Genomic DNA, 406,612 nt, shown 5'->3' with positions numbered 1-406,612 from the left:
AATGAAGCACCGTGCTGTAATATATAATATGATGTATAAAGTGAATGAAGCACCGTGCTGTAATATATCATATGATGTATAAAGTGAATGAAGCACCGTGCTGTAATATATAATAATATGATGTATAAAGTGAATGAAGCACCGTGCTGTAATATATAATAATATGATGTATAAAGTGCTATCATGTCAATCCATCAGTCCCATTCCTCGAAGGTGTTCACAACCACACAAGTCTCAGAAATCCAGCAGGTAATTATTATTTATTCTTTATCAACGTCGTCGCACATTTTAGTCTCAAAACAAAATTAAGACCGTTTTTTAATTCTGTTATTTCCTTAATAAATTAATGTCAGCTTTCAGTGGAAGATATTTTCCCGTGTCTGAATAATTCATCTTACTGAGGAAGTTGGCAGATAGAAATGTTTGTGAAGATCTTTAGAGAAGCTCAAAGTAAGTGAAGAGCAGCTGGTGAGGATCCGTGTTTACTCTCTTCCTCCTCAGCACCACAGGTGGGCCCACCGGCGGGCCCACCGGCGGGCCCACCGGCGGCCCCACCACTCTACCTCAGTGAGCAACACCGTGGAAGGAAAACATCTTCCTGCCAGCAAAGACATTACCAGCAAAAACCAACCAGTCCGGAACAGACCAGCTGACTGAAGTGAGCTCGAACAAGCGGCGGCCTTCTCTGAGATAGCTCCCGATGCTAACTAGCACAGCTAGCTAGCGGAAACCAGTTTCCCCCGTTTTCATTTACAAAAGCATGACGCAATGTTTATCTACAGAGCAAAGCTGCAGCCATGCACGTGTAGTTCTAACACGATGAGCGTGTTCTCCTTCGACCCTCGGGTTCTCTGAAACGGGACGCTGGCTGAGGCGCTAGCTAGCTCCCAGAAACACATAACAACAAAGGAGGAGCGCTAGCCGAAGCTAGCCGAAGCTAAGCCTGTGGAGTCGGAGGCTCGCGGCCCGAAGAGCTTTCAAACTCACTCACCAAATCCCTTGTGTCTTCCATCAGCCCCTCATATAGAGAACGTGATAGTTCACTGCTCTTCCCAAGGCAGAGGGAGCCCCGACGCTGGGGTGAATGTGTCTGAAATATCAAAGTCTCAATGAGTACTACCGAGCAGGATATCAACACATTACTCTGCTGCTTCTGCGCATGTGCGAGCGTAACCTACTTTTCTGTGATTGGTCGGTCCGGAGTGGAGGTCATGGACCGTGCAGAACCAAAACAGAGATCCGCAGAGGAAATGAATGAATGATCCACTTCAACAGGGCAATGAAACAACACCACGGAATCTTTCTTTTACATTTAACTCACTTATATCAATTAAACGGATTACAAAGCAGAGCAGTTTGATTTAAGCAGTGAAGATTTATATCAAACGTAGGCTGCAAAAATACCTCCTCAAAGTTCAGTGTGGGAGTGAAGGATTTTAACTTTACCACATGGCTGATGATTTTATTTGAATTTATAGAATGAAAAGCATTTCAAAGTAAAAGACACAAGCCATGTTTGTGAAATAAAATAAATCCTTTATTATAATATAGCACAATCTATTACACCTCTGAAAACAAACTTTCTTCTGATGATACAGCAGATGCCACGTTATCATATTGAACACAGTCTGAGGCCCACATTCTATCATACTATGTTTTTGATTCTCAAAATATAATAACTGGTGAAGCCCAATATGTAAGCAATCACATTTTTATATACATACAAATAGAGAAAAAAAAATAGATTATCAGCCATAAAGCAGCTGCCATCTGGATCCACAGACTTCTATCACAGTGCTTTTCAATAATAATACTGGCATTCTGTTTTTGTTCCCCTCCTCATTTCTTGAACACAAACTAAAGTGACAACACATGTAAGCAAAGCAGCATTGGGTACAACAGAACAGCAGAGAACAGGCAAAACAGGAAGAGTTCATCACTGAAGGAACAACAACAAAGTGAACATGGCTGGAAGAACTGTCGCACGCTCGTCAAGGAGGTAAGGCTTCACGATGAGGATTTATGCGGTTGAGTTCGGGTCAGACAAAGAAACCTCCTCTTCATCACGTCTGAAGCAACACTGAGGAGCGGACGGTCGTCATTTTACCAGACATGATGGTTTAACATCCGTAACATTCAGATTCACTCAGTCATCAAGCCCGGAGACAATACCTCGATATTTATCTCTGATCTCAGAGCAGCTCGTCTTCTACGGCATCATCGACGCTTCCTGAGATTGAGGCGGCTTCTGAAAAGGAGAAAACAACAATTATTATATCTCAAACACGTGGATTTTGTTTTTAAGCACCACAGTGAAAAGGTTTGACAGAAAATCCTCGTTGAAAAATTCTGGCCGTATAAAAGTGTCTATGTCCTAAGTGTTAGCAAAGACACAGAGAAGCATGTTCACCTGATGAAGTCCGATATGCGTCTGCTTTCAGCTCTGCTGGGCAGCTGGTGATAAACAGCGACTTCATCAGAGCTTTTTACAGGCTGAAACCTTGATGTGGGCCTTGACACCAAAACAATTAGCTAAAAGATGCTAAAAGGCTCTGTATACTTTTGATTAGTGCAGTTTTAAATGAAGAAGTTTCTGATTTCCAGCACTAGAAACTCAAGTACCAAAAAAATCTGACGTGATGCACCAGTTTGTTTCCAGCCACTGATTTCCAGTTCGAATGGAAGAGTTTATAAAGTGTTTGAGATGCCGACCATGAAATAAACATCACTGGTTGGAGTCCAGCTGGGAATCTCTGCCGCACCTCTTTCCCTTTGTTCGGCCTTAATCTTTCTATTTATTCTAATAAAGGGCATAAAATGCATAAATAATAAAACTTGTAAACTTGCACCATAACTCGCGGCAGACCTGCATTATTTTAATGTAGTTCTTACATCACAAAGCTGTTATTTCCTTTAGAAACTCCATAATCTGAGAAAGCATGTTTGACAACCTATCAAACCAAATTCAACTTTAAATGTGTGAATATTGTCAGATGTTCTTAATGAGACCACATGAGGCCTCAGCTCCTGGATGATTTGTTGTTTGTGGCATCACTTCGTTCTCAGCTACCACGAGCATTAAAGTGGTGCTCTGATATTTGTTTCCATCCAGGTAAATAATATCAGTGAGCTGCCATCACGTCACACATACATCACATCCGTCCAGACTCAGGTGGAGTCCTGGCTCGAATGTGAGCAGGCAGATGTGGAGGTGACGTTGAAGCAGCTCCTCCTCTGAGCTTACAGTCCGACAGGTTGACGTTCGGTGGATCTACTCACAGTGGACATTTGGTTCTCAGTGTTTCACCACCTTCCAGCAGAGCGTTGGCTCACATCATCTCCTCACTGGTTTATTCCCACAACTGACTTAAACAGGAAGTGGAGGAGGGAGAGTGAAGTCGTGAGCTGAGACATCAGAACCAGCGTGGATGATGGTGTGGGTTAGTGTGGGTTAGTGTGGGCGATGAATCAGTGATGTGAATCACTACGGAGGGCAAAGCTGTGAGCTGTGAGTGCAGAGGAAGCAGCGTGTGTCTCCCCCCCCACATTTCAGGACATGTCTCCCCCCCACACATCTCAGGACATGTCTCCCCCCACACATCTCAGGACATGTCTCCCCCCCACACATCTCAGCACACGGCGGGAGACGTGATACGGTATGAAACATCTTCAGAGCTTGGACGTGTTGGACCGGGTTGCACACATTACTAGGTAGGTAGGTAGGTATATACTTTATTAATCCCCTAGGGGACTTTTTTTTTTTTTTTAGTGCCACAAATAGTTGAGAGCAAGACAGAGAAGTGCAACGCTCAGCATCTTTATCACCTCCAAATAGCTAACCAATCACAGCGTGAGGTGGGAGTGAAAGTAGGACCATCAGGTTGGGAAAGTTACAGGTGAAGGGGAGCATAAACACCCACTGTGTGTGTGTGTGTGTGTGTGTGTGTGTGTGTGTGTGTGTGTGTGTGTGTGTGTGTGTGTGTGTGTGTGTGTGTGTGTGTGTGTAAAGGTCAGATCCACATCCAAGTAAACACACCCACCACCTTGACTACTCAGTTCAGTTTCTTTACTCACCTGATAAACTGATGCAGGAGAGACTGAGCTCTGATGATGCTCCGATGACATCATCCTGCAGGAGAAGAAATGACAGTGATTGGAGGATATTTACAACTCATGTTAGAGGCCTGTCCTTCACAGTTTTTATGGAGAGGTAGAGATGGACAGAGCATCAGGATAATGGCGCCCTTCATCTGGTAGATTATCACCATGACATATTTAGAGCCGACACACACGAGGCATGACTCAGGTAACGCACATGGCACACATCGAGAGTCCCAGGGCGAACAGCGCCCCCTGTCCTTCGTTTCTCTTTGTTTTTTTCCTTTAAACTAAACCCTGAGGGATGTCTTCACCAGTCCAACCCATTTCCTGCTCATAAAATGTTGCATTACACAAGTTGTAACTGCAGATGATGACAGTGAGATGCAGCTGAATCTTCAGGATAAACTCGCAGTGGATCCTGAGTTAAGATTATTTTATCAAACTACTAACACTCAGATAATGTACTAAACTGGAATACATATTTAATTCAGACCTGCTCCAAATGACATGGACAGATTACTAGATATCCTCAAAAGAATTTGAGGTTTCAGTAGCTGGTAGAGTGTCTCTGAAGGTTTTACTCTGACAAGAAAAACTTCCATCAATAGTAATGTTTCCCATGAAAATCAAGAGAAAAAAAAACATTATAAAAGGCACGGGCTGCTGGCTTTAGATGCAAATCTCTGGTGTCATCCTACAAATCACCTAAGTTCAAAGCTTTTGAAGACTCGGTGTGTTTCAGTGACTCACCAACATCCTCTGCAAACAGCCCAGGTTGTCCCCCTCAGTCCTCCCGTTCAACACCTCCTGGAAGGTGACGGCGTGACCGAGCTGGATGAGCTCCTCGCCGATGTCCACCGTCTAAGATAGACAGGTTTTATTTTATGAGATGAGTGCACAGAAACAGGAGACAAAGAGTAAACAAACCAAACACAGACAGAGATGAGAGAGAAATCAGCAGTGTAGCATCCCACCTTTCCCTCACTGTTATCGTAGAGCTTGACGTTGGGCCACGAGGAGATCTCAGAGTGAGAGTAGCTGCACAGTTTGGCCTGCAGGGGTCTCCAGGACGCACAGTATGTGAGCCGGTCAAAGTCGTCCAGGGCTGCTTCAGTCCACACTTCACCTGAGGAGCAGCAGGACAGTTCACATCACAACATACTGACTGGGAGAGAATCAGTTGAGGCTTCACAATAATGGAGAATTCACCTTTATTATCAGGTAAATGTCTGTGTGATGAAGTTAACATTAAGATAAAGGTTGGTTGTTGTTTTTTTACCTTTCGGCCTCACGCCTGCTAAGTTGCACTCAATAGCTTGGAAAGGTAAGCTGAGGAAGTCGCTCCTGAAAGTTTAATGCAGCAAATGCAAAAGCTGTTAATAAGTCAGCCGTGTCCTTTTTCAGCTCATGCTACACAACAAAAAGATGCATTCAGCAGCAGCATAACAGCACAGCAGAAAAACCTCCGTCAGTGTGTTCAACGCCATGGCATGATGAGGAAGACTCACTGCAGACTCCCACTTCCATCCAATAACTACAATTAGCCGCAAGTACGTCTACTTCAACTTCAGTGGGAGTTTGTCTACTCCGTCAGCACTGCTGTAAAACGGTGGAAAAATGAAATAAAAGACACCATAACTCCTGCAGAATGATTTTCTATGTTTGAATTTCATTCATTCGGTCCCATAACATCTGAACAGTCCAGAAAACCTGCATGTTTGAATTATTCTAAGAAAGCACAGAGTATCTGACAGAAGCTGTGGTGCTCAGGCTCTGTCCTGAAAACACGCTCAGCATGCATCCGTCTGGCCCGTGAAAGAGTGTCTCACCAGACACCAGATTTAAAGGCTCTGCAAACTCGGGAGGATTTAACGAGAACTGTTACTTCGGAACGAAGTCGATGCCAAATTCTGTATTTGTTCTTTATGGTCCAGAAGGTCTGGTAGGTGCTGGAGATGTGGGACAATAACACCAACATGCAGAATAGCAGCAGCAGGAGCAGGTCTGCTGGGACATGAAGGACTTTCAGTGTTTGAGCCGATGATCGGGGACAAGTTATAGACAGGAGAGACACACGGAACCAAACTGCTGCTTTTCAGAGAATCAGAACAAACAACTGAAACTCATATGAAGCAGGGAACTGGATCATTTTTACAATTCAGTGTTGTTTGATTTAAATACTTGAAACACAGACTAAATGCCACTTTACTGTAACATTAATGTTTTTCCTTGTTATTTATTCTACCTGGGCAGATTATTAGTATCATTGTTTTCCAGAAGAAATGCTCCGCCACCATAGAAAAATCCAAACTGGTCTGGAGAGCTGTAGAAGTTCAGAGGGACCAGCTAGCACATTTCTGTTGTCAAGACATCCTTAACATACAGAGATTTACCTGCTGGTGAGAGGATCAATCAGCAGGATGAGAACTCGTCTGGTTTGAATGTCATGGCCGCTCATTCATATATAAAAGTCACATTATAGGTTGAATAGCTTCATTTTTAGTTGAGGGTTGAGAATTAGTTTTATCCGCTTCATTTTCTGGAGCTGTTTGCAGGAGTTGGTGTCGCAGAAAAAACACTAACTGTTATGTTCTAAAACTGACTACTTGTGGCTCAAGCTGAGTTGCAGCGACATCGTCAGCTGGTTTGAGTCAAGCTGAGATCAATCATCAGCCATCAGTGATGTCATCAACCATCAGTGATGTCATCATCCATCAGTGATGTCATCATTGGTTTGTGAACGTTATGAATCCTCCAGTTCAGATTCTGTCCGTCACCATCTTTGTTAGTTCGGAGCGGTTTGGAGCAGGAAGTGACCATATTTGGACGAGATGGGGGAGGAGCCAGCGTTAGATCTATCACCGATAGCTGTAACCTGACTGCACCACAGGCCTGTCAATCAAACGGACACGCCCACAAAAACAGGTCTTCTTGAATCTTCTTTTCTAATGAATGAGGGATTATTTTCAGATGGACCTCCAGAAAACTAAGAAGAAGGAGTGACTTTAGCTAACAACACCGAGATAACTGATGGACACATTTTATTCACTTTGGATTTGATGAGAGAAGTTGAATGGGAGTCTATGGAGCCGGAGGCTTTTTGGAGCCGACCTCTAGTGGCACTCGCTGGTATTGCAGCTTAATGCCTCATTTTTCAGATCCAGAATCTCTGTGTACTTTTATGTCCAGTCTGTGGCTGAGACGGGACAGTTCACACCGCTGACAGTTCTCCTGCAATGTTCTGAACAGTTCGTCTCGTCGTGAATCTTCGGTCTGAACCGAGCTGTAAATACAGTCCAAGTACTGTTTCTAAGCTGCTTTAACATTCAGATTGGTGTGTGAGTGGATTCAGCGCAATACAACAATACAACAGAAACCTACTCAAATCTGATCTACTGTGACTGACTGGATCGTCATCATATACTTTTACTATTAACTTATATTACTTATCATCAGTCATGTCTTCTTTACCTCATGCGGCGGAGACCGTCTCTGGGCAGCTCCCCGTTGTCCCCAAAGTCAACGTAGTAAAGGTCCACCAGTCCGGAGCCCAGGACTCCCAGCACCTGGGCCCGGTTCCACGTGCTGTGGTCCAGGTACGGAGCCGCCACTATGTCCCCCACCACGATGGTCTCCACCCGCTGCTCCTACAGAACCACAAAACCAGCGGTGTTCAAAACATTTTCAACACAGGACAGATGTGACAGATGCGCAGACCTGCATGTGAATGCACAGAGAAAAGAGAGGAAGAAGTCAGGAACCATGAAGGAACATTCTGGATCTTCACAATGACAAAAGAAATACATTGATAGATGCAACATAAACAAAGTTAATATTACAGAGTTTGTATTCTTCTTCCCTTTATCAGTGCGGCAATTACGATTAATGAGTTTTTGAACTTCAGTTTCTGTATTCTAGAGGCTTTGGGAGAGTTCAACAGAAAGCACGATGTTGCTCTGGATTTTCTGAGTTAGCTGTTACTAAATTTCCTTAAACTCATTATTTGTTTGTCTTTTTTTTGGATGAGTTTCTATGATTAGATTTAAGGATATATATTTACGATGGACATCAAAGACAAACAAGTTGTAAACCAATGTGAGTTAAACTGAGTCTGATAGTATGTCAGGTGGCAGTTGGGCGATCAGGAGCCTTAATCCAGGTGAGCAGTCCGCAGCCAAAATGCAATAACTGACTTCCTGTTGTGTTGGCACCACAGACTGGATATAAAAGAGTTTGTATCTTCAGGTCTGTAAAATGGTTCCGATCCAGAAGTGTCTTCAGCTGCAATACCAGCGAGTGCCACTAGAGGTCGGCTCCAAAAAGCCTCCGGCTCCATAGACTCCCATTCAACTTCTCTCATCAAATCCAAAGTGAATAAAATGTGTCCATCAGTTATCTCGGTGTTGTTAGCTAAAGTCACTCCTTCTTCTTAGTTTTCTGGAGGTCCATCTGAAAATAATCCCTCATTCATTAGAAAAGAAGATTCAAGAAGACCTGGTTTTGGGGGCGTGTCTGTTTGATTGACAGGCCTGCGGTGCAGTCAGGTTACAGCTAGCGGTGGGCGGGACGTAGTATCGTCAGGTTTCCAATCAGATCGGTCAGATCCACCGCTGGCTCCTCCCCCAGCTCGTCCAAATATGGTCACTTCCTGCTCCAAACCGCTCCGAACTAGTAAAGATGGTGACGGACAGAATCTGAACTGGAGGATTCATAACGTTCACAAACTAACGATGACATCACTGATGGTGGATGGTTGATGACATCACTGATGGATGATGACATCACTGATGGATGATGGTTGATGACATCACTGATGGATGATGGTTGGTTGACATGCAGCGGTACCTCTCATCCACACGTTGTTTCTGCCTCACACCCCTTTTTTTAAAACACCCATTTTGTCCTAGAGTGTCTCCTGGTACGACAGAAACATGAAGACAGCAGGACACATCCTCACCGTGGGGTTTCCACTGTTGTAGAAGCGGGTCATCTCCCCCGTCAGTTTGTCCAGCTGCAGCGAGCGGACCCCCAGGATCTGGATCCAGAAGTGGTTCGGGTTCTCCGAGGCAGAGACGTAAACCTCGAGGTGTTCATCGGGCTGGAAGCTCAGGTCCGGGCTGGGAACTGGAACACAAACACAGATTAGATATGACCTGACAGCTCAGAGACGCAGGAGGAAGTGAAGAGGACGTGAACTAACTTTCAAACTTGGACATCTCAGACAGCGACTCCGTGGAGATGCTCTCCTCTTCCTCCTCCTTCCCGTCGCTGTGGCTGATCTTCAGCTCCTCCGTCTTGTCTAAGATCGTCTCCGGCTCTCCGGTGATCCCATTGGCGTGGACGAGTCCGTTCTTGTCCGTCTGGGAGACGGGGCCGTTGTTGTTCAGTCCCAGCGGGGGTTCAGTCTCCGTGCTATCCGGCTTGTGATTGACAGCTGTGTGGCCCCGTTTCTGTCTCTGGGAGGATGACTGGCAGATCTTCGTCCTCACCATCATGTCCTCTCGGACCTTTTCTAGAATCAGCTCCTGCACATAGACCACGAGGAGTTACAATCACTCTCTCTGGATAAGAGGACCGCCCACAGGGAGATCATCCTGCTTCACCTTGGCCTGCTTCACTTCCTGTCGGGTGCCTGTGATCGCCACGTTGCCCTTTGACCCCGGGACGAGCACCTTCTCTTTGGAGCAGGCCACTTTGGCCCCAGTGGTCCTGGTGATCAGTTTCAAACTCTCTCCACCGCGACCTGCAGCACACACACACACACACACACACACACACACACACACACACACACACACACACACACACACACACACACACACACACACACACACACACACACACACACACACACACACACACACACACACACACACACACAGGGGTGGATACATGCACTGTTACTTTTCAATAGGCCTCTATTCTGTATTTCTGTGCAGATCAAACTACTGTCAGTGCTGTTGTATCTGATCGTTGTCTGTGACATTAATAAGCCGCAGCGTTGTGAACACACACTAGTTTATTTTGACTCACACACCGTCCTGCAGCCAGAAACACTCAGTGGATTCATCTGGTAACAAAAATGTTTCCTCCAGTCGGAGTTTGTTTCCAGAAACGACTGCGAGCAGCTTTATGAACTTTGTGTATTTGTGAGGTTTTTGTAAAGCTGAGTGTGTGCAGCAGGAATCAGAGCAGTCGTAGGAGACGAGTCACAGACGAGTCAGAGCACAGAATACGTCCACGACTGACCGATAAGGACGTCGTTTTGAGCTGTTGTTGCCCTTTCATTTCGTAACGAGTCGACTCGTCCACCCGAGCGTCTGTGTGTGTGAAGGGGGCAGAGCCTCCCGGGGTGAAACAGAGGAATAGAGCGTCCGTCAATTAAACTCACACTGATCTGAACACCTGTAGAAAACAGCAGCTCTCAGCTTGAAGCTCGATGAGCTGCAAACGTATGACGTCATTACGTCAACAGGTCGGAAAAATGCTTTTATCGCGATATGAATTTTTTATATTTTCTGAAAAATGATACGAGAATTATCCTGAACGATGTGATATGGCAGCCTGAGTGTCGATGCTTTTTATTCCTACTCCATCACTGCAGCTCAGAATAACACGAGAAGACTTTGTGATGATAATCGGAAGTAAAAATGAAACCTTCTCTTGTTGTTAAATAAATAATAAATAATAAATAATGAAGAGATACACTGTTCATATATATAATTAATTACTGCAGCTTTTAACATGTAAACGGCTGCAGGCTGATGGAAAGAATACAAAAATAGTTTCAGCAATGTGAGTAAAAAAACAACAACAACATGAATCTTTTGCTTTGTGTTAAAAGCAAATGAAGAAGTTCTCTGAATCAGTCTACCTATTATTCGTCCAAAGGAGGTCTGAGGAACCTCCAGAACCTCCGACACCGGCTCGCAGTCCGTCACCAGGTTCTCCAGGACGCAGCGGGCCAGCAGCACCTGCTCCTTGGAGCCCTGCAGCAGGAAGCAGACGGACTTCTTACATCCAGAATCTCCCGAGTCGGACAGGACTCTCACATGAGCGCCAGACTTCTGGGTCACCTGAAAGAGAGACGACAGGAAATAATTTTCTTCATGTTAAAATTAGACTGAAAATGGGTCTTTTTGATGCAACAGAAAATAGAATGCAGATAAAAATAAAAGTGAGAACGGAGGAGGAAGTCAGGACGGCCTACAAATAACACAGACTCAGCTTTATTTATTTTATTCGCTAAAAGTCACTCCTTCTTATTAGTTTTCTGGAGGTCCATCTGAAAATAATCCCTCATTCATTAGAAAAAAACCTCAAAAAGATGTGTTTTTGGGGGCGTGTCTGTTTGATTGACAGGTTTGTGGTGCAGTCAGGTTACAGCTATCGGTGGGCGGGACGTAGTATCGTCAGGTTTCTAATCAGATCAGTCAGATCCACCGCTGGCTCCTCCCCCAGCTCATCCTAATATGGTCACTTCCTGCTCCAAACCGCTCCGAACTAGCAAAGATTAAACCTCCATTATTGCTATGACCTGAGTCGGCTCATACTGGACCAGCTTGCGTTTATGAAGTGTGAAATTCACTCATGAATGTTTTCAGATTAATGTGATTATTCACAGTTGACTTAAAATTCATGTCTTGTCAAACATGTATGTAAGAGTTTTGCATGTTTGTACTTGGACAGTGAAACATATACCTCAGATCTGTTTCTGAACTACTCACCACATCCAAAAAGGTGGCCTGGTATCTGGAAATGTTGCGGTAGACTTCCACAGGAAGAGTCATCTTGGACACCTCCATGTTTGACCTCTGACCTGTTAGCAGCACACATGTATAGAGATGAATATAACAGATGTAGTTGGTCATGTCGACACTAATTGAACCTGTAAACGTGTGTTTTGATTGGCAGTTACTGGTGTTGGTGCTGCTGATGTGGCGGTAGACCATGTAGCCCACCGTGGCCCCGACAGACAGACCCGCCGCCAGAGCCGCTATCTTCACCGAGCTCAGGCTGCTCTTCTGACCCTCTTTCACGGCCTCCATGATACGCCGTGCACCCAGCGGGATGCTCCACCTGAAACACACATGACACACGTCTGCTCTCAGCTGCACCTCCTCCACAGCTGTCCATCAGCTCCACGGCATTAAAACCTCTTTACAACAACTCAGGAACTCTTGGTGCTTTTATTTTTATTTTTTTTAATGCAGAAATGACCTTCGCGGCGATGCAGAAGGTGTCGATACGCAGCTGTACAGTCATGCAGCACAAAAATGAAAGCGTTAGCCAGCCTGAGGTCAAACAGGTCAGGTGTTCTCAAACATCCGTCATTCACTTGGAACTTGGAAATAGTCGTTTTATGCCCCAAACAGCGTTTTTCATTCGTGGCCTTCAAGCACGTCTCCCAGTGGAAACATCGAGTAAGTGGTCATTGAGTTGAGTTATCTTATAGCTGAGGTTCAAAGGTCATTCTGGACCTCAGAAACAGGAGAAACACCACAAGGACCAATTGTTAGCGGTTCTGACTCCAGTCCAACACACAGTTAAAGATGTTGCTGAAGGTCGCAGGTCATTCTTGAAGCTGAAGACAGCAGCTGAGAAACCATCTTCAAAATAAGCATCTTCACACGCTGATGAAGATCATGTGACATAACTGAAAGCCCCAGAAAAGCTACTAAATGGACCTTGTGGTGAGTTTATGATCGTTGTAACAGTAGTGATGCTCAAATACTCCACAATTATTTCCACTTGTCAGTCCCTCCAGAATTTCTCAGAGTTGTTTTGTTGATCAAAAATATATAATTTTGCGGTGGATTTTCTTGAAATTTGCAGTTTTAAGTGAGTTTTTGTGTAAAATTGCAGAAATTGGAAAAAATTGCAAGTAAAAAAAGCAAAAATGCAATATTTTTAAAGCACTATCTGATAAAGGAATACATCTATAATCACTTCCTGTGATAATAACCCTGCTGCACATCACAGAAATATTTGAGTTCTAATCTTTTTTATTTGTTTATTGAACTTGGAGAACCGTGGAGATAAAAGTTCCTAAAAGCTTCTAAAAGGTCCTAAAAGCTGCGTATGTTTCCAGAACAGAGCGTCTGTGACTGGAATATAGAAACAAGGACTACATCAGCCTTTCAAAATAAGAGCTTTAGATGCTGTTTAATTCATGTTCATTCAACACATAGACCTGCTGGATGAAACAAACAAAGAGACGTCTCTGACAACTGGACGTGTGGACAAAACTCATTTAACATCCAGTAATATGGAATCACTTCCTTTGATCACAAACATGTAATCATCATTTTAATGTGAAGAACACATTTCACTTCCTGTTTCTCCTCTTGTTCTATTTGGTGATGAAAACAGGAGCAGAGACTTTCTGATTGAGTTTTGTTTGAAAAGACTTATTTTATGCCGCCATTACTTTCAGCACAGATTCTGATGACGATGTTTAAAAAAAAAAAACAGTTTTTGCAAGCTCCCACAAATATTGTAGAGTTTGTTTGACGATGCATCAATTATTGCGATCGCAAGATTTCCTGGAGGGACTGATTTGACTAAATTATGGCAGGCGGTAGCTGTTTATCACTTTTATCATTTTGAGAACCACTGCAGAAGATTATTCTAATGTAGCCTTTGACTATCTCAGACTACATCACCAGCCAAAACCATTGCCACCCCCCCCCAAACAAAAACGTGCACAAGCAGTCACACACACACACACACACACACACACACACACACACACACACACACACACACACGGCGCTTCTCATAAAGCCAAACTGCTGCGGCCTTCACGCCGACTGCAGGAAATGAAGCAGCTGCACACACTGAGTACCGTTTACTGTCGCCGGGCCACCTCCAGACATTTCATCTGTCACTGAACACTTGCATCCAATTCTTCGAGACTTTTAAACACAGAATGCGCTGGAGGCGACCCGCAGTGAACAGCATCAGGACCGGACCGGGCCGGGCCGGGGAGGAGCACACGGCACCACCATGCAGATGCGTGGCTCACTGGGAGAAGAGGGCTCTGGGGCTGTAGTTGAGAAACACACGGGACTTGGACACTCCAACGTCCATCTCGGAAGAATCGTGACAATAAGACACAAAATCTTCTCCAGTCCCGGCTCAGATTTATTTTGTTTACATCCAAGTTCAAGACTACTGACAGACAGGCAGAAGGGGGGAAGAAAGTTTCAGCATTTCAAGTCACAGCAACTTCACTTTGATGAGCATTTTCATCACTGATCATGTACCAGTTTCAAACAGGACCTCACTGTGGGAAGAATACACACCAACCTTCGGCAGGCCTGGCAGTACCGGATCAGAACCGAACCATGATTCTAAAAAGTGCAGTTCTATGAAGTGTGTCTGTCTGGAAGACGTACAAATATCACCAAACATAAAATGTGATTTTTCTATATTTGCTTTAGGGGTTCAGATCATTTTGGTATTCAGTACAATCCGTTCAGCAGCAGCTCGTGTCATTGAAACAGTCAAACTGGTAAATGGCCCGCTGCTGTATTTCAGGGTGTAACAGCTGGTTCCGGTGGTGTATATGGTACCAAAGCAGAGCCGAATTTAAACCCAATGACACAGTTTTCCTTCAACTACGTCCAGAGACTTCAATCACGTCGCTGTGTTTGAGCAGAAGCAAACCAGCTTTAAATATTGCAATTTTCTAACGGAGTTTGGCGTCACGACTCTCAACACCAGGGAAATAGAATCGACACGACAGGCTGGATAACCTTGTTTTAATTGTCTGCTCTCTGTAGCATCTTACTGAGCGCCAGTACGTTGTTCACAACAGGCCAGTGTGACCTCCACATGGCCGGACGGCATCTTCCGTCTCAGACGAGCCTCCGGGCCAGCCCAAACAAGCTAACATTAGCGAGCTAGCTGCTGGCTCACACGTGAACAAGTCAAACATTCACAAAAAAGGTAAACAAACGTCCTCAGCACGCATGACAACAACGAGAGTGCAACCTGTATATATTTTCAACGTGTAACGTCATTTAAAATCAACGGTAAAGTCAATGTGATGATGAATGACACTCACGGACCCGGTTTCCTTTCGACCGACTGCAGCAGCTGTCCAGCTCGCCGACGGAAGCCCCGACCGAACCGGAAACTACGTTTATATTAAAGCGTAAAAAAAGATCCACAATGTGTTCCTCGTGTCCCAAAGACCTATAATCCTCCGTGAACAAGCCATGTCAATATTATTTAATCAGACAACGTGACAGTTTAAATAAGGGCTTTTACTTTGGTGGGTTAACCGGAAGTCCTGTTCTTACTCTACTTAACTTTACACTTAAGTCAGTAGATATTCTCCTTTTTGCTGTTCAGTAAATCCCATGTGGACCTTTAGGGTTTGAATGCACGCGTTACCTTTTTTGTTTTCTCCTATCAATTCATCCATAAATACTTTTTGTCATTAAAATGTTTAAATATCTGATCAAAAGATCAGCAATCACACAATTCAGCTCGTTATATTCAATTCAATTCAATTCAACTTTATTTCTATAGCGCCAAATCACAACAAAGGTTATTTCATGGCACTTAACACATTAAAGTCCTTACAGCAAGACTTTACAATATTATACAGAGAAACCCAATAATTCAACAATTCAACAATTCAATAATTCAATAATTCAACAATTCAACAATTCAACAATTCAATAATTCGACAATTCAACAATTCAGTAATTCAACAATTCAATAATTCAATAATTCAACAATTCAATAATTCAACAATTCAATAATTCAATAATTCAACAATTCAATAATTCAACAATTCAACAATTCAGTAATTCAACAATTCAATAATTCAATAATTTAACAATTCAACAATTCAACAATTCAATAATTCAACAATTCAACAATTCAATAATTCAACAATTGCATCTGTTAACAGAACCAGACTCAGAGGTGGGCGGAGCATCCGTTAACAGAACCGGGCTCAGAGGTGGGCGGAGCATCTGTTAACAGAACCAGGATCAGAGGTGGGCGGAGCATCCGTTAACAGAACCAGGATCAGAGGTGGGTGGAGCATCTGTTAACAGAACCAGGATCAGAGGTGGAGAACATCTGTTAACAGAACCAGGATCAGAGGTGGGCGGAGCATCTGTTAACAGAACCAGGCTCAGAGGTGGGCGGAGCATCTGTTAACAGAACCGGGCTGAGAGGTGGGCGGAGCTTCTGTTAACAGAACCGGGATCAGAGGTGGGCGGAGCATCTGTTAACAGAACCGGGATCAGAGGTGGGCGGAGCATCTGTTAACAGAACCAGGATCAGAGGTGGGCGGCCATCTGCCTCGACCAGTTGGGGTGAGAGGAGAGCAGAGAGAGAAAAGGACAGCATAGAGATAGAAGAGAAGAACTGTTGGTGGAGACGACAATCACAGAGCAGAGACATGCAGCTCCATGACGGGACATCTGGAAAAGAAAGAACAGAAACTACACGAGTGAAGGAACTGAATGGAGACAACAGATAATAAGAAGAAACTATGGGAGAGAAGAAGCATAAAGTTAATGAGATGTAATATTGAGATATGAGTTATAGAGAGTTAAAGAAGCTCAGTGCATAACAAGGTCCCCCAGCAGCCTCGGTCTATAACAGCAGAACTGCAGGATGGTTCAGGTTCACCTGAGCAGCTCAACTATAAACGTTATCAAAAAGGAAAGTTTTGAGTCTGACCTTAAAGCTAGAGAGAGTTTCTGCCCCTCCAACACAAACTGGGAGCCTGAAAACTGAAGCTCCGCCTCCCATTCTACTTTTGGAAACTCTGGGAACCACAAGCAGGCTTAGAGAGAAGATCTGTCAGGATGATGTGGTTCTATAAGATCTATCAGGATGATGTGGTTCTATAAGATCTCTGTCAGGATGATGTGGTTCTATAAGATCTATCAGGATGATGTGGTTCTATAAGATCTCTGTCAGGATGATGTGGTTCTATAAGATCTCTGTCAGGATGATGTGGTTCTATAAGATCGGTCAGGATGATGTGGTTCTATAAGATCTATCAGGATGATGTGGTTCTATAAGATCTCTGTCAGGATGATGTGGTTCTATAAGATCTCTGTCAGGATGATGTGGTTCTATAAGATCGGTCAGGATGATGTAGTTCTATAAGATCTCTGTCAGGATGATGTGGTTCTATAAGATTGGTCAGGATGATGTGGTTCTATAAGATCTATCAGGATGATGTGGTTCTATAAGATCTATCAAGATGATGTGGTTCTATAAGATCTATCAGGATGATGTAGTTCTATAAGATCTGTCAGGATGATGTGGTTCTATAAGATCTATCAGGATGATGTAGTTCTATAAGATCTCTGTCAGGATGATGTGGTTCTATAAGATCTATCAGGATGATGTAGTTCTATAAGATCTGTCAGGATGATGTAGTTCTATAAGATCTCTGTCAGGATGATGTGGTTCTATAAGATCTATCAGGATGATGTAGTTCTATAAGATCTCTGTCAGGATGATGTGGTTCTATAAGATCTATCAGGATGATGTGGTTCTCTAAGATCTATCAGGATGATGTGGTTCTATAAGATCTGTCAGGATTATATGGTTCTATAAGGTCTCTAAGATATGATGGAGCCTGGTCATGTAGGGCTTTGTAAGTCATCAAGAGAATTTTAAATTCTATTCTTGATTTCACAGGAAGCCAGTGAAGAGAAACTAAAACTGGAGAAATATGATCTCTCTTGATAAATCCCATCAGTACTCTTGCTGCAGCATTTTGGATCAGCTGCAGGTTTTTAATGAGTAATTTGGACATCCTAACAACAAGGAATTACAATAATCTAGTCTAGAAGTAACAAACGCAGGAATGAGTTTTTCTGCGTCACGCTGAGGAAGGATTTTCCTGATTTTATTAATATTACGTAGATGAAAGAAGGCAGTTCTGGAGATTTGCTTTATCTGGTGTCTAAAGGACAAATCCTCATCAAAGTTATTAGAATAACGATTAGCCTTAGTCAGCAGTTTCAGGTTTGATTCAGTCAAATATGTTATATAACATACAAAAGAAAGATGAATAATTGTGTCTACTCTACTCAGCCATAATAATTAATATAATACAGTCTGTTTTTGCATGTTGAGAGAGAAGTTACAGCTGGAGTTAATTTCCTTGTATGTGTGGACATACAGTGGGTACGGAAAGTATTCAGACCCCTTTACATTTTTCACTCTTTGTTTCATTGCAGCCATTTGCTAAAATCAAAAAGGTTCATTTTATTTCTCATTAATGTACACTCAGCACCCCATCTTGACAGAAAAAAACAGAAATGTAGAAATTTGTGCAAATTTATTAAAAAAGAAAAACTGAAATATCACATGGTCATAAGTATTCAGACCCTTTGCTCAGTATTGAGTAGAAGCACCCTTTTGAGCTCGTACAGCCATGAGTCTTCTTGGGAATGATGCAACAAGCTTTTCACACCTGGATTTGGGGATCCTCTGCCATTCTTCCTTGCAGATCCTCTCCAGTTCCGTCAGGTTGGATGGTGAACGTTGGTGGACAGCCATTTTCAGGTCTCTCCAGAGATGCTCCATTGGGTTTAGGTCAGGGCTCTGGCTGGGCCAGTCAAGAATGGTCACAGAGTTGTTCCGAAGCCACTCCTTTGTTATTTTAGCTGTGTGCTTCGGGTCATTGTCTTGTTGGAAGGTGAACCTTCAGCCCAGTCTGAGGTCCAGAGCACTCTGGAAGAGGTTTTCTTCCAGGATATCTCTGTACTTGGCCGCATTCATCTTTCCTTCAATTGCAACCAGTCGTCCTGTCCCTGCAGCTGAAAAACAAACCCATAGCATGATGCTGCCACCACCATGTTTCACTGTTGGGATTGTATTGGGCAGGTGATGAGCAGTGCCTGGTTTTCTCCACACATACCGCTTAGAATTAACGCCAAAAAGTTCAATCTTGGTCTCATCAGACCAGAGAATCTTATTTCTCATAGTCTGGGAGTCCTTCATGTGTTTTTTGTCAAACTCTATGCGGGCTTTCATATGTCTTGCACTGAGGAGAGGCTTCCGTCGGGCCACTCTGCCATAAAGCCCCGACTGGTGGAGGGCTGCAGTGATAGTTGACTTTGTGGAACTTTCTCCCATCTCCCTACTGCATCTCTGGAGCTCAGCCACAGTGATCTTTGGGTTCTTCTTTACCTCTCTCACCAAGGCTCTTCTCCCACGATTGCTCAGTTTGGCTGGACGGCCAGGTCTAGGAAGAGTTCTGGTCGTCCCAAACTTCTTCCATTTAAGGATTATGGAGGCCACTGTGCTCTTAGGAACCTTGAGTGCTGCAGAAATTATTTTGTAACCTTGGCCAGATCTGTGCCTTGCCACAACTCTGTCTCTGAGCTCCTTGGACAGTTCCTTCGACCTCATGATTCTCATTTGCTCTGACATGCACTGTGAGCTGTAAGGTCTTATATAGACAGGTGTGTGCCTTTCCTAATCAAGTCCAATCAGTTTAATTAAACACAGCTGGACTCCAATGAAGGAGTAGAACCATCTCAAGGAGGATCAGAAGAAATGGACAGCATGTGAGTTAAATATGAGTGTCACAGCAAAGGGTCTGAATACTTATGACCATGTGATATTTCAGTTTTTCTTTTTTAATAAATTTGCACAAATTTCTACATTTCTGTTTTTTCTGTCAAGATGGGGTGCTGAGTGTACATTAATGAGAAATAAAATGAACTTTTATGATTTTAGCAAATGGCTGCAATGAAACAAAGAGTGAAAAATGTAAAGGGGTCTGAATACTTTCCGTACCCACTGTATATTGGGTTACATGTGTGTGTGTGTGTGTGAACTCATTTAGCTTGAATGAAACGATGTTCCTTCATGTAAAAGTCTGACTGTAGCTCTAGTGAACGGTGTGAATCTGTCCTCCATCACCATCAGACGACATCGTGTTGTTGGCTTCTTGACGCCGTGAATGGAACTGAGATGAGATGGATGAGAACTGGATGAGTCAGCACCTCCTGCCGCTGCTGCTGCATGTTTGGATGTTTGGATCCAGAGCAACTGGAAGCAGAAGCCAGAGCAGACAAGGACACGCTGGAGAGATGTACTGTGACCTGGGAACACCTCGGCATCCTGACGGACGTCTGCAGCATCGTAACACAACGGTCTCAAAAAACGTGAACAAGGCAACAATCATATAAATAAAAGAGCATATTTATGAACATAACATAATCAATACACAAACAAATCTGTCAAAAAATACAAAATATACATTTATGTGTCTTGTGAACATTGTCCATCAGCCCTGCACAGGTAAACCGGAGGTGTGGCAGCACACAGCGTGAAGCCCAGGCTGACGGAGTCCATCCGTGTTGTGACCAGAACAGCAGAACTATTTAGAGAACATTTACAGATCGGTGGAGACGGAGCATTCACTGGATGGTGTTCATGCAGCATGTCCCCAATGTTTGTCCGCATATAAAAGAGTAGAAAACAGGGCAAACCAAAAAAAAGAAATGTCATCATGAATGTTTTCTTGTATTGAAATGTTCGTGTTAAAACCGTCACCAGTAGTTTCATCACATCCACGAGTGATCACGACTACTTTAGTGCCATGAAACCAGAAAATCAAACTGTGCTTCTACACATTTTAACTTGTCCCCACTCGCATGCACCCCCGTCTTCAAACGTGAAACATGTAGGAGCCGTCGTAGCTGTGGATGAAGTAGAAACAGGCACACACGTCAGAGCTGTCGCACAGGTGAAACGGGGCTGCAGCCTGTTGCAACACTGAGGTCGTGAGTTCGAATCCCCCCCACGACAAAATCTCACAAACTCTCCTTCCCACAAAAGTTGCTGAATTCCTTTTGCTTTAATCATTTTCGTCCTGAAAGCAGTCAAATTTAAACATACTGACACTGAAGTCAGAGTGTAAAATATCCACCAAGAGACGCTGTTTAACTCTAGAATATAAAATCCTCAGAGTTTGGTAGCTGCAGCCGTGACCTGAATCCCCAGACGCTGCCTTTAGATCAGGATACACCAGAATTAAGGGGCCAGAGGTTTAGGAATGATAAAATCCTCTATTACTAATATTTCGTACAGTGGAAAATAATTTAAAAAAAATCAGAATAACTTGTGAGCTGTAATTTACAAATGTGATTGACTTTACACATCAATTAAGAGAATAAAAGAAATGTCACAATATTGATTCAGGGTGTGATACATTTTCTGAAACTGATCACTGAAGTAATGCATTACCAATTGCAGTATTAAAACAGCATCAATGTGAAGTGAAGATAGCACCACACACACACGGCAGTCCGACTGCAGACCGGCGATGATACAGATGTCTGCTGCACAGCTTCCGTCTGTCTGCAGCCCGGAAATCAAGCAGATTAAATCACATACTACGGGACGATCTTCAGCCAATCAAATAGGAAATCTGATATCTTCATCTTAATACTCTTAATAAAATTTGCTGATGAAATCTGCTCCGTTATTCATTGGTTTATATTCCAGAACTGAAAAGTATCCTGAGCTCCTGTCTGCTGAGGTCTGACAGATGAAACGAGTAAAAAGGCAACCGAATGATATGAAGCACCTTTTGGAGAAACTCGGGTGTGTTTAGCGCCCCAGAATGAACATTATTACAAACAGAGTGAACCCACATGAAGAAGGGACTCACTACGATGACCAAACTGATTCAGTTCTTCATCTTCACCTCCTGCTGTGCTGCAGCAGGTTCAGCTCAGGAACAACAAGGAGCTTTTGTTGTGAAACGAACAATAAAATAATAGAGAGCATCGTGTTGTCGGCGAATACAGTGACTGAATTACAGAAAGCTGCAGAAAACCAGCTTGAAAAGTTTCTGTCACATTTGTTCAGAGGTAGTGTCAACACGCTGTCCTGTGTTGCATGTGGAGCCCCAATGAGTGTAATACTAGATAAAAAAAAAGAAAAAAGAATGATATCAAATAAACCAACGTCAGGTTTCATTGCATAACGTCCCTTTTTTATGAAAGTGGTGCCTCTCACAGCAGCAACAACCACGCCGCTAACCTGAACTGTGAAATACCACCGTCATAAAAAGACATTACCAATGAAAAAATATTATAAAATAAAATGATGTCCTGTAAAACTCGAATTAAAATTTACAAGTTATTCTAAAACGTTCCATAACAGCAACAAGACTTTAAAAGGTTGTGAATAATTCTTGGTGTGATTATTACAGACTTCGGGGCTCTGCAGCTCCACACTGCCGTCTGTTTTCAGCACTACTGGGTTCCCAGTCAATGAAGAAACACGTCCGTGTGTCAGATGAATCAAGGCTACACTGGTCACATGATTCGCCACAATTCCATGTGTCTCATTGGCTGAAAATAAAATGAACTTCACATCAGTATTTGGTGTCCGGTTGGGGACTTGGAGCCGGTGATGGAGAAGCGAGCACAAACCTCTCCAGAAAACATTCCTCATGCCGTTAAAACTAAGGAAAACCACAAAATAAATAGTTTTGGTTCTGTTTCTATTCAGTGGAAATGAACACTTTGGATTCTTCCTTTTTCTCTCATCAGCCGTTTCCAGAAAACAGACCCGGGAGCTGAAACGTGTTTTGAGCTCCTGCTGAGATGTCCTGATGGTTGCCGTGGTAACAGAGGCTCCTCCAGCACCGCGACCTCTCCTGGTTCCCACAACGGGCCGAGCGGTTCCCCGTTTCTTCCTCAGAGGGATCCCATCAGAACGGAGAGTTCATCCCCAGCTTGGTTTCGAACTGCAGCTTCTGTCTCTTCTGGTATCGAACTCGCACCCTGAAACGGACAGAGGGGACCAATCAGAGCTCAGCATGCTGCGTCGTCACAGCACGTCGCTGCTCTGGAGAGACAACCAACGACTGATCTCATCCGTCAATCATCCCCAATAATCCCACGCTGATCCCTTCATTATCTCTTGTAATATGACGTCTGCTTGTTTTTCCCTCCTGCTTCTTTCTGCCATCTCCACAGCACCACTGTTTCCATGGAGACGGCTGCCGACTGAATTCAGATAGATCAACCGCATTGATTTCATACCATCCATCATTTCTTTCCATCCCTGTTCTTTAAATGAAACACACTCTCTCATCATCACGTTGACTTCAAACCGCTGACCTTGATTTCATCTTTGAATTAACTGCTGATCCTGCTAATCCCAGATATTTAATATTGGCTCATTGTTCTTGATAAATAGTTAAACCAACAAAAACATTTTAGTCTCATTGTTTTTTCATTGGTTTCTCTTCATCTATGTTTAGGACGGATGATGTTTTAGGTCTCATTTCATCAGAAATCAAAGACAATTCAAAAAGTTTTATAAACTCTTCGGCACCACTACCTTCAGTCTTGAACGCCTCGCTCGGCTCGATGAGTCTCTGCTTTTAGCTTTCTGGAACATTTCAATGGTCTCTGTTGCCGATTTCTCAGGTTTGACACTAAATCTGATGTTTCTCTGCTCAAGTTTCAGGTTCACAGTGAAAACACAGAAACGCACTTGGTAAACTTCAGTTATTACTGTGAACTTTAATAGTTGCTGCGTCCTCCTGCTCCGTGCACGTTACTATCCTGCAGGAGCAGGAACCTCCTCCGAACTTCAGACCGGATCTTCCATGTTTAACGTCTGTCTGTGTCTCTTACCGGATCTCATGCAGCTTCACCACCTCGTTGACCAGCACCACCAGCAGCGGGGACAGAGACACCAGCAGCCAGGCTTCCAGCGGGATGTCGCCCAGGTCAAAGGTCAGGAGGCTGCGCTGGTTGCGCCACAACTGATAATCCACCGTGGCCTGAACGATCTGGCTGAGCAGTCTGGTGAACAGGGAGCAAGGGGTTAATATAGAAAGGGCTGAAACATCAGGAACTTAGGATTTATATGAAATAGTTTATGTTATTGGAGTGAATGTTAAAACAATGAAGGAACTCTGGTTAAAGTATTTCGGGTGACGGTCAGGTTATCTTGTGTTTGGACAGATGGGAGGTCAACAGTAGAATATATTTCTGGTGCATCATTTACAATCGTTCCATCAAGCAACAAATGAAATCTGACACAAAACTGTAAATCAAAACCTGTAGTAGGTCAAGTATCTACATGAATTCAGTATAAACTCAGCCTCAGTTTATGAATCCAGATCAAGTATCAACCAACAGTGACGTCATCCGCCTCCAGTTCAGATTCTATATATAGCTGTAACCTGACTGCACCACAGGCCTGTCAATCAAACGGACACGCCCCCAAAAACAGGTCTTCTTGAATCTTCTTTTCTAATGAATGAGGGATTATTTTCAGATGGACCTCCAGAAAACTAAGAAGAAGGAGTGACTTTAGCTAACAACACCGAGATAACTGATGGACACATTTTATTCACTTTGGATTTGATGAGAGAAGTTGAATGGGAGTCTATGGAGCAGGAGGCTTTTTGGAGCCGACCTCTAGTGGCACTCGCTGGTATTGCAGCTGAAGACACTTCTGGATCAGAACCATTTTACAGACCTGAAGCTACGAACTCTTTTATAAACAGTCTGTGGTGCAAACAGCTGAGTTTCTGGAAGAAGCTGCTAACAGCTGGTTTCAGCTGGAAATGTGAACGTCTTAAAGAACATCTGTGAAGCACACAAACGACAGAGACCAGCATGTGTCCAGACGTTGTGATAACTTACACCACAGGCACGGTGAGACACCACCAGGTGTTGCTGAAGGGACTCTTCCTCCACAGAGGCTGGGAGCGGTGGACGTAGCTGAGAGAGATCACCACTGAAGAACGGAGGAGAGGGAGGACTTTAGGAACCACGTGAAAACATGGGAGTTGTTTTATACTGCGTACGTTTGAGACGTCTCACCTGTGTGTAAGACGAGGAAGCCGGCCATGACCTTCTGAGTCAGCAGCAGGCCGTTGGACAACTCAGAGAACCAACGAAGAGCCTCGTCGGAGGAGCTGCAGTCAGAGGAAAACTCTCCACTCAACACAAACAGGAAGTCTGCTTCTCTCTCTTCACTTTACCATCAATATCTTCCAAACATGAAGCGAGATACGCTGCAGGTGGAGCTCCTCCTACCTGGCCGTGTAAAGGCAGCCGCAGCTGACAGTGGTGTTGTCGGCGAAGGTCAGGTTGGTGCCTTTGGGGCAGACTGCCAGCAGGGTGAACCCAAAGGCCAACAGGTAGGCACAGACCGTCAGGCCGAACTTCAGCAGGAAGCAGCCCAGGAAGTAGTTCTGAGTCTGTGGGAAGAGGACGACGTGAGGACAGAATGAGACGGCGACTACAGGCAGTTCACCACCGAAACAGAAACACGTGCATCACTCACAGCAACTTACAGAAACACGTTTCCTGTTGATCTGAGTATTCAAAAGAATCCTGCAGCTCAAATGAGGATTTAATACGTTTTCAGCTGAACAAAGGGTCTGACATAACCAGTAAAGGTTTGTTCCTGCAGGGCAGGATGATTGTCTATCAGTCTGCACTGTAAGCATGTTTTAGATGATGTCATTGTTTTCAAGATATGTGACCAATGCATCGTGATTTGCTGAAATATACGTGGAAAAAGTGAAATGCATCATAAAAGATTCCTCCAGCTCCGCTGTCACAAGGACAGATACAGGAGATCATTCCAGATACAGGAGATCATTCCAGATACAGGAGATCATTCCTGATACAGGAGATCATTCCAGATACAGGAGATCATTCCTGATACAGGAGATCATTCCTGATACAGGAGATCATTCCAGATACAGGAGATCATTCCTGATACAGGAGATCATTCCTGATACAGGAGATCATTCCAGATACAGGAGATCATTCCTGATACAGGAGATCATTCCTGATACAGGAGATCATTCCAGATACAGGAGATCATTCCAGATACAGGAGATCATTCCAGATACAGGAGATCATTCCTGATACAGGAGATCATTCCAGATACAGGAGATCATTCCAGATACAGGAGATCATTCCAGATACAGGAGATCATTCCTGATACAGGAGATCATTCCAGATACAGGAGATCATTCCAGATACAGGAGATCATTCCAGATACAGGAGATCATTCCAGATACAGGAGATCATTCCTGATACAGGAGATCATTCCTGATACAGGAGATCATTCCAGATACAGGAGATCATTCCAGATACAGGAGATCATTCCAGATACAGGAGATCATTCCAGACACAGGAGATCATTCCAGATACAGGAGATCGATACAGGAGATCATTCCAGATACGGGAGATCATTCCAGATACGGGAGATCATTCCAGATACGGGAGATCATTCCAGATACGGGAGATCATTCCAGATACGGGAGATCATTCCAGATACGGGAGATCATTCCAGATACGGGAGATCATTCCTGATACGGGAGATCATTCCAGATACGGGAGATCATTCCTGATACGGGAGATCATTCCTGATACGGGAGATCATTCCAGATACGGGAGATCATTCCAGATACGGGAGATCATTCCAGATACGGGAGATCATTCCTGATACGGGAGATCATTCCTGATACGGGAGATCATTCCAGGTACAGGAGATCATTCCAGGTACAGGAGATCATTCCAGATACAGGAGATCATTCCTGATACAGGAGATCATTCCAGATACAGGAGATCATTCCAGATACAGGAGATCATTCCTGATACAGGAGATCATTCCTGATACAGGAGATCATTCCTGCCGACCGCAATAAGACTGTACAATAACTCACCTCTGGCAAAATCCATCACACAACAATAACACTGTTGACTGTGTTTCTTGGTTGTTTGTATATAATATATATAGATATATACTGTACTGTATATACTGTGCATCTTATATTTTATATTTTTTACTGCTATTTTATTGCTTTTCTATTATTCTATTATTATCTTGTTGCTTCTGTATGCTGCTGTAGAGAAAAAAAATTTCCCCTCGGGGATTAATAAAGTAACTACCTAACCTAACCTAACCTAACCTAACCTAACCTAACCTAACCTAACCTAACCTAACCTAAGGTCAGCCTCTTACTGGTACTCAAAATAAGTCTTCTACAGAAACATGAGGCTGCAGAGGGAAAGACTTTCTACTTGGCTGGAAGGAGTTTCCTATCACTACCCAGCTCATTACACTGGTGAACAGTAGTTTTGTCAGAGCGTTATCAGATATCGTGGAACCGATTAGAAACCAGAAACAGATCTGACTGAGGTGTGAACCGACCTTTTTTGGGATGGCATCCAGGTTCTTCCCGGTGGCGACTGTCATAACGGAGCTGTCAGGTGGTTTCCCCAAAAGAGACACACTGCCAACACATCACAAACCCAGCATTACAATGACACAGCTAAATAACCCCGAATCATGAGATGTCAGGTGCGAACAGTGTGTGTGCACCTGAGCAGCGGGTAGCTGAAGCAGGACACCCACAGGATGTCGGTGGTGTTCATGGGAGGAGGAAGCTGAGCCAGGCAGGCCAAGAACTGCATACAGACACCAGAGCAACTTCAGTTAGTTATTTACTATCGTAGACATCTACACGCTGCAAAGAGAGTGTGAACAGCCAGATGTTGAGAGGTGATGAAGGCTCCTCTGTCACCTGGATGATGACCAAACTGAGCTGACACTGCAGCAGGAAGAGGAAGCACTTGCGGATGCCGTAGGTTGTGTGTCGGGCCTGGAACACATTCACCCAGAAGTTCATTAACAAATGTAACATCTGTGTGACTTTCTGAGAGCGTGAGTGAGTGTGTGTGTGTGTGTGTGTGTGTGTGTGTGTGTGTGTGTGTGTGTGTGTGTGTGTGTGTGTGTGTGTGTGTGTGTGTGTGTGTGTGTGTGTGTGTGTGTGTGTGTGTGTGTGTGTGTGTGTGTGTGTGTGTGTGTGTCTGACCTGCTCTATGAGCTTCACCATGCTGACGCTCTCCCCCTGGTGGAAGGCAGCGGAGCAGCCCAGACTGTTGAGCTGCCCCGACAGCCTCAGAGGAGACAGTCCCTCGACCTCTCCGTTAAAACCTCCTCCGGTTGCGTAGCCGAACGTCTCCCAGGAGCACTGGGACGGATACAGAGGGTCCAAGGCGATGCTGTGGAGACGAGAGGCGGGACAACTCGAATGTGGGCCAATCAGGATTATTCTACTGTCACAGTCGCTGTAGTGAAGTTTTCACTTAAAGTGATGGAACTGACATTTTCCCCTCATCAATAAACACTTAAAAACTCATAAAGACAGTCAAAACTAATTTATTAAAAAAACAAACAATTGGGACCCATAATTTAATACTTTGAAGAAGCCTCGTTGGCAGAAAGTTCACTTTTAAGAGATCTTTGGTAAATAAATGAGTACACCTGGAAGTGAGTAGTGTATCTCCCCATCATGTGACCTCCATCTCCTGCAGGGCTTAAGTCTGGCTGAACCATCAGTCCAGTCTGAGGTCACTGCACCAGCAATAGTATTAGTTTGGAGTTCAGTTTTTGTCTCATCAGACCAGAGAATCGTGATTCTCAAACTCCAAAGTCTCTCATTGTGTGTTTCTTTGAGTGGCTGAGATTGTTGTTTTCCCATCTCTGCAGAGAACATCTGGTTCTGTTCAGTGATGGTTGTGTTGTTGGTTGTGTTGATGGTTGTGTTGTTGGTTGTGTTGATGGTTGTGTTGATGGTTGTGCTGATGGTTTTGTTGATGGTTGTGTTGATGTGGTTGTGTTGATGGTTGTGTTGATGTGGTTGTGTTGATGGTTGTGTTGATGGTTGTGTTGATGTGGTTGTGTTGTTGGTTGTGTTGATGGTTGTGTTGATGTGGTTGTGTTGATGGTTGTGTTGTTGGTTGTGTTGATGGTTGTGTTGATGGTTGTGTTGATGTGGTTGTGTTGATGGTTGTGTTGATGGTTGTGTTGATGTGGTTGTGTTGATGGTTGTGTTGATGGTTGTGTTGTTGGTTGTGTTGATGGTTGTGTTGATGTGGTTGTGTTGATGGTTGTGTTGATGTGGTTGTGTTGATGGTTGTGTTGATGTGGTTGTGTTGATGGTTGTGTTGATGGTTGTGTTGATAGTTGTGTTGATGGTTGTGTTGATGGTTGTGTTGATGTGGTTGTGTTGATAGTTGTGTTGATGGTTGTGTTGATGTGGTTGTGTTGATGGTTGTGTTGATGGTTGTGTTGATGGTTGTGTTGATAGTTGTGTTGATGTGGTTGTGTTGATGTGGTTGTGTTGATGTGGTTGTGTTGATGGTTGTGTTGATAGTTGTGTTGATGGTTGTGTTGATGTGGTTGTGTTGATGATTGTGTTGATGGTTGTGTTGATGTGGTTGTGTTGATGGTTGTGTTGATGTGGTTGTGTTGATGGTTGTGTTGATGGTTGTGTTGATAGTTGTGTTGATGGTTGTGTTGATGTGGTTGTGTTGATGGTTGTGTTGATGTGGTTGTATTGATGGTTGTGTTGATGGTTGTGTTGATGTGGTTGTGTTGATGGTTGTGTTGTTGGTTGTGTTGATGGTTGTGTTGATGTGGTTGTGTTGATGGTTGTGTTGTTGGTTGTGTTGATGGTTGTGTTGATGGTTGTGTTGATGTGGTTGTATTGATGGTTGTGTTGATGTGGTTGTGTTGATAGTTGTGTTGATGGTTGTGTTGATGGTTGTGTTGATGGTTGTGTTGATGGTTGTGTTGATGGTTGTGTTGATAGTTGTGTTGATGGTTGTGTTGATGTGGTTGTGTTGATGGTTGTGTTGATGTGGTTGTGTTGATGGTTGTGTTGATGTGGTTGTGTTGATGGTTGTGTTGATGTGGTTGTGTTGATGGTTGTGTTGATGTGGTTGTGTTGATGGTTGTGTTGATGTGGTTGTGTTGATGGTTGTGTTGATGTGGTTGTGTTGATGTGGTTGTGTTGATGGTTGTGTTGATGGTTGTGTTGATGTGGTTGTGTTGATGGTTGTGTTGATGGTTGTGTTGATGTGGTTGTGTTGATGGTTGTGTTGATGGCCTCCCTGATCGCGGCCTTTCACACTCGGTTACTTCATTTGGCCATGAATACTCCCAGTGGTCTCCAATGTGCTGGTTAGAAACAGTTTGACAGCGCCGCCCTCATCGATGCCTCGCCTCAGTTTTATTGTGGAAATCTACAGAGTTGCTTGGATTGTTTTTCTTGACATGCAGTGTAAGATGTTAGACCTTAAAAATGTTTCAAGCTAGTTTTGATTTTAGTTTGCAAACATTTCTAAAAGCTTGTTTTCTTCAGTCATTATTATTTATTTATTTTACCCATTAAAAATATAATTACAAAACTACACAGTGTTGAAATAGTGAAGGAGTCTGAATATGAAGCAGATTGTGTAACTATTATATGATCAGTATGTACTCCACTGGTTTTCTATGAGGAGCCCTTAAAGGGCCAGTACATCCAAATCACAGTAAAACATCTCCTCACTTACCTTTTGTAAAATCTGCACATGCAGATAGTGAAGTGTAAATATATTGTCTGGTTTGTCAGAGATGAGTCAGTAAATCACCTGTAACAGCTTTAGAAGAGCTGCCTGTGCTTTGTTTAAACTGTTATAACAAAGGATGATAACGCTGACTCATACTTTATGACACAAAAGCAAATATGAACCAATGACTCAAAATATAATTACAGATATAGAAAACAAACTCCACAATAGGAGGAGGAAATTTCAATGACACTGTTGATAGATAACTATCATTACTTCTTGGAGAAGATACCTGACACCCTTTAAATGCAGAAAGACGAGGCTGAGAAACACTTCTACATGAATTCTTATGAACGTGTGCATACCTGAGGTTGCTCTGCAGGAACAGGCGGCTGTTGCGGAAGTTGGCGGAGCTTCCCAGACAGCAGGTGACCTCTCTGTTCTCCTGCATGATCTTCATCATCTCACACATGGCTGCAGATAAAAGAAACACTATGGGTGTCACACACTGAACAAAGAGACAGTAACTGGGATCATCAGTTCAGGCCTGATGGGTTTCTTATTAATCTGAAATCTACTTTTCCTCTGGAGGAGCAGATGAAAGCAGAACATGTTGATAAAAGTGGCTATAAAACCCAGAAAGAAGACTCACTGTCAGGCGTGCAGTCGGTGAAGAGCGGCACCAGAAGAGGCACGTTATCGATGTTTTTCAGATGAGGACGGACCTGGTGGATCCCGCGAGGTAACTTGGCCTGAGAGAGAGGAGGGACGTCACAGCAGGGAGAGGAAGAACAGCGAAGAAGCAACATGCTCGCACCAAATTCAACTCAGTTCAGTTGGTTATCAGACTAAAACCATCGGATCAGAGCAACAAAGAGAGAAGTCTGTGAGCTGATTATAAAACGGAAACAGATATTTTCTCTGCTGTCGGGAGAAGACAGCTGTGTTTTCACTGGTGTGACGGTAGAGATGAAGATCGGTACCCGGTTGCAGTCCTCCAGGAAGCTGGGCACGTCACTGTCTGTGGGCTGGAAACTGGCCAGGTCAGAGTGGGCTTCTTCTTCAGGGAGCAACGGACCTTCTGCTTCATCCCGAGAATCTGAGTACCACAACAGAAGACCAGACATTAAACATTTAAAAAAACGCTTTACAAACTTCCACTTCACTGATTGACAATCTGAATTTGAGGAACAAACTTGATGAGGAACAAAGCTGAAGCTGAACAGAGAATTTCTCCCTCCAGAGTTTGACTTCTTTGAGCACCTTCACTTTACCGTCTAAATGATTTAACCATGTTTGATGAGCTGGTTAGTTTGTACGCTGCATTCAAATTCACTCCTCTTCTTCTTGGTTAAATAGCGCAGCGAGTCTTCCTCACACAGAGACGCAAGATGTAAGATATGTGAAAATAAAACAAGGCAAAATGACCCTTTACCCTGATATGAAGGCTAATATAAAAAATCAGTAAGTATTATAAAATGAAAGAATGAAAGTTACAGCATGAATGGTTCACAACAATGACCAAGACATGAGCTTCAAAGTGAAGGTGGTGAAATTACTGGGTTAAAGGGGAACTCATTTCTAAAGCCGCCTAACAGAAAGATAGCGATGCCAGTTGATGTTTCTGGATGTATTGAAGCGGCAGCCAGCAGAAACACAACTCAATGTACCAACCTTGGTTGAGGTCTTCGTGCAGGGAGCCGTGACTCGGACTGGATGGACCTCCATCACAGGGACTGTCTCCGTTCGGGGTCAGAGAGATGTGACAGTTCCAGCCTGTCTCTAAACCCATCTTCTCTGCAAACACCTGCACACACACACACACACACACACACACACACACACACACACACACACACACACACACACACACACATCAGCTGTCATATACAACATCACCACAAACACTTCAGCAGTATACTCCATTGTACTGTACTGCATACAGCAGTATACTATTATACACTGTACTGTATTCTTAAGCTGCTATGATGATTACATTTCCTCACTGAGGGATTAATAAAGTCCTTTATTACAGTCACTACTGCACTGAATACTTATAAATATAAAATAAATATAAATAAATATCAGCCAGTGTTTCAGCCACTCTGGAGTGGAAGCAATTGCATGCTGGGAAATCCACATTGATGGTGTAAAATAGAAAAGGATAAATGTTCATCCAGGTCTCGTCTGTTCTCATGAGCTCGTGTTTGCTCACCTTGCTGCGAAGTTCATCGTCCATGGAGAAGTAAACGAAGCGGATGCAGGCGGTGACCAGAGCGTCGATGAGCCGGACCGTGTCCAGCCTGGCCTGGAACTGGGACGACACCATGCCCATGAAGATCTGCCCGCTGAGGGCCTGCACACAGTCCTCCCGCTCCACGCCCTCACCGATACCCTCTGTGGACACCACAGGGACGGACAGGACATGAGAGGTGCATCGTTACTTTAACTCTCCGTCCTTCTGTCGCTGACTCGTACCGTCGGAGCTCCAGCTGTTCCTGCAGAAGCTGTTTTTGATGGGGGTGGTGGAGGGCAGCTCCACCCCGGAGAAGAGGCAGGGACCGGGGGCCAGCTCCACGCACTTCCCATTCAGCTGGCTGGACAAGGACACCTGCATGGGTTTGTAGGCAAAGGCGGAGCAGTAACCTGACAGACAGGCGCGCTGGTAGAAATCCAGAACCTTCTTTCTGAAACACAGAAGGTCAAAACAAGAATAGAGACTGAAGGGACGTAGACATATAAATGACTTCACCCGGGGGGGCGGAGACAGACGCTGTGCCGTACCTGTCGGAGCCTGAGAGGGGGTAGATATCCGTCCCGTCCCAGAAGTCAGTGCAGGCCTCCAGGATGAGGTCGGCTGAACCGTGAGACAACATCTGGATGTTATCTACAAGAGAAGAACATCAGCTGAACAACCAGAACAGATGATGCTTTAAAATGAATGTTGCTGCAGAAAAGCTTCAGGTTCTGAAACATGGACGCTTCACAACCCGACAGCACAGAAGAGTCACTAAACCAGGATGGAAGTGTGCTGATAATCTTCTGTTCCTGAGTTATGGGGCTGAATAACAAACAGAAAAGTGTTTCTGCACAACATTATAGCTCAGACCGGCGTTGCTGTCACCACCACGCCTCTCTCTCTCTCTCTGGGGGAAAACAATCACACACAGTGAACCAGAGGAAGTTCAGACTTTTCTCTAAACTTCTGCTTTAAACGAAGCGGTTTAAATAATACTGTTGTGCTGAAGAGCTGCCGTGTGGTTAGTTGCACCAACAATCATGTGAAAAACGCTGAGCTAGCTCCTACAAAAGATCCTGATAGAAGGGCTTTAGGGCGCCACTCACTATGTAGCTGAGTCAGAGGTAAGAGCAGACGGCAGCTACAACACTGTTTGGAGAGCAGGACTGAACAGTTCAATATGACTGTGGTCATTTTCTCACCTGGAGACCAACTAGGTCAAATTAGATGTCCGTACGGGACGCCTCAACCACTGAGTGGGGTTGTAGCACCAGCTTGATGCTGAAGGGACTTTTTGATCTATCTAGTGTGGTCTGTGGCAGAGCAGAGTGGACATACAGTACATGTACTTCACTTGGTGTTTTAGGTTCATTCATAAACTAATTTACTGCTGGTGGTTTGGTTTTATAACCATATTTTACATTGAAGTCAACAGCAAGGGTCACTTGTTTTCCCCCAAAAAGAGGGCGGGGAGTTCCCTCATTTGCCAGTCTGATCTGATGTCACAGTGACCTTCGACCCCCAAAATCAAATCAGTTCATTTTCGAGTCTGAATGAATGTTTGTGTCAAGTTTGAAGAAATTCCCTCCAAATGTTCCTGAGACGATGCGGTGATGAGAATCCGACGACCCGGACACACACAGCACCTCCAGCTCCAGCTGAAACCTGACAGGAGACGAGGAGGACTCACTGGAGGAGGAGTCCCGGACGAACAGCGAGATCAGGTGGGAGAGGGGCGGCTGGCGTTTGGTGAAGTAATGAAGGCGGCGAGACGTGAACTCTTTGGTCTTCTCTCCAGTCGGCAGCTGGTACAGAGCCAAGTGGTTCTCCTGTTTAAACAGCTCCCTGGCACCGGGGGTGAACCCTACACACACACACACACACACACACACACACACACACACACACACACACACACACACACACACACACACACACACACACACACACACACACACACACACACACAACACATACACACACACACACACACACACACACACACACACACACACACACACACACACACACACACACACACACACACACACACACACACACACACACACACACACACACACACACACACACACACACACACACACACACACATACACACACACACACACACACATACACACAACACATACACACACACACACACACACACACACACACACACACACACACACACACACACACACACACACACACACACACACACACACACACACACACACACACACACACACACACACAACACATACATACACACACACACACACACACACACACACACACACACACACACACACACACACACACACACACAACACATACACACACACAACACATACACATACACACACACACACACACACACACACACACACACACACACACACACACACACACACACACACACACACACACACACACACACACACACACACACACACTTCATTAATCCAGTACTGAAACATCCAGTCTAGTTGACATCTGTCAGTCTGAGAAAAAGCAGCTTTTTTTTTTTTTTTTTCTTCAAAGATAAAAGAGAAAGTGTTTTAAGTGACAGCGAACCAGCAGGTCGACATTATGTCTACATGACTTATTAATGTAAAAATGATGTGACTTTTAGTCAGGTGAAACACTGACTCCAACACATCATAAACACAGAAACAACTTGAGTCATCAAAACCTCCTAAAATCCTAACAACCACGAGATCTCTGCTCAGACTGCAGGAAAAGACCGTCTTCATCTATAAGTCATGCCGAGTGGTCACATCAGCTTTTCTCTCTGAAGAAAACTTCAAGGTTGAAATTTCAGTGCTAGATCATCTGAATAAGATGTGATCGCTGCAGTAAACCTCACCGATGAGCCGGGACAGCTCGCAGAGGCCCCAGGGCACGTAGACGGGCAGCACGGTGCCGTGGCTCTCCTGCAGCGCCAGGTTGGACAGGTGGTCCGAGAAGCGGCACAGCTGCTTGGTGACGCTGGCGTTGCAGAGGTTCAGCATGATGTTGAGGCCCAGCGGCTTGAGGGAGGGCAGGTGGCACTGCCAGGAGAGGTCGTCGAACTGGATGCTGGCCGGGTTCTGCTGGTCCTGCGACAGGCTCAGCATCTCCAGGTGGTAGTCGCACACAAAGTCGTCAGCCTCCGTTTCGGGACAGCCCAGCGCAAAGTCCTGCAGACAAACACACAACATCACAACACAGTCTGAACTGTGGAGGTCAATCAAGTGATGCCACCTTCAGACCCACCATGTCACTGTTCTCATTCTGTATGAAAGTACAAACCTGTTTCCAAAAATGTTGATATGCTCTGTAAAATGTAAATAATCACTGAATGCAATGATTTGCAAATAACTGAGAAATTGTATTGTTTTATCAAAAATATCTGCTTTTGAATCATGGGTCAACAAAAGACTGGAAAAGTTGTGTAATGCTAAAAAAAAAACCATCTGGTTGAACATTTCACAACTAATGAGGTTACCATGGCAACAGTAACATGATTGGGTATAAAAAGATGATTGCAGAGAGGCGGAGTCTCTCAGCAGTGAAGATGGGGAGAGGTTCACCACTCTGAAAGACTGTTTGGGAAAATAGTTCAACAATCTAAGAATAATGTTCCTCAACGTAAAACTACAAAGAATTAGTGGATTTCATCGTCTACGGTTCATAATATCATTAAAAGATTCAGAGAATCTGGAGAAATCTCTGAACACAAGGGACAAGGCTGGAAACCAATATTGGATGATGGTGATCTTACCTTTATCAGACAAGAATGGGACAATATTTCACTTCCAAAACTCCAGAAACTGGTGTCCTCAGTTCCCAGATGTTTACAGAGTTGTTAAAAGAAGTGATGCAACACAGTAGTAAACATGCCGCTGTCCCAACTTTTTGGAGACGTGTTGCTCCCATCAAATTCAAAATACCAATATTCATTAGAGTTACTAATCTGTTGCCATGGTAATCTAATTAGTTGTGAGATGTTCCACTAGATGTTTTTTTTTTTTTTATCTTTACACAACTTTTCCAGTCTTTTGTTGACCCTGTCCCAACTTTTTTTGAGACGTGTTGGTGGCATATTACTCATACAACACGAATATTTCTAAGTTTCTACACTTGATATGTTGTCCTTGGTCTGTTTGCAATTAAATATGAGTTTATAGGATTTGAAAATCATTGCATTATCATTTTATTTGCATTTTACACAGCGTTGTACAACATCCATTTAATGCTGTCAGATTGTTTGTGTCATGAATTATAGCTACAATGTTGATAGAAAAAAAGCACGTGTGAGCGCAGTCCTGCCATCAGTTCCTCTAACTGGAAACCTAAATCTCCTAAAATAATATTCTTCTTCTTTTACAACTCTTTCACAGGCTTGAATTTCCGGTCCAGTTCTTACCTGCGCCTGGTCGTCCTCGCCTCCCTCGGTGTCATGGCTGAAGCTCACATTGGATCCGGAGTTGTGTTTAACACGAGTGTGCGCTGGCTGGCAGGAGCGCCGCAGCCGGAGGGTGTCAGACGAGCGAGCCGTGTCATGTGACGTCTCGCTGGGCTCAGGCCCCTCCCCCAGGTGGATGGAGGACTCGACCGGCAGACAGAGCAGAGCCTCGGCCTCCTGGGCCTGGAGAGCAGTCACAGAGGTCAGGGGGAGACACAACACTTCTACTGAAGACAGACAGACAGACAGACAGACAGACAGGCAAGCAGACAGACAGACAGACAGACAGACAGACAGACACACACACACACACACACACACACACACACACACACACACACACACACACACACACACACACACACACACACACACCTCATCCCTGTCATCGTCTGTCTCCATCCGGCAGTAGGAGTTGACGGACAGGTCGTCTCTGAGGTCGTCCTGGCTGTTGTGAGGTGGTTCTACTCGCCCACTGAAGAACAGCACCGTCTCCGGACTGGGGTTCGGCCACGACAGGATGCCCTGCTTGTCCACACAACACAGCACCTGCGCACACGCACACGCACGCACGCACACACACACACACACACACACACACACACACACACACACACACACACACACACACACACACACACACACACACACACACACACACACACACACACACACACACACACACACACACAGAGGACGTGTCAGCTCACTGGCTCCTGACTGCAGGTTCTGAAGAGGCTTCCTGTGTTTTTTTCACTCTGTGAACGTTCAGCTGCACCAACAACAGAAAAACACAGACAACCATCTTCCAACTGGAGATTTCTACTTTCATCCGACGTTACGGGTCGTACCTACAGTATGTGGCTGCACGCTTACTGTCTGAGGCTCCACCGGACCTGATGTAGTTTGTTAAGTAAAGCAAACATTAAGTAAGTGAAGTCAATGAAATAAGCTGAACACAGTGATGGTGGGAGATATAGGACATGGTCACAGGGGAAGTCTGTAGGGACATTAGAGGACTCCTGTTAAAGCTTTGCATCAAATATAAATCCAGTTTGAGGTGAATAATCTAAAGAGATTGTTTCTGGGCAGAAATTGAGCTGTTGAATTTTTCACAAGTAATTTCTTAATGCGTTGAGCTCCACAAAGGGAATTCCATTTACCTCCATTGTGAGGAAGTGGAGGCAGAAATCTCAGAGACATATATCTGCACAAACAAAACAAGTCTGGGTGTCACGATGGTACTCGGAGAATCAGAACCAGCAGGATTCAGAGCAGTGACATTAATTTACATCTACTATTAAGAGATCTTTATCTGACATCTGATCCATGGTGTTTGCATTCACATTTGGTATTAAAATACATTTCAGCTATCTCAAGATGTGAATTAGTTAGAACAAACATTGTGTGTCCCAGATGGAGCTCTACTTTCCCCCAGTGTTAAACTACCGGTACATTTTTCCATGCTTGCTTGGGGCAGCAGGAAGACGTTGAGTCAGCTGATCTTTGAACACGCGAGGCTTTTTAATCTGAATGCGTTCACACTGTAATAATTGCATCTTCACCTGCTGAGGTCCAATCACTGATTTCAATGCTTGTTTTGACACCTGCATTAACATGTGTTTTATCTGTATCCAGGTTAACTATGCAGGTCCAGATCACATGTTAATATGTATATATGTTAATATATCCCCCCTCGGGGATTAATAAAGTGTATAAAATAAAAAATAAAAATACCAGAACTGGAGCACAATCACCTGCATCGTTTGGTTCTGTCAATCACTTTCATATCTTCAGACACAACTTACCAGCAGTTTGTCAATATAACTACAAATAACTATGTGGCTGTCATCAATAACATTAAGTTACTTCTGATTGTTAGAATGATTCATTACTAATGTAAAAAAACTATTAAATGTTTACTGAACTGGTACATTTGTTGAATAGAAATCTGTCTAATTAGAGCTGAACTGTTCTCTGAAGGATCTAAAAACCAAGAAGCTGCATCATTTCATCACATTCTCTTCATGAAAACTACATTTACTTATCTTAATTAATACAGTGTACAACCCCGTTTCCTAAACAGATGTGTAAAATGTTGAACAAAAACAGAATGCATTGATTTGCAATTCATGTAAACACATACAGTGGTGTGAAAAAGTGTTTGCCCCCTTCCTGATTTCCAATTTTATTGCATGTCTGTCGCACTTAAATGTTTCAGATCATCAAACAAATTTAAATATTAGTCAAAGATAACACAAGTAAACACAAAATGCAGTTTTTAAATAAAGGTTTTTATTATTAAGGTAGAAAAACAATCCAAACCCACATGGCCCTGTGTGAAAAAGTGTTTCCCCCTCCTGTTAAAACATAACTTAACTGTGGTTCATCACACCTGAGTTCAATTTCTCGAGCCACACCCAGGCCTGATTACTGACACACCTGTTCTCAATCAAGAAATCACTTCAATAGGACCTGCCTGACAAAGTGAAGTAGACCAGAAGATCCTCAAAAGATAGACATCATGCCGAGATCCAAAGAAATTCAGGAACAAATGAGAAAGAAAGTAATTGAGATCTATCAGTCTGGAAAAGGTTCTAAAGCCGTTTCTAAAGCTTTGGGACTCCAGAGAACCACAGTGAGAACCATTATCCACAAATGGAGAAAACATGGAACAGTGGTGAACCTTCCCAGGAGCGGCCGGCCAACCAAAATTACCCCGAGAGAGCAGTGACGACTCATCCAAGAGGTCACAAAAGACCCCACGACAACATCCAAAGAACTGCAGGCCTCACTTGCCTCAGTTCAGGTCAGTGTTCATGACTCCACCAGAAGAAAGAGACTGGGTAAAAATGGCTGCATGGCAGAGCTCCAAGACCAAAACCACCGCTGAGCAAAAAGAACATTAAGGCTCGTCTCATTTTTTCCAGAAAACATCTTGATGATCCCCAAGACTTTTGGGAAAATACTCTGTGGACTGACGAGACAAAAGTTGAACTTTTTGGAAGGTGTGTGTCCCGTTACATCTGTCGTAAAAGTAACACCGCATTTCAGAACAAGAACCTCATACCAACAGTAAAATATGGTGGTGGTAGTGTGATGGTCTGGGGCTGTTTTACTGCTTCAGGACCTGGAAGACTTGCTGTGATAAATGGAACCATGAATTCTACCGTCTACCAAAACATCCTGAAGGAGAACGTCCGGCCGTCTGTTCGTGACCTCAAGCTGAAGCCAACTTGGGTTCTGCAGCAGGACAATGATCCAAAACACACCAGCAAGTCCACCTCTGAATGGATGAAGAAAAACAAAATGAAGACTTTGGAGTGGCCTAGTCAAAGTCCTGACCTGAATCCTATTGAGATGCTGTAGCATGACCTTCAAAAGGAGGTTGGTGCTGGAAAACCCTCCAATGTGGCTGAATTCCAACAACAACTCTGTAAAGATGAGTCGGCCAACATTCCTCCACAGCTGGAAAAGACTCATTGGAAGTTATCACAAACGCTTGATTACAGTTGTTGCTGTAAAGGGTGGTCCAACCAGTTATTAGGTTTAGGGGGCAAACACTTTTTCACACAGGGCCATGTGGGTTTGGATTGTTTTTCTCCCTTAATAATAAAAATCTTCATTTAAAAACTGCATTTTGTGTTTACTTGTGTTATCTTTGACTAATATTTAAATTTGTTTGATGATCTGAAACATTTAAGTATGACAAACGTGCAAAAAAAAAAAAGAAATCAGGAAGGGGGCAAACACTTTTTCACACCACTGTATTTAATAAAAGGAAATGTTGTCCATGAGTGTCTGATTTTTTTTTTTTTAGGAAATCGTGGACACTGCATCCTCCAGGCTAAAGAGGAGGGACCATCCATTTTTGAAACATGTTGCTGCCATCAAATTCAAAATGAGACATATTTACACGTATAAAACAATGATTTCAACATTTGATATGTTGTCTTTGGTCTATTTTCAATTAAATGTGTTTTCATGATTTGCAAATCATTGCACTCTATTTTATTTACATTTCACACAATGTCTAAACTTTTTGTTAAAATAATATTAGTTATAATATCCAAATAAAAAATGTAAATTGCAGCACTGGTCAGCAGACTCCCGCCTCGATGGCAGTACTCACAGTGACGGATCCCAGTGTGTGTAAAAGGCTGGACGTGTAACAGAGTGTATGAGATTCTCCCTTCAAGACGCCAACCAGGTGTCTCCACACACAACGCAGCATCTCCTGCAGATGTGAGCACACACAAACACACACAAATTAAACAAGAGAATAGCTTTCCACTGCATGCTCCAAGCTGATGACATGTTTCATATTGATTCATCAATAAAATTACAGTTATTCAAACTACAAATTTGAGGGGAAAAAAAAGCAGCTTTCAGGAAGAAGGAAGAAGCAGAAACCTGCCTGAAAGACAGAGTTGAGTCCTGATCAGCTTTGTGATTGGGCTACACAACATCAACAGGACAAAGCTTCTACACTAGAAGGCCAGGAGGTGAAGCTAGTGTACGCGGCAGCAAACACATCCATGCACATCTGGATCAGCAGGACACAAACTGAATGCACCGTTCTGATCGAACTCCTTTCCTTGTCTCCTCTTTTCAGAATAAAGGAACATTCATATACATCATTGCAGGAACATTTTTTTAGCGAGCCCATATCCTCAGTGTAAATATTTACACAGTGTGGCACAGTTTGTCAGTCTGGGTTCAATTTAAAATGAAGGCTGTATAAACTGTGTTGTCACAAAGGACCAGTTGTGTGTGCAGGAATCCAGCAGTTCACTTCCTGTGGGCGGAGTTCATCTCTTCAGTTCAGGATGTAATATCTCAGCCTCTCTGAGCTGTTCTCACAATAAATCAGGACAATGTGACAGCTGACAGGTTTTATGTTAGAGTTTTACATGAATTTGAAAAAGCAACGAACTGAGACAGTAAACCAGCAGTAGTGCTGCTGCGTGTAGGAGGGCTTTATGTATGAAATCACATCTATGTTTAACAGTTTATGTCCAACATTAATGTTCAGTGTCACCAAAGTAAAGGTGTGAAAGCTGCCTGTTTCTGTTCCTGAGTTTTCCACCAGCAGGCAGCAGAGTTTTTGTGAAATAGTTTAACAGCTGGATTACCTTTGATTGTCTGACTGAGCCTTCATCGAGTCCAAATTTCAGTTTGTCCACACTTTGATCAAAATACCTGCAGCGCTGATGACAGTCCCTCCAGCCTCTGCTGTGCTAGCATGCTAACCTGGTGAGCATGATGAACACTACAGCTGTTATTTATAACACATCTGTGTATCTGTATGTGTTCATGATTGAAGGAGAACTTCTCCTGTGAAGCTAAAGTGAATTTGTAGCTTCAGCTTGTCTCCTATGAGCACGTGTCTATGAAATATGAAGCAACTGGATAAAACACTTTGGTAAATAATGAAAAAACAAAACATCCTAGAAATTAAATGGCAGCCATTCTACAATACATTAAAACATGACGAGGTCCAAAGCGAGAATTTGGCTGGACTGTGTATAAAACGCTAGAAGGCTTTTAATTTGAAGCGAGGGCTTTTCTTTTCCTGAGGCTGGGAGAAGTGGCAGCAGTAATGCACACACTGTATTAGACTGCAGTGAGACTGTTGGACTGTTGGTCGGTGAGTTTCTCCATTCAGTGATCAACGGTGTCAGCGACAGTAACCAAGTATCCTGTATCACTGACATCTAAAACATCTGGAACAAACAACTGGAAAATTCGTGAATTTCAGGGAGCTGTGATTGTTTTAAAAGTGCATTGAAAGGGGTTGGTGGTATATTGACTTTTTATGGTATATCAATAGCTTGTCAAACGTGATCCAGAATGAAACAATACCATTTCTATTCTATTTTCATTTAACACAGGCTATTTTAGATAATTGGTCATTTACATTTTTACAGCTGTATTGTTTCAAACAGAGAAGGAAACCCTGACGTTGCATTTTATTTTGATCAAACTGTTCCAACAAAAGTCAATGATGTATTATTTATATAAGGCTTCACTTCAGTATAAAGATGTTCCCTGCAGCTTGAACTGACTGTGAGCTGTTCTGGATGTGATGCACACACATTAACCTGCAGTCTTTTAAACAAGACCAAAGTATAATAAAGCCAACACATCCAAATAACTAAACTCTGAATATTTTAACATACAGCATGTCTTTTAAATACAGATTTAACGCTTAGTTGATTCTGTGAAGTGAAAACTCCAGCTCAGACAGGGAGAGGACACAAGGAGAGGAAACCTTGAAGAATTACCGGCACATATTGGGTCAGATTTTCAGTCATGCAGTGCAGGCAGACAAGCAGAGGTGGAAGGTCAGACACAGATTCAAGTGACAGTCCCTCTCGGCATCACCTCGTCCCTACATCTAACGCCGGTTAATTCATCTGGAGCAATGCAAAAGGTCCAGAAAGACAGATCAGCTGATGACTGCTGCGTCGCCTCGTTTCTCTTTGAGCTACTACAGTGCAGCAACAGCGGAGGACAATGATTGGGCGGCTGAGGAGCTGTGCAGGAGCAGAAGTTGTCTCCATGAGGCGAGAACATGACCTTAAAGATGGCTGCGGTGTAAACTTACATCCAGAGGTGCTCGGCCAAGAAGTGTTGACTGTGAATCCACAGATGAAGAGTGATCAAAACCAAAGAGTCAAAGGAGAGAAATAACATGTCGTGCAAGGTGAATAAAAAAAAACAAAAAACAACAGAAGGTAAAGCCAATGTACAACAAAACAAAGAGAAAAGAAAAGGAAGTGACACGTGGAGAATCAGAGGTGGTCTGAATCAGATGTCCATGAACAAATCAAAGACGTGATTGGTGTTGATGGTGGAGGGAGCCGTGTCCACAGGGGGAGGAGCAAAGGGGGCGGGGACAGCGAGCGAGAGAAGACAGGCGGGTTCAGGTGGACTCGAGAGCCAAGCGAGCGTGGGAGGGTTGAGTGGAAGGAGCGAGACAGCAAGAGGTTATACCTGGGAGGAAACCACTTCGGTGTAGCTGCTTAGAGTGTCCTCAGAGAACTTAGCAAGCTGGGGCGAGAGAAGAGGCTAGTTAAAACACAGAGGGAGGCCTCCGTGTGTGTGTGTGTACGTGTGTGTGTGTGTGTGTGTGTGTGTGTGTGTGTGTGTGTGTGTGTGTGTGTGTTGTTGTAGGGTTAGACTCATGGGTTTTAAGATCACGATCATTATTTCTGAATCAGTGATGTCACCAACCATCAGTGATGTCATGAACCATCAGTGATGTCATCAACCATCAGTGATATCATCATCCATCAGTGATATCATCGTTGGTTTGTGAACGTTATGAATCCTCCGGTTCAGATTCTGTCCGTCACCATCTTGTTAGTTCGGAGCGTTTCGGAGCAGGAAGTGACCATATTTGGACGAGCTGGGGGAGGAGCCAGAGGTGGATCTGACCGATCTGATCGGAAACCTGACGATACTACGTCCCGCCCACCGATAGCTGTAACCTGACTGCACCACAGGCCTGTCAATCAAACAGACACGCCCCCAAAAACAGGTCTTCTTGAATCTTCTTTTCTAATGAATGAGGGATTATTTTCAGATGGACCTCCAGAAAACTAAGAAGAAGGAGTGACTTTAGCTAACAACACCGAGATAACTGATGGACACATTTTATTCACTTTGGATTTGATGAGAGAAGTTGAATGGGAGTCTATGGAGCTGGAGGCTTTTTGGAGACGACCTCTAGTGGCACTCGCTGGTATTGCAGCTGAAGACACTTCTGGATCGGAACCATTTTACAGACCTGAAGCTTTGAACACTTTTATAAACAGTCAGTCCTCACAGTCCCCCATGTTCAAACTTACAGCTGTGTACAAAAAACAGCTTTAGTCTGTATAACTGATCATTCATGACTACTGTTTTGAGATTTTTAAATAACTCTAAAGACCCATTTGAATGTTTTTAAGGTTATGTATAATTTGCCACAAGTGAGGCCGAGTCAGGAACTACCAAGATGGCGACGGTCCAACGCACCCAGAACCAGAACTGAGCTTCAACACTGCGCCTGGTAAACCTGAGGCTGCGTTCAGGTTGTGCCCTCGTCCACGATGTAGTGTGCTACATCACGGAGGCTACGTCCATGTTTGTACAGTGTATGTAGACAGTCCCTAACTACAGGAGACCAAACTGGTTGTCATGATACACTATCACACATGAAGGTCAGTTTATTCATCACAGCTGGTACTCAGCCTGTGCGACACTTGTATGACATCTTCAGCAGCTCTGAGGAACCTTTTGAGACAGTTACCTTGTTGATGTCATCAGTGTTGGGTTTGAGAACTAATTTAAAACAGAAACTATGAATTCAGTTGTAAATTTGGGTTCGGATTAGTTTAGGGGACAAAAAGCAGTGTGCTGGAGTACAAAGACAAACTTCTCAGATAGTTTCAGACCCACTGGGGCTGGACACTGATTTATTAACCACTGCAGAGATGTCCTGCAGGTGGACGAGCTTCACGGGAGACTGCTTCTCATCAGGGACACATGAGGGCGAGGAAAATAGTTTGACTGAAAAACGCCATTTAAATGTAGCAGTTGTGTTCAGTTAAAGCTACTTCAGATTATTACAGCTTCAGACTTTACTGTAGATCGACTTCATAACACTTTAATACCTCATGAATATCTAATCAATCAGCCTGAAAACACACTATCAGATCCAAGAATACTGACCGCTCGTAAACCAAAACATCAGTCTAACCCCACAGTGTGTTAGTTCAAACATCGAACACAACAACCTGTGTGTGTGTGTGTGTGTGTGTGTGTGTGTGTGTGTGTGTGTGTGTGTGTGTGTGTGTGTGTGTGTGTGTGTGTGTGTGTGTGTGTGTGTGTGTGTGTGTGTGTGTGTGGTGTGTGTGTGTGTGTGTGTGTGTGTGTGTGTGTGTGTGTGTGTGGTGTGTGTGTGTGTGTGTGTGTGTGTGTGTGTGTGTGTGTGTGTGTGTGTGTGTTGTGGTGTGTGTGTGTGTGTGTGTTGTGTGTGTGTGTGTGTGGTGTGGTGTGTGTGTGTGGGGTGTGTGTGTGTGTGTGTGTGTGTGTGTGTGTGTGTGTGTGTGTGTGTGTGTGTGTGTGTCCCTCACCAGGCCAGCTGGCGACGCGCGGCTGAACTCAGCGAGGACTCGGGCCTCTCCGAAGGCGTTCACCAGCACCCACATGACGGGGAAGAGCAGCGGCAGGATGGGAAGGACCCCCATCAACTGAAACACAGTGTCACACTCATCAGTTCCTCCACCACGTCCTTTGTCTAAGAGCTTTATTTGGTGATGAAAACAGGAGCAGAGCCTTTCTGATTGGAAATGAGGAGATATTTTTGTTGATAAAGTGAGTTTTGTTTGTAAAAATTAACTTTATGTCGTTGATATTTTCAGCACTGATTCTGATGACGAGGTTTTTTTTGCGGAAAAATCGTTTCGTTTGTTTGAATTTGCGTTAATTATTGTGATTTCCTGGAGGGAGTGACTTATGTTTCTGTTCAGTCATCTCCTCTGTTTTCAATTCAAAACTCTTCACACCACATCGATTTTAAATGTCTAGTCCAGGATTAACAACACAGAACGGAAAAGTCTGACTTATAAATGAAGAATAAGATTAATTTAATGTATTAATTTAAAAATAGGTTGGTTGACAATAGGTGTGTCATAATATATCGGTATTGATGGTAACCTTGATATTTATAAATGAAATACTGATATCATGTTATGAAGCACATACAATAGTATCATAAATAAAGCAGCACCAGTAATTATCTGGTTCACACAGTGTACGTGCTCCTTCACGCTGGCTGTCTTCATTCCAAAATGAATGCAGACGATTCATCTACTGTTGAATTTGGAATATTTGTTAGTGTTTTAGGTTTATATACCAACTTCCAACTTTGCGCATTTATAGTTTTAAATATTGGCCTAAATTTTATTATCTTTGTCTTTTTTTAAATGTTCCAAAACATGTTTTATTATAATAATAATAATTTATATTTATATAATAAATACGTCTCCCCATCACTTAGAGCTATTTAAGTTGATTACTTATTTTTTTTAAAGTTATGGAGGAAGGAGGGGAAACAGGAAGGGCCCAAGAAAGATATTTGCAGCGGGGCCGGTCACAGTTACGTCGGCTGCAGCTTTGAGAACATGTGCGCTGAAGAAAGAAAGAGTTGTTTTTTACTCCTCGGTGGAAAACAGAAACTGTGACATGTTTTGTTCAGTTTGCTGTTGATTCCCTGCAGACGTGAACTGAAGGAGCAACTTCAGTGTAAGAACACATTGACAAGCTGACACATCTCAGATACAAGAACACAATCATATTTCCCAGCATGCTTTCTTCCTTCATAACTTTTGGGAATAAAGCAATCAGATGAAATCTATTTGTCTAAGTGATGTAGGAATGTATATTTTAACAAAATCATTTTTCTTTTTTTTATTGGTCGAGTGCAGTCTCAACATTTTGTTATCTTTTTAGTGTTGATCTAATCCTTAGTTGGTGTGAAGCAGCATCAAGGGACGACTCTGCTACGTTTCTATAGGGCTGTAATAATGAGACACCAACACTGATTACACTACTTCTGATATTGTGATGAAAGTAGTTGTGCACACACTCTAATCTTTGTCACCTGCACACTTATAGTTTGAAAATGATTTTACCTGAAGTTGAAAGAAGTTATAGCAGGCGGGAGTGAGGCCGGGAGCATCACAGAAATAGCGGACAGTGTTGACGAGCAGGAACGCCACCTAGAGGACGAGAAGGTGGCTCCATTACATCTCAGACTCCAGACACTTTGCAGAGTGAATTCAGAAGTCCGTATTAACTGCTCACCAGCACTACAGGACAGACCAGCTTAGTGATGACCGACTGAACTGTAAACCTCTCGTTATCGAGCACTGTGATTGGCCGAGACAGTGCCATCTCCAAACTGTTCCTGTTGAAAAAGACAGACACAAAAATGCATAGAGTTGCTATTTTCCAGATGACATCTGGTAGTTACTACAGACGATGTACTAACAACACCATGGTTCATTTATATTTTCTTTTCATGTCAATTAATTAGCATTCTCTCCCTGTAACATGCTGATGTTTATTCACATTAGAACAACATGCAGTCTGTTTGGTCTCAGAGTGGACATGCTGTATATTCACGTGAAATATACACATATTTCCATTTTATATACAATAACGTGGACCCCAAAAAATGGTTCCGATCCAGAAGTGTCTTCAGCTGCAATACCAGCGAGTGCCACTAGAGGTCGGCTCCAAAAAGCCTCCGGCTCCATAGACTCCCATTCAACTTCTCTCATCAAATCCAAAGTGAATAAAATGTGTCCATCAGTTATCTCGGTGTTGTTAGCTAAAGTCACTCCTTCTTATTAGTTTTCTGGAGGTCTATCTGAAAATAATCCCTCATTCATTAGAAAAGAAGATTCAAGAAGACCTGTTTTTGGGGGCGTGTCTGTTTGATTGACAGACCTGTGGTGCAGTCAGGTTACAGCTATTGCGGGTCAAAGTTCCAATCAGAACCAAATATAACTGGATTAAAGTTGCTTTATAAATTGTTCTTATGTATACAAGGTACTTTATTTTCTAACATGTGAATGATGGCTGAGAAGAGCGGTATAACTTGAACAAGTCCAAAATTCTATTTAAAAAAAGCCTCTCACATGGATCCAACATGTCACGTTCCCTACCTGACTGTGTCCAGTACCGGGGTCCGGACCACTCTGAAGAGGCGGTGCTGCTGAGGTCTCTGAGGTCCCCTCTTCTCATTGGCCCGTGGGGAAGGAGGGGGGGACAATGGGGGGAATAAATCTCCTGGTTCCAATACGATGTGTTCATCATCCTGAGCAGGGAAGACAGATGAGCACAGTTTAGTTTCAACGGGCCGTTCTGACCCAGTTAATAGGAGCAGGTTTACTGGGCTGACAGCAGCAGGGAGTTTACACAGGAAGGTTTGGATCTGGACGGTCTGGTTCTTCCTCTGATGCCGTTCTGACCTCGATGCTGATAGAAACAAGTATGTGCTGGAAGGAACCTACTTCACTGTGCACCTGCCTACTGCAGGGCTCTACATGTGCTCTTAAATAAAACAAGTTTAGGAGGACACAAAGAAAATTAGGAGCATATATAAATCAAGCATGCATTACACAGATATGCGTTTCTGATTCTGAGGCTTTCCTCATTGATAAAACAAATGAAGCGGTGGTCAGTATGATGCAGTACAATTCCACACAGTTGGATCAACACTTCTCTAAGAAAATACAACAGACTGACCATCATGCGTTCATTAAGGGAAGGGATTATTGCTGGACTGTGTTTATTGGATGATGTTGGCTTTAGCTGCCTGATACACTGCTCGTTGAGTTTTTCTGCCCAGCAGTAGGTCAGCCGTGACGTCAGCTGTGATTGTGTAAATGTGTGTGTTAGTGTTGGATCAATAACTAAATATTGGTTTTCTGTACCAATACCAGTTCTGGTATGTGGTGCCTTGTTATTTATTACAAATGAATATCTTGAGTAAATAATTGAGGATTTCTTATAAAATAAACATTTCCTAAAAGCTCTATTTACATTAGAGCGTACAGTATCTCACCTTAATGCCTCTGAGGGATGCGAACGCCTCCTGGCCAGGTCTCAGACCGATGACGTCTCCCTCCACCAGCAGACTGACGGGCAGGTTGACCAGCTGGGAGTCCCGGTAGGTCCAGTGGAGGGACCACGACGGAGACGATGGCGTGTACAGGTCGGGGTAAAGAGATGGAGGCCAGCGAACTTCACCCACACACCCGGACAGGTAGTCTGGGATGACGAAGACAGCCCGTGAGTGAACGGCACAGAGGACGGACACGAACGTGGGGACAGTAAACATAGAAATCATCCATTCTTTTAAAACTTGTCAGACAGAAACATGTTTTACACTTTTAGGGGAAATTGTGACTCTCTGTTGACCTGATCAGTGCGTGTTCATCAGTGTTATCTTGGTGTATGAACAATGAGCATGAAGCATTTCAACAGAGTGATTGATCAGTCATATCACCACATGGGACACTCCTCGAGCCGAGAATGAAGTTTATAATCAGCCGTTTCCCCAGATGGGTGAAGCTCTAATATACAGTGGGTACGGAAAGTATTCAGACCCCTTTACATTTTTCACTCTTTGTTTCATTCCAGCCATTTGCTAAAATCATAAAAGTTCATTTTATTCCTCATTAATGTACACTCAGCACCCCATCTTGACAGAAAAAAACAGAAATGTAGAAATTTGTGCAAATTTATTAAAAAAGAAAAACTGAAATATCACATGGTCATAAGTATTCAGACCCTTTGCTGTGACACTCATATTTAACTCACATGCTGTCCATTTCTTCTGATCCTCCTTGAGATGGTTCTACTCCTTCATAGGAGTCCAGCTGTGTTTAATTAAACTGATTGGACTTGATTAGGAAAGGCACACACCTGTCTATATAAGACCTTACAGCTCACAGTGCATGTCAGAGCAAATGAGAATCATGAGGTCGAAGGAACTGTCCAAGGAGCTCAGAGACAGAGTTGTGGCAAGGCACAGATCTGGCCAAGGTTACAAAATAATTTCTGCAGCACTCAAGGTTCCTAAGAGCACAGTGGCCTCCATAATCCTTAAATGGAAGAAGTTTGGGACGACCAGAACTCTTCCTAGACCTGGCCGTCCAGCCAAACTGAGCAATCGTGGGAGAAGAGCCTTGGTGAGAGAGGTAAAGAAGAACCCAAAGATCACTGTGGCTGAGCTCCAGAGATGCAGTAGGGAGATGGGAGAAAGTTCCACAAAGTCAACTATCACTGCAGCCCTCCACCAGTCGGGGCTTTATGGCAGAGTGGCCCGACGGAAGCCTCTCCTCAGTGCAAGACATATGAAAGCCTGCATAGAGTTTGACAAAAAACACATGAAGGACTCCCAGACTATGAGAAATAAGATTCTCTGGTCTGATGAGACCAAGATTGAACTTTTTGGTGTTAATTCTAAGCGGTATGTGTGGAGAAAACCAGGCACTGCTCATCACCTGCCCAATACAATCCCAACAGTGAAACATGGTGGTGGCAGCATCATGCTATGGGGGTGTTTTTCAGCTGCAGGGACAGGACGACCGGTTGCAATTGAAGGAAAGATGAATGCGGCCAAGTACAGAGATATCCTGGAAGAAAACCTCTTCCAGAGTGCTCTGGACCTCAGACTGGGCCGAAGGTTCACCTTCCAACAAGACAATGACCCGAAGCACACAGCTAAAATAACAAAGGAGTGGCTTCAGAACAACTCTGTGATCATTCTTGACTGGCCCAGCCAGAGCCCTGACCTAAACCCAATTGAGCATCTCTGGAGAGACCTGAAAATGGCTGTCCACCAACGTTCACCATCCAACCTGACGGAACTGGAGAGGATCTGTAAGGAAGAATGGCAGAGGATCCCCAAATCCAGGTGTGAAAAGCTTGTTGCATCATTCCCAAGAAGACTCATGGCTGTACTAGCTCAAAAGGGTGCTTCTACTCAATACTGAGCAAAGGGTCTGAATACTTATGACCATGTGATATTTCAGTTTTTCTTTTTTAATGAATTTGCACAAATTTCTACATTTCTGTTTTTTTCTGTCAAGATGGGGTGCTGAGTGTACATTAATGAGAAATAAAATGAACTTTTTTGATTTTAGCAAATGGCTGCAATGAAACAAAGAGTGAAAAATTTAAAGGGGTCTGAATACTTTCCGTACCCACTGTATTTCATTGTTCCCTGCAGAACACATACAGCTGAGGACGAGGGCTGGATTTTAAAATTCACCACCAAAAATGTTCTATGGAGTTTTAAAAATGGGCCGTGGTCCGGAACCACATAATGCTAAGGACACTCCGACACCTGGTTCTGAATGAGGATCCCATCTAAATCAGTATAAAGTTGGATTTTAGGGTTCTTTAATTGGAGGCGGGGAAACAAGGGGAGTGAACAAAACGCCCTAAAAACGGTCAAACTGACAGTGATGCCCCTGGAAAATTCATATGAGCACTTTATGAACCGCCTGCTGAAGAACCGGAGCTTTAGTTTTCAGGGCAGCAACATCTTGGTCTCACTTCAGTGTCAGTCAGCAGCTTTACAGACAGCCGGGCTTCACCAGCTCAGACTAAACTGTTATGACCAAATTAAAAAGGGAGCAGTTTAGCCGCGTTTGTTAAAATTTCACAACCATAATTAATATTTTTTAACAACAACATCAAAATATACTTTGCAGGGGGCCATTTGTTGATTCAGGCCCTTTTGCAGCACACAGAGAAGCAATGTGAAGGTTCAATACAAACATCTGCACAGTTTTGGATAAATTCAATGATTCTTTGCACAGTTGTCACTGAGCTCATGCAAATGTTTGGAACTAGTAGTGCCCCCTATGGGTAGATCTATTCTCAAACAGGAATTGAAAACATCGACCAAGACCTACAATTATTGGATAAATCATTCATGAATTAAAGCACATTGAGCTGGACTTGTGTGTCAAATCTCAAGTCAATCCAACTGACAATGTGAGGGGCGTGGCCTTTTTAAAAATGCATTCTGGGAAACCGTCAAGACTTCTGTCCAAGACCTGAATCTAGAGAGAAAGTGGGCGTGCAGCCAGACCACACCTTAAACACACAAGTTGTTCTACAAAAGAACAGTTAAAGAAGAATAAAGCCAAAGTTGAAGCGAGCAGTTCATGTGAGGAACTCACAAACCGAGCCGATGTTCTGGACTGATCAACGGGTACCGGGAACATTTAGTTGTAGTTGCAGCAGCACAAATAAGTCACACCAAACACGGAAAGTAAAGGTTCACATGCCACTCACAGATGTGTAATATTGGATCATTTTCCTCAATAAATGAATGACCAAGTAAAACATTTTCATCTCATTAGTTTAACTGGGTTCTCTTCATCTACTTTTAGGACAAATCAGATGGTGTTTTTGACATATTTATGCAAAAATACAGAAAATTCTGAATTGTTTAATAACTTTCACGCACCACTTGACCTTTGACCGCCATCTTTGGAACCAAATGAACATTTGTGCCAAATTTGAAGACATTTCTTCAAAAGGCTCCTGAGATATCGTGTTATATATTTGAGACAATAGCCTACCCCTGATGCTGAGTTTCACATGTGGAATGAAAATAAACAGAGTGATCCGTGTTCCCACAGACGTCATTGTGGATGTTGCCAACATTGCAGAGAAGCATTACATCATCATCATCATCATCATCAACAGGTACCAGCAGGAAGTACAAACTCCATAATTGTTAACTCCTGTACTTCCAGCGGCGAGCCGAGCCTGACTCACCGTTGAGCTGCGTGATGATGCCGTTGAGGCGCCGGACCATCTCACTCCTCTTCAGCCTCTCCTGCCGGCCGACCAGCAGCAGGTTGAGCAGGAGGAGGAGGAGGAGAGCGGCAGCGTTCATCAGCTCGATACCGGAGCTGTGGAGGAGGAGGAGAGAAGAGAGATCTGTGACAGATGAACGGAAAAACAGGACTTCCCCATCAGCATGGGGGGAGAATATTTCTCTATTATCTGTCCTGACTAACAGGGATATGAGCTGGTGTCCTAGCCGTTATTCAGAAGGATCCTTTATTCAGTTTCAGTCCGTTATTACAGCGTACATATTTAATGCCTGTACTGTGGAGGAGGACGGCACACAGAAGTGTAAGATTGTCTTGGCACATAGCGAGACCACTGTCAGCTGGTGTTTGTTTAGCTGCTAATTAATTAAAATGTCTCACTTCTGTTCATCATCTACATGGTGATGATTGTTTTTCACGGGAATATCAGCTTCTTCTATCCTCATCCGACATTAGAATCTGATGTATTTTTTACATTATGGCTCCACATGACGCAGCAGTGAGATGTACAGCGACGTGATCACTGACAGGACGGTTCAGCTGAAAGCAGGTCACCTACCTGCCCTTTGGCTGGCTGCCATAGCAACATAAAAGTCCCAGCACCACCAGTAAAGTGAGGGCAGCTCCCGGCCAATGGAGACAGGAGTGACGGTTGCCATGGTAGAGGAAGCTATTCACCCACTGTTCCTATGGAAACATACCAAACCAACAAGAGGCACAAGTATATACATGTTATGTAAGAAATGAAACATGTGACAGATTAATCTAAAGAATAATAGAATGATGTTACTGGATGATCGTTAGTTCTGCTTCATGCTCATCACTGTTCAACAGGAACCGCCTCTGAACGTTGGGATTCCTTCTCAGACAATAGTTTTGTGTGTCTTTGTGTGTATCTTGTATTCTTATCCTCACGAGGACCACACAACTTCACGAGGATGTAATGATAACTAAATATATTCTGCCAGTGCTCACTGCTGATTACAGTTCAGGATTAGGTCAAAAATAAATATCGGTTTGTTTTGGTCAGAGGAAGGATTAGAGGATAAATCTGGTAAATCAATCCTGCATTGTTTGAGGCTGTTCTGCCTCTGCGGGTCATCTCACCTTTGATTTAAAGCGTGTGAACATCATAGATCAGGAATGAAAAGCAAAATTCTCACAGCTTTCTAAAAAAAATATTTTCACGTGAATAGTTTCAAATGTTTTTTTTAGTGTGACTGAAAGTAAAGGCAGATATTATCTATCTGGAACAGGCGTTTTGCTCACTAAAGAATCTCCTGCCAGACTGACAGACAGTTCACGACAGATCTCTGTACCGGAGGAGAAGGCAGGTAAAGCGTTGGAAATAGGAAACTTCTGTTACACATCGAGGGGAATGAAGGTACTACAGTGAATATGAAAGCGAGTGTATAAATGTGAGTACCAGCACAGAGGTCCGTCTGCGCGCGGCTCTCTGGTGCTGCTCCAGCAGGCTGCTCAGCTGGTCCCGCAGCTTCACCAGAGCCTGACCTGTTGAAAGGCCCAGAGCCACAGCTTCCTCCTCCTGTGAAAACACGTACAAGAAGCCTGTCAAACTCTGGACTACTCTTCAGTCAGAAACAGGAGGATGAAGAATCTGATAGATGAGGATATAACTCTGTAAACACTTTGATGATACAAATCCAAAAGTATTCAATTAAAAGGGACAACTAATGCATTCCGTATCATATCTTCCATATTATACTAGTATAAATCCATGATAAGAATTTGTCATCTTGCAGTACATGTTTTAGTGATGACATGAACAGAAGGTGCACATTGGGAGGCTTTTAAAAGAGCTTCCTCTGTCGTTCGGCTAAAACCGATCAGATGTGAACTACACATCCATTTCTTTAAGCGTCTGGACAAGTGTTACACTTCTTTGGTATTTGCAGCGCCCCCTGAAGACCGGGCTTAAAATGCTGAGATAGGCCTTTTCCTAAACACCTGAGGATATCTACCGAGACCTATGAGGATTGGACAAATCATTAATTATGGCTATTTTCCTACTTGTAAAGTTTATTTGTCAATATCTTGAAAACTAAATAAAATACCAGAAAAGCTTTACTCGAGCTCCGTTCAGTGATGATGAGCAGAAATATTTGGTGACAATCTGACCGTACGGTTTAGATGTCAAAAGTGGACTTTTCCAGAAAAGACTATCAGGCAGTAAAATCCACCAGGGGGGATGTCTCCGGTCCAAGAGGCTCTTTTGTAGAGCACACAGGAAAATGTAAAGTCAAGGGGACTTAAGGACTTTTTGTGGGAAACACTTGCAAGTCGCTTCCAGTCATTGTGCCAAGTTTTTCTGTTTCTAGCCGATGCCAGCTCACTGCAGTATGAACTGCAGCAGAAGACCAATAATAATGCTCTTCTACTAATAATGCTCTCCTACTAATAATGCTCCTACTAATAATGCTCTCCTACTGATAATGCTCTCCTACTAATAATGCTCTCCTACTAATAATACTCTTCTACTGATAATGCTCTCCTATTAATAATGCTCCTACTAATAATGCTCTCCTACTGATAATGCTCTCCTATTAATAATGCTCCTACTAATAATGCTCTCCTATTAATAATGCTCCTACTAATAATGCTCCTACTAATAATGCTCTCCTACTGATAATGCTCTCCTACTAATAATGCTCTCCTACTAATAATACTCTTCTACTGATAATGCTCTCCTATTAATAATGCTCCTACTAATAATGCTCTCCTACTAATAATGCTCCTACTAATAATGCTCTCCTACTGATAATGCTCTCCTACTAATAATGCTCTCCTACTAATAATACTCTTCTACTGATAATGCTCTCCTATTAATAATGCTCCTACTAATAATGCTCTCCTACTAATAATGCTCTCCTACTAATAATGCTCCTACTAATAATGCTCTCCTATTAATAATGCTCCTACTAATAATGCTCCTACTAATAATGCTCTCCTACTGATAATGCTCTCCTACTAATAATGCTCTCCTACTAATAATACTCTTCTACTGATAATGCTCTCCTATTAATAATGCTCCTACTAATAATACTCTTCTACTGATAATGCTCTCCTATTAATAATGCTCCTACTAATAATGCTCTCCTACTGATAATGCTCTCCTATTAATAATGCTCCTACTAATAATGCTCTCCTACTGATAATGCTCTCCTATTAATAATGCTCCTACTAATAATACTCTTCTACTGATAATGCTCTCCTATTAATAATGCTCCTACTAATAATGCTCTCCTACTAATAATGCTCTCCTATTAATAATGCTCTCCTATTAATAATGCTCTCCTATTAATAATGCTCTCCTATTAATAATGCTCTCCTACTAATAATGCTCTTCTACTAATAATGCTCTCCTACTCATAATGCTCTCCTACTAATAATGCTTTTCTACTAATAATGCTCTCCTACTAATAATGCTCTCCTACTAATAATGCTCTTCTATTGATAATGCTCTCCTATTAATAATGCTCTTCTATTAATAATGCTCTTCTATTGATAATGCTCTCCTACTCATAATGCTCTTCTATTGATAATGCTCTCCTACTAAAAATGCTCTCCTACTAATAATGCTCTCCTACTAATAATGCTCTCCTATTAATAATGCTCTCCTATTAATAATGCTCTCCTACTAATAATGCTCTCCTATTAATAATGCTCTTCTATTGATAATGCTCTCCTACTAATAATGCTCTTCTATTGATAATGCTCTCCTACTAATAATGCTCTCCTACTAATAATGCTCTCCTACTCTTCTATTGATAATGCTCTCCTACTAATAATGCTCTCCTATTAATAATGCTCTCCTATTAATAATGCTCTTCTATTAATAATGCTCTCCTATTAATAATGCTACTAATAATGCTCTCCTATTAATAATGCTCTCCTACTAATAATGCTCTTCTATTGATAATGCTCTCCTACTAATAATGCTCTTCTATTGATAATGCTCTCCTACTAAAAATGCTCTCCTACTGATAATGCTCTCCTATTAATAATGCTCTTCTATTGATAATGCTCTCCTATTAATAATGCTAATAATGCTCTCCTACTAATAATGCTCTTCTATTGATAATGCTCTCCTACTAATAATGCTCTCCTACTAATAATGCTCTCCTATTAATAATGCTCTTCTATTGATAATGCTCTCCTACTAATAATGCTCTCCTATTAATAATGCTCTCCTATTAATAATGCTCTTCTATTGATAATGCTCTCCTACTAATAATGCTCTTCTATTGATAATGCTCTCCTACTAATAATGCTCTTCTATTAATAATGCTCTCCTATTAATAATGCTCTCCTATTAATAATGCTCTTCTATTGATAATGCTCTCCTATTAATAATGCTCTTCTATTAATAATGCTCTCCTATTAATAATGCTCTTATATTGATAATGCTCTCCTACTAATAATGCTCTTCTATTGATAATGCTCTCCTACTAATAATGCTCTTCTATTGATAATGCTCTTCTATTAATAATGCTCTTCTATTGATAATGCTCTTCTATTAATAATGCTCTTCTATTGATAATGCTCTCCTACTAATAATGCTCTCCTATTAATAATGCTCTCCTACTAATAATGCTCTCCTATTAATAATGCTCTCCTATTAATAATGCTCTTCTATTGATAATGCTCTCCTACTAATAATGCTCTTCTATTGATAATGCTCTCCTACTAATAATGCTCTTCTATTGATAATGCTCTCCTACTAATAATGCTCTTCTATTGATAATGCTCTCCTACTAATAATGCTCTTCTATTGATAATGCTCTCCTATTAATAATGCTCTCCTATTAATAATGCTCTTCTATTGATAATGCTCTCCTACTAATAATGCTCTTCTATTGATAATGCTCTCCTATTAATAATGCTCTTCTATTGATAATGCTCTTCTATTAATAATGCTCTCCTATTAATAATGCTCTCCTATTAATAATGCTCTTCTATTGATAATGCTCTTCTATTAATAATGCTCTTCTATTGATAATGCTCTTCTATTAATAATGCTCTTCTATTGATAATGCTCTTCTATTAATAATGCTCTTTCAGGCTCGACCATAACAATAATTAGTGAATGAGAGCAGCCAGTGGAGCTCACATGGTGGACCCTCCCAACCCGGTGGACAGGACTGCCCACGCTGCGGTTGGTAAACTGCCTCTCACATCTCACCTGTCGTCTCTGATCACAGCAGCACACACTCATATTCACTGATATCTCTGGAACTGATGCAGATAGAGACCGACTTTGAAAACTGCGTTCAGCTGTTACAACCGGGCCTAAGTTGTTCTTATCACCCACCGAGGGGTTTGATGATCCATCCACTAACCACTGCGTTGTTGTTGTACACTTTATTCGCTGGCAGCCATGTTGACTCTCTTCCAACCAACAGCTGTTATTAGCAGGTGAAACGATCCGTCTGACACACACATACTGTGTCCTCAGCATGTAGAAACCTGCCGCAGCAGAATTTATCCTTTCGGGATACGAGAGTAGATATTGTATATTGTAATATCGTAGTCATGCATAAGTGTAGATTTTTCCTGCTTTTACAGTAAATTGTTTTATTTTCTAAACTTAGCAGACAGTTCTACTATCTGCCTTTTATCCATTTCATCATTCTTTCCACATGACTAATGAATATTTGTCAAAAATGTCATTGCAAAATATTTTGTGAAAGCACCGATAGTCACTTCTAAAATACCAGTACAACATCAATATTTGGTGTTAAATATGGTTCCATTTGATTGTAGCCCTACGATGCAACAGTTAAAGAGGAATTTGTGTTAAAATAGTGTTTTTTTTAGTTTGCTGAGCTCATTGATGCCTCGGCTGTAGATATGATGACAGTAAACATCTGCACAGCATGTGTTGTGAAAAAAAAAAAAAAAAAAAAGGATTTTCTCATCCTTATAAATTAAAAAAAAAAGTCAGGTTTGACGCTATGTTTGCACGACTCCAAAGACTTCACACAGTTAATGCAAATATATCATGAAATAGGGTGAAATACTTTAAAGTTTATATAAACTATACAAAATGACATCATGAAAAATCACCAGTCGCAGCGAGAAACAGAAAAGTTTTGCCATTTTTCCTTCATTAAAGACTTAAATGTGAAATCAATTCTTAAAATTGTTATCTTTTCATTTCTAGTGAATTGACGGTTTTAACATGAACGTCACGGCTTGGTGCGTCATCATACATGACATCTCTCCATGTCACGTGTTTGAACAACCCTGCTGCATGGAGAGGAAGTGGGTGTGTTTTATCAGAGAGGGGAAACAGAGCTGCATGTGCTGTTAATGGGAAAGCAACCTTTTCCCATACTCCATGTCACTGTGAGGATGTGTGTGTCTGCAGAGGCCTGCACACACACACCAACACAAACAAATACACAAACATAAAGAACTGCCACACACATGTACACACAGGGTTCAGCTTTCAGGCTCCACGTCCCACACAGACCAGCTATAAATAACTTCCTATTTCCCAGAGTAACAAAGCCTCAACAAAATCCTCCAGACAGACGTAAACATGCAGACACACACACACACACACACACACACACACACACACACACACACACACACACACACACACACACACACACACACACACACACACACACACACACACACCATTACTGACTCCACTACTGACGCCACTCCTATCACCACTACTGACACCACTACTGATACCACTCCTATCACCACTACTGACACTACTACTGACACTACTACTACTGACACCACTGCTGACACTACTACTGACACTAATACTGACACCACTACTACTGACACCACTACTGACACCACTGCTGACACTACTACTGACACTACTACTACTGACACTACTACTACTGACACTAATACTGACACCACTACTACTGACACCACTGCTGACACTACTACTGACACTACTACTACTGACACCACTACTGACACTACTACTACTGACACCACTCCTATCACCACTACTGACACCACTACTGATACCACTCCTATCACCACTACTGACACCACTCCTATCACCACTACTGACACCACTACTGATACCACTCCTATCACCACTACTGACACCACTCCTATCACCACTACTGACACCACTACTGATACCACTCCTATCACCACTACTGACACTACTACTACTGACACCACTACTGACACCACTGCTGACACTACTACTGACACTAATACTGACACCACTACTACTGACACCACTACTGACACTACTACTGACACTACTACTACTGACACCACTACTGACACCACTGCTGACACTACTACTACTGACACTACTACTACTGACACTAATACTGACACCACTACTACTGACACCACTGCTGACACTACTACTGACACTACTACTACTGACACTAATACTGACACCACTACTACTGACACCACTACTACTGACACCACTGCTGACACTACTACTACTGACACCACTACTGACACCACTACTGACACTACTATTACTGACACCACTACTGACACCACTGCTGACACTACTACTACTGACACTACTACTGACACCACTGCTGACACTACTACTACTGACACTACTACTGACACCACTACTGACACTACTACTGACACCACTGCTGACACTACTACTACTGACACTACTACTGACACCACTACTGACACTACTATTACTGACACCACTACTGACACCACTGCTGACACTACTACTGACACCACTACTGACACTACTACTGACGCCACTACTGACACCACTCCTATCACCACTACTGACACTACTACTACTGACACCACTCCTATCACCACTACCGACTGCAGTATATCTGCCTGACAACAGTCCTGGTGGTTCTGCCTCACGAGGAAGCTACAGACCGACAGACGAGCGAGAGGTAACTTACAGCGCTGCTCTTCCTCAGCCAGATCCCTTCTCTCATCTTCAGCACCATGACGGCCCAGCTCTGCTCCGCTCCTCTCAAATCTCTAACGCTGCCGCTGGGCTGCCGAGGACGTCTCACCACGACAATAATTACATTTCAGCACCGAGTTCTCGAGGTGGGAATAAAGTCCGGGCTGGAGAGACAGCTGGCGCGTGGCTGTAGTTAGGAGGGAGCCGGAGATGCTGCAGAACCTCACCCAAATCTCCCTTGTCACAGAGAGGCAGACAGCAAAGCCCAGCGTCAGAGCCAGGTGGACTTTCAGCCTCATTCACTTCATCTCAGTTCAGTAGCTGGCACGGGATGTGAGGAACGATGCCAACCTGCCTGGACCATCTCTTTTCTCTGCTCCTGCCAGCTTAGCACATTTTTACAGCAGCGGAGAGACGAACACGGAGGAATCACAGGGAGAAATGGACCATACGATTCTCTACTGTTGTAATCTCAATCACAACCACATCACTGCTGCATTAATAACAACTACATTAGATAAACATGAAGCCAACATTTACCAGTGTGTGAGACCAAAGACACTTCTCCTGGTAGAGCGAGAGTTTTTGTTTAAACTGGTGTAAGTCTGATAATTCAGAAGTATGCAAAATACATACAAATATCATCAACAATAAACTCCATGACAGAATCATATCGAAACAATAACACTGAAGTGTCATCCAGCCTTATTGAAGTCCAACTGAACTTATTTCTTCTAAGAGCTCTTTGTTGCTAGTCTGGTGTTACCACGCCCACATTCCCTGCATGGATATAAGGGGTGTGGCCATGCTGCATAGGGATGCGTCTACAGTCTTACTGGGCGAAGACCACAGACTGGATATAAAAGTGTTCGTAGCTTCAGGTCTGAAAAATGGTTCTGATCCAGAAGTGTCTTCAGCTGCAATACCAGCGAGTGCCACTAGAGGTCGGCTCCAAAAAGCCTCCGGCTCCATAGACTCCCATTCAACTTCTCTCATCAAATCCAAAGTGAATAAAATGTGTCCATCAGTTCTCTCGGTGTTGTTAGCTAAAGTCACTCCTTCTTATTAGTTTTCTGGAGGTCCATCTGAAAAGAATCCCTCATTCATTAGAAAAGAAGATTCAAGAAGACCTGTTTTTGGGGGCGTGTCTGTTTGATTGACAGGTCTGTGGTGCAGTCAGGTTACAGCTATCGGTGGGCGGACGTAGTATCGTCAGGTTTCCAATCAGATCGGTCAGATCCACCTCTGGCTCCTCCCCCAGCTCGTCCAAATATGGTCACTTCCTGCCCCAAACCGCTCCGAACTAGCAAAGATGGTGACGGACAGAATCTGAACTGGAGGATTCATAACGTTCACAAACCAACGATGACATCACTGATGGTTGATGACATCACTGATGGTTGATGACATCACTGATGGTTGACAGTTGGTGACGACCTCAGGTTTATTTTGAACTATCGGAGCAACCTTCAACCATTCACCGTTTGTTCAAACAGTTAATTTTACTATGATGCAGGACAGAACAAGTCAGAGGGATGTATCAGGAAAAGTCGATGCCACCATTCAGAGAACGTTATTCTGGAACAACAGCGCTGGAGATACCTGACAGCGCTAACGTGCGGAGGGGAGGCAGCAACAGGTGGAAAAACAACAACAACTCGTTTTGCAGGATAAACGACAAGTTGGACAACCAAAAGTCAGAATGTGTCACAGTTGGAGAAATGCTGCTCAAACTGATATACTGACACTCAGCGTGCCGACCACAGGCCCAGTTCACCCAGTTTATGACCTGTTCTGGTGCTGTTGTGCACACACACATCCAAACAGGTGCACTGACATGTGCAGCAATGCACCACAAAACACAGCATGGAAGACTGCAAGCTAGTAAACAATGTAAACAACGTAAACAATGTAAACAATGTAAAATTCCGCTTTGATATTACGACCAGGAAATAGAGTGATGTGCAGGAAGAGAACTTAACTGCTGTAAACTCTCTTCTGTGGATTGACGTTGACAACGTTAGTACACGTCATGAGTCCTTCGCTCCATCTTTTAAATCATTAGTGAGGAAGAACTTGTGACTGTTTTGGTTGAGGATTTTAAGAAGCGCTGAATGTCTCTGTCACACTGAACATGTGAAGGCTCATTGCTGCTGAGTTCGTACGACCTTTCTTCACTAATGCATTCACAACGTATTAAATAACCACACGAACAGAAACTCACCACGTGCTGCAGTTGAAATGTAGAAAATCAAAGAGCTACTCTACCTCTTCCTCCAGCACATTCATGTCTCCCTGCGGAGGAGCTCCATGCTGCTGACTATACTGCTGTGAGTTAATGATTACACAACGCAGCACATAGGTGGGAACAGCGAGATTAAAAAAACTATTGTCTGAGCCGGTTGAGCAACAGGTCAGTGAAAGCCTCGTTTCTGTTCCTACACATCGTGTTGAGAAACGTCTCTCCTGCACGTCGAAGTTTAACTGGTGTGGTTTGACCTTTGGTTTGACCCCTTCAGAAGGGTGAACTGAAAGGAGCAGAGACGATGAAGGACGGAGACAATATTTGTAAAAAGGATCCCGTGCCACAGCTGATTGTCCACATTTACTGGATAATTACAGCTCATCACAACTCCTATCTTATTTTTGAAGTTTTGTCAGAGTTTAAAATCCAGCAGCTTTCTCTGCGTACCGCTTTGTTTCCACTTCCCTCTCTAGAAGAAGTGTCTGTTTCAGGGTAGTGACCCGTTCCTCACTTTGTCCACTGTTGTTCTTGATATACATGAATGTCTTCTTTAAACAATGTAGTAGGTTGGCAAAGAAAATGGAGCTAAATATATGAATACATCCCCGTAACCCTGTTCAGGGTAAAGCGGGTATAGATAATGGATGGATATATGAATACACTGAATCGAATCAAATGCAATTAGTAAATCAGTAAAGATGTCTCAGAGTTTTTTAACTGGCTGTGGAGGACGAAGCAGAACACCGTTTGAAACGTCAATCATTTACATTATGTCTTAATAAATCACCAGTGTGTGTGGGAACGTACAAAAAGGTAACGCTTAACATGCAGCGTGAAAAGGTTCAGTGAAAAATTTGTGTGTGTGAGAGTTTTTTGAACTGTTTTACTGGCGTTTCCGAGGAAAGATTTAATCCCTAAAGTGACGGTATTTATAATTCCTATCATGTCATTTCATCCTGTGTTCTGAGGAGCTGGTTTGCAGACGCAGTTACATTTTGAAAAGTGATCCTAAATTTCTGACACTGTCAGAGTTTTTAGACGAATGTCCTCTGGTCCCTGAAGCTCTCCATCGGCCACCATCCTGGCAACTAGGGATTTCACTAATATTTCAGAAAATACATTTTCTGTTGGTAAATTTCTCCCTGAAGAGTCTCACAAAAGCCCATAAACGAATGCCCTGCTCAGCACCCCCCTGAGGTCAGAGGGAGTCCCGGAGGCCGACCTGCTCAGTAAACAACCTCCACCTCATTTAAGCAGCAAAAGCAGATGCTGATCTCAGCAGCCCAACTCACCTGCTTCTTATCCTGCTGCTCCATGGCAACCACAACCATTCACCATGCTCCGCTCCCCAACCAGCCAGCGCCGCTCGGCAGAGCCGGGTCACTACCGTCCCACGAGCTCTGGTTCTGGTTCTGGTTCTGGACGCTGCGGGCCGGTCGCTCCGGGCTGTATTCTTCTCAGAAGCTGCTGGCGGTTCGGATACGGACGGAGGAAGATGAAGAAGGCACGCAGGTGAAGCCTTGGTCCTCCACCTGGCGACACCTCCTGCCCCGCCTCCTCTGCCAGTGTGATAGGAGGCACGCCAACGCCCACTGGGACCCGAGGAGAAGCAGGGAACTCTGGGATAGGAGCTTCTGTTTGGAGGGTTAATTGTTGATGAGGTGCTGCACAGAGATCGTCTTCATCACGTCCATGTGGAGGGCTGTGAACACATGAAAAATCATTCATATTGGTTGTATTTGAAGTTTCATTGCTGATATTTTGTGTGTTGTCAGGGTGATAATAGCCGCATTGAAATGCAGACGGAGGTCAAATCCACCGACACCAGAGCCGCTCGCTGTGACCACATAAGCAGCTTCATCTGGCACAAAACAGCACTGAACTCTGGAGTCAGCAGTCTGCATTGGCAGAGAGGGGACAGCGCTCGGCCAAACAAAGGAGACGAGAGGCAGACAGAGTGGAGAGGGGGGGGGGGCACCGGCTGCAGAGCAAGATCCAACCAGAACCCGTCCTCTTTACAGAGCCAGACGGAGAGCAGGCGGCACAGGGAGGTCAAACAGGACAAAACCTCAGTGCCACAGGACTCATTGTGTTTACAGAGAGGCCATGTGGGGCGCGTACTGTTCAGTCTGTTTGTCACGCCTCACAATGAGCAGCTTTTCATACCAGACATGTCATTTAAAAAAATTAAAAAAAAGTTTTCTACTAATGGATCAATGACAGCTCTCCTCTATTTCAGCGAGTCACGGCGGAGAGGCGGCAGGATCGATACCTGGACCCTGAGAGAGGAGCTCAGCCACCATTCATTTCATTAACTACACCAGGGCCTTTTCACAGGGTTACGTGTCAACGTGGGTTTCTGTGAAAGAGGCCTATTAAAGGTTCAGAAAGTCAACTGCTCACTAGTTCGCCAGAAGAAGAGCCTCCAGCTCTGTGGACAGTGTTTGTCTCTCAGATCTCATTAAAGCTCATTAAAAGGATGCTGCAGCCACACTTTCCCCTGGAGCAGGCTGCATGTGTGGTGACAGGTCAACTCAGGCACCCTGTCGGCCTCCGTAGATTTTTTTTTTACATAGTTATATACCGATTGGACATGAAAATAAGAAACTTCAGTTGTATTTTTGATGTGAATTTTAACACAGGAACAGGAAATAAATGTAATAGTTAGCGAAAGAAAAATCTGGGATTCACTGTCAACATGCTGTTTACGTGACAGGACTTCCTCATAAGATGGTTTGAATCATCATGTTTAGGAGTCCGATTTAACTACAAAAAATATAAATACCAAAAATAAAATCCAACATGTGAGTTGCTCCAACCGCCACCCGCCCATCACTGTGTCAGAGGAGTCAGGGAGGAGCTCCCCTCGTGTCCGTGTCGTGTCCGTGTCGTGTCCGTGTCGTGTCGTGTCCCGTGTCGTGTCCGTGTCGTGTCCGTGTCGTGTCCGTGTCGTGTCCGTGTCGTGCCGTGCCGTGCAGTGTCCGTGTCGTGTCGGTGTCGTGTCGTGTCCGTGTCGTGTCCGTGTCGTGTGGTGTCGTGTCCGTGTCCGTGTCGTGTCGTGTCCGTGTCGTGCCGTGCCGTGCAGTGTCCGTGACGTGTCCGTGTCGTGTCCTGTCCTGTCTGTGTCGTGTCGTGTCGTGTCGGTATCCGTGTCGTGTCTGTGTCGTGTCCGTGTCGTGTCGTGTCGTGTCGGTGTCGTGTCCGTGTCGTGTCCGTGTCGTGTCGTGTCCGTGTCGTGTCGTGTCCGTGCCGTGCCGTGCAGTGTCCGTGTCGTGTCCTGTCCTGTCTGTGTCGTGTCGTGTCGGTATCCGTGTCGTGTCCGTGTCGGTATCCGTGTCGTGTCGTGTCGGTGTCGTGTCGTGTCGTGTCGTGTCGTGTCGTGTCGGTGTCGGTGTCGTGTCGTGTCGTGTCGGTGTCGTGTCGTGTCGGTATCCGTGTCGTGTCGTGTCGGTGTCGTGTCGTGTCGTGTCGTGTCGTGTCGGTGTCGTGTCGGTGTCGTGTCGTGTCGGTGTCGTGTCGGTGTCGTGTCGTGTCGTGTCGGTGTCGTGTCGGTGTCGGTGTCGTGTCGTGTCGTGTCGTGTCGGTGTCGTGTCGTGTCGTGTCGTGTCGTGTCGTGTCGTGTCGTGTCGTGTCGTGTCGTGTCGGTGTCGGTGTCGTGTCGTGTCGTGTCGTGTCGTGTCGTGTCTGTGTCGTGTCCGTGTCGTGTCCGTGTCGTGTCGGTTGTGTCCGTGTCGGTTGTGTCCGTGTCGGTTGTGTCCGTGTCCGTTGTGTCCGTGTCGGTTGTGTCCGTGTCCGTTGTGTCCGTGTCGGTGTCCGTTGTGTCCGTGTCGGTTGTGTCCATGTCGGTTGTGTCCGTGTTGGTTGTGTCTGTGTCGGTTGTGTCCGTGTTGGTTGTGTCGGTTGTGTCCGTGTCGGTTGTGTCTGTGTCGGTTGTGTTGGTGTCCGTGTCGGTTGTGTCCGTTGTGTCCGTGTCGGTTGTGTCCGTGTCGGTTGTGTCCGTGTTGGTTGTGTCGGTTGTGTCCGTGTCGGTCTCCGTGTCGGTTGTGTCCGTGTCGGTTGTGTCCGTGTCGGTCTCCGTGTCGGTTGTGTCCGTGTCGGTTGTGTCCGTGTCGGTTGTGTCCGTGTCGGTTGTGTCCGTGTCGGTTGTGTTGGTGTCCGTGTCGGTTGTGTCCGTGTTGGTTGTGTCCGTGTCGGTTGTGTCCGTGTCGGTTGTGTCTGTGTCGGTTGTGTTGGTGTCCGTGTCGGTTGTGTCCGTTGTGTCTGTGTCGGTTGTGTCCGTGTTGGTTGTGTCCGTGTCGGTTGTGTCGGTTGTGTCCGTGTCGGTTGTGTCGGTTGTGTCCGTGTTGGTTGTGTCGGTTGTGTCCGTGTCGGTTGTGTCGGTGTCGGTTGTGTCGGTGTCGGTTGTGTCCGTGTTGGTTGTGTCCGTGTCGGTTGTGTCCGTGTTGGTTGTGTCCGTGTCGGTTGTGTCCGTGTTGGTTGTGTCGGTTGTGTCCGTGTCGGTCTCCGTGTCGGTTGTGTCCGTGTCAGTTGTGTCCGTGTCGGTCTCCGTGTCGGTTGTGTCCGTGTCAGTTGTGTCCGTGTTGGTTGTGTCGGTTGTGTCCGTGTCGGTCTCCGTGTCGGTTGTGTCCGTGTCGGTTGTGTCCGTGTCGGTTGTGTCCGTGTCGGTCTCCGTGTCGGTTGTGTCCGTGTCGGTTGTGTCCGTGTCGGTTGTGTCCGTGTCGGTTGTGTCTGTGTCGGTTGTGTTGGTGTCCGTGTCGGTTGTGTCGGTGTCAGTTGTGTCCGTGTTGGTTGTGTCCGTGTCGGTTGTGTCCGTGTCGGTTGTGTCCGTGTCGGTTGTGTCCGTGTTGGTTGTGTCCGTGTCGGTTGTGTCGGTGTCCGTGTCGGTTGTGTCCGTGTCGGTTGTGTCCGTGTTGGTTGTGTCCGTGTCGGTTGTGTCGGTTGTGTCCGTGTTGGTTGTGTCGGTTGTGTCCGTGTCGGTTGTGTCCGTGTCGGTTGTGTCGGTTGTGTCCGTGTTGTGTCCCGTGTCGGTTGTGTCGGTTGTGTCTGTGTCGGTTGTGTTGGTGTCCGTGTCGGTTGTGTCCGTGTGTGTTTGTGTCCGTGTCGGTTGTGTCGGTTGTGTCGGTTGTGTCTGTGTCGGTTGTGTTGGTGTCCGTGTCGGTTGTGTCCGTGTCGGTTGTGTCCGTGTCGGTTGTGTCCGTGTCCGTTGTGTCCGTGTCGGTTGTGTCCGTGTCGGTTGTGTTGGTGTCCGTGTCGGTTGTGTCGGTTGTGTCCGTGTCGGTTGTGTCGGTTGTGTCCGTGTCGGTTGTGTCCGTGTCGGTTGTGTCCGTGTCCGTGTCGGTTGTGTCCGTGTCGGTGTCCGTGTCGGTTGTGTCCGTGTCGGTTGTGTTGGTGTCCGTGTCGGTTGTGTCCGTTGTGTCTGTGTCGGTTGTGTCCGTGTCGGTTGTGTCCGTGTCGGTTGTCTCCGTGTCGGTTGTGTCCGTGTTGGTTGTGTCCGTGTCCGCTGTGTCCGTGTCTGTGTCGGTTGTGTCCGTGTCCGTTGTGTCCGTGTCGGTCTCCGTGTCGGTTGTGTCCCCGGCTCGACTCCCCGTCCTCCTCCCGACATGTCAACGGCAGATGCAACACAAGAGGCTTCGACCAACTCCACTGACATTGAGGACTCGTTTATTCGTTCACTGTAACAGAGCCCGTCCACGTGCGTTATGAATCTGTACGAACTCACCTCGCGCGGTGTTCACGTCGCTGTTGATATCTTGATCTTTTGAGTAAATATCGTTTTTTCTGTCAAACACAAAATGCACTTCTGGGTCTTCAGTGTACAGCAGCAGCCATGTTGCTGGTCCGTCCTGCCCGGAGGAAGGAGTAGTGCGCTGTGATTGGACGGCGCTTGAGTTCTCCGTCTGTCTGATTGGCTGTGACGAGGGTGGGCGAGACCAGAGAGAGCTGCGTCAACGGAAGTTCAAAACGCCTGTTAAAATAAGAGTTAAATTACCCGCGGAAATCACAGCTGATGTAGAAAGTACAGCTGGAAAAAGATAAATACAAAATGTAAAATAACACATACACAAACAAGCTACATACACTAAATACATATTTTACTCAGGATGTTTTACATTATAAATATTATTGCACAGACCTGCTATTTAGCCTATATAGTATATTACACATTAGTGTTATGGAGGGTTTATTGTATAGATATATCAAATATATATTATGTAAAAAGACTGGCATACATAGGCTGTGCTATATAAAAGGGTAGTATACAATATGATATGCATGCAATTATATAATGTAAATAGCCTAATCTTAATGATTCAATGACTTATGTAATCTTTATTTAGTATAGGACAGGAGTCCAACTATGTGACCATCAATAATGGTCCCCTGAGTGCACTATGAGTCAGTGGATATCAGCAGCATGATGACGTGAGGCGTGTTTTAGAAAATCCATTGTTTGGTTTCACTACTGACAAAAATATAGTTGGTGCAGCAGATGCTATCTTACTGAATCATTACAAACAACAACAAATATAATCAATTATATCTAAACCCTGCATTTGCATGTTTTAAAAAAGATCATACTATTGGGAAGTTTAATGTTTGGTTTATTAAAAACAAGAAACTGGGAAAGGCTTGCAGGGAGTTCAGACTCAGGGTGAAGTCTCACTGCAGCGAGTCTCCAGGCATGTGACTTATTTGTAAAGACAATGTTGTTTGGAAATGGCTTATACAATCAAATAATAATAATAACAGGGCTAGCTATAATAGATTATAATTGTTACCTGATGATGGCAGATCATAATTATTATAATTATTACAATATCAATTATATTTATACTTTTGGACACCTACTGAGGAGAAAATATTGAAAAGAAACACATGATATTGAATAAATCAGAATATTTCTTTAATGCTTATAAATTATGTACTTACATGACATCAGTATCCATACACTTCTAATAACGACTAAGCAACTTTACATTCGAGTTATATTTCATAGAATTTTCATGAACAAAAAGACCAAATTTAAGACTTTGATTTACTTTCATGATAACTGGTGAATTACCCCACTTCCTGCATTAACGTACAGTTTGCTCTTTGATTAGTGACACCGTGTGTGTCTGCACCGCATTATTTCCCCTCAGATAACATAACACTGAAGAGAATATTAGCATCCTGTTGGCATATTTCTACATGAAAGAGATACACCGAAAATAAAGATAAATTAACAAAACAAAAAGGTGAAAAGTCCGTTCCAGAAGCCAGTGAAAAACAAACTCCCTCCTCTGTGTTTGTGTCTACTAGCGATTTGAAATGGAACTGGTGACTGGTGGCTGAATCAATGCTTCCATTATTAGAGAAATGGTGTGGCACAACTCTTTAGCCTGGAAAAAAAAAAAGAGATTAAAGGATTAAAAGAGGCAGGAATGTACAAATCTTTTCAGTGATTTAAAGATTCATAGGTAATTAGTAAATTATTCATTAATAACCGTGGTGTTTTTGGTAATATGGACTTCATTTCCTCAGTGTTCCACAAACCCCAATATTGTATGTGTGCATTTATTACTGATACCAAACAATCCACTTCAGGAAAACTATTCAGCAACACTTTGATATTTGATTTATTGTTTACTTTAGTTTCAAAGCAAAAATGCCAAACCGTTCCTACTTCAGATTTCTCAGGTTAATTGTCTTACTTGAGAGTAAACTGAAGAGTTTTGAACTGCTGTGGGAACAAAATAACATCTGAAAACGTTAACTTGGACATTAGAAAATCGTGATGGATGTTTTTCACTGTTTCACTAATATTTATTGAGCAAACAAAGAATGAATTCATTGAAAAAATAATCAACAGATCAGGTGTAGCTTATGATGAATTCAAGTTTTATATATCGTATGGGCTTTACAATAACACATAAAAAATATGTATTTTTCCACTGCTCCTCAACAAATACATTTTTTATTGAAAATAATATCCAGTTTATGTGACGGCAACAGAATCTTTTTGTGATGCTGGATGAAGTTTGGGGTCACCCGGTTGTGACGGGATTTCTCCTCACTGACACACATTAGGACTAAACTTTCTGTGTGAATCCATACGACTGATGAAAACATTTAATAAAACAGCAGGTCACAGTCGAATCTCTCCTGCTCTGTGCATCGGGGACGTGCCGACATCTTAGACTTTATAAATGGTGTGATAGATCTCCACCGTGATCTATCCACCTGTAATATAATTCTTTACCTGTAGTAGAAAATGGAGACTAATCGATCAAAAGGACTAATTTTGCAGCAGTCTGGTGCTGAATGCTCAAAGTTTAACCAGCAGCTCTGCTGTTTGAAGTCGTGGTTTGACATTAAAGCAACATGAATGTTCTCCGACGCTGCAGAAGGAACAGAAACGTGCTGCCTTCAGACAGCTGGACAGAAACTCAGCAGTTCACATGAATTGCAGACAAACTGCCAGCTGTTTCATCTTTATTCTGACTGCCTCACATCCATGTTGTCAGGAGATCACTTTATGGTTGGTCGAAAACGAACAATAAAAGTGGAAACGGGGGTGTGTGATTTTAGGAAGGTGAATACAGCTACACATTCAACAATTAAGTTGACCACAACTTTATGGACGACAAGAGCTGAAGCATCATCACACACTCAACCACAGGTCCTTCTAACAGGAACACAGCAGCCGGCTGCACAAGAGTACAAGAGGAGAAGGCATTCTCACAGCTGTCATTACCTGTTTCATATGAATAGTGACTTTTTTGGGATGAACTGCAGTTCCATAGTTGATGTCCATCGTTGGCACTTTGCATTGTTTCTTGGAGCGGATGGTGCGCACGGACTGAACATCCGCCAGAGGAATCTGAAACACTTGCTCCTGCAGCAGATCGAGACAGAAACCATCAGATGGGTCGCACAATTATCAACTGGACGTGTCAGATGATGACTGGACTTTTATTTAGCATTAACAGAGAGACGTGAGGGCCAATTAATAATTCAGACTGAAGCTTTGCAAAGCTGACCACAAAGATGGAGTTTCTGACTGAAAAAACACTGAACTCAATGAAAACATGAGCAGACAAACATTATTAAAGGGACTGAAGTGCAGCAGTTTGGAAGAAAATGTTTCCCCCAAATCTTTTCTGATTCTTGTAACATGAGTGCAAAGAAATGTAGAATTACACCCTCGTTTCCAGAAAAGTTGGGACACTGTGTGAAATGGGTCTTTTGTTGACACTGTCTCAACTTTTTTGAGACGTGTTGCCGGCATCAAATTAAAAATGAGCATATATTTTTTAATAAAACAATATAATTTCTGCATTTTAACATTTGATATGTTGCCTTTGGTCAATTTTCAATTAAATAGATGTTTATATGATTTGCAAATCATTACATTCTGCTTTTATTTACATTTTTCACAGCGTCCAAACTTTTTTGGACAGGGTAGAAACAATAAAATGATGATATGCGATTTGAAGCCTTAAGTACAAGCCAAGTACAAACTGAAACAGTAATTTGCATAATTAGGATCAGATGAGACTTTAATAGCAGCACAGACACAAAACAAGAGTTAGGAATACAGAAAAGAACTCTAGTTGTATTTGTCCTTTAATACTGATGTATCCTGGATACACCTCGGGTCACATCTGTTCTCAGACAGTGAGACTAAAGTAGTGATACTGACGGAAGTCTTTAATTCAGACGAAGGGCCGGTACCTGTGTTCTAGGGTGAATGAACAGCACCCCCTCCTGGTTGATGCTGACGGTGCACGGTGAGGGACAGCTGTGCTGGCTCACCTTCTGGGCCAAGAAAGTACTGGATCCAAACAGAGGCAGGCTGCTGAGAGACTCTGAGACAGAATAACACCATCATTAGGAGGAGGAGGAGGAGGAGCAGGAGCAGGAGGAGAAGGAGAAGGAGAAGGAGAAGGAGAAGGAGAAGGAGAAGGAGAAGGAGAAGGAGAAGGAGAAGGAGAAGGAGAAGGAGAAGGAGAAGGAGGAGGACTAGGTGGAGGAGAAGGAGGGGTTTTACCCACCAATGAAGCGTATTTTGGCGTTCCGAGGGCTGAGCGCCTGCAGGGCAGCGATCTGACCCTCACAGAAGGACTGGATCTCCTCCACTTTACTGCTGAGTCCGTCCTGGGAGGGCAGGTACTCCTTTATCTCCGACCTCACAGAGGAGCACACAAAGTCAGTGTCCACATGCACACATGTAGAGACAGCAACATGTGGGTCAACATGTCCATGTTCAAGTAGCGGCTGTTTTACTGGTAGATTCTAAATATCAGCTGAAGTCAGCTGATTGCAGATCTATCAGTGTTAGCACACGTCAGATCGTCACTCATTACAATATAAGTCAGAAGTTTGATAGATAGATAGATAGATAGATAGATAGATAGATAGATAGATAGATAGATAGATAGATAGATAGATAGATAGATAGATAGATAGATAGATAGATAGATAGATAGATAGATAGATAGATAGATAGATAGATAGATAGATAGATAGATAGATAGATAGATAGATAGATAGATAGATAGATAGATGTATAGCTATATGTATACATCTCACCTGCTCAGTGGTGTATTATTATGGCTCAGTGTATTTGACTCACAGTGACGGCTGGTCCTTCAGACCCTGAGCCAGATGCTGCAGGCCCGCCAGCTCTGCTATCTGCTGCACCGATGAAGACCCTCCTCCTCCTCCTCCTCCTCTTCCTCCTCCAGCTGAAGGAAGCATCAGGTGCCCACTCAGGTATTCAGCCAGGAGCTGAAGTCACAAACACACACAGAAACTGAATCATTGAGCTGAAGTCCAGATGTTCGAGGCTGCTGCTGTGGAGTCGTCGTGTCACCTGCTGGTAGTGGAAGTCCACGTAGAGGTCGTTGCAGAAGGAGAGAGGAGTCAACCAGATCACCCTCCTCAGGGACAGAGAGATGGAGCTGTTGTCCAGGAGGAAGTCAAACAGGTACTCCTCAGCGTGGAGGGGACGCACCAGCCCATCTGATAGACCGAGAGCAGAGGAGTTAGGGGGAGGTGAAGGACACGGATCTGTTCACCTGTTACTTCAACCATCCATCTAACACAGGGAGCAGGAGGAGGAGGAGGAAGAGGAGGAGGAGCAGGACATCCGTTCACCTCTCTTCGGTCATGAAAACAGTCTTCAGTGGATGTTTTGTTTGTTTCCTGACACTTTGAAATCGTTTGAGTAGAAAACTGAACAGACTTACAGCAGCACAGATTCAATCAGTCCAGGTTGAGGTGAAGAGATGATGTCAGTCACCTGTTTGTATGTTTCAGTGTTGGAAGATGCAGCTGCAGCAGGTTAACAAGGTTCTACTGGTTCAGATAGAAGTTCAATGAAACTTTGTTGTGAGAGATGAAGAGGAGGCGGAGCGTCCTTCTGTCTGTAGTGTGTTGAAATGTGGTTGTTTTATTTACCTTGTTAAAATAATGTCTCTAATAATTGATGTACTTATAGTCCCATATTAATTCAATATCTATGAGAATTTTAAAAATGCAGTGTGCACCGATTTACTCACTTCGCAGGTCTCGTTTCAGTTGTGAACTATTTTAATGAATATTCTTTAATTCTACTTGATTATTTATCTCCACAAAATAACCTGGTTTCAGACGATATGATATGCATTTGATCTGATACGATGGTCAATGTGTCCCAATAGGGCTGTGTTCCAGATGTTCTACTAGAGTTCCAGATGTTCTACTAGTGTTCCAGTTGTTGTACTTGTGTTCCAGATGTTGTACTTGTGTTCCAGTTGTTGTACTTGTGTTCCAGATGTTGTACTTGTGTTCCAGTTGTTGTACTTGTGTTCCAGATGTTGTACTTGTGTTCCAGTTGTTGTACTTGTGTTCCAGATGTTGTACTTGTGATCCAGATGTTGTACTAGTGTTCCAGATGTTGTACTTGTGTTCTAGATGTTGTACTTGTGTTCCAGATGTTGTACTTGTGTTCCAGATGTTCTACTAACTAAAGTGTCCATAAGAATTAAAATTTTACACCAAGACTGACAGTTTACGACACGTCCCCATATTGAGTTACTGTCTTGGTGTAAATATGTTTAAATTGTCTTTAATGGTCTGTCAGCTCTCTTTTTCCTCCTCTGTCACAGGCCTTTTATTAAAGAACATCGTTCACTTCTTTTATTGTGGACATTAAATTTCTAAATATATTAGTATATTTGACATCTATATTGCGGTTAGTGTAGATCAGGGGTCGCCAACCTTTTTTCCTCTGAGAGCTACTTTGTCCAAATGAAAGTTTCCGAGACATACTCATGTTTAGTAACATTTATTCACATGGCTGAGCTCCACTCAAACCAGCTGAATGAGCTTCTTTGATGTGAACAATACCATTTTCTGAGGGGTTGGGGGAAGAGCACGTTCCAGGTTGTGGTTTCTGTCCTCTGATCTCTGTGTTGCTGTGTTGGTGTACTTGTGTACTAACTCTCTTTATTCTGAGTGCATCAGTGTGTTCTCACTGTCAGTACAGAACCATCAGAACACTACCAGTACCAGGATGAAGCACTCAGAACGCTCCAAAAAATAAACTCTGGACACTTTCCACCCTAAACGGTCGCCATCTTGGCTCTGTAGAGGAAGGGGCGGGGCCACTGACATAAAGCATTTTCAAATTAAAGCGTCTGAGGAAGCTGCAGCTGTTCCTGAACACAAAGTGGTTCTTTTCCACTGCTGCTGCTGGACAGAAGAATCAGTGTGTTTATTGAGTGCTAAACAGAGGACACAGAAACATGTTGATTTCTGGGTCAAATAATTAAAGCTGCAGATATTTTGGAGGCTGATGTGTTCACATGATGAGGTCATTTCCTGTCAGTGTGATTTGCAACAACACTATGAGGGAGTACAACATCTGGAACACAGCAACAGGTGATTATGGTCACATGTTGGAAAAGCCAAAAAAAGAAGGACAGCATGACAGTGGACACGTCGGGTTTCACTTTGTCCTTCACTTTGCTATGATGTGCACAGAAGAGCGCTTCGTTCTCTTTTAGATCATCACGAAGAACATCGTCAGATGATGTCAGAGATGAACTAAAAAAGTTCTGACGTAATGAGAAGTCCAAGAAGATGACGCATTGTTTATCCTCCACAGTGTCACACTGCCCGGGACATCCTACATCTTCTATCTTCAGTCTCTATTTTCATGCCAATATTGTGAAGTTCGAACCCAGCATAACGGTACTTTTATTTGCAAACAGTTTAGTAACTCACTTCTGGCGAGAAAGTGAGAATTAATGTGTCCCGGCCCTTTAAATTTGACCATATGACATCCAAAAACAGCAGAAATGCCTTTTATTGGAGGAGAAAAGGAACTAAATCTGTCTGTAGAGCAAAATGTAAGAAGAGAAAAAGAAGAAGCGGTAGAGACACAGCAGGAAGAAGGTGTATGAGATTAGAAGGTACTATTAATTAAGAGCTTCTTATATATCGTGAGCAGAAGAAAGGTGTTTTAATCTAGTCTATAAATTACTGCAGGAGTCTAATGTTGTGATGTCAGTGAGAGACAGCAGTGCTCTGAATTACCGTGAAGTCTGTTGGCAAAGATGAAGAACTCCTTGATTTCGTTGAGCTGTGAGATGCCCATCTCTTTACACAGCTCTGACACCACATCTGCTGTCATCTAGAGGAGGATACCAGATGTCACCGTGGAGATACTCATGTTAAATGAAAGGCTGATGGTTTCATTCATTAATAAGTACAGAGGTGTGATTAAATCTCACAGTGAAGCTGCGGATCTTGATGGGGAACTCCGCTCCTCCCGGCAGATGGATGGGAATACGGCGAGATGTTTTCCCAGCCTGCAGAAGATTGAGACTCAATGAGATCAGCACAGAACAATAAAACGTAACAGGTGGAATCCACCGTGAAAAACATATTGTTTGCTGGAGTGAGCAGGTCAACTTGCCAGTATGGCCTCCATCTCCACGTGTGAGGGGATGTTGCGGCGACCACCGAAGCTGAGAGAGCGCTGGAGGTTCTCCTGACACAGAGCTGCCAGCTCTGACGACAAAGAGGGTGAGCACGAAAAACATATCTAATTATTTAACTGACACCGTTGCGTTACAATAACTTCCTGTACCTTGGTACGGGTGCTCGTGATCCTGAGAGATGTCCTGCAGGTGGCGGATGACGTAGGGCTGCAGGGTAGCGGAGCAGGGGAAGAAGCCGGTGGTCAGGTTGAGCAGCCGCCAGCCGAAGGTGCTGCTGGATCTGCACAGATTATATCATTTTATAAAATCTGTTGGGATTCAAAATTGGAGGATCCTGTTGTTAAAGTTTAGCACCAGTTGCTACTACTACTACCCCTACTACCCTACTGCTTTCCTGCTCAGTAGTCCAGCCTTGTGTGTGTGAGGGCAAAAAACGGGTGATGGTTCTCTACTACGATCCACTTTTAACTTCTCACCCAACCAATAGATCCTTCTGAATTCACTTCCTTCTTCCTGTTTTCACTCAGTGATAACATGTCAAATGTCACCGAACCTTAAATGAAGGACGGACTCACTTGGTTGGGTTGTTGGTAGTTTGCTTGATGATCTGACAGTAGATTTCATCCCTCAGCAGCTCTTTCTCCTTCCCCAACTGAAAGAAACAGACACCTTCATTATTTCAACTCCTCTGAAGTCTGACTGAAGTCCGTCCACCTCGCAGGTTGTTTGAATGAGGACTGACCAGCAGGATTTGACTCAGGCAGTCTGATTGGGTGATACCCTTCTTCAGTGGTATGTCGCCCATGAACTGCATCAGGTCTGGAGGGACAGATTAATGTGTATGAAGGAGGAGCAGAGAAACATGGACTCGGGGTGTGTTATCATGTGTTGGTGAGGACACACTCACTCATGAAGGACTGCACAGACAAATCATTGATTTCAGGGTCGTTGTAGAGGATCAGGGACTCCTGGATGGGCACCTGGAGGACAATAAACAGGTTTTACTTTTATGAACTCATGAAGTTTCATTTACTTTTCCTTCACTTGGAATACAACTGAGGACGTAAAATATTTCCCAAAATGAAATACCGTAATCCAGTTTAGATAGTAATGTGGAGTGTATTATGTTGGTTTTTTTGGTTTGGGAAGGAGAAACAATCTCTGTTCTGGGATAAGAATCCATTTTGGAGAGGTGTTCAACCCGAGGACAACCTGCTGTTTAACCAAAGTGGTGCGAAGGCTGCAATTTATCTATTACATTTTTATTCCCCCCTTTGTTTCCTGTTTGTCTTTACACTATAAAATACTGGGAGCTTTACAATAGTTACAAAATGCAAACAATAATCTACAAAAAAACAAAAACAAAACTTTAATAAGTTGCTTTGCTGATGTTTAAACTTGACTTGTAGAAAATGTTCCCCTCAGCTACCAGCAGTGTCACTTCATAATGTTAGGTCTTGTCTCAGTTCTGTTGGACTGTTACAGGTCTTCATGTGTTGGGTGAGTCAGACTGTATATGTTTATATAAATGAGTTATATAAATAAAACTGAGGTGACTTAAAGAGGTCTGGGAGTCCATAAAGTGGAGCTATCCTGTAGGGGAGCTGATGACGAACAATACGGTATCATCTGCTTTATAACTAACATTAAGGTGCTCATTTGAAAAATATTTATTAACTATAATATTCCTATAGAGTAAATATTTGTGGATTTGATTTAAAACCCAGAGACAGATGTACAATGAGTGCAGCATCATGTTTTTAGTTAACAGTGTGATCCACCACAGTTGTTTGAAGAGTTCTTCAGAGGATCTAGACATTATTTTATTCCTATAAGACATTATTATTTTACTCCAGAGAGGTTGATAAAGTATCTCTGAGGTAACAACTGATTGTCAGACTGAGAGACGAAGGACAGCTGAGACACCTGCTGACTGCACACTGATGATACACGAGGTCATGTGACATCAGAAGGAGTTTAAAGTCTCACCTCTGTGTGTCGAACCGCCACTGAGAAGTTCCTCCCGCTGACTGGAAGTCCTGTCGACCCAACTCTTCAACAAACACACAGAACGAGCCGTGTTACACCAACCGACAGCACCTCCAAACGATCCACCACAGTGATGGGGATTCTTTCGTACCTGTAGTACTTCATGGCAAAGCTGGCCATGACCGATAACATGTCCAGGTCCTGGACGGAGCTAGCCAGCGAGCCGGGCAGCGAGGCCTCCCTGCTGGGCCGATCCGAGTTGGTGCTGCCCATCTTTCTGGTGCTGCCCGGACCTAGAGACAAGCCTTTGGCTGGATGGACGGGCCGTGTGCTCCTCATGCTTTTCCTCTTTTCATCTCTTCTGTCCAGGAGGACGAAGTGGTAGTCCGGGGCGGCGGACGGCTGCGTGACATCCTCTGGAAAAAGACCGGAGCGGCCTCCCATGGTGCCGAAACGCCAGCCTGGTGCAACACACACAAAAACAGTGTTAAAAATCCATCTAACCTTTAAAACTACATCTGACACTCACATCCTGACTTCACCTGTCTGGAGTCCTTCCATTGGCAGCAGTTTGATGACGTCACCCCTGCTGAGGGTCAGCAGACTCTTGTCATCTGTCACAAAGCTTTTCAAGGCGACCACATGGCCGGAGTCCTTGGAGAGCAGGAGACAGATGAGAAGGAGAACGATGTGGACAAACACAACACAAGCTCAGAGAGACACGAGCTGCTTCAAAAGGAAAGAAAGGAAGGAAGAGAATCAACCATGATGGCAGAAAGAGGAGAAGTACCCTGATGAGTTCCTGGAGGAACAATCGGAGCATGGCGGTGATCTGAGGAGCTCGGGACGACTGCAGCACCAGGTTTTCATGCTTCAGCTCCAGCTCCACTCTGTGGGCGTCCTGGAGGTCGACTGACAGCAGCTCTGCAAAACTACATTCACAGACAGAGTTAACATGCTGTGCAGGAAACATGAGCTCAGATCCAAGTCAGAAAGTCAGAATAACAGTGTTTCCAGCTGCTTGTGCTGATATTCACCATGCACAGTTAAAACTGGACAGTATGTCAGTGGATTGTGTTCAATGTGACTCTTCTATGATATAAAAAAGTGGTTTTATTTTGTTTTCTATTTTCCTTTTTGCAATGCAGCATTTTGATCCGTAAGATAAACTGATTTTTTTTTTAACATGAGCTCTGTTTAAAGTCTGAGTTGGATATCCACGTCACCTGACATCATCACGCCGAGCTTTAATTCCACCTGTTAATTCATTTTAGATGTTTAACATTTGATGCGTGTTTTATGTTTCCTAAATGTCTGTATAGACAAAGAGGATGGAGATGCCAGTTCGTGGACGCATTAATTATGTAAGTTAAACATTGTTACTTTTATTTTCTTCACTCGTTCAGCAATTCATTAATGCTGACATTTGATTTGATATTTAATGTATTTATTTAGTTTTTATGTTTTTCATATTTTTTTTCATATTTAGAAAAATTCCTCCAATCATCCATCCATCCGTCTCAACCGTTTCACACATGTATCGGGGAAATAAAATACAAAATATTGTTTCAAGTTTAACTGTATGTAGTCTTTCCAATAAATATGTCCCCTGAATTTGTCCAGCTGCATTATAGGTGTTGTGGTGCATCGTTGTGTCTCGTTGGGCTGAAACAGAGCAGCCTGCTGTGAGTGTGTGTGCAGACGGGATGTTTACCTGTAGCTTCTCAGCAGTCGGAGGTGTTTGGGGTTGATTCCCGAGGCTCTCACCACCCTGAGAAGACGAATCCCACGATGAGACACGCCCAGAACCTGAGCGTCGCCGCTGTCCAGCTGTGTGTAAGGAAGAGGTGCTGGTGAACATCTGGGAGAGTGAGCGGTGTGGCTGACGAATCCCGTCAGATCAACCATGTTTTACTGGTTAAAGGGACAGTGCCAACATTATCTTGGTGTCTCCTGAGCACATTGCTGCTGTTCTGTTTAAAACTATTTATTGCCTTTCAATGTTGTTTTGATGCTTTATTTTTTTTTTTTTTACCTCTGAGTAATGACTCATACCTGTCAAACTATAATGTTTTTGTTTTGTCACATATGTAGTTTTCCACTTCCTGTTTTATTGTGGTAACTCCCTTCTCCTGTTTCAGATGCCTTCACTTCCTTCCCTGTTTGTTTCCACCTGTGTCCACCTCTCTTCCCTCCCTCATATGTATTTAATCTGTGTACTACTTTGTTGTTGTACCTGTTGCTCTTCGTACCAGCCGTTTCCCCTCGTGTGCTCCTCACCACCAGCCTCCCTGTGCTGAGTCTGACAAGCCCTTTTTATAATGACACCTGCTCGCTTGTACATTTTTACACCTGATTTGAGTGAAATACTTTTTTTCATGTCACCAACATCACACTGTGTTTAAGTAGAGCTACATAAAGCCACCCTTCCTTCCAACTTCCTAAAACAATGGACACTAAAACAACATTGTCGTGACTCTTTTTCGTCACGCTTACATTCACGGGGAACAGCCGAGTGAAATAGTTCTCCCAGTTGTCTCGGGCAGCGATGACAATCCTCTTCTTCATGTTGTCATCGTGGATGGTGCTTATAGTTGTTCCCACGTTGAAATTTGCTACACAGGATGATAAAAAAAAAAACCACATCAGAACTGATTCAGTAAAATTCAGGAATATTGAATATTCCTTCCTGGTCAGTGACGAATGGATCAAACACTCTGCTGCATCCTCTGTTCAGAATAATGAACTCTCACCCAGCAGGTCCTTCATCTTCCTCCTCTCCTCTTTGCTGATCCTCACACAGCCGTCAGAGTACGTATCCCTCATGATCTGAAAATGTAAAAAAAAATTGAAATTCACACAATGTCCAGAATCTGATGTTTGACAGTTTATCAGGTTGAAAGTGTAAATGTACGACTGACCTGTTCACACAGCAGGTTGAGGATGTAGGGCTGGTTGAACATCTCTCTGGGGTAGAAAACCTGCACGCAATACTTAACGTTAGTGAAGAGGACTCGTAACGTGTAAATCCTCGGTTCAGTGAACACAATGCTCCCTCGTTAGTCTGGATACAGCTGCAGATACTTAATAGTATTTCTGCTTTATTCTTAGAAGTAAATTTCATTTAATTTCTTTGGTTCACACTAGCAACACACTGCTGAGAGCTCGGACCATCTAATAAAACATGGACAGCCTGTTTTATGTAGAGTTCGGCCCAGCTGAGGACAGGACAGAACCGGTCCGTGCCACGTGTTCTGGTCGACCACACCACAGGGCGCTTCAGGAGCTTTTGGATCATCCAACAAGCACTTTTAAAAAGTCTTCGAGCTACTTAAACGTACTCTATGATGAGGATTCGAGTGAACCAGACTATAAAGCTGAGACCATAAAACACAACAACGAGCTGATTGACGGTAAAGTTTGAGATCATTTTCTGTGTTCGTGTTTGTGTCGTACTTCTTTTCTCAGGAACAATTTTCCTGGCATGTTGGAGTAAGAGAAGTAAACTCCAGCAGAGAAGCGGTGCAGCTGGGTCCGGATGCCGTCCTCATCCACCATCCCATCTGCAGTTACAGAAGAGTAACAGTGGAATTAATTAGACAAATATATAAAGAGCAGTGTCATCTTTTATAAAGAGGATGTGGTGAAAACACCCACCGAGAGACGGGGCAGCCATCGGCGGGGGGTCCGGGATGCTCTGGTAGACGGGTGCCGGGTGTGGAGGAGGAGGGGGGGTGTCGGGGGGAGCAGGGTGTTGGGAGCGCTGGGAGCCGAACAGGCTCTCCAGGGAGTGCTGCTTCTGCTTCATGTTGTTGGAGATGACCCTGCGAGCGGTGGAGGAGGGAGGGGAGGGTGACGAGGGAGGAGGCTGCTTCTTCGGAGGAGGGGGGTACCCACTGTCTCTGCATGCAGGAGGGACATGAACATGAGACATTCATCATAAGGCACCATAATAAACCTGACTACAGGTCTGGAGCTTCTCTGACCTTCTGGTGAGGAGCTGGTGGTTTGTTCTTCAGTTTGGCCAGAGCTTCCTCTTTGTGGTCAGTCTTCTTCACAAACATCCTGGCAGGAAGTCTGAGGAGGGAAAACTCAGTGAATCCAACACATCACAGGCAGTAACAGTGAATGAAGCCAGTGGATCAGTTTCATCTCACTGAGCTGGAAGCTCCTGAGAAGCTCTTCACACGCAGGAGGAGGAAAAACTACTTTATAATGAATGTAAAACTCGTTGGTCAGTTTCAGTAAGACGGGCCATCTGGTAACCATGATCAGTTCAAACCATCTATCTTACCTGCATATGTTATTTCACACTTTTTAAATGCACATATTTTGTTATTTCATATGCATCAAGTTTACAACACTTCTGTGGAAAAGCTTTTTCAGGGCCACAGTTAATGTCTCTCAGTTTTTAATCTCCTTTCCAGGATGTAAAATGCTCTGTAGGTTTTAAGACTGATAAAAGCTTTGGGGTCGTTGTCTCGTCAGGATGGAGATCTGGCCGATGAGGTTTGTCGACACACAGAATACATCCCGCTGTTCAGACAGGAAGACGTCTCCTGGAGCAGCCACACATCCTCCTCCATGTTTGGATCCTGGACACTTCCTGTCTTTCTTGTCCTGTTCACAATGTGATCTTGATTTTATTTTGGTAAAGATTCATTTTGGTTCAGAAAACTTTGCTGCAGAACACTTCTGAGTTTGTATTTGTACTTTATTTTTTGTAAATTCCCACCCAATCCTGTGATTGTTGCTGCTGATAGGAGGACTGCTTCATGCAGTTCAGCCTCTGTACTTCTGCTGTCCAGGTCGTCTTTGAACTGTGGACTGAGACACTTTCACACCGGCACACGGTAGGTAGGTTCTTCTGGGCTTCTTCTCTGCAGCTCGGAGGGTTTTCTGGAATCAGCTGCTGATAAGTCCTGCGTTTACTTTGAAGTGTTGTCGTTATACATTTCATGTGGTAATAATCACTGATTTCTTCATGAGCTCTTTGTGACGCTGCCGTGAACTCCCTGCCGAGGCAGACTGTCCAATGAAGCTTCTTTCAGGGATTCAAATCTCTTTCTGATGCAGTATTTTATCATCTCTGCACGGTTTGTTAAGAAGCTTAATTCAGAGCTATGTTATATTAAAAATGTTACACAGCAAGAATTTTTGAGATATTCAGCTTTTATTTTCATCTTTTCTTAGTTTTGCAACTAATGTATCTTCAACTAATTTTTAATTAAATTAAATGTGAGAATATCACCTTGTACTAACTGCACAAAAAAGCAGACAAAAGTAATACATCTGCACATCAGTGTGAGCAGAGAAAAGTTGAAGGTCCAATCAGGATCCAGCAGGAAAACAGATGACATGAAACTCAGTTTAAATTTATGGAAATGTGTAAACCGAGGAAGGAGAGCTGAGACCGACCTGATAGGCTCGAACGGTTTTGGTTCTTGTTGCGGCCGGTTGTTGTACTGCTTGATGATCTCCCGGATGTTGGAGGTGGGTTCGGGCTGAGGCTTCGCGAGAGGAGCTTTTGGGGGATCCGCTTGTCTCGCTTGTCTCACTGTGGGACAGAAGAAGACGAAACTGTATCCCAGGATAAGTTTACTTTCTGTTCACAGTGAGGGGTGAAAACATGATGAGCACCGCTTCAACCGAGCAGCCGAGGCCTCTGAAGGGCCCCGAGGTATCGGAACCAAACGTTAGTAACGGGACCTTTAAGTCTCGTTCCAGCTCATCCTCCAACACACTCTCACTGGATCATGGACATCTGTTTGTTTGTCCTCCCTCACTTGTTGTTCCAGAGATGTTCCAACACGCCGACCACTAGAACTTCATGTCTGGAGTAATGAATCCCCGACCGTCCTGATCTCGCCCCTTCGACACGTTTCCTCCTCTTACCTTTGGGTTTGGGTGCTACAGGAGGGAGCAGTGATGGAGGTGATGGAGGGGGGCGCTGCTGCTGCTGCCGGGGCCGGCTGGACCGGGCTTGCCGCGGCTTTGGAGTTATGGATTCAACATGAAGCTTAGTGCCTGAAGAAAGAAGGATGGTGAGGATTGACAAAAAAACAAACACAAATTTTAACTGGAAAATGAACGTAAGCATGATGACAGTCAGTGAGACATTACAACATAGATTTAGAGACATTATTACTGTCATGAACACAAAAGCAACCTTTAAAACTTCCACATTAAGTTGGATATAGTTGAATTGGCTTATTCTACTGTATAACACAAAATATGCTCTCATCTGCTCGTCTGCTGAACTCACCGATCTTCTGGAAGTAGTCCCTCTTCTCTCTGAAGGACTGCAGGTCGTCCAGATCGGCCACTTCTGTTTCTGCCTGTCAAAGTAACGAACCATGAAGGAGGAGATAACAGAAACCAGTAAAGCTCCACAATTAGAGAATGAAAAGTTTGAAGCGTTTTATTTAATTTGTTGACAATATAAAAAATAATCTGCTGTAGTGAAAAAAAAGAAAATACTTAAAATATGGCTTTGAATGGAGATTTTCTTTGGCAATTTTGGCTTTAATATTTCTTTTTCTGGGTTTTTCAGTGTTAACAGTGCAGCCTGTTACAAAAAAATAGAGTACAAAACTAGACATTAACTCAAACCTCTAAGTTAGTTGTACTCAGTGTAATTGAAGCAAAAGTTTTTAAGTTTTGAGTCGAATGATTTTGAGTATTAATAAGTTAAATAGTTTGACTTGTGTGAAATTTTAAAAAACGACCAAAAAGACTAATAAATATTGAGTTGAGTTAACATAAAAGAAAGTGTTTTTGTTTTTTGAAGTTCTGTAAACTAAAAGATATTTAAGTCCACCTAATAAAATCTTTAATTTAACTCTAATCAGAGCGTACATGTCAAATGTAATCAAAATAATTAAGTTCATCAACTTAAAACTTTTGAGGCGTTCAGTTCATTTTTCCGGAGGGTTTTATAGTGCAGACGTACCGTGGGCTCCGGCGGCCGGTAGGTGGGGGTGCGGTTAGGTGCAGGTGCTTTGGTCCGGACAGGTGGAGGTGTAGGAGGTGGGGATGGAGGAGGGGGTGAGCGGGAGTGGGAGCGTTGCCTGGAGCGCTGCTGTGACTGACGCCTCCACTGCCTCTCCTCCTCCTGTTTCTTCTCCTGCTCCTCCTTCTTCCTCTGCTGCTCCTCCTTCTTCCTCTGCTGCTCCTGCGTCTGCTGCTGGGACAGATTCATCGCCTGCAATGTCATCTGCTGGGCCTGAGGGGACAGAGGGGACAAACTGTGAGGACACGGAGGAGGGAACATCTCAACAGATGGGTGGAGGAGTGGGTTGGTTCTGACCATGAGGACGGCCTGCTGGTTGATGAGCGCCTGCTGCGTTGCTGCCATGTGCATGGGGTCAACGACAGGAGGAGCAGGCATGGCCGCCTGAGGCACCATCATGGCTGGGTGGGGTGTCACGCATGTTTAAATATGTAACAAAGAAACTTATACCAACTGCATACAGACCTCAACATGATATAACACTCAACACACACATTACACAGTGCAATGATACAGATGTTGAAGGTGTTGGGAGGCGCTCCTCATTCCTATTTGTAGTTCCTATGTCTTTATTTGTATCCACAAATTAATGTGTTTGGTATGAATTTCTTGCAGGGTGTACAAAGCTGATTTTTCCAAAACCAATGAGCCCATGAAGTTTTACTTAATCCAGTTTTTTAACAACAGTCCACAGAAATGCAGTGGAGTCTGAGGCTCGGTGTTCTGCTTCTGTTTCCTGAGTACACATTCGGCTGAGTAAGAAGAAATCTGCACATTTAAAATGATTGACATTCATGCGCCAACTGATGTATTTTCTTCCATCAACGTAGTGTTGAACAAGAAGGAGACGTCAGCATTTACTGAAGAACAGGATGAGGTTCATGTCAGGAGATTACCTGGCATGGTGGGCATCATGGGAGTAGCACCGTAGCTGGCCATCGCAGGGTTGACTGCTACTCCTACACAGTCAATTTAAGAGGAACATAGAGATTAGAAAAGGAAATACTTTTTACGGTCACCTATTTGTTTATTTATTTGGATCTCTATTAGCTTCCATGACGGTAGTTTTCTAGTCTTTCTGGGAGTCCGCAACCTCGAAATACATCATAAAAAACATGAAGCACATTAAGATGAAATAATAATCAAAGATAATGCTGATATCAATGTTATAAATGCAATAAACCAAGAAACAACTGGTTTAAAACTACCTGAAAGGTGTTGAGTCATGTAGTGGAGCTGAGATTTATATTTAGTATATACTGTACATATTCTTAAGACTAATTATTGAGCATTGATGAATGTGGATGTGGACATCAGTGAGGGGTTTAGACTCTTTCATGGTCACTGTACTACAATAATGTTATGATGCTGAGACCATGAACGATCGTGTTTCAGTGTTATTGATATAAAAAGGATTCAGGATACAGAAAGTTTGATTGTTGATGTCACACATGCAGCGGATCACGTACCGATAGGATAGCTCGGCATCGTCATGGGCATCCCTGAAAAACAGAAAGTGCACATCTTATTGGACTTCACAGAGACTGCTGAAATCCTCTCTGATATTTAAGTTGCATTACAACAACCAGTTCTGTTGCTTTGAAGTTTTCACTATGATTCAGTTTATAGTCGATTTGTTTTTTGTTTGCAGCTTTGCTAGTTTGTAGTTTCTTGTTTTACACAACACAAACTGCAACGTACTGAATATTCAGCCTCGTTAAGCATTTAGAGTTGTGAAGCCTCGTTATAGCCATTTAAAGTAAAAAATTGCAATTATGCCAACTTCCGTTCATTAGTATGGAAATTATTATTGCTAATGTAATGAGATCAAATCATTTACAAATGTTTTTTTGTCACTTTCAAAACTTACAAATTTAAAGTTAAGTGATAGTAAAGTAGATGGATTAAACAATTAAAAATAATTAATTGATTAAAATGATCAGAATTGGTTTGTCCTTGGTGAGCTGTTGAGCTTCCTGACTGCTGATGCAGCAGTTACGGTGTTTATCCAAGAACCTCGTGGAGCAAAATGAACGGCCACAAAAATCCCCGTCTGGGTTGATGCCGTATAAAACGTGCAGACGGCTGCAGTCTCAGATTCATGTGTGTGTGTCAGGTTCCGTCTTTTCATTTGAGCTCAGCGAGCTTCATGTCTTTAAACTTGAGTTGATCTGTATGACATTACGTTCTGAGTGGCTGATGGATTATTCTAAGCACAAAAAAATCATTTGCTAACACATAAATCACAACAGAAGAGAAATGATTTTGATATTTTGATTTGATACACTTTATTAATCCCCGAGGGGAAATGTCTTCACTACAGCAGAGGGGCTCTCAGGGGGGAGATGCTGCAGCAGGCTGCCACTAGCGCAGCGCCAGGTAACCTGACCTGAGGTGCATGTTTTTGGATGATGGGAGGAAGCCGGAGAACCCGGAGAGAACCCACGCAAGCACAGGGAGAACATGCAAACTCCGCACAGAAAGGCCCAGGACCGGATTCGAACCCGGAACCTTTTTTGCTGTGAGGTGACAATGCTAACCACTGCACCACCGTGCCGCCCTAACAATGATGACAATGGTTATGTAAATCATGTAGGAAAATTATATCTGTATTCCAGAGATCTTATTGTGTACATGAACGATAGCGCAGAAAAAAATAACATGTGTTTTGTAACTAAATAGTACGCAAAGGGGCCTGATTTACTAAGATCTCAAATAACGGGTACTAAATTGCTTGTTTAGTCCAAAAGTTTGCACATTTATTTTGCACCATTTTGCAGGTGATTCACTGAGATTAGTTGCATCACTGATATCATTTACAAATCGCTGCATTTAAATGAGGGGTTTGCGTGTGTTAAAGTGATTACAGCCATAGAAACGGAAAATTGATCCCATTGAATCAGAAGTACGAGTGAAGGAGGCCATTAAACACGTTGTTTAGAAATATAAATATTGCAAGAAAAAAAAACTATTTGGGAGATTAAAGAAAGTCAATTTGGGAAAAACAAAAAGATCAATAGATGAAATTAAGAGAAGATGGCGAGATATTAGGCGAAAAATCTAAAATTGTATTGTTCTATTTGCATGTTTCCTCCCAGTATTTTGCACCTTCAAGCAGAAACACCCAATATTACATATACATGCAGGAAAACACGCAAAATGGACAACGTGTGTTAAATTGCACACTTGAAAGACGCAATCCTCTCTGCACGTCATTAGAGGATCAGCTTTTTGTGGAAGGTGTGAAGTTTGCACGTGATTTTACACACCGAACCTCAGAATGATACGTGTGGTGTGTGTGTGTGTGTGTGTGTGTGTGTGTGTGTGTGTGTGTGTGTGTGTGTGTGTTGTTTTCCTACCAGCACCATACATGGGTCCAATCCCACCTGCTCCTCTCATCCTGCGGGTTAGCATGGCCACTCTGTCCATGTCCTACACACACACACACACACACACACACACACACACACACACACACACACACACACACACACACACACACACACACACACACACACACACACACACACACACACACACACAGTCGTAAGGCCACCAACAGGAGTGCAGTTACTGGAAAGTGGAAACACTACCGTTTCAGTGACTTCACGCAATCAGTAAGAAGATACCACCACAGACACACAATCCACCGGGCGGCGGTGAGCGGGCTCAACACAACACACAGCCTCACTACTGATGATACTACTGACCGGAGGGCCCTGGTCCAGTACGGAGTCGAACAGGTCATCAACGTAGGCGTCCATCTGTTGACCACGACCTGCACACACATACAAACAGTGTCGGGGGGCCCTGCAGCAAATATCAGCTCTGTGCACCAACTGACGCTGACCTCCATGATGGAGCTACCCAACTAACTAAAATGAAAACACACACAATCAATCGTAACCCTGTTGGTTGACTCTTTCTCCATCCAGCTAAAATGATCTGAAAATGGGCCTGTTGAACAAGATGGAGATACGATGATGCAGGAATCAATTACAGGCCTGTGTCCTTTTGGTTTTATATAAATGTATTCATCAATATTACCAATTCTACAAAGAATAGCCAAGCTTTGGACTTCAGTGAGCAGTTGTCTGCTGTTCCTGGTTGCTATTTCAGCCTTGAGCTGGGACAATGTAAATTCACTTAATCACATGTGTGTCTGAGTTCCAAACCTTCTCAGTTACCTGAAGGTCAGCCAGTGTGAGCGAGTCACCTGGAAACAACACAGTGAAAGTAAACTAAGGTGAGTCCGACTGTCATCATCACTCTTAGTTTGGTAGATTTGGGTTTGTAGCGAGAAATTGAAGTTTCAGCAATATCTGTGCAATACTTAATATATCCTGGAAAATGTACTATAAACAATATATTTTGTATAACTTTTTATTTATTTTTTATTTACATCTCACTGTGTCCAGGTGTATTATATTTGTTTTTTTATATATGGTCTTTATGGTTACATTGGTTTATTAAGCTTTTACATTTTTCTAAAACCTCTTCTTTTATTCTATTTTTTCTATTGTATGTGTATTTGTCATTTTTCCTTAATTTCCCTTCTGCAGGATTAATAAAGTCTTGTCTTTGTCTTGTCTTGTCTTATTTGATCTCTTTCATGTTAGACACAGGTGTGATTCACTAATGGCCACTGATGAAAAACAGCAGAGATGTCTGCTCATCTTTTAATTTTGTCGAGGTGTCACATTACAGACTCGGGAAACAACGCACACCCAACTTGCAGAGGAGGAGCACCAAAAGTAGTCCACATAACCACATACAACTAGCAGGCTATAGAAACTGACCTCCGCTGCTGTTTCAGTACTCTCACTAGTCACATGTCTTGGCCAGTCATTTTTTTGTTTTGCTATTTCTTTGTAGATACATAAAGCTTTTTTTGCCTTATGTTAAGCCTGTTTTATTTTGGCAGTTCTAAAAAGTATTGTCATTTGATTGCTTTCCCTGCCTTGACTGGTTTCATCTGTCCCTCACTGTCCTCCTCTCCCTTGTGTTTTTAGTTTGTGTTCCCCCTCTTAGTGTCAGTTTGTGGTGTCAGGCTCTGCCCCGTCTTTGTTCCTGTATTTTTGTGTGTCGCTCTGCATCCTTGTAACTCCGTATATTTCACCTCCGTTTCATCTTGTTTTGTTTTATTTTGGACAGTTTGGCTCACTTTGCTTTTTGTCACTAGCTGCTGTTTAGTTACTGAAACCTTTTTCAATTACTTTGAACCTCCCGGTCCATAAGTTGTGTTTGAGTCCTCTCCCTCGTGTGTAACAAAACATTTTGCTAGTTTTCTCTTTGATGCTGAGGTTCATGACCTGCACAAAACTCCAGATGCTCTTTTAAAAAGATGTGATTCATGTATCTAAAATAGGCAAAACAAAAAAGACATTTATGAGTAACTTCAATGGGAATGAAAATAATGATTGAACAGGTGATATTAAAAATCTATTTACAGATTGTAATAGTGACAAAGGAGGTGCCGGAACCCACCTGGGAGGTCCCAGATGCACAAATTAAGCCTTGGGTACCCACATTTATATGTCAAAAAGGTCCCATTGGGAGTTTCAGGGACTGTTTGATGACCCTGACAGATTTTTTTGTTTGATGCATACTGATTTTTTTTTTTTAACATAAAACCTTTTACCTTCCTGTGGATAATCTCTCCTCCAGAGGTTTCCTTCAAAAGGAGGCAGCCCAGGAGCTTGCATAGGAGGAGCTGGTGGAATGAAGTCATCTAAATCTGAAGCTGTCCTCCTGGAGACAAACAGACAGAGAAGTCCACACTGGTAGCCAATTCTTTGAAAGGCCTCAGAAACTAGTAACTTCGTCAGTATACTACCTGTCTCCCTGGCCGCTGAACAAGTAGTCCGAGTATGTAGAAGAAGGAGTCCCTGGTGGCGGCAGCACTTCAGCTTCAGCTCCAGCCAGCAGATCCATGACGAAGTCCGAGCCAGCCAGGTCCGACCAGTCTTCGTCAGTCACGACAGACACAGACCAGCCCTGCACAGCCTCAAACACTCCTCTAATGTACACCAGGAGTACATGAAGGAGACACGTCAACATGCAGAATATTAATAAGTAAAGGTAACTAAACACAGCGCATGTTCAGGACAAGATGAGGAGTACCTGAAATGAAGAAGCCACGAAGCCAGCTGCTCTCCTGTCGTCCACGAGTCCACTTCAGTGGTCAGTTTCTCGTCTGAGATAAAATATCAGATGGTGTTATCAGTTTATGAAAGCTAATATTTGTATATTGACAATGTCATTAGCCAAGCTGCTCGTGTTCCATGGGAATTTTGCGTCTCACCGTTGAAGGTGTGTACGTCCAGCAGCATGGTCCCCCTCCTCTCGTTGGAGGTCCACTCCAGCTGGGTCGGTGGGTACATGCGGGCGGTCGGAGCCGGGAGCTGCAGAGATGTCAGCAGTTTGTGTTGGCACAGTGAACGGTACTCCCCCGGACCGTGGTCAGAAACATACCTGCAAGGGCGATAGGCCAGACACTTTCTTTCAGACAGCGTATAGTAACAAAATCATCAATCCCACAGTAGGTTTATGGCAGGACACCTTCCCTACTGACATGCTGCGCTTACCAGCTAACTTTGTCTACTTTTTGCTGCTGTGCAGGTAGCATACATTTGGTTTCTCAACTAAGAGCTGAAAGATGTTAAGTGCTCCACAGAGTTGAATGAAACTGCAGTTAGTTATCAGGAGGTTTATTAAAACTTGTGACCCCTTTAATAATACAACCACGTTTCCAAAAATGGTGGGACGCTGTGTGAATTTTTGTTTTGTAAATTCACAGGATAAAACTGGTCTGTGTCCAAACCTGTCACCCATTTTAAAAACTTTGTGCATCATGATATGAAAAATACAACAAAGGAGACCCTGAACCTTTGAGCAGCGAAATCCTATATCAGACAAGAATGGGACCACAGTTCACTTTCAAAACTCCAGAAACTGGTCTGCTCAGTTCCCCAACATTTACAGTGTTGTAAAAAGAAGTGATGCAACACAGTGGTGTCACAACTTTTTTGAGAAGTGTTGCTGGCATGAAATTTAATATAAGCACATATTTTTCATGAAACAACAAAATTTCTCAATTTCAATATTTGATATGTTGTCTTTGGTCTATTTTTTTTATTAAATATCTGTTTACATGATTTGAAAATGATTCTATTGTGCTTTTATTTACATTTTTCACACTGTCCCAACTTTTTTGGAAACAAGGTTGTAGATCAAGTCATTCCATTGTTCATATAACAATAGTGGTTAGTGCAGCTTTAAAGGGAACTTTTTACAAGTACTTTGCTTCTTACTTTATGAGACACTGATCAGACCAGATCAACGGGGACTGTAGCAGCAAAACCTCCAAAGTGAACAAGAGTGTGATTTATTGCTTAAGAATGAGAGGAAAACTGTAATTTTATATTTCTTAAGTGACATAGTGTCGCTTTAATATCTCTTGACAACATGTTGTGTTCAGTGTAAACCAGTTTCTCTGGACAGGCAAATGCTTGTTTAACTTGTGACTGAACTTTCAAGTTTTACCTGGCGTGCTATTTTATTTTGGTTCAGACCTAAAAAGTATTTTGTGTTCAACTGATTTTGAATAAATTTTATGAGCTATGACTGGATATTTGATTTCAGTTATTTCTTCACAGCACCACATGAGTTTATTGCATTTTGTTCAGGTGTTATCTAATCCAAGTTATTATTCTTATTATTAGTCCAAATTAAGTATGAAGGTGAATGAATTTAATACCAGCCATCGCCACAAAACATTGACTACAAATCAGGCACGAGAAAAATCTCAACAAGTGAACTAATTTAAATCACTGCATGTAGAGTTTCAACACGTATGACTTTACTTAGTCTAAAACTACAAACAGCACTTCCTCCACTCAGCCCCGGTGGCAGTAGACGGCCCACTGATGCGTAGCACCTACTTGAGCAGGGGTTTTTCCAGAGTTGGTGAAGGTGTGAAGGTGCTGAGGCAGCAGGCCAGCAGCAGCCAGCCCCTCAGGGACTCCTGCTGGCCCCATGTATGGTACGCCAACTGGGCCAGGATTTCGTCCCTCAAGGCCGGACGGCTCTGACCCTTCTCCACGATGTAGTTCCCCAACATCTGCTCCTGCCAGCCGCTGAGGTCCGACTCTCCTGTAAACCGCAGGATCTGTTGAGGCGAGGATGGAAAATTACAAGATAAAACGAGAGAGAAGAGATCAAATGTCACATATGATCTCGTATCATTGTCATCTACCAGTTTGTAAATCTCCAGAGCAGTTCTGGCATCTTCAGGCTCCAGAGGGGTGAGGGGTCTCTGGAAGGGGTAACCCTGAGGCTGGCTCCACGTATCCTGAGGGGGACATGACATGACAGGGTCAACAAAAGACGGGGAAAAGTTGTTGTAAAGCTAAAAAAAAAAAAAAAACACCTGGTGGAACATCTCACAACTATTTAGGTGAATTAGCAACAGATCAGTAACATGATTGGGTATAAAAAGATGATTTCAGAGAGGCAGAGTCTCTCAGCAGTGAAGATGGGGAGAGGTTCACCACTCTGTGAAAGACTGTTGGAAAATAGTTCAACAATCTGAGAATAATGTTCCTCAACGTAAAACTCCAAAGAATTAGTGGATTTCATCGTCTACGGTTCATAATATCATTAAAAGAGTCAGAGAATCTGGAGAAATCTCTGAACACAAGGGACAAGGCTGGAAACCAATATTGGATGATGGTGATCTTCGGGCCCTCAGGCAGCACTGCATTAAAAACACACTATTCTGGAGTGGAAATCACTGCATGGGCTCAGGAACACTTGTGAAAACCATCGTCTGTGAACACAGTTCATCGCTGCGTCCACAAATGCAGGTTAAAACTCTCCAAACAAGAAACCACTTTGTATTTGATGAGAGAAGTTGAATGGGAGTCTATGGAGCCGGGGGCTTTTTGGAGGCGACCTCTAGTGGCACTCGGTGGTATTGCAGCTGAAGACACTTCTGCTTCAGTCTCATTTTTCAGTGCTGGAAGCTACGGACACTTTTATGAGCAGTCTATAGTCCAAACTGATGAATTTCTGAGAGACATGCCGTGACTCACAATCGCCCCCTAATTTTCAAAGTGGTATTACAAGACAGGACATGATTTTTACAGATTGCACCTTTAAGTCTAGAATAAGTTTAGGTGGACCAGTCGTGGTTATGGTGAAGGTAAGACTCCCGGATATGAATGCTCACTAAAGGAAACATGATTGTGTGTGAGCGCACTACAAACTTTCCTCACCTTTAAAATGGACTTGGCATAGCGAGAGAAGGGGAATCTGTCGACATCCGAAGGTAAGGTGAGCTTGTGTTCAGCCTTCACCTGTGGAGGTGCGACCTCTGTGACACCTGATGTGTGCTGCCGCCCTGGTGGACAGAGATGGAACCACAATCACAGGATTTATTGGACTAATGGATCCTACCAACTGTAAACACTGTTGTAATTATATGTGTAGGTTCATCATATCAATCTTCTAGTTAAGTTTTTTATGACTCTCACCTGCTGCACTGCGAAGTCTGGCTGACAGCTCAGCAGGGATCTCCAGCATTCCCACGTCCTGACAGGAAAACAAAAAGTCACAGTGCGGTCATCACAGAGAAAAAAACATCAAGAAAAGTAGAAGTTTGATTCTTTTTTATGATGAATTCGATTGGTCCTTTTATTCCCTTACCATCCCTGGAGAGACAGACTTGGTCTTTATCACTGCTTTAACTTTGTTCTTCTCTTGAAACTCCTGAAATCAACACACAGTCAGTCTTTCGTCACACGATGAACAGAAAGATTCATATTAGTCCTTGATTTCACCTCCGTCACCTCCGGCTGGTTGCAGCTTCAGTGTGACTCTGCAGGTGAGTTAACTGTACACTTCCTCATCTCTCCCAGAGGAGTGTGTTCAATCAGACCTATTCTTAGACACCAGTCCTGTTATATACTTGTGCAACACCCACAGTCCTGCTGCCCCGCCTCACATCACGGGCCACCCAGTGCCAAGAGTCCAGAGAGTCTGTTTTTTATCAGGAGGTTTACAGCTTTGAGAGGAGTCGCCTCGATACAGCAGGTCAGCGTCACTCCAATATGACTCTAATCATGACAGAAACCCTCTCATATCTCTGTTTACCGGACTGTGCATTTTTACTCCATGGTCCAGTTGTTTATCCCGATCTTGCTGGATACAGTTTTTAAATGAATGCCTAACTATAAACTCAGAACAGAACAAACATGGGTGTGTAAGTGTGTATTCATCCAGCAAATATTGGCCTCACTTCAACTATCAAACACCCAACCCTCCTCTACCTCCACATGAGACCATTTACAATGTGTCACCTTCTGAAACCAAAGAAGCATCACAAATCAGAGCAGATCAAACACACCTTTCATCACTGACTCACCTCAAACTGACTCAATCACGTCCCACTTTACTAGTATAATGTCTTAATATTTATCCAAGATATTTCACTGAAAGAACAATATCATTTGACTGTAATCATTGTGTTGAGTCAGCACACAGTTAACCAGCTCAGGTAACTGGATTCTGATGTTTAATGGTACATTACTCTGATCCAGGCTGAAATATCTCAACAACTATCGAATGGATTGTTGTTAAATTTGGCGCGGAGAGTCACAGTCTCCAGAGGATGAAACATGATGAGTTCCTCTCATGCTAGTAGCACTTACCTCAAATAAAAGCTTTAAATCTACAAGATACTTTGGCACAAAACTTTGCGCAGACATTTCAGGTCCCTGAAGATATGCAACCCAGTTTCACAGCAAAGCGTGAGATAGACACGCCAGTCGACTACAGCAAAACGTGAGATAGCCACGCTTTGGCCTCTTTAGATGTGACAGTTTCACGTTTTGTAAGCATGAAACTTATACATAAGTACAAGTAACATAACAAAGGATCATGTGACCATGGACAAAGGACATGTTTTGGCAGTGTTAGGAGACAAGAGGGTGGCCTGATGGCACGAATCAAAGACTGTCATGCAGGAGGCAGATGTTCAAATCCAGGAGGTGACAATGTTGACAAGAGTTGTTTTTCGTTTTCTAATCCCAACCATGTATTTTCCCTGAAAGCTTAATGTTCCTGTAAATCACATGGCTCTACTCATGCTGTAGGTTTCATTTTCATCCACTACAGGAAAACAAGAAACTGTCCCACCTACATAGACCAACGCGTGGCTGGCTCACGTTTTACTGTCGTGTCTATTTCATGTTTTGCCGCGATACTGCGTTGAGATATCACACTGTCCTTCTCACAGGTCTCTACACACACTGGTTGTAAATCACCAAAACAACACAGCAGCTGCCATTTCTGTTCATTCTGGCTTCCCTTTTGCACAGTGGGGGGGATGTGGTGACATGCAGTCCGTCTTTATATACACACTGTGGTGATACATACTTCCAGAATTAACCCTTTCGATCCTGGTGGTCCCTGTACCTGGACCAGGCTGTCTCTCTTTAAAACAGTCCAACACCACTCTGAGAGGCTTTCAGAGCGTGGCTCGTTCAATGAAGAGGCCACCTACAACTAGTATGACCAGATTTGGTTATTTACGCTTCTGAATAAAAATGGTCTATTAGGCTAACGTTGTTAAATCAGTAGCCTAATGTTCACGTCACAGTTGACTAAATCTTCTCTTTTTTTTGTAGTCTATTAGTACGAATGTGGAATATAAGATTAATTTATTCCTCCTCATTAACTGTACAACACATATTCTTTTAACAGAACAAACCTTCATCATGCAAACTTAGAGGAATAAATCCAAATCTCTGATTCAACAACAAATTTAGAAGGTCTTAAACTGGAGTAAACTTAAACTCGGTTCTAACTTTCCATTCAAATCTGATTTAATAGTTACGTCATCTAAACTTAAGCCGGGAGTGAATTTAATCAGGAGCAGCTGTAAAGTCAAAAACTCATCCGTTTCCATGTTAATGACTCCAGACAACACAGCTTGTACTAAAGCTGATGGCGTGCCTCAAATATTGACTGAACAACAAGCCGGCTTTTAGACTTTTATTGCTATAAATATGATCTTTTTGATATAATTTTCCAGATTTTCCTGCTCCATCTGTAATTTTTTGGTTTCATTGTGTTTCTACGAGGAGAATCTGCTGCAGATCATCGTGTCTCCAGCCTTTTTTTTTATTGGTGCTCTGGTGCTTCCACGAGAGGTATCGCCGGGTCAACTGATGTAAAATCTACTTCAAACAAAAACGGACTTAAACCGGTCCTTAGACGTTGGACCAGGCCTTGTAAAGACCACTTGGTTCAACTGTCTGCAGATGACACTCACATGTTTCCCATCATGCTCTGAAGTCGTGCAGTTTCATGTCCTTTGCATAACGTCAAAGTGAGTTGGGTTAATAGATTTAAAAAAAAAAAAATCCTTGCTGAGATAACTCTGATGACATCACTATGACATCATTGGGGTCATTCTGGTCACATATCACAGTTTCAAAAAGTTTTGGGATGTTCAACCAAGAGACAAGAGACGCGGGTCACACTGATGGTTATTTAGAATTAATTAACAACTTTTTAAATTTAGCAAAGTTACGTTTATAAAAGCTAAATTATAAAACAACCATTCCATAAGAAACCACATTTATACATCAGATCCTCTCTAGTAAATAATCAGGAGCATATAGTAGTATTAGTATAAAGATAAAAATGAAAATAAGATGGAAATGCTAATTGAATTCATTATGATAAAAACATGTTATTAATCAAAGAGCCTGATTTATATTGTATCAGAGGTGAAGAGTGCTGACTGACTCTAATTTAAATCCTATATGTGGTAAAGCCTTATATTCTAAAGAAAAGTTCATGATGAGTATAACTAGGCGTAAACAGCACTGAGCCTGACAGCTCCACTGATCATAGTCCAAACCTCATAAAACAAGAACAGCAAACAACCTGACAGAAACACAACTGAAGGAAAATACCAGACAAAATGAAGACAAATATCAGCTTCATTTAAGGAAGCAAAGAAAAAGAGATGAAGGCCAGGAAGCTGCTGAGAGATCCAACTTCTCTGCACTGTTTGGAAACCTGATACATGTCCTGCCTTCTGTCATCACCTTTTACCTGCTGTAAACTATGTGTCCAAATTACAAACTCACATGTTGAATATATTTTTTACACCTGACCTGATGTAGACGGTGAAAAGAAAGAAGAGCAGCAGAAGAGCAGAGCAGCAGCGTACCTGTTGGAGCTGAAGAGCTGAAAGTCTGAGAGATGAGTTTCAGAAGGCGGAAGGAGAGCTGCAGCGCTGCTTCGAATTTCACTGAGGGGTTGAAGTCCAAGAGTGTGTGTGTGTGTGTGTGTGTGTGTGTGTGTGTGTGTGTGTGTGTGTGTGTGTGTGTGTGTGTGTGTGTGTGTGTGTGTGTGTGTGTGTGTGTGTGTGTGTGTGTGTCCAGGTGACATGATTAATGCAGGAAAAGAAAGCTAGTTAAAGGAAAGGGGTGAGATTTGATTTGATTTTAAAGGCACAACAGGGATCTTAAGTAAATAATTTACCTCCACAGCTTTCTTTAATCTAAATTATATCAACTGTATCACTGGATTATATCAAATGATTCACAAAGGTTTTTTTTTTAAATGACATGTCCTGTAACAAACAGACTTTCTATGGCAGGATGTGGAAAACCAAACATCACAAAGAAGGTTGTCTGTAAGATTTCTGCCTCCAGTTCAATGCAGTCAAAGTCAATGCAAAAAGTGACATTTCAGGGATACTTCCACTTTATTTCATCCTGGAGTGTTAAATTAAAGTATTAATGGAGTATTAATGTGGGTTTAAGTTTGAATGACTGATTAAGCTTCAGTTTTGGGAAAACACACCAGGCTGAACTTAACCAGAATTATCTTTTAAACAACACAACAATCTGTCTGTCCAGAAACAGTTTGTCACTCCGTTGTGTCGGAGCACTTTTCAAATCGAGTGTTTCCTCAGTAGGAAGTCGTGACTTAGAAGTGTTCAGTGTTCAGGTTGATGGATCATCCAGAGTAACAGAGACGCTGTTTCTGTAAAAACGGTGCTGTTCAATCCTTTCAAGATAAATAACATTTAAGGTTTGTCCACTAGAGGGCAGCAGAGTAACAACCGTAAATCCACACTGATTTATCATCATCTTAAACTGCTCCGACTAACATGCTATTACAGGTTAGTTGGCAAAATATTGATTAAAAACTGAGGTTTTCAATGAAAAATACTTCTTCTTTTGTAGATAGCAACAGGAACGATATTCTATAATATCAACCGGACATCACAGAACATTTATACAATCATCATAGTTTGAAGCTGGACGCTGAAGATCAGTGACACTGATTCAGTGTCTGACCAAATGTGAAATACAGTCACTGTCTCGTTTCTGTTCTCCAGTCATGGAGATAAATAAGGGACAGAAAAGTGGTTTTAAAGAATATTATGATGTCACAATAAAGCTGACCTTTAACCTTTTGGATAGAAAATGTCATCACTTCACCGTGTTATCCCATTACACATTAGTGTAAAACAGTTATCATAAGTGGGGTCTGTATTTCTGAGCCAAAAAAACATGCTTTGTGGGGTCACAGTAACCTTTGACCCCTAAAAGATCTAATCAGTTCATCTTTGAGACTAAGTGAAGATTTGTGCCAAGTTTAAATGATGAGAACAGGATGGACGATCACAGGATGTACAAACAACCTAAAATAACAAGACTCCAGCGTGCCAGCGGCAAACTTTATAACAACAAACATTGAAACATTTCAAGATGGCGTCATTATGGGCTGGATAGAACTGAGGTGAGCTCAGAGTCAGTAAGGTCATCACTCTACTGACCTCTCTTCCATTTCACAAAGTCATCTAATTATAGTAATTATAATAATAATTATAACAATATAAAAATGTATTATAATGCCACTTTTTTTAATATTGTAAATAATCATAAATTAAACTTCATCCTTCTCCATTTAATTTGTGTGAAAGCAGCAATCTCAGAAACAAACTCTCAAACCGAACAAAAGAAATGTGGATGGGTGGAAAAATGTATATTTTCAGTAATTATAATATATTATCATAAATATCATCAGCCTGACAGTGTGACTGACAGCTGAGTGTTTGTACTGAGACAACAACAGGCAGCACAAAGTCAAACAAAAAGGACCCCAAACATGGGCGTCAGGGCGACTCACATGCTGTTTCTGTTGCACAGCTGGTTTTTAAGAGACAATTAAAGCAGCGATTTACGGCACAATAAAGAGAGAACAGGAGGATCTCTCCTTCTCTTATCTACCTTCCTCCAGTGGCGTCTCTTGATGGTGTTCCTGGTGATCAGCATCACCGCCCAGAACTGGGTGAAGGACTGACGCAGGCGCTTGTAGTACTTCCTGGAAGAATACAGCAACACACAAACGTTTGTACACGACTCAGGTGAAACTTCTTCATTAAAGACAGAGTAACACTTCACTTAAAGGTGGGCGACTTATCAAGGATCACTTCAGCATTAATACCTCATGAATGATCAGAAAGGAACATGAGTTCAAAGTCTTTCATTCGTGATCTCGTGCACGAACAACACATCAATTAGAGCATCAACTCAGGTGATACATCATCAGTGATTAGGACTTATTAAACATGATCATGATGAATTATATGCAAAAAATATTGGACCACAGAACCAAACTGTGCAGCACAAAGCATGACATCATCACGAACTGAGCATTAGTTACTCATGAGTTCATCATGTTTGAAAAGTGAAGTGGTGAGTTTGATCTTTGCGATGCATTGTGGGTAAAACAGCAGTCAGTGCTAAACATTCAGTTATTATGATGTCTGAGTTATTATGTTCGTGTTGTATTCATAATCACGTCTTGGTAAAAAAAAAACTACCTGGAACTTTAGGAATAGTAATTCTTTCAAATAACTTTCAATCAACAGGTGATAAAGTTCCTTTATGAAAAAAATTAATCAAAAAGATAAGGGTAAAAGAAGAAGAAGTCGTCAGCGGTCACAGTTCAGTGTGAAGAATCTTGACTGCACATGAATCAGATGCAGCTCAAAGAGAACTGGGCCGTTTAATAACTCCTCGTTAACTGATGGTTTGACAAAATGTGATCCCATTCGTTATCTACCTGATCGTCCCATCAGAGACAATCGCAGGTGTCTCGTTTCATGTCATATATTCATTTATTTAGTAAATCCTATATTGAATTTCCCGTGTAGGTGTCACATGTATTCCTGACCTGTTGTTGAACCTGCAGTTACACCTGCTCTCCACTGGGCGGATTTACCAATATTTTCTACTGAAACTGGAAAATAAGATCATAATGTGCACTATTATTCTGCCATTATTCTCAGGACTTAGAAACATGAAAGAGACATAAAATGATGCTGATGATGCTGATGATGATGATGATGATGATGATAATGAATGTACCCTTTCGTTCAGGACTCTTCTGTGAAGAAGAATAAATGCTCTTTGCCTCTATGTAATGTCCTCCTTTCATTTCTTTCTCTTCTGACTGTTTATGAAAGTGTTTATATAATGTATGATGTCATCACAGAGCCTCCCCGCTCACCTGGGTCCACCTGACTTTTGCTGTAGTTTTTCTTCAGTGTGATTACAGTCTGAAACTCTGTTTACACTAATGTTTGCTCAGTGGACCAATCAGTGGTGAAGTGTGATGACATTGAAGTCAAGCCTTTTTATTTCTAAATGTAGTTGCAGCAGTAGAAAAGTTTCAGCTGGTTACGTTGCAAACAGATTTTTGAAAGCTGCTCCAATAGTTTCAAACTAACCCTCACCTACGCCCAGCAAGGGGCAACGATACCCCCCTCCCCACCTGTGTACCTGGCCTGGTGCCCTCGGATGTGGCTCTGGATGATGATGGCTTTCTGCTTGAAGAACCTGAAGTTCCTCCTGCACAGGAAGCCCCTGATGTTCCTCTGGATGGTGATGGCCGCCCAGGTCTGAGTGCTGCTCCATTTGTCCTCCAGCTGCTGGTAGAGGAGCTCCTTCAGGAACACCTGACACACACACACACACACACACACACACACACACACACACACACACACACACACACACACACACACACACACACACACACACACACACGCATGTAAACATGGAGATACATGCAAACACCTGATTTAATTTTCTCAGGTAAACAGATACATGACAGTTCAGCACCTTGGTGAGTCCCAGCTGGAAATGTGCCTCCTCTGCACCCACCATGTCCAGCAGAGCCACCGTCAGCTGTCTGTCTGAGGCCTCACTCAACCGCTGAGTCAGCAGAACCCCATACCTGAAACAGGAACACATGACGCTTTCAAGAAATCAAGTTCAGATTATGTAAACAACAAAAGATTTATGTCTCAATATATAAAATGTAAGCAGCTGTGCTCATACTGAATAGGATTTTTTTCAGATCCAATTTTTTTTTTCATGCTTGTGTGATCAAACTAAATCTGATTTTAAGATATCAGGTGGCCGTAGAAGTGATTCACATCTAGAGCCCTTTGCATTAAAAGATGACGGTCATGCTTAGAGTCTTTACTTTAGTAAAAGTATCAGAACATTATTGTAAAAATACTCCATGAAAAGTAAAAGTTCTGCTTTTAAAACCCTGCTTATGCAAAAGCACATAATTAATAATTAATCAGGCAAGATGATGATTTAAACCTTTCCACCCTGGAGGTCTGTTTTAATGTCATTAAAACGTAACCCAACAGTACTTATAAATGGTTTCTGAGAGGGTCATGTTTCATAAAAGTACCACCGAGTACTACCAGGACTAAACTGGATTTCATCTCTCTCACATCACATTTAGTAAAGTTACAGTTGAGAGTTTTTTAGAACAGTTTCAAAAACATCAGCGTCACCGACTCTTTGTTATTGATCTTGAAGGGTTAATAAGATGAGTTTAACCCTCATCAAAGACCCTCATTGGAGGGAAAGTGAGGTAATAATAGTGTTGTGTGTGTGTGCAGCACCTCTCCATGAAGTAGGAGTACTGAATCCGGATGGGGAAGCCTTCTTTCCGGATGTGGATGGTTTCCAGCATTCCTGCATGCCTCAGCTGAGCCGACACATATTCCACATCAAATATCCCAGGAAGCTGAGAGAGGACGAGGGAGACAGATACGGTCAAACATCATCCTGCATATATAACCTACAACTGAAGGTGAGGAGGGACATTTACGACGAGGCTGAACCGCTTCTGTTCTGGTTCTCCAACATAAACTTGAACTGCTTTGTGTGTTTCCACCAGAAAAAAAAGAAGAAGCACAGAGCCAAAATTGTTGGTTCACAAAACACAAAAAAGGAGGACCTGCAGCTCAACCTGTGATGATGTCATTAGTGGACGTGCTTTATGGAAAACGGAAAAACAACGGAATAAGTCAGCGAATAAAAACATTTATACAACCAGAGTTCAACCCAGAGATCTGATTGGTCAACTGAACATTTGGAGCAAATCATCATGACGTCACATCCTGCTCATCACTACAAATATCCCTCCACCTCCTCAATGGGAACATAGAATTAGAATAGAATTCCATATAGTATGTAATATAATGTAGTTTCTACTTGTTATAGATCTATTAAATGACCCATTTGGTGAAGTCGGGTCTCTTTTGGTCCTTTTTGGTCGCTCCGAGCACCCGTACCGTAACACCACGGATAGTCACGCACTTACAATCCTAGAGGAGGCTAGCTGGACCGGTTTGGTTTGAACACATGACACGGAGCTAAAATGTTAAAAACACATGAGAACATGGATATCTTTGTTCATCAGATATCTTTGTTCATCAGATATCTTTGTTCATCAGACATCTTTGTTCTTCAGATATCTTTGTTCATCAGATATCTCTGTTCATCAGATATCTTTGTTCATCAGATATCTTTGTTCATCAGACATCTTTGTTCTTCAGATATCTTTGTTCATCAGATATCTCTGTTCATCAGATATCTTTGTTCATCAGATATCTTTGTTCATCAGATATCTTTGGTCATCAGATATCTTTGTTCATCAGACATCTTTGTTCTTCAGATATCTTTGTTCATCAGATATCTTTGTTCATCAGATATCTTTGTTCATCAGACATCTTTGTTCTTCAGATATCTTTGTTCATCAGACATCTTTGTTCTTCAGATATCTTTGTTCATCAGATATCTTTGTTCCTCAGATATCTTTGTTCATCGGATATCTTTGTTCATCGGATATCTTTGTTCATCGGGTGTTTTTGTTCATCAGATATCTCTGTTCATCAGATATCTTTGTTCCTCGGATATCTTTGTTCCTCGGATATCTTTGTTCATCGGGTGTTTTTGTTCATCAGATATCTCTGTTCATCAGATATCTTTGTTCCTCAGATATCTTTGTTCATCGGACATCTTTGTTCATCGGATATCTTTGTTCATCGGGTGTTTTTGTTCATCAGATATCTCTGTTCATCAGATATCTTAGTTCATCAGATATCTTTGTTCATCAGATATCTTAGTTCATCAGATATCTTTGTTCCAACCAGACTGAGCTAGCTGATCAGTTTAGTGTTTCTATGTTCTGTATTTATTCAGTTGGAGACTAGAAATCCTTTCTGTTGCTAGATGGTTGCTAAGGGTCGGGCTACTTCCTGGAGTAGTGAACATTGCATTGCGGCTGATTGTTTTCTATTTCTTAGTCATACCCCATGTGTTGCCATGGAAACAGAGGTCACACTAAGAAAAAGTTTTATACTTTGAGAGTGAACTGCTCCACAATATGGGCGTGGCCTCCACCAGGGCTGTCCTTTGTCACCAATCCTGTTTGTGACCTTCATGACAGCATATCTAGGCACAACTGAGGGGAGGAGCACATCGGGTTCGGGGGTCTCCGGATCACATCTCTGCTGTTTGCAGACGATGTGGTCCTGTTGGCCTCTTCGGACCTCCAGCACTCACTGGGGCGGTTTGCAGCCGAGTGTGAAGCGGCAGGGATGAGGGTTAGTACCTCCAAATCTGAGGCCATGGTTCTCTGCCGGGAACCGGTGGATTTCTCCCTCCAGGTGGGACGGAGTGCCTGCCTCAAGCAACGGAGTTTAAGTATCTTGGGGTCTTGTTCACGAGTGAGGGGAGGATGGAGGGTGTAGGGTGGAGGGTGTAGGGTGGAGGGTGGAGGGTGTAGGGTGTAGGATGGAGGATGGAGGATGGAGCGGGAGATTGACCACCGGATCGGTGCGGCTGCAGCAGTACAACAGGCACTGCACTGGACCGTGTTGGTGAAAAGGGAGCTGAGCCGGAAGGTGAAACTCTCAGTTTACCGGTCGATCTACGTTCCGATCTTCACCGATGGTCAGCAGCTCTCTGGGTCGTGACCGAAAGAACGAGGTTGCGGCTACAAGCGGTCGAAATGAGTTTCCTCTGTAGGAGGCCGGGCTCAGCCTTAGAGATCGGGTAAGGAGCTCAGACATCAGGAGGGAGTTGAGGCGTTACTCCTTCACCTCGAAAGGAGTCAGCTGAGGTGATTCAGGCATCTGATCAGGATCCTCCTGGGCGCCTCCCTCTGGAGGTTTTCTGGCAGGAGACCCCGGGGAGACCCAGGACACGCTGGAGGGATTATATCTCCCGGCTGGCCTGGGAACACCTCGGGATCCTCCAGCATGAGCTGGAAAATGTTGTGGGGGAGGGGGAAGTCTGGGTCAGCTTGCTTTGCCTGCTGCCACCGCGACCCGACCCGGATAAGTGGAAGATGATGGATGGATGGATGGATGGATGGATGGATGGATGGATGGATGGATGGATGGATGGATGGATGGATGATGGATGGATGGATGATGATGGATGGATGATGGATGGATGAATGGATGGATGGATGATGGATGGATGGATGATGAATGGATGGATGATGGATGGATGGATGGATGATGGATGGATGGATGATGGATGGATGGATGGATGGATGGATGATGGATGGATGGATGGATGATGGATGGATGGATGGATGGATGGATGGATGGATGGATGGATGGATGGATGGATGGATGATGGATGGATGAATGGATGAATGGATGGATGGATGATGGATGATGAATGGATGGATGATGAATGGATGGATGGATGGATGGATGGATGGATGGATGGATGGATGATGGATGGATGGATGGATGGATGATGGATGGATGGATGGATGGATGAATGGATGAATGGATGGATGGATGATGAATGGATGGATGATGGATGGATGGATGGATGATGGATGGATGGATGGATGATGGATGGATGGATGGATGATGGATGGATGGATGGATGGATGATGGATGGATGATGGATGGATGAATGGATAAATGGATGGATGGATGATGGATGGATGGATGATGAATGGATGGATGATGGATGATGGATGGATGGATGATGGATGGATGGATGATGGATGGATGGATGGATGGATGATGGATGGATGGATGATGGATGGATGGATGGATGGATGATGGATGGATGGATGGATGGATGATGAATGGATGGATGGATGATGGATGGATGATGAATGGATGGATGATGGATGGATGGATGGATGATGGATGGATGGATGGATGGATGGATGATGGATGGATGGATGGATGGATGGATGGATGATGGATGGATGGATGGATGATGGATGGATGATGGATGGATGAATGGATGGATGGATGATGGATGGATGGATGATGAATGGATGGATGATGGATGATGGATGGATGGATGATGGATGGATGGATGATGGATGGATGGATGGATGGATGATGGATGGATGGATGGATGATGGATGGATGGATGGATGGATGATGGATGGATGGATGGATGGATGATGAATGGATGGATGGATGATGGATGGATGGATGGATGGATGGATGGATGGATGATGGATGGATGAATGGATGAATGGATGGATGGATGATGGATGATGAATGGATGGATGATGAATGGATGGATGGATGGATGGATGATGGATGGATGGATGGATGGATGATGGATGGATGATGGATGGATGAATGGATGAATGGATGGATGGATGATGAATGGATGGATGATGGATGGATGGATGGATGATGGATGGATGGATGGATGATGGATGGATGGATGGATGGATGGATGATGGATGGATGGATGGATGGATGGATGATGGATGGATGAATGGATAAATGGATGGATGGATGATGGATGGATGGATGATGAATGGATGGATGATGGATGATGGATGGATGGATGATGGATGGATGGATGATGGATGGATGGATGGATGGATGATGGATGGATGGATGGATGATGGATGGATGGATGGATGGATGATGGATGGATGGATGGATGGATGATGAATGGATGGATGGATGATGGATGGATGATGAATGGATGGATGATGGATGGATGGATGGATGGATGGATGATGGATGGATGGATGGATGGATGGATGATGGATGGATGGATGGATGGATGATGGATGGATGATGGATGGATGAATGGATGAATGGATGGATGGATGATGGATGGATGGATGATGAATGGATGGATGATGGATGATGGATGGATGGATGATGGATGGATGGATGGATGATGGATGGATGGATGGATGGATGGATGATGGATGGATGGATGGATGATGGATGGATGGATGGATGATGGATGGATGGATGGATGGATGATGAATGGATGGATGGATGATGGATGGATGATGAATGGATGGATGGATGATGGATGGATGGATGGATGATGAATGGATGGATGATGGATGGATGGATGGATGGATGATGGATGGATGGATGGATGGATGGATGATGGATGGATGGATGGATGGATGGATGGATGATGGATGGATGGATGGATGGATGGATGATGGATGGATGGATGGATGGATGGATGGAGGATGAATGGATGGATAGATGGATGATGGATGGATGGATGATGGATGGAGGATGGATGGATGGATGGATGGGTGATGAATGGATGGATGGATGGATGGATGATGAATGGATGGATGGATGGATGATGGATGGATGGATGATGGATGGATGATGGATGGATGGATGGATGGATGATGAATGATGGATGATGGACGGATGAATGGATGGATGGATGATGGATGGATGATGGATGGATGGATGGATGACGGATGGATGATGGATGATGGATGGATGATGGATGACGGATGGATGGATGGATGGATGGATGGATGGATGATGGATGACGGATGACGGATGGATGGATGGATGGATGGATGGAGATGGGTGATGAATGGATGGATGGATGGATGATGAATGGATGGATGGATGGATGATGGATGGATGGATGATGGATGGATGATGGATGGATGGATGGATGGATGATGAATGATGGATGATGGACGGATGAATGGATGGATGGATGATGGATGGATGATGGATGGATGGATGGATGACGGATGGATGATGGATGATGGATGGATGATGGATGACGGATGGATGGATGGATGGATGGATGGATGGATGATGGATGACGGATGACGGATGGATGGATGGATGGATGGATGGATGGATGATGGATGGATGGATGGATGATGGATGGATGATGGATGGATGGATGGATGGATGATGAATGATGGATGATGGACAGATGAATGGATGGATGGATGATGGATGGATGATGGATGGATGGATGGATGACGGATGGATGATGGATGATGGATGGATGATGGATGACGGATGGATGGATGGATGGATGGATGATGGATGACGGATGACGGATGGATGGATGGATGGATGGATGACGGATGATGGATGGATGGATGATGGATGGATGATGGATGACGGATGGATGGATGGATGATGGATGGATGATGGATGATGGATGGATGGATGGATGACGGATGATGGATGGATGGATGGATGGATGGATGGATGGATGATGGATGGATGGATGGATGATGAATGGATGGATGGATGATGGATGGATGGATGGATGGATGATGGATGGATGGATGGATGGATGGATGGATGTATGATGGTTGGATGATAGATGGATGGATGGATGGATGGATGATGAATGGATGGATGGATGGATGGATGGATAATGAATGGATGGATGGATGGATGGATGGATGGATGGATGGATGGATGGATTGATGGATGATGGATGATGGATGATGGATGGATGGATGGATGATGGATGGATGATGGATGGATGGATGGATGATGAATGATGGATGATGGACGGATGAATGGATGGATGGATGATGGATGGATGATGGATGGATGGATGGATGATGGATGGATGGATGATGAATGATGGATGATGGACGGATGAATGGATGGATGGATGATGGATGGATGATGGATGGATGGATGGATGGATGGATGACGGATGGATGATGGATGATGGATGGATGGATGACAGATGGATGATGGATGATGGATGGATGGATGGATGACGGATGGATGATGGATGGATGGATGGATGGATGGATGGATGATGGATGGATGGATGGATGGATGATGGATGGATGACGGATGGATGATGGATGGATGGATGGATGACGGATGGATGATGGATGATGGATGGATGGATGGATGGATGATGGATGGATGGATGGATGGATGGATGACGGATGGATGATGGATGGATGGATGATGGATGGATGATGAATGGATGGATGATGGATGGATGGATGGATGGATGATGGATGGATGGATGGATGGATGATGGATGGATGGATGGATGATGGATGGATGGATGGATGGATAGATGGATGATGGATGGATGGATGATGGATGGAGGATGGATGGATGGATGGATGGATGGATGGATGGATGTATGATGGATGGATGATGGATGGATGGATGGATGGATGGATGATGAATGGATGGATGGATGGATGGATGGATGGATGGATGGATGGATGGGTGGATAGATAATGAATGGATGGATGGATGGATGGATTGATGGATGGATGGATGTATGATGGATGGATGATGGATGGATGGATGGATGGATGATGAATGGATGGATGGATGGATGGATGGATGGATGGATGGATTGATGGATGGATGATGGATGGATGGATGGATGGATGGATGATGGATGGATGGATGGATGGATGATGGATGGATGGATGATGAATGATGGATGATGGACGGATGGATGATGGATGGATGATGAATGGATGGATGGATGATGGATGGATGGATGGATGGATGATGAATGATGGATGATGGATGGATGAATGGATGGATGGATGGATGGATTGATGGATGGATGGATGTATGATGGATGGATGATGGATGGATGGATGGATGGATGGATGATGAATGGATGGATGGATGGATGGATGGATGGATGGATTGATGGATGGATGATGGATGGATGGATGGATGGATGGATGATGGATGGATGGATGGATGGATGGATGGATGGATGGATGACGGATGGATGATGGATGATGGATGATGGATGGATGGATGATGGATGATGGATGGATGATGGATGGATGGATGGATGGATGATGGATGGATGGATGGATGATGGATGGATGGATGGATGATGGATGGATGGATGATGGATGATGGATGAATGGATGGATGGATGACAGATGGATGATGGATGATGGATGGATGGATGATGGATGGATGACGGATGGATGATGGATGATGGATGATGGATGAATGGATGGATGGATGACGGATGGATGATGGATGATGGATGGATGATGGATGGATGGATGGATGGATGGATGGATGCTCCACAATATGAAAACATTTAGATTACATGTTTTATTTAGTTTGTAACTTTTATAATCGCAATTATTTAGCAGTGTTGTGACAATAATGACGTTAAAGCACCGCCTCATGTAATCCTGCTGAATTACTCATTTCTATGTCTGTATAATATCCAGAACTGTTGTCTTAAAGTAAATATTTATAACAAGAGGCTAAAAACTTGCAGGTAAACACTACGAGATCCGCCATCTTGCTTTTGCTGCAACATGCTGGTGGAAATGTGCTCCTTTGGTTCCACAGTTCCAGAACAGAACCGGTTCTAGAACCAGAACTTTAACCAGCAGTTTCATAGTGACAGTAAAAGTGACGGTTGTTACCTTGACGTAGTTTGGCTTCAGACAGCGGATGAAGGTGGTTTTACATCTGGAATTGAGAGGACAGGTTAGTCGAAGATGGAAGTTTAATGAGACGGAGCAGCTTCTCACCGCTGGGAAAGAAAGATTTAAATTAATTTCAAATTTTGTGGACGCTGGTGTCTACAGTTTGTTGACATGTGAAGCAAGTTGATCTCAAAACTATCAGCAACTTCTAAGCTACTTAAAATATAAGTGCTGCTGTTGTTTTGTTATGATAAAGGAATACATCCATCCTTTTACTTTCATTACAATCACTGTGTGTTCATCCAAATCTCAGCACTTCTACACAGCATCAACCTGGTGGACCAAACGTGTGGTGTGGGACAGGAGAGAAAAAGGTGAAAGTCCAGAGGAGGACACGTCAGCTTATGACGGAAGTAGTGACTCACCCTGACATGTCATTTTTAAAAGGATGTGTTGGTGTCCAGATGTGTCTCCTTCATCTAACCATTCTCATGTTCATTAAATTAAAAGAAATTTGAACAGAAATACACATTAAAAATAATATAATATCATTACAATCTGTAATCAACCAAGACACGATGTCCCCTGTAAGGGACAGATGATACAAAATTGATTAATAATATTTATTTAGTTGTTTTTTTTTTTTGCTATAACATGTTTCTTTAAACCACAATACTTAAAGTATCTAAGGACGTCCTCTGTGTCTCGGGGGATACATGACGCACATATTTCTCTCCATTACATTTCCTAAAACCACAAACGTCTGATTTCAAACACACGCAGGGAACCAGCAGCCTTCAGATAACAGCGGGCAGGTCCCGGACCCTCAGTGTGTCGGTACCCGGACCCTCAGTGTGCCGGTACCCGGACCCTCAGTGTGTCGGTACCCGGACCATCAGTGTGCCGGTACCTCTCCAGGCGGGTGGTGAGCTCCGCCAGCGACTGGAGGAAGTGCGACGCAGCGGTGGACGGCTGCTGGCGGAGGCCTTTCCCCCTCCAGCCCAGCTCCCTCTGCTGGATGTAATTCTCCTGCAGCTTCCGGAACAGCTCGGACACCATCTGACCCACCGGGCCAGGTGGACGACACAAGACAAATAAATCCACAGGAAACATCTGACATATCTAAATCTAAAACATTAAACCAATTTTGCTGTGTTTAAACTTTTTTGTTCCAAATGTGTTATTTCAGAGTTTAATGTTGTCAGTTTTTCACTACAAAATTGCAAAAATAAAAAAAAGATTTACAGTTTTTTACGTTTTTCATAATTTTTCTTTAAAAAAAATAGCCAAAAATTGTTTCTTAATAATTTAATCTGATAAAATATTGCCGCTGGTCTCTGAGCTCTCTTTGGTTGCATGTTTATAATGACAATAAAGTGTTTTAATGTGTTTTGTCTGATCTCTGTGTGTAAAAAACCTCAGAAATCTGACAAAAAAGGTTAAAATTATGAAAGCCATGTTCCACATTTACAATTAAAGATCTTATTATGAGAAAGATGTCAGATAACGTGATGCACTTCTCATATCTATGAGATGGATTGTGGATTTTGTCTGTAAATGATCCGTAATTCAAAAGAAGATTGTAATTATGAGATACAGGTAACTCTAAGAGTCGAAGTCAAAATTATGACATACAGAAGTTATAATGACAAAACGATGTCTTCATTTTCTGCTTCAGTAGATGCCGTACATCTCCACATGAGACAGGCCACTGCAGCTTTAGAGACATGCGCATTTAAATGATTAAAAAAGAAACAGAAGAAAAAGAAACAGAAAAAGTAAAGAAACTACAGAAGAACTGAGTTAGAACATAAAATTCCAGGAACATTAAAACTAGACATCAGTCTCTCATCATCTTCACAAGCTGGTTTTTAAAGTTTGAAGTCACTTTGACATGAACAATACTGCACGAAAGATGCTACAAATAAAGTGTACTTGGTTGATTCATAAATCAATGTAATCTGATTATATAATGCAGTTTAATTCGCTTTAAAGCTGCAGGTATAATGTTCCCTCTATAAGTATTATACTGTAATGAAGGGACGTCATGAGCAGTTTAATGTCAGTTTGTTCACCTTAATGCGGCTCCTGGAAAACAGCTCCACCACTTCAGTCCTGAACTGGTCGTGGTTCTTGTTCAGGAAGTTTTGGACCTAAAACAACATGTTGATATTCTTTTATAATCAGACACAAACACACATTAGTGGTACAGAGCGCTGTGGTGCGTCTGATACCTGGTAGGTGACGGCTCCAGCATAGTGATACACTGTGAAGACTGGCAGCGGGTTCTTGGGCTTGGCGTAGTAAGGGCTGTTTCCATGGTGATAGTGGCACTTCTGGAGGAAGGTGTGGTCTGTAGCCTGTTTACACCAAACACATGGGAACAAGACAGATTTACTTCTTACACGAGGTGAGATGAAGAGGAAAATGGAAACACTGTCATAATGAGAGCTTGTATTTAAATTAATAACCCTGACATGCTGTTATAGTTAAAACATTTTAATGAATGTAAATTATGATCTGTGTCAATCAACGTGTTGCATTTAGGAAGTTTAAAGGTGCAGTATTGTGTTTAAGATGATATTTCACTGTGCGTGTGTGTGTGTGTGTGTGTGTGTGTGTGTGTGTGTGTGTGTGTGTGTGTGTGTGTGTGTGTGTGTGTGTGTGTGTGTGTGTGTGTGTGTGTGTGTGTGCATGTGTGCGTGAGTGTGTGCATGTGTGTGTTTGTGTGCGTGTCTGTGCATGTGTGTGTACCTGCGGGAGGCAGGTCTGGTCGTCCAGGATACGGAGGATGCCGTGCGGCCGGGAGGAGATCAGCTCCAGACAGGAGTGGAAGTTCTTCAGGGGCATTGGATACCACTGGATGTGTTCTGTGTGGTACTCCTCCTGCAGGAACACACACACACACACACACACACACACACACACACACACACACACACACACACACACACACACACACACACACACACACACACACAGTAATACTGCAAACAGAAGTTCACAGATTTCCTATTGATGGATAAGAATAGACACTAAAACCTGCTTCACAGCTCCATGCTGAAATATTAACATCCAATGTTAATGTTAATGACATTAAAGGCTGAACATCCTGATGTTGTTAAAATGCAAGAAATTAAAAGAAAATGGGGATTTTGGTGTTTTTTTGTAAAAAGAAAATGAGTGAGATTATTTCTTAAACTGTTGAAATCTCAGAAGAGATTCTACACGGTGGACACGTGGTCACATCTGCAGATAAAAACTGTTTCAGTTGCTACCTCTCTGTCTGCAGGAGGACTGCAACACATTCAGGCTGAAGCTGCTGTCGCTGCATTGGCAGGTCCTGCTGCTCTATTAATCAATTAAATGATTAATTAGAAACTACTTCAATATCTCACAGGAAGTTCAGCTTCCTTAAAGTCGCTTGTAGTTTATATTCATATCTGGCCAAACCTCACGTAGATGTGGCTGCATAGAAACTACAAATTCTAAAACGAAGATCAACACAAGAACAACCGTTTCTAGATGGACACCCTGAGTGACGTCACCAATTCAGCATCTGTCATAAATGTGAAATATGGTCACGATCTCTTCCTCTGCTCCTCAGTTATGGTGTTAAATACAGAAGAACAGAATAATAATCATTGTATTCTCTTAGATATTTGTGTTAACTGTTGTCATAATTAGTGTGTTGCGTTATGTTTTGTGAGGTCGCAGTTACCTCCAACCATCAATTTCTGATCAGTTCATCCTTCAATGTAAGAAAGTGCTTGTGCCAATTTTTTAGAAATTCCCTCAAGGCCTTCTGGAGATATCACGTTCACAAGAATAGGAAGGATGTGAGGTCATATTGACCTTGACCTCTGACCTTTGATGACCAAAACCTACTCACTTCATCCTTGAATCTATGTGAATGCTTGTGCCAAATTTGAAGGAAATGCTTTAAGGTGTTTTACAATAGGAAAGATGAGAGGTCAACGTGACCTCTGACCACCTAAATTGAATCACCTCATAAAGAAAGGAAACATTTTCCAAGTGTAAACAATAAAGGATGTTCTAAGAATTCAAGGATTGATGGAGGAGTCCTCGCAGTCAGGTAACTGGTAGAAAAGACAAACAGCGTCGTGCTGGAGGAGTGCAGGTGAAGGGAATTCCCTGGAAACCCAAAAGTTGTTCTTATCAACAGATTAAAGCTGATCAATCAAGCGTTAGTAAATGAGTTCATGACGAAGCTCCATGTCGTAGCAACATGTATAAAGGATGAAGCACCAGGATGGTCAGCTGGTCTTCATGGATCTGACCTGCTCCTGAGAAATCAGCGCCTTGTGGACGAAATGTTGCAGCTGCTCGTTGGCGAAGTTGATGCAGAGCTGCTCGAAGCTGTTCACGCCGAGGTCCTGCACGGGAACACAGAGGAGCGCTGTGATGTCATCGGCACACACACGGGACGCACTACGTCGGCCGGACACCGACCTCGAAGCCGTAGATGTCCACGATGCCCACGGTGCTGTCCATCTCCGTGGGACTCAGCCAGTCGTTGATCTGCTCCAGCAGCCAGTCGAACAGCACTGAGTACAAGGCTTTGGCAATGGCATCTCTGCAGAGGGAGAACAGAGGACAGGAGGACCAGCTGACTTTCTGTGAGGAGAATATAAGCAGGTAGAGATGAGGAGTTTAAAGAAAGAAGACGGGGATCACAGCTTTTAATAAAAGACGCTATTAAGTGGAATTATGGGAACTGTAGCTTGACTCTGGTGGTTCCTGCTGGTTCCACTATTTCAGTGATATTCATATATACTGTATATTGATATAAAAACACTTTTAGTTGATGGCTATTTAAAAAAAATCTAATGTCTCTGTTTGTGTCTTAATTATTGAAAGTTTCTGTTTCAAATATAAATGTATTTAAAGTAATAACTTTCTGAACACTGCAGAAAGGGCTGATGGATGTTAAACTTCAGAGTCTGTCCTGGTTGTGGATCAGCAGACCGACCGCCTCTTTGTATCAGGAATGACCAGAAGAAAAGCTTCCTTTGTGGGTTTGCAGGGTTTGAATTTCCAGATTTAAGGACATGGGAAAAAGGATTGCTTCATTCAGAGTGACTTTCTGCCCCGAGTGAAGTATTTCAGGAATCCTGTGGTTTTGTTAGAGAGCGATAAGATTGAATGTGAGGTTGACAGACGGACAGGTGTGTCATCAGCAGGAATGAATGAATAGAGAGCTGACCCTGAGAAGACAGCTTGATTTAGTGGATGATGTCCCTCCCGACAGGTGAGGCTGAAAGAAAGATCACTGACACTGTGAGGGTGGAAATGATTTCTTTTCACAGGGCGGCTGGTCTTTTAAAATTTAAAAGGTGATGAGCTAAAAACATCTGGAAGAAGCTGGAAGTAGAACAACTGCATCTTTTCATAGACAGTTGAGGTGAATCCAGCATCTGATTAAAAGATTACATGGTACATTCAACTGGAAGTAGATGATCCATCAGACCCAGAACACACCCGTTAGTTTGTGAACGTTACGAATCCTCCAGTTCAGATTCTGTCCGTCACCATCTTTGCTAGTTCGGAGCGGTTTAGAGCAGGAAGTGACCATATTTTGACGAGTTGCGGGAGGAGCCAGAGGTGGATCTGACTGATCTGATTGGAAACCTGACGATACTACGTCCCTGTAAATCAAAACCTGTAGTAGGTCGAGTATCTACATGAATCCAGTATAAACTCAGCCTTAGTTTATGAATCCAGATCAAGTATCAACCAACAGTGACGTCATTCGCCTCCAGTTCAGATTCTATATGTAGCTGTAACCTGACTGCACCACAGGCCTGTCAATCAAACAGACACGCCCCCAAAAACAGGTCTTCTTGAATCTTCTTTTCTAATGAATGAGGGATTATTTTCAGATGGACCTCCAGAAAACTAATAAGAAGGAGTGACTTTAGCTAACAACACCGAGATAACTGCATTGGAACCATTTTTCAGACTTGGAAGCTACAAACACTTTTATATCCAGTCCATGGTGTAATTACATGTCCAATTTAGTCCTGGCATCAAGAGTCTTTGGATGTGACTGGATAGGTGGACCTCTGGCCTGCAGCAGCAGGTATCAGCCTCCAGATGTGTAGCAGAAAAAGGTTTCAGTTTGTGGTTACCAGGCTGCACCGATCAACATTTCCTTACCTCGATTCTATGGCACTTTCTACAGACAGGGGGCAGTAGATCCTGTCGTAGGTGGTCTCCTGTGGACAACAGACGTGATCAGTGTCCACACATGCAGGGATATGAATATTAACTCGGCAACAGGCCTGACGGATGAAGGAGAGGATACTGACTGTGACTCTGTGAGTGATGACCGTCTGCAGCGCTTCGGAGGAAATCTGCAACAAGGAGCCGACCCTGCGGGCCTCGGCCTCGCTGAAGATACGCGCCACCTCGAACGACTCACTCTGAAAATATACAATTCAAGACATTAATGTGTGACTCGTCTAGAACCTCCCATCCCCCCAAACACACACCTCGTACGAGCTAAAGCAGATGTTGCCCAGCTGCAGGATGGAGGACAGGATGGCCCAGATGGTGGAGATCTGATCGGCATGGAGACCGATGGTCTCGAAGCATTGAACCAAAAGCTGGAAGTCCTGTTTGTCCTGTTTCCCCCTCAAATCACAGGCTCCACCCTGCAGGAGGACGGAGAACAATAAATACATAACTCATATAATGAGGGAAATAAAGGGAAAAACAACGAGGGGTGATGAAAAGGTTCTGAGACGCTTCCTGTTGCACACAGAGAGCAGCGCGGTGATGAGCAGGTGGAGGTTATCACCTTCTTCACCAACTGTTCCAGGTGATGTCGCCTGATTAACGTCAGCACCTGACTTACATGTTTATGATCACTGGAACGTGATCATTTGTGGTTCCAACGTGGAACCAAAACTGGAAATGTTTCATAAAGCCTGTTGTAATTAGGTGGTGAAATGTTTTAACCCTCATATCTTGGTCATCGTTGGGGCGAACCATTCATGCTATACTGTATCTTGGTTTTTTTTCAGGACAGTCTGGGTTATCCAAATCTTTCATCATTTGATTCGATAATACTTAAATATTTATATATTAGCCTTTATAGCAAGGAAAAAATTATTTAGTTTTATGAAATTGTTGTTTTTACATACAAAATATTGTCAGTAGAGATATTTTTTTATAACTGTGTCGAGGAGATTGTCTGGATTCTGTGAATATATGAACCATGTTTGTGGGACACTATGACTCAGCAGTTTGAACAAATATCTGCTTTGTGCCTGATAGAAAATAAATGTCCAAACAGGGAGTCACACTCAGAGCACACGGCCCTGTGATATGATAATAACTCAGCTGTAAAGTGGGCAGACTAATAGGTTATTATTATTATTTTTCATTCAAAGTGTGATGTAACGTCAGCCCCGTGTTACAGAGGTCAGAGGTCAGCTGTGATTTCAAAATCACAGCTGCGAACCACCTGAACTGTGGTGCCATGGCAACAGGTTTCTCAGACAACGTTGAAAACAATTGAGTTTCTCGCCCATGAAAACACAATCAGAGTTCCCTATCCTCACGACTTATCGAATTTGGTTCTCTGCAACTTCTTTCTGTTCCCCACAAATTTGACACAAGATTTGGTGTGCACTCTGATTTAGTTACAGGTCCGTGTTGAAAGTGCAAATTATCACATAGCAGTGTAATCCAGGTGTTAATGGTGCGTTCAGGCAGCTGAGAAGTGAAAAAGTTCTGATTTGGTAAACTCAAACTTCCCAGTTGAGAGCGTTCGCATGACAACAACAAAGAGGCAACATGGCAGCTACCAGGAAATCTGCTCCATATCTGCTGTCTGAATACAGAAAAGTGACAAACAATGTTGTCATCACCAACGTAGACCTTCACAGGGAAGAAATGGAGTCATTAATATTCACACACTTAATTTTTATGCGTCGTTTTTAGCAGATAACATTTAAAACAGCAGGCACACAAACGGCTTCAGTGGTAAAAGCCTGCTTTAACTAGTAAAACCGAAATTAACCATGAAGTGAATTATTTTGTGCTGAGCAGGTGTATCTCCACCTTTCACCACTAACGTTGGCATGTCCAGTGACGTCACACCGACTTCTCAGAGCTCTCAAAAATCTCAGACTTTCCCAGTTCGACAGGCGATCAGGTGATTTCTTCAACTCAGAGGTCGGAACTTTCTCACTTCCCAGTTGCTCATGAACGCACCATAATGATCAAGCGAAATAACTTTGAATGCTTACTCACAAAGGTTATTATTTCCTCCCGCTCTGTGTGCATCACTGCGCTGCGTTCAACAGGAACAGTCTTTAAACTTTCTGATCACCTCTCATCATGACGGATGTGCTCTGTGTGCTGTACTTGGTTTAAGTAGTAATACGTCTCGGCTCCCTGCAGGTAGAGCTCCTGTTTGTCCCAGTTGTTCATACCTGCCAGCAACTCATAGAAAACATGGTAGTTCCTCTCTTCGTGGGCCTACATGGGAAATGAGGGAAGAACTAGACAGTGACATCAACTGGAGTCACGACTCGTGTTCTTACAGAGTAAAGTACCCTGCAAGAAACAAGAATGACAATGAAACATGCTCCCAAGTAGAAATTTGCAGCTAAATACTTCATGTTGACAGGAAAACATGGAGCAAAAAATGGAGAACCAAAATTACTCTTGATTCTCAGTCCAGGACAAAGAATTAAGAACCAAGACAAGGTAAATATTAGGGGCTTTGTGAGATTAGCGGTGCTTTGAGCACCGATGCTAGCAACAGCATACTAACATGCTCACAATGTATTTTGCAGCTAACGTTCACCACAGCTGTCATTTTAGTTTAGCTAATGAGCACTAAAAACAAAGTACGGGACTAACATTAATCATGCAGGTAATTAGTCTTCAACAACGGTAGTGGACAAATTGAAAGTTTGACATGTTGATGGCCCAAGAGGAAAAGTCAGGGCTACACCAACATCATTAGGATTCATCCCCTGGAGACCATGAATGATCCTGCCAAAAGTTGGTCCAATCCATCCAGATGTTGAGAGATTTCGTTTCAATATCTGGAAACTCCGTGAAAAGTCAGGAGACTTGTGTCAATACCTACCACACAGTGTGGAGATATTTCACCTGATAACGGGAAACTCTGACCTCCTGGGGGCGCTAAAGGAAAAGGTACCTGCAATATACACCTGTGGGCAATTCATTTAGCATGCAGTGAAATATCTGAAGGTTCAGTGTGAAGGGTTCAGGATCTACTGGCAGAAATGGAATAAAAGCTTGGTGGACAGACCCAAACCTCGTCTCTAACATGTCTAAAAAACTGAGAGTGAAAAGCCATTTGATAAGTTTTATAGGAGCAGGTGTCCTGTATCATTCAGTCCTGCATTCATCCTCCAAGATGCAAACACAATCGACCAGAAACACATCTTTCATTTTCCTACAAGCCACTACAAGTATGCGAGCGATACTAGACAAAGAGTCACAATGCAGGTGCACACCTCACTCAGCGTCCTCACCTGAAAGACAACTCTGGACTTCTCAAGGAGGTATTTGGACAATGAGGTCCCTACAACAACTCCACTGTTAACCAAGAGGAGAGACAGCAGAGAAATAAAACAGCTGTGACAAGTCTCAGTAGGCAGAGCGACAAAGAAACAGAAACATCCACAGATGAAGTGATGTTTGGTGAACTCACTGGAGAACGTGGATGTGAAGGTACTTGCCGAAGCGGCTGGAGTTGTTGTTGAGGATGGTCTTGGCATTTCCAAAACTCTCGAGGATGGGAAAGACCTCCATGGGCTGGTCGAGGAGGAGAAAGAAAGTGAATCGGAGACGAAAATGGTTGTGTTTGTGTGGTGCTTCCAACTAATTCAATGTGTCCACACCTGTCGGAGGTTGTCGTTCCTGCCCTGATACATAGAACTGAGGTAGTGTACTATCAGCTTGGTGGCTTCGGTCTTCCCTGAACCACTCTGGCCACTACACAAGAAGCAAAGCATTGGACAGTTCACTCAGTCATAGTAATCCATCCAATAATTGTTGAGACATTTCAGCTCAAAAACATCAAACTGCTGACTGACTTTAAGGCATGCTGACAATATTCTACGTTTTGATTAATGTCTGAAGAAAAAAAAAATGCATCAGCCCACCTCCCAAAACATTGAGCTCCAAGTCCATCAGTTCCAACGGAAGATTTAAGTCTTTAAAAACACCTCACAAATATAAAGATGGGTTTGAACAGTTGGTTTTCTATTGATCAGAATTTTTTTTATGGGTACAGTGAACCCTCGTTTATCGCGGGGGTTACGTTCCAAATAGAGACCGTGATAGGTGAAATCCGTGAAGTAGTAACCTTTATTTTTTTTACAATTATTATACAATGAAATACTCCATAATACATTGAAACCAAAGAACAAAACCTTTTTACAAGCCCAAGCATTTGTTTAACAAATAAAAGTACTGTATAAATGGTTTTTTTTTACAAATAACTACTGTACTGTAAAATAATAATTTGAATCATCAATACGAACTGAAGGCTTCAAATTGCTGAGATCGGCACCGCCCCACTGCGACCCGAGTCATTGGATTAGAACGGGAGGAAATGAAAAATGATTATGAAAACAAATACAAAGTACAGTAGGACAAATAGTGACTCGTGTATTTCACTGCTCTTCTGACTGAGCCGCTGCATCCTGACTCCGCTCTGCAGCGGTTCTTTCTTCTAAAGCCGGCGGTGCAGGTGTGGTTTTTCAAGAGAAGAACATAGTTATCGGTAGTTGTTGTCGCTCTTTTTTCTTCTGGGCAAAAAGATTCTTATAAACCGACATGCCACCATCGATTATTTTTAATTTGGCAAGCTGTTTTACGTACGTGTACATATTAAACCGCAACGTTATTGACAAACAGGTAGAGAAGAAGCGGAGAGACTGTTTAGCCAATCAGAATGCAGAACACAATGCACGATGCAAATCCGTGAAGCAGCGAGACCGTGAAAGGTGAACCGCGTTATAGCGAGGGGTCACTGTATTTGCTATCATCCATATGAAAAGCACAGAATACCATTGTTCTCCCAATCATCAACCATCAGTGATGCTATCAACCATCAGTGATGTCATCAATCATCAGTGATGTCATCGTTAGTTTGTGAACGTTATGAATCCTCCAGTTCAGATTCTGTCCGTCACCATCTTTGCTAGTTCGGAGCGGTTCAGAGCAGGAAGTGACCATATTTGGACGAGCTGGGGGAGGAGCCAGCGGTGGATCTGATCGATCTGATTGGAAACACGACGATACTACGTCCCGCCCACCGATAGCTGTAACCTGACTGCACCGCAGGCCTGTCAATCAAACAGACACGCCCCCAAAAACAGGTCTTCTTGAATCTTCTTTTCTAATGAATGAGGGATTATTTTCAGATGGACCTCCAGAAAACTAATAAGAAGGAGTGACTTTAGCTAACAACACCGAGATAACTGATGGACACATTTTATTCACTTTGGATTTGATGAGAGAAGTTGAATGGGAGTCTATGGAGCCGGAGGCTTTTTGGAGCCGACCTCTAGTGGCACTCGCTGGTATTGCAGCTGAATCGGAACCATTTTACAGACCTGAAGCTACAAACACTTTTATATCCAGTCTGGTCCTCACTGGTGATGTACTGTAATAGTAATACAGTAATAAATAATAAAATATGTTAAACTGGTATTAATATTAGTACCTTATGATGATGCACTGCTCCTGCGTGGATGCCTGAGAAAGACTGAAGGCTGAGTCAGCGATGGCGTACACATGGCTGAAGCACAGAACAACAGATCATCAAACACTAACAGTACAAGGGGGACAGATGTTATGAAGGGACTCAAACCTGAAGACACATGCTGCCAGTTGTAACGAGAGACTAATGTAGAGCAGTGAGAGAAGCGTTTGCTCACGGTGGGTTCCTCTGCTGCTCTTTGCCCTGGTATTTCTGCCTCAGCTCTTCTGTGTAGATGTTAAGGGGCTTGAAGGGGTTAATGGACAGCAGCATGTTTCCAATGAAAGTCTGTGAAAGAAAAATAAAAGTAAATACACAGAAACAGATCATCTAGTTTTGAAACTTTAGCTAACAACACCGAGATAACTGGTGGAGACATTTTATAATTTATTTATACTTTGTATTTGATGAGAGAAGTTGAATGGGAGTCTATGGAGCCGGAGGCTTTTTGGAGCCGACCTCTAGTGGCACTCGCTGGTATTGCAGCTGAAGACACTTCTGGGTCAGAACCATTTTACAGACCTGAAGCTACGAACTCTTTTGTATCCAGTCTGTGTGTTTGACATTTGTGTAAACTATTGTCGTAATTAGTGCTTTACAAGTTAATTATTTACTGGGTAAGATCATTAAATTAGCTAAATAAAATGACAAAAATCACCCCCAAAATACCCCCCCGCCCCCAACTTTGCCACCATCAGATAAATCTGGGAATTCGCAACACTGATTACTATCATTTTCAGTATGGTATTAAAAATATTTGTTATTATTATTGGTTTTAGGGAGTTATTGATGTAAGATTGTCCTGATGTGCATTCGAGAGTTGAAATCCTTCAGATCACAGTGAACATCATAAATTCTACTGTTATTTAACGGTATTGTACTTGCTGTATGTAAATAATCAAGGATCAGGACAGTAACGACACTTACATAAATACAGTCACGATGGAATCTCTTCTTTAGATTCAGAAGCACAGAGCTCTCACACACCTCTCTAAAAACACAAGACAGACAGCGTGAAACTGGGCACAGTTACAGTGTACAGTAAATACTGTGTGTGTGTGTGTGTGTGTGTGTGTGTGTGTGTGTGTGTGTGTGTGTGTGTGTGTGTGTGTGTGTGTGTGTGTGTGTGTGTGTGTGAGAGAGACTATAAATTCACTCCAGCTGAGACAGATCCTCCACTTCATCCACCTCCACAGCTCTCCTGCTGCCAGGCATCACCACCTGAAAAGGCACAGACATGAGCAGATATGAGAACAGGTCTGCTCCTACCTTCTTCTTCCAGTCTGGTTGAAAGTAAATTAACCTCCTCCAGAGGCCTTAAAAGGTTTACGGTGTGTTTTGTTTAACTGCTAGTGGTCCTCTCTGCTCGTAAGCTTTCCACAGCAAGTAATCAATCCACTTATAGCAGTGCAGCGATGTGATAGGTGATATTCTGCAATCTCATAGCAGCCTGCTGCTGCATGCTGTATGCTCCATTGTAGCTGCAAAGACCAGGAAATAAATAAACCAGCAGCAGGTCTTTTATAGCCTTTTGTTTTGGGCGCACAGCGGCTGAAAGTGATGAAGTAGAACTGATATGCCGACGCTCCAACCCTCAGACACGAGACAACGTAGAGGTACTTTTATGAACTGGAAGTAAAGTTGGTCTCTGTGACTTTAAACACTCACAGACAAAGTGAATAAGGTTGATCACCTCATGCAGGCTTTGTCTTGGAATTTTGGAGACAAAAAAAAGGCAAAGGATAGAGAAGATGCATGGCAAGTTCAGTGTAAGTAAACACCTTTAAGTTTTGTACACTTAAGTGAAAAAAAAAATCTTAAACTCAAATTTGAAAAACTAAAGTGTCCATAAGAATTAAAATTTTACACCAAGACTGACAGTTTACGACACGTCCCCATATTGAGTTACTGTCTTGGTGTAAATATGTTTAAATTGTCTTTAATGGTCTGTCAGCTCTCTTTTTCCTCCTCTGTCACAGGCCTTTTATTAAAGAACATCGTTCACTTCTTTTATTGTGGACATTAAATTTCTAAATATATTAGTATATTTGACATCTATATTGCGGTTAGTGTAGATCAGGGGTCGCCAACCTTTTTTCCTCTGAGAGCTACTTTGTCCAAATGAAAGTTTCCGAGACATACTCATGTTTAGTAACATTTATTCACATGGCTGAGCTCCACTCAAACCAGCTGAATGAGCTTCTTTGATGTGAACAATACCATTTTCTGAGGGGTTGGGGGAAGAGCACGTTCCAGGTTGCGGTTTCTGTCCTCTGATCTCTGTGTTGCTGTGTTGGTGTACTTGTGTACTAACTCTCTTTATTCTGAGTGCATCAGTGTGTTCTCACTGTCAGTACAGAACCATCAGAACACTACCAGTACCAGGATGAAGCACTCAGAACGCTCCAAAAAATAAACTCTGGACACTTTCCACCCTAAACGGTCGCCATCTTGGCTCTGTAGAGGAAGGGGCGGGGCCACTGACATAAAGCATTTTCAAATTAAAGCGTCTGAGGAAGCTGCAGCTGTTCCTGAACACAAAGTGGTTCTTTTCCACTGCTGCTGCTGGACAGAAGAATCAGTGTGTTTATTGAGTGTTAAACAGAGGAAACATTAGTCTCACTCAGGGAGGACCTCAACCGTCAATATACCAGGGCTGCCCACCCTAGTAAGTCTACAGTGCATCCGGAAAGTATTCACAGGGCTTCACTTTTTCCACATTTTGTTATGTTACAGCCTTATTCCAAATTTAATTAAATATTTTTTTCCCCTCTAAATTCTACACACAATATCCCATAATGATAACGTGAAAAAAGTTTGTTTAAAATTTTTGCAAATCTATTAAAAATAAAGAACAAAAATATAACACGTACGTAAGTATTCACAGCCTTTGCTCAATACTTTGTTGAAGCACCTTTGGCAGAAATTACAGCCACAAGTCTTTTTGAGTATGATGCTATAAGCTTGGCACCTATTCTTGGGCAGTTTCTCCCGTTCTTCTTTGCAGGACCTCTCAAGCTCCATCAGGTTGGATGGGGAGCGTCGGTGCTCAGACATCTCCAGATCTCTCCAGAGATGTTCAATCGGGTTCAAGTCTGGGCTCTGCCTGGGCCTCTCAAAGACATTCACAGAGTTGTCCTGAAGACATTCCTTTGTTATCTTGGCTGTGTGCTTCGGGTCGTTGTCCTGTTGGAAGATGAACCTTTGACCCAGTCTCAGGTCCAGAGCGCTCTGGAGAAGGTTTTCATCAAGGATGTCTCTGTACATTGCTGCATTCATCTTTCCCTCCATCCTGACTAGTCTCCCAGTTCCTGCCGCTGAAAAACATCCCCACAGCATGATGCTGCCACCACCGTGCTTCACCGTAGAGATGGTATTGGCCAGGTGATGAGCGGTGTCTGGTTTCCTCCAAACATGACGCTCGGCATTCAGGCCAAAGAGTTCAATCTTTGTTTCATCAGACCAGAGAATTTAGTTTCTCATGGTCTGACAGTCCTTCAGGTGCCTTTTGGTAAACTCCAGGTGGGCTGTCATGAGCCTTTTCCTGAGGAGTGGCTTCCGTCCGTCCACTCTACCATACAGACCTGCTGGGTGGAGTGCTTCAGAGATGGTTGTCCTTCTGGAAGGACCATCGGGTTCTTGGTCACCTCCCTGACTAAGGCCCTTCTCCCCCGATCGCTCCGTTTGGTCGGGCGGCCGACTCTAGGAAGAGTCCTGGTGGTTCAAACTTCTTCCATTTACGGATGATGGAGGCCACTGTGCTCATTGGGACCTTCAATGCTGCAGAAATGTTTCTGTACCCTTCCCCAGATCTGTGCCTCCATACAATCCTGTCTCGGAGGTCTACAGATGATTCCTTGGACTTCATGTCTTGGTTTGTGCTCCGACATGTCAACTGTGGGACCTTATATAGACGGTGTGTGTCTTTCCAAATCATGTCCAATCAACTGAATTTACCAGGTGGACTCCAATCAAGTTGTAGTAACATCTCTAGGATGATCAGTGGAAACAGGAAGCAGCTGAGCTCAATTTTGAGTGTCATGGCAAAGACTGTGAATACTTATGTACATGTGATTTCTTTTGTTTTTTAAAATTTTTAATAGATTTACAAACATTTCAAAAAACCTTTTTTCACGTTATCATTATGGGGTATTGTGTGTCAAATTTGAGGAAAAAAATGAATTTAATCCATTTTGAAATAAGACACAACAAAATGTGGAAAAAGTGAAGCGCTGTGAACACTTTCCAGGTGCACTGTATGAATTGGAAACATTGCATATTATTCGAGCTTTTGGTAAGCTACTCAGAACCTTTAATGCCATCAAATTCATATATATGAGCATATATTATTCATAAATCAGTTTCAACATTGGATATGTTGTCTTTGTTAAATTTTCTATTAAATATGAGTTTACATGATTTGCAAATCATTGCATTCTGTTTTTGGTCTGCACTTATTTAGCGCTTTGTCTCCTTAGTGGTCTTAAAGAATTTACACTGTTTCTCATTGAAACACATTCACACAATAATGGAGCGGAGCTGCCAGGCAAGGTGCTTTCCATCAGGAGTACATTCACACACCAATGGTACGCCATCGGGAACAACTAGGAGTTCAGTGTCTTGCCCAAGGGAGGAGCTGGGGATCTAACCGTCATATATAGGAGCATTTCTTCTCCTATCCAACTGTTAGTATTTTGAGGGATGTAAAGAATATTGTAGCATCTAAACATTGCTATCATATATTAAAATGGAGTAACGATACCTGTGTGCTGACTAGTCGGCTCTCTAGCATCTCCTGGGTGGGGTCCTCTGATTCCCAAGGTCCCCTGCCATTGTGGGCTGGGATGGTCCTGGCTTGGCCTTCATCGTTATAGACTGTCCACTTGGTGAGCTTCTCCACTGTCTGATGGGGCAGCAGGTTCTCAGCACGCAGCCAGTCCTGCAACAAACACAAAAAAAAGACTTGGAAGAAGCCTCGGTTAACCCCGAAAGTCCACCACCAAAAGTGTAACCCATACCTGAGGGTCCCCACTCATCCGGGGGTTTCCAGTCCAGTGCACCTCTGGTTGAGTGATGGTATATACCCCTCCCTCGCCCATCAGCTGGGCCACTTCCCTGTCTGCTTCTTCTTCATACAAAGACCGAACACCTGACACACTGGCCTCCCCATTTATGAAGGGCTGAGCAGTGGACCTGTGTGTCCCAGTTGCACCTGGTCTCTCTGGGTCCGGTCCCTTTGTTCTTATCGCTCCACCACCCATCGTTCCACTTGACAAGGACATCTTGGTCAGGTTGATCTGAGAAGGGTTCAGCTTCCCTCTTGCAGCTTGTAGCATACTGACTCCATCTTGATTTTCCAGACCATCTCTCCTGCTTCTGTCCTCAGTGCTGGATGGTCCTTCTGGTGTACCACTGGATCCACGGCTCCTTCCGGAAACACCCCCACCTGATGTCAACCCTCCTGGCAAAGGCTTCTTTAAGGACTTCAGGAGGCTGAGATCCGGTTTGACAGGAAGTACAAGCTTGGCACCGGGCTTTGGGGGTTTGGGCTCTGAGGTAGTGGGTTCTCCTGGTGGACCCGATGGAGTCGACGGTCCAGGAGTTGCCTGAGGTGCCTCAGCTGTCATTGCCTTGCCAAGTCTGTTCATCCTGGGGAGTACCACAGCGTATTTGGCTTCCATCTCTTTCTCTCCATTCAGAGCTCCTTCTTCTGCCGCCTCGCCTGCCTTCCTCTGCAGCCCAACTTTCTCTTTACCCGTTCTGTCGTCCAGGGAGCTCTTGCTTTTCTTACCGGCCAGGCTGGTTTTACTGGCAACTCTCATGGCCATCCTGTGTTTGAAGATATTGCCTTTAGACTTTCTGGGGATTTGTTTTTGTTTTATGGCTCTGATGGAGAGCCAGCGTGAAACCCCGATGGCTTTAGTCCAGGCAGAGAGCTTCTGTCTCAAGTTTAACTCCCGTGGCATTTTCTTTTGAATCCAACCGGTCACTCTGCGAATGGTCGTCATACCTTTTCTTCGTGCTATCAAACGTTCCTTAGCTCTGCCGGACGCCCCACCAGCAGCCTCACTCACTGACGCTTCCTCGTCAGACTTCGGTAACATCTTGTTTGCTTTGTGTTGGAGAGACGTCACCTTGACTTTTCCCAAGAGGAAGCTCTGTGACAGCCCTTTGCCGACCGATCCAGTGCTCTGCTGCTCCTCCAGCTCCAGAATGCCCTTGAGCTCTTTACCTTTGGCTTTGAGAAGCATCATTCGGTTTTGGCCCGTAATGGCTTTGGCCAGCATCGGTTCAGCTTCCTCCTCTTCCTGATCTGCATCGGCTTCTGCAGGAGAATGTCTCGCTTTGATAATTTTTGGTTGAGCGTCCTCGGTTGCAGAGATTGTTTTGTCATCCTTCTGCGGCTTCTTTTTGTTCTTCTTCTCTTCCTTGGCTTTTAGTTTGGCTTCCTTTTCTAACCTCTGCTTCTCTGCTTTGGCTCTTTGTTTCTCTGCCTTCTCAGCCTGCTTATCTGCCTTCGTTTTCTTAAACATCTTGTATTTGCCTTCTTGTACCGGCTTTGAAGGACGTGGTGTCTGTCTACGTCGTCTGCAGGCTTTATTGCCGGTTGGCTTTTTGCTGTCCTCCTGGGTTATCTCCTGGTACTCACTCCCATCACTGGTGACCGTCTCAGATACTTCAACTTCATTTTCTCCATTTTCTTCTTCTACTTCTTCAGTGGATGCAACAGGTTCGACCTCAGATTCACTTCTGCTGGATTCGGCATCCTCTTTGTCTGACAGCTCATGTGCTGACGGTTCTGTCTCTCTTCGAGTATCCGATGCCTCTGCCTCCTCGCTGCTCTCTTCACTCTGCGGAGTCTCAGTGGGCTCTTCATTACTGCCCTGCTCCTCCTCCTTCTCATCGTTACTCATTTCCTCTCCTGTCGCCTCCGCTGAGCTTCCTGCTTCGCTCTCTGATTTGTCCTCCTCACTGTCTGTCACTTTGTCACTTCTCTTGTTTTCAGGCTTGGTGGAAGGTTTGTTGTTGGTCATCTCTCGTATGGTTGGGGGTGTTGCTGGTGGAGATTTGGAGGTCTTGTTGATGCCCACCTCTTTTTTATGCTGAGGTTTTGATCTACCATTTGCAGTTTTTCTGTTTCCTGCTTGTTTGTGTGGTTCCTCTTGTTCGGAGTCTCTCTTTTTCCTTTGACCCGCTTTATTCCTTTCATTTCTGTTGACTTCATTCGGCTCCCCATCCTTGACAGATGGTGCAGTGCCTCTTCTTTTTTGTTTCCCGTTAGGCACTTCAGAGGGAGGCTGAGATGCTTTGGAACCTTTCTGTCTCACATTTTTCTCTTGAGTCACTTTTCTTTTTGCCTCTGCCTTCTGTTTTGCAGCATTTGTTCGTCCTTGGGGCTTCAGTGGTGGCATGGCGATCAATTCTTTAGAGTTTAAATCACCTACAGAGTAAAGAAAAGAAACATGTAAACTGTCTTTGTTTTGTCTTTTGAGATTTTAGAGGTCGAGCATAGAAAACATTTAATCTATCGCTGACACACTTTGATAAATAAGTTAGCCTCTCAATAAATGGACTATTAAGGGCAGCAGGTTGAGTAACATGTCTGCCAAACTGAGTGAAACAAGGTCTTCGGCTCAGTCTATCAGCATCAGGACCAGATTTCACACTTTAAGTCTGTGATCCTTATCTTCAGGCTAAAGACACCGAGGTCAGACCTAGTTTAGCCACAGCTGACCTGGTTCTCTACCTGTCGTTGTTAAGACAAAATTTGCAGGCTGCAATAAATCTACATGGAGACAAACTTGAAATTTGGCAAACTTCATCTTTTTTCCTTTTGTAACAGCAAACAACATCTTTTATCTGGAGGTTAGATCTGTGTAGTAGTGAAAGGCTATCTTTAGATCCACCTACATACGGTTGTATAGCCGTTGCACCCTGGGGGGAAAGCAGTGAGAGCTCATTTCAGTGTAATATAGCTTACCAGGCTTCTCAGGTGAAACCCAGGCATGGCTGGGGGGCTGCGAAGCGCTCCGGCTTGTCCTCGAGAGCTGGTGTCACTGATACAAATGTGCTCCCATGCTGAGGAGGAGAGTTTATGGGCAGTTACACACCACTATCCCACCCACTGACATTATACACAAGGCACACACCCAACAAAAGTTGACGCATGCACCCAACGTCGACAAAGGAGAGCGGGCGCGCGGTGCACCGAAGCGCACACACACCAACACGTCCACACATCCTGAATTATTCACATCCATCTGGCCAGTCGTGGAGCTGCTCGGACATTTGTATGGCCAGCTGCTGAATGCTCGGGAGGAAAGGTGAGAGGTGCTGCTTGGAGGGATCAACAATAGGTGATGATGAAGAGGAGAGGAAAGAGAGCGGAGAGGAAGAGGACTCATTAACAGGCTGTTTCCTCAGACTTGGAGATTCCTTCAGTGTGTGCTGAAATGAAGGAGTGGCCTCTTTTCTCCATATATTTTGATCCGTATATCTGAGAGCAGGTCATAAGTATGTGGACACATTGGTTTGGCTATGTACTCCAGCTGTTAGTGTTTAAAAGAATATAACCACCATGAGGGGTGAAGTGCTTTCAACTTAGTCGCGTTTGGTCTCCAGTAAATTGTGAGCAGTTCCGTCAGACAATAATTTGTTTTTTCAATACAAAAATTCACAACATAAACACATGTACAGACACTAGTATCTGAAATAAGTCCAGATTGGTAAATAATACCAGCCAGCCAGTTCATGGGGTTATAGTCTCGAGCTCATTGTCTCATTTATACCGACATGCCTGTGGTATATCAGAACGAAGCCAAGAAAGTGTAACAAATGATGAATTATTGCTTCCACCAAAAAACATACTGTAAAATTGCTGTGACACATTTATTGGTCCTAAAATAATATAAATAATTTGATTATTCTCATATTTCAAACTATTTAAGTAACTAAAATGCATGTGAATGCTGTAAGCTGCAATAGTTTGCCTCAAGCTGCTGAATGCAGTGTTGCTATAGCGGCTTCGCTGCTTCCTGCTTTGGAGGGAGAAAAGGGGAAAACACATGCAAGAAGAATCGGCCCGACCTGGTATCGAACCAACAATCTACTTCAAAGACTTGCAACCTAACCCTTTGACTATCATATCACAATATTGCCAAACGTGCCAAAAGTGAAATATAATTCTTACGGCTTTGACCTATGAGTAAGCTCGTGATTTTGGATATTTGCTTAATTTGTAGAAAATAAAACAAAGAGAGAGACAGAAAGATATCTCCTACAAAGAGTTTTGGCAAAAGTTATAAAAAAAAAAAAAAAGTTAAATGTTTTCAAAAGTAAAGTTCTGGTTTTGTTAAAAAAAAATATGCAGAAGGATTCACACTAATTAGCATAGTAGCACACGTCTTCAATCTTGTAATCAGTTATTCAGTAAATTTAAAACGAAAAAAGTTAGAAAACTATAGAAAAGACTCCCAGCAGCTCGATGTTCCTGTGACGGAAGTTGTAAATTCTAGTCGACCTCCGTGAACACAGTAGCAGGTGGAAAATTAACCTCAGAACAAAAGGATGGTGTAAAAACAAAGAGCCAAAGAAAACCTCCAAAGAGATACAAACTGAACTCCATTTCTAAAGACTGGAATTTGCTAAAAATGCATATTGACAAGCCTCAATGCTTCTGGGAGAATGTAGATTGGACAGATGAGACAAAACTGGTCACATCATCTCAGATGAAGCTTTCCAAGAAAAGAACACCAGACCTGAAATAATACATGGAGGAGGCTCGGTTCTGTTTTAGGGCTGCTTGAAGATGATGTGAGACACATCTAGGTTGTCTTCAGGTCTGTCCTGCACATCAGGCAGAGTCTCTCAGCAGTGAAGATGGGGAGAGGTTCACCACTCTGATGTAAAACTCCAAAGAATTAGTGGATTTCATCGCCTACGGTTCATAATATCATTCAAAGATTCAGAGAATCTGGAGAAATCTCTGAACACAAGGGACAAGGCTGGAAACCAATATTGGATGGTGGTGATCTTCGGGCCCTCAGGCAGCACTGCATTAAAAACACACTATTCTGGAGTGGAAATCACTCCATGGGCTCAGGAACACTTGTGAAAACTATCGTCTGTGAACACAGTTCATCGCTGCGTCCACAAATGATGTTAAAACTCTCCAAAGAAGAAACCAGATAGAAACATGATCCAGAAACACCGCCGCCTTCTCTGGACCGAGATCATTGAAGATGGACTGAGGTGAAGTGGACAACTGTCCTGAGGTCTGATGGATCACAATCTGGAGGTGGGTTTTTTTCCAGCATTACACAACTTTTCCAGTATTTGTTTTAAATGTGTTGCTGGCATTAAATGCAGAATGATCATATATTTTTCATAAAACAATAAAAATGTCTTAGTTTTAACATTTGATATGTCTTTGTTCTATTTTTGTTGAAATACAGGTTCACATGATTTGCAATTTCTTTTACACAACATCCCAACTTTTGGGGGATGGTACAACATATTTCCTTATTATTTATTTAATAATGATATCTTATCAGCTGTACTTAGATACATCACTTAATAAATGTGCTTCATTTCAGTGAAAACTGTCCATAACTATTCAGTGTCTACTTACATTTTGGTCATTTTAGAAATATCTTCTCTGCATATAAAAGCGATTAAAGCACAGCAGCACTTTAGTTTCGTTGTTCCTTTTTCAGGACTTTCTAGAGTACGGCGATAAAACAAGTAAAAATGTGTCACTGCTCCGTTCAGTCTCACCTCAGAGTCCACAGCTTTCACTGTTCTTTCTCAGAGATTGACTCGTATCGTATCATCAAACACAATATTACAAATCGAGTGCATCACACAGCTACTTTCTATCAGTCAAAAAACAACTTCTACACAACTCGGATCAAATGACTAAGCTGTGACCTGAACACAAAAGACAGTAAATGTGATTCAGGAGGCCCGGGCATCCAGCCAGCACTTTATAGCCCATTTAACATCTTCAGTTTGCAAATGGCACCGACTCATCTTGTGGGGTCGTCCTTATCTGGCTCAGACTCAGCCGGGTCCTCAGAGAGATCAGGTTGCAGAGAGGCCACTGTGGCTCGAGGCAATTAGTGGACAAAGCGCCTCATTCTATAATGGATGATCAAAACTCTTGGCGGTGCATGTATGACAGCTGATCCCTCCTTTATCCGCTTCGCCAGAGACGGCGCGGCCGCTGCAGCTCCAACCGACCAGGAGTAGAGCTGTTGGAAGGGAAACGGACACTGAAAGAGCAGCGAGCGTTTGAGCAGCAGCAGACGGGCTGAAAAGATGGCTGAGAGTCTAAATGTTGAGCAGAGATTCTCTCATACACTGTCAAGGATTTCTTTGCAGCTCGGCAAAGATGAAAGTTGGAGAAAACCATCCAGTTATTAAATATAGACATCAACGTGAGGAGAAAATAAAACCAGACACATAATTCTTGGGAAAAACATGTAATAATTATCAAGAAAACTGTAGTGTGAAGTTACTTAAAAAAAAAAATTAAAAAAAAATTAGGGTTCTTAATCAGTTCACTACAAAAATATATTCTACGTTGATGCTAATATACCAAGTACTCTGAGACACAGTACCAAAATATTTCCTTGTGTGATCTAAATAGCAGCCAACCCCAGTTACAACAGGCCCACAGGTACAGAGTCACATACATACTATATATATAATTATATCTATATATATATATAATTATATATATATATAGATATAGATATATATATAATTATATATATATATATATAATTATATATATATATATAAACATATATATATATATATATAAAAAACATGTCACTACAATAGCTTACAATTACATTCCTAAATTACATCATTCATTTCTGGCATAAAAAATAGTTTACATAAAAAATAATTCAAATCCAAACCCCATAGAAAGCTGCTCCCCAAAAAAACAGTACAGCATTGTGAGCTCTGCAGTAGTGCAGAAGTACCTATGGCCGGTTTACCTTAGAGTGGACGGGCGTGGGGTGGGCCGGGGTTGTAGCAGCTGTTACTAATTTAGTAAAAGTTGAGTCAATAAAAAACCAAAAATCAGTGTGGTTCAACATACACAAAACAACTTTTTCTTTTCTAACATTTGGGGCATCACTAAACATTTTGCTTGATTGTTCATCTGAATAGTACGGAGCTCATTTATGTCAAAATAAGAAACAAATTAAGAAATAGAAGGCAAATTGTGACAAGTTCTGATGTAAAATTTTGAGAAAGTTATGACAAAAATAGCAAGTAATTTAGTCAAGTAATAATGATGAGATTTACTGAATAAATATTTAAAGACTGATAGATGTAAAAACTATAAGTCAAAAATACAAGATGCCACGTGAAAGTTGAGTTACCAAATAAAAATCAATTATGACAAAAAAAAACAACAACTACAAAACCAAAATTATTGGACACAATGTCAAATTTTTTAGGTTAAAATTTGTGACTTTGAGTAAAAACTGTGATGAAGTATAAATTAAGATGCTTGTCAAGATCTTGACTAAAAAAAAAAAAAAAACTTTAGGCACAGAACAAAGTTTTGATTGAAAAAAAGTAATCCTGACCCCCTTTTCTTTTTAACAGCATTGGCTTCAAAGCACATGAATCCTGAGTCATTCTATTATTTTACATAAAAAAATAAATTAAAAAAACCATTTAGTATCTCAATCTTTGACGTTGGATCTCATGAGTTTAACTTAAAATTAATATTGGGGTAATGTATCAATTATTATCAACAGTACAGATGTTTTGGTGGCATCTCATTTTTAATCTAATGTCGCATCATGTGAATTTAGTTTTTTTCTAATCACTAAACTTTTAATCTTTTTCTTTTTCCTGGCACAAATGGGCTTCCGTATAAATGTAAGATTTCAAATAAAAAAAAATTAAAATAAAAACAGGCACAAATCACAAAATACTTTTGTCAACATTATTCAGATCATCCCCCACATGTCCTCCAGCTTTGTGTCCCTGTGAGGAGATGAAGGCTCGAGAGATGCAGGCGGAGTTCGGTGATTGAAGACTCAGGTCCAGGCTGGCGGTGATGAAGGCCTTCAGAGAGGTGTGAGGATTTAAATGGCGTCTGCAGCAGCCGTACGGTTGCTGGTTGGATGGATTGAGGCGTTGGTCACTAGTCAGGAATGTGCTTCATGTAGCTTTGGGTTAAATGGTCGCGACCACGCCGAGGCGACAGTGTGTGGTCCTTAGGCACAGCTGGTGTCTCCCTCCACCCTCAGCACCACCGCCGGGAGCCCCGCGGTGTCTCTACGGGGGCCCAGAGCTCAGAGTCAGTGGAGGGGAGGTTGGGGTGGGTGAGTGGGCGGGGTCGGTGGCAGTCACTGAGGCGAGGGGTCAGGGGTCAGTAGTAGGTGTGTCAGCTGAGCTGGGGGCGAGTGCTGCTGCAGGACGACTGCGGTCTGCTTCATACACCTCAGCATGTCGGCTCTCTGAGGACACAGCAGACAAACTCTGAGCCTGAAACTGTCCACGACGTCATGATTCAGGACCTAATCACTCCCTCCAGGAAAACTGGTGGTCCTAATAATCAACGCAAATTCAAGCAAACTCTGCAATATTTGCGTAGCTTGCAATGTTTTTAAATTCCTGCAATTTTTTTCACACTAAAACATCGTCATCTGAATCTGTGCTGAAAATGTTAACAACATAAAGTAGATCTTTTCAAATAAAACGGACTTTATCAACAGAAATAACATTTAATCAGAAAGTCTCTGCTCCTGTTTTCATCACCAAATAGAACAAGAGGAGAAACAGGAAGTGAAATGTGTTCTTCACATTAAAATGATGATTACATCTTTGTGATCAAAGGAAGTGATTCCATATTACTGGATGTTAAATGAGTTTTGTCCACACGTCCAGTTGTCAGAGACGTCTCTTTGTTTGTTTCATCCAGCAGGTCTATGTGTTGAATGAACATGAATTAAACAGCATCTAAAGCTCTTATTTTGAAAGGCTGATGTAGTCCTTGTTTCTATATTCCAGTCACAGACGCTCTGTTCTGGAAACATATGCAGCTTTTAGGACCTTTTAGGAGGACCTTTTAGGAGCTTTTAGGACCTTATGTAACTAAAATATTTCTGTGATGTGCAGCAGGATTATTATCACAGGACGTGATCATATATTTATTCTTTTATCAGGTAGTGCTTAAATTTTTTTTTTTTTTCATTTTTCTTTCTTGACTAGCAATTCAAAAAAACTCACTTAAAACCCAAATTAAATTGCAATTTTTAAAGCAATCTGGTGCAAAAATCTAACAGTTTTGATCACAATAATCCTCAAAAACTCCTGGAGGGGCTGATGAATGAAAAACATGCCGCCACTTTATTCTCACCTGGACCGTCCAGAGAAGCTTCTCAAGCTACAGCACTCTTCACATTATTCTCCAGGAACGACCTGCAGAGCAGACAACACTTCATCAGCAGGACAGTTACAGACGGGATGCTACATGTTCACTTGTAATTCTCACTTCTAAAGTCCAAAACACCAGCTCACACTTTGTTAGGATTTGTTGTTCTGGTTCTTTTGTACTGAATTAAATTGTAAATTGATTGAGAGAACCAAAAGTCAAATTGAGCGCACATGAAGCTGATTCTGCTTCTGAGTGTTTGACCACTGGAGGTACGCGAGGCTGGAAGAGAGCCCTCTAATGAACGGATGGTTCTATTAATTAATAAATGCATTCAGCATCACAATAACACTTTTGGTGCCAGACACCTGTTTCAGTCCATCTCAACTCATCTGAAAGAAGAAGCATCAAAGTTGGTCATGAAGAACCGTCACAGAAGAACTGAGTTTAACAGGCTTTCTCTGAACGTCAGATTATTATTCAAACATTATTTCATCATTCATTGAGGCAAAAACAACAAGTCAAATTTCATATTGATTCAATACTCTAATGATACTGTAAGTGGTTCTTGTGTTTTTTTAAAGAAAAAACTCCACCTCACTGAACATCAGGATTTTTAAACATTTCTGCAGTTTAAGTGCCTTTATTTAAACACCTTCCATGTATGTTGATTTCTAGCTCAATGTCACATCTATTACAAACATGAATATCTATAAAAAAAATAAAACTTGGCTGGGATGAAAAGTCTGTAGTGAGTTCAGTTGATGAGAACGACCACAGAAGTGCAGAGTGGAGGCACAGCTGCTTTTATTGGAACATTTCAATCAAGACAAACAAAGATAAATAAAATGGACACAATATCAATATTTCCTCTAATATCACTATATTGTGACAGCCTAACTCTGTACTAAATGTATAAGTAAAAATATCTGTCAAAAATCTAAAAGACTTCATATTTAACATTTTCAACTGTTTACTGAGCAGCGAACTTCAGAGCCGCTCCAATTTATTAATAAATATGAATTCATGAAATGATTGTCACAGACTGAACGGACTCATACTTACGTCTGGTCTCCTTCTAGTGACTTCTGGATCTCCTGAAGGACTTCTGCAACAAAACACAACACCACTGTAACTTGCAGTCCTTTAAACACAACACAACACAACACAACACAACACAACACAACACAACACAACACAACACAACACAACACAACACAACACAACACAACACAACACAACACAACACAACACAACACAACACAACACAACACACTGACATCAGACCTGCAGCAGCAGCGCAGCCACAACAGGAAGTCATGCTGAGTGACGGCTCAGCTGTCCAGCTGGCTCACTGAGCACAAAGCTGACAGCAGTTCAGAGCAGCACATGATGCAAACACACCTGAAGCCAGATGCTAAAAAAATCCGAACACAGAGACTGAAGAGCTCCTCTGGGACTTCTTCTCCTCCTCCTCCTCCTCATCATCATCATCATCATCTCTGAGTTTCACTACATCCTCCATGTTCAGTACTCACTCTCGTCATTCAGCAAAGCATGCTCCATAACACGTCTAGCTGCACTCTCTGGAACACACAGCAGCAGGCAGGACACACGTCAGTAGTCAGCCACAAACAGGGCGTGTGTGTGTGTGTGTGTGTGTGTGTGTGTGTGTGTGTGTGTGTGTGTGTGTGTGTGTGTGTGTGTGTGTGTGTGTGTGTGTGTGTGTAAACAGGCAGCACATTAGCACATGCACAGAGTTAACATCAAACACACGTAAACATGTGATGTTCCTCAGTGAACATGCACATTTAGTATGAAGCTGGTTTCTATGACTACAAAGTATCTGTGAAGGACACGTTACCTGCGTCCTCGCTGTCCTGTCTGATCCTAGAAGGACACAGAAGACAAAGACTCATCAGTTCCTGTGACAACTCATCCTGGAAGAAGATGAAAACACAGAGACTTGAACTGTGCGTACTTGTGAGCAGACGAAGCTCCGTCGGACTGGAGCCGGCGCTGGTGGGCGGAGCCTGAGTGGAGAGGAGCCTCCACCAGGCAGCGAGGCTCCACCAGGTGGCGGGTGGACAGAGAGAAGCGTTCAAACTCAGACGGAGAGATCAGGTAGAAGCCTGGAGGAGGAAAACACCGGCACAAAGGGGCTTTTAAAAACAAGGAGGAGCAGAGACAACTGGTACAGAGGAGAACACAAACAACATGACTTCTGTGGACTTAAAAACAGGACAAACACTTCGTCCTTTTTGTTTCTGGGCTGCAGAAAGTAGACTTTAACAAGCTTAAGAATGCAGCAGCATTCAGAGCTGAACACTGGAGGTCGAATCTCCGTAACAAATCCACTTCAGCATCAACATACCAAGTCTGGTGCTGTGTACCAGTGTGAATGGGAAAGCACACACACTGTGGCCCCGCCCCCGTTCAGCAGGGCCTCTGTCGGGTCGAGCCCTTCAGAACGGCGCTAGAAGGTGCAGCGCTTGAAATCTTAAACTAAGGCAATGGGACACCACTCAGGATCCCAAATTCACCTCCATTATTCTATTAAGTCTCAGAAATAGAAATATATAGTATGATGACCAAACAGTGAAACTCAGAGAATCTGCTGTTTATGCTCACAAACAAGACTTCATTCATCTGTTTGAACCAGAAATAGTTGTATTATCCCAAAGATGCACTTCCAGATTACAAAACAATGTCAGCCATTTTTCACGTTACGTTGTTTCGGTTTGTCTTTTACGTCTCCATTTGCTTCTTAAAGCGCTCAGTTTGGAGGGCTGGATGACCCCTGAATGAAACAGGACAACCTGCAGAGCGGAGGGCCGAGAGGACAGCTGGGATTGGACCCATGTCAATAACCGCAGTGAAACCGTATTGACAATTTTCAATGGGCTGTTTGAGGCTGTAGTTGCTGAGGTCTTCACCAAGATCCATCCATCAGTGATGTCATCAACCATCAGTGATGTCATCAACCATCAGTGACGTTATCGTTGGTTTGTGAACGTTATGAATCCTCCAGTTCAGATTCTGTCCGTCACCATCTTGTTAGTTCGGAGCGGTTTGGAGCAGGAAGTGACCATATTTGGACGAGCTGGGGGAGGAGCCAGCGGTGGATCTGACCGATCTGATTGGAAACCTGACGATACTACGTCCCGCCCACCGATAGCTGTAACCTGACTGCACCACAGGCCTGTCAATCAAACAGACACGCCCCCAAAAACAGGTCTTCTTGAATCTTCTTTTCTAATGAATGAGGGATTATTTTCAGATGGACCTCCAGAAAACTAATAAGAAGGAGTGACTTTAGCTAACAACACCGAGATAACTGATGGACACATTTTATTCACTTTGGATTTGATGAGAGAAGTTGAATGGGAGTCTATGGAGCCGGAGGCTTTTTGGAGCCGACCTCTAGTGGCACTCGCTGGTATTGCAGCTGAAGACACTCCTGGATCGGAACCATTTTACAGACCTGAAGATACAAACACTTTTTTATCCAGTCTGGTCCTCACTGGTGATGTACTGTAATATATTATCTTGTGATTGGGCGCTCTACAAATAAGACAGAACTGAAATAACCTCAGTTGGTCCAGCGGTATAAATGTGGGCGTGTCTTTACCTTGTCCATGCTTCGTGAAGACACAGGAGGCGATGCCGCTGACGTCCTCTCGGCGGACACAGGGGTAATGAACCTGCATCTTCACGTGCGGCAGTGACACCACATGGACGTCGCCCTGATTGGTCAGAACCACCAGGCCGCTCTCGCCGTAGTCCTCGGTCCGACTGCTGCCGAACCAGGCCACGCCCACCCGTCGCACTCGGGAGCCGTCCACGGCCGTCAGCTTCAACTTCATCTTCGCACTGACCTTCGGCAGCGTGAACACCTGAACACACAGGAACACACCTCAGTTTGAAGTCACATCAGTTCAACTTCACATCTTTTTAACAAAATCAGATCTTCACCGAGAGAAATTATTGTGGTACAATTTAAGCAGCAAATTTGAGATAATGTGAAAATATATTTAGAGGTTTTTATTTGTAAAGTGTTCAGTTCACTCGTGTTAAAAAAATTCCAGGGTTAAATTTTTTTTTTTTTTTTTTAAATCAGCATTTTCTAAAGCGATGAAGGAGAATCCTTCAGGAAGCAGAAACTCATTTTTAACCAGCATTGATCGTCAAATCTCACCGGTAGCAGATCACGTCCGCTGTATCAAATCAATGATCAAATAATGTGCTGATTATATTATCAAATAGTATTTAATTACTAAATTGGCAGAAGACACTGGCAGTCAGCATTTTTCAGATCATCATGTGATACTAAGAGTTGACTGACAGATGGTGGGAGACACATCTGCTAACCCCACAACATTAAGACTACAAACAACCCACAATGCAACACTGGCACTCTCCATTCAAAAAGAACGTTGTGAAAATGGAAGTCCTTGAACATAAGACCGACCGGTGGCCCACGCGCGTGCAGGTGACACTGGTGTGTGTGACTCTGACCTTAAACTGTTCCTCCGATATGACCAGCAGGTGATGTGATCCCTGCATGTCCGGTGAGCGAGCCAGGTCGTGGGCCACCTCCAGAGGTTCAGGGAGCGGAGCCCCGTGACCGTCCAGCACCACGATACCAACCACAGGCGCGCGGTGCATCAGCTGGATTTCCTTGGCTGAAGTAAAGGAGGCGGGGTCAGAGGAGAGAGGCCGTTACAGCAGGAGGACAGAGGTCAGAGAATAGTCCACCCACATGTCATAACCTTGTGTTCCTCACCTGGGTGTGCGGTGATGGGCTCGTCTGCTCTGTGCTCGACAGGAGGGAGGCGGAGCATGTAGGCGAACACACAGCCACCATTAGTCCCCGCCCATAGGGAGGGTGTGTTACGTGAACCTACAAGGAAATAAGGAGACGTGAATGGAGATGCTCTGAGGGACATCAGAAGGGACAGAAACCTTTTGTTCATGTGAAATGATCCGTTTCCTGATGGGCCGTTTTATTTTCAGGCTAAGTGTTGGATGAGGAAACTCACTGTCTGAGAGGAAGGTGTCGGCGAAGTAGAGCGTCCGTACGAGGCCGGTGAAGGAGTCGTCTGAGGAGCGAGCCTCGATCTTCCTCTGGACGGGAGCCAGCTCCATCTCCGCCAGCTCCGCCTCCAGACGAGCGTTGGCCTCCTGCAGCTGCTTAGAGAGGAGAGACGTACAGACGTGAGGAGGTGGACAGAAGGACCTGGACGTGAAGTGTGGACAGAAGAACCTGGACGTGAGGAGGCCGAGCGGCTCGGCGCTGCTACCTTGGCAGCGTTGTTGACGTGATGCTTCCTCAGAGAGACTCGGCTGCGTCGGATCCTCCTGAAGGACTGGCGCAGGGACTTCTTGATGCTCTTCACTCTGGACAGAGGACCCTCCATGGCCAGCTGGTCGCTCGGGTTTAGTGTGCACCTGCAATTTGGAAAAAACATAAACTCATTAGCAAGATTATCAAATGTGTTAATGTTACCTCAAGAGTTCAGATATTTATTGCTGGTTGCAGATATACATTTCCTGTAGCTACTTCACAATAAAAGCCCCCTGCTGCAACTTCCTGTATCTGTTTCAAATTAAAATTCCTCATTTCTAATTAAGTATGAACCAATGTGTAATTTCGTGTGTGTCTTATTGCAAAGATGTGTGTGTATTAGTACACGCAAGGATCACAGAATGAGCAAAATAACCTGCACTTAAAATGTAACGTCAATATAAAAATAATTTCGTTTCAATGGTTTAAAAAGCTTTCAGACGTTTTAACCCTTTTGTAACCTCTGGGACATTTTTTCTACATTTCATTTTTGATTGCTTGATCATTTTGGTCGTTAATGTTGTATTTCAACCATAGTTTTCTGTAATATGTCTAAAATACACAAAATAATTACACCGAGTCACTTAAGGACAAAACAGTATTTTAAAAAACTGTCAAGAATAAAAAAAACAACTTCAATACATCTGTTTCAGTATTTGAAGAACGCTGCCTGTCTAGTAGATGCTGTGATCTTTGACCTCCTCACACACACACACACACACACACACACACACACACACACACACACACACACACACACACACACACACACTCTCTCTCACAGTTTACAGATGTATCTAATAAACTCTGTTACTTGAACTTTTTTCCAGCATGTAACTCTGCAGCAGTCCCAAACTGGAGGAACCTCCACGTACACATACAGCTGTGTCTCCTTACTTGATGAGGACATTGTTCTTCTGTTGGTAGTCATACAACCCGAAGCCGTGGCTGGTGCCGAAGCCCACCAGCTTCCACTCTGAGTGCAGGGTGAGGGCGGTGACCACGGCGGGGGGCTGACACTGCACCAGAGCGAAGGGCTGGAAGCCCGGAGGGAACATCACCGGCTCCTCACGCACGTCCAGCCGAGTGTGGCCCTAAAGGACGAGAGGAGGATTCAACTGCTGCAAGAAGTCCAGCGTTTGATGGCCAACAATGATAGAAGGACAGAAACCCTGCTGTTAGGTAAATATAAGAGCTGACATGTATTTGTCTCTCCGATCCACTGTTGTCTTTATAAATGCAGCTGTTTTGGCTGCCTGTCCAGCATAAAGGTTTTTACACACCAACAATAATTAACACCAAAATGTGAAACACTCGCCAGCATCAAAACTATTCAAACCAGCAGCGATGCCAAATTCAGTCATGACAGTTTTTCCCCCAAAACATTTAAATAGTTTTGTGTTCGCTCCTTCTTCAGAAAAAAACAATGAATTAAAAATATGGCTAGAATATATTTCTAAAATGTTTTTCAGGTTTACCACAATGGGAGGAAAACTAAAACACTGGTGAAACATCCGCTACTCTTTCTTTAAAGCGACACGGAGAAGCTTCAAAGTCATCATGCAGCAGACAGATAGACAGACAGGCAGACAGTCAATCTGAGAGGAGGAGTTTAGTTTGGAAATATTTCAGCTTCAGACGTGATGATTCAGGTCAGCTGACCAAAAACACCTTAAATCGGCATTTTTCTCCCCAAAAATGAAACTTTTCCAAAAAAAAACCTCTGACTTGGTGTTGTAGAAAAAACCTGCAGAGACCATCATTGGACTTGTAGTGGTTCTGTGATGAAGCTACATCTAAATCTTTCTGTAACTGAAATGCTTCCCAGCAGCAGACACTTCTTCTTCTGTGGTCTTCTGTCCTCCGTTGCTCTGTGTGTGTGTTAACATGGATGGAGGTGTTTTTAAAGTGGCCTCTCTGCAGATGTTTGTCCTGTTAAAGACACCGACTGAGTCTCTTTACCTTCCAGCGGAATCCTTCTTGGCCCTGAAGCAGGTCTATAACTTTGGCTTCGACCGTCTGCTCTGCTGCCTCGTCGTTCAGCTCCAGCACCAAGATCTGCAAACACAAACACACCGTGAACCAGCAGGATGACGTCACGTCCAACGAGGCCTCGGCGAAGGACATAACATAACGAATATCAGCAGCCCCCACGAGGAGACGAGTGATACTCAGTCACACTGTAGATTAAATGGTCACAGATGTGTGCGTGCAGAGATGGATTTTGATGTGGTGGATTTTCATAGTTCGGACAATCAGTTCTTTAAATAATATGCGTGAACAAACCGACTTCTCACTCTACATACGTGTGCGTGCACAGATCAGAGAATGGAGGAAACAACACAGGACTTTAACTTCCCTCCAAGCACTTCATGAAATATTCTTTCAGTCACGTATTTAAACTTTTACTGTTGTTGTTTGACTCTTTCTGTCCGTGGTAGAAAACGTAATGAAACACAAAAACAAAACATCCCTAAAACACACGTTTAGTCATCATATCATCACTCTGCTTGAAACAAATCAGATTTTCTCCAGGTTTCAGGTTTTTTTAAACTCACTTCTGTCTCACATTTTTCACCTTAAAGGAGCAGTTGGTAGGATTTAGAGACATCTAGCAGTTGGTTTCTATCTGCAACAGATTGCCCCTGCAGTGTTGATGTGGTCGCTGCGACCCTGAAGCTTCAGTTACAGTCAGCTATTTGTGGAATGTTTAACCATTAGCGTTCAGTGGAGCCATTAAACCTGACGATTTATTCACTCAGCAGGAAACAGTCGACCTTTGAACAAACTAACAGCTCTCCGGTTCACTTTGTTCATGCACCAATGCTAACAGGCTACTAGCTCCACTAGCTCAGTGTCAATCATCAACTGTTTATAAAAAAAGGACGTAAGACTCTGAGGAGGGAAGCCAAGCCAATGCATTCATTAAGATGTCCTTCACTATGTCCACTCCTGATCAGTGTCCTGGTGGTGGAGGTCCTTCTAATTGGATGTCAGGCCTGAAGGAGAGCGTTCAAATGGGACAGCTCACAAACCAGTGGGTGACATAATGATGGGTCGCCATCAATTAAATGAGGAATCAGCACATCAATTTAAAAACCATAAAATAATAAATCATGATAAATCCCCTGTTTTAAGATGGATGTAAAATACTGAACTTTGTATCGGAGATGTTTTTTTCATTAAAATGATCAGGTAAAAATCCTTAAAATAACATCACTTCCTTTTCTCATTAAAAATCGCAGAGCGAAAATGAAAATATAATTCATCTCTAAAGTTTAACTGCTGGACACTCAATGTTTCATACTTTCCCATTTAAGTCCATTCTTGATGTTTACAGACTGAAAGCTTTAAGTGTCCAAATCACACTTGTGTAAGTTGAATGGGACCAAGATCAGCTTTCAAATTGTGATGGTACAAATAATGCTTGTAGAGAAAGTCCAACCCTTCAACTAAAGAACAGCCTATTCATTCAAACTCGGAGACATTATTTTGCTACACTTGCAAAAAACATTAGGAAGGGTTTGACACCTACAGTTTACTACTAAGAAACAAACAGTCACCTGTCCAGCGGTGCCGGCTACAGTCAGATAACCGCTGTATTTACACAGATGGATCTTCTGGATGCCGAGCCGCGGGTCGTCACTGTACGGGTCGAAACAGCCCACCTGGAACGAAACATGTCAGGAGGAGCTTCAGGGAAGCACTTCTTAAACTGGAGGCTTGTACTACACAGAGTTAAAAAAAAAAAAAAAGAGTTGAGAATAACAAATTTAAAAAAAGGTCAAAATGAAAGCAGTGGAGGCTGAAATATCCTGACTGACATCAGGATCCTGTGTTATGGATTCCCCACATCCCATCTGACTGATGGAAACTCTCCCTGGTCAACAGCCTCATCTTTCAAACACCACATCAACAGTTAGTATGAAGGTATTTTTGTGTCGTTAATATGCAAACAAATTTCTCACACTGCAATAAAAAAAATCAAGTTTATCAGTAAAAATATATAAACTGAAATAAAATGATTACATTTCACATAAATTTGCTCAGTTTTGGTCACAGATTCAGAATTTTGCTTATGAAACTCGACTTTTTGTTTACGAATTGAAACCCTTTGCCAGTTGAGTTGGATGAAGTGGGCGGGACTACGTCGGAGACGGGAGTTTCTATTGGTGGTTTGACTTGGAGCCACACAGCCCAGCTGCAGACACACACCTCGCTCCCTCCGACAGCAGAGGACTGTGTTGAGCTGCATCATGTCTGCCTACGTCATTGTTATTATTATTATCATTATTATTGCTCTTTACTGTTGAAATGTTTTCAAATGTGACAGCCTGACTTTTGAAAGCAAAAGTTTTTGATTCGTTTTGAAGTCGTTTCATAAGCAAACTTCAGAATTCTGTGACTAAAACTAACAAAACGGTGAGCAATTATTTGTTGGAAATGCAAATAATTCTATTTTCAGTTCATATATTTTTACCTACAAACTTGTTTTGATTGCAGTGCGAGAAATTTTCTCTCAAAACTGTTATTTTTGCTCGCATAATAAAGACACAAAATAAAGATACTTTCCTAGTTTGTGGGATAAACTGTGCAGATCGAAGCCCAGACTGAGACAGAACAAACTGTTGAACTGCTTTCACACACTGATCATGCTCTGCGTTCTTGGTGAGCTCGTCTCGCTGCGTACAACTGGTGGAGTCGTCCTTGAAAATAACAGAGTACACAATCAAAGAGGCACATTCTGGTTGGACCAGCGTGGACGGTCCACCTCTGATCTCTGTCCAACAGCGACCCGTGTCCTTTCCAGACAAGCAGTGCTAGTTAAAAGGAGAGAAGCTGCCCTGCCCAGCCTGTCCCAGAGACAACAGGACATAATGACACGTCTTAAACTGGAGATCCTTCGCTCAGTCAGCAGTTCACAGGAAACCTTTCAGAAACCATGGCAACCCTTTCTGACTTTCTTCCATAACTCCACATTAGAATGAAACCTGATATAGAAATATAATTACACCCTCAACACCTCTGACTGGGACAATAATAAACTCCACATGTGAACCAGACTATGATTAAAAAACTGCCTAACATTTTTTATTTCATTTAAAATTTTTCTATGTATTATGATAAATATTTTTGTCCCTATTCACTTCATCTACCTCCGTTCCTTGGAAGGAGTTTTAATGTGTCCAACCATTTTTGTTGTGGTCTGTATTACTAATACAGCCACTAATATCCTGTCTAAATACTTTATAATAATAATAATAATAATAATAATAATAAACTCTATTCATATCGCACCATTCATACAAATACAGCCGAAGGTACTTTACAGCAATAAAAAAAAGAGTTAAAATAATATAAAACTGTATTAATAATATTTCTCCGGTGTTCACCTGAAGAAAAAGTAAAAAGATGTGTAAAAAGGAAGAAGACAGTCATTTCTCTGCAGATTGTGTATTAAACACACACACACACACACACACACACACACACACACACACACACACACACACCTTCCTGAACGGAGGCCACTCCCCCTCGGCGCCTTGGTTCAGGTTGTCGTTGGGGTCGGCGTCCGTGTGGAAGACGGCCGCCGTGCTCAGCTTGTACATGGGACACAGACAGACTCCCGACGCGTCCCAGAAGCGCACGGTTCCGTCCTCGTGTCTGTGTGGACAAACAAACATGATCCCGGTGAGACGGTGAGCATTGTGTCGGAGGGGACATGTATGACGTGCAGCTGGACAGACCCGGTGAGCAGCAGGTCTCTCTGCGGAGGATCCGGAGCCAGGTTCTGACCACCTGTTACCGGCCACGGCTGACATGGAGAGAGGGGAAATGAGAGTTTAGCTGCGAGTCCAACTTAATGCTGTCTGTTCAACCAGAAACGAAGGAATGTGTCCAGCATGCCGTACATGATGAAGAGCCCTGCAGGGGATTGTTCAGAGACACGGAGACGCTGGTATGTACCGACGTCTCCCAGCAGTGTCACCTGATATCAGGACTCACAATCTCAGGTACTGCTCGTGTTTCTTAAAACACACTGTTTAAGATTTATAGTTTTCCAAAGCAGGAACGCTCTGGCTGAATCACACTGTCTGGTATACTGTAACTGTCCCACTGGACTAAACAGGGATTTAAACAGGAAGATATGTTTTAAATAAAATCTGTTTCTACTGAAGTTATATCTGCTGAGATGAGACACTTAGAAAAGGCATCATTTACCACATGGAACAAATAAAATATTCCTTAAGACTCCAAAAAGAAGTCTTTAGTAAAAGATGGAGGCCTGCCACTATCATATTATTATATTATATTAATTATATTAACACAATGAAGTGGTCTGAATTATACCTGGATCACTGTCTTCCCAACTTAATGCACCTCAATGTGCATTTACATCCACTCATCACTACACACACAACTCCCCTCCCTGATCCTTGGTTTCATGCTGTTTTGTTTGTTTTTCATTTGGATTCTTATCTTTTCTACGTTGTATAGTTGTTCTATTCCAAGGACGAATGCTTTTTTGGGGTTTTATTTTGTTGAACTGTCAATAACATAAATAACTTACAGCTGTAAAAATAGAAAAAAACAAAACAAAAAAACAGTTGGAACATTTGTGAATTTGACTGTAGAAGTTTCTGAAACTTAAATAAAAACTATGTTAAAAAAAAAATTGAGGTGAGACTTTATTACAAGATTATGGACATCTCAGTAAATGATAATAATCATCTCATGACTCTTCAGTCAGTTACATTCGATAAAGTCATTTATGGCTTGAAACGTATTATCAAATCATTTATTTTGAAAAACTTTAGAAGATTAAGCATCCAAAATGAAAAGGTATGTTTAACATCTATGTACCCTTTTAGAGTAGTGTGTGCTCTGCAGCTCTCCAGCAGCGATGACCCTCTCCCACAGTTTGAGTGGGATGGCGGAGACGTGGTGGGAGCAGGTGATGGCGGAGCTGTGGAGGGGAACCAGGTAAGGTGTCTGAATGACCGGCCAGCCCTCCGCCTGCAGGTCAATCACGACCAGCTCCTCCTCCACCAGAACCACCAGCGCTCTGGGATCTCCTGCAGGGCGAGGGAGAACAACAATCCTTACATGTTATGAACTGCGAGATGTTAAGTCTCTGTTGTTCTGACTGTTTTCTTCTTCTGTTGGGCTGAAGAGTAAATCTGAGAGGTAGTAAAACATCTCAGCTGAATCATACTTTAGACTGAAACCACTTTAGTGAAAGCAGGACACCCAAACGGCATGTTATGTTTTGCATTGTTAAACAGCGGTGCATCCTCCTGACGATAAAATATATTTTTTTGTAAAGCAACAAAAGTAATTATTTTAACTTAGTGTTGTTTACCAAAATGTGCATTGTTTATGCTTAAGGTTTACCAGATCAGGTGAACACACTCCCTTCTTTTTTCTTTTTTTTTTTTTTTACTGGGAAGCACCCTTCATCCTTACGTTTGCAGGCACTTTATTGCATGCAAACTCTTTCTGTGCGGAGTTTGCATGTTCTCCCTGTGCTTGCGTGGGTTCTCTCCGGGTTCTCCGGCTTCCTCCCATCATCCAAAAACATGCACCTCAGGTCAGGTTACCTGGCGCCGCGCTAGTGGCAGCCTGCTGCAGCATCTCCCCCCTGAGAGCCCCCCTGCTGTAGTGAAGAAATTTCCCCTCGGGGATTAATAAAGTGTATAAAATAAAAAATAAAAAAAAATAAAAAAAAATAAAAAAATTGTTTTTGTGGTACTTCCACCTCTTGAGCAGTGGAACAGTGACACCTTTGGTGGGACTGTGTATTGCATCACCTGGGTGAATGAAAAATAAACTGCTCCATAGTGCTTTTAGTGGGAATGGGACATGATTTTTAGAATATTCGTTAAAATAGAGAGAAAAAAAATAAAAAAAAATTCTATTAGTGTGCACGACTATCGCTCTTCCTTATTTCCCCTGTTTTTACAGGCAACTGGTTGTAATGTGTTCTTCCAGTCAGAAGGTGGCGGTAATGCATCTAAAAGCTGTCTGCCAGCTGTCACTAAGCAACATGAGGAGAAGAAGAACACCAGGCTCTGGAGCCCCCAGTGTCATTGAAAAATGAAGGGCAAACAAAAAAAACTACAAAATAATCTGGACCTAACTTTCTTGTTTGGAAATAAAATTCTCAGGTTCACAACTAACTAAACAACTAAAGTGTGTGTGTGTGTGTGTGTGTGTGTGTGTGTGTGTGTGTGTGTGTGTGTGTGTGTGTGTGTGTGTGTGTGTGTGTGTGTGTGTGTGTGTGTGTGTGTGTGCAGGTGTGTGCAGGTGTGCATCTCCTGCCTGTGTGCTGTGGTCCATCGTTGATCACGAAGAAGTCGATGATCCTTGAAGTGAAGTCCAGAGCCACGTGGGTTTTACTGTGGATCACTGTGATACAGTGTCGGTCCCCGTAACTGGCCCTGGGCATGCCTCCGCTGAACAGCAGGAACGGAGGCCTACACACACACACACACACACACACACACACACACACACACACACACACACACACACACACACACACACACACACAGTTCAGTTTGCTCAGAAATTAATGTGTAACACTGTCAGTAATGAATTTTACTGTTTTATCAAGTGTGATAAAGTGTGATAAAGTGTAATAAAGTGTGATAAAGTGGGGTAAAGTGTGATAAAGTGTAATAAAGTGTAATAAAGTGTAGTAAAGTGTAATAAAGTGATAGTGTAATAAAGTGTGATAAAGTGTAATAAAGTATAATAAAGTGATAAAGTGTAATAAAGTGTGATAAAGTATAATAAAGTGTGATAAAGTGTGATAAAGTGATAAAGTGTGATAAAATGTGATAAAGTGTAATAAAGTGATAAAGTGTGATAAAGTGAAATAAAGTGTGATAAAGTGAAATAAAGTGTGATAAAGTATGATAAAGTGTGATAAAGTGAACTCACCCTTCTTCTGTGGGGAGCTGAACTATTTTAGAAATGGCCTTGCAGGGGAAATGTCCTGCAGCAGTAAAAAGACGAAACATCATCAGACTCCAGAAAAACTCGTGTCATGTTCGGCTGTGAATGAAAACGTGCAGCGGACGGTTTTTCTTCCTCACCGTAAGGAATGTCGGACTTCTCCTCTTCCTCGTTCACGTCGTCTCCGCCCACCATCCACCGACAGTAGCTGCCGTCGCTGTGTGAACTGAGGATGTAGCTTCCGTCCTCGGTCCACCACACACTCTCCAGTTGCTACGGCAGCATGAGGATGCAGAGGAAATAAAAGATATAAATGAGTGACGGGTATCCTGTTAAAGCCGGAGCACCTGGTCTGAGGTGAGTGACGTTACCTGTGTGGCAGGAATGTGCTGGATGGCACTCTGCTTCTCCACATCCCAGATGACCATGAGACCCCGTCCGTAGCCGATGACGACCTGACTGGGATTGACCGGGTTCTCCTGTAAGGCCTCCACGTGCTCCAGATTCCTGCGGCCGATGTAGTCGTCTGGTACGCTGCAAGAGACGCACGAGTGAGGACAAACAAAGACGAGAGGACAGAAGAACAACAGAGGGACAGAACATCCGCCTCGTTATCGATCTGCAGAGGCTGAGAGGCAGCTGGGTGGATTGTAGTGTGTTTCAGATGGAGACAACAATCAACAATCCCCTTAAAATCCAGAGAACTAGTTTTATTTTTACAGGAGGAAACAACACCAGGAATGTGATTCAGAAATACTTTTCCGTATTGTTTATTAAAGCTCATGTCCTTGTTTCAGTGTATCAGGCTGCACATTTCTGTCCTGGAAGTATCTGAAGTCAAGTTTGAACATCAAGCCTAAACATGACACCCTTGACTCATTCATCTCATCCCGGTATGATTACTGCAGAGCACTGTACTCCTGTCCAACACAAGTTAACATGAACAAACTGCATGACCAGGTCCGACAGGACAGCACATTACACCAGTTTAATTAACACTTCATTGGCTCCCTGTCTGTTTTAGAATAGATTTTAAACATTTTAATGATCATTTATAAGGCTCGCAGGGTGGCTCCTGAATGTATGGCTGACCTCCTGACCCCTACCGGAGATCCTCTAGTAGGTCGTTCCTGGCCATACAAACAAACAAACAAACAAACAAAGACACCTGAAAACTTTCCGTTCAGCCCTTCAGTTGTGGAACGACCTGCCGGAAGACATCAGGAACACTAACACACTCTTAAAAATCCACCATTTCATTTTCCTGTTTTATCTTTATCATTGTAACGTATTAACCTATTGTGTTTTAAATGTATGGAAAGCGCTTTGTAAACTATTTTTGAAAAGCGCTATGGAAATAAAGTGCTGCAGCATCAGGTGTGCTGGGACACACACCTCCACCCTGCTGCTTCTCAGAGGCTCCAAAATACAATTAAAACTGACATGAAGCAGGAAACTGGATGAAGTTTAGAACAGTGTTGTTTGTTTTAAACACTTGAAGGCTAAATGACACTTTATTGTAACAGTAATGTTTTTCCTTGTTATTTATTTCACCTCAGCTGCTTACTTGTCACTTTTTTTTCTTTGGCACGAGATTATTTTGTTTTAAATAACACTAATGTATTTTTTATTCAGTAATGGCTCTGTCTCACTCTTGTTTACTAAAATATATTTTTTTCAAATAAACTACGTTGGATTATTTTTTTCCTTTGTATTAAAATTAGTATGGAGAATTGTAGACTCTCAGAGGTATTGGTGCTGACTAACACATTTCTGGTATTGTGACATGTCTCGTTGACATAACAACTACTGTAACAAAGTGCTCATACAGCAGACTGAAGAATTAAGTGGTTCATCTTTACTCAGCATTCATACAAACATCTGTTTGTACCACAGCTGACTACAAGTACTGTATATGGAGCTGGAGCATTTTTATTTCCCTTCTGGCTGCGTGGTCCTCAGCACCAACTTTTCCACCCAAATGCACCAATCACAGCCAGGCATCAACTCTGACCATCTCCCAGGAGATGCAGTCAAACCGTTCTATCTCACACACACTACAATGTGTTTTGCAGTTTCCCACCTGCTGGCGACTTGGTCCAGACTGATGTTCCTCTCCTCCAGCTCTCTGAATCCTGGGACCTCCACGATGAACACATGACCTCCTTCTGTCCCCAACAGCAGCAGCTCTCCTGAGGAGTGAGCCAGCACCGCCGTCACTCTAGTCACGCTCGGAGGGGCGCTGAGGAGGACACGAGGACAGAGGTTACACCAGGGATAATTTTACAAATAATTATTCCAAGAACTAAATCAGGAACTTTAAGTCCTTGGTTCCTGAGAAGGTTCCTGTTTAAAGGGGTAAATGAAGGGTGTATGAAGAGTTATACCCCGGTGGTCCAGTCAGCGTGAAGCGGCCGATCTCCAGAAGTTCAGAGAGTCCTTTGTGACCTCTTAAAGTCCACATGTGCAGACTGTTGTCATCCAGCAGAGTCACCAGTTCAACCTGAGTGAGAGACACAAACAGTCAGAGTGCAGATCAGTGGGAAGTTATTTTATTACTGCAGCTTTAAAAAGCAGAACTGCTCCCAGCAATGTGTGTGTGTGTGTGTGTGTGTGTGTGTGTGTGTGCTCTCACTGTACCTGGTGGGGCATGAAGTGCACCTGTGTGACAGCAGCATTCTCATCATGGAGACCCATGAACTCCACACCTGGGGCTCCGTACCTGCCCGCTGGTCAAGGAAACACTGGACTCATGATGGACAGCTTGTGTCAAAATACAGTTTCACCAAAGCTCCATTAACATCACAGTGAGGAAGGAAATATTCAGTCAGATTACAGGATGTGTCTGTAATAAACAAAAGGACTCAGCCGAATGAGATGGCCAGGGGGAGTCGGAGCGTTGAAGAGGAGGCAAATATACCGTGGTCCAATCCCAATGTCCCTAAACCCTGAACCCTGAACCTAAACCCTCAACCCTGAAGCCTCAACCCTGAACTCCGAACCCTGACACCTGAACCCTCAACCCGAACCCTCAACCCTGAACCCAAAACCCTGAACCCCGAACATTGAACACTGAAACCAGAACCCTAAACCCTGAACTCTGAAACCTAAAACCAGAACCCTGAACTCTGATCCCTGAACTCTGAAACCTAAAACCAGAACCCTGAACTCTGATCCCTGAACTCTGAAACCTGAACCCTGAACTCTGAAACCTGAACCCTGAACTCTGATCCCTGACCTCTGATCCCTGAACTCTGAAACCTAAAACCAGAACCCTGAACTCTGATCCCTGAACTCTGAAACCTAAAACCTGAACCCTGAACTCTGATCCCTGAACTCTGAAACCTAAAACCAGAACCCTGAACTCTGATCCCTGAACTCTGAAACCTAAAACCTGAACCCTGAACTCTGATCCCTGAACTCTGAACCCTGAACTCTGATCCCTGAACTCTGAAACCTAAAACCAGAACCCTGAACTCTGAAACCTAAAACCAGAACCCTGAACTCTGATCCCTGAACTCTGAAACCTAAAACCTGAACCCTGAACTCTGATCCCTGAACTCTGAACCCTGAACTCTGAAACCTAAAACCAGAACCCTGAACTCTGAAACCTAAAACCAGAACCCTGAACTCTGATCCCTGAACTCTGAAACCTAAAACCAGAACCCTGAACTCTGATCCCTGAACTCTGAAACCTAAAACCTGAACCCTGAACTCTAATCCCTGAACTCTGAAACCTAAAACCTGAACCCTGATCCCTGAACTCTGAAACCTAAAACCAGAACCCTGAACTCTGATCCCTGAACTCTGAAACCTAAAACCAGAACCCTGAACTCTGATCCCTGAACTCTGAAACCTAAAACCAGAACCCAGAACCCAGAACGCTGAACTCAGATCCCTGAACCCTAAAACCAGAACCCTGAACTCTAAATTATGAACCCTGAACTGTGAACCCTGAACTCTGATCCCTGAACCCTCACTGACGTCACAGCTGCAGTGTTTGAGTTCATGAAGGCTGAAATGGTATAAAAGATCAAATATAGGATACTCCATCACGCTGCTTACATCTAAACTCCACACCTCCATTAATATAAATTAATATATATGCGTTTGTTTGTGTGTTTATCCAACACTCAGTAAAGTCATTAACATGAGTAAATTGATTGATTGATTTAAATACAAACTACTTTACAAACACAGTAAAGAACCACAGCAGCAGCAGGTTCTGTCCCTAACAGATAAAAACCATCCATGCTCGGTTTGTTTACATTTTGTGAGCAGCGGAACAACCACATTTAATACGTCACCAATTTTGCTATGAACTGTGGGTAATTCCCTCAGGTTAAGTCTGCAGAAACGTGGATTTACAGAAAGGGTGCTTAAAGGGCTCCAAGTGTCTCCAGAGAGTCCTCATGGACTGATGATCTGACAGCAGGACAGTCCTGAACCCTGGAGGACTTACAGGGGACACCTTACAGTCTGAGTGTGTGCAGGTGGACGCTGGGACTGGGACTATGTGAGGTGAATTTGACTGAAGTCATGTCCTCCTTCTTCGAGTTATAACTCCATCAGTCCTGAACAAGACTGAAAGGGAACATTTTGGTAACGAAAGCTGTTAGAAAAATGAAGAATCAGAAACCATTCATCTGATAAAGTGTTTGAGGGCAGAGAAAGTTTCTATATTTAACATCATCATCACAGCCTCGTGCTCTGGTACTTGTCATGTATTATAAACAGAATAGTTTTGTCCACATTAGGTTCCTGTAGGAATGATGACTACATGTTTCCAGTCAGCTGATTGGTCAATGAGTGAGCACTGGTTTTATTGTGTACTGTCTAACCTAAGTCTGACTGCCTGGTTTCCATGGAGATTTACCTCAGTTATCTTCATGTAAAAGAACACGGCTGACAGTATACTGAGCCGGGAATCTGTCCATCAACAGGAGGGATGGAGCTGCAGTGGATCTGACCCTGACCTCATTGTAAAGAAACTGACACAAACGTCATGTTATCTAATGATTTGTGTGCCGCATAAAAAAAAAACAGAAGCTGCTCTGTCCTCTGACTTCGCCTGAAGCCTCCCGCACTGACAGATTCTGCTTTATCTGATCCCTCTCGCTGATTTATCCAGAGACAATCTGCTGCATTGTGTGAATGGATTGGCCCAACGAGAGAAGGTAGCGTAGTTATCAAAACCACCGTGTGAAAGGGGAGAGTGGAGCGACTGGCTCCGCTGCATCAATGACAGGAATTGTGTGGAAGGCTGCTGCACACAGACAGAGACAGAGACAGACAGACAGACAGACAGACAGACAGACAGACAGACAGACAGACAGACAGACAGACAGACACACACATGTCTGATGATGCCAGGCAGCGTTGAGCAACAGCGTGGGAAAATGAAATACCTGAAGTACACGAGGGTTCAGCGTCATCACACCCGGCACGCCTCAAGTTCAAACACGACGCTTCCTCCCCGGCAGCACGGATTCAGTGAAGGATACAGTTTGATGGCCCCGGACCGGGTGCCGATGGCCAGCAGCTGCAGGGAGGGACTGAAACCCAGAGCGCTGGGCTGGTGGGGGAACCCGTGCTCCACCGTCTGAGAGGGAGGAAGAGGACAGACAGGAGGACGGTGAGACAGACACGAGAAACCACGGCACAACGTTCAGCTTCTTTCCTGCGGTTCCGTCACCGCTGATGTTTGGATTTATGTATTTGTTGAGGTTTATGAATCAGGATAAAAACGTCAACAGTAAAGTGGGTCATTAAAAAGTAACGCTGTTCCATTTCAAACTGGCTGGATGAAACCTTAAATGAAAGCAGGACTGTGTGTGTGTACGTCTGCAGGAACAGAGAGGCCTTCTGTCGTCACATTTTTTAAATGTTGTGTGTCTGCAGGGTTCAGCTTCATGAATCTCAAATTGCTGTGAAACCACTTCCAGCAGAGCCGATTCTTAAAAGTCAAATCAGAGGAATCCATTCATGTTTCTGTTTTTTTCCTCTCTACTTCAATATGTTGTTTTTTCTTATCAAGAGATATTTTGCAATTTGTTTCTTCAAAGAAATTATTTTAGATTACTTCCACATTATCACTAATTTCCACGTTCTTCATCACCTATTTGTATCAGTTAATTTCATCAACAAAAATTATCACGGAAAATATATGTTAATATGAATGTTAGTTGATGACAAAAAAAATAAACTTTGATAACAAGAACAAAGACTAAATGCACTGTTTTCTGTCAACAAATCAAAACTGGAGGCTATGCACATAACCAATGTTCCCTGAGGGAGGGAAATGAGGTACAGCACATCAGGATGGGATCACATCCTCACCAACCTGAAGAGCTTATTTCATCACACCCATACTGGACATGCATAGAAGGACCCGTCCTCCTCGGGGTAGAAAACATGCTGCACAGTCTCATCACTGTGTATTTACATTTGTGTGTTTGTGTGTGTGTGTGTGTGTGATCCTTCATTCATCTGACAGCTGGATTTTGATGCATGTTAACTTGCTGTGTGCAGGATGTTTTCACTGCAGACATTTTGGTAAAGCACAGGTGTTTAAATCGGTGGCTCGGTTCTATTAAGACGTGACAGTGAACCTGTGTGAAGGCAGGATGTCCTCAGTGTTAGGCCCAATACTTTTTACTTTGTACATGCTTCCATTAGGAGATGTCATCAGGAAGCACTGCATCAACTTCCATTGTTATGCAGATGACACTCAGCTATATCTTTCTATAAAACCAGATGAAACTAATCAGTTAGTAAAACTTGAAGCCTGTCTAAAAGACATAAAGGCCTGGATGACCAAAAACTTCCTGCTTCTAAATTCAGACAAAACAGAAGTTCTTGTACTTGGTCCTAAACACCTCAGAAACTCTTTCTGTAATCACTTAGTTACTCTAGATGACGTTGTCTTGGCCTCCAGCAAAACAGTGAGGAACCTTGGAGTCATATTTGATGAGGATTTGTCCTTTAGACACCATATAAAGCAAATCTCCAGAACTGCCTTCTTTCATCTACATAATATTAATAAAATCAGGAAAATCCTTCCTCAGCATGACGCAGAAAAACTAATTCATGTGTTTGTTACTTCTAGACTAGATTATTGTAATTCCTTGTTGTTAGGATGTCCAAATTACTCATTAAAAACCTGCAGCTGATCCAAAATGCTGCAGCAAGAGTACTGACAGGATTTATCAAGAGAGATCATATTTCTCCAGTTTTATCTTCTCTTCACTGGCTTCCTGTGAAATCAAGAATAGAATTTAAAATTCTCTTGATGACTTACAAAGCTCTACATGACCAGGCTCCATCATATCTTAGAGATCTTATAGAACCATATAATCCTAGCAGAGCACTTCTCTCTCAGTACGCTGGTCTACTTGTGGTTCCCAGAGTTTCCAGAAGTAGAATGGGAGGCGGAGCTTCAGTGTTCAGGCTCCTCCCCTGTGGAACCAGCTCCCAGTTTGTGTTGGAGGGGCAGAAACCCTCTCTAGCTTTAAGATTAGACTCAAAACGTTCCTTCTTGATAAAGCCTATAGTTAGGGCTGGCTCAGGTAGACCTGAACCAACCCTTAGTTATGCTGTTATAGGCCGAGGCTGCTGGAGGACCTCGTTACATGCTGAGCTTCTTTTCTTTCCTCCTCCTCTTTAACTGACTCATACCTCACCATCTTCTTCTCTCCCATAGTTTCTTCTTATTATCTGTTGTCTCCATTCAGTTCCTTCACTCGTGTAGTTTCTCTTCTTTCTTTTCCAGATGTTCCGTCATGGAGCTGCATGTCCCTGCTCTGTGATTGTCGTCTCCACCACCAACAGTTCTTCTCTTGTATCTCTATGCTGTCCTTTTCTCTCTCTGCTCTCCTCTCACCCCAACCGGTCGAGGCAGATGGCCGCCCACCTCTGATCCTGGTTTTGTTAACAGATGCTCCGCCCACCTCTGATCCTGGTTGTTAATAGATGCTCCGCCCACCTCTGAGCCTGGTTCTGTTAACAGATGCTCCGCCCACCTCTGAGCCTGGTTCTGTTAACAGATGCTCCGCCCACCTCTGAGTCTGGTTCTGTTAACAGATGCTCCGCTCATTTAACTACAGTCTATTACTGTTTTTGTATTTAACAGATCAAAGTTAGAAGTGTCAGTGTAAACCCAAAATGACAAAACAGTTCCTGAACAAATGACATCACCTGGTAATATTTGACAAATCCTGTATGTGACGCTGAGATTCTTAACTTCAATAGATATTATATTATATAATATATTATATTCAAGTAAGCAGGTTACACTCTGTTTTCTCTGCAGCATTTCACATGTGAAGTGAACCTGGACAGATTTCTCTGGTACGTATTTATGTGTCAGCAGGTTTCTGATCAGCGGTTTGTGTGCAGCAGAAGACTGCAGACGGAGAGAACAACCAGCAGAGAGATGATTATATGGAGGGATGAGTCCTTGTATTTCAGAGGATCACATCCAAAGTCTGAGTCAGATGGAAACTAACACAACGTGGCCAGTTGAACTGCATGCAAGCTATTTTCCACCTCTGAACATGTACGTGTTCACACTGAGCTCCACTCTGCTCCCACACACACACACACACACACACACACACACACACACACACACACACACACACACACACACACACACACACACCAGGTTGCAGTTTAGCGCTCTGCTTTGACACAGCGATATTTAAATGTATAAATAGTCTGATTTGACTGTGAAGATGCATTTTCCTGTATTAGCAGCATTCCCTAAACATTGTTTATATCGTTATTTTTTGATCTGTCTAAGACAACGACAACACTATTGACAGGATGGATTAACGATCTCCCCTTACATGTGTCTGCTCCACACCGTGTGAGCATAGCAGAGTTGAAACACAGAGATCATAAACCAGTGCGACTATCATTGCCTGCTAAACGCAGCACAGACTCTCACACCGAGCGGACAAAATTCATAAATTTAGTAAATAACATCTTAAAAATATTGCAACAGCACGGCCAGAACTTTAAAGCAAATATCTGTCATTAAGTAAGTGAGAGATTCAAGTTTCAGCGCTGGACGTCTGAGGGCCACAACTTCCGTTTAAAATTAAAAGCCATCCAGTTTCCACAACCAAGAAGTAACAAATGCATGGATTCATTTTCCAGCACCACACTGAGACATGATGTTACTGATTTTGACAATAACACAGATGAAAAAAAAAAAAGAAAACCTGAAACTGTGAAACTCCGTGTCTGGTTTTCAGTCATCACTGAAATATATCTATTAGATGAGATTTGATGCAACGTAGTGCAGTTCCTTTAATCCCAATAACTTGTTCCAGTCTCTGGGAAAAAGATGTTGCACCCAATGGAGTCAAATGCAGCACTGAGATCTGCAGAACAAGTGTGAAGACGAGTAGGAAGATGAGTATGAAGACGAGTATGAAGACGAGTATGAAGACGAATGTGAAGATGAGTGTGAAGATGAGTAGGAAGATGAGTAGGAAGATGAGTAGGAAGACGAGTAGGAAGATGAGTAGGAAGACGAATGTAAAGATGAGTATAAAGATGAGTGTATAAGTATAAAGATGAGTATAAAGATGAGTATAGAGATGAACGTAAAGATGAGTGTAAAGATGAGTATGAAGATGAATGTAAAGATGAGTGTAAAGATGAGTATGAAGATGAGTAGGAAGATGAACGTAAAGATGAGTATAAAGTTGAGTAGGAAGATGAGTAGGAAGATGAATATAAAGATGAGTAGGAAGATGAGTAGGAAGATGAGTATAAAGATGAGCAGGAAGATGAGTAGGAAGATGAATGTAAAGATGAGTATATGAGTATAAAGATGAGTAGGAAGACGAGTAGGAAGACGAGTGTGAAAACGAGTGTGAAGATGAGTAGGAAGATGAACGTAAAGATGAGTATAAAGATGAGTAGGAAGATGAATGTAAAGATGAGTAGGAAGACGAGTATGAAGACGAGTAGGAAGACGAGTCTGAAGACGAGTATGAAGATGAATGTGAAGACGAGTAGGAAGACGAGTAGGAAGATGAATGTAAAGATGAGTAGGAAGATGAGTAGGAAGACGAGTATGAAGACGAGTATGAAGACGAGTATAAGAGTATAAAGATGAGTAGGAAGACGAATAGGAAGACGAGTAGGAAGACGAGTAGGAAGACGAGTAGGAAGATGAATGTAAAGATGAAGACGAGTAGGAAGACGAGTATAAAGATGAGTAGGAAGACGAGTAGGAAGACTAGTAGGAAGACGAGTGTAAAGATGAGTGTAAAGATGAGTATATGAATATAAAGATGAGTAGGAAGATGAGTATAGAGATGTGTGTAAAGATGAGTATGAAGATGAACGTAAAGATGAGTGTAAAGATGAGTATGAAGATGAGTAGGAAGATGAACGTAAAGATGAGTATAAAGATGAGTAGGAAGATGAGTAGGAAGATGAATGTAAAGATGAGTAGGAAGACGAGTAGGAAGACGAGTGTAAAGACGAGTATATGAGTATAAAGATGAGTAGGAAGACGAGTATGAAGACGAGTGTGAAGATGAGTGTGAAGACGAGTGTGAAGATGAGTAGGAAGATGAACGTAAAGATGAGTAGGAAGACGAGTATGAAGACGAGTATAAAGACGAGTAGGAAGATGAACGTAAAGATGAGCGTAAAGATGAGTGTAAAGATGAGTATGAAGATGAGTATGAAGACGAGTAGGAAGACGAGTATGAAGACGAGTAGGAAGATGAGTATATGAGTATAAAGACGAGTATGAAGATGAGTATATGAGTATAAAGACGAGTATGAAGATGAGTATGAGTATAAAGACGAGTATGAAGACGAGTATGAAGACGAGTATAAAGATGAGTATGAAGATGAGTATAAAGATGAGTATGAAGACCAGTATGAAGACGAGTATGAAGACGAGTATATGAGTATAAAGACGAGTATGAAGATGAGTATATGAGTATAAAGACGAGTATGAAGATGAGTATATGAGTATAAAGACGAGTATGAAGACGAGTATGAAGATGAGTATAAAGATGAGTAGGAAGACGAGTAGGAAGACGAGTAGGAAGATGAGTATAAAGATGAGTATGAAGATGAGTATGAAGATGAGTAGGAAGACCAGTATGAAGACGAGTATGAAGATGAGTATATGAGTATAAAGACGAGTATGAAGATGAGTATATGAGTATGAAGACGAGTATGAAGACGAGTATGAAGATGAGTATAAAGATGAGTAGGAAGACGAGTAGGAAGACGAGTAGGAAGACGAGTAGGAAGACCAGTATGAAGATGAGTATGAAGACGAGTATGAAGATGAGTGTAAAGATGAATATATGAGTATGAAGACGAGTATGAAGATGAGTGTATTGTCTGAGGCTCTGTGCTGTGATTCACTCCACATCCTGACTGAAAATCTTCAAACACACTGCTCCACAGATGGTCACATATTTGATGTTCAACAATTTCTTCAAGAATCCCAGGAATAAAGGAGAGGCTGGATGGAGGTCTGGAGTCAGCTAAAACGTGTGGATCAAGTTCTTATCGTGGACATTTAATTACTCCAACGATAAAAGCCTGTGAGAAAGTGGGTCATGCAGCCCGACGACGAGCACGCAGGTCATTTTACCTAACAGGGGTTGAAGAAGAATAAAGTTCATGTTTGGGAAAAATTAAATTCATGTCCTTAATCGATAGAAATGTTGCAGAAGGACTTGAATCCAACAGTTGATGTGAGCCACACCACCTCCAAGCTGGAGCTGTTCTCCTTCAAGGTGATATCTGTGCAGGTTACATTCACAAGCTCCAGCTCCATCCTGGAGAAGCACAGCAGCTGCTGTCCTTAACTTACACTTTCTGACACAAGCTAGTTTCCACGGTTGCATTTGACAGATTTTTGAGACGCAATGAAAACGGTCGTGATCTAAATCCCTGATGCATGTGCTCAGATTACCCGTCTCACCTGGTTTCTCTCAGCAACCTGGTGACTTCATGTCAACACAGTGCAGATGTGCGTGTTGTGTCGGGTTCACTTGCCTTGTTGAAATGGTAGAGTTCCTGTTTGAGTCGATCTCTCTGGGACTCCTGGCCGTGTCGCCTGAACCTCTTCATCCTGTCTCAGCACCGGCGTGGAGCCTGCAGGCCCACTGATGCACGCTGGAGGGAGGGAGAGAGGGAGGGGGAGTAATTACAATTCCAGGTAATTACATGCTGGTTCTTATTCATACAGCAGCACAACTGTGTTTTCCAACTGTTTGAACTCCAAGATGAGTCTGTAAATGTGTGTCCCCTCTGAACACTAATGCCAAAACCCAGCCAGTAATCTGTGGAGTCTCAGCTGATTGACTGTTTTCTCCACCAAGGCTCAGGACGAAAGGAATTCTACAGACGGAGTGGCACTTTGTCATCTGAATAACACACACACACACACACACACACACGCACGCACGCACGCACGCACGCACGCACGCACACACACACACACACACACACACACACACACACACACACACACACACACACACACACACACACTCTCTGTCCAGCCTCTTTAGCAGCAAATGGCAGCTGATGAAAACACCTGTCACACACAGAGGTGGTTTCCATAGAGGCCACTTCAGAGACAGGGAGAGAGGAGAGGAAAGGGGGGAGGAGGGAGACAATGGAAGGAAAAAATAGAATCCTTGCATTCTTTCTTTCACAATCAGTGGAGGCCTCTGAGCTGGCCTCTGTGGGGGCCTCTGTGCTGGCCTCTGTGCTGGCCTCTGTGCTGGCCTCTGTGGGGGCCTTTGAGCTGGCCTCTGAGCTGGCCTCTGTGGGGGCCTTTGAGCTGGCCTCTGAGCTGGCCTCTGTGGGGGCCTCTGAGCTGGCCTCTGTGGGGGCCTCTGTGCTCTGTGCACAAGGTTTCAGACGGAGGCACTGGAAAGCTCATAACTGCGGTCAGACGCATGATCCGATGTCACAAGTCCGTGACAAAGGCCCCCGCCGTGAGTCACAGTTTTCTGTCTGAACCAGCTCATTTGTCTCGGTCCAAACCCAGACATAGTTCTGGTTTTACCCTCATATCAGCAGCGCTGCTTTGACTCACTGCTGCGCTGTGTCACACATTTCCAACTTTGGCTGTTCTTGAAACACTGCAGGGACAAACTGGCTGCTAGACCTTCTCTGAGCATTTTAACATGTCTACAGATGTGGATGAATTTGTTGTTAAAGCTCATTAAAATAATAATAACAATAATAATAATAAACTGTATTTGTATAGCACTCTTCATTCAAGAAATGCAGCTCCAAGTGTTTTACAGCAAGAAAATGACATGCAGTGTTTCACATAAAAACATATAACGGAACATTTTAAAATATAGAAAAGAAATGAGATGCACAAGAACAGATAAAATGCATAAAATTAAACAGAGTTCAAATGTAAAATAAGCAATATGCATTTTAAAAGACTCTGTAGTTCAAGAGAGCTTCAACAATGATTCATTTCTCCAGAAAAATGAGAAAATTAAACACAATTGTCAGAAAATTTGACATTAATTATCATTTTTGACACAAAGATTATTGTAAAAGGGCCTGAACAGATTGAATGGTGCCCCTAGAAAGAAATGAGAAATGGGTTATAATCATATTTCAGACTGTTTTCTTTAATAATTGTTACACGTCTTCAATCTTGTAAACAGTCATTTTTAAATGGAGAAAGGTGTTCACTGCTGTTTGGTATCACTGTGTGCAGCACACATGAGATGGCAAAGAACATGAGAGGCCAACATGTTGAAGTTAACCGCTGTTAGAGCATCTCCAACCAGCTTCATGTTCCTGGGACTACAGCTGCAAATGTTAGGAAGCAGTTTACGGTCCGTGGGACCAGAGTCAAACTGTCTGGATGCAGCAGCAGGAGGAACATGACTGGACCGGACTGAACAGGAGGACTGATGGTCCACAAACAACCAGAGATACAAGCTGAGCTCCAGGGTCTCTGCACATCCGTGTCAGATCGCAGCATCACTCACTTTCTGAGCTGAGAAGAACTTGCAAAAATGACAAGCCACAATGCATCTGGGAGAAAGTCATTTGGACAGATGAGACAAGATTGGAGGTTTTTGATGTCCCATCAGCTTTGTGTTCACAGAGGAAAAGATGAAGTTCTCCAAGAATGAAACACCATACCAGCTGTGAAACATGAAGGTTCGGTTCTGAGAGCCTTGAATCTGTGCAGCTCAATGAAATCTCAAGATTATCAAGGAACTCTGCAGCCAAACGTGTTGCCCAGTGTTACAAAGCTCTGTCTCAGTCACAGTCCTACAGCAGGACAATGACCAAAACACACAGCTGAAAGCAGCCACAATGGATCAGAACCAAACATTGGATTGTTCTGAAGATATCCTCTGAATATCTGGTCTGGTCTGAATATATCAAACATCTAGAGAGCTGAAACGCCTTCAAACCAGAGACAGCTGGAGCAGCTTGTTCTGGATAAGTGGACCGAAGTACTGCTGACAGGAAGTCCCGCTGAGACGCACAAGTCGTCAGTTTGCAGTGATTCACTCTGGAGGTTGTGCTACAGGTCAGGTTCAGGGTCCCAGCAATACTTCATTATCTAAAATATTTAGTTAAAAAGAAAAAAGATGGATGACATTTACTTTTGACATGTTTTCATGGAGGGGTGAGAGAGAGAGAGACAGAGAGAGACACAGAGAGAGACAGACAGAGAGAGACAGAGAGAGAGAGAGACAGAGAGAGAGAGAGACAGAGCGACAGAGAGAGAGACAGAGAGAGAGACAGAGAGAGAGACAGAGAGAGAGAGAGAGAGAGAGAGAGAGAGAGACAGAGAGAGAGACAGAGAGAGAGACAGAGAGAGAGAGAGAGAGAGAGAGAGAGAGAGAGAGACAGAGAGAGAGCAAGAGACAGAGAGAGAGACAGAGAGAGAGAGAGAGACAGAGAGAAAGACAGAGAGAGACACAGAGAGAGACAGAGAGACAGACAGACAGAGAGAGAGACAGAGAGACAGAGAGAGAGACAGAGAGAGAGAGAGAGAGACAGCGAGAGACAGAGAGAGAGACAGACAGAGAGAGAGCAGAGAGAGAGAGACAGAGAGAGAGAGAGAGAGAGAGAGAGAGAGACAGAGAGAGAGACAGAGACAGAGAGAGAGAGACAGAGACACAGAGAGAGAGACAGAGACACAGAGAGAGAGACAGAGCTGTAAGCTCTGCTCACAATGACAGAGTGGGAGGTCAGGAATCTACTGATGGAAAACCAAAACTTTACAATCTGTTTTTATTTTTATTTTTTTTAAACTATACACATGTAAACAGTGACTCAGGCAACCAACATGGAAAGCTAGAGTTCATCTTTTAAAAACAAACCCAAAAACTTATATTGTGCACGTTTCAAGATTCTGGCAGTTCAACCATATATTTTTGATTTCGCATGACTTGGCATTTATATCAATTTAAAGGGATTTATTGTACTGTCAGGAGTTTTACAAATATGTATAATATTTTTAAAAGGACTGTGTGAAACATTATTTTCGTCCTGACTTGGTATTCTGTAAAATAAACACACATGGCGACACATTTCCGTCCAGCCTTTCTTTTCACACTACACCTGACAGAAGCACTCGTTTAAGGGTATACTTCCTCTAGTGGCACGAAGGAGTATTCATTCCTGTCTTGGTACTTTGGAGGAAAACGAAACAGTAGCAGGTGTTTCCAGACCGGAGGAACTAGTTCACAGCTCTAAGAACGGTGGGACTGTCCTCACCGCAGGAACTGAGAACCTTTTAAGTTCCCTTAACTATGTTTTGTGGGACTTTTTTAGCTCCTCCCTCTGCCTAGGTACTCTCCCCCGTTGCCATAGCAACTGTCATGACACACACAGGAGCAAAGACAACCGCTGTGTTTAAAACACAGTCAGCAGGTAAACTACAGCTACCAACCAAGTTTCAGCTGAAGGCACAACACTGAGAAATGAGACGACAACAAACGTGCCGGCTTTATTGATCCGATCCACATCGGAGGAAATACAGCGCGACTTCCTTTCAACAAGGGGAATTTAAAAAGTGGCTCCGTTGACGTGCTGCTCAGCGGTGTGATGATGTTTGAAGCAGGTTGTTGAGGATTTTTTTAAATGTAAAATGTGATCGTTTGACTTCAGACACAAGTTCCTGAAAATGTTTCACAATAAAAGCCTTTTTATCAGGGGTTTCTTTCTCATAAAAGGCTAAAGGGCTTTTAGTTTGAAAAATACAGGAAGTGTTGAGTTTCTATTGACCTGTGATGCAAAACTAACAACGCAAATGATATCGGATCATAAGGAGGCTTCAAATGGATCAGTTAATATATCTTAAATATAATTATGATAAATTAAACTGTTCCTTTTGTTTTTATTGTTTCTCTTGAATGAAAAACGCTTTGGATTTTCAAACAGATAAAATATGTTGATGAACTTTAACCGGATCAAGTAAACTGAAAACTGTATTTCATCAATTGGTGAAATAAGTGGTGCAGCGTTGCTACGGCAACAGTGATGTCATTACACAGTTCTGCTGGTGGCGTGAATGCAAACAGCGAAAGGCCGGAGAACCCGTTTAGTTCTGGAGGAACTAAATACGATGGAAGTCGTTCCCTTCAAGAACGTGTTTGGTCTGAAAAGGTCTCGTGACTCCGTGTTTTCATGTCCCTGAACATATATATATATCTTGACCGTCTGTGGAGGGACAACGTCCTCACACAGCCACTGCTGGCTTTTTTAAAAAAAATTTAATTTATCAGAGTTATGCATGTTTTTTTGTTTCACATGTTTGCTATAGCAGTTTGGTGTTAAATAATGAGTTGTGGGTTATTAATTGTTGTGGTATAGAGTTACCAGCATCAGTAAGCAGGATATTCCTGTTTCCAGGAACATGGAGGCGTCTCCTGTAAATATCGTCATCAAGGTGTTCTGACGTGTTCCACACAGCAAAATGTTTTGTTTTTTTATCTTTACACAACGTTTCCAGTCTTTCGTTGACCCTGTTCCAACTTTTTTGAGACATGTTGCTGCCATTAAATTCAAAATGAGCAAATATTTTATATAAAACAACAAAATGTCTCAGTTTCAACATTTAATATGTTGCCTTTAGTTGTTTTTTTACATTTTACACAGCATCACAACTTTTGGGGAACCGGGATTGTAGAGTTGTAACTTTGGTTCCATGAGTGTGTGTTTAGTTTTCTGTCCAACAAGTATATGCAGTAACTATATTGTGACGATGTGAAAAATGTATATAGTTCAGGAATTAAAAATAGTACAGCAGCTGGACGGGTGTACCGCCCAGCATTAATGTGTGAGTTTCACACATCCTAATCCCACTCTACACTCTCTCTACAAGCACATTAATTGTGGCCTTTCAAGTAATCTGACAGACACTGGAGCACATATTACCCAGTCATTAAAACACACTCGTGTTATTTCTTTCACCAGCTACTTATCAAGGGCCAAAGTTGGGGATGAACATTGTAATTATGTGAACTGCAGTGACATTTAAGGCTGTAAATTCAGACAGTCAGATTAAAACCCTCTCTGCTGAGAAGAGGAACAAAAAATCAAAGAAGCTGAAACTTAGTTAGAAAAAAAGTTGTATTATTTATGAATGTTGTCCAGTTCTACCACTGTCCCACAGGGATCTATTAGGACTGATTTCTGTATGAAGTTTCAGTATCTACATGTATATTTAACTGGATTACAGGTACAAGTGAAGGTGAGATTTTGTCATCTTATTTCTAGAATGAACTTTGTTTTGTCACTATTGAACTTTACAACCATTATAATTATTAAATTTTATCCCCTACCGTTGTCTGAAAGAAACAAAGTACGAACGTACTCAGAACTGCAGTTATGTCCAGCAACTACTTCATTATTTGCTTACTTCTTGTGGCCGTTTTATTCCACTCGTGCTTTTTTGTGTCGCTCACGCAGACCTGCAGTCCAGACGTGGTGGACACCGGTGAACGTTACCCGAGCTGATGGCAGATACACTCGGTACGTATCAGTGGACAAACCTCGACCCCAAACTGCTGAAAACCATAGCAGAACATCAGCATTGTTTGAATACACCCAACCTGTAACTACTGAAAGTCACAAGGATGCTAATGTGAAGCTAGCAGTCAAACCCAGAGAACCCGAATCCGTCTGCCTCGATGTCAGTGTGGACAAAAAAACTGAAAAATATCCTGCCTCCATTTCATATATTTCATCCCAAAAATCCAGTAGCGGTCGGTCTGTACGAAATACAACCTTTAACCCTGCGTCCTCAAACTGTCAGTCTGCTCCTGGTCATTCGCTGGTCGTTCTTCCTCACTCTGATTATAAGATGGACCTTTGAAAGTCTGAGACTCTGAACAGTCAACAGGACATTCAGCTTCACAGGAGACTGTTTGCAGGAAACTGTGAATCAGTTTGAACACAGAGGTTCATTTACGTTGTGGACGAGCTTGTTACTGTGAAACTGTTAGTTTCAGGTCAATCAGCAGAACAACGGAGCAGCGAAGTGAGACGCCGAGGTCGGTTTGTGACCGACGGTCTGGCCCAACTCGTATGGACTTTCCCAGGAATTTCACTCGGCAGAAAGAGAGCAGTGGACATGAAAGGAATAACAGCAGATGACAGTGAACGGGCCGTCTTTCATCACGTTGTTTGATCTGCCGAGAGCTCACCTCTCAGGAGGACAAGGCTATAAACTGTATTTACCTTTGATAGCAGATTCAGCCGGTTTATTGACTCATGTCACAGTCACATTCTTCACATTCATCTCTGCGGTCCAATGGGAACATCACAGGAACCGATACCAAGCTGAAACCAAAATACTGAGAATACGATGGTGCTTGTTATCTGTAAAGGTATTAAAAGTATCATTTTGCAAACTAATTAACTTTTTGACATCTGTAATCGTCTCTGCACATTTCTCCTGTTAGCACCATGACGTCAAATCTCACAACTCCATTTTACCATTGAAACATGCCTAAAATGTTGTAACAATATTTAATCTATGTATTACACTCACAGACTATATAAAAGAGTTCGTAGCTTCAGGTCTGTAAAATGGTTCTGATCCAGAAGTGTCTTCAGCTGCAATACCAGCGAGTGCCACTAGAGGTCGGCTCCAAAAGCCTCCGGCTCCATAGACTCCCATTCAACTTCTCTCATCAAATCCAAAGTGAATAAAATGTGTCCATCAGTTATCTCGGTGTTGTTAGCTAAAGTCACTCCTTCTTCTTAGTTTTCTGGAGGTCCATCTGAAAATAATCCCTCATTCATTAGAAAAGAAGATTCAAGAAGACCTGGTTTTGGGGGCGTGTCTGTTTGATTGACAGGCCTGTGGTGCAGTCAGGTTACAGCTATCGGTGGGCGGGGCGTAGTATAGTCATGGTTTCCAATCAGATCGGTCAGATCCACCTCTGGCTCCTCCCCCAGCTCGTCCAAATATGGTCACTTCCTGCCCCAAACCGCTCCGAACTAGCAAAGATGGTGACGGACAGAATCTGAACCGGAGGATTCATAACGTTCACAAACCAACGATGACATCACTGGTGGTTGATGACATCACTGATGGTTCCCGCTTGATTACACCTCAGCTATTTCTTATTTTCATATTTCAGGAAGCTGGGAAGAAGAAATGCTTTGTCACCATTAACAAATTGATTGTTTTTCTTTTTCATGGCACAATATGGTATCCTTGTTCTTTTTTAACTCCATTGTACTATCCAACCTTCGTTCTTGAAATTTTTTTTTTACTTTTTTTAAATGAAAGAATTAATATTTGAATAAATTAATTCCATTGGTGTATTTTTTGCCGTGCTTTCAGAATTGTTGTGTTGTGAGTTGTAGAATTTCAATGGTATTTCATTTCGCTGTGATGTCATCAAATTCCCAGCATATCCACTGAACCATCACAGTTGAGAAGGGCGTCAATGGAGGAAAAAAAAAAAGTACAAAAAAAACAAAACATGCTTGGACACGACGATAGCAGCAGCAGCCTGGAGAGACGGCAGCTCGACCCGCAGAGCTGCTGCACGCTGATTCAGAGGGACGAGTGGCCGGGAAATGCCAGGCATCCAAAACATCTGACTTGTGAGCTTACGCAATCAGCAGCCTCCACAGCACTCGCTGTGAGACAGGAAAGAGGGAGTAATGACAACCAGCAACTCCCTGAGTGACATCTGAAGAACAAACACACCGATTCTCTGTCTCAAATAATGAAGTCAGCAATGAAAACCACATTCACACAGGTGTAGTCCAACCTGCTCAACAGCTGCTGGTGGACTCAGTCTACATTTTGTGTTTACTTGTGTTATCTTTCACTAATATTTAAATTTGTTTGATGATCTGAAACATTTAAGCGTGACAGACATGCAAAAAAATTGGAAATCAGGAAGGAGTCAAACACTTTTTCACACCACTGTACACACACACACACACACACACACACACACACACACACACACACACACACACACACACACACACACACACCAAATAAAAGTGAGTGTGTACGGCCCTACACCTCGTGGATCTTGAGGTTGACATCACGGAGCTATTCTGGGCTGTCGTGATCCACGTGAAGTACAAAGTGCTCTCTGGTGTATTTACACTGAAGAATGCAGTTCATAAGTCAGAGCAGTGGGAGGAGTCAGTAACGACTACCCATGACAGAGATGCTTCCTTCCAGTGTCTCCAACACAACAGAGAGGAGATCTTTTCAGTTCTGGGTGCGGCTGGCAGGATATCATATCTCCCACCAACCCACTCCCTCCTTCCTGTAATCAGAACCAGAGACATGAACTACTGAAGCTCAGATTCTCACTGGCCTCCATTCACGTAGTCCTCAGGACATTCACACAGAGCGGATCTAAAGGAGGCTCGCTTCACTTTACCACAAAATAAAACCAACTTCAGATTAATGCATCACAGAAAACTGGAGCAGCAACTTCGGAGACGGTCGGATTCCCGTCAGACAACAGGACGACGGCTGCAGGAGGCCGATGGGAGACGGCAGTGATGTGTTTATTCTTTAGTTTCTTAATGACGCCTTTAGGTGAATTACCACCACATTACTACCAGGCGCCATTAAAAACAAGCAAAAATATACTTGATACAACTTAATTTTGTATTATTTGATGACTATTTGAAAATCATGACCCTTCCCTAAAGAAAAACAGCATTCATTTGCATTTTTTGGAGGAGATGTACACGGTATACAGTATAATAAAGAACAGATTGAATAGCACTGAATAAAAACCAAATCCTACAAGAACAATAGAAGTTTATGATAATGTTTGGTGCAATCACATCATCTATATGAGGCAGCAAGTGCAAGCCTGCAGTTTCACATTTAATAAATAATTGCAATTTAAACTGGAGGTAGACATTTTCTTCAAAACGTTGAGTCCTACTTTGGGTTCAGTGAGACTCTGTTTACTGTTGAAGCTGTAAAATGGTACATAAATAGTTTTGAGCAACAAAACTGAGAATTTGATCCATTTGGTGTAAAAAATATTAGCAAATTCTAGAAGAGCTGCAGTCAGTCATTTTATTCCAATTCAAGTTCAGTTTGGACATTTATGGCCAAACACCTGTTAAAGTTTCTTGTGCTGCAGGAAATGGAGCCTAGTTAACGTTTACCAATAGTGAGGCGTTTAGGGAACATCGGTAAATTGTAGGATCTAGCAAAAGCTTCCATTGGAGGTTTTGGGGAAAATCAGTGTAGCAGTCCGAACAATACTTTGTACACGTGTTTTAGACATCTGTTAAATGTAGCTACAGAAAACAAGCGACAGACTTCAGCTCTCCTCTCTAAAGGCATGAAAACTAAAGACTCGTGCTGTAATGCGTCATTTTCTTTTTCTGAAACGGATTGTTTAGGAATTTTTTTTATTTTTTTTTTTATTAATTTGATACACTTTATTAATCCCCGAGGGGAAATGTCTTCACTACAGCAGGGGGGCTCTCAGGGGGGAGATGCTGCAGCAGGCTGCCACTAGCGCGGCGCCAGGTAACCTGACCTGAGGTGCATGTTTTTGGATGATGGGAGGAAGCCGGAGAACCCGGAGAGAACCCACGCAAGCACAGGGAGAACATGCAAACTCCGCACAGAAAGGCCCAGGACCGGATTTGAACCTGGAACCTTTTTGCTGTGAGGCGATGGTGCTAACCACTGCACCACCGTGCCGCCCTAACAGGTACTGAAGTCAAAGTATCCGAACTGCACTAGAAAGGGTTTGAAGGACAACCAGTCCTGCACGTGTCCTTTAAACAAAAAGCATGTAGTAGGTTTGCTCCTGATGTTACAAGCTTTGACTTTCCCTCTTGTGATCGTCGACAGACCAAATTATTTGCTTCAAATCCGGCGCTCCTGTTCTCTCCCTCAACCAATAACAACACAGCGTTACACTACGTGATGCGGAGCAGCAGCAACCAGCCGTGAGGTGAAATGAACCCAGTGACAAAGAAAGAAAAAGAAAACGTACAGAAAACTAAACTTTTGTGTCTAATAAAAGAAGAAACTTGATTGTTTTCCCCTTCCTGTTGTCCAGATCTGATGTCTGCATGCACCTTGCAGCTACTAGTAAAACCACCCGACACCGTGATGAATTAGACAAGCTGTAGACCTATTGTTTAAAAATGATGTCATCTTCTGTCAGGTTTATCAATGATGATAAGTTAGTGTTTCTGGATTTCTGTCAACCTCTGATTGGAAGTGTCAACACTGAGTGACAGGAGCTTCATGCACCGTAAACAACAGGGATCACATTAGATTTATACCGTCTTCTCCTGTATCAGGTAAATAAATGCACAAAATATTTCTACTGAAAAATTAAAAAATCATCAGAGACAATCATGATCTTCATTTGAGGCAACAAAAAAAAAGGTGATTCTCATTTCACCCCGAAGTGTGGAGCAACAGATGCAACAGCTCCCGATCAGCTGGATCCTGACAATCACCTCTGGATCTGCTGCAAAGCCTGACGACCAACACAACATTTCACGGTCTCCACTTCCTGTGCCATCCCGTTAACAAACCACCGAGCAGCTGCTTCTGCTGCCTGATAATGTGTTGCACATTGAGAGAGGCTCTCCAGGAATCAAGTTAACAGCTCTGAACGCAGCGTGACAGTCTGAGCCAAGCGCTCCGTTTGAAGTTTACTGGCAGCGTTCGTCTCCTGGACGTCTCCTCACCGGCGCAGCGTCAGATAGAAATACTGTTCAAGTCTTTAAGGACGACACTGTGACGCCGTTTACTGCAAATTCACAACGACAGCTCAGAAATTCCTGCTTTTGTTGGGGACTATTCCCTAAAAGTAGGTGAAAGCTCCTCTCTGGCTTGCCCTGCTTTTTGGGAGGGGCCATTTATTTTGCCTCGATAAGAGTTTCAGGTGGACGTTACCATACAGGTGGAAAAGCACCGAGTCGAGGAGGAACAAAGGCTTTTTGTTTGGTGGGTCCTGGGCTGATACAGGTGGAGGTGGAAGGACGCGTGTCCTTCAGCTGCGTCCCGTCCACGCTGGGAGTGCTGCATACCTTTTGTCTCGAAGACTTAATCAATCCTATTTTGAAAAGGTTAATACAAGAGCAAGTGGTTTACACACGTTGACGATTGGCTTTAGAGTTATCTTTGAATCAATGGATCCCATGTGGGTCAATCTGAGTGACTTCATTTACTACTTCAGCCTAAATGTTGTCATTTTACTGTGAATTTTCCTGGAACTGTCCCAACAGGTGAAACACCTCTTCCTCTTCCTCTCTCTCTCTCTCTCTCACACACACACACACACACACACACACACGTTACTCATGTTTGAAACCAGACCGTTGACTCAAGGGCTTACCAACATACCTGCTGGGGAGACACACCTTGCTCAGGTTAGACGTTTCCGTAATTATGCAACCCTGGCTGCATGGACTCCTCACCTGGATACACACCACGCTGTCTTCAGCACGACTCACCAAAGTACTGATGCATTTCTGGGTCATTTTCTGCTCTGGACTCGGAACCAGCTGAATGACGAGCTGCAAGTTCCTGTCACTCTGTGTGTGTGTGTGTGTGTGTGAGAGAGAGTGTGTGTGTGTGTGTGTGTGTGTGTGTGTGTGTGTGTGTGTGTGAGAGAGAGAGAGTGACAGAGTGTGTGTGTGTGTGTGTGTGTGTGTGTGTGTGTGTGTGTGTGTGAGAGAGAGAGAGTGACAGTGTGTGTGTGTGTGTGTGTGTGTGTGTGTGTGTGTGTGTGTGTGTGTGTGTGTGTGTGTGTGTGTGTGTGTGTGTGAGAGAGAGTGACAGAGTGTGTGTGTGTGTGTGAGAGAGAGAGTGTGTGTGTGTGTGTGTGTGTGTGTGTGTGTGTGTGTGAGAGAGAGAGAGTGACAGAGTGTGTGTGTGTGTGTGTGTGTGTGTGTGTGTGTGTGTGTGTGTGTGTGTGTGTGTGTGTGTGTGTGTGTGTGTGAGAGAGAGAGAGACAGAGTGTGTGCAGAGGTGTATGTGTGTAGGTGTGAGAGAGAGAGAGTGTGTGTGTGTGTGTGTGTGTGTGTGTGTGTGTGTGTGTGTGTGTGTGTGTGTGTGTGTGTGTGTGTGTGTGTGTCTTGTTTACTGTAGCTTTACATCTAACAACAAGCCGAACAAAGGTTGCAACAAGATTTGCATAACCGAACTTAAACCCCCAAAAACGACGATTTAAAGTTGGCATCGTTATAGACAAACTCCTTATTTCACGAAACGTGATTGATAAAGTTTGTACAAGTTACTCAGGGGAAAAGGTCAATTCGGCATCAAAACACAATCCACCAAGCAAACCGTTCAAGCTCAAACACGAGTGTTTTACTGGTGTTGGTGTGTTCTGACAACTTTGTAATAACTCCTTGCTGAGAGCCAAACATGTGGCTCACCAAGCTTTCACTGTGAAAACAGGACATACTTTGTGCGGACAGCAGTTTGATTAATTCCAGAAAATGTCCAAATCAGGCAGCAACACTCAGCTGCCTGATTTCTGGGGACCGTTTCAGGAGCCGAGATTAGCCAGCTAGCCGGGCGACGACCGTGTCCGGACCAGCACCTCCAGCTGGCGGCGGTGGAAGTTCAGGTCGGAACAGACACCGAGGAGCTTAATCATTAGCTCCCGAGCAAACACCTGTAGGGCTCCAGCTCCCTGTGGCCGTGCGGGGCCCACCTCCCACCTCCCACCCACCTGATTCAAAGCGGCCGTTGCTCAGCCGATGTCCGCCGTCTCCAGCCGCTGGATACGATCCACCTCCGGCCAAGTGCCCGGGATCTGAGTTGGCTAGGAGCTCCCTCCTCCGAGGAAGTCAAACAAAATGTGAGCAGACCGAAAGCGAGTACTCCCGAGAATCCGAGCGACGGCGTGTTGGACGTGGACAGATCTCATCCGAGGACCGGTCCCAGACTGAAGTGAGTCGGCGGCTTCTCGTCTCCTCCGCTGCGGCGGTAGCCTCGGTGCTTCCTGCTAGGCTAAACTTCACAGCGGCTCTGACTCCGCCCCTCGTGATGCATTCAAGTGCCCCTCGTGATGCATTCAAGTGCCCCTCGTGATGCATTCAGGTGCACCTCGTAAACTTCTGACGGCGGACCAAGTCCTGCCCAGAGGTCCTGCCCCACTTCCGCGTTAGCTCCTCATCAAAAGCTTTAATGAATCAGTTCAAATTCTCATCAAGAGCTTTATTTATCATTCCTCCTGAAATAATGCACTGGCTTGTTTATTTATTTAAACAATTATTTATTTATTTATAAATTCTTTGGGTGGTAAATCCACCACCAGATAGATAGATAGTTACTTTATGAATCCAACAAGGGGGATTTGTTTTCGTTACAGCAGCATTATAGATACAGGTAAAGAAATAAAATAACACAATAAGAAAATATTAAATGTCAAATTTTAAAATGCACAATATATACAATAAAATAGAATAATATTAAATTAAACTAACTAAACAATAGTGCAAAGATTTAAGCAGCAAACATACAGCCAAAAGTGTTATTGTTAGGTGATGGATTTGACCAGAGGTGAGTTATTGTACAGTCTGATAGCGGTGGGCAGGAATGATCTCCTGTATCAGGAATGATCTCCTGTATCAGGAATGATCTCCTGTATCTGGAATGATCTCCTGTATCTGGAATGATCTCCTGTATCAGGAATGATCTCCTGTATCAGGAATGATCTCCTGTATCTGGAATGATCTCCTGTATCAGGAATGATCTCCTGTATCAGGAATGATCTCCCGTATCAGGAATGATCTCCTGTATCAGGAATGATCTCCCGTATCAGGAATGATCTCCTGTATCAGGAATGATCTCCTGTATCTGGAATGATCTCCTGTATCTGGAATGATCTCCTGTATCAGGAATGATCTCCCGTATCAGGAATGATCTCCCGTATCTGGAATGATCTCCTGTATCAGGAATGATCTCCTGTATCTGGAATGATCTCCTGTATCAGGAATGATCTCCTGTATCAGGAATGATCTCCTGTATCAGGAATGATCTCCTGTATCAGGAATGATCTCCTGTATCAGGAATGATCTCCTGTATCTGGAATGATCTCCTGTATCAGGAATGATCTCCTGTATCAGGAATGATCTCCTGTACCTGGAATGATCTCCTGTATCAGGAATGATCTCCTGTATCTGGAATGATCTCCTGTATCAGGAATGATCTCCTGTATCTGGAATGATCTCCTGTATCAGGAATGATCTCCTGTATCTGGAATGATCTCCTGTATCAGGAATGATCTCCTGTATCAGGAATGATCTCCTGTATCTGGAATGATCTCCTGTATCTGGAATGATCTCCTGTATCTGTCCTTGTGGCAGCGGAGCTGGAGGAGTCTGTTGGAGAAAGTGCACTCCAGCTGATATAATGTTGGATAAAAGCTGTTTTATGTTGAAATGATGAGGAATAGTGAATTTATAATTTGCAGTAGCATGATGCGACTTTAAAGGACATTAAAGCTCACCCTTTTATACCGCTTTATGTGGCTGTCCACTCAGTGTGGAAGGTAAATGTCAGCTGAAGCATTAAATTCTCCTCAGTGCTTCTATATCAACTGAGAAAGCTCAGCAGTTTCTCTTAAGTTTTCCTGCTGGTGGAGACATGTCGCCAGTGCCTACATGTACCAGGATGCATTGCTTCTGTCATCTAACCCAAAATCCTTCAGTTCCCTTTGCCAAGTCTTTCTCCTTAACATCCAACAAAAACGGCACATAATGAAATACGTCTCAGAGGAATAATTCAATTTCTGTTGCAGTTTCTGGAAGGTTCGCGGCCTCTCTCCAAACGCTGGCTTAAATAAATACAATCCAGTCAGACAAAACACTGTCAAATATATTTTCATCCACAACATCCTCTGCACTCATATTTTTGTATTACAAACGTATGTAGTTACAGTACAAGCGAAGAAAACAAGGTTTTGGCATCTGAAGCGCCTCCTCGTCGTTCCTCCAACTACGACACCGCTCACGTCAAGTGACGCCGCTGGTGTCGATTTTGCAGCTGGTTATTATACATCCAGCAACAAATCCCTCAATAACTTTTGTATTATATAAAAGTTATTGAGGAATTTGTTGCTTCAATTGACTACAAACCATCAACGATGTGGCGATTGGCAGTAACTTTCCACATTCGGTCAAAATGAAGTTATTGTTGTTATTAAAACTGTTTCACCACAGAAGGTGTCATTTGAGGTAAGAACAGCAAGAAAACAGGTCAAAACTAAAACTGCAGTGCACGTTAGGCTAGCTGTTTCCTGATTCTTTATTTCACATAAATACAAAAGCTGAATCTTAATTAATAATGGAGGAAAAGGTAACCTTTTAAAAGCTAGCCTAACTAGCCTAGCCTCATTTTGTTCCAGTGTGTTGTTACTGCCGTCTGCCTTCTAGTGTTTACTGGCAAATGTTTCTTATTATGCAAAAATACAGCGGTACCTTTTTCATTTAAAAAAAACAACAACAACCCATAAACATTCACAAACACACACACACACACACACACACACACACACACACACACACACACACACACACACACACACACACACACACACGTAGGGCAATACAACTAGTCCTCATCCTCTTGTTTAGAAATATCCAGCAAAGATGTGTTCAAAACAACTGAAACAAGACGTTTTTAAAAATCAAGACACCAGAAGATGAATATGACTTGAAATCTCATTTATTCTCAAAATTCCCCAAAATTATACACCTTCATTAATCATTTTGAAGAGCGTCCGGCTACGATAACCAGAAATTAAGACTTCCAGTACAACCAATGAAAGAAAAATTCAAAAGTAGAATTGGTTACAAGTTTGTATGAGGACAACGAAAGACAGCAGCTCAACTCAAATGAACTTATACAAATATTTTAAGTCCCTGTAAACCCGTCACACGTCTAACAATGGTTTTCATGTAATCTGCCTGAAGGTCTTGTCAGGACTGTGAGGCCGAGTACACACCGACGTCTCGCTTGTTTGTTTTGCTATCACCTGTCAGGGTGAAAAAGTTTAAGAATTTGTCCATTTTATTAGCACACAGAGTTTGGTGACATCGTGGCTTCACAGCACATCTCAGCTCAACATCCACGTGAGCACAGGCCTGATTATCAGAACAGTTATTATTACCGTTACTTCATTTTTAAACACAGAACACAGCTGAAGGTGACAAACGCAGATACTTTATTTCTTTATGAAGTTGTTATAACTTCCAGCAGGCAATCAGAGCAACATTATCACCCAACTGGAGGTTCGTGAGCAACTTTTTAAAGTCCAATATTGACTCTATTTTTATCTCTGTTTTGGTTTCCATCATAGACTGTTACATAAAGAGGACAACATGTCAGCTCTCCAAAAGTGAAGCCAAATTACTTGCAATACCCCCTGGTAGCTTTTTGCAGTATAGGTCATAAGCCCCGCCCCCTCCATGGTGGCAGATGGAACTGTAGGCAAACTAAAACCTGGACTGAATTGCACGTCTCCACCCTGTTGTCGCTACTCCTACTCCTCGTACTCTGGTCGCTAAATTATACTACTAGCGCAAATGGCAGCGCCCATATCTGCAATATTTTTACTTCACTTTTTGTACAGGGGCAGGAAGTAGTTGGGCGTCGTCCATCTTTATAGTCTCCAACTGCATCTGTGTGCTGTTGGCTGCTGAGGAGGTCATGTTCAGAGGGATTACAAGGCTGAGACAATGTATTCTATAGAAATTATACTATATGAAATAAATTTTATGAAATTAGCCTGTATTTTCACAGTACATGGAAGTCAAACATTTGCTTATCAACAGCACATGATAAACCATTGTGTACATTTGACTGGAAATGGAAATGTTTCACTGTAAAGGCACTTTAGCAGAATGCAGCCCATATTAGCAAAAATACAAATAAAATGGATCAAAAATCCAATCAAACAGCCTGTAAAGGAATCAGCTGTGTTCATGTAGCAGAGACGTTGACGGAGTTCAGGACAGAGTGAGAGCTCGCGCTCCTGCTGAAGGAGTCGTGACATAGAAAGTCGGAGTTCCACTGTATCGCTCCTGTTGGGAAAAACAAACACATGAATACTGTCACTTTGAGACAATTATTAATCATGCATTAAAAAAGAAAATCCCTAAATCTGAGAAGTGAGAATACTTTTGTGCACTATGTTGATAACCAAGTCATTCTTCTCACAGTCTGAGGTAGGAAGTTCAGAGGCAGCAGGATGAAAGGAGCACACAATTTGTTTTTGCAAGTCAACACCTTCCTCTTCAGCTGAGACGCATCTTTTCCGCAGCGACAACTGCTTCCTCCAGAGACAAAAAATACATTACTCATGTGACTTCCTCCTGAAGTCATTCAAAAGGCAAACGGATGCCCTCCCACGAGGAAACAGGCCGTTTATCATGAAACTCTGTAAGAAGCTAATTATAATGTGTAATAACTTCATGTCCATTTTTTAGTAGGTAGACTTTTTTTTATTAATCTTCACCAAATCTAAACTAATTTTAGTCTTTCAATTCATTACAACTACAAAAACACTTTCACTTTTGAAAAAAAAAAAAAAAAAGTAGGTCAGTAAAACTGGAAGTTACAAACTTTCCCGTATGTTCTATTATTCAGGTTTACGGCTGAATTTGTGGTTGTAATAGGATTTTATATCTCTTGTACTCTAAAGCTGTTCTCATCTACAACCCCGTTTCCAAAGAAGTTGGGATGCTGTATAAAATGTAAATAAAAACAGAATGCAATGACTTGCACATCATGCAAACACATATTTAATTGGAAATAGACCAACGATAACATATCAAATGTTGAAACTGAGAAATGTTTTTGTTTTACGGAAAATATGTGCTTACTTTGAATTTGATGGCAGCAACATGTCTCAAAAAAGTTGGGACAGAGTCAACAAAAGACTGGAAAAGTTGTGTAATGCTACAAAAACACCACCTGGTTGAACATCTAACTAGAGATGACTTCAGAGAGGCAGAGTCTCTCAGCAGTGAAGATGGGGAGAGGTTCACCACTGTGTGAAAGGCTGTTTGGGAAAATAGTTCAACAATCTAAGAATAATGTTCCTCAAAGTCAAACTACAAAGAATTAGTGGATTTCATCGTCTACGGTTCATAATATCATTAAAAGATTCAGAGAATCTGGAGAAATCTCTGAACACAAGGGACAAGGCTGGAAACCAATATTGGATGGTGGTGATCTTCGGGCCCTCAGGCAGCACTGCATTAAAAACACACTATTCTGGAGTGGAAATCACTGCATGGGCTCAGGAACACTTGTGAAAACCATCGTCTGTGAACACCGTTCATCGCTGCATTTGTAGGTGCAGGTTAAAAAGAGTAAAAGTAAAGTAAAAAGAGGAGGTGATGCAACACAGTGGTAAACATGACCATGTCCCAATGTTTTTGAGATGTGTTACTGCCTTCAAATTAAAAATAAGCATATATATTTTTATTAAAACAAAATTTCTCAGTTTCAACATTTCGCATGTTGTCTTTGGTCTATTTAAACATGGTTTTACATGATTTTCAAATCATTGGATTCTATTTTTATTTACATTTTACACAGCGTCCCAACTTTTTTGGAAACAGAGTTGAAGATGTTTTTCTGTTTCTGTTGTCAGAGGATAAATATGAAATAATGATGGTAATTTGTCCCATTAAGACTCCATGTTAACCAGCAGATACTTCCAAGTCATTTCCAAGCTGCTGCTCTGCACTACATCAATTCAGATTTTGTTGTCACAACATCATGTGACAATCTAAAGACACTGGCTCAGCTGTTATTACAGATATATTTACATGTTAAATGGTCAGAAGCAACAGGATATCTTTCCTATTTTTTCTCTGCTAGCTACCTCCCTACCGACGGAGCAGTTGTGCACAGGCGGTTTAATTCAGGTTTGATTCCAGGTTGCAGTGATATTTAGGTGGAAACTGTGTGTAGTGTGTGGATTGTGTTTCATAGACGATCTGGCAACTTGGGTAGCGTCAGACAAACATACAAAACTAAGAGATCCACGTGTGACGGACCCACGACTTTGCAAGAAAATTAAAAACGGGAGGATGCAGAGAGTTGGCTTTTAAATACATGAGGGAAAACAGAAGTGTCAGCAGCAGCAGGTCTGGTCTATGTCGTCATGATTGACGGCTGTGATTGACAGCTGCTGTAAATAAACATGTTGTCGAGGCACCTGTGGACATCTGTTTGGAAAATGTGGAAGGACGGTTCCTTTCTTTAACTGAACAGGAGACCGTCATACCTCGTCTCCGGCATACGCTCAGAGGGCTGCAGCCTCTGGAGGCGACAACCTTCACCAGTCAGACAGCAGCGCCCGTTTCTGCTCTAGTTTGGCGTCACTTTGATTCAGCAAGAAGTGGTGAAGTGTCATCCGTCTTTATAGGCTGACAGTTGATTGGACTGCACTAATAAGGCAAGGAAGACTGCTCGTTAGCAAACATTGCAGGTTTCAAACACCCCATTTTCTCATTTTAAGCGTCCCCGATGGGATTTAACAACGCCATCATGAAGCCACCTTTCTCCACTGCTGGGATCAGAAATCTGACAACGAAGTCTTTGTTCTGCATGCAGATCTCAGTCGGCCGACTTCCAGGGTTAGCTACAAACTAAGCTAACACGTCCAAAACAAACATTAGAAAGAAAAGAAATGGGCCTATTTCCCAAAAAGTAATAAAGTAAAGGTTCTTAAACCTTTCAGACCCTGAACCATCATGTGCCAAACCAAATTTAACAGGTAGCTACAGATACCAACTAGTTTCCGACGTTAGCATTACGTCAGACCGTACATGGCTCAGCACAACTTCTGGTTGGTTTTAATTGAACTGGTCGGTGATTGGTTGAGTTGAACCATCTGTACATCGTCCACTCAGCATGTTCCCGTGTTTTCTCAGCACTTGACGAGTCGAAGTGAAGTGCAGTTAAGAATTTCCGCCGGGTCTGGAGTGACCAGATCGACCTTAAACCCTTCGGCCAGAGACGCCTTCAGCAGCTCCTCCACAAACCCCGGCACGTCCGTGATGTCACACGGCCCGCGCTGGACGTTCACGGCGTCGTCGGACTGCACGGCCTCGAGGTCGGAGACGGTTAGCCCGCGGTAGCGCTGCTTGTCGTACTGGTCCTGCGGGAGCTCGTCGGGCCTCGGCACCCACTCCAGTCTCAGCCGGTTCTGCCTCGGGTTGCACGGATGAGGGCTGGTGAGACCCTGGGATGTCCTGTAGCAAAAGAGCTCACAGAGCAGCGCTAGGAAAGCCCTCCAGGTACAAAAGAGGTCCACTGTGAAGGATCGAACTGAGCACGTGCGGAGCTCATAGTTTTCTGGCCCATGGCGCAAGTTAAAGTGGAGAACACGGACCTGGAATGAGAGGGGAGAATATGCTGACTACACATTCTCCAGAGTGAACACAAACAGAAAGAATAACGTCCTTCTGTGTCTCTGAATGTGCAAACAGGTGCACAAACACAACTTCCGCACATATTCTGTATTTACAGTAAACACTCGCTCTAAAGATTCTGTGCCGCTCAGTGTTTTTCTAGTTTTAAATCTGCTAACAGGAACATTTCCCCACTAAAACCCCCAATCTGATTCTGATAGTGAAATACTCTTGTTCTCCAGTCCAATCAGAACGGAGAGCTGAGGTCTTCTTTGTTTCATGAGCATGGCCAGTTTAACTTGTTAGACTGCTACTGGTCAGCATTGTGGTCATTTGACCGGAGACCACTTTATTTCAGAATATACATCATGTGATCAAAGTGCCCCTCCATTGTTTAGTTGGAGCCAAGAAACTTTACAGAAGAACTGTGTGTTGACAGTCTGACCGTGCTAAACCACAGATGGAAAAGTCACGTTTAGAAAGGAAAGACGGCTTGAGAGCCTTATGGTGCATTTCCATCACAGGAACAGGAACCGTTGGAGATATTCAGTTCCACTTCATTCCCTCAGAAGAAACAGGGTCGAAATAAAGTTTGGAGGCGGAGCCTGTACTCTCTCAGGGGCTTTGGGGCAGGTCTTCCAGCACCACACGTTACTGACCGGTCAACACAGGTGCTTTATGCAGCATTTATGTACACCTGACTTTTAAAAAAAAAAATCAAACCGTAAACACGATTTCTTTGTATTTTTAATCCAAAAGTAATGAGGATGGAGGAGACTAACAGAGGTTATGACTGTTGGACCAATGAAGTCCAGGATCTGTTGTCATTGACAGGAATTTGAGACCGTTCCTTCGATATATCAGCAGACTAATTTGCTTAATCTTCACAATGTGCTCGAGGAACTTTTACTGCGAGGAAGGTTCCTGTACATTAGTTGTTAGAACTTTTAGTGGAAAAGCACCTTTATTCTACACTGACATTAAAAAGAGGGTGTGATGAGTTCTGATGGGTAATATTTGTATTGATATTAATAAATTCTTTATTTCAAGCAAGGCTACTGTTGGAAATTCACTCGCAACAATTTGGTTTTTAATCAAATATTGGACCCTGAAAGCAGCATGTTCTTCTTCTCTGTATGTTATTTAACGGTGGTTAGCAGGTAGCTTTTAGGTGCATTACTGCCACCTTCTGACGGGAGCAACGCATTACAACCAGGCGGCAGTAAAAGCAGGACAAATAAGGAAGAACGAAGGTCGCAGGTACTAATTTATTTAGTAGATTATAACGAGTATTTGTGCCCCGTCTGTACTGGCTACCACATAACCATAACTACAACTGAAGCAGACTGACATGTTGCTTATCAAACATACCTTGGAGTCAACATTAACAATTATCATGGCTCCAAGCGGCCCTCCTCTGAGGCTGAGAGGAACTGAAGTCTCGTAGCGGCGGATCTCCTCCAGCAGGGGGCGTATCTGGAAGAAATCCGCCTCCCTACACAGCAGCGCCAGCTCTGAGAAGTCGTCCGGCAGGTCCAGGGAGCTGGAGCGCAGGAAGTTCAGGATGTACCTGAAGACTTTCCCATCGCGGTCTATGAAGACGTTTCCTCTGTTGTCCCTCAGCGCGGGGATTTGTCCCGTGAACATGGCACCTAGCATGGAGTCACGGCAGCGGGTCAGCGTGTCCAGGGTTGTCGTGTAAATTTCTCCACCGACGTTCAGAGACACGGGGTCCTGGAGAGAGCTGCTGTTGCTGTTGTCGTCGGGAGAGTTGAGGTTCAGCATCTTGTAGGCGAAGCTGTGATTTTTAGGATCCGGTGAAGCCTCCTCTGATGACGACGATCCTTCTGCTCCGGTCAGGAATGCTGTGGAAGTTTCAAGTGTTTCTTTTATCTCCAACACAGACTCACTTCCTTTGACAGTCAACAAGCCACAGCGGTCACCGGGATACGGCCGAGTTTGGAGAGATGCGAGGAAATCTGTGGAGTCTGATTCCAAAGATGAAGATTTATAAAAACCGCCGTTTCAAACCCACGAGGCTCATCCTCATGAAAGCAGGTGTTTCCTGTGTTGATCTGCGGCTGAATCTACATCTTTGTTGATGAATCTCCGTTCAAACTCTGGTTTCAGCCGACAGCACGGTCGGACTGTGTTGAAGGCAGCCGGGCCGCAGTGACCGGACCAGCATGCTAATAACTGGACACTTCTGGCTCCATCTCCACCAAGCTCGCTTTTATTCTCAGCTCAGACCCCCTGATCTCTCTCTCTCACACACACACACACACACACACACACACACACACACACACACACACACACACACACACACACACACACACACACACTGGAGCTGCCTGAGCAAGACACAGGGGACAGGGCAATTTGTCTGAAATGCCCCCTTAAAGTGACAGGCGGGACACTGGAAAGGTCTTTTCATCCACTGGGAACAAATGAACAATGTTCTCAGAAACACAAAAACAAAGATTTTCCAGGAAACAGAATCAGAAAAAAACTAAATAAAAAGGTGAATTTCCCGACTAAACAACAACAAAACTGAGTTTGTTCCACCTTCTGAACACGCTGCAAAATAAGAATATCAAGATAAATATTTAAGAAGTCCAGTAGAGCTCCTACAACGACCACCTTCAACCTAAAATTACAACAATTATAATAGTGACAAACTTTCAAACACTATTATGGGTGAATTCTACGTTGTAATACTTTATTCTTGGATCTTTAACTCTTGAAAATCACATGCTTTAAGTCTGAACGTGCAGAAGTAGAAACCCAGTTCAGGTATCAACCATCCTAAAATCTTCCTTCAGTTGAACTTCCACCCAAATGTACGAAATCCACACTGGTCGCCATGGCAACCGCCAAGAAAACCATCCTGACAAACTGGAAAACTAAACAAACCATCCGCACCAGTGACTGGCTAAACCTTCTCAGAACAAATATCAACAGGAAAAAATAACCGCATGTCAGAAGAAACACGTCTCGTTTATCAGAAATCGAAATCCCAACTTCGACGTTAGCGAGTTACACATTACAACCGGGCGCCAGGAAAAATGGGAAATAAGGAAGAACGATAGTCGCAGATACGCAATGATTTTTTTTTTATAACAACTATTGGAATATTTGAAAGTCATGTTCCAAATTTCTCAATAAAAATTCAGAAATGTACATACAAAAACTTATTGCAACACACACACATTAATAAAATAATGACACGTAACGAGACTAATCACTGACAAACAACAACACCTCCGTCATCTTAATACTGAAGGTGCTCATTGAATGTTGGATGTTTTAGTAGTTAACGCTAAGAGCAGCATGTGTGTTTGAATATTGACCAACCTGATTCCCAAATACTCTTTGTATAGTGATGATGATCCAGTTTACATTCTGTGTGTGTGTGTGTGTGTGTGTGTGTGTGTGTGTGTGTGTGTGTGTGTGTGTGTGTGTGTGTGTGTGTGTGTGTGTGTGTGTGTGTGTGTGTGTGTGTGTGTACCTGCATGTGCAGGATGGTCCTGTCGATGGCGTGGGCCTGCAGCAGAGTCACAGTGCATCCACCGAATCCTCCGCCCGTCATGCGGCTGCCGAACACTCCCTCCACCTCGGCGGCTGCAGACACCAGCTCGTCCAGCTCCCTGCAGCTCACCTCGTACAGATCTCTGACCGGCAGACACAGTTCATCACACTTTCTCCTCTCACTAGTGACTGTGGAGGAAACCGGCTGCTTGATCTCTACCTCAGAGAGTTGTGGCTCTCCACCATGAGCTTTCCAAACTCCCGGTAGGCGCCTCTCTTCAGGGCTTCGGCAGCTTGAAGCGTTCTCTGGATCTCTGCGATGACGTGACGAGCTCGTCGGTAGGTCGCCTCATCCAGCCGGCCGCGGGCCTCTGAGAGAAAACAAGACCGGCTTCACTGACTGGTCATCGACAAGGATGGAGATAACAGGTAGAAAGTGCAGAGAAGTGTCGTTCAAAGGTACGAATCAAACGAGTGAATGAACGGCTCAAACAGCTCAAATGTGATGGAGAGCAGTTGAAAAAGTCAGCAATTCATAAACTGCTGGAATATCTAAATGTACAACCCTGTACCCGAAAGAGTTGGAACGCTGTGTAAAATGTAGATAAAAACAGAACATAAAATAATGTTTTATTACAAATAGACCAAAGACAAAATATCAAATGTTGAAACTAAAATGTTATTGTTTTATGAAAAACATATTCTCATTTTGAACCTGATGTCAGCATCACGTCTCTATAAGTTGTTCCGGGATCATGTTGACCACTGAGCTGCATCAACTCTTCTTTTAACAACACTCTGGAAACGTTGGGGAACTGAGGAGACCAGTTTCTGGAGTTTTGAAAGGGAAATGTGGTCCCATTCTTGCCTGATAGAGGATTTCAGCTGCTCAACAGTTCAGGGTCTCCTTTGTTCATGTCCTGATGCTCCAGATGTTTTCAATGATTGACAGGTCTGGACTGCAGGAGGCCAGTTTATCAGCGGACTCTTCTACTAGAGAACCATGCTGTTGGAATACGTGCAGAATGTGGTTGGACGTTGCTCTGCTGAAATAAACAAGACCTTCCCTGAAAGAGACGTTGTCTGGATGGCAGCATATGTTGCTCCAAAACCTGAATATATCATTCAGCATTAATGCTTCCTTCCAGATGTTCAAGCTACCCATGCCATGTGCACTAATGCATCCAGTACCATCACAGATGCTGGCTTTAGAACTGAAAATTCAAAACGAGCATATATTTTTCATAAAACAATAACATTTCTCAATTTCAACATTTGATATGTTGTCTTTGGTCTATTTGCAATAAAATATGGGTTTATGTGATTTGCAAATCATTGAATTGTTTATATTTATATTTCACACAGCGTCCCAAATGTTTTGGAAACGTAAAAAAAAAATACTGAAAATGCAAAACAAATATATATATATTTGCAAGTTTTCTAAAACAAATAATTGTGAGGTCAGTGTTGAAAAAGCAAAACAAAATGGATCAGCTTCTGTAACAGCAAAATTAACCGAACCAGCGACAGTGAAAAGTGAATGAAAACCAAAGTGTAGTGAGTCCACTTTTAAATAATCAATAGTGTAAAATAACAGTTCAAATAAACAGAAAACATGATGGGATGTGTCTCTGAGGTTATTTGGTCACACATGTTTATTTAACACATATTGGCTTCTTATGCAAATTCCCTAAATCTCAAGTCATGTTTACTAAGCTTTAATCTCTTAAAAAGGTTATAACATGTGAATCCTCAGAGTCCATCTTCAAAAACCATTTGAACAAGGTGTGTTTTTGGACTTTGGACTGAACCCGTCTGCATGTTTCATGCCTCGTGTCTTTACGTGAAGATCAACTCAGTCTGACTGAAGCGTCACGTTACAATGAAAAGACAGAACATAAAATCAGGACAGGCCGCTCCTGCATTGTTTCCCGAAGGAAGTTTAAGATGTTTTAGGACCATTTTAACCACTCAGAGCGCGATGTAATACCATGATCACACCAGAGGGGGCAGTAGGGCCTCTGTGTTTTATTAGGACATGAATTTATATCAAGTTTTTGTCAGTAAGAAGCACAGAACAGCGATTCCTACGTCCTGTATACCGTGCAGGTGTTCTGACCTGGAGGGAGGTGGGGTCATTGAACTCCTACAGTTTGCAGCAGGTCTGATGGTGTCCACTCCCTCTTTTATTCTAGAGTGGTAAAACATCTCCTGACAGTTACAGTACATATAAAAGTACTTTTAGAAGCAACTAAAAGAAAATATTTAAATAAATGACATTCACTACTTTTGTTTTCGCACCTTTGAGAGCATCACATGAAATGAACTGCCTCTCTAACAGCACCAGGGTTCAGTGAACAGAGATGTTTTTAAATGGAATAAGGACACTGTGCTGCTCTGTGGTTCTTGTTGTGCAGCAGCCATAGATAGACGTTTGAAAGTGTTTGAAATCGTGAATCATCATCGGACTGAAAACAATGTCGGCTGAAGTTTCTCAACTTCTCAACCTGTAAAGGTCCTGTAGGACAGACGGGATCAGGACAGGAAGATATAAAGACTCCTACACACCGTCCAGCTCCTCCATGGTAGCATCTCTGAGGCTGTCCCTCCCCAGGACGGAGGCGGCCTCCTCGCACTGCCTGCGTCTGCTCGGGTACTCGCTGCCGCTCAGAGAGTGCTTCACGTTGGAGTTGGTGATGAGGATGAGCAGGTGTGGATCTGCCAGCGGGACGAGGGACGCCTGCAGGGACCTGATCAAACCGCAGACAAGAGACAGAGTGAGTCCTCCTGATGAGACCGGATCCGACCCGACCCGGACAGACTGGATGTTCGTGACCTGCAGTCGATGAGCAGCGCGTGTCCCTCCCTGCCGAGGACACACACGAACTGGTCCATGATGCCACAGGGGACGCCGGCGTGCGTGTGCTCAGCCTGCTGGCAGGCGACAGCTTTGGACACTTTGTCTCCATCGTCTGTGGAAACAAAGACGAGTAAAGACGAGCAGGGACTCCAAGATCCAGACGAAGGGAAATCAGCGTGCAGCAGATCAGCAGGTGTGATTGTAGAAATGTAAAGTAGTTCATTATTAGACCTGAATCAACTTAAAGAAAATAACTGCAGCTTCTCAAAGGTGAACATTTGAAAGTTTTCCAGTTTTCTACAATAATAAACTCAAATGTTTGAATTTTTGATTCTCAGACAATAAAAAAATATAAGTGTAATTCTTCTCTTTTTTTTTACCGTTTCTGGTCATTTATATGCAGAACAGCCTATTTATTATTAAATTAAACTTATTAAGATAACTGAGACATACCGATACGAGAAATGATGCTCAGCCTTACAGGAATAACACGACAAGTGTGCCGTAGATCAAGTTACATGGACCCAAACAATGATCAGTAAACACCGGGACGTTCCCTGAGTGATGCTTCCTGACTGCAGTAACCGCTCGACTGCCTGACCTGGCTTGAGTTGCTGCAGGAAGGTGTAGAAGGCGACCTCCAGGGAGGCCGAGCTGGACAGTCCTCCGCCCAGAGGGACGCTGCTGGCTATCACCGCCCTGAAACCCGGGACAGGAGGAGCTGCAGCACACCAGACACACAGGTCAACGTCCTGAGTGACATCATCCCCTCATGAGCTGCTGACGAGTCCTGACAGGCGTGTTTACCTCTGTAGTGCTGCAGGACGCCCTTCACATAGTTGGCCCAGCGGGGTAACCCCGGAGACAGCGCCGATCCGTCTCCGGCCAGGCTGAAGTCCACCCTCCGGGGCTCGTCAGCATCCTCCGTCGCCGTTACTATGGAAACGTCCTGGCCAGAGGTTTGACTCCCCACCACCACGGTGACCAGGGGGAGCGCCTGACTCAGAAAACACAAACATGTATCTGTCACCGCAGGGAGTCCATTCAGAAGATCAGAGATGCTCGTGTTTCTGATGTATTACTGATGGGAAGAACTCAGTCCGAGCACACATCTCGGCTTTTCACTCTTGTGGTAAATTCGGCGTGAAGGTGATTTATGGTGTTGAATGAAGCTCGGTGTGGTTTTACCATGGGAAGCACGAAGCCCTGGTTGTAGTCGGTGTGCTCTCCGATCAGGTTGACTCTCCCGGGAGCACACACCGCCACCGGAGGGGCTTCTCCCCCGAACACCTGCCCGAACACCCGCCGAGCATCCGCAACCAGCTCGGACACACCCGGAACCGAACCGGCCATCGAGCACGAGACAATTCAAACGGTTTAACTCTGGTTAATGTCTGTCAGTCAGACCGGAACAAGAGCCTGAAATCCGCCCAGAAGATCCAGGAAACTGAAGTCGTGTGTGTAAAAGCAACAGAAAAGTAGAGGGACTCCTTTGACATGTCAGGTGCTTTTCACTTCCTGGTCGCGTGGCCAAAACAGTTTGTTGTGAGGCTCTGATTGGTTTAGAAGAGCTCACGTGACAAAGCAGCGGTTATTTCTGCGTTTTCTTTATTATTAATTTATTATTCAAGCAAATACATAAAATAAAAGGGCAACAACACAAGGAAATGATCATCGATATTTAATGAAAACTATACGAGCATTGGAGGACTCTAATAGTTGTGTGACGGCGACACCTGGTGGCCGCTGTGTGTAAAGGAGGAGCAGTGGTCCACAGCAGACAGTTCATTATGCTCAGTTTTATTTAGTGTTTATTTATCAGTATTTTTATTTATATTGACCAGATTCTGTATGATAATTAAACTAATTAAACTATTTTGTTCTCTTGACTGTTGGTCAGATTAAAAAGAAATCTGGATATATGCTGATTTAGGGATTAATAGTGGTTCTTATTCAATATTTTCTGACATTTACTTGACAAAAAAGATCAGTTACAAAAAAACAAAACAAATATATATATATATATACATAAATATAAACATCTATCTTGTTCCTTTATGGTTTGGAATCAGAGCCCCATTCTATGTATCATTTTATCTTCATTGAATGTCCCAAAGTGGCAAGTTTTAACAAAAGTAAATATAATTTCTGCCCGCCGTTGATATTAAATTTGGTGTTTTTATTCTCAAAAGTTAAGAAGAAATGACGAAGGCATGCTGGGAGATGAGAATATGGCAACAACGCTGCAGTAAACACCAGGAGAAGTGTTGAATTGTGCTCAACAGCCAGGGAATGAACACCCAACACATGAACACGTGCTCCTCCTCTTCCTCCCTCCTCCATCTTCCTTTTCAGTCATTAATTAAATAATAAAAAATGACCTAAAAAATAAATACTCAGCAGTTTAACAAAATATACAATAGTTGAATGAATTTTATTGTATGAAGTCATAACATGATGATAAAAGGAAATGTAATGCTGAATTTCATACTTTTATTCATTTATTTATTTTCATTGTAAAAAACATGCCTGTTGGATCAGTTGACAGTTTGGTTGAGAGCTGGACTTTGTTCACTCTAACAACATCTTTTAATATTTTGTTGCATTGCATATATACAACGCTACTTGCTTGTAATAAATAACTTTACGTTGATTACTGTACAGTTTGTGTGCACAAATAGTTTAATGCTTCAGATACAATAAATAAACAACAACGTTGATGCTTTGGATGAAAGATTTTATAACAGAAACGGGTTTTTTTTACACACAAAGTTTGTAGTTGTTAAACTTCCATTTCCTGATACATTTAGATAAGTGCAATGTTGTCAGTAAACACGGCTGTCGTTGGTTTTAGATTGTTACAAACCGGTATCACGGCAAAGCGTGAAAAAGACACGTGGTCCGCAACAGCAAAATGTCAAATAGTCCTAAGTTTCATTTTCCTGTAAATCACATGACTCTGAGTGTGCAGTAGGTTTCCTTTTCTTCCACTACACAGTGGGTGGGCGTGTCTATTCCACATTTTGTTGTAGTGGGTGGGCGTGTCTATTCCACCTTTTGTTGTAGTGGGTGGGTGTGTCTATTTCACCTTTTGTTGTAGTGGGTGGGCGTGTCTATTCCACGTTTTGTTGTAGTGGGTGGGCGTGTCTATTTCACATTTTGTTGTAGTGGGTGGGCGTGTCTATTCCACGTTTTGTTGTTGTATTTCACATTTTGTTGTAGTGGGTGTGTCTATTCCACGTTTTGTAGTGTGGGTGGTCTATTCCACGTTTGGGTGGGTGGGCGTGTCTATTTCACATTTTGTTGTAGTGGGTGGGCGTGTCTATTTCACATTGTGTTGTAGTTGGTGGGCGTGTCTATTTCACATTTTGTTGTAGTGGGTGGGTGTGTCTATTTCACCTTTTGTTGTAGTGGGTGGGTGTGTCTATTCCACGTTTTGTTGTAGTGGGTGGGCGTGTCTATTTCACATTTTGTTGTAGTGGGTGGGCGTGTCTATTCCACGTTTTGTTGTAGCGGGTGGGCGTGTCTATTCCACGTTTTGTTGTAGTGGGTGGGTGTGTCTATTCCACGTTTTGTTGTAGTGTGTGGGCGTGTCTATTTCACATTTTGTTGTAGTGGGTGGGTGTGTCTATTTCACATTTTGTTGTAGTGGGTGGGTGTGTCTATTTCACGTTTTGTTGTAGTGGGTGGGCGTGTCTATTCCACGTTTTGTTGTAGTGGGTGGGCGTGTCTATTCCACATTTTGTTGTAGTGGGTGGGTGTGTCTATTTCACATTTTGTTGTAGTGGGTGTGTGTGTCTATTTCACATTTTGTTGTAGTGGGTGGGTGTGTCTATTTCACATTTTGTTGTAGTGGGTGGGTGTGTCTATTTCACGTTTTGTTGTAGTGGGTGGGTGTGTCTATTTCACGTTTTGTTGTAGTGGGTGGGCGTGTCTATTTCACATTTTGTTGTAGTGGGTGGGTGTGTCTATTTCACATTTTGTTGTAGTGGGTGGGTGTGTCTATTTCACATTTTGTTGTAGTGGGTGGGTGTGTCTATTTCACATTTTGTTGTAGTGGGTGGGCGTGTCTATTTCACATTTTGTTGTAGTGGGTGGGTGTGTCTATTTCACATTTTGTTGTAGTGGGTGGGTGTGTCTATTTCACATTTTGTTGTAGTGGGTGGGTGTGTCTATTTCACATTTTGTTGTAGTGGGTGGGTGTGTCTATTTCACATTTTGTTGTAGTGGGTGGGTGTGTCTATTTCACGTTTTACCGATACTGGTTTGATTTTTACATATTTTGATTTCACACCAACTGCAAAGAACCTGATAAAACATTGCGTTCATCAGATGGTGATTTCAAACTTTAAAAGTTTTGAACATTACCACTGAACATGTTTCAGTATCCAGCCTAGAAAACATCCTTCTACTGACAAGATTATCTGAATATTTTAATGTGGAAATATTCGCAGTACATCATGTCATGTGTAAATCAAATAAATATGAATGTTCGAAAACCAACTCCTACAAAACACGTACAAAACCTCTGTATAACGGATTCGAACCCGGAACCTTTTTGCTGTGAGGCGACAATGCTAACCACTGCACCACCGTGCCGCCCATTAAAGACTCAGTCAGGAGCCTCAAACAAACACGTAATGCATTTTAACACAACGTATGATAAAACAATGGCAGGTGAATATAATAAAGGGAATCCATTACAACTACAAAGCCTAAAAAGAGTAACTGCGGTGTAACGAGCTCACAGTGAGGCAGCAGGTCTATCTAGTGCACATCACCAGCTTAACGTTGCATACAAAGAAAATTCAAGTCCTTATATAAAAACTGTGTGCGGCTACTTCATCACATAGTTGTTCATAACCATTCACTTAAAGAACAAATACACTGAATATAAATAAAATCATTGAGGATTATACGCTGGGCTACAGTATAAAAGGAGGAGGATTCATTTACAGCACAAGTTAGACAGGCAGAAAAAAAGATCTCTGTTTAAAAAAAAATCTAAATATAACGCTTGTTATGTTCATATTTTGTAAAGAGGACATTTTCTCTTCTGAGCTTGGTGTCAGATTTTAGGCTCTAAATATCCTCCGTGCACTGGTCACACCCAAACATTACGAACACTCCGGTGACCAGGCTGGAGTCACTTTCAGGATTTCATGTGTCATCTAAACAAGAAACAGAGTTTTCAGAGACGTCCTCGTATCTGACCGCTGATACGTCTCATACAAACACTGATTTACAACAACCAGGATCCAACAGTGTTCCCGTTTTACATAACCTGTTGTCCCTGCAGAGCCTGACTACTCTACTGCACTGATAAAACCCCTCCATTTCCTCCTGTTTATTCAGGGTTAGATAGGAGATCTCAGTTTTCCGATCAGACGCCCAGACCAAATAAAAGATTTGAACTTGAAAAAATGTAAACGATTACAGGCACAGGAAACGAAGCTCGGGATGCAGCCCGCAGTATCCATGGCAACATCTCAATCCCTCGATTCTTGTAACCGGTCGGCGGGTGCTAGATCAGATCAGCGGGAGGGATTTCAACTGAACTTCCCCTCTCCTCTGAGCTTCTTCCTCACTCTGTCTGGGGATGCTTGTATTCAGTCTCTCTCTCTGGTCACAGCGCTCATGTTCCTGTGAACACTCAACTGGTAGTTTAAAAGCTTTCACATGTTTTTCACACTTTGTGACAACGGTTCAGTACAAACACAGGTATTACTACTGATGCTGCACCAAACCACCTGTCACAAACTTTACCATCTGAGAAACTCTGAACCCCCTCAAAAAATCTGGAAAAAGTCTAAAACAGAAACTTAAAACTATAATATTTCATTGAAGATATCTTCGTAGAACACCTGCATGCCATGCGTACATTACTGGAGGTCTTATTAGTCACAGTGAACAGGGATCTCTTCATGACCAACTGATACGGAGACCAACTGTTCCTTCAGAACACATATTACACGAAAAGAGAATTTTAAAACTGGTATTAAAACGATTAGAGCGTTTTCTTCATCGCTGCTTCAAGGTTCAAGGACTCTGGCTCTCTATGAATAAAAACGTGCTGATAAAAGAGACACTAAAATAGATAGATATACATTTTTTAAATCCTTCCTGTTGATGGGAATCTTATATATTTAAAGTGGAGAAATAAAATCTTACTAACTTTGGTCTCCTACATGAACAGATGTAAAACTGAACAGGCTTGTTGTCATTAAGCTCTTCAGTCCTGCTTTAAGATTTAAAACTCTCTAACATGAAGAATTAAAGAGACAGTTCTGGCTTCAAGTTTCCACCAATCACAGACTGGCAGATGATTGTGGAGGGAATGACTGAGTGCAGTTAAACCCACCGACCGCAGACATAACTGAGATGAGGTGTGTTGCTATGGTTTCTGTTTACACATCATACTGAGGTGTAAACATTTCAGGGTTTTCTCTTCTTCATAAAGTTAAAATACTGGTTTGTTTGCACCAACGACATCCTCCTGTTTCACTGAATATAAACAGGTTGGGACTTCTTAGAATTTAGTGCCCAGATGTTGGATTTAGATCCGGGCAGATATTATGTGTGGGATGTTCCTGTTGCTATGGGGATGAAGGGTGATGAGTGGGGATGAGGGGGGATGAGGGAGAATGAGGGAGAATGAGGAAGGGTGAGGGAGGGTGAGGGGGGATCAGGGTTTCTTGGTTGCAGACTTGGCTGGCGACCTGGCAGGTGATTTGGCGGCTGACTTGGACGGACTGCTCTCACAGGGTGTGAGCTTCACATGGACGAAGAGGGACGAAGGAGTAAGACTCGAACCATCCAGCTTCAGCAGTCGGACGTGACGATAACCTGGAGAGGGAGAGGGGGGGAAACAGTTACTCATTCTGTGTTGGAAACCTTGAACAGCTCTTTGTTACAATACCCCATAATAACCTCCACACACACACACCTGTACGCAGGCTGGTGAAAGGCAGGGTGTACTGTCCCAGGAAGTCATTCCTCGAGGTATAGTCATAATCCTCCACCATGAAGCGGACCAGAGCCAAGTCAGGGACGTGGACGGTGAAGTTGAAGGTGCAGTCCCACTGCGGGTTGAAGCCTGAAACAGAGAACACACTTACTGACACTAGTTGGTGGTACTGGTAACATGTTCATGCAGTTCGTTGTTCCATCCCAACCTGTCATGTTCCCTCTGTTTAAATCTATTCATTATACTGTATTAAAGTGGATTTAAAATTAAACTATAAATGTTTCGGTAGGTTTGCATTCCCTCTCCATCTTAAAATTACAGAAGCTGATGGTTAAACCATCTAACTTTTAACTATCCAGTGCTTTTCTTTAACTATTCAGACTTTGCTTGTTGTCAGTCTCCCAATCACAACACATAATATTCAGGTATTACAACTGGTTCAGTGTGTGAAGATATTCTTTAAGTGACACCCATGTTATCCAGGTACCCACTGATAACTGCAGAGGTACCTGTTGGGTTACACGCACCCGTGGTTGGGAATCACAAATCTACAGTGTGTCATTGTCCAAGTTACATCACTTCATCATCATGAGCACCTGAGTTTCTTGTGTTTTTGTGACAAATGGCATGAAGGCATCGTCGATGTCACCATGAACATGAGCAGAAAGCGCTTTTAACATTTAGTGTCAAACTAAGGAGAACTGCAATAAAATGTTCCAGAACGTCTGCAGCCATTAGCCGGGCGATGTATTTGGAGTTCATTCCCATTTTAAGACGGGCAGAACGGGACTTTCAAACACAGGCGCATCAGTTCAGGAGAGCAACTTGGACCTTGGAGGGTCTGTGCAACCGTGAATTCGTTCCCCAGACTGTCAACACCGAGTTCTACTGGGACCGTCTGAGGGGAAAACATTGGCTGGCAACCACCTGAACTGTGGCGCCATGGCAACAAGGTTCATGGTAAAATCGCATATGTTCATGTACCAGTGGTCACAGAAATGTTAATAATTCAGGTGCTGATGTCGATCAAAGTGACAAAAGTATAAATACTTATTGCTCGGCTCTGCTCGGTGCACATCGCGGTGCTGCGCTCCGTTTGTGTGCAATAGGAGCAGTTCCAGAACTTTATGATCACCCCTCATATTTCAAAGATGCCATGGCTGTCGACAATATATATAATTAGACCAAAAAAAAGGGATCTACAAGTTGTTTTCTGGAGCTTTTAACCACATCTGATGGTGTTCAGTGGCTAAAATATAAACTGTATTAAAGATAAGAACAAATTCCACTGAAACCAGTGTTGATGGGTAAATACCATTGTTGTCCACATGAGGAGATTTCTTCTTATCGTTGTCAATGGGAACGCCGTGTATCTCCACCCACACTTGAGGGTCCACGATGGAGCTGGGCTTGTCCCATTCTGGTTTCGGCAGCTGCTGAGCTGAAATAATCTGCAATAACATTAAAGCAAGATCATAATGTGATTAGAGAATCATTATACAACCCTGTTTACCAAAAAGTTGGGTTGCTGAGTAATGAAAAATATTTGCTTATTTTGAATTTGATGGCAGCAAAACATTTCAAAAAGGTTGTTCCAGGATCATGTTCACCACTGAGCTGCATCACCTCTTCTTTTAACAACACTCTGGAAACTTTGGGGAACTGAGGAGACCAGTTTCTGGAGTTTTGAAAGGGAAATGTGGTCCCATTCTTGCCTGATAGAGGATTTCAGCTGCTCAACAGTTCAGGGTCTCCTTTGTTCATGTCCTGATGCTCCAGATGTTTTCAATGATTGACAGGTCTGGACTGCAGGAGGCCAGTTTATCAGCGGACTCTTCTACTAGAGAACCATGCTGTTGGAATACGTGCAGAATGTGGTTGGACGTTGCTCTGCTGAAATAAACAAGACCTTCCCTGAAAGAGACGTTGTCTGGATGGCAGCATATGTTGCTCCAAAACCTGAATATATCATTCAGCATTAATGCTTCCTTCCAGATGTTCAAGCTACCCATGCCATGTGCACTAATGCATCCTGTACCATCACAGATGCTGGCTGTAGAACTGAGCTGATAACAAGCTGGATGGTCCCTCTCCTCTTTAACCTGGAGGATGCAGCGTCCATGATTTCCAAACAGAATCTCAGATTGTGATCCATCAGACATCAGGACAGTTTTCCACTTCACCTCAGTCCATCTTCAATGATCTCGGTCCAGAGAAGGCGGCGGTGTTTCTGGATCATGTTTCTATCTGGTTTCTTCTTTGGAGAGTTTTAACATCATTTGTGGACGCAGCGATGAACTGTGTTCACAGACGATGGTTTTCACAAGTGTTCCTGAGCCCATGCAGTGATTTCCACAACAAAAACGTGGCTACCTGATGGCCTGAAGATCACGGCCATCCAATATTGATTTTTCTGCCTTTTCCTCTTGCATAGTGCAGCTCCACCTAGTTTACTACTGGCTACTCATTCTATCGTAGTACCCTCTTACCCGCACGGTGAGCAGGACAGGTTTGTGGCCTGGACCTCCTCCAATGTTTTCTGGGTTGAAGGTGGTGTCACGCTGCTGCATGAAGGGAGGCTTCAGGATGTACCCACACTGACCATTCTGCAGGAAGCGGCCCTGGTTCAGGTCCATCTGCTCACAAGGTGTCTGGAAGTTCAAAGCAACTGGAGAAAACCGCACATAGCAGTGTTAATTCGTTCCACCTCTACAGCATCTCTGTGAGAGCGCACATCCAGAGAGGAAGGTAGAGGAAGAGTCTGCTTCTCATGTGAACAGAACAACGTCTAAAACAAGCCCTCACCGATTTGACAGCCTACGTTCCACATCTCCTGAGGGTTGTAGTTGGAGGACTGGAGGCGCTGGCCCGAGGGGTAGATCCTGCTCAGGTGGTGACTGTTGTGACGGACAAAATACATCCCTGTACGGATAGGACAGGGAAAGTTCAATCAGTACAGTCGGTAAATGTCTGTTTCTACACATATCTTAATAATAACCGTGGATGAATATTTATTTTTTATGTTTAGATTACCTGAGTCCTTGATGTGCCTGAGGGCGTCACTCTCAGAGAACGACGACATGTCGGTCACTGGACTTCTGGCCGCTTGTTCGAAGGTTTTAAAGGGAACGTTGCGAGTGTAGACCACCAGCTCCGACAGCTCCGGACTCAGCTTCAACACACCTGGCTGGGATCGCACGCACAGAAACCCATCACATGATGGACTAGTCCAACTGCTCAGTTTACCCTCTTCTACTCAAGACTGAAACCACGTACACCTGAACCCCCCCAACAAATAATCAGAGGTGTTTCTTCTGGGATAAACTGGTGGAGCTGCACCGACCTTCTTGTCCTCCTTCTTGCTCCTTGGTTGGCAGTCGGCCTGGCTCGTCTCCTCGTCTGAGGAGCTGAGATACGACGAGCTGGACGAGCACTCGTCCGCCGGCTTCTCCTTCTTCCCCTTCACCAGGATTTTACCCTGAAGATCCTGCAAACACAATCAACACACAACACATAAAATCAACAACGTGACAGCTAAACTCAGCAAAAACTATTTCGACATGTTAGCAATACGTCTGAGACTATTACAGCGTTTTTGAAAACTATTCAATGTTAAAAAAGAGAAACTAAAATAGAACATGGATGTGATGTAAGTATTTAGATCCTCAGTACTCAGTTGGTTGAGGACTGTCATGTGACATTTTCAGGTCTCTCCAGAGACGTTCGACTGGGTTCAAGTCGGGTTCTGGCTGAGCCACTCCAGGACATTCACAGAGAGGACATGAGCTGTCAGCTCAGCATCATTGTCCTGTTGGAAGAAGAATCTTCAGCCCAGTCTGAAGTCCTGAGCGCTCTGGACCAGCGGTCATATTCACAAAGGGTCCCTGGACTAAAAGTTACTCTCAGTGATGAAAATCTCTGAAAATTCTTAGAGTTGTGACATTTTCTAAGAATTTCCCCTTAAAATTTAGAGTAGATTCTTGTAAAGATAGAAGTTATTCACAAAACATCTTAAACCTTAAGAGAGCTCCAAAAGAGATAAACTGTGAGGAGCAGGGAGGAGGACTTCAACAGGATGAAGAACTTCTTTAGCAGACGAGCAAACTGCTGAAGTCCAACGAGGTCAGAGAAATATTCTTCTAACGCTGAAGGACGTTAATGAAACGCTACAGATTCTATCTGCAGGATGATGTTTGTGGTGGATCTCAATAGAGACGCTCAACACAATAACACAGAAAGGAAAGTGATAGAAGATATTTGTTGACTGGATAAATGACTGGAGTTTGTTCCGGCCTTCATCAGCAGTGATCACACAAACACAAACATTTTCACGGCCTCGCATCAACACGCAGTTCATTTTATCTCCACTGGAGGTCACTGTCCGTTCTGTGTCCTTTCTCACAAAGTGTGCATTTTTTTTTTTATCAACTAATCACATCTACTAAAAGGATGCGTCACTTAGCAACGGGGTTGACCACACCTCCTCAGTAAGATCAGGGTTTCTGTTCTGTCCTTGCTGAGAAGTTTCCTAAATCACTCCTAAGATAAGACTCCTAATCAATTATACATCAAATTCTGTGAACACTCCACCGTACCATCCCGGACTGGACACTGCTTCCCCAACAACAAGCCGTGGATCACCAGTGACCTGAAAGTTCTTCTTAATAAGAAGAAAGCAGCCTTCAGGTCTGGGGACAGGGAGGAGCTCAGGAGAGTGCAGCGCCACCTGAAGGAGAAGATGAGGGAGTGCAAGGACTCCTACAGGAGGAAGCTGGAGTCAAAACTCCAGCAGAACAATGTGAGGGAGGTGTGGACCGGTATGAAGGAGATTACTGGATTCAAGGGGAGAGAGAGACAACCAGGGGGAACCTGGAGAGGAACAACCAGGGGGAACCTGGAGAGGAACAACCAGGGGGAACCTGGAGAGGAACAACCAGGGGGAACCTGGAGAGGAACAACCAGGGGGAACCTGGAGAGGTCAAATTAACTAAACTGTTTCTTCAACAGGTTTAGTTCTCCGCCCTCATCTGTCTCCTCCACACCTCACACCTCCCAAACACCTCTGCTGCCTCCCCCCTCTGCGCCCCCTGGTGAACTGCATAGAGCCCTCAATCTCACAGGGCTCTTCCTCCATCGACACTTTGACCCCCCGCTCCTCCTCTCACCCCTCTCTCTGTGACAACTGGCCAGGTTAGGAGACAGCTGGAGAGAATCCACCAGCACAAGGCTGCAGGGCCTGAGGGCATCAGTCCCGTGGTCCTGAAGACCTGCGCCGTCCAGCTGGCTGAGGTCCTACAACACCTCTTCAACCTGAGCCTGAAGCAGGAGGAGGTCCCGGTGCTGTGGAAGACGTCCTGCCTGGTTCCTGTCCCCAAGAAGACGACTCCATCCGGCCTCAACGACTACCGACCGGTTGCCCTCACATCTCATGTGATGAAGGTTCTGGAGAGGCTGGTCTTGGCCCACCTCAGACCGCTGGTGAAATCTTCTCTGGACCTTCTACAATTTGCGTACCAGCCTTGTGTGGGAGTGGACGATGACATCATCTACCTGCTGCAACGAGCTGTCTCACCTGGATGGAACCGGTGACTCTGTGAGAATCACTTTCTTTGATTTCTCCAGTGCATCCAACACCATCCAACCACTGCTGCTGAGTGAGAAGCTGCGGGTGGTGGGTCTGTTGTGGCCAGTGCTTTGTACTTCGCTGTGGTCTGCTGGGGGAGCAGCATTGGAGCCGGTGACACCAACAGACTTAATAAACTGGTTAAGAAGGCCGGCTCCATCATCGGCTACAAACTGGATAGTCTGGAAAAGGTGGTGGAGAGGAGGACGCTGAACAAACTATTGTCCATCTTGGATAATCCTGTCCACCCTCTCAACCACCTGCTGCAGGGACAGCGGAGCACTTTCTCCAAAAGATTCCTCCAGCTCCGCTGTCACAAGGACAGATACAGGAGATCATTCCTGATACAGGAGATCATTCCTGATACAGGAGATCATTCCAGATACAGGAGATCAATCCTGATACAGGAGATCATTCCAGATACAGGAGATCATTCCAGATACAGGAGATCATTCCTGATACAGGAGATCATTCCAGATACAGGAGATCATTCCAGATACAGGAGATCATTCCAGATACAGGAGATCATTCCTGCCCACTGCAATAAGACTTTACAATAACTCACCTCTGGCAAAATCCATCACAGTACAATAACACTGTTGACTGTGTTTCTTGGTTGCTTGTATATTATATGTATATTATATATATAGATATATACTGTACTGTATGTGTATATATATATACATATGTTGACTGTTTATTGGTTTGTTGTATATAATATATATAGATATATAATGTACTGTATATATACTGTATATACTGTGCATTTTATATTTTATATTTATATTTTTTACTGCTATTTTATTTTATTGCTTTTCTATTATATTATTCTATTCTATTATTATTTTATTCTATTGTTTCTATTATTGCTCCTGTATGTATGCTGCTGTGGCGAAAAAATGTCCCCTCGGGGATTAATAAAGTATATACCTACCTATCTACCTACCTAATTTAAAAAGTTTTCAGGCTCAGTTTAAAGTTCTCTGAGAGGATTGTAAGAATGTTTGTGAATACGGCTCCAGGATTTCATTCAGGACATCTCTGTACTTTACTCCGTTCAGCTTTTCCTCAACCATGAGCAGCATGATGCTGCTACCGTCCATCCACCGTTGGGATGGGGCTGCATGGTGCTGAGCAGGAGATGAGCACTGCCTCATTCCTCCTGACATAATGCTCAAAGATGCCAAACAGTTAGGCCCAGTGCAGGGCCTCAGAAGGAACCTAACACTTATCACAACTGCTAATAACATAACATGTCCCAATGGTTACATTAAAAAATAAGATTAAAACAGGACGTGAGATAGTCCACATAGAAATTCATTTAAAAACATCATAAAAACTGTGTTTTTTCTCGTGGCCACAAACGTCCCTTTCTATGAAGGTGCCTGAAGGGAGTGTGATTACTGGAGCGAGGATCATGTGAACATGCAGCGACTCCCACAGATGTAACGATCAAAAGCAGAATAAGAGGGACAAAGAGGAGCAGATGGTAAACGTGGACGTCTAGAAACAGCAACCGCTTACAAAAACTCTCAGACATGAAAACAGGCACCATCAATATCTTTCTATACAAATCATCTTATCATGTCGGGACGTTCATCCAAATTATTAGAAGCAACAGCAAACACTGAAACTGTAGTCTCGACGCATCCTGCAGTTCTTCTGGGGACTGAACTTTGACCTGATTACGGGGGGAGCTCACCTCTGGAGAAGGCAGGCAGCAGGAGTCCAGACCGCCGAGGGGCCTGACGAGCAGCTTGTCCCCCAGGATGGACCGCAGGTGTCGGGCCATGACCGTCTGCTGCTCCACAGAGCAGTGGTTCTCCAGGGACAGGATCAGAGGGAAGGGAGACACCTGGGGGAGACGCAGCACGGTGAACAGGCAGGGAACAAGAAGTTTGGCCTCTCAAAACTGTCAGCGCTTGTTGTCTCAATCTAAACTGCAGGTTAAAACAGTATAATGTAGATATACTTTAAATACTGTATACACACTATTTATTAGGAGCACCTGTTCACCTGCTTTGTCATGTAATTAAGGATAAAATCCTGCAGATTCAGGTCAGGAGCTTCAGTTCAGGTTCATAGTTAACATCTAAACAGGGAAAGATGTGATCTGAGTGACTTGTTGTTGATTAGTTGACCAACAATCTGCTGATCTAAAATTTTCACCACAACAATTCACACAGAATCCTTCCAGAATCGAGATCTGAAGCTGCAGCCAGAACCAGAACCAGAACCAGAACCAGACAGCTGAGGACTGGAAACATGTGACCTGGTCTGATGAATCTGTTTCTGGATCCACCCTGCTCGGTGTCACCAGTCCAGGATGCTGCTGGTGGTGTCAAGTGTTCTTGGCACCGTTTGGGCCCCTTAAAAGTGGTCTGACCTGGTTTCGTGAACATGACGGTGAGTTCAGTCATCACATCTGAACTCAGGAGAAAACCTTTGAGATGTGGCTGAACATGAGACGGAAAGCAGGAGTCTGCATCAGTCAGACCTGCAGAACTGATGTGATGGAACGATGTCCACACGATGCAGAATACGGTCGGGTCATGTCTATAACCTGGCACATGACGAGATCTACAGTGAACCATCGTGATGGACGATGACATCATCGGTGGTGGCGTGCTCTTCACGCTTTTTGTCAGCTCTCATCAACATCATTAATTTCTTATCACATGATGTAAATGATTCAAACAGTGTCCTGATCGTCCTCCACTGACGGCTGAAACCCTCGGAGACGTCTCTCCTGCTCCAAACTACAGCTACAATCAGCAAAATGCATCTACACAGAATCTCATGGTAATGATTCAGCATTGTGTGGTTTCCATGACGACAGAGACTGAAGCTGTTTAAGAGCAAAAGGGAGGCCTGACCCAGTGTTAGTATGTTGTTGTAAAGTACTCAGTGAGTATATACTTTAGAAAAATATCCACAAATATATTATTAGTTAATTTAGAAAGACTTTCAATATTTATTAGTACTGTATGATGTCAAAATATCAATAAATTCTGTATTTCTTTAAGTCAAGCACTCACTTTAAAAGCGTATTCATTGATGGTCTCAATGACTTCAACGAAGGGCACCTTGGAGGTGAGAGTGTATCCGTGATAGATGACCGGTTCTCCTTTATCTCCGTCCCAACAGTCCAGCTCCACGCAGCGGCAGCCGGTGTTCAGAGCTCTGAGGGAAAAATACGCTTTTAAAACATGTCATTTTTAGATCGTGTAAATAATCTGTTCCCTGTTGGCAGCCAATAATAAATGATGGTAACATCCACAGACTCGCCGTGTTGCCGCCCAGAGCCTCACAGCTGCCAAAACTCATCCATGTTTTTACCTCATCAACTAAACATGATGAGGATAGAAAATATGAATCCCATGCTGCAGGAACATAAAACCCATCTACCTGTCCTTCATCTGACACTAACTGGAAGAGAAAGCAGGAAGAGGTTTCTGTCGCTACTTCACCTACGGAGGAAATGAAGGGGCTCCTGAGGTCAGAACTCCAGCAACAGAACTTTATTTATCTTTATTGTATATTTTGATGTCTTCATATAAAACTCCATGATAAGTTTGTCCTTAAGTGGAGTATTTTATTTCTGCTTTTAAGTATATGAAGCTAAAAACACACCCCCTGGGCCCCGCCCACAGAAACTGGAGTGCCCCCCATTGGTCCACCTCCCCAGCCTGGACTGAATGTACCCTGCGTTCTGAATCACATACTGTTTCTTGTAACTTTCAGTACTGCAGCTACCCGTAAAAAGTATAAACTGTTGCGTGCAGTATGTGGGCGGAGCATCAGTGCCACCGTCTCTCTGTAGCTCAGTCGATGTGACGTATCTTCCGTTGCGCAAAGGATTGTGGGTCAGAAAATTTCGAGTATCATGCTCACCTGCAGACTGCAAAATATGATCAGCTGTAGTTGGACATCCTGGTACTTTTGGCATCCTACGTTTAACATACTAAGTATTGGGACGTACTAAATCTTTTTCTGACGTACTAAGTAAGATGTTAGTATAGATACTGGAACGCGGGGCCGGGGGGGGGGGGGTCAACCATGTCCTCCAATGAACACTTCCTGTTCCTCTGCTAGTGTGGAGTCACATGACCACATACCCAACCCACCTCAGGGGCCCATCGGCAGTTATGTGTGTTTGTACATGATTGGTTGTCCACCATTTTTGGTTTTATTTCCTTTGTTTCCAACCTGTTTAAGTGTTTGGAGCAGTGTGTTCATGAAGGACACCAGCCAGAACACGTCAATAAAGTTCTTCCACCTGCTGCAGATGTTGCTGGAGTTCATACAGCTGCTTCCTTCACCTATTCCTCTCTGATCTCCCCCGCAGCGGATTGGACAGTCCTGAATTCACCTGTTTTATCTACCTCGCTGATTTCTCAGAAAAGGACGAGGTCCCTGCTGCCTCCTCCACACGGCAGCGGGTCAGGTGGCTGTGGGAGGTCCTAAGAGTTCCTCAGAGTTCCTCAGAGATCCTCAGAGGTCCTCAGAGTTCCTCAGAGGTCCTAGGAGTTCCTCAGAGGTCCTCAGAGTTCCTCAGTTAGTAATGTTAAGGTCTCACATTTTCACATGAAACCACCTTTAAAGAGGAACCTTGTCTGATATCATCTTGTCTTATAATGTTATGCTGCACGTGTCAATAAATGATGAAGATGTGAGTGGATGATGATGATGATGTGACTGAATGATGAAGATGTGGCTGAATGAAGATGTGACTTGATGATGATGATGATGATGATGCGACTAGATGATGAAGATGTGAGTGGATGACGATGATGATGATGTGACTGAATGATGATGAGTCTGGTTCTGACCGTATGTATGGCTCGGTGCTGCTGTCCCCGGTCAGCTGGTCCTTGGTGAGGTAGGTGTTGTGTGAGGAGGAGATGAAGTAGTGGGCCAGCGGGTGCTTCATGTCCTGGTAAATTCTGGCATGTTCCGGGTCGAACACACAGTTCTCCTTGGACAGCATGTACATGGTGAAACCGTTGGGCGTCATGAACTGGTTCTTCTGGGCTGCAGAGGACAAACCCAGGAACACACCATGCTCTGATTAAACTGGGTTTCAGTTAAACAGCTGTTTGGAGTTACAGCTGATATGATTTTGCTGTTTTCAAATATCTGCAGACTTTAAAGAAACCTGAGAGGTCGTTCAAGCTTCTGCTTTAACATTTGACAACAGCTGTAGTTCAACTTAGTGGAAACTGTTTCCACATAATTTCTATATTGAAGATTCTTTTGCATATCTGATCAGTGTCCTGCAGCTTTATTGGACTATTGAACTACTCTTTATGTGGAAAACGCCATTTTCTCACCATTATTTCAAATTGTATTCCCACTGGTCACAGTGAAATGTAGAACTGACTCTTTGAATTGTTTTCATAGTTCTGCATTGATTTGAACCTGCTTACATCTCTTTAACTTTCTGCTTTAGTACTTGGCGAGCCTGGCGGCACCGGCTGTCACTCACAGCTTTACTTTCCTTCTCTGTGAATACACTCCGGTTACTCAGCTCGCATCATCATTTGTTCAGCCTCCCTGAAGGACGGACCAATCAGAGACCAGTATCGGTGGTTAACCCCGTTCGTCCCGCCCCTCCTTCATTGTGATTGGACAGCTGGTGACAATGACGAGCGCAGCGTTAACATTTTTCAACTCGCTCACCGGAAAAAATTGGCAAACGTTCAACACTCAGCAGCTCGTCAAGCTGCTGGCGTTCATTACAACATTTTATAAAATATGCTGCACTCAGGAAAAAACTCTTTGATTGACACGGTAGGTCGTGTCAGCAGTGGCAGGGTTTGACGCATGCTGATTGGTTAAATTGAACCGGAGGTCTACGCCCAGCACGATGGAACGACTGCAAACGATTCTGTATGGAGCGACCCGGACTCATATTATTGGAGTGACACCGGGTCTGGTACTTTGCTAACTTTGTCTGTCTCCGGCTGACCAGGGAGCATCTGTTGAGCTTGTCAGACATCACGTACTCTAACTGATATTTCTGTGGCAGCGTACCCCACTCATTCAGCTCGTAGGTCAGTATGAGGCTCTGAGCGTGGATGAGGGAGGCGTCCTCCCCCTGGTCCTTCAGGAAGTCCTTCAGGTCCACCACGGAGAGAACGCAGCTGTTGGCAGAGTAGCGGATAAACACAGCATCCAGTTCTGGTCGCCGTAGCAACTCTCTGCAGAAAACTTCGATCTCTCCGTGGTCCAGACGGCCGTTAGCCGACTGGTCACATTTCTGTGGGTGAGACACATGCGATCAGTCTTTGTTTACGTGTAACGGTCTGGTTTCAAACAAATCACTTCTACAGATTCAGACGTTTGTTTGTGTGTTTGTGTGTGTTCTCCTACCTGGAAGAGGCTGCGGGCGTACTGGTCACTCAGGTCAATATTGATCATCTGCAGCAGCGTCTGCACCTCATCGTAGCTCATCTTGTCATCGTGGTTCTGGTCGGCCCGACTCAGGTAGGCATGAATCCAGGTGACACACCAACGTGGTCAAAGAAGCAGCGAGCAGAAGAAATGATGTGGGAGTGTTGGAATTTGACCAAGATGGAGTTTTCTATATTAATCCTGCCGACAGAGTTTATGTTGGAATTTAGGGTCAACTGTATGTTTTCATTGGTTCCTTGTTGCATTGTTGGTTCTGGTTTGGGTCCCTGTAGGAGACATCATGGGCCTCCAACAACCCTTTAAAAACAATATATATGACAGTTTCTGGTGCTTTGATTCTTGCCACTTCTGCACTTCTACAGTTTCACATGAACAATGATTTATTTCCAGCCTACAGTTGAAGGATATTGGTCCAGTTTCTCCTTCTGGGTCATGTTCTTCATCCTATCCTGCAGGGTGCGGATGCCTCGGGCCCAGTGCTGAGCCTCCTCCTGGCTCTGGCAGAGGAGATCCAGGCTCTTGCGGGGCCCCTTGAAGACCACCGTTAAGCAGCGACCCTCGGGCACGGAGCCGATCATCCGCCGCAACGTCTCCGACTGGCAGCCCTCACGAATGCACTCCACCTCCGTGATGGAGACTGAGCGATGGAGGAAGAAGAACCAAAACCAGGTGAGTAGAAGAACAAATCCTGCCTCATCAAGTCTCCATCCTGTTTATAGTTTATTGTTTTTAAAGGAATTCTTGTGCTCAGTAAGTTATTTGGAGGTATTGTTTATTATTGATACACAGCATACATTTCCATCACTATGCAGATGACACCCGGCGATATTTGTCTGTGAAAAACATAATGTCCATATTCATTTATTATAATCAGGGTGTCCCAGTAACTCTCTGAAATCTGACTGAGCTCCATCATATCTTTAAAACCTCATTATAATCTATCATCCCAACTGAAAGCTTCTGTGCTGGCCTCTCTGGTTCCTCCAGTTTCCAGGAGAGAGTCTTCATCTTTCAGACCTTCTCCTGTGGAAGCAGCTCTCAGTTCTGGTTTAGGAAGCAGACACCTACTCAGCTGTCAAGATTAGGCCTAAAACTTTCCTCTTTGATCAAATTTACAGTAAGAATCGGCTCAGGTGACCATGAACCATCCCTTAGTTATGCTCATGTGGGAATTGCTGAATTTTTACAACCTTACGATGTAAAGTGCCCTAAACTGATTCGTGTGTTTGGACCAATCAGCAACCAGCAGTGATGTCATCGTTGGTTTGTGAACGTTATGAATCCTCCAGTTCAGATTCTGTCCGTCACCATCTTTGCTAGTTCGGAGCGGTTCGGAGCAGGAAGTGACCATATTTGGACGAGCTGGGGGAGGAGCCAGCAGTGGATCTGACCGATCTGATTGGAAACCTGACGATACTACGTCCCGCCCACCGATAGCTGTAACCTGACTGCACCACAGGCCTGTCAATCAAACAGACACGCCCCCAAAAACAGGTCTTCTTGAATCTTCTTTTCTAATGAATGAGGGATTATTTTCAGATGGACCTCCAGAAAACTAATAAGAAGGAGTGACTTTAGCTAACAACACCGAGATAACTGATGGACACATTTTATTCACTTTGGATTTGATGAGAGAAGTTGAATGGGAGTCTATGGAGCCGGAGGCTTTTTGGAGCCGACCTCTAGTGGCACTCGCTGGTATTGCAGCTGAAGACACTTCTGGATCGGAACCAGTTTACAGACCTGGAAGCTACGAACTCTTTTATATCCGGTCTGTGGTTTGGTCACTATATTAATAAAAGAAGTACCACTTTTTCTTTGATCTACAATATTTTCTTTAAAATTATGATTTGAGTTTGGATTCTTCAGCTGTGTCAACAGGAAATCAACTTTTACAGGGTACATCTCAGAAAAAAGACAAAACAGGCTCAAAAACATGTTTGACTTTCTTCTAATCTGGGAAACCCTGAATGCTGAACAGTGACCAGCGTTTACTGAAACTTTGCAGGGATGTTGAGTGTGAACAGAGATGAAGCCAAAACTCACTTTGCACAAATAAGACTGATGACACAGCTGCACTGTTAATTGTAATTTCTGCTAAATTTAACACGTACCGGAGAAGTGAGCTTCACAAAACACAAACACACACAAATCAAGCAATGTTTCTGAGTGTTGGATGAACAGACTGAGCGGTTTGTTCAGCCAACACTCGCTGACACTTATGTTTACTATAAATGTCTCCTGACGCATTATTAATCAATCACATCCCTCTGTGCGCTGGATTTGAAGAAACCAAATTAAACATGTTGCCGACCAAACAGCAGCTGGTGTTTGCTCGTCTCTATTTGTCTGGTTTCACTCGTCTCAGGAGTCCTGTGAGCTCCCAGACTGACGGCAGAGCTCTGAGAGGAAATCTGCTCCACATGTATCACACTCTGTCTCACATTTCCCTCAGCTGGTTAACACCAGCATCACAACATGTCTCACAGTGGAAGGAGTTCTCAGATCAGCCAGCTCTAAAGCCACAATGTCAAAATATTATTATCAGCAAATGTGTTTCAGGTATTCTGCAGCAAAATGACGCGTGACTGATTCTTTTATATAAATCATTAGAGAATACTGATGAATTGATGTGTGAGCATCATCATACTGCCTGAGGAGGAGTTTGAACTGTTTTATATACAGTTAGTCTGTTTAGTCCGTCGTCTGAATTCAATGATTATTGTGAAAAAAATCAGTTTTTAGCTTCCATGATTTTTCTTTAATTTGTGATTTTTGTGAAATACTTAATCATTTTATTTTTGTAGGCGTCATTATCTATTCATTGCAGTAATGTTAATGAAAATCTCCTATAAGAGACACTCACAGAAGGGATGTCTGTGGAACTATTAACAGAGACATGAAACATGACGCTGATTTATTGTGACGACTCACAAGCCAAAAGGATTTAACAAACATCATGTTTTTTTAATGTAAAATCTGTAAAAAAAAAAACCGTCAGAAAAAGTAGTGTTACCTCTACCTCTGATCTAAAACATGTGAAGTGGTGGAAAGTAAAGAGAGTCACTTAAGCTCTTCACTTGGGTGAAATCTATTTTAAGTTAAATATTTCTACTTTAATACAGAGAAATGCTGCACTTCTATTACGCTGTGATACTCTGCATTATTTATTGAACAGATCATGCTACTTCATGCTGGAGTGGAGAGTTAATATGGAGAACTTCTGATTTCTAAAGGTCTCTAAAGGTTTTTAAGAACTCCTCTCTTGTCCACACTGAGGTTATAAACTGGAATTATGAGGACAGACTTTAATTAAGTAAATGTTGGGAACCAGTGTGTTGGAGCAGCCAGCAGAAACTAGAGGGATAAATCACTGGGTGTCAATGAAAAGCTTTCAGCTCCAGTTCCATCTGCTGTTGGAGTTTACAGAAGCACGTACGCATCACGTCAATAACAGAGATTCACTAAAAACAAGACTTTCACCTCAGAAAGTTTAAATTAAACATGAAACTGCTTAAACAAGGAGTTTATGAATTAGTTTCCTGGTCAGAGTTATGGAAACTAGGATGAACTAAATGGTTTTCAAAACAAATGAGAATTTACACATACACACACACACACACACACACACACACACACACACACACACACACACACACACACACACACACACACACACACACACACACACACACACACACACACACACACAGTGCCACATCACAGTCAGATATGGTTCTGTGGTGATTAGAGGCCTCGTACTGTTGTTACTGTACTTGGTAGATGAACCCAGTGGTTCTGTCCATATGGTTTCCATACAGAACCAAACCACAGACTCCCGGGTCGACTCCCTCCAACATATAATGTCCTATAATCTCTGTTTGAACTCTGGTGCAGTAAATAGACTCTGTAATAGAGCTCTGTAATCAGGGCGCCGTGTGCGGCCCTGAGATAGCGGAGGAGAGGGAGAGTCCTCCGAACATAGCGGCAAGTGGCACTTAAACAGAACCAAAATAGACGGAGTGGATCCACCTTACACACCCAGTCAGCACCGAGCCTTACGGGACTGGAAAAGGAAAGTCTGGGTACCAATTATCATACAGAGATGGCTCTCTAACTTCTGGGTGGGGCCGCTGGATGGACGACTGTACAGAGCTTTCCTGGTAGAAGTCTTTATAGTCAGACTGCCTCCAAGATATATTCGGGCCGGGTCGGGTCTCTTCGAAACATGTTCGAATAAATCTGAGTACGCCAGTGGGTTCATGCTGCTGCTAGTTCTCTGTGGTAGCGCTGACCTATAGATCATATTTCTGTCGTCATGGCGATATGAATGAATCACAGGAGACTGCCAGAAATGTGATAAATAAGAAAAATATTTATATTTCCACTCAGCATGTGATGATTTGAAAAGAAATATGTAAATGAAGCAGCTTCAATGGGAGTTCAGTTGTATTCAAATATAACGAACTTTTAACCATCGCTACAACATGTTTACTTTCACCCGACCTCAACTGTAAACCAGACAGTAACCTTTAACCTGAGGTTGTCGAACCTGTTCTGAAAACCATCAGCTTCATTCTACCTAATCTGCTGCAACAGAAATGAAACACAACAGTGCTCCACCCAAAAACAGGTCTTCTTGAATCTTCTTTTCTAATGAATGAGGGATTATTTTCAGATGGACCTCCAGAAAACTAATAAGAAGGAGTGACTTTAGCTAACAACACCGAGATAACTGATGGACACATTTTATTCACTTTGGATTTGATGAGAGAAGTTGAATGGGAGTCTATGGAGCCGGAGGCTTTTTGGAGCCGACCTCTAGTGGCACTCGCTGGTATTGCAGCTGAAGACACTTCTGGATCAGAACCATTTTACAGACCTGAAGATACAAACACTTTTATAAACAGTCTGTGGTTTGGATTCTACATCTTCTTTGGCTCAGATGCCAAATAGTTTGCAAAACACACGCAGCTACAGTTTGGATGTTTTGACCCGTCCATAAGGGCGTCTGGAGGGCAGTCAGGCCGTCATGGAAATTCAGCTCACCTGGTCTGGCTGCTTTTATAAGGAGGTGGCCGTCAGTCACGTGCTCGCTCTCCTTCGGCTGGTTTGCTTTTGTTTTATTTGCACTTCGGTTTATTTCACTTTTAGTTTGATGTTTTTTTTGTCCAGCCTTGAGGCGGGTTGAGACGCTTTAATAAAATCATATTCATACAGTTAAATCTAATAAAACCTCTTGATCCTTCAACATCAACATGAATCTGAACTCAGAGTTGAAACTTCAACTTAATGTTTACTCTCAACATCTGCAGTACAAATAACGACACAAGTGAAGGAAGACCTTCTGCGTGACGTCTACTGAAGTACATCGTTTCCAAACTGTCAATTCTTCTTCTATCGGATTCACTTTGTTTCAGCTGTGAACAGCAGAGGACACGAACATCAGCCTGGTATCAGTGTGTCAGGGCTGAGGGGGAGTCTGGGTTTCACATAAGACACATAATATGCTTCATAAAGTAGCTCATCTTGGATCTATTTGGTGTCTGATGTCATAATAAGTTCAGCTGTAATGCTGAAAAAGTAGATATGCAAGATACAAATCTGCTCACTTTCATCTTTCTCATGGTGCTCGTCATCAATGTTCTTGATTGGGATGCAGAAACACTCACATGACTGGCGCTCCTTGCAGTGGCTGGATGTTTTGTGTGACTGACACCAGACGGTGACTCCGTCCTCCAGCAGCTTCAGAGTTCGTCTCTTCTGCCAGCGAGACGAGCGGACCTTCACACCACATGAATGAACCCGTCAGATCTCTGCTCACTCACATCGTTTCTAACAGCTGTGAGTAGTTTTCATTACCTTCACCATGGTGGAGCCCTGCAGCATCCTCTTCACATCTTCATCCTCCTGCACTCCTGAAAGCACAAAGAGGAGGAGGTGAGGGGAGAAGAGAGGAGGTGAAACACGGGGGAGGAGAGTGGTTCTATACACTAAACATCTGTTGGACCACAGCAGCTCTGTAATTCTGATATCTTGATCCTGAACCAGCAGCTCGGTGTGGATGGAGATGACAAAGACTGAAGAGAGGGAAGAGAAGAGATTTTAAGTTCCACATGTCGGTGTGTGGAGCATGAAGGAATCAGGACACTATTTCTGGAAGGTTTAGTCTGCCTAGTGGGAGTTTCTCTGTGAAGCACATCAGTGTGTACATGCACACGTTCAGACTCCTGAACTGTTTCACTGAACCACTAAAAACAGAGAAGAGCTTTTCTGTCTGATGCTGTAAGATGGTTTGAATAAGGTGTTGAATAACATCAACAACTGCCTTTAACATCTGTCATCTGTGAGGCCTGTTTTCGTTACATTTCAAACATCTTCCTCCAGACTGGTTGAAATGTTTTAACACTGCACTGATCTGCTCCCTGAATGGAGGTGGAGGTCCGTGCCGAAGAACCTGACTGAGCAGTGTTGTTAGCTAAAGTCACTCCTTCTTATTAGTTTTCTGGAGGTCCATCTGAAAATAATCCCTCATTCATTAGAAAAGAAGATTCAAGAAGACCTGGTTTTGGGGGCGTGTCTGTTTGATTGACAGGCCTGTGGTGCAGTCAGGTTACAGCTATCGGTGGGCGGGACGTAGTATTGTCAGGTTTCCTATCAGATCTGTCAGATCCACTGATCGCTGCCTCCTAGTGGAGCATTTAGCAACTAGCCAGATTTCTCAGGAGTTGGTGATGACCAAACCAGAGCTAAAAGAAGAAAGAAGCGTGGACACAAACACACTTAATAAATACAAATAATTATTTGTGAGGTGATGATACATCTTTGTTGTGTTTACAGAATTTCGTGCTCCCCTCAAGTGGCCAATAGCTTTAAAATAGCTTTAACATTTTGAGACAGACTTTATCATTTCTATTCTTGTGCTCTCATTGTTCTCTATTATAAAAAGTTTAAATAGACTTTATCAAGAACTCTGGTTACTGTGTTTCCTGTTTGTTCGAGCTGAGATGCGATGGATGACACCTCTGTTTGATTAATCATAAGTTTGGGGACAGAAGTCGTCTCAGAACTGGACAGAAAATAAAAAAAGCAGAACAGGAGACAACAACACTTCAGTTCCAGCTCATTAGGTACGTGTAGTAGAAAAGATCTACAATGCATCTCCACTCAGAATAAAGCAGAATAATCAATGACCAGGACCAACAGAATTTGTGGAATGTAAGTTATCTCACAGAGGCTTAAAATAACCTGGAAGGGCCCCTGTGGTTTTCTTATCATGCAGCCAGGTGTCTGTGTGCACATGTGGACTGGAGGGAACAGAAGCTGTAAAAGTGCTGGATGTTTCCTTTAAGTTCTCCTGCACAGATTCTGCTGAGTCCTGAGCTGAGTAAGCAGAAAGCTGCAACAGAAGTGTCATTGTAGTTCAGGGGAGGGGGGGGGGGGTCACAACACTCACAAAGGTGCCTTCATACTGGATGCACACACACACCAACACACTCTCCAGGTTGAAGGTGCTGTGGGAGAGCAGAGCTGGTGGGAGGAGCTCAGAGGGTGAGCAGGAAGAGAGACACATCATTACAGCAGACTGAGCTCTTGGACCTAAAAATAGCCGACACCCACCCCACCACAGCAGAACAGTGTTTCTCAGATGAGAAGCAGCTGCAGCTACTGTGCTGCACATCTGCAACATGGGGAAATTTACTCTCTCAAAGGCTAAACATGAACTTCAATCTGCTGCATTTATACACACAAAAAACCCATGATAGTGCAGATGATTTCTGGTGTTTATCCAACTGGACCTGAAGTCAGCTGGGAAATCAAGAGCACCTCAGTTACACCTTCCTGTGACCACTGGCCCGAACACATCTGGAGTTTCTGCTTGGACCCGAAACTTGAGCAGCTTCACATTGAATTTGGTGTCAGACTCAGGAAATCAGCATTGGGGTCTAAAAATCTTTCTGAAGTCCACAACCATCTCATTGGGCTGAACTCAAGATGTTTTGGCCTCCAGAGGTCTGCACCACCATCAGGTTCAACATATCCAGGATGTCTTTTCATTATCTGGCTTAACTGAGCCAGACAAATGTCACATGACGGTGGTGATCAACACGCGAAGTGAACATGTACATGTTCACAGTAGGAATCTGTTAATATGTCAAAGAAAACAGTTCAGTTCACGTTAGAGTCTAAACTCAGTTGAATTTACCAGATAATCTGATAATTATCTGTTGCCTTTATCTTTTCTCTTACTTGTGTTCACAGAGAGGTCAGAGGTCACGATCCTCTGGAGACTCTGAGACACTTCAGGAGGCGGGACACTTGGTGTTAGAATTTAAATCAGACAAAATACCTGTTCAACTGCAATATTCTGGATAAATACTTTGATAAGAAGATGGTTTGGTTAAGTTTGAACTGAGCTTGTTACTTCCTGCCATTGATTTCTGTGTGAAAGTCAAAGCTTCACCAGAAAAGACATTTTGGTTTTTGTTGCTTGTTTTTCGTCTGGATAAAGATCCCAGCTAATGAAGCTGGTTTTAAAGAGTCTCCTTGAATAGACATTTCACACACACACACACACACACACACACACACACACACACACACACACACACACACACACACACACACACACACACACACACACACACACAAGCAGCCATGAAGGTCGTCACAGTCAGTCACAGTTCTGGTGAATACTCAGCGCTCTGTTAGGACCTTAATTAACTGCCTGACTCTTCAATAACTTCCTCAATAAAGACCATCGTCTGGTAATTGAATTGAAAAATATTTTAAAAAAGAGGGCTGCACGGTGGTGCAGTGGTTAGCACTGTCGCCTCACAGCAAAAAGGTTCTGGGTTCGAATCCGGTCCTGGGCCTTTCTGTGCGGAGTTTGCATGTTCTCCCTGTGCTTGTGTGGGTTCTCTCCGGGTTCTCCGGCTTCCTCCCATCACCCAAAAAACATGCACCTCAGGTTAGATGGTTAGATCGCTAGTGGCAGCCTGTTGCAGCAGCTCCTCCCCCACACCCCCCCCCCACACCTCTCTCTTCCCCCTTCCCCCCCCCCCCCCCCCCCCCGAGATGCTGCTGTAGCGAAAAAATTTCCCCTTGGGGATTAATAGAGTACAAATAAAATAAAATAAAATTAGGAAATAACCTGAACATTGGAAGATGGGCCGTTAGTGTGTAAAGCTCACACATGAACATGAAGTATCGGGCCTCTTTCATCCAAACACACAACAGTGATGTTAATCTGGGATTATGGTCATGGTGTCTCAGTTAAACTAATCACAGACACTTCTTTTCCTTTAACTGTCTGAAAGATAACAGATTAAGTGTAGTTCCCAAAATGTCTATTTATTCTTTACATATTATGTGGAGTTTTTGCAGGAAAGCTAGATTTTGGAAGTTAGATGAAAAAAACAAAGTCAGTAAAGTCACCACCATTTAACATAATAATGCTATTTTAAGAACAAGTATGAACTTAAAGACGCTGTGTTGTATTTTCATTGTTACAGTAGACGGCAAAAAAGTACTGAATAGAGTTGAATTCTTTTTAAAAGTTGGATCATTGAAAATGACATGATGGCATTCAGCAGGAACAATGTGTTCTGATCCAAATAAAATACTCATACAAATGAATTTAGTAAATAATTAGGGGAAAACTTCAGTAAATACTTGCAGGTATAAATGCTATGGCAGCTGAGTCCAGAGACCCGGTTCAGGCTGAACACCTTCGGTAATAATCCTATTTTTGTCATTCATATTTTGAGGATTTCATTCACTTCCTGCTCTGATCCAGAGTGAACTAGAAGATTTAAACAGACACAGATCCCAGCAGACTATAAACACCTGCAGACAGAGATGAAGTCCAGGACCAGAGGGGAGGAGCTGTTTCAGTGACTGGAGTTGGAGACAGACTAGAAAGGAGTTGTAACGACTGACAGTCAAATAAAATGCAAAATACTGGTTCCATATATTTATAAACTGAGTATAGGAGCTGTTTCTGTTATTGTTGGCATGTTGAATTATTTTGTTAGATGCTACTTAGATGCACAGGGTGTGTGTGTGTGTGTGTGTGTGTGTGTGTGTGTGTGTGTGTGTGTGTGTGTGTGTGTGTGTGTGTGTGTGTGTGTGTGTGTGTGTGTGTGTGTGTGTGTGTGTGTGTGTGTGTGTGTGTGAATCTTATTGATTTTGTCAGGAAATGTTTACATATCCAGTGAAATACGTGTTAATGTGTGTGGTGCAGATTTTGTACAGAGATTCATGGTTTCCAGAAGATGCATCCTGTGCTATTCTGTGCTAGGCTATGTTTACAATAATACAACATATATGTATGCCAAATCATATTACTTATATATAAAGTCGTATTATCAACTATTAATCCTAAGGTGCAGACAAAAGGCTGTGTTTGTGAATGAGAGTGATACTGCTGGGCCAAACCAAAAGGTCACAGGAGGAGGTCTGTGACCTTTGGGGTCACATACTGTTGTTCTTTGAGGCATAAACAGGAACAGACAACTGTCTGGAGGACTCCAGGGTGTGAAGGAAGACAACCACCACCTCCACCTCCACCTCCACCAACCAACAAAGGACACATCAACACACATGACTTTTTGGTGTCTGGACTATAAGAAGAAGGTCAGGGAGAGACAGGAGGTCAGACTTCATAAACTGACACATACTCTGTTGTGGTCAGGGAAACATAGTCTGGACCCAGAGCTCTGTAAACTGGTTATTCTGCTGCTGTTAAATAAATATCTTGAAGCCTGACATCTTCTCCTGTTGCCTCATTAAAGAACATGCAGGACTGGGGGCTGACACATATTGGCTTTGTACTAGCAGGAGCCCAAGTCCAACAATCCTGAAGACTCTGGTGAGCCTTTAACTTTTCATCTGGTTCCTCGCTGACCTTGGTGTTTATAGTTTTGAGTGAAACATTTTGACGTAACTATTAAACAGACTGCTGTCATGACTGACATTCATGCCTTCATCAGGATGAAGTGACATCATAATCTCTTTGTCCAGTTCTCTGGTGATCAAACACCTGGAAAACTGACCACATCCCAACAGATGAGCAGCGTAAACAGTAGTCGTTATTTCTGCTGTATAAGAGCATAACTCATTTCTTTTCTATATTTTCAATGTTATATTTAAACTACGTATGAAAGGTGCTATAAAAATACGTTTATTATATTATTATTATTATTATTATTATATTTATAACTTCAGGTCATAGAGCAAATTGTATTTTTGAACTGGCAGCATTTTCACATGAAATGAACCAAATATAAACGTTCCAATAAGGAGCCCTCCCAGCCAGGCTGTGACCCACTTTGTCCTGAAGCATGAAGTCTGTATTCAGTGTGACTTTGTGGAGCCCTGCTCTGCATCTCAGAGTCCAAACTGTGTCCGAGTATCAACAAGCTTTCCTCCACATTTACGGGCTCGTCATGCTGATCATGTTGGTACCGACTCTGAAAGCACAACGGGCCAAACTATGAAGCAAAGTGACACGTCATATGAGACTTCACAGCTGTCAACATGTGCTAGGTCACATGGTCTGTTTATGCAGCTGAAGTAAGTTACACATCACTGAATAGTTATTAATCAGTTCATCACCATTTCATGATTATCTGACAAATACTTGAAGAAAATCATCATCAAACAAAAACAATCCAGCAGTTTCTACTGAGGGATTTAAAATGAGTTCTTCAATAAGAACTAGAGAGAGAAACAAAGAGGGTGACTAATGATGAAGTAACAGTAATGAATGAGCTGTTAATGTATGTTGCCGTGCAGCTGCTGGTTCAGCATGAAGAAGAAAGCGATCATTACTTTTGAACCTATCAACAACTAATGATTAATGAGTACAGCCTCTCTTTTAGTCTCAGTCCTCATTAACCAACATAATCTTTGATCTGACATCACCTCTGGACCGAGCCAGTAGAAGTTTATGCAGGGCAAGTTGATTTTCAATTGACTCACAGTGTCACCTGCTGTTGTGGAGGGCAAGTTACTCAGGAGAAAATCTTCGGCAAACTGAGGCGGAACAATTGCAGCAAAAGTCACTAGGTATTTTTTTTGTCTTTGAAGGATATTTTTTCAATAAATGTAAGACATGCTGTATTTGTCTCTGAGGTGTGACAGAATGATGATGACTATTTGTTTGTTCTTTCCGTTTCGTATTTGCAAAACAAACTGCATTCGTTTTTTTAATGGAGTTTTGTATTTGCAAACCGCGCCGTGTTTGCAGTGAATCGTTGGGCATTTAGGTTGTTTGTTAGGTTTTGGCTGGGAATTTGCTCCATAAATAAGCCCCACCCCCTCCATGGGAGCAGATGGAACATAAGCCAATATAAAAGTTGAAGTACAAATAAAAATGTTCCCAAATGTGGTTTCTATCACCTTGAATACTTCTTGTACAGTCTGTAACTTTGTCTAATATCAATACTTTAACTGCACGGTGCCTCTTTGTGTCTGATTATCATCCTAGAAATGATATATGTTATTTTTATTCCAATTAAAGTCAATACTCAGCTTCTCCATGTTGACCTGTGTTCTGTTTCATCTGTCTGAGCATTAACAAATTAAATAATTTGCTGTTTTTTAATGCTCTATTTAGCCTTGGATTACCTGAATGACACAACTAGCTCTTCCTGAACATAGGGTGAAGCTGCAGAGGACAGAGAAGGTCTCAGCTGCTGACACACTGACCAGATTACACAGAACCAACTCCAGAGAGGAGGAGGAGGAGGAGGAGGAGGAGAAGGAGAAGGAGAAGGAGAAGGAGAAGGAGAAGGAGAAGGAGAGGAGGAGGAGGAGGAGGAGGACAGCAGAGGAAGCTCCAGTCCATGTCTGGTACTAAAGAGTCCCACTGTCTGTCTGTCTGTCTGTCTGTCTGTCCTTCTGTCTGTCTGTCTGTCTGTGTGTCTGTCTGTCTGCCTGTGTGTCTGTGTGTCTGTCTGTCTGTCTGTGTGTGTGTCTGTGTGTCTGTGTGTCTGTGTGTCTGTCTGTGTGTCTGTGTGTCTGTCTGTGTGTCTGTCTGTGTGTCTGTGTGTGTGTCTGTGTATCTGTCTGTGTGTCTGTCTGTCTGTCTGTCTGTGTGTCTGTGTGTCTGTCTGTGTGTCTGTCTGTGTGTCTGTCTGTGTGTCTGTCTGTCTGTGTGTCTGTGTGTCTGTCTGTGTGTCTGTGTGTGTGTCTGTGTATCTGTCTGTGTGTCTGTCTGTCTGTCTGTCTGTGTGTCTGTGTGTCTGTCTGTGTGTCTGTCTGTCTGTCTGTCTGTGTGTCTGTGTGTCTGTCTGTGTGTCTGTCTGTGTGTCTGTCTGTGTGTCTGTCTGTGTGTCTGTGTGTCTGTCTGTGTGTCTGTGTGTCTGTCTGTGTGTCTGTCTGTGTGTCTGTGTGTCTGTCTGTGTGTCTGTGTCTGTGTGTTCTTGGTGAACCTGGAAGCCTTAAATATCTCCTAGTCCTGGGGAGACAATTTACAGTAGCAGCTGGAGTTTGTTTTTCTGTCCATGTGGGACACCAGAGTTTAAACTGAGCTGCTTCTACTCTTAGTACCACTTTCTCAACAACACCAAGATCCTCTGAATGGAATAAAACTCTGTCACATAACATGGAGGCTGATGAGTGCAGGATTTTTATTTCAGGTGACTGATTTCCTGAATGAGTGAGGGTGTGTAGATCAATTCCATTAAGCCCTGAAGGCTCTGACTAGGACTGAAGGCTCTGACTAGGACTGGTTAGTGCTGAAGGCTCTGACCTGGATTGGTTAGTGCTGAAGGCTCTGACTAGGACTGGTTAGTGCTGAAGGTTCTGACCGGGACTGGTTAGTGCTGAAGGCTCTGACCTGGATTGGTTAGTGCTGAAGGCTCTGACCGGGACTGGTTAGTGCTGAAGGTTCTGACTAGGACTGGTTAGTGCTGAAGGCTCTGACCGGGACTGGTTAGTGCTGAAGGTTCTGACCGGGACTGACAGCTTCACGCTTTAATAATAATGTGTTGGTTATAACTGCTTCAAAAAGTACACTATCATTGACATGGTGGGGCTCACATTCATGCTGTTGGAGGATCTCAACAAGCATGTCGGAGATAATCAGAGGCCCGGCGTGGCTTTATGGTCAACATAAACATCCCAGAATAAAGCATACATAAAACCATGCAGCGCTGATAACACTGATGTTACAGGGATGATTTAGTTTGAAGTTTGTAGAGGTTGAACTGGTGAAGACAGCAAGTTACAGTAAAGGAACTGGACCACAGTTTCCTGCTCTGTGAAGAAAGGATCTCAGTCTGGAAATACTTGGAAGGAGCAAAAAGAAACGTCTTCACATGGAAGTCTAAATTTATTCCTCCAACTATACAAAACCGGTTTCTAACATTTTGAATTTGATTTTGAGTTTTGAATGTTCTGCCAGATGTGCTGTTGTTGTCTGAGTCACAAGAGAAATCTGCGAGTCATCTGCATGAAAATGGAAACTGAACTGTTGCTTCTATATGTGACATATAACATAAATATAATAATCCGGGCCGAGGACTGAGCCTTGAGGCACACTAAATTTGAGCTGACAAGTGGAGTCGCACTGATTTTCCCATCAGATGTAAGAACCTGAAACTACAGCTGACATGCAGCCCTAATGAACTGAAAGTTTCAAAATAAAAGCACCAATGCAGCAAATGATTCCCTATATGGCTGTTACAAGATTATGTCATTATTATTACTGATTTTATTCGTGTAGATGAGATGGGGCTAATTTAAACTATTTTACCACTTTTAATGATTATTATCACGACTGATTAATGAATATTGTCTAAATTAAGAACCTTTATAAAATAAGGAGAAATGCTGTCACAATTTCCAAGAACACAAAGCAACGACTTCTGTTGGTTTCCTCCAAACACCTCAAAATATACTAATTCTACCAGTTAGAATTTAAGACCAGTAAAAGAGGAAAATCTGCATTTTCGATGAACGGCAACCAATAAATAACGGAACTCCTTGAGTTGTGGTGCAGTGGGTCTGCGGGTCTCTGATCCTGAATACATGCAGGCTGCAGACGCACAAACACTCACCCAGGTTACTGAGAGGATCGATGGCCTTGGACTCGGACGTCCCGGCGCCGTTCTTCACCTGCGGAGCTGCTTTCTTCTTCAACATGATGCCGAGAAGCCGCGGCTGTGTTCCGCTGGCCCTTCCCTCTCCGTCCCTGTGGCCGGGTCCTGCGTTGATTTCCGCGGCAGGAAGGCAGCAGTGTAGCGGCTCCTCGGAGAGTGTGTTCCCGCGGCTCCTCATGCTTTTATCCTGCCGGAGGAAAACGGCGCGTGGCCAAACCTGGATTTAAGGCTGGATTTATCAACACAATAGAGACAGTCATATCCGCGGCAAAATACACTACCACTTCCTGCGGGGATTTTCAGATTAAAAGCTTTTTTGATGTAGCGTCAGATAGTAATGTTAATGCTACAGATGCATACAAATAGTTCTGTATTTCTGATTTGATCAACTCCTACCAGGTCATTTGGGAGTTGTTTTTTTTACGCATTGATTTGTGTCTAGTATAATAAGTAGGCTATAATACAGAGTGAGTACATTACACAGGATTTTATTCCAACTTGGTTTTGTGCCTTTTTCTTTGACAGTACAAGTGAAATAAGATGCTGAAAACACTGAAAATATGGAGATCTCATAGTTAAATATGGTCTGGGGAATGAAAAGATTGATAATAAAAATACGTTATTATTTTTTAATACATATTACATTGTTAAAACCTTGATCATTCATTTAAAACATTTATTTAAGTCATGGTCTTTTTAAAAGCTTCTCTGGAGATTTCAACCTGTCTCATGGTCTTCCTCGGCAGACTGGGTTTGCTCGCTTTTCATAGATAGCTCAGAATAAACTATTCTTTTCGATGTCAAGAATGATTAGCTATTATATTTTATTCATATCGATAAAATACTAGTCTTTAATTTCGTCTGCAAGGTTTATCTTCTCACCCACACCAGAACCCCATTTGATTAACAAAATAATAAGGTGCAGGTTTGCGTCTAATTATAATAAATATAATTTATCAACAGGGGAAGACCCTTGAAATTTGTCAAAATAGCAACACTGCATGTTTCTCAATGCATCAGAACTGTTTTCTTGTTTTTTCCCTTTTATCATCTCAAAATTATATGTGAAGGTTTTTGAAATAGAATATAACTTTTGCTTGTCAAACTAAATAAAAAAACTGAGAGGCATTAAGTATAAGAAATAAGTATATTTATGAAACTCACAAACCCCTTTTTTGCACATTTACAATTATGCTTTTATTTTGAAAACCAACTCTCGGTATTTCCGGAGTCTCTAGCAGTTTGACAGTAGATATAATTTAACCGGATTATAGATTGAGGAGATGCGCATGTGTCCAGTGTGATTACAGCCTTCATCTTTTCGGTCTACTGATCTATAATTTTAACCAAATCACCGTCGAAGTGACGGACTGAAAATAGATCCTCTAATTCTGCCGTAATCAGGGCGATGGGGCCGGTATGTGACCGGAACGACGTGAAGGTCCGACTCTGGACTATTAGTAGATTATGAACGAACCAAACAGTGTTCAAATCAATGGGAATCAAAGGGCAAAGACAAAATACATCATTTGTTAACAGATTGCTTCACGATAATAGCTACTAATTAGTTTACGTATATAACACTTATAAAAACAACTATTATGCTGCTTTACACCGACATAAAAAAAAAATCTATAAAAACACAATAAAACAGTGAAGAACAGTGATATTTAAAGCAAATCGCAAGAGAAAAATGATGTAAAAATATAAATATTACAGATTTAGTATATAAATGTACACACATGTATTTATATTATATAGATGCAGCTACACTTTAGAACTATTGAAAAGAAGATTATGATTTTGTCGTCATCATAACGACAATAAAATAGAGTGTAGCTTTAAATCTCCCAGCGGGGCGTGGTCAAATCCGTGTCATGTGATTTGACACGGAAGTGGTCCGTGTGAACTACCCCGGGGTGGCCGGAGACGACGTCAGGTCTGTCCGGCTCTGGTGCGACTTCTGGCGGCTCCACAGATCAACTTTACCGTCAACGGAAACCTGTAAAGAACCGAGACGACCGCCTGCAGCCGCTTCCGTGAGTGTTCCCGTGTTTCGTGGTGTCTGATAGAACAGCAGGTCGCCCGTTTCCACGGTGCTGCTCACGGCTACCGGCGGGACGGACCGCCGCTGAGGTGAGACAAGTTCCGGGCTAACTCGTGCTAAGCTCCCCGGGGCTCCTGGCTCGCTCCTGCACAAACTTGAATTCAGCAGACTTTCGGGACACACATGAATCAGGAGATTACGTTTCTACTGAAGCACGTGTTCATTCCTGTTTGACACACACTTCAAATGAATCCATCAGCTTGAGAAACAGCAGGAACGAGATCATTTCATTGAACAGTGTTAATCAGGGACAGTATTTCCGTGACACTCAGTATGTGCCAGACTCCATTAAGATCAGTCATATCAAATCAAAAGTAAAGGATGTCACGTTTTAATCTGCTTCATCCACAAACAGACACGAGGCTGCGTGACAGAGAGCATCATGGGAGACGGTCAGCTGCCCGTCAGAGATACAGCGACCATCCTCCTGAATAAGTTCAGTGGGATGTCTCGACGTGTCAGCGTTCATGTCTCAGAGACAGACAGTTTCACAAAGACAAACATGGGAAATGGATGCTGCCAGAGGTCTTCTGCTAAATCTCAACTTCAGGAGGTAGAAATAAATCAGGTTGTTGAAATGATCTTCCATGTAAAGTGAGGAGGGAACTCCTCTGACAGACAGAGTTGAGGAAGAAGCTGCCAGAACAACCTGAAGGCCTTCCAGGACAACTGAGGTGTGCTTCTTTAAACCTCCTCTACAAGGACAGCAACTTGTGAAACTGGTCCAGTGTTGAGCTTCAGTCAGCAGTTCTTAGTTTCCCCCGACAGGCTCTGATTCCTGAGATAACTGTCTGACAACATGGTGGACAGACTCCCTGAAAACAGACGTCTCGCTGTGAAATCTCAGTCGAGTTGTTTCAGGAAGACGGTGAAGACGTGACTAAGAGTCAGAGACAGTTCACAGAAAGAGAAGAACATTCATGTTTGAACGTTTCTGATCTGAGCTGATGAAATGTCACAGAGCTTCCACAGACCACATGTTGGATAGAGCTGGAGACACCCCTGAACGTCTCTCTGGAGACACCCCTGAACGTCTCTCTGGAGACACCCCTGAACGTCTCTCTGGAGACACTCCTGAACGTCTCTGCAGACACTCCTGAACGTCTCTCTGGAGACACCCCTGAACGTCTCTCTGGAGACACCCCTGAACGTCTCTCTGGAGACACTCCTGAACGTCTCTGTAGACACTCCTGAACGTCTCTGTAGACACTCCTGAACGTCTCTCTGGAGACACTCCTGAACATCTCTGTAGACACTCCTGAATGTCTCTCTGGAGACACTCCTGAACGTCTCTGCAGACACTCCTGAATGTCTCTCTGGAGACACCCCTGAACGTCTCTGTAAACACTCCTGAACGTCTCTCTGGAGACACTCCTGAACGTCTCTGGAGACACTCCTGAACGTCTCTCTGGAGACACTCCTGAACGTCTCTCTGGAGACACTCCTGAAGACACTCCTGAACGTCTCTGCAGACACTCCTGAATGTCTCTCTGGAGACACCCCTGAACGTCTCTGAAGACACTCCTGAACGTCTCTCTGGAGACACTCCTGAACGTCTCTCTGTAAACACTCCTGAAAGTCTCTCTGGAGACACCCCTGAACGTCTCTCTGGAGACACTCCTGAACGTCTCTGAAGACGTTTCACCAGGACGACTACAGACAGCAAAAGAAAAGAAATCATTAGCAAAGCTCTGTTTCCTAAATCGAAGTTGTGCTGTGAGAGCAGAGAGCTGCTGCAGACCGGAGATGATCTGATTCAACTTCTAGTGACGCAGAGTGGAGACACACTTCTGTTTGGGTTCAAGCATCTCTTCCATAATGTTGTCAGACATTTATATTGAGAAAAAACAAGCCCTTCGAGTGGACGTATTACATTACAGCTGTTTAGTGGCTGCTGGTGTCACCAGACACGAACTCACTGCAGGAACATCTGGGTCTGGAATCTCTTCCAGCTGTTTCATCCTAAGAAGCGTGAACCTCCAGTTACTGTTGGAGCAGCGTTCAACCAATCGGTGTTGACCTCCATCTGCTGGATGTGGCGTGCTGCCGTCGGTAGAACTACTCCAACCTCATCGAGGGGCTGAAAAAACATGGAGCATCCAGACCATCGTCAAGGTTGAAGGTTGATTTAATTGTCCTTCCAACCATATTTATACACGTACAGTGGAAGGAGAAGCTGTTTTTCAGGACCACGGGGAAAAGTAAGAACTATAAGACATTAAAAAAACCCGCTGTGAGTTAAAGTCGGCAGAAACGTCCCGGCATGAAGCTCAACACTTCACCAGGTTAGAAACGTGTCGTCCCCGTCAGTCAGAGATCCAGAGGGATTAAAAACAGGGTTCAGGTTGAGTTTCCCTTTAAGACCTGTTATATACGAGCCAGCTGCACATTTAAAAAAAGCAACATGATGAAAAATAGCACATGTTCAGTTATTAAATGTGACATAAATGAAAAGTGTGTGTCGTTTAACTCCAGAGTGTGATTGTATTTTCCAGGTTGACTTCCTCCGGTCATGCCCGTCCCGGCGATGGCCGAGCCGGCGCTCGATCACCACAAACGCTTTCAGGCTGCTGTGGACGTCATCCATAACCTTCCCAAAAACGGTGAGCGGCCGGCTTCAGTCGGACAAGAGGAACGTGTGTTTGTTGTTTGGAGGCTGGATTTAATGATGCGCTCCTGTTAGACCAGATGTCTGCAGCCGGTTGACCTGTTGGTGCAGCTGAGCTTCCTGCTGAGCGCTCTGTTGACAGACTGGACGAGCAAAGTTCATTTAGAAAAGCTGCTGGCGTGATGTGGCTAACTGTTATCAGCATGTTGTGAGAGCAGGACTCGTCACCTCCAAGTAACACAACATGCAGAAATCTCTGTCATTTGTTCAGTGCTAATAATAAACGGCCACTTTTTTAATGGGAGTTTGATGTCGTCTTATTTTCATGATCTGCAGCCAGATAAACAAATGTGATGAATTAATGTCTGTAACTTTCAGGCTCCTACCGGCCGTCCTATGAGGTGATGCTGCGTTTCTACAGTCTGTACAAACAGGCGGTGTGCGGACCCTGTACGGTACCACGGCCTGGGTTCTGGGACCCGGTGGGGCGCTACAAATGGTGTGTAGTGCATGCGTGCGTCTGTCTGTCTGGTCAATTCATGAATTATTCTTTGACAGTTTTTCTTCTGATCCAGCTCATTAAACGTGAGGATTTTCTGTTTTCTCTGTTTTATGTTGTAAATCGAATACTTTGGACTGTTGGTGGAACTAATGAACAGCGATGGGGACACTTTACTGTGTAACACCAGTCACATCTACTGTCTTTAGCTTTGTTCATGAAAAAGATCAAAGATCTTGGGCGCAGTCTTTATTGTGTGTGTGTGTGTGTGTGTGTGTGTGTGTGTGTGTGTGTGTGTGTGTGTGTGTGTGTGTGTGTGTGTGTGTGTGTGTGTGTGTGTGTGTGTGTGTGTGTGTGTGTGTGTAGGGATGCATGGAGCCGTCTGGGAGAGATGAGCAGTGAGATCGCCATGGCAGCTTACGTGGACGAGATGAAGAAAGTAGCACAGGAGGTACGTTTCTGGTTCTTTGAGGCTCCAGTTACATATTAATTAATGTCTCCATCAATGAATGAATAAATAAATAACTGAAAGTGAAGCGCATCGACTAAAACCTCAGTTTTTTAGTTTACATCTGGTCTTACACACCAACAAATACAGCCACCTCAACATTTAATCATCCTTAACAATCGTGGTGTCGACATCTAAAAAAAAATACTGAAATATCATTTTTTTTTAAACTTACGTTTTTGGAGTTACGATCATACCAATCTATGCAATTTAGGAGTGTCACTTTTTTCACAGGATGCTGGATGCAAATGCTGTCAGATAAGTTGTTTGATTTTGACCTCATGATGGCGCTGTTGTTCCACTGAATAAATACACAGGGATGCTGAAGCCTGTCTGCTTGGCTTATTGTCTGAACATGAGGAGCTGCAGGTTCAGTCAGAGCAGCGTTTTCTTTCATATCTAACGGTTTTCATGACAAAGGAAAAAGGAGGAGGTGCCTTGGCTTCCCAGAGCAGAAAAAGGAGGAGGTGCCTTGACTTCCCAGAGCAGAAAAAGGAGGAGGTGCCTTGACTTCCCAGAGCAGAAAAAGGAGGAGGAGCCTCGACTTCCTAGAGCTCAACTTCCCAGAAAAAGCAGAAAAAGGAGGAGGTGCCTTGACTTCCTAGAGCAGAAAAAGAAGGAGGAGCCTTGACTTCCCAGAGCAGAAAAAGGAGGAGGAGCCTCAACTTCCTAGAGCAGAAAAAGGAGGAGGAGCCTCGACTTCCTAGAGCAGAAAAAGGAGGAGGAGCCTCGACTTCCTAGAGCAGAAAGATGTCTTTTAGTTTGTCCAGAATTAGAGCTGCTTCATGTGAAACACTGGAAACGCCTCATCTGTCCACTTCTAACCAGCGGTGTGTGATTTATAGAAGAACCAGCTGCAGTAACTATGAGTGGGATTACTGTGCTAATGAGTTTGGGATTGATGGGTGTTACTCTGAGAACTTTCACTGTGAAAGATAAGACGGTAGAAACATGAAATTTTTTGTTGCAAATATGTTTCAAAAAGGTTTAATCTTCCTTATGAACGAATTTAAGGGTGTACAGAAATAAAGTAGAACATTTAAGAATGACGCTTTCATCACCTAGAACGATTTTTTCATATCTATAGGCAGCAGAGCGCAACATGAATACAGCAGCCCAGAAGGGACAAACACTTGGCTGCAGTCGGCACCTCAACACGAGATGCCACTAGATCTTACACAGCGCTCCTTTAACGTTAAACGAAGTTTCTGTTAGTTTACAGGCTTTTAAATCAGCACCAGTGAATGTGGTATGAGATGATTGCCGCGTGCTGCCTTGTGTTTGTTAGCGGTCCCGATCAGGACATCTCTTCTGTCTGCAGGTCATGGACACCTTGCCCATGAATGAGAAGACGGCGTCCCTCCTCCACCACTTCGAGCCGCTCTACCTGGTCATCGATGACATGCCGCGGCCTCCAGAGTCCCTGTTCGCTCTCAGAGAAGGTCAGTGAGCACATTGAGATACTTGTAGGTCTGGACTGAACTCTGTAGCTCAGATTAACCTGATGAGATCTGCCATCAGTGTTTCCTGCTTTGATATTATATACTTGTGACTTATATTGAGGAATAGATCCATCTTCTTCTGACTGCTCTGCACAGGTGTCACTATTTTTTATTATTATCCCAGAATGAATTAGTGCCAGAGTTGAAAAGTTTTTGCACTTCAACACGGGAATAACTTCAACAGTGGAAATAGTTTTAAACTCGATAAAATCACATTATTTTGACACAAAGAACTCTGTTTGCACCATTAAAGACACTTTTATTAGTTTTCAAAAGTATCATATTGTGGAACTTGTGAGTAATTATTGTGTTTGTTTTTATCACTACTACAATTTTTTTGTGGTAACATGTTAATAGAAATATAATTTTTTCATGCATCCCCCTTTAGGTTAGGTTAGGTAGTTACTTACTTTATTAATCCCCGAGGGGAATTTTTTTTCACTACAGCAGCAACAAGATAATAATAGAATAATAGAAAAGCAATAAAATAGCAGTAAAATAGCAGTAAAAATATAAATATAAAATGCACAGTATATACAGTACAGTATATATATATATATATATATATTATATACAGTATAATTTAAATACGTAAACATTTAATTCAGTACCTTTCTGATAATGTTGGTTCTTTCTCCTATATTTGTTGGAACAGATATTATAGATATTATCAACCATAGATTATATCTGTTATCAACACTTATTGTGACAGTAATGAGAGAAAGCAAAAGGGCTCTCAAATGTACACAGTTGTTTGTGTGTTGATCAGGTAGACGTAGTATCATTACTGTCAGTGGGTGAATACTGTATTATAAAAACACAGCAAGTCACCACATTAGAACATTTTAGCTCAGAGTATCTAATTATTCTATTCTAAATTATTCCGTAGTCAAATAGCAAAACATGTAAAATATTCAGGTTGTTCTGCTGCCCCCAGGTGGGCAAAACATAAATTACAGGAACTTTAAGATGAACAATACCTGTGGTGTGTGTGTCAGAGTCTTTGTGTGTTACTGTAGGTCTGAAGGGCAGTGAGCAGGCTGAAGATGAAGAGCAGGGCGGAGCTAAAGAGGACCCAGATCCAGAGTTCAGCCCGTCTGAAGTTGTGGCCCTCACTGCCAACACCCTCCTCAACAGTACGTATGAGTGCAGCTTCATGTTCGTACCTCGGTCCGTGTCCGTGTTCGTGTCCGTACCTCGGTCCATGTTCGTACCTCGGTCCGTGTTCGTACCTCGGTCCGTGTTCGTACCTCGGTCCGTGTTCGTACCTCGGTCCGTGTTCGTACCTCGGTCCGTGTTCGTACCTCGGTCCGTGTCCGTGTTCGTACCTCGGTCCATGTTCGTAACTCGGTCCATGTTCATGTTCGTACCTCGGTCCATGTTCGTAACTCGGTCCGTGTTCGTACCTCGGTCCGTGTCCGTGTTCGTACCTCGGTCCATGTTCGTAACTCGGTCCTCGGTCCGTGTTCGTACCTCGGTCCATGTTCATGTTCGTACCTCGGTCCATGTTCGTAACTCGGTCCGTGTTCGTACCTCGGTCCATGTTCATGTTCGTACTTTGGTCCATGTTCGTAACTCGGTCCGTGTTCATGTTCGTACCTTGGTCCATGTTCGTAACTCGGTCCGTGTTCGTACCTCGGTCCATGTTCATGTTCGTACCTCGGTCCATGTTCGTAACTCGGTCCGTGTTCGTACCTCAGTCCATGTTCATGTTCGTACCTCGGTCCATGTTCATGTTCGTACCTCGGCACCGTGAGCAGCAGCAGCAGCTGTGTGTCGTTCAGGGACACGACGGTGAGCTCAGAGCCTGAGACAAACAGGACAAACACACGGACGAGTGAAAAAAGAAGCTGAAACACTTTATTTGCAGAAAAAACATAAAACTACGTCTACATTAAACCGTCTAGTTTTTTAAAACCCGGATTTCAAGTGAAAATAACTTGCGTCCAGATTGAAAGACTGATTGACATCGACGATCTTACTTTTTTGTTTTTGTGACTTTTGCTTGAAACTCTCACTCATTTCAAATCTCTTTAAAGATCCTGTTATTGGCCACTTCTGATTGTGGATTTGTTCTCCTAACATGGTTTATTGTTCCTGCGACACCACACGGTGTAAAACTGAACCAACAGAGGAATGAATAGATGTGATTGTGTGTCGCTGCAGACGCCGGAGGGACTGAAGGTCTGCCGCTGACCAGCGACTCGGAGAGCGAAATCTTCTGTGACTCCGTAGATTCAATGGAGCAACTCGGCAACATCAAGGTACGACTCACGCACATCCTCCAGATAACAACACGGCGCAGCTGACGATACGGGAACCAACGTTCAAACATCACCTGTTCTCAGATTCCAGTTGGGAAGTCCAATGGCTTTCACAACGGCCACGTGTCCCCGGAGTCGTCTCCGGTTGACATCCATCAGCTGGAAGGACGTCTGGATGGCAGACAGGTCGGAGCAGGTCAAGGAGGGGAAGGAGCGGAGGACGGGAAGGGCCAGGGTCCCCCCAGGAGGAGTCGGGACGCCGGGCGAGAAGGCTCCAACCACAACTGGAGAGAACGTAAGCTGCTGCTGCCAAGTGCTCAATATTAAATCACTGATGATATAAATAATCACACGAAAAACACTTTGTAAAGTATGTAAATGAAGCAACGATTTGTGTAATAATTGAAAACATTATTTAAATGTAACAGATTGTCATAAAATGTTGTTTATTCTTTATTTTATTTCCTATTATGCTTTTTTTTGGACAGTTCATATTTGAGACTTTTTTCAGTTAATTTGGTTGCAATCTGCAACTTCACCACTAGATGCCACTGTCCTACACACTGCTCCTTTAAGGGAGGCAGAGGGCCTGTGATTGGCTGAAAAGTGAGACGGTTGAGACAAGACTGCGTGTCGTATGACTGAATATTAAATACATAAATACGATATGAAAATATACTGGAGAGCATTTTAAAATAAAAAAAAGTTGAAATATAAATGATAACCCCTCAACCCTGCGAAGAAAATAAGTTATAAAACAATATTTCATCATCATTTTATAGTGATTAATTTAGCTTCCTTTTGATGCCATGATGCCATTTCTATTTATGTCATACTGAACATTTCGGGGCTCCAAGTGACAATCTGATAAACTCCACTTCACACTGTTGTCAGATCTTCTGTAGGAATTGTTTGACGAATCAGCAATTAATAATTCAACTAACCCGCAATGGTCCACAGGTGGTGTTCCTCAGGGCAGTCCGAGGCGGGGGGGCCCGGGCGGCGGGGGCAGGGCCGGACAAGGAGGAGGAGACGGCTCAGAGGGAGGGGCCGAGAGGCTGCACGACGCCCACCTGCAGCAGCAGATCATCTTGGCTCTACGGAGGCTCAGAGAGGACATGAAGAGCGTGATGGAGCGGCTGGAGGTGGTGGAGAGGCTCGCCGCCACACACGTAAGACTCTCCGTCGTAACCGCGACTTCTGATTGGCTGCCAGAGGCTCACCTGAACGAGATAAAGCATTTACAGCCAAGTAGTTGTAGTTATTTCCAGCACGTTTGTGTTTGAGGTTTATTCCGTAGCTGACGGCTGCTTGTGTGACAGGCTCAGGGGTCGCCGTGGAGACCGTGTCTGCAGTGTGCAGTTACAGCTTCGCAGCAGGTAAGAGGCTTTGGGTCTCAGTGTGTTGAATATACTGAATATATACACTGGTCAGATGTTGTGATATCAAACATGAACACATTTATATTCAAGTCAGAAACAAGCATTTGAAATGATTCGGGTAGAAATCATGTTTATGTGGAGGTTTGTAGGAGGCTCACAGATCACAGAAATCTCTACGACAGGTGGAAGTTGGATTGACAGATTTATGGAAAGAACAACATGTTTAAATCCTGAATGTAGACATTTGATCAAAAACAGATCACTGCCACTGAGCTCAAACATCAGCTGTTCACATGCTCAGAAAATCCATTTAAACAGATAGAGCTGCGATGAGTGGTTGAATTTACTGATTAGATGTTTAACAGAATTATTCGTGACTGCTTTCTCAAATTTTGCAGACAAAAGAATCAGCTTATTAAATGATAATGCGAATAATTATTGAAGGCAGACTACTTTTGTGATGATGTAAAAAATAATAATTGGCTTGAGATTTCTTAAATATCAATATAACTGTCAAACATCCAGCATATGTTGGGGTCAGAGGTCATAATCTGTTGTTCCATGGTGTATTACTGTGACTGTACATATGCTCTATTATGACTTAATATGTCACTTCATGTAGATGTGCTCATGTCTTACTTTGCTGCCCCCCAGTGGTCGTATGAAGAAGCACACTGTGGCAGACGGCAGTGATTTCGCTGTGATTATTCTGTAAATGTAAGTTTGTGTCCACACGGTGCCCGTTCAGCAGTACTTCTCCTCCCCAGGATCATCGGGACCTGCAGGTCCTCAAAACTCCTCAAACGCATTCAGTTCGGTTCTTTCATTAAACGCAGAAAACCATGTAAACATTGGATTTACAACAGGTAGTTTTGATTATGTTGTCTTGCTGGCTGTAGGCTGTAACATCAGTTGTTAGGAAGCTTATTGACTCCAAAAATAAATCATTTATTGGTTAATCCAGCCATCATAAATTGGGCTGCCGAGCCTTCCTGTAGAACTGTTTTTAAAAACTGGTGAACACTGCAGACATTTAGTGACAGGAAGTCACGGCTGCTGTGAGTGTTGTGACGGCCGGGGAAGAAGCTGCTGAGTCGGCGCCTGTGTGCGCCTGTGTGCGGTGTCGACTCAGCGACTGAAGGAGTGTGTGATGTTCCCGTCAGGAGGAGAAGCGGTGGCCGTTGGACGTGTCGGGTCAGACCGTCCTGCTGCTCCTGCTCTGGCCGTTCGTGGCCCAGGGTCTGGTCTACCTGCTGAGGAGAGCCCACCGGAGGAGTCGCATGTCCTCATGAAGCGAGGGGACACGTGACCTCTGACCCTCACTGATCCATCAAAGGAGCCTACTGCCCCCCCCTCCCCAGGAATGTAATGTGACGAGTTCACCCCCCCTCCCTGAGTCACCGGAGGGAGGTGATGCTCACGACATCCTCTCACTGCAGCAGGTGAATCTTCATCTGAAGGAAGTTGTTGCGTTGGCTGCAGGAAGCCGACGTGAAAGATGATCTGTCTTCGTTTCAGCTGCTCATGAGGAGCCTGAAAGACTTGGATTATATTATTATTATTATTATTATTATTATTATTGTAGTGCGATATAACACAAACTCACCTCATTTCTTTTTGGTTTTTGCTTCTATAAATATGTCAAATATGATCAGCGTCATAAACAGCAGCGTTTCAATTGGAAGCTGAGCTGCAGATGTTCTGTAATGATGTCCCTCTGAATGTCCGGACCCGAGAGGACAGAACTGATGGACCCGAGCTGAGTTCTGGTTCTGGACCTCTCTGCCCTCCTGGATGTTGAGTCCTGTCTTAGGTCGGATGGTCTGCTCTGGTCTCCGTCTCTCCGACGGCCTCGTGGACTTACTGACGGTACTCGTGTAGTTAACGGTGTGTTTCAGGAGGAGACTCACCGACAGCTTCTATACTGTCCTCTAAACGATGATGATGATGTATAATGATGAAGCATGAGTTCAAATTAAAAATCTATATTGAATAGAAGTCTGTATGCTGTCAAGTCTGTGAGGACACGCTCACACAACACACACACCACACACACATACACAACACACACACACACACACAACACAAACAACATGCACAACACACACACACACACAACATACACAACACACAACATACACAATACAACACACATGCACGCACACAGCACACAAACGCACACACAACACATGGGGTATGACTAAGAACTGGAAAACACTCGGAGCGACCAAAAAGAACCAAAAGAGACCCGACTTCACCAAATGAGTCATTTAATAGACCTATAAAAACTAAATTATATTAATATTATATGACGTTCTATGTTCCCATTGAGGAAGTGCAGTGATATTTCTAGTGATGAGCAGGATGTGATGTCATGATTTGATGGAAAAACATGTTGAAGCTCTTTGAGACCAAAAGGTGATAAAACTATACAAATACAGAATATTTAATTTAACTTACCGAAACAACTGGGTAGCTAAATCCTTGAACGGTCCGTTGGTGCAGTTAACTGAAGACACGCTATGACAAAAAAATACTTATTAATACGAGCTCACAAACAGCTTAACCGTCTGAAAAACACCGATTTTATCGACAAGTAAGAAGAAAAAGAAACAAGATTACAACACAACAATGTACGTGAATGGAGTCCCGCGGTGAAGAGGCTGCTGGACCTGGCCCCCACACCTGGCCTGTCACTCAAACAGACCCGCACCCCAATATACGGCTTTTGAGGTTTATCTTCGAATTAATAACGGGATTATTTTTCAGATGGACCCCCAGAACACTAAACTGGAAGAGTGAATTTAGCGAATGACAAACAGAAAACTTGTGGAAAATGTTATTGACTGAGAACTTCATGAGACAAGTTGAAGAGTTAAATTAGAAAGATTATAGTTCATTCAGTCATTTATACCTGTTTATATTTTTAAAAGGCCAATTTAATCAAATAATGCATTTTTTCAGCTGCCAAAAAGTGACTTCAGCTTCTGTCTGTTGACTCAATGAGTGTTTCTGCCTCAAAATGCGTTGACAGTAGTGATGTTAGGAGGTGTGCCGACGCTTCGAAGCGTGTGTGGAGTAACGGAGGGGGCGTGTCCTCGAAGCGTGTGTCGAGGCTTGCTTCATTTAGGGGAGGAGCCAAAAATGATGACGTCCGAAGCCTCGCTGCCGGCTGTACCACGTGACTGCTTCGGGAGGTGGTTCAGGTGTTGCCGGGAGGTTTGACGGCAATATAAACCCCTCAGGCTCCATTCAAAATGTGGGTTGTTGGTGGAGAGTTGAGGTCAGTTGAGAGTTTGGATAGTTTGGAGAGTTTAGAGAGAGAGATATAGTTTGGAGAGTTTAGAGAGAGAGAGAGAGAGAGAGAGAGAGATAGTTTGGAGATTTAGGAGAGTGAGGAGAGAAGGAGGTGATAAGATGGAGCCAGCTGGGAAGAGGAGGATTCCCCCTGTGGGAACACTTTGATTTAATAACTCCTAATAAGGTAAATCTAACTCTATTTCAGACACATTAGGTTTGCTTATCAAGAACTGTATTTTTCAGTTTCTTATTTTATTCAAAGGTGAGGTGTTTATTGTGCTCCAAGGAGTTGGGGTACAATAACAACACCTCATCCATGCTGAGGCGTTACCGTGCCTTGCATGAGAATAAGGAGGAAACTGGAGCTTCACCCAGCCAAGGTAAGTCATTACAATATTACAAATGCACCATCACAATTTTTCCCTGTTCACTTTTGTTTATTGTGCAAATAAAGACAGGTAACAGACACTGTGTTTATTCTCTTTTAACCAGCCACCAGAAAACCAGAGCTGGATGAAGCCCTCGTCTCCATGATAGTGAAGGACACACAGCCCTTCAGTATTGTGGATGATGTTGGATTCAGGGCATTTGTGTCCAAACTGGATCCTAATTATGTCCTCCCTACAAGGCAGGTATGTATGGGTGCATGCATGAAACAAATGAGTACTTTATTGTGTCTCACAGTTCAGCACTATATATTTTTTCCTTGAGGCTCTGAAGGCCACGGTGGAGGCCAAGTATGAGTCAGCTAAGGAGAAGGAGAAGGCTAAAGTGGAAAAGGTGGCTGCTGTTAGCCTTACTTCTGACATGTGGACATCCACAAAACCAAAAACTGTTGAGAAACTGTTATTTCTGAATAAAAATGAATAAAATGTCCCCTGTCCTGTACATCATTGTCCAAGTTACACAAGCATATTCAGTCCCCTCTTCCTCGTTCCACAAGCACTTCCACTGTCCTCTGCCTGCTTAAGCCCATGCCATTTTCCTAAAGTGACAGAAAAACATGATTACACAACCTGCCATATCATATGATACGACCATTTTGGGAAAATTTACACACACAGAATACATTCAAAAGATATTTTATTATGCACATATGTGATAATTTATGTACAGAAATTATTTGGTCATACATTTTAGTAATTCATAGTCATTCCCAACAGCCATAACAGACACAAACATTCAATGCATCACATGATGTGGTTCAGATCCAGCTGCCTGTCATTCTACACTTGGCCAGTAGGTGGTTTCGTGTGCACATGAAGTTTCGAGTAATGAACCCTTTCTGGAACCAGTTGGCTGAAGTGGTTCGATGCCTCATGAGGCTTCATCTCACCATCACTAGTTGATAGCCATAATTAGAGTTATATTAGACAGATTATAGCTCACTCAGTCCTTCATACCTGTTTAAAACACTGATGGTTCACCTCCACACACCTGCTGCCCATCACCTGAAGCTTCCTTAAGTAGGTACCTTTCCTGTGGCTCCACCCACTGTTCACACACACAATCTGTGCATTTCATAAACATGAATCAAAACAAACAACAACCACAATATGGCTCCAACAGTGTCCTCACTACAAACTTCAATGCCATAAGTTTACAAAAAACAACGGCGGATGCATTTTGGAATCACGACTTTGAACTGCTGAAGTTAAAACAGAACTTTTTGGCCACAATGAGCAAAGGTATGTTTGGAGGCAAAAAGGTGCAGATCGTCATAGAAACACCGGGCTAACCGAAGAGCACGGCGGTGGATCGAATATGGTTATTGCAGGCAGTCACACATTTCACACACAAGAACATTTCACTAGGAGAAGGAGCAAAATTTGATCACACCAACTGAAAAAACAAATAAAGCTGAAGCAGAAACAAAGATGTCTTTTACATCTAAATAATGATCTAAACACACCTCAAGATCCACAGTGGACGACCTCCAGAGGTACCAGCTGAAGGTTTTGCTTCAGTACTCAGTCTCTGATCTAAACATCGAGTTTAATCTGTGGATGGACCTGACAGGAGCAGTGAGTTCACAACTCTTGCAGAACTACAAACCTTTTGTCAGGTTGAATGGCTGAAAATCCTCCACACAGGAACTGAGAGACTCTTAGTGGCTTTAAAAAGGTGTTACTGTGAACCCTACTGACCCTGCAGAGGGCCTGAACATCTGCTTCAGACCCTCTTCCTTGGATGATACAGGATATTTCTTGAGTATTATTACAGATATTTATTAAAATGTATTTGGCATAATGTCAATATAATATTTTGGCTCACTGTGGACTCAAAATTTAGCGACATAAGCCACTTCATGAAATGCAAAAGTGGACTTTAAGTCTCTAGTTTGAGTCAAAGTCTAAGTCAAAATCATCAAATCAGCAGATTGGGCCTTTATTACTTGAAATGATCCCCAGCTCACTGACACACTGCTGTCGGTCATCACAGTTCACATTTCAGTTCACTTACACCCTCATTTGGAGCACAAATAAAGACAAACCAACCAGTTTCCAAAACAAATAATTTAATATATTATGTATAATATTTATATACACGGGTTAACTTAACAAGGCTTTGTACAACTGTTACAAAATTGGTCCACGCAGTCACACACGTACATAAAGTACATGCACAAGGGCACAGATAGAAGGACAGACGGAGTCCAGATATGATTAAGACAAACATGGAGTCTGGTTGGACGACAGCGGTTGGCAATACAGTTTGGTTCAGATCCATTTTGTTGTTACAAAACTAAAGTTCTGGGAAGGAAGCAAAAATACTGAAAATGTGAAAAAGGAAAATAAATGCTAAAATATCACTCGGGTAAGACTCTGTGATTTTGGATTTAAGGATCTTGTTCACTCACTGTCAGGTGTTTAAAACACTGATATCATGTACGAGCTGCAGCCTCGCTGTAACACCACGTTCCTCTGATCAGCTCTCCGTTCTCCACACTGATGATAGTGGACAATTACCCAGATAAAAAAAACAACAGAGTTTTGGCATGACTTCACATAGCTGCCTTGAACACTTGTGACAAAACAGGCATCATTGTCCTCACAGCTCCGGCCCTCCTACCTCAACACACACACACACACACACACACACACACACACACACACACACACACACACACACACACACACACACACACACACACACACACACACACACACACACACACACACACACACACACACACACACACACACACACACACACACACACACACACACACACACACACACACACACACAGGGAAGTATGACAGGCTTGTGTTGAACACTTAGGGCTTGCATATTTTTTTTCATGTCACTGACCCATGCATGCATTTTTTGAAGTCCATGGTAGCTTTGGCGTGACGCCCGAGTCCCATCAGTCCAGAGAGAGGGTGAGCGAGTCCTGCTGAGGTTTCCTGCAGGTTCGCAGGAGGCTTTGGAAGAGCTCGTAAAGGGCTGAGAAGTAAACTGAAGCTAACCAGCTTTAGTGTGCTGTGGTGTACTCAGGCTGGCAGGTGAGTGTGCATATCACATATTTGACTACACGGGTATTGTCAAAGACATCGTTAGTGAAAAGCAGTGGGAGAAGACACCAGCGTGAATCCAGACGGATGATGAGAGTGACTGCAGCTGGAACAGCAGCCGCTCTGGAGCTCAATCTCAAATGTCTCATATGGCTTTCTCTTATTTTTTTACTTAATATGTATTTATCACCATCTATCACTTTAAATATACAGTTGAAGGGTTTCATTTCAAAACATGACATATTAAAGCCACTGGGTAATGTAATGGAAAAACTCTGCAACAAAATAAAGTCATTCAATTAACTTGGATTTGTTTGTTGAGTCTTACAATACTTGAATGTGCACTTCTGAACAACAGTAAACTGTCTTAACTGTGCATTAAATGTCATTTAACAAGCTCATTGACTCAGAAAGCTATTGTGTCGAATGATAACATGTTAGCAGTTAGCTCATCACTTAGTTCACCAATGGTGTGCGCTAAAAATGTTTCGAGGGGTTATTCTTGTATTTCCAGTGCTGACTATTTAAACTGAAAATTGCAACAAAACTGTAGTTGCAAAAAAACATTTGACAGGTTAAATAACCATGTATCACCTGCAGGGGGTGCTGAAGCTCCACTGATTAGCTCGGTTCTGTTAAAGCCGAAGGGTTCCGACCTGAAACTCAATGGTTCTACTTGAACTGGCCTCTCCTGCAGCGCAGGTCCACTAACGAGTTGAGACAGATAGATAATGGGGGACATAAGCCATCATCAGCGTGTCCTTTTTTTTGCCTACAATAAAATGTTTCATATTTTATGAAATAAAATGTTTCATATTTTATTGCTCTGTGAGTGCCGGTATTCTGCGTTTTCTTTTTCATTCTCTTCATAACCGTGCATCAGTCTTGTTTCCTGATCTGTGAACCTAAATACAAACTCATTTGACTGGTGCCCGTCACACAGAGATGAACCCTCATACAGTTCACCAGCTCGCCGCCCCGAGTGCACTCTGTCACAAAGCTTCCAGAACCACACCTGAACTGTACGGATGTGTGTTTCGAACAGAACGATGAGATTTTGTCAGGATCTCAGTTCCTGCTATTTACCGAACAGTTGACTGCATAGTATACTGTATAAAGACATAGATAACTACATCAGTTTTACACGTTTCAAATGGTGGTAACCTGATATTGGAATGAAACTCTACAACTCCACACAATGTCAAAGACTTCCTTCACCAGAAGAGCACGTCTCCAAAATTAGGGTCGATAAAAAGCCGAGAGGGAAGAGTGTCTAGACGACCGAACCCCCTGTTGACAGACACCTCAGAAGCGGTGACATGTGGTCCAGTGTTAGTGAGTAAAGGGCAAGTGCTTGATCCTGCATTAGTAGATGAAACAGTGGGATTAAACGACCACTGTGTGACGACGCCACGCTCTGGTCTTGTCCCGTGGGTCTAGGGCCGATCTCCTCAGGACCACAGTCGAAGGTCCCGGGGAGCTTTGATCTATCCATCCTGAGGTAGAAGAGGAGAGAGGAGGAAGAGCCTCCTGGGCGAGATGAGGGAGGGGACCTATTTGCTGAACTGACCCGGGACCCACAATTGATCCCTGAGGAATCCCAACACGTCCAGGCTGACCTGGTGCCGCCTCGGTGACTCTGATCACGTCCACCTTGTCCGCTCTCCATCCTCTCACTCTGTCCTCACTCCTGCCCAGCTCAAGGTCCAGATTCATGGACACGGCCCTGGTTCGGCCACCTCTGGTCTTCCTGTGGCGGACTGGTGCCGACTGATTCCAGTCTGGCTGCTGACTATCAAGACTGCTAGACATCTGGTAGAGGTTGGGAGGCCTCGTGGGGGAGATCCAAAGAGGGACAGTCGGGCGACCTCTGGCCAGATTGTGAGTCCTCAAACGGGAAGGGGGGTTAGTGACAGGTGGTAGTGTTGGGTATGTGGCGTGGATCTGGTGGCGTGAGTAGAGAAAACTGTTTGGACGGAGTTGCGGTGCCGGTAAGGTCGTTCTCTGTCGGCTCTCCTTTTGGAAGCTCTTTGCGGCGCTTCCTGTTCCGTTCCTCACGTCCTTTTCAGCTTCTTCTCCTCCTGCCAATGAATCTTTCCCCTCCGTAGTTTCTGTAGCTTTCACCCCATCTTCCTTTCCATGCCTTTTTTCTTTTTTAGGAATATTATGTTCTCCCTTGACTTGCTCTTCCTCACCTCTGTCCTCCTCTTCTTCCCCTCCTCCTCCTCCTCCTTCTTCCCCGTAGTTGCTGGCTTTGATTGGCTCATGCTCGGAGTCCTCATCGGCGCTGCTGCCCGGCAGGTGGGTACTGAGGCATTTCTTACGTTTGCGGGTCACAGCAGAGATGATGGACTTGGGCAGGAAGTCCCTGGCGTTCAGGTCTTTTTTGTAGCCCGAAGAAATCTGAAAGGTTCAAAATCTCAGTCAGGTAATGGTCATCTATTCGTGTACGCCAAGGATTAAAGTAGAAGAAGGAAGTTTTGTGCTGACCTTTGACTTAAGAGAATCGCTGGTGGTGGAATCTAATAGAAAGGAATTAGACAAGAGTTAGAACCATGAGATAATTGGACGAAGGGTAGTGGTAATGTTAGGAGTGGGGATGTCACGACAACCAATACTACAGTCGGTACCAAAATTCACGAGCAGGATGGAACTGTTTTCAATGGCACTAAAGGTACCGATGGAACGGAAAAAAACTGGTTGAGCAACCGGTCCAACTTGTGTAAGTCTGGACCGCTCCTCAAAGGTACAAAATATTGTTTTATTCATGAATTTCTTGCACCTCTTGCTTTAATTTATTGCTTTATTTCGAAATTGGTATTGAGAATCGTGGATTTTAGATTGTATTGGTACCGACTACCAAAACGTTGGTATCGTGACAACCCTAGTTAGGAGTGTTGTGAAATCTGTCTATTCACTGCATAATCTACCAGTATTGAAACCTTTAAGGAGAACTCGAGCCATTATCACAGGATTCATCTTTAAGATCAGGCAAACAACTGCAAGTTTCTCTGATTTTAATTTAGGTGGCAAAAAAATGGCAAGAGCTTGCCTTCAGCAAGACAGAGGAGTGATGATACACTGGTGGGAGAAACAACCCCGATGGAAAGAACATGAATGGGTGAATGAATCCAACAAAAATCAACAACACCTAACACAAACACACAAGGAGGAAGACCTGGTCCTACCGAAGAGGTTGATCCACTGTCTCAGCTAGAGAGAAGGAGTGCAGAAAGGTCCAGGAAAGAGAGATTGAGAACAAGTGGGAAAAATCATTAGTATCTACAGGCAGAAACATCACAGCTGGAGAAACAGTGCAGAGGTCTACTGGAAAGGAAAAACGCTGAGTCTCACATGACAACAAGCCCACAGACCGGAAGCATTAGGAGCTCAGACGTGGAGGTTAGACTGAGAATTAGAAGTTTCTCATCAGCATTAGTCATCACGAAGGTTCTGTGTGAGTGAGTTTACTATGAACTGGCAAGATGACACCTGCAGTCAGGTCATATTAAATTACAACCTAACCTGCACAAGAAGAGAAATGACTTCCAGTGAGACCCAGGTCAGAAGGTTTATACCTTTTTGTAGATTTAAATTTTTTGGGATTCATGCGTTTGAATGAAGAGCTGTCAGACTGTCAGGCGTGGACTGAATCCCCCTGTGAAGGACTGACATAAGGGTCCAACAATTCCACAATCGCACCCACTCAACACAATGACTGTCTGGGTGAGGGGGGGGGGGGAGAGAGAAAGTGGGCGGAGTTTCAACTCTCTCCAGCTCTTCCATAACCTTCAAGGAAAGATGTGCTGTTTTACACTATTTGAACAATTAGTGCTTCTTGCCCGTCTCTATGGAGACAGACTCCAGTGTGTCCGTTCGTCCATTATCTATAACCGCTAAATTCTGAACAGGGTCACGGGGGGCGGGGCTGGAGCCTATCCCAGCTGACTTTTGGGCGAAGGTGGGGTTCACCCTGGACAAGTCGCTAGTCCATCACAGGGCCAACACATAAGGACAGCATGCTCGCATTCACACCTATGGGCAATTTCAAACCACCAATTAACCGGCCATGCATGTTTTTGGATGGTCAGAGGAAGTAGGAGTACCCGGAGAGAACATGCAAACCCCAAACAGAAAGGCCCCTGCTGCCCCGTTATGTGGTCATTCGTTACAGCTACAAACATTTAGCCTTCAGAAATGGTCAGATGACCCGTTGTGTGAAATTGAGTTTACGTGGACCCCGACTCACCTGACTGCATGTATGTTTCAAAGCTAACAGTTTTCTCTAAACAAACCAACACAACCTTTCCACAGTATGTCACGTTAAATTCCACACATGCTTCCTCAAGACTTCATACAGCAGGTGTAATAACTTTCGCGGGGAATGATATATCAGTTTTGGCAGCCATTTGTGTACACTGTCAATCTCTACAACTCAAGGTTGGATTATTCAACACCAGCCTAAAGTAACGTTGCACTGTATTTCCTTTCATAGCACCTGACACTTTCTTTCATCCCAAGCTGTATTTTTTTTTTTTTTTGTGTATATTGTAATTTTTTCTTTTTGTGTGCACCTTTTTTTCTTTTTCTTTTTTTCCTAACTGTGTTTCTATGCTGCTGTGACGACTAAATTTGCCCACTGTGGGATAAATAAAAGTGTTATCTGTCTGTCTATCTATCTATCTATCTATCTATCTATCTATCTATCTATCTATCTATCTATCTATCTATCTATCTATCTATCTATCTATCTATCTATCTATCTATCTATCTATCTATCTATCTATCTATCTATCTATCTATCTATCTATCTATCTATCTATCTATGTATTACCTGCTGGGTGAAATGGGCAACTGCTTTGGAGCTTCAGATCATCTGGTAGCCCGAAGGCTTCAAGATCAGCATGTGGCAATAACTAAGTGGTAGTCTAACGAATTGTAATTTAGAGTTTCAAAGTTCTTTGGTCTATTTGCAATTAAATATGGGTTTATGTGATTTGAAAATCATTGCATTCTGTTTTATTTTAATTTAACACAGCGTCCCAACTACTTTGGAAACGGGGTTGTACATATTACACCAAAACAAAGGCTTTGCCCGATTCATAACTTTAGTACAGTCTCTAACTCCTCTTCACGTCTTCAAAAACACTTTGAAAATGTCAGACTTCTTTTCTGAGCTCGTTATAAATTTATTTCATGTCATAATACATATTGGTTGAGCACTCCTCCCCCTCCCCTCCTCACCTGACGCCTCTCCTGGCATGCCTGGCCGGCCGATGTTGGACAGCAGATGGTCAATGTTGGGCACAGGCTGCATGTCCCGCTTATCCTCTGGGGCCTACACACACACACACACACACACACACACACACACACACACACACACACACACACACACACACACACACACACACACACACACACACACACACACACACACACACACACACACACACACAGTAAGAGAAGAGTACACACAGTTCCAGTAGTCCTGGTGTTGTCTGTTTTCTGCACTGAAAACTCACCTTGTCATCTTTATCCAGCTCTCCGTCGCTGAAGAACCAGTCGCACTGTTGAAGGAAACACAGCGTGGCGTGAGCACAGACCGCACGACCGGCTACATAAAACGCTGCATTATTTCTTGCTCTTCAGGAGGTGGTGGTTCTTACATGCAGGAGAAGTGTCTCCACTATTTTGTAGCGGTCCGGCATGTGAGTGACCATGTCGGTCATGTTGTCCTCCGACGTCCTCACCAGCGTGGGACCGAACACCAGAGCCAGGTTTCTCGGCTCCATCTGGGAAATAACATCAAAATCTCGTTGTTGTCTGCAACTTATTCTGTTTTTCTCTCAAACAAAAACTTAAAGTTTAAGGTAAGACTACCTTATTCTTCTCGGAGTGATCTGCCACCTTCTTCAGGTGGCCCACCAGGAACTTGAGGGTGTGGTAATAGTGATCTGGGAGGTCATGGAGCTGAAAAAGAAGCAACAATGAAAAAAAAAATAGAGATGTCAAAAAGTGAATTAGATTTTAGGAAGAAAAGAGTCTCTGGCAGAAATAAACCACACACCAGTTTCTTCATGGTCTTCAGTCTGTCTTCCGTGTCTTCTATCCGGTTGGCATCAATGAAGTCATTGTATTTATCTGCAGGCAGAGAAGGTTTGAAAATTAAAATGCTAGTTTCTATATGTAAACAATAGCAAGTGGCTTCAGCTGTCAAGCTAATTCTTCAATAAAAATGCTCATAAAATATTTTTTTCTATTTATTTTGGGAAGAATCCGCTGGCAGCAGTTTTTATATGATACAATACACATGCACATGTGTAGTCTCACCATCAGTGAACAGAGGCTCTGGCAGTTTTCGGAAGAAAGATTTGAGCAGGCTGCTGATGACATTCAGGTCCTGCCATCTCTGTGGAGAAACAACGGGCCGGCTTTAGAAAAATAACCTTCTCTAATTGAATGATGCCTGTGATGATAGTAACACACAGACAATACAAAACACACCTCCTCAGCAGTGTTGATGTCCATGCCTTTGTTGAGATGCTCCTGCAGGTTGGACACCATGGCGTTGTTCCCGGGCACCCTGTAGATCCCGGTGTACTCCAGACCCGTCGCCTCGACAACACCGCAGCACATCTCCACTATCAGAGGGACGAACTGGGACGACAGAGAGGGAGAGGAAGACAATGAGGCAAGAAAAGGAGGGAAAACAGAGAAAAGAGAAGAATCACAATTAGGAAACTACTATTATTCTACCAAAACTAGGTCGTATAATTTTCTTTCTTTTGTTTTATTACTGTTATCATATACTCTATCAGAATCAAATGACACTTATTTCCACAGAGGTCCTTCAGACAAGTGACATCACCTGAATATTCACACACAGGATTTACAGGAGTAAAGATGCATTAGCAAACAACTCGGCTGAAAGTTTAATGGAACAGCTCAGAGATCTTAACTCATCCTGACTTTCATGTTTCTGTCACAGTTTCTGTCATAGAAACAACTTCCTGTTCAATCCACCTCCTCCTCAGCTCTGCTGTGTTCCTAAAATAAGAGTGTCTTTGTTAAACAACCCCTACAGCAGGTGTGAATAAGTCACCCTCATTATCTCAGCCACATCCTCAGTATCTTTACACAAGTATGAAATATTTCTGTAGTTTTCAGTAACATTTAAATAAAACAAAAAATGCTCGACACTGGACCAAAGTGACTTTCTTCTCCTCCAGCTGAGCACAAATAGATATTTCTAAGGTCATATTTGTCAGTAAAACAACTGCATTAGATTTGAAATTATTTATGCAACTTTGGCAATCTCCAAATATCGTTTGCATCGTTGACTATTAAATGAAAACAAACCGTTAGAGCTTTGTTTTTACATGCAGAGTTTCAACCACTAGATGGAGCCACAAAGCTTCTTCACTCTGCATGTTACTCACAAAAGGCTCAAAAATAATCATGAAAAGAAGGATGACATGTTTCTGCTTTGTAGATAAAAGGAACAGCAAACAACTTTGAAGTAAAAAAAAGGTTCAATTCAGATCTCTGTAACTATCTGATATGTGGTCGGTCTCATCAGACAGTCGGCAGACAGACAGAAGTGAAACGCTGAGCATGAATCACGTTGTTCATTCTGGTTTACTTTGTGGTTGACAGCAGGCTGACAGTCCTCCAGTCGCACACCGAAAGCCTTTGGACTGCCTGTCTTCTTGGCCTTTTTCATGATGTTGATGCCCCACAGTGCCTTGTTGTCATCTAAACACACACACACACACACACACACACACACACACACACACACACACACACACACACACACACACACACACACACACACACACACACACACACACACACACACACACACACACACACACACACACACACATGGACAACCATTTAAATATTAGTATTTACATTTAAAAGTAGTTTAAAATCACAAGTTATTAAAGTGACTGTGTTTCCATCGCTGCTTTGTTTGAATATTGGTAAACACAGACCAGAACCGTGTTTGGACCCACCTGATCTGGAGGCCCGGTTCACTGAGGTGTTGTCGGTCTTCGCCAGGAGGAAGGGCGGCATCATGCGGTGAGCTCTGGGAGAGGAGTCTGGCTTGTTCCCTGTCAGACTGCACAAAGACACAAACTTTAAATACAATGAGATGAGAGGTTCATCTTTAAAGATGGACTTCGAAATGATTTCAGTAAATATGAGGCCCAGGCTCTCCGTGTTCTCCTTCAGGTCTTCATCTTCCTCATGTCTTCATGATGACCTCAGTGAGAGATGACTGCCTCGTTCCTCTTTTTAAGTTATTGTTTCTGACAGGCTTGTAGCCCAGAGCTGCAGTGACTCTGATTACACAGAGTAAGAGACAGACATTTTGACAAATACAATCCGCCATGCTGACCTGTGTTTCCTGTAGTCGTTGAGCTTCTTGTTGATGAGAGCTTGTTTTGAGAAACCGATCTCCTGCAATCAACAGAAAGCATTAATTAGCTCAGTGTGTGTGATTGTGTGAGCTGCTCAAGACTGAACAGATATGAATGTAACCTCGTTGTCGGTCTTGCTGTTCTCCCTGATGACCCTGATCCAGGCCAGCATGTCGTCCCTGTCCTCCGCCTGCAGCAGGTACTCGCAGAAGTCCTGCGTGGTCAGCCTCAGGGTGTGTTTACGCTTGGTCTCGCTGTACGCGATGTCGATCAGGCAGCCGCGGATGCTGATTGGAGGATGTTCGTCCTGGCCGGGCCCCGCCCCCGCCCCGTGAAGCACCGCCTCCCGCTTGTCCTTGTAGAGGAAGAGCGAATGGGAGCGCAGCACGGAGAAGGCGCGTTTCCATGGCCGCATACCGCCACCGACTTTCTGTGATGAGGAGGGACAGAGACGGGGACGTGACCTTGACATGGAAACACCAACTGTCACATCATGACTCGGCTTCTGTAACGGGCCATGACAGGTGTGTTAAAGCCTGGAAATGTCCACATGACAAAGCAGCAAGCAGGAAGTGATTCTCTGTTTCTGAAATACTTAAAAAAAAAAAAAATCTGATTTACTGACAAGTAACTTTTTGCATACAAGGAATTTATCAAACCATTCAAATTCTCAGTAAGTGCAGGATCACCATCGAACATGGTCCTAACACCCTCTACAGTTACACAGAATACACAGTGAATAAATTCACAAGCAACCACATTAAAACATCAATGTTAAAGAACTACACGAAATATAGATATAAATATTTTCATTTCATCAGATTATTAGGAAACATCATTCTATGAAAAAACCCACGATGGATTCATTATTTAAAACATTCATGGAATACAAGATAAATCGATTTCAGCTGTGTTCAGTGGGAAAACTAGAAACGTTTTCAACCCCAGACTTCCAGAGTGGAGACCAATCCATTCTCAGAACATATGTAATAATAATGCAGACTCTCAGAGCAAACAGCAGTTATATGCTGTGCAACGCTCCGTTTATTTAATCTAATCTTTCCAGATTCTACAGAACTTCTGCAGCAGTATGTGTGTGTGTGTGTGTGTGTGTGTGTGTGTGTGTGTGTGTGTGTGTGTGTGTGTGTGTGACTGTAGAATCAGTGTGTGGTACCTTTCCCTTCTCGGTGAGGATCTGTTTGTAGTGCAGCCAGCCCTCTTTGCGAACATCACTGAAGGTGATGGTTCCCAGCTCGGAGGTGGAGTGGCGCTTGGACCGGGCCTCCTCCTGCACCCGCAGGCTCTCCAGAGACTGGAACACACAGATGGACATTCAGAGACTCGGTCTGGAGAATGATTCAGGTATGATTGTGATAATTAGAGCTGGTCACAGCGACTCACCCCGTCAGTGAAGAAACTCTTCACCCTTTTTGGTAGTTTACTGTCAAACAGAGAACACAAAGGTTATCATACAGACAATAATTCAATATAATAGACAATAACTCTATTATTATTGATGAGTCTTTATTTATTACCTTAAAGCGATAATATGAAGCCTTTTCTTTTCATTTCTTTTCTTTAAATAGTATATTTCATACTTGATTCATGTGTTTCTATCAATAACGGCTCTATAAAATGTGTTTTGGGATACTGGTAATATTTCTGGGACCACATGGATCTATTTTAGTAAAGCGTCTCCTTCGTCCCGTGACTTACGAGAAGACGCGTCCTTCCTCCCTGAAGGTGTTGAGCCCTTCATCGCAGGACTTGGATCTCTCCGTGGTGATGGCCAGCAGGTACGAGGAGCGACGACTTTTAATGCTGCCTGAAGTGACAAAAAGTCAAGTCAGAGGTGAAGAGAGGATGAAGAGAAAGACACGGAGGGTAAAAGAATATGTAGAGACACATGAATCAGAGGAGAAGTGTTTTTATGATTCAAACAGTGAGGGATTAATATGAGATGAATTAATGGGTTAAACATACTGTATGTAAAGGAATACTTTGACATTTTTGATCTTTGGCTCTTATTTTATAAAACAGAAGATGAAGAGAATATTTTACCATTGTAGCATCTAAAATTGTATTACATTTTTATAGCACATAACAAGAGAACTTAACGACAACCAAAGGAGCATTTCAGAGGGGAACTTTAATTAAAAGAATTTGAGTTTCTGCTGTATGCACTGAAAATGTAAAAGCTAAAGAATTACTAGTTATTAGTTATTCCAGCTCTGTTTTGAATCACTGACTGGATTCTTCTGTGTAGTAAAAGCAGCTGAGGCTCATAGGTATTGTAGTTTTTAGGCCCATCGGTAATATCAAACTGAAAAAAATATAATTTGCCAGAAACATTGAGAAATAATTTCAAAGATTTTCATTGAAATAAATAAATGAAATGAAACGTCACTATGTGTCACTGAATGAGGTAACACAAGTGACTTAGTCTGTGGCCCACCGGTCGAAGCTCTGGTATTTAAAGTATTACAAACAGAACGAGTGACATTCTGGGAAAAGAAAATCAGATTTCAGTTTTCCATCAACCAGCAGTGGTTGTTCTGCCCGAAGAAGGTAGGCCGGTGAATGGTGATGGTCTGACATCACACCGGTGAATTTGCATCTCTTGGAAGATTGAAACTTTACGTTGTAAAAAATATTTTTTATGTATTTCCATATTTCTTATTACTCTCAGCTCCTCTTCCAAGTGTCTACTTAAATAAAACAATGGAACAACATCTACACATTTTGAGTTCTTTAGCTGCAAATGTCAGTGTACTCCTTTCAGATGAGTCTGAGGCTACAAGGCCGGACAGATATACCAGTGTGCCGACATAAAGGCATTACAGTGGTGTTTAGCATTGTGACCCACTGGAGGACACAATGTACGTCAGTCTAGGCCTTCATAAAGCCCTTCAGTATTCAGAGTGGGTGAGCGAGACTCACTGCAGTCTTGAGAACGAAGTCGGACAAAAGGGGAGATGGAGGAGAGGGTGGGGGAGACAGGGGTGGAAGTGAGGGGGGCCATAGTGGAGGCCTGAGAGGTGGACACCACAGAGCAGGCTGGTACATAGCAGGCCTGGTGGTCAGTAGGACCGCTGGGTTCATCTGTCATCGTCACAGGTGAGAAACAAGGGGTGAGAGATGATGAACGGTTAAACAAGACAAGACAAGACAGACTGCGAGCGTCCTCAGGTGGGACTCTGATTGTTGAAGAGCTGTTCTGGAGGCACAAATAATCTGAAGAGGAGAACCAGTCCTCTAGCAGGAAGATCAGACACCTGAGACACCTGAATGACAAATACAGTAAAGAAAAGTATGTAACGGCACATTGAAGTGCTGACTGAAATAAAGCAGGAGATATAACTGTCTGTTGTTCTATCATTCATACTATCATACTATTTAGTATGCCGGAACAATATTTCCCCTGCGTTCTGAATCGCACGCCATTTCTTTTTACTTCTAGTACGTACTGCAGCGACCCTAAAACAGTACGTACTATTGTATGTAGTACATGTACAAGGACACACCACTTCATCATAGAAATGAGCCTTGACCTTTGACCCCGTTGGTCCTATCCGTCGTGATCCGTAGCACGGTGTGAAGTAAAAGGGAAAAGGATGTAATTTGGACCAAGTGCACTTCGTTTTAATCTTTCCTCTTCCTCTTCATCTTCCTGTTGTGGGCGGAGCTTCAGCGCCACCAACTGTCTCTGACGTCTCTACCTCTGCAGAGGAACAGCAAGAGCAGCATGCTGACCTGCATAATGCATCCTATATTTAACAGGATAAATTGTTTACACTTTTTTGTTTTCAACATATTTCCATATTTGTTATTTCATGGTTCCGATGTCTTCAGTTTTGTTCTTTTATGCATAAAATAGTAAAAGTAAAGAGAAATCCTGGATTCAGTAGGTGTGTCAACTTTTAACTGGTAATGTGAAACATATTTTTTCAAGATGTTGTTAAGTTTTAAATGTGTAAGGGAACATCTATGCGTCAATAACAGCATCATATTTTTGATGTAGAGTTAAGTGTGTTTTATTGTTTCTTCCTCTCATACCTCTTAGTTTTCTCACTGAGCTTCAGTTTAAACTATTAAATCCTCTCAGGTGATTTCTGCCTCCAGAGCGGTTCTGTTTCTGAGAACTTTCCAGAACTCCACCTGCGGTCACTTTAACAACATACGAACACTGCACATGTAACATCATACAACATTTAACATTCAGCTCTGTTTGAAATGTCCAGGAAACCCAAAGTACTGAGGGAACAAGTGTTCTGTGGACATGACACACACACACACACACACACACACACACACACACACACACACACACACACACACACACACACACACACACACACACACACAATTGACACATAAGAAAGGTGCAGAAGAGCTCTGTAGCAACAGACGACAGAAGAAGTGTTCAACATGTTGAAGATGTCTGTCCTCCAGGATTTCATGGATTTTTTTTTTTTTTTGTGATGTTACGATCAAAAAAGATTTTGCAGCAGATTTTCTCAAAAACTGTCTGTGATGTAATTTGCAGCGTTTCAAGTGAGTTTTTTTACGTAAAATTTCAGGAATCCGAAGAAATTGCGAGTCAAGAACATCCAGTAATATGGAATCACTTCCTTTGATAATAAACATTTAATTACATGATTTTATTGTGAAGACCAGATTTCCCACAAACTTCCTGTTTCTCCTCTTGTTCTTCCTCTTGAGTTTTATTTGGTGATGAGTAAATAGGAGCAGAGCCTTTTTTTTGTTAATAAAGTGAGTTTTGTTTGTAAAGATTTACTTTGTCGTTAATAGTTTCAGCACAGATTCTGCTGACGATGTTTTTTTGCAGAAAAATGTTGGTAGTTCTCAAACTACAACCTCCCGCAAGTATTGCGGAGTTTGCTTGAATTGGCGTTAATTGTTGTGATATGATGATTTCCTGGAGGGACTGACTCACTGACGGTTTAATAACTCCATCCTCAGACACCATATTAAGCAGTTAATGTAAAAAGATATTACTGCATATTTTGCTGCATTCAGGATGTTTTGAGGTACATTTTGAGTCAGTGCTGACGAGGTCTGACGTCTCACCGCCGTATAAGTCGGTTGCTACAGAGAGAAGGTCACTAACCTATGAAGGGGATCGAGGACAGGGAGTCAAATGCATGCTGGGCCAGGCTACCGTTGGCCCTGCGGCCGAAGCCGGTTCCCCCGGAGACGGGGGAGGGCGTCCCGGGTGAAGGTGCCAAACCGGGCGGCTCCGGAGACTCCACAGGTGTGGTGTAGTGGGGATGTCTCAGAGCCTGGACGGGAGTCCGACGGCCGGCGGGCGGCTTCTGCCTCAGGACCACCTCCTGATGCAGGGACATGGGGGAGATGACCTCCCTGTCCTCCCCCAGCCGGACCCTGTCCTCCTCCGAGGCGGACAGGGCGGGGGTGGACTGGGGTCTCGGCGCCATCCCTCCATCGCTGTCCACGGGGCTGCTTCTGCTGCCAGGGCTCCAGTTGGGGAGGGGGCCGCTGTAGCCGGGCTCCCTGAAGGAGTGGGCCTGCTGGAAGAGGTGGCCGGCTTTACGGGAGAAAGACGGACTGTAGCTCTTGTAGCCCACCAGCTCTTCCTCTTTGACTCGCCTCGTTTGGGGCTCAGCGACCTGCTGACCTGGCTGCCTGCCACTGGGGGGCGCTGTGGAGGAGGTGGTGATGGGGGACGTCACTGTGGTTTGGTGCTGATGTCCTCCTGACACTTTCTGCTCTTTGTGTTCACTGAATTTGGTGGTTTGGGAGCCTTGTGAAGTGTGTTCGTAGCGTGGGGACACCAGAGCCGAGGCCTGGGCCAGTGTTTCCACAGAGCGCCCGTAGTTGTGCTCGTACTCTGCGTAGGCTGCCAGCAGGCTCTCTGAGCACGACCTGCTGCCTGGCCCCGACACGCCCCCCCAACCCCCGAGCCAGTAGGAGTCGTGGGAAGCAGCGGCTGCCTGGTGGTGGTACAGGAGGGTCTCTCTCCTGCGGTGCTCTGCAGAGGACATGGAGGCGGCTGCCGGTCCAGGACCGAGCGCCAAGCCCAGCCCCAGCTCTGCCAACCGGTCCTGAGATATACTGCGGTGTCGGGGGGACATGCGCTCTGCAGCCTCCGCCTGGCTGTAGTACCAGTCTGACAGCGCCTGGTGACAGAGGGCGTCGGTGTGAGCGCGGGCAGATGCCGGCAGGCTGCTCTTCCGGGGCGCAGGCAGAGTCGCAGAGGCGATGGCAGCGTTGTGATTAGCGAAGTGGAAATCCAGAGCACTGAGGGCCGACGAGGAGCGGCCGCGGTGCCGCCCCGACGGGACGAAATGGCCGCTGGATTCCTCGGGAGCCCCGGGCCAGCCGGAGGTTGGGGTAGAAGCCGCAGGGGGGCGGTTGTCCAGTAGCGAGGAGGCGGGGCAGGGTCGACACTGCCAGTTGTCCAGCGGGCTGTGAGGGCTGTGGCTGGGCGGGGGGGCGGTGGAGCTGGGCTTGGTGGAGGGGTAACAGAGAGGCGGCGGATCAGGAAGGTTCTGGGCCTCACCTGAATACGGCTCGTTACCTCTCAGGTAGACGTCCTGGGAGTACGCCTGCAGACAGGAGAGGGGGGCACAAAGTCAAAGATGAGGAGGGGATAAAAGAGCATCAATGGCAGGAGCAGAGAGGAAGAGGCTCCATGCAGCAACGGTGAGAGGTTCGTACTCTACAACCAACTTCGGGGCAATTTATTACAGCATTGCAACTGTATTCTTGTCAATTATCAGTTATTCCTTGTCTATTTTTTAAATTTTATTTCATTCTCTAAATTATTCTATTTGATTGTAACAGTAACACTAATGTATATTTTTTCATTACGACAGTGGATCAAAAAGTTCTGAGACTGTTTCTGTTGCGTGTGTGGGCGGCTTCATGAGCTGCACGGAGCTCATGAAGATATCACCTTCATCGGTTAGTGTTCCAAGTTTTATCTCTCGATCATCGTCAGCGCCTGAGTTTTGTCGACGTGGACTTGATCAGAGGGTGAACGTCAAACTCAGGAACGTGCAGTGAGGACTCTTGAAATGCTCCAGGAAGCGTGTAGCGATGAAGCAATGAGCTGGGCGAGATACCTGGAGTGACCTTCGTGTTTCCAGACCGTCAACACCGAGTTCTGCTCAGGAAAACATTCGCTGTGCCTGAAACCACATCAACTGTCTGGATTTGGCTCTTCTGCAACTTTTAGGTGCATGCGGGAAATCTCAGATGCACTCAGACCAGCGTTCACAAAAACATGCGTAACTCAGGTGCTAATGTTGATCCAGAGATGAAAGTTGGACTACTTGGTCACAAAGGTTCTGTCTTCCCTCTGCTCTGTGCATGTTAAGGTGTCGCGCTCTGTTCCCGCACAACAGAAACAGTCTTTGAACTTTCGGCTCCACCTTCGATACGAAGGATTTAAATAGATACTATTTAAATGCAGACAAATCTGGAAGGAAAAGGCTGAAGATGTGTCTCTCCATACTTTACAACGAGGCACCAGCCTGTTCCCTCACACCCAACATGTCCATCTTACATCACTTCATTTCTAAAATGGCTCAGTGATTTTCTGGGAACTGTTTTCAGCACACTGATCCACATTTGTTGTTCTTGTGAGTGTTTATGATGGCAGCGTTGTTTATGAGGTCATTTCATGTCACAGTTTGTGGTAATGAAGGCGCGTGTTGGTCAGCGTGACTCACTGGTGAGTTTGTGGTCATATTTAGGGCTCTGTGGATCAATAGGAGAGTTCAGGTGTTGACAGTTCTTGTTAGTAGATTTGTTGCTGCACATTGGATTTTTTTTAATGAAAAATTAAACATACCTCTAATGTTATCTTTCAAATGGCCATGAATAAATGGCTTTAAATCGAACTCTGACCATTATAGCTGCCATAAAAATCACAAACCAGCATTTGCAAATATTTTTGAGCCGTTTTCTTTAGATCCTTCTTTTGGTTGTTGTGTACAAAACTTCCTTCCATGGATTCCATTATATTTATATAATCTAAAAAAACATACTTCTTTTGTGTGTATTGATACTGCAGTCCTTCCTGCCCATGCACAATTAAAAATACACAATCACTGCTGTGACACAAATGTCCTCGCTGACTGTTGGCTTCAACATCTGAAGAAGGTGAAAACCAGGAGAAGAGAAAATAGAAGAACGATAATACTCACACTTACCAACTGCAACACATCCTCATCCTTTGGCATGATCGAGAGCTCCAGAATGTTTTCACTACAAAAAAACCAAATCATTAAAAAAAAAATCACTGAGAGAAGTCGGAAGAGAAGATGAAATGAGATTTACGTTTTTACACCACGGTCCCCTCACCTGTTCTGGATGAGTGTGATCACCTGAGAGTAGGTTTTCCCCAGAATGCTCTCCCCGTTCACCTTCACCAGTCTGTCCCCTGGAGGACACACACACACACACACGCACACACACACACACGCACACACACACACGCACGCACGCACGCACGCACGCACGCACGCACGCACGCACACACACACACACACACACACACACACACACACACACACACACACACACACACACGCACACGCGCACACATTCACAGGAAGAGTGAAGAGGTTATGGAGCTTTAAGGATGAATAAAGCCAGCGGTTGTTTTTGGCTGCTCATTGATTGTGTGTGTGAATCCAAACCTGCTGTCAGCTACTGAATCAAGGAGTTTCTCTTTTATAACGACCTTCAGTGTTGAATGTTTGAGGTCGAATAAGTGAAGAGTTGTCACCAAAAAGCAGTAAATGGACACAGACACCACACACACACACACACACACACACACACACACACACACACACACACACACACACACACACACACACACACACACACACACACACACACACACACACACACACACACACACACACACAGAGACACACAGACACCTGACACATACACACACATACACAGAAACACATAACACATACAGAGACACACAGACACACACTGAGACATACAGAGACACACAGAGACACAGGGACACACACACCGAGACAGAGGAGAGATACAGACAGAGAGGGAGAGAGCAGCGAAGACAACCACTGACCTGGGGAAGAGTCTACATGATATAATTGGAGCTTTCACTGTTTATTATTATACAGTAAAAATGTGATCACGGATAATTTCCCTGTATATGCATATTGCTTTATTTTGTATTTTAACTCTATTTGTGTTTAATTTGATGCATTTTATTTCTTTTCTATATTTTTTAAATGTTCCTTTATACGTGAAACACTGCACGTAATTGTCTTGCTGTAAAGCACCTTGAGCTGCATTTCTTGTATGAAAGGCGCTATACAAATAAAGTTTATCGTTATTATTATTATTATTATTATTATATTTTACCTGGGAACCGCATGGCACGCATGAAAAATGGGTGTCAGTTCTATTTCATAAATGACACACGGCACACGCGAAGGTGAGACTCAGGTGAGACGCAGGTGAGACACAGGTGAGACGCAGGTGAGACGCACGTCTCAGTGTGTTCCAGGTCTTAAAGACTGTTTAAGACCTTTTTAAAAGCACAGAAAACTTTAATATCTCACAGATAAATTTACTTCTGAGGGCTTTGTTAGAACTGAATTAAATACTTTCAAGTATTTTTCAAGACCTGCAGGAACCCTGAAAGACATAAGGTAGCCCAAAGCCTGAGAGACGAAACCCAGGGCATTAAAATGTACTGTGCATTTACTCCTGTTTGTTCACATCACTGCTCTGAGGCCTCTGTCATCAGAAAGTGGCAGCTGGACATGTTTCAGCGAGTGTGATGAGCTCTGCTGTTTCTCACCCACATGTCACTTTCCCTGCAGTCTCTCAGCGTGGACTTTATGTTTTGTGTCGTTCATGTTGTGAGATGTGAGCGTCTTCTACCTGTACACAGTCCGGCTTGATGGGCAGGACCACTTTCTTTGACACTCTTCACAAAGATGGTGTCCATCGGCTCCAAACGAGAGCGCTGACAACCTGAAACATATAAACCCCGAATCAGCAAACCGCTCCTGGGCTGAAAATATCTGCAAAGCCCACGAAGTTGAATCAGCTCCACCTCCACATGAAAACAACCAGTCCACCGTACACTTCTCTGAGTTATAAAACTCAACAGATTCAATAGATGCTCTGGGAGTGTCGAGACACTTCAGAGAAACAGTGAGTCACTCATTATATAAATCAGAGATGAAACTTTATTCAACGATGATCAAACATTCAACACTCACCTTTTCCAGTTGCATTTCCGTTCTCTTCATCCTGTGGGAGAAACACAGAGCAGGTGTCAGAGGTGAGGACGACCACAGGGGGCGCCGCTGAGCTCACAGACTCAGTCTGACTGAGTCCAGCTGACTCTGCTGCTGTTTAATTAGTCTGAGCATCTTAAGAACTGCCTGACTGCCTGTCTCACACGCTGTCTCACTGCCTGTCTCACACTCTGTCTCACGTTCTGTCTCTGGGTCTATCTGGAGGCTTTGCTGAGTCGGCTCATTCCTGACGTGGACACACGTTGTGCATGTGGACTGAGCTCTGCTGCAGCACAACATCCACCTTCATCCCTCCCAGAGTGACTCCAACATGCTTGTCTGCAGTCACACAGCAGGTGAAATGCACCACCATGAAAGTGTTCACTCATTAAACCCGTTATGATGTTTGGAGGCCGGTTCTCCTCATCAGCATATTCCTGTCATTTGTACAATATGCACAAGATTTTCTATTTTGGCAAATGTTTGATCAAACTTCACCAAAATGTTTTAAAATACACCAGAAATCAACAAGATTTTATCATCAACATTTTGTCTCTGACCATTTTAAGTGTAAACAGACAAAAGTAACCCAGTTTTGTGTGCTGTCTTCCCTTCGTACACTCACATATAGAACACTTACACGTTAGTACATTTACTTGTATAGTACTTTCCACAAAGTAGTGTTGTCTCAAACCAAAATATCCGTAACACCTGAATGCATCACCTGCCAACATATCTTTGATTATTTAACCTGTGACCTCTGTTTAACTCACACAGTAAACACACTGATGGCTTCTACCCAGCAGCAGTATAGTAGACATGTACAACTTCTATTTGTATATTGTGGTGTTCTGCTGCAGCTGCAGCTTCATCAGCCACCACAGTTTTAAAACACTGCAGGTCTGTGGTGCCTACCTTTCCAAAAGTCTCCAGCGTTTCATACTCAGTTTGTGGATCGTTTTGAGTACACCATCCAGGTGCTCATAGAGGACTGCATGTTTCCATACTTGACAATGTGAACACATTTGTGCTCTCAAAATACTGAGTGTTAGTACGTAAGTACGTGATTTGGAACACAGCACATTTCTCCTCAGTGGTGCAACCAACCATCAACCAGCAGAGACGTCACCTGTTGGTTTGTGAACGTTATGAAGCCTCCAGTTCAGATTCTGTCTGTCACCATCTTGCTAGCAGGAAGTGACCATATTTGGACGAGCTGGGGGAGGAGCCCCCCAATCAGATCTGACTGATCGGACTGATCTGATTGGAAACCTGACGAAACTACGTCCCGCCCACCGATAGCTGTAACCTGACTGCACCGCAGGCCTGTCAATCAAACAGACACGCCCCCAAAAACAGGTCTTCTTGAATCTTCTTTTCTAATGAATGAGGGATTATTTTCAGATGGACCTCCAGAAAACTAAGAAGAAGGAGTGACTTTAGCTAACAACACCGAGATAACTGATGGACACATTTTATTCACTTTGGATTTGATGAGACAAGTTGAATGGGAGTCTATGGAGCCGGAGGCTTTTTGGAGCCGACCTCTAGTGGCACTCGCTGGTATTGCAGCTGAAGACACTTCTGGATCAGAACCATTTTACAGACCAGGAAGCTACGAACACTTTTATATCCAGTCTATGGGTGCAACCTGTAAGAGGCTTTCTCTGTGGCTCCAAAGGTTCAGGGTTAAAATCCTAGTGCCGATATCTAAAATTATTTCTATTTGTATTCATAACGTGGATTTTCTGTTGTTACAGCTGTATCTTTGTATTGTGTTCGCCTGCAGGGACGTTTCAACTATTCTTTGTTAGTAAATTTGTCGGCTTGCCGTGTTTGTCCATTTCCCTCGGAGTTAAATGTTTAAATGAAATGTTAACCAGACTTTTAATACAGTTCAGATTGTGGTCGCATAATTAGAGGGAGGTACATGTTAGTTTCAGGATGACAGATTATTTTCCAACATTTACGAGACTGAAGGTCAAAGTACGTTGCAGTCTGTTACCTTGAGGCTGTGGATGGACGACTCTGGTGGGTAGACGATGAAGTGGCGCAGGGTGAAGCCGAATCCCTGCGAGGTTTTCTGGAGGAAAATGGTCCGTGGGCCCTGCCATGACATGCCCTCCACCTCACCTGACGACAGGGGCCGGCGTCTGTTCTCATTGGACGACACCATGCCATCTCTCCGGCCTTTAGCCTGTTGGGAGGAGAAGAAGGAGCAAACGTTTAGATCGGTGACTCTAAACTTTCCTTTTTCCTCAATGAACAGGGACGAAATGTTACCATGGGAACCTCGAAGTACGTTGTGAATATCATTTTCAGGGGTCTCCACTGGACTTGTGTGTGCAGCCACAGTTGAATACATGTAAAAGGAAGTGTGAGTGGGTGGATGTGGGCGTATGTGGTCCATTCACTGAGGCTGAGCCCACATCTGAATCCCACCAATGCCAAGAATTTCTCAGAGACTTCCTCTCCAAAGAGGAAGCTCTGCTTTCACCAACAACCTCACCTATAATCACATAATTACATCCAGCCAACAATAGAGGAGGTAAAAATACACACCGTCTATAAATAACTAAATAAATGGTGAAACAACAGGAATTTATCAGGGCTCATAAACACAGATCTGGAAAATCAGATTAACAAAAGACAAAGAGGCACACAGGACTGAAATCATCCAGGAACATTAGAGTGGGGTTCAGAAGGTGAAAATGAAACCAGTGTTTTAGATGCAAACACAAAGCTTTATAATCTGTAGCTCCAGCATGCCTGGACGAGACTTTATAGCCACAGTACATGTTCTTTGATCATTAGTTTATAAATGATCAGATGATGCGAGGGCTCTATAGGTAGATTGACCAAATGTGGAGATGATATGATAAATACATTTATACAACAAGTAGGTCCGACTCAGAAATCTGATTGGTCAAATCATCATGACATCACACCCTGCTCATCACCAGAAATATCACTCCACCTTCTCAATGGGAATACACAATTAGAATGGAATTTCATATATGTAATATAATGCAGTTTTTACTTGTTATAGGTCTATTAAATTTGAACCTTTTGGTAAAATCCTTTTTTTTTTGGCACCCGTACCGTAACACCACGGATAGTCGCGCACTTCAAATCCTAGCGGTGGCTACCTGGACCGGTTCGGTTTGAATACGACATTGTGCTGAAATGTTAAAAACACATGAGTCCACGGATATCTTTGTTAATCAGATATCTTTGTTAATCAGATATCTTAGTTCATCAGATATCTTTATTCCAACCAGACTAAGCTAGCTGATCAGTTTAGTGTTTCTATGTTCTGTATTTATTCAGTTGGAGACCAGAAATCCTCTGTTGCTAGTGTGGTTGCTAAGGGTCGGACTACTTCCTGGAGTAGTAAACATTACATACGTTACATCAGAGTCTACTGACGTCACTGATTGTTTTCCAGTTCTTAGTCATACCCATGTGTTGCCATGGAAATGGAGATCGCACGAACAAAAAGTTTTATATTTTGAGAGTGAATTGCTCCACAATATGAACACATTTAGATTACATGTTTTATTTAGTTGATAACTTAACTCTAATCGCAATATTACAGGAGAGGGTGTGGTGTAATGTCATTATTTAAAAAATACTTGTTTTTGGGGCCGTATCTGTTTGAGTGACAGGCCTGCGGTGCAGTCAGGTTACAGCTATCAGTGGGCGGGACGTAGTATCGGCAGGTTTCCAATCAGATCCACCGCTGGCTCCTCCCCCAGCTCGTCCAAATATGGTCACTTCCTGCTCCAAACCGCTCCGAACTAACAAGATGGTGACGGACAGAATCTGAACTGGAGGATTCATAACGTTCACAAACCAACGATGACATCACTGATGGATGATACTTGGTCAGGTATAGCACACAGCCCTGATGTATTAGCACTTTAAAAGATTCATGTCTAAAATGTGAGCAAACAGTTGTACATTTTACTAATTAAACATCCAGCAGGCAAACATCAACTTTAGCATTAATTTGGAGTCTGCCAGTGAATGTCTGTCCCACTGGTTTGGTCTCCTGAGACACATGTGGCTACAACATCCACTTCCTTCCCAAGCCAGTTGCAAAGTGTTTAGTGTTGGTCAGCGAGCATACACTGGTATATTTAAGGCTTTTTGGAAGGAAATAGCTGCCTGCAGATTAAACCAAACTGTAAATGTAAAAACAATAAGCTGAAAGGAGCTAAAATGCTCCACATGCAGAGCGGATATTTTCTCTGGCTGCTCAGTCGTGCAGGTTGGGCTATAGTTTGTCCACCACTTTATTTGTCATCAGTAAAATGTCCTGTCCTTTATTCTGAGCGTTAAAAACAAATTTTAAACAGATTTAAATAACAAAACAAACACCATCTATTCACTAGAGAGCACACATTACTGTCATCAACACATACAGAGCTGCCACACACAACACATTCAGTACAATAAACACTTGGAGCCGACTCAGCCAGTTAGAAAAACAGAAGGAAGTGTGTTTGTAGAGACAGGAAGTGGAGAGCGGAGACCTTTGGAGAGGTGATCTGGTGAAACCTTCGCCTCTGAGAATAGTTTCAGGGAGGAGACCCACACTTTCCACAGGGGGAAGCCAATCACTGCACATCCATTCTCACATTGTGTGTTCATGCAAACAATAATCATTCACACAAACTCTTATCAAATCAACTGACAAGCAGTGTTTCACTTAGACTGAAAATCAGAGAAGTCTGTTGGTTGATTTTTAGCTGAGTTTGTGACCTGCTGCGACCTGATGAACCATCCTGACCACTCAGGTCGTCTGCTTCCTGTCCCCAGAGTCACAACTAAACATGGAGAAGCAGCGTTCAGTTTCTATGCTTCACATATCTGGAACGAACTCCCAGAAAGCTGCAGGTCTGCTGAGACTCTCCGCTCCTTTAAATCTAGACTGAAGACCTTTCTGTTTGCTGCCTTTCACTGAACTACATCTGAGGATCTTATTTCTTTATTCTATGTCTGATACTGCACTGTAACTTTTAACCTGTTTTAGCTTGTTTTTGTTTGTTTAATTTTAACATTTTAATCACTGTTTTTAATTGTTTTTAAATGTATTTTTCTTTTGCTTTAAAGTCTTGATGTGTTTAATGTTTTTATGTGAAGCACTTTAAATTGCCTAACATGCCAAAAGAGTTCAAACATGGTTCACTGTTATATTTAAAGTTTTTTACTTTACACTAACTTTTCAAACTTGGATAAGGACCCACTTGTATATTATTACACAACATTTATTCTCCTCACGAACAGCTTTCCAAACACAAAGAAATAACCTCAGAGGATTCCTGCCCACTGACATGTCTCTCTGTGTGTGTGTGTGTGTGTGTGTGTGTGTGTGTGTGTGTGTGTGTGTGTGTGTGTGTGTGTGTGTGTGTGTGTGTGTGTGTGTGTGTGTGTGTGTATGTGTGTGTGTGTGTGTGTGTGTGTAAGATATTTGTTGTGTTAAATCTCCTCATCATCCAACATCTCCACAGGTGACATTTCACACGAGTGAATAAACGCAGAGGTGAGATGTTGCACATTCTTACCTCCCTCTGTCTCACACACACACACACACACACACACACACACACACACACACACACACACACACACACACACACACACACACACACACACACACACACACACACACACACACACACACACACACACACACACACACACACACACACACACACACACACACACACCGAGTGTGAGGTGCCAACATGCCAGAGTGTGTTTTTAATGAACGAGGTGATTTTATTTGCCAGCTCCGTGTGTTTGTCTGTAGCTTCACTTCTCCTCACAGCTCTACTGAATCACAACAAGACCGCACAAAGAAGCAAAGCAAATACACACAAAAAGGTTGTCGGTTTGTATAACTGAATCTGAATTTGTTTGCTTGAAATGCTCATCACCAGTGGAGTGATAAAGAGAGTCTGACCTTTCTCGCATTCAGACAGGAAACCGACATTAAAGTCCTGTTTTGTTTGTGTTCTGCTTTTTTTTTTCTCACCGTTTGAGGTTTGAGCTTTGTTAAACTGCCTCGTCTCATAACGCTCTCTTATTCTGCAAAGGTTTAATGGTGCTGATTGTAAAAACTTGTTGCTCAATGAACTCCATGAATTCCCGTGACGGTAGTGGCTTAATATGTGTATATGTATATTATTTCAGATTTTCTCAAAATTCTGTTATATTATGCACAACAGTTGGACGTAAACAAAAACGTGGAGATCTCTTCATCCCGAACTGTATAGTATGCAAATTTTGGTTTAGGATGAGACTGTTCAGTACTCCCTGTGAAATATCCTCACAGTATATCTACGGTACGTACCAACACTCAATAAAGCTCACTTTCTACCCGGAACGTTTTGACGGTGCAGCAGTTGTTCTGTCTCGTCTACAGTATGCTAACAGTGTTAGCCCTCAAACCTGCAGGCCCTGTGTGATATTTATGAACGATGCATGAACTCTCAGTAAAAAATGTCCTCAGTGTGGACAAACAGAGAAAAAGGCAGCATGACGCGGTGCAGAAGTAAAGCTGAAGCTGCACTGCTGGCTTTAAAGGTTCATATCAGTTCATTATGAATATGCTGCATCTTTCTTTCATCTTCTCTGTAGTTAAAAAGAAAGTGGTACTCATGTTTTCTCATTAATTATACTGCATGTACAAGGCATTTAAATGCCTTCACTGTTATGGAAAGTATTATGGCCAGTGACTGATATTATTATTCAGTATTATAATATATTTATTATTTCAAATTTAGCATTTGGAAATTAAATCACAATGCATTTCTTTAGTAAATCTGCTTTACTTATGCTACTTTACCTTTATATCATGAAATGTGATGATGTAAAAAGTATTTTTAAATGTAAAAAAAAAAAAAGAAGCTTTTTCATCGCAGAAAAAAGGAATGATTCACTTTTTATTCTGTTCCAAAAACTACTACTTGCTGCGGGAGATGAATATATTTCTGTCCACACATCCAAGTCTGCAGTTTTTCACAAAGAAAAGCTTCATAACGAGCCATTAAATGAATACTGACACAGCAGGATGAGTTATATTTCTTAACATGATTGATTCAGTGGAAATTTAACTGGACTGAAACACAGGATGACATTAGGTTGAGTGATTTTTGATTTTATAGACTTTATTAATCCCCGAGGGGAAATGTCTTCACTACAGCAGGGGGGCTCTCAGGGGGGAGATGCTGCAGCAGGCTGCCACTAGCGCGGCGCCAGGTAACCTGACCTGAGGTGCATGTTTTTGGATGATGGGAGGAAGCCGGAGAACCCGGAGAGAACCCACGCAAGCACAGGGAGAACATGCAAACTCCGCACAGAAAGGCCCAGGACCGGATTCGAACCCGGAACCTTTTTTGCTGTGAGGTGACAGTGCTAACCACTGCACCACCGTGCCGCCCGAGTGTTGCCTGAAAGCAGGTGAGTCATGTATTATGGATTAAATTAGAGTTACTTGTAGTCAATACCGACGACCTTAGTTAATGTTCATTCATATCAAACACATAAAACCCACAGAATCAAAACTATAGTAAGATCATATGTAGTTTAAAGTTCACAACCCTGCACACTCAGGACATCAGAGCCGACTCAGCTCAGCTCATCATTTACGTTTGCCAGCCGCTCATCAGTTTGTTTTTCTGTCTGAACGGACCTGAAGTTCGTATTCATTTGTCTGAATATCATATTGATTAAAATCTGATCTGACGTTCAGACCAAAGCAGAGCTGAACAGAGTGACACAACGAAAAAAAAGACCACTACACAGTTAACATAATACAAAGTGACAGACAGACAGACAGACACACACACACACACACACGGTTTTATATAAAGCTGCGTGAATCTGTGTGCGTATCGAGGGCATCAGCATCACCCCATCCCCTCTGCTAGCGAGTCAACTGGCCCCCTCAGAGCTACGTTACATAACACCTACAGGAGGCACAGAGACGTAACACACACAAACACACACTGACACACTTGAATGAAGCGACCACATGCAGAAACTTCCTCCAAATCGTAGCTGATGACAGCAGTTGTGCTCATCACTTCGCTGTCCCCGTCCCAACACGGGTTCACGCTGCTCATAACGTGGATCATAACGGCATGACGACAGAAAACAGCAGCGGACATGTTTCCACTGTTTCTTTCTTCAACAACATGTAGTTATACAGGAAGCTGAAGCGCATGGGAAATAAATGAAATCAAGACTTCCTACGAGATTTTTCCTCTCCCAGCCACCGCCCATTTTTCACATGTCAGAGGACGTATGTGCACGTATATTTCCAGCTAATTTGACTTTAAAACTACACCAATGAATATTCTTATACAAACCAGGGCTCGAAACGCCGTGCGGTGTGGAAGGATGGAAGGAGTCGCCGGCTGTGACTCTACGAAGAGGTTTAAGGCCTTTCAGCTCACCGTTTTGGTTTTTCTGGCCTGGAAGTGCACTGTTAGCTCGAGTCTCACCACTTTCATAATAAACCTCATTTCGATAAAACAAAACAAGCAGGTGAGGTCTGATAAACCCGCTGCACACCACCTTCCACTGCCAACACCAGACAGCAGACAACGTTAACGGCCAGCTGGTGAACACTCAGTTCGTTGAAGGAGAATATGTAAGATTTCTAATTAAAAAATGAAGAAATAAATGAAAATGATCTACAGAATGTGAAGAAATAAAAGCGTTGATGAAAGTTCAAAGACCTTCAATTTTTGTGCTGCACAGATGTTTGCTGAGGTTAGCATGCTAACCAGCTAGCCCTGGCCCGTCCTGTCAGGTCAGACAACAACACGGTGACCCGACAGTTACCAGCACCTGAAGCTGTCATGACTGCATCCATCCAATGCTGAACTACAATTGTTCTTTATGTCATCATTATTGGTTCATTGCATATAAACGTCTAAAGCAAAGGTCAGACTACATGAATATATAACAAATAAAGGTCTGAACTATACAGTAGGGTGTTGGAAACCAAATCTGACACAGGGACCAAGTCAATAGACAAAAATATTGTGTAATCTGTTACCCTCATAAACTTCAAATAATCTATAAAAATCCCTATTTAATAAAATGGGAGGATAAGAACCAGGGTTCTCTCTGTGCTGACATAGATCCAATAATTCAGAACACTTATATTGTAGGTCACACTTCTATTTTTCCTTGAAATAAAAAAAGGTTTTGGATGCTGTTTTGTAAAGTATTATCAGATGGCCAAATGTCAAGTTTACAGCTTTGAATATTAACTGAAGTACAAAAAGGTCACAGACGTATTAATAAATTAAATATAATTTGTTCTTCAGTGGTTTCTGAGGACGTCCCTGCTGTTAAAGAGTTGTGAGACCGTGTGTCTCAGATGTTCTTGGGCAGAATATCAAATATTTTTCAAATGTAATATTATTTCACATTGGTGAATGTGACTGATTACCCAGGACAATCGGTGGCGCTGTATGACCCGTCTGGAGCCCCGTCGTCGTGGTGATGCGATGGGCGTGGGACGGGGGGAGGTGCGAGGTGAGACGCCCCTTAAAACGGCCAGCCAGATGCAGCGAGGTTCGGCGTCGCTACAGTCCACGCCGACAGAACACTGGAAGCGCCACTCGTGGCCCGACGGAGCTGGTGCGACACCCGACACCCTCAGCATAGCACCTCCACATCTACACCAACACAGACCGTCTGTGCAGCAAACACACACTGATACAGACGAGTCGTCGCGCGGCTTCACGCCCCGGGGCTGAGATGTCTCGTCGCCTTTGAGCGATCTCTGCTTGACGCATCGCAGCCCGAAGTGGCAATCGAGGCTAAATCGATGGAAAACACAGAAAAGTCAGTCGTCTCCATCCGAACTCTGGATGCAGAGCAACGAGTCTTCAATGTGTGAATTTGTAATCCTTGTGTTGGATTTATCTTGAGCTTCATAATTCATGTATTTCCTCCTTTGGGCAACTTATAAGATCATGTTTTGTAGGTCTATAGGTGGTCCAGCCATCATGATCCAATCCAAAGCAAGAAGAGCATCCAGTGTCTGACTGGATCAGACTTCATCATTGGTTCAGTTTTCTACCGTGTGCTCTTCAACTAGTCCTCATTTGTTTTTCATCTGGGTTTGATTTGGCCCTTATCTTTGAAATCGGAGGCAAATTTCTTTAATCGAAACAGGGAATCTCCACCTTTTCTTGCCCTCTCTCTTTCATGTGGTCCGATTCATCGCAACCATCCAAGCATTGTGAGTAAGAAACAGCGTCGGTTCCACGGTGACTACAGCGGCAGCATTAGTCTCCAGCTTCAACTCTTCCTCTCCAAAGCTGTCAGAGTAAAGTTGTCCTCATGACGGAGGAGTGGTTTGCTGCTGATGTTCACATCGGTTTAAATTTAGCACCCGTGTCTGAATTTCCAAAACAAATCCATCCCGGACCAGTTGGATCTGAAAACTCCTGCACCAGTTCAGAAGGCAGTTTTCTTGCCAAACTCGATTTTAAAAGTAGAAACGATGTCTCAGATACCGTGAGTCGCCCTCCACCAGGCTCCACAGTGCATCGCTGGCTGTGGCTGACTATCTTTATTGCCGTCTAAGTATATCCTCCCTCCTCTCCACCCTGCCGTTCTCTCTCTCCCTCCTTTGGGTCTATTTGCTGACATCCCTGCATCATCCTCTCTTTCTCTCTCTCCGTCACATTCCTCTCATCCTTCAGCCTCACAGTCCAGCCCATTGGTCGAGCACCGAGCCATGCAACCCTCTCTCTCTCTCTCTTTGTGTGTGTGTGTGTGTGTGTGTGTGTGTGTGTGTGTGTGTGTGTGTGTGTGTGTGTGTGTGTGTGTGTGTGTGTGTGTGTGTGTGTGTGTGTGTGTGTGCTGGGTCTCCCTGTCGCCTCCCTTTAGACTCACAACCTGGTGGCTGATGCTGTTGTTCGTGTTCAGAGTACACTTTAAAACTACGTGTGTACTTCTACAACCATCAGTTTTTTAATAATTGATGGACAGAATAGTCGTGAAGAGCAAAAACAACGAACATTTTCCGTTTCCAGCTTCTGAAATGTGAAGATTAGCTGCGTTTTTCAATTTAGTCTTCGATTCCACACATTTCTATAAAACCATGAACAGTGACTTGAGTAAATAATAAACATCACAAAAACCTAGGTAAGGTCAGAGGTTATTTATTGTAAACTGAGGTTATCGATGACATTTGAACAGGGTGATAATCTGTTGCATTTAGTTGTGTTTTCATGTTGCTTTCTTTCACTGGTTGTAAAATTGTTAAATATTTTGTTACTGCATTACATTTTATGTCATTTGACCAAGTGGCAATCAGCAATGATGTCACTGGTTAGTTTGTGAGCAACAATCAAACAGACACGCCCCCAAAACCAGGTCTTCTTGAATCTTCTTTTCTAATGAATGAGGGATTATTTTCAGATGGACCTCCAGAAAACTAATAAGAAGGAGTGACTTTAGCTAACAACACCGAGATAACTGATGGACACATTTTATTCACTTTGGATTTGATGAGAGAAGTTGAATGGGAGTCTATGGAGCCGGAGGCTTTTTGGAGCCGACCTCTAGTGGCACTCGCTGGTATTGCAGCTGAAGACACTTCTGGATCAGAACCATTTTACAGACCTGCAAGCTACGAACTCTTTTATATCCAGTTAATGGTTTTCACATCATGTGTATTATCCCCTGAAATTGAATTAATTAAATGAGTTCACATTAATTAAAATAATGAAATAAAACGTAATGTCTGTCTGTCTGTCTGTCTGTCTGTCTGTCTGTCTGTCTGTCTATCTATCTATCTATCTATCTATCTATCTATCTATCTATCTACCTACCTATCTATCTATCTATCTATCTATCTATCTATCTATCTATCTATCTATCTATCTATCTATCTATCTATCTATCTATCTATCTATCTATCTATCTATCTATCTATCTATCTATCTATCTATCTATCTATCTATCTATCTATCAACACAGCTCTTCTTCTTGTCTTTGAGACGTTGTGGCATGTTTCCTATTTTGCATGTGTGGAATGTGTCAGCGTAGGCAAACACACCATTGTAGTATGAATAGAAATGTGTGCAAGTATGCAGTGTTGACTTCAAGTCTGCAGACACAGAAATACCAAACTGCTTTTTAAATAACACAACCAGGATTTTTGAGTTTTGGGAGTTTAAAAAAAACCCACAGCAATATATCTGTAATTTATTAAAATATAATGTATAGCTCTAATAAAGACAGAAAATGGGTCAAGATCAAGAAAATTAGGGGATGAAATATATTGATTGCTTGTCATGTGGTAGAGGGGTAGCAAATGAGGGAAGCGATTTCTGAAAATGAATTTATGCTAAGCTTAATTTCTCTCTTTATTTATTGAAACATAATTTAGACTTGGCCATAAAGGTCTTGCTATGTGGCATCCCTTTATGTTATAAACCTGTCCCCATACGTGAACTCATAACTTGCGAGCAACAGAGTCAAATTGTGAAAGAGTGTAAATGACTGTGTGCGTTTATGTCTTTTAATAACAGTGTATATGAGAGTAAAAATGATTACAACCAAACTGCCAACTTGCATCAATGTTCGTGCTTCTTGAATAACTGGAAATGTGAATGCCAGGCTGTGTGTGTGTGTGTGTGTGTGTGTGTGTGTGTGTGTGTGTGTGTGTGTGTGTGTGTGTGTGTGTGTGTGTGTGTGTGTGTGTGTGTGTGTGTGTGTGTGTGTGTGTGCGTGTCTGTCCTCCTCTCTCCCTCCACAAACAGCTCTTGCAGTGCTGTCAGCCCCTCAGTCCTCTTTTCATTGACACCTGAGTGCAGCTGAGAGGACAGACAGCGAGAGAAAGGGAGAATGAAGAAGTGGAGACACTAAAAAAGGCTGACGCTCATGCAAACATCATCCAGCAGCCTCTGCATCTTCATCTCCTGCCACCACTGGCCTTCACTTCCCTCTCCTCTTCCCTCCTCAACCCCTTCTCTCTTCTGTGCCCATTGAATTCTTCAACTTTCTTTTCCTTCCCTGTGTTGCAACTGTAAAACAAAAACCTACTTAACATTGTTGTGTCGTTGCTCTGCATGCCTCTCCATGAGAGGAGGCTGATTTAGAAAATGCATTGTGACCAATCGGTGTACTCGTGACAGAGTTTCACTGATGGTGAGGACTCGTAATCATGGAGGAGTCAACCCAGAACAAAAATAACATAATGTGATGTGTGAGTCAGAGGAGGAACATGCATCTGTTCTGCCCTGATTGTTTACGCCTGGAGTATGAGGGCGACCAACCACATGATGGCTGTGAGGGGAGATGCTTCTCTCTCGCTTTGACTCTCTCTTATATTCTCTTCATGGTCTAAGAATATAACGTGCAAACCAACAAAGCACATCCAATCAAATTCTGTTATTCAATCTATCAATGAATCGGTTGTTCTCGGCAGAATGTACCATATTTAGACACAGACGCTGTAGCTAATCGATGGCATGACCAGTTGACGAGATGGTATTCATAAAGACGGTCGGAGGTCATGTGTAGTTTTAGTCATGTCTGAGGGAACCAAGGGTCAATGTCACAAAAGATGTCTGATGATTATATGACCCATCTGTGATCCGCCTTCCCTCAACTGAGTCACGTAGTCAAAGACACGGTAATGCAGTGAGTGGCTGCAACCGTATCAGCAGAAAAGCTGCTAGCGCTCTGACCAGGACAACTAGCACGATCTAGCATCGTTCTTAGCACAGTTAGCAGTTTTCGACTGCGAGGGCAAAATTGTACAAAAACTAAGAATAATGTTCCTGAAAGTAAAAATGCAAATAATTTGGATACTTCATCGTCTCAGGTACAAAAGAATCCGGAGAACTCTTTGGACGCACGAAACAAAACCGAAAACCGATATTGGATGGTGGTGATCTTCGGACCCTCAGGCGGCACTGCATTAAAAATGGGCACAATTCTGGAGTGGAAATCACTGCATGGGCTCAGAAACACTTCTGAAAACCATCGTCTGTGAACACAGTTCATCGCTGCATCCACAAATGCAGGTTAAAACTTTACTTGCCAAACCACATTCTGCACGTATTCCAACAGCATGGTTCTCTAGTAGAAGAGTCCGCTGATAAACTGGCCTCCTGCAGTCCAGACCTGTCAATCATTGAAAACATCTGGAGCATCAGTACATGACAAATACAACAAAGGAGACCCTGAACTGTTGAGCAGCTGAAATCCTCTATCGGGCAAGAATGGGACCACATTTCACTTTCAAAACTCCAGAAACTGGTCTCCTCAGTTCACAAACGTTTCCAGAGTGTTGTTAAAAGAAGAGTTGATGCAGCTCAGTGGTGAACATGATCCTGGAACAACTTTTTGAGATGTATTGCTGACATCAGATTCAAAATGATCAGATATTTTTATATAACAATAAAATCTCTCAGTTTCAATATTTGATTTGTTGTCTTTAGTCTATTTTCAATAAAATATGGGTTTACATAATTTGCAAATCATTGCATTCTGTTTTTTATTTAGATTTTATACAGCGTCCCAACTTTTATGGAAAGAGAATTTTTCAAAAAAGTGAATTTCAATTAGTCTTACATAATCCTTGAACCGAAGTTGGAAGTTCTGGTTTCACTTCAGCGCTTTAATGTCTTCAAGCACTATTTCAAGAAAATCAATTAACACTGCAAAATCTTTTAAACAAAATACTGCTGATATTCTGAAAACTGCATTAGACAACTTTAATACACTTTGAATTCTATCATCTTACTAAGAAATCTTATTGTTGAATAAGATGATCAGTAAACTATTTTTTTTTAATAAAAGTGGAAAACGTATCATCCAAAATACACAATACCTAAAAAAACAACAACAACACACAAACTCACCGACTTAAGTTACATAAGTTGCAAACTAAAAAATGTTCTGCAGTAAAGCTCAATTGAGGGCTTAAGTTTCGGAAGAATAAGGAGTGAGGCAGCAACAAGAGAACGAGTGGGAAGGAGAACAAAGCAGAGAAGGTGGTGAATAAAGAGCTGTCAGCCACAATCTCAGTCAAACAGGAGAAAACACAGACAGAGGAGAGGGAGAGAGAGGGACGAGAGACTCGACCGGACAGCAAACAAGGAGAGGACGACCGAGACAGAGAAAACCGCTGTAGGACAGAGAGGAAGATAAAATCATGTCACTCGAGCTACAGTGAAACGTGGAAACACTTTTTCAGAACTCTTTACACACTCCAGTTTGCACATTTACATCGCGGCCACGGCGATGACATCCAGAGACCCGAAGAGGTCACAGTGAGTTTCTGAAGTGTTTAGGGCCAAATAAAAGAACAGTAGGAATTTAGAAGTAGGAAATTACAGGTCATCCAGACCTTTAAGTCCTTCACACGTACTAACAGTTTGATCAATTGATTCGTTTCATCTGGCTTCATAGATAAATAGAGCTGGGTATCATCTGCAAAACAATGGAAATGTATGCAGTGTTTCCTGATAATAATTATACGAAGAAAAGCATGTACAATGTGAAACATATCGGTCCCAGCACAGAACCCTGTGGAACTCCATGAAGCTACGTCCACTTTTAAAAACAGTCAATGTCCCGCCTAAAGCTTTATCTGATTGGTTTCACCTCACAAGTAATGGCCTATCAGAGGACCTGTGTTTCAAAGTTAAAAACACCACAGTCGCATATGCTGAAGTTGCAAAAACACCACAATCATGTCATATTTGCTGATGTTAAGAGTTTAAAGACACGTCGTGTTGAATTAAAGTTCGTCTCACACCATAGCTACCTACTGTCTCACGTCATGTTCATTAGTTAAACAACACGTATGTTTATTTATTTAATTTTTTTGCCATCATGTGTTCAGCCGAGGACATGGCAGAAAAAAAAAGCAGCACACAACATTATTTAAGACCGCAGACGAGAAGCTTTTGGGTCTGGAGCCGGCCAGAAAAATATGAAGATTACAGAACAACCTTCATATTTTAACTTCCACAGAAAAGCACATTTTAAAATCATGTATCAAACATTCTGCTGGTGTTTCAATAAAAGATGTCTTTGTTGTTATTTCAAATTTTGACAGAAAGACTTTCATTTTTACTGCAAATGTAAATCGGTTTCTAAATAACGGTTATCCGTCTCCTTGATTACCAATAATCGTCGGTCGACCCCGGAAACAAACCTAGTAAGCATCTTTTAATCCAAAGTTCTGTGTTTTAAAACAAAAACGTATCACTGTGTAGATAGCCTTGGTATTGAAATTGGTTACCAAATGACAAGGCTTTTTTCGATACTAGGTAGTATCGAAGCAATTCGACCAGCCGTAGTTATGGTACAAGCCTTGATTGAAGTGTTTTGGATGTTCATTTTGGAAGTTGATTTCAAGTTGTTCTCGGCAGAGTAAATGTGCTATTTGAATCCAAACAAGCTAAAAAAGGATAAACTATTGTTGAGATCCAGAATTGGCTTTTTGTTTTACAAGCCGATCATTACAAGCTATGAACTCCACATTATTAAATGTTAATAGGACAAATATGAATTCAGGCAGCTTAAAGTCTAAGGTTTAAGGGAAAAGCATGGCCACACTTTATACTTTCCTTACTTATTTATTCTAACACGAATTGAAAAGGGTTGTTTTTATGGCAGCGGGACAGAAACAGCCGGAGACAATGAGCAGCAGGGTGACTGGTGGGATAAAGAAACCCACGAACACAGCAGAGACACTGGAGCCCCTCAACAATACAACACGGGGGGCAGATCAGGGATAAAAGCACACAGCAAAAAGTAGGCACACACTCCAACCACCTACAATGAAACTACAGTAACTACAGTTATAGACTTCAACAAACAAAGACAAATAACTTGGTGGTACTTTGTTTCCTGTTGAAATTTATGGCTGCATCCTCTTTTTCCTCCCCTGAGAGAGAACAGGAAACCACATGGTGTTGATGTCCAGCGCTGCATTCTGTGATACCGACAACGTTTCCACAGAGAAAACAACTCTTCTACCATTTCTACACAAAGCAGAATGAACACTTCCCCTCAAACCTCCAGCTTTTTAAATACTTCTCTCATGTTGTTTTTGAGTCGATGTGTTTGCTCTTAATAAATAAAATCATGAATAAGAAATAGAACAATGTGCTTATTATTGATGTTGAAACCTGAGGGAGAATTCTCAGAGAAGCATTTTTTTTTATTAAATAAAGACTTTTTGATATCATTTTTCATTTACATGTTTTGCAGCAGTGTATTTTAAAAGAGGGAAGGAAACCCTGTCTTTGCACTTTTGTTTGTGCTTGTGATATCTCGCTCACAAATAAACATTCAGTCGACTAGCGTGACACAAATCGTGCTTCGCCATTCAGCCTAAATATATTAAGATATTATTTTTTGTCCATATCGCCCTCAGTCTGGTGAAATATGAACTTCAAATTGTTTTTCAGAAGCACAGAACCGGGAGGTGGTAATTCTAGTTTATCGTTGTTTTTTACTTCATCAAACAGAAGATACCAAAACAAGGCAGTCTGTCATCAAAAGTAAATAAACAAATTAAAGATGAAATATGTAGATCGAAAATATGACTGATGGGAAAAACTAATAATAAACCATAATGAGCTATTAAACATGTTTACATTTTGCGCAAAAAAAAGTTAACTAAGAATTAAAGTATGTAACTTCTCACGACAACTTCACTAGGAAAGAAATCAATATCTGATCCAGAATAAATTAAAGGTTAGATAATTCTTGTCTTATTTGCCTTTTTTTTTTAAGGTCCGTAATTTCAAAGTTTCAATGCAAGAGCTTCTTAATAACCAAATGTGACTCATAAAAGTTAGAAACTATCACTTTGACATTCATCTATCTGCACTAATACGATAAACTCAGAAGATAAACTGTGATGATTATTTGCTTCAGATCAGACACATTCAGTGGAGACATGAGTTTCACTGATTCCTCCGAACAGCCACCAGAGGGCAGAGTTGCGTCACAAAGAGCTGAATAAAAACAGCCTCCTTCACACATTCAGTCTGCACAACACGTTTCAAATAATCAAATAAATGATCTGTTTTTAACCACTGTGCTTTTTCTCATTAACTAAAGTTACATTTCAGCCCACGGTACAAAATATACAGAACAAGCTCACTGTATCGTGAAGGTTTTTGAGGAGGTCTCATGTTTGCTGTTGACTCCCATACAAAGTGTTGACAAATAAAGGCACCAAAGTCTTTATAATTCAGCAGCTGCAGTGATGCTGTACGAGGGAATAATATCAGAAGGAGAAAGAGACGGCTGAACATCACTGATGTCGGTCACATGGGATACGAGTGCTGGATGTAGCTGAAAATATGGCGCACTGACCGAGAAATCTACGATGAGGTCACATCGCAGTGTAAACGGAGAACACGTGCACTCGTAATATGTCTCTGACAGCGGCAGGAAGAGCTCGCTAATTGACCTATTTTTAGTCGACTGTGAAAATTGTTCAGAGCTAAAAATAACCACGAATTCGTTTTTATGTTTTCCATTGAAATTTTCTTTGTGAGTCGCAGCTGCTGTCACTACAGGCTGGTCTGAATAACGGGCCTGGAAACACACATGTGCCTTCACAGTGAAGGATCAGAGTGTGGAGGAACTACAGAAGCAGTCTGACTCTGAGATTGACATCATGCAGGTCAGGTGCTCGGTAAAATTCATGCGATCCAACCACTCAATTTGAATTTCTTGTGTTCAAGTGGTTCACTGTGTCCTGATGGTGGTGCTCGAGGAGAGCCTCAGTTCCTGCATCATTCAGCTTGTGCTAATATTGAGAAGTTTGAACGCGGAAACAGGAAATAATTTGACTGCATCATGTATCATGTCAATATCAGGAAAATATCAGTTTACGTTTTAGGCATAACATATTAATGCAATCAGTTTAACCGGACCTCCAGTCTTTGGAGTGGACGGGATAGAAAAGCTACAAATAGGTAAGAAGCGTTGTTTCATTTCAGTGCATTTAATACACCTTTCATGTCTCCTGCTGCGTTTTCATGTATATTATTAACACAGACTCAGTTCTCAGGTAAGACATTTGTGAACAGTTTAAGTTATTAACTTTAGATTTACACCTGCAAATTTTAAAATTCCCTCCTTGTTAGATTTGATATGAGACTGAAAAGGATTCAGTTTTTTGTTGTTGCTGCATTAAGAAGTTTCCTATAATGTAAAAAAAAAAAAATCTTGTTTTGCACAATCAGCAGTCTAAAACTCAAATGTAATAAATTTGGACACAAATAAAACTGAGAAAATTCGACCATGAAGAAGCGTGGAGGCAATTTTTTTAAATTTTTGCTCAAAAATGTATACAAAAAAAAAAATCATGAAGTACTTAATATTGAATTTTCAACTAATGACAAATCAACTCATTATTTCTATGCAAGATTCAATATGTAGATTTAATATTACCCTCCAATTCATTTACAGATGCACAATATTGGATCTTTTGCCGATATCAATTATGCTGATATTTTTGAACTCTTTTGGCTGAATGCTGATATATGCACATATTCAGTTTGTCATAACGACCAGGATCACAGTTCTTCAGACGGGCAATTCAATTTGTGATGTTGAAGGAATCCAGTGTGACCGACGCTGAGGAATCATTGAAAATAAAAATTGTTTTTGTTATAAACACAAGAGAACCCTTTGGTGCCATAAACACGTCCACAACACAACAACCACAACAGTAAAATCCTGCTTTTACATGAATGCATTTAAATGATTTTAAAAAGACACTTTTTATACTCAAATTCAAACAATTGTTTCAAATTTAAATGATAATAAAGCGATTGTTAAACTAAAGAAAAACTGTCTGTCATTCAGTGATATTTCCGGAGGAGGTTATCCCTGTTAAAGACCACTGCTGAGCAGTTTGGCCCATTTAGCATGAGCAGCAGTCAGCAGCGCTGAGTCGGGACATTCTGTAACCACAGACCTCTAAAGACTCCTCATTGTTGTGCCGGAGCAGCAGAGATGCTCTGAGATCAGTCCGGTTCACTTCCCCCTCTGCAGACACGGTATGTACACCGCGGAGCAGCGCTGACCGCAGAGCAGCCGGAGTAGATGTATCACACCATTGTTCCATGAGACAGTAGCTCTGTGTGTCTCAGACGGCAGCGGGACGAAATGGTTCGGCTGTTTGTGTTTCAAAGGACATAGAGAGGAAGGAAACAACGGCCGAGGCAACGCTGACAGACGGACTGAAGACAGGAGATCAGGACAATTATTGTTTCATACCAGAAACTCATCTCAGAAACTGTAACAGTGCTGCGTTTACTGTTTCCTTCCAAAACAACCGGCGTCTGAATTTCACCGAGTGTCCAGGTAGACCACGCGACCCTGAACATCTTCATTCAAACCCACAGGAGTGATTCTACTCACAATAAATACAACAATCATTACAAATATGGACAACACAGTCAGTTTACCACAGACAGCAAGAACAGTATGATTCATGAAAGCAAGATTACACCAGACGATGTGCTTTAAGCATCACTGTCGTAACAATAATCACGTTAAAGCACATCCTCCAGTGTAATAATGTGATTATACAACAAGTTACCAACTAAATAAAATATGTAAACAAAATGTTTTCATATTGTGGAGCAATTCACTCTCAAAATATACATTTTTGTGTTAGTGTGATCTCCGTCTCCATGGCAGCACATGGGGTATGACTAACAACTGGAAAACAACCAGTCCACTCTTATGTAACGTATGCACTGTTTACTACTCCAGGAAGTAGTCCGACCCTTAGCAACCACCTAGCAACAGAGAGGATTTATAGTCTCCAACTGAATAAATACAGAACATAGAAACACTAAACTGAACCAAAACCAAACCGGTCCAGCTAGCCTCCGCTAGGACTGTAAGTGCGTGACTATCCGTGGTGTTACGGTACGGGTGCTCGGAGCGACCAAAAAGGACCAAAAGAGACCCGACTTCACCAAATGGGTCATTTAATAGACCTATAACAAGTAGAAACTACATTATATTACATACTATATGAAACTCTATTCTAATTCTATGTTCCCATTGAGGAGGTGGAGGGATATTTGTAGTGATGAGCAGGATGTGATGTCATGATGATTTGTTCCTTATGTTCAGTTGACCAATCAGATCTCTGGGTTGAACTCTGGTTGTTTAATCTCGGCAGGTAGGTAGGTAGTTACTTTATTAATCCCCGAGGGGACATTTTTTTCGCTACGTTATAATAAAACAAAGTTCTGACTGAATCAACTACACACATTATACCATGTCATTCATCGGGCTTTGTCACAAGGCAAACTAAACGTTTTTTAGCTCAATCTCAAAAGCTCATTTACACTTTTATCATTTGATACAGAACGACGGCCCATTCGTCAGGGAGTTTACTGTATTGAGGCTTTGAGACACTGAAAACAAGCCCACGAAGGGAAAGATCTTCCTGATGGAGCGATGAGCTCTGCAGCCACGTCTCCTCTCTTGTTAGGAATCTGTTTAGCTTCCACTGACCTGGCAAGTCTGAGAAGCTCTCGGCCTATTTTAGGATGTGTTTTGCTCAGAAACATGTGGAAATGATGAAATCAGAGGAGAGCAGACGGAGCTGCCTTTGATGTTACCTATCCCGTCAGGTTCGTATTCAGCGAGGCCGGATCGTTTCTTTCTACCTTCAGCTCAAGTGTTTTTTCCATTTATTCAGAATGATTGTTAAGATTTCACAACTTTGGCCCAGAACATATTTACACTGGTGAACAATTGTTAAAGTGCAGAATATGACAACGAATGAGTTCTTTGGCCTTCAACCCAAGTTCCATGTTTTCAGTTTATAACCTCCAGGCAATCATTTATATTAAACTTATAATATATATCTTACAAACGCAAACATGACAAGGAAAATTCAATATTTGTAGATGCACAAGTTTGTTCTTCTAAAACCAGGGCTGGTCAGGATGGAACGTCTGCAAACGATTCCCTCCGGAGGCTGGACAGACCCATACTTACGCAGTGAATGTTTCTGCTGTTTTGCAGGAGCGTTCCAGGTTGCTGTTTCCGTCCTCTGACCTCTGTGTGTCTCACTGTGGGCGGAGCTCCACCTCTGCTGCACTGACACGGTGTGAAGCAGACGCGGGTGGAGGGAGTTAGGGGAGATTGTCCACTCATTGATCGATCGCGTTGATAGTGTCGTTCCCGCAAACAGGTTAAAAAATAAATAAATAAAAAATGCTGAAATTGATCGCCAAATATACCTGATTGGTTGTCAATGTACCTGAGCCCCGCCCCCAGTAAGTCTATGTGTCGGAAACAATGCCCTCGTTGGAGACCCCCGTTCCAGTACAATTTAACTACATTTGAGATACAATCCTTACATGTAATAAACTCGTTAGCATGAGGAGCTGTGAGTGTTAAAACACAGATGCTGACTGCAGGTTTATGTTCCGCTGTTTCAACAGATTTCCTCGTTTGATGGATGAAGAGACTCGTCGTCATCGACTCAAGTACAGTAAAACCTGAAGTCCATTTCACTGCAGAGACATAAAACTCACCACGACCACGTCTCCTCCAGCAGCATGTGCTGCATCGGCTGACGTAGTTATTGGCACATAGTGCATGATGGGAGTTTTATGTTCCATTGATATATTCTGCATCCTGACAATTGAAGAACCAACAGCAGGAAAGGATTTACTGTACAAAGAGATTTTCTTCATTTGAAATCACCTTAAAATTATATTGTTTTGTGTTATGATGAAAAAAACAAATGTGAATAATATCATTATTTTCATCACAGTGAATCTGAGTGTCCTTGCAGGTATCACAGTGAAAAGAACAGCATTTCCACTCCATGTCCTGCTTCATCGTTTAATTATCGCCATTTCACTGTGTTCACATGTAAGTTATTCATGCCACAGCTGCACGGTACTTTTCCCTGACGTTCGTATTGCTGCCTTCGCTCTGACTGTGCCGACCACTCGGCATGAAGCCAGATGGACATCTGGTTCCACGTTGACACCTTCTGGCTCAGTTCCACGACAGTAAAGTGGATCAGAGCCGTGGACAGCAGGTGAGCCACTGCAGGTGAAGAGTATCTGTGGATCTGTGTGCTCATGGAAACACAACATCAACTCTTCTATCTTCTGCTCTGGCTCTGTGCTTGTTATCGTGGGGACTCCACTAATGCACTTCCCGTAAATTGGGGGACTCAGAAGAGGCAATGAGACATTTTGAACTTCACTACTTCCCTGGTAACCAATAAGCCTGTCGATGATCAGATTAGAGACAAAACGACCAATCAGAAAATACTCCAACCGTCCAATGAGCTCAGTCTCAGTCAGGTTTACTGAGTGCTCAAGTAAACATTACATTTCCAGGTTACATTACCAAAATGCAAATCAATGTGTTTCCATCGAGTACTGTGAAGATTAATACTTGGTTGGAGGTAGAGTTACGGGGGAGGATGTAATTCTCCAGATGAACGTCCAATCAAACATGGAAATATGACATTTCTGCTGTTTCCATGTATTCATTTGAGGAAGGTTACTCTGCACAGATCGAAGTTGAAGCTTCACTGGATGTTCAAGTCTCGTTCTTCATGAACACCATGATTTATTCAGAAAGTCTGTTTCCAATGCATTTTGTCATATTTTCCTTTTAGTTCCACCCGAGAGGAGCATAAAAACCTGACATATCTTTGGGGGGAATTTTTGGCATTTGCACTCTGTATTTTATATATATATTTAAAAAGTATAGCAATCTTGTATCTGCAAAAAATATATCGCATTTCCCCATTTCAGGTGTAGACACTTTACATGCAGGACATTTGTAATGCAAATGTCCTGTTTGCATACATTAATTGCATTATCATTGCATTATCTTTCCATTAACAACTCAATCTTGTTGGCTTTAATTGCACTTGCACACACACACACACACACACACACACACACACACACACACACACACACACACACACACACACACACACACACACACACACACACACACACACACACACACACACACCCAAGGCAATGGCAGGTGAAACACTGCACATGGTCCAAACATAACCAGAGAGAAATAAGTGAGGAAACAGTCAGTGAGGTCTTTATGAGGGCGTGACAGAGCTGCACTGAGGGACCTGATCCCAGCAGCACGGGGAGCAGCTGGGGGCCCAGATGGGACCACATCCCCCCCCAGAGTGATCCAGATGAAGCTTTCTGGGCACACACACACACACACACACACACACACACACACACACACACACACACACACACACACACACACACACACACACACACACACACACACACACACACACACAGATGAGAAGAGGGAAAGCACCTGATCCCTCTTCAGGACAGCCGGTCCACTCCTCCTCCATCCAGCTAACTGACTGAATTAAATGTTCTCTGCTTTCATTCTTCTTTTTCTCATCTGAAAGTGTTTTTATTTTTTCGCTCACACACACACACACACACACACACACACACACACACACACACACACACACACACACACACACACACACACACACACACACACACACACACACACACACACACACACACACACACACACAGAGGAATGAACTTGTCCTGTCCTAACCAAGTGGCAACGAACCGTGATGTCACCCATCGATTTGTGAACTGATGTTTTGGTGCATCCAGTTTGGATTTTGCCACGCCGCCTTCTTGTTTTCTTTAAACAAGACGTGACCATATTTGGACAAGCTGGGGAGGGAGGAGCGAGTGGATCCGACTAAGAACCTAAGGACACTATGCCCCGCCCACCTACAGCAGAAATCTGACTGCACCTCAGGCCTGTCAATCAAACCAGACATGGTCCAAACATCTGAGGCCTAATATCTAATTAATGATATACTCATTTTATGTTGCACCACCAGAACACTGATCTGAAAAAGTGAATTTAGTAAACGACACCATAATGACGTGTTTAAAAAATGTATCGACTTTGGATTTGATGAGAGAAGTTGAATGGGAGTCTATGGAGCCGGAGGCTTTTTGGAGCCGACCTCTAGTGGCACTCGCTGGTATTGCAGTTCAACTACACTCTTTTATGCCGTTTATGACCTTAACTCTAATAATAACTCCTCCTTGCGTGACCCTAATATTTACTAGAGGTAAAAAATCAATTCACCAAAGTTTTACAATTGACAAACAAATGTTTGTAGCAATGATTCTGCAGAAATAAAGCTCATTAAGACTGATTGACATGTGATGTGCATTGTTTTTGAAAATATCACTCGTGTTATATGTCCCTATTAGTGCATGATTGAACTTTATCTCAGGGTCTAGTGTTAAAAAAAAGGAAGCAAAAAGCACAATAAATAGTAAAACTGAATCGCAAAATGAGGCTGTGGTGACCTTTCAACCTTGACCCACACGGCATCTACCCACATCATTCCTCTCATTCACACACACACACACACACACACACACACACACACACACACACACACACACACACACACACACACACACACACACACACACACACACACACACACACACACACACACACACACACACACACACACACAGAGCTTAACAGAGCTCCATTGTCACACATTTCACAGCAAGTCTCAGCCTGTCTGCCCCCTCATCCCCTCTCATCCCCCCCATGCCATACAGTACAGAGCCAAGCCTCTCATTCCCAAGTCCAAAAAAACACACACACAACAATGCCTGTTCCCCATCTGCAGCGGCCTATTTGCTCCCTGCCCCCCCCCCCTTTTCCCCTCCATCCCCCCTCCGTCCCCCCGTCCCCCCACTCCTGATGTATACACACGAGCCCCTCGGCCTAATGTGGAGGGTGTAAGTGGTTGTTGTACGGGGACACTTCATCACTGGGAATGGAAGAGTCACTTAGCGATATTGTTTTTTTTAGATAGAGACTATTTATTTCCTGAACTTCTCCCACTGCATCCTCACCATCTACTCAGCAGGACGGCTGCAGAATATCCCAGCATGCACCATTACACACACAGGACAACACATTCACACTGACATGGGAGTTTCCAGTGGAACCCGCAACATGCGTACAACGTAGTACTGACAGGTGCTGCTTTTGAATTCTCCATGTAGATAAAACCCACTCTGATTGGCCACTTGTCAGTCCCTCCAGTTTTTTTGTGATTGATGCGATGAAACATGTTTGATTTTACGCCAGATTTGGTCAAAAATGTTGGTGTAATTATTGCAGCGTTGTGAAGGGAGTTTTTTGCATAAAAATTCGGGAACAAAAAAAAAATTGAATTATTTTTTTTTTTTCAGCTCCATCTGATGAAGGAATAAATATGCAATCATTTCCTTTCATAATAATCATGCTGCACATTACAGAAATTCTCATGTTTTTTTTAATTTACTTGTATGTAATTGAACTGACAGAACCACGGGGCTAAAAATTCCTAAAAGTTTTGTTTTAAAAAGATTTACTTTATGCCGTAAATAGTTTAAACACAAAATTTGTATTGGAAAAATTGCAGGAATTTAAAAGAATTGCAAGCTTTCGCAAATATTGTGGAGTTTGATTGAATTTACGTTAATTATAGCACAGTTATATATTATTGTATCACACGTGATATCCCATACAATAGGTTCACTATACAGTTTACTACTTCCAGTTTAGTTGCTAAACTCATTGGGCTTTTTAAAAAAATACTGTGAATTCAGTCAGTATTTCTGCATCAGCTCTCAGTCCTGACGTGCATTCACTGTTATGGCCATCAACCCACTTGTCCATGTTAAGCGCTGTAAATCATCACGTAGCATTTGAGGACGTTTATGGGGCTAATTGGGCTCCATGCATTATGAGCACCACTATATCCACCCTGAACTGAGACCCCCACTGAGGAGGAGGAGGAGGAGCCTGCCTGATAAAACAAAAGCAGTGAATCAAGGATGCATCAAAGGGAGGTCCATACAGGCCGACATTACTGCTCCATGACAAAGTTCACCAAAGCTACAGAAAGTGATATGAAAGCACGAAAACATCCCTGAGGCCTGTCGGTGCGTCGTATCAACATGGAAGACAAGATTTAGACACGTCTTTACAGTCCAAACAAGCCTCTTTCTGAACGGGCCACCTGCTGTGAGAGAGAAAGGCTTCTGCTCTGCTCATGTTATCACGTGAAACCAAACCAAGCCCAGAACAAACTCATTACCCTTTACTGCCTGAGCTGAGGGCTAAATTTGAAGGCTTCATACAGGACTTATAAGGCAAAGAGATCTTGCTCGACTGAACACACAGAATCTGAGGAGGCCTCAGATTACCCGGAACGTCGGAGAAGAAAGGTGATTACACTGAACGTATGAATTACAGGACAGCCAGTGGTCATGAACACTGTTTAAGTGATTCAATTTGAATATTAACCAATAATGCAGAAGAGGAGGGTCATACGCAAAAGATCCAGCCATCAGTGATGTCATCAACCATCAGTGATGTCATCAACCACCAGTGATGTCATCAACCATCAGTGATGTCACCCGTTGATTTATGAACATTATGAATCCTCCGGTTCAGATTCTGTCCGTCACCATCTTGTTAGTTCGGAGCGGTTTGGAGCAGGAAGTGACCATATTTGGACGAGCTGGGGGAGGAGCCAGCGGTGGATCTGACCAATCTGATCGGAAACCTGACGATACTACGTCCCGCCCACCGATAGCTGTAACCTGACTGCACCACAGGCCTGTCAATCAAACAGACACGCCCCCCAAAACAGGTCTTCTTGAATCTTCTTTTCTAATGAGTGAGGGATTATTTTCAATAAGAAAGATGGACTTTAGATAACAACACTATAAGAACTTGTGGGAAAAAATTACTTTCATAGTAGAAGTTGAATGGTAGTCTATGGAGCCAGATAGTTTTTGGAGAGATTGCAGTTCATGCGCATCGGCCTCATTTCTCAGATCCAGAAGCTACGAACACTTTTACATAAAGTCACTGGACATGCAGTCAGAAAATGTGGTGCAGATCTGCTGCAGTAACCAGTTCTGCCTCCAGGTGGAGCGTCTTGCTGTGCAGTGAGATGGACTTACAGGTGTTTTAGCAGAACGCTATAATAAAGACAACATATAATATTGCCAAAACATTCTCATAATGTTTTAGAACAAATAATTATTGCTGTGTTCAGTACAGAGCTGGAGTCTGGACCCAAAATAAATGTAAAAAAATATTCAAAAAGTGACAGATGGATGGATACGCACTGGAAATTGTTCCAACTTCAATACAATAACAAAATATAATTTTTATATTTCTATTTTTGTTTGGATCAAACAAACAAGACACAAGAAAATCGGTGAGTTTTACAAGTGTTGGTCAGTGTACTTTTTTAATACTTTAAAACATTGTGTGCTTAAATGTATAAAGAACACGTCCAACTTTAAAACACTTGTCTCCAACTACTGCACTTCACTCCATCATTTGTCCATCCCAGTCATCAGTGGTGTATGACCCATCACCCTGATGCTAACTGGGTCATGACACAATCCCACAGTAATAAACTGAATAATATGGAAACGCACACAGCTCCAACGCTCCGAGCAAAGAACAATGTGACACAAGTGATCAAAGCCAAACAACATGTCAGCATCCACGTTGGTGAGGAGCCTCCTTCATGTGCATGATTACGTCCTGTGTTGGGAGATATTTTTGAAATATGAAATCTCTCTTCTGAATGAATGTTTGTGCAACTGACAGATTATCGAGCCACAATGTGCCTTCTGTCACTAACGTGCATATGTGGGCTGGCATATGGAAATACATGCATTCCAGTCCAGTTTCTTATTGTCTCTCTGCCCACCCACCCACCCATCCCTCATCTCTGCAGAGAGAGAGGGAGGGGGGAGGGGGGGGGGTTGTGTAAAGCTGTCACAGCAAAAACATGTGCAGCATTCCCCTGCATCACTCACTAGTTATACAGATATTTGCAGAATGCTGCATAATATGAACCTACAGCCAGAAAAATGAAAGTCACGGAGACTAACTGAACATCCCCGGTGATGTGAGGCAGATCTGTGTTTCATACAACGCTGTCGGTGGATTACCGGGAGGCGGTTGGACAGCCTACTGCTTCCACTTTTGTTTCAAGCTGCGGAATTTGACAAGTTGCATAAGACGAGTTGCATGAAAACGTCTCCAGCAGCTCCGTCACCAACACATGGAGAGAGTTTGTTTGATCACTGCTGGGACGCGCAAACTTTCTGATCCACGTAAAAAACAAAAACAACTCCATCATTTACTCACATGTAAAAGTGCAGCACAGGTTCAACCAGCACACATCTCATACAAACTCAGGAGTTTCAGGGCAGATTTCAGTCTTTAAGGTTTGTGGGCATTCGGAAATAAAAAGGCTGTTTATAAAAGAAAAGCAGAAGAATAAAAAAAAAAGACAACATAAGGAAAGAAAACGGAACATGTTTTCAGTCATGACCAACACATGATTAAAAACACGTATTTAGAGTATTGACGTCTGACTTACTTCAGTGTCTGAGTGAGGTGGAATCCCAACCAGGCAAAAAGCAACTCCATTCATTGGTTTCTCAGCGTGTAAACCCCGAAACAGGAACCGGTTTAAAACTACTCCGCTGCCAGCATCGTGAACAGCCGCCGCTTCTGCCCGGTCCCGGTCCGTTAACGGCTCACAGACTGAACGGGTCTCCGCTGTCCTGCCGCTATAACATAAACAGTCCCGCTGCGGGCAGCGTCACGCGGCCATATTCAGACAGACATGATACTACCGGAAATGTGGACTTCAAAATAAAAAGCGTGAAACGCCTTGCACTTGGATGAAATATACTCAAGTACATATCAAAACTAACATTTATAAAAACTATTTATAAAGATTGTTGAAACCCACTCAAACCAATAAAGTAGATTTTTACAACTTAAACTACTATTACACAATTTTTTAATTCAAGGGCACTTTATTGTGAAGGGGCTGCATGTTTACTCCAGAGACAGACAGAGAGTACAATACAACAGTATTAATAGTACAATAGAGGATACTATTGTTGGCTATACAACTCACAGTGCTGACTGCTAAAACGCCTGTAACCGGGAGAAAACATTAAATATGAATTTATTTATAGAAATTATTACTTATAACTTGTGTACATTTTATTTTGAACGATTTTTTTCTTCCTTTGAGGTCCTGATGGTGCAACATCAGCAGCGAGGCACGCAACGTGCAGCCCGACAAAAAGGTAACGTCAAGTGTTCTGGAGGATAGGTGTGGCCTAAATTCATGGTGGAGCAGCATTAATCATTAAAAAAAACACATCAGCTCTGTTACATCATGATTATAAATCAATAAAGAAAAGAGAGAAATAAATGGACCACTGCTGACTGTTTTCACATTCAGGAAATGACCCCCTGGACAAGTTAAACACCTGTATGCATGTCAGGATGAATATTTAAGTGAAACTAATTTCCAGTTCCTTAAATCTCTGTTACTTCTCTGAGCTTCAGTGCTGTCTGTATCATGGTTTACTGTTTAGTAACATAAATTCATTCAGGGACATGCAACACAGGCAGAGAGCTGAAATAATGAGGGTGTTGAAAGTGGAATTCCACCCCAAAAATAAATAATTATATTGCGTTTCAGAGGGGCCCATTACATAATACATTTTCATTTATTCATTCTTGCAGGGTCCCAAGAATTCAGGGGCACCAGGGTTGTTTTGTCTGTCCACCCAAACCCTGTCAGTAAATACAAATAATGTTCAATACTTTTGTAATGTAATGTCTGTTTCCAGTCCTTGTACCACACAGTATGAGGGCTACATGGTGGCAATAAAAAAGCTTATTCAGTATTTAACTCATATTTCATGTATGTAAAAGAGTTTGTATCTTCAGGTCTGTAAAATGGTTCTGATCCAGAAGTGCCTTCAACTGCAATACCACCGAGTGCCACTAGAGGTCGGCTCCAAAAAGCCTCCGGCTCCATAGACTCCCATTCAATTTCTCATCAAATACAGGTTACAGCTATCAGTGGGCGGGACTTAGTATCGTCAGGTTTCCAATCAGATCGGTCAGATCCACCGCTGGCTCCTCCCCCAGCTCGTCCAAATATGGTCACTTCCTGCTCCAAACCGCTCTGAACTAGATGGTGACGGACAGAATCTGAACTGGAGGATTCATAACGTTCACAAACCAACGATGACATCACTGATGGATGATGACATCACTGACGGATGATTACATCACTGATGGATGCCGCTTAATTTAATTATATCTCAGACTTTCATTCTCGAAGGCACCGAAATGCTTTCGGTTTAGTTGCCACAAGTGACAATGGAAAACTAAATAATAAATTTAATATGTTGTCAATAAACATTTTGCAGATTTGTCCTCATTATAGTAAAAACAGTTTTCCACATGGTTCAGTGTCAGACTGAATCTACATCCAGTGTGTTGATTCCTTCAGTGCAGCTGCTCTTGGATGGCATGCTGCTTGAGTTCTGCTCGTGTTTGGTCACTCTCAGATGCTCACATCAGTAACGTTTGTAAACTTGATGCCAACAACCTCATTCACAACAATTCAAGTAAAAATGTAAAATTGTAATTTCGTGTCATTGTCAATGCAGCAACATCTTATAAGTAATCAGTGGTGGGCTTGACTACAGTTAGCCGAGCTGCTGCAGCCAGTCTGTGATCGATAACAGAGAGCCAGAGCTGTCCAACCACACAGCTGCACAGATCTTATTTAAATTGAAGGACTACAACATGAGAGACGGTATTCATGTCCGGTACGTTCTGGATCACAGCGGCAGGCAGGACAGAAACAACGTGCATCAGGATTAAAATCATTATAAACAAATAATAAATAATACGTATGCCTGTTTAAGTTCTGTATGATGTTTATCCATAAATTCAAATAATCAGTGTCCTCGTCACTTCACTTTTTCGGTATTCATTTTATAACTTATTTATATTTCCTTCTTTTATTATTTGTTTCTTTGTTTTTTATATTTACTTCATTTTCTTTATTTGTTATTTATGTATTTCGTTTATTGTCTCACTATATTTCATTTCATCTATTTGTTCAAACAGGTAGTTGATGAATGCCTGATTGAAAAACTTGCTGTTCATATAAATGTAGGTCGTCATTTGATTATTTGTTTATTTGTTGTTGTTTTTAATGTTATTACAGTATGTCAAAACACCACTCTGATTCTGTGCTGTTATCGAATTTAGTGAGTGAACTGTCAGCCTAATGTGTGTGTGTGTGTGTGTGTGTGTGTGTGTGTGTGTGTGTGTGTGTGTGTGTGTGTGTGTGTGTGTGTGTGTGTGTGTGTGTGTGTGAGTCATTATGTAAGACATGGAATCAGAGGAGACAGTGAGGAGAGATACTGAAGCTCACAGTCCAGATAGAAACTCTTACACCCTCTACTGGCCTCACACTGCTCTCACACAGACAGACAGACAGACAGACACACACACACACACACACACACACACACACACACACACACACACACACACACACACACACACACACACACACACACACACACACACACACACACACACACGCTGGTACCGATGAAGAGAAGATGAAGATGAACTGCATCAATAACTGAGTAAAATGAGCATCATCCCTCCTGAACAACACCTTCTTTGCAGATTAGATATTTTTGTTGTTGTTGTTGTTGTTTCAGAAGAACTTGTCTCTTATATCACTCCTGACATGCAGTCACGCTTCAGGGACCACAGGGGACATCATTTAAAGGCTGTTACGTCAGCCGGTGCAGCTTACATCAGCCAAAATGTCGTGACATCATGATGTCAGGACGGGATTTTAGATGCTCGCTTGCTGATGAAGTTTTGTTTAATTGTTCATCATGGAAATGAGTTTCAACTCTTCAACGCACAGCGTGACGTCGGCTACTGACGGAAATGAGGCTGTTACAGTTCAGCTTGGAGTCATTAACAAGAAGTTTCCATCACGGGACACAAAGTCACCAACAAGTATACCAGGAAACATGTGCTCCCACAGTTTATCATTCATAATTGTGCTCTTCAAGCACTTTATCTTGTTGATTTTTTCTTTTTTTTTTGCCAATGTATTTTTAGTCATTATTTTTTTTTTCTGTTGATGGTATATGTAATCATTTGAAGTAATAAATTCCTCAATAAATTCTCAGTTTCCTGAAAGCACCACTGATGTAGGTGGCTAGAGGAATTACAACCTTCTTCCACTGCTTGTATAGCAACGAACTTTCCAACAGTGAATATGGGAACTCAAAATACGAGTACAGAGGAAGTTATTGACGAAGATACATTTGATGTGTTTTGGCTGACTGAATCATATTTATTTACGTTTATTTGAGTTTATAGTTGGATGAATGCAGCGGAGAGATGCCGTCGCTGCGGCTGCAGTGTATTTCAGTGGGCACTTTTTTGGATGTTCTTTTCAATGCTCGTTATGAGCATGAAAGTTTTTTCCCAATTTATATACACATATTCATATCAGACCACTGCTGAGTGAGTCCTTCTGTCACCGAACACAGCGGGTGAAGGATGTGACACGTAGCAATGTTATTGATAATAGTTGATAACTTTACAGTATATCATCAGTACTTGAGGCTTCCTGACAAATAAATACCTTCTTTCCTGTCATTTGCTCTCTTAAGACAGAGTTGAGTTACAACGGGGGAGACTTGGCAAAGATAAGCACATGATGTGACATCAGAAGCTTGCGTTCAATGCATCCTGGTACATGTAGGTGCTGCCAGCACGACAGTCAGGACAGCAGCACTGAGGAAGTTATTGCTCCAGCTGACAACAAAACAAATCTTTCTTTTTAAATTTTATTTATCATCATCCATCCATCCATTATCTATACCTGCTTTATCCTGAACAGGGTCACGTGGGGGGGGGGGGGGGGGCAGGGTACAACCTGGACAGATCGCCAAGTCCACCACAGGACCAACACATAGAGACAGATGGAAACGGAAGACCATCCACACTCTCATTCACACCTAAGGGACATTTGTAGAACCACCAATTAACCGGAGGTGGATGTTTTTGGATGGTGGGAGGAAGCTGGAGAACCCGGAGAGAACCCATGCAGGCACAAGGAGAACATGCAAACTCCACACAGAAAGGCCCAGGACCGGATTCAAACTTATTTATCGTCATAAATTATTTATTTCTATTAATTTTTGAAATTATTTTTGGAGGTGTGGCTTATGTTGTTTTTTGCCAGGTGTTCACACCTGTGATTTTTGGGGGCCTAACTTTGCCCTGCTCTTTGAACCAATTGTTTTCTGACCAATGGTGCGTTCATGAGCAGCTCGGAAGTGGGAAAGTTCCAACACCCAAGAGGGAGAATACACCTGAACTTCTGTCCAACTGTGAATGTCCCACTAGGAAAGTGTGAGGTTTGTGAAAAGGCTCAGATATGTAGGTTTGAAGTCACTCAACGTGGCAGTGGAAGAAAACCAGCCAGACTTGGTTAGCTTAGCCGTTTACAGCTGTAGAAAATATTAAAAACATCAGTACAGCAAAACGTGTAGAAATATAGTGTAGAAATAAAACTGACCGGCGGAGCTCTGTTTGGTCTCTGTGTTGGAATATTACTGGCTGCACAGCTCTTCAGTGTTTTAACAGATTTCAAAATACAGTTTGAGCCCTAAAACGGGCTCAAAAAATATTTTATTGATTGAAGCAATTATTAGTAAACTAGTGTGGCAGCTCAGGGGGTCAGAGTTTAGGTTTTCTTGCTATGAAGATAGATCTACATGCTGAAAGGTTTTCCTGAATGTATGTCTCTTTTTTCTCTTCCAGCGAGCAATTGATTGACACATTACACATATTAAATGATGAAATAATCAAAATAACAAATAGTAATAAAAAACATAAGCTATATAAATGAATGAATATCAATCAACATTTTAAAAAAGTCTGATAAAAATGTAGCATATCAGCAAATTAGTAGGTCAAACTTTAGTCAACATATTACTGGTCTGGCAGCAGGTTTGTCACGCTCACATACTGTAAAGATTCTCATTTCCTGAACTTGTTTTTGTCCTTGAATAGTTGTCTTTTTCTTATTTCTTCATTGCTCAATGCTAAAGCCTTAAAAACGCCACAAATCTGTCCAGGACAGCAGCAGACAAAAGAAAGCACAGACACACACACAGACACAGCAGAGCTTAATTGTCCGGTCAGAGCAGCACACATCTCCGTCTGTACATTAAGGACAGGCAGCAGATTCATCAGGAACACCTCTGCAACAGCTCTGACGTGGTAATTCTTCATTATGTTTATTATGGAGAAACATGAAGGGAGTAAACAGGAGGCTCTGTATTAAACATAAGATTATCACCTTTCTGAAAATGTCAACCAAAACTGTGAATGTATACACACGTTTTACCCTCTGAAATTTCATTTTTGGTCCTAAATTTGAACGTCACCCCAAATGTCAACACTGTTTTGGGGATTTCACATTACTGTGTTTGATCTTCCATCTGAGGAGATTAACAGCTCTATTGATTCCAAAACATCCCCAAACAAAGGACTTCCAAAATGTCCTCACAGCACTAAAATCACAGTCTAACCCCCCCGCAGCCGCTCTCCAATAAAAACAGGGCTGCTGAGGATTTACTCAGTCGTTATGTTGGAAAGTGATGATTGTCGGGATCTGGAAGGAGGAGGATGACCTGTGTGTGTGTGTGTGTGTGTGTGTGTGTGTGTGTGTGTGTGTGTGTGTGTGTGTGTGTGTGTGTGTGTGTGTGTGTGTGTGTGTGCACGTGTGTGTGTGTATGTGTGCACGTGTGTGTGTGTGTGTGTGTGTGGGGTATAGGAGGGTGCTGTGGGGCACTAATCTGGCCTTGTTCTGAAAAGGGTTCATCCTCACTGCAGGGGGGCATGTGGAGACCAGCATCCACCTTGTCCCACCATCAGTCCCCCAGTCTCTCGGCTTATGCACCCAGTGACCTCCCTCATACCCCCCTCTCACCCTCCCCCCGCATTATGTCGACAAATAAAAGTAGTTTCTATGAACAATAGAAAAAAAAAACTCTAAGGGGTGAAAAAATAAAAAAAAAACAGGGTAAAAATAATCTTTTGGAATTAAACAGACAAACATCTGTCTGTACGCTGCCGTTTTCAGTTATGTTGGCCTGGCACGGCAACAGAGAGACGGGCGAGTGTGCGCGTTGGGGGAGGGCGGGTGTGTGTGTGTGTGTGTGTGTGTGTGTATGTGTGTGGGGGGGTGGACAACACACCCATCTGTCTATTTACAGCAGCACGGAGAGATTTCGCTAAATATCTAATCCATCTAATCCACAGCGAAGCTATTGATAGAACACGCAGGGGAATGTGCTGGCCACTAGAGGGCGATCTGACTGTTAGCTGCACCTGAACGGAAAAATAGGAGAATCAATTCTTACAGAGTAAGAAAGAATGTGTGTACAAGTGGTGACTGAACAGTCAAGACACAAAGAAATAGTTTTCCACGAATACACACACTTTAAACACACACATATCTGCATGAGTGGTGGAGGGGCATCGGATCGCCCCAGCAGGGATGGGATGTCCTGGCCCGATCACATGTAGATTGCTGATTGAATTAGAGTTCGGTGGCTTCAGAGAGAGGCTCTGCTTTACAGAACAATCACCTCACATCAGTGTCAGTGGCCCGCAGCCACAGCAGGACCACACACACACACACACACACACACACACACACACACACACACACACACACACACACACACACACACACACACACACACACACACACACACACACACACACACACACACAAACATCTCCATCTACTCTGCAGAGTTGGAGGCAAGTGATGAGCTTCATCAAAGTTCACTGAAGTTACTCTTTTTGTCAAAACACTCTAAATCACAGGAGAAGTGTAGCGTCTCCTGTCACTTCTTCAGCCACAGGAAGTGACACATGATGGGATGAGAGAGAAATACAAACTGTTCTCTACACAGCAGGAAGTGAGGATTTATCTCAGTGAACGCTGGACTCTTCTCTGGTACACATGACGTCATGCAACCCAGTATCACGGCAAAGCGTGAAATAGACACGACCGTCCACGACAGAAGAACGTGAGAAAGCCACGCTTTGGGCTGTCTAAGCGTGAAAGTTACACGTTTTGTAAACGGGAAATGTACATGCATGCATGTAAAGCAGGATAATGTGACCAAAGTCCAGCTTGTTTTAAGAGCAAGTACAAATGACATTTTTTGGCGGTATTAGGAGGCAGGAAGGGTGGCGTGGTGACATTAGTCACAGCAATGCAGGACGATTGGGTTCGAATCAAGGAGTTAAAAAAGCATTTTTCTTGAGCTGTTTTTTGTTTCCAAACCCAAACCTAAACCATGCGTTTTTTCTAAATGTTTAATTCTCTTGTAAATCCAGTGGCTCTAAAAATGCAATAGGTTGAATTTTTGCCCACTACAGGAAAACGTGTAACTTTCACGCCTCGACAGCCCAATGCGTGGCTATTTCATGTTTTGCCGTAGTGGACAGGCGTGTCTAGTTCACATCTTGCCGTGATACCAGGTTGAATCATGACATCATGAATGACTGGGTCATATTTTTGATTAAGACGCCCACTCCCAATCTGGGGCATTAGAAACAGTTCAGTATCTGTAAGTGCAGAGCTGAAGTCAGAATACTTTGTTCTACTGAAGTGAATCTGAAGAACGACGAATCTTTGAAATGAGCAGAACAAAGTAATTTTCCAGATCTATCGTCAGGTTCACTTTAATTAGCCGACATTCCTGCTTCAAACAAACAAGATACAAAAAGTCAGTTGATATTTAGAGTTGGTTTTAGACATATTTTTTAACTCTGGACAAAGAAAAGGAAACTGCAGTCACTATGTTGTGCTAGTTTTTTAAAACCAAGAAATGGTTAAAGAACAAACTTCTGACTTCTGCTCTGTACTTCAGACACAAACATGGAAGTGATGTTAGTTTTTCCTTTTACTCTGAGAAAGAAGTAAATAAGCACATTGTTAACATCAATGGGTTTACTGGTATATACAGTAGTTGCTACAAAAAAACATTTGTTTGTATTTTTCAGAAGGCAGCATACATTTAAGGAAATTATATTCCACTAATAAATTCATCCAAATGATGTGTGAAAACTGCAATAAAAATATCCCAATGAGAGTAACCTTTGTGTTGTGATTACTCATTATGCAAATTTCCAGCAAGAAACTTTGTTAATTCCAGTGCATTTAATGGTGAACGTGAATAAGAAGTACGTTTTCATATCAGACCTCCTCCTGGCGCAGACTCTTGACCATTTTCTGTTTCATTCATAGAGCACATCTATATTTGATCCCCACAGAGAGCACATGTCAGTCTCACAGAGTGCAGGCCCACATACTATTACACAACCGCCTTAATCTGCCTGATTTAAACCCTCCACTTCTCACCACGATGGCCGGCTTGCAGTCACATGTACAAAAAAGCCCTATCTGCATCCAGGCAGGCGCACAATCTGGGCAAAATCACAGCAACTTCCCAACTTTATTCCATTTAGCCATTCAGAACAAACATAACTTTTTTTTAAATATTTGGAGCCAAATCACAACATGTCATTTATGGAGTGGAAAGAAAACCAACAATTTTGAAATTCCCACATGAGCAACATAAAAACTCCCTTTCAACAGGCAGAAATCTCCAACAGAACCAGACTCAGAGGTCAGCGGACATCTGACTGGACCAGATGTGGCGAGGGGGGAGCAGAGCAAGAAAAAAGCAGCATAGAGAGGCAACAAACATTAAACCCTGAGCAGGTTGGTGAGGTCCAGTAACCACAGCTAAATCCTGTCAGCACTCTTGCTGCCACATTCTGCATAAACTGGAGGTATTGCAACCCGGCATCACAGCAAAGTGTGAAATAGACACGCCCGTCCACGACAGCAAAATGTGAGATAGCCACGCTTTGGGCTGTATAGGCGTGAAAGTTACATGTTTTCTGAGCGTCAAACTTCCACACACGTAAATGTCACATGACAAAGGATCATGTGTCCAAGGTCCCGCAACAGAGGTGTTAAGATGAAGGATGAGGGACATTTTTTGGCATTATTAGGAGGAATGATGCCTTGGTGGCATTAATTGCAGAATGTCATGTGGGATGCGTGATTTAAATCCATGAGGTGACAACATTGTTCTTGAGTTTGTTTCCTAACCCTAAACATGTTTTTTTTTTCCTGACCCCAACCATTTGGTTACTCCCTAACCCCAACTGATTGCGATAAGTATCATTTTCCTGTATGTCACATGGCTCAAAGCCTGCAGTTGGTTTCATTTGCATCGACTACAGAAAAACGTGTAACTTTCACGCCTGCATGGCTATTTCACATTTTGCTGTAGTGGACAAGCGTGTCTATTTCACGCTTTGCTGTGATACTGGGTTGGACATTGGGACATCTTGATAATAAGGAATGACAAAAGCCCAGCAGAGAATGCATTGATTAATTATTCAGGATGTTCCTTCTTTTGAGAATATTGCACGGGTGGTCCAACAGACTCACATTATGTGTGTTATAAGGATGTTCCTGCTCAAAAATAACTCTAGAATTCCTCACGGTACTGGAGACCAATGCAAAGCCATTCAGAGTAACTACGTGGTTGATTCATGAGTTTTTGAGTTTAGCCAAATACCAAAACTTCAGTTTTGTCTGAATTTAGAAATAGAAAATTACATGTAATCCAGAACTTTGTGTCTATGAGACAATAAGACCATGACATGTTCCAGTCTCTGTGTAATCAGTGGTGTCAAACGTAACAACACTAAGATCTCGCAGGACGAACATGGAGACAAGTCAATTGTCTGAGGCAGGGGCAGTATTCATGAAGCTCCATTGTACAGTGGGTTAATAAAACACAGTGCAGGGATGATGTCCGTGGTCCATCTCATCTTTTCATTTTCAGAGGGGCAACAATGTCGCGTGTCGTACGCAGAGAGGCTGCAGCAACATCAACCAGATAATCCACTTACGTAAGGATGAAGGTGAGGTAGCTGCCCTCCATCGTGTTGGCATGTGGTACATTATCAGAGACACATCTACTGTCATGGAGTTTTTTCCCAAACATCGAGGGTGTGATTAAGTTAAGTTTGTGAGTTTATTTGTATTTTAAAGAAAAGGCAAATGAGTCTTAAATGAATCAAGTGGTTTTCATTGACAACATCAACATGAATTAAGATAAAAGAAAATTCAGATCATTTAATGCAGGAAGTCTCAAAGGGCGTTTCATTTACACAACTAAATATAATGAGGCCTCGCAGCATCCTGCAGGTCCACATTGGTGCACTGATGCCTGTTGATAGCACTGATTAAACATTACAGGTGGACGTGATGGTGCCACCATGGTGAGTGGTATCAGGACTCCTTTTCTGCCTCCTGCTCAGGCTGCTGTGGACAGCCAGGCTCAGTCAACTGAAGTAAACCTGTAATGTCCTTTCATGCACCATAAGTTAGAGCAAATATATGTTGTCGCAGTCGAGAGGCAGCTGCCACTTAATGAATGTGTCCAAGCTTCTCTTCCATCCGGCAAGAATATCATATTTCACATGATTTGTTTACGGCTGAATTTAAAGCCTGAACTGAATTTGAATTGATCTGGATACTGAGAGGATGCAACAGTCGGTGCAGGCTGTATTTCTGCCTGTTTCTTTACTCCATGGGAAACCATTTACTTTGAACCCTTGAATGCATATTAATGGGAGATGCTACTGTGCATCCCATCACACAATCCAGGAGCCAAAAACAACAAAAAAACTGTTCATGTTACGCTTTTCTGGTGAAAAGAAAATGAAAATACGGGATCCTACATTTCCCATAATGCAGCCAACCACACCTTTCCATGTGACCATCAGTGATATTCTGAGATGGGATGTTGTCTCAGAAGAGGGAACAGTTTCTGCTATCAAGCATTTAGTGACAGAAGTCTGAAACTCAGTGAATTGTGACAGAAACTCGTACTATAGTTTTGCCCCAAAATCTACCCTGAGCAACAGAGTTCCAACTTTGCACATCTTCAGCTGCAGTCGTGTATACTACAGTAAAGTTAAACTGTACAGTATATATCCATGTGTTTTTTGTAGATAATTAAATATGTAGGTTATAAAGTTATGCTTATGTGAATAACACCACATTTCCCCCTGAAATCACAGCATAGAATCATACTTACAGAGTGCAACATTAAAACATTACAGATTTAATGTTTTAACCCTCGTGTTGTCCTCGGGTCAAAATGACCCGCAGCTGTGTTCAACCAAGTTCTAATTTATTTCTATATTTTCATATTTTTTTGGATCATTGGTGACAAGGATGCTGTGATGGTTTCTTTAAACCAAAAAATCCCCAAAAATATAAAAATATAGAAATAAATTAGAACTTGGTTGAACACAGCTGCGGGTCATTTTGACCCGAGGACAACACAAGGGTTAAACTGTCAGGAGTTCAGTTTTGTCCTCCATTTTGCCCCCGATCACCTCTCCTCCTGTGTCCCCTGTCTTTGCCTGTGGCCACGCCCCTCACCTCCTGTGGCCACGCCCCTCACCAGTCCCAGCAGATGCAGCCACTCATCCCTGATCACCACCTGCAGGTGTGCTGCATCTCCCTGATCACCTCCCCAGACTATATGTAACCTGCTCCTGCACAACTCTGGTTGTTGGTTCATTTTTGTTAGCCCCCCGTCCGTCTTCCGTCTGCTCCCCGTCAGCTCTCTGTCAGTCCTGTTCCTGTTCCCGTTCCTCCGGCCTCTGTGTCTCCTGCGGATATCCCGGTCAAAATCACCAGTCGGTGGAGTTGCCCTCCCGGCTCGGAGGATTGTTGACGCCGTCCCTTCCGCTGGTCTGCCGGTTGCCCTGTTACCCGTGTCCCCCTGGAGCTGTCGGTTGAGTTGCCCTCCCGACTGGACGTAAAGTGGACACGCTCGGTGCCACCTTTTGGTTTCTAGTTTTTGTTTGTTTATTTTTTGGACAATAAAGACAGTATTTTTGGAACTTGAAACCTTGAGTCTGTGAGCTTGCATTTGGGTCCTGGAAAAACACCCACCTCGTAACATAAACAAAAGTCGCTGATTATCAAGAGCTCAAAACAACTCAGGTTATTAATTCATTTTCATCAAATCGCCTCTCACTTCTCCAGTTGAACATTCAACAAACAGAAATCACAAACCAAGTTAAGTTTGGGCTTAATGTCTCTCCTGAGAACGTCAGTGGTCCGAGCACAACACACCGAGGGGGAGCTTCGCTGTAAACGCACGTCCACTTTGCTGTTTCCAGGAGCTACGGGGAACACACATCTGTGACACAACAGAGTTGGACACAAGAGGCGCTCCTGCCTCGTGAACGACGACATCCAATCTCAGAATACCAAAAAAACAAGCCTTCGTTTGAGCCTTGAATTCAATTCGATTTTTGTATTTTAAAATGATAATCAAACAACCACTCTCTAACTTTTTAGTCTTTTAGTACCTGTTTCTGAAAGGAACATTTCATGATCAACCTTCCCTGCGGCCTTGTCTTTGAAACTACACACACGCAGTTTTTAATGCAGGTTTGGTTATAAATTTGTGATCTCAAGTCCAAGCTGTGGGTTGTTTTCTCCTCCAGAGCAACAACCCCTTCCAAAGACTGAGTTTTAAAAGCCATGTTGAGTGAACTAAACTTCCGCGGAGTGACCCTTTATTGTACGCTTTGCTGAACCAGATCATTAAAACTGGTGAAGTGATGCTATAGTTTGTATTCTTCTAACTACAACAATAACTTCTCCATCTCCACACAGAGACCACGGCCTCCCTGATTATGAAGTGGAAAAGAGCCGTTCATTCAGCTTCTGTCAGGTTCAGATCTATTTACCCACCAACAGCATGAACGACTGACTACACAGTCTGTGTTACTGCTCTACAGTGTCTGAACTATGTGATTATTTTAATGCATATGTCAGCCAGAAACACAGGCATCGAACAGATGAGACCTCCACACCACCATTTGCTCTCATTAAATAAATCCAGCACATTCAAAAAAAAGTCACAGCATGTGCATGTAAATGAAGGATAATTTCTCGACTTGTTATTAATATATTCAACTTGGATACAGCCAGTAAATTCGGCTTTTATGTCTTGTATCTTCATTATTTCCAATATTTTCTGTTTTATTGTTGAATGGCGACAGAGAAACAAAAGGAAACAATAGAACGATGTTAATTAAGGACGGGTTCTGATAGCTGGTTCTGTATTGGACCTGGTTCCTGTTGGACAGAATACCCATATTTACTAAGCTTACACCTCATATCTCTCCTGGTTATTTATTTATTTATTATTTTTTTGTTTTACATAACATAACATAAGGTTGTCATCTTTTGATTTATAGTGATGGTGGTGTATAATTGTCCAGCAGTTGTGGGTAACTGCTGATGTTGCCATGACAATAACTATTTCTAGCTTCAGGACAAAAACAAAAACTGAAAACTGAATTTAAGAGATTCAATCAGGGATGTCAAAGATGTAAGATTCTATAAATGGATTTGAAAACCCTTCTACTGCTGATTAAAATTATAACCTGTAGTCTGAGTTGCCTCATTCCTTCATAGGAGGAAAAGATTAAAACCATATTCATGATGAAATGTATTCTTTAGTGAAGGCATCTCCACATTTACATGTGTATGTTTGAACATAAAGTCCATCAGATCTGGTGAACGTTGCACAACTTTGTCTGATTGAAAGAGGCAGATTTCAGATCAGGTTGAACATCAACTTTACTTGACTGTCATGTTTTCAAACATCACGGATCGCTCCGGTCTCACAAAGAGAACTGAGTGTTTACCAGGTGAGTATTCAGAATGAATTACACGTCATCCCGTCCAGAAACAGGCTCAGTTTCTGCACTCAAAACAAAGCTCACAGTGTTTGGACCAGTCTGTGTTTACAGCTCAAGCTGCTGGTGTGCACTCCTTATCTGGAAGGTCCAGGTACTAAACAGAAAAGAAAGCTCCAACCAGAACCTGCAACTCTGGACTTGTTCTCATGCAAACATTTGATGTCACACCTCCCTACGTGCATCTTTATATACACAGTGGAGAGGCTGAAGGACTGTTTCATTTCCATTTACAGACTAAAATCAAAGCAGAGACACACCAGTTCTACTCTTTACAGAACAATTTCATAGTACACACACACACACACACACACACACACACACACACACACACACACACACACACACACACACACACACACACACACACACACACACACACACACACACACACACACACACACACACACACGCCAAATGTTCTCTTTGGAGGACCCTCAGGGAGATGCACTCTGGAGGAAACCTATTATCAGGTCAGCAACAAACACACACACACACACACACACACACACACACACACACACACACACACACACACACACACACACACACACACACACACACACACACACACACACACACACACACACACACACAAAGCTTTCATCATTCTATTTAAAGCTCTGACACCGCTGAGTGAACTAGAGCGGAGCAGAAAAACAGGGAAACACACACTAACTCATGTTTGCACACAAACACACAAACTCTAAAATACACATACATTGTAACACAACGGCACACACAGCCCTTCCCCGTGGAGGTGTGTGTGTGTGTGTGTGTGTGTGTGTGTGTGTGTGTGTGTGTGTGTGTGTGTGTGTGTGTGTGTGTGTGTGTGTGTGTGTGTGTGTGTGTGTGTGTGTGTGTGTGTGTGTGTGTTGCAGAACAGATTGCCCCATCAGCCACTGTAGGTGTGAGCCGTGCAGGCTGCAGCGCATTGATGATGTCACACGAGCTCAGCTGAGCGGCACCACGGAGATGACATAAGACCTCGAATAAAGGAGCATCAGCAAGGACACACTGATATATATTCATCACACCGTCATAACTCATGATGTAAAACAATGAAGGACACACTGATATATATTCATCACACCGTCATAACTCATGATGTAAAACAATGATTTAGATCAGGGGTGTCAAACTCATTTTAGTTAAGGGGCCACATACGGCCCACTTTGATCTCAAGTGGGCCAGACCAGTAAAATCATAGCATAATAACGCATACATAATGACAATATTTTTCGTTGTTTAAATCATTGGTGATAGTTTTTGGATGATAAACTCTATTTTAAGGTCTTTCTACAATAAACTAGAAACAGAAAGACCAAAAACTCAGACATCAGCCCACTGTTTATCTGCCCCGGCTCTCCTCTGCAGATTCCCTGCCACAGCAGGACCACACACACACACACACACACACACACACACACACACACACACACACACACACACACACACACACACACACACACACACACACACACACACACACACACACACACACACACACACACACACACACACACACACAATGGATAATTACACATTATAAGACCCATTGTTAATGATGAAACTGGTATTTTCCAAACTTTTGCCATTGTACACCAATTCTACCAAACAGGGATTTTTCCCGATGAAATTTCATTTTAAACAAATGATCAAATGATCAAAATATCAAATGATCAAATAATCAAATGATCAAATGATCAAAATATCAAATGATCAAATAATCAAATGATCAAATGATCAAATAATCAAATGATCAAATAATCAAATGATCAAATAATCAAATGATCAAATGATCAAATGATCAAATAATCAAATGATCAAATAATCAAATGATCAAATGATCAAATGATCAAATAATCAAATGATCAAATAATCAAATGATCAAATGATCAAATAATCAAATAATCAAATGATCAAATGATCAAATAATCAAATGATCAAATGATCAAATGATCAAATAATCAAATGATCAAATAATCTCTGCAAAAAACAAAGACGAGAGAAAAAGTCCTGAAAATGAAAACAAATGTGTTTTTTCTTCTTTTATCTCCCAGTAATCATCTGAAGACTCTTCACATGTATCTGCTGGATAGAAAGTAGGTCAAAGCAGCTCCACCTGCAGCAGCTCCACCTACAGCAGGTCCATCTACAACAGCTCCACCTACAGCAGCTCCATCTACAGCAGCTCCACCTACAGCAGCTCCACCTACAGCAGCTCTACCTACAGCAGCTCTACCTACAGCAGCTCCACCTACAGCAGCTCCACCTATAGCAGCTCTACCTACAGCAGCTCCATCTACAGCAGCTCCATCTACAGCAGCTCCACCTACAGCAGCTCCATCTACAACAGCTCCACCTACAGCAGCTCCACCTACAGCAGCTCCATCTACAGCAGCTCCACCTACAGCAGCTCCACCTACAGCAGCTCTACCTACAGCAGCTCCACCGACAGCAGCTCCATCTACAGCAGCTCTACCAACAGCAGCTCCATCTACAGCAGCTCTACCTACAGCAGCTCCACCGACAGCAGCTCCATCTACAGCAGCTCTACCTACAGCAGCTCCATCTACAGCAGCTCTACCTACAGCAGCTCCATCTACAACAGCTCCACCTACAGCAGCTCCACCTACGTTTTCCACCACTGACTAGGTCTCCTGAGTAAAACAATATAATTACATTCCCATCAAATCAGCAATTGAATGACTAATGCTCTACAGCCTTCATGTCTTGCTGTTGTTTTTTCTTGTTTCCAGGAAGAATATCCAACCACAACACTGCAGTTCTTCCGTTGAAAGTAACTGCAGCTACTCTGAAAGGTTTATTATGAAAGTCCTATTTAAAACCATTTCAAATGAGACGTCTTGCACACACAGTCGTCTGCATGCAGTGAAAACAAAAAGAGAAGGCGGGTCAAACCAGGAACTTCTAATTAGAAAGAAGGACCTGCAGTCAAGCACCCATGAAAACTCAAAGCAGCTGATCTCTGCAGAGCCAAGCTGTGCATGCTATTTCTAAAAATGAAAGTGAACAACAGGAACCGCTGTGACTTGTGTCTTGCAAAGGACTTTCAGATGTTTGCATGAGTGAAACTTTACTGTGGATCCCTGGAAAATATTTTCTGGGTCAAACTGTGAGACAGATTTTTCTCAGCATGTGTCCCTCACAGAAAATCCAATTTAAAAAAAATCAAATACCAAGTGATCAATTTATTCAGCTTTTAATTACACAATTTTCACAGTGAGACCCAACTGATATCAGCTCATGAGTATGAGCCAAACCTCAGATGTCAAAGTATCAATAGTATTAATAATGTCAAAATGAAAACTGGAATATTTTCTATAGTACATTTCTAGTGAGGACAAACGGTATAAGGATGAAGGTTTTTGTGAAAGTAGGAGACAGTGTGGACATTTCAGTTGCTCTTACCCAGTAAGTCGACAACCGTGCTTAAAGTTCTCTGAGATTGTAATCAACCATTGCATGTTTTAATTTAAATGTTCCACTACAGGAAGTTATTTCTGCCTACTGCAATAATAATATTTAAAGACTCTCCTCTGTATTCTTCAGAGTTCATAAGAGACAGCAGACAATTAGGTTCAATTAAAGGACTAAATATTTGATGGTGGCATAAATTATGCAGGCATTAACATTTTTGGGAGATCAATCAACTCTTCATAATGAATGAGATGTTCACATATGCTAGCCTATATTCTACAGTTAAACTGAATAGACCTCATGTCAGACATTTTGACTTGTCATAGTAGGGACAGCACAGGAGTGTTAATGACGGCTCAGTTCCATTAAGTGAACCAGCATGCACAAAAGCAGGACCTCCCCAAACTGGACTGCAGCCCTCATAAATACACCTGTGATCGCCTTATAGTGACAAGTCTAAATGTCCATTTGGAGCAGGAAGTGACCATATTTGGACGAGTTGAGGGAGGATCCACGGTAGATCTGACCGATCTGATTGGAAACCTGACGATACTACGTCCCCCCACCGATAGCTGTAACCTGACTGCACCACAGGCCTGTCAATCAAACAGACACGCCCCCAAAAGCAGGTCTTCTTGAATCTTCTTTTCTAATGAATGAGGGATTATTTTCAGATGGACCTCCAGAAAACTAATAAGAAGGAGTGACTTTAGCTAACAACATCGAGATAACTGATGGACACATTTTATTCACTTTGGATTTGATGAGAGAAGTTGAATGGGAGTCTATGGAGCCGGAGGCTTTTTGGAGCCGACCTCTAGTGGCACTCGCTGGTACTGCAGCTGAAGATATTTCTGCATCGGAGCCATTTATATCCAGTCTGTGGTCTTAACTCAATGTGGTGTTGCCAGTTTTGCCTTCTGATGATCTACAACGGCAAAAAAAAATGGTGTTTTAAGTGACATGACTTTTCCGATTTTTTTTTTTTGGTATTTCACAATAAAAGCACCACAAAGGGCTGTAGTAGACGGTCGTAGAGGAAAGGTCAGGGGATCATCGAAGTCAAAGGCAACATGAATGTCCAAATTTAATGGCATTTCTGTCAAGACTGGATGGATAAATAATGCATTCTGGATTCCAGCTGTGGATCATCGTTGTGCTCTGCAGCAATACGGATAAAAGCTATAAAATAGACTGTAAATACATTAAAAGCTCAGTTTCATGGCTCTCCAAACGAGAGCGAGCATCAGAACAACTATTGTGATCCCTCGTCCTCCCACCCCACCCCCACCTCCCGGTCACATGACTACACAAAGACTGAATGTACAGCAGCCTGAGTGGAGTTGAACAGGACCTGAACTAAATGAGATCAAACGGATCTGTCTGACATGAAAACATCTGAGAAGCATGCAGTAATGGAGAATTGTCATTTTAATGTGTCCCTCGCTCCTCTCTTTTGTCTCCTCTCCCCACCACCACCACCACTTCCCCCGCCCTCCGCGCCCCCCCTTCCCTCTCCTCTGCTGACTGCTGATAACACTCAGGTCCGGCGCTGGGATGTCGATTATGAGCCCGGATGTAAGAACAAACCCGCAATGCTTTTGTGTCTCACTTCATAATGTCTGCGTGGCGTGTTTGTGCCTCTGTGGGTTAAACTCATTAACAAAGCACAGCATCACACAGTAGTTTCCAAGTAGACAAACCTTTTTCACAGAATAAACTGAGTGTTATTTGTGTGAAATGTGAGAGCGGAGAGTTAATCCTTCCCAAAGCTGCTGCTCACATTTTGTAGCTTCTTCAAATGAAAGCTAAATCGTTGAAAAAAAACATTTAGCATTTGGCAATAATTTGTCCAAATATTTAAAACAATCTATGTTTGTATGTTTTGCGCAATTAATTAAATGAAGCAAAGGGGGAAGGAGTGCTGCAAAGCTTCTTCCAGGCCAGAGTGGATGGATGGTCACAAACTGACTGTCAACATCTTTGTGTCTAAACCTAACTGTGTCGTTACCTTAGCAACGCGAGGACATTGATTTGAACTGCGAGGGGAATTTTAGTCACAACCTTGCAAACAGTAGTTTGACCTTTTTTTTTTTTTATCAAATTAATTTATATCAAAATAGAAAATATAAAGATAAAATTAGCTTATCAGCATATACTTCCCAGCATTCATTGCATTAAAGGTTCAAATGTCCCACAGATCCTTCCAGAAATTCTTATACAAGTTACGTGATGGAGACTCTCATGTGTCTTTCTTATACTTCAGAGGACGGACGTGTTGTTATGTAATGCACTTGAGCTGTAGGGGACATAATGAGGAGCAACGTTCCTGCAGTGAATATCAGTAAAGCAAGACTGTCATGGGGGATAAAACTTCATCCATCTAATGATTTAATATCAAATGTTTCACTGACCCGTCCATCCACCCTCACCTCCTCCCCATGCTAATTGTGCCTCTATAATTAAGTCCCATGTCTTTCTTCTTTGTTCCTGTCATGAGTAGGACGACCAAAAGAGTGCTCTTTCACAAGAACATTTTACAAGTTCTGATAATGTGAAATAATCTGTCACCATAACTCAGGATGAGTTTAGAGAAAGAAAAAGTTTCAGCTGGATGAATTCAAAGCCGAAACTAAACTGAAAATGTTTACAAAAGTTTGCTACCTCAGTTATTCTTTCAGTTTACAAGTCTTTATACAACATTCAGCATTTCTGAAAACTTCAGCCACTTGATAACAGGCTTTCGTAAATAGGATATGATGGTAAACAACGTCTGTGGTCAACCTACCGAGGTTTTGTCAAAATTATGGAAAAAACAAGTAAATTGACCTTGAGGGAAGGTCACATGAATTATTTTTATAAACATTACATACAACAGTTTTAGTTCCAGACAGTTTATAGACGATATTGTGCTGTTATAATAATAATAATAATATATTGAGACATGTTGGTATCAGCTGTCACAAAGTCTGATTGTTTGCAAAATGTAACTTCAACGCTATGTATCATCTATAATCAGGATATAAACAATGATAAACAGGTTATAGCACATTGCAATGTGGCCGCAAACACACATGAAGACACTAACTATTTATTATCATAAAAGTATTTGTCAACAATCATAACTTTTCCTACAAATACATGTTTTTAATGATCCTCCTCCATATATGGACTCCACATTAATGAACATGTATGTGCTTATACAGCAACATGACAGTATGTTGTAACCCTCTTATTAAATGCTTATATACTGTGTAGGAATGGTAAATAGGAGTTTATTGTAAACAAGGAACCCACATAACTGTCCCTCTGTGCAGCTCCGTTCATCGTCTTTGTTTCCTTTGTGGTCCTGCCTCAGCTGGATGGATCAGTGAGGCCAGTATGCTGAGTCGAGTCCACATGTAAGGACACACGCGGGCCATTAGAGCACAAGTGTCCGGTGCAGTGTGACGGAGACGATATAAAGGAGAGGCCTGCAGGCTTCAGACGGCAGCGCTGCTGAACCGGACTCGGAGCCGAGGACATGTCAGCTCAGCCTGAGTCACTTCAGTGAGTCACACAGTCGAGCTCGTGTGTGGTGACCGGCGCTCACAAAGCCCTTTTCCGCTGTTTCACATTCAATACAGGATGTGTATTTTTAAACCTTTATCTAGGGAGGGTTTTTAGAGCACACATGTTCACCGCTGTGCCACAGTTCACACAACAGTTCGACACAAAGGTCCTATTTCGGTATGCAAAGGTGCAGTTTTATCGTTTTAAATCTTGTCTTCGCATTTATGTAAGTGGGATGAAAAACATAAGAACATCATCAAACCTGTCTGTGAGCTTGAGCAGGTGCAAGTTTGCCTTGAAATCAACACCAAAACTGCACAAGTGTATCTTCACATGTTCCCAGACAGATGCACCTCAAACCTACCGGGTTCATGTTGGAGGAAAGAAGCTGCTTATGCTGCATTAAAATGCGCCGGGTACAAAAATAAGACTCCTGAAAGCTGCTGCTGCTGTTTTTAGTATGATGTAATAATTAATACGGTTACGTTCCCACACTGGACAGACCACTCAGTCAGATACACAGTGAATGGGAGATCCCCATTTTTAGCACTGATTAAATTCATTTTAATCAATTTGCCATATATGTGTTGGAGCCCAGCAGATACTACACACTACTATACTACATCAAATTCATATTTTTAAAAGAAGCCATCTAATGTTTTTTTTGAATCAACTTTAATGCATTTTTAGACCTTAACAAAGAAAATTTAATAAAGTTGTGTTTGGAAGTATTTTGGCAGTATTTCAATCACAATATTAGTATAAATATTTGTTACTGCTGATATGCATCCAGGTGCAAAATCACTCATCAAAATATAATAATCCAAATGATCCAGCTCTGTACTGAGAGCACAGACATGAGATTGGTGTTCTTCTTCTCATCTCACCCAGCAAATTCTTAACATTTCCAAAAGTATTGAACTGTTCCTTTAATAATAAACGAATAAGAAATAAGTTTCATTGGAGACTTGAAGATGTGGTTAGCTCTGGGTTCGTGTAAAGACTGAAACTGACTCTGTCCAAGGTTAAAAAAAAAAACACCTCATTGAAATGTTGAAATGTTTTCTGAGGTACAGACAGATGTCCATTAATCTTTAAGAATCTTTAAGATCTCTGGAGTCAGTGGATAATTTGTCTCTGATAGCTGGCTTGTTGATATAACATATAACCAGGCTGGCTCTAAAAGTAGCCACAATCTGACTCCAGCCTTAACACACAGACATGAGAGTGATGTCCATCCATCATCTCACTCTTTGAAAAAAAAGCTACACCTTCAATGCAACTTCTGCTTGAATTATAGATAATTCTCCCATTGCATCATATGTATTTAGATAAAATCAGTTCAACATACTGTCTGTCATTAAAAGTTCACTTGAGATTAAAGTCTAAACCAATAATAAATATTTAATCAGTCAAAAGTGCATCTTAAGACATTGTTTGGAGCAGTGACTCATCTGCTCTGTAATAAAAGTGTTATCAAATTGTAATAAAAGTGTAATAAAATTGTGATATGATGGTCAGTCTCAGCTGCTCTGCTGCTCCGTAATTGTTTCTTATATTGTTGGAAAGTTTCAACCTGTTTCCTATTTGTTCCAGTAAACGTTTGTCTGTCCACAAGAGTAAGAGCAGGATATCCTGACGTTTCCACACACACACACACACACACACACACACACACACACACACACACACACACACACACACACACACACACACACACACACACACACACACACACACACACACACACACACACACACACACACACACACAACCTCCACAAACACAAACACAATGCACCTCTTACACTCAGGACAGCTACACAGTTTGTCCCTCATGCTGCTGGGAGGAAGGAGCAGTTCACACTGAATGGACGCTCCATTATAAAAGACACGCTGTCTCTAAGACAGTAAAGACCTCACATGCTCTCTTTTGTCTTCGTGTCTCTGTCTCAAACTATGAAAAGACCCCTCAGTCCGTCCCTCAGTGTCCACACACAGAATCAAAAATACACAATCTTCCTTTTTGTCACAGAGATGCGTCCTCCCTCAGAGACAACCCCCCCAAAATACTCTGGTCTTCATGTCTCTGTTGTGCTCAGGGTGGTGCTCTGCAGGTCCTCCACCAAAAATAACACCACCATCACATTCTCAAAGAGTCCACATGCTCGGACCAGGTGTGGTCACTGAAAGGAGATCCTCTCAGAGAGTGAAGAGTCCAAACTATGGCATGCAATCCAGACCGTCAGAGGACATGGAGGGAGGGACGGAGGGAGGGTCTTTTCAACTTTCAGTTTCTGAGGAAGAAAACTTAAAGATGAGGGCCTCCAAAATTTAAATTAAAATTAATTTTTGGAAGGACATGGACTTGGTATTTTATTTGTGTACTTATTTGGTCGCAGGAGTTTGTGGTCGCAACTGTTGATTGTTGTTATAAGATTTAGTTTTTATCAACTCAACTGGAAGCTATCCAGCTGCACTCTGCAGATTTACAGTAATATTTCCATATGATTTTGGGATGGTTTTGGATTGTTTTTGGATAAGAACACAACTTATTTTCATCAGAAATGACTGGAAACATATCAAACAGTGAGATCAGAGTGTGCCTGTGTGAGATGCTCAGACAACAGGTCTAAAGGTCTCAGACATTACAGATAACTTCCAGAACTGTTGCTGAGTCCAGTCTGTAGTCTTCACACCAATCGACAAACAGCTCGCAATGTTTGACACGCAATCTTATGTATTAAATGTCTGGAAAAAGGCATCCTTCTCAGCCATTACCAGGAAAAGCTCATGTTCTCTTCCACTATCAAAATAAAATACAAACACATTACATCCCTGATGGTTGCCAGCTCGTGCTACAGATTGGAGCTTGTTTGAGATGGTGTATCGATGATTGTTCAGTATTGTCCTGTTATTAGGGCACTACAGTGGATGACAGAACATCTTGCAGCAACACCGGCCCTCGTGTCAGTCACCTGGTGTTGTCATGGGAACCACATGCCCAGAGGTCGTTACAACTTGTTTAAAAAAAAAAGTTTAAAAAAAATCTACAACAGCTGTATTATAATTTCAGTTTCTATCATGCTTCAGTGGCTCCTGTTATTAATTTAATTACCACAAACTGATTGCCACACAGACAACCTGGGACTCGGGGTCCCTGGGACTCAAGGACTCGGGGTCCCTGGACTCAAGGACTCGGGGTCCCTTGGACTCTAGGACTCGGGGTCCCTGGGACTCTAGGACTCGGGGTCCCTGGGACTCAAGGACTCGGGGTCCCTGGGACTCTAGGACACGGGGTCCCTGGGACTCAAGGACTCGGGGTCCCTGGGACTCTAGGACTCGGGGTCCATGGACTCAAGGACTCGGCGTCCCTGCATGGACCAGCTGCCCACTCTGTCATCCAGTCTTTCAACCATGCAACTAACATGACATACTTTCTGAGAAGTGATGGAAGCCAAACTGTCTTAAACTCAGTTTCTTCATGTTTTTACATTCACCATGGTGATAGTCATCCTTCCTCTCCATGTGCCCTCACTCTGAGGTTTTGTACATGAGTGAGAATAACACCTGTGTTCACATACGTGTCTCCCTATTATGTGTACTGTGTGTAATACTGTGTGTATTGTTGTGTGAGTCGGCAGGAGCGTCAAAGAGATGACAAAACTTCTGCAGAACTCCATCAGCACGTGTTCAGAAGCCCCGTTACAGTAGTCATCCTCAAACACATCCACAGCCGTGTGTGTGTGTGTGTGTGTGTGTGTGTGTGTGTGTGTGTGTGTGTGTGTGTGTGTGTGTGTGTGTGTGTGTGTGTGTGTGTGTGTGTGTGTGTGTGTGTGTGTGTGTGTGTGTGTGTGTGTCCTCACCTGCGCCATGGTGTTCAGCAGGACTTGGTCATGGCTTGTGAACCCTCAGATCAGGTCTCAGTAGATGATGTTCAGGTCTCAGTAGATGATGTTCAGGTCTCAGTAGATGATGTTCAGGTCTCAGTAGATGATGTTCAGGTCTCAGTAGATGATGTTCAGGTCTCAGTAGATGATGTTCAGGTCTCAGTAGATGATGTTCAGGTCTTGCTGCTGAGTTTCACTTCACACTCCTCAGTGTTGAATCACTTGTGTTGCAAACTGCACGCTGACACACACATCACCTCCTCCTCCTCTGTGACAACAGGTCCTCTGAAACGTTGGCTCACAGCCCTCCTCTTCCTCCTCTGTCTGGTTCTTCCTCCTCTCCTTCTTTTCCCAACCTCTGTGTGATCCTCTTTCTTCTCCTCTGACACCAGCATCGACTGCAAGAGGAGCTGCTGTCTCTTTATTTCTGTCCTGCACGCTCCAGTCTTGGTTGTAATCTGGGCTCACTCCGCTGGCTGCCTCTCCTTTTCCTCCTCCTCCTCCTCCTCCTCCTCGCTCTGCTCTCTCTCTCTCTGTCAGCTGCTCCCCCCCCCCCTCTTGCTTCCTCTAAAACCCTCCTGCTTTTTTGCCCTCCCTCACTGTACACAGCATTAGCAGAGACAGCGTGGAGAGGGGGTGGGGGGTGGAGGGATCAGAGGGATAGAGTGTGTCTCTGTGTACCATGTGACCTGATGGTGTAGTAGGATTCCCCCGGCAGCTGTCGCACTCATTCCTTCACCATGCCTCCCTATGAGCCTCCTACATCTCCAACGATCGCTGCTGAGGCAGGAAGTGAAGCGGCTGGTTCCCTCCTGCAAAGTGAAGCACAAAGAGGAATTATTATTATTATTGTTATTAAATGTGTTTAGGATTTTCTCTTTATGATAAGGAACAATTTTAAGGTAAAGATTTGTAGGATTTCAAAGATTTCAGAGTAAAGTAAAGTATAACACTGTTGACTGTGTTTCTTGGTTGTTTGTATATAGTATATATAGCTATATACTGTACTGCATATACTGTATATTCTGTGCATTTTATATTTTATACTTTTTTACTGCTATTTTATTGCTTTTCTATTATTCTATTATTATCTATTGCTTCTGTATGCTGCTGTAGTGAAAAAAATGTCCCCTTAATAATTAATAAAGTAACTACCTAACCTAACCTAAAGGTACTTCAGAGTAAAAAAGCAAACTGTCAACTCTGTAGTTGTCAACTGCTCACATCAACAACATTTATTCATCGTTCACATGCAGAGCAAGAAATATCAGAAAAAGCTGCTTAACAACCTGACGTATATAGCAGGAGCTGGTGGAGACCAAAACAGAGATAAAACAGAGAGTGAATATTAAAATGAGATTAGTTGGGTAAAGGTTTAGAGAGAGAGAGTTCAGGAGAATCACGACTCCAACTGAATGCTGATGTTTATTTACTATTTTTTGTGTTACAGCTTGATGAGGCAAAACAACATCTTGTACATTATTTCGACAGATCATGAGAAGTCGTTGCTGAGATCTGAAAACATGGCAACATCATTACAAACAAGTAGGGCGAGTAACTCGATCAGACTGATTGTAATCCAGCCAACTGTTTATCCAGGGTGACTAAATCTCTTTATTTGGAGGTGAAACTGAAGGTGAGTGCACCTGAAGTGATGGTAATGATGCTCATTACTGGAAGATTGTATGTAGTCAACAGGAAACACTTCTAATTGATGTTTACAGCTGACAGTATTTTATTAAAATTGTACTTTTAAGATAAGTTTGGAGTCTGGTTTGACTGACTGTTGATGTTTCTTGACCAATCACCAACCATCAGTGATGTCATCGTTGGTTTGTGAACGTTATGAATCCTCCAGTTCAGATTCTGTCCGTCACCATCTTGTTAGTTCAGAGCGGTTTGGAGCAGGAAGTGACCATATTTGGACGAGCTGGGGGAGGAGCCAGCGGTGGATCTGACCGATCTGATTGGAAACCTGACTATACTACGTCCCGCCCACCGATAGCTGTAACCTGACTGCACCACAGGCCTGTCAATCAAATAGACACGCCCCCAAAACCAGGTCTTCTTGAATCTTCTTTTCTAATGAATGAGGGATTATTTTCAGATGGACCTCCAGAAAACTAAGAAGAAGGAGTGACTTTAGCTAACAACACCGAGAGAACTGATGGACACATTTTATTCACTTTGGATTTGATGAGAGAAGTTGAATGGGAGTCTATGGAGCCGGAGGCTTTTTGGAGCCGACCTCTAGTGGCACTCGCTGGTATTGCAGCTGAAGACACTCCTGGATCAGAACCATTTTTCAGACCTGAAGCTACGAACTCTTTTATATCCAGCTGTGGTCTTGACCCATTTGACTTCTTTACAGAAAAGTTGCTGATCTCAGCAACTAACATGGTGAGTATTACTGATAGAACCTTTGTGATCAAAGCTACAAAAATAAAAGAATTTCCATACCAAGTCTGAATTTATTTATTTAATATTTGCACAAAACCATGCAGATATTTAAATCCTTGTGAGTTTTGCTGTCAGAAATGATTGTTTGACCAGTGAGTCAGGATGAGTTACGAAATGTTTTTCTGCCGAGTTCACATAATATTCTGTATCAGACCACCTGTAAAAACAAAACCTGCTGGTGGCCTGAGACCCCACCGCTGGCCAATCGAACACAAAGACGCTCTGAAATTTAAAACAAACCTGATCACTTACTGTGCAGTGTTCCTGTGACATTTGTGCACAGAAACTGTTTCTGCAGTTTTGCATTTGAATTTGATTTCTGAACCAGTGCAGCAGCTTTAATTAAAAACTATACTGTAAGAACATGGAAGATGGTCTTTTTGGATCGAATTTTAGTGCAGTTGGTTTGACCATTTTACAGTAAAATTCAATACTTTCACTTTTACTAAAATAACCATAATTATGCAGTAATGTGTGAAATCATTAAACAATTCTGTAACAGCCTTGAAGGGCTTCTCTAGAAAAGTAATACAGTCCTGATCACTTGTACAGTAACGATGTAATCCATAAAGAAGGAGAGACACTGACTATTTAATGCAACCGACAGAAATCACAGCAGATTGACAGTAGAAACATGTTACAACTCTATTCTCTAATAGAAACACACACACAATAAATAGACCAGGACACACACATGTTCCACGGAGTCATTCTATCCTTGAGGAATGAGGAAGAGGACATCCTGTGGTGTTTCCCCTGAGCTGTATAGCTGGAAACTCCCACCCCACAACAACAGGAACGGGCACACCATCCACTCACAGCGGCCCGCTGCTCTCCACTGCACAAACTCTTCTCTGGTTGCATGTTGGACCAGAAGTTAGTGCTCACAGACAGTAAAAACCCATCACACTTATTTGTCTGAAGGGTTGTTGCTGGACGTCACAGCCCAGAACACAAACTTTAACAATTCATCTGACTTTTAACACTTTGCTAGTTTGTGTGATTGGGTTTAATTGAGTTTATCAGTATTAGTAATATCAGAGAAAATGTTCAGGATAGAAACTCTGTAAGGTCGATGGCTCCCTCTGGTGTACAAAACATGAACTACAACAGGGCAAACAAATCCTGTAACATATCTGACACATTTTAAATCAGTCGTTCTGTCAAATCTGTTTTACATGACAGATTTGGTTTGGATCACATGGGTTATGGTTCGGGCGGGTTTGGACCACATGGGTTAGGATTTGGACTACATGGGTTCAGGTTAGGGTTTGGACCACATGGGTTAGGGTTAGGGTTTGGACCACATGGGTTAGGATTTGGACTACATGGGTTCAGGTTAGGGTTTGGACCACATTGGTTACCACATTGGTTAGGGTTAGGGTTTGAAACACATGGGTTAGGGTTAAGATTTGGACCACCAGGGCATCTGGACCTGTCACTTTTTACTCTGAGGATGCTTTCAAACATATTTCTGAACATAGCTTTTATTTATGATGTAATAAATAGAACTATAATCAAGGACCACTTCCATCCTGGACCCAACCTGTTTCACTTCTGCCTTCTGGAAGGGACTACAGGTTGGGGATGAGACGAGAACTCAGCTGAAATAATGTAGGAGCCGAAATACTGTTTATTGATGTGTGACTAGTTGGTTACAATAATTAAAGTTAATGCATACATTCCTGTTAATATGACTTTAATCGTCTTTAGAACAGGTGACAATGCTCTTTTAATTCCTTTGTACACTCTGAAAAGGTTAGGTTTGGAGGAGTTTGAGGTCAGTCAGTCAATCAAGAGGAGGTGATCGTTTTTGGACCTCCCTCGTTCTCCCTCACTCGGCCGGTATCTCCCTCTGGTGGGGTTTAATGGTAATGTTATAAATTGGAAAATGGACAGTCGTTTTGTACAATTCATTTTTGTTTGGAGTTAACAGTTCATTTTCACAGAGTCCACCTGTCTCCCAGAAGAGTTCACCTCTGGCTCTGCCTCCTGATTGGCTGGTCAGCAACAGGGTCAAAGTTCGTCCGTGATTTTGTAGTTCTTGTCTGTAACTTCAGGGTCACACGCAAAAGTAGGACATTTGTCGGTCCCTCTTTCAGACTTCGTACAGGCACAACAACGTTTTGCACGTGTAAAGTATATCTGTGTGCACACAATTTGTTTGCACGTAGACAAAATATGTTTACAGCTGCAAAACCGTTTCCCACCTGCCCCTCCACCAGTGTAATTACGGTAGGGGCCGTAACCCAGGCGAAGGTCCTGAAAGATACATTCACGGGTTGTCTTTCCTGTTCTTTCGGTGTTCTTTTACGAGCAGAATACACTGCAGTGTTCCTCATTTTTTATTTACTGTAAGTTCTTTGTTTTCCCATTTGGTAACACAATGCTAACAAAAGAGCACGGGGAGAATGGGAAAGAAGACGGCTGAAGGGATCTTCCAGGACCTTCGGCCGTATTAGCACGTCTGTCCGTACCAGAGTCGGACGGCCGCTGCTATCACTCCGGGTTCACTCTCTACGGTCCGGAGCATTCAGTACTCAGCATGGCGGCTGGGTTTGAATAAAAACAGCAGACCTGTCCGACGGCTAGCAGATTCAGTCCGAGCTCAGCCTGCTAGCCTGCCTCAGCTAAGCTACCTCTTGTAGTTTAGCAGCAGGGACAAGACGAGAACACGTGACCGTGGACAGGCTGAGCGCTTCAAGTCACCATCGGTCGTCTCGGCGGACGGAAGTCTGGTCAGCACTCCTCCTGCTCTTTCGGGTGATTTAGAAGAAGTTATCTCTTGCAAGCACTGGTCGAGAGAAGTGCTAACTACACCACAACTTACAGCTTCTTGGACTTCAGTGTTTCCTCGTTTGTTAACAGATGAACAAAGCAGCAAATATAACCGGTGTAGTAAAGACAGGACAACTTGTTACGTACAAATACACGTTTATCTGATGATTAGACAGCAGCATTAAAACTAATCCCATCTTAAAAACCGAGTTCTTCATGTATTCAACCAACGACCCACAGCTACACAAGTCTTCACGGTGTTTCGTGTGATGACTCCTCACCAGGAGGTCTGAACAGACTCCTCACCAGGAGGTCTGAACAGACTCCAGGGGTCGTTGTCTGCAGGAAAACACTCAGTCAGTGTGGAAGTGACAGCAGGAGGCTGCAGCAGCTCCTTTCATTGCCCTCTGTCATCTTTGTTTTATTGTTTTATTGTTTTATTTCAGGCCGTGCACGTCTCCTCATGAACCAGCCCTCCTATGAACAGTTACAGCAGCAGTTTCCATTCATGCGGAGGCAAGCGATTGCTCTGGGCTGCTTCGCCACATCTCGCTTTATGCCACCTTGATGTCACTGTTTGTCTTTCAGATGTGCAGCTGCCTTTCCTGAGTCCTGCTGCTGAATGTGATGTCGTCTCCTCACACGGCCAGAGTGAGGTGGCATCAGAGGACGACAGAAAGCTGAGGTCGAGCCGTGGCGCGATCAGCGGGACCCGAGGGCTCGCGTCTACTTCTCAAACGCTCCCGTCCTCGTACTCGGGCTGCGAAACCCACCTCAGCATGGTGAAGACGGCGAAGATGGAGCTGCTGAGAGCGCTCGTCAGCGAGTGTCTGTCTGCGGCCGCGGAGGAGATCTTCAGGATCGTTGAGAGGACGGTTGTAGAGCACGAAGAGGAGATGTCCTGTTCGAAGTGGGTGGTGGACAGCCAGCGCAGACTGCTGGATGTCGCCAAGTCACACAGTGAAGGTCAGCTTGTCTTTAAGAGGGAATCGTGACGTGGAGCAAATTAAAACACACAGAAAGGACTGAAGAGGTTGATGCTGAAGGTTATTAATATATTTAGTAACAGAAGTATTTCCTAATGGTCAGTGATTTATGTACAGTAGGCTGGAAACTGGACCGTATCTCAGAGGATCTCATCCTCCCATTCACTAACGCTGACCTCTGCTGCATTACATGGCAGCCGTAACAGATCTGATCCGAATGTGCACTCAACTCTTCTCTTTGCAAACTTCTTATTCCAGTAGGTCAACATGAAACCCTCAGCTGACAGTCCTCACACCACAGATGGACACAGGCAGTAAAAATACTACAATCAACTTTTAAAACAATGGTGCTGGAGAGTTTATAAAGATTCATTCCACCCAGTAAGAGTGGATGTCATGCAGTAGTTTGCACAACTCTGCTCTACTAAAGTCTGATGAAGTTTGAATATCTCAATGTCAGATTTATTCTTCCAGCCAAACACTCTCCAGCAGCACCAGCTGTGTTTGAGAAATAAAGTTGATATGATGGTTGTTCTGTCAGGGTTTAGTGAAAGTGTCTCAAAGAAGTTGTTTTGAACACATTAACGTAGGAAGAAAAGATCTCCTCATGCTCTGGACTTTATTTTCAGTCATGCTTTAGAACTGAAAAGTGTTTTATGAATCACGCTCTGGAGTCGGTAGAGACCGTCTGTGTCTTATTAAACGGCACTTTCATGCAGACTTTGGGAAAGATGAAATCATGAATACAATATGTATTTTATAATGAATTTAAATGTAATTGGGGGTCCCAAAAATGAATAATTTAGAGGTGAACGCTGCAGTATTAATGCTTGTGGAGTTCACTCTCAGAGAAAAAGGCTTCAACAACTCGACGTAAACTGGTACATAAAAACGTCGTATTTAACAAAGATGGTGAGATGGAGCCGCAGCGCTGCAGCGAGCAGTAAACCTCTTTAATGGAGGGCGACTGGGAACGTAGAGCCGTCCCAGAAAATCAACCTCGAGTCAAACGATATGTATGAAGTTTGGAGAAGATGTAGTGTTGTGTCAGTTGATGCCTGCAGCTCACATCTGACGGGATGTTCTCAGCCAATGAATGTGTTGCCATGGCAGCGTAGTGTCAGAGCAGACAATGGGTTTGAAGGTCTTTATAAGCTCCTACTGTATGTTGCAGTTAAGTTACATTTTCAAAAGCAGCCCTAAAAACTGTCTTCAATTTTTGAAGTGTGTCCTCCTCTGTTTCAGACTCTTTCCAGATGTGTGCTCCAGATGAGCAGCAGCCTCCTGCCAGCGTGAACGTCAGTGTGAGCTGGGAGGAAGCAGATAACAGCACCGCGTCGCTGCCCACAGAGCTGACAGACTCCCCCTCCTCCCCCGCCACCGACGACGATGACTGCGAGGAAGACGATGTGAAGCAGGAGCAGGACCTGAACACGCCGCTGAAAATCCTCAAAGTGAAGAAACCGTTTCAATGTCCCGTCGGCCCGAGCAGATTCTCCTCCAAGAAGACGATGGGGCGACACGTCAAAAAGCACCCGGAGGACAAGTCCTCGTCTTACCGGTGCCGGTCCTGCGACCGCTACTTCTGCAGCAAGGCCGAGTTCATCATTCACACCAGGATACATAAAGACACCGAACCGGACCAGTGCCACGACTGTGGGAGGAGCTTCGAGCAGAGAGACAGCCTCTTCATTCACAGACAGACACACACTCAGGACACACCGTATGTGCGTTTTAGTGAAAATCTGAGAGGAGAAAGTCACCTGACACCTGCCAGAAAGATGGAGTCAGAGCTGCAGCTGAGACACGCTGACTCTGGTGTCTCCTCGTTTCCACTCGCTGTCCCTCCCTACGATAAGAGCGAGTTTGACCAGGAGTCTCTGCAGCCTTTGTGTCTTTATCAGATCCAGACTTTTGCTGATACAGACTCCTCCGCTGCACTCAGAGTGGATCAGATTAAAGCCGAAGCCGATGAGCAGCGACTCTTTTCAGTGAACGCGGTTGAGCAGGACGCAGACGACAAGCAGCCCGAACATCTGGATGTCAGAAACGTCCCGCCCAGGAAACCTTCGGGAAAATCCCCCGAGCTCATCGTCCAGTTCGAAGCAGGAACGGCTCAGAAACCCTACAAGTGTCCGTGCTGCACCAAATGTTTCTCCTTGACCAAGACTTTAATACGACACGTGAAGATGCACACGGAGGACAAACCCTATCAGTGCAGGTTCTGCGGACGGAACTTCTGTCAGAAGTCCGACCTGGTGAATCACACCCGGATTCACACGGGAGAGAGACCCTACCAGTGCCAGGAGTGCCACAGGTCCTTCGCTCAGAAGGGAAACCTGGTGGTTCACATGAGGAAGCACACCAGCGTGAAACCGTATCAGTGCAGAGAGTGCAGCTGCAGCTTCAGTCAGAAAGCCTCCTTTGACTGTCACATGCTGAGTCACAGCTAGTTATAGGCGATCAGTCCAAGTGTGGACAGTTTTTTTTAAAGGGCTTATTTCTTCAGCAGAAAGTAGTCCCAGTGAAAACTGTAGAGGAAACTGATTAGAGGAATGCTGCTTGATCTCCTAAATGTCATTTTTGTGAGCTGTTTCAAACAATAAATTCCACTCACCTTCCTTGTGTTGGCGATAATTGAAAGAGTGATATCCCAAATTGAGTAAGTGTCCATTACAGAAGTAAAGAAAAGAAAATCAGTCCCCTCCAGGAGTTTTTTTTTTTTTTTTAATCTATCCGAGAGAACAACACTACCAACGTGATTGATTAATAAATGGACAGTCTCTCCTCGCTCCCTCCACCTGTGTCTGCTCCACACAGTGTCAGTGCAGCAGAGGTGGAGCTCCGCCCACAGTGAGACACAGAGATCAGAGGACACAAACACAGCGGAGCTGCTAGGTAAATAACATAAATACAATATTTTTGTCTGGACCGCAACAGAGGGGCGGAGCTATAATATATAGTAATATAATATCATGTCTGTCACTGAGTGAGTGAGAGATCAAAGTTACACCGCAGTTTGGCTGAATGCAGTGACTTTTCAAATTAAAAGGAAGAAATACTGAATGCATATATAACCATAGGTGTACAGTATCTCCAGTAACTTAAGGGCCAAGTATAAAAATAATGCTTTGGTTGACTCCTAAAAGTCCCAGTAATAATCCACTTGACGCACTAGGAAAATATCTGATGATTATTGGATTTTATTTTGGAAATGAAGAGGAGTAGTGCCAGCTCTGATGGAGCTGGACTCATCCCGCTGACTTCCCAGTAGAAACTGTCTGAGCAGCAGCTCACCTGTTCACTGTGCTGTAAGGTGTTGAGTTAGTGAGGCCGCCATTAGATCTCAGTAATGCCTCAGAAGATGGAATAATAAATAAAGTCAGTGCTGCTGTGTCGCCTTCGAGTCAGTGAGGATCCTGCCGGTGTGCGACGCCACAGCTGTTGGTAAAGTCAGTGCAAAGGAGCCGATGTTCCACATTTGTCGGGTCAGTTAGAGTCAATCTGAAAGAGGTTTCCACAACTTAACGACGCTGTCGTACTGAGGAAGGTCCACTGAGTTAAACAGGAGTACTATCAACCGTTGAGAAGCTGAAAGATCTGTTCAAAGCTGCTCAGATTCAGCATCATGTTGACTCATTCTTCAACCCAGAGTTATGTCAAAGTTTGAAATAACCTCAAGGTCAAGAATTAACTTCCACTGTCAACTTCTGAGTCACAGATCAAAATGGACGTGTTCATCTACTAGTCCATGACACCTGAGCATCTCCATCTTCTGATGAAGATCATGAATATAACTGGAAGCTCTGTGTTCCCTGAGTGATGACAGCAGCTGGTTGGTGGGATTTAGAAACAGCTCATCTTCTTGCTGCCTGGCTTCATTCATTAAAAATGGCTAACGGTGAGATGGATTCAGTTTTCTTCTGAAACTCCGATGCCACTTCCTTCATACTGTCCTTAATGTCATGTAACTATTTTACAGGTAACACCTCTCTGATTAGTGGCAGTGAAAACCAATAAATCTGTAGCAATTGAAACCAAAGGTTGAATTATTCTTTTAATTTTGTGAGGCCTGTATTTAAATGTCACCAATGCCATGTAGTCCTGAGTTTTCTTGCTTTCAAAATATTAATTTATTCTGTATGTTTGTTTTGTAAGTTTATATTTTGCCAAAATGTGTGAGAAATATGTTTCTACATAAAATATAAAAATCCCAGTGTATAACCAAACTGATGGTATCATGGAGTCTGTTCACTGGGTTCAAAAAGATATTTGTGTCTTAAGAACATCATATTGGAAGAAGGATTGAAAGTGGACAATCCAGTCCCAGGCAACATTTCTACACTCAATACTGTGGTCACAGAGATCCATTTTTATTTGAACTTATAAAAAAAGTGTGCTAAAAGAAAGATGGATAGACACGTTAATATAGGGTGTGAATGCAGATGCAGCGTAACCACGTGGCTCCATCCCAACACCACAGTAAACAAGGGATGTATGAAATGTAGAAAACTGATCAGGTTGGAAATACACAAACAAAGACACATCCAGTCAGGTCATGTGACTGTCCAGTAGTGTGTCCACTGAGATGTACCAGTGCCTCATGGTTGAGACTCATGCAGTAACACAAAGCTGTAACCTCCATACTCCACTCATGGCTGCATATCCTCCTTGCTCCCATGTTTCCTGTCGAATAAAAACAAAATGTCCAAACAAAACCTTGAAAAATGTTATGACTCGACCAACTAATCCCACTTTCAGACGACATGGTATCGATGAGAAAATAGCCTGAAAGACATGGCGTCAGCTGATACTTTTATTTTGTGTTGTGTATCACAGCTGATGCCATGTTCAGGCCGCTGGTCGCTCGCTGTGATCCCCTAAATCCAGGAGTTCATTGTAAATCTCTTGAATGAAATTATTTTGGCTCAACAATGACTAAACCATTTGCTGTGGTTATTAACAGTTCAACTGAACAAACTCAAATACCTTTGAAGGTGAAGAGAGAGAAACCTACTATGCCTAACCAGTAAGGTCTTCACTCATAATAATTTGATTCAATTTCTATCAGATAATATTTCATTTTAGGTTCAGCCAATCATGAAAACATATTTTGTAGCTCGTTAAACAAAGAAATGCATGTAGTCATAGCTTACTGCACTTAGTCCACACCACAGAGTCCACTAGATGGCAACGTGAGACAGATTGTTCCTTCTAAAACGCATACTCCCAGTGGTCAATGCACCTGGTGAGAAAACCCATTAGTACAAGACCCTCTGACACAGAGAGGTTTCATTTCACTGCCTGCAATCTCAGTAATTATCTTTTACTTTAATTCCATTACTTTTGATGGTACCTCAAAATGAAACTACTTATTTATTATCATCATTAAATGACATGATAGAATATTGAAAGTTGAAGTGGGCTCATTTGTTGTGAAAAGTATTGTTGACTCAAAGTGCAAACTTAAAAAAAAAAAACAAGCTCCCACCTGTTCTATAAAACTCCCCAGACTGAAAAGGCGAGTCATTTTGCCCAAATGTCCTCTTTTAACTGAGCTCTGTGACTTTCAAGTAACAGGTGTCACAATTTGGACACGAGGAAGGACCTAAACACACGACAGAGAAGCAAATGGAAAAGAAAAGAAGAATCCAGCCACTAAAAAAAGATACAAGAGGAAATTAAAAAGTAGATTTAAGCAGAAGACTTGAGCAGCACAGACATGTGATCGAGACATAACGATCCGGCAGCTTGAAGTTTGAGGCAGGGAGAATAAATCCTGGTTGAGTGAATGCAGCTGGACTGATTGGAAAACTGGCAGCAGGTGAGGTGGGCATGGAGAGACGCTGCGTTCAAATGGGCTCGTATTTACCATGTACACGAGAAGTACCCAGCACCGCAGGAGCCAGTGATGGCTGTGCCACGTCTCGCATGTAAAAATGCACAAAAGTGTGAGGCGTGGCCCAACTCGCAGCTGTACTGATATCCTGCACTGGCACCCTGAACCGAGCCCATGATGTGGTTCCTGGTAGCTCCTGGTAGAATCAACCCCGGAGGAGGCTGAGAGCTCTTACACCTACATGGCCTCCACGATCCAGTGGGATAATCTCTGGCGGGACAGTGGTTTACCTTTCTGAGGAGTGGCCCAGGACACAAACAGCTGATCAGATCTCCCGAGTTCTGCTGTTCTACTCACGTAAACCTTCAGCGCCCGCTCGGGGCATAACGCGTTAAGCTTCTGGCCCTCCATTGTGGCACGGTGGTGCAGTGGTTAGCACTGTCACCTCACAGCAAAAAGGTTCAGGGTTCGAATCCGGTCCTGGGCCTTTCTGTGAGGAGTTTGCATGTTCTCCCTGTGCTTGCGTGGGTTCTCTCCGGGTTCTCCGGCTTCCTCCCATCATCCAAAAACATGCACCTCAGGTCAGGTTACCTGGCGCCGCGCTAGTGGCAGCCTGCTGCAGCATCTCCCCCCTGAGAGCCCCCCTGCTGTAGTGAAGACATTTCCCCTCGGGGATTAATAAAGTGAATACAAAAAAAAAAAAAAATGGAAAGCACTGTACGATGACTCCACCACCATCGGCACAAAAGCTGTAAACACACCTTAGTGAGCCCCGGGGAGAAGTGCAAACAGGAAGGGTGGATGGACAAAGCCTGCAAGTCAACTCACTCACCTGGCAGTGGTTAGAGCCAAAAGCAGAGCAGTCTTAATTGAGAGGAACTTCATCCCGACCACCTCCGTAGGCTCGAAAGGGTGGTGGGAGAGGGCGTCCAGCACCACTGACAGATCCCATAGTGGTACCAGGGGCCGGGCGCTTGCAGCGTCCACCTCTCAAATGGCAGACCAGAGGTTTGTCACCAAAACCAACATGTCAAGCTGAAATCACTGCAGGTTTTGGTTGCGATTCAATATTTTTGTCGACAAATGGCCGGATTTTGGAAGACACACTTGAGGGAAGTTAAATATTAAAGAATTTGAATGAAGTGCAGTCTCACCAGCAAGCAGAGAAAGCTACTTGTAAAACTCCCTGGGTTCGAATAGTCCAATAGTTCGAATAGGAAGGTTCCTCAGTGAGTGACGTGACCCGGAAGTAAATAAGTGGCAGCCATATTAAGAGCTGTTCAAATTCTTCAAATGCTTAGGAAAGGAGCTTCAATGCTTCCTATTTTATCTCCTTTAGCAGAGGATGCACCAGACCATCCTGTGGGAAAGGATAGGAGATAACACCGTCCCACAATTCCTTGAGGCCGCAACATTTATGGCGACACATCATTTCTCCGTTCAGCAATGATGATATTTGAAGTTGTACATTTGACGCTTAAAATATGATGCGCATATAATTAGCATTTATGTGGATAAATATGAGGACAGGAGGCTGAACGAGAGCAACCACCTCCTGGAAAAAACAGCTTCATGGTACAGATGATCACTTTCTGATCACAGGACGAAGACTGAACATCAGCTGAGCGTCAGGACGAAGACTGAACATCAGCTGAACGTCAGAACGAAGACTGAACGTCGGGACGAAGACTGAACGTGAACGTCGGGATTTTCACACATTTCAGCACCAAACCTAAGTTTACGGAGAGCAAAAACATATCAGTTTTCTGCCTTTAGTCGTGGAAGGTTCACACAGATCATCCTGAAATCACTGAACATCTTTCATCTGTCATGTTGCTCTCTTACCGCTTTGTTGCTCTCCAATTTAAAATTTTTACAAAAAGAAATGTCCATAAAACACAACTTTCCTAAGTTTAGTTTGCTGCTCGCAGCTGTTTGTAGGAGTCCTTCCTCGTTAGAGATCTTTACAGGCCGACCTACAGCTTCTCCAGACCAGCGAGTCCACAGACAGAGTTGTGCGCATTTACGCACGAGAACAACGTCAGTAACTTCATGAATGAATCTGCCTGACACAGAGAGCAGATGGATCACTATGAAGCAACCTTTTCCACGTCACACAGGTGAGCTGTCTTACAGACTCAGTTTATCAGCTGCAGGTAAATTATTGATCCTCAGCATCCGTCCTCTCAGTGAGGCTGAGTATTAATGACAGCTGTCGGGATATTTTTATTTTACTGTTTGTAAAAGTCTGATCTGTTTACTAAAGTCCGACATGTTTTCCTGTCATGTCAGTGTTTAATTATGGAGAGATTTCTGTTTCAGTCTCACAGCAGGAGGTCTGCTGTATTATTGTGAGCATTGATGCGCTCCCATAACCAACTCTCTTTGATCAATAACGCTTCACATGAAAGGGAATCATAGATGAACTGGATGAATAAAATGATTATCAGCTGCACACACAGCAGATCTGAGCTGATTAAGTCTATTCATTTATTTGAAGCCTGTTATTGAGCTTTGTGACTTTGAGTGAAGATGTTCATGTTTATTCAGCCTGCATGAAACAACACGGTGACACACGCGGGACAAAGTGTCCAAGATGCTTTTTGTAGTTCATCTTCTGAACGTTGTAGTTTCACCATGCAGGTCACGTCTTTAACATCTGCCATCGCATAACTACGTAACCTGGTGTAAGAGTCGGATCCTCTGAACACAGCGGTTCTCTTTTCCCAAGTCCTTATGAATTCTACTTCTCATCTTTCCTTGACGTCATGACGTTTTCCCGTGGGGTCAATAAATAGAGCTAATTCTTTGGACTATTTGAATGCACCCCCGATGTCTCATCGGCTGGAAAACCATAGTGACCTTTGAGTGCATATGCAATGTAAATGGGCCTATTAGGTACAGCAGGGAAAGATAACCTCAATGTGAAGCGCTTACAACCCACTTTTCATCCACACATTAAAACAAGTGATTTCACCGACGCTTTCAAGCAGCTGAGAGTATTTAATTATGCTCTCAGATATTGTTATTTTTAGTTAGAATAAAACCATGCATGCGCTGAGGCATTCAAAGAAAAGCTGGTTGTGCATGTTCGGCCAGTTAATTTTTAATATTAGATCACTTGTGAACAAAAATGTTTGATCATGAAAGTTGCAAAAATATTTCCAACATCAGTAAAATCACACCAGCTTCTGCATTTTGTTCCTTCTTTGATAACTTTCATCAACCGCTCTTGTCTTCTTAACAGGCCGTTCCCAGACACCAAAAAGGGCCTCATGATGCTGGTCTATGAATTTCCCCGTCTCAAAGATGCTCATGTCAGCGGTTAACTTCATCCCGCTATACACAAAATGAGCAAAAAGTCATTTTCAGCCCTAAATAAGTAAAAACATTCATGTTCTCCAATAGGTTTTTCATAGTGCACACTTACAAAAGGTGATTGGTCCATCCATCCATGATGTATCGTAGATGGGTAAAGAGGACAGCTGTGAGGGATTTACAGCGATCCACCTCATTCTGGTTTCTGCAGCCATCACCACACACTGGACAGGACACAATCTGTCCTGAACACGCTGCTGTTGGGCACTGCAGAGCACGGACAAATGCTCGTGTTGTAGTTTCTTCTCCCCCACCAAGCTCCTCTGCTCCCTTTCCCTCTCTACACATCCATATTACAATAATTAATGTTTCTAACTTGTCATCTCTCTCGTAGTTTATTTTAGTTTTCCTTGTCTCTCTCCTCTCGTCGTTTCCAGAATGGTTTTGTACCACTGCCTCCATGATCCAGCTAACCACTTGCTGCTTCAAATATTATATTCTCATTATTGTTATTATATTTGGAACTTGGATTTGTATGCATGTATATAGTGTATTTTTTTTTATTGTACTGCATTTATTGTGGTATTATTTAGGTTGGTGATCACTGAGTTTATTTATATACTGCAGACATACATTTATAATTATACACCTAATTTGAATAAATAGTACAAATTATTTGTATTCTTTACCTTTATTTGTTCACCTTCATTTTGAGGTCATGGAGAAAGTATTTTCAAGAACTACAAATAAAAAAAATCTTACTTGTCAAAAGTATCTTATTATAGCTTTGACTTTTTTCAGCATGTCAATAACCTACTCGTCCACAGCCGCCTTCACTCACCTCCCACTACCACACCTCCATCAGCTGGCACAGCTGTCTCAGTTCAGTAATCGCCACCTGGCAGTAGATGAACCCGAGTCCTGCACTCCACCTGTGTCAGTCTGTCTGATCACATCACCTGGTACCTCGCTGCAGTCCTGTAAGTCCGGTTGCATGATCCGCAATTCCTGTTCTGACCCCCAGTCTGTCTCCCGCCTGCTGCAGTTCTACCAGTGTGCCTGCCGGCCTGATAACCTGTGGTACGTACCTGCCGTCTAGTGTCGATCCACGGAGATCACCTGCGAGGTAGAAGCCCCGTCCTGCGTTGTTCCTCGGATCACCAGTAGACGTGTCTTGGCAATCCTGTGTCGGTCCACAGGAAACCACACAGTCAACCCGGCCCGCTGTCGTGTCGGTCCTCAGAGATCACCAGGCGCCCAGCCTCCAGCTCAGTGTCAGTCCTCAGTCACCAGGTCCTCCAGCTCAGTGTCAGTCCTCGGAGACCACCAGGTGCCCAGCCTCCAGCTCAGTGTCAGTCCTCGGAGACCACCAGGCGCCCAGCCTCCAGCTCAGTGTCAGTCCTCGGAGACCACCTGCCTGCCTGCCGCCTGTGCGACCCCGCCCGGATCCAAGCAAGTGTGGAGCACGGGGACGCTCACAGCACCCAGTGTGGACCAGCCTGCCTCAGCACCGCTCACCGGCCCATTCCTGCTTTGGCCTGAGCTACTCCAATGAGGATTGCAGGGACACTCTCCCCTTAGGGACTCTGTCTGAGTTCCTGCCCTAACCCTGGGAGAAACCGGGGCCGGTAGTGACCGTTTATTGGCTCTCAGACATTTCAGACTCGATTCTGTGCTCACGCACGATTCACTGGACATTTTTACCCTGTTCTATGGCTCAATAATATCCCAAGTCATCTGCTGTACATGCTGCGTTTAGGTCCGTTATAATGCCACCACATAACAGTAAGAGGCAAAAGTACTAAAACAAGTTCCAGTGAATCAAAACCAGAGTATCAGTCCAACTGAGCAGAGGGACAAAAAGGGGCAAGAGGCCAAATCCAACAAACAAAAACACAGGTCATACACTCAGTAACTCACGAGCAAAAACACCCTCACAAAGAGCATGGAAACTACGAGGAACTGGCAAAGACACGAGGGAAAGACAGGTATTTATACACTGACAATTAGACACGGGTGCAAACAATCAGGGCGAGGCAGACAATCAACGAAGGTGGGAAACACGAGAGACTGGAAGTGAAGATGTCGAAAATGAGAGAAAGGTGAGTGATTCAAAATAAAACAGGAAATGAATTAAACTGAATGAATGAATGCAGACAATTAGCAGATTTGACAGGATGTGACAATTATAAATATTCTGCCATACATGTACCTGGTTAATGTTGAGCAACGTGGATTTGATATAATGTGTGATCGTGTTTATTCACAAATCCAATGTGTCAAAAACAAGTATTTGCCCATTGGTGAGTCTGTTATCGATTAGTCAGACTGTTTACTAAGCTAACATTATCGCCGTTATCTAAGATCAGCTCTAAAAGCACGTTTGGACACCGCGGCAGGATTTCAGTCACAATCAGAATATGAAACTACTTTACTGTCATTAAAATAATCATTGCACATATCCAAGCCACAGTTATTTACATCGCTCTGATATGCTAACAAAATAAAGACCATAGATTTAAAGATGATGACAGATTAGAACTAATTTACGGCAGTACTTGGCTTAACCCTCGGCCACTTGCATCAAATTTACATATGCACCAGGGGGCGGGGCCAGTGTAACATGGCGTAGCCATATACGATACGGCCTACCACTTTCATGTGGCAAATGCCGTGAGCAGACAGTTTGTACCAGTGACAAAGGAGCAGCATGCCTCCAGGGATAGGTACAGAAGGAGTTGGTACACCGCCAGGAATCGGTACATGGCACCCCAGAGAAGGCGGGGCATACCAGCAGGAGAAGTGCCATACCTCCAGCGATCGGCATGTACTGCTGCTCCACGAGGTGACATACCAACAGACACTTTGCGATCTTGCCGTCTCTCCAAAGAACGGCACCAATAAACTGACGCCTAAACGTTTACTTGTGTAAGCGAATGTTAAGTGAGCTTCGGCAGGCCATGCATTTATGCTACATATTTATCATCCTAAATTACCCACTAAACTAACTTATAGAGTTTATTTCACATTTACCTTTTCGCCAGCAACAACCTTAGCGATGAGACGACTCCTCGGCATGAAACGAGTATCTGGTAGGGATAATTTGACGATTACGAGTGTCATCCAAGTAATTGTGTCAATATCCGTGTTGATGAAGGCTTCTAACAGACACTAGCTGTGTGCACACAGCTACACACAGTGTTGCAGATGTGTTGGTGTTCAGCGTCTACAGGCATTAACAACAACTCGCAACTCTCCTGGTTAATTTCTGGCATCGGCTCATTTCAATCAGGTTTGTATAAAATGTCTTCAGCCGAGTTACTCTGAGAACGTTACTCTTACTGGACTCATTAAGATATCTTCACTCAGCTGACCGCTTTCAGTGACAATGCACTATAGTGTAAGGCTGAATGCACATTTCGAAGTGGACTGTCTGCATAAATCACTGAACTTCCCACCGACAGTTTATTTAATAAAATAAGAAAACCAGGCTAATGATCTATCCCCCCCCTCCCTCCACACACACACACACACACACACACACACACACACACACACACACACACACACACACACACACACACACACACACACACACACACACACACACACACACACACACACACACACACACACACACACACACATTGTTTTCTGAATAATATACAAAGTATTTTTTTATGACTAGCCTGACATTTTTTTTTCTCACTGTAGCTCAACAATAACAATAAATTTGCCTGCTTTGTGATATGGAAATTAATTAATGTATTTCTTTAAAACAATTTTGCACTGAAATATAACAGAGGGATGGAAGGCAAGACAAGGCAAGTTTATTTCTAGAGCACAACAAGGCAATTCAAAGTGCTTCACATAAAACCATTAAAACCATCAAAACACAAGGCAAAAGAAAAGGACATTTAAAAACAATTAAGAACAGTGATTAAAACATTAAAAACAGTCATTAAAACATTAAACAAGGACAAACTCCAGGAAACTGAAAACAAGCCGGCTGATTAAGAGGAGAGCTGCCAACAGAAAGAGGATAACGTCTTCGGTCCACTTTTTCATTTATTTTAACCGTGCATTAATGACTTAAAGTCAGACCACTCTGGTGGTGTCTTTATATGCAAATGATGCTTTATTAATGTCTAATAAAAGAATAAAAGTTTAAGTTATTTATAAAAATAGCTCCATCTTGAGCAGCTAAAACATTTACACGCTTACATGTTTGCCTCCAGGAATATAAATAGTTTATTATGGACCTATAAAGTTAATATCAATAACATTTGAGCAAACTGTGGCCCATACACATCGAAGAGACACCGTACAACCATAAACTTCGAACAGATTGAGCATTAAAACGAGGCTGCAGTTTGATGTTTCCACTCCTCTCCTTCAGTGCATTCGTGCATGACAAGTCCAACTATCCAACCTCACTTTGCCGTGTGCTGATCAGGACATAAACACTGACAAAGGTTGGCATGTTTGCCACCATGAAGAAGAACATGATGAAGGTTTAAAGAGGGACCATGATGTTCAAAGTATACTAAAATATTTTTGATTATTTTGTTTAACTACACAAAACTACAGCAGACTGAACAGGGAAAACTATTTGTGAGAGTGATTTGTCGTAACTAACTTAAATTTTAGGTAGGACTATAAGAAATCAGTCAGAAAGATCAGCAACAGTCAGACGAAGGTGAACACTTGACGTTACTCTGCTGGTCTCAGGCGTCTCTGCCGCCCCGGTTGGGTGATGCTAGCAGGTCAGTCCGTAGATCTGTTGGCGTTAAGTACTGCAGCTGCTCTATGCACACTCGACAAACAGCCTTATCTTTGGTAATTACTTTGATATCTGTGGTGTAGAAATATTACTCTGAATGTTTTTTACTAAATAATAAATGCAGCAATTTCTGATCAACCCATATCATTCTCAGGCTTAAATAAGCAATTTACGGTTACTTCCCACCCACTTCTGGTATAAGCCCCGCCCCTCCTGGATTAAGCCCCATCAGAGTATGGATACTGATAATGATGTACTCGCTGGTCTCTAGCTGCTGCTTTAACTTGTTTTACATGATTTTAAACTGAACATTGTAGGGTTTTCACAAGCTTTAATTAAGCTTGAAGAAATTGACATTTATTGAGTAATCCCAAAAATAACTGGCAGAAACCTAAACTAAAAGTAATCATGGGAAACAGCCCAAGTGAGGACCATAAATAATGGATTGTTAGTTAAATTTCCAGAAAACATTCATAATAAAATTTGCAATATTGATTATAAATATCACAATTACAGTTGTAGATATGTTCCTTCAATAGTTCAGCTGAATCAAAAACAATCAAAAACACTGCGCTGTCTGAAGGAAGAAGACACGATGAAAATAAATGATCAAAAACAGCGTGGGATAACTTTGGATATCTTAAAAAAGAACATGAAGACGGATATCCCGCTTGAAGAAAATATGGACACAGAGTGTCTCCACAGGAGGAAACACGTGAAACATCTTACCAGATATTTTCCGAGACGGTTATCATACCCTGAAAAACTCTCCCTCGTTCCCACAAATATTCACGCCTTTGAATTAGTTCAGTTTCTCTGCTAACAGCTGCACACGGCATCGTACGGTCGCGCTGCAGCGACCAGCAACCAAACAAGTAGCTCATGCATTGAAAATTCAGCTTTTGCTACGTACTGCATTTTACTGCTGTAATATTAATATTAATAGCACAGGGAACCACTGATGCTGTAAAGTAAATCTAACCCGGAGACTTCATCACTGTGACACAGTAACCTTTAGAAATGCCAGTAGCTCCCTTCAAGGCAAAAACCCTCATTAATCAGTTCTACTGAGAGCAGCAAAGCACCAGGACAGTTCTTTTACTACAAGCTCATGGACTACACTGAAAAATATATCCTGATAAAAAAAACACAATCAAATACTGATCTTCAATAATATGAAGGTGTGAGATGTTTTATTACTGTAATTAAGAAGGTTCAGAGTTGAGCATCTGTTTCTTGATGCTGTGTTCAATTCATGCTATAGTATGACTTTTTTTTTTCAGATTTTGGACGACATGCTGTTGTAGCCTGAGGTGGCACAGTGGTGCAGTGGTTACCGCTGTTACTTCACAGCAAGACGATTTTGTGTTTGATCCTGGGCCAGGGCCTTTCTGTGAGGAGTTTGCATGTTCTCCTTGTGTCTGCGTGGGTTCTGTCTGGGCACTTTTCTCACATTTTGGATGACACGTCCAAAATGTGAGAAAAAGTCATAATAGTCTAAAAAGTCTAAAAAGTCATAGTATGTCGTACTAAATGTGAAAAAAAGTCATACTATAGTATAAGGTGCAGTAAGCTAATTGACTGCAGGCAGATGTTAGGGAGAGAGGGATCAATGATTAATTCATAAAGCTGCAATATCTTTACGTCATTATGTAAGCAGCATTAATAATGCCTGAGGGGATGAGGAATACATCTAAATTAAGGCAGGGGGTAATGAAGTATATCACTGCATTGAAATAAGTTGTCAATGAATTTGCTGAAACAAGGAGAAATAAATAGTTTGAGAGGAGCCTGTGACTTTAAAAATGTTAAATAGAGTCCTGGAAGGATGGCTGCGGAGAGTCACCGGCAGGGTTTACCTGTAGGAGGGGTGGAGGTCAGGGGTCTGTGGTGGTAATTGTGAAGTGATATCAAATTTTCTATTACATGATTAAGAAGGAGTGTGTTGGGAGCCAGGGAACGACAGGCAGGCATAGACCTCCACCACAAACATCTGGACCAATCAGCAACCATCAGTGATGTCATCATTGGTTTGTGAACGTTATGAATCCTCCAGTTCAGATTCTGTCCGTCACCATCTCGTTAGTTCGGAGCGGTTTGGAGCAGGAAGTGACCATATTAGGACGAGCTGGGGGAGGAGCCAGCGGTGGATCTGACCGATCTGATTGGAAACCTGACGATACTACGTCCCGCCCACCGATAGCTGTAACCTGACTGCACCACAGGCCTGTCAATCAAACAGACACGCCCCCAAAACCAGGTCTTCTTGAATCTTCTTTTCTAATGAATGAGGGATTATTTTCAGATGGACCTCCAGAAAACTAATAAGAAGGAGTGACTTTAGCTAACAACACCGAGATAACTGATGGACACATTTTATTCACTTTGGATTTGCAAACATTAATCTCATCTCTACATTTTAGAAATCTCCAACTGTAACCATGTTTTCTACCTGTGGGACTCGACATGCTGACTATTCGACACTGCTTATGGTTTCACAACATGGTTCGATATATTTTCTGTCACCGTTCCAAAAACAAACCGTTCCAAATCTTCTGCGAACATCAGCCAGTTTTCTGAGCCAGTGGGAAACAGACAGAAAGCTTTTCATCACCAAACTCTTTTCCCTCATAGCAGTTAGAGATTTTGCTTGATAAAAGCTTTCTAAATAAAACATGTGATTGTTATTAGTGCGGATAGTGACGGAGAGGGAGAAAGAATAGCGGGTATGAAATACCACTTACGAGGATGCAAAGTGGAACAAGCACAGACAATCTGTGACAGACTGAAAACAGATGTCCAGCAGAAATATCCTGCCGAATGGAAGGCCGAGAGCACCCCGGACACCCGACGGACTTCTTTATTTATCATGTAGCGCAAACACAAGGACAAGAAGTGGAGTGGAACTATTACATGTTGGTTCAACGTTAGGAAGGACTTGAGTTAGATTGTTTTCACCTATAGTGCTCACATATCCATATACAGTTATATATTTAGGGTTGGAATATAAGCTTATACATTTTTTTACAGATGTTAAAATCCCATCTGAAGTTCACATATTCCTTCCTGCACTATTAAGCTGCTCTCCATGTCAGCTTCACAATATGGCTGTACAGTGTCTAGGAAAACACTGAGTTACTAAATCTATATATTCCATTTAAATACATTTTTAAAAGATCTATATAAAAGATCTTATTCTGATTTCAGATGTTATTATAATACTTTTCCTGCAGTGTAACCATGATGTGCTGATAGAAGTGCACTCAGGTGTGTTTCTGAACCGGTCAGAGCCGTGCTAGCTGTTTCCTTCTGCTTCAGTCCTTATGCTAAGCTAGGCTAACCCCAGCTAGGTACCTAAGACACAGACAAAAGATTTTGCTGAACTATCTCTTTAAGACTTTGTAGATTATTTCCATGCCTGTGATTGAAAAATATGAAAGCTTCTGTCCATCAGATGGTGCTGTTTAATGCAGTGAAATGTTATAATTCCCAGTTGCTCTTTTACATTTACAAAATTTTGTTTACTATATTCATATATATATACAAATGTAGATCTATATACATTTATGTATACAGATATAGATCAGTGCATTGAAACATATTGTTATTTTACCTTCCCTTTATATTTTTTATCAGTCTTTTATGGTTAAAATGGTACATTTTTTAAATTTCTTTACAGTTGCCAATTTTAAAAGAGTTTGCCCTGCGTTTTGTGTCCAAACATAAATCCATCCTTTATCTAAACCTGCTGTATCCTGAACAGGGTGACGGGGGGGTGTGGAGCCTATCCCAGGTCACTGGAGGGGAAGGCGGGGTTCACCCTGGACAGATCACCAATCCATCACAGGGCCAACACATAGAGACAGACGGAAACAAAGACCATTCATGCTCTCATTCACACCTGAGAGCAATTTATAGAACCACCAATGAACCTGACCTGCATGTTTATTTGGACGGTGGGCGGAAGCCGGAGAGAACCCACGCAGGCTCAGGGAGAACATGCTGCGAGGCGATAAGTGCTAACCATTGCACCACTGTGCCGACCCCATGCACAAGCATGCAAGCAAACAATACCTTTTCGAAATTATTACTTTTTTTTTTTTTTTACTAAAAATACTCTAAAATATAAGTAAGCTTCAGAGTTCTACTCTACATGAGTAAAATGTTGTGCTGCTAGACAGCGTCAGTACAGACACAAGGGTGATCTAGAAAAACTGTATAATATTATAGCACTGGTCAGATGAATTAGATACGAGGCCAACGTAAAGATTTATTATTATTTTCTCATTTATCATAAACAGGCAATTCGTATACTGTGAGGTTACATTTAATCATTTCTAACTTTTGTTATATACCAATGGACCCATAAAAAGTCTAAATATTAACTTACTTTATAATAAATGATCAAGTCATTGATCTGTTACTTTCTTCATTGAATGGAGTCTAATAAAATGACCTGAGTGACTGGAACAGAAACAGTCAAACATGTAGACCTGTGGACTGGTTATATAGCCTACATACAAACAATACAATACCAGACAATAGACAATAATTCAGACCATCCATCCATTCCTCTTCACCTGTTCAACTATCTGAACAGCAGGCAGAGGGATTTACTGGATATAGAGGTGAGTGGGAATGCCTTCCTCCAGAGGGGTGACCTCCTGAAAGCTGAACACCTCCACGGTCCTCTGAAACACAGAATATTTAAAAGATTACTTAAAGTCACAAAGATACAGACACACTGAAGAGTGAGAGGCCGCCTCACCTCGGCGCTGGTCAGCAGCTCCTCTCTGGGTGTGGTGAAGAGAAGCTCATACAGTCTGTATTTCTGAAACAGACTGCAACCAACACAACATATGATCACTGTGTCACTTCAATTATTTAAACACAACATAGCCGATAAGAGCACAGACCTCTCTGATACATCTATATTAAATGATGCAATATAAACACAACACACTGGGCAGGATTTCAAGTATATATATTTTTTTTGCTTTTGACAAGACTCACCTGTTAATGAAAAACTATTCCAGGTAATGAACTTCTGAAGCTGTTTGACATATTTCCAATAAAATGGTCAAATATCATCAAGGCAAACAGTGGCTACTTTAAGAAATTTTAAATAGCAAGCATGTTGTCTTTACTTCTTTTCCCACTACACAACTACATTTGTGTTGTTGTATGCTGGTTCGTGTAGCCTACTGTACCGTCACCTGCAAAGAGCGAATGGACACACACATGTTTATAACAGCGTGTCAGTTCACCATGCTGGTCCCACATGAACATATTGGCAGGGATTTACAGCAGGTATCAACTTCTAATGATCAAGCTTGTCTGAATGAGTCAGAGATCAGAGATTAGACCAAAAAAAAGGTATTTACTTGTTTCTGATGTAACATACGAGTGTTGCAGCTTCTTCAGCATCTAGAAGTGAAGCGGTGTCGTCCGGTGAAGAGGAGCACTGGCAGGCAGCCCCCAAGGCCTCAGCAAACTGCATCAGGTTATCCACCAAACCCATCTGCTTCTCTGAAATATAATACAACAGAATACACCAGTGCAATCTGATATAAACGGAAAATGGCAACACATTTTGGACATTAACATGAGGGGAACCTCGTGTTAAAACATATATTTCAACGGATATGAGGAACATCATTTATCTTATTGACCTTTTTAGATTTCTTTTCAGTGAGATCTTATTCTAGTTTAAAGTGACTTTGCTGTTGTAAACATTACTGTTGCAGCTGCAAATCTATTTGGATCTATATAGGAAAAGATACAAATTATTTTAACCACAGCCTTCAACTTCAACTTCAACTTCTTTAACGTCAATCCACCAAATGACATACAGACATTCAGGTGGATTGAAAAAACATTTCTCACAGTCCTACTGTGTGCAAAATAAATAGACCACACAAAAAAAGCATAAATATGCAACAACAAAAAAACAACAACTACAAAAAACAAACAAAAACAATAATACACACAATGTAGTGCAAATACGGGTCCAAAAGTTCAGAGTTTATGGGGAAAGCAGGTTGCAGTGATATTTGGGTTGAAATTGAAGTGTGTGGGTTGTATGAATAGACTGTTTATTACACACTCTGGCAACTTGGCAAATGACATATAACACATACACATACTAAACTTATGGGTCCATGTCAATCATGAGAGTTTACTGAAACAACAAAACGAGTGGATGCCAGCAGAAGATCTCAAAATACGGGAGAAACTCGAGGCAAACATGTTTTTTCAGGTGAACCACTCGCTCGACAAGGAACTACTTTCGGAGGAATCACAGGAGGCAAACTTTCCCTAAATAGACTGTAACTTTAAAAGGTGGACTGTTTTGTCTCCCGACCTGTGTCACCGCATGAACACCGCCTCTAACGTACGTCAGCCTGTCATCCCCTCTCTCTGCGTGTCCTCCCACCTCTGATGTTATCCAGCAGGATGTGCAGCACAGCCATGGTGAAGGAGGTCTGTGTGGGGGTGAAGTCGGCGTCTTGAGCCCAACAGAAACCGCAGACGAAGTAGTCGAGCAGGACGGCCTGCTTCATGCAAATCTGGCGCTGCTTGAGGCCCAGGACCTCTTCCAGCTCTCTGAAAACACAGAGCACATTATTATTATTATTATTATTATTATTTCACTATCACAGTTCCATATCGGTAACTCTCCAGGGACCCTTGCTGGAACAGTACTTCAGGGCGATAGCTCCCATTGAGGTTGTATATTATGTACATATAAAAGGCCAAACATACCTTCTAGCATTCAAACTAAATAACTTACTCAGCTTGAAGTTTCATTATCTACAAAAACACTGCAGTTGATGAGGATGAGGAACCCGTCGGGGAGATCAGGGACAGTTGTAACACTTTTTAGCATCCCCCCCCCCCCCCCCCCGCCCAAAAAAAAACAAAATCCCAAACTATGGCTTAAACAATGTATGGACGTGGTTTTATTAAATATGTAGTTTGCTAATGTGTGTAGGCTTTTAAAATGTAAATTTAACAACATAAACCATAACTACTGTACAAATAAAAGTGAGAAGGCTGTATGTTTGAAGTATGTTTGGACGGACAGACGGTAGATGTGTTTGAAAAGTGAATGATTCAACATTTTAATGACGCATTGTTAGCTCAGCAGCTCCAAAGTTGAGAGTAGAGTGGATGGTAACATATCTAATGCTGTTTCCTCCATAAACCAGAGCAACTACGAACACTAACCACATTTATCTGACATAGTTGATGAATAGCCTAATTTTTCCAGTTTCCGAGAGGAACATAACGTGTCAAACATGATTATGAATAGCTTTGGTCTCCATTCACTTCCATCACTGACTGTATTTAAGTGAGTTTATAAATTAGCAGGCAGTGACGCAGTGACGTAATGACGTAATGACGCAGTAACTTACGCCTCCACCTCCTCCGCGGTCTTCTGCAGCAGGTCTCGGATTTGTTGGTGCTGCAGCGCTTCCCACTGGAGGAAGACGACTTCCTGTTTCCCACAGGGGAAGACAAACGTAAAACACAACAAACTAACAACAGATGCAAAATCGTGATTGCTGATCCTTTACTTTCTGCTGCTCCTTTGTCTCAGGACGTGGCGCTCCTCCGGACATGTTGACGCTGTGGTCGTTGTCACGGCAACACTCCGTCGACGCGATGTGTTCAGGTCCCGTCCTTCCGCCTCAGGTCTCGGACATAACAGCTTTTCTCCCCACAAACGCTCTCTAACGCGACATTTTGTTGTTTTCTGCAAACATGACAAACTACAATAAAAAAATAAAAAAAACTAATTTCACAGGAGAAAATTGTACCTGTAGAATTTCAATCAAACTTTAGTTAGTATCACTGTTCCTTATCCGTTATTTCTGTGATATTATATAAATCCGAGCTGCATGCTATATTTAATGATGGCATGTGTTTTGTTTTTAAAAGAAACTGTAGGCCCATGTTTAGGCAATAGAACAAATAAATAACTAATCAATTCTTCATCTGTGTATTATAGGGTGATAGCGCTTACTGGTCTTTTAATGCACATTTTTTTTCAATCTATTTACTAGCCCATATGTATATGATTATAGTCTATATGTGTATAAGAATGATTAAAGTCAGAATTGGTGTTACTTCTAACTATTATGTTTTCTGAGAGATTTACATTTACAAGTTCTTTTTCATAATCTTCTGCTTCTGGCAAACGTAACAAAAAAAGAAAAACAATACAACGATTTGTGATCTAATTTTACAGTGCTGGTTTTTGAAGGCCTGAACAATTGGACTGGACTCGATTATTAGATAGTATTTTTATGTGAAATCTATACTTTTGATAGTCCTGTACCAAAGGTCAAGAGAAACATTAATTGAATTGAGAAATCAACTTTAGTATTTGTATATATTCTGTTTAAATGTTATCACATAGCATCACAATATTTAAGGACCAGTTAGGAATTATACCATCTTTGGTCAACGATTATCTTTACAGCTGAAATGTATTTGTTAACACCCTGTGATTGTCTGGTTGAGCCTTCAGCTCAGCTGAAAAGGGCCTACATTTATGCCAGACAGGAACATTTTTCTTTAAACAAACGCTTATGTCTTAATGCTTCAAACTGTTTTTTTTTTTGTTTTGTTTTGTTTTTTTTTTATGAGATTGTGAAAGCTTCACCCATAAAAGCCAAGTGGTCTGTAATAGTGTGTTCACACAGCTAAATGTTTTATTTTGAAAAAGACTCAGTCATTTCCAAAAGCAGTTTTTAGCGAGTGTTACTCAAACAGGAGAAAATAGTACATTTTAACTATTTTCAGGAACGGATTAATACACATTTTGGTGACCAAGTGAATATATGTGGCAGCAGGAAAAGTCCAAATGAACTGGACATGTGTGTTCATGTTAATAAACTCAAATTTACCAGTGTGGCTCACTTAACACTGAAGCTCTCTCACAGATGTATCAGCCTTTGCTACACGGTACTTGTTAACACGTTCACTGTTGGTTCTCATATTTGTTGACAACAATAAAAACTCTCACCAGACTGATCCTTCAAAGATGCATGTCAGTGACTGCAGCTAATTTTACAAGCAGATAAAACTCATCAGATTATCCCTGACTTGTACAGACCACATACCACAGACGCATGTCTCAAAAGGCGACTGTCACATTACACAGACTGGAACAACACAGCAGTAAAGTGAAGTTGCGTGACGCCTCCAGCAACAACTTCACTTTACTGCACTCGTTTTGTGCCACTGAACTCCTCCAGACCTCCAGCTACCTCCCGGTGTTCCCTGCTGCTGCTGGGACTGCTGCTGCTCTTCCAACATGTTCTTCAAGTTCATTTGTGCCGTGGTGACCAGGTCTCTCTTCATCCTCGTCTCTCTCATAGGAGTGTGGAGAGTAGTGTGGGTGAAGGACGACGGACTCTACTGGCTACTGACCGTCCTCTACCTACCACTGGTGGCTGAGATGATCCTGACCCTGAAGAGAAGGAGAGGGAATGATTACAAATGGTATTATCCACTATACTCGTCACTACTACTGTTGTAGTTTGCTCCATTCTGGTTCCCCGATTTAATAATATTTAACTAGATTCTAACTGGCAGGTTGTAAGGAACAGTAAAGAGAGGAAACGTTAGTATTCAGACAATATTTGTCTATTTCTTTCTTCAGGTTCTCTCCAGCAATCTTTCTCTTCCTCATCAGTATCATCCCATCCATATGGATTTTAGAGCTTCACCACCAGGACAACAAATCCACTGACTCGAGGGTATCATCCGTCTATTAATGTCTATTATGTCCTGGTCTGCGAGTTTCACACCTTATTATTGAGTTAATAGTAAATGTTCAGTGTTCTTTTTTTGTCTGTCCTTCTAGTGTGACAGACTTGACTCAACTGAAAATATTAAGAGTCTCTTCAGACACTGGATGAACTCAACCAGCAACAGTGAGGGATTCAAGGTAGGTGTCACGGTGAAAGTTACCAAACTGTTTTAAAAAGTATTCATACAATGCTTTACTTAAAATGGTTCAAACTTATTCAGAGGTTAATATGTTAAAAACGTGGATTTATTGTGCGTATTTGTCAACCTTTATTCTAAATTTAGTTCATGCCTAGACGTGTGAAATGAATGAATGACGTGTGGTTTGACTTCTGTAAATGAGTAAAACGTCTTTTGTGGTCATGATGTAGTTCTTCAACTTCTTCAGCTTTCAGTTTTGTGTTCAAAGTTGCTGCATGTCCTCACACGTCTAGACAGTGGCTCTTTTTTCTCTCAGAGTTTGGTAAAACTGGTTCACCTCAAAGAGGCCGTTGTGAGGCTTGTGGGTGTTCATCGAGCCAGCTGCTGTTAATGAAATGTGCCGCCCTCAATAAAAACAATTACAAGCTAAACATGAAAATTCTGGTCTGCACAATGAAACATCTATGTTTGTTTTCTGTACAGAAGAGCAGCTTTATCCCACATTACAAACTTTCTTTTTAAAGTGTAGCTTCAAAATGAAAAATGTTTACTTGAAAATGACCTGTACATAATGTGTATTAATGAAAATCGAGCAGTAATTGAGAAAATCTCCCTCTATAGACCACTTCAGTTTTTCAGCATTTAAGTGTGCTAAGGTAGGAGTGGAAGTTGGCCCCAGCGCTAAGGACAGGAAGAAAGAGGAATTCAAGGCAGGCAGCAATTAGGCAGGCAGAGGTGGTGCAGCGAGGAAGGGGATGCTAAGGGGCTGAGAACAGGGGGTCCAGTGTGGAGTAAGGCTGGCCCTGCAGAGAGGAGGAAGCCAGTGATTGATCAGGTGCGTCGTGAGGGGTAACCATAGAGATATGTTTGGGCAGGTGCTCAGGGTAGACAAGAGAAGACTTAGTTGGAAGGACCTGTGGTCCGTGGAGTCCAGTCGTAGAGGAGTTCTGCTGTATGACGGTCCCTTATGCTCAGCGGTAGGAACCGTAAAGCACATCCTGTCAGGTTGTAAGATTATTTTGACACACGATAGGTACACATGGAGGCTGAACCAGATTCTGAAGGTGCCTGGCTGGTGCCATCAAGAAGAGGAGAGTGGAAGTAATGTCAGGAAGAGAGGAAACAGTAAGACAGCTATTAGTTTAGTTAGAGAGGGAGGAACGGACCCAGACGGGCCAGCTGTTAGTGTGTTAAATAAAGGAAGGACTGGGACACGCAGGGAGATCTGGGTGGAAAGATGCTGATTCCACAAGAAAGCCAGAGGCCAGACATTGTAGAGAGGTCAGATAGCGAGTGAATAGATTATTTCATTGAGCTGACAGTGCCGTGGGAAGATTATACTGATGAGGCATATGAGAGGAAAAGGGAAAGATTCTCAGAACTAGCAGCTGAGGTAGCGGGGCGGGGGGAGCATCAGGGTGGCCCAACGAGGGTTCATTGCGTGGTCAACAACAGCACTATGGAGGGAGCTTGGAGTCAGTGGGCGGAGCCTGCAGCAGGCAGGCCAGGGAGATGAAGCAGCTGAACAGGGCGGTGTTTGGATCTGCCGGTAAAGCAAAGTTGGTGGTGGTCGTGTGTAGCACGTATGACCTCGTGGCTTTGAGCAAAGATAACGTTGCCAAAGTATGCAGGTACAAGTAGATTAGGGGTGGTGGGTGTGAGGGTTGAGGGCAGTTCTGGGACGCCAGGACTGCTGTTGAGCCTTCTACAGGTGTCGTGGGTCGACGAAACACTGGACCACTTGATAACCGCAGTGAGATACTGGAGGCTCACCTTGTTGCCAAGGTTTTGTGCTAGGTAGTTTCTAACTTTGCTGTTTAAGGATAAATTGCTTAATGGTCTCATAGAATCCAGTGAATTTGTAAAATGTTAATAATATCGAGTCAGTCAACCTTTCGAGGGTTCGAGGTCACATCCTGGTACTTGTAGTTTTCTGCATGTTTCTGTACTGACAGTGTGAACACACTGACGCACTCAGAATAGAGAGAGTTAGTACACATTAGAACATCTGGACCACAAGTAGAACATCTGGAACACCACATTAGGGGGGCACGGTGGTGCAGTGGTTAGCACTGTCACCTCACAGCAAAAAAGGTTCCGGGTTCGAATCCGGTCCTGGGCCTTTCTGTGAGGAGTTTGCATGTTCTCCCTGTGCTTGCGTGGGTTCTCTCCGGGTTCTCCGGCTTCCTCCCATCATCCAAAAACATGCACCTCAGGTCAGGTTACCTGGCGCCGCGCTAGTGGCAGCCTGCTGCAGCAGCTCCCCCCTGAGAGCCCCCCTGAGAGCCCCCCTGCTGTAGTGAAGACATTTCCCCTCGGGGATTAATAAAGTGTATCAAATCAAATCAAAATTAGTGTGCTCTATAGATGGACACAGATTCTGTGTCCTGTTGTGTTCCTCAGTCGGACTTATTTCCCCTCCACAGCTCCCGATGACCGCGGTGTGTGCCAACGACTGGATACTTGCTTTACACCAGATCCTGCTCATCTTACTGATCTTGGGAAAATGGCTGCTGCCCGCTGCTGGAGAACTGACCAGAGACCAGCTCTCCCAGTTACTGCTCATCTTCGTGGGCACGGCCGCCGACATCCTGGAGTTCACCTCCGAAACGCTGTCTGACATCAAGTGAGTAAACGGAGGACAGCAGGAGGGAGAGAAATGAAGATGTTACATTTAATTAATGATATGTGTGTGTAACAGGGACAGCAGTCCAGCCATGGTGTACATCATTCTGGCTGTGTGGACTTGGAGCATGCTGCAGTTTCCTCTTCATTTCTCAGGTAGGCTGCAGTGAGGACACCAACACAGCTGGCAGCTGTTACTGAGCTTTTTAGCCCTCTTTGAGGTTTTGTTTTGGTCTCGGCTTTGTTTTCAAACTTTGCTCCTGTCTGTCTCAGTTCCAGCAGCTACAGACAGACATTTTCACACAAAACCCCCGGTAGACGCTGCATACTGCCTGCTCGCTGCATTAAACCGAAGACGAGACAGGGAGACTTACTGGTGAACATAATTCACAGCCCAGCGAGACAAATGCAACGTTCAAGGAAAGTTTTTGGCTGGAAGTTTCTTTTTTTGTTCCTTAAATGTTCTATTTGAAGGTGGGATAACATTATATAAAAACAAATCTGAAATATTTAAGCATCTAAAAACAATTTCATTACCACCAAACATTTGTTATGTTTTCAATAATAATGCAATTTTTTTAGGAATGTTTTCTGCAACGTTTAACTGGAATGTCATGAAAGTTAAAACATTCTGAACATATGGATAAAGTGTTCATGCATAACGCTTGTTTATTGATTTTAAAGCATGTTATCCTACCGAATTATTACATTCTGGGATTATTAAATAAATGTGCTAAAAACATTTTAGGAATGTTTCGACAAAATATTTTGAGAATGTTCTTAAGGAACATTATTCTACCTGAAAGAGGAATAAAACGCTTCCTGCTCCTAACACACCGAGGACATCATATGCTCTGATCATCAGAGCTGAAGTGGAGCAGAAACAGAAGTGAGTCTTTTTAATAAACGCTAAAAGAACTGAGTCCTTTTCCTGTTGGGACACTTTTCGTTTTACGTTAAGGAGACTGAGTTTGGTTTGTTTAAAAAGCACCGTATGTGAAAACACCGTCAATACCTGAGAACATTTTTTTTTAAATTCACTAATGAAAAACTTTCTAAAACTGAGGGCATAATTCTGACAACATTAAGAAGACCGCTACAAACTTTACTTTGAATTCTAGCTGTCAGATATTTTTCTCGGGCCAAAGCACAAGGAGAGGGAATACTGGGTTTCATGTAATAAGGTGATAAAACAGTCATTATGATAAAGAACTACTGTACGTAAGTCTTTAGGAAGCTACACTGGTAGAAAGCTGATTTAAACGAAGTTAGGAGCGTTTGTGCATTGGAGCTCTGAGGGATGTGTGACCTGCTGCGGGTCCTCAGGAAAGACGTGAGTCTCTGAGACCGACCAGAACACCAGAACCAGCAGGACCAACCTCAGTGGATCACAAGGAGGCTGACGGGCATCTTTTCAATAACCATATGACAGATTCCAACTGAACAGGAGCTGGTTTAGGAGTTTCTCCTCTGTTTCAACAGTAATCGGTGCGTCTCGGGAGGACCTCTCAGAACCGGCGCCGTCTCTCCTCTCTCACCTCAGGACGGACATCTGGAGCACAGTGGAGACTCTGTTCATCCAGGACGGCCCTTTCCTGGTCGTCCGCCTCACGGTCATGATTTACTTCAACGTGGTGCACCAGATGCTCATCTTCTTCGCCATCAAGAACTTCCTGGTTGTGGTTCTCAACATCTACCGGCTGTCCGTCCTCATCTGTGACAAGACGTCCTGAGACTGGATCGAACTCCAGTTCAGAGTGACATTACTGTTTACTGGACGCGGTTGACACTTTTTCTTTGTCTAAACCTCCAAGCAGTGGACTAATGTCTCTGTTTTAGCTGTAAAAGACACTCCAGTCTTCTCATAAGGACATTCACACAGTTTCTGTAGCTTTCTACTTATGATGTGACGTAACAGCAGCGATGGAATGTAATTAAGTACGTTCACTCAGGTACAAGTACAAGGGATTTATAGTGTACTTTAGTATTTCCATTTTATACAACTTTACATTTCTACTCCACTAAATCCCAGAGGTGAAAATTGTAGTTTTTCCTTCACTGTATTTCTAACGGCTTCAGTTACTTTTGAGATGACAGCTTTTTGTAACCTTTCTGATGATGTCACAGTTCATGCTTGTTGTTTAGTTATATGTCTTCTGTCGTTTTCTTCCTGTCCATTTTAGTCCGTTTACATTGATAAGTTTTTTCCTCATCGTTCGGTCCTCTCTGTCTCTCTGCCCTCTCTGTCCTTTCTGTCTCTCTGTCCTTTAAGTCTTTCATGTGCACTTCCTGTTTTATTTTGATAACTCACCTTCTCATCTCTCCTGTTCTCTTAACTTCCCACTTGTGTCCTCTTGTCTTCCCACCTGTGTCCTCTTGTCTTCCCACTTGTGTCTGCTTGTCTTCCCACCTGTGTCCTCTTGTCTTCCCACCTGTGTCCGCTTGTCTTCCCACCTGTGTCCTCTTGTCTTCTCACCTATGTCCTCTTGTCTTCCCACCTGTGTCCTCTTAACTTCCCACCTGTGACCAACTCCACCCCTCAGTCAGTAATAAAGGACCAGCTCCACCCCTCAGTCAGTAATAAAGGACCAGCTCCACCCCTCAGTCAGTAATAAAGGACCAGCTCCACCCCTCAGTCAGTAATAAGGGACCAGCTCCACCCCTCAGTCAGTAATAAAGGACCAGCTCCACCCCTCAGTCAGTAATAAAGGACCAGCTCCACCCCTCAGTCAGTAATAAGGGACCAGCTCCACCCCTCAGTCAGTAATAAAGGACCAGCTCCACCCCTCAGTCAGTAATAAAGGACCAGCTCCACCCCTCAGTCAGTAATAAAGGACCAGCTCCACCCCTCAGTCAGTAATAAGGACCAGCTCCACCCCTCAGTCAGTGATAAAGGACCAGCTCCACCCCTCAGTCAGTAATAAAGGACCAGCTCCACCCCTCAGTCAGTCCAGCTCCACCCCTCAGTCCAGTAATAATAAAGGACCAGCTCCACCCCTCCAGTAATCCAAAGGACCAGCTCCACCCCTCAGTCAGTAATAAGGGACCAGCTCCACCCCTCAGTCAGTCTCCGTCAGTGATAAGGGACCAGCTCCACCCCTCAGTCAGTGATAAAGGACCAGCTCCACCCCTCAGTCAGTAATAAAGGACCAGCTCCACCCCTCAGTCAGTAATAAAGGACCAGCTCCACCTCTCCGTCAGTGATAAGGGACCAGCTCCACCCCTCAGTCAGTGATAAAGGACCAGCTCCACCCCTCAGTCAGTAATAAAGGACCAGCTCCACCCCTCAGTCAGTAATAAGGGACCAGCTCCACCCCTCAGTCAGTAATAAAGGACCAGCTCCACCCCTCAGTCAGTAATAAGGGACCAGCTCCACCCCTCAGTCAGTAATAAAGGACCAGCTCCACCCCTCAGTCAGTAATAAAGGACCAGCTCCACCCCTCAGTCAGTAATAAAGGACCAGCTCCACCCCTCAGTCAGTAATAAAGGACCAGCTACACCTGTCAGTCAGTAATAAAGGGCTGCAATAACTGCTCTGGGCTCAGTGAGCCATAAACAGGTGTGAGCTGTGCTCACTGGTGTATTTTGGTTCTGCCTTGGCAGTTCAGTTGCATCCCACTCCATTATTACCTCAGAAGGTGCAGTGTAGTCTTGACGGTTACCTCCTTTCTAAGGCATACAAAAGTCCAAACAGCATGCCAATTGCAAAGGCCACGTTCTCCAGATCCTGAAGCATCACCACACCATCGGATGACTCCCACAGTAGAACAGTCACTACCGGGTGTCTCTGGTGACGTACATCCTGACTCTGTTCCCTCTAGCACTTAGTGTGTCGACCGCAGTCACATCCAGGTGAAAGTAAAATCATTTCTTCAAAGATATGCTTGCTTATAACAAACCTTAAAACAAACTTACTTTTTTGAAATGTGGCAAAAGTACCACCTACTTTCGAACACGCCATGTACTCCTGCACCAGATCCTCCGGGTCTTTGTGGAAGTAGATGTCCAGTGCTAACATTGCGGTCCTCCTGAGAGATAACAACTAAGAAGAACAGCGAGGTTTTAACTTAAATTGTCAGTAGCAGGGACGGAAATGGGCCCAGATTCTTAAAACTGTCCTGTAACAGTTAACTTGTAAGACTCGCACGAGCAATAAGAATCCAAATAAAATGTAATGCTCCTTTCTGATCACCTATGAATAAAGATCATTGAATTAAAATATTTTTGCTTTTAGCAAAACTGAATATCAACATTCACTTCATCTGATTTGTGTCTTAAGTGTGGGAGCTACGAGGATGATGTGCCGACCTTAAAGCTGTCACTCAGCTATGGTTTAAACAATATATCTCCTAGACATCATTTCAAAATTTTACATTATTTTGCCACCTTGAGTGGTAGAGAGCAGTCCATGGATAATGGACCACTGTGATAGATACTTTAAAATATTTTACTGAATTAATTCCAAAAGAGCAAACATACAATTTAAGGTTAAATAGTTAAAAGGTTCTTACTGTCATCGTGGCGAGCATATCTCTAAGATAAAATCTACATTTTGTTTTTTTGGGTGTTTTGACCATTTATTGCCTCCTGGATTCTGCTTTTGCATTTCCCATTGATACCTCTGTGTTAATGCTTATCTGGATTTTTGGGATTCTTTACCTGGATATTTTAAACCTGGGTCTGTGCTTGACCGAGCATGTGGATTTTCCCTTAATAAATTTCGCTTTTGTTTTCGCACTATATTATTAAAAGAGATGATCTTACTTGTGTTTTGGGTCATACTCTGACATCATAACACTGAAGGGTTAGACGTTGAGAAAATTCGACTACTTTTTAAGCTAAATAAACTATTTTAAAATGTTCGCTGGAAAATGCAAACATTGCAAAAGCTGGAAAGGAAGTGGCGTTTCACTAATGTAGAAAAAGGTCACCTCGCCTGCAAACAGTTAAAAAAGCTCTGCAATGCCAGAACTGCATATTATTCATCATTATTAGAGGAAAACAAATAAACCCAGGTTTCTTTTCACAAAGAAGTAGCTTTAGAAAATCATTTGTAAGGCCTGATTTATAATTAGACGAGTTCCCCCCCCCCCATAGATCTACTAATAAAATAAAAGTCAGAAAGGGGAAGTTGCCTCAGCAGCCTCAACCTTATTCACGTCATCCTGAGCAGCATCGTTCCCGTAGCTGCCACAACCTGCAGCTGTTTGAGCTGCCAGCTGATGGATGAATCGTCACAGTCTCCTCTTCCTCCTCTTCCTCCTCCTCCTCCCTGATTTCACCGGCTCTCCCCGCCTCGTCTCTCTACGTCACATGCGGCACATCGTTAAGGGCAAATGGAGCGGAGCTACTATCTCCACTGACCTGGATCGAGGAGGGTCCGGATCGCGCTCAGCTGAGAGGAGACGACACGACCGGAGGTAAACCACGCTTCTTCTTGTTTTTTTAAATTAAAATATCACTTATGTATTTACCTGTAATATCTGCATGTCATTTGATGCCCGAGAGGCTCTGCATGATGGACATATTTGGAGAAATAATTGAATAGTTGTCTAAGTGTCCAAATTCTCTGAGCGCGCGCGCGCACGCACGCAGTCAAACCCGTTCAGTCGCCACGTTTTTAAATCCTACTTCTATATAAATGAGCCTGATCGTGTCATCTCCACTCTGTCGTCACCAGGCTACATCATTATTTTAAGCAACCCCGATTCACCCTGAATGTGATCGCCGCCCACACTCATGTGTCAGTTAGACCTGGGAGGAGATGTAAACGGGAGATGACTGTGCTTTTTCCTGATCAGCTGTGCTGTGCGGATGGAGTCAGGGAGCGGGAGGCCGAGGCTGCCCGTCAGCGCTGCTCCCGGAGCCGCCGAGCTGGACGCAGAGCGCCGGCCTGCTGGAGACGCTGCTGTGATCTGATCATCTCTGCTGAACCTGAACTGCAGGACACGGAACATCAACCTGATTCTGAATCCCGGCTGAGACACTGATGCTCTACATGGACCCGGAGGGAGCAGGGTAGGGGAGGGAGGGAGGGCGAGCCTGCAGGAGAGACCTGAGCTTCACCACTGAAGTGCTACTCCACCAAGGCTAATGGTGAGTTATGCATTTTATTTCAGATTACAGTGAAAAATCACCACCACACATTTTCAAATGTTTGTAAACAGTTTGCTTTGAATTATTGCCATCATTTGTGTCTGATTTGGATACAAATTTCTAAAATTTCATCCTCACCTGCACCCTGACTGAAAACTCCAGATTGTGCAAATAGTTTTTTACTTTTGGATAAAAACGGTCTCTCACATCACTGGAAGCCCATTCTCAGCGTTTGTGTAATGCAGGCTTCAAGTTTCCACATCACACTAGTGTAAGCTGCCTGTTGGACCAGGACTGGCTCCAGACAAGTTGTGATGCCATAAATATGCAACAGGTGCACCTTAAACTAAAGCCTGGTTCAGACTGACAGTCCAAATCAGTTTTTTTTGTCGTGTCCTGATTGATTTTTGAAAGTGTGGAAAGAAAAAAAACAAGAAGAAACAACAACACATGAAATGCTCTCTTGGCTAATGGACTCCAAACCACATTTGGAGGTGTTCTTTCTATATTTCTACAGATGCGTCTCGGTTCAGATGCTCTCAGATCAGATTTTGTTGTGCTACCCACAACAAAACACACAATGATGACAGAGTGAGCAGATTGTATGCTAACTCCAGCAGAGCCATCAGAGAGTGGATATTTTGGCGCTATGGAGGACAATGAGAACGACAGACACTGAAATTATCTGCCGGCACTTTGCTCCCGCGTTGGAAAGCTGCGTAGGTCATCCCCATAGCAACCCATGCAGAGAGTTTGGTGATGTCTGGAGACACCTAATCCCATCCGCCCATTTTGCAAACAACAAGATCCGATTTAAGAAACAAATCCGATTTCCCTGAACGAAGCCCAAATCTTTAGGTGAGTTTAGAGAAACGTTCCACTTTCAGCGCAAAAATTTGAGCTCAGTCTTCCAATACATCAGTCTGTAAAGTGAGGCTCAAACCTCCAAGAGAAGCAATAACCTCTGCATGATTTGATTAATCACTAATAACATTCAGTTACAACCTCAGCTGTGATAGCTTCTTCATCATCCAGCTTGTGGCCTGATTTATGTTGAGGCAAACAGTCTTGTCTTGACCTAAAACGTTTTGGTTTCCATCGTGGGCTCATTTGTTGGAAATCTTCTGCCCTTTTTCCACATGTAATTAAAGTAATTAAAATACAGTAAACCTAAAGCTGGATTGAAGGATTTCATTACCAAGATAATTTACAGTTATTTTCTTTGATAATTCCTCTGAATGTAAAATGTCAGAAACAGTGAAATACAGCATATTAACATCCAAAAACCCAAACTTGTTGACTTTGACAGGATAGATTAATAGAGAAAACTTGAAAAATTGCTACCAGAGAATTTTTTGTTAAAAAATAACGTTCAATTAATTACATTTTTCAGTTACCAATTGTCAATTCATTTTCTGTCAGTAAACTGATTGAGAAATCAGCCAATCATTTCAACTCTGGAGTTCTATTTTTTTCATTGGTCCGAGGAAACAATGAAACTGTCTTGTACATTGGAGGTCATCAGGGGGGTCAACAATAAAATGTTGCCCTGAGCCTTCACAGGAAGTGAATCCGGCCATGCACCGGACTCTGATATCACTGCAGTAGTGCTTGGTGATACTGTTCAGTGTAATGCAAGGTGTCCCAGAAAGAGAAAAGAACCTGCAGCAGCTCTGCTCACTGACTCTGTCTCTGTGGATATTAACTGAAACTGTTGGCATTGATCCGCTCAGTCAGCGGTAACTTCATGCAAAGCTGCGATGATAGAAACAGAGTTCTTCAAGCGGGGCTGAATAAACCCAATAAAAGATGGATTAACAACAAGACAAAGTGACTCTGAGGAACCGCAGGTTTCATCAGCTCTATTACTGCCCACATAATTATTCACACATTTGTTGGAAAATTTGCACCCCTGAAATAGAGTATCAGCTATGATGAGTTTTTTTTGTTTTTATAACTCACCTAACAACAACAGGCAGGTTGTATTATTCCACATTGGCAGTGTTTTCATAGTCAATATGTCTGACAGGTATTTTTGTTTATAATAAATTGACAGTTCAGTGTATAAAATGTGAGAAGATACTGAAATACTGAAATTCCCTGAAGCCCAAGTTGACATATTCAGATCACTGGCAGTCAAAATTTTTACAAGTTTACTGTCATAGAAAAATAGCAAATACCACTACTACTAATATTAATACGAAGAATGTTTTCGAAATTTTGTTTTCAGAGGATTTTATCAGAATGGCTGCCTTAATAGTGCCCGTGGCTTTTCAGGGTGTCTGAGGAAATAACACAATATTTATGTATGACAGGAATAAATAGGGGCCTAAAGAAAATCTTTGGCCTCCCAAATTGATGCGGTCATGGGCCCAGAGCTCATGTGCATTAGTTATTCATTATTTAATGTTAGCAGTAGTTTCTGGGAATTTGAATGAGCACGTTTTTTCTGTTTTGTAAAACGCCTCATGAACACCATAAACATGTAAATGGTGTTTATTATACATGTACATGGTGTTTATGGGTGTTGCTTTTAAAAAAAAAGGGGCATTCACTGATTTTACATGCAGTCATGGTTCTGTAAACACAACATAACATTTCTTTTTGGAAACAATTTAAAAAAAAAAATCACACAACGAAACATTTGACTTTCATATATGAAGGCTGAAAACTGTTTCCGTTGATGGTAAATTATTCTTTTGGTGAAAGAATACATTTAAAGAGGATTTAAACGCTACTAGAAGTGCAGTTGGAAGATATTTTGTTATTAATGAGAAAACAACAGCTCTTATTTCAAATATGTCTAATTTGACATATTTGAAGATTATAAATGTTATTTTTGAATGATGCAGACATTAGGTTTGGTGAATGAGCAACATGTTTTGTCAGTAAATACATTTCGGATGCTTGCGTTCACACACTGCAGTAAATCAAAGCCTCAGTGCTGCCCTACCTGAGGATGTGGACAGACATCCCCTCTGCCTGGTTGCTCATCCAAATGTACCCCTCGAGGGTGTTGTGCACAGGTTTGGTTACGAGCAAATTATTAATAATTATCTTTGTTACACATTTGTTACACATGAGTAGCTAACCTTATGACTCATGTCTCTGACAAAGTGTGTGTGAGGTTATCTGACCGACGGAGCTGCTTCATGTCAACATGGCAGCCATCTATGTCATTCTTTAAAAAAGAGACAGACTCTCTGACACTGACAACATACAAGATAAATTAAAATGTTTCGCATTTCAGTCTAAAAGACCAAAATAATGTCAACTAACACACAGACCTCTCCTGTCCAGTGTTTGCAAGGGGAGCAAGAAAATTGTGTGTACATCTGCACTGTGGATCTAATTCAAACCCACCAATAGAAACTCTTGTCTCATCCATCAGCATAGACTCCGCCCATTATGTTCAGTTCAACTTGCAAGTAAAATGTTTGACTCACAACCAAAAAGGTCTGATTTACAATCAAAACTTTAATAAAGAGGCTTCAGGAGAAAAATTCTGTAACTAAAACCACCAAAACTGTAAGAGACCATTTCTCACTTCATATATTTCTACTTACCTACTTTATTTTTAATTGCAATGTGAGAAATTTGCTGTCAAATTTGTAAAATTGTATTCTTGTATATCTTCATATGAAGACCTCTCGTCGGGAAATTGAGCCATAACTGTGTTTTTGACAGCTGCTTACAAAATGAATTCAACTTTACAGCATCAATTTGGAAACGTCTTGATCGACATCCCTGATTCTGGTGAAATGTGTTGGATACGCTCAGGATCAATAATCCTCACAAATGGATTTAGCTCATAGTTCTCAGAAATAATAAGCAGTCGGGAGAAAAACCCAGAGACAGGGAAACATTTTTCATCTTTATGGATGAAAAATCCTCAAAGCGATGAATGTGTTTGCTTTTGACCAACGACATATCCTTATCATAAATATGATTTTGTGTTTGGAATCCCCAAAACAAGAACACAGGCATCAAACAAAAGAAGCCTAATTAGAGGATCGTATGTTGTGACCCAGCGCATGGTTGGTCATCTGGGACAAGTGGAGTGTTGCTCACAGATCTTTGCTCTCTGCGTGTGCACGCCTGTGTTTTTTTTTTCCCATTTTATGGGATCTGCAAAGGATTTAATCAGTCATGCTCTGTCTAATAGATGGGTTGTTCAGTGGAGCGTGATGAGAGAGCATGCTGTCCTGAAGAGAGGGAGATGAGAGGAGGAAGACATGACAATGTCGCTAAAATACTCGGCCTTGGAACACAAAGGAAAAGCGAGTTGACGCTGTCGTGAAGACGGAGCCGAGTTAGCTCGTGATTTTTTGCCTCCACAGGAATCTTCAGCTCGAATTATGCACATGGAGGAGTGTGTCCCAGTGAAAGGAAGGAGAAGGCCGAACTGTTGTCTGAAGGCACGTTTTGCCTCTTAACACCGAGGGAAGGCTCGACCTGTCCAGGACATGCACATCACTTACTGTATATGAGTCACTTTCTCCAAGACTCCTCCACATTCCTGCCTCCACAGATCATCATCTGATCTTGGCAAGTAATATTAATGCAAGCGCACTGATTCTTATTTCATAACATGTATCCATCTGTTGATTTACAATCTTCCAAACACACCGAATGTGACTTTTTTAAATGTCAATCGGAGCATCAGTGGTGCGGTGTGGGCAAATGAGACGAGACCTCTAACGCAATCTGAATAGAATCCAATATGTTGCTTCTTTTACAGCTAATGTGAGTATGAAGGTACGAGGCTGCAACTATGAGCCTCATCAGACAATCACGCTTATTTTTCACGTGCCCATTGTGCTGCTTTGTGTTAATGCTTCCTGCTTCTTAAAAAGTTTTAATTTCACGGAGCAATCTCTGAGACTTTTTGATCAGCCGTGCCTCTCATCGACAGGTTGGCCAAGTCAATACATCCTGCAGAGATCCACTCTGCCAAGTCAGCATGAACCCTTCTCAGCCAAACAGGCGCTGAAGTTTAGCGCTGACAGCTAGCCAGTCCGTGCGGACATAATGTTCCATACTGAAAGTCCGAATCCCTTTTTTCCTCTCAGTGTTCAGCTCTAGTTCTGAGCCAGCGGTGGATCTGACTGATCTGATTGAATGGTGAATATTATATTTTCCATTGTCATTGCACAAGTACAACAAGATCAAATTTGCAGCCTCCTTATTTGGTGCTATAAAAACAAAAACACCAGTATAAGCTGTGTCCAACTGTAGCAAAAGGTGCACCAGTTTCTATTTCCAATGCAGCAACAAAACCAGAGCAATAAGTGCAATAAGTGAAACCTGACGATACTACGTCCCGCCCACCCATAGCTGTAACCTGACTGCACCACAGGCCTGTCAATCAAACAGACACGCCCCCCAAAACAGGTCTTCTTGAATCTTCTTTTCTAATGAATGAGGGATTATTTTCAGATGGACCTCCAGAAAACTAAGAAGAAGGAGTGACTTTAGCTAACAACACCGAGATAACTGATGGACACATTTTATTCACTTTGGATTTGATGAGAGAAGTTGAATGGGAGTCTATGGAGCCGGAGGCTTTTTGGAGCCGACCTCTAGTGGCACTCGCTGGTATTGCAGCTTAAGGCAAGGTCCTGATTTATAGCAGTTTGGCATGACATGACTGTAGCCTTGTCTGATTGGTTAATCACTTAATTGTTTTACCAGGGGACACAAACTCGGCCTGGTTTTCTCTGGCGACGCAGACGTGAGTGAAAATAGCACTGCAATACAATGTTTTACCCAACATAACATTTAGAGAGGTGCTGTTAAAGTAATTATATCACACTTTTATTACATCTATATATAATTTCAGAAATGACAAAAACATATTTTAGTTATTGTACGCTGTGAAAAAGTTACACGCGATTAGATTTTGATATCAAGCTTAATATGTAACAGAAAAACTTCCCATAAATGACAAAAAAAAAAAAAGGTGTTATTCCACTGTCAGCTTTCACGACCAAAATCTTCTCCTTACTCTTTTGGAAATAATGAGAGCAAGTCACTGCGTGATGGTGAGAGTCTGAGACACACGGTAACGTTCAAAAATGCTTTAAGTTTGTTCCTTGCCTTTGATTTTGTGGCATTTCATCATAATAAAAGACCCTGACTCACATAAATACAAACGTGGTAACAAAGGAAGCAGCATTTTGATTGACTTTTATGAGAAGCACATCGACTGGCAGCGTGTCTCTGCAATGAAGCAAGGTCAGCTTGTGTGAACTGAAGCTTCAGGCTGCTGTCGCTGATTGTTTTCTCAGCTCAGTGGACAGAGCCGTGTCTTCTGAAGCACATCCTAAAAGGTTTCTTGCTATGAGCTACACAAGTAACAACCATCAAGCTAGCTTTAAAGCTAATGGCTTTTGACTGAGTTGTGATGACCTTCGGTTCTGCCCGAAACCCAGTCATTGAAATTATGCAGTTTTAATTTGACATTTTTCACTTGTGTAAATTCTTGTGCAGATTTAGATATAAAAATAACTTGCATTAGACAGCATCACTGCCTCTAAGGCTCACTAGATGGTGCTCTGGTGCCCATTAGTGGTGCGGTCCAAAGCTCCCATAGATGTTTAGTATGGTTGAGATCTTGTGATTGCCATGGCGATTGCATATAATTGACATCATTTTCCATGCTCTTAAAACCATTGGCACAAGCAGATTTCTTCCCATAGCAGGACAGGGCCACTGAATCCTTTCTCTGGAGGGGTCAAACATTTTGGCCTGTATGATCATGCACTCACGCATTTGTTGGTGAATATTATATTTTCCATTGTCATTGCACAAGTACAACAAGATCAAATTTGCAGCCTCCTTATTTGGTGCTATAAAAACAAAAACACCAGTATAAGCTGTGTCCAACTGTAGTAAAAGGTGCACCAGTTTCTATTTCCAATGCAGCAACAAAACCAGAGCAATAAGTGCAATAAGTGAAACGTGACGATACTACGTCCCGCCCACCGATAGCTGTAACCTGACTGCACCACAGGCCTGTCAATCAAACAGACACGCCCCCAAAAACAGGTCTTCTTGAATCTTCTTTTCTAATGAATGAGGGATTATTTTCAGATGGACCTCCAGAAAACTAAGAAGAAGGAGTGACTTTAGCTAACAACACCGAGAGAACTGATGGACACATTTTATTCACTTTGGATTTGATGAGAGAAGTTGAATGGGAGTCTATGGAGCCGGAGGCTTTTTGGAGCCGACCTCTAGTGGCACTCGCTGGTATTGCAGCTGAAGACACATCTGCATTGGCCTCATTTTTCAGAGCCGGAAGTTACGATCAGCCCAATCACAGTTGCGTCATCTGCGAACCTGATGATTGTGTTCGGGGCAAGTGCAGGTGCAGTTGTGTGATGGGACTCATCCTTGTGTTGTGCTGATACCTGGAGTCTCACCTGAGGACGCTCTGACAGGAAGTTCAGGATCCAGTTGTGCAGTGGCGAGCTGAGACCTTGCTGATGGAGTTTGGAGGTGAACTTTTTGGGGATGACAGAAATATAAACAGAAGAAACTGAAGGATGACTCTTCTGACCTTGTTCCTTTTTTCCACATCTTTGTAGACCAGTCTATCGTTTTTGCACCAGTAAATTCTTAAATGTGTAATGAGTGGTCAATGCAGTACAATCCTTCTATATCATCCCTTAGGAATTATTGTTGGACTGTTTTTTGTTATGAGGTGGAGTTTATCTTTTTCCAGGACCCAAATGCAAGCACACAGACTCGAGGTATCAGTTCCAAAAATACTGTCTTTATTGTCCCAAAAAATAAACAAACAAAAACTACAAACCAAAAAGGTGGCACCGAGCGTGTCCACCTTACGTCCAGTCGGGAGGGCAACTCAACCGACAGCTCCTGCGGGGACACGGGAAACAGGGCAGCCGGCAGACCAGCGGAAGGGACGGCGTCAACAATCCTCCTAGCCGGGAGGGCAACTCCACCGACTGGTGATTTTGACCGGGAATATCCGCAGGAGACACAGAGGCCGGAGGAACGGGAACAGGAACAGGACTGACCGGGAGCTGACGGGGAGCAGACGGAAGACGGACGGGTGGCTAACAAAAACACACACACACACACACACAATGAACCGACAACCAGAGTTGTGCAGGGGCAGGGTACATATAGTCTGGGGAGGTGATCAGGAAGATGATGCAGCACACCTGCAGGTGGTGATCAGGGATGAGTGGCTGCATCTGCTGGGACTGGTGAGGGGCGTGGCCACAGGCAAAGATAGGGGACACAGGAGGAGAGGTGATCGGGGGCAAAATGGAGGACAAAACTGAACTCCTGACATTTTTACGTTGGTCTTTTTTTTGCATTGGTGTTTTTTTTTTCACGATTAATCAATAATCAGATAAAACAAACAGCAGATTAATCAATAATGAGAATAATCATTTACTGCAGTCCTACTATTTTAGCGCAATGATTGGGGATCGGCAGGTTTTTGTAATGGCCAGCTGAAGGGGCTCCAGTCACCCAGTCAGACCAGTAGACAGTACTTTAGTCCACCCTGTGTCCTGCTGGGACAAAAGAGCAGCTGGACTCACTGTTTGAACACCAGCCTAAACTCTGCTTCCTGTGTCTGATAATGTTCCTTGTGTTAATTTGATTTCATATTTCAGGAGACACTAGTACCGTGTTGTACATGTTTAATGATGTGAGTTATTTTAAGACAATGATGTCGGTGCAGTGAGGCAACACTACAACTACAGTACAGAGTAAAACAATGGCTTCACCTGCTTTCATCTCAGAAAACCGATGAAGGTTTGCTTTACCTGTGATAAATGTTACAATAAAGTCAGTGTGTGCTTCCATGAGATTTCATTAATGCACTCTGAATACATACTTGAGGGGGCTTGAGTAATTGCGCAGGGCTTTGGAAACATGCAGCACATTCCAGCCTCTGACAGCAAGTCTCCAGGCTTCACATAGTCACTCGGACTACAATGAGTGAGGCTGGATGTTATGAATGCTGATGGTTCATGGCCGCATTGTTGGCAGCAGCGCTGGCTGTGTGCACACAACAAACCTTTTCATTTTCTATAACAAGCATTCTTACAGTTCAAACAGCATTTTAGGTGTCAGGAGAGTTGGATGGAGGTCGTTTTTTTTTTTATTTGTTTTTTTTAGATTGGTATCATGTCACAGGATGGTGTGCCTAGCTTAGAATAACCATGATAACCGGGAAAAACAGTCAGTTCAAAAATACACCTACCAAAGCTTACCAATCAGAAACAATCATAGAAAAACAATTGATGAGTTTTCTGGAACTATTTAAAAAAATAATAATAATTGTAAACAGCCACACAGGAATCTTGAACCGCTTTCATATTGTATATGAAGTAATTGGGCAACTCAAGATGGTTGCATATTTACAAAGTTGGTCTGTGTTTGTTTGATTTCATGTATTTCCAAATTGTAAGATATATCAGAAATATCAGATGTCATGAATGCTTCTTACAAACTGGGAATTGTTCCCTGGAAATAGAAACTCCTACTTTACATGAATGCAGCATTGTTGTTGGAGATTTCCATGTTTGCTCCCATCATGTCTGAACGCACCGAATCATGTGCTCACTGGCCGAATCTGGCAACCCACACAATGGCCGAAACCGAGGGAATGGAACAAACTATTGTTCCATAAAGAAATCGTTTCCTCCTCCTATAACATTTCTGTTTGTAAACAGAATAAACTAAAGAGATGCAACTTATTAATCAGCAAGTATTTATCAGAATGCTGAACTTAAATATGCACATCTTAGACTGAGTATGATTGGCTCAGACCAGCACAGGATTACCTCACCAATTGTTTTTTTTTCTGTAAACAAAGATAGTTGTTCTTTTGGATCCAAATTATTAAAAAAAATAAAATAAATAAACACGGCCTTTGATTCAGTCTATTGTTGGAAATTTTCAAAAATATCTATTAGATTTGGTTAAATCTGAGTCATTTGAGCTTTGTTGTAAAAAAAAAAAAAACTAAGGACATTTTAGTGTTAATCTTTATGTATTCTGTGTATTTTGAGGGCAGGGCTATTGCCCTCTTTGTGCACAGTTGTCATGGTTACAGCTGTCGATCACGATTGATTGAAATAATGTTTTTCAATGTAAATCAGATTTCTGATTTCTAATTACGGTTTGTTGGTTAAATTGTTCACTTGTTTCCCAAAACAAAGCAATTGTGTGACCATTCAAGTCTGCAAATTAAGGCAGTCCCACATCTACCACTATGATCAGACCCACAACGACAATAAACTGTAACTGTGGTTAACATGTGGCCAACATTCGGTGCCGCTCATGGGTCATTATTCCATTCAGGACAGATGAGGAATTTATTGTTTTATTCTCATCCTCACCATTCGTAATGAAACAATAACGTCGGCAAGCTGCCTGCAGGTTTTCACCATTCATCTTAGCTGTTTTCTTGCTGCAGTTCTCAGTGGCGTGTCGATGAATGTAATCCAATAATGTACTGACAGCGACGGAGCATTACTGCACACCAGACTCTTCTTGTTAACAGCAGCATTAAATCAGCTTTTGAACATGAAATATTCTGGAAGGCGGAGAAAACTGACATTCTGACTTGTTATAGAAAGAAAAGCTCAGGTGTATTAGATAACATTGACTACTGCATTCCTTTTAGGTGAGCTCATTCCAGTGTCCTGGTGTTGTTGGGGCTGACTCACCGGCATGACTTACTCTGATACTTGATGGTGCAGAACCATTGTAAAGATACGTGTCTCTCGTGCTTTTCCTCCTTTGCAGGGATACCTGCAGGTTCCAGAACTTGATTTTGCCGTAAATCAGTAATTCGTTTTTTTGTGCAGTGATTTACCTTTTTACTATCTTTTCCTTGATGAAAAATGTGAAACATTTCTTCATTCATTTTCAAATGTAACTTTTCATGCAGCTTCTCTCTCATGTCATGAAAAAAAGGGGAGGGATATTTTTCTTCATACCGTAGCCGGGATAGTAACGGTTTTTCCCAGAATGCCTAGCAGTTGTTCGAATGTTCATAGTAGGCACCATAAGTGACATTGCGTTGGGCATTAATGTGATTAACCTGTGATTTATGAGTTTGAGGGTGAAAGTTAACGGCATGTTCTGAATTAGTGTGGTGTACAGAACCCAGGACCTGAGCTCAGAAAGAATTCATCTCTGCCTCGTCTCTCGGTTGCATAATCCCTGACTAGTCACATCGGTGTCAGAAGTGGAATATTGAGATGACAGTCACTGTAGGAGAGCTAGAGGAATTTATTACATGCAAGTGCCTTGGAAGGGGTGTGGCCGCAGTGAATTGTGGCCACAAGGCAGAGAAAGTCACAGCTGACCTGGGAGAGTCGTGGCTGAGGGTGGATGCTCTACCTATGCACCAAGGCTACCACGGCTGGCTGAGACATCTAGGAGCATGGTGACTACCCCAATGATGTCATCAGTAAGAGACAATGCTCCCTTGCACACTGCCCCTTTAGTGCCACAGGTGGCACCAGAGGTCCCCCGGAGGAGTGCAATGAAGCTGCCACGCTACAATGGGGAAGAGCTACCAGAGACATATTTCATCCAGGTGCAGCTGGCTTCCCAGTTTAATACGTGGTCCACAGAGGAGACAGTGGTCCAAGTTGCTCTGGCCTTGGAAGGCAAAGCTCTACAGATTCTTACAGACCTCCAACCAGATGAACGACTCAGCTAGCCGGCCATTGAAAGCGATACAACACCGCTTTGTGTGCCGTGCTTATGCTGATGATGCCCAAGACAAGCTGGTCAACCGCCAAAGGAGAGACAGCGAGAGTCTGGGTGCTTATGCTGCAGATCTTTACCTTTATGCACCACACGGATACCCAACCTTCGACACCCCAAGCCAGGAAGAGCCCTCCAAGCCTTCGTCCGGGGGCTCCAGCCGGAGTGGCTACGGGAACACATCCATCTCTATGCACCAGGAACACTGACAGCAGCCCTAACTGAAGCGGAGCAGGTTGAACATGTCCTGACTAGAGACTATCCATCCAGCACAAGGCTTCAAGCACGCCAGGTGGACTGTGAGGGGAGTGATGATGATGTGACCTGTCAAGTCATTTATGCATCCCCACAACGACCACAACGTGGAACCAGAAGGACACCCTTGCACCCCAGGGAAGGCTGTTACCGATGTGGAGAACCGGGCCACATCGCACGTTACTGTCCAGCACCAACCCCATGAAGTCCAGGACCCCAGCTACTGTCAAACCAGTGTGGGGTGGAACAATGGGAGAACTGCCACCCGCAATCAACCCTTCTTCCCTCATTAACCCACGATTAAAGCTTGGCCATCTTGGCCAGACATAAGGGCTATATATGGACTGCAACCTTAATGACACTCCATGCAGAGCCCTGGTGGACACCGGGTTAACCATTTTTCTGATCCGTCCTGGCACCCTACATGGTACGGATGGCTCACTACCACGAGGCTGGAGGCCCACTAAGCATCGTATAACCACAGTCACAGGAGACTGTGCCACAAAGAGGGGAAAAGGAACGCTGCAAGTGACTGTTGCTAATCACAAACTCATGCACTAGTTCTGGTTAGCTGACATACAAGACCCATGCATTATTGGACTGGATCTGCTGGCCAAGTGGGAGGCACCCAAAGCTGTGCTCTACCTGGGTTCAACAACCATAGCACTCCACTGCTCCAGTGGAGGGGCTTGCGACTTGCCTCCACCCCATTGCCACCAGTCAAGGGGTCGGCTGTACCACCGTTGCCTGCGCAGGGGTCCTCCACTCCATCACCACCAGAGACCAAGGAGGTCTTGCACACCTCACCACCCCAACAGCCCTCCAATGAGACCATACAAGCTGTTGACGACCTGTATCGCAGGAGTTGTGAGGGTCTTGATGATGATCAGAGACACCAACTGCGGGAGCTACTGGACTTGTTTACTGACATCTTCGCAGCCAACGATGAGGACTGTACACATACCAGTCTAGTACAGCACGGCATCGATACAGGTGATGCACGGTCCATCCGCCTCCGCCCTCGCCGCTTACCATTTGCCAAGCATGCTGCAGCTCAGCAGAAGATCAAAGAAATGGTGGAGGCAGGCATCATCGAGCCCTCCAGTAGCCCGTGGGCCGCCCCAGTTGTCCTTGTCAGAAAGAAAGATGGCACCTGGCGCTTCTGCATAGACTACCGTCTCCTCAACCAGGTGACACTTAAAGACTCCTACCCACTGCCCCATATCGACGATGCCCTCGACCACATCTCCGGATCCCGCTGGTTCAGCTCCCTTGACCTCCGCAGCGGCTACTGGCAGGTAGAGCTGGCACCAGAGGCATGGCCAAAAACTGCATTCTCCATTGGTATTGGTCAAGGATTGTGGCAGTTTAAAGTGATGCCGTTTGGACTCTGCAATACCCCAGCCACCTTTGAGCGCCTTATGGAGAGGGTCCTGGCTGAGATTCCTCGGAGTCGCTGCGTCGTCTACTAGGATGACCAGCTGGCTCATGTTGCGGACTTTGATGGTGCTTTGACCAACCTGACGGATGTCTTCCTTGCCATCCGCCAGGCCGGTTTACATTTTCACCCAAAGAAATGTCACCTTTTCGGCGAGAGACATCCTTCTTGCGTCACGTCGTCAGTGCATCTGGATTGTCCACTGACCCAGCAAAGGTGGCAGCAGTGAGAGACTGGCCTGTTCCCCACAACATTGTGGAGCTGCGGAGCTTTCTGGGTCTGGCCTCCTACTACTGGCGGTTCATAAAGGACTTTGCCACCATTGCTAGCCCACTTCATCAGCTAACACAGAAAGGTCGAGCATTCAAGTGGGGTGAGGACTGCGCCGCTGCCTTCACACAACTTTGGTCAGCACTCGTGGAGTCCCCCGTGCTGGCCTATCCAGACCCCTAGCGACCATTCATTGTAGACACTGATGCCAACAATTTGGGTCTTGGCGCAGTGCTGTCCCAGGAGGGGGAGCATGGTGAGCAGGTCGTGGCCTATTACAGCCGCTCCCTCAGCCGACAGGAGAGAAACTACTGCGTCACCCGCCGAGAACTGCTAGCAGTCGTCCTAGGACTCCGCCACTTCCGACCGTACCTCTATGGGGTCAAATTCATCCTGCGCACAGACCATGCCTCTCTCACCTGGCTTCTCCATTTCAAGGAACCAGAGGGGCAGCTGGCTCGGTGGCTGGAGACACTACAGGACTATAACCTCGAGATACGCCACCGGGCTGGTCACCTTCACACTAATGCGGATGCCCTGTCAAGACACCCCTGCAAAGCAGAAGAGTGCCGGTACTGCCAGCGAATTGAGGATCGTGACACAGCAACTCCAGTGGTGGCAGCCCTGCGCACCGGTCCCTCACGTGTTGACAATGCTTCCCCCAACAATGTCCAAAGGTCAAACGAAATTGGGTGGTGGTGCTCCACTGTGACCGGCTTGCCCCCTGCCGAACCATGGCCCCATCTGGAAGGGGCTCAGAGCCAGAGGATCTGCTTTGGGTCCCCATTCCACCTCCCAGACCCGCCGAGGATACTCCAAAACCGGCTAAGCTACAGCGACGGCTTCCCCAACACCTGAGAGACTTTGTTATGGACATATAGGTTGCTGGGGACAGCTAACCACCTTGGTGGGGGCAATGTAGCGTTGGGCTAGTAAAGTTTTTTCCCAGAATTCCTAGCGGTTGTTCGAATGTTCATAGTAGGCACCATAAGTGACATGAGTTGGGCATTAATGTGATTTGTGTATGAAAGTTAACGGCATGTTCTTGAGCCAAATAAAGAGCCAGTCCTGGAGTCGTGCGGTGAATGGAACCCCAAGATCTGAGCTAAGAAAGAGTTCAGCTCTCTTCCTCATCTCTTGGCTGCATAATCCCTGTCTTGTCACATTACTTTCTCAGACAAAACATTGTAAACTTGTGGTTTTGCAGGATCTGAAGAGAGTGCTGTCCTTCCCTCCATACCCTGGGGATTACCTGCATCCAGTGGTGTATGCCTGCACCGCGGTCATGCTGCTCTGTCTGCTGGTCTCCATCATGACTTATATTGTTCACCACAGGTAAGAACACATGTTTATTGTTGGATAGATTCGCTTTTTTGATCTCAATACAATATCCACATGCCCATATGTGCGTGTTGTGAGAGGTGCTGGTGACCATAAAGGTCTGGGCGTGCTTCAAAATGCTTCATCAACTTATAGAATCCAACAATCACACCTACTATAATCAGGTAAAGTGTGCAGTCATGAAAGCAGACAGGATTTGTACTTCTCGATGAGTGGAATGACTGACTGAACACTCACCGTTGAATATATCCTTCACTCTACAACATCATCTCTTGTATAGCTTCAATGGAGTACCGTTTTTGGTCTGAATGCTACGTTCAGACTACATGATACTCTTATAATAGTAACCTGATCCGAAAGTCCAAAAATGGGGCATCAGGCATGAGAACTGATGGTTTTATCTCTTGTAGTGTAGCTGACGACAACCAATGCTGCATCTCGGAGGCCTCACATCGTCACAACAAGAACACGGCTGTTGAATTCTTCCACCTTCTCTTTCATCGTCTGAAAACTTCTGTAACATTTCCATGATGTCGACAGCAAACAAACAACAAGCTAAATCACAAACAACCCATACTGCCTTCATTGTGTGACCCGTTAAAGGCTTTCCATTTTCAGGTTGTCTGGACGGTTGTATGCCCCCACTAACCATTCAAGTAGTAATTTACATGCATATCTGTTCGATGTCGTTGATCTTGCTGGCAAGAAGCTGTAACTTCTAAAATGTAGATGCTTCACACAATTTCAAAAACTGACAACACAGAATATTTATACAATCAATAGAAAAGACTAATAATAATTTTGTCCTATTAGATATTTGTGTGAAATGTTGTCAGAATTAACGTATAATATATTGATTTATGGCCATAGATGTATTTTGTGACGACAGCATCTAAAGCTCTTATTTTGACAGCTGATGTCACTTCATACTTCATTTGGGGCAACTACTCTCTTTCCGCCTGTCTGAAAGTCAGCAATTTGTGCTGGAGAGAAAAAAAAAGACCAACATATATGTTAATTGATATTCAAGCATTATCTATATATGATAGGTGTGTGAAAAAGTGTTTGCCCCCTTCCTGATTTCTAATTTTTTTGCATGTCTGTCACACTTAAATGTTTCAGATCAAAAAACAAATTTAAATATCAGTCAAAAATAACACAAGTAAACAGAAAATGCAGTTTTTAAATGAAGGTTTTTATTATTAAGGTAGAAAAACAATCCAAACCCACATGGCCCTGTGTGAAAAAGTGTTTGCCCCCTCCTGTTAAAACATAACTTAACTGTGGTTTATCACACCTGAGTTCAATTTCTCTAGCCACACCCAGGCCTGATTACTGACACACCTGTTCTCAATCAAGAAATCACTTCACTAGGACCTGCCTGACAAAGTGAAGTAGACCAGAAGATCCTCAAAAGATAGACATCATGCCGAGATCCAAAGACATTCAGGAACAAATGAGAAAGAAAGTAATTGAGATCTATCAGTCTGGAAAAGGTTCTAAAGCCATTTCTAAAGCTTTGGGACTCCAGAGAACCACAGTGAGAACCATTATCCACAAATGGAGAAAACATGGAACAGTGGTGAACCTTCCCAGGAGCGGCCGGCCGACCAAAATTACCCCGAGAGAGCAGCGACGACTCATCCGAGAGGTCACAAAAGACCCCACGACAACATCCAAAGAACTGCAGGCCTCACTTGCCTCAGTTCAGGTCAGTCTTCATGACTCCATGAAATAAGAAAGAGACGGGTAAAAATGGCTGCATGGCAGAGTTCCAAGACCAAAACCACCGCTGAGCAAAAAGAACATTAAGGCTCGTCTCATTTTTTTCCAGAAAACATCTTGATGATCCCCAAGACTTTTGGGAAAATACTCTGTGGACTGACGAGACAAAAGTTGAACTTTTTGGAAGGTGTGTGTCCCGTTACATCTGTCGTAAAAGTAACACCACATTTCAGAACAAGAACCTCATACCAACAGTAAAATATGGTGGTGGTAGTGTGATGGTCTGGGGCTGTTTTACTGCTTCAGGACCTGGAAGACTTGCTGTGATAAATGGAACCATGAATTCTACCGTCTACTAAAACATCCTGAAGGAGAACGTCCGGCCGTCTGTTCGTGACCTCAAGCTGAAGCCAACTTGGGTTCTGCAGCAGGACAATGATCCAAAACACACCAGCAAGTCCACCTCTGAATGGATGAAGAAAAACAAAATGAAGACTTTGGAGTGGCCTCGTCAAAGTCCTGACCTGAATCCTATTGAGATGCTGTAGCATGACCTTAAAAAGGAGGTTGGTGATGGAAAACCCTCCAATGTGGCTGAATTCCAACAACTCTGTAAAGATGAGTCGGCCAACATTCCTCCACAGCTGGAAAAGACTCATTGGAAGTTATCGCAAACGTTTGATTGCAGTTGTTGCTGTAAAGGGTGGCCCAACCAGTTATTAGGTTTAGGGGGAAACACTTTTTCACACAGGGCCATGTGGGTTTGGATTGTTTTTCTCCCTTAATAATAAAAATCTTCATTTAAAAACTGCATTTTGTGTTTACTTGTGTTATCTTTGACTAATATTTAAATTTGTTTGATGATCTGAAACATTTAAGTGTGACAAACGTGCAAAAAAATAAGAAATAAGGATATATATATATATATATATACAGCAGAATTATTTTAATTACACATTTGTTTTTAAGGTTTTTATGAAGAATTTAGAATAGCCAGTAGAAAGTGTTTATACGAGTCATTACATTCACATTAAGGCTGTCTCTGTGATTTGCAATTGTACTTAAATATTTCAGAGCTGAAGGGTTTATGTTGCTCATTCTAGTAGCTCACTCTCACAAATGTACACTCTTTCCCTTTAATGCTTCTTAAGGCCAAAGATGAGACTGACTGCTGTGTTCATTTCGTCTTGTTTAATGTGTTTTGACCAAAGAGAAGCTGTTCGTCTTTGTAATGCTTCTCTGTGTAATTCTATGTATTCATATTTTGCAGTGTGATCCGCATCAGCAGGAATGGCTGGCACACACTCCTCAACTTCCTCTTTCACACAGGAGTGACATTTGGAGTTTTTGCCGGAGGCATCAATCAGATCAACTCACCTTTCGTGTGTCAGATTGTACGTGTTTTTTTTTCTTGTTCTCTCACTGTGGTGATATTTCTCAGCACTTTGACGTGTTTTGCACTGGACTGTGTTCCTGAGAGAACAGGAAGTCTTCGTGCTTGTAGGTGAAGCAGCTTTAGTCTGGTGATGGAAGTCTCTTTTTAGGGAGTCACACTGTTCTTTCTTTTGGCCCCCTCACTTCTGGCTTTTATAATTCAGCCAAATTTAGCAAAGTTCTGATCTGATCTGTATGTGTGCACATACTGTAAAATCATCAAACATTATTACGCATGCATTGAACATTTCATTTATATCAAGCCACTAAACAGTGCATCTCATCCTTGTGTATAAATATGTTACAATTTAATGCTCCTGTGATGTCCGTGTCAAATAGAATAAAATTATGAAATAATAAAATAGTAAAAATAAAAATAAACCATCCAAAACACAAATCATTAAACAAATTACTCTCAAAATTGAATACTGTGTGCCATAAACAAAAGGCAAACAAACAAAATGCACGTGTGCAAAACAGCAGCTTTAAACCATTTTAACGGAAACATTATAAGTAAGTAAGATTATCTGACAATCAAATTTATTTATATTAAATAGCAAATTTATACACAACAAAAGTACTGCACATCACAAGCAATCAAATATACTAGAAAACACTAAAAACCATTAAACATGAAAGAAATTAAGAACAATATTTAGCAGAACAACACACGAGGACATACTTGAGCTGTAATTAATACTAAAAGTTATCAATACTTAAAATGAAATCAAAATTGGGTCTAATCTGGAAATGCCAGTGAGATAGAGATATCTAGATATCGAGATAGATAGATAGATAGATAGATAGATAGATAGATAGATAGATAGATAGATAGATAGATAGATAGATAGATAGATAGATAGATAGATAGATAGATAGATAGATAGATAGATAGATAGATAGATAGATAGATAGATAGATAGATAGATAGATAGATCGATCGATCGATCGATCGATTTCATCCGAGACCAATACAAAAGACTGACAGACAAACCAACATGGTCTATAGCTACATCTTTGTTGGTGAAATATGGAACATTGGAGGTCAAAGATAATATTGTGTAAAACACTGAACCTTATGGCTGCGCAGAAACAAAAGGCAGCACTGAAGCAAAAATAAAATAAAAAATATAGCAGTTTATTTTTAGATCCTGTTTCTTCTACCTTCAAGGCCTCTGTATGTGCACTGTTATGCTGTATTCTAGCCAAAGTGAATCATGAATTAAATATAATCATAACATGGGTATAGTTCGGTGCACTAGTGCAAAAGTTATTTCACGCAGCGATGCAGTCCAGCATGTCTTAGGGTTCAGTGGACAAATTGTGATGCATTTCTAACTCTGGACCTGTTCATATATTAAGTCCGTAGACATTGTGACTATTTAATTAGCGGCATGATGCAAATATAACAGAATGAGGTGCATTTTGTTGTAAAAAGATTATCTATCGAAACACTCATGCTAATTTCGACCCCTTTGATAATCTCTGTTTACTAAACTCTGCGTTAGGTGGGCATCGTGCTCCACTACGCCTCTTTGTCGACGATGCTGTGGTTGACGTTCACTGCCAGGAACATCTGTAAAGACGTGTCCAAAGACCCGCTACGGGCTCAGGACAGGAATGGACCGGCCCAGACTCGCTCCAAACCAACCATCCTCAGGTAAGCTGTGACCAGGTGTTTGTGGGTTCAACATGATGACGGCATGACTAGTCAGCCATGTGTGAACGAAACAAGCGTCCTGGTTTTCAAGAGCATCATGACAGCTTGATGCAAGAATGCTTTATAGATGTTAACGTGTTAGATAGCCATGATTATAGCAGCGGTGCTAATGCCCTCTGACCTCTTTCTTTTGCTGAAGTATTGAGCTAACTGTTTCTTATTCAGTTCAGTCTTGAGTGCTCTTGCACTTGCAGAGAGATGACAACAATACTTAGCTACTTGATGCTGCCCGTATTGATTACCCTGTCAGCACAAACTACCTAATTGTAACTCATATAGACTTTTTAGAGAATTAACATCATTACTGCCCATCATGTTTGTAAAGTGTTTCTTTACTTCAACTAACATTTATTTGAACAATTCTAATTTTGTTTTGTTTTTGGAACACACTGCACTATAAGAAGATGGATATCAATCTCCTGAATATAATTTATGTACAAAGCTGTGTTTGGCCTAGCTTAGCATGCTGACTGGAAACAAGAAGAGACAGTTGTTCTGACTCAGTCAAGACCACAGACTGTATATGAACGTGGACATAGCTTCTGGGAAGTGTCTTCAGCTGCAATACCACCAAGTGCCACTAGAGGTCGGCTCCAAAAAGCCTCCGTCTCCATAGACTCCCATTCAACTTCTCTCATCAAATCCAAAGTGAATAAAATGTGTCCATCAGTTATCTCGGTGTTGTTAGCTAAAGTCACTCCTTCTTCTTAGTTTTCTGGAGGTCCATCTGAAAATAATCCCTCATTCATTAGAAAAGAAGATTCAAGAAGACCTGTTTTTGGGGGCGTGTCTGTTTGATTGACAGGCCTGTGGTGCAGTCAGGTTACAGCTATCGGTGGGCGGGACGTAGTATCGTCAGGTTTCCGATCAGATCGGTCAGATCCACCGCTGGCTCCTCCCCCAGCTCGTCCAAATATGGTCACTTCCTGCTCCGAACCGCTCCGAACTATCAAAGATGGTGACGGACAGAATCTGAACTGGAGGATTCATAACGTTCACAAACCAATGATGACATCATTGATGGATGATGACATCACTGCTGGTTGATGGTTGGTCCAGACCCAGCTTGTGCCTCTCGTTTATTAACATAAAGCCATGCTAACGCCATGCTCACAGCTCCACATCGCTTTTTCTCTTGAATTTGGCGCTAAATGCTAAAGACAGCATGGCTAAGCGCTAATCCTGACAATATTATCATGCTGAGGTGGAGGAGGTAAAATAATTATAATGTTCACCATGTTAGTGCAGCATATAAGCATGTTCATCCTGTGGAGAACATAGGTGAGTGGGGGTTGGGGTGGGGGGTGTTTGAGTCTTGACCAATGTGGTGGAGAAGATGACCGACAGACTGATGATGTCATTCAACACTTATGTGGCAGAAAAATGGCAGGTTTTCTACTCTACTGCAAAATCTCGACACCAGTATTTCTACTTGATTCTTTACTTTTTTTGCAGATTTTATCTTGTAAGTGACGGAGTCCCGCTCATAATCGTTGGAGTTACAGCAGCGTTTGGGATGGATAACTACGGCAGCAGGGATGACGCTTTATAGTAAGTGTTCACTATTTATAAGGAATCAAGGTTTAATTCATTGTAAAAAAAAAAAAAATCTGATGTTTATGTCTCTGTGTGTCTCTTCCAGCTGCTGGATGGCATGGGAACCGAGCCTGGGCGGGTTCTACGCCCCGATGAGTCTCCTGGTGTTAGTCATGGCGGTGTATTTCTTGTGCACGTACATCCAGCTGAAGCGCCACCCGGAGAGGAAGTATGAGCTGCGGGTTCTGAGCGAGGAGCAGCAGCAGTTGTCATCCAGTGAGTCAAACCATCACTGCCACAGTGACGTTGGGGGATCCTCGGGGCTGGCCGGGGACTGCCAGCCGTTCGCTTCGGGCGTATCGATACTGGCCAATGAGCACTCATTTAAATCTCAGCTCCGCGCCACCGCTTTCACCCTCTTCCTCTTCCTCGCCACCTGGGCTTTAGGAGCGTTGGCCGTATCACTGGGACATTTCCTGGATATGATATTTAGCTGCCTGTATGGGGCTTTTTGTGTCACTCTGGGACTCTTCCTGCTCATTCAGCACTGTGCGAAACGTGATGACGTGTGGCACCGTTGGTGGGTTTGTTGCCCGTCCAAGACGGAGGACGGGCACGGGGACGGACGGAGCCGGAGGCAGGAGCTCCATCAGCCGCTCTGCCACCTGAACTCCCCGTGCTCAGGCAAGCAGCCGCTGCTCTCTCCTCACCTCATCCAGAGCTCTTCCAACAAAATGACGCCACCTTCCCAGAGCCCAACACCCAATCACAGCGGTCCGTGCTATGTGACCGTGATGACTCCTGTTAGTGCTTCCCCCATCTCCACTCTCATTGAGCCAGTGCCCTCGCCGCGGCCACAGTCACTTCCCGATGAACTCCCTCGTCCAACGCTTCCCCTACAGAGTTGCCTTACTGACAGAACAAAGTCACGCTCCTTTAACCGCCCGCGGCCCTGCCTTCAGGACTACCGCTCTCACATGGCCTCCACCAGTATGGATGGGAGTGTGCACAGCTCTCACCTGGACAGCCCTCATGCTGCACACCACCTGGAAGGCTCGCCGTTGGTCTCTAACAGCCCTCACCCGGACCTCCAGCTGCCCTGCCCCAGCCCTCACTTGGAAAAGCAGCTGACTTCCTGCCACAGCTTGCAACGCCAGACCTCCTGCCAAAGCGTGCAGGACTCAATGACTCCGTGCCCCACCCGAGCCCACAACATGCACGACAGCATCACCTCCTGTCACAGCCTCCTCCTGCCTTCTCACGGGGTCCACCCCTGCCAGTGGCACATGTACAGCTCGGCCGACCACTCGTCCAGCGCAAGCTGTTGCGAGAAACCCGATCCCTTCGCCTTGCAATATCAGCAGGATGCCGACACGTACAGCTGCATGGCAAAGACGGCAGACAAAGAAACAGATCATCTCAGTGTGGAGGTAGAGCAGAAAGTTTTCCCAAGGAACACCCTGCCTCGGCAGCACGGCACCGTCAGCCGGCGAGGAGCCATCGGCCGAAACCGGAGTCTGCAAGAAGACGGGCTGTGTGGTTCAGATGTGACAGGAAACATACGGACTGGCCCCTGGAAGAATGAAACCACTGTATAGTGTTGTTGTACGAGGAGCAGCCACACCTTCCAGCAGCCCTGTGATCACATTTCTTTGTAAGTGGGTCCCCTTGCCTTCAGATTTGCCCTGAAAACCACAGGCTGAGTTTTTACTGAGTTTTCATATCCCAATGATATTTCAGATCCCTTTATGACAAAGTAAGTGTGTTACAAATACATTTTTATAAGGAGTATTCAATGGCAAGAAAGGTTGAATTAATGCTGAATTGATATTCTGCTCCATGATGTTTAAAGTTGCAATCAGTAATGTATGGATCTTCCGGGTAACAGTGGCTCATTATGTTAAAGCGAGAAGGTACTGTGTTTGAACCCCATCGGTTCCAGTCGGGGCCTTGTATGTTCACTTTGAGTTTGTTTCAGCTCCAGTTCACAGACATGTGGGTCAGGTAAAATGAATACTCCTGTGTCAATGTCTTCACAGCTTCAAACCTTTCACCTGAGTCCAAAACGAACCACCAAAGGGGTTACCTAGACTCAGTTGGCCAGAATTAGTTTTCTAAAAATAACAGATGTGGTCCAAATGGGAACAGACCCAAAAGTTTCATCTAGGATAGAGCTGATAGGGAGCTTTCTACCAAATGGGCAATTGACTGGCCAATCAACTTGGCCTGTACAAATTTATTCTGGCGTAAATGGTTCCCAACCCAACATGGTTAGACAGAGTATTGTCTCTGGCCTGTCGATTACTCAGAAGTCTACATGTTCAGACCTTTATTTACTGCCCTTGAGCAAGGAACTGGGATTTAAAAAACACAACTTCTACTGGCATTTGGCCAATTGCTGGTGATACTTTACCGTTTACAGTAATTATTATTCAGAGGAAGTAAAAATCAGAAAAAATGATTATTCTCAACAGATCTCAAATTCTCATGCTCATTATGTAGCAAGCTCCATTCAGTTTTCCAGTGCTCCACATAGTACTTTTGGGTTTAGAGTGGATGTCTTCAATGGTTAGGAGTGTCCGATAGAATTTTTTTTTATCCCACGATGAAAGGGCAGTGAACATACTGAAGTATAATTAGGCATTATCCAAAATGTGGTCATCCTGAAACATATCCCAATAAAAAGAAAAACTCCAACACAGGCCCCAACATGATGCACCAGTAACTGTCCAACAGCCAGAGTTCAAAAGCAGCACAACATGTCAGTAGGTGAGACTGAATATAATTTGGACCCGGCCTCGCTCAGGTCCTAGTGTGCTGTGCAATGTTTCCCACTCAACGGCTTTACTTCCAGTTAAATATATAATTTATAAAAAGCAGAACCAAATAAATTCCTGTGTGCCCACATGAATACTGAAACAGGAAGTGGTTTTGCTTTCTGTAAGAATTCCTCCAGTCCACCCTGACCATTCGTTCCCTCTGTGGACGTCCTCTTGCAAAAATGTTTGCGACGTGGACAATATGTATTACAAGTCACAGCCGGACTTTGAAGGAGTTTTGATTCGGACATGCTTTCCATTGGTGGCATCCAAACACCGTGGGAAATATAGAATTGTGTAGAAAGCCTTTGCCGTGTCCACTCACTGTGCTGAGGACAGGAAGGATATGTAGTATGACGAACCGCATGCGTGTGCATCGGTCAGCACACTCTGACATAGAAACCTCCAAATGTCTCGTTAACAGGAGGAAGGACTACAACCAGCAAAAACGACTTTTAAGAAAGTTTTTTTTTTGTTGTTGCCAACTTCGTAACAGATCTTAAACACTCAGGAGCTGATCACTGAGATTCTCTAGAAACTGTGCATTATGAGAAGTTTAAGGAGTCATCATAAACATCTGCAACCCCCCCACCCCCCCCACCCCCCGTTCACAAATGATGAAGTATTATGCAAAAATGGCAGTAGGATGTCACTGATTGCACCTTTAAATACTTGGATTGATCCATTTTGAAAAGATTTATATTTATGAAGGTTATGTTTCTAATTTTAAATATGAGTGGTTACACATGTGAAAACACATCTGAATCAGTGTGAGCATGTGTGTGTTTTTCATGTGTGCAACAGTGCATGAGTAGGTACATACAGATGTGTGTTTGTGCTATAAGTGTTTATTATTATTGATCCACCCTCGCAGAATTTTATGAATAACTTGGTAAAGATTCATTTATGAAGTCTATGAAGATTTTCTGTGGACACACTTTATGTATGCTGCCAAAAAGAGTCAAATAGACTTGTCTGACAAATATTGCACTATTGTGTTCTGTAGTGAGCCTCACTTGGTGAGTTAATGATTCCAAAAAACTGCAATGTGCTACAAAGCACAAACTTTGTATAGTGCCAAAATGATGTGCCAGTTTTCACTGTGATGAGAAATTACACACAACATATTCTCGGTGAAACATCACAGAGTTTGTAGCATCATACAAACTTTAACTCAGGTTTTAGAAGATCATCAGCAATCCTGTCACGTAGTCCAGAAACTTCCATATGTTTACCCCAGACAGATGTTTCATGAAGTAGAAATAGCACTGACGTAAATTAGGTTCATTTTCGTGTTCATAAAGCGAAACTAAATTAATTGTTCCCTTCCAGAAGAGCCCAGTTCTGGCAAAGCTTGTTTTCCTGCTCACCTCAGTTTGAAAAACTGGGTGAAGTTTAAATTACAATTTATGCAGGAAATACATTTATTTTCTTTCTGTCTGAGAGTCAGATGAGAGGATGAATATCAATTGGATAACTATCAAAAATGAAGGTAGAATCAGGAGGTGATTAGTCCAGTTTAGCGTTTCTAAATCAAATCTTTTAAACGGGACATATGCTGTTTCAAACGATGTACTTGTGTACTAACTCTCTATTCTGAGTGCATCAGTGTGTTCACACTGTCAGTACAGAAACATCAGAACACTACCAGCACCAAGTCGCCATAAACGGTCGCCATCTTGGCTCCGTAGAGGAAGGGGCGGGGCTACCGAAGTAAAGGGTTTTTAAATGAAAGTGTCTGAGGAAGCTGCAGCTGTTCCTGAACACAACGTGGTTCTTTTCCACTGCTGCTGCTGGACAGAAGAATCAGTGTGTTTATTGAGTGTTAAACAGAGGACACAGAAACATGTTGATTTCTGGGTCAAATAATTAAAGCTGCAGATATTTTGGAGGCTGATGTGTTCACATGATGAGGTCATTTCCTGTCAGTGCAGAACAGCAGCGTGCGAAACAACAATTTGCACCCATTTGTTAGTGCACTAAGGGAAGTATGTCGTTTGGAACACAACACAAGTGTGTTTATTGGTGAGCGTTACAGGTGTTGGTGTATTTTTCGATAGAACTCAGCTAGCTATCTTTCGATCTTTATGCTAAACTAAGCTACGCTAAGTGAAGCACCTTTTGGCTCCAGCTTCATAAGAAATGAGTGTGTATTTCAACTCTTGGAGATAGTGTTGGTATTATGAAACAGCTCAATTCCAGCGCTATTATTGATAATAATAATCTTAATTTCAGGTCAAGTTGCCAGAGCTTTTAACCATCTCATGGCTTTCCTTCACAAATTAGCTTGTCAAGTTCCAAGGTTCCTACTCGGGGCTCTTTCAGACCCTCGCAAATTTACCTGCACACTCAAATGTATTCACTGAATACAAAATTATATTTATATAATATAAATGCAAATAATATATTTAAATTTCTGTATATATATAATTTTGCTGGGAAAACTCTTTTCTCTACTGAAAATGTCCCATCATGCATTCAGAAAAGAGACAAATGAAATGCCATGAAGATGCAGCTTTGGAAAAAAGTTAGTGAGACTAATTGTTATTTTGTCAAGATTAATCCTGGCTCAGTTCGCTCGGACTTCTCAATCCAGATTTTGATTTTTTGTCTTTGGCCTCTTCTGTGAAAGCCCTCTCTGGCTCATGGTATTTAGCAGCACATTTGAAACACACGTCTTTTCAATTTTACCCAGTTAAACACATCCTTACATTTGATTTTCTGCTTTTCGACCTTCATACAGACAATAGTGTTAACTCAAAGAGGACCGGGTCATATCACTCTGTTACATATTGTAGATTAAACAAAGATGTTCACTTATGTGTCAACATATCCCAGTTTGATGTAGGTGATCATCAAACGACACCAACCTCCAGCCCGACATTGATGACTATGTACATGTGATGTGCGTCCCCGTGTTGCGACAGCTTTAAGTGTCTTCCCCGGCAGGTTGCAGTGATCACTTGTTCGTGTTGAAATGCCACCAAGTGACACCATTTCATTGTGGCATTGTTTTATTTCTCACTTCTATTGTGGATTTTTTTCTCAACAGTGTAAAGAAGCAAATGGACAACTTGTTAGACGGAGGGAGTACCAATTTGAGCACTGTGTGTTGTCTGCACTTGAAATAAACATTTCCTGTGATATACGGCATGAGTCATTGTTCTCTGTTGTTCGGGCCATTAAGCACCCCGGGGTCGTGTTCTTTATTTATTTTGTGGTTCTGTTTTTATTTAAGAAATTTAGTAACCTGGGGGAACATAAAACTGAAAATTAATATCTTACAAGCTGATACACATTTTTTAGAGGCAATACGCTGAAATGACGTGTTTAAAAATGTTTTAAAGACCATATTTTCCGAGGGCAGTGGGGTTGTGTTGGGCGGAGGAAGAAGAGGAGGGTGTGTGTGTGGGAGGAGGGGGAAAAGGGGTGCTTTGACTCATCCTCAGCATTTTAGAAAATATTGTCACAGCCTAATTACAGACACTTGAATATGACACAACATACATGTATAAAGTGATTCATTATATTTACATTTATGTCAATTAGATTGTTATAAGATTTGGTATGACGTATACACTGGCCCCAACAAGTTAAGTACACGTGTATGGATTATACTCGTTCGATAACAACACATCAAAGCGATTGGTTCAAACTTGCAAACATCAACCGGCCTGGAATCAACTAGTTTCTGTAACAGATGTGAATTGAATTGAACTGAGTTTCCTCTGGAGAGAAATATTCCTTCAACAGGCAGCTGGTACGCTTCGGATCATTTTCCTGCTTAAAAGATCTGCTTCTGTTGCTTTAATATGTTTTTGGCATATTTTTTTTGAATTTGTATCCACAATACGCATCAGAACACGTCCACAGAAACATAAATATATGATTTTTGTTTTCACTTGGATTCAAAGATCAAAGACTTCTTTTATGCACAACTGTTAAAATCAGTGTTAGTTCCTCCTGACAGGTGTCCCACATCAAGACGCTGATTAAACAACATGATCATTGCAAAGGTGTTCCTTCGACCGGTCAACTCTAAAATGTGCAGATTTATCACACAACAAGCCACAGATGGCACAAATATAGAGAGAGCGTGCAAACGGCGTGCCGACTGTTGCCCATGAATTGAATTTTCGTTTCACCACGATCAGAAGCAAGAACCAAGAAATGCAGCGCAGCACTGTGATGTTCACTGAGCACTGAGACACTGCAACCTTTATGAGGAAGGACTCAGTTTCATCACTTCATCAGAATCAGGACCTGAGTCACACTTGTTGTTTTTGAGCAGTGGTCCAGGTGCATGTGCTCCGTGGACATGACCAGAGAGCACACATCAAATTTTGCGTCAGGCTCTGAATGTCGGCAACGGAGGCCCTTCAAACGCTTCAGGAAGTCTGCGGAGATCAAGCGAAGAGCCTGATGAAGTGTTTTGAGGGACATTCACGTTTCTGAGGGCCTGAACGTCCCTGAAGCAAAAAATGCACATCGGGTGGCAGCACAAGTTTCCCTCCCACAACATCACAACCGTTGCTCCCCACCACTCCTGCTATCCGGATTTGGCTCCCTGCTACTTCTTTCTTTTCCCCATGAATTTGTCACAAACGTTGATGTTTCTCTGCTCCAGTTTCAGGTGCATGGAGAGATCGCAGATGTGCCGGATTAGTGCTCACAAAACCATGTGTGTGACTCAGGTGCTGACTGGAGTACATTTGAATACTATAGAGGGGTATGTTCATGCTTTCTCAAATAACAACCTGATTTATTTATTTCATCAGAACATCTTTAAAAGTTGTCTTAAATGTGTTTTTCTATGGATTAAATGACCGTTTATGTAATATTTTATGAACTAACCTAATGAACCTCACGGAAATTAGCTGATCATGTTCCTTGATGAACATTTTAGGGGGTCACAGAAATTCTGAGTGGACTCTGGAGTGATACACCACAGTGATAAATAATGACGAGAAATGATGGGCAGTGAAGAAACTGAAGCTGTTGTTAATAGTGAGGTGGAGCTATGCTAGGTGGAATTAGCCAACAGTGGAGCAGCTTCACAACAAAGGTTACAACTAAACGTATTTAAGTTTACATTAACTTTTGGATGCTTCACTGCCAACCGTGAGAACTTTCTGTTCAAACATCATCAGAGGGCTCAGGAGCATGTTCACCAGCTTAAAGCTCACCTGATTCAACTCAATTGGAAAAAACTGACCGAGAAACTAGTTCAGATTCTGTCCGTCACCATCTTTAATAGTTCGGAGCGGTTCGGAGCAGGAAGTGACCATATTTGGACGAGCTGGGGGAGGAGCCAGAGGTGGATCTGACCGATCTGATCGGAAACCTGACGATACTACGTCCCGCCCACCGATAGCTGTAACCTGACTGCACCGCAGGCCTGTCAATCAAATAGACACGCCCCCCAAAACAGGTCTTCTTGAATCTTCTTTTCTAATGAATGAGGGATTATTTTCAGATGGACCTCCAGAAAACTAAGAAGAAGGAGTGACTTTAGCTAACAACACCGAGATAACTGATGGACACATTTTATTCACTTTGGATTTGATGAGAGAAGTTGAATGGGAGTCTATGGAGCCGGAGGCTTTTTGGAGCCGACCTCTAGTGGCACTCGCTGGTATTGCAGCTGAAGACACTTCTGGATCAGAACCATTTTTCAGACCTGAAGCTACGAACTCTTTTATATCCAGTCTGTGGTTTGGATCCTGTCGATTTGTTGTAGCACCAGATCTGTCTACATTGGTAACATACATGTCAATACTCTGCTGCTAGAGTTGTACGGCTGTTGACTCAGTTATTTTCCCACATATGTAACTAAATATATTATAGAAGAGATTAAACTATAATCTATAAGGCATGACTTGTTGTTACTGATCATCAATTGAGATTAAAAGCCATCAGTTATCTGCAGTGTTTGTGTCTCAGCATCTCTGACAATGATAACGCTTCGTGGAGAGGTCTCCTCCATCCATCCCATCCCCCACACAGTGCTCTTCTCCACAGCCACGGGCCACTGGCCTGAACCACTTCAGCAGCAGAGAAGTCAGAAAAATTATGCAGACGTCCCTGATGTGAACATGACCTATTTCGAAGCCCTACAGAAGCCTGCAGACCTGGCTGTCTTTCTGCTGCACTGGCCAATCGCCTGCACCTGCCTACACAACATGCTACATCCACATACTTATAGATCCCAGCTGTGTGTAGCTACAAATTGGCTTTAAATTCAAATGTGCATATAACTGCGGCAAATCTGATCCACAAATGTCCGGTCTCTGCGCTGCACTGCCTCTCCTCTCAACATTTCTGCGCTTTTCTCTACACAGAAGAAGAGTCGTGTTTCCAGCAGCTCGCTGGTTTAGTTGTAGTTTGTAACAGTGCAGTTAAACCAGAACTCGCAGGGGTTTGAAACACAGCTGCAGTTTAAATTGCTCCCCACCTGTGGAAGAAGCTACCTGAATAGTTTAGTTTTGCTAAAACTGTAATTTCATCTAAATCACGGCTCAAAATGTGCTTGGTGGAATTTTCTGAAGCTTTCCAGCAAATCAAATCGATAACAACAATTTTATTGGATTGTTTTTCTATGTCTTTATAAAGCCCTTTGAATTGCTTTGGTTTTTTTTTAATTGTCTGTTAAATGCAACTTTAATGTCTTCTTCATACACGATTTCTAATGTAGTTCGTGGCTCTGTAAAGCACCTTGAGCTGTCATATGTCTGAATGGTGCTGCATAAATAAACTCGCCGTATTCTGACAGAACATGTGTATCTGCACTTGTGTTTGTTGACTGGTTAATTACTGCTAAGAAGATTGTTCTAAATATTATATCATAGCACAGTCACTACTCTTGTCAACCTGCTGTACAATCAATACTCCGTCAATTACACAATATTAGTTGAAAGTAAAACTTTAAAATGCAGTTCGTTGGACAATACAACTGATTATTTGTATCTGTGACGTCTACATTTAACCAATCGGTTGCTGGTTCAATCCCAGGTCATGTCCACGTTCTGCTGAGGTAGAAAGGTGCCATGTAAGTGCAGCTGATTCACATTTAATTCAAACTCTGGTTCAACCAGGTCCACAGCTGGTTTCAGTTAAACCTGAGATGGAGTAACCTCTACAGGACACAGCAGCTGGCTCAGACTAACCCACACGAGTAGTTTAAACTACAAACTACAGACCCACTGATGAGGTTTAAAGGATCACGTTACTTTAACCCAAACGACACAAATCAACCTCAAACTGCAGCTTTACTTTGTTGCTGTTTATCTTATAACAGAGGCTGAATAAACTAAACTGTTCCTTCGGACTGTGGCTGCATGAAGCCTACAAGGTGAAACTTTATATTTTATATCAGCCTGACTATTGATTAAGAAACATCTGGACTGTGGTAAAGATGGTTTATATCGGAGGTTAGTTTGCACATATTAGAAATGTGCAAAGATCCCAGCAGAGTTTTCAAAGAACAAAAAACAAGGAGAGTCAAGAAAGTGACAATTTGAAGATTCGGACCTTTCTGAACATAAAATTAGAACCAATCTGGAACAAATTTGTGATGTTTGTGTTCGTGCATGAATAGATTACAATCAAATGTAAAAACAGTAAAGTGACAATTTTTAAATGAACTGCTGTCCAGTGAACACCTGTTGTTCTGGTGCGTAATGGAGAAATTCCATTTCATAAACTGTCCATAATAATTTTTCTAAAATGCTACATTCAAGTCGAAGATAATCAGGTCTTAAACTCACAAAATGAAAGTACATGTTTACATTAGAGTCTGTACATCAGACAGAACCAGTCCAAGCCTTGTATTGGATCTGGAAACCATTTTCATGATCTTAAAGATAGAAAAATCATAACGAGGAACTGTTAAGGATAACGTTAATAAGAATCACAGATTTTGCCCAATATTTCCCAGGTTTTCTGTTCTATGCTACAAATCATTTTTGACAGTGAAATTGTCAAAGGAATTTATGTGACAATGTTTGGATAATGTTCAGCCCGTTATTTAAAAATACAAACTTTTACTTTGTTGTGACAGCTTGAAAAAAAAAGTTCACACATCAAATATATAGTAAATCTTAGACCTCAGAGAAAAGTTGTAGATGTTCATGTAACGGTCTGTGAAAGGTGTTAGATACTGAAATTCTTGATTAAATGCCCTCTTTGACTTTTACTGAAATTATTGAGCAGATTTTTGAGCTGTTATGACCGACATATGCATACTTCCTGTATACGAATCTAAGAGATCAGAGTAACTAATAAATGGGTGCACCATGAAATAAAAATACTAATGTATGACTAGTACTCGTGCATTTTCCAGCTCATCTTATCTCTAATTACTCCACAGAACCTGTTGCAGGAGCTCACTTCAGCAGCACCTCGTCTACAGTATGTCAACAATGAAATACCAAAAGGTTTTTAATATAAACCCAAATAAATCTGAGCCACAGGACAGGAAACGTTATTTGACTGGATAGAAGCTAGCCAGGACCTTCTGTAACATTTTGTTATGTGCTGCCCTCATGTGGATCTTTTCAGCATCGTCCTCAATCCGACAAAAGACCTATTTCAAGCAGCTTTCACCATAAATCCCATCTGATCCACAGCTCTTTGCATTTACACCTGGTGTTACAAGAGTTCCCAGCAATTTAATCTCATCTGAATATGCAAATTAGTTAGTCAGGTCAAAGTAAGGTCAAAGGTGCTGCTGTGAGAGCTCCATCATCTTTATTGTACATTGCTGACCTGAAGGAAGAAATCTTGTGGGACTGATGTTTTCTCATCAGGACGTGGCCTCACTGTATACATTCGTTTAGTTAGTGAGATGTGATCAGTGAGTCTGAACCACCTCTGAATGTGGTCCGATCGCATTTCCATCCAAACGTGTTGTGCCTGTATTGAGGTGTTTTCCCGTATCCAGATACAGTACTTCATCCAGCGGGTCTGTAGATGAAGGGATGCTGAATTTAAGACTTTAGGACCACTTTGATGAAATTCTGTAAATTTCCAAAATCCGTATCTTTTCAACCAACTATATTTGGATTTGAACCTGACTTTACATAACACATGTAAGAAATACTTCAATAAAATATTGTTTCATTGAAATATGGGATCCCATATTGACCCTCCTCACTGTGAAATGTTCCACATTTGTTTCTTTAGGATCACGACCATCAGGGCACATTTTGATGAGGGTTGATGAAAACGTTTGAGACTTCTCATGTTGTGCATGTCACCAGTTTCATGGCCGTAACGACACAATCGTAGCTCCGGATCACCAAACTTTGATCTGCTCAAGTTTCAGGTTCAGGGCTCCCAAAACGTGTGGAACTCAGGTGCTGATGAGGATTAAGCGACAAAACTTGGAATACTTCCTCACAGATTTGATATCTTCCTCCTGTTACGTGCCCGTCATGGTGCTACTTGGTGTTTTTGCACAACGGGAGCAGTCTCTGAACTTTTTAATCAGACCTAATAAATTTACATCTGAACTTTTTTGTTCAGCTGTTTCAATATCACTTTGACAGAGTCCATTTAGGTCTTTGATGGATTTAAATTATTACGCACTTTTATCATTAAGGGAAGTTACTCGCAGTCTATAACCTTAAGTATTCTTGTTAAGGAAACTGGATATAATAACTGCTTACTAAGTAGGTCAGAAGTATGAGGATATGTTACAGTACAGTTGGAGGGAACCACTGATGCCAAGAATCTGTACAGTGGAAGCGTACACAGAGAGTACAGTTAGCACGACACATGGAGCCAAAAAACCCACATTAATAATAAATACACCGGTTAAAAATCAGACGGCAACTCCCTGGTTGAAAAATGAAGTCACTGTGGAGGCACCTACACCTGCAGGTCCTAACTTTACAGCAGAAATAAACATATTTACAGCCTAGTACAGAAAAGGGTTTTGGTCTCTAGAGCACCGTACATAACGACTGTACGGACGGAGAATTTGTGTGTAACTCACCCATTTTAATTGTATTAAGGTTTAAAGGTATGCATTATCAAGGGCATGCTGAGATGGCGCCGGCTAAAGCTTCAAAACAGATTCTACCTCCATTTCTTACATACAGTCTATGGTTGAAATAAACTTGAATTATCCTTCAATACCAGGTGTACACAGGGTAAAACAAAGATGGAGGGACAGTGGATGTCATCACCACTGGTTGTGCCATCATTTGCAAGTCAACAAAATGTATTTACAAAAAAAGAAAAGCAGCACATTGTTTCAAGAAGGTCTGTACATTTATTAGAGAAGAGTGGACCACTAAGTTGAACAGAAGAATACACGACACATAGTCAATCTGCCAAAGGACATTTGAGGCACTTAGCATGAGGGAAGATTGAGCCTGCTGGACAGGAGGAGCACTTCACTGTACATAACGAGTTCAGCATATGAGAAGTTGAACCTGCAACACAGTGTGGTGGAGTCATCATCCAATCTGCTGAAGGGCAGCAGCAGGGAGATAAACTGTCCAAGCTGTCTTTGTGTAACGGAGATTGGTTATTGTTCACTTCATTTTAGGTTCATTCAACTGAAATAAATTGCCAATCGCGTAGTGTATCCCTGTATGAGTGCCGTGTGGTTATCACAATGCTGAACTCATTCGTACAGTCAGAAATTCCATCAACATGAATTTTCAAGATAAAACCAAATAGTTCTTTGGCCTGAGAGCAGTGAATAAGAAGCAGAAATAAAACCATGTGGGTCAACGTGGAATAAGGCCTGGAGCTGATTTGGTGTTTCCATCCATTTGGTTGCACTCAGTTCAAGTAGTATGAGAGGGTGATAAATTAGTAAACGCAGTGTGCTGTCATTCAGTTATTGCATTAAATATGTACTGTCCAAATAGCCTTGGATAAAATGTACAACAAAGCAGAGTAGTGGAATCATATTCTCATCATAAAGCAGAAATGAATAAATGAGAAACTGATCATCAAAGAACCGAATAATATCCAGGCTTTGTGCGAAGCTCGGCTAACTGAATCCTGACTCCACATCTGACCATCTCAAAGTGAGGAAGTTACTTCCCAACGCGTTGAACTATTTAACTTTGTGGAAGTAAACTATGAACCAATTAAAAGTTGAAACGATCTGGTTTAATCAGGGACTTCAAAATATCAGTGCAAGGTAGTTATTGATGATGGATTTATAGGAGATTTACAAGAAACTAATTCAGGGAATTAAACCTAACTTCAAAAAAGTTCTGTTGTTGACTGGAGCAGCTGAGGATAATACAAAAAAAAAAAAAAAAAAAGTATCTAGCAAGTGTTGGTGAAAAGTGGACTCTGCCAAAGTCCCAACTTCAGCAACTGAAGGCCGTTTATTTAGAACCATAATGAAAGTGTGAAACAGTTGCATGGCTTGCATTGTTCAGTCTCTTTTGCATATTGAACGGAATAAAACATTCATTTCCACAATTCGGTCATCATGTAATACAATCATTAAAACCAATGGGGGAAAAAATAGACAAAGTCCATGTCCTGTTGCTATTACTAAAAAAAAAAAAAAAAAAAAAAAAAAGTGTGTTAAATGTAACATTAAAATAAAAGTATGTACAGGATACTGGACGTGGTGACATTGAGCAGATTTACAGGACAACATTAATGCAATGAAAGGTGAAAGTTAATACAGAGTCCAAACTCAGGGGCTCCTACTCAGCCCTAATGTCTACACAGCATGAGAAACTAAACACACAACAACAATGAGTCATCTCAACAAGAACATCTTTACTGAACCAAAAACAGGATAAAAAGGTTTCTGCTTTTATCTTGGGTTTCCGGGTTCACTGCTCTGTTTCGTTCTATAGCTAATTTAAGTCAAAAATGCTCTTTCACATGTTTATATACACCCTCATCTATTCATGTACAGTGTAAAAGTTGTCTGCTGTTGCATTGTGTACTTGTGTTATAAGGTGTGGGGATGATCCAGCCAACCCCTCCCATCATAAAAACTACATCTGTCCATATTCTAGCCGGCACTAGCAGCAGCAGCAGCAGCAGCACAGGTTCAAACGTCATTTCCCAGAAAGGTGTGGTAGTGGTCCAAGTGGTCCAAACCGAGTTGTTTTGGAGTGGGTGGTAGAGTCACACAGGCCTTTACTTGTTGCATTAACTGACCAGATTTGAATCAAGAGTCAACTTTTCTAACGTGATCAGGCTGTCCTTTTTCACAATTTAAAAAATGTCATTATATTTTGCATTATCTGCACTGATTTTTGCTTTAAAAAACCCTCAATACCTAAACCGGCATTATCCCCCTTCCCTCCCAACAGGCTCGCGTGATGTGAAATATCTGCAGTGTTATTAAGTATCATTGACAGGAGCTAAAAAGAAAAAATGCAATGTAAAAGCAGTTATAATTTGGTTCTATTAGTAGTTGATTCCATTTCTTTATTACTTCCTCTTTGACAATTTACAGTAATTTGTAAACCTGAAGCGGAGAAGCTTTGTTCTGCTGGTCAGACAAAACAAAGGCATTTGATGAAATCTCGTCCGGCTTTGGAAAATAGATTTGTTTTCAATAGAAAATAACTATAAAATATAAAATATAAAATAAAAGAATTATATTTCAAATATAAAATGCTTTTATTTGATATTTTATATAAAATTATTTTTACATCTTATATGGACTGAGTACTATTGATGTACAGGGTATAACTGCACTTAACCATTCAAATGAAATGAATGCAAGCATTTTAGTAGTTTTAGCATCTATAAGTTTAGGAAAGGCATTTTAAATTTGACTGTCATCCGACAACACTTCACTGACATTTTTATGTTGTTTCTGAGACACATTTTGAAGTTTCTTTTGATGTTAACATCTTACACCAAGAGCTTGACATATAAAGAACTTTCAAATATCTGGTTTGAAAGCAAAATCATGCCACCTTCAAGAGTTATCATTAAATTCAGAAATCAAACATGGATTCACATGATTCATAACATGAACACAAGCAAATAGCCTGAGCTGCTGACATGAAACAATTATCTTGCGGAGGGTGCGCGATGGGGTGATCTGTATTTCTCAAGTACTGACGGTAAGCCGTGAAGCATCCCTGTTGAACAGATCCATGGTTTCCTTTTTCTGCGAAGGTATTTTGTAAAATTATTTCTCTATGTGCAACACCTGGCATACAAAAGTGATTACTGTGAAAGATCACAGCTGTAGTTATGACAAATGCATGCTACAGGTTGACAAAATCCTGACAGGGAAACTATAAACTAATCCTGATAACAGAATAGTGTAAAACCATACCCCCAATTCAATTCAAACTTCATACAAAAAGGAATCATTTGGACCAGAAAATGTTTTCCATCACAAAGAAAGGGGGAAAAAATTGGATTTGTCTCCAAGATTTAGTTACCTATACAAATACAGCTTCCTGTCCTTGTGCAGGATAATAAAATATACAAAAGTCCCTTAAACTAGACCTATGCTTTTTTTTTTTTTTTTTTTTTTTTTTTTAATTTATGAGCAAAAATGACAAACCAGATTGATATGAAATTTCCTGAGTAATTTAATCCAACTCTGCATACAACCTTTGCTGATATCATCCCCCTTCTTTCAGCCGGCACTCTTACCAAAACTCCTAATAACAGTGTACCATTTTCACAGTTCAATTTGACAGGTGCATGCATGACATAAATCATGCTTGTAGAACATAATTCACCAGAATATGCACCTTTTAAAAGATAAACTATGATTCACTTAGGAATATGTATTTACAAGGACAGAAATTAACCGAACATATAGTGAAAGGTTGTTAAAAATATACAACTTCAACCGTTCCACCACAGAAGGACAAAATATCAGCTCGTTTGAAAGCGGTGGAAAACTTTCAGAACAGTTTATTCCAGTCTCTTGTTGCTTCCATGAGATGCCTCTGGCCGTGACCAATCCAATCTTCTTGGCTGTTGAAGAGCCGACCACAAAACCAGCAGTCAAACCCTACTGGCTCATGTCTACAGCCTGACAAAGTTTCCACTACCTCGTACTTTTTTTTGCTCTTTTTCCTTAGTTTCAGTTTAAGAAGGAATCGCTCTCGGACAGAACTCTGAACTGGCCGAGGTCTTGGATCATCGCTCTGAGACGATGCACCTTTGGTCGAGGAGTTTTTCCCAAGAGCACCAAGCTCGGTGAGGGCTTGGATTGTTTGTGGAGACAGAGAGACCTTAGAGACAGCACCTTTGTACCTGTTGACTATCTTCATGATATTGGCCACTTCAGGAATGTCAGCATCTGGATGATTGAGCACCACGACAGGTTGGTATCTACGAGGGCATTTGATCTGCTGTACAGAACTGAATGGAGCAAGTCTTAGTGTCCTTTCCACTTCTTTGGCTACAGGCTTCCATAACACAGTAGTTTCTCTCTCAGTTGGTACTTTGTTTGAGAGTCTTCTAGCTTTATGCGCCGCTGCTGGAAGCTCATCAAATAATGCTTTCCTGCGCCTTTTCCTTTGGCTTGGAGGCCGGATTGGCCTCGGGGCTAGAATAGGTTTCTCTGCATCACAAGATTGTAACTTTACATTCATCTGAGATGGTGAAATGCAAGATTCCTTGAAATCTTTCTGTGCACTATTTTGTATGGTGATCCATTTCTTTACTCCATTTGAAGAAGTTGCATTAGTTTTGTTTGATGACACCAAGAAACACTGGGTTTGAGGTCTGGTGGCCAAAAACAGAGGTTGACTGCTTGAGGTGGGAGCACCACTTGTGAGAAGGCTACCGGTGGGAGTGACAATTTTAAATATGACTTTGTTTCCAGCGCTTTCAGTGGTTTGGCTACACGGATTCCCAGTCTTGGCTTCTTGGTTGTTCAGAAGCAGGCCTGATTTGGGTGGAGAAATGTATCGCAGCAAGAATGCTTGGCGACCACTTTGCAGTGGGCTGGATTTTTCTGCAGAGCTCACGGGCATGGCCAGAACTGGACGCGAGTTTAGTGGGAGCTGGGTATTAGCCACTCTGAGGCCGGGAGCACTGGGCGTCTGAACAACTGGGACAGACCTTTGTACTAAGTAGCATGTTGGCTGTGGCTTTGCCGCTTTGTCTGCAGGTGAATTATGTGGTGTGCTTGAAAGGAGTACAGGGCCCTTAAAACCTGCGCTGTTGATAAGGTAGTGATTGGAAGTGGTGCTAACACCTGGTTGAACAGAGGAAAAAAGAGTTGTCCCTTTCTCAGTAGCTCCGGGCTTTGCCTGGCTTTTGGCTGCGGGTACACATACCCTCCTGCTGTTTGGAGTCGGAGTTACACCAGTGGTGTTACTTGATCTTTCTAGCCCTGGCTTCATGTAAGATACATTGATCTGAGGATTGGCAGAATGGGTTATAAGTTTGAAACCTGGAGTGGCCTTGACCTGCACTGGCATGGCAAATCGACTCTCAGTAGCTCTCAGGAGTACTGGCTGCTTACCCTCTGGCAACTGAAGAATTCGCAGGGTTGTTTTTGTTTGCTTTACAGAATCATAGCTTGCAATTGCAGATCCTGTTCTTTCCTTGTTAAGTTGCTGGGTGATGATTGCATCTGAATGTTCTTCTACAAAACTGCCCAAGAAAGTTGAACTGGTCTTTGTTTCGGACTGTGGTTGGGATATAGGAATGCTCTCCTCCTCAATTTTGATAATATTGAAGTCTTGGAGCACTGACTCAGGATTTTCTTCAGTCAGAGAATCATCAACACCAGCTAGGCACTCATCAACCTCAAGGTCACCATCTGCGCTTGCTGTTAAATGTTCTGGAGACTCCGCCAATGTCAAGCTAAACTGTGATGATTCACAGATACTTTCTTTGTTTGCTGAGAGCAAGCAATTACTTTCAAAGTTTTGCGTTGCAGTCGGTGAAATGCTGAATGTTTCCTTGGAATAATTGTGAAAGGTAAATACTTCTTGGTTTGTTGAATTTTGTGTACATTTTTCTGAGCCAATTGCACTCCCCCCCCAGCTGACTGAAGTGGGTGGGAACAGCTGTGATGGAGGTAATAGATGTTTTACATTTTGCCTGCCATTTTTATGCTTAAGCTCAGTTCTAACCTTATCCGATTTTTCGGGAGTAATCTGAGAGGGTAGGTCATCGTTTTCCAAAGTATTAAAAGCAGAGTTCTTTTTGTGTTTGTCAATGAGTTTTTCATTACCATCTATATCTACAGCTCCACATCTCTCAACAGTTTTTCTGAAGACTGCTTTGGAGAACAAGGTTTCCTGAGCAACTTTTAAACGTGTGGTTAAGCCGGTGACTTTACCAGTTGTAGTATTACTGATTTTCGAACTATTATCGCTGGTTGCATCCAAGTTACAAGTTGCTGAGACTGAGTAATTATTCAACTGACTTCCCTCGGGGCAGGCCGTTTCATTTGAGTGACTTTGGTTGCCATTTTGATCCAAATCGTTTGACATGGGATCGAACATATCTGCACAAGTCGAAGATCTATTTAGTGAAGGATTTGTTTGTTCCCAAACCTCATCTCTTTGTGGGGTGGTGCTGAGGTTGCAAATGGAAGTTTCCTCCTCTTCAATCTTTACTTTTACTGCCATAATTTCATCTTGATCCACCTGTATGCAAGATTCACTTCTTGGTGAAACAGCGAAGCAATGTGATGTTGAGCTCTTGCTATCCGAGCATTGCCCATTCTCAGTGGAGACTTTGCTTTTGTCCAACACAGGATTTGGTGGTGAAGAGGCCACACCTTCAACCAAGGAATGGTTCTGATTTAACATGTCTTGCTTTGCAGTTGGTATTACTTTGAGAACTAAATGTTTTTTGCCATCAACCATCTTGAATCCCATCACTTTGGTCGTACAGTTGGGGGGAAGAGAGATTTTGTTTTTAACCATCAAAACAGTCAGTCCGTTAGCGTTGGTGTGACTTCCAACATCTGAGCTTGAAGTGTTGTCACATTCCTGTAACATGACTGGTGATGACTGTTCTGTGTTATGAGAACCTTTGCTCCAACTTTTGTTATCCTTTTTTGCTACAGTCCCATCCATAAATAAGTGGGCCTCCTCTAAGGATATCTCTGGTTTGATTAGTCTGCCATTTTGGTTTTGTAAACTCCCCGAAAAACAGTTTAGTTTGGATATCCTCTGAGCCTCATGGGATTCGCCGCTCTTTTTAAGCGACTGTTTTAAGCTTGCAGATGAATTTGCTGGTGTGTCGTTGTCTTCCAGAGCCTTCCATGCATTCCTCCTCTCGGTCAAGTCTTTGTGAACCGCTGCTTTGTGTTTTTTAAGGTTCTCGATCCTCGCTGCACCATATCCACAGATCTGACACGTGAAGGGGAACGTATCCGAGTGAGCCTTCATATGCTTCTGGTGATCCTCTTCGTTCAGGCTAATGTGTCTGCATTTTGAACACTTCCAATGACTCTCATTATGATGATGGATGTGCTGGACAAATGTCCCCGCATCCACAGTTGTAAACTCACACCAGTCACAGTTAAACTGTCCATTCAGACTGTGACACATGATGTAGTGTCTGGTAAGCAAAAGCAAAGAGTATTGAGCGTCATCGTTGCAGAGTTCACATGTAACCAGAGTATTCCTGTGCTCAATCCGGTGGCGCTGAAGAGCAGGGAACTCATTTGTGACAAAATCACACAAGTCACAAGGGTACGTAGGAAGGGTTCCTTTGTGAACTGCTCGGAAATGTTTAAGCAGATCATTGGGGCTAAACGTGAAATTATCTTTACACACCGAGCATCCAAAACTCAGAATTTTTCCAGAGAAGACGGCCCCCTGCTGAATTTTACAATGAGCTTTATTCAGAGTTTGTTTATCTTTCTTAGTAGAACTCCCATGTTCCTTTAAAGAGGATTCTTCAGCATGATTGAAGAGTGACCCATCCATTACTTCTCTGAAATGCGTATACACAAAGTCTTTTACCTTTTCTTTTTCATCCTCTACAACTGATATGTTGCAGTTTTTGGCAGAATCGTGAGGTATTGTAAAGTCTTCTTCCATAGCTGAAAGTCGGTAGATATCTGAAAGAGAAAACATCAAATGTATTTCTCATTAAAAATGCCAGAAGAACTCACTTATTCTACAAGCATTTAGCATTGCAAATAACACCATGCAGTATGTACAGCATTGCATCTATCCAATAGCACTTGATAATCCTGTTTAAATAGACCCAGGATCAAACATTAATGGCAAATGAGCGGCAGAGTAACCACTTCACTTTTTGCACACTCCTCTCTTACAGACATAATTATACATGGATAAAATTGCCAATCATACCCAGCAAAAAAAATATAATCTGCAGTACGCAATAAACTATCATGAAACTTGTCTTGAGAAACTTTTGCAAAATTAATTAGAATTTGGGCCGAATACTTTCTCATTCTGTGGTATCTCTACAAACAGCACAAGGAATTGACACATCAACATTTAAGGTAAAATATCAAACAATGTATTTGTATGACAAATCAAATGCTATTTAAAATGAGCAAGAGTATTATTTAGGCCATATGTAAAGTATTAATCCGTAAGTAATTTTTGCTGATGATGCAGGGCTCAACCCTAAGTTATAACGTTTCACAAGTCTATATGCCCAATAAAGTCCTGTTACAAACAAAACCCAATATTGTCATGAAATCTACCCCCTTTTCGATACTTTTTATGGTCAACATTTTTTTCAGCAACAGCAATCTATAAAATGCTTTGTTTAAAACATTTCAAAATGGACCCCGCCTATCCACAGTATGTGTAGAAATAGTATTGTTGATGTTATGTCAGAGACATCCAAGTATTGTGTTGCAGAGCTAGCTACTGAAACTAGCATGCTAACCAGATGGCACCGTCATAATAATAATAATAATAATAATAAAAAACTTTATTTGTATAGCACTTTTCTAAACTTCAGTTACAAAGTGCTTCACACAAAATAAACCATTAAAACAAAACAACAAGTGAATTCTAACAAGTCTTCACAACACAATGAGCGTATAAAACGATCATAAAAACAAATTAAAAACAAATTCAAACTGGGTATATAAGAATTAAGAATTGATCACTAAAATCAACTAAAATCAGCAAAGGCTCTCAGATAAAAGTATGATTTAAGAAGAGACTTAAAAGTTGTCACTGACTCTGCAGACCTTATTTCCTCAGGCAGCTCGTTCCATAACTTGGAGGCGCTGACTGAAAATGCTTCGTCACCGTTAGTTTTAAGACGCGTCTCCGGAACAGATACAAGTTTTTTGTCTGAGGATCTCAAGACAGGCAGGTTTATATGAGACAATCCGGTCAGCTAAATAGGAGGGGGAGAGGCCATGAAGTGTCTTAAAAGTCAACAGTAAAATCTTAAAATAATTTCTAAAACATACTGGGAGGCTTAAATGGGCAAGATTTGGTCCCTTTTCCTGGTTTTAGTTAAAAGTCTGGCATCCGAGTTGTGTACAGTTTGAATTTGACTGATGGATTTTTGACTGAGGCAGGTGAAGAGGCTGGTGCAGTAGTGTGGGCATGAGGAGATGAAGGTGTGTATGATGTCTCAGCATCATGAAATGTTAAAATAGGATAGATTTTGGAGATATTTCGAAGGTGATAGAAACAGGACTGCTCAAGCTTTGTGATATGGTGTTCGAAATTCAAATTGCTATCAAACCAAACCCCAAGATTTTTTGCGACAGGTGTAATGAATTCTACAAGCGGGCCAGCAGATGGGTGGATTTGTTTGGTTAAGTGTGGTGGACAATTTAAAAGAATCTCTGATTTGCTTGAGTTGAGTTGTAGAAAATGTTGTGACATTCAGCTTTCATATTTGGACGAGCTGGGGAGGAGCGATGCAGGGCGGGAGAAAGGAAGAGAGCAGCATGAAAACACTGCCCTGTCCCTGGTAACGTGTCACCATGATGTATTTACAGCCTCCACTGGGTTTCTGCTGTGATTTTAAAGTGCACATGTGATCACAGATGGTTTCCCTGTATATTTGAGCTGGGGCAAAGATTAAAAACAGGGGTCGGGACTGGTCTCTAGATGACGCACCGCACACATGAGATGCACGTTTCACGCAAGCGGTGTGGCGGCTTGAATCTGTTAATATGGACACTGAAATGAAAACGCACCACGCAGCAACAGGTAACGCACGCACCACGTAACGCACGCACCACGTGGGCGTCCCAGGCCTCAGCTGTCTGTTCCCACCGGGCAATAACATGCGTCTCCAGTGACCTTTCCTGCTCTGTATGCAAATGAGCACGCACACAACAAAAATATACAAGTAAATAAGCACAAAAACAGAAACAGGAGAAGATTAGTTTAGGCAACAGGCAATGAACTAAAATGAAACACCTTTGCTCAGTCAGCCTCATTTTAATGCACTGTGATGCATTTCACGTTTGTAAATGTCTGAACACAGTTCAGTGAGTTCATGGCTCAGTCACAACCTGAACCTGATTGGTTTCGGGTCGGATTATTTGATTGTTCCAACATGTCTCGGCTGCTGTGGATAAATAAAAGGGGCAGTGGCTCCTCCACATCTGTGGGTCTGATGAGTTAAACTAAAAGAAAAAAGATGAAGCCAGAGAAGGCTTCAGTGAAACAAGTCAGACACAGCAGCACACAACTGCTGCTGCTGCTTTATCGCGCAAGTTTGCAGTAAATCTGCTTTCTGCACAGGTCAGCTGCGTTTGGCTGAATCACACAGAAGATTTTTTTCTGATAACAATAACAACAACAACAACAAGCAGAGCAGGTGTTCAGGTAAAAGATTAAATGGAGGGGGAAAAAAAACATTCAAAACTGATGAACCTGCTGTAACGTGATGGTGACATGTCGGAGAACAGTTCAGATACAAACAGGAATGTAGCATCATAAGCTGAATTTGGCTTTAAGTAGGTCGTCTGCCAATGTGGCTCAGGACGCATTGAGGACGCATTGAGGACGCATTGAGGACGCATTGCGTGCACAGTGCAAAGAGAATGTGGCCACATGCGTCCCAGACCACCTCCGAATGTGGCCTGAGCAGATCGGATTGCAATGTGGTCCGTGCGTGTGCAGTATCCCACCAAATATGATATATGGTCACAATTTCCCCTTTAGTTTCAGTTATGCTATTAAATAATTGCCAAAAATGTTTTAACAGAATATTATGATGCCACAGTGAAGTTGACCTTTAACCTGTTGGATATTAAATGTCATCACTTTATTTTTTCCCATTAGACATTTGATGTGAAATTTTGTCAGCATGGTTGGATCACGTGTGAAACTAGAGGCTTTTAGTTTGAAATGGGAGTTGCGGTATTCAGCTGTCCTGTGGTGTAACTTCCATCCCTCACCCACTCAGTGACAGACATTTGATTTATAGTGCAACTGTGCCAAAAATATTGTATTTATGTTATTTACTCAATTTATGAGGACCCATCTCATTTCAGCTCAGTGTTCAGGTCGGACTGGTTTCTGTCCTCTGATCTCTGTGTGTTTCACTAAGAACAAGCCCCGCCCCTAGCTCCTCCCTTCAGCTGCGCTACACTCATGGCGTGGAGCAGACACAGCTGAAGGAGAGCGACGGGAGTTTCTCCTCTCTTTAACTTATCACATCGTTCTCTCAGACTTTAAAGAAATTAAACTTCTGTCCAAATATATTTAACCAGCCGTTAATACCCGTTGGCAGCCCGCTGAAGTGAAGTCTACATGTGGCAAATACTGGGTACTATTTGAATCTTCAAGCATTGACGTAATGTGTTAAGAAATTAATAATGTGTATGGAAACTGACAAGAAAGATCACATTTAAAATGTATTATTGAAGCATTAAACAGTACAGTTAAAAATGCGTGTGCGCTTAAGTGAAAAGCTTAAAACACTCCTGCATCATCATCCATCGCAATGGTTTACTCTCGACAGTCATACACCAACACTGCCCAACCTCAAAACACGGTCCAGCCATGTACTGGGATTTGGCTTCGTGTTGTTGATACTACGCAGCATGAGTGCCTTCACTGTTATTATATTGATTATGGACATTTTATGGTCATTTTTTTTCAAACGAAATGACATGTTGTTTAATGCACTTATTTGATTGCTCTGATGTACTGAAAGCATACCAAACTGGGTAAAAAATGATATTTAGAAAAACTCAACTGTAACATCCCTTTTCAGAAACAATGCCTCTATTACTCTGGAGAATCTACACAACACATCTCTAATAGATGTACACATGGAATAAGGACCTGACAATACCAGATATTTGGTAATAATAGTCTCAGCCACTAAATTAAGGAGAAGAGGAAAGACGGCACCGACATAAACTGAACCGCCTCAGTGCAAACCGATGGGTGATGTCACACCTTCCTAAATCCATCTTTACAGAAAGAATATGGATCACCAGTAGTGATTAAGAAAACTTGTTTTAGGTAAACCAAAATTTACAAAAAGAGAACAGCAAGTCAGCAAGTAATCCCAAAACACAACGCAAATGATCAGTGTCGATGCTGTGGTTGGAATAACAGGTATAAAAAGTGAATTACCAGTTGTACTTACCTGTATTCCTTTCAGGAAAACTCGACCATTAATGCATGCTGCGTCTGGAGAGAGGAGCTGGTAGTGCCTGGAAGACAGAAGCAAAACTTTACGTTTTTAAGCTGCATTTTTAACTTTTTGTTTAAACACTATTAACTACATTTTAAAATTTGGAAACAGCATTATATTTTGGATATTTAATGACTTTTTTCTCCACAGTCACTTATTAATAAAAACAGGAACTCTAGTCTACTCTCTCTACTGAACATAATGCTACACAAACTCCTGTTTGTGCCACCTTACTGAGTTACATACTATAGTCACCATACAAAAGAAATAAATAGCCCTCCTGCTGGTCAGAGTGAAACACAGCTGAAATGACATTTTACCTTTTAAAATGATCTAATAAAAAAATAATTGTGTGTGTGCATTTTTCTGTGGTACAAACAAAGTACAAAACTTAAAGGATAAACATATGTATGCTTTTCCAGCTCAGTATCCCGACATGAATGTGTGCCTTCTGCTCAGCTAATAGTTTAGAGTATGATATCTGCCTGGAGCAAATTAACAGCACAAAAGAATATAAAAAAATGTCCACTTTCAATCGTCTAAGACCAGATGAAGACAGGCTTGGGGGAATGAGGGACGCAGGGTACATGGGTTAGAATATTTCTTACAAATTCATCACTTTACTTTTTGTTAAAATTGACCTCTTGTACACAAACAGACCAGCATCAAGTCCACCATCAAATGGTGGCGGTGCAGAGATTTAAAAAAAAAAAACTGCATGTACTGACAGCTGCTGATTAACACAACAAGTTACGTGTTGATTAAAACCAGGCAGCAACCAACCAAGACGTCACACATTTATGAGGCGAGCTGCCGCTCTGAACCATCGAGATCGGTATCTCTTTTGTAGCCAGAAATGACCATTTTTGGACGATGCACACTCGACTATAGTGGAAACCTGACTGCATCAACAGGCCTGTCAATTAAACAGACACGCCCCCAAACACACCACTTTTTGAAGCCCAATATCAAATAATTAACTCTGGAAATATTTTCAGATGGAATGTCATTAAGCTACTAACAAGACACCATTTTGACTTGTGGAAAAAATCTTTTGACTTTGCATTTCATGAGAAGCTGAACGGAGTCGCTAGAGTCGGATACTACCAACCACCTAGTAGCCCCTGGTGGTAGCGTACCATAGGGCATTTTTGCATCGGCCTCACTTTTCAGACCCAGAAGATACCTCCACTTTTATACACGGTCTATAATTAAAACACACAGTAAGTTGTTGTTATCCTGTACGTGCTAAGATCATTTTTCTTTTGCAAGATGTGCAGTTTTGGTAAATCAGCAGCAGGCGAGCCTTTTGCAGGATTAAATATCCTCAGTAATATGATGTTGTTTACCATGTTGTGATGTTGCTTCAATGCAAGGTTCAGATGTTACTACAAAAAAAAAATCAACTAAATCTGTCAGGTGTTTATTCTGAACACTGATTCGTGTATGTGGTGCACATATTGAGTGCAGTCCTTCGTACTGAATGTTCCACAGGTGGCCTCCAAACAAGTGGAGGAAACATCTCAGAGGTGATCAGGACAAATGGGAGGCAACCAGCTGGTAGTTTATGGAACAAAAGGGTAAAGACCACGTGTTCCCAGAGTTCGTGCTTCAGGCAAAGCTTCTCCAAGATTTAGTCTTGGTGATTTTACTTCATGTGCCTGAGAGGAGGCGCTGCCTTTAAGGCCTTAAAATCAGGGGAATCTGTGCACAGAAAACAGCACAGGTCACATGAAATACAACCCAACATGACTGACAACGACTTTACCCTGCAGGATGGGCACCAATGTGCATCTGTTGCTGTTTTTAGGTAATTATACAGTAAATCCCCCAGCACAGAAGGAATAATATGCCAAACCTGAACACAAAAATGAATCCACTTCTGGTTTGAGTGACATGAAAAGGTCCTAAAAATGTTTAATGGCAGAACTAGTGCAGTGTTAATGTGGTGCTGGAAGGTTTCATTGATTTTTAAAGAAACTGGAATTAAATCAACAACAAATGTGAAAGCTACTCCTTTAAACCACTATTTTCTCCAAATGATTCCCTGGCTGCAGCTTCTTAATTATAAGGAGTGGTTGCTTTTCCATCTTCTAATGTGATATAGTACAAACAGTTAAGAGAGTTTGCCGATTCTGGATTACACTCCTACAACATCTCAGTGGACGCAATCACCGAAGAACCAATGCAGCAGAACAAGAGAAGACGTCCTTGTTATTTCATTTTTTTTTTTTTGTCAAATCTTCAGCCGTGAGTTTGCTTGGATATTTGTCTGCGTCATGCTAGTAGCAGCTAATATAGCTTGCAGCAGAGATAAGTGACAACTTCAAATTTGCAGATGTTTACTTTTCAAACTGACTGACAAATCATCAGCCTTTATACAAATTGTTCACACAATATATGCACACTTTTCAGCACTGATGCTACAGAGGTGGATGATTTGGTTGCGCGAGTATAAAACATCTTGTTACTATCTACAAACAACCACGAGTAGTGACCTGCATCACATGACAGGACGTGACTGACTAAGAATGCTGATATTGCATGAAAGAGAACAAAATCCAAAGCTTTTCAACAAACCTTTTCAAAAGAACATTTTCTTTTCTGCACTAAATGGTAAATTTCAAATGCTTCAAATGTGCAGAGCAAACCTCAACTAATATACATCACAATACATTGAATGTTGCTGATGTTCAAAATGCGTAGATCACTAATTGGAGAGCAAAATAAAATAAAAACTAGAATTCAAAATATGTCTGTTATTTAACATAATGAGACATTGAAGTCAATACTTGACATGATCATTTGTTCCTTGTGGAGTCGTGCTTCATTTTTTGTTGACAACAAGCTCCCCTTTCTGAGGAAGAGGCGCAGTAATAC

General features: G+C 42.8%; 14 protein-coding genes across 35 annotated transcripts; 4 read left to right on the top strand and 10 right to left on the bottom strand.

Moving 5' to 3' along the window:
- Positions 1 to 1,515: 1,515 nt before the first annotated feature.
- On the bottom strand, positions 1,516 to 15,266 carry tdrkh (tudor and KH domain containing). Of its 4 annotated transcripts, XM_069722499.1 has the most exons (14): positions 14,129 to 15,163; positions 12,020 to 12,180; positions 11,829 to 11,920; positions 10,976 to 11,177; positions 9,705 to 9,844; positions 9,302 to 9,626; positions 9,059 to 9,225; positions 7,573 to 7,748; positions 5,381 to 5,445; positions 5,076 to 5,227; positions 4,852 to 4,962; positions 4,075 to 4,129; positions 2,173 to 2,248; positions 1,516 to 2,080 (listed from the first exon to the last, which is right to left on the bottom strand). In XM_069722499.1, exons 1-13 carry the CDS (start codon positions 14,191 to 14,193, stop codon positions 2,193 to 2,195), a joined length of 1,767 nt encoding a protein of 588 aa, XP_069578600.1. In that variant the 5' UTR covers positions 14,194 to 15,163; the 3' UTR covers positions 1,516 to 2,080; positions 2,173 to 2,192. The 4 variants fall into 4 exon arrangements, with proteins under 4 accessions (XP_069578600.1, XP_069578601.1, XP_069578602.1 ...); XM_069722500.1 differs by lacking the exon at positions 14,129 to 15,163 and adding an exon at positions 15,173 to 15,266 and having other exon boundaries at positions 1,516 to 2,248; XM_069722501.1 differs by lacking the exon at positions 14,129 to 15,163 and adding an exon at positions 15,177 to 15,192 and having other exon boundaries at positions 1,516 to 2,248.
- Positions 15,267 to 20,289: 5,023 nt separating this feature from the next.
- On the bottom strand, positions 20,290 to 69,617 carry tmem94 (transmembrane protein 94). Of its 5 annotated transcripts, XM_069722493.1 has the most exons (33): positions 69,502 to 69,617; positions 65,075 to 65,484; positions 55,043 to 55,162; positions 54,176 to 54,303; positions 53,558 to 53,694; positions 49,821 to 50,026; positions 48,919 to 49,070; positions 48,053 to 48,155; positions 47,881 to 47,967; positions 46,321 to 46,437; positions 44,195 to 44,251; positions 43,806 to 43,835; positions 41,328 to 41,432; positions 37,571 to 37,744; positions 37,157 to 37,378; positions 35,615 to 35,927; positions 34,433 to 34,606; positions 33,288 to 33,390; positions 32,982 to 33,190; positions 32,719 to 32,900; positions 32,178 to 32,310; positions 31,487 to 31,602; positions 31,156 to 31,255; positions 30,869 to 30,977; positions 27,980 to 28,169; positions 27,689 to 27,766; positions 27,487 to 27,572; positions 27,316 to 27,397; positions 25,182 to 25,345; positions 24,966 to 25,060; positions 24,786 to 24,879; positions 23,766 to 23,936; positions 20,290 to 22,904 (listed from the first exon to the last, which is right to left on the bottom strand). In XM_069722493.1, the coding sequence occupies exons 2-33, from the start codon at positions 65,111 to 65,113 to the stop codon at positions 22,832 to 22,834; spliced, it is 4,149 nt and encodes a 1,382-aa protein (XP_069578594.1). In that variant the 5' UTR covers positions 65,114 to 65,484; positions 69,502 to 69,617; the 3' UTR covers positions 20,290 to 22,831. The 5 variants fall into 5 exon arrangements, with proteins under 5 accessions (XP_069578594.1, XP_069578596.1, XP_069578593.1 ...); XM_069722495.1 differs by lacking the exon at positions 43,806 to 43,835; XM_069722492.1 differs by lacking the exons at positions 65,075 to 65,484; positions 69,502 to 69,617 and adding an exon at positions 61,530 to 61,920.
- An 803-nt stretch (positions 69,618 to 70,420) lies between these two features.
- myo15b (myosin XVB) lies at positions 70,421 to 131,724 on the bottom strand. Its single transcript, XM_069722469.1, is given in 67 exon segments — positions 70,421 to 71,164; positions 72,520 to 72,660; positions 73,500 to 73,633; positions 73,820 to 73,953; positions 74,401 to 74,555; positions 74,641 to 74,789; positions 77,349 to 77,445; positions 77,546 to 77,623; positions 77,731 to 77,825; positions 77,905 to 78,035; positions 78,331 to 78,407; positions 78,498 to 78,574; positions 78,663 to 78,735; positions 79,745 to 79,808; positions 79,896 to 80,205; positions 80,287 to 80,398; positions 80,535 to 80,676; positions 81,459 to 81,574; positions 82,241 to 82,359; positions 82,498 to 82,573; positions 82,666 to 82,725; positions 83,201 to 83,307; positions 83,402 to 83,634; positions 83,636 to 83,646; positions 83,731 to 83,821; positions 85,163 to 85,301; positions 85,625 to 85,771; positions 86,010 to 86,082; positions 86,697 to 86,969; positions 87,054 to 87,157; positions 87,653 to 87,715; positions 88,226 to 88,258; positions 90,116 to 90,188; positions 90,467 to 90,534; positions 92,398 to 92,507; positions 92,593 to 92,775; positions 92,880 to 92,952; positions 93,061 to 93,230; positions 94,700 to 94,926; positions 95,014 to 95,109; positions 96,035 to 96,159; positions 96,293 to 96,350; positions 96,465 to 96,527; positions 102,077 to 102,170; positions 103,634 to 103,809; positions 103,976 to 104,090; positions 104,779 to 104,903; positions 112,863 to 112,908; positions 113,776 to 113,924; positions 114,941 to 115,018; positions 115,100 to 115,225; positions 115,620 to 115,751; positions 117,167 to 117,262; positions 117,339 to 117,462; positions 119,046 to 119,104; positions 119,198 to 119,311; positions 119,381 to 119,542; positions 121,263 to 121,376; positions 122,408 to 122,471; positions 122,587 to 122,690; positions 122,777 to 122,870; positions 124,609 to 124,683; positions 124,823 to 124,932; positions 125,572 to 125,635; positions 125,801 to 125,865; positions 129,407 to 129,583; positions 129,663 to 131,724. Coding segments are annotated over 67 exon segments (9,423 nt in total). The 5' UTR covers positions 131,679 to 131,724; the 3' UTR covers positions 70,421 to 71,080.
- A 5,601-nt stretch (positions 131,725 to 137,325) lies between these two features.
- Positions 137,326 to 178,860, bottom strand: llgl2 (LLGL scribble cell polarity complex component 2). Its single transcript, XM_069722487.1, has 27 exons — positions 178,580 to 178,860; positions 165,411 to 165,530; positions 158,867 to 158,964; positions 156,003 to 156,084; positions 155,750 to 155,865; positions 155,446 to 155,604; positions 153,734 to 153,896; positions 153,503 to 153,635; positions 153,348 to 153,402; positions 152,724 to 152,878; positions 151,266 to 151,477; positions 150,149 to 150,216; positions 149,912 to 150,065; positions 147,962 to 148,066; positions 146,361 to 146,456; positions 145,296 to 145,492; positions 144,355 to 144,502; positions 144,094 to 144,241; positions 143,838 to 143,954; positions 143,570 to 143,736; positions 142,683 to 142,947; positions 141,033 to 141,183; positions 140,916 to 140,941; positions 140,590 to 140,637; positions 140,117 to 140,159; positions 139,037 to 139,098; positions 137,326 to 138,134 (listed from the first exon to the last, which is right to left on the bottom strand). Exons 2-26 carry the CDS (start codon positions 165,483 to 165,485, stop codon positions 139,059 to 139,061), a joined length of 3,021 nt encoding a protein of 1,006 aa, XP_069578588.1. The 5' UTR covers positions 165,486 to 165,530; positions 178,580 to 178,860; the 3' UTR covers positions 137,326 to 138,134; positions 139,037 to 139,058.
- A 2,702-nt stretch (positions 178,861 to 181,562) lies between these two features.
- Positions 181,563 to 194,191, bottom strand: galk1 (galactokinase 1). 4 transcript variants are annotated; one of them, XM_069722467.1, is made up of 8 exons: positions 193,861 to 194,191; positions 193,480 to 193,669; positions 193,274 to 193,393; positions 192,649 to 192,784; positions 192,381 to 192,562; positions 190,033 to 190,183; positions 189,793 to 189,955; positions 181,563 to 182,936 (listed from the first exon to the last, which is right to left on the bottom strand). In XM_069722467.1, exons 1-8 carry the CDS (start codon positions 194,023 to 194,025, stop codon positions 182,862 to 182,864), a joined length of 1,182 nt encoding a protein of 393 aa, XP_069578568.1. In that variant the 5' UTR covers positions 194,026 to 194,191; the 3' UTR covers positions 181,563 to 182,861. The 4 variants fall into 4 exon arrangements, 2 of the variants coding, with proteins under 2 accessions (XP_069578568.1, XP_069578569.1); XM_069722468.1 differs by lacking the exon at positions 181,563 to 182,936 and adding an exon at positions 188,061 to 188,146; XR_011312062.1 differs by lacking the exons at positions 190,033 to 190,183; positions 192,381 to 192,562; positions 192,649 to 192,784; ... (1 more) ...; positions 193,480 to 193,669; positions 193,861 to 194,191 and adding exons at positions 185,153 to 186,262; positions 187,653 to 188,146 and having other exon boundaries at positions 182,856 to 182,936; positions 189,793 to 189,936.
- A 3,477-nt stretch (positions 194,192 to 197,668) lies between these two features.
- On the bottom strand, positions 197,669 to 227,038 carry LOC138635135 (1-phosphatidylinositol 4,5-bisphosphate phosphodiesterase delta-3-A-like). Its single transcript, XM_069722483.1, has 16 exons — positions 226,748 to 227,038; positions 217,542 to 217,597; positions 217,352 to 217,463; positions 212,088 to 212,316; positions 211,638 to 211,767; positions 211,299 to 211,524; positions 210,095 to 210,296; positions 208,301 to 208,445; positions 206,965 to 207,117; positions 202,983 to 203,126; positions 202,673 to 202,826; positions 202,445 to 202,561; positions 202,129 to 202,307; positions 200,955 to 201,090; positions 199,619 to 199,768; positions 197,669 to 199,518 (listed from the first exon to the last, which is right to left on the bottom strand). The coding sequence occupies exons 1-16, from the start codon at positions 226,965 to 226,967 to the stop codon at positions 199,358 to 199,360; spliced, it is 2,514 nt and encodes an 837-aa protein (XP_069578584.1). The 5' UTR covers positions 226,968 to 227,038; the 3' UTR covers positions 197,669 to 199,357.
- A 1,663-nt stretch (positions 227,039 to 228,701) lies between these two features.
- acbd4 (acyl-CoA binding domain containing 4) lies at positions 228,702 to 239,657 on the top strand. Of its 6 annotated transcripts, none has more exons than XM_069722476.1 (12): positions 228,702 to 230,298; positions 230,545 to 231,011; positions 231,392 to 231,499; positions 231,883 to 232,003; positions 232,370 to 232,454; positions 233,833 to 233,953; positions 235,012 to 235,149; positions 236,180 to 236,277; positions 236,362 to 236,572; positions 237,238 to 237,449; positions 237,600 to 237,656; positions 238,823 to 239,657. In XM_069722476.1, the coding sequence occupies exons 3-12, from the start codon at positions 231,409 to 231,411 to the stop codon at positions 238,949 to 238,951; spliced, it is 1,263 nt and encodes a 420-aa protein (XP_069578577.1). In that variant the 5' UTR covers positions 228,702 to 230,298; positions 230,545 to 231,011; positions 231,392 to 231,408; the 3' UTR covers positions 238,952 to 239,657. The 6 variants fall into 6 exon arrangements, with proteins under 6 accessions (XP_069578577.1, XP_069578576.1, XP_069578574.1 ...); XM_069722475.1 differs by having other exon boundaries at positions 230,545 to 231,018; XM_069722473.1 differs by lacking the exon at positions 230,545 to 231,011 and having other exon boundaries at positions 228,702 to 228,828.
- Positions 239,658 to 244,118: 4,461 nt separating this feature from the next.
- Positions 244,119 to 318,464, bottom strand: LOC138635133 (rho GTPase-activating protein 23-like). 4 transcript variants are annotated; one of them, XM_069722482.1, is made up of 24 exons: positions 318,000 to 318,464; positions 265,200 to 265,391; positions 263,177 to 263,207; positions 262,833 to 262,925; positions 261,261 to 261,339; positions 261,104 to 261,164; positions 258,040 to 259,498; positions 255,849 to 256,010; positions 254,625 to 254,733; positions 254,310 to 254,349; positions 254,083 to 254,220; positions 253,030 to 253,338; positions 252,887 to 252,948; positions 252,501 to 252,607; positions 252,122 to 252,234; positions 250,984 to 251,136; positions 250,810 to 250,888; positions 250,547 to 250,620; positions 250,360 to 250,449; positions 250,146 to 250,271; positions 250,002 to 250,046; positions 249,721 to 249,814; positions 246,967 to 246,998; positions 244,119 to 246,879 (listed from the first exon to the last, which is right to left on the bottom strand). In XM_069722482.1, exons 1-24 carry the CDS (start codon positions 318,006 to 318,008, stop codon positions 245,863 to 245,865), a joined length of 4,674 nt encoding a protein of 1,557 aa, XP_069578583.1. In that variant the 5' UTR covers positions 318,009 to 318,464; the 3' UTR covers positions 244,119 to 245,862. The 4 variants fall into 4 exon arrangements, with proteins under 4 accessions (XP_069578583.1, XP_069578582.1, XP_069578581.1 ...); XM_069722481.1 differs by lacking the exon at positions 318,000 to 318,464 and adding an exon at positions 292,746 to 292,913; XM_069722480.1 differs by lacking the exon at positions 318,000 to 318,464 and adding an exon at positions 272,670 to 273,923 and having other exon boundaries at positions 261,110 to 261,164.
- Positions 309,191 to 317,661, bottom strand: LOC138635141 (keratin-associated protein 4-3). Its single transcript, XM_069722491.1, is given in 3 exon segments — positions 309,191 to 309,773; positions 317,252 to 317,420; positions 317,571 to 317,661. Coding segments are annotated over 3 exon segments (843 nt in total).
- A 4,430-nt stretch (positions 318,465 to 322,894) lies between the features above and the next one.
- On the top strand, positions 322,895 to 326,868 carry LOC138635140 (zinc finger protein OZF-like). 3 transcript variants are annotated; one of them, XM_069722490.1, is made up of 3 exons: positions 322,895 to 323,221; positions 323,850 to 324,227; positions 325,493 to 326,868. In XM_069722490.1, the coding sequence occupies exons 2-3, from the start codon at positions 324,041 to 324,043 to the stop codon at positions 326,698 to 326,700; spliced, it is 1,395 nt and encodes a 464-aa protein (XP_069578591.1). In that variant the 5' UTR covers positions 322,895 to 323,221; positions 323,850 to 324,040; the 3' UTR covers positions 326,701 to 326,868. The 3 variants fall into 3 exon arrangements, with proteins under 3 accessions (XP_069578591.1, XP_069578590.1, XP_069578589.1); XM_069722489.1 differs by having other exon boundaries at positions 322,895 to 323,246; XM_069722488.1 differs by lacking the exon at positions 322,895 to 323,221 and having other exon boundaries at positions 323,705 to 324,227.
- Positions 326,869 to 342,444: 15,576 nt separating this feature from the next.
- cabcoco1 (ciliary associated calcium binding coiled-coil 1) lies at positions 342,445 to 345,883 on the bottom strand. Its single transcript, XM_069722486.1, has 6 exons — positions 345,768 to 345,883; positions 345,606 to 345,688; positions 344,624 to 344,793; positions 343,572 to 343,716; positions 342,956 to 343,028; positions 342,445 to 342,878 (listed from the first exon to the last, which is right to left on the bottom strand). The coding sequence occupies exons 1-6, from the start codon at positions 345,810 to 345,812 to the stop codon at positions 342,801 to 342,803; spliced, it is 594 nt and encodes a 197-aa protein (XP_069578587.1). The 5' UTR covers positions 345,813 to 345,883; the 3' UTR covers positions 342,445 to 342,800.
- A 1,627-nt stretch (positions 345,884 to 347,510) lies between these two features.
- LOC138635137 (transmembrane protein 26-like) lies at positions 347,511 to 352,982 on the top strand. The gene is made up of 6 exons (XM_069722485.1): positions 347,511 to 347,700; positions 347,861 to 347,957; positions 348,065 to 348,148; positions 350,577 to 350,776; positions 350,852 to 350,931; positions 352,258 to 352,982. The coding sequence occupies exons 1-6, from the start codon at positions 347,513 to 347,515 to the stop codon at positions 352,506 to 352,508; spliced, it is 900 nt and encodes a 299-aa protein (XP_069578586.1). The 5' UTR covers positions 347,511 to 347,512; the 3' UTR covers positions 352,509 to 352,982.
- Positions 352,983 to 356,103: 3,121 nt separating this feature from the next.
- Positions 356,104 to 384,329, top strand: adgra1a (adhesion G protein-coupled receptor A1a). The gene is made up of 7 exons (XM_069722484.1): positions 356,104 to 356,195; positions 356,577 to 356,871; positions 371,811 to 371,938; positions 374,940 to 375,063; positions 376,612 to 376,763; positions 378,279 to 378,374; positions 378,466 to 384,329. Exons 2-7 carry the CDS (start codon positions 356,869 to 356,871, stop codon positions 379,955 to 379,957), a joined length of 1,995 nt encoding a protein of 664 aa, XP_069578585.1. The 5' UTR covers positions 356,104 to 356,195; positions 356,577 to 356,868; the 3' UTR covers positions 379,958 to 384,329.
- Positions 384,330 to 391,437: 7,108 nt separating this feature from the next.
- On the bottom strand, positions 391,438 to 403,750 carry LOC138635131 (zinc finger protein 518A). 2 transcript variants are annotated; one of them, XM_069722471.1, is made up of 3 exons: positions 403,685 to 403,727; positions 401,297 to 401,386; positions 391,438 to 399,185 (listed from the first exon to the last, which is right to left on the bottom strand). In XM_069722471.1, exon 3 carries the CDS (start codon positions 399,163 to 399,165, stop codon positions 395,050 to 395,052), a length of 4,116 nt encoding a protein of 1,371 aa, XP_069578572.1. In that variant the 5' UTR covers positions 399,166 to 399,185; positions 401,297 to 401,386; positions 403,685 to 403,727; the 3' UTR covers positions 391,438 to 395,049. The 2 variants fall into 2 exon arrangements, with proteins under 2 accessions (XP_069578572.1, XP_069578571.1); XM_069722470.1 differs by lacking the exon at positions 401,297 to 401,386 and having other exon boundaries at positions 403,685 to 403,750.
- Positions 403,751 to 406,612: the final 2,862 nt, after the last annotated feature.

Source organism: Brachyistius frenatus, unplaced genomic scaffold, assembly GCF_029030835.1.
Source record: "Brachyistius frenatus isolate BFR_SWC_R1_liver_20210118 unplaced genomic scaffold, ASM2903083v1 Contig_293, whole genome shotgun sequence".
Lineage (NCBI taxonomy): Eukaryota > Metazoa > Chordata > Actinopteri > Embiotocidae > Brachyistius > Brachyistius frenatus.
Note: the sequence above shows the minus strand (reverse complement) of the source record. Positions and strands in the feature narration are given on the sequence as shown.

What these genes read in the sequence shown, in the direction of transcription:
- tdrkh (XM_069722497.1), bottom strand. Translation starts at nt 14,193, where the DNA reads ATGGACGTTGGAGTGTCCAAGTCCCGTGTGTTTCTCAACTACAGCCCC. An exon ending in CATCAGCAGCACCAACACCA is followed by an intron (nt 11,921 to 12,019) that starts GTAACTGCCAAT and finishes TGCTGCTAACAG; the next exon opens with GTCAGAGGTCAAACATGGAG. An exon ending in GACGGTCTCCGCCGCATGAG is followed by an intron (nt 5,446 to 7,572) that starts GTAAAGAAGACA and finishes TTAAACTTTCAG; the next exon opens with GAGCGACTTCCTCAGCTTAC.
- tmem94 (XM_069722492.1), bottom strand. Translation starts at nt 61,577, where the DNA reads ATGGTGCTGAAGATGAGAGAAGGGATCTGGCTGAGGAAGAGCAGCGCT. An exon ending in ATAACTTCTTTCAACTTCAG is followed by an intron (nt 46,438 to 47,880) that starts GTAAAATCATTT and finishes ACTGTGTTTCAG; the next exon opens with TTGATGGGGGTCCTTCCCAT. An exon ending in CCGAAGTGGTTTCCTCCCAG is followed by an intron (nt 43,836 to 44,194) that starts GTATAACCTCTT and finishes GTGGATTCACAG; the next exon opens with TCAACACTTCTTGGCCGAGC.
- llgl2 (XM_069722487.1), bottom strand. Translation starts at nt 165,485, where the DNA reads ATGAAGAGGTTCAGGCGACACGGCCAGGAGTCCCAGAGAGATCGACTC. An exon ending in CTGGACCAAGTCGCCAGCAG is followed by an intron (nt 153,897 to 155,445) that starts GTGGGAAACTGC and finishes CGTCTCTTGCAG; the next exon opens with CGTACCAGACGACTACATCG. An exon ending in TAGCCGGCACCGCTGGACAG is followed by an intron (nt 146,457 to 147,961) that starts GTGACTGTTTGT and finishes TTGTGTTTGCAG; the next exon opens with ATCTTGGTGCTGGAGCTGAA.
- galk1 (XM_069722467.1), bottom strand. Translation starts at nt 194,025, where the DNA reads ATGGCCGGTTCGGTTCCGGGTGTGTCCGAGCTGGTTGCGGATGCTCGG. An exon ending in CCTGCAGCAACTCAAGCCAG is followed by an intron (nt 192,785 to 193,273) that starts GTCAGGCAGTCG and finishes TTGTTTCCACAG; the next exon opens with ACGATGGAGACAAAGTGTCC. An exon ending in GGACCATCCTGCACATGCAG is followed by an intron (nt 182,937 to 189,792) that starts GTACACACACAC and finishes TTTTCCCAACAG; the next exon opens with GAGCGATACAGTGGAACTCC.
- LOC138635135 (XM_069722483.1), bottom strand. Translation starts at nt 226,967, where the DNA reads ATGAGGAGCCGCGGGAACACACTCTCCGAGGAGCCGCTACACTGCTGC. An exon ending in CAGAAGGAGAAACTGGACCA is followed by an intron (nt 211,768 to 212,087) that starts ATATCCTTCAAC and finishes TTGGTGTGTCAC; the next exon opens with CTGGATTCATGCCTACCTGA. An exon ending in GCTGCCTGCCTTCTCCAGAG is followed by an intron (nt 203,127 to 206,964) that starts GTGAGCTCCCCC and finishes TTGTGTTTGCAG; the next exon opens with GATCTTCAGGGTAAAATCCT.
- acbd4 (XM_069722473.1), top strand. Translation starts at nt 231,409, where the DNA reads ATGCCCGTCCCGGCGATGGCCGAGCCGGCGCTCGATCACCACAAACGC. An exon ending in TGCCAACACCCTCCTCAACA is followed by an intron (nt 235,150 to 236,179) that starts GTACGTATGAGT and finishes GTGTCGCTGCAG; the next exon opens with ACGCCGGAGGGACTGAAGGT. An exon ending in CAACCACAACTGGAGAGAAC is followed by an intron (nt 236,573 to 237,237) that starts GTAAGCTGCTGC and finishes AATGGTCCACAG; the next exon opens with GTGGTGTTCCTCAGGGCAGT.
- LOC138635133 (XM_069722479.1), bottom strand. Translation starts at nt 272,885, where the DNA reads ATGCTGAGGGTGTCGGGTGTCGCACCAGCTCCGTCGGGCCACGAGTGG. An exon ending in TGGAGACACTTCTCCTGCAT is followed by an intron (nt 250,047 to 250,145) that starts GTAAGAACCACC and finishes TTCCTTCAACAG; the next exon opens with TGCGACTGGTTCTTCAGCGA. An exon ending in CATGCCAGGAGAGGCGTCAG is followed by an intron (nt 246,999 to 249,720) that starts GTGAGGAGGGGA and finishes CCTTTCTATTAG; the next exon opens with ATTCCACCACCAGCGATTCT.
- LOC138635140 (XM_069722488.1), top strand. Translation starts at nt 323,741, where the DNA reads ATGAACAGTTACAGCAGCAGTTTCCATTCATGCGGAGGCAAGCGATTG. An exon ending in CGCCAAGTCACACAGTGAAG is followed by an intron (nt 324,228 to 325,492) that starts GTCAGCTTGTCT and finishes CCTCTGTTTCAG; the next exon opens with ACTCTTTCCAGATGTGTGCT.
- cabcoco1 (XM_069722486.1), bottom strand. Translation starts at nt 345,812, where the DNA reads ATGTCCGGAGGAGCGCCACGTCCTGAGACAAAGGAGCAGCAGAAA. An exon ending in ACCGCGGAGGAGGTGGAGGC is followed by an intron (nt 344,794 to 345,605) that starts GTAAGTTACTGC and finishes CTGTGTTTTCAG; the next exon opens with AGAGCTGGAAGAGGTCCTGG. An exon ending in GTATGTTACATCAGAAACAA is followed by an intron (nt 343,029 to 343,571) that starts GTAAATACCTTT and finishes TGTTGGTTGCAG; the next exon opens with TCTGTTTCAGAAATACAGAC.
- LOC138635137 (XM_069722485.1), top strand. Translation starts at nt 347,513, where the DNA reads ATGTTCTTCAAGTTCATTTGTGCCGTGGTGACCAGGTCTCTCTTCATC. An exon ending in AGAGGGAATGATTACAAATG is followed by an intron (nt 347,701 to 347,860) that starts GTATTATCCACT and finishes TTCTTTCTTCAG; the next exon opens with GTTCTCTCCAGCAATCTTTC. An exon ending in ACAAATCCACTGACTCGAGG is followed by an intron (nt 347,958 to 348,064) that starts GTATCATCCGTC and finishes CTGTCCTTCTAG; the next exon opens with TGTGACAGACTTGACTCAAC.
- adgra1a (XM_069722484.1), top strand. An exon ending in CACCTTTCGTGTGTCAGATT is followed by an intron (nt 375,064 to 376,611) that starts GTACGTGTTTTT and finishes ACTCTGCGTTAG; the next exon opens with GTGGGCATCGTGCTCCACTA. An exon ending in TCCAAACCAACCATCCTCAG is followed by an intron (nt 376,764 to 378,278) that starts GTAAGCTGTGAC and finishes CTTTTTTTGCAG; the next exon opens with ATTTTATCTTGTAAGTGACG.
- LOC138635131 (XM_069722470.1), bottom strand. Translation starts at nt 399,165, where the DNA reads ATGGAAGAAGACTTTACAATACCTCACGATTCTGCCAAAAACTGCAAC.